At 42.2% G+C, this 541,101-nt stretch overlaps 7 protein-coding genes across 19 annotated transcripts; 3 read left to right on the forward strand and 4 right to left on the reverse strand.

Moving 5' to 3' along the window:
* The first annotated feature begins 70,558 nt into the window (after positions 1 to 70,558).
* Positions 70,559 to 195,619, forward strand: LOC308071741 (uncharacterized protein C1orf21). Of its 4 annotated transcripts, none has more exons than XM_080407627.1 (6): positions 70,559 to 70,999; positions 122,554 to 122,759; positions 146,491 to 146,585; positions 180,577 to 180,653; positions 185,378 to 185,438; positions 194,854 to 195,619. In XM_080407627.1, the coding sequence occupies exons 2-6, from the start codon at positions 122,666 to 122,668 to the stop codon at positions 194,890 to 194,892; spliced, it is 366 nt and encodes a 121-aa protein (XP_080263753.1). In that variant the 5' UTR covers positions 70,559 to 70,999; positions 122,554 to 122,665; the 3' UTR covers positions 194,893 to 195,619. The 4 variants fall into 4 exon arrangements, with proteins under 4 accessions (XP_080263753.1, XP_080263755.1, XP_080263754.1 ...); XM_080407629.1 differs by lacking the exon at positions 70,559 to 70,999 and adding an exon at positions 118,967 to 119,077; XM_080407628.1 differs by lacking the exon at positions 70,559 to 70,999 and adding an exon at positions 118,999 to 119,150.
* Positions 195,620 to 207,004: 11,385 nt separating this feature from the next.
* On the reverse strand, positions 207,005 to 239,604 carry EDEM3 (ER degradation enhancing alpha-mannosidase like protein 3). Its single transcript, XM_080407572.1, has 20 exons — positions 239,223 to 239,604; positions 236,578 to 236,623; positions 232,186 to 232,286; positions 229,642 to 229,681; positions 228,099 to 228,211; positions 227,233 to 227,386; positions 225,958 to 226,092; positions 224,726 to 224,831; positions 224,004 to 224,101; positions 222,573 to 222,698; positions 221,894 to 221,977; positions 219,695 to 219,778; positions 219,042 to 219,166; positions 218,377 to 218,542; positions 215,673 to 215,827; positions 214,744 to 214,897; positions 214,043 to 214,237; positions 213,088 to 213,253; positions 212,405 to 212,590; positions 207,005 to 210,885 (listed from the first exon to the last, which is right to left on the reverse strand). Exons 1-20 carry the CDS (start codon positions 239,381 to 239,383, stop codon positions 210,479 to 210,481), a joined length of 2,802 nt encoding a protein of 933 aa, XP_080263698.1. The 5' UTR covers positions 239,384 to 239,604; the 3' UTR covers positions 207,005 to 210,478.
* Positions 239,605 to 239,961: 357 nt separating this feature from the next.
* On the reverse strand, positions 239,962 to 310,066 carry NIBAN1 (niban apoptosis regulator 1). The gene is made up of 14 exons (XM_080407533.1): positions 309,913 to 310,066; positions 278,979 to 279,109; positions 277,520 to 277,651; positions 276,736 to 276,850; positions 275,125 to 275,292; positions 258,678 to 258,793; positions 252,710 to 252,814; positions 252,453 to 252,615; positions 251,310 to 251,497; positions 250,892 to 251,053; positions 247,950 to 248,060; positions 247,248 to 247,355; positions 245,337 to 245,448; positions 239,962 to 244,373 (listed from the first exon to the last, which is right to left on the reverse strand). The coding sequence occupies exons 1-14, from the start codon at positions 309,965 to 309,967 to the stop codon at positions 242,647 to 242,649; spliced, it is 3,393 nt and encodes a 1,130-aa protein (XP_080263659.1). The 5' UTR covers positions 309,968 to 310,066; the 3' UTR covers positions 239,962 to 242,646.
* Positions 310,067 to 310,338: 272 nt separating this feature from the next.
* RNF2 (ring finger protein 2) lies at positions 310,339 to 359,196 on the forward strand. 3 transcript variants are annotated; one of them, XM_080407615.1, is made up of 7 exons: positions 310,339 to 334,996; positions 351,586 to 351,674; positions 352,049 to 352,209; positions 353,350 to 353,565; positions 354,402 to 354,674; positions 355,804 to 355,975; positions 356,956 to 359,196. In XM_080407615.1, exons 2-7 carry the CDS (start codon positions 351,588 to 351,590, stop codon positions 357,055 to 357,057), a joined length of 1,011 nt encoding a protein of 336 aa, XP_080263741.1. In that variant the 5' UTR covers positions 310,339 to 334,996; positions 351,586 to 351,587; the 3' UTR covers positions 357,058 to 359,196. The 3 variants fall into 3 exon arrangements, with proteins under 3 accessions (XP_080263741.1, XP_080263739.1, XP_080263740.1); XM_080407613.1 differs by lacking the exon at positions 310,339 to 334,996 and adding an exon at positions 335,017 to 335,470; XM_080407614.1 differs by lacking the exon at positions 310,339 to 334,996 and adding an exon at positions 335,491 to 348,122.
* A 2,660-nt stretch (positions 359,197 to 361,856) lies between these two features.
* Positions 361,857 to 381,980, reverse strand: TRMT1L (tRNA methyltransferase 1L). 3 transcript variants are annotated; one of them, XM_080407581.1, is made up of 16 exons: positions 381,843 to 381,980; positions 378,310 to 378,462; positions 377,139 to 377,249; positions 375,211 to 375,324; positions 374,103 to 374,167; positions 373,459 to 373,588; positions 371,445 to 371,568; positions 370,291 to 370,370; positions 369,015 to 369,261; positions 367,847 to 368,059; positions 366,435 to 366,625; positions 365,443 to 365,521; positions 364,562 to 364,728; positions 363,865 to 363,924; positions 363,139 to 363,265; positions 361,857 to 363,029 (listed from the first exon to the last, which is right to left on the reverse strand). In XM_080407581.1, exons 2-16 carry the CDS (start codon positions 378,374 to 378,376, stop codon positions 362,726 to 362,728), a joined length of 2,079 nt encoding a protein of 692 aa, XP_080263707.1. In that variant the 5' UTR covers positions 378,377 to 378,462; positions 381,843 to 381,980; the 3' UTR covers positions 361,857 to 362,725. The 3 variants fall into 3 exon arrangements, with proteins under 3 accessions (XP_080263707.1, XP_080263706.1, XP_080263705.1); XM_080407580.1 differs by lacking the exon at positions 381,843 to 381,980 and adding an exon at positions 381,169 to 381,409 and having other exon boundaries at positions 377,187 to 377,249; XM_080407579.1 differs by lacking the exon at positions 381,843 to 381,980 and adding an exon at positions 381,169 to 381,282.
* Positions 381,569 to 423,566, forward strand: SWT1 (SWT1 RNA endoribonuclease homolog). Of its 5 annotated transcripts, none has more exons than XM_080407574.1 (20): positions 381,569 to 381,700; positions 382,403 to 382,477; positions 385,876 to 385,934; positions 387,493 to 388,249; positions 389,578 to 389,643; positions 389,773 to 389,829; positions 390,453 to 390,582; positions 390,709 to 390,810; positions 392,373 to 392,561; positions 393,135 to 393,228; positions 394,621 to 394,760; positions 395,595 to 395,746; positions 397,015 to 397,153; positions 398,376 to 398,521; positions 399,877 to 400,085; positions 401,737 to 401,865; positions 414,093 to 414,159; positions 415,033 to 415,097; positions 420,513 to 420,560; positions 422,370 to 423,566. In XM_080407574.1, exons 2-20 carry the CDS (start codon positions 382,412 to 382,414, stop codon positions 422,473 to 422,475), a joined length of 2,721 nt encoding a protein of 906 aa, XP_080263700.1. In that variant the 5' UTR covers positions 381,569 to 381,700; positions 382,403 to 382,411; the 3' UTR covers positions 422,476 to 423,566. The 5 variants fall into 5 exon arrangements, with proteins under 5 accessions (XP_080263700.1, XP_080263699.1, XP_080263701.1 ...); XM_080407573.1 differs by lacking the exon at positions 381,569 to 381,700 and adding an exon at positions 382,057 to 382,154; XM_080407575.1 differs by lacking the exons at positions 381,569 to 381,700; positions 420,513 to 420,560 and adding an exon at positions 382,057 to 382,154.
* Positions 423,567 to 424,459: 893 nt separating this feature from the next.
* Positions 424,460 to 442,813, reverse strand: IVNS1ABP (influenza virus NS1A binding protein). 2 transcript variants are annotated; one of them, XM_080407585.1, is made up of 15 exons: positions 442,558 to 442,813; positions 435,595 to 435,842; positions 434,150 to 434,276; positions 433,655 to 433,824; positions 433,495 to 433,570; positions 432,564 to 432,737; positions 432,067 to 432,192; positions 430,560 to 430,667; positions 428,317 to 428,443; positions 427,531 to 427,755; positions 427,256 to 427,377; positions 426,967 to 427,093; positions 426,745 to 426,876; positions 426,402 to 426,575; positions 424,460 to 425,917 (listed from the first exon to the last, which is right to left on the reverse strand). In XM_080407585.1, the coding sequence occupies exons 3-15, from the start codon at positions 434,258 to 434,260 to the stop codon at positions 425,664 to 425,666; spliced, it is 1,926 nt and encodes a 641-aa protein (XP_080263711.1). In that variant the 5' UTR covers positions 434,261 to 434,276; positions 435,595 to 435,842; positions 442,558 to 442,813; the 3' UTR covers positions 424,460 to 425,663. The 2 variants fall into 2 exon arrangements, with proteins under 2 accessions (XP_080263711.1, XP_080263712.1); XM_080407586.1 differs by lacking the exon at positions 442,558 to 442,813 and adding an exon at positions 436,243 to 436,529.
* Positions 442,814 to 541,101: the final 98,288 nt, after the last annotated feature.

Raw genomic sequence — 541,101 nt, forward strand, 5'->3', positions numbered from 1 at the left:
TCCCTGCGATGACAATCCTTTCTGGGATGCTGACGTGATACTACAAAGCTGCTAGGCTGGCTTGAGGCTGAGGAGATGGTGGTTCAGCCTGAAAACCAGACCTGGGCTCAGGGAGGCTGGCAGGTCCAGCCTGGATCTCCCCAAACCACTGGCCAAAGGGCTGTGGAAGCCAGGGCTGCCCTCGCCCTCCTGCCCGGGAGCTGGGACACACACAACGTCCTTGCTGGGGAACGGGGTTTTGGTCCCTTCCCCAGCGCGGCGCTCTCTCGCGAGGTGCAGTTCTGTACCCTGAGCTGTACCGGCCACCACAGCTCTGTTAGCCCCATTGACTCCCAGGTCTGCAAGTGACTTTGCTGTAGCAATTTTGTGTTTTCACAGACAGGTGCGTTGAAAATCGTGGAAGCTAAATGCACCTGAAGGCGTTTGTCTGCCTGCGTCCCTCCCCCCCCAGGCAGCGGGTACCAAATCCTTCGGTGGACTGAGGCTGCCCTGCCCTCCCCATCCTCCCAGCCAGCCCAGCCTCAGGGCTGGTCACTCGCCAGCTCTGGAGGTGTTTACTCTGCTGTCCCCTCCTTTGTGACAGGCTAGCATCTCTTCTGCAAGCTGGTCTGATACAACCATTTTATGCTCTCACCACTGAGATCTAAGTTGATCATGAAAGTTGGTGGGTGAGATTTTGCATCACCATGGATTTTTAAATGACAGAGTGAAAGAAAACATGATTTTGGCATTCCCCAGAGGCTCCGCTAAGTCTCCCCGCTTATTAATAGCATTACACGATTTAATTAGGCTGAATGGTACAGAGTTCAGGCCACTGATTGCTGCCTGCTTCTCCATCTATTAGAAAACACAAGAACAAGACTTTGGGGTGTTTAAATCCCTCCCTACTGTCTGGATCCTCTGCAGCTGATTTTTCCACCCCGGTGTCTCAGCAAGGCAGGCAGGGTGTGAAGCAAGGGCAGCCTTGCCAAGCGTTACAGCAAGACACCACAAAAGAGTCTTTTAGCCCGCCAGCAGGCCTCGCCTCTGCTCTCCGCATATATTAGATACCGTGGTAGCCTCTAACTAAACAGCCAGCACGGCGGGTTTCTCAAGACCTGCCCCAGTCCTCGCTTTTTCCCATTTAATCCTCCCTTACACGATACAAAATTTTAGAAAGTTGGCCCCGGCACGGTGGTAATCCCAGCTGCCCACCTCCTGCACAGAACCTGGCAGGCTACCTTCTAGAGTTGTACATACGTCTTTTGGAAGTAGCTAATAAATATCCAGAGGGGAAAATCCAGCTTGAAACTAGCCATAAAGGATCATTTTTAATATAAAAGAACATAAGATGACATAAATAACATAGTATCATATGAAAGAAGGGGCTGAGAGAGACTAGAAATACTTGCTGTGCTTAAAAATGTGTTATATTCTGCAGAAAATAGTAGAGCAAAAGAGAAAACAGTCATCCTCCCAGGAAAATTTAATTTCCTGAAAAAACAGATTTGAAAGTAGAAGGAAGTATTCAATCACATGAACTCTAGCATTTAAAATATATCACTTATTTTCCTGAGAACCAGGTTGCTACTACTTAGGTATTTATAATCCTCACTGCCCTGAGAAGGGATGAGCTCGGTTGATACTCTGACCAAGCTCTTGCTAAAGCCAAATTATCAAAACAAAGAGCGATCATAACTACTGGCAAAATTGGTTTGGAGATGAGATAGTATGATAGGTGAGAAACTGTTTAGGAAAGAAATCACGAGTTGTACATATCGAGAGAAGTATCAGGGTGGAAGGAGGTTACTCATAGATTTGTTCAAGGGTTGATCTTGGGTCTAGTAAGTATTGTTCATTATTTTAATTGGTGATGTTAGACTAAACACAAGCACAAAGTCAATTAAGTGTCAAGGCAGCAAATAATACAAAAGAGGAATAGAATATCATGTGAGAAGGTACAAATGACACCGAGAGCCAGGGGAATACCTCTGTCCAGCCTGCAGCATTGCATGTCTGGGTACAAATTCTGTGCTGCCATCTTTGGCTTACCAGTTAGGACTGGTGGAAGCCAGGCTTTGAACCCGTCAGCCACCCTCAGTGAAATGCCACCAAATAACGTGACCGTGAAAAGACAAATGGAATTTCTAGGACCTCTCAGGCAAAGTCTTCCCAGGAGAGATGTGCAGCCCAGTAGGTACCAGCACGGAACACGGCACCTGCCCTATCTCTAGGTACCCTGTGCAGTGCTGGGCATCCAGGTTCCACTGGCCAGGCTGGGGAATGGTGGGTCCCACCTAGAAGAGAGGTGTGAAGGAGCTGCTATGGGGATCAGAGAGTGCAAAATACAAAACACATCCTTAATAGGTGGCTGCACAAGCTCAAAGGCTTCTTTACCATCTGATCAAACCCTTTTCTCATGGAAATGGAAGCACAGGCTCAGATAACACCTTTGAGAGGGACATCAGGTCAGCCAAGGCTGAGCTGGCCCCTCCTGCTGCTGAAGGAGACGTTACTTGGAGGACTGCACACACAGACCTTTTTCACCACGGTGGGACTGAGAGAAAAGAGTTCCCACAAGCAGACTGCTTCATGCAGCATGGGTGTTGCGTTGGGATTGCAGGTTTGTTTTCACAGGAAGGGAACCGGCTGGAGTATATGAATAACCAGGAGAGCGATTTACCCTCCTGGCACCGGTACGTCTCGGCTGGAGCTCCACACGCCTGGCAAGGCAGGTTTGCTGGGGGAGCTGAGTAAGAGGGTCAGGAGAGCATCTGCGTCCAGGAATTTGGTTTCAAGACCACAAGGAGAAACACAGGCTAGGATTAGAGGTAGCTGGAAACATTTTTAAAGTGTGTTTTTTAAAAACCAGCTAGTAAAATGTGTTGTCAAAGTAATGCATTCGGTTAAAAGAGTTTAAGCTGAGCAAAGGGAATTTGCATAGCGGCACAAAACCCCCGAAAACCTCTGGGTGGTCATTTCCCCAAGTCAGACTAATTCCCATCTAGCTTGTTCCCCAGCTTCGTCTTTAATTGCTAGAGCCTCACAGAAAGGCCTGTGCAAAGGAAGGAAGATAATAATTAGCCTAGCATTTTCCTTGCCTTTGTTGTGAGTCTGCAGGGACTGGCCTTTTCAACATTTATTATTTGGTTACATCATTTTGTTCTAGTGGGTTGATAGGAGGGAGAACTGGGACGGAAGAAGGGTGTTTGTGTTGCAGGCGTTGCGGCTTCTGTCGCTGGCTACAGGGAGATGAGTTTTGTTGGCACGTGTGAACAAAGATTTCTCTCCCATTGCACAGAATCACAGGGGGGTTTAGGAATGTGAGAGCAAAATCCTGCTAATGTAGGGCAGCTTGAGCACCCTAGGAAAAGTGCTGGGGAGAAGACCTGGAACTTGGAACAAATCCAACAGATAAGCAGAGGAGAGCAAAGGATGGAGTCCTTTTCTGCTACTGCCCCTTTTCATCTGCAGCACCCAGCCAATTCTCTCCCCACGGATGCTCATCAAAGAACAAAAACTGGGGAAAAAGCCTCGCTAATGCTATAGGGTTTTTGTCTCGGTTGGGAGAAAGGCAGCGCCAAGGACAGGTGGGGGCTGGAGCTGGCACAGGAGAGTCGCTGGAGGTTGGGGGGAAGTTTGCAGCTCTTTCGTAGGAGCCATCCCATGAGGTGTAAAAATCAAACTTTCTCTGAATCCTTGCAATGTGAGGACTTTAAATGCTGTCTATCATCTGTCAGATTGGCCAGGTAATAAATCTGTAGCATAACACCACCATTCGGGCTGGAGGGGACCTCAGGAGGTCCCTGTCCAACCTCCTGCTCAAAGCTGGTCAGCTCTGGGGTCAGACTGGATTGCTCAGGGCTTGACTCGGGTGGATCTGGAAAACCTCCATCCACAAACCGCTGTGCCATCTCCAACCTCCCTGGGCAGCCTGTAGCACAGCTGGACTGTCCTCAGTCACCCAGCATCACCCAGCGCAGGGACAGGGTCCTCTGCATGCTGGGGTCCCAGGGAGGGCTTGGTAGAGCCCGAGCAGCTGAGCTGCCTTGAAGTGCTGGTTTTCAGCCTTGGAGACCTCCCAGGGGGGCAGGCGTCCCATCGGTGTCCGATTCTTATCAGTATGGTGTGGTGGTTTCGACTGTGTGCCGTGAGCATTGCAAACGGTGAGCAAAAATCAGCTTCCTGTTTGGAGGTGCCTAGCTTCCCCTCAAATGAGCAGCATCAGTAAGGATAAAATTAAAGCACAATGGCAGAAACTGAAGGTCAGCTCGCAAGCCAGAAACTGCGCAAGGAAAAACAAGGCTGACAGGAGGAACTGCTTATGAGGCTGCCTCTGCAGAAACAACCTTTGAGAAAATTTGGGGGGTGGCACGCAACAGAGTTTGTTGTTATATATTGTCATTGCTGTATCCCAGAGGAGGTGATGTAACTGGAAGTATGACAAAAACTTTAATGAGGGCGTGTAAAAAAAATTGGGAATATAATTTCAGCAAGACAAATCAGAATACTGAAGGAGGGAGGGTTGTGACTTCCTCTTTTTATCGAGTCCATAAGAAAAAGGAAGATCCCTCACAAACCCAAAGGGCATTAGATCTCAAAAGAAGTTTTGAGGAAAACTTTTTTTCTCAGCTGCACCCAGAGGAGCTGCAAGGCAGCTGGGATCAGGGTTGGGACTCAAACGCATCCCAGCTTGCCCCAGGTACAGTTCTACTTATTTCTAAATACCCAAAATGAGATTCAACAGTGTGGGGTTATATTGAGAAAACACACAAATAAAAAATAAGGAGCCTAAAAAGAATGAGAAATACATGTATTTATGCGGTACTCTTCCAGCAGCACATGAGATGAGCGGTTCTCTTTACTTTTTAATAGCCAAGCCTTGTCAAAAAATTTGGTCTTGATCCAGTGTGGAGGTAAGCAAATAACTGAGATCGCAACACAGAGGAAATTGCAAATTATTTTGGGAAGGGGAAGAACAACAGAGATTTAGAAAATGAACTTCAGCACCAGCACTAATAATAAACCATGACGATTTATCACAGTCCTGCTTGGGAAGGGGGGGGCCAGCAGCGAGGACAAAAACCAAGCTAGAAGCGAGATAGTTTGGTAAATGGAAAGGCTGAGGCATCCTGATGAGGGCCCAAGTGTGGGAAGTTATCTAAAAATAAACAAACAAATAAACCCCCAAAGCCCTGAAGATTTCAGCACCATCTGGAGACTCTGGGAAAAAAGAAACAGCTTGCTGCTGTAGGAGGTATTAAAGAACAGGGTTTATATATACATGTATAGATGTATAAAGATGTATATCAAAGCAATGCACATCACAAACAGAGGTGAGTCCAAAGCTCAGAAGTCAAATCCAATCGGAGATGTCTGAAGTTACAGTTTATTTGGATGGAGGCTGAGTTTGGGATATTTTGCTCCAGTTTACTGCAAAAAGCTGCTCCCCCCCAGTCTTGCATCACCCGTGTCCCATGCCCTGGCGTGGTCATTACATTGGGCAAGTTTGATGGGAGGAAAGGGGGCAAAAAGAGAGGTATTTATCCCACCGGGACATTATAAGGTGATGTGCTGTGGATGGAGGATCTTTTGGACCAGACCCCAGAAAAATTGTGCCCGCAAATCCCGGAGCAGCCACCATCTGAGAAGGGTACAGAAAATCCAACAGAAAACCGCCAGAGCTGGATAGGTGTTGAAAAACCCAGTAAGGTTTGCATATGTTGGCAGAAAAATGATCCTATGAAAAAAAAAAAAAGAAAAAGAAAAAGATGTTTTTGCCAGTTTGCTGGGCTGAGGTGCCAAGTGCTGAGAGAGGCAACGTTCAGCCAGAGCCCAGCTCCGTGTCCCAGAAACACCAAGTGTCAGAATTTGTCTCTGAGATTAAAAAAAACCCCAACAAAACCCAACAAAAAAAAACATGCAGGGCCTTATTATTATGAGTTTGTTTCAAGGTGGACTTAAGGACTCCTGAGTCTTCAGGAGAAGAACCACATCCCATCCCAAAATGATGGGAGCATGTACGAGCCGTGACCAGGTCCCTTCTCCGAAGTTCATCCCCCTAAAGTGAGGTTTACTTCGACGTGTGAGGGGTTTTGGTTTAGCTGTTGCTTCCACAGAAGGTTGAACCAGTGAAGTGCAGCTGAATTGCTAGGCAATTAAATTAAATTAAAAAGTTAAGCTCTCATTATCTGAAACTGAGCACTGGAAATTAATACACACTTATGGCCTTAATCTCTTTTCCTCAGATCTCTAGCTGCAAAAGGGAGCAGCATCACCCCTGTCTAATTTCCTCATCTAATTATATCGGATTACAGTGCTTACAGCTCGTTAGTGTTTGGGCATTGTTTTGATGTTCCGGCGGAGCACCCCGAAGGCAGGACCCCTGTGTTCGGTGCCGCCTGTGGATGCTCTTTGGTTAATAACAGGGGGTAACGTGCCAATGAGAAGGGTAAGAGGGAAGCGTTCAGAGCCAAGTTGGACGGGGCTTGGAGCAGCCTGGTCTGGTGGGAGGTGTCCTTGCCCAGGGCAGGGGGGGTGGACTAGAGGGTCTTCAAGGTCCCTTCCAACCCAAACCGTTCTGTGATTCTATGATTTGACTATTGAGTAACTCCCCATTTACTGAAAGGGAAAAACCAGTATTGGAACCTACGCTAACAGACTGTTTTAACACACGCACAAGAAGGTCAAGACCAGGATGACAAGAAGATCAAGCCCAGGATTCACAGGCAGCCTGAACGCTGTGATCTCCTGGTGCCAGATTTGCAATCCTAAAACTCCCTATAACAGCCCCACATTCCCTCTTGAGCTGTGCTACCAACCCCGAGGTGGGCCTCTCCTGCGATGTCACTGCGCTTACAGCCACCACAGCTGATGGCCAGCAAATGTGGTAAGCCCCACCTCCACCACCAGTACCTTTGAGGGGTCACACCACACACCCCCTCCTCTGCTTCTGTGCCTTTGGGGAGAGTTGGCCCCCCCAAATCAGCATTTGCAAACATACAACTGCAATCAAGGGTTTTTTCCAGGTGGGAAATGCCGAGCATGCCTAGGGATGGCAGAATTATCAGCCCTGCAGAAGGGCGGCCCAGCTGTGCATGTGTTCTGCTTTCCTGGGAAGCAGAGCTGGCCACGGAGCACCCCGGCCCCGGTAAACCCTGGCGTGCTCCCAGCTGCCAGCATCCACCCGCATTTACCGCATGAAGCCAGAGAAACCTTTCCTCTAGGATGGAGCGTTGCTTCCCCCCATCAGGGCTGGCAAAAAAAAAAGTCTGACTCAGCAAAAGGTTCGTATTTTACTGCAGATGTCAGTCTCAGGGGAAAAAAACCTAGGGCTTCTAATCACATCGTATAAGCGTTAGGGAAGAAAACATGATTTTAATGGAAAGTTGGGACATTTTGCAGTTCATTTTTTCACACTGAGCCAGGTTTTTATCTCTGAGAAACTCCCCTGCTTGTGCACCTCATGCTCGCAGCTAGCATCCTCCTGGCAAGGCCTCCTGCCGTGGCTCGTGGCTCTGCCACCTCTCCTCTGTCCCACGCCACCCTGGTGGGGGGCCGGGCACCCCCTTTCCCTGCTTTTGCTGTTGGAGCGAGCGCTGCAGCTCATCTGGTGGTGGGGCTATATTTAGCTGCCGTGTGGTGGCATTTCCAGCTTTCTATTTTTGTAAATGCCATTTCCCAGGAAAAAGGCTGAGCCGCCTCTGATCTGTGTGAGTGCCAGGAGGCAGGAGCTGCATTTTTGCTGCGCGTGTGGATGACTGCACCCATGCCGGTGCTGGTCCAGCCAGCGCCCGCAGCTCTGCCAGCAGGATGCTGATGCACAGCCCGTTCCCTTTCCCTTATTGCAGGGCATCCCACAGCTATTCCCCCTTCCCCCATAGCACATGGAAAGGTTTTCCTCCTCCTTGCCTACATCCCCCCATTGCAATCACTCATGGAAAGGTTTTCCCCCTCTTGGGCATCCTCCCCGACGCCATCCTTGCTCTGGCTGCCCAGCCTGTCCCCACCTGCATGGGCCAGGGCACTACAGGGCTCGAGGCTGGGTCACACTCCATTGCAGCAGCTGCTTTCTGCACACATGGGGTGAACAGAGGTAGTGCATAAACACGGCACTGGTATATAAAAAGCACAATAAGGTGATGGGGAAACTTGCAGCAAATAAATCCAGCATGAGAATATCTGTACAAAAATCATTCCTATGGCTGTTCCAGTTTTTTCTGGGTGGGCTGAACATTTTAGGCTGCACAGAGTTATTTCTTAGACATCTTAAGAACTATCCACTGGTATCAGTGTCCCCTGGAAAGACGACTGGTTACCATGGCCCTGGGACCACTGGCACGAGATCAAGAGGGAACGGGACAATTTCCCCCAGGGAAGTACAGAGGCACCTGCCTCCCTCCAGGACCTTCCCACCTCACAGCCAAGGCAGTTCTGCAGTTTCTCCCCAGGTAGTAACGCCAGCGACAGACTTTTACCATGTTTTTTTTAGCGTAAAGAACCCTTTATGACCGTGCGATGTGTCAGCCTAATACAGCCCAGAAAGGCAGAGCACCGCAAAACGCTCGGCTGGCCTTTCAGGTTGTAAGAAGTACCTAAATCTCCCTTTCTCTCCACACCTTTCATGCAAAGCCTTTCAAAGGCTTTGCTAAAAGAGGTACTGGGGAATGCCCTGGCAGACCCAGACCCTGTGGGGCTCCCACAAGCAGCTGTAGCAAATAAAGCCAAGAGTGGAAAAGGAAAAAAGCTATGTTCAAAACACAAAAACACTTCTGGGGGTTTCTTGCAGGGTTTCTCTCTCGTGCAGCATCTCCTTGGCCAAAAACACTTCTGGGGTCCACGTAGTCCTTGCAGGGTTTCTCTCTAGTGCAGTATCTCCCTGGCCTGAGAATAACCTCACACTTTTTTGAACTTGCCACCAACAGGCTCTGACCAGATCACTAGAGTATCCAGGAGAGCTTCTCATTAGTAGTTTATGCTTAAGGTAAACCTGGTTTTCCCTTTCTCAGTGTTCAACAGGCAGCAGCTACCTGAAAGAGCACCTCAGGGCTGAACTTGGTCTTCCAGACTGGGACAGCTTTCCTCCACAGTCAGAAGTATTCCTAAATATTACTAAATGTTAGCTCTGCCAGGGTAAGTGATGGAACTGACAAAAGAGATTGAGATTTTTGGAGAGATGCTCAGGGACTTGGGTTGGCCAAGCAGGAGCTGCAGTTGCACAAAAATAAGCCATCCAAACACTTTGGGTCACACACCCCCACCCCTTGCCATCCAAACATTTTGTTTTTTTCTGAATATCAGAAAAGAATGCATGCCAGTGAGCACTGACCTCAGACTGCAAGTGAAAAGAACATCACTGCATATCAGTGTGGGGACAGAATTTAGCGTTTTGTGGGGTTTGTTTGCCACAAGGTAAGGTTTGTTTGTTTGAGGTTTGTTTGAGGTAAGAAAATTCCATGCAGGGCAGATTTCACTCGCTGCCTCTGTGTATTTTGAAGCCAAACTGCTGGCCCACGGCGGGTAAATCAACCCATACGACTGAGTGACTCACCCAAAATATGAGAACAGCGGTGCCGTCAGGCTGGGGCACAAGAACCGGAGGAACCTGAAGGCAAAAATACAGCTCCGTGATTACCCCAGGCCCTCCTGGACTGCTGGGGCCAGCGGACACAAACCAGCTACCGCCTGACGCGCCGTTAACCAAGACGAAGGGGAGAAGGAACCAAGCTGAATTCAGGCACACCGCTCTATTTTTAAAAGCTAATTCACTCTGCGTAACTTGCAGCGTAAATTCATCCACACAGAAAGCACACTGGTGCCTCTGAAGATGACATATTTAACCCAGCACTGTCTTGAAGCCGTATGTAGTTCTTACACCGTTTTCACACAAGAACACGCTCGTGAGGGCCGGCAGTTCGCTCAGGATGCTATTCTCTTTCTGCCCTGACTGGTCCCTAAGTGGATCACCAGCTTCCAGTGGTTCATTGATGGTTTGCAATGGTTTCAGAAGCTGCACATTCCCTCTTGTAATCTTGTAATCAGGCTTACCTGAAGCAAAAGACAGAGGTGGGGAGAAGCAAGCAAATTCTGCCCTGAGTTTTTCTTTCTTCTTTGCAATAAACCCTAAATTCTGCCCCGAAACTGACATGTTATAATATCCTTTTCAATTCTACTCTGAGATCAGTGCTCTGTGGTATCCGTACTCTTGAAGTATTCTAATTTCCATCACTTATTTGTTTCAATGCCTTTTTCCTTCCTAAATTATCCTCTGGGTTCACGACCGTTTCTGTTGTCTCCTGTACACAGACCGACCACAGGGCGAACATCCCCTGGGTCCAGTGTTTTCCAGTATCCCCAGGACCAGCTTGCATGTGCAGGCAGCCAGTTCCCTCATCCAGTGTAGCTGCATTTGGGACTTCTGCACTCAGGCTCCGGGCCGCTTTCCCATCTGGGATCTTAAGCAAACCATGCAGAGCCTGCAGATACCACCTGGTATCTTAACGGTTAAAGATGTCCACAAAGCCTGATGTTTCAGCTGCAAAGCAGCTAAAATATTCATTTAGGAACTTAAAATAGACTGTATGCACTCCTGAGTGCATAAAGGTGGAATGCGTCCTGTTCTGCAATGTGTATTTACAGCCCAGAGCTTTGCACCCAGTACTCGTTCACTGCCACGCTCCTGCATCTCTTCCCCAGGGAACTAGCAGGTCATGCCAGCTGGAGAAGCCCCATCGATACCCTCATTTCTTCCCGATGCTGGGATTTTGTGCCAAAAGGTCTGTCATCGTGCCTGGGAGCCGACACAGTGGGCTGACAGCAGTGGACTGTTCCAGTATGGGGACAGACCAGATACAAGTGTCTATGGGGATACAAGGTCTAAGCAGGTACCTTAGTCTCTGCCTGTAATAGAAAATTGAACTCACAGAGACCCAATAAATTATTGTCAAGTTTCCTGGCCCCCGTACCCCCCCCCAAGCCTACTCTTCCATCCCTCCATCACTCACAAGCATCTGAGCAGAAAGAAGTCATGCTCTATTAAGCCCGGTGAGCAAAACATGGAAAACCCAGAAACCACTTCAGTATTTAACACCGGTGAGTCCATTGCACCTTCGCCTGCCCAGATAAATTTCTTTCACCCGCTCTACTCCTTTTCCACAGGCAATGTTTCTTCTGATGTTATTCCAGGACTGATATCAGCCTCCTTTGATGCACTGAAATCCCCCAAAGAACAATACTCAACTTTAACACACAACCCTAATCTGCATGTATGTATTCCTTCTCTCTGCCTCCAAGGAATAGCTTCCTATGATCTTCCAATGTTTATTTAGGTCATTTTTGTCTCCATCCAATTTTTCCTTTGGAGAAGAAAGCCTGCATATGTTTCTTCAGATGTCACTCTCCCTCCCGCACAGTCACAGTAAATACGCAGCTATGAAGTCTTTCCTCCGTGTAAACATTGAAGTAGAGAGAAAGTATCGCAGTTATCTCCAAGATTTACCCTTGGGGTAACCGCTCCCCTTGAAGTATGTATTAGCTTTAGCATTCACTTCAATTAGCAGCATTAACCCAACACCAAGGCAATTTCCAAAGCCTCCACCCAGGTTTCTGCTACCAGGGTTTGCTTCTCCCAGAGCCTCTAAAGACATATTCTGCACGTTTCAGGCGAGTACAGCAACTCGCTGTATCCATAGGAACTTAAAAGACACTTTTGATAGATCTGATTTCAGATCAATTCAGATATGAACCTACTCACAAGCAAGAGCTGGCACTGGACCTATCAGATGGCAAGCAAAGGATGTATAGATCTTGGGCCTATACATTTCCAAGTCACTCCTAGCTAAGGCATGTTTCCTTGTGAGCTGCAAAGTGGGAGAATAAGATCTTTGCTCCAAAGACGCGCCTGGCAGCAGCCCTGCCCTGCTGCTCCCTGGGTGAGGTCCCCTTGCCTCGGCTACCAGCTGCTCTGCTACAACCCGCCACTACAAGATTGCGAAGGAGGAAAGCCAGGCTGTATTTTTGCCTAATAACCGGACAGTGAAAGTTATTCTGAGACTGCCAAGTCACTGCTAGAGAGCCTGCTGAATTTCCGACCGTTTCCACAATTTGCCATGGCCCAGGTATCGCTTGCACGCACATAACCAGTTTGTTCCTCAGGACAACAGCTTCCAGCAACACCCAGCTCAGGAGGAGGAGGGCTAGCTCTCTGCTTTTCCAGCTCCTGAAGCTGGAGAGACTGGAGTGAAATGGGACTTGAGCCAGCTATTCCCACGTGGGATGAAGAGGACAAATAAGCATCCTTATGGTTCAGCTCACAGGCTTTGGGAGATGCTAAATTTCTGCCCAGGGTTGCTGGTCTTTTGTAGGCAGTAATCTGCTGACATGGCAACTGGATCCACTTGGGTGGATCCTCGGCTAAGCACAAATTTCCATGGCGGGAGTCAGCGTGGGCAAAAAAAAAAAAAAAAAAGGCCCTTCGTGCCAGCGGAGCCAGGTGCCAAATTCTGCTTGCTGTAATCTCTCGGTGAAACCACTTATCTGAGAAGGCAGGAGGAAGCTGGCTCCAGTTCTTTGCATAATTAAAGGCCTGGTGCTCTGGGCACGTATCTTTGGAGCAAAGATCTTATTCTCCCACTTTGCAGCTCACAAGGAAACATGACTTAGCTAGGAGTGACTTGGAAATGTATAGGCCTAAGATCTATACATCCTTTGCTTGCCATCTGATAGGTCCAGTGCCAGCTCCAAACCAGGTGTGTTTCAGTATTTGCATCCACACTGCTGGGAGCAGAGCTGATGTTTCAGCCACGGGTATGAGAGCCTGTGAGATGAGCATTTACATCTCATCACAGATCTAAAAGCTGCTCTAAGTTTTAGGAATAAATAGTCCTTTATTCGGCTATTTGTATCAATCTCTCTCTATATATGTATCTGTGTGTGGGTGTGCATAAAACCACACAGGTATAGATGAGAGAGGGGGTTATTTATATCAAAAGCAGACTTCTAATAAGCAAAAAAAGTGTATACCTGAGTATCTGGGGATGCTTTGCTATGGCCGCTCAGCAGCTTGCCCACTGAAATTCATTTCTGGCTGACAGATTTTACTGTAAATGTTCATTTTTTCACCCAGAGAAAAGTATTTATTTAACCAACCCCCTGGGAAAGAATAATAGTTGGATTGTCCTACTGACATGAAACAATTTGTTTCTGAAAGGGTTTTTTTATTCCTCAAGTGGACATAGGTGGCCAGGTTTAATAACCTTCTTCTTAACCTCCATTTGTAACCTGTCTTAGTAAGGTGAGAAAAGGTCTTTATACTGTCCCTTGGAGAGCAAGGAAAATTCTTGAAGGAAAAAAACCATCACTGTTATAGCTCTGCTCTCTGCTTCAGCAGCTTCACAACATGGCTTGTTTCTCACTGTTCTACTATTCATGCTTCCTGGTTTTTGCATGGCTGCTCCCCCTGTGGGGGATATTCCTGCACTTTTTACCCAATTCCCTTAATTTTTTGCCCAGAAGCTTTGAAAAGAGTAGCTTACTATGATGCCTGTGTAGGGACAGGTTGCATTTCCATAAGGCTGGTATGAGAAAGGCAGGAGATATAACCAAATATAGCTCCCCAAATTTTATAACTATTTACCATTATTTTCTCTCTTTATAAATAGAAAGAGACTGAAACCCACTGAGCTGAAGACCAACATCTCCATGGTTCCTCTGTGTGGTCCTGTTACTAAAAACATTAAAGCTTGGGCTATTTTAATGTCCTCAAAATGCTGAGCTAGCTGTGAATTCGCTGGATGACTATCAAAAGTAGCAGATCTGGATGTCCTTTGGCTCTGTCTTGTTGGAGCGGGGTGAGGGTCTGACCAAGCTGAGCCAGAGCTGCAGATGGGAGATGGGACTAAGGCTTCGGTCCATTCGCATCGCTCTGAGCTCCACGAGGTGTTCCCCGGGAGATGGGTTTGTACGGCTCTGAAAAGACAGGTTTCCTAACCTGCTCTCCAGCTCACGACGGCGAGCGCTTACACTTCTGCATACGATGCTGATGAACAGCCCTTGTACGCTCACTCAAGCAGACAAGTTATTTTTGCATGAGTAACCCTGAAACTCTTGATGGGATTGAAAGTCTGGCAATAAGAAGATTGTGCTTTGCATCCAAATGGAGTTATAATTTTACTGCTGAATAGTTTATATTCAGGCACTGCTTGCTTAAGGCTGTAGCTATAGGAATCCATGGTGTTAAGAAAGCGGAAAATTAACAAACAACTCATAATGTCAATTCTGTCTAGAAAAATGACTATTAGTGTCAGTGCTGGAGCAAGCCTGCTTGTTCAAGTGGGCTGAAATGCACCTTCCACGATGTTCGATCCCAGCTGAGGAGCTGTGGGTAGCAGTATTGAGAAGCATTATCACAGGCAAGTGTTAGACATCACCTGGATGACTTTGTCTTTACAAAACGGTATTGGTTTACGCATGCCAGTGGGGGGGAGGACAAGAGGCCTTGACAGAAGAATCAAATGCAACCATTTCACATGGCACTTCCATCCTGATGGCTGCCAGTGCACAGATGTACCCTGGCATCACACGTACAGAGCTGGGTATCGGAAATGTCCCAAGCACCCTGCAGCAAATTACTTGTGTCGTAGCTCACGAGCCTGCAAATACACATCAGGTCGCAGCAGAAACATGAGACAAAGTGACGGTCAGCGGAGAGATTATGTAAACAAACATGAATGCACTTATGGCCTTGTGTTCCCAATCTCTATTCATAGATCTGTGGGTCCTGACCTCTTGCTGACCTTACACCAAATTACTGTGGGTGAGGATCTGAGCTTCATTTGCTTGGGGTACTTTGTGGAGGATGGACAGCATGCCCCTGGTATTAGCGGGGTGTAAGCTGCTGCAAATGAACTGATTTAGTCCACTTGTCAACAGGGAATGGCCAGCAAACATGGAGGTGGCACCTCAACTGACAATCAATCTCATTTTAGACAAAATCCCAACTGGTGGCTCGTCTTTGGACTCTGTAGGTGGGTTTGGGTCTTCAACTGCATTTAAAGTTGTGTTTATCAATACAAGTTGATTGGCAATGAACTAATTCAAGTATCAGCATGACTAATCTAATCAATACACCAGCTTAGGGTGGGGAAACCTCTATCTGATGAACCATCGGCAGATGTAGGTCATGCTGGTCCTTCCCTCGCTCCCCCACTGCTCAGTTGTGCTGATAAAACCCTTCAGAAAAACACTGTCTGGCAGCCTGCAGGCTTCCTTGTTTGACCACCTGCACAGAGGGAACGGGACAAGGTCCTGACACTTTGTTTGCGACCCCTTGAGTATAAATCTTGGGCAATGCTGGTCTGCAAACCAGGGGCCGGGCTAGGAAAGACAGCATCTCACCGAAGGTGAAGCTCAGCTGATGTGCCATTACTTGGTTGGCATGCTGAGATGCTATGGACCAAATCTCCAAACTGCCTTTTGCAGGGACTAAATGTGAATGCTTGCAGCCTTACTCTTCCTATTGACATACATCTCTTAGGTGCTCAACCAAAGCCCTAATCCCAGCCTGTCTGAACAGAAGAAATAGCAATCCCAGCTGAAAAGCACATATAAATGCAAAAGAGTAAAAGAAGACAGCCCTGGCCAGCGAGAGAGGCTGCTGGCACTGAAACCATTGCAGCCACCATTGTGGAAGGGCCAATAGCAAGAAAAACCTCACGGATTGTGCCATCCTCTTGAACCCTCACGCAGGGGGGAAGGAAAGAGGTTCAGCACGGAGACCAGGTTACAGCCAAACAGGCCAGGTCAGCCAGGCAGGTTTGCACAGCTGTGCAACACAGGAATTCCTTGATGTTCCTAATGAATATATTGTTTCCCATACTCCATATTATTCCCCTTAAATCTGGCCGCCTCTGCAGTGCCTTGCAAGGTTTGACCCCAAACCCCATAAAAACAGCAGGTCTGGGAGACACCTCCAACGCACACAGTGGATCTGCTCAGATGTTACTATAAATCCACTGCACTGCCACTGGGCGTGACTGTTTCCCAAGACTAAGTTTTCACATGTCAAAATCGATGCTCTCAACATGGATACCTACACCCAATTTTTTTAGGGTTCATCCGAGACAAATATAAGAAAAATCTAATAGCGTAACAAGCTGGCTCCTGTTGACTTCAGAGGGAGCATGGATGCAATCCAGCGGTATTTCAAGCCCACAGAGCACCTTCCCTCTGACTCCAACAGCCTCTGCATCCTTTGCCGACTAATGCACTGTACTGCATTATGAGTTATTCATGTCTTCATGGTTGGGAATGTGTGAGCCCTAGAGCACTTCCAAGCTGCTTATCTCCAGCTGTACAGCTTGTGGGCTGCAAGGTCATGAGCAGAAACCCAGCAGAGATGGAAATCCTGGGATAAGAGCTCAAACTGATACGTGCCTGTCTCAGCTCCGGGATGCCAATAGTGGCTGTTGGTCCTTCGGCAGAAAGAAGCAGCAGAAAGCGTGCGGCCTCCAACAGGCCCTTGCAGCCATCAGGATGGGAATGGCTCCAAAAGGGGATACTTAGCAGATGAAAGATGTTTGTTTTCAACGTCATCTATCTTGGATATGTTAATCCACTTTGTCATCCCTCAGACTTGGAAGTGACTGTGTAATAAGGCCTGACAGGGAAACTGTCAGAAAAATGGGCAAACAGACCACTGCTGTCAAACAGTTGACTTCTGAGTCCCTCTAGGCCCCTGTTAATTCATTATTATGTACTTTTGCCATCAGTCCTTTGATCCAAAGAACGGATGACATGAGCATACACCACGTAAGCAGGTTTTAGTTCAGTCTAGCCCAGCCATCCTCTGTCAGCTCACAAATCACACATGGAATATGTGCACATCCTCCTGCAGAAGTCTGGTTACAGTTGTGACCATGTGTAGGTAGCAGATGCAAACTATTGTGCATGGGAGCACAGACTCCCTGGAGGCAGCAGGACAAACTGGTTTTGCTCCAAGAACATGGACGAGAGCCCTAGCAGGTTTTCAGGTCTTAAACGCTTCATTTGCCGGTACTGAATTACAGAAAGGTCCACAAACTACATGCAACCAACGACAAAGGTTTTGTCTACCCACTGCACAGTTAATTCTACCCACGAGCAAGCTGAAGTTGGCCTGACGAGCCTGTCCCCAGGGTTATTTCATCACCACTTGACCTTTCAGTTTAGCAAGGTGCTTACCTTGTCTCAAGCTTCTGAGGGTTTTCGTAAGAACCTTCTTCTTGGTCTTTACTGACCAAAAAAAAAGACACATCCCCAAAGCCATCCACAAAAGGCAGAGCAATGCTCGCTTTGATCTGCCTCTCAGATGTCCCTGTTCGTTGCAGGACAGAGATTATGTGGTACCCATTCCCAGCTTGGACCAAATTTAGTCAGCCTCTGTCATCTAAGAAATTCATGGGTGAAGCTAGGAGCCGATATAGCGTGAATCAAGTTGTTTTAAAAAATACCTCTTATAATAAAGATGCAAATGTAAGGTTTTCCTTATTCCATTTCCCTGTCAAGGCAGTAGAGTACAATCACCACTTGTTTTTGTTTTTTTTTCTCTAGTGGACTTTTCAGTAGGAACTCTGACACTCCAGAGCAAGCTACAGTGAAAAAAAAAAAATGATATCTTACATCTGACAACAAAGAGATTTAATTTTACATTAGAGACTGATGCACAACTATGTGTTAGAGAAAGCAGTCACCACTGATTCACCCTCCCTTCGGGATGCTGTTGCCACTGTAGCAACGTCGAAGCCTGGAGCAGGCCCAAACTATTTCAGACATGGGAGGACATCGCTGCCACGCTGCTGGTAGCATGAGTTCGAAGGAGCTTCTCTCTGCAAGTTCAAAACACAACAGAGAGGTAAGTGTAATGAGCCCTGTAAAAGCTTTGTAGCATCACTGAGGGCTCCTGCATACACTACACCAGCTGTGCAGAAACACCTCCGTGAGAAGGGTGCGTTTTTACTTTGATTTTGTTTTGGTTTATATAGCATTTTAGTACTCTGTCTGCCTGCTGTAAAGTCTGAGCCAAGTATTCCTGCGGGCTCAGTAACTCCACCTGCAGAGAAAGAAATGTCCCGAACAGCTTCTGAATAGGACTTGAGAGATTCCCAATTCATGAACAAACAAGGAAAAGTAAAACAAGCTTACAAAACCCCACTGCTTATATGAAACTGTAATGTTTCTATGATTGAAATCCTCTTTTTATGGCCTTGAATGGCCTAATGGGGGCATTATCTTATTAGCTCTGGTGACAGGGGATGTACAGGACACCTTACAGGTGACTTTGTTTTCAGGTCTTTCGGATGCAGATGTCGGCAATGCAGGGATTTGGGGCCAGTCTGGCCTTGGAAGAAATCCTGTGTTCTTCATCACAGTAATTTATCACTCCAGAAGACACATTTGGAAAGCCTTAAAAATTTGGAAGGTCAGACTTTGCCCCACTGAGGATATGCAAAAGATGGAAATCCATTCTGGGAAAATCAAACATGTTGATGTGTGTATTATTCATTATATGGATTGACACATCCCAGTGAACACGGCATACAGATGCAAGCGATCATCTTCATTCCATTGTTCGCACAAGCTGCTTTCAGCTCAAAAAAGCTCATCAAAGCCCATGAGATCACGGCTGGAACCTAAACACTAAAAAGCTTTCAGCAATGATAATGCTGAAAGAATCAACTTCCAAAGAGCAAGTCGGGAGAATGGAAATGAGACAAGGTTTCCTTCTCACCACTGTTGTGATGGACAGCATTAGCCTGTGACATGTCTCGTTCAGCTTGCGGAAAAAGCAGGGTTTGAGACCACTTATTTGAATTCTCAGCAGCTGCTCATTTCAGTCGTGCTCCAACCTCTCACTTATTCTTTGCAAGTCATCTGTAAACAGCCAGGGAAAGGACTTTTTGTTCTCTCAAAATGTTTGGGAAGTGCCTCTGCGTTCTAAATATCCAGAATTGCGCACATACAAAATGGCTCTTCCATTTGCAGAACCTCTCAAACATCATTCATAAACAGCAGCTGGGGTGACTGTGTGCTTTGAAAGCTTGCCCCTGCTGGAAATGGTTTTTAATAGCTGTTCTCTGCATACTTACAGAAAGGTACATGCGAAAAACCAAAAAGGAGATCTGTGAAATAAGGGGCTTTTATTTTGTCTTTTGTACAACTGCTATATACTACTTGGGGGGGGGTGGGGGGGGTGGGTAAAGAATAATATAGGCTTCCCTGTCAGTGTAATTCAAGGTTTACCTGCTTGTGGGGGCAATTCAACAAATTCCTTGGCTCACGTTTAGGTCCAACAGGTCCTCCCGTTGCTGTACCTCCCTCCATGCCTGCCGGCATTACAGCTGTACCAGATTTAGCAGCCTGCCACATGATGACACACTGGTCACCATGCTCATTCAGAAATCCATGCCTATTTTTTCAATCCAGGCATTAGGACGTCCTCCTCCGCATCGTACCAACTGCGGCGTATGTCACCCAGGCAATTGCCCAGCGAAATCCAACCAAGATTGCCAGTGGTGTTCCCAGCCCACAATTTCTGCACGTCAGCTGCGCAGAGCAATCTGAATGCTGCAAATGGGGTATCCAAACCCAGGGTAGCTGCAGAACAAAAAAATTTAGCTTATCTACATTTCTGCCTCATTATTCCCTGCCAGCAAGCATAGTTTCCCTTCTCCCCAGCCTTTAGGGAGTGCTGCTCCACAGCCCGATCTCTTCTCATGCAAATAAGAGCACTCTCTGCATGAATAAGCAAAGAAGATTGTGTTTTCCTCCAACTTTAGAGAATTCTACCCATCTGGAAGCAGAAATGATGTTACTTAGGTGACGGTGCAGAGCAGGAGGAAGGAATAGCAATAGAGACGTGTGTGAAAGCTGAAGGAATACGACCAAACGATTTCACAAGCACTTAAAATACTAATGAGCGGGTCAAGATGCAACAAGGATAGCAGTTAAAATTAAACAAATAATTTGGCTTCTAACGCTGCTGGGCTTGCTGTAGTACAAGCAGTGCCTTTGTACAGCACCAGACAAGAAATCTGCATTCACATCCATCCTTGCTCTCCCCTTCCTGGTTCTTACATTTTTCTGTAACATGATCCTGTTGATTAATTGTTAGAACAAGGGGGAGAAGGTCTCTCTCTAAAAAAGCACAGCTATGTTTAAATAAGTCATAGCCCTTTCTCTCCTCCACCCAGGGCGCAGTGGGCACAGAAGCAGCAAGAAACTCAAGCTGTGAAATCTTGGTCAAGGAGCTTTGAGCTGCCCAACCTGGGCAGGGCTGGTGCCTTCATGATTACATGTGTTTCTTGGAATTTCAGCAGAAAAGCAAAATGAAAGTTTCGAACAATAACATTTTGTTTTTTTCTGTTTGAATGATTAAAAAAAAAAAGAAGACTCCAGAAAGGTACAAAGCAATGATGATTTCCCCCATCCTTCAGATGCAACACAGGAGGAAAGATTTGTTCATTCACACAGCATGATGAATCCCATCATCAGACCATCACAGCCCAAACACCAGCTTTTCCACCAGTTCACAACCCCCCCCACTGGATCGGGCACCTGAACCACCTCAGGCTGTGGTCTCACGAAAGGCTGCCCGCTGCCCCTCTCCTGCCTAGGGTGGCCAAGTTGTTCAACAAAACCCTCAACAGCAAAGGTGGTGTAAATATTTGGCAACTCCTGCTTCAGGAATCTGCTTATCCCCCCATTATTTGTGGATCGGTGTGAACTTCTATACCTGTTGCCCACAGACACTATCACTGGGCACCTTTATTTTGGAGATATCTCGTCCTAGTCATTGCAGCTGAAAAGATATGAGAGCAGGAGGAATGCTGGTCTCATTCAATGGGGGAAACCTCCAGTTTCGGGCGAGTTTGTTTTTTTTTAAATACATGCATCTTAAACAACAGTTGTCACGGTCAACACAGCTTCTCTGATAAGGTTAGAGTGAGAAAAAGGTGAGGATTGTGCAGTGGGTTAGTTGGACATTTTACCGTGCATAAAATCACCCGTGACCAGCGTCTGCTGGGTGCAGCCATACCATGAAACAAGTGAACAACATCTTTAGCTTGGGTCAGGCACTGACCGGCCGTGCCGGAGCAAGAAGCTGATTGCCACGACAACAGGAGACATTGCAAAATGACAGACGTACTGCCAAAGTCGAAAATCCTTCTTGCTAAGCCAGAGCCCACCCCATAGGGCCCCGCTTTCCTCACCTACTGTCTTCCACTTTACTGGGTGGGTCTCTTATGGCAGGACCTCCAGTTCCCTCCAAGCCATGTGAGCAACAGTTCCCTTCTGCTGTTTTCCGCCTTCTTCTGTAAGAAGAAGGGAGGGACCCTGCAAGTGGGCTTGGGCTGCCACCCTGCTCAGCCCCAAGGGTTCGTGGGTGCTGAGGGGCTGCACCGCAACACGCAGCTGCTGGGAACTGTGATGATGCAGTCGAGAGACAAACCTCACCCAGCCTCGCTGCTGCCATCTCTTGTGCTTCCTCAGAGGTGGCAATTATTGCCCTTCTGCACCTGCCTCCCTCCCCAGGGCGCTCTGCTCTTACACAGGACAGGAGTTCACCTTATTTCTAAACAGAGAACCTCTTTTGGTGCCTTCTTGCTCCAGTTTCAAGGTTACCCATGGTCCGCACCCCCAGTTGCTTTTCTTTACAGGAGACTAGCCCCTTGGTAATTAAATCCAGTCATTTAGACCTGTTCTGTCTCCTTTGGTGTGGTATCACCACAGTCCAGTTCTCTCCCTGGTTTCTTTCTAAACACATCACCTAAGGTGGTGGTCTGCCTCATTAGGTGTGACAAACTTCCCTGAAGGACATCTGAATAATGAGCAGGCAGCTTCCGATAGCTGGTCTCTTCCTCCTCCTCACAAAGGTGAGGAGATGTGCTGGACACGCGCTACCCCTGCGTCACCCCCATTACCTGCACAGCGGGAATGAATCTGGAGCTTCTCCAAGTGAGTGAATTGATCAGGATTTAAGGAGGGCACTTTGGCAACTGAACTTGCAATAGCCACCCAGTTCCAGGAGATGTTGCTGTGCTTTCAGCTAAGGGCCTGGAGAAGATGCACACGAAGCATGGGAATTGCAGAGTTAGGGAAGAACTGTAATCGAGTAGTGTTAGAGAGTGTGCCACTGTGGGTACGAGCGGGGTCTGGGGCAGTTCTGCACTTCACAGGCTGCCAAGCGGAGATGCAGGAGGACTCCAGCAAAAAGCTGGAGGGTCAAGGATTGGGCTCCTTTTTCTAGAAAACTCTCATGCCTCTGACTGTGTTGTTTTTTCATTCTTGCTGGTCTGATGCCACACAGAAGGCAGGTTACTGCTTTAAATAGAAATTCAGTTCTTTTCAAATATTTTTTGATCTACAGTAGGAGAAAAACCTCCCAGGATTTCTAGCCCACTGCATGGACATTTCAACACAACCCTCTAGAGAACAACAACAGGAGATATATACACTTCTTCTAAACTTTTAAACAAGAGCCTGGATCATAATTTCTCCAAGGCTGTGAGCAAAGTCCCCAGGAACGCTGGAGAAGGGACAGGGCTCAAGTACAGCGTGGCTGGAGGAATCACTGACGTGCCCAGATGTCCTGGTTTAACTGGGTCTGTCCCGGCACGCCAGCGAGATTAGTCAGCGTGCTGCCTCGGGGTTTGCTCCGGGCAGAGCGTCCGCGTTGTCTTTTGTCGCCCCCACCCAGGCTGCAGCCCTGGGAACGAGCTTGTTCCCAGCTCCCGCAGGAGCCGAGGACAGCCGCCTCTTCACGGGGTCATTACCCATGCTCGAGGTCACCCTGCGTGACCTAGCTTGGGGGGCCTGCCTCCTATATTTATTTGTAAAGACTGGCCACCCTACAAGTAGAAATAAGGACAACCAGAGAAAACAGGAGTACGTAAGGTTGCTTGGTTCCCATGCCTACTCTGCGTGCGCAGAAGCAACTTCAACTTTGCATTGTCAGTACTAAGACTCGCAGATCAGAACGTGTTGGCAACCAGGAGTATCGCAGCGACCCTTTTGCTGTTGGCTTGCTCTGCTGTATCCTCTCCATCCACCATAGCATCACTGACCTTCCTGTTGCTTCCAAGAGGGTGCAGGACAGCATCTGCAGTCCTGTCGCCGGTGAGGAGCAGCTCCAGAGCTTGGCATGGCTGCAGGTGCCGTCTTCAACCCAGACACACGATATCTGCTAGTAGAGTCATTCCCCTGAGCCATGGTTTCATCAAACATGAGCCATAGAGGCCAAAATCCCTTTGAGAGCAACAAAAAGGGTGTTTGGGGTAATTAAACTCTTCTGGGTGAATTGTGCTCCCTGCCCCAAGGAGATTGCCACCTCACTGGGGGACAAGCAAAAGTTAAGAAAAGATGATGATGATAACAGGCACAGACACGTGGGTTGCTCGGAGGGTTGAGTTAACATTCATTTGCCCACCGAGGAAGGGATGGGTATGCTGAAAGAGCCATTTGAGAAGCCAGCTGCCCTCCAATGCCTAATCCTTTTTAAACTTGACTTAATTTGCACTACTTGGAGGTAAGTAAAATTCATGCAGGGTTTTCCCAGGTAAAGAGAGATCCAGGCTGTTCAGTATCTATTCATCCAACCACTTGCATGAAAAGTTATACACATGTCCAGGGTCATCCATATAGAACCAAGTACCTGAAGCACACAGTGAACGTTATTGTTAGAAAGGATCTGAGTGTACGACGACTAATGCAAAAAAGCCAATAGTGTCTAGACACAAGTCTGATGAAGCTATTCTTCAGTCATGCTCAAGACTCTGCCACGGAGATGAAGCAATGTGTCAGAGGCACAACATCTTGTTTTGTGCCCAATATAATTGCTTGCTGCAGATAGGAGAGAGTGCTTAAAAAGTCGGGCACCTTTGCACTGAGCTTTGATCCCTGAATGGAAAGCGCTCCTCAAGACAGAACCTTGCTGCTGCTGCTGCCTCTCTAGCCAGCCCTTAACCTGCTTTTCTTAACAATATGTGAAAAATATCCTAGCCATATTTCTAGTCTATGTCAAAAATAATGGAGAGCAGGGAGAAAACACACTGTTTTTAAAGCACTCCAGTTTTGTGACTGAAGCTGGCTGCGGGCACAAAGAATTGGATGTCTGCTGGTCTGGTTGAGGAACGCAGGGGCTTGAAACCTTCATTTGCTGTTACTTCTGCCCATCCCAAATAGCTGCCCCCCAGGACATGGACTGGTGCAGAAGGAGCAGCTGGCTTCAAAAGCATGAGAAAAAGTAATGGAAGTATATGCTTTGTGGTAACCTCTGCATTAGTATGCTCTGAAACATCGGCTAGAAAAGCACGGCATAGAGGTAGCGGTGGGCAAACACTGGGCCTGCCACAAGTGCCAACACTGAGCTACGGGGTGTAGCTGGGCATCTGGATTGGGGACTTCATTTTAAACATACATGCATTCACCGAAGTGCTTTAGAGTTCAAAACAGCCTTAAGGATGCTGCAGAATTGGAGCTGCAGCTCCAGAGGCTCCTGGTCTGTACTAGACCAAGTAGCTCTAATGAAACAGGGCCACAGCAGGGGCCGTTTGATCTTTAGCGATGGTGAGGTCTCAGCCTGCACCAAATATCACTCTTCCAAGCAGCACCTGGTTACTGATTTGCTCTCCAGAGCGCTGTGCTGGATATCTTCCATCACTGCAGTTTCTTCCCTCCATCCTGAGCTGCACCAAGAGCACTGCCATCAATCTGCCAGCTGGCACTGGGGATGGATTTGGGCAGATGGGTGCTCAGACCCTTCACCACATCCTGCAATACCAAAATGCCCATAACTGGAATGGGTGAGCTTAAAAGCACCTTCCTAACCTGTGGACATCTCTTCTTTGTATGCACACAGGCACCTATAGGCATAAAAGGCATCTTTATCCTTCATTCAGGACCAAACAAAACCAATTCATACCAAAGCTTTCGCTGCTGCGTGCATATAGGGGGTTACAGACACGGTTAGCCCTGCACCACCAACATGCAGCGAAGGTCTGAAGCACATTTCAGTCTACATCAGTGTCTAGCCCATGACATTTAACTTGTGTGACAAAGCCAGAAGCTGAGCATCAAGTATTAAGATTAGATCCCAGCGTCAAAGAGTTTCAAATTAGAAGCACAGACAAAAGGGAAACCAGCTCTACCTCACAGCAAGTCCTATTTCATTCCTTGACACTCTCTAATTGCCACTATTTTTAATTGCATATTTATACCACAAACTATTTATTTCCCTTTAAGGAGACAGGAATGAAATCAGCTTATAATGTATCTGCATTCTTTCATGAAGGTGTTGAAGTAACTGCCTGCTCATTTTTGCTTTTTTAAAATGTATTTCAGGGCAGCAAAAAAAATGACTTGATAAATACCAGAGAAATGGAAAGTCAGTGTCTCTTCCCAGCTGGGAGATTTTAATGTGGGTAAGGGAAGGAGCACAGCTTGCAAGGCAGGAACAGGGCTTGAGATCCTGACTTGCACAAGCCCATGGCCTTTTCTTTTCAATCTTTCATGAGTTTGTTTTTAAACCCTACTTTGTGGTCCAAGTTCTGGGGACTCTTCCAGGTTGTTACCGCCTCATATTTGGATTTATTAAGGTTATATGCAAGAATATGTATCTGCAAAGTGTTACAATACACTGAGTTTAATGTAAAGCTTTCAACATCCACATAATGCAAGAAAAAACAGCTTTAACTTAACAGTGCCACCTTCTCTGCTCTCCGACATCACAAATCAAGGCATCCTTGCTAGTGCTAAATTTTAAATTTAGGTGAGTTTTAGCACCATGGTGCTACTGAGCAGGTTCTTCAATTAGGAAAATCCCTGAGCTTCCACGTCCACCACAACCAGCCTGGGACAGGCAATGCCACCCTGGGAAGAAAGGTTTGCTGCCTCCATCCTTCCTTGCACCATGTGGCAGAACAGAGTTGTTCATTGCAAACTTTCATGTTACAAGGTCACTTCTTGAATGAGGAGACAGAGCTTCATTCCTTTCTGCTACTCGAAGCAGATGTCCCCTTCTCATCTGTGGAAACACAGACTCTCTCCCACAGACAACGGTGAGTCAGATCTCTTTTTTGGCTTTCAAGCAAGTCCCTTAAAAAAGCATTAGGTCAGAAATCCCCTCATACCATATAATACCAGATGTAGATACAAATGAAAATGTAATTAATCTTCTGTTCAGTAAGAATTGCTGCTTGTGATGGGAAAAGACTCTCAGTTTGCTATAGCAATTGGTCCAGAAGGATACAAATGAAACTGTGTTCTTTCATTTTTACCATTTATAACCAAAGAAAGCTATTTCAACAGTGGAAAAAACCAAATGCTGAGCACAAACACTTTCTTTTGCTTGGTATCTGTCACTGGCAGGTTTCAGTAGACTGCAGTTAAACAAAGCTTCACCATCTCCCTGAGGGCTGGAGGTAAGGCAGGCTTCATTCAGATGAAGAACAGAGGCAGATGTTAAGGTTTAACTTCTCCTTGCTGCCAGTGCAGAGAACCCAAATGGGGGGATCAGATACCTCCACATCAGCCTTCAGGCATCTTTAAGCAGTCAGAAGATAAACCATCCGAGGTATGTCTAAGCGAGTTGAAAGCTGTAAAGAATCAAAATTGAAGCACTGATAGACTGAAACATTGATTTACCTAAGCCTAGCAGACCACACTGTGTCACTTTTGTCTCATTTATGACTGATAAACATGGATAAATGTGTTTTTATCAACTAAGGTATCACTGCTGCAGAAAAAAAAAAATAACACTTCATTGCCCAGAATGTTCCTGTTCGAGTCTGTGACTGGATGTTATATTGACTTCAGGACTCTACGTTTACGTAGCTGTTGGCAACTCAAACCAGACTCCACCTAGTAGGAGAGTTTAATGGGGAATTGTGGCCTTTGACAGAGTTGATGAACCAGCTTCAGAGCAGACTGGGTTTAAATAAACCTGGTACTTCCAGGTCAGGGGTTTTGTTGACAAGGCTAGGACTTGGAAGTTGAAGGCTGAAGGTGCAGCAAGAGAGGTGGTACTGCTTCTTTCAGACTTGCAGGAGCCATACTCTTTTAGTCCATATCATCAGCTTCCAGATCTTCTCCAACCAAATCTTCAGGGTGGATTTGGGAAGACAAGGGGGAAGAAAGCAAGGCAGGAGGAAGCACCCTCCATCTCATAACCCTTAATGAATGAGGAAGTAACAGAAAGGAACGAGGAAAAAGACCCCACCCTAATACTTTAGCTTCCAGGTTTAAAATTTGCTCAACTAAAAATCCAGTAAACTCAGGTTTTCACCATTTTCCAACCAGTTCTAAATTTTGTTCAATCTTTTTAAGTTGACTTATTACACTGGAGACCCCCATTACATTCCAGAGGGCAGGGGGAGAAAAAAAAAAGGAAGAAACCTCTTTGAAGGCATCTGTTCGGGATAGAACACTTTCTGGGGGTGGCTTTTTAGGGAATTGGCTAAGGCAGGTGGACAAAACATTCAGTATGACCACCAGGTACCTGCAGAGCAAATGGAGCAACATGTTTGGGGGTTTTGGTTTGGTTTTTTTTAATGCCTTATAGGAACGGTACCTCAGGAAACAAATCTCAAGAGACACTAATTGGGTACCATGGAGCTATGCAAGACATCTACGTAGAGCCTAAAAATCAAGGAATAGTGCAAATGCAAGTCTCAGATGACCCGGCTGTGGGCTCCCAACTCATTCCTTCCAAACAGTTTCCTTCAAAGCAGCAATTCCTCTTCAGAGCTGATCCAAACTCTCCCCAAGCTTTTCTCCATGGGCCATGAGTGCATAGAAGCTGAAGGCTGCCTTCCCTTCATCCCTCCTGTGTATACCAAAGCAGAAGCTCACCTGTTTTTAACTGTGACTCAGGGGAGGAAATCTGTTGAGTTATTGCTCCTGCTCAGGCTCTAGATACGGCTGCAAACCTCTGCTCTTATAACTTATTAAAAAAGCGCTGTGAAGTGTGTATGTAGTTTGTGTACACTGAATTTATTTCAGAAACAAACGCGGATGCTAGTACACAAATGCATCAGTGCATTCTGGAAAAAAAAAAAAAGCTGGCTACAGAACCAAAGTCTATCTCTATCCCTTCAGTGGAAACACAATTAGACCTCTACACAAAACTGATTTTAATAGGCAGTCTGCACTGTGTGCTTTTGACATTGACACCTAGTTGACACCAGTCTGTTTCACTAACACAATTATTCAGGTCAAAAGGGACCTCAGGAGATCTCTAGTCAGCCTCCACAAAGCAGCAGAAGTCCCAGGAGAGATTCCTGATTGACCTGAAGACTGGTTACAAGTGGGGTTAAGTAGAAACCACTAACCACTATGCTTTGACTCTATGATCCAGCTCGTTTTCCCACACATCTAGTAGTACACCAGTCCAGATCGTAACATCCCAACGTGGATACAGGATAGCTGGGGGAGGCTGCATCGAAACCCTGGCTGACGTCAAGGTAAATGACATCCACTGCTTTCCCTCATCCATAGAGTCAATCAGGTTGATCACACATAATTAACCCTTTGAAAATGCACACTGCCTATTGCCAGTCACCACCTTCTTCCACTGCCCAGGAATGTGGACTTGCTCTCCATGATTTTCTCAAGGAGCAAAGCAAGTCTGTTCTCCCTGAGCAGCAGGCAGCCTGGGACCAAAGGACAAAGCACTTTTGGGTTGTAAATCAAACTGTCAAGAAACAGCTACAGAAGCCCCCAGCCACAGAAGCCACTTGGAAGCTACCAAGAGCAAGCTGAACTTCAGAATAGCAAAAGCTGAACAAAAGAAAAAAAAAAAAAAAATGCCCAGCATACAACAAACCCTACAAACAAACACCAAAACCCAAAGAAAACCTCCCCCCCAAAGAAAGCCTGCCTGTATAAATAATTCACAAATGGTCAAAAAAACAAAATGGGGAACCACACACTTCCCCAGCCTGCCAAAAATGGAGAGGAAAGACAACAACAACAAAGTCAACAGCCATCCAAACAAACTGCCCAAACCCAGAAACAATAACCCCCTCCCTCCCAAAGGCCAACAGCAGTAGTGTTCCTGGCTGAAAAACTTTCCAGGGGAAAAAAAAACAACCACCAAACAAACAAAACAAAACCCAAACCAACCAACCAAAAAAACAACCCAAAAAACCCAACGAAACAAAAAGAAGACAGAAGCCAAACAATGGTTTGTTGGTTTCTTGGAAATATTTATGAACAATATTCAGAGGAAATGTTCTCAAGGGCAAGTCACGTAACCAAGTACAGAAATGAGGCAGAGATTGGGAAAACAGCTGGATTTGGCTCTCCAGAGGGGACTTCTGATGCCTAGTGAGTCCAAAGTCATCAGTTCATTCCCATCATGCACATACATCAAGCCTCTGACATAGAACAACCTCATACCTTAGCTACTGACACTGTGGATGAGATACTTTAGCTGGCGAGAGTATGATTTATTAACTCAAGAGCTGACTGATGCCAGTAAAGATAAAGTCATCTAGTTTTCAGAGGATTTTCCATCCCATTTGCTTTTTTTAGTTGAATATTCCAAATGTTCTTTAACTAAACACTCACAGGATTATTTGCTGTTAATGGTCCTTTCATTTATTTGCTTACAAGTGAGAATTTTGCACCAGAGGTAACCATTTTTGCACACAAACTAACAGACCACAAGGTAGGTATAGATAAGCTAAAATAAAATAATGCAATACTTGTGACTTCTGGCCCATGAAAAGGTAGATGTCTCTATAATTTAACGTCTGTTTGAAGAAAATGTAATTAAGCACTGGGGTCGTATTAAGATTTCAGTATTGGTTGCTGTAATGTTTCATTTGACCACAGGTAGGAAATTGTTTGACCCTCCAGGGGATATCGGAAATAAAGCACCTCTTCATGCATACATCAAATGCACCTTCTATGTCCCTAATCAATACTGACATTAAAAACCTCATTGGAATCCTCAGTAAGGTAAGACAGAGTCCTTACAACAAACGGCTACAGGGGAAACGAACCCACCAGGAACAAAAGAAGTCTGCCTCAAACAGCTCTTTAAGGCTGTATTGACACCCATACAGCTTTCCATGTATTAGTAATTAGTGGTGCTGTTCACCATCTGCATCAGACAATTTATTTGGAAGCCTAATTAGGATCTTTGGTACTTGCAACCACCTCTTACGCCTGAATTTCAGAGGCTGAGGTAACAAGTAACTTGTGTTTTGCAGTCCCCCCAGGACGACACGGTTGCAGGGACCCTACGGCTGGGACACCCAGTACAGTCTTCACACCAAACGAGGTCAGCACGGCACGTCATTACACAAACCTGGGTCTGAAGCTCTTTCTGAAATAATCTTTGCCCAGCAGGTAAAAATAAAGCTGAGATTGTTCTCAGGCATCTCTTATTTCTACACCAGCAAAGCAAAGCTCTGATAATGAATACTCAGCACCTGATGGCATCGTCCTAACCCCACTCGGAGCAAACACAGGAAACATCTATTTTTGCAACTGGATCTGAAAGCCCTTGCTATTTTTTCTTACAAGCTTGCTTCAGACAGGCTGCATCAGGACTGGTGGCCCTTGTCCCCAGGATGGCTCAGTGTCCTCCTGCAAGCAGAGGTGAGCTAATACAGTTCATAAGACACATCATATTTCCCAGTGTGAACGAACCGCTTAAGCGATATCCAAGCTTGTGTCACGTGCATTTGGAGACTTGTTTACGCAGTCTCCCAGCAGCCTAGGCAGGCCTGTTGCAGACATTTATAGTCCATGTCACCAGGCTATGCAAGCCCTGTCCAAGAGCGGGGATGCAGCAAGTCCTGCTAGGCAGAACAGGCTGTCCTCTGCCCTTCTCAGCCTGTTGTCCAGGTCATTAACTGGAGTATGATATCATTGCTTTGCCCTACTCTCGATTTATCTTTAGCAGAAGAATAGCACGATCGCATTGGTAACAAATGCATTGAGAAAAAACGTACTGTATATCACTAGAAATATTTGGTTCATGCCTCATGAACGTCATACAATCTCCAAGGAAATGTAAAGAAATTCCAGGCAAGTCTCCGCGGCCCCCCATACACAGCCAGCCAGCACTTATTAATCTTAGGAGCCATTTAAAAGTTCTGCAAGAATAAAAATCCAATTTTATGTACGTTTTAAATATATGACACGTTTGATACCCTGCATTAAGTCTCCAGAAGACATTCCCACTATGCTAATAATCTATTATCACTAAGTAATTCCCATTTTTCATTCACAATTTACAGTACTATTGAGTCTCTAACAGCATTATTATTTTTTTTTCAGTTCATCAGGTGTTTAAACCAAGGAAGAAAGGAAGGTCAAAAGAAACTAAGCAACTTGCTGAAGGTCCCTAAAAATAAAAGGAAAAGGTAACAAAACCCAGGTGTCTCCACATTGGCTCAGCACTCTTACAAACAGATTCACTTTACAGTCCTTCAAAGGTCAAAGCCACATAGAGGTTGCAAAGAGAAACTAAAAATATATGTACACAGAACACTTTGCACACCAAACCTAGAGATACATAGACGTTTAAAAAGCCTGAATAAAAGCAACATCACTTGTTGACCAACTTAGTAATGAACTGTGACTCCACGAAGGGAAGCAGCACCGGACCTCCCCTGTCCCCAAATCCTACACTGATGGGGGGAGGAATGGACCATGATCCCAACAATTTCCAGCCTCCCCCCAACAGACTCTCCTCTAACTGCAATTTTCATTAGACTAGTGGATTTCCACAGGACCACCTCTACCATCTGCCTTGCAACTTGAGCGTTAGGAGATTTAGAGCTTTACTGGGATTGCGCCTTGCATTAGGTAAAACTACCAGCCACTTTTCCCCCCAGCTGGGATGAGGTAGGAGCTGTTTTGCTACACCACTCAAATGAACAGGGCTGTCACAAATTATGATTATTATTTTAAGCTGGAAGAAGTTAGGGTCTTTCAGCACTGGAAGTGGGGTGGTCTTTGAAACAAAATCCTGAGCAGATGGCAAAAAAGTAATTTTCATTTTCTTAATGTCAGTAGGGTAACACTGCAGGAGAACACAGTTTTGTTTCTTTCTCACTCATACTCACCTAGGTGAGAAAAAAAAGACTGCCTTTCCACTGGAGAGTCAAAATTTCTCATTTGGAGGAGCAGAAGTGACTGCTGCAACTCTGTTTTGGATTCCAGCTTGCTCCACTAACCTCATGCCCATTACTGTGGGGTTTCTTAAGATTAGTCAGCACGCAGACGTTTCTTGGTATATTTGTACCACTAAACTAAAGTATCAATTATTTCAGTGCTGAAGCATTTAACAGTTGTCTACGTTGAATAAAACAGTACTAGAAAACATCTTTATGAACACTGGCCCGCATGACTTTCCAGTCTTCAGTTCCTCCAGTGCCATCACAGCCAATTACACCTCTGCCAGATCCCTCCTGCTAGCTCTTCACCTTCTTTCCAGAAGGGAAACCACGGGACAGCTTCAGCATTCACTGCCCCAAGAGGTAACTAACAGACACATTTCGTTTCTCCCCAAATGAGCTTGGAGTGACCACTCTTTAAGAAACACATCACATACACGGATCCATGCCATTTTAGATGCCCCTGGAACACCTGGTATTGTTGAGAGGGAAAAACCCACCGACCTCTTGAGTAGTATTGAAACTATTCTTTATAAGTTGCATAAAAGCAACTCCTGCTCAAGCATCAACAGGGAGTCTCAAAAACAACAGGTCAAACATTGGCCAGATGAGCCCTTAGAAGTGAGCAAGGAATCTCAGTGCCTCTGAACCCATCTTAATCATTGCTATCTTCTTGAAGAATTTGTTTTCTTAAAGAAATGAGAAGTTTGGATCCTTTGCTGAGGAAAAACCAACCAACCAACCCACCTCCCCTCAAAACTAGAAAACCAAACCCACCTTTGAATCAGAAATCAACTGTAACTACATTCTGCAGAGAACCCAAGCAGTATAAACGCCCCTGCTCACTTCGAAGGACCATACCTGAAGACGCCTGGGAAGCAGCCAGACATATGAACAGAGGCAATGACAGAAAGGCAGAGCACTTTTAAGACTCAACAGCCAACGACTCAGCCTGCTGTCAGATGGCAGCAGCTCAGAAGCTCTGATATCCGACAGGCCAACCAAATGAGAACTAGGAGAGCTTTCACCCCAGACGATGTGCACAGGTGTGCCCTACCTGAATCTCCTGAGTCCTCAAGAAGCTCATATAATTTTATTTTAAACTTTTTAGCACTTTAGGACAGGCTAAGAGAGCATCCATTCTTTTTTTCCATCCCTCCTCGTCCTTTCTCCGTTTCCCCTCATGCTCGCCCTGAGCGGGATGGGAACATCTCCCATTTGAGGGAGCACCTCCAGCCACATTGAACTCCTACAGCCAGCAACACCAGGAGGTCAGTGCACAAAGTCATTATGGCTGCTGGAGTCAGTGCTTGATTTTCCAGATGAAAGCTTTCCACAGGCACTGATCCTGCTCTTCTTGGCCCAGCTGCTCACAACCCCACAGCCAAGTGATGCCGCTGTTGTCACTTAATCCTTCCCAAAAGCTTTACTTAATCTTTCCCAAAAGCTGCACGAACGTTGCAGAGCAGGCAACCTGCTGCCACAGGGAGCTTTTACAAGCCCTGAGCTGCAACACCCAGGCCAGCTCTGAAAGAGGCGGCATCCCTGATCCTCTTCCTAAAGCGATTCCAGCACTGAGAACTGAAGCTGAATGTCGGGGGGGCTTTCCTTCTGAGAGAAGGTAAATGCAGCTCCTGGTCTTTGACAATGTGACTGCTGCATTGGATAGTTTAGCCCCATGAGCTTTTGGTGCAGAGATTTCACTCTAATTCAGTTTTCAGTCAGCCATCCCCATCCCACCAGGTTCTCCTAGCAGGGACACGCTCCAGGAAGGGACGTTCAATTTGGATGGATAAACAGTAACAGTTGCCAGCAGGAGAGATTAACTGTTAAGGTAAAAAGGTTGGCAGCAACGCTGTGCTGTATGTTTTCAGTGAAACCCGAGACTCAGATAATGACCTCCCAACCCAGGTGAGCACAAAAGGGATCACAGCTCACATTGGTTTGGAGATGCACCATTTCCTCACAAAGAGGGACCTGGCTTCAAGAGATCAGCTTTGAAACAAAATGCTTAACAGCAAGTGAGATTCACATTAAAACAGGTGAAGTGTTGGATGGTTAAATGCAACTGTGGCAGCTGGTGAACTTGATCCAGCATCAGGTCCAGATGAGTGCAACATACCTGCTCCAGAAGGCACTTTGCAACCCAAAATTTTCCATGGTTAAGGACATTTAAGGGCAGCGTTTCACAGAAACTGATTAATTTGAAAAATTTCTTTTGCTTATGTTGTCTTCCACGGTGAAGGCAAGGACACAAGCCAGGTAGCTGTTGGTTTCTGTTAAGAAACTTTACTACATTCAAAGTTTTGAGTCCTCTACATGTGCTGGCTTTTCCTTGCTACAGCTGATCCAGCACCTCAACACCCCAGCAAAACACAGTCCCCAGGCACTTGCACCTGACGTGCTTGTCACTGTGCTTCTGGCAGAGTGAAGAGATCAGTCCAAAGTATCAGGTTTGGGGATCAGAGGAGTGAAGTGTAAGTGGAAACACATGCAGCATTATTCACATGGCTAAAATGTACCCGGAAGTTTCCCATGACTTGCATGCTTGCCTTCCTTTATATATATATATTTATATTTTTTTTTTTAAATAAAGCTTGGCAACAGTTCAGACCTAGGATTAAAATAACTGCTTTGTGTCATCCCAAAGCAAGAGCAGAGGGCACCTCCATGCTTTGCCAGCCACTCTGCCCCTGCTGCTGGCATGGACTGTGCGAGGTCTGGCTCCTCCTGAACAAGCAGGAGGCAAGGAACATCCTTTTTCACAGCCATTATTTAGAGACATTCATGCAACTCTTCCCTCAGACATGCTTTGCAAAGCTCAGTTTGGGAGGTTTTTAAAACCAGCTACCAGTTCCTGATGTTAGTGGTGATAACCTGCACCACACACAAGTCCATATGGAGAAGGTCCACATTAGGTAGTCTAGCATTAGACTGCAGGAACATTCAGTTCACCCCCAAAAAGTTACAAAATTTGCAGTTAAAGATCAACTTCTCTAGGGCTGCTACTGGAAGAGAATCTGGCTTTTCATCTAGAAATAGATTTATTTCCCCAACTATGATGGCCTGAGTGTTTGAGAACAAGAACTCAATGTTCACAAGTCAGTTAGCAAATAAAGACCCTGAGGCTTCTTTGTATTTAAAAAAAACCCCAAACTTATGACTAAGGCCTGACTCATGATTTTCAAATTCATGGAGGCAGCGAATTTAGTAATCCTGTGGTCTCTTGTGGATTCAGACTTTCACGTTATTTCTTTGCACATAGCTAACAGAAGTTTCACACAAGCCTTTCAACCCCATAGACGTAGTATATGGAAATCTGTTTCATTGAATGCAGTCCAGGAAGGCTGGTCTGTGACTTCTGCAGGAGATACTCATGAATAAAACATCTAGCCGTTTTCAGCAAATTCAAATCTCTAACGAAAGGAAAAGGCGTATTCCCAGCTCGAGCTCTGCTGAACACCAGGTCAGATCCCAGCAATGCAAATCCATGGTCAGGAACAGAATACAGACCTTCAGTCTGGCTTAGCCTGAAGCACTCAGAAAGCCAAAAGCTTTCCTTTAATGTGCTGCTTCACTTTTTAAAAGAGTGATTTATCTATATTGGCTTACATGATTGGACACTACCTTTCCCCACAATCACAGCACAGTATTTTTTGTGCATAGCGCTGCTGCACTGCTTCAAATACCCAAGGTCAGTCAGTGCTTAAGCAACAGGAGCCTGGAGGAGTTTCAGACCTACATACGCACCGGGCTGGGAGCGGCCGAGCCTCCGGGACTTCTGATGGCCAAAGCCTTAACCACACACCCTGGTTGCAGGACAGACGAGCCTCCCAGCGTGCTCCCAGAAGCACAGGCTCACCCATCCCGCACGGTGCCGACAGCCACATCACAGGCTAGGCTGGGGTTAGGGGTCTTTTTCTCAGGGGAGAAAGCAAGAAGCAGCATCGATAGGTTTGCTTTGCAGTAGCCATCACTGCTCCTTGCCTCCGCTTTGTTATTACCGTCCTGCCGTGGGCCACCCCCATTGCCCACAGCCCAGCGCTCTCCAGAGCGCCGTGTGCTGCACCTGCAAGTCGATAAGGCTGCTTTATGATCTGTGGCCACTGCTTTTAATTAAAGTTACCTCCTCTGCATCGCTTCCAGCCTTGTGCAGTCAGGAACACAAATGATTTCATCTCTGATCCACCAGATGCCAAGCTCACAATTACAAGCTGCCATTACATAAGAAAGCTTCTCCCACCGCTCCCGCTGGCTCAAGCGGAGCTGGAAGAAGAGAACTAAGGAGGAGATATACAGTGATAGCAAACTAACCCCCCACTTCACCACACCGACTAAGCAGAAAACTGATCAAGCACATTACCTTCAAGCCTCCCCATCTCCTGGAGGGCTGCAGCAGAGGATAATGAGAAGTCAGCCCAAGGACACCACTTGCTCAGTCACCTTCAGAGCAGCAGAAAGCTTCTACTCCTCCAAACTACCAAGACAAGCCCCAGCCAGGAAAGCATGGTGGACCTCCATCTTTAATCCCTACCAACATCTTCTGTGTGGGGGTGTGCAGGCGAGGGGTCTAGTCACACCTGGAGAAGCTTCTCCACTCCTCCACAGGTGGCACTGGGGACGTTAATGGGCCTTGATTGCCCTGACCACCCTCACCTGGGCCACATGGCTGTCTCCTGGGGAACCCCCAGGTGTAACCCCTTGGTTTAACCCAAAGCACAGCACTGCACTAGCTACTACAAACAAAATTAACTCTATCCCAGCCAAAACCAGGACACCAGGCCATGGCCAAGCTATGCCATCGGTTTTGCTCCCGACTTGCTATCTGTCCTTCCTGCACTGACCTCAGCCCGGACCTGCTGCTTGCTCCCCATGACCATGGGGCTGCTGGAAACCTGTTGCTGTGGTCACCCGGCCCTGTCACCTTGCTGGGGTACAGGTGGTCGCTGTGGGTACCCTTAGCTCCTGGCTCATGTTCTCTCCTGGGGCAGCCTCCTGCTTCCCCCGTCATCAGCTGAGACCACCTCAAGCCCTGCACTGAGCACCATGAAGACTGTGGCCCCCATGAAGCTCCAGCGGCCTCAGAGGGGGCCCCAGGCCTGTGGGCAGGGGGACTGTGGGGTCCCAGGTGAAGCTGTCCCAAGGCCACCCCGCAGCACCTCAAGTCCTGTTTGCCCTCAGCACCCATGCTAGGTTTCCTGGTCCATGCAGCCTGGCAACCTCATCTCCCGCCATCTAAGCTAGTCCCATCTGCAACGAGCTCCTCAAGGTGGGAAACCCCAAGCTGCCGTGTGGTTCTGGGGGGCCTGCGGTCCATGCTGTTGAGGCAAAAGAGATGTTTTGCCTCCCTGACCTGACACTGAGATCACCTGTGGAGGTCAGGAAAATTGCAGACAGTTTTTCCACAAAGCCAGGCTGAGACAAGCTTTCCATGGGCGCAGAAGTCCTACCTCATGTTCTTCTCACCCTTATGCTGTTTTTACAGTACGCAAGGTTCAAGCAAGCCATTTTATCTTCAAAGCACCCTGATGGAGGGGAAAAAAGTAAAAACCTCAAACTCTTGACCCTGTGTCCCAAGTGGGTACGTCAAGCAGCTGGACCTTGCTTTTAGGATCACCTTTGGTAGAGATAGTATTTAAACTTTGTAGCGCCAGACCTTTGACAGAGAATATTCTTGTTTGCAGAGTGGGAGATTGGTTGTCTTCTTCCCCATACGACTAGGAAAGCAGAAGACAGGGCTGCTGACAGCCTTCCTTGGCCATCAGCTCATTCTTCCCAGCCTCCCTATGCTCCAGGGCTCCTAAAATTTAGATCGGAGGCACCACAGCTACAGTCAACTGAAGACTCCCTGTTGAGGGTCATGGCAGGAGATGTCAGTCTGCAGAAGTTATGGCACACTCAGTGGTGCTCTGCACCCTGACACCTTAGTCATGCAAACATGTGAATAAAGAACATTAACCCTTTAAGTCCTTAACCCTCTAAAAGAAAGCTTTATGGTCACTTCCAGATAGCAGGCAGTTTCATCTCTTTAATGTGTGGGATGCTTAGTGTCTTATTTCTTATATGTCTCCAATGTTGTCATAGAAGCAAGCAACATATTTTTCTGATACAGATCTACTTTGGTACATCCCAGGCTGGTACATTTTGTGCTTACTTTCTGTCTCCAGAGGCCAAGAACAGCAATCTCAAACCCACCTGAACTTTTAGGATATCGTAGCATGCCGTGTATTTTAAAAGGACCTGTGGTATCCATCTAGAGTCAACAGATTCAAATCGCAGGGTGTGGGTAGTTGTACCACACAACGCTGCTCAATGGTTTTTGACTGTTAAATGCAAAAGTTAAATAATTAATTTATTTGAAAATACCAAGTATTTTTAGAAACAATTTGTACATTCAGCCTTTAACGTAGACAAGGGGGAAAGGCTTCTCAAGACTACAACTGTCCTGGAATTTGACTCAAATGAAAAAGTTGAACAAGCCTAATTCCACATTTGGAATTTATTTTCTCATGTAAAGATTAAAAACCTACGTAAAACTGGGTGCAGCTCCAAAAATCTTTTCCCCTCGTGGAAATCAAAGTGATGATCTGAATCCATTTAATTCCTGAGCTCTGTAACCACTTCGCTTGTACTTATGGCGCTCGGTGATCCCACAAAAACAGAAATCAAAGCTGGGCACTTGAAACCAAGTGCTTGAGCTGAAGTTATCCTTTAGCCAGCATCCATCTAGGGCCTACCCCACCAGGGTAAGCAGACCACATTTACCTACAGAGAGGATTTCAGTCTGCAGCCACTTGGCTCAGTCCTTAATTTCACAGGGAGAATGACCTCTGAGATCAAGGCTTTGAACTTCTTACCAAAGAGCACTTCTGGAAGAGCTGCATCATACTGACTGTCTTACACCCTGTTTCACCACAAATGGCTATCCATTCACGTTTTCTTTGTCTGTTTAGTGACGATGGTTCACATCAGAGCCTTTTTCATAGATAAACCTACTAAGAAGGTGGATCTGCAAGACACAAGACTGCTAATCAGTTCTGGGAAGGTGTACCTCGTTACACCCAGCTGGAAGAAATGGTCCCAGTGCTTCAGCATGAGAACCAAACCTTGTAGCCTTTGCTCAAAGCTTGATATTGTGATGACTCAAATGAGCATTTCTGCTAGTGGTCTAGCAGGAATTGTGTACCATGCTCTGTGTGTATCATAGCTGTGGGAACATTTTCCATAACATATGGAACTTCAATCTATGTTTATACGAAGGCTTGTCACTTAAGAGTACAGAACTGCCTCCCATGTCAAAGAAAAAACAACCGCCCAGGAGATAAAGTACTACTCAAAGCTATCTCTGAACAATTTATTTTTTTTCCCAGAGAAATGAAAATCCAGAATAAATAGGACTGATAGCCCAAACACAGAGGTCCATGCACAATTCATACAAATTGAGCTTCCTGGGTCCCTTTCCTCTTTCTCACTCAGGTGCCTTGTGTGAAAGCACCACAGCTAAGCAAGCTGCACCCAGCTGGTCTAACCTCCTCCACCAGGAACATCACTTCATCCTGCTGAGCCGCATCTTAGGAGGCGATGGGTTGAGACACTGTCCCTCTCTGGGGCTAGCAGGACACGGTATACAAGCAGGCATCTACCCTGAGCTTTGCCTTGACCAGATATTTGCAGCCTAGCACCAGCTATCTATCTGGTACCCTCAAAAAGACTCTCGCTCTCCTCCCACGCCATTGCCCATGCTCGGTGGTGTCTCTGCAGGCATTTACCAAGCTGTGCAGTCCCTCTGTGGGCTCAGCCTGGGAAGAGCCAACAGCCCCTTTTGCTACATCCAACCCCTGGCTGGAGTCCCTGCATAGCTCTGGTTTCTGCAGTCTCTCCTCGCACATCTCTGCACCTCCCTGAGGTGTGCGTGGGCTGTACTGACAGCTCCACATGATGCCAAGAGCACCCGCTCTCCCAAATTGCCTTTTTCTGGCTGAAGAGGGAAATGGGAGGTGCCAGACCTTACAGAGAGCCAGGGACCCACTGCCCCCAGCCTCAGCCCAGGATCACCTCCACCCGCAGCAGCTTTGGGGCAAATCCAAACTCAGGTAAAGCTGCTCTTGCTTTTTCCAGAGGAAACGGGAGCAGATTTTGGCTTGCTGGTACAATTATTTCAGATGACCTAGCAAACAGGCTTTCATGCTTCCTTCTGACATAAAAGATGATGGACAGGGCTCTCATGGAGCCACAGATGAGTTCTAAAGCTTCGGGATATCACTGTGGTTTCCAGCAGCAGCAGCTTTGAGGTGCAGCCTGAGGAGCCTCCTGTGTGATTTGTAGGAGTGACCCAGAGGGGCAGCGAGCAGCCCTTCAGGAGCAAAGCTGCCTTTTGCCTTGTATGAACTAGCAGCGATTGTAAACCAAAAGCAAAAGCTGTGTGCTTCAGCCCAACAAAAGGGCAGTTACAGTTCCCATTTTAGCAAACTCAACTTTGGTTCTCCACATAAATCCTCCTCAGGTCCAACTTCCAGGTTCACCTTCATACGTCACCCATCTCCACCCTACCTAGAAATAGATGGAAATGGGCAAAGTGGTGCCAGGACAAGAGGCAACAGGCACAAACTGAAACATACGCCATTCCGCCTAAACATAAGAAAAAGTTGTTTGCTGTGAAGGTGGACCAACAGTTTGCCAGAAAAGGTTTTGGAGTTTCCATTCCTGGAGAAATCCAAGCACTGTTTGCATGTAGTCCTGGGTAGCCTGCTCCAGCTGGTCCTGCTTTGGGCAGGCGGGTTGGGTTAGACACCTTCAGAGCCACCTGGAGAGATCGCCAATCTCAACTGTTCCGTGATCTGGTCATCTCATCTAAAAACATCATTGTAACTTTCTTGAAAGGAGCTGTGAACACCTTTCTGTAACACATGGACGCGCTTTCACAGCCTTTTTGGCTGAGGTTTGGGTGTCTCTCCAAGGAGGCACCATAACCATGCTCCTTTCCCTGACCCTTAAGCAAAGTCTTTCCTAAGCAGCAATCTAGTTTATAGTTTAATTTTCATTATAATTTTCATAAAGTAATGTCCCAATAATTTTTTATTTTCATTCTTCTGTGTGGCAGAAGGCAGAAATCAGAGAGGATGATAGCCAAATGTGGGAGAACTGGGAGCAGCTTCAGAGTCACTGAGTTACCTCGAGGTTGTTGTCACATTCATTATCATTCATTACAATAACCTCCTGCAGACTAATAAACGTGTCCTATTAGTGCTGCAGTCACCGTGAGGAAAATAAAAAGCTTTGGACAGTTCTAGGAAGGGTCTCAATTTCAAGCCAATTTTATATCACAGCCTATTTTTGGTCAGTGCTGCTTGTTTGGGACCTCCTCAGAGCTGCTGTTACAGGAAGAAGAATTTTTTCCTTATAGATGACCATCTCTTGTTGCCCGCAGCTCATGTTCTGGGTGATAAAAGTGCAGGCCTGGGAGTTGTCAGTCAGGGTGAAATCCAGACTCCAGTCCCAGCCAGTTCAATGGGGCCAGAATTCCCTAGATGTCTGTTCAATCAAAAATAGGTATTTGAGAAACCTTATTCAAGACCGTATAAAATCAAATTTCAACATTGGACACTCATCATTTGCTGCTGGTAGCATTTTCTTTTCCTTCGAAAATAGTTTTTTAGCAAAATAAAGACTCATGTCACTGTTTTGCAAAGCTAGATGACCTTGTGCTAATTTGTTGCATTTGAAGGCACACAACATAACCTCATGGTAAGCAAAACAATGAGCAGCCTATAAATAAAAAAGAGCTACTGCTAAATTTCACATGTTCAGCTTTAAACTTAAAAGATTTCCACAGGAGTAGGAGGTCACTTCACTGACTATATTTATCTCTTTAAAATTAACAGAAAGGAAAAAATAGGCCCTTTTGCCCTCAAACTGGAACATAAGGTCAGGATGACAAGTGGTGCTGGCAGGGCTGGGGGAGTCTGGCTGCATCTGAGGCTCCTCACAGCAAAAGTCATCACCATCAACATGCTGGCACTGCCCTGGGCTCCGATACGCTGTGTCCAGCGGGCTGGAAAATGATATTCCTCTCGTGTCCTGAGTCATCGCCCTGCTGTAGAGAGTGTCCATGAGATGTAAAAAAAAATAAAAAAAAAAATATTAGTGTGCTCAGTCTTTCCTGTCAGTTCCTGGCATACGAATGCTAAAAAAGTCAGGAGAAAAACATTTGCCATTTCCAGAAGCCCTGGGGAATGGAGACATGAAATCTGGGAGCAACTCAGAGCCTTTCCTAGAAAATGGCACTTGTCACATGTCCACATATTCCACTGATTCAAGGAGCTGCTAACAGTAAAGGGTCAAGCCACCACTTCAGCCGTTTACCTGCAGCAGGGTCCATTCTGACCTCTCTTTGCAGGCACGACTGCTATGATTAACCATGATGGGATCCATCTTTGTGCTGAAGGGAAAATAGACCCTCATGCTCTTTTGGTGTTCTTGCTCTCCCCTGCTCTTCTTTTGGCCCTGCTCAGATCAAGCCGGGCTAAGGCTGGACCACCTCTGTAGGGAAAGTGGCACGAAGCCTCCCAAAAAACAGGGATGCTGAACTGAGGTTACCATCAGCTGGAGGACAAGTAGTGGCTCAGATGCCACCCCAACTCAACGCTTCACAAAAAGCTATTTTCATCTCTCTAATTGGACATGTTTGGACAATGAAGTGTCCCAAATGCTAGAGCAAGTGACAATGACATTATTAGAAGCAGATCCTGTTTCAGTAAACCTGGTTTTGGTGTTATAATCCTTCTCCACCTGTAAATTTTGACTGAAAATTACTTCAGCTGCAAACCCGCAGTGGCAGATCATGAGAATTACTGAGAGACAGTCAAGGGAAAGAGATAGCAATGACATTGACTGAGGGGTCTTTGACACCAGTCACAAATGCAAGCAGAAGCAGAAATATAAAGCAGTGACTTTGACAATCTCATCCCTGAGAGGAGCCAGGGAGCAGCAGGGACCCTGAGCACAAGCCTCGCACTCCTTTCTGGAAGCCACACGGTGGGGTTTTCGGAAGCACCCCTGGTTAGTCTGTCCTCCTGCCCACAGGAGCCCATGGGCGTCCTGCTCCTGCCTGCACCCATGCTCGAGTGGCCTGGAAAACTCCGCCGTAAGCCAGCAGTTAGGTCATTTCACTTGGCTGAGCTCAGCAGCATCACTGCAAGGGGGAAGCTGAGAAGACTGAGGGTGCCCCATCCACCTTCTCCTCCAGCTAAGTCCAGCAAGTGCCTCTGCTGACCAATGCCTCCTGCAGCCCAGCCGCTGGCCATCATCCCTAGGAACAGCTGGCCTTCATTTCCAAGTCTCCATCCAGCAAAAGGGATTGTATTATCTGATGAACAAGAAACATCAACTATGTTCTTTGATCATCTCCAGACTAACTCCCATGACACAATTTTAATTGCTTAAGTTATAGTCACGCAGCTCAAATCTGTCCCAGGGACTACAAAACTTGAGGACACTTCTGGTTTTTTCTGGGTTTTTTTTTCTCATAAAGAAATGCTTGCTGTGCTGGGCAGAGGTATAACATAACTGCAGTGCCCCAGGCACCCAGAGCAAGTGGAAAAACCCAAGAAGCACGTACCCACATCATGCCAAGCTTTATCAGCCTGTGAATAGCAGTGATGGCTCTGAAGCTCCCAGGGGAAGAGCAGAAATAAATACTCCTTCCTCTGAGCACCACCGGACTAAAATGCAGGAGCTGAAGGTCCCACCGTAGGGTGAGGTTCCCCCGTGGGGCTGCAGACGAGGCTGTTGAGTTTGAGGCTGCTCACTGGCATTTGGAAGGAATTTGTTCCATCAGTGGAAACTTTTGTGGCTGAAGCAGTTAGAGAGGGAAAAGCCAGTTAAACTGCTGCCTTTCTCTACAGAGGGTAAACTTAGAAACATGAATTAGACACATAATTTAGAAAACCGAGATAAAAATCAAGCCAGCTGCTTCCCTCAGAGCTTTTTTGATTATTGCTTACTGGGACAGCCGCATGGACTGAGTGCCGTGTTTTGAGCACAGACTTTTCTGGGTAAGCCATGAAACCCACCAAGTGTAATTTTTGACCATGTAATTTGTCCTTCTCAAACAAACTCAGAAACTAGTGAAGCAGGAAAGAATAGGATGTGAATTGTGAAGCATCCTTGTGCACACAGACTTCAGCAACTAGTAATATCCGTATTATGGTATGATGATACCTTTGGCAACCGATTTGTCAAGTGTTTTCTTGAAACAGAGTATCAGTGGACGATAAAGCTAAAAGTCTCGACATACCAAATGAGCTGTGTTTGTGTATGGATAGTGAAAATTAATTTACCACTACTTTGGCCTTGGTCTAAACTAAACCAAAATGAATGCCTTGGTCTCATCTCACCCTAGACTTGCTTCTAGTTGACAGCTCTGAATAATTCAAGAGAAAGCCTCGTTCCTGCCAATTACTGCTGCAGACAGATCCCAGTGCCACCAGCCCCTTCAATATGCACAACCCTGGCTCTGAGCCCCCGCAGCAGAGGCGGCCCACCCAGGGCAGTGGGGGAGGACAACACTGCCATCCCACAACAGGGAGGGACTGTCATGTCAAACCGAGATTTCTGTCTTCTGTGTTGGTTAGGCACTTCCATGTGATAAAGGGAAAAGGTAAGTCAGCTCTACACATGCATCCTTCATCGTGTTAGGAATAAACCCTGTTGGTTAATGCGATGTGTAGCTTTAATAAATTAATTGCTGCAGTTAAAAATCTCTCCTGCGGAGTGAGATTTTGTTTAATGAGTAATTATAGAAATCTGTGCATTCATGCAGATGCAAATCAATAGCGGGGCACTCTCCTGTTCCATCCTGTTCCTTAAGTACCTCTTCTGAAGAAGAAGTTTCCAGCAGAGTTGCACCAGGATGTACTGAAATATCTTCAGTCACATTTTGTACTGGGGTCTGACAACAGTCAGGTTCTCCAGCCATTCCCATTGTGCTCTCACACATTGTCCCATCTTTTGATAAGAAAATGTTGAAGCCTTGAAATTTTGCAGACTTCTGTAGACACTGAGAAATCGATCTCCCTGGGGTTCTGGGCACAGCTATTATCTTGTTCTCTTTCTAATGTTAAAAAACATTGTTGTGACTTCACCGCCCCAGACAGGCATCATGGAAAAATGGTGCACGGCCCTGATCCCATCTCTTGATGGATGAAAATAGGCAAACGAGCTGGAGGTACAAGGTAAGAGCAGAAGGCTGTGAATCAGATCACACACAAGCTCCTGTTGGTTTGCATTTGCACCCCTTGAACAGAAGCCCGAGTCCCTTCCACAGCGCAACAAATTTCATGCCAAGCTCTTGAAATGATTGTTGTAACATCTAAGCTATCTACATGGTTATCTGCACATATCCACGCAGTTAGAGCTGCCACGGTATTTCTGGTGGGGGGCGCAGGGCAGGCAGGTGGCCCATTTGCTCCCCCCATCGGGGCTCAATGAGGACACCCCAGCCAGGATGCAGAAGCCACAGAAGGTTTTCTGCCAAGCTGTTTTCCATACAGTTGGCCCCCAGCACATACTGGTGCCTGGGGTTGTTTCTCCTCAGGGGCAGGACTTAGAGCTTCTTGTTGAACTTCATGCGGTGCCTACCAGCCCATTTCTCCAGCCTGTCAAGGTCCCTCTGGAGGGCAGCACACCCATCTGGTCCATCAGCCGCTCTTCCCAGCTTCTTGTCCTCTGCAGACTTGCTGAGGGTGCTCTCTGCTCCATCATTCAGGTCATTAATGAAGGTGTTAAACAGGATTGGCCTCAGTATTGACCCCTGGGGTATACCAGCAGTGACTGGCCCAGCTGGACTTTGCATCGCTGATCACAGTTCTTTGACACCTATGACAAAATCACTTATGCAGTAACCCTGATCCACAAGCTCTCAGCTGGCTCATGACTCATCTCCATACATGCCCTCTTGCCCTCTTATACAGAGCAACTCCCCCTCCCAGGTTGTCCTTCCCAAACACTGTCCAGTTGAGTAAGCTATTCCACCATGTCTCCACCATCCCAACACGCTCGTAGCCTGACGATTCACACAGCCCCCCCATTCCTCCTGTTGGTTCCCATGCTGCGTCCACATCTTGGTGAACATGCTCCTCTCACAGCATCTTTTCATCACTTTTCTGCCAGCACGTAGACGTGAGGGCCAGCATCAAAGTGGCCTATCCAGCTCCTCCAAGACAACCACCACAATCAACTATGCCATAAGAATATGTGGCAAAGCTCTGGGCAGCACACTGAGGGATTTCAGCCTTGTTGGTCATCTAGGTAGCTTCTGATGAGCACAGGGTGGGATTCCAGGGTGCGGTGGGGAGCTCAGCTTTCTTTTAAAAAGCCTGATACTTACAAACATTGGTGTTAAACTGGTGCTGTTAGATTTGCAAATTTAAGCGCTTCAGAAGGTCCAGCATTAAAGTTTCATATCTGACTTAAATTGGTTCTCTCAGCCGTTGGCCACTGGCTCACACACATTTTTTCCCCTGAGCAGAGAGACCTCAGGAATGTGTGGTTGATGTGTGGTTTGATATGACACTGACTTCAGCTGCAGAAGTGGGTAATGGTCCCAATTCCTGCTGTCACCAGCTAGGCAAGGACTTCCTCTGTGCCACAGTTTCTTGTCCCCAGGTGGTGCCAGGACAACTCTTTGTGGGGTCAGGCTGTCAGCTGAGTTACGTTATGGACATTACCTGGTTTGAAAATGAATGGCTTTGCCTCCACATGTGGCATTTCATGTGGTGCACGGGACGGATGTTCTTTGTGTCAGCCTGGGGTGTAAAAAGGTCTGTCTGAGGATGGAAACTCTGTCCTGTGGCAACCCTTCCTCTTTGTCGCAGAGTGAGACAGAGCCTGCAGGAAGGCAAAGGGTGACCTTATGTTCCAGGCGATGGAAAGTCCACAGCTGCCACCGCTGCCACTATTGCTTGGGTTTCATACAACACATTTCTCCGAGACAGCTGCTGGCTAATGGTTCCCCAGATTTCTGCTGACTGGCTTGATTTGTCTGATGTACAGAAATGCTCACTGTTCATAGCTGCAGCTCGAGTCACTGAGAGCTCTGCCGCTGTGGCTGCAAGGGGTCTAGGGTCTCCCCAGAGAGCCAGAGCGTATGCATATGGATGCTCAAAACCAAAAGAGCTGTGGCTTTAACTTCAGGGGCTTTAGTTCCCTGTCCACAGGATGGTCACAGTGCCAGTCCCCAGCCTGGCAGGGTGGTGAGGGTTAATGCTGAAGCAGCACGAGGCAGCAGACAGAGCCATGCCACTCACCAGCACAGGCAGGAATTAATAGCTCTGTCTGCCATCGACCTTTCAGTCCTGGGCTGAAAACAGAGAAACAGGATCAGTCACTGACTAACAAGGAAGAAGCAGGCTATCGTGTTGACTTGGCATTAAGTGCTCCTCTAAAGATTAAAGCAAGGGTTCTGTTCTAAAGTTGGAGGAATCTGCAAAGGAGCTGAAGCTGAAAGTTGTGATATGCCATGCCTTGTCTAACTTTTGAGGGGGTGACTTTTTTTGGATCTACTAATGAAAATAAGTCATATGCCCTGTGGCTCTCTTTCGGTGACTCTTCTTCATTTAGGGACCAGTTAACACCAGATCAATGTAATGAGCAGCCAGCGTGTGTCATTCTCAGACACTTCATCCCCATGGAGAGCTCCTGCCACTGCTGCCAATACCTTGTTTGCAGTGAGATCAATGGCCTGGCAGTTCACCTTTAGGTTCCATGGGAAAGAAATTGCAGGAGGAAGTGTGGAGAGGTTTGCTTTTGTCAGGCAGGCTCTGGCAGCTTGTCAATCTGGCAGCTTCCAAGCGCAGGCGAGAAGTCTTTTAGCCTGGTTTCCTGTGGAAATGAGGCTGTTATCATCAGACTGTGTTCAGCTTTAACCCAAGCTAGCTAGCAAGTAAAGAGCTTAAAAAGTCCTCTAAATTCCATAACAACAGAGAGGCACGTAGAGAAAAGTGATGTTATTAATGCTGCCACAGAGGGAAAAGCAGGGAGAGCTAGCCTTCTAGATATTGCCTTCAGCAGACACTTCTGGCTATGGATGTGCTCACCAACTCATCCACAGAAGGAAGCTCCAGGGAGCAGCTTGTGCTGTCTTCTGGCTGGGTGACACTAAAGCAAAAGAAGAGAGATGTGGTTGCTGTGGTGTCCACAGGTGACATGAGAGAGGAACTGGTGAAAGGGAAGATCCAAGAGATGAGGGGAGGAGAGCTGAAGCTGTTTTGCAGACCTTAGCCTCTGGAGCCATGCTGAAGCCAGAAAATAAGCCTGCCAACACTGAGAGCCAAACTGGATTGCCCACGCTGTTCTGGGTCCCACAGTGACACCTGAAACCATACTGTACAAAGCTGTCAAAAAACAGATACAGAAATCAAGGTAGAAAATCCATTTTAGGCATGATAACAGACTTTTTCCATATCCAACATCTTTCAAAGTAAAAAAGCCGTCCTAGTACAGTCTATACTTTCAGAAACATTTTTTTTTCCCCAGGAGGCATGTGTTAGCATTCAGTTTTGTTACAAATATTTGTGCATAGAAATGTTGCTCACTTGCTTATTCAGAGGTGGAGGGGAAACCTCTGGACAGTGATAGCAAATACAACTACACCAAAACTTCAGAGCTGGTACTGTTCTTCCCATACCCCTGTCACAACCTCAGTTGCCACTGATGGTCGCAGTGCACTGGGGTCAGTAATGACTTTGCTGTGATCATGGTGTGGGGAAGGGCCATATCCTGGGCCTGGTTGCCACCGTGGTTTCACTGCTGAAAGCTACCTTATCATTCAGCAGGTGTTAGTCACGTGAATTTATGGTTGTTTTCTGCCTGAAGAGAAGAAAACAGATACTTTCATGGCTTTCCTTTCTTCTCCCAGCACACTCAGCAGCAACAGTTGGCACCAGGAGACCTCAAACTGGATTTTCTCCTACGCTGAACCTTCTAAATGGTGCTAAAGCTAATGGGCTGGAGCCAGTAAGACCAACGTGGCAGATACAATCTTTATAACAGAGAAGGTGCCTGAGAAGCAGTACGTTAATTTGACTAAATTTAAGGCTAGCAGCTGGAAAACAGCCTCACAGCTTTTTACTTTTAGCTAAGCATGTTTAGCACCGTAAATGGCAGAGAGGCCAGGGAGTGGAAGAGCCCATGTTCGTTAATCACAGTAGGACAGCACCTAAGTAAAAGGCTCTCACGCAGAAAAATAGTGTTTAGCTTAGCTCCTGCAGTAATTTTTGTGTCACGGATTAGTGTTTTTGCAGAGAAATGGGACAGAAAGCTGGGCGAGTTGTTCATGGGTCTTCCTGCTCCAGCATAAATACATCTCACATTCAGCTGCACTTGGCAAGCCAAGGGAAGAGACTGCACTTGGCAACCCAAGTTGTATTTAGCCTGTAGCTAGAAATGTTTATAATTTGTCCTGAAAACAGTTCTGAGTATGTCATCACACTGGAAGTTGTTCCGCTGGTGTCAGCTGAAGTACAGGAGGTGGGCAATTATCTTGCAAGGAGTCTGTGGATTCAGGTACATCTTGTATTAAAATACCTGCCACTTGCTGCAGTCTGGCCCATGTGAAAGGCTGAGCTGCTTTGTGATTTATTTTTACAATTCCTTGGGGTCAAATCATCTCTGCGAAGGAGGATTTAATGAGAAGAACTGACACATCCTGCTGCTCTTGCTATTTGACAATGAAATTTTCACCAGCATCTCCTTAGAAGACAAACTACTCATCAGGCCAATTTTGTATAATCGGTATTTCTATTAGATTTCCATTGCTTCCCCTGGGGATTTCAAAGGCATTTCACACAGAAGGATTTGCACTGGCACTCGCATACCCTGACTAGCAAGCCCTGTCCCACAATGTAATGGCACCCCCTAAAGCCACCAGCGCAACCGAGTCATCAGCCACCCTTCTTCACTCCAGGAACTTGTAGCAGGTGAGGGGAGCAGAAACATTTCTCTGAGCAGAAGAGGTCAAACCCAGCAAATGCACCAGGGAAGTTTTTACTGGGAGCTGGGTTTGTGGCAGCATCTCAGAATCCCAACCAGGAAACTCACAACTCTGAAGACCTGATCATCTAAAAGCCTGGGAGGACTGGGAAGCATGCAGGTGGAGTCAGTCTGTCTTCACTAGCGCACTAAGCCGTGCTTTGAGGGCTCCTGAGCTCTCATTCTGGCCAAGCATTTTGTAGGCGTCATAGAAGAGGGATAGGGAGAAACAGGTTATAATTCCAGAAAATCTGTGAACTTCTCCAGCCAGCTATGGCTAGAAGCCTCTTTGACTCAGAGCTCTGAGCTTTTTTGAAGTATTCCTCCTTCTTCTACCAGGAAAATGAAATGTTCTTACTAAAAACAAGGGCTGGGGTGGCATGCAAACCTGCACATAAGCACCTTCCAGTGCCTCAGGACACTTGCCTTTGGATCTCTTAAAGCTCAGGCTCATCTTGAGTTAAAAGGACAATCCAGCACATACCTTAAAACAACTTGGCCCAGCCTCTGTCTTTCTTTTGCCTTAAACAGTGAGCTGCATCTTCTGTAACTTTAATTGGTGTCATCAGATTGTGACGGCAGCTTTCCATTTCAAATAGTTAATTTTTCTTTATGAGATCGATCCCTTCAGTAATTTGCTCTTTGCAGTTACTGCAGATAGCAATGATCAGAATATTTAAAATATTAGAGCCTTTTCCAGACAGGCAGAGTTCATGTTCTTCACCCAGGATTTGGTTTATATTAGGCAGGAAAATTGCAGTTTTATTTTAAAATTCAAAGGACTTGTGGTCCTGAAAGCTGGAAAGCTTCTTTTAACTTCATCTACCCTAAGAAAAGCCATTGCTTCTACCCTCAGCCCTTGCCTCGCATTGCCTAGCCAAGCAGACAATCCTGAAAAGTTACCCGGACCATGGCTGCTTTTACAGTTTGGGGCAGCAGACTGCAGTTTGAAAGCAACACTCATGCAGGGTGGTAACACCTGAATGTTTCCATTTTCTTTGATACTATCATTATGTTGCAAAATCATCTAGTCTCACCTAGTTAATGTTTACAGCTTAATATGGCCTAGGTTTATATCGTCTGAGTAATTACCAGTATGCAGGATTTTCACTCTGTTAAGCATAGGAGTTCTGGGCAGACATTTTAATTTCTATCAGCTGTCATACTCTGGAAAGATAATTAAACACTCTTCATTTTCCATTTAAAATGGTATACAAATGCTGGACATTAAACCCAGAGATATTTCCAAAAGAGAACATGCGGGCAGCTTCAAACTTTCCTTTGGCACCCAGCCATCAGCAAGGTTCAGCAGAAGTTCACCATTTCCCATTGTGTAAGGCTATTTGTTTAACATTTCTTTTGTCTGAAATGGCCTTGTCAAGTAAGATCTCTACATAATTTTTGTTTGGCCCTTCACTCACATCTGAGCTGTCACTCCCAAAGAAGCAGTTTGACTTTAGGCTTAACAGGAATATAAGCAGAAGTAGATAAAATTTTTAAAAATTCATCTAACTTTTCAGCTTAATCATAAAGGCATCCTTCAAAAAAGAGACAGGGCAGTCTCAGAATCTCATGATGTAAAAGCCCAAAGATGCTTCCAAGGAGGAAGGTTCAACACTTGGTTCACTTTGCCTTTGCAGACAGGTTAGCCCAGGTTTTGCAGCCAAATTCCAATCTCTGTAATTGTATTTTGACTAGATTTAAAAAAAAAAAAAGAGAAAAGCTTCACATTTTTCTAAGTGAGGAACATATCCTTCACATTCTGTTCTGCACAGCAATGCTGAGCAGGGTTAAATGCTCATCACCTCCCCTCCTCCAGCATGAAGCCACCCACATGCTGTAGGTACCTGACATCCACGATGCCCTACAGCTTCCCTCTGACACGGCGCAGCCACGTGTTTGCTCTATGTGATATAATGACATCCCCCTAAACAAATTAACGTCATCTCCTGGCAGGTTGGTGTTTCAGAATTTGACTGGGGGCTGGAATCAGAGCCACTGTTACTGCTCTAGTTGCTGCTCCTCGGGCCATGGTTGTACATGCAACTGCTCTGATCAAGGCTTCCAGCTGGAGCATGTACCCGTCTGTGTACCTACTCACCTGGCTGATACTGAACCAGAATAGTAGCATTTTTTCTTTTTTAAGAGCATATTAAAGATAATATGGAAAGGGGTGTTGCTGAGACCTTTTAAAGTGTCATATTCACAGGTAATGTCACTAAATTTTGTACAGATCCACCTCTACTAGTATTTGACTTGCAAATGAAAAAGACCACATTACTGTTGGCATAGAATCACATAGGTTGGGAAGGACCTCTGGAGCCCCTCTACTCCAACCTCCTTGTCAAGGCAGGTCCAGTTACAGCAGGTTGCTTGGGACCATGGCCAGTCAGGTTGTGGATATCTCCAAAAATGAAAGTTTTACAACCTCTCTGGGAAACCTACACCAGTATTTCTCCACCCTCACAGTAGAAAATTATTTTCTTCTATAAAGTTGGAATTTGTATCTAAGACACATACAACAAAAGGAAAAAATTCAGCCCTAGCTAGATCTAGAATCTGCACTCACTTCTGACATGGTTTACTCAGCCCTCAAAATTTCTGCTTCCTCCTTAGCACTTTTCCATTGCAAACAAAATTACATTTCTCTCTAATCTCCTCAATTGTCTATATATCCTATTTGTGTTCTAGAACTTGCCAAGGCTGTGTCTCATTTTAATTTCTTGATGGCCTTGCTCAAAGGCCTGCTGTCATTGTATGGAAGTCCAGTATATTTAAAAAATCAATTACAGAAAATTATACAGTTGCAGAAGACTTCCAGACAGCTTCTTTGGATTCAATATGAAAGAGTTAAATGACTGCAGCAAGAGCAGTTGCAGTCAGCAGGGTTGTCTTTTCAAGGGTCAATGCATATAGCAAGAAAGTAATGTAAATTGATGCAAGGGATGTAAACATCCCCGGCAGGATCCGATGCCAGCCCTACACCACACCCCAAAAAGCACTGCCCTCCCGGGGATGCATCCTGCCCCTGGCCCCAGCAAGTCGCTGCTGTTTCCCTTTTGCTGATCTCCTGCAAAAGGGAGGAGGAAATGAGTTCAGTTAATGCCCCTGCTAGCTAGGAGTGACAGAGCACGCTCCTCATGTCATGGCATATTTCATCATCTATGTATCTTTAATCTGGAGACACAGATCTCCTTTTTTAAAGGGACTGGGAGCCTTGCTGGTGCAACATGCCAGCACCGTACTGCAGAATGAAAGGGAGCTATGGCTCAGGCTGATGCTCTCGGCTTGCAGCTCTCTTTCTCTTCCAAGTCTTTGATTTTTTTTTCAGCTGCGGTCACCAGACTGGCCCTTGCTGCTGACAAGTGGCACTGCAGCAACATCTTTCTGACGCTTCATGTAATCTACTGTACCCTTCCTTCATTGTTGGAGATGCGGCAATGCTAACACAGTACACATCAAATGTCAGCTGGGAGACAGGCTGTCCCCAGAAGGAGAGCCATCTGAATTGATAAAAGATGAATAACTTCATGTGATCACAAGAATTAGCTATACTAAACGTGTTTCTGAAAGGCTTTTGGCAAGCTCCTGATTGTCACATACATTCAACGAGCTGCTCTTTGCCACAATATAGCCTTCAATATCCTTAAAGAACAGAAAATAATGCAAGTTGTATCTTTGCCTTACACAGGGGATGCTTCAGCTCTTCCCTGTTCTCACACTTGAGTGATACATACTTATCTATACAGTATAAATCAGAAAATTATTATCTTTGGCACCTATAATTTGAAAGATTTCTCCTCTAACAAAATTAAACGCTTCTAAAATTGTGCTCCATGATGTTAAAGAGCTGCTGCTCCCATGTTTCTACAGCAGGAGACACTCCAGTTTGTAAACGAACAGATTTCAAATTTGAGGGTTAAATCAGAAATACCTATTCTTTCCGAGATTTTAAAAATACATTTTTCAAATTACTAATGACATTGTGGAAGAGCTTTGAGCAATCCTTTCCTTGCTCCAAACCCCAATGGCCACCTTCCAAAGTGGTACGGAGGGAGGGCAAGGAGGAGGATTCAATTTCAGAAAACATGAAAACGTTATTGAAAATAGAAGAGTTTATTCTCCAGTTGTTCAACGGGGAAAATAAAATTGTGTAAGATGCAAAATCATATCTTTAACATAGCACATTTTAAATTCAGCAAAGAAAACCAAGCATTAATTTCCAGCCCACTGGAAGGAAGTGCAGCTATTTACACAGTGTACTCATGTAGGCTCCCTCTGTGTTAACATGCGCCGCAAGCTGTAGCTATTTTAATACTTTTTAGCTATGGCATTCTTACATGTCATCAAAAACATCCGGCTTTCTACGAAACGAATCTGTACTCTAATGAGGTAGTTGTCTGGAATACATATTCCATTGCGTGTTATCAGATAGGAAGTTTGAAAATGAAACAATGAAATACACACAAAGCAGACCAAAGACTAACATCCTGAGTACCTGTTACAAGGGTTTGCTTATGTCCAAAGCGGCAAACCGTTCCTTCTCTTTCCACAGTGTTTTTATTCTTTGCTTTTTTTCAGGGCTGAGCATAAAAACTGGTCTCTTCCCTGGTTTTCTGTCTATGTGACTTTGCCTTTTACAAAGAGTTGTTAATGAATATGACTAAGCTGGCACATCTGTAAGTAACATTAAGCTACTTCAAATATATTCCTGCTAATACTTCAGTTTTTTTCTGCATATCAAGAGAAGATTTGTAAATCTCCTGCTATTTGCCCCAAAGGAGTTTACTCTTTTGCACCTTTATAGTTAAACTATGTGTATTTTGAATTTATCTAGCATTCTTCTGCTTTGACCTTCACCACACTTCCTTCCCAGATCTGATTTTCTTGTTGATGACCAGGTTTATTTTCACTTGAGTTCCTACCAGGTCATAATGCTGGTGTGGTTTTGCTCTCAGAAAGCAAAAGTCCCAGCTGGGGTTCCAGGGGAGCTGCAGTTGCCATTGTAGATCTCTCAGCCAGCCAGCCAGCCTTGCCTCCTCTGGACACCGGGAGAGCTCACACCCGGGTCACCACCTATGAAATGGTGGGAAGCTTAGTGGTGGTACTGCTCTCTCCATGCTTGGAGTTTGTGGCTGTCTATGAAGGCTCTACAGACTGGCCCTGCTGTGCATTTGCTGCCTCTCCCCAAAGCAGACTGTGACCCCTTCTTCCCTGTTTGTGCATTAAACGCACCCAGAGTTGCATCATCCTAGGTTCATCAGAGGCACTTCCAGTACTATCTCCTTTGATGCCTAATGTTTTGTTTTGCTCTTCTAAAATACTACATCCCATGTCACTTCTCCACTATATTGAACAAAATGTCAAACTAGCAGTTGCATTTTTTTCTTCTACCCCCAGATGATCCTTCTATCCATAAGCTGAGCTTCAGAATACAAAATTACCAGCAAAAGGGTATTTTCACTCACCATGTTCCCTTCTTCCCAGTAAGAAAATGCTGCAGCATTGGATTAAAAAGTGATAGCTGGCCGATAGGTTTGGAGTCCACCTCACCACACCTGTGTGGGCCTGCACAGGCTCCTCCAGCCTGGCACAAGAGAAACTCTTGGTCCGGTGTGTGGAAGCACAGTGGGACACTCAGTGAGGGCTGAGGAGTGAATCCACAGGACTTTTTATTTTCAGAATGAATAATTTCCCAGTTATTAAGCTGGTTCTCAGCTTCCTTACCTCATACCTGACCATGTGTCACCTTCTGAACCCCCCTCCTCTGTTTTCACTGATGTCTTCATCTTCTCATGCCTCACTCCTGCAGGACCATAGCCATCTGAAGAGCAGAGCTCCTGACCCCTGTCCTTTTCATGGGAGGCTGGTGTCATAAGCTTTTTTCTTGATGCAAGGCACTTATCTCCCTCTGGGAGGTTATTCACACTGCCTGCTTTCCTGCATCCAGGTTTGGTGCCTTAGGAGATGCTAAAAAACCCCCACAAAACAAAAACTCTTCACCAGAGAGCATAGTTTATCGTTTGGCTGGACTGAACCACAAGTGAATTAGGCTCCACTGACTGTAAGCAGAGGCAAGGCAAACCAGCTTTCTAATGCAGACATGTAAATTAGACAGTATGATTACTGCCTGCACCACCACTCTAATGAACGTCCATCACCTGCCCAACGCTTATCCCAGTTGCCCTTTGGGTTTGACATGAAGGTCACTGCAAAGAGGTGAGAATTACAGCTCACCCAGATGTAGGAAAGCACAGGGTTTTGTCATGCTCAGGTCAAAAACTTTAGTTTAACTGCTTGTAAACCAAGGTCAGGGTGATGCTAACAACACCTCAGGGTAAAAGTGGCATTTTGTCCTTAAGGACTAAAGGAACTAAACTGTATTTAAACATCTAATTTTGGTGACAGACCTGCAGTTGACCCAACAGGTAGTTCGGTGAGGGACTGCAAATACACCAGGACATTTATAATATCATTCAAGACTTCTTTTGCATGCTGAAGCAATAAAGATAACTCAAGATGTAATTTTATGAAGAGGGTTTTTTCCCAGGTCTCAAAATGAGTATGTCTTACAGTCCATCTTTCCTTTGCAAATAAAATGTGTTATCTTTGCATTATTTTCTCCCACCATCACGTTTCAAAGAGGGATGTTGAGTTATCTAAATGCTGAAGCTGATTTGGGCACTTGGCAATGTCAAAGGCATCACGCTGGCTATGCACTGGACTGCTCTGAAGGATGCCTTTCATCTAAAATATTACATGCTTTAGAGCCACATTTTACCCATATTTTATTGGGCCTTTGTTTTTCTAGAAGTTTCCTTCACCTCCCACTGGCATTGAAAGGAAATTTTGTGGCAGGGCTGAGGTAAATTAAAACTGACTCCAAAAGGGGAGGGTTGTTTTTGTTAATAAAATCGGTAAATGCCTCTGTCAGGAAGTTGTGGGTACCGGGAAGGACACTTGCTTCACATCAAGTAGAAATACTGCATTTATTTAGACAGAAAATTTCAATCCACATTCTGGGCAGTGGTCATGAGAGATGCCAGGGGACACGGGGGACAATCACTGAGAGTACTCAGGAAACATCTGGGCTGGCCCAGAAGAGGTACAGCATCACAAAGACAAGGGAGGCAAGTGTTCCTGCTTTTCACTTTTAGTTGAAGATGAAGGAACAGCAGCACATTGCAGCACCAAGATATGTACAAATATGAGCTCTAGAAACACAGGCAGCCACCTTATGGCACAAAATAACCTAGTTTAGATGTATTTCAAGGTTGACAAAGAAGTTCTTCAAGTCAATCAAACAACCTTGCTTGCAAAACTCGAACTAAAAACGAGCCATAAATGCTTACCAGACTCAGATGACTGAGTTCCCTTGTCCTGGTGATTTACACTTGCCTTCTGCTTTGCCCTCTGCGAGTCAGAAAAGCTACTGTGACGCTATCTCCGCTCACCGTCTGTAGCCCACATAGAAACAGGAGCTATCTGAAATGTCCCCAGGGAAAACATACCGGCTCACATTTCACCAGGCTTCACTCATTCCTGTAGAGTCACTGTACCTTTGGGTACCCTGCACTGACGTATTTGCTCTGTCAGCAGCTAAAAGGAAGGCATGGGTAACTTCCTCTGATGTTGGAAGATATAAGCCTGGAGTTTTACTCATCCAGTGCAATATTTCTTTATTAAAAACACCATGAAATCCTGATCCCAGCGAGATAACAGCTGCTAAGTCATTGCTGATGGGGAATTTTTGCCCTTTCACTAAGACACACTTTTATTCTTGGTTTTAGACATAGTTTTTTCACTATTGACACCAACATGCATTTTGTCTAAAGAACTGAATGGGACCATTAAAGATGTAGAAATAGAAGCAGGTTTTGGTGGTTGAACACAAAGTTTGGTTTTAAGAGTTGAAATAATCTGCTTGGGAATTATTTGTTTGGGAATTACTTGACAAGTGAAAAACTAATTTAGACGAATTACAGACGTGGTCCAGCACAGATTAACTTTACTAAATTCATATGAATAGTCTAATTGCTTCTGTAATTCTCAGCACCTAAATCCCTGCCATCATATCACTGTGCAAAAACCCCGAGTGATAAAAACTCTTAGAAGCATGCTGGAGGTCTATTTTGCCATCACTTTTAAAGATAAAAAATACTAAAATATGTAAAGCAACATGAGTTTAAGCATGGTAACATACAATAGGCAGAAACAGCAATGATTACTAGCTAGAGACAGAAATTTCAGTAGCAAAATAATGACTTCTTTCTCGTGTCCCTGTCTTGCAACCTCTTCTTGTTCAATAGTGAACAGAACTATTGAACCAAGAACGGATGTTTTGCTCAGAGGCTTGAATTCAGACTCCATGTAAGCAGGCAGCTCTGCTCCAAGCATGCTGCCCAGCACTGAGCTCGAGCCAAGTAGAGACAACCTTCTAATTCACAGTCTCCTTGTTTCCTGAGAGGTGAGTCCTAGCCTCACCCAGGTGCTGGTTTCCCTTTTGGCTGTATATGTAAAGGTACTTTCCTGTGAGTAATTTCAGAAAATACAGTTTCTCTCTCTCCTGCATCCAGGCAGATTTCAGGACAGCTTTCACCTTCCTTCCAACCTTCTTCTCATCTGCAATTCAATCATATCCCATGCCTCCTGTAGTCCAGACTAATTCCTTCTTTAGCAGATGGGATTTTCCCTCCCACTCTTCCTCCATAGATTCCTTGAGCAAGTCATCTTTCTTCTCTGCCTTAGCTTTTCTGTCTCTAACGTGGGAATTGCTACACTTCCCTTCCCTGGACAAATTTTAAGTAATTCAATTTTATCTGCAAAATACTGCGATGACTGCCACAGAAAAGTATGTAAACAACATAATCCATAGTGTGCTTTCACAAGGGTATCAATGAATGAATAAATGTATTGCATTTCTCTTCCCAGCTAACCACATCTTAGGAACAGAAACTTATAGTCACATCAAGTAGATGCTGATGAACAAGTATCAGCTGCTTCACAGACAGGGCTGGAATGGCAGGAAAGGGGCAAAACCTGAGGTCTCCCACATGGAGCTGGGGATCTGTGGGGCTCAGCCTGAGCAGGTAGAGCAAAAGGAAGAAGATGCTTAATCAACCAAGCACAGACTACAGGGAGTGCTGAGGTTAATGAAAACATCATCCAGCTCTCCACTTGGCACTTGGACTGTGCCAATATTGACCAATTTTCTGATGTTATTAAATAGACTCTCTTTCGTTTGAAATGCAAACAAGTAAATATTAGTGCTACCTCTAATGAGACTTGGAGAATGCACATACCCAAACCGCTGTCCATTACCCTTATGCATTGCTCAGAGTGTACAGAGCATTTGGAAATTAGATGCTATATCTCAGCTAGATTAGACCCAATTATAAGAAAGCAAAAAGCAGAAACAGCTTGCAGTTTATGCTGGACACTAGCCTGTGAATTGGAAATGATATCAAAATGCTCTGTATTCATGGCTCATCTGTACTTTCTCAGCCTGAGTTAAGGCCTGAAAAGCTCTCTGTGCGGTCACAGATGTGTAAGAACACTGCAGTGCTCCCAGGCCAGACATGCCTGGGAAACCTCACTGTACCTCCCTGTGATGAATGGGATGGGACTAAAGGACACCTGAATTTGCTTGGCTTCCAGGGATGCTTTAATTTATTTTCACAGGCGCACCAAACCAAAGAGGACCCAACCCTGCACGCACTTTGTACACATTTTTTGCTACGAGTATGGACTCTTTCTTCTGAGGGTAAATACAATATTTATAGTCTATAAATCTTGGAAAATTGTTTCTCTTTCAGCAGCAGATCTACTTTCCTGGCCTGCTCCAGGGCAGATTGGGTAACAGTCTCCAACTCATCTCTTAGCCCACAAGGTTTGTGTATTTATAGAACATATTTGAAAAGATTTTGTAATTTACATATGATTTTCTGCCGGAAAGGATACCAAACACTTCTCCTACAATACAAATAATATTCTACACATATTTTTATGACAGTCTTTTGTAATACAACTTTGTAATACACAGACTTCTTTTTTTTTTTTTTTTTTGGCTTCGCTTACATCTGCTATCTTTTACGGGCCCTGAACCACTCACATTTCTGATTCATTCGATTATTCTTAATACCATTGTAGCTGAGATGAGAGCTGGGCTTTTATGCAGCACTTTACTAGCAGGACATGCATGTTGAAACAAATCGTAATGCTAGGGATTTTTATCTTCAACATGGTGTTCAAATACAGCAAAATAAAACTTTGCACCATTTGAGTGAGGAACGAAGAAGTATTTATTCCTGTTTCACTGGGGACTGAGAAACTGAGTGGCTGGAATTGACGCCGGGCCCAAACGAGCCCAGCACACAGCCCAGGCGGGACCCCAAAACTGATCTTCACCTTGCAGTCCCCACCACATCGAGGGATGAACAGGCTCCTTGTATTTTGCAAATGCTTAGTCGTATTAAAAGAAGCCCTAATCTTATTTTGAACTATAGAAACACAACCTTTGGTACACAGCAGGGAAGGGGATGTTCCCACTCAGTTTCAGACATTATTGGGCTAAATTTCTCCCTGTTGAACACCAAGAAGTTGAGTGAGGGTGAACCTCCTCCAGTACTTCTGTAGTTGTACACATGAATATATAATGACCTCATGTATGGTGTTCAGTCTCCCTTCTGGTCACAGTATAGAAAATATAGATAACACTCAGGCAACTCTTAATCCAGTTAAACGGAATAAGATTAATGGAGGCAGCTATTTTCTGAAAGGAAGTAGCGAAGCGCAGGTGGCTACGGAGATGAGTCGAGTAGTCTCATTGCCCAGTTATTGGGATATGTGTTAGGACATTTAGGAGCCTGATTTTGTCCTCATTGAAACAGAAAACAGAAAAACACTCATCCCTCTGCTTCCGGATAACCAGGATTTGCTCAGTTTCTTAGTTACTCTGGGTTTGGTTCACTTAACTGCTCCACTTGCAGCTAAAGTCACAAGTGTTGGTGTCTGCTGAAGAGTATAAATAGATCAGCCTTTCCCCTCCACCTCCATCACATTAAACAAGCTAATGAAGTGTCTGGTCCTGTTCATCCAGACACCTCAAAGCCTGCTGTGGAGTAGGGCAGCATAAAGAAGACCTTTGAAGACAGGGCAACATGCATTCAGACCATAAAACACCACAGATGAGCAACTGTCGAGGCCTGCTGCTGACAGATACCATCAGACGTGCTGTCTTCAGCCAATTCTTAAATTTCAGATTTAAACAGATTTTTCAGACCACTCAAACATATTTGGGGGAAGGAGTCAGGGAGATGTACTGGGACCATAAGAAAGGTTTTGAACCAAGCTGATGGCACAATATTCTTTCATTTTTGAAAGGCTTTGCTGGAAGGACATTGGGTACTGAGAACCGCCTTTCCCTTTTTGGTCAACAGTAGAAGTCACAAATAGTGCAAGCTGGAGGTTTGGGTTTGCTCCACACCTTTGAACTGCCGACAGCAGCTCACAGGGGAGAACACAGACCCATGGACTGAGGGAGGAAATAACACTCTGCATTTCTTTTATCATAGCTGTTAAAAGTTGGGAAATGTCCCCTTACTGTTGCACAGTTGATGAAAAGCAAGGGTTTTTAAAATCCAGACCAAGCACTCCACCTCTGAACATTAACAGAGGCTTGTTTAAGTATCTTTAAAGTGTTTTCTTTCAATCTGGCTCAAACCAAGTTTTCTTCAGCATTGCACCTGGACCTCTGATTCCTGGCAAACTTCAGAGACTGGCAGTTCTTTCCCTCTCCCTTCTCTGAAGAGCACATACACACAGAGACACAAAACAAACAACAAACCCAGTAACAGATGTTTGCACCATCTCAGGTGTAGTATGTTGTAAAAAATTACACTGCTACAATGCTTGGAGGTAGGTTACTATTTCATTTGGCTTATAGTTTCTTCAGACTCCCAGGGCAGTACTCGCCTTGGGGGAGATGCCTCCATACTTTTTGAAGCCTGGAGCACCACATTCCACTTGCAACAGGCTGCAGATGTTGTTGGAGCTGATGCAGAAAGGTTGCAGCTTTTCTTTCTTTTCCTGTATCGCTATCGGTAAGACTTTCATCTCTTACCCCCTGACCAGAAAAGGCTGCATTATCTCTATATTTAGCTTCATCACCTGGGCGGGTATCAATACCACACACTTCACAGTCATGTGCCTGACTACTGCCTCTGCTGTGGCTCAGCAATTTAAGGAAGCTATTAGTGACTCTCAGCTGGTTTTTCAAAACCACAATAACATCAGTTGCCACAGGCTTAGACTGTGGAATAAATGCCTATCTGATTTTTTTCCCTAAGGTCAGATTCCCTTCCATTCCTCACGGCCACTGGTGACAGACATTCTTCTGGGTATACACTGCCTGTTTTGCCATGAAAAGCACAAGGTCATTCACATGCAAACTTGCATCTCCCCTCCTCAAATCTGGACTTTTTTTGTGATGGGGAAGGGCAGAAGATGGTCTGTTCAACCCATTTGGCATGCTGCATGAGAATGAGGGACACCAGTAGATCTTCTGAGACAGGTTATACCAACACAGAGTCAGGGAAGACTGGGCAAGACATTCAGCCTTCCCCACGTCATCCTGTGCACCTAAGTTGGCTTTCCCCTCACCTGTTCTTGTTGTTCAGTAAAAAAAGAAGCTGGTGAGAAGACTGAGCACCCACCCCATTTCACAGAGGTCTTAGGATTTCAAAAAAGGGAATATAATGGGATGTTGTGAAAACAAAGAACACAGAACTGCTCTTTGGTACTGCCCTTCACTGGCTTGAGAGTGGCCAGAATGCTTTCATGCCATTCTTAACCAAAGATGAGCCCCACCACAGCCTCTCACTGGGATGTATAAACTTTTGAGCTGGATGTTGAATCTGAATTTCTAGATCCAAAATAGTCCCCATTGTTTGGACATTAGTTCAATATGATGGAAAGCTCATTTTTTCATTCTGCTTAAACATGCATAAATAACACCCAAATGGTGTGTCATATTTTAACACAGTTCTATGGAAACATTAGTTTTGATTTGGCCTCAGACCAAACTAATCTTACCTAGAGTGAACTACTAAGTGATGTTCAATTTTTAATCACTATGAGCATCAATTATGACTTTCTCGTGGATTTTTCAAAGTGTAGTCTCAGATACCTGCCTTTTAATTCCTCTTATTGCTATCCCAATCTCTCTCTCTGCCTTTAAGCTACAGAGATGATTAATGCAAGACTGCTGGCAATATCCTCCCTGCCTTTTGGGGAGGGACATCCTTCTTTCTACTAACTTTTTCCTTCTTCCTTTAAGTTAGAAACTTTTGAGCAGCCTAGCAGCAAGTGAGTTTGTTTGCATAATGAAATGAAAACACTTTTTTGGGTAATTACTGCCAAAGTGGTAGCATTTCCAAGGTATCTCTGGACTGCACAATGATGGTTCTGGAGGAGACAGGCAAAGTAGGCAAGCCAGAAAGGCAAAACTTCTTACATGTTAATTGAGGAAAAGCTCCCAAAAATGATGATGGAATGATTGTCTTCCTAAAGACCATTGAATTGCTCCCTGAGGACAGATTCACCTCACATGGTTAGGACATCAGAACTTAGGTGCCTGTGCTTGTGCTAGTTATGCCAGCAAAACACGAGCTTCCAGGAGGTCACTCATTTCATCTTAAGATAAATCAGCCTTTGGAGGTCCTTACTTCTCTCCACTGACTTTAAAAGGAGCCATGGATAACTAGCTGTAACATGGACATCTGACCAGAGATGCCTAGGATAAGGCAGACAAATCCTACTCTACAGCTCCATATCATAACCTATATATAAAAATTACAATAAAAATGCATTTGTGATTAATCACATATCTATACAAGTTGTGAAATTCAATGTAATTGTTCCCTTATTAACTATAATACACACTTCCTGTGAGTTAAATATTTTCTGTAAAGGTGCGTAGCAACAATCACTCCGAAAGAGCTCAGTGTTTTGGACCAAGTTACAATTTCTAAGGGAATCATAAATTTGCCTTGATTTGAATGCAATTAAATTCTCTGCCATAATAGCAGCATAATGACAAAGAATATTTCTTCTTTATTTCCTCAGCTTGGAAATTAAAAGGGAATAACACACACAAAGTTGCACAATGAAACAGACCTTCAATCCCATATGGATAACAGTATTCTCAAGTCAGTGAATTCTGCTTTCTGGTATGAAAACTGATGCAGGCCAATCCATTTATATACTTCTTTTTGATGCCCTCTTCCAATCATGCATTGGAAGTTGTGCTAGCAGTTAAAATACGGCCTCTTAGCCATGGCATGTAGCTTTGCTTCTCAGGCCCACTCTGTGCTCTAGGCTACCAACTGGACCACTGTTTGCCCATCTGAGTTGTTGAGACCTGAGACCGTGATCTAATAGAAGCTGTGTGCGGGTTTAACCTTGAACACGCTGCACAGTCCCTTCCTGCAATGCTATTAAATGACTTGGGTAGAACAGAAATTATGACTTCACCTAAGCCAGATTTTACTGTTTGAAGCAATCTTTCAACTAGTTACAAACTTGGAATGTTTGGTGGTTGGGTTTTTTTCCTGGTGCGTTAACATATATGAAAAATCCCCTAATTCTTCATTACTGTTATAGCCACAAGTTTTTGCTTCGTGTTCTTGCAAACAGTATTTTTATGGGCCCCTGAAAGACTGATTTATTTAAAATTTAACAATGCTTATCTCCTAATGTAGTTGTCTCAATATTCAACATTGGCAGTTCAGATCTTATCATAACAAGTAAACTGCTCTTGTATTACAGCCACCCTGCCAAGGAACCATCACATAGCAACTCATATATCCCATCACACCAACCCAATCATTTCCCAAATACCCAGACAGCAAAATTCAACATCAAGTACCCTGTATGAAGGATGGCTTCCCAATAACCCTTCCCATTCGAGCCAAAGTCTTGGCAGCCTCCTTTGAGGCATTTGCCACAACAGCACGTCCAAATGGATGTGGTCTGTAGTCATCAGAAGCCTGGAAGTGCAGACACCACTGTGGTGTACAGAGGGTCTCTGTGTGGGACAATCTCCCTTTTTCTAATTTACCTTAAAACTGTGTATACGCCTGATGAAGGTAAGGAGCGGGAGTGGATCTTTGCTTTGCAAACGTGTGCCAGAAGAAGAAATCACTAGTGAGCACTGTCCCCCAATGCTCTCAACAGGAGATGGCCACCTTCCCAGAAGAGGAGGTAGAGCTGTTCTCTGTCTAATTTAGTCTCAAAATGAGCTGTGTTAAAGCTTAAGAGGCTTCAACAGAAAGTCCTGCTAGCATAACTGTTACTGAGAAACGGGTGTAGACTAGAAGAAAATGTTCTTGGCTTTTTGATGTTAACTCAGTAATGAGTGTAACTCAGCATGTGCTTTGGATCCAATTCTGCACCATGAAAGTCAAAAGGATCATTTGCTGGTGACCCAAACAGGACCATAGCAGCCAGTCCTTGCTTGTCACTAATTTCCTGTTTTTTCAGATCATACATTGCCCTGTTAGAGAAGTAGTATAGCAGAAGTATATAGTAGATGGTGGGGATTTCTGACAAACTGTGGCTCCAGGCACAAAAATCAAGTTGATCTTGGTTGGTTTATCTTGCTATAGAGTATAGGCACATGGCCTGCAACTCCAGTCCCAGCATAAAACATATTTTAGGCTAAGAAACTCAATGTATTAAATTTAGCAGTATCTGTGCTGCATCTAAATGTTGAACAACTGGAAACTAATGTTCCTGCTTATACTCTTTACTCCCTCTGCCTTTGCCTGAAATTAATAGACAGCTTTGCTAAGACATTAATGTGGAATTAGGACCTCAGAATTGAATGCTTTGACATGGATCTTTTATTCTTTATATAGAATCCAAAATGTGTGTGGCTTATCTACCTATTTTGCCTTATTTTGCTAAATCACAATCTCAGGTATAAAGAGAATAACTGAATTTGAAGAGTAAATAAACAAACATTGCATATAAAACTGGGATCAGTAAAGATTGCCTGAAAATTCCCGGGGGTATCTGTAGGTTTCTTCTACAGCTGGGCTTGTTTTCTGCCCTAGATTTTTAATGTAGGCACTTTTCTGTGATGATGAAAATGTGAAAAAGGAAATGCAGGAGAATCACGCAGCTTTAAGTAATGCAGATTAAACTTTGACCCTTTTTAAATATTTCAGACACCTTTTTGCCCTCTTAACAGGTGTACTGCTCAGTGAGGCGAATGAGTGTAGTTCATGTTTTCAAAGGCATTATTTATTCTAAGATAATTCTTTATTGGTTAAAACACATTCTATAATATGCCCAGAATTTGCGATCCATTTTTCTTTATTGAAGATTAATACCATTTCCATTTCAATAATGATAGTGAATGCAACGAGCATTGCCAGATTGTGTAAAACAAACATCCACTAATTTGTAATTGTTTAAATATCTAAAGCTAGACTTTGATGTCAATGCACCATTAAAAAGGAGTTGGGAAGTTCCTGTCTGTTCCTGTATAGCTTGTCAAGCTGCAGAACAGCTCAAAAAGCAGCTTGCTGATTTACAGCATCAAACCCAGCTTAGCAAGTTTGCAATCTTGTAAAAATTTTTGATACGTGACATCTTCAGATTCTATGGGACATGGAAAATCCATGGGAGGAAACTGAATCTACAAAGCATGGGCCTTTCTGTGCCCTCTCTTCATTATCCAGCAGCACCAGCTATCTGGTACATGCCCCCCCAACTCAGGATTCTCCTCCAGCTGGAGGAATGGCTTCATCATGCCAGCTGTCAGAGTCCTTTCACAGTGACTTTCCAACCCCAGAGATTATGTTCACAAAGACCTTTGAATATTAGCACATTTAGGAAACAGTTTGATGTTATGGAACTATTACTCTTAAAGGGAAAATGAATTTGTCATTGTGGAGTTTACGTTAGCGTTTCCCAGGCAGGGTCTAGACGATAACAATTAATCACAATCTTTAAACTGTTCCTGGCAGCAGTCTGTGCAGTTTTTTAGTTTTATTTCTGAACTTATGTTAATTGGGAAAAATGTGAAGCAATTTCACTTATTTATCTGTAAGCCAACCCATGACTTCTCTAATTTCTCCCATTTCTGAAATGCAGAGCTTCATTACACCATGAGGAAATCAACAGTACCTTTCAGAAAATAAAATAAGATAACTTAGGCATTTGCAAAAATTTTCAGACTTGGAACACAGGCGGTTGCTGTGCTGATTATCAGCTACCCGATTAAAGTAACAGTTTAGTTTTTAGCCATAACAAGTAGGGTGCAGGTACATGTATGGCTTTGGCATTGACAAGTGAACTGTATTCCCATTTTTATAAGAAAAGAAGGCAGCTAGATCACTAAAAGCACTGCTGTATTAATATAATTAGGCAACATGCATGGCACACACACATTTTGATATCACTGTAGTAGTCTGATGAAAGCCAAATAACTTATTTGTGTGCATAAATGGACCAAACTGGTATTTCTACACCACTGTTTCAACTGCTCTCCTAAGAGGATTGCTGTTTCCAGCACTCCCTTTTACATTTCCCATCTTCAAATCTTGTTCTACACATACACCAGCTGTAACACTTTTACCTCTCCCTGTGTAGCTAGTGTTATTGTACTGAAAATGCTCTTCTGTGAATGTAAGCGCACTATGACAGTATAATGTGAGTACAAGCGTGAGAAAACAAGTCCATATTCCCACTACAGTTGCACCCACATTGGAAATAACATACATCAACCTAGGTAAAAAGCATGCTCTAATCAAACGGATTCATCAGAATAGAAACAACATGTAGATCAAACCAACAAATAATCTGCCATAGTGCAAAATTTCAGACTTTGAGACACCAACTCACCAGCTTTAAAGCTCGATGCCATTGTTGGAAATTAATTGTGCACATCACACTCTGCTCCATCTGGTGAGTTGCTGCGTTGGAGTCAACATGAAGGAACCTCCCACTAATGGCAGAGGTAGCCCTGCTTGGAAAGGCCTCCCTGATGACAAGCCCGTGGATTTCAGGGAAACACAAGCTATTGCCTTAGAGAAGAAAGGGTCCCAAAACAATGTGGCAGAATCTGGCCCAGAGGTGGACCTTCTTTCAAAAGAAGATAACCAACTGCAGTCTCTGGAGCCACTGACTCTCTCGATACTCATTTCTAACTTCACCTCTCTACTTTCCACGAGTTTTAAGGGGCTTGTGTGTTTTTTCTTTTTCTTATAATAATGATTTTGTCTTTGCAAATATTAGTATCTGGCTACTCCTTAGTCCATGGCTCCCCCAGATCCAAGTCAATTAATTCCCACAGCAGCAGGAGAACCGAATTGGGAAAGCTGATTTCTTTTGTACCGTACAAAAAAGTCAGGATGAAAGTTATCATCTTCTTGCAGGAACAACCCCCAGCCCATGGTTTTGATATCAAAACCATTATTTATTCTTGGGGTAATGAACTAATACCCTGTTTGGGCACCACTAGGCAGGGACAGAACACCAGGCTCAGCTGGAGTGGGCTATGCTTGGTATCAAAAACATTCTGGATATCAGAAATTGTTTACATTATTTATCATTGTCCAGCTTCTAAAAACAGCTCTCCAGTATGCAATGTCTCTTCTCAAAAATGAGAAACACAAACACAAGAAATCAAGGAAATAACTATTTTCTGCTTTTAGATGTATCTTTGATTACATGAGAGGGGTAGACAAAGACTTGATCAACAAATTTGTGCATAAGGAAGCAGATTTACATGTAAATAATTGTATTATGAATGTTAACGAGCTGCACACATAACAAGGAAAACATCAGGGAGGTTTGTGGAGGCTAAACAAAATATGTTTGCTTTATGCTGTTCTTTTATGGTTGTTTTATTGGAAGCACATTTACAGCGACATAGCAATCATATATTTTTCACTGTAAAAGCTCCATGTGTCTTTGGAAACAGTATCAGGCTCTCTGCAGTGAAAGGGGTGAAAACCAAAGTTGGCCACCTTCAAAGTTGTCGACCTATAGCTGAAAATATTTCCTCTTTTGGGATCTCTTGGTGCTGTTTATGTCCACCTTCCTGATAGTAATTTCTAATGCAGAGAAAAAATTATTAGATTGCTAGAAAGATGAAGGTAGAAATGACTGCAAATGGGATCTTGCCACAGATTTGGCAAACAAACTGTTACTTATTTTACTATTTTCATAATGGTGAAGGAAAAATGTTCTTAGATGAAAACACATCTGCCTGGATTATTGAAAGATACTAAAACTGTAAGTGATAAAAATAATGTAGGTTTGCTGGAATCTTACTAGTTCGTATGGTAGCACTTCCTGGCAGAAGCAATCTGAGAAAGCTTTTATAACCAGATCTTCAAAGAAGTTTCACCTCAACCTCAAATTCTGTTCAGTCAACAAGTCATTTTCATGAAAAACTCTGTGAACACAAACCCACAGTTTTGCCTGTGAAAATCGGGGCACATGCTGCAATAAAGCTGACATGCATTGCGTTCTTGGGCAACAACCCTCCCACGGTAAGGTGGAGAACCACTCTGCTGTCCCATTGCTGAGTGGGAGAAGGACACCAAAGCACAGGGGTCTGCATTTTTGCATCTCTGACTTTACCTCGATGCCTGGTGTTCCCCCACCTCAGACTCCTACCCTGAGGTACTGTGGACCATGGATGCTGGAGATACTCTCTGGTGGGCGCCCAGCCTTCCTTCTCCCTCAGGAGAGGACAACCCACCCACAGATTTTTAGGAAAGGGAGCAGGAATGCCTTTGTACTGGTTGTCACCCTTTCAGGGTATCGAACTGCTCACACGAAAGTTGCACTTCAAAACCAGTGTGTTAATATGACAGCTTGGCCTGGAAAAGTCCCATCCCTGCATTCTTCCACCTCTGCACACATAAGTTTTCTGTGAGGTAATTAAAAAGCACAGCCCTGATAATCACTGCGACTTCGTTCCTAACAGTCAGTGGAAAAGGACAAAGTGGGAAATTTTTGTAAGGATTTCCAAAATGACTGGAAAGATAACACCTTATCCTTGCCTGTCAGTTCTGTTGGAAACAAAGCATTCGAAAGGGCACATTTTTAGCAGTAACTTAAAACCGTTCCACGGGCAGTTGTGAGACCCTTCACTTTAATTAAGGACATGCTGTTACGTTTAAACGTCTTCTTAAGTCCCCCGGGCACCCGCCCGCCACACAGGGCCTGTGTGACCGCCGGGGCCGAGGAGCGAGGCCGGGCGGGCGGCAGGCGACGGGCGGGAAGGGCGGCCCGGCACCCGCCGCCGCCTGAGGTAACGCCGCCCCCGCCCCTCGCGGTCCGGCGGGAAGGGCCGCGGCGGGCAGGGGACGTTGCTGCTGCGCAGGCCCCGGCCCCCGCCCAGGCCGGCCGGCGGGCGCCGCTCGGTCCCTCGCCCGGGAGGAGCGAGGCGGGGAGCGCCCCCCGCGCCCTCACAGCCCGGCGGGCGGGCCGGGACCCGGCCCCGGCGGCGGGAGGGGCGGGCGGTGCGTGGCGGTTCCTCCTCCGTGGCCTCTCCCCGCCTCCCCGCCGTGACGGCCGGGCGCGCCCCCAGCTCCGCAACGCCCATTCCCCGCCTCGGCCCGCCCCGGCTCCCCGGAGAGGCTGCTCCGCGCCCGGCTGCCGTCGCCGCTGCCGCGCTCGCACGCTTACTTGGAGCCGCCCGGTCCTCCGCGCCTCCCGGTCCTTTCCAGTCCGGGCCCCGAGCCGCGCCCGGCGCCTGCCGGAGGCTCTCCGCGGCGGGAGAGCCGCTGCGAGCGGCGGCTCCTGAGGTGAGCGTCCCCCGGGGGCCGGCGGGGGGGGGGGGGGGGGGAAGCAGCCGCGGGCGGGGGGCGAGGGGCGCCGCTTCCCTCGCGGAGGCCCGGGCCGGTGGCGGGCGGGCCGGGGCCGGGCGGCGCCTCAGCTCCGGGCCGGCGTCGGGGTCCGGGGAGGCCCCCGCGGGGCCGTGCCCGCCGCCGCGTCCCCCGGCCGCCGCGCAGCCGTTTTATTCCCTTATTTCTCCTCCGTATCCCGCCCCCCCTCTTCCCCCCCCCCCCCTTCCTCCTCCGAGCCATGTTTTATTCATGACCCCGAGGGGCTTTGTACGGGGAGCGGGCGCCTGCCTCCGCAGTTCGCCAAGTGCTGCCAGCCCCGGGGGCTGCGGGGGGACGGCGGGGGCTCACGGCGGCGCAGCGGCCGCAGGGTGGGCAGGGTTCCCCATCCGGGCAGGCGGGCAGGGGGCTGAGCGGCAGCTGTTGGCTCCGGGGGGTGCTGCGCTGCCGCGGCGCAGGAGCGGAGTGAGGCAGGGGGGTCTCCTGCTGCAGTTCCCTCGCTCGAAGGAGGGACATGGCTCGCTGCGGCTCCGCCGGCCTTATGGAGAAGAAACAAGTCACTGCGAGGCTTTCTGTAGCAGGTTTTCTGTGTGTGTGTATATATATATCTTCTCTTTCAAGGGTTCAGCAGCAAGCGTATTGCAACACCAAATGCCTGTAAGCCGGGCGGCACTTACACCATCACCGAGTTAACTGTAGATGTCAGACTGTGCTTGCACTGATGTGATGTCAGATTCGTAATAACGCGCAGAAATGGTGAATTCGGTGCAGGCTGAGCATGATGGAGACGGCACAGACCCATCTGGCGTGGACAGGGTCGGTGGAGCCTCTTTCTTCCCTGGGGCAGGGCCTGCTGTGTAGGTAGTCCCCCGGTGCAGACAGATCGTAGGGGCACTGGGATAATTGTTATGGATTTGCAGGTGACTACGGACTCTGAGGAGCAGATATTTGTGCCTGGAGCAGAGATGCTTAGCTTGCTTTCCCCTACAAAGGTATTCCAGTGTGTGTTGGTTGGAGGGTCATTTGCTGATATGCCTGTCTTGTCTGTAACTTCCATGATGAGGCTGCCACCGTGGGTATCAGTCAAGGGGATGAATTTTGTTGTGTGCTGTAGAAAGCCAGCTGCGATCAATAGACAGTTTCATATTAGCCCCTGGCTCTGCCTCTTGATTTCTCTTGGGCAGATCATGGACTGGTGAACTAAAACTGAGAGATGCCAAAACATATTCCTTGCCTTACTTGGTTTCCCATGTGCCTGCCCTTCACGTTCCCCATGCCCTGGTTGGTTGGATTTCAATGGAAAAACGGTGGTCCTGAGTCTGTTCAAAGAAATACGTGTGTTTTGGTTTTGCTTTTCTAACTTGCTGTTTGATAATAGCTGTAAGGCTACGTGTTTCTGAAGATCTCCTGTGTATGGGGGCTGGAGGTGTTTGCCCTTTGGTACAAGTGAAATGCGCCGATACTGCTTGATGTTGTTTAAACCTTATATTATCTTGAGCGTTGTATGATGAGGCAGCTTGATTTGTTTAAGACTTTGTGATGTAATACAGTACAGTAATAATTATAAATCTTCTCATTGTCTGAAGAATCTTTAAATACTACTCTGTCTCAGGGGGTACTTCATGTGGTTCTGTCTCCAAGAGGTGCAGTCATGGATGAGCAGTGTTTGATATTAATGTTCATTTTGGGCTGAGAGGGCAGGAGCTCTTTGGCACTGGTACTTTAAGTTGTAATTTATGGGTGTGACGTCATGTGGTAGATAAGCTTTTATGGGATCTGCCATGTAAATTATGGCCTTTGTTTATATACGTGCAATTACTTGTTTTGAAAATCCATGCTGTATATTTTGCTTAATAGCTTGCGCTGGAGCTGTGAATAAGATCTAGCAGAATGTGCTTTAATTGCGCAATATTGTTCAGCAGTTGAAAACGTTTCGCTTTATCTTGCGCTCACAGCCTGCACCAGGTGTGAAGTTACTACATTGCATCTGCACACTGCAGTGTGTCTTCCACAGTAGTTGGCTGTGAAAGCAGTGGCTGGGTGCTTTTATTTTCTTCTTTCTCCATGATCTCTTTCACTTTTTTAAGAGGTGGGGTGCTGAAGCGAGTGATTTCGACTAATCCATGCTGGAAAGAGCAGTTTGGTTATTTAAGGCTGCTGTAGTTTGTTATGCAATCAGATTAACAACGATCATTCAACTTTGGGTAAACAAATGATATATATATAACGTCGTGGATTAGGGCGAGTGTTTACATGGGAGAGGTGTGCTGCAGTTAGTGTACTGCAAATACTGGACAAAAACACAATGAGTGGACACAGTAACATAGTAAATAAGTGTTTGGTAAACTTCTTGGGATTATAATGGATTTAATATTGATTGTCTGTACTCCAGGAGCTTCTATGGTGCATTAGGTGCTGCCCACATGCATGGGCAAACTTTCAGCTTCATTTAGTTGGCAAGTAAAGGCCTCTGCAAACATCTTTGTGTGCAGCTTGATCATGTCTGGGGTGCTGTGCAGGCGCTGTGCTGATTGCAGTGCAGGTGTTGGGTCTAGAAAGATGACCAAGGCTCAACTGGAAGCTTTTTAAAATAATAAAAAAATACAATTCCAGACACATTTGCTGAAGCTGGCAGCCCCTCAACTGGTCCATTATTATTTGGCTATTTCTTCTTGTTGTCGTGGAGGCAGCATTGCCACAGGTAGAGATTTTTAAGGCTTGTCTCCCTGAATCTGCTGAGAAAGGAGGTGGTGACGTGCATGCTGCCCAGCAAAGGTCGGCTCAGGAGTAGGTGGTGTGGGCATTACTGGTGTATCCGAGGTGAGATCCCACCGAGAGAGATGAGAGCCGGTACAGAAGGGGGGAGGTGGAGGCCTGGGGTGCGTGGGAAGGAGCTGGAGTGCAGGGAGGATCCTGGTAGGTGTTCAATGGCGCTACAACAGGGGCCTCTCTGTGTTTGTGCGCGCGGTGCCTCGCTGGGACCCAGTTTGCAGCTGCGGCGCAGGGATCTCGCATGGGCTCTGGTGCTGGAGAAGTGGACCTCGCTCTAAAAATACTGTAGCATGAAACATGCCCACCGTTAACTACGGTATGCAGTGGTGTCAAGTGTGCGGGGAAAGGAGGAATAACTGACTCCTGGCAGTCAGTTTTCCAGAGGCCTTCATGTTGGTGTGGAACCTGAACCCTTCCAGCCTTCCTCTTGTTCGGGGAAAGATAAGGTACCCTCCTGGATGCTGCTTTTCTGTCCTTCAGCAGAACATGATGGAACAGGACTATGTTTTGGATACACATTCAAAAATACTCCAGTAGGTGGCTTTTTTTATTACTACTATTACTTATTTCCTTGCGGACTGTGTTTAATTCTATATAAGCAGGCATCTAATTGCAAAGGGATTTCACAGGCACTTGTAAATATATATCACTATGCTACTGGCTGATCTTTGTGCTGTATAACATATTTGTGCCTAAATGTACACAAGCACATTTTGGGTATACTGGAATCTAAAGAGGAACTTCGGGGAATTGGTAATACTGTTAAGGCTGTATTATTGTGGGATGTTCAGAGAGGAGGTGGTGTGGAATCTGATATGCAATCAGTAATTTTAAGATTATTTCTTTTACTGGTACTAGTCTCCTTCAGCTCTAATTTATTAACTGGTTGGTATCTTGTCGTCTTCAATTTTATGAACTGAATAAGAGCAGTTATTCTTGGTCAGACTAGAGATCTGTCTAGCTCAGTATCTTTTCTGATAAGGCCACTTATATGTGGATAGGAAAACTGTAACTACAATGTTCTATTCCTGGTAAAACCCTTCCAGCCATCATTACTCTAGGAAATCTTTGGGCTGGCAGTTCCATCGAGGCTGTTGTGTTTAATAGTTGCTGATGGATTGCCTTCTCTGAAAAATGTCTTATTTGTTTTGAAAAACTTCATGGCATTACTGTTCACGCCAATCTGTGTCGGTGAACGTCTGGTATAATTGTGCACTCTGCAAACGATTTTATTTCACTTGTTTTACAACTTGCCATTTGAAGTGCCTGCCCTGTGATTTTATCTCAATTTTGGAAGAATATCTTCCTTTTCAGATTTTTCACACAGAAAAGTACTATATATGGGGATGTTAACAGGTCTTAGAATGTATAGAAGGGTAATTGCTGTAAGTTTGCAGTAAGGTATGCTCCCAGCCCCATTTACAATCACCTTTTATAGATACGTACCATTACGGCTGTTTTGTTTAGGTGAATGCATGCAAAAAAAATGTTGAAATACAAGAAGTGATGTGATTCTGCAGCTGTACATCTTGTACATGGTTCACAGTAAGTCTTGATTCAGAGCAACTCGGGCATCAAAAGAATTGCTTATGCCAAGGATCCACTTCAGCAGTGTTGTCTGAAGTTCTTCCCAAAGTAAATCTTTGCAAGGTGTCTCATGCAACATTTTAGAGGATGTGGAAGATGCGGGGAACAGAATTTTAAAACCGTATTGAAGAGCTTGAAGTTAAGAGGTACAGATTGCAGTAAGTGCAGCATCATGCAGTAAAAACAATTACTAGGTCCTTGATTTGTTCTTTAGGTTAGCTTTCAGCATGCCGTCCTGGACCACTTCAGGAACAGATGAGTGTTAAAAAGTCATGGTTTAAGTTCCACTTTTTCCTCTGTGTGGCAGAGAAGCAGGATCTTTTGACTGTGAATTGACTTGCAGTATTTGCGTTTGTACCAGTGGACCAGGAGTCCGTCTGGGTTACAGTTTGTTGTCCTAGACTTTAGTACTAGTGGTAATGGTAGTTGTTTGGTGTATTAAAAGAAGGCATCCAAAGGTTGTTGATTTATTATTATGGCAGCTTCTGAAATCCTGTTGATAAAAATGGGTAAAATTTTCATGGTTGTAAAGCAAGCAGAAAACCTTTGTTTTGTCATTTCTACTGTTATTCCACCCGTAAGCCTGTAAACTTATGATTAAAGTGGGTGGAATTTCAGCTTACTGGTTTATGGGTGGGATAATAGTAGAGAGTGACCAGACAAACGTTTTCAGTTTGTTTTAAAAATAGAGGCACTTACATAATGATGCTATACACAACAACAGTACATGCATATGGATAAGATCTCTGCAACAGTGTGTTAATCCAAGAGCATCCCTCGCTAGCATGTCTGCCATCCCTTGGTTCAAAGGAAGGTAGTTATGGAGTGAAGAGATGCCAGTGCCAAGTGATTTAACTGGAGTATTGGTCCAGTCCTGAACAGCCTTTAGGCATGGCTCTGGATTAGAGATTGGGAGAAAGAGATTTTTAAACCATTATGAGCTCTTCATCTGTTATCCAAATGGGGGGAAAAACATGCATTCTCTTTTGTGGAGCACTGTCTTACCTGCCTCTGTTTTGAGTTGTTTGCAGAGATTCACCTCTTAATGTGTGGCATGCGCTTAGTGAAACTGAGGCCTCTTTTTGAGAGTGAAGTGCTGTGGCTAGTAAAAAAAACCAGTCAATGTGTCTGAAAGCATCAGGGTCTTCCCTCTTACTATGGAAATGGTCCCAGTTTGTTTTTCTTAGTAGGCTTTATGCATATGTTTGGAAAAAGACAAAAAGCAAGTTCACTTGAAATACGTATTTAATAGGAAAAAATTTCCAGGATATATATATACAGGTGGGCATTTTCCCAAAAGTGCGTTAGGCATTGAGACCGTAACTATGTTGTTGCTAACCAAAATTCTAGCCCTGAACGTATCTATAAATACCATAGCCTCACCCCTTGGACTCAGTGAAACGATATATAGCTGGAATAATTTCATACATCAGGACATAAAAGGACCTTGGTGAGCTTGTGCTTTTATAATGAACAAGGAAAGGTTTATCCAAGTTGCCCAACAGAGAAGTTTATCCACACAAGGACAGCTCTTCATTCGGTGAGGGGGAGGGACTTACCTTTTAAACTTTTTTCCTTAGGATTTTTATCTCATCCCATCCCAAGATTTTATTAATAAAGGCAAAACAACTTCAATGTGATTATGTGTGTTTGGCAGACAGACTTCTGTGTTTTAGAGTCATGGCTAACTATAGATTTGTGGAGCCTGTGCAATTTAGGATATCGGGCAGGGAGATTGTTTTAGCAGGAAGACACGGAGGAGCGAATGAATCGCTGTCTTCCCCTGTGTTACAGTGGCAGCAGCATTTTCTGTGAATTTTGCAGGTTTTGGTGTTGACTTGTGCTGATGTCGGTGTGCCATTCCTAGGGAAACGTGCTTGCTGAAGTTCACCTTTCTGTTTGGAGAATTCCTTTTGAATTGCTATTCAGTGAAGTTCTGAATATTGAATATTTGCATATCTCCACCAGAAAACAGTCTGAGGGAAGAATCAGCTGGTGAAACAAATCAAATGCTGCTGTCTTAAGGGCTGATAAGGGTCTGTAGGTCCATTTTAGCATCAGCTTTGAGGAGTGACTAAGATGTTTCTCTGTTCTGGCAATACCTAGTTTGGATCTCGCCGCTTAATTTTGTCTACAGGCCTGCTCATCTCAGCTGCAGCTTCTAGGGAGTGCAGCTGATGTGCAATAAATGTACTGACAAAATGTGCAGGAGTTTGGTCTTTTCTTGCAGATGGAATTACAAAGCACTCTGTCACTAGGAAGCCGCTTTCAGCAGCGGGCTGAAAGTAGGATGTTTAAAGATGTGGTTGGGGCTGCTGATCTTGGTCAGCCATGTGATGCTGAAGGATTGGGTACTGTTCTTTTTCTTCCAGTGCAGTTGTGCTTGTTACGTACGCACGGTAGCTGTGGTCTGGTGGATGCCCAGAGGCTCAGCTTTCTCTTCTGAGCCTTTATTTTTGCAGGAATCTGAAAGAGCAGAACTGAAGCTGCTGAATAAGCCAGACTGAATTCAAGGGAGCAGAGCTGGCGGCTCTTCCCTTCAACCAGCATGGAAATGCACGGAGGAGAAACTCGTATGGGTACTTCAGGGACTTGTTTTATTAGCGGGCGAAAGAAAAGCCAGCCAGGGTTTTCTAATACTGTCTCTGTTATTTTTACCACTCAGAAGTTCTTACGGACAGAGTTGTTTTTTCTTATGATTTATGTTTTTAAATTACTACCTAGTTTTCAGGTGTGGGAGCCTATAATTTTAAGTGTCTGACCAGTGCTACTGAAATGAAAATCAGAACTTACCAATGAATAAGCTTCTGAGATAGTTTCTGTTGTTTTCCCTCTGTTTGGGGGAGGAAAAAAAAATAATAAGCTGGATCTGTTCTGCCTTTGTCATGTCAGATAAGGTATATCTTTGAGGTTAAAAAGTCTTGATGCTCATGGGAGAAGAGGGACCACTTCTTTCTTTTGTCTCAAATGTTGCAGTGGAGGATACTAATTAACCACCAAACAAATTGGGTTTGGGGGAGTTTGCCTTTCCTATCACAGTGAAAATGTTTTGTTTGGAAGAGCTGCACGAATTACACCCGCAGGCGTTCATACAGAGATAAATCAGCGCCTGGCTGCCCAGAATTTTCCTGTTTCAGTCTGCAGAAATATGCTAGGAAAGCTTTTGAAATGGCAACAGCCAGTCTGCATGTTCTGGAGCAGATTGTGTACCGGAGACCGCGGCACAGCCCTGAGCAAAGACGTCAGCAGCGAGGAGCGACTGTCATCCCCAACACAAGTAGACAGACTCCATCAGCGTGACAGACCGGCGACGCAACACTAATGGGCAGATCGTGATGATTGTCAGCTTGGAATATAGGGTTTGTTTGTTGTTCTTCCCCCAACGACAGGAGCTGACTCTGAGGTGGATTTTCCTATAACTAGCATTCTGCATCTTTGACGTTTTGGCAAGAGTGAGGCTATTTCCTAAAATAAATAAATAAATAATGGAATAAGAGGCCTCAGGCTTAGTAACAGCATTTAGGAGAATGACAAATGTTCAGCCTTGTGGAGCTACGTTTAGTTGTATGTTTATTTGGTGGATTTTTACAAGCACCAAGCACAATGGAAAATTATGCACTTGACTCTTCACTGAGTCACAATGGGATTCAGGGGGCCTAATTTCATAAAGACTATGAAAATCCCGGACTTTGTGATATAATATTTGTTTGCCGTTACACCGCTGTGCTGATCTCTGAGCCTTTTCTCATCCACAGCAAATGCTTGGGTGCTGCAACAGAAATAGTTTAAAAGCCAATGATTTGAGAGAAAAGAGCTGGAGCTTCTTCGATGTCTGGGGACTGGATAAAGTAGGATTAATCTGGCATTAGGGTAGAAACTTGTGAGAGAAGCCCGGTCAAGTGACTGGCTGGAGAGAGGGAGGGTTCATAAAGTCAAAGTCGCTTCTTCTGCCAAAGCGGGATCAGGCTGACATCTTTGTGATGGGGGCTTTTGCCTGGGCACTCCCACAGGCTCCGGGTAGCTGTCACGTACTTCTTCCACAGTTGCTTGCCAGTCTGCAGGCTCACGCCTTAAAAAAAAACTCTTGAACTGAACAGCTTGCCAGAAGGTCGTTAGAAATTTAATACTACAATTTAATGAGGTTTGTGAGTTACCTGTAACACAAATAACAGTGCTGACGACTGCTTTTCAATTATTACTTTTTGTACAGTGTGTTGTTGGCCATTAAGATGGGTTGTCTACATAAAGTGGTTCCATAAAATGCGAATTATTAGCTTCTATGTGGGTCAGAAAACATTGCATACTTGGTGTAACTCTTGTAGTTAAATAGACTTCTTTGTTAAGCAAATAACTTAAGCACTGGTTGCTCTTAGCAGTGTCAAAAACATACCTGAATTCTTGCTGAGTGTAAATAAAGCGTTTCAGCTTTGAATGATGACTGCAGGATTTGGCTTAAAAGCTATTTTTGGGCCATGGGCACAGCCCAAAGCCGGGGGATGTATGTGGCTCCACTCCTGGAATGGCGTCAGGATGGAGGATGACTCAGTCACCCCTGCAACTTCCTTGTTGCTCCAGAAAGGTAGTGATTTATTACAGGCCTATGTCAGCAGTAAATACCCGTCCACGTGGCGCCAATTCAGCCACTCTGAAAGTGGTAGTTAAGGATGTGCACCCTGTCTTTGCCTGCTCCATCCCTCTCAGCTCCCTTCCCACCCATCAGCTGCAGAGGGTGTAAACAAACACTTAGCCTTTCCTCCCCCATACTTTGACTGCTCGCCAGGAGGCCCATGTGAGGCTGAGAGCAGAGATCCTGTTCTCGCAGATAGAAGCACGGTGCATGCCAGCGTCAAGATTTGGATGGTGTTCCTGTTGAGTCAGGGAAGATTGGCTGTGGAACGCCTGCAGGGTTTGGTCTTCTGAGGGCACTCAGGTTGAAGCAATAGCAAATGTGGCAGAATCAGCACATAGTGCTGTTGCTGCTGGGTGAAAAATTGGTCCAAACCCTTCCAGGCCCTGCCCTGGCCTTCCTTTGTAGGCAGAACAGGTTGGGCAGCAGCATGAGACCAGAGGAGACTACAGAGAAGAAGGTGAAGTTCACTGAGAACATTTGTTAAGCGCAACAGGTTGAGGACTCTTATTTTTCTGGGGTTTAAGCTGGCTTGCAATGCATGAGGAGGAATTTCTTTGCACCTGTTACAATTAATGAGAGTAAGGCAAGTAGTTGTGTTACTGCTGGCTTTCCCCTCCTGCCTGCCCTCTAAAAGAAACCCCAAGGTACAAAAAATCACCACCCTCATTTTGAAATAAAACGCTTTATTTCACATGTAGGAATGATCCTACTGATGTCAAAGGATTGTGGAAAATAGCATCCTAATGGCAACACCTCCTCCCTTCTCTTCCACCCTGGTTTCCCAAGAGGTACTGCTGTCATGGGAAAGCACATGAAGAACCCACTTGCTGTTTCTTGCCATCACAGCCCTTATCTTTTTAGTGGAGGCTAAATCCCAGGATAACTGTTTTCCTGTATTTTTTTTGCCTTAAGTCAAATGCAGAAGAAACAGCTCTTTTCTGGGGTGTTTTTGCTTTGGTGTATGCTTTGAAAATGCATGTAACAGGCTGTTGTTGGCCATAGTCAGTGTAAGCCAGTTCCTGAGATGTGGTCTCTTGCAAGCAGGAGGTAGATGTTAATGCAGTCCTTGTGAGAGGCAGAGGTGGGATGGAAGATCCCAGGTGAATTACCTATGCCAAGGAAACTATCCCAAAAAAATCTGCTCTGGATTTTCTGAGTGTGTGAGATCAGCTCCACTTTTGATCTTGGCTGTGACTGAGTATTGGCAGGAATAAAAGCCACAGGTAACAATGGAGGTGGCCCTGAAGATTTCTTGGTTTTGCTTTGATGGTTGCTACCTGGTGAATCGCACGGTCCTGTTTACTGACAGATTCTCATAGTGAGTAAATTGGTGACCTGTGTGCCTTTTCAGGTGTTCAATTTCCCATTCCTCTCTTTCCTGCCTATGATTTTGCATTCTTTCTCTTTACGTGCTGCCAGCTCCTGTGACATCTCATGAACACGCCTGGATTGTATTTTGTGTTGAAAAGGTTTTATTGCTTTGAAAATACTGAGCATGGTTGAACACGAAAAAAAAGAAAATAGCATGTGAGCTTCCCAGTCTGCTGCTTCTGTGCCAATAAAGTCGAATTCCCCGAGTTAGCCTTGATATCCGTGAAGTCTTTTCCAAGTGTGAGCTGAATTCAGCTGAGGTGCTGTCTGTGGCAATGCTGATCTGGTCTCAGTGTTCAGGGAAACAAAACCAGTGTTGGAGGAGATGCAGGGACCTTTCTGTATGTCAGACTGCAGGACTGGTTTTGTGTCTCGATTTGAATGTCAAAGAGGAGATGGAAAACAGAAGATGGGAGTGACTTTCACCCTTAAGGTAACGTATGCCTCTTGGTGGGGATTGCAAACTAGTTTACCAGTCTTTAGTTCATTGTTCCTAACTGGTCATTAGCTAGCGCGTCTGGTAGGTTTATGCATTCGATTAGTCACTGGAGGTACTCTAGGACAAAGTTTAAAACTGATGGAAGTTACAGCAGTCTGTGGTGCTGTGTGTGTTGTTCTTACCTGGGAATTTAGGAGTACGCCCTTGGTGCTGTGTGCAGTTGTCTTTAGCAGTTCCCCTGGTTTTTATCCTGTTTGCTGCTTTGTTACAGGTCTATACCAGGAAGGCTTAGAGGAAATGAGTGCCCAAAAGGGAAGTTTTAGGGAATATTGGGAAGAAGTATAAAGGAGAACAAGTGTGCACCAGAAAACCAGGTACAAAGCATGCATTGAGGAGGAAAAAACATACATGCTTCCAGATGTTAATGGAATAGGAGAAAAATGGCATGGCAGAGTGAATAATGCAGCTGGGTGAGAGCTGGGAGACCACAGCTCTGTTTCCCAAGAGGCTGTGGAGCTGCTGTGGCTGGAGTTGCCCATTCAGACTCCTTGCAGTTGTGACGGTGTTTTTGTGGCACGCAGCATGGTACGACTCTGATCTTGTTCTGTGCCTTGTTATCAGAAGAATAAAAACAGGTCCCTTCTCTTGGCTTCGAATTTATTTTTTTAATTATTTAAATAGAGTGAAATCTGGATTATTTTTCTAAATCCTTTGATCAACTTGAACCTCAGTAGCTTAATTCTATTCTCGTAACAGGTTTGCTTTTCAAATACTATTTTTACATTCATAGTTATGAAGAAGAGTATTTCCTGTTGCTGTCTATGGCAAATACTAATGCTCTGAGTTCAGTCTTGGGACTGGGGTGTCCCTTGCTATTTCCTGATGGCTTTTGTAGCTGTTCTCTCCCTGCTTCTTCAGGGTGAAGAGAGTGCTGATTGATTGCAGGTTTATATTGCTAATAACTATAAACAAGCAATTCTGACTCATTGGTCATGGAAGATGGAAGTACAATCAAATATTGTGGCTATGTTAATTTGTTTACATATAGGGAAATTATGTAAATATCAGTGCAGATTGTTTAGCCCCTGTGTGTGCTTGCATTCAGTACCCTGGGGCCAAAACTGTGTACTGCTGAAGTCATGGAGAATTTTGCTCTTGAGCTTAGTGAGGCTAGGATTTAGCTTCTGAATGTTTAGAGGCACAGTGTTTTTTTAACACTGTTAAATGCCATAGAGGAAGGATTCTTGTGGCTTTACATTACCATTAAAGCCATAAACACAGATGTGTGAAAGGACAAAGTAAGCTGAAAACATGTCTTTCTGTCTTTCTGATTGCCCTCTTTAGAAGATGTACAGCTCCCCTGCACATCTGACTTTCAGTTGTCCCCCAACTTCAACTCCCCCCCTCCCCTCCCCCTTCCCTTCCTACAGTCCCTACCTACCTTGTACAGCCTGAAGCTTGGGTTTGTGTGGACTAAAAATTAATATTGAAAAAGAAGTTCAGAGTAATGGTTGCCCACCACGATGCCCAGCAAAGGATGTACTGCAGGGGCTCTCAGCATTGCTGTGCAGGTAAGGTAGGCTAGCTCTTCATTTTGGAGGAGAAGAGGTAGGAGAAGAACCTTGACATGTTGTTTCTGGGTCATTGCTATCAAGAGCTGGTATCAATAAGCAGAGAAATGGTATGGAGAGCAGGAGTAGTGTGTCTGTTCCTAAACGTAGGAGGTGGTGAGGTAGAGGGCTGGAGATGAAACATGAAGAGCTAAACAGCTGATGGCACGAGGCTGGAAACGTGAGCAGGAGGAAAGGAGACATGAACTAATGAAACCAAAAGGCACTTACTGTTGAAAAGGAAATTGTGCAAGGGCACACACGTACTTTGCTTTACTACCTCAAGGTGCATGGTAAAGGTGGTAGAAATGATCAAATCCTTCCTTCTCCTGTTCTTCATATGGTGTGTATTATGAATAAAAGCTTTCTGAGTCAGAGGCTCAGAGCCATTTTCTGTAGGCTGTGATGCAGGGTGCTGGGCTTTTCCTTTTAGAGATAGCAATACAAGAAATGAGCCTGTCAAAATGAGGACAGAGCCTGCTCTCTGGCAGTGGGCTGTAACCAGGGGTGGTAGTGCCACATCCTAAAGCTGGGTCTTGGGCTGGTCACCCCTCATTGCCAGTGACACCCCAGGTTCTTGAGGGAGGCACCAAGCAGTGCCTGCTCTTTGTGCACCCTTCTCTTTTAATGTGTGAGATACGGTTGGGCTGGATTCACCAGCTGAATCACTCTGAGCGGTGTTGTTAGCAGTGGGCAAGGGGGAAGAGGAAAGAAAAGGATTTGGTCTCCATTTAGTGGTTTTCTGCAACTCTGAAATATTAAAGATAAGTCAAAAAGCTTCTAAGTATTCCAGTTGTGAAGTGCAGTGATTTTGCTTAATGTGCTTCACTGATTCTTCCTGTCATCTTTTCCAGGTGGAAATGTTAATATTCCACTTAAGAACAGTATTTCTTCTGATACCTGGCTGCATCCATTGTTTGTTCCCTAAACCCTTCTTTCTAGCACATACTGCTTAGATAACTGGTGTTATGTCAAAATAGTCACCACTTGTGTTAGTTCGCTGCTTCTCAGCAGTGCTGGTTTGTATTTGAAATTGCAAGACAGATAAATAGACAAGTGTGCAAAAGGCAAAACAAGAAAGAAAGAAATTGTATTGGATTAAAATCTATTTTACCATGGTACCTTAACTATAGTTAATCAGGAATATGTCTCTGGGGGAGAACTAAGGCTAAGGATGAAATTTTATGGATGACCCTTCACTTGTTGAACCTGGGATGGGGCTTGATGGAAGAAATCGTAGGCTTATCATGGCACTGACATAGTGTTAGGAACGAGGGGGCAGTGGCTGACCCTGCAAATACTGGCTGTGGGAGTACATCACTCTCATGATTTCAGTAGCTTTTACTGGTTAATGTACCTGCGTGGTGGGGTCGAGGCTCGTTTGTATTTCTGTTCTATGTCCAGCACCCTTACTGTCTTGTGTCATGCAGCAGACCTACAAAACCCAAACCAGCATGAATTTCTGCAGAGTTTCGTGTTGCCACTTGTGTTGGCACATGGTGTATTTGACAGGAGAAGTACTGGCAGGACACCAAAGAACAGGAGCTGTCTTGTAGGCCAGCAGATGTAATGGAGGTAAGGCACTGTGCCCGCTTTGGTAGGGCTTCGTATCAAAGACTAATTGCTTTAGTGTTGGTTTTGAGTGGGCAACTTCATGTGTGTAGTATCTGCAGATTCCTAAGCAACATAAAGTTGCGTCATGGGTGTTTATCGGTTTAACATTTTAAATAGATTCTAAATATATAAAATGCTAAAAGCTTAAACTTAAACCTACACCTTTTAAAGAAGTTCCATGATTAACTTTACTTGTAAGTCAAAATGATTTTATTATGGCGTTTCCTGTCACTCAGCAGTGCTAACACCATTTCCCGTTTCGATTTCCTTTTCTTAAATTTCCCCTCACCACGTTACTGATTGTGTTATGCTAGCACAAGGAAACTCTGGATGAGATCAGGTGTCGTTCTGGGAAGCAGAGTCATGACTTTTGTCAGAGAAGTTGACTTCCCAAAGCTCACAAGGTAGAGAGGAGCAACCAAGGGCAGGTGGGGAAAAGGGAAATGGGCAGGAGAGCCAGATAGGAACCCTGTGCCGTGATGATTGATCCATGTTGATTTGCTGTGTTGCGTTCAGTACAATTTTAGTTATACCTTGAAGAGGAAAAATTTGTCTCTGTACTTGGGTTGGGATAGGAAAGAGCGTTATGTGGTGACTTCACTCTTTACTTGGTGTGTATTCCTACACCCTTTCCCAGGTATCCACTTTTTATTTCTGTTGGGTGCAGGATGAAATGGGCCTTTAGTCTGACCTGAAGTAGTTAAGAATAATTCTGCCTTGTCAGCTCATTTTTAAAGTCTTTTGTGGGCTTGTGGGGTCCGTGTAGACAGGAGGTTCCACTGCAGGCTTCTGGGAGAAGGAATACACTTTTAAGTTGTTTCCATATGTCCCCCACTGATCTTATTGGGTAACAACACTTCTGGAAAGCAGAGAAATATAATGGAGGCTTGCTGTCAAACGTGGGGGAAAAAAAAAAAAAAAAAAGCCCTATTCCTGCCACACATGGAAGAGCAGAGGGCTGGAAAAGTGGAGCCTTCTTTTGCTTGTGCTGTGCTACTTGTACTTCGGTTTCCTGTATGTGAAATGATATAAAAATGCAAACCACCTCTATGTGGCACATGAGGATGAACAAGTAAAAGCTCAGTGAAACTCCGAAATATTTCCCCTGCAAAAAGGAGCAACTATTCTGTTGGGTTGCAGGAAGGGTTGCCTATCTTTCATTTCTTTTACAGTGTTTTCTCATCTTCCTGTCAGATGAGTGCTAAAAGAAATGCTGGTATTTTTACAGCCTCTGAGGAATGATGGATTATCATCCGTTAAGGGACTGACTGTTTAATTGAAATAGTGAATTTTGAGTACTTTGTGAGTGCCTTTGCTCCTTGTGTGTTGTTACTCAGTGACTATGGTGTATGAGTGCTTGCTAGTGGGAAAACTCATTTTCATGTTTATATACTTAATGATTTGTTTTGATCAAAAAACTTACCTTTAGTCTCTTTTAAGCCAGTAGAAAAATTAACTTCCTCTTAAAGTCGTTATTTTTTTTTTGAAGATTGCACTTTTCCCCCCAAAGTCTGCAAGTAGCAGTTTTCTTCGTTTCCTGCCTCCTCACCTATGCACAGCCAATCAGAATGCTATTTTTTAAAATCCAAATTTGATTTTTATAGTAAATTAACAATGTATTCTGTTCTCCATCAGATTCCTCCCTTAGCTGAGGACAGCACATAGTGACAGAAGTGATTAGCCAGCAGCTCTTTAAGCACAGAGGGTTTGTAATGTCCAGCCACCTGAAACACCTCTGTTCTTTAAGATGAGTGAGAGTACTGCAACGTGTGACTACATGCCATCCTTCAAAGTCCCCTCCTCAGTTTTAATTACCACAAGACCTGGCTGAGGTTTGCTTTCAGTTTATATGACAAAAATATATGTAGGATTGGCGGATTCAGTCACGCCTTTGTGCTGGGTGTGCAGTTGAACAAGTGTGAGTCTAGTGCATGGTTAGAGCTCTGCGGTTTCTTTTCTGCATTTCTGTCAAACAAATTCACATCAGCATTTTTTATAAGTGAATGCTTCATAAGCCAAGTAGAATGTATTTTTATTCATTTGATGTGAACACAAGCAAAAATACAAAACAGAAGACAAATGCAAATGTGTAAGGAAATACCTGTAATAAAGATTTTCCTTAAGTGAATTCTGTTTTAAGTGAATGGAGAGCACAGATTATTTGCATGTGTGTATACACATGCATTTTTTCATCACAGAAACTACTGTGTGTCACTTAGTACTGATATGAAATGGTGTTTGGGTATCGAAGTCAGTGGTGGATGGCCATCTGCCATGTACTACTTGGATACGGGTTTGTGGCTGCAGACACCCATCTGCAGCTCTCACCCATTTCTGCTGCTCACCCGTTACCACGGGACTGTGCAAAATCTTGTGGGTAAGATGACTTGCACAAAACATTGATTGCTGTGATACCCATTTCATTCTTAACGCTACTTAGTCACGGTATCCGCTGACGCAAAAGAAATTATATACTCTGTGCAGATGTGAGAGCAGTCATAATATAAATGCACACGCTTCTGAAAAGTAACTCTCATCAAAGGCACAGTTGTCAGTAGCATAAGGTATAGGTGATAAATGAAGGTGTATTTGTAACAATAGTAATATTTATTGCAGATTTTAAATAAGCAGCAGCATGCATGAGGATATAGTAGAGCAGATTGCAGTGCAGGCCAGCTACCCAAATAAGTATCCGGTGTCCCCTGATTTCTCCAGGATTAGTGTTGGTGACAGAGACACTACCTGTGATTCCAGGTTTGGTATCTTTTGCATGCCCTGAGTTAATTAGTGATTTATGTGCAAATTGAATTGGATCACAATGATTATTGTGGTGTCTGTGCTTAAGGAAGCATGTACGGGTATGTAAGATTTTGGGAGAAGCAGGCGTGTATAGCACAGATAGACCATGGCAGCTCTAAGCTCCAGGCTTAGTTTTGGTTTCTGCTGGCTCCTTTTGCTTTGCCTTGTGTGCCAAAGCCTCGCTTACCCTTAACTTTCACTCCCCCCCTGCGCCCCCCCCCCCCCCCCCCCCCCCCTTAAGATGTTAATTGACCTTTAGCCAAAAGATGTTGCTGCTGAACCCTTTAGAAGTGAAAGCCAATCTAAACATTCAAGCACTTTCTCTGGGGTGATCTTCAGAAGCATGAAGCAGCCACAACAGCAAATCTGCTTGAGCATCTCCTGTGGTCTGGAGCTTTGGAAACCCAGCTTGGGTTGTATGTTTGGTGTCAGCAGTTGCCCTGCTCTCAGTGGCTTTCCTTTCTCCTTTGTCAGTTTTGGGAGGGAGCAGACTTGAAGCAGAAAGAGAAGTGGAGACTGAAATGAATATTTAATCACTTTGAGATTTCTTTCACTGACAAATAAAATCTCCGCTTGATTTCTGCAGGAGGAGCATTTGCCAGAGCCTTGCCAAATACTCCAAAAAAGGAGCTGGAGAATGTTAAACACAAACTCCACAGCATTTTGTGGGAGTTTATTCTGTTGTTTCACTAAGTGACTCATCTCCAGAAAGATCCATCCACTCCACTATGTATATGTGGGGGGAAAAAAACCCACCCTGACAAAGGTCTTTAAGCCATCTACAAAACACAGTGTCCTGTTCAGTTACTAGTTAAAGCATCTGAGTATCTTAAGCACTTAAGCAGCTTTGAGAGTTATGCTGGTGAAAGATGTTTGCAGTCAAATCTTGTTCACTTGCTGTTAAAACACATCCTGTATTTTGAAAAGAGTGTGGGACGAGAAAGAAATGGTAGGTATGGACAGGGGAAGAAGTGGTAGGTATGATTTGCTTTTTCTGGATGGACGGGATTGTTGTTTTTGAAACCTCAGGAGTTGTTAGGGCGTCACTTTTTCCTTTCTGTACATTACATCTTTGGCTAACTGACCTGAAAATTAAAGATCAGCATTTCAGTGCATTTGTGAAATGCTCTGCTTCCCGAGGCAGCTGTTCAGAAACCTGAGGGCTCCTGTTTCAGTTTTCCTCTTGCCCCTACTCATCATCCTCCGAAGGCAGCAGTGAGTACAAAAACAGGAAAGGGGAATGATAAAGTGTGGGAGTAAAGTGAGTGCTGAGTTAGCAATGCCAGAAGGAAACTGCTTTCTGACAGTAGCCTTGCTTCTGGTAAAAAATAAACCAGAGGGTGAACGTTACTTTAAATCCTTCTGAAAAAGGAATTCTCTCCTAAATTTTTGTGACCTCTTTCTACGACTTTATAATGCAATAATGTAGAGAGAATGCCTGTTGTATGGACTGGAAACTGGCACTAGTATTTTAGCAAACACCTACACAGTATATATGGACTAATTATCTAAAGGGCTTGTTAGCATATCATCTGCATGCAAAAGAAAGTGATGGTGATGGAGGCTTCTCAGAAATGAAGTGAAGGGCTCTGGCTCCTGTGTGTTGTGCTTCTGTATGTGAAAACTGCTGCTTTTTCCTTGTATCATTCCCTGGATATGCAGATTGATGGAGTGATAGATATTATCCCCCCCTTAATATTCCCACATGGAATGGCTAGAAAAATAAACTGTATTATATGGCAAAAAGTAGCATGGGATGTGAAAGCCTGTTACCGCTTTACTGCCTTCCCAGAGCTGCAGAGCCTGTCCCAAGGGTTTGGTGGCGGGGACTGTCTTGGTTCATCAGATCTTGCATGTGCTCTTTTCACGTAGGTGGTCAATGCAGATGCACTTTTGACTCTTCCACGTGGCACTAATGTTTCCCTCTTCAAGAGCAGCATAACGCCGAGAACAAGTGGTGTCCTTTGGCTCTCTGTCTTCAAATGAGTCAACCTTTAAATCAAGAGCACCACAGTTTGAGTCCACCGTGAAGGTTTGCGGGGGGGGGAGGGCGGGGGAGAGCACCTTGCAAATGCCAAGAATAGTGTCAGCTTTGGCCAGGGATCTGAGGAAACTGAGAAAGGGCTACCACGTAATTTTGTTGCTGTTTTCTGTTTTCACATTTCAGCTGGGAAAAAAAAACCGTTGAGCACAAAACTCCAAAACTTTTGGAAAAGGTTGTGTGAGTGAGAAGAACTGTACTATGGCAATTCCCTCCTGAAGGGAAACATCGCCCAGGGGTTCTGCTCCAGGCTTGCTCACTGTGACTTTGGTAGTTTTATGTGCTCATCTCCGAGTGAGGAAGAGCCAAATTACGTGATACAGGCACCTGTGTCTCTAAGTCTTCAAAACTCATGATGGAGTAACAAGCAGTGAGATCCCAAGGGTAGTATGCAAGAAAGGAGGTTATTTAACCGTAAGACTTGGAAGTAAAGTCACTCAGCATAGGTCCCTTCTGTATTTTGGTGTTGGTCTGGTCCCATAAAGATCTGCACAGTGATACAGGCAGGGCGTGTTTTAGAAATGGCATGGTAGAAATTAGGGTAAAGTGTTGCATTTGACTGCATTTTGACCTGTATCAAAATAATATAATATGTCCTAAATAAACATTTTCTAACAGAAATAAATAAATTGTTTGGAATTATGGTAACTGTATCAGAAGCTATGAAATCATTTATTAGGAACAGTGTATCCTCTGAATTTGCAAAAAGAAGTTCTGCTTTTGCAAGAGAAAGCGTTATTTACATGAAGATCAACATGATTTAATGGTTACCAACTGATTACAAGGGAGCTTGCTTTATTAAAATAGCTGCCAGTAAAAATGGAGAAGGTGATTTGGGTTGCCTCACTGAAAATTTACGTCACTTGAATTTAAATAAGCATATCCTACTTTGTGCAGAAACTGTGAGTAACAATTTGTGCTGTGTCCTTATCGGAGGTAAATTCAGTATTTTCCTATCCAGCCCCAGACATCTGTCTCTTGGCCGGGAGACTGAGACAGGATGCCTTTTCCTCTGAAATTGTGGATATGAAGAAAGCCTCCAAAGGTAGTTCTATTCCCACAGTGGCCGGTAGAAGATGTGCTTTGGAAAAGGATTAAATTGTTATTCTTTGCTTTCCTTTTTCTTTTCGCTGTTTTTGAGCAGGTCTTTTTTTTTTTTTCTCTGTTTTGTTTGGGGGTTTTGTTGTTGTTGTTGTTTTGAGGGACTTTAAGATACTTTTCCCCCTATTTTATCTTAAGATTTGTCTGGTCAATGCTTTTGTGAATTTCATAGAGCAACGTAAAACAGTGGTAGAGCAAAACCATCCATCAGTAAAAATACTTGATCTACAGAACAAGTTGTTTCTGAGAAAAGTTGAGTAGTGCTTGATTTGATTTTGTTTTGTTTTAGTTTGTTTTGCTTTGCTTTCTTGGCTTCCAAATCAGTGTTGAAAAATACCTGCCAGCCGTAATTATTTTACTGGAAGCTTAATTCAAGGTCTAATTTTACTGGAAGCCCGAAGGAGGGGAGGAGACCAGAGCTGGAGAATGGCATCTGATGTTGAATGATGGCGATGTCAGACATATTAAGACAAATGAACTTGCTGTGAATAAAATAAACACATAAGGCTGCTTTTGGCCCAGCGTGGCGAACAGACCTCACGGAAGTACTTGTAGCAAGCTGGGTTTTGCTGCTGGTCCAAAAGCCTTTGCTAGTGGTTTGGGTCATCTTTCACCAGAACCTCTTGGCATGCATGTAAATTTGAGCCCTCGATTTAGTTGTGGTTGAAGTGTGTGTGTTTTTAAGTGCTTTGGCTGAAAAGAGCATCAGTGCGATTCTGATAGGGAGATGGAAAGTATTAAGTTGCTTTAAATACTGACTTCCCTTAGTGGGTTTCAGGTTTGCTGTTTCCCATTGTTGAACTCACTGTTGTGCTGGTATTTCTCCATCAGGGAACCTCCTGAAGCAATTCCAGCATTTCCAGATGGGTCTGCTAACACCTTCATTGTCCTAGTTTTCTCTTAAGAGGGAGAGAAAGGAAAGGGGGGGGGGGGGGAGGAATTTTCAGTGAATCAACCCAAAGAACAGGCTGTGCGGGGAAGTATTTAATTTCTTCCACATTCTTGACTGACTTCCATGGTTGGAGCAGCACAGATGTGCAGGCACAAAGAGGTAGCTGCTTGCGAGATGGCTGAGTTACACCTGATGGCTTTGTGTCAAGGGAGAAACCTCAGTGATTTATCCTCACACCCGAGAGGGATGATTTGAGAGGAAGCATCTCTCATTCTTACAGTTTGAATTTTCTTGATGCAATTCTAGTCATCCTTCTGCACTTCTCCCTGTGTTCAGGGTGAGCTGCATTCATGTTGTGGGTCGCTTCACTGAGTGAAAGATCAAACCCCCAAACCTTTCGGTTAGCTTTCATCAACAATTTATGTAGCCTGTGTGCCCTCTGGTTTTGTTATCCATCACAAAAGCACGTGAGGAGTTTTAATTGCAGTGCTGATACGTGCAAAATATTTCTGAAGTTAGATGATAAAGGATTGATATTTCAGATGTGCTTTGTGTGAAGTATTTACAGAGCTGAAGTGTTGTGGCAGGAGCAGTTAACTTTGTGTTTTAATAGTTTAGGCAATCATGTTTGGGAACAGTGTGGTGGGAAACTATTTTCATATTGTTCTCAGGGGAAAAAAACAGCCATGCAGTGTACACTGGGCAGGACAGTGATGGTTCTGGGCACAACTCAGTTTTGTAGCTCACCACGAGAATGAAGACTGATGAATATATTACATAAAATCATAGAATTGTTTAGGTTAGAAAAGACCTTTAAGATCACTGAATCCAACTGTTAACCTAACGCTATGATGTCCACCACTAACCCATGTCCCTAAGCGCCACATCTACAAGTCTTGCAAATACCTCCAGGGATGGTGACTCCACCACTTCCCTGGGCAGCTTGTTCCAAGGCTTGACAACCCTTTGGGTGAAGAAGTTTTTCTTAATATCCAATCTAAACCTCCCCTGGCACAACTTGAGGCCATTTCCTCTCGTCCTGTTGCTCGTTACTTGGGAGAAGAGAGTGACCTCCACCTTTCTACAACCTCCTTTCAGGTAGTTGTAGAGAGCAATAAAGGGCCCCCATGAGCCTCTGCCTCTCCAGACTAAACAGCCGCGGTTCCTTCAGCCGCTCCTTGTAAGACTTGTGCTCCAGGCCCTTCCCCAGCTCCGTTGCCCATCTCTGGATGTGCTTCAGCACCTCTACATCCCTCCTGAAGTGGGGGGCCCGAAACCGAACACAGGATTGGAGGTGCAGCCTCACCAGTGCCAAGTACAGGGGGACGATCACTGCCCTAGTTCTGCTGGCCACGCCGTGTCTGATACAAGCCAGGGTGCTGTTGGCCGCCTTGGCCACCTGGGCACACTGCTGGCTCACATTCAGCCGGCCGTCAACCAGCACCCCCAGGTCCTTTCCCACCGGGCAGCTTTCCAGCTGCTCTGCCCCAAGCCTGGAGCGTAACAACCCCAAGTGCAGGACCCGGCACTGAGCCGTGTTGAAGCTCACACAGCTGGCCTCAGCCCATCGGCCCAGCCTGCCCAGGCCCCTCTGTGGAGCCCTCCTGCCCTCAGGCAGACCAACACTCCTGCCCAGCTTGGTGTTGTCTGCAGTCTTACCTGCTGCTGAGCCCTGGGGAGCACCACTTGTGACCGCCACCAGCTGGATGTAACTCCATTTACTACCGCTGTTTGGCCTTGGCCAGCCAGCCTGTTCTTTACCCAGTGAACTGTACACCCATCCAAGCCATGAGCAGCCGGAGAATGCTGTGGGAAACAACGTCAGAGGCTTTATTACAGTCTCAGTAGACGACACCACAGCCTTTCCCTCATCCACTATGCAGGTCACCTTGTCATAGGAGATCAGGTTCATCAAGCAGGACCTGCCTCTCATAACCCCACGCTGGCTGGGCCTGATTCCCCAGTTGTCCTGTACGTGCTGTGCGATGGCGCTCAGGATGAGTGGGGGAAAGGGACTCTCTCCTCCCTCACCTGCTTTTTTCTTCAGGGGAAAAAACCCCAAACCCACAGTTTTTCTCAATTTACCTATTGAAAGTAAACTTGAAAGGTGTTTAGAAACCACAGGATTTATCTGATTTGTCTGGTTAGGCAAATCAGCAGAATCTATTTGGGGAAGAAGCCAGAAAAGATATCGCTGCCTTTCTTTTAAACTTAGGTAGATTCTTAAAATTAGAAGTTGCTGCAAGTCCCCTCCAGCATGTTTCATATAATTTGATATTTACGCACTGAAAGCCTGTCTAGACTCTTACCAGTTGTGTTTATTATATACAGTGTCAATCACTGCGTGTCTCTCCTTGTCAGTTTGTGTATGTAAGATTCATCCTGATCTGTCCGCAGTTCCCTTTTCCCCATAAAACTCTCCCCAAAAGGCTTTACCCCATTTTCCCCATAAAACTGCTTGTGCCGGGAGCCTGACAGTGTCCCGCGCACCCGTCTCCTCTGTGAGCATGGTACCTTTTGCTGGTACTTCAGGCTTGCTGTGCAAACCTCAAGTGACTGGTTCTGCTTTTATAAAACCATCCTTCAAGCTGAGGATGATTCATTGCATTGAGGGGCTGAAGGCTGATCTATTCTAATCTGGAACCTGCTGCAATTATGTTTAGTTGTCTGTTTGCCTGTATGTAAAATGGGAACTGTGGTACTCTCCATCTTCTGAGCGGTACTCTCCATCTTCTGAAAACCAGTCCTGATGCCTGAAACAAGCAGCATTTTATAAGGACTGGGTGATAGTAGTCACAGTGTTTAGTTAAATGTTTTTTGAGATTTCTGGTGGGTTCAACAGAAGTAAAATCAGTTTGAATAGGAATTGCAAATTGTTTTCTGCTTGACTCTGTGCTAGTATTTGTACATCTGCTATTTTATGCTTCAGTGATAGGCTTTTTGTAGGAGACTGCTCTTGCTCCAAGTTTACCCAGTGTCCAGCACAGCGGAATTCCTTCCTGTGCTACTCCTATGTACTACAGATATTTAAGTAATAATGAAATTGCATGCATTGTGCTCTCTTCTCCTACGCAAGCTTCTATAAACCTTTCAAGTCCTCCTTTCACCTGTCTTATCTGAAACCCTGTGAATTGTGCCTAGAATTCTTTTGTGCTTGTCAGAGCTCTCTGCTGCCTGTTTGGTAACAAGAAGCACTGTTTACTTAGGTACTGGTAAATCCTTCATATTAAACAGGAGCCCAAGCTGTTTTCTGTGTTCTGAGGACTTCAAGAAAACTTGAACAACAAACAGTTCTCCTTTTTTTTTTTTCTTTCTATTTTTTTTTCCTAAACACAGAAATATTTACTTCTTGTCTTAATCTTGCAGAGGCATCCTTGACAGAGTATGTGTTTAAGAAAGAGGCAAATCTGAAATCGGTATACAAGGCATTAGAAAGTCAAATCTCACTTTGGAAGGTAGATATATTTATTTTGTGTGTTCATACTTGTTTACAATAGATGCAGCATTTGGGTTTTTGTCTCTCCGTTGCTGCTTCTGGAAGTACTTTGCATATTTAATTAACAGTTTCACATTTGAATTATTCCCCAACAAATTCTTGCTTCCCATTATCGGTCTCTTTTCTTCTGCTGTCATCTGAAACTCTTCCTTTCAAGTACAAGAATTAAGTAAACACTGGAGATCTTCTTTCTGTAGACATTTGTGAATGCAGCCTTCACAGCTTTAAAAGGCTGAACAACTGTGCACGGTTCTCAGTCGCTTTCTTAATAATTGTATGTCAGTCCTTCTGTGACTGAGTACTGCGAAACATAGCGTGTTGTCCTGCACATCTGTGTAGAGGCTTGTGAAGGAGTTTGTTTAATTTCAGATATCATTGACCTGCCTGGCAGTGCTTTTCAGATTGCCATCTGTAGTATTGAAATGAAATCTCTTCTTGCCAGTGCATTTGATTATATAAGATGCTGGTTTTCATGAGTGGTTGAAAGTAAAGGCTGATAGTGACAACTATATATACTCTTTTTCTTTTGTTTTGGTTTTTTTTTTTTTGTTAGGGAAGTATCTTCCTTCCTTATGAACAAAAGGAACAAGTGCAAGGTCTTACACGTGGGTCAGGGCAATCCCAAGCACAAATATAGGTTGGGTGGAGAATGGACTGACAGCAGCCCTGGAGAGAAGGGCTTGGGGGTATTGGTAGATGAGAAGCTCAACACGACCCAACAATGTGTGCTTGCACCCAGAAAGCTAACCGTGCCGTGGGCTGCATGAAAAGCAGTGTGGCCAGCAGTTCAAGGGAGGTGATTCTCCCCCTCTACTCCACCCTTACGAGACCTCACCAGCAGTGCTGCATCCAGCTGTGGGGCCCCCAACACAGGAAGGACATGGAACTGTTGGAGCGAGTTCTGAGGAGGCCACGAAGATGCTCAGAGGGCTGGAGCCCCTCTGCTGCAGAGGCAGGCTGAGAGAGCTGGCGTTGCTCAGCCTGGAAGAGAGAAGGCTCTTGGGGCGACCTTATAGCGGCCTGCCAGTGCCCAAAGGGGCCGGCAGGAAAGCTGGAGAGGGACTTTTTACACGGGCATGTAGTGTTAGGGCAGGGAGCAATGGTTTTAAGATGAAAGACAGTAGATTAGTTATTGGGAAGAAATTCTTTACTGTGAGAGTGGTGAGGCACTGGAAGAGGTTGCCCAGAGAAGTTCCTGGAAGTGCTCAAGGCCAGGTTGGATGGGGCAGCCTGGTCTAGTGGGAGGTGTCCCTGCCCATGGCAGGGGGATTGGAACTAGATGGTCTTTAAGGTCCCTTCCAACCCAAACCATTCTATGATTCATTATTCAAAATGCATGCACACAAAAAGGCAAGACTTTGTTTGCTTTCTGGGGCTGGAAGCCTACCAAAGTAGTGATAATTGGCTTTATTGACTTTTTTTCGCCTCTGATTTGTAACAAGACATTTTTTTTTTTTCTCCTCTGATTGCGTTCAGATTGTGCTCTGTGAAAATTACACTGCCTTTTTCTTCCTGACCTGTGGAAGAACAGGTTTCTTTGTTGCTGGATGTGTTTTCTCTGTCCTTTGCTGCCTTGCTCTGTCACAGCCCACAGTTCTGATCCTTTACTCCTTGGTGCTGCTGCGCTGTCCGTTTGATGGTCCCAGTTCCAGCTGTGCAGTACAGGTAGTTCATGGTAACCATTCTTGTTTATGCACTCAACATAAATCCATGACCCCAACTAACCTGATACTAGGGATTTCCCAGTGCAGGCTGATAAATGTGGCATTGTGACCTGGATCTTTGTGCATCTTCATCTGGAGTTGCTTACAGCTCATGAAACTGAACTCATTAGTTTAAAAAACGTATATAAGGGGATGAGGAAGTGGTAAGGGATCTAATAAGAGGTTTCCCCCCTTCTCCCAAAGGAAAGCATTCTCATAGTTTTGAAAAAGGTCTTGGCCAAAACTGTCTTGTGTTCCCAGAGTAAAAGGGAGAACAGCCAGGGTCCTGCCAAGGATGCACAAACCTGATCATCCTTTTTAACAGGAGTACTCTGCAAGAAATTGCTTGTGTAGTTGTTAAGTTACTAAAAGAGTAAAAAGCAGAACACAGAGTTAATATTGGTGGCGTTTTCTCCTCACTTGGATTTTTATATTGCTGAATTACAATACCATCCCTTTTAAAACATGCTTTTGCAGCCTGCAGCCTTTTTTCTTTACTGGATTCCATGCTTGTAGACTACGTATAAGTACAATATTGTCATTAATGATATGAGTGGTGTCCTAAATATCTTCATATACTAATTTGTACGTCAAAAATGGTTAACCTTCATTTCAGAGGTCTGATATTTATTTAACAAGAAAATAATTGAACAGTATGGGAACATGGTTACTTTAAATACCGAAGGATGCCTGTTGTAAAAGAAACTCAAGTGTGTGTTAAACAACTGCAGGCAGATGTATTTTTTAATTTAATAGAAGAGCTTATTTGAATGTTTCCCCGAGGGAGTGCCACTTCAGTGAGCATGTTGGTTGACTTGTAAGAATTAAAGCATTTCTGTCGGAAAGGGAGCCCTATAGGATACGATGTTGAGCAGGGATGCTGAAAAGTGTCTGTGAGTATTCAGATTTTTTCCATATGGATTCACTGTCGTAGTGAAGTTTTGGATGAAGCAGAAAACTAAGGTAATCCTTGATGAGATGAATAAAAGTACAGTAATGGGTGTTTATGTAGTCTAGGCCATACTTTCTTTTTTTTTTTAGAAGTCTGAGAAAATTGAAGGTGATTCTTTGTATTTCTTACTGTTTCCTTTGCTGATAAACATTTAAGAGGCTATTAAATAGATTCATATGCTGTATTACTATCCTGTCCTCTGAGTTTTATAAACTCAATGCGTACATTTTCGAGTGAGTATGAGGCTTGTGCTTTTCTGAACATTTAGGATACAGGAAATACTGAACCCCAAAATGTTGTGTGGGTTGTTTTTCTTTAAAAAAAAATATTAAATTTAATAGTATTTTCCTTCCTCTCCTTTTTGTTCACCAAACCCCATTACTGCTGGCAGCAAACATTTCTTGCTTGTGCCTAGAATCCAAATGCTGCCATAGCTGTTCTTGAACGAGCTCATATCCCAGCTTTTGAAGTAGTGTCAGGAATTTGAGAAAATGTTTGATTCACAATTTCAATTTATCGTTGTCTGTGCAGGGCTTTTATTCTCTGGTCTGCATTCCTTTTACATGTTTACTTTTCACAACTGGAGTGCCTCTGGCTTTGCTGTTGAAGTTACAGCTGTTTTGTAAAGGAGGGGGGAACTTGTTTTTATTTTGGCTTTTTCTTTTCTGAAATGTAAATTATTTTAAAAAGTGGATAATGTGCTGAAAAATTCTTGTATGCCTCGTGCAATTATGTCTTTATATAGGGCAGACTAGTAATCTTTGCAGAATCACAGCTTGCTATATCAGCACTGAAATTATTTCCAGCGAAAATGCTTTCTTACTGCATTAAAAGGTTGTACCCCTTACGTGTCAGTGGTGATAACCAATTTGGACATTACATTCATGTTAATTTCTGACTATATAGTCTCATTTTTTGGCTCGTGAGAGATTATTTATAAAGCACAATGAATAAACTGTGCTATTGTGATGCCTGGTAGGTATAATTTTTTAAGATGCTATGTTAAAACACATTTTACTTAGTCTGCTAAAATCCATTTTTATTATGGCTTACTGTTTGTGTTGCAGTAGCATTGAGACCTTTAACTGATGCTCACCTTCAAGAATCTTCGGTATTTTACAAGCTGAACAGGACATGATACTTCTCTCCCAGAGAATTTCTACTACAAAGTGTTTTCATGGCAGAAAGCCAGCTTTTCTTTAGAAATTTTATCTGTGCTTATACAATGAAACTACAAATTTTTCTTAATCTCTTTGTCCAAGTAGTAATTATATAATTTGTATAAAAACATCAGACTTCAAATGCAGCACATTGCTATTTTAAAGGATAAACCTAGCGTACTATTTTTTTTAAAATGCCATTTAAATAAAGTCATAAGTGAAGGGGTCTAACATGTATACAATGCTGTAAGAACATCATTCCTAGGATAGCCAAATCCTTAAATCTTTAAGCTTCTCTTTGATCCAGGGGATTAGTGGAGATTTCCATTTTTACATGGCAAATTTTTGGGCTGTTAGGGATGCTCAGAGGAACCATGCTTTCATGAGAGAAGAGTCATGTAGGAATAAGATTGCTCCTGATGCTACTCTGTGTGTGCAGTCCTTCGCATGGGTTTGCATGAGCTGTTTCAAATAGGTTTGAATGCTCATCTTGAGCTCAGAGAAGAGCTCTTTCGCTTAGTGGCCCAAGAAGATAAAAGCCCATCTATTTGATGACCCAGGCTGTCACCTGCAAACTGAGTAAGTGTTAAAGCAACTTCATTAATGCCAACAATTTACGGTGCAGCCGTTTATAGGGGTCAGTGCTAGTCAAACGTCCAGTTCAGGTGGCATTGCGAAGGAAACGTGTTTCACGTCACAAGGTTGGATCAGAGGCTTTTGGATGAAGGCAAGGGTTTTTTTCACCTTTTGGTGAAACATTCGAAGTATTTTTGGCTAATATAATGCAGTTCTCTGCAAGGTGAATCCTTTGGTCCTAGTGGAATTGCTCTCTTGCCCATGTTGTGTTAGAAGAGGGTGATTTTTACAGGGTGTAGTTTTACAGATTTTCATAGAAAGTCTGCCATGTAATACCTATGCTGCAGTGTGGTTGGTGTCTCATCACATACCTTTGAGAATGGTTCTAGGAGAACAGTTTGAGTGTGATGAAAGCTACAGTGAGAAAGGCTGCAGAGACAAAGAAGGGAATTTTTGGGTGCAGGGAGAAAAATCAAATGTGAAATTGGAGGAAGACATTAGTGATATTTAGAAGAAAGACATTTTGTAAGCCAACATCATCTGCATGTAAGAAAAGGAATAATAAGTATCAGCTGTTTACACAACTCAAATTAGTAATTACAGTAGAAATACTGTAATGTGCTTGTAGTATCTCTTCTGGTGATGGTCGTGAGCAATGCAAGGATCATGTTGAAGAGAGTCGGGGTTTGGCTGTCCGGAGAGCTGTGGCTTTGGGGAAGCTTTCTTTCAGATCAGAACTGTTTTAAATTTAAAACCAAATGGTAAAATATTATCAAGCTAAGGAAATGCTCAAATAAAGAATAGGAGCTGTCTCGAAGGATTATCAAAAACATCATCTGCTGTTTTCAAGTCTCCTTCAAGAGCTTCAGAAGTGGTGTGGATGTGGTCAGCTGGCGCAAGGCTGTGATCCCAGTCTGACCACTCTTCCTGGGTGATGGTGTGGGAGGTAAGCTGGGTAGGTTTGGTTAGCACAGGGGGTCAGTGTTTTAATTTGACCTCATTCAGTGGTATGGTTGCTCTTCATCTTTATTGTACACCCCCAAACCGGCATCCTTTGTTAGGCATTGGTTGGTACCTGATGAAATGAGACAAGTTACTTCGACATTTGTGGTTGTTCAAACCCAGTTTTGTAAATGAACAACGTCCAATAGGGCCTTACAGTCTGAGTAGCTGCAGCTCTCCCTCTGCAGGTGAGAATCAAGGAGGTCCTGGGTGAGTATTTCTCCATCTTTCCGGAGGGCTGTTTTGGTATGGTCTAAAGCAACGAAATTCAGGAGCATTAAGTATGTGTGTTCAGAGGCAGATATTTCTAGGTGCAGAGCGAAGTCATCTTCTTCCATCAAACTCCACATGCTCTTTTGTTATCTAAAGCAAGAAAACAAGAGTCTGCTCAGCAGATGAGAGAAGATTTAAAGCAGGGGTGAAAACAAGCAAGCGAAAACCTTTAATACCTTTTTTTTATTATTTCAAGTAGAACTACTTTCCTGCTGTTTTGCTAGAAGTAACTGTTTATTTTCTGCAAGGGATAGAGTAGATAGTATTTATGGATGACATGAGTGAATCTTTATTTTATTTTTCATGTATGTTTTTTCCATCCACCGTAATGTGAAGCTGTAACAGGAGAAGCCTACAGTTGGTTAAGAGTAATAGTATCTGAAAGTTTCTGTAAGATAGTTCTTTACTGTAGGTTTCTCAACATGTATATGTTGTGTTTATCTCCTGTTTTAAAGTCTTTGGTAGTGTATACTGTGAAACGTTTTGTTTTGCACCAGAAGGATATTGTCAGTGTATAACAAATCCTTCATTTTAATGAAAAAAAACTTAGAAGTTAAAGTAGCATTCTTTGTAGCAGATACCAAACTGATGCTCCTAGACAGCTGTGTTTTTCATTAAAACCCGTATTATTATTATTATTAGTTGCAACCAAAGATACTTGCTCTGTTGCAAGGCATGTTTCACACTTGGATCTGATGCTCAGCCCGCCTTCTTAAATATGTTCACAATACTTTGTTTTTAATCTCATGTTTGAAGACAGCATGGCAAGCATAACCCTGAGAGGGTGCGGCTATTTCTTTGCTTGGCATAGTGCATCTGGAACTTTGCTGTCATTTCATGGCTTTTTCTTAACCTGAACCGTCAGAACACAATTTAGCAGAGGCGGCTGGCTGTTGCTTGGCATCAAGAAGAAATTACGTAAGTCTGAAGGCTTGCGTTGTTTCTGTCAAAAATGAAGTTTCCCAGGTTTACTTAAAATTCATGTTGAGTTGTTGCAAGTCCCTGGCTTAGGGAATTTGATGTGCACGTCTTGCAAGGGTTATGGGCTCTTCTTCCCCCACCCTGTCTTTCCTATCCTGCAAGCTTTTCTTCATATCTCCTTGGAAGAAAACTGCAGAATAACAGAATATCCTACTTACTGTAATTTAGAAGTGCCATGCAATATTATTATTTATGGGGGAGATCTCATTTGGATAAATATTAATTAAAGTCACTGGAGATTTAAGTTAAAGGTAATAAGTAAATGTGGCTTTTATAATCATAGGAAGTATTTGCAACGATTTTGAAAATTATTTTCAAAACCAGTGTTAGGATAATTAATAGAAAAATGGTTTTAAATCTTGCCTTACAACAACTCTGGAAAGCAATTTTGATATTTAAGAGGACAAAGAGATGTTTTCTGTCCTCAAAACCAGCCAGCAGAAGCTCTAGCACAGGGTGTTGTTAATTCTGTTTGAGCTGGGAGAGCCTGGCACCACAGGAGGCAGCAAGGGCTGGCATTTTTGGGAACCTTGTTTTTGAAACACAAAGATGTGTGTATTTGTGCCTTCTTGATATTTTGTTTGGCTTTATAGGATATATATATGTGTGTGTGTACACACACATATTTTATATATATATACACACACACACGCATGTACACCTTTGTAACATTTTTGTGTCAAAGGGAAGGGTGTAGAGGAGGACACAAACACATATTCAGAGATGCCTGAAAAAAGACTGCACGGGCGATGGTCTTGCAGCGTGCGCTGCAGAGCGTGGTAGTCTCTAGCACAGCTTCTGCTTGGTTGCTCATTTGTAGCTTGTACTAGATTTGCCCAGTTTACCTTGAGGAGTTGGAAGATACAAATTTCTCTCTCCGAACCAAGTGTAGAGGTGTCTAGGGAAGCTGAAGATGGCTGGGCTTCTACCTCTAGCAAGCAGTACTTCTTACGAAACATCTAATAGACTTTCATAAAATGTCTAAGGAAAAGAAAAAGCTGATCTAGAGTTTTGCTCTGGAGTTTTTCTAGGCTAGAAAGCCAGTCTGCAATGCTCCTTGAAAATAGGAAATTCTGAGAGAAGTGAAAATGTATGGACTAAGTGTTTGGGATCAACAGGAGGTGATCTGAGAGGGAAGAATATATTGCCTTCAGTGTAGGGCAATGGGCGTAAATGTGTAGGAGTCAGGATTGTTCATTGGTCTTCCTTGCTCTGTTATTTTGATATGCCTGTTTACAGGGAAAGCTTCTGTTGACAGAACAACTCATGGAATGGGAGGCTTAGCATTGAGTTGAAGGCTTAATGAAGGGATGTTAGCAAGGAGCTGTCTTGTAGCATAAGCTGGCTGCATTATCGTCGAAGAATACAAATTCTTCCCTCTGAAGGAATGTATCGAATGTGCATGTGGAGTCTTTCATGCTAAACATGAAAGAATAATCTTGGTAAGGGAGATACCCTGGTCTGTAGAAACCGGGGAACAGGAGCCACAGCTAATACTAACAGTGCACAGCAACAAGGTGCTTGTGGGTTTTTCATCATAGATTATATGAGACAGACATAATATGCAAGAACTGTCTCGTGTATTATTATACCACATCATGACAGCTCTTCCAAGTGTTTTCCACTGACTAAAACTTGCTAGGAAATGGTGCTATGCCTTCAAGAGGATTTTTAGAAATTGTGAGACATCCCCCAAACTGCAGTGTAACAGGGTGAAGCCTTCTGGTAGTAAGGCCAGTTGACTGTTCATGTGCATAAACAAAGTGTGTGTGAGGATGATTACAAGAAATAATCCTGATTACAAAAAAAAAAAAAAAAAAAAAAAAGAGTATCTAGTGTATCTCATCTTGCTCTACAAATCACTACAAATGAATCTTTTTGCTGTTTTGATTAAGGGGTTTTTTTTGTATTTTAATTCAGTATGCAGAATGCCCTAGTAAATAATGAAATGAAAGCAAGAAATAAAACATTACAGTGTTGACGTATCTTTATACGTTATCTTTTTTGGTCACGTTTTCACAGTGTTTTCTGAATCCCAATGATACATTGTCATTGAACTGTCTACAGTAAAACCCAGGTCACAGTTGTATGTTACTCCTTCTATTCCTTCTAATCTGTGTTACCTTGTGCTTGTCAAGATAAGTTTATTCCGCTACCAGGCAGCTTAATTGTCTGGCTTTTCTCTGGCCCCTTGGGATTTTGCAGTTTTCTCTAGTCCTGATTAATTTGCACAGTTTAGTGCTAGCCATCATGTATAGCTCTTCCCTGGCCACTCTCTTCTGGACATGTGGTTTAGCCCATCTCTATTTAATAAAGAATGCTGATGTGGTGTTTTAGGGCTTTTTTCAGTACTGAAGTTTATTACTGTGTAATTGGAGGGCAGTTAATAAGGGCTAAATGAAAGCAGGCAGGCTGTAGGACCGCTCAGCTCTTCTCGGTTAGGCTCTTGCTCTGGAGCATTCCTGGAGTTCTTTCCTTGTGCTGATACTCAGCGAAGCCTTTTGAGGATAAACTTGCCCTTGTGGAGATCTCCCTCCTCTGCTTTTCCCTCTGGCAGACCAAGTGGCGCTTTCTGAGGTTCCTTCCAAGCCACTTATGAGGGTTCTGCAATAAAGTCCCTCCAAGAATGCTGTCACTGGGTTTTGAACATTCAAATATCAGTGACATTTTCTTTATCCGAAGGAACCAAGTACATGGGCTGCATGTCTGAAGCTAGGTTGGAATTTGTTGACCTAACGTGTTTCTCTAGTTGTTTTCAAACACTATAATTAATTCTGATTTCAAACAACTTGTAAGGCTGATTGATCTGTAATTTTCAAAATTGTTCCAGAGCATTTCCTACTCCTCCCTCTAGCTGGCTCAGATGGAAAATGGAATACTTTTCCTTGGTAAATTTTGAGTAAATCAAACATTTAGTGTTCTTGCAAACTGAGGAGTAGGAAAATATCACAGGCACGTTCCACACCTCAAACACTGCCTGTAATATACCCATTAGCTACCAGCTGCGCGGTGGGTGAGAAGTGATTGGGCAATGTTATTTATTTCATGTCTTCAGTTTGGTTTGCTAAAATTAAATTTGTTCCTGCTGAAAGTGAGGTTCCTGCCTGCAATCTGCTCGCCTGTTTTGGAGCCTCTTGTTTTGATTCCCAGATGTGCCATCCCATGTCATTGGTATTCTGTGAGGGTGCGTGGCCACTCGCAGAGAGTGAAATCCTTGGGGCTCAGGGGGGAGTTCACCAGCCTGGGCTGGCTTTTCACTTGTAAACCATGGAGGGAAGCGGAGTGCCACAGTGAAAATACAAAAGCAGTGGATTTTATAATGTAAAAATTGGATTACCTGTTCCCCTCCTTCTGAAAAAGTCTGCTGTGCTCTGAAATACTGGGCTTGGCTTTTATACACAAATAAAAAATCCGTTAATGTACTTCTCTGAGTCTGTACTTTGGCTTACATAAAATCAGATCCTTTTTTTCCTAATAAGGCACTTAAGCAGCCTTAAATGATGATTCATGTTCCATTACACTTTTATCAGTTATGTTATAGACTGAAATGTCCTGGTCACATACAGATTGATCTTTTGCGTCAAGTAATAGCAAAAATCCATACTTTTTTAAAAAACAGTGTATCTACAGAAATACGTGTTTGCATCAAGTAACTGCCTTGTTTTATTGAGTCTCTCTTTGGGGAAGGTGGGTCTGCCCAGAGTGAAGATGTGAAGCCATTGGTAAGCCCAGCTTTAAACCCCGGGCTATGCGAGCATCCACGTCATTCTTCCTGTCACATTTTAGCTTAACATTATCATTTGTCCTTTGAATTCAGAGGCCTGTATAAGATTGCCTAAAAAGAGAGGAGAAACCAAGCTGATAGGGTTACAGCTTCCGTTCCAGCTGGTACCATCTGTGCGTGCCGGCTGGCAAATGCCTGAGGAATTGCCATTCCCGGTTTTGCATCTTGGCTGTATTTAAAGTTTGATCTCTTGTTCTTGCTCAGAAACTCACTTTTTGGGATGCCTGGGGGGGAGTTGTTGACGTTTGGGTAATGAAATCCAAGTGACTGCTTTGTGTGTGTTCAATACAGATCCTGAAGATGATCAAGGGTTCCTTCCCCAGGTTTTTTGCTACTTTATTTCTTCATTGGGTAGCTGTTGGTAACTGTTATTTTTGCCCTGCATCTATGGATGGCACAGGCTGACTTTGCCCTACTAAAGTCATCCAAGCAATGTGATTCAGGTTAAGTGAGAACCCTGTAGAAAACAAACTTTCTACGTTTAATTCCTTCACCCTTATACTTTTGATTTCTTTCACCCAACTGGGCTGTCAGAATAAGAGAGTTGCTAAGCAACTTCTTCCCTTCTTCCTTTATTGCCATGGCATTTCTCTCCTTCCCTAGTGTTTTGGGGGACTTGAGAGGGTCTCTTCCATCCCAGCAAGCAGTGAATAATTCCCACAATCTCACGGCGAGGAGGCGGGATGGCGTTGGTAACATAAAGATGATTTCACCTGATTCCTGATCAAAATTGCTTCTCGTGCTGCTTGCTTTCCTCGTGAGCTCGTACGGCAGGTTTCAAACCAGGCTTTCCTCGCTCAAGCTGCAGCTAAGGCGCTTTTGCTGTCTGCACTGCAGTGCTGTGGGGACTCTGTGTACTGAAAAACCTCTTCCAGGGGTGGTGATGGCAGTGTCATCAATAGGGAGAGCCTCAGTTTTATCACACAGCAAAATAACATGATGAGGGAGTGTTACATTATGGCAAGCCATTTGTCGGAAAGTGAAATTATTTTCCAGGCAGAATGTCCTGATTTTTTATTTTTAGTTTTAAGCTTTCTAGCATATGTAGTAAACCTGAGCTCTTAGACTTCGCTTCTCTTTTAGCAAAAGGAAGAGAGTTTTTTTAAAAAAAGGAAAATGTGGCAAATTTTATTTTTTATTTCAATATATTTTCAAACTTGTTGCTCTTCCAAACAGATGATTGTTACAAAGAGGAATCTCCATGTTGGTGCTGGTACTTTATCATGCAGTTGTAGGAGAAGGTGCAGCTGTGAAGGCCTTTGCAGGCAGAATGGTTCTTTTCTCCCCATTGTTCTGCACGAAGCCTTGCCAAACCAGAAATACAGTCTCTGTCCTTGCTGTTCTTTAGCTTTAAGTTCTCCTCTTGGTGTTCTGGATTTAGTCTTCAGAGTTTTGAAGATCAGAACTTCATCTGATGAAGTATGATTTATTTATGAGCACTGACATATGTATTAAATGAATCACTGTAGATGACAAAACAGTGGTTATTTGTCGTGGAATTTTTTAATTATAAAAACTGTGATTGAAGAGAAGCAAGGTGAAGAGAGAAGAATCCTTTTATTAGCTTCTGGGGTTGATGCTTTTCCGCTGTCTCTATCCTAGTGACGTTTTTTGCAGTGGGATGTAGGCACCTTTAAATAGTCTCTTTAAAATATAATCGGTAAGTGCTCAGCTACAGTATCATAATTCAGTTGCACAGAATTTGCATATAACATGAGGATGGAAAAATACAGTAATACTGGCTGAAGAATTTGTGGTGTTTTGGTGCATGTTGCTCTGGAAGCTGATTTTCATGAGATGGTTTATCAGTTGTCAGGCAATGTATGATTTACAGGTGCGATGAATGATGTCATTTACAGTTATCTTGTTTTGAGTTAAATGCTGTCCTAGGGAACGGGACTCAGGTATGTGTTTTTTCTTATGAATAACACTGAACCAGCTTCCAGTTACAGGTTCCTTGCTCATCTATCACCATCCACACTCATGGGCTTGGAAGGGAGGTGCACCATCTGTGTAGGACCTTGTACAGCACTGGTTTGTACTTGGGGCGGTATATCTGCACTGTTTAAAGGCTGCTTTTGTGTGTTGCAATCACATTGTTTAGGGGAAAAAGAAAAAGTGTGGTTTTGTTGTGTATTTTTTTAGCATTGCAAGAAGGAAAGGCAGGACTAGAGAGCTGGATGGGACCTGTTTGTGTTGTTTAAAAATTTTCTTGGTGCTGCCTTAATTTAAAAGAAAAAAAAATATCATTACAAAATGTGCAATGATTTTTGCCTGAGGGAGATTTTGGCAGACCGGAGCCAGGTGGGCTGTATGTCTGTGACCAGGTCTCCTGCAAAGGGCTGAGCAACTGTAGTCTGCCTGCTGAGCTTTCTTGGCATTTGAGGAAAACATGCCTAAGCTTTCTGTCTGTCCCACAGGCTGAAGGATTTTTTTCATAGTTGTCTAAAACCAGTTTTTGTGTTTCAGGTCGGTGGCTGGCTTACTGTCAGCTCTGCAACCCAGCAAGAGAGCTTTTTTGGGTGCTTCACTCTGCCTTGCTTTGCTCTGATGGGAACGGCTTTGTGTCTTTTAAGCTTCTGGTAAACTCTAATTTTAAGTGTTAGCTTTCCGAGGAGTACTACAACTTGTAATAGTTTGGCTCCCCCATTTTCGTGTGTGGTGTTTTTTTTTTTTAAATTTTTCTTCATAATTAATATCAAATTTGATGGGGTTTGAATTTAATCTCAGTATTGCTTCCCTAACATAATAAAAGCATATCTAAGAGAGCATGCCTGCTGTTACAGTTCCTAAACTTATTTCTTTTTCTAATCTTAAAAAGAAATCCTTCTCAAACTTGGACCTAAAAGAGAGAGAGGAAGACTGTAAAGATACTGCAGAATTTACTCTCAGGAAAGCAGCTGCAATTTTCATGGCAAAAAGCTAAGTGGGAGTAAAGGGGCCAGTGAGCTTAATGTTGTACAGCTGTTGGTTGGCTGCCTTTTGACTTTGGATGTAGCTGCGCTGAAGTTTCACTGTCAGAGGAGGGAATTGCCAATCCTGGTGGATGGAATGCTCCTGCCGGACCTCACCTGACCATGAACGTGCAGAGCTGAAGATGGAGACTATTCAATTCAACAGGTTATTTCAATTAGCCCTTGCTGCACAGGAGATGGAAAATAACAACAAAATAAAGAAGAAAAAGATATATATGAAATTTAACAAACACTATGTTACTAATTAAAGTAATAAATGTGCCAGGGCTAAAGGCTTTGACATGAGTCCCTAAGGAAGATGATACAGCCACACGACATGCTTGTAGAGAGGTTATCATAAACCCCCAAACATGCTATGCTGTTGAGTATAAGCAGTGTTGAAATGTGATGGTTTTCATGTAGGTTCTGCACAAATAGCAGCAGTAGGTCAAGATGTTTTAAGCTTGAAGGCTGTTGAGATGGCATTAGCAGTTCTTTGTGGCTGTGTAGGTAGTTTGGAGAGGTACGTGTTGTTCCTTGGACCCTTACGCTAGTATCACTATATAATAACTGAGGCCCTGAAGGTCTTAGTGCAGTGGACATTGAATTGGAAAAGGAGCAATATTTGAGCATCTGAATAATAAAGTAATTGTAAGGAGAATTCACCGTGGGCAGAAGGAAAAGGAGTCAAAATAGCTCCTGGAGGGCCAGCTCAATTCATCCCCATGAGAAAGAAGATTTTCTCGGAGTGTAGCAGAATAAATTGGAAAATACTCTTGAATCAGGGATTGTCCTTTTGGTCTTGAGATGATGAAAATGGTGCAGTGGGTGAAATTTCCACGTGTCTGTCGATGTTGTCCTGTGCCCTTGGATATGAATGAGAGGCCCAGTGTGGACCAGTGGAGAGCTAGCTTGGATGATGGGTTTGCATCCTTGGAGCTGTTGCCTGCTCAGTCCCTGCTCAAAACCAGCCAAATAGCATATGTACTCACGTTCTCCTTGCTTTTCTAATTTTTTCTCAATCTTTTCTGATTTGTATTTCCATTTTCTTTAGGGGACCTTTATTAGTTTGTTCCACTGTTACAAATTCAACAGTGTTGAATTAACGTTTCTTCCCATAGGTTTTCTTTTCCTGCGTGAGCATCTGCAGAGCTTTAGCATTTTTGGACGTCTGTGCTGGCGTATTTTGGCGTGGGCTATCCACCAGAGTTATAATCCTGTAGCCATTTGTATTGTTCTGGCAGCACAATTCTTAAAAAAAAATTCTTATTACGGTTCAATTCCTGCTGATTGTATTCAATGGTATTTGGAACCTTTTTCAAATATTTATTACACATTTATTCTCTGCTCCTACAGTTGAGCAGAATGTATTCTTCTCCCCGCCCCCCTCCCTCCTGCTCTGTATGGGTTTTTCTTCTTACTTGGACTCCTGTGAGGGTGCAATGTTTTCAGCTGGGTTTTTTTTTTACCCTTCTATTTGTGTTCCAGTTTGGCAGAAAAATCACAGTTAGAGCTGAACTGTGTGGCCAGGCGACTGTGAGGGGTCGTGGGAGAACGCTTCATTTGCCGTTTTCTTTCAGGATTACTTCCTCCTGCTTGTTTGTACTCAGTTATACACCTTTCACAAGTGCAGGACCTCAAGCCAGCAATCTCCCTGACTTTAGAAACTTCATGCTCCCGCAGCTAGACTGATGTATGACTCCCTCCTCCTCCCTAGATGAGTTATGTTCCATGTGCTGTGTGGAGGGAGTTGGGAGCAGTACTTGAAATACTTCTGGGTGGTTCCCAGTCTTCGAGTCTGTTGCAGTTTGGTTTTTATGGTGAACAACACTCATTTGTTTATAATCTTCACTGTTGCTCAAGAGTGCATGCTTTGCAAAGACAACTTAATGTTATTTAATGCCTTCTGCAATCACAGAGTCCGTGCTGTGCGTGCAAGAGTCACTGGCACAGTGTTTGCATGTGTTGGTGCTGCACTAAAGATCTGCTGACCTGGAGAGTCGCAACACTTGATCTGCAAAAGTGGTTTTAAACCAGCTTTGGATGAACTGGTTGAATACAAATGTACCCGTCCTGTGTGGGTGCATTTCAGGACAGCAGCTGGGTCAGTCACTCTTTTAAGTCATGATTAAATCAACCGCAGAAACCTTTGGATTCAGCCACTTTCAAAGAGGAGTCAGGGCACATGCTGATGTGACCTTGGTGTCCTGAGTGGTGTGGCAGACATTCTTCTCACTCTACTGGGAGCAAGTGTCCCTTGAAGAGAGGACAACACAGGCACCTGGGAGCAGTAACCTGCAGATGTGGACCACAAGATGTGGAGCTCTTGCTCAGCTGGCTGATCTTTGCGTTGAAGCAGGTAACAAATGCTGTGATGGTGGATCAGTGCTGCTCAGGCCTAGAGGAGACGATATCCAGCTGATGCTCAGCAATGAGCAGCTGGTGCGTAACTAGCACCCAAACTGTAACAGATCTTTCCAAAAGGATACCATGTCCTTGACCTAACTGCGCTTTGCTTCAGGTCTGCAGGGGTTTTGCTGAGCTGGGATTCATGGGCGAGGTGTCAAGTGTTCTCAGAGTGGTTCTTAAACCTCTTTCTGCAGCAAAAATTGCTTCATAATTATTACTCTGCATGGTGTTTGGCTTACATAAATTCAAGAAGTATCCAGAAAAAGTTTACACCATGAAATAGAAAGTTGTGCTTGTTGCGTTTTCCCCTAAAATTTCTAATTGGAAAGATTTAATTTGTTTTATACACAACTGGTTTTAAACACCGTTTATTTGAGTTCAAATACATCCCTAAACTGTGGGTCAAAGCACAAGAGCACTGTACACGTATGTGAGATGCCAAATAGGAGCCAAATGCATATAAAAAAATAGAAGTGGTCACTTCTGGGGGACCATAACATTTGACCAAAGTACAGGGACATGATGCTAACAGCCTGAATTAAAATATAGGTAATTTAAAGATAGAAGGTGGTTTCTGTGTTTTTAATCATGATGAGGTCTGTTGCTGCCTTGGCTGCTTCTTGTTGTGATCCAGGGAAGTCAGACACCACACCAGCATCATCAGCAGGAGATCTGCAGCTTCTCTGCTCCTGTGCTGCTGTTCCAGCTCTGGGCTTGCTGGTTGTGTTTGAATTATAACTGTGTTAATAGGCACTGAAAATATTTCAATTGTTTTTGGCTAGTGTGGTGCTCATTTATTTTTATTATAGGCTGGAACGTGGTTTAGATCTTATTTTTTGAGTATCCAGGCTTGGTTATGTACATATCAATGCACCATGTCACCACTGAAAGGAAAACTCAGTTATTTGCTCTATTAACATTAGTGGAGAGTAGGGAAATGTAACTTGTGATGTTCTAAGACTTTTTTTTTTTTTTTTTTAAAAAAAGAAATATATATTAAAAAAAAAAAAAGGAAAAGGCTCTACCCAAAGCTGTGACTCAGGTAAGCTCCTAAATCAGTGTTGATGGAATGGAGTAAGGAAATGTTTTTTGCAAGTGCTGACCCTCCAGCAGGGATGTCCAGAAGTGCCCGTGCCTGAGTGTCGGATGGGGAGACGCCATCAAAGAAGGAGATGGGTCACAACAGGCTTTACAGGAGCAGTGACACTGCTTTTCCTCCCCGCAGTCCAGCTCCTCTCTCGCCTGTGTTTTTTCAGCTCCCTGTTCTTGGCCTGAGAATCCTAAAGCCCTCCAGCTCCTGAGCACAGCCTGCTTTCATAGCTGCCCTCCCAGCTTGGGTTTCCAGGGGATAAGCTGCACCATGGAGTACAATATCGTATAGGGTATCATGTAGGGCTCTTGGGTCACACCGTACCAACACAAACATTCTTGTACTGTGGCTTTCAGCTCCAAAACCCCTGTTTTCTCTTTGATCCTGAGGAGTAACCCCGCTAAGCAAGAGGAAGCAGTCAGTAGTGTAACTTCGGGAATGTGTGTTGCAGTGTGCATCCCAGTCATTCCTACTTGTGCCATTTACGTAAGACTACTGTTAGGAAATCTCCTGAGTGTGTGAAAAAAATCCTCAGTAGAAATGCTGAACCCTATACAGTTGTTCACAAAAGCTAAGAACGAAATGAACCGCTTTGTTAGCTTTTATCATTAATTTTAACAGATGATTTTTTAGCTAGGTTGTAGCTGTCGTTTCAGCTGTAGAGTGGGCAGCCATGCACAGGAATGGGTGCCTGTACTGGGATTACTTCTCTCTGGCCTGAACAAGCCACCTCCTGTGGTTTTGAGCAGCATTACTGTACTTTCTTTGTCATTGAAGTGTTACTGGGTTAGCAAAGAAAGATTTCTTCTTTCTCTAGCTCGTCTCCAAAAAAAGGAGGCCATTTAAATTGTTTCGTGCTTTAATTGTACAGAAACAGCAGAGGTTCATATGGCAAATGTTTCCTTGTTGACACATTAGCAGCAGTTCCCCAGCATCTAACCCCCTTGGCTTCTGCATAGCTGAGTTGTTTTGTTTTAATTTCAACCTAAGTGGCACATGAAGTAGCTCCTGCCACAGCTCTTTGGATGAAAAATGCATCAGAAGTGACCCGAGGGGCAGATCATGGGCTCTGTATTGCTGCGGAGGCATCCAGCAGCCCCCCTCTAGGTTGCAGCTGCTCCCTCCTTCCTCTGCAGTGAAACTTGCTGCTTTGCCAAATTTACTAGGGAGCAAGGAAAGGTCTCTAGGTGAAAGCTGAAAGAGCACAGCATAACTGGAGAGCATATGTTTGAGGCACGTTAGAGGGACTGAAAGTAGTTTTCCCAAGGTGAGGTGGGATAATCCCATGCCGTACGTTTGAAGGCGATCATCTGGGGAGATAGATTAGTTGTTGCTGTATTTGTGGTCATTATTGATTGATGCAGCTGGAGACAAGGTGAGATGATGGGGTCTGTCATCTCATCTGTGTACATTTTTAAAGATTTTTTTAGGGAACACCCAGTCAACTGACTGGGGGGCTTTTTATCATAGAGCTGTTTCGATAGAATAGTGGGTCTAAAGGGTGGCGGGACCCTGAAAATGTACAATTAAAGATCACTGCATTAGGAATCCTTGTGCTTAAAAAAAAAATGCACACAAGCCCACAGGAACTATTTTTCACCTTGTCTGAAACAAGACTGCATAGAGGTATCAAAGTTGCCCTTACCCATTAATGGCAAAAGTTGTTTGATGATGTACTTGACAGTGTGCTCCATCAGTGATGGACGTTTGTCCAGCTTGTTTGGAAGGACTTCATGTAACCTGTGTGTCACTCTGCACCTCAGGGATTCAATAATCAGGGCTTCCATCCGACATCTCTTGTCTCAGTGACTGGTTAGCAGGCTGAAATGTTTCTACATCTCAGTGTCTAGGAGACCCTCGGTTTTCCATGCCAACTAAAACCTCAGAGGTCACCTGGTTGCTTTTGGGTCATGCAAGTTGTATTGGCAGTTTTTTGGGATTGGCGATTAGCAATTAGCTTTGTGTTGTTTCGGCCGTAGGTGCACTGTTATTTGTTGGTGTGGAGTACAGTACACATGGGGATTAAATGGATTTGGTCATAGGAGACTTAATTCATCAGCCCCCTTCCCTCAGTGTCATCATTTCATGTTGTATAGATCAGTCTTGTTGCAATACACCCTGCCCTGATCTTCCTCCCTGCAGTGGGGTGGCTTCACTGCCTTTTCACTGCAGCAGTGGGTGGTAGGTCAGCCCCAGTCCTCTTCTTTCCTGCCTAGCAGAGCCAGGTGGCACAGCACTGGTGCTTTTGGTGTGCTTTCAGTCTTGGGGCTCAAAGGAGTTTTGCTGTATCAGGAGATGCTGTACCCCGGCATCAGAGAGCAAGAATTAATCTATGCTTTTTCAGCATCACTTCACACTGCCACCACCACCTCGGGTGGGTGCATGGCACTGAGGTTGGATGGGCTGAAGAGCAGGTATGGAGACTCCTGCGTACACCCTGGCTCTCAGGAAGTCTACGAGTCCCTTTCCTGGGCAGTGCAGCTGTGCTGGATTTGTGATATGATGGAGCAAAAGGTGCTCTTACTGAGTTTTGGAAGATGCTAATCATTGCCACACAGGGTGGAGAGGTGGCATCTTGCACAGCATCTTACACCATCATGGTAGCACATGAGAAAGACTAAGAAGTAGTTTGGAAAGGAAATAAAAGTGTTGAAGAACAACGAATAAAAATTAGACCTCCAAGTCTAAAAAGTGCAAGTCTGCAAGTTTAATGCCACTGATGTGTGGTAGTAGGTGCTCGGTGCTTTTACTGTTTTTTCTAAAGAAGTATGTGTTTTGCATTTTTAGGAGACTTGTTGAGCCACTGCTATTTCTGGGAGAGGGACAGTCATGAAAATAGTTCAACTTCAGGCCAAAGTCAGTGTTTACATCTGGGGGTGCGTCCCCATCACTGGTGGGAAGAGGGCAGGAGGAGTTCAGGAAGATGAAGCTGCTGTTTCAGTGTGGTAGTTCTCTCTCAAGGTTTTCCTCCAAAGTGAATGATTTTGTTGATGGAGCAGCTACAGCTACTACGTAATTTTATTTTAGTCTAATTCTAAATGATGGGATTGATTGGCTACGTGTAATGCTTGCATCTTTAAATTCTTAATAGGGTAAAGCAAGAGGAGTGAGATTTCAGAAGGGAGATGATGCTCAGACCTGTACTTAGACGTGTACAAAATGTCGTATAAATCACTGTTCCTGTACCTCGGGGCCTTTTACTGTATCTTGCTCAGTAAACCATATCTTGCTCTGAAACCATGAAGACAAATAAAATCAAATAGGAGAGCTTATTGTTGGTTTTCTTTATACTTGAGAGGTACTTGGGCACCCTTCCCATTATGGTAAGTGCTGGAGATTATGCTTAGATATACAGGAAAGTCATGTACTAAGGAGAATCGAATCCGGCTTTTCTGTAGGCCTGTCTAGTATCTCCCATCACACCAGCGTGCCTGGCTGGGCTGTGATCACCAGCACTACATTTCCAAAAGCTGTTTGGAAATAAATCACAAAACAATCTTTCTTCCATGAAATTAGATTTCTAGGAAGTGACCTCAAGCCACCTAAAGTCAGTGGAAGAAGGGGTCTTGCTGACTTGAATCCAGTCCCTCATGCTGGTTTATGTTGGTTTTTCAATTATCTGGTGCTGACAGTGACCCACAAGAGAAGTACTGGGCAATGGACTGAGATACTGTAGTGACCCGCCGTTCTGAAATTGGCTCTGAAATGTGTTTGATAGCAAACACGCATCTGAACATTTTGTGTGTGTTGCGGAGATCTTTACTGCAGTTCTGTAATGGCCTTGTAACAGCTATAGCCATTGTTCGTATAGAAGCAGGCAATGTTGAAGGTGTTCTCGGCTTATTGTCATGTGATCTTACTTTTAATGAAAAGTGCTTGTTTTTTCTGCAAAGGGGAAGTATGTAGGATAAACATCCTAATTCTGTGGAAATTCTGGTTGAGTAGCACTGCCTGCTATGGTAAAGAGAAGCAGTGGCACTGCTGCTGGCTTGAAAGAGGCTGTGCAGGTAAAATACATTATATGAAAATACTGCTTTCTTACCAGCAGCATACCATCTCCAGTGTGTTTTTCCTTTGTGTGCAAGGTAAAAAAACCCTACAGCATTGGCAGCCCATAGTCTTGTAAAGTCTCATCTGTCCTCAACATTTTGTCTATTGATTTTCCTAGAAACAAGAAAAAAAAATAATTAGGTGATCAGAACTGCATTCTGTAATGGTGGCTGTAATCTTCCTATCACTACTTCTAAAGTATTTGAGGTTTAAAAAGCAAAACCAGTAAAATCTATTTCATTTCCTTTGGAAGCAGCAAAAATGGCAGGTCTTGTGACTGACATGTCTTACTCCTGGGTTGCTGGGCTTTTCACGTTGGTGTTACTTTAATTTCTCCCTGTGTGAATGAAGAAGATAGCAATGCAATTCCCCTTCCCTTCCTCCTTTGTATTTTACTATGGGATGTGTGAAATCTCTTCCCAAGGACTCGCTGGTGGTGTTTTTCCTTATGAGACCAAGTAAGGAGAAAACATTCCCTAGAAGCATTGTGTTGCTGTTGAGAGCTCTTCTGTTTGGAAATCTCTTGTTGCTGTTATACATAAAAAAACATGGATCAGCAGAAATGCTGATTGCAAACAAAAGAAAAGAAAATAAGAGGCTAATTTTGCTGATAAAAAAGGTAAGATAAGCCTCAGTGGAGCAAAGTCTGTTTTATAATAGAACTAATAACCTGATAATATGAATTAGTAGCATTAATTCAAACCAGGCCCTCCCTGTTGGGAAAAACTAGGTAGGTGAGCTGCTTTGGTTTTTCTGTTGGGTCTCTTTAGCTGTTAAATTGCAGTGTTCTTGTTTTCTCTTTGAAAAGTGAATGCTTCAAATGTGATTTCTGCTGAGCACGGCTTCTCAAGGGAGGATAGACGCAACTGGCGGTTCCACCATCCAACTGAGTAACTAGGCTGGTTTAGTTTGTCAATGGTATTTTTAGTGCAGCTTGAGTAAAATGCTGTAAAACTGTGGGGTGTTGTCTTTGCGTTTCCTTGTGCGTTATTGATTTTATAGCACCGTGCTAATTCTTTTCCCTTTCAGCGAGATTACTGCTGCATTCACACAGCTGGCCGGAACAGTGTGTTTCCAATAGGATGTTGAAGTGTGGTAATAAACACAGAAATTTTGCATCGCAGAGACAAGACAATTCATAAAGGGGAGAAAATGCTTAGTTTCATAGCTATTAGTATTAACAGGTGAAGGGGAGCATGTTCTGCCTGTGGATTCAAAGGACCAGAGCATCACCACTCACTCTGACTTTTCTTTTTCCCCTTCTGCCACTGCAAGTTACTGCAGAATACTTGGAACTGTCATTCTGCTGTAACCTTGGCCTGTTCATTTATCAATTCAGGGGGTTAATTTTCAATATAGCTATGTTATACACTAGCAGTGCTGGTTTGAGTAATTTGAAGAAGGAGAAAGAGAGCTTATAAGATTATTTTTTTTCCTCCCTTCCTTAGGCCATTGGTGTACTTCAAAGGCAAAATTTCTGTCTTTTTGACTCAAAAATGCCTTTTAGCAGTTGAAAAAAAACCCCAACAGCCATTTATGCTGGTGGAGGGTCGCTGAGGAAGAGGGGTATCACTGTTGGGGGACTCTTCGGTGCTACCTTCCAGCCACCCTCATGGAGGGCAAAATAAGATGCTGTTGCTGCTTTCTTTTTGGAAATCTAATGGAAATTAAATAGGCTTATTTCTTACAGGAAATAAGTGTAATTAATAGCAGTAAGTGAAATCCTTGGGTTCTGCCTGAACTAGGTTGTATTATAAGAAAAGCCAGTGTGGTTTTGCTTTGTAGCTTGGGTTTTTTTCATAGTTGTACGAAGCTCACTGCTTTGATCTCTAGGACTTTGTGAAATTTTAACCTGATTTCCTGTGTGGTCAACATGGAAGGAAACTTTTAGATATATCAGCAGCCTGAAGAGGATGAGAGATCAGTTACCTCAATGCAATAAAGATGAAAACAAATACACCTGTGGTAATAGAAGAATGAACATACATTTGTTGTAAAACACTGGAGATCCTCCATTTGCTATTGAGTGTTTGGTTTTCAGCTGTGGAAGTAAAATGTGTTTTGTCAAGGATGCAGCCTTGGACATGATCATCAGAAATAAGAGGTGAGAGGATGACGAGTAGTTTAATGAGGTGATGAAAGAGCTGGTAAATGAAAAGGCACAACATAGACATGCCTAAAAAAAAAAAAAAAAAAAAAAAAAAAGGCATTGCTTAAGGTTTCCAAAAGCAATTTCTATTCTAAGAATTGAGCCCCCCTGTCTTTAACCTGAAAGAAACTTGGGGTATGAAGTACAGCATCTGAGAGTGTCTGTAGTCTTCTTTTGACCCGCACATAAGATGTCAATCTTCACCCCCAAATTAAATGCAGCAGGTTGTGTAGACACTTTTGATCTGCCTAGAGCTTTTTCTCACTAGCATTATGCAGATTAGAGCTTGTAAATTGCCTCTCAAATCTTGATAATTAATGATAGTGGGTGGTGAACATGAACTGCAAATGGTTTGAGGTTTTCTTATTCTTTTTATTTTTGGCTTCTGAAAATCTGTGCCCCCAAAATGCTCAGGAAGACAAAAGAGAAAATTATATTTGTGCAAAAGTGGGGGAGGAGGTGGAACGGATGTGTTATTCTGCTGCCAGTCGAAGTACTGTGTTTCACATCCTCAAACCCCTCTGCAGGCAGCCCACTGAAAGAGGACCAGCAGCTCATTTCTGAGCGATACCCAAACCTCATCGCTGTGGGCTTCAATACTCAGGCAAGAAAGGTTTCCCTGAGGCTGGGGGCAGCATAAAGCTGGAGAGCATCGCAGTGTTGGATTTTTGTCGCTTGTAAGATTAATGCTGCTTTTCTCCCACTCTTTTTGTTTGTTTGGGGTTTTTTTTTGTGTTTTAAATCCTCTGCTAATTCTGGGTTTTCTTAGGTATCTGTGTCACAGTGTCATCTGTCTCACTGCACTGCGCTAACAGTAGTTCAAGAAACGTGTCTGGAAATGTGTGTTAGACTTACCTTGGAGGTCATTTTGGAGTAGATTTCTCAGCCCAATTTATTGGCACCAGGAGAAATTGCCTCCATAATCCAAGTGTTAGTTGTGTCATTTTTCAAATACTGCTGTGATTACTGTTCTTTAATGTAAAAGGTGAATTTTCCAGTTCCTGTATTCCTGTTTGTTTCCTTTAATCACAGCATGCCATCAAACATGACCATATTTTCAGTGAGATTGGCGTGTGCTACCAAGATGCTGCAGGAGAGATTTGACTGTGGGTATTTTTTCCTTCCCTCTCCCATGGAGCTTTATACTTCTGCATTCATGTTCTGCGTCTCTTTGTTCCTGACTGCCTCTACAGCTCACCACTCCTGGGTGATGGGACCATCACCCTCCTGGCTACTAATCAATGAATAAGTATTTCGCAATTTGTTTTGCTACATGTTGGCTATGTATAAGCTTCACAAAAAAAATCCCCTCCCAGAAATCAGCCCACTGCTATGTTATGAAATACTTTGGGTTTTATTACTAAGCAGCTGTTCCCCTTTTGTAAATCATCCCTGCTAACAGACAGAAAAAGAAAGAGGAAAAATAGTTGAATAAGGCAACAGTGTAATTCATTCAACAGGTACTTCTGTGAGTGCAGTTCAGCTGCTCTGTGATGGAGATGCTGGATTTGTGGTGTGCAGTGATTTCCCCCATGAGCAGCCTGTTAGCAATCCCACCTACACCCCTCCTTGTCTTTTCTGGGGTTATGTTGGGTCTCACCTTGCTCTTTGCCCCATAGCGGCCACATCCTTTTCCCTGGGATAATATAACTGGTTATATTTTAAATCGGAGATCAGAGTTACTATCTTTAGGCTCAGCTTATCTTGAGGTTCCTGCTTTTGTCTGAAATCTGAAACAGGGACTCTGGTGTAAAACTTTATTATTTTTACCCCCTCATTTGTTTCAACTGGTCTATTAAAAGCTATTTAAGCAAATCTGTATCTTCTAAGAATATTAGTCCACATTTGATTTCCAGTCCAGTTAGCAGTTCCTCTTCCCAGCCTATTTCTTCATCTCCCACACCTCTGTGTGTGTTGACCTACCTCCTGAGCAAGCACAGTGTGGCTGGTGCTTGAAATCCTTATGGATCCTTGTTTCCCATGCCAACACTGAGATGAAGACCTGTTACTTTATGCAGGCTGTTGTGCGGTTTGGACACAGGTGAAGATGAATTGTCAGCTGCGACCCTCACTGCGTTGCAAAAGCTTAAGAATAACTCATCTAGTTTACGTAAGATGAGTGTATTGGTATTTATGACATGTGGCAGTGTAATTGAGATGGCCTGCTCTGGGTATTGACTGCTCAGATGTGCACAGAGGGATCTTGAGAGCGATTTGTTTCTTAGCAGGGCCCTAGCTTTGTCTATATGTCTGACAAGCAGATGTATTAAAACTGCTTGAAGAATAGCCTTGGCAAATGTTTGAGGAAGCAGAAAGCTTCCCTAGCTTAATACTGACTTTTGCTGCAAAACCTAGCTTTTCTTTTTAAAAAAATAATGCATGTAGCCATACAGAGTTAAAAAAAATAGCTCACGGGGGATCTGCTCACCCCTTCCACTAGCAACAAGAATGCCTGGTTTAAAATGCTGTGTTTTCAGGTGAGTGGCTAGCTGTGGCTGAGGGGGAAGAGAAGGATGGGGTAATTAGAAATTCATGCTCAAGTGTGCATATATAGGAGGAAGGAAAAAAGGAGAAGGCATGTTGGGGAATGTAGTGAACATAAAGAAAAATGCACGTACAGGTATGACTGGGAGGGTTAACTGCTTAGAATAGGGATTGAGCATATATACATTTGTATGCTTTGAGTGGAGTGTCCTCATTAAGTAGAGAAACCCACTTTCTGTACAGAGGAAGATGCAAGGTGGAAGCTGGTCTGTGAGCAGACACCACGTGTGTTCTGTATGCGGTCCTTCCCCTTGCGTGGCAAAAGCAGCTCATCAGAGAACCTGTGGCTGCAATAGCAGAAGCAGAATTGCTCTCGACCCAACTGGCCATACCCTTGTTTCTGTGACTTTGGGGATGGGCAGGGAAATCTCTCAGAGGATGGCAGCAGAGCCCTCCTAGGTCGTGTCCTGATGTGTCTCGGTGCTGCCTTGGCACGGGCAGGTACGCTGTTCATGCTGGGTGCACACGGAAATCAAACTCAAAAGATTTTCTTCAGGGTTATATGTTTCTGGTAGGATAGATGCTGCTGTATCCCTCGGTAAGAGCACCCTTCTGCTGTTATAGATACAATTCTTGTGGTTAGCGCGGAGCAATATGAGCCACATCCTTTTAAAGTAAACGCCCAGAAGTAATGAATTAAGAGATCATGTGTACGATCCTGTGCTATAGCTGAACTAAACAACTCGGCAAAAAGGGGTGGTTCTCGTTTTTCAGTAGCTGCTCTCCTCTTCCAAAAGGTTCGGCTGGTGGAAAGGCAAGCCAGGATGTCTCATCAAACTTTGAAGTCGTTTTTATTCAAGTGCGGAAACATTTAGCAATTAAACAGTTCATGTTTTTAAATTATTTTTTTTTACATAAAATAGGGCAGCTGGAAATTAGCTTTTTCTACCTCCTTTTGTTTTATGTGACATCTGGATTGTTCAGGGGGTGTTATTCCATCTTAAAATGGGGATAGCTGCCTTTTTGAGTGGTGGAGGTTTTATGGCTTCAGTAGAGTAATGAACACTAGAGAAAAGATAATACAGCTGGCTATTGCCTTTCACATCTATTAACAAAAGATCTTTAATTGATTTAGGGGGGTTATTTTGTCTGAACACTTGCAATTAGCAGCTCTTAATCACTAAAACACTTTGCAAGAGCACTGGCTTGATGAATAGATTGGTAAAAGGAACAGGAGGAGCAGATACTGATGATTTCTTCTTTCCAAAAAAACCCTGTATTCTGTGGGAATAGCTGGGTGGGTGGGAAACATATTTGTGCACATGTTGCTTTCTTCAAGTCACGGATTAAAGAATAGGGCTGGAAGAGACTTTCAGTTGAACTGCTGTGCTCCTGTCCCAAGGCAGGATTGATCTATCTGTATCGTGACCTACCTATATCAGATGTTCATTGAATATGGTTTTAACAATCTAAGAGAATGGAGACAGCTTGTGCTCTTGTACTCCTCTTCACAAGCCCCATTATTTGTCTTCTTGAAGCTCCACGGTTAGAGGTTACCTTTTGTCAATATTTTTCTCTCTCTTTTGCCATCTTTAGGTAAAAGCGACTTGACAACCAAGCAGGAAGGTGAATTATTTTTAAAACAATGAGCGTGCGTCTCTAGACATGGTTTGTTGTTCGGTCCAGCTGGAGCAGTCTGAATGAAGCTATGGGCTGTGCCTCCGCCAAGCATGTTTCTACTGTTCAAAACGAAGAGGAAACTCAGAAGGGGAAAAACTATCAGAACGGAGATGTGTTTGGTGGTAAGTGTTGCAGGATTTCACCTTTCTCCCAACATCATGAATGTTCTGGAAGGTATATTTGGGAGCCTTAACCTATCACAAAATATAAAGGAAAATGCATGTTAAAACAAATCACTATGATAGTGCAGCTGGCCTTTCCAAGGGACAGTACCATGACACCTGAAACAGAGGTCGGAGTGAAATCCTTAGTGGAAAAATAACATTCTAAGTGATGTACAGTACTGCACTGTCTTTTACTCTGCAAATCCTTGGAATAGTTCAAAGATGATGACTTGCACAACCCCCTCATATTTATATTTGTCTCTCTGTTATATATTTGTCATTAGGTACTAAAATACTTGACTCCTCTCCTAAAAAATAAAACCTGTTCAGTAAGAAAAAGAATTCCTCAATACTGTTTTCCTGTAAAACAATAAAACATTAGTTCTGAAATCCTACAGCAAACGGGGTTTGAAGGTACAGTAAAACTAGAAGTAACCTTCTGTGAAGGATTCACTGGGAGGCTCTCAACCTGGGATGAAAACGTCTGTTTCACTGTGTGGGAAGACTGGTCTATGATCCAGGTCTTGTCACACACACCTGTGCATTAGGAAAGGTAAAGTGACATGATATAAAATGCACAGTCAGCTTCATGACTTATTTCTCGCCCTTCCCCCTCGCCCAGATTCTGTTAGTATACACTAAGTGCTTTTTAGATAATGATCTAAATTGTAATTCAGTTTTTAAGATGTTAGAAATTATCTGGAAGACTGTTCAGAAATGAAATTTCTAGATCTGTCCAGATAGCTATCTGAAAGTTAAATCAGCTGTGAATAAGCTTAGTACTGTTATACTTGAAATAGGTGCGTTGCTATTGAGTATGCCAAACTTCTGTTCTCTGGTGGGTTTTGTAGCGATTGTTTGTGTAGTAGTAGGAATGACACATCTAGCAGAAAAAAAAATTCCCTTTAATTTCAAAAGCAATGATATTTCACTTTTTCAGCCTTTCTGAGGGCTAGCTTGCTCTCACAGTGGATCCCAAAGTAAGAATACCTAGAGGCATAATCTGAAGAGAAAATAGTTGTTCAGCAAACTTCAGGACTAAATGGTGGGTTGTTTTCCTGTGCATGCTCTTCACTAGCCTGGGAGATACTGATTTTGGAATTGCGAGTTCAGTATGTTGCTTTTGTTTAAAACAGGTTTTAAGTGCTGTCATGAACAAAAAGCTCTATTAGTTTCTCAAAGGAGTTTGTATTTTAGCTGATCCTTAGTGAGGGAGCAATTTTTGGCAATGTGTGCGTCTCAAGCTGGTTTGTTTGTTGGTGTTGTGTGGGTTTTTTTATTAACCACATGCTGTGGGCCAAAGATAATAACTTTAATGACAAGAAACCTAAAGTAACATCTGGAGGCAGAGGATCAAGAAGGCTGAAGGGATTTTAAAGGGCTCCCACTTTATAGAGCTGAGCTGGTGTCAGCAGTATCATTTAGCTATTCCGGGATCCGTTTGAGGGCTGTTAATCCCTTACTTTAGAGAAGCCTATCACTGTCAGGAATACTACCTGCTGTTAACCATTTTCTGGCACATACTTTAGTTTAGGTACGCAGTTTGTCGTTGCTTTTCCCTTTTTTAGCAAGGAGTTGGAGTCTGTGCATGAAACAACTTTTTGAGGGGTAACCAGAATGAGCACAGAAGCCACTTTTTTTTCCCTTGCTACTGAGGGAAAGCCTCTAGATCAGGAACTGGGCGTATACGAAAGGTGAGCTAGAGTGTACCTGGCTTTACTTTACTACTTGCTCTCCTTTCAGGACCTATAAATGATCAGCGGGATGCTTAGATGCCCAGAAAACAGGGAGCAGCATGCTTCACGTGTACAGTGCCCTGCATAGTTCCTGAACACAATTTTTTAATATAAAAAAAGAGAGGCAAGAAAATTACACCTTAACATCATATTTATCATCCTTCTCAAAAATCTTCTGGACTTGCCAAACGCCCAGAGCTCTTTCATAGAAGACCGAGTAAGATTCCTGCTCCCTCTTCTTCTGTATTGGAAACTGTAGTGGCAATTGCATTGTTTGTTACAAGTTAGATCTGAAAGTTCAGACTGTTCTTCCCACTTCATTTTCTATTAAACTATTATATGTTGTTAGTTCCAAATTAATTCCATGTAACATATTCCACAGAGTTGTTCCTTTAGTCATCAAGGAGGAAGTCAGTGCCATATCAGAGGTCTGTTGTTATCAGCTCCCTACAACGAGAGCGGGTAGTCGCACTAGATTTGCACAGAGTATCTCAGCTAAGATGACAAATTGTAGCAGGGTAAGTTCCCAGAGATACAGGAGGATCCACAGGGTCAACAAAGGTTAAAAAGCACCACAGGACTTCCATCATGCAGTTGCCTGTCCAGTTCCAGGTGCCAAGAACTGCTGAATGTTTCTTTCCTGATTTCTGGGAAGGGACAGAAGTGTCTCATCCAGCCAATGGCCAAGAGCAGAGTACTCTGCAGCCTGCAGGGATCAAAAATAAACTGCAGAATGACTAGGCAGAGCAAGACCAAGGTGAGTGGCAGGGAAATTGGCTGGTTCATGTGGAGGAAGAAGATACTGGAAAAGGAACTGGAGGCAGTCTGTAAGAGAAGTGGTTTTGGGGAAGGAGGCAGCAAAGTAAAAAAAACAGAGACAAGTGGGGTTGGAAGGTGGCTCATGTAGTGTGATAGCATCAATAACATCCCGAGAATATTAATATGCATATATCACGATGTTCATTGATGATGAACACTTGCAGTGTTCACATCTGGGGACTAATCTGACATAAAGTGCCTGTGCAGAAGTAGCAGGTATGAGCTTCATAGCTGTAGTAGCCCAGATTGTCTCAGATGTTTCACAAGTGGAGGAAATCCTGAAGGACTTGGAATGGCAATGATGGAATTAAAGGAAGATACTTCAGTGCTGGTGCTGCTTTCCCTGGGCAGCTGGCGTGATCTGAAAGATGTGGCTTACCATGTATTGCCCCTTGCTGTTTGCCTAACGCCTGAGATGAAAATCGTACTCTTCTTTCTTCTCTGAACATCATCCCCAGAGGAGCTGCAGGCAGAAAGTGTCAATAGTAAGGGTTGTACTTTCCATCTTGCTTTTGCATTAAATAGGTCATTTTGAGTGAGGAGAGGCATGAAAATACTTTTATTTGGGTCTACCCAGTTTTGCTCTTACCTATACCTTAAGCTGCTGGGTTGTTTTTTTTTTTTTGCCCCTTAGGGATTTCTGTAGTGCATGGTTGTAAGCATTACCCACATGGCTGAAAAACCTTCGCTTTCCTACATACCACTCTTTTTCCAGAAATGAGTGCACTGGCAACAAAGCATGTGATTTTTTTTTTTCTTTGAGCTCTGTCTTTGGTGCTCAAGAGCTTTCCCACTTTGCTCCACTGCTACAATTGCAGCTCCACAAGTAGGTGGTGGAGCTACTAAGGGATGAACTAGATGGTCATCGATACCACTGCACTTGTTTTCCCCCTGGGCAATAAGGACTGCCAGTGCTGTAGAACCTGTGACTGCTCTATACTGTCTCTGCTGTCAAAGTTGAATAATGGTGGAAATTTCAGAGGGCAGAGAAGGGGATTAGTCATAGCCTGGGGTTACAAGGTTGTAAGGTTCACTCTTGTAACTGATGGGAAAGCGCTGTAACTGTAATGAGAGTGCTGGGGGCAGGAGACAAGACCTGTCTGGCTGTAGTTAAACACAGATTCTTGCTGTGAAAGAGGTTCTGCTGTACATGTACAGCGTGTCTGAACTGAAGAAGACATCAAGCTGGTCTCAGAACTGCGTAAATGGTTGTCTCTCCAAGCTTCCCATTTTGGGGTAAGCTCATGGTACAGGACTTCATGAGTAAAGGAAAGCTGGAAAGGACCTAAGTAATTCCTGTGTAGCTCCTTGCTCTCTGTGCCTTGGATAATAATTCTCTGTTAATGTTGCAGAAGTTGCCAGAACAGCATCATTATGCATTGCCAACTTAGACTTCCTTTGCTACGAGCACATTTCTAGTCCATCAGCACTTTTCCCTCTTCTTTTCCGGGGAGAAGCAGGCAAAGAAGCCATGCAGGAGCCACAAGCACCAAGAGGGCTGCAGCTTTGCCCTGTACCTTTTTGTTGTCACTCAGGTTGCTTGCCACGAGCCTTGTACTTGTTTTGCAGTCCTCCCTCTGAGTCCTCAGAAGGTGGCCTGTCCAGAACACCTCTTAACATTTCCAAAGTTTTCTTCAGGAGTTGTCGTGTTTGTCTTAGAGTTTATCCACCCTGCTGGACTACAGATGTCACTTTGAATCCAGAGGCTATTTTCTGAACTGCTTGGAGTGGTGCAGTTCTGCTTCTGCTCTTCCTCAGAGCCTCTAGATGCTTTTTCCTTCTTCCCCTGGGGGGCTGGTTGAAGCCAAATCTATTGACTATCTGAGAGATCATTGCTTCTGTGAGGATTTTTTTTTTAAACTTTTTTTTTTTTTTTTTTCAATTGAGCAGACACATTGAGCCAGGTGTTCACTGTAAATTTGAAACTCTAGTGTTTAAAACTGAGAAACCTACCATAAACCCCATGGATTCTGTAAGAACAAATTCTGGCTAACTGAAAACAAAACATTAAAATTTCCATCTTATCCCAAATTGTGGAAGGCACACTGTGTTTTGCTGTAATATGTATTAAATAATTGAGTTAGTAGGCCTATCCAAGAAGATGTTCTAGAGAAGATTGAATATAATATGATTATTATGTCTTGTTGGTCTCAAATGACTTCAAAATCCATCTAATAAGGATAGTAATAATAAATCTTCATTTATTCATCATTCCACTTCTGAGCTGATTTCCAGGGCAATACATAAGAGCTATAATAATGTAAATACCAATGAAGAACAAAATGCCGTGATAGAGCTGTGAGGGTTGTTGATTTCAACATATGTTTTAATAATATTACATCTCTTGTAGATTAATTTTATTTGTGCCATTTTAAAAAATCATGGAATGTTCATTTGGGGAAGATGTTATTGACGTGTAATTTTTTTGTGTAAGAAAATAACTAGTAATATGACTTGTTGTGGGGAAGAAAAAGATTTTAGAATCTGTTTATTAATCTGTGAGGCTAATGTGGACATTTATATGGCGCTCTTGGGTGCTTTACAAAAGTGAGAGTAAACACGGCAGGTAGGAATCTTATGACAAACTGGGAATACCCGTGCTGCAATTGCCAGATAGGATTTCTGTTATTAATAGCAACTAGTCTAAATAAAGCTGAATGTAAAGCACAATAGTTTATAAACTGATTTATCTCAGAGAAGCTGAGAGAATGCTAGAAAAGGAAATCTTTAGCAATGAGGTATTGTAATGGGATTGAAAAGCTGATGGATGCACATAGGATCGGATTGCTTCACGAGCTCTAGTGTAGTCATCTTTGAAACTTCCCTGTTTTAGAGATCGTGTGAGGGACCTGATGTCAGATCACCTGCAGATGTGCGTGCCCTTTGCTCTGCTCTGCTCTTCCTCACTTGTGTTTTTTTTTTTTTTCCCAGCAGTTTTCTTCTCTGTCGATATTTCTTCCCAAATCTTTTGAAAATACCATAGTTCAAAATCTAAGCAGGAGAGTTAAAGTATTTAACTATAGCAAGTGTTGACCTGTCCTGCATGGTAGCAGCCAGCCTGCAGTGTCAGGAAAGCAACAACCAGTGTCAAGGGAGGACAACTGAAGAGTTCAGCTTAGCCACCCAAAACAAATACCCCGCCCTGTAGCAGCCATAACTGGACTGGAGGGAGGTAGCTTTATTTGGCTTCATGTTCACAAATACCACCATTTAAACCCCAAAATCTTTATCAGCTTGTCAGGAGTTTTGTCATGTTGGTGTTTTCTTTCTTCCTGTGTGTTTTGTGGGCTTGTCTCACTTCTGCTAATCCCTTCCTTGTGACAACCAATTATTTCCTTCCTTGTGTCTCATCCGTGTGGGTATCTCAGCCGCTGCCTGAGACAGCAGAGCTCTGACTTATTTTGATGTATGCCGTGTGGATTTGAAGGAAGTGTTAAAAGATGCTAAAATAATTAAAGCCTTTAAAGCATGCCCACTGTATACAGGAAGAGAATAGCACAGGGAATTTGGGACTGCGACTTCCTATATGTGCATCGTCATCTCCAAAAATATTGTGCCCAAACCTTTGTAGAGGTTAGTTTCTTTTGAAGGCTCTTTCCTTAATAGGCAGGCCTAGAAGTATCTTTTTACTTAAAAATTCAGTCTCGGGTAGTTGCTCAGGGCACTTGAGAATATCTATGGGCCTGGCAAGACGGTTCAGATGTCTGCTACTACAAGTTAACTTCCTAAACCTGCCTTGTTCCTGTGCACAAAATTCTGCAAATCATTTTCTGGACATTTGAAGCTCTGAAGATGGGAATTTTTCAGATAAAATTTGGAGTGAGAAAAATATATTAGAAGGTTTTTTTCAGTGAATAACACCTTCCTGTTACCTCTCCCTTTCCCTCAGGTGTCAGGAAAAAACACTAAAGCTGAGAATGAGAAATCCTTTCTTCTGAAAGAAAGCATGGCTGTCCTCATTGCACTGAAACAATCTGGAAAGCCATAGGTTAAGGAATATAACTTTGGTCATGGTGACCGTGAACACATGCTGTGATCAGGAGGTCTTGCTGCACTGGGCTCCACAGAAATACACAGCTGACTTTGCCTGGCAGCGTTTATTTTATTGACTCGGTTGGTCAGCTGATTAGCACCCAAATAGTAATTGCTCTAGCTTATTTGGCTGTCCTTACACGCTTCTGCAATGTCAGATCGTACTCGTTTGAGGGACGGTAGTGATTATGGATAAAGGGACCAGCACCATGCCGTGGACTAATACCATGCTGGATATTTTGAGACAATAACCTTTTTAAAAGACATTTTCAAATATGAACAAGTAACTCTGGCACAACCACAGGCACTCATTTCATGCAGTGCTCGGTCTGAGCTCCATGGAAGTGAGTGACACGTAGGCCCCCTGTCTCAGGGGTGCAAAACTTCAAATATCACATGGAGTTTCAAAGGAGGAGGTTTTCATTGCTTAAATTCAGATTCTGGCTGAGCTGCTGAAAGGGTAGGTTTCGTGTTGTTCATGATTTCAGCAGCTCATGTCATAAAGGAGATCCTGCTTCAGTGCCTGAAAGCTGAAAAAAAGCAGATGAATGCATTGCAGCATAGGGCTGAAGCACTTGAGCATCTTCTGGAATTATAGTGGACTCTGTTTTTCCTCACTTTTTTTATTCAATTGAAATGATTTTTTTTTAGTTTAACAGCACCTTTGTTTTTTATCCACTGTTCCAACACAATTTGGTGCTAGCCTGCTTCTTATCTGAGTAAACATGGGTCAGTCCTAAACACGTTTCAGGAAGTAAGAGAGAAGAATAGAACAGAAACCCACTTCAGTGTAATGTTCATCTGGTAAATGTAATAAAATTACATTTATTATCTAGGTTTATGATGTATTTTAACTCTGTAGAACACCCTTGGTAAGTCAATAATTTACTATTTTATTCCCCTAAGGAGGCAATAAGGTTTTTAAAAAAACAAAACCCCAAAACAAATCCAAACCCCACCCTCGGGTTTTGTCTAGTCATGTATTTCTGATCAATGTGTGCAAAGAAAGTGTTTTCCACATGAACTAAAATTGTATTTTCACCTTCTGTGAATAGAAGTGGCTCATCTTTATAGCTCTTGGAAAAAGTACTGCTTGTGCAGTATAAGGAAGAAGCTGTTCCTGGGCAATGGGTTTGCTCAGGTAGCAGCAAAAAAAGCTCTTCATTCTCCTCTAGCCAGTAAATATATCTCCCTGTATCTAAAGAATATAAAAAGAGCCTTTTGTAGAAGGTGTAACGGGCCAGCATCTCTCCTGGGGCAGGAGCAGGGTTGCCTCATGAGGAGGGATGAGCTGGGAGCCAAGGGTGACCCCAGTGCCCTCACTGTTGGGGTGCTGGTGGCGAGGTCTGTCAGCGGTCCCAGGCACAGCAGTGAACCAGGTCCAGGATCCATCCAGGGAGTGCAGTGAGGAGCAGCAGGGTCAAGGCTGGAGGGGAAGGCTGGGGACAAGCTAGAGCTTGCCCAAGGGCTTTGCTCAGGAGAGAAGATAACTACAGTGTGGGGTTGAGGTCCCTCCAAGAGATGGGACCAGAGGCAGCGCTAGAGACAGGCAGAACTGAAGGGCCAAGCCTCAGCCAAAACGGAGCTCCTGGGTCCATGGGCAGAAAGTGCAAGTGGGGATTTTGTGAGACTGGTCACTGGCCTCTTAGTGCACTCAGGGCCCTGACAGCATCTATCCATTAATTGTGACCTTTATGTGATTGAACTCACTCTCCCTTCTCCTCCTCCTCTTTTTGTTTTTACTTGCAAGTGGAGAAATGCTGGTCTGGTGGTCCATAGGGATGAGATCCAAGTCATTGGAAAGGTTCATGTAGGCTTCAAGAAGATGCCTTGCCACTTTCAACAAGATTGGTTTTCACCATGTAGTTTCACTGATTCATCAGGGAAGAAAATGAGTTCAGAAGTGATGGTAGAGCAGCTCTTTAAATACCTGGGTGTTCAAAGATTGCTTAGTTGTAAATTGTTTCAGGACAGTAGAGCAACAGGGGTTGAAGATATTCTTCAGTGCGTATTTGGAGTTCTGTCTCCTATTATTTCAGTTCTTTCCTTTGAAAAAAATCAGAAAGACCCTAAATGAGATTACTTTCCCAGACGGATGGCAGATCTTTGCCATATAAATTTTGTTGAGGTTTTCCTACCTTCAAGAGAATTGGACTTAAAGCAGAGCAGGTGTCCATAAATTAACTAGATAGCCTTCAGACACCGTAGTTATCTTCTTCTGGTGGTTAGTCATCCTGCAATGTTTACAACCCCGTGTCATGGTATTAGATGAGGGAATTATTCTGCAAAGTCATTCTACTTAGTGTAAGTGTGCTGTATTTATAGAGACCTTCTGTGGTACAGCCACTGTTACCTGCTTTGCAGCAATGCCTGGGTTTCCAGGCTGGTGTCAGTAGCCCGTAATTATGCCCGTAATCAGACTCAGCACCTTTAGTGGGGATTTATTGTATGAAGAGAGAAGGTGAACCAGGGTGGAGAAGCAGTTATCCCCATTTTGGGGGAGAAATTAATCACAAGCAGGTTGTAATTTCCCTGTTTCTTAGTTTAATGTAAGCTTTCACCTTATGCAATCTGCCCGTCGGTGCTAGAGCACCCGAAGGAGAGGTGGGGGGGCTCTGAGGGCAAGCAGATCAGCTGTGGACACAGCTGGTGTAGTTTTATTCTGGCAAATAACCCTTCCTACAAGCTGCTTAGCTCAATGAAGAGTATAGTCAAAGTTGAATATACACAAATAAAGTGCACGGGGGATGCATTTCACAATTGCATTAGTGTGCTATAAATAGGAGCGTACATCCACCTTTGGTATTCACTAGAAAGAAGCCAGGATGTATTTTCTGGCAGCCTTGGTGCTGAAGGAAATCAGTTTATTTTATGGTACAGACAAACTTTTATTTTTATTTTTTTTTTACTTAATCTTTTAAAGATAGAATCCTTGGCATTCATTGTCTATCTGTAGGTGCAGACAAGGAAAATTCATAGTAAAAATGCTGCATACTTTCAATTACCGCAGTGTTTCTTTTGTCATTTTCCAAGTGTTGTATTACTTGGCCACAAAGTAGGGGGGAAAAAAGCAACCAAAAAACCCAGACCCAAACCCCAGAGACTGAAATTTGGCCAAGAGAACCTCAGTCTGGGGGATAACTCTTCAATTCCCCAGATAAGCCTTGTGAAGCTGCACAGATGCATATTCATTTCAGCAACACAAGGCTGTTACGTTATAGTAGGGATATCTACTGGTAGAAATACCTATTAAATACAAGGAGAAGATACCTAACCAGTAAGTATTTGTGTACCCCTGCATACACAGCCAAAGATGTCTTGAAAAGTTAGTTGCTATGAAACTTTGATTTCTAAAATGCTGCCAAAATGCTTCCTAGTGCTGTGTGCTCAGATTACAGTGAAACATCCATTTAATAACATAGAAGGCGTTTTTCCATTAGGTACTTCTAGAAAACACTGTGCCATTGTGGGTATCTTGAATAAATCCTATAACCGGGTGGTCTCATGTTGTCCCTGGTCTGAGACCCAAGCCTGATGGTGCTCTGTCTTGAGCTTGCACCAAGGGAAAATACTGGGAAAAACCAGGAAAAAAATGGAAATATTAAGATTGCTGCCTCATGGGCTTATAAAAAACCAAAGCCTGGGTTCTGCTGAGTGGGTGTAATTGTGCCCTGCCCACACACCTTTTCTTCTTATTTGTTTGAGGGGGTGCTCTGGCAAAAAGGAATCGGGTTTAGGGTTCTCTTGAATTATATATTTCCTTTCTGCTTTTGTAACAGGAGCGCTGCCAAGGAGCTGTTCAGGTGACAGAGGTGCAGAGCACTCTATGTTCTGCAATACTGGGAAGTAGCATGAAGTCGCCTTTGTTTCAAGATTCATGGTTTCAGGAATGATCTTGGTCTATTCAATGGGAAAAAAAAAGGGGGGTGGTTTTTTTTTTTCATGGAAGTCTCCTGAATTGTATTAATGGATGTATTTATTAAAATTACATACATTTTATTCCCCGTATTTTGTCATCAGGTATATATTGAATTTCTAACTGTAGGAACTGGGTGCATCTTGAGGTCTTTTTAGGCAGAAAGTGGTTATCTAATGTAAGTGCTCTAAGCACACGTTTTGATTTTTCTTCTAGCTATTATTAAAACCTGCCTTTTCTCACACATTGATATTTTGCTTTCTTTTTAAAGTTGTTGCCCCTAGGGAAAGGGAGGAGGCATGGAAATTCACTAGCTTTTTTAAATTTATTTTTTCTTTTCTTTTCCACCCAGTCATCTTTACGCTTCTGGCATATCTTAAATGTTGTTCATGTATTATTTGCACAGAGTGGTTTTGATCTGGTCGCAAGACAGCAGGCAGCGAACAGGGACAAGTACTTCTAGTCTCATAAGCAGGTTATGTTCGTGATGACAGTGGGGACAAGGCAGGAGATTGTTAATGGTATGAGATGGCGTGGAGGAGCACCAACTACGTGCTGCAGAGAATTGGATTTAATTTGTGGCTTGGCTTGTGTGGTGAGATGGAGATGTTAAACAAGGTATCTCCCACGACTGGACGTGGCTGTGAGCCAGGCAGTCCCTTGCTGCCCGATGTTGCTCCGGTTCTGGGAATTTCTTAGGGTGTTCCATTGTTACTGTTGATTGCTTGAATGATACGCCTCCATCGGCACCGTGTGGGTGGTAGGTATTTGCTTTCAGGGGCTTTAGATAAAATTTCTGCAACATGGATACTACTTGGGGAAGTAGGCATCTTTCAGAGATAACAAATCAACTCTGAACATTGTAACCAGAGTAGAATATTAATCTTTCAGATAGGTTAATTTTGTAGCTATTCAGATGGCCTGTAAGTAAAGTAATGTAATTAACTTTTGTATCTTTTGCATCTGGAAATGTGTGCTGTATTTTATAAATCAAGCTTGCATTAGTCCCCCCTCCCCTCTTGGTTTACAGAAATACTACAATGAGAAGACATTTGTGCTCATCGTGAATCTCCAGTACATTACTGGTCTTGGGTAATTATTCTGTCCCTTTCCTAATGCAATTAAGAAAATGAAATAGATTTGGACTTACAAATATTCTTTGAGGTACATGAGCAGTGAAAATTTGATAGACTAGTATTAACAGAAGAAAGCTACTATGCCAGGAAGGATGTAAAAATCCTTTTGAAGTCGTACATTGTGGGGCAACAATCTCATTTAATAGTTGACTGATTGATAATGACATTATTTGTTAAGTAAAGAGGAATCGGCTTTTTTTTTTTTTTTTTTTTTTGTTAACAAGGAAACTGAACATGCCTCATCATATATTTGCAGTAATAGAATATGTGTAATTTTGGGGGTGTGCAGTGGTAATGACTTTTCCAGGGAACTCTTGGGGTGGCTTAGTTCAGGAGGTTTTTGGTGTCTAGAGGAATTGGTTGATAAGTTAATGGGGCTATAAGGACTGGGACCTACACTGCTGTACAGGGGATGCTCACAGTAATGGTCAATTGGGTATTTTTTCTGGAATCTGAATAGTCACTGACAGATTCTGTGCAAAAATGATAGATGTTTTACAATAGAGTACATAAATGGATGACAGCTGGGGAAGAGTTAGCAGAGACAGGGAGCTTTGTTAATGATGTTGAAAAACCTGGAAAAAAATCCCCTTGGTGGACAGTTTTTCCTTTCTAAGGGAGAATTTTAAAATGGAGCAGTAAAATGGAGTTGAAGTAGCTTTTCTGACCTGGCCGTGCTGCGCTGTCTAGGTTGGCTAAGGTGGCAACTTTTGAGTTGGTATCCAGATAGTTTCCAGGATGCAACATTGAGGGGCAGGAGGACGGCACCCACCTCTCCTCCACAGCTGAGGAGGTCTTGCCATCACTGCCTACAAGCCTGCTAGGTTTTTGCCACCTAGTTGAATTGTACAAGAAGTTTTAGCCCTTCTTGTGTTGTAGTTTGTTACATTTGCAGGTTTGCTCCCCAGCTGTTCCCCTTCTCTCTTGTCTCTCCCTTTCGCAACAAAGAGGTTTGTGGCAGTGAAGCCAATTCTTCAAGCTTTGCTTTTGCAGTTTCTGAGCAGCAAAAAGTGTTTTCTTCAGGGCACGGTTGCACAATTTTGTTTAAAAATAAGTTTGTGGTGTTTAAATGTAGTAAGGGATTGGAAATGCTGAATTTCCAGCTCCTTTGCCTGCGTGGGGCCAGCCCTGTGCTGCTCCCCTGTCGTGGTGTGGGGATGCTGGGCAGGATGGTGCAGTCTGTGCAAAAACCTACCTGGTGCCTTCATACAAACAGCAGTATTTTCAAGGCACAGACCTTTTGTTTTCCTCCTGTCTGTTCCTTTAATTAATCTCTCTGCTGCTTGTTTCCTCTCCTGCTTTTGTTTCTCAATTTGATCTTTTTAGTGGGCTAGATAATTGCATTTACTGAGTATCCTTCCTGCCAAGTGCTATGGCTGTAATCTTCTTCACCTGAGAAATGGTTTCCTTTGAACAGCGTGGCGTCTGGCTCAAAGTTATGTGTTAATTAAATGAGAAAAAAAAAGTTTTTAAAAATTGTGTGCATATATGATATATTCTATATTTTCAGCAAGCAAAATTGGGGTAGCTGAAAAATAGCTCTGATTCCATACCACCAGCACTGTTTTTTGGCTTCTTGGTTACAGACAAGTGCACAAAACTCTTTAATTATACGATCACATGGCTGTTTTTTCAGTGCCATCTTATGTATGGAGTTTCCTCAGATCTTTAATTTATGAGTGGGTGTCTGAGAGATCTGGAGATTGTGTCATTGAAGACAGGACAAGTGAGGCAGAAATCATGTGTTTAGTGGTAACTGGATTTTAGGATGTTGAGGTTGTACTTTTAAGTCTTTTTCTGAGGTAATGAAACAGCCTCTGAGTTTGTGGAACATGTCCCCTTGCTTGAACCAGCTGCTGGCCGCAGGTACCTGGCCAGAGGGATGCATTGGTGGAGTTGGCCAGAGGGTTCCTGACCTTCTTGTCGGGGAGCCATGATGGAGCAGAGCAGCAGCAGAGCATTGCCTTCTTCATGGGGTCCGGGGGGGGGGTTGTCTAAGATTTCTAATCGTCCCCTAGCCAAACACACACATCCGTGAGCCCCCTTGTGCCCAAGAATTGTTTCTCAAGTGTTTTTGTATCTTCTGCTTCTTCACGTATCTCCTGTACTACTTTTCACATAAAAAGATGTAACCCCCAGGAGCATGGAGGAAGTCTGGGCTAGAGCAGCAAAAGCTGTAGGCTGTACCCTGATCAGTGCCCTGTCCTCCCTGCTAGGTCTGGAGACCCGGGGGGCATGACCTGCCAGCAGGTAAGCAACTTGTGCAAGCCCTCTGCAAGGGGTCTTTTTTTTTTTTTTTTTTTTTTTTTTCTTTCTCTCCACATGGTATTAATAGAGAGAATGTGTATGAAGGAGAAATCTTTACGGATAAATTACTTCCTACAAACCAACTCTGTGGGTTGCACACCAGTATATATGTGTGTGTGTATATATATATATATATATATTTTTTTTTCCCCCTGCCAAAGTACTTCTCTGACCTGCCCACCACTAAGGTAGACCTACAGATACACTGTAGTGGGCCTGTGCCCCTGGTGCAGGTTCTGTTCACGTGACCCTTTATGCATAATGTGCTAGAAAATTATACGTACGACTATAGTTTTCACAGTACTTAAACTGTGTGATGGTCCAAATGTAGAGTAGCCTTGGGAATGTTTTGGCCAAGAAGGAACCAAGTAATGATCTCCTTGATTCAGCTGCACATCTCCTGTGTACTGCAGTGTGCCTCTACAAGTTGCATACTAAATTCAAAAATTAAACCTATAGAAGCAAGGGAGCTAAGTTATGGCCTCGTCATCATCCGCCGCTTTATTAGATCAGGGGAAAAGAAATCAGAAAACTGGAGAAACTGAGGCACTCAGGCAGCAGCATCACAGGTGTTGGAATGGTGCCTCCTCCCTCGGGCAGAAGTTGGACTGGGCCTTTCACAGGAGAGGACAGAGATACCCGAAGGATCAAGAGCTTTACAGCACTGGAAACTTCCAGCAGCATTAATGAAGGATGGGTTGACCTGGCAATATGAGGTTTTGTGCTTCTGCAGCAACAAAGATCAAAATGATGTCCATTGAATTTAATGGAGCTGCGCTCCTGTCAAACCTGTCAGCCTCAGGGGAATGCTGTTGAAAGCTGTCATGATTTGGGCCTGGAAGGGGTAGTCTGGTAAAGTGGAAGAGAATTTGCTGAAGTTTTTCAAGTAGGCATCATCCTTGAGGGAGTTAATGTTTCATAGAGTGCTGGATGTGACATGGAGCTGTAATAGGAACTGCTTGATAGCTTAGAAAATAGCCACCCCTGCCTTGCCTAGCTTTAGGCAAGTGTCCTTCCAGTACTGCAGAAGCCTTCCACGCAGGGCTGTTTTTTGTTGTACTGAATGTCTCAGTCTGCTTTTTTCCTCCAAAAAACCTCAGCCCTAGCAGTCACGTCTGCCTTGTGCAGAAACAGTAGTTAGCCTTCCTTGGGCACGTGTTAGCATTGTGTAGGAAGAAGAAAAAATATTTGAGGGTGGTTGTTCCAGATGTGCTGCGATCTGCGTCATACATTCAGATTTTTACAGCTTTTCTGTCAGATGCTGTGTATTTTGTTGGCAGAATTGGTGTGGTGTTCGCGTACCTGTTCTCTGTTTAATATCTGGTGGTGTTCACTGCCTCAGCTTCCAGCAGTGGCTGGATTTTAGATTGGATTAAGGTAAGGTAACTTCATTTGGGAAATCTGAATGAGCATCATCAGATAGTCCTTTTATTTCCTAAGCTATTGTTTCTATTTAGTTCGTGTTAGTAAAACCAACATGATCGCTAGGATCTAGAATCGCTTGAGAGTTTGAGGGTTGATGATAGAGGAGGACAACTGGTGGCTCACCCAGTGCTGGTTGATCTCCAGTGAAATGTCACTCTCAACCCACATCCAGGTGGATCAGAAATCCACCCCTGCAGCTGCAAATCTCAGCAGTTAAGTCAGAAACAGTCATGTTGAATCAGAAGAACCATGCAGATGCTGCTTTCTTGGAGCGCTTGAAGCTGGAGCTGAGAAGGTAACTTAGATATCCTCCATTACCTAGTATGTAGTTCGAGAAATATTTGTTTACAAGATTTTTTGCAACTTGTTCCTCTAACTGTTGACTTTTTTTGTTGTTTTTAATCTTTGACATAGCTTCTGCTGGTATCCAGGCAGTTGAGTCCTGCATACAGTAACAGGGCTGGAATGATCAGAGTAGCCCATATCATCCCTCCTGTGCTCCAAAACGGGATGGACTTTAACCTGTGGTACTTGATACCAGCAATTCTGATGATGGAAACTGCAGCTACATAAACAATCTAATTCTGCTCCTTGACTGTCCTTGTGGTTAATGATTTTTCCTGGCTCTTGCTAGAGTCAAGCCCACCGCTGTTCATGTCATACCCCCGTGCAGCTGTGGAGCTCAAGAGTATTCCTCCTTCACGGTGGCATTGTAGATGATGTTAGGCAAGCTTTGTGTTTAGCATCTAAGTGTCTCACCTGCTGTTACATGTTTCAGTTAAATCGCATCAAAATCTCTATGGTCCTTAAAAAAATATTTTTAGAAAGAGCAATTCAGTCCTTTATCTAAATATAGCTTTTAAGTCTTTGAGAGAGGAAAGCACGTGACTCTGATCTGTGGCATTCCTCATGATCACAATGGTAGGAGTATTTTCTGCACCTGGCAGAAATAAGTATGGTACAGAGAAGTTTGTTAGACAAAAAGTTCATATTTTACAGAAGAGACATTTTTTTAATTATGGAGGAAGGAGAAATCTTGGCATGTCATTCAATAGAAAGGCAACAGATACTAAAAAAAAAAGAAATGTACAGGAAAATGAAGGTGTGGTTAGAAACTTTCTTCTCAGTGGTATGACTCAAGCACCATTATCTCCTGTTTAGTACATGATACGTCAGTAAAAATAGAGGCTCACCCATTCTCCCTGTTCATGACAGCAGAGCCATATGTTTGTCCTTAGATGTCTGAAATGAGAATGCAGTGTAAATCAGCATTTTACTTATCTTATTTTTTTTAAGAGTTGAAGTCTAACAAAAGATTTCTGCAAAAGTCACAGTGAGTCCAGATATATTTGATGGAGTTATGCTTCTTTCTGATGGTGTTCTTTTTTAACTGAGCCAGAAATAGTGTCATTACTGATGTTGCTGTGGTAATGGCACTCTACAGTGATGTCTGGAAGTGCTGAAGAAATTTTTCTCATAGGAACAACCACAGTTTTCTTTTTTCCTCCCCTCTAGTAATTGTTTCAATATTATAAGTTGATATGTTCATTTATCACTGAAATCATTATTAATGAGTGCTGTTTTTCTTTGTCACATTGCCATGGCAACTGGATGACACGTTTGAGTAGAATTATCTGCTTCCAGATGGGGATCTTCATTCATAAGACTTGCCTACTGAGAATTTTTGCAGCATATTCAACTTAAATTTCTTCTTCCCTTGCCCTTCCAAAGAGTTTCAGGCTAGAGGCGTTACTGCTTTCTGGTTTATATCCTGTGATGGATTTTGTGGTGGGTGTTATGCTTGACAATATTTCTGTCTTTTATTTGTGGTTCATTTATGTTGTTTTTCTTTTGATTCAGTTGGGCTGCTTTGCTTCAGTTTGGTGTTTGCTGTGCTAGTCTTTCCCATTTGAGTTGTTGAAAAACTTGTTTTTATATGATATACCACACAATGGAAGACAGTACTTGATCTTTTACTTTTACACATGAAAGGAGCATAAAGATATATTTCTCTTTATATATGATATACCACACTGAGTGATAGTGTCCTAAGATTTTTACCATATTCACTACTCGCTTTTTAGTTTTGTACAGGAAAGATGCATAAAGATGGCTCACTTTTGGTTTTGGTGTGAAACTGTATTTTGGAAAAAGAAAAAGATATTACTGTTTAGCAAGATAGAGCAAGGCAAATATGCATAGAACTTTGTATAATTTCCTTTACCCTGAACTTCTTAAAGTTTTAATGGTCTTTTTGACTGACAGACTCTAATTAGGTCCTGCTTGATCTCAATCAACATTCCAGGATTTCTCTGGGTTCATTTCTGATCACTCAGACCAAAATATCTCAAAATAATAGTAGAAATCAGAAGGTAAAAATCAAAAGGTGAATTTAGCATCCTTTAATTCTTCAATTCCAAGTGCACTCTTTACCTTATCAAGCAAAACCTGGTTAGCAGTTTTATGCAAATACCTAAAGGCGTTACCTTTAGGGAAGGCATCAAAGGCCCATTCCTCCAACATACCTTTACTCTAATTTTCGTATTCACTTAAAGCCATTAAAGACCGTACACCCCATGACATACTTCAAGGTCCATCTATTGCTTAAACATCCATTCTTTTGCTTTTGCAGCACTTTCACTGTGACAGTAACTTCAGGGCAAGAACAATCTCATAAATAGCTCAGAATTCGTGATTTCTGCACACCATATCTTATATATATCATATCTATAGAAGACAAATGTTATCTTCACCTAGTCAAAAAAAGTATACATATATATAGTTGTGTCTTTCTGATAATTATCTAATATAGAAGACCTTTCTTCTGCAAATAGTTATTTGAATTTAATTTCTGCATTTAGTATATTTGAAATAATTAATGTGGTCTTATCTGTGAATAAGGTGTTAAACATCAGACTCACTTCTTCTCTGCTACTCCAGCTAGCAGTGTCCTCCATAGCTAAGCTGCTCGCTACCACCTTCTCCTTTGCACCCTTTGGTTGCCCTTTTGGTTGACCACTTATTGTAGTCAGCAGCCTCGGCTGGGAATGTGCTGAATATTGACTGGTCCCATTGCTTTCAGGAATTGTTCTGCGTGTCAAGTCTGTACTTAAAAAGACCTGTGACGGGCCCATAAAAATGAAGAGATTTTACAGTTTTAACTTGATCTGGGGGAAAAAAAAAGGAGCTCCTCATGAATTTGAAGGGTAAAATTTGTGTCACTGAGTACTGTAAATGCTAGAGAGAGACCTACGAGCAAAATTCACTGTTTCTCCTCAGACAACAGGAAGGTTGCTGGTATAAATATAAGCTTTCAGCTGTGATTCAGGTAGTTAACATCTATTTAAGCAGCTTAGTTCAGTGGCTACTGAAATTAGTTAGAGGTGGGGTTTTTTCCTCAATGTGTTGGCTAGTTCAGAAAGTGGATGTTTCCAGGTATGCCTTGTCATACATGGGAAGCTGGAGGACTCGCAGTCAGCTGTAATGTTGCCAATACTTTAGATTTGTGCTCTCTGTTTTAAGCAAAATATTTTGCCTCTGATAGGAAATTACAAGAGCTTATGAGTAATAATACTGCTTCAAACTTAACATTAGTGATCCATTCCCTTCATTTCTGTGTGTATCTGGTAACAGTTACTTATGGCTCAGTCCTTTTTTCTGTTCTCATTAACCAAAATTAGATTGATCACTGGCTTTCCACAGGCCAGTGCTGTGTTTGCCTTTTTGTCTGGTATTGGTACATTCACCACTTGCTCAAAACACGTGGGTTTGGTGGAGTTGCTAGCTCCTTGGTACTCCTATCTGTTAATCATTTATTTAGGCACTGAAGCCTAAGTGCTGGCCACTCAGCCTGCTTCTTCCTTGATGTGCTTCATCCCTAGGAGGTAGTGTCTCGGCCTTTAAGGCAGATCCTCAGCATTAGATTGTGTCAAATTTGCATTGCTTTTTGAGATAAAAGTAGAGATTTCTCATGCTCAAGCACATACCATATAATGGAGCCATGACATTAATACTAAATTTGGTAAGACACACTGTATTAAAAGACTAGTTCTACTAACACGTGCAGAAGCAGGTGTCTTCTACTCTTACCCCCTGATTTTTTTTTTTACTCTGTATTCTTCTAAGGAGAAGGTGGATTTCTCGGAAGTAAGACTTGTTAGTTGACATGGTGTATTCAACTTGTCCTGAAAACATGATGCAAAATGACTGGTTCATTTTTGGAAACTTTCTTGCTGCTGCATGTCTGAGGCATGAATTGTCCAGGCATCTGCACTTCTGCAGTTGGTTGAAGGGAGGGAAGATTAATACCAACTGCACTGTGCTGCACAGGTAATTGAATAGTTATTGTAAGTAAAGTATTGGGGGGAAGCACATTTACTAACACTGTTGTAAATATCTGTGGAAATTACACAAGGAATCTGTGAAAAGTTCTTTGCCACCATTTCAGGGCTACTTGGAGCATCTGGTAAAAGCAACATCTGATGGAACTGCGCCCATATTCACCGTGAATTTGAAATTAAGTTTTTGAGAACTTTCCTTGAAGCTGGAAAGGAAGCATAGCCTAGAAATTCACACAACCACAAAGAGTGGGAGCAGGATGCCTGGGCAGCTCAAAGTGTTCCTTTAAATGTCCTGTGTCCATGTCACGTTGTAATCCTTACCCTCACCTGGCCCAACTGTGTCCACAGATTCTCTAACATCTATTCTCTTTATGAATCCTACACCATTCAGGGGGATCTCCACTGAAGTTAGTAACAAGAGAAAGGCTAAAGAAAACATCAGATAAATCATCTGACCTATAGCAACAAACAAGAAGCGGAGGCATTCACTGCTTTTGTTTGCTTCAGCCTTTAATAATCCTGGTAGACCTTGGGCTGCCCGGTCCTCTGAGTCAGAGGACCACAACTGCAGGAACAGTCAGTTTCCATTTGTGGACACTAAAAGCGTAAGGGACCAGCTGTATCGGCTGAACGTTCACAAGTCCATGGGGCCTGATGGGATTTATCCCAGCGTTCTGAAGGAGCTAACGGATGTTATGGCAGGACCCCTCTCCATCATCTACCAAAGGTCTTGCGAGTCTGGGTAGGTCCTTGCTGACTAGCCAATATTACAACAATCTACAAGAAGGATGTGAGGAAAGACCCAGGAAACTACAGACCTGTTAGTCTAGCTGCAGCACCTGGAAAAATTAGGGAGATCATACTGGGTACTGTTGAAAGGCATTTATTCTTTAAAATTTATTCTATTCTTCAGAATAACGCAGTCATCAGGCACAGCCAGGGTGGGTTCGCAGGAGGAGAGGCCTGTGTAACTGGTGCGATACCCTTGCGTGATGAGGTCACCAGCCCAGGGGGTGAAGGGAAGGCAGGGGATGTAGTTGTTCTGGATTTTAGTAAGGCTTTTGATCCTGAGCCTCGCAGCATCCTTCTGGACCAGCTGCCCAGCTGTGGGATGAGCAGGTTGGTGGTGTGCTGGGTGAAGAGCTGGCTGAAGGGCAGAGCTCAACGGGTCGTAGTGAACGGGGCTACGTCTGGCCGGCGCCTGGTCACCAGCAGTTTTCCTGGGGGCTCCATTCTCGGCTCAGGCTGTTCCATGTTTGTCAGCCGTCGATGCAGGAGTTGAATGCACCGTAACGAGTCTGCTGGCGATACCAAAGGCGGGGGGTGCAGGTGACTCTTGAGGGACAGGAGGCCTTGCGGGGGGATCTAGACGGATTGGGGCGCTGGGCTATGACCAGTGGGAGGCACTGGGGCAGGCTTCCCAGAGCGGTGGTCGATGCCCCAAGCCTGTCAATGCTTACGAGGCGCTTGGCCGATGCCCTTAAGAACGTGCTTCAGCTGTTGGTCAGCCTTGGAGTGGTCAGGCAGTTGGACGAGGCGGTGGTTGTAGGTCCCTTCCAACTGAACTGTTCTAGTATGTTGCCTCAGTAAAAGCAGCACAGATTTGTAAGTAGTAATGGTGCAGTAATTACAAGAGGGCTGTCGTGATGGTGGTGATGATGGTGGGTTCTCAGCTCAGACATCCGAGCGGCGATGCCTGGCCACACTCTCTTACAATCAGTTAGTGAAGAAATACAGCATTGTTTCCAACAAACCCCCTCCTTCCTGTCTTGCCTCCATCCTATTGAACCCTTTATCAAACTTTCATTTATAAATCTGATGATAGTGTTTATCAATCAGGGGCTTATCAGTGCCCTGGTCCACTTGCTGTAAGAGACAATGTCTTCCAAGGAAGCATCCCTTACATGCAGTCCACATAGGATAGTCTGCTGCCTGGGCACACGCTCGGTGTTCTATCACAGTTAATCTCTTGGAATAAGCAGAAGACACGTTTCAGAGGTTATTTTTGCCACTGAACATCAGGACCACCATACCTTACTTGGTTTTTTTACAAGGCTGGGTTGAACATGCCTCTCTCATTTAGTTCATGTGGACTAGCTGCGGGTTGTGCAAACTTCCTTTGTGCTATTTTTCTCTTTCTCATCTGTTTTCCTATTCAAATCTGTACATGCAGCCGTGGGAGTTTTATGCTTTTTCTGCATGTGGGTTTTATTGCTCATCACAACAGTGATCATTGTAGCATTGAGAAAAATGTAAGTTAGATGTTGCAGTCAATCAAGTACTTCTAATTCCCAGGCTTTATTGTGTTCAGCCTTTTTGGTTTTATGAATTGTCACCTCCAGACTAGCTAAATTACATTTTAAAACGAAAAAAACCCACCAACTCTGAGTTGTTGTTCACATTTACTGATCTAATAATGTCTTAAATTCTTCCATCTGTTTTGAGATGCTGCATCTGAGATGCTGCTATTTGATACATTCACAGTTTTATTTAAACTCTATAATAAAAAAAGCATATAGATACAGACATGCAAAACCATGTTGTATTTTTTCAAAAAAGATTGGTTTTCAAAGTTAGGCTTATTTAACTTACATACTCGAGTTAACAGTTTACTGAAAACAAGCTTCCTTGTAAATAATCCAGATTTTTTTTTGTAACAATACAGTAACACAGAAAAAACTATTTTTGTTTTGTTTTTCCCTTAGCAAGTGAGAGAAATTGCTTGAAAACCCAAAGAAAAAGAATAATGTTTGTGTGGTTTCTTTTAATTTGCCAAGATTTTGCCTTTTATTCCCAGTGTACTGTGTCATTTAATTTTGTATTAACATTTTCAACTTTGGGGTTTAAAGTTTCTCTTCTGCGTTATATATCCTGGCTGGAGGAGCGTGGGTGCAAAACTCCATGTTTTTCCAATAGATTCACATGCTACAAAGATAACTAGAGGAAAAAGTGGCTGAGAAAACGCAGTGTTGGTACTGCAAGCATTGGATTCACAGGCTAGAGAGAAGAATCATTTTTACCAAAATCCCATCTTGTCCTGCCGAAGGAAAAAATAATCCCTTTATTCAAGCTTTAGGTGTGGCTGTTTACTTCACTGTGGGGTAGCACATGTATGTTAGATAATACTTCTGTACTGGCACTGGAGCTGGGAGTTTATTATTTGAAGAGCAGAAACGCCTAGCTGATAAAGGGCAAACCAGGAATCTTTTCTGATTACTTATTTCATGCTGGATTTCTATCTGGGTAATATTCATGTGCAGGAAAAATGGTCGTGGAGGGGGAGCGGGGAGAGGAGGTTGGTCAGCATGGAGCCTTTTCTCCAGAAGCTGTTATATGACTGTGCGTTGTGTACCTTTTGCTTTAGCTCAGTTAAAAAAACAGTGCAGGGGGTGAAATAAACATAAAAAAAACACCAAAAAATGCAGTGGGTTTTGGTGTTTGCCTTTTTGTTTTGCTTGGGTTTTTTTTCCCACCTTTTAACTTAAATAGCCTCCATTAGTATTGCTTTTCAAAGGAGTTTTTCAATGCAAGGAATGTCCATGAGCAGACTCCTCTCTGTAGTAACTACTGTACGCTGCTTGTTTGCACACTGGCAAAAGAGTTCAGGGAGGATGCAGAGACAAAGAACTTGTTTGTATTGAACATATTATACAGAAACTAGAGATCTGGGGGAGAGTGCGCACCAAACATCCCCTGGTCATAGTGCCGAGGCTATACCATGGACCAGAGAGCTACTGAGCAATTTGTGGAAGCCAGAACTGGAAATTATTACTGAAGCTTCAGTCAGAAAAACTTCGTTGGTATCAGTCACATTTAAGCCTTTGAAATGATATACATGTAATTTCTAGTTGCTTTGCTTAATTAGGGTCTTTTCTAGTCAGCTGTTTTGGTTTTAGTTTGGTTTTTTTCCCCAGCTGTTGAAGTACACTGGTTCAAATTTTTTTTTCTTTTTTTTTTTTTTTTTTTCTTGGTGCTCAGATGAGTATAGGATCAAACCAGTGGAAGAGGTCAAATACATGAAAAATGGGGGAGAAGATGATCAGAAAATAGCAGCCAGGAACCAAGAAAACTTGGTAAGGATTGAACTTATCACTTATCTAATGAAATAACATGGCTCTGCTTTTGTAATGAAATATGCAACATGCAGCACATTCAAACTACAGCTTACTTGCAGCAAGAGGATTTTCTCCAGAATGTCATAACTCTCTGTGAAGCTTGCATAGAAGGTGTGAAATACTACTTGCTTGTCTTTCTGAATTAGGCTTTAGTTGATCTTGGAGTGAGTGCTTCCACGATTATACTCACTTACCTCCTTTGCAGATCCAAATATACACACTTTGATATGTATATGTCTGTATTACAAACGAGTTGGTAGTAAAGTAGCAGTGCACTGCCATTAAGAAAAATGACCTACTTACGTAGATATTATTTACTCTGCACTTCCTGGTTTTCTTCCTGGTATATTTCAAAATTCACAGGAAAAGCAGTTCAGGATAGAAAACACAATATATTCTTAACACAGCAGTCGCAAGAAACTATGCTGGCCCATAGTTCCATTTATGGGAAGGAAATCACAGGTAAACTTAATGTGCCTTGAAGTAACTAGGGTGCTGTTAAAGTGGCTTAAAAACCACAGTTGAGTCACTTCTGGCATTTCTGAGAAGTCGTGTCTTCTCTCCTAAAGCTGAAGGAATGTAGATTTTGTAATTGGCTGACTGGGGCTTTTCCCAGTTTAAATTTTTGAAGACATCCCACAATCATAATAGTTGGGTGCAAAATGTCACATCTGGTTCTACTTGTTCATTGCAGCTCTTCCTCCTGTAGGATTGTGTTTTATTTCCCCTCCATCAGCAAGACCAAGGGGGGAACATCAGCAGCAGCTTTCAGTGGAACCATGACCATCATCACCAGCTGAGGGTTTGCCTTTTGCCATCATTGGGTAGCTGTACAAAAATCCACTGTTTGAGATTTTTTTTTTCTTTTCCTGAAGATGTAAGTGAGCTCCAGGCAGCCTGATACTTTATATTCCCTCTTCTAGACACACATACTTGTGTTACACAACTACATGTGCATTCCTGTAGTAAATAGCAGAGTTTATTTTGGTGTCTTAACCTCATTGTTCAAGTGGTGGTTGAGCACCAGGCAATGTGATTTCTGCTTCGGTCTCCAGGTTAGGTATCTGCCACCTGCAATTTTGTGTTGCTGATGCTCCAGTGGGCAGTGCAACTTTAGCTTGTAGCAGGATTTTGGGGTTTAGTGCCTCAGAAACATTGCTGAGAAAATCACCTTTTCTAGCAGCACCCACAGTGTATTCAGCTTTATTGCCAATGTAAGCACGTTTGTTTTGAATTGGAAGAAGTGTGACTGCAATAACTTTTTGCTTATTTTAGAGACCCTGGTGCTTTGTTGGTAAATAGAGAAAAAGCAAGAATGAGCACAATCCTAATCTTTGTTTGGTTAAAAAATGGAAGAAGCTTTGCAGGTTAAATTTTAAACTAGCCTTCAGCTGTAGTTAGAGTATTTGCAGAAGGTAACATGCCACTTGAATGACAACAAGGAAGAGTTCAGGAAAGCTTAGGTCTGCTGAGGTGACACAGTTGCTGAAGGTGTACTCAAAACTAGGTAAGAGCTACTTTGCACTTTTGTTGGTGCCTGCTTGCTTGTAGCACCTAAGTGTTAGCCCAGCTAAATTTAGAATGAGGCATTTCTACAGTGCAAGTGCTTATTCTTTTACTTTTGACAGGTTGTGTTTGATGGGAGCAATGGGTTTGTTGGAAAATATAACTTAATACGGAGTTGGAGGGCTGGTATAGCTCTCTGTCGTGTCTGTCAGGAGAAAAAAAAAGGCAACAACGTAAGAAAGTCTTCAATCAGACAGGATGTATATACTTCAAAACAAAAACCATCTTATACACCAAAAAGGCTTTATTTTCCTTTTCCTCATCTTACTATAAGGAGATTACATTGTCTGTAATGTATGCAGCTTTTTAATCCTGGGAATTGTCAAGTCCTTGTCACTCCTGGGTTTTTTAAAGGGGTTTCACTGTTCCAGTTCTCCTTAGTAGACATGTTTTACTTCACTGCTTAGAAGATGGGTTAAGCTACCCATCACTCAGGCTTTAGTTTTCTTAATGTGTGAAAAGTTGGCAAGCACTTACATAATCCCGTCTTCTCATCAGCCATTTCCAGGCAACAGAAATTTTGGGAACAAGAAAAGGCGGTGGGAGAATCAACCGACCCTTTTCCCTCCTCTCTTGTTTCTTAATCCTACATTTCTTTATTGTCACGGGGCTGTTAATTCACATCTCCTTCAGAAACATGGCCCAGATGGGATGTATAACCTGAATGGCATTATAGTCTGTTCCATGGGAACTGCTCCAGTGTGGGTTATCTTATCCTCAGATACTTATGCTTGAATTATGTTATTCAGATGCCATCAAATTTTTCAGTCTCATTATCTTATATACTTTTTTAAGGTATTTTGAAGTCTCGCTTAAAAAAAGAAAAAAGATCTCTGCTCAAGTGAAAATAAAACCACTTCCCTTATAACTTAGGCTCTTTGATGTGGTAGCATTTCTGCCTTTGGTACTGCTGTATTTCCGAGTCAGGGGGGAAAGAAGGTCACACAAGTAGATAAAGAGAATGGGAGGACGTAGCAGTCACCAGGCAAATTGTCATTTCATGCCAGGGTCCTGTGATCAGGGCCCCAGGCTTTTATTCCCTGTAAGGAGAGAGCTGGAGAAGGACTGGTACAAGCGTGGCTATCTGTGGGAAAAATTAGGCTCTGCCAGTGAATCACCATCTTCTCAGCTTCAACCTGAGGCTTAAGCAGGGCTCAAAACTTGAGCGAGTCTGACATTGTCAAGCAGAAATACTGCTAAGATGTAGTGATGGTGGAAATGGCTGTGCTAGGGCTGTACGCCAGGTGAAACAGAAGATGCTCTATGTGGAGACATTTTCTGGCAGAATCAAAGGCCTCCTTGAATTAAAATGTAGGCTCTTGACAAGGAGGGCCAGGGCAGAAAATAAGAAAGGGTGAAAAACCCAAGTTTGTTTTAGACTCTTTCGAAGTCAGTTTTTGCTTTCCTGCCATTCCTTTGTATCCATTAGCCCGATTCACTTCTTTACCCAGGTGGTTTCTCTGGTTCTGCACTTGCTGCTGGGATCTCACTGGTCCTGGCTTCATTCCTGGTAGCTCTGCCTCCAGGCACCTTCCTGAGCATCCTGCCTGGGATCTCCATCCTCAAAACGAAGCCAAACACATTGCACTTGGGAGGGAAAATCCTGACTTGACAGTCACACATCCTTGTAGCCTGCAGATGGGGATGGGATGTGGCAGGATTAGGTGCTGGAGAGCTGGACTTAAACTGCATGCTGGCACTTACAATAGCTGCTCAGCTAGAACAGGGATGTTTGGAATTAAATCTGTAATGAACTAGTAGATGAAAGGAAGGAGTCATTTGTACTATATACGTTTTTCAATCACAAGTGTAGGGTTACGGATATATAAGAAAACATGGAAATTGTGTTAGTTTTCAAATGAGATATGATTGTGCGTAGAAGGTCATGATGTATTATTATTCCCAGAGGTAAATAAGCAACTGTGACGGTTATGCGTGGGTTCAGAAGGCGGAGGGCTAGCTGTGATGGTTTACGGGGCTCCTGGGCTGGCATGACAGGCAGGGCGGGCGGGCTGGCTTTGCCCAGGTACAGCCAAGACGATGCTGTCTCCACGTACAGCTTGGTGCCAACACGCCAAGTGAGGTGGTGACTCCCCAGGTATTAAAACTAAATCTCAACTCCTTGGGGGATCCACAGTGGCTCTGCAAAACCCTGCTGGGACAGAGGTGAGCTCTCCTGCGTTTCTTCATCTTTCTGGAGGGACTATGGCTTGTTTAAGGATTTTATGATAAGCCTTCTCCAAAACAAAGAGAGTTTTACCAACCTGGAGTTTACCACTCAGCAGATCTGGATGGGTTTTTTTGGCCCTAAATATTAGCAAAAATTAATTGTGTCTAATCACATATGTCACATACCTGGGTTTGTTACTCTGGAAAGCTAAAATGCTAAAAATCAGAAAGCATTAATATTTTAAAAGGCCGAATCTATTCTAAAACATACCTGCTACAAGCAGGTATGACTGGAATAAGTAACACGTTTTATCATTTCTAAAGATCTATTAATTTTTTGTTTGAAAGGACTCACTGTTTAGCTCCACACCATCATGTTAAATATACAGAATACAATCCTAACAGCCTATTTAACATTCATAGTAGGACAAGTTTAATTGTCCTCATTTCCATAGTCTTGCAGCACTAATGGCTTTCCGTTGCAAAATTTTATTGCCAGAAAAGGTAAAAGAAGAAGGTGTGTTGTATTCGTGCAGCTTAGCGTTGCTTTGGCAGACTTGATGAGCTGTATCAGTTTTCCTCCGAGATGGTCTGTAATAGTACAGATACTTCTGAAAATATCAAATCCCTAAAGCTACATTTTTTTGTGTTAGGTGGTTAACTCAATATTTGTTGCAGTTCAGTTTTTGGATGTTTTTTGTAAATTTTGCTAATAGAAGTCTTTTTCTGTTCTGCATTGGCACAAAAGGCTACTTACTGGGATTTTTATCTTTTGTTATCCAAACCCTCAAAACAATTGGGCATAATCCTCTGTTTTGTCCTGAAGCTCCATACTGAAATTGCATGTTAGAGCTTGAGATGAATTCCTGCTGGAGTTGGAAGAAAATTGCCTCTCTGTGTTCCTTTTGCTATCTTCGTCCACGCTTAATAACATGAGCAATGTTTTGCCTTTTTTTTTTCCTAATAAGTATAAATTTCCACTCCACTTACCTGCAAATGTAATTTTTGTCAGCCTTGTGTGCACTGTTATTTCCTAACGATGTCTTGAGCTTCTCAGCCCAGCTGCTGTTCTCCATTTATCAGTTAGCTCCGTACTTTGTATTGCAAAACCTCAGTCTTCAAGACTCTGTATTCAACACCAGTTACCGTTTCCTGCAGTGATATGTTAAAATTAGACAGGAGTATCCGATAGATGAAGTGTATGAAATTAAAAGCCTTGCAGAAAATGAGGGATGAAACAACGGTAATAACTATATAAAATGTAATATGTGAAAGGGACGATACCTATTTGAATATTTATATTATACGCAGTATGCAAAGTGTGTATTATAGATACATCAATCATAAACATTTTGTAATGTGCAATACAAATTTTGGCATATGTCTGAATTCCAGATCGATTTAGGAAAATATATTTTTAATTCTATTGCCAAGCTGCCCAATCTAGGTGCTAAAGAAAAGATGAGGAAATAAGCTAGCTAAAAGACATAACCTAGCCACCGCGCTCTGGGGTTAAATTTATTGAGGGTATTTGAGGTGTTTTCCTTTGTACATATGTGAAGTACCACAAGTGCAAATTTAAGCATGGGAATACAATTAGTTTGGTACTTTAAAGTGTTTAAAGCCAGTGCTACTTACTATTGCTAGCTAACCTTTGAACTGCAGTGTTTTAAAAGCATAACTATTTATCACAGCACTGTTGTAGTACATTGGTGAAGAGCATTGTAAAAATTAATAGTATCATAGTAATGTATATTACAATACTAAGATTTCAGGCTGTAGTTTCCTAATTATTTATTTTTAACCGTTTTTGCAATGATAGCATATTTTGAAAGGCACGGTTTCAGGACAAAACTTGCTCATGCTCTGCTTATGAGGATAAAGAAACCAGAAAGGCCCAAGACCAGCAGCCCTCAAGCCCCTAGAAAGAAGAGCTTTCCTTGGATTTTGTCTACCCTGAAGAGTTTTGGCATGTTAAATCCTGTGTTAACCCCTTGTTTGCTTTCGGTGCTGTATGCAGCATCATCCAGGGGCCCCTGTCCCACTGCTGCCATGGCATCAGCTCCACATACAAGCATTGGGATGATGGCATCACATTGCTTCATTACCCACTGTCAAGGCTGGATATTTAAATATTTTCTGTATATAAAAGAGAGGCTATTCTCTGCCTCTTGCTGCCCTGTTTTCCCTTCAGTTTTCAGTTATAAAGCCTCACTTCAACAAAATGCTTCTGTTGGAATCCATGTGGGGAGAAAAGCACAAGAACACACTGAAAAATACAGCTTCGGTCATTCTGGGAGGGGAAAAAAGCACCAGAGATGCCCTTTTTCTTTGGTTCCTGGGGCATAAGAATAATAAAAGGACAAAGTGAACATTGCCCGATGAGCACAGAGACTTGCTAATGTGCGGGGGTTCCTGCACTGCCCACCCACTGCATCTCCTGTAATCCTGAGAGCTGGAGAAGAGCACAGAGAAGTTGAGGGCTGCAAAGCAAGGCTACTCCCCCACACGTTTTCCCACAAGGAGAGGCATCCGCTTTGCCTAGATGCTGCATCAGCCAAATCCCGGGGCCCCGAGGGAGGTCTGTGGAAACAGGTCCCACAGGCTCCTCGCAGACCAGCGCAGAGATGCTCCCCATCTGGACTGCTCCTCTCTTGAGTTCAAGAAATAAACCACAGAACAAAAGCTGCCGCTACAAAACGCAGCTACAGAATAATTAAATGAAAGCCAAGGATGAAAAATTAAAAGTAACCAAATGAAGGGGTGACGAGCATAGTATCAAGCTCCTTTCTGGTGGAGGTGGCAGGGTTCATGTTAGGATAAAGGAGGCAGCATCCTGCACCCCGCAGGCCAGGCCGGTGGGCAGGCTGGGGTGCCCGTGAACCTCCCTGCCCTGGGCAACTGCAAGGGCAAAGGTGTCGTTTCCTCCAGGTAGAGCCACTCTGAGCAGCGCTGGGACAGACCGGGCAAAGCAAATGATGTTGTGCCCCACTCAGTGAAGATGAATTTTGCTTTTTATAAGACAATGCCTAAGAAAATCCTCTGGGAGTGTACAGTTGTTCATCACATGTATTTTCCTCCAGTCTTCATTGACGGGATCTGGATCGGTGCATGTTACGCTGTATGTACTCCCAGGTTCCTTTTCCTGGGGAAATTAAAATTATAAATTCATCCTTTGGATTTTTTTTTTCCAAAGTCTGAGATCCTAAATGAATGTTGCCCTATCAGTGCTAAGTAATTTCAACACTTCAGTTTTTATAAACCAGCCTCTCCAATGTTTTTTGGAAGAAATGCATTTGCAGCTGAATTAGAAGTGCGTGGAAAGGATATTGTTACTAGAGCCAGTTATTTTAAATGCCATGCAATTAGCTTATTTCCATATTGCCTATTTCTTTTCAAATTTGCAGTGATATTCTTCAAAGAATAGTTTCTCATAATGAATTTATGACAGATTTAGCTCATTCCACTTACAGGGTCACTGCATATTATATAGATACCAAAGTAAATGATTGCACTGAGTATTGATACTCTCTTTCTTCTGGATTCCATTAAAAATTGTTTTGGTGGAAGAAGTATTAATTTTTCCTCTGGTATTTAATTTTGGAAAACCTGGAAGATAAGTGGGTACTATTAATAAATACTTTTTATGTTACTTTCTGACTTGTTAAAAGTATTTGTGCTGCAGGTGCATTTCTTCAAACTAGACCTTGTTTCTGTCTTCACCCTCCATTGAGTAAATCTGCATAGTGCTCTATTAGGAGGTAGAATAATACAATTTATCAGTCCCTTGATGAATGTGATTTTAAAGTAGATTAAAAAAAATCTTTCTTTCTAAGCATATTAAAATAACAGTGTTCAGAAGCAACATGTAATTGCAATCTTGCTGGTGTTTGCTGGGGTAAAAAAAGTAGTAGCGAAGGTCAAATGCCCAAGAGCCTTGGGCAGCTGTCAGGAGCAAGTTTTCAGGACCAGCTTACAGTGCTGGTGTAGAGGGTTCTTGCAAAACTTGTGGAGACGTTCCCGTCTCTCGTGGAAGCAAATTGTTTTACATAGAGGTTGAGGTTTTTCCATGTCTGTGTCATTTCAGTGGGTGAGTTCCTGCCTGGGATTTTTTTTCCCCTCTCTGGGAAAGCTGGTGCTGTTGAGAAGGAGGATGGATACGGGGCTGTTGCTGAATCAGAGGAGTCTGCAGTGATGGCATTGCTGCTTGTTGGCTGAAATGTGTAGGACTTCTCCAGGCCACATCATCCAGGGTTTATAAATGCCAGCAGCTGAAGCCCAAGCTGGATGCTGCTGCAGTGAGCTCTGGCAGCGGCAGACATGGGCACAGTGACATTTCCCCGTAGCCCCGAGTATACTGTCCCACCAGCCATCATGAGCTTGTGGGTATTTCTCAAATCCTGTTATTACCATCCTTGAAGTTATCAAGGCCATGGGCATTGTGTGTATGTTCTGGACACGTAACTTTCAATGCTGCTCGCCAGGAGGAGGTATAGAAATGCATACTACTCCCTGTAACCGCTTATTGTGCACTTTGCGGTAAACCAGCCTGTGCTGCAGTGCTGCCAACATCAGCCATTTGAAAATGAGTCAGCTGAACAAAATGTGTAGGTTATATATAAAATTTGTTATTTAAAAACATACATAAAGCTCTGGAAGTTTCTGTTTAAGTGTTTATTCCATGACTCTGAGGACTAGGAACCTTTTTTGCCCTTTCTTTTTAGAGTAGAAGTTATTTTTTATTCTTTTATTATTATTTTAAGAGCTTGAGCATCTGAAAATGAGGGACTGAAGCTTGAAGAAAAATGGACAATAAGATTTTGAAAGTTGTCAGCTTTAGAAGCTCCCTGTATCCTCTGTTTGGTACTTGCTTTTCAGCGATTGGCTGGTAGGTGTTAATTATTAATTCTGCTGTTTTGGAGCAGAGTGTAGATACAGGCAGGAATGAATACACTGAAATGCCTAAAATCAATAGTCACTGTCAGAGAATAGCACTGGCAAATCCAGGCAGCTGTGCTGGCGGCTAGCCCGAGAGTGCCAGGGTAGGAGTACCACTGCCCACTGGTGAGCTGCGGTCTCCTGTCCTCTTGCCTCCTTTTGATAGTGGCGAGGTAGAAGTTTGGCCTTGCATCTGGTCAGATGTAATTACAGACAATATTATATGGGTTTGCTGAAGCTTTCTTTTCAGACGTAGGACTTCTTCAATTGAGGTGGTTGTGGAGAAAATGTAGGGCCCAGAATTTACGTATCTGGTGAGGTGCTCATTTTGGACTATTGAAGTACACGGAGATAACAAGCAAATTTATCCATAGATATTTCATTGGCTATTTAACCATGCAGCCTTAATGAACCCTCGGTTTTAGTTTGGATACAACATTGCACCTGAAAAAGAAAGTTTCAAGGTGTTGAGAGATGGAACGTGCCTATTTAGACCCCAAACCAATAGTGAATCTGTTAATTTTGATTTATTGAAGCTGAGATGGTGCCCTTGGAGGGATGGGGCATTGTGCTGGTTTCAGGTGAATCCTTCTTACAGCTGGTGCGGTTTTGCTGTAACTTGCTTGTGCTGTGGCTATTTTTTCAGTGTGAAAAGTGTTTTCTTTTGTGAACTTCCCTAACGAATGTCTTGAAAGACCAGTTAAAAGAGGTGGACTTGAAGACAGTCAAATGTCTGCTGTACGTAAAAAAAACCCTCCAGCACCCAGTTCTTGGGATGTAATGCTCTGCAGGGGCTGGGGTCCTGTGGCAGATGCTTCCTTCTCTCTGTTTCTTTGACAAACACCAGCACTTTGATCCCCTGGCCTGTTTATAGAGAAATACATCTTTAAAGTGGTTTCCAGTAGCTGGGAGCTCAGCTTGCTCACACTGCATTATGCTGGCTTTGTATAGATTCAGAGATCAGATTGAAAAGTGAGGGCTGACTGTTCCGAAACGATGGGATTTGTTCATGTTTTTAGGGAAGAGATTGCTTCTGCTGTCTTCTGGGGTTGGTGACAGCTGGTTTGATCTCAAACACAGTGGAACAGATGACGCTTGACAGCTCTCTAGTGCAAAGCAGACCTTAACATCCGTGTTGGATGTCTGTCTCAGGTGGAATTTAATGCATCTTCTCGAGTCACAGGCAAGAAAGGTAGCACCTTCTGTGGCCAGCAGAGCTGCTGGGGGAGTGCAGTCCAGAGCCCCAAAGAGGAATCTGCATTAGGGGTTGCTGGAAGCAAGCAGGAATTAATATGACCATCCCAGGGAAGAGGCTGTAGAGGTAAAGGAGGAAGGGAAAAACATGAAAGGTGGGGCAGAAAAGGGGAAAGGGAGCAGAAACATTACAAGGAGAGGTGCGAAGAGAGTCAGAGGGCTTTCTGCAGCCCAGAACTTCTCAGCTTGCCCTAGCTGAGGAGAGGCATCCTGTAAGCAGTGGAGCACCCCGAGTAGCCCATGGGGCTACCTTAATGAGACGCACACCTCGTTACAGATGTGTAGGAAAACACAGAGGTTTTGTTCAGCAAAGGTAGCATCCCACCAGCCAACGTTTTATTTGGCATTAAATCCGCGCAGCGGTAGCTGAGGGCACTCATCAACTCTAAGAACAACTTTGATGTGGCCTTTCTGATGTAGGTGGGAGCTTACTCGTAGCGTTTCTTTCCAGGTGTTCTGTGAGCAGTCTGGTGATTTTATGTAATCTCTCCCAATTTAATCCCACGGGGATTGCCGTGGTCAGACCCGGTGTAGGTGGTAGGAGGTGGGTCAGGTCCCATGTCTCTGCTGCATTCTGATGGTTTTACTGGCTGTATCGGTGCAGAGCCTTTCAACAGGCAGGTCTGAGCTTTTGCCATGAACAGCACTTGATAGTAGCGTTATTTGAAAAACAGAGTTTTCCAACTTTTTTTTTTCAAATGAGCGCTTTCAGTTTAGAATTCGCTGCTTTTCTTTTGGAAGTCCTATTGCTTCTCTGTTATGGGTTTAGAAAACCAGAAGCCCCCAATCCATTTTGCACCATTATTTTTTTGGAAACACATTCTGACTCCTTTTTTACATAAACAGTGCCATGTTTTTCAACTATTCAATCCATATGAGAGTTTTATCATCACCTAAATTATTTTTAGTGTGGTTTTATTTCCCCAGTTATGTAGTAAGAAATGTAAAAAAATACTTTTAGAAGCAACGTAGAGTAGAAGATCCAAGAGTAAGGAGCACTTGTAGGAATAAAAGTTGTAGCAGGAGAGCACCAATTATTTAACTGATCTTCAGAAGACAATGTCTATTGTACTGAATGAGCATGAAATGTTCTTTTCCTGTTAATAGTTGTTTTTGTTAAGTTTTCCACCTGTTAGACAATTGTATGCTCGCATCATTATTAAGCAGGAACATCTTCCACTGCTGCAGCAGTTATCTTGTGTTTGCTTGCTTGATATTTTATTGTGCTTCATCACAATATGTGAACAAAGTTGGTAAATATTTAAAAATTGCCATGGAGAAAATGGTGATATCTTGCACAAAATTATTGGAAACCACAGTAGGCGTTAAGTGGATTTTTTAAATTATTTTTTTAAAATTCCTCCCAGGAAATGAAGGGTCTCAGAGGGCTGGGCTACCCAGGCATTTTTTCAGTTTAGGCTCGCCTGGGCGGTGCTGCAGCGGAGGCCACATGTGGGCAGAAGACATCCCGATTTAATGATGTCTTCTCTAGAGGAAGTGAAAGAGAACTGGAGGTGGCTGCTGGGAAGCGCATTAGCTGTATTAACAGGCTCCTTTAGCTCTTTACCCTTAATTTCTGCACGCTCAGGGTGACAGGCTTGGCAAATCCAGGTCTCCCCAAGACCTGGCGTGAACTCCAAAGGCGCTTGGCCATTTGCGCTCTGGCTGCCATGCGTTTTGGGACCATTGAGAAGGTAACGGTGTTCCTCCGCCTCTGCCAGTCCACCTTGCCCAGGGGTTTACTGGTGCTGGGGTGGCCACTGCAGAGGCCTCCAGGGTGGTGTGAAGCTGTGGGATAACCCACAGGGAGGAGGTGAGTGAACAAAGTTGGGGGGGATTTATTCCTGGTGGTGGATGAAAGCTGGGTTGTGTAACCTACACACATTGGTTGATGACATTCCTGGTGTTCGTGAGATGTTGCTGATGCCCTAACCTCCTGAAAAAAAGAAACTAGAAATGTGATAGACCTGTGAAAGTGAAGGGGATGAAAATAATTCACACCCATGTGTGTACAGAGGACAGTGCAGTTTGGAATTACATGCAGGTATGTTTTAAAAAAAATCTCCTGTATACATTAATAATTTTAATGTGAAGCACTAGTTTACACAGCAAAGTAATACTGAACTAAGCTAATTCGCAGCTTACCAAACAGTCTTAATATTCATTCTCACTGGGAAGAACTTCCTTTTCTGGCTTTAAATTGTTGGCTTTAAATTCTTGCAGGAGCAAGAAGCAATATTAGAGTTCAAACACAGCACTCCGGTGCTCCACTTTCATCTCTTACACTTGATCTGTGCAAACCACACTGGCTGTGTACTTCTGCGTGCTGCTTTATCTAGTATGTAATCTTTCCATGGGATAGCATCAAACACAGGTGGCTTTAAACAAAATAAACAAGCTGCTGGATAGTCTATGCATGGGAACACAAAACCAATGCTTTTTAATAAGGTAGTCATATTATAATTGTGTGTGTATATATATATTTAAATGTAGTTTTGTCTTACAGCAGCACCTGAAGGCAGGAGTTGGGAATCAGAAGTGGCTGCTTTGCCTGCAAACACAGCAAAAAGGGGCTCATACATTAGCAGTTTTTCCCAAAAATTTCATCCAAACCAGCACTTTTATTCCAAAATCTATGTATTTCCAGGGAAGCAACCTGGGAGTAAGTTTCCAAACCCCAAGGAAGTAGATGAAAGGCAAACTGGAGAGGGTAAAGGCGTGGTATGCGGCAGAGCATGATGTGCTGCCATCCTATTTCCCCAGTGTGTTTGGATGTTGGACCTCCATGGTGCCAAGGGAACAATTTGGGGGGGAGTGGGAAAGAGCACACCATCAAGCTGCACTTTTCCCTTGGTTTTCTTCTTTCCTTTAGCTATTTGGAGAAGCAAAGCTGCTGTGAGAAGGAGAGGAGGGATGGGTCTGACTGTAAGGTGTGGTGGGAACCAGGGGGCGGTTTCAGGGTTGGAGAGATGCTGTTCACGTTGTACTTCTGCTGGTGTAACGCTGTGGGTTTGCCAGATAGCCCTCTCTTTTTAGACGTGGAGAGCACATTGCCTGAGCAAGTATACCTGAGCTAAACATCGGAAATCCTCAGCCCTTTCAGGTGGCTGGTGGGGCTCTGAAATAGCTGGCTTCAAACTGCTTCATAGTCTGTTAATAGTGAGTCAAGGTCAAAACGTGCTTTCTATTTTATAAAGGCTTGGCTGGATGCACAAGTTTAACAGCTTGTATATTTGTGGGATTTGTTGCTTCTGGAGATCTCCTGGCTCTCTAAGTCACTCCGTCCTGCCCAGCTTTTCCAAGGATTAACATCCGTATGGGAACGCTGTCTCTGCAGCAATGTTTACACTCATTTCCTTCCTAGGGAAAACATGCAGCAATGAAACAGGACTTCAGCAGTTCTGTGGAAGTGGTGATGGCAGATGCAAGGAGACGGTAGCATGCCTTTCCGAAGTACAGCTTGTTCTTAGCGGGAAGTGGATTGAGTTTTCTGCATCCTCTTTTTTTTTTTTTTTTTTGAATAAAAGCAAGCAGAAATCTTTTTACCAAGCTAAAGGCATCGCTCAGCCTTGAAACGAACCCGGATGGAGCTGGCTGCCAGCCAAGCCTTTGCTAGCTGCAGCCTGCACACCGTGGAACTCCTCTAAGAATAGCCCCAATGCTCTTTTAAAAAAGATCCCCCCCCAAAAAAAAATATTAAAAAAATTAAAAAAAATTACAGCAATACATTGTCTTCACCTCTGCTGTAAAGAGGTGAAGTTTGGAGGGGATTTCCCCCCGCCCCCATGACGGTGTCCGTTGTTTCTCCTGTGCCTGCAATGAGCTGTCGCTAATGCTGAGAAATATTTTCGGACTTAATGCGGTGAGTCAGGGCTTAGCCATAAATTGGTCATGGGATAGAAAGGATACAGATTGTCTCTTACCCAGTGTCTAGTTTCAGTGATTTCAGAAACATGAGCAATTTCTCAACTGATGTTAATTAGAGTCATAACTCTTTCTGAGATGATCTAAGGCAAGGATTAATTATAAAAGTTTTTCGGTGTTAGAACATGTTTCTTTAGTTAAAGTTTGGCATGCTTTCGTTTTATGATTAGCATGAAAGAATTTTCCTCTGCTTAAAATCCCTATATATACCGTTCTATCTTGCTATGTAAATAACGATATTTATGAGTTTATCTAAACAAATCTAACTGTTAAATGGGAAAAACACATAAAAGGGCCAAGTGCTACCTGCCGATTCAAAGGCTTTTCGAGTGGACTTGCATGTATTCCTTGTGGGCTTGGTTGTGTTTTGGAAGCTGTTCTTCTGGCTGTACTTGATTTCTCACTTAAATAAAACACCCCATAGATTATTTTCCTATCTTTATTTTAAAAATAAGTGACCTAACTAAGTGCCCTTACATGCTTCTCCTTTTGCCTCCATAGAGGGGGGCTTTTCCAGGGCCAGCTGAGTGGAGTCTTGATAGAGGTGGGGATCCAGCAGTCCCATGTTAAAATACCTCCTTTGGTTGTATTTCCTTAAAATTGTCTGTAAAATTGTGAACTGGCTATTTTCACACCCTCATGTCAACTTCATTGGTTCACCTTTTAGAAAATCTAAATAAAAATGGTCAAATGGGTATATAGGCAGCTTGATGTGAGTCGATGGTATACATTCACAAAAGGCTAGATGAGATGACACGTCTTCTCTCCACCTCTGTCTTCTGTGCTCCTTATTTTCCCAGGGGTGAATTTTAGCAGAATCTCACAGCATAATATCAGAGCATTCACAGTGAAGGATCCCTGCACCGGTTTACAAAACTTGGCGAAGTTTTCATGTTGTTCACTTTTTTACTTTATAAAGCTCTTTTCTTACGATTAAGTCACATAGCTAAACAGTGATGTAATTTATTTTTTTTGTATCATACTTCTATGAGTGCTTTAAAACAGAAGAGATTCAAATCTAGTTCCTATGACTGCCGTGTTTGAAGGTTTTTTCCTGGGAAAGCATTGCGTTAGCCTGTACTTGCGCTCAGGTAATGTAATAGAAAATCGTTGGGGATTTTTGCTTGTAATAAATTTAGACTTAGATTCCTATCATATGTTAATGTTTTTAATAATCTGACACTACAGATCTCCATAGTTTTATGGCCTTATACATATGTCTCCTGCATTATGTGTGCTGATGATTACTATGCGAATGTAAGTTATTAAATTGATTTTATGACAGTGGCATAGAGCATGAAGCTGAGTTCACTTAAGGAAATAAGAGTGATGCAAACACAAAGCACTAAAATAAAAACAAAGTCTTTTGTGTCACGTTGCATGATGAACCACGGAGGGATTGGTAATTCAGCTTTCCACTGAAACCATTTTGCAAAGTGGTGCTCCAGCATCACTCACACTCCAGTCCTTGGTGTCCCCAAAGTTGGCACAGTTTCTGGCAAGACAAAATGTACTGAATCCACTTTAAGTTTACAAATGGTGACAGATTAATTTGGAAAGACAGATCACAAACATGCATCGTGGCCACAGTCTGAGTCCTATAAATGTGATGTATGGCTGGTGCAGAACGATAAAAATTCATATCAAGGGAACAGCTTAATTAACTATTCTTGATTAAAGTAGTACAGTATGTGAATTTAATAACTTGTCTTCAAAAGCAGAATGTGAAATCGCTTATTACTTTGGTGTATCTTGCTGGCAAATTGTGAGCTGCCAGAGGTTCTTCGTGACTAATTGAGTTTAGAGGAACTTAACACTGGGATAGGAGATACCAAATAATTATTCTGCTCTTGCTTCAAGCTCATTGCCTTACGTGAATAAAGAAGTTGTCAGGAACAGTCATGGGAGTGGGCTAGCAATAGGATCAATAGCTGTCAGGAATGGCAAAGCATATTGTGATTACAAAACAAGGACTTCAGTTGAAAACCACCATCCAAATGTTGGGTGGTGAAATAGTTAACAGCACTGCCATTCAAACTTGTAAGTTAATAGTCAGTTTGTCATCGTGGTTGCTGGAGTCGTAGGTACGGAGAACAGAATTTTATCATGTCTCACTTCTGTCTCTTTTAAATTGAGCAGCTCTAGTTCATGAAGTGTTTTCTCAATGGTCATGCTTTGTGGAGCTCTAGTTGTTCTTGTGGTTCTCTGAGACCTTCTTGGTCCATGTAGCTAAAGGTCACATATTCTGCAGCCTGTTACACTTCTTACCTACATCAGTATGATGCTTGTCATCTTTGTAAGAGTATGATATTGATGGCTCATGTCCAGCAAGCTTCTAGAACCTGTTTACCAGAATTGCTTTGTAAACTGGTGTTTCCATGTTGTGTATATCCAGTTGGTTATTCCTGCCTAGGTGTAATACCTGGTACTTGGGCCCTCTTTGAATCATACCTCCTGTCTTTTTCAGTACATCTCTCCAAGTTGTCAGGATAACTTTGAATCCTGCAAAGCAGAATTTTTCCTGGCTTGATGCTCTCTGTGGTTTTGGAAAGCAGTTGTAGTCTCTAGGTCATTATTATTCATCATCCCAGTTCCTAAAGTAAATCCAGCTCCAGGACAGATACCGACAAAATCCTACCTGAGCTGTTCCTCCAATTTAGCAATGTGCCCTTGGAAGCCACCTTCTGTATGGCTCCCCAGCAGCTTTGCACTTCCCCTGGAGTACTTTCACCTGGTAGGTCTAGACAAACAGACTTGGGTTTCTTAACTTGTTTGTGAAAATGCTCAGAGAGATGGTGACAAAAGCTGTGCAAAAATCAAGGCGTCTCACATGTTCATGGCAACCAATGTAACTGAAATACGGTATTTACAAAAGATGAGATTTTTTTTTTTATACAAGTTTCAAGTACTGTTAGTTTACAATATTTTTCCCGTGTAAAGGTTTTCCCTAAAAATAGTAATACTGTAGAATGGGTACTTGCCTTCAAATACAAGCTTAGCTTGTGAAGCATAACTGAAAGCCAAAGGGTGAATTTGGGGAACAAGTTTTATTGCTGCTGAATGAAGAGCATCAAGTGCCTCTGGTATTAGTCAAAGCTCAGATTCAGTCAGTCTGATCAGTTAGCTGAGATGTGTCAGCAGTGAACTTTATCACTGTGTGACATCAAAATGAGTGTGAAAACGGGTCTCCTCATGTTCTCCTTTAAAATAATAGAAAAATCCTGCTTTATATTTCTTTCAGAATCAGTACCTCCAATATATTTACATTTTAACTCACCTGAAGAACTTTCCTGATGCCAATCAGAGACAGTTTTCAGGGCATGTTTTCACTGTAAATTGATAAATACACTCTTTTGATAAGTGAGCATTGCTGCTGCTTGAAAGTAAGGTGGGTGGAAAACATGCTCTTACAGCAGCTATCCTGAGACTGGGCATCTGCACACCTGTGGCTGATCACAGGATGAAGAGTTAGGGTTTGTTCCTAATTTGTTAGGAATTTGTACACCGGATCTTACCTTGACTAGACTTAGCGGAGGTCTGAGTCCTGAATAGATCAGCAGAGAGGTATGGTTTCTTTGAGAGGTAATCGTTCCTCCTGGTACCCTTCTCCTGGGAGCAGGGCTTAACTGCAACAGGTAGGCTCACTGAAATGAGTAGGGCTGGCTGTGGCTGAAGGTATTGTACCCTACAGTAAGTAAATATAAAGCCCAAACTTTCTAAGGGCGTATCTGTGTCAACACGTTTTTCTTGGAGATATATGTATTGCAGAAGCTGCCTCTGCAGTTACACCAAATTATAAGACACTATTGTTTTGTATTTTGTGAGTGCTTGAAAAAATTAGCAAAATCCATTAATACTGCGGTCGGTGAACTCATCTAAAATTGCCTGACGACACTGTTATTTATACACAGTGGAAAAATCAATAAATTTAATCCAAGGTAAAACTGTCTGGCTTTCTAAAGGAGAAGGCTGCCTGGGCTGCCAAGGACTGGAAATCGTTGCCTAATGCTAATTGAATAACATCCAGCAGTTGTGTAGCTGAATCTTCCAGACTGATTTGACTCACGGGGACTGGGTATCTAAATGAAGTGTATTTGTCATGCTGCAGTCCTACAGGATTAAGAGCACTTGGATTCATTTGATCTGATGCATTCCAAATAAGTCCATTTTTTATTGTCCTTTGCACCTTGTATTTTCCTGGCTGTGGAAGTCCCGCATCTTACTTTTTGGAAACTGAGCTGTGATATGACAAATATTTCTGGCCAGTATTTCTAGCTCTGGCAGGGCTCGAAGAATTCTTGGCCAGCTTTTACAGTAGGCTGATAGCTTAGACCAAATATAACAAGAGGCAGAGTACAGCGTGTAGAATTAAATTATGTTACTTGTTATTATATTATTTTTCTTGTCTTGAAATTATTCACTGTATTCTGGGGTTTGTGATAAATAGTCGATCTAAAATGTTTTAATCAATACTTAGATGTTAAATAATTTTAAACAAAACATCTGAAAGACCCTTTTGTCTTTCAGCAAGATAATTACACTGTGAAATTTACTTTCATAATTCATTTGGGAAGTCCAGCTTATTGCACGTTTGGGATGTAGGACTTACTCCTGATCTATGGTTTCTCCTCTGGAACCTTCTTTTCAGCCGTGTCAATGGGTGCTATTTATAATCACACAAAGACGCAAGTTGCATAGTTTACAGTCTTTGCAAAGGTACCTCATGGGTAGGAGGAGGGGGAGGGAGAAGACGATCTTGTGGTTGCGAAGCCATCAATCAGCTACAATAGAGACATCTTTGTTCTGCTCACAGTGGCGTTCATACATAAGTAAATAAAGGTTGACGAGGTGAGAGTGGGAACAGAGGAGAACAGCTAACAGTGTGCAGCTTTCCAAAGAGGTGAGCTTTGCAGTGGAAACCAAGAAGCGGGGAGGGATTTTCCCCAACCATGCCATCTACCTGGTGCTTTGGCTTTGTCACTCGGTGGGCTGCAACAGCCATTTGAGTCAGCTGGTGTGAATGAACCCTGGGAAAAAGACTTAAAGTTTTGTGTCCAGACAGATCAGTGAGTTAATAGGTCCTCCCAGGGCCAGACAAGCTCTGGTCCTGCAGAAGGAGCATCCCAGAAGTGCGCAGCTGGGACTGTTTTGTGGCAGATCCCAGCCAAATGGCCGTAAAATGACTGTGAAACTGCACTCTTGACAAGAGAGGGACCTACCAAAAAGTAAATAAATACCTTTCAATATTGAAAAATATTCTCTGAACGTCTATTGTGTTATTAATGTTGACCAGAATTTCTGATCGGTGGAGGGGTGCATGTGCTGATGACTGTCCATGGAATTGGCTGCGCAGCTCTGCTGGGTCCCTTGGGGGATCTGGGAGACCTGGCAGCAGTGTGGCTAATGTTAATTGAAAGTGATTTTAAGCTTCAGGAATTTGGGGCTTAAACTAAACTCTGAATTTGAGGATTAGAAGGAGACCACCTAATAATCTAAGTGTTTGTCTTCCCAGATGAGCCGTGACAACGTCCTGAGGGTTCTCTGCACCCACTGGACAGTTAGCGAGTTCCTTAACATGCCCTTTCAGAAGTGAGCGGACAGGGGAAATAGCCGTGCACCGCCTCAGCGTGAGGTCAGTGTAATCACAGCTAGCTCACCTGGCATGGTGAGCAGCAGGAAAGTCCATAGATATGCTGGAGAAGAGAGGCCACGGGCACCAGAGCTCACAGGTTTGAGGCAAGTACACCAGTAAGCAGTGCGCAGCGAGGCCATCACGTTTGCTGAGGCAAAGGAGCAAGCCCTATACATAGTAACAGAAAGGCTTTAATGGCCCTAGAACATTAATAGGACAGTGCAGTGTTACTACCCGCTTATTTATAGCTGCAAGTTTAGGGCGATGTGTGACCGCCTGTGTTCCGTTTGGAAGGAATGAGTAGAGGAGTCTTGGCTGAGAGGAGCATATTTCCTTCTCATTACACTCAGTTGCTGTTGGTTTGAGTGAAGTTTAAACATCATGTGTCCCCATCTTGTGGTCCTCCATCTGCTGTTTGCCCTTCCTTTCTCTGGTGGAGGCTTTTTTTTGGTCAGTTCTGCCTCTACGTGGCATAGGCTTCTTGAGCTGGCCCCCATGCTGTTCCTGTGGCTGGCTGGTCGCCTGTGCTCCCTTTGGCTTGCCTTCCCTGCATGGCTTACCCAGCTGTTTTAAACGTAAATAGCAGTGTTACAAAGAGTCCTTCCAGCATAAAGTCATTCGTTATCGTTGTGACATTTAATAGCTGCAAAATTAGTCTTCAGCACATGTGGTCTTCTGCTGTGGAAGAGTCGTGCAGACTGTGATTCAGGAGAGCAGTGTTCTGGACGTATGCACCACTGACCCGGGGGGATTTAGGCACCTCCGTGAGATGAAACGGGGCCGTAAGGGAGACTTAGGCACCTCCGTGAGATGAAACGGGCCTGTAAGTGCTTTGCAGAACCAGGAACAAAGTGTGCCTAGGTTGAAGTTTACGTGGGGAAAACTGTTAACGATGAATTTAAGCACATGAATCGTTAGGGACATGCTCCATCACATCCCATAGCCTCTGTGACATGGGAGGCTGTACTTTTCACGGAGAGTCAGTGAATGAGAGCAGTTCTCCATTTCACTGGGAGGGGAAGAAGTGATCCTGACCCACAGTCCATGACTCTGTTTCAAAACTGTTTTTGCAGTCCTTCAGCTTGAGAAGCTTTGGGTAGGAGTGGTCGGATTTGGCTGCTAAGTACTAAGCACAGCGTCTCCAGTTCTCTTTTGTAAAAGTTATATGATCTATTTGTTGGTGTTCGTGATAGAATTGATAAGCCTGCTTGAAAGCCAAATGTGCTCCTTGCTAGGTCTTGATGTTCTAGGTCTTGCTAGGTCTCTAGTCTGTTTTAAACAGTTTACAAAGTGTAGGCCAGAGGAGGGCTAAGGAAGGAATACGTGTCATGGGTCTCTGCTATGGGTTGGTCAAAAGTTGAGCATTTTGACAGAATAAATGACCTAACATGGTCTTTGGTTGAACATAGCTATAGGATCTGCAGAGAGCCCTGATCAGCATGGCTCTGCCGCTCTTCATTTTGCCAGAGAGATGAACAAGTGAGAAATATTAATCACAGCTTACTGATTTTGATTTCAAAATAGATTTATTTGTTAATGTTCTTAGTGGCAATCAGGGAAGATTCTTGGCCTGTTGCAGCTGCTGTGCTTTTATAGGGCTCATAGTGTTATAAAAAGGCAGAGGGATTATGGGGCTTCAGTGGCTTTAATAAAATCTATTTTTGCTGTTAGGATCACACCATTGATGTGGTATATGGTTTGAATTAAAGTCCTCATTATCACATTAAGATTCAACAAGGAGTTAATTAAGTGTAGGGAAGTAATTGAATGCTAATACTACAAGACTGCAGTGATAAACGAGGCATTATTTTCATACTAAACTGTAGTTTTCCCCTCGTTGTAAATACCGTGCCTATGAACATGCATCAGAGTATACTTCTGATTCAGACAAAAAGCTGCACCACTTGGTAGTAACATGCCAGTCCGTAATTTTCTAAACATTTATGTGATGGGACAACCCTATTTAATTTAAAAGGTACTATCGCTGCGCTCACCTGACTTGAAAAGAAAATGGGGCGTGTGTTAAAACCTGGCATCTGCAAATGGCTGGAAATCAAACTGTAGACTTGAAAGGTAGTTTTGACTAGAAATAGCAACACTGAAATTATTTAAAAACGCCCGTTTGGCTTGTTGCATGTGACTTGTTAATTTTAGGAACACCTGTTGGACTGCGGGTCATAGAACATGCAGATATTTTACTTCTGATAATTCTGCTAGCACCAAATAATTGTTTTGTTAAATAACCCAAGGTCTGAGGCAGGAAGACAGATCATCCCCACCAGCTTTTTGGCTTGTACCGCAAATTTTACGTACCCGTTAGAGAAGTCAAGCTCAGCTTATTTCTCCTTCAGCATTTATTTACCTCATTTTTTTTGAAGTATGACTGCACAGTTTACAGATGTCCCCTGTATATGTGGTAATAAAACTTCAATGCTATTTCAGCAAACCATGATTTATAGTAACAAAATGAGTAGATATAGAGGGCTCGCAGAAGTTGGAGAGTTTTGAACAAGAGCTGCCTCTTTTTGAAGGAGTTGGTCTCTCTCATCCCCAAATACGGGATCTGACCTGCATTTCAAAATAAATGTGCTTTCCTTTTTTAGGAAAACCTCAACAGTAAAAATCGTTGGTAGAGCCACATGCACCTTCCATCCATTTGTTTATGAGTCTCAGGGCTGCTGCAGGCAGAGAAATGCCATCTCTGAATACGGTAGGTTAACCCTGCTGTCTTGAGATACCGCATTAAAAATGGGAGCTTCTCTTGCCCTTAAATATGGCAATACATGTGATACATCCTGACTTCAGTGAAGCTTTAAATACTGTGACCGAAATTGGAAATGTGCTCTGTAGGAAAGATATAGGCAGATGGGAAAGAGCCCAGAGGGGAGTGACAAGAATAGGAGGTTTAGCAAATGTAAGCTGTAATGGAAGATGGAAGGAATTGATTTGTTTAGCCTAAAAATACAGAAGGAAATGCAAGTCACTTGATATATAAAAGGTTGCTTTTTTTTTTTTTTTTTTTTTAAGCAATGACAATCGGTTTTTCTCTGTGACCACTGGGGGGTACAAGAAGACATCGGGCAGGGATTTAAATGTTAGTAGGATAAACGTTTGAACTTGTAGGGAGGTGGCAAGCTGAAAGACAGGCTGTTGAGAAAACCTGCAGGATAAGAGTTTGGAGAACAGGTTAGGCAGAAATCTATTGAAGTGGTTTGGGTACATGTCCTCAGATGATACCTCGAAATATCTTCCTTTCGTGGTGGTTGATACCATGTGAAGCTTTCAAGAGACTAATGTTGTAGAGTTTCACAATGCTATTTTGCATTCTGATTAAGAAACCATTGAAATTTTGTGGGTGAGTGAAGGATCCTTCCCTGGCCAGCCTGATCTTGCATGGTGTAAAAGACCTCCTTTTCCCAAGGCCAGCCCTTCCCGAGCAAGCAGACACCATATCCCAGCGCTGGCCTGTCTCACGGCTATGCCACTGCTGGGACCGGTGCACAGCAGCCGCGCTTGGCTGGCACCAACACTTCCCTGGCGAAGAGGCTGGCTGCTTTCAGGAAAAGGAGGGCAGAGCACATTTTGAGGCTTTTTCATGTCCCCAGCCACTTACAAGGGGTAGTTTTGGGAAGAGGTGATGCAGAAGGTGAGATGATGGACGCATTAAAATCAGAGTGGACGGTAAAGACCGTATCAGGCATACAGTCATTTTGGGATTTAAAATATTGGACGTCTTAAACGTTGGACATGAGTATTTCCAGGACAGTAACTGGATTTTAAACTAGTTCTTCACCCAGTATTGGCTTGGTTATCTTCCTCTAATCTGCAGCATCTTAAGTATCAAAGCTATTTCTGTACATCCTTGATGGAATATATTTACTTATTGGTGTCTTTTTTTTTTTTTTTTTTGCTAACGCTGAGGAAACATGCTGATTTATCTGCTCTTTTCCCGAGGAAACATAGAGGGGAGAAACACTTAAAAACCCAGCCTCCATTACAGATTTAAACAGCTTATGAAATTTTTTACTGGTTCATGATTGTCTTTCATTCTGATGTATATTATATCTATTCTCAGTATTACTCTCAGATAGGTTTATTTGGAAAATCCAGGCAAAATCCATGCTTATACATCTGAGGACTGGAAACTCAGTAAGTGAGCAGGCTACTTATTCTTTGTGAAATAATAGTAATTCTTTCTACTGTTCAAAAATAACAGCTAACTAAAACAATGAAAAGATGGTACAAAATACATAAATCAGATTTCAGGCTCTTCCTGCAGCCACAATACCTTTCGCGTGTGTCATAGTACATATGTCACATTTAATAATATTCAAACTATTATGTCCTTTAAAATGTACATTTTACCTACGCTCACTGAAATTTGCCATGTAGCAAAAACTATAACTTCATTCTCTCGGGTCTTAAATCTTACGCCTTGTGCAAATATGAGAATTAATGCAGATAAAACAGACGTTGAGAGGAGCAAAATACAGACACTGAAAATACGTTCCAGCAATGGCATTTACATAATTGCAGTCTACCAAAAATCTAAAAATTTGAGGCTTGGATGGTGCTGGGGAATGAGAAGTTATTGTAGGGAATTCTTGCTGGTTTGGAACAAGCACTAGGATGGTCTTTTTTCCCTTCATCAGCCACACAGCTCTGCAAGTGGGAAATGCAGTTAGCCACCAGCGTCCATCTGTGTGAGCGTGCCGCGTGTGGTGTTCCTCATGTCCGAAGGTGTTTCCCATGATGTCAGCCTGTGGCAACTGGAAGCACATTGTGGGAATAATGGGTGTGAGAATGCCTGCGTGTTAGCGGGACGCGTGGAGATAAAGTTGTGTTTATGCAGTTGCTTTATGCCTGAGACTTATTTCTATGGGCTGTGAATGCCCAAAAGCTTCCTCTTGCAAATACTTTTATATTGATGGATAGCGCTACTCCGTTTTCTGTCATGTCACTTCTCAGGGTTATCTCAATCAAAATTTCTGGCTACCATTTTATTCTGCTTACATTTGGCTTAATGGTGTCTTTTCACTTGCACCGTATCTTCTAATTAGTTCTGGTTTTCCTCTTCTCAGTTGTAAGCAGCAAACCTAGAAGGGCTTTTTCTTTCACTGCTTTCCCTTGCTGTTCCATCCTTTGTAAATCTCAGGTTTGAACAAGAGGGGGAAAAGTCACTTACATGTATCCTGCAGAATTCCCCATTAAGGCTGGGTAATCCGGGGACACTCGTTGTCCTAACATCTAGGAGGATCTCAGTGCACTTTATAGAACAGCTTGGATGTAGTAAGAAATAAGTCATAAAGATAATCTGCTCAAACCTGCAGATAAAAGCCAGTGAGTAGTGTAACTGCAGACTACAAGAGGAGACACCATCAAAATGCTGCTGTTTGGAGGTGGAGGGAACCAAATGCTATTTTTAACGCTTCCTCAAAGTGGCTGTTTGATGGTCACCATCTTTTCAATGAGCCCAGCCTAAAACATAACCCAAAAGTTAATGTTAAGGCAGCGAGGCAGCATATGTGCACATGGGAGGTCATCAGTCTTGGTTGGTTTTGATAGCACAGAGAGATCTCAGGAGGCTTCACTTGCATGTGCCTGGTGTGGAGGCATCTCTCGGGGAACTGATTTGACAAAGGGTGGGCGTAGAGCATGTTCCAAAACCAGACTGAAATTGTTTGGGTTTGCCTTTAGAAAACCAGCTTTAGAAGTCACGACAACTGCCGAAATTGTAGGCCCAGCTGTTTAAAAAGCCACAAAACAGAGCACATCTCATTCTCTAGATATGTTCTCCCGTATTTGTTTCAAGGGCATAAAGCTTCAAAACCATCCCAATAAAAAGCTCTGCGAAGACTGTAGTAGCGACAAGCTGCTTGCCATTCTAGCAAAGTGCCTTCTTGAAGCAGATACTAATGGATGCATGCCCTGCTGCAGACAGGCTGCGCAGTACACCGGGTTACTCTCAAGACTGTCCACACCATTTATTCCTGGCTCTAAATGTTGTACAGACTTCACACAATACTGTTGTTCCGTGCTTAATGCCATCTCTTCCCATGTCATTATACTTGGTGGAAAACTGCCTTCAGGAGACACGCAGGAAGAACTGAGAGCATGAGTAATATACATTTACTATAAATAACTGTATTTTTGGTAAAAGCTTGCTGATTGAGAGAGAATAATTGATGACACAGGCTTAATAAGTAGAAAGTTAATTTTTGAGCTAGGTTTTGTTATCCAGGGTGACTGTACAGTCCAGATGAGTGACCTACCTGTCAGAGAGCAAGGTTAGTTCTGCTTTTTGTTACCAAGTGCCCTAAAGCCTCTGCAGCTTCCTCAGGAGTCAGTCTAGTCCTGTAAGTTGTCAATAATGCAGGTTTTTACTTTTATCCATCTATTTTTTATTTGTTAGATAAAATTTTCAACCCCTCTGATGTACCAAAGCCATTAAAGATCTGGTATGTTAATGAGAGTTGGAGAGCAGGTCTTCTTTCTGTCTATGGCATTTTATTTGCAGTATTTCTGGATATTTTTGATGTCAGAAAGTATTCTCTAAAGCAATCCCTTGTCACCTTAATTTCTAGTGTATATAACTGTGAAGGACAGTTTGCAGCCTCTTGCAAAGTTGTTCGTAGAGGGGATGGATGTTCCTCGGTTTCATTTTGCAAGTTGCTTCCCGCTGGAAATCCTGCAGCCGTGTCCCTTCCTCTGCTTCCTGCTCTTGTTCCTGTTCTCTGTGAAACCCAGAGGTTTATTACATGGGTGAGGAAGACCTCTGCTGAAGGAGCAAGATAATTTCCTGTTTGAAATGAAACTTTGTGCAGCGCTATGGGTACAGGGGGTTTGACTTTATTTATGTCTGTAACATTCATTTTCTCACCCTGGCTGACCTTTTGGAGTACCACAGAGGATGAAGGAACCATAAAACCCTGATGTTTAGGGCAGTGTAACGCTCGTATTTCCTAACAGGAGTGTTTTTCTAGTGATCACACCCCTCATTTTCTGTAGGGGACACCTCGACGTTTATCAGTCTATCTACAGAAAGGAACTTTCAGATAGAAGCACAGATTTTTATTTTTATGGACCTTGGTGTCACAAGCCATATCGAGAGGATTCAGATGTGCGGGGTGATAAAACTGCAGAGCTGTGCAGGGGAACAGGGTGGCAAGGTGCACGTAAGAGTTGCCCCGGAGGGTTTATTTGGGCATACTTATTTATCATTTACGCCCCTCATTGGTGATTTCATCTGTTTACCTGCCTTAATTTCCTGTCTTCATGCCAGCTGCTCCATGTCTACATTATAGTTTATCTACAGCCTTCCTGGTATTTGGTTATTCAACAGAATTAATTGGAAGTACTGTAACCAATTAGTCCAGACTGTCCAATATTGACTGGGAGGGAGAAGGAGTTGAAAAGCTGATGGGGACATTTTTAAATTTGTAGCTATTAGATTTAGTAAATATTGATGCCCTTTGAAAACCCTTTAGTGGAGGGAGATGCCCATCATTTATTCTCCCTGCTCTGTAATGATGTTCTCTGTCAAAGCTCAAAGACCAGTAACTTTGGCTGAGAGTGAACTATATTTAGATACTGCAGAAGTCCTGCGACTCTCTCCAGAGGGATGTGCTTCCTTCCTTTTCCCTTTTTCCCCCACCCTGTGTCATGTGTCCCCCCCACACACACACACAAACTTTACACCTCTGGTTGAATTTTCCAGATTCTTTTGAGATCCTGCAGCTTGAGTTGGGTGTAACAGCCATGTTAGATGTTCTTCTAATGATCTCCACACCCCTGCGTCAGTTTTAACATCCTAAAGGCATTTTAAAAAGCAACTACAAATTAGTCACTGCACCAGTTTCAGCCAAATAAGCAAACAACTGATCCAAGGGGCGGGGGGGGAAGAAGGGCAGGTGACAACCTGAACAGAAAGCAAGTAACCTCAGATTAGATGTCCTGGGAGCAGGAGCTCAATATTTAAGAGCCAGTGGGGCAAGAACTGAAATAGGACCAAACCTGCAGAGAGAGCAGGTTTGTTGCCCTGCCTCCAGCCAGTGCCATGCTCTGCAAGGAGTTGAATTGCTTCGTCCCTTGGAAGAGTAAATTAGGCTCCATGTAAACCACTCTCAGAGTTTGTAGCGTGTTCCCAGCTAGTACCCATTTTCTTTTTCTCTTGGTCTCCAAACGCACCCAGTTTCCTTGTAATCCGTGCTGTTTTGTAGTGTCATTTCATTCTTCTCATTTGCAGTTGCCCTGAATTTCTGTGTTGGCTTCCTGAGTGGATTATCCGATCTCCGCGTAGGTTATATTTATTTTGTACAGACACAACAAGCATTTCTCCTTTGTGTTTTGAAGGCCTGGCTGAAAGCCACCTCACACTCAATTGAAAGACTTGTTGACTTTAAGCCAGGTCTTGCTGAGCAAGATGCATAGGTGTATACATGCATATATGTATGACTGGTAAATAAACACTAAAAGCAGCATTATCTAACTTCTCAGATTGCAGCATATGGATGCCTTTCTGGTGGGCTGTAGAAAGCTGCTCAGGATTTGCACCTTTCTCTTTTTTTTTTTTACCTGTTTTTATCCCACTTTGAGTAATTTTTAATATTTGTGTGTTTTTTCTGAATCCTGCTCTTCTATATTGCATATCAGGAGCTGGAGTTGCCACAGCAAAATTTCCCAGTAATAGCTGGGAAGGAAGGGCTCTGTTAAGCATTTTGTTGCAGGATGAGGCCTGCCATCTGGAGCAAATCTGAGAAAAGCGTGGACCTCTGATGAAAGCACAGGATTTTTCTCTGCCAAATCTGGGTTATACTCCCAGCGCCAGTGCAGACTCACTGCATGATGTTGGCTGTGTTTGCGGAATCTGATATTTTTTTTTTTTCCAACATAAATGCCAGTCAGTGTGTCTGCTTCTGCCTTCCCTTAGCATGCCTGAATGGCCACAATTTGGGTCTGAACTCTTCAGGCTTCCATCTCTCCCACTGTTACTTGGGGATAAAATTTAAGAAACCTACTCAACTTTTTTTTTTTTTTCCAGTGTCCAATTTATTAAGAGGGGTGCTTTATCACAGAATCACAGAATGGTTGAGGGTGGAAGGAACCTCTGGAGGTCATCTGGTACAAATCCCTTGCTCAAGCAGGGCCACCTAGAGCTGGCTGCCCAGGGCTGAGTCCAGACAGCTATTAGACATCTCCAGGGATGGAGATATTTATGGAATCATGGGAAAATCCTTCATGCTTAGTTGAGGAAATTTTGGCCTGATGCAGTAATAATGTTTATTAAAATATACCATATAAGATTAAGATTTTATTATGAAACACAGCCTCAAGCTTCATTCAAATCCACAAACAGTAACCATGTTTTGAAGTCCTCATTCTGAAGACCAAGGTGCTCCAGGAGGCAGGACAGCAGCGCTTGGTCAGACGGACAGGCGGGACACTGCTGTTGCCTTGGGTGCCTCGGGTACAGGGTGCTCCTTGAACCCGAGCTCCAGCCGTAGGCTGCAAGCAATGTTTTCTAGGACCCTGGGGCAAGACGGGAGTCAATAGTGGAGAGGTGCCAGCACCCGCTGACTGGTGTCACAGTTGTGTTTCCAGGAGCCTCCGTGACTGCAGCCACCTGGGAGGTGTACTGGAGAGACTGGGGAGTTCGTTCCAATATTGGCTGTTCTAACCATTGCTGGCAGAAGATTGCTTTTAAGAAAGAATTATTTTGGAAAGGTAGAAGGTTTTTCTGATGCCTCTGATGTTAATGTCTTTCTCAGGCGTCTTCTCAGCATGACATCTATTTCTTTGTCTCTCTTTGCGTGTGTGCCATGAAGGTTAAATTCATTACTGAGCCCTGGTGTTAGGGTCTTATATATATATTGGAGCCAGTGTGCATCTGGAGCATGCTGTTCGGTGCTCGCTGGGTGCAAACCGAGCCCCTTCTCCAGCCTGGTTTCCAAACTTCAGCCCACGCAGGCACCCACCTCTATCTTCAGATGGGTCCCTGATTTTCATCATCCCTCATGCCATGCATAGGATCCCTGGAGGAGGAGGGGAATGGACTCCCTGCATTAGCACGGTCCAATGTACGTGATCCATACAGTGCCCCACCTCATCACCCAGTGTGCCCAAGACCCCCTGTTGGACCGCGCAACATAGACACGTACACACATTATGGCAGGGATAATGTGATTCCTCTGATGAAATTGCATCCAAGAACAATGTTCTTTGACCAGCATCGGAGATTTTGCGATGCTTGATTTGCCCCTTCATTACAAAGTTACCCTGAATAACATTTTCAGGTGGTTTTGTTGCCAGGTAGCTAGAGAAAGAAGAGGTCTCTTCCTGCCAAAAGCTAATACAAAAAAAAAAAAAAAAAAAAAAAGGTCATTTATGTACAAGCAAGGAAACTTGAATAAAATCGCCTAGGTCAGTACTTCTTCCTTGTTCACCCTGATGCATCGAGACAATCCATGTATAATATTATTACCTGAGGCTGGTCCTCATAGCTGAGGGAGGTAAAAAGTGCTGGGCTGGTATATTCAAATTTTACATCTCATCTTTCATGCCATTTCTAACTGATGCATTTGGTTTTCTTCTTCTCAGATACAATTATTTTAAAGAGCGGTTTATGGTATAAAAAGGAAATAAATACTTAATTTTTTCCCCCAGATGATTTTAGTGATGAATCACACAGCTCCAGAAAGCACTTTGAAAGGCTCTGTGGGCTTCTTTGAATAAAAGTATTGTCTTGATATAAATCAGGAATATTATTTTATAAATATTTGAACAGCTGTAAACTACCACTATTGAGTAAAACATGGTCACTATCTGGAGGATCTTTGGTGTTTCTTACCAACTTCAGTATATTTTACTCTGTAGCAAACCTATAGAGACAAATTCATCTTAAAAATTATACTAATTAGAGGGAGCATGCCACCTTCAACATCAGTGGCTCCAAGACAGTTACAAGTTGGGTACTTCAGCCTTTTCCAAATGAAACAAAAAACAGCCTTGAAACCAAGAACTCCCCTTTTGCTTACACCAGTTTTACTAATTATGGGGAGTTCTCCCCCATTTGGTTGTATATTTTTTTAATTATTGTAACTTGGGAGGAAAAATAATTAAAGACCAAAATGTGACTGTAAGTTAATGAAAATTAGCCGTTCGATTAGGTAGTAGAATTGCTGCTATCATCTTTAATTGATTTCTTCCTGGCCAATTTAATCAATTTAAAAATGCATAAAATAACGCATAGCCTCTTCATAAAGTGTGTTAGCACTTACAGAAGCGTCTCTTAAAACCCAGCCCTTTTCTAGTAAGTTGTGAGTGGTAAGGGAGTTGAGAAGAAGGACTATTAGCAGCTTACCTGAGTCCATCTGTGGCAGTCTTACGAAGAAAAGCAAAATACTTCAAATGAAGTTCACATGTCTCTAGAAATGGGTTTGTAAGAGGGGAAGCGTCAAGGGAAACGTTGACAGATATTTAATTATAATGGCAGTAGTGGCTGTTGCTGTGTTAATAGCATCTGGCAGCAGAGTCACTGCCATCTGTTAATGTCCTGAAATTCTGAACACGGTGCATCCTTTATGGAGGAATTAACAATAATTAACAAATCTATCAAATGAAATCACCTTGATCGGCTGACAGCTTTACGTTGATAATGATTAATTCAAAAATAACGGGGAGTAAAATGTCCACTATTCACCTCTTTACTATAGACTAGCTAATGCCGCTACCCAAATTACAGAATCCTCGAGGGTTTGCTTTTAAGCTTGTGGTGTGAGGCATCATTTGCTGCATTTACTTTAAATAATCCCTCTAAACAAAGCTAGATTAAAAACAAACTTTTGCATATTAATTTCTATTTGCAACAGATTAGGACTCTAAAAGTAGTTGTGGTTCTGTTGATGCATAGAAACTTATTTAATGTTAAATAAGGGAGGAAATGAGGTTAGGCTGCAAGAATTGACCTTTCAACCAAAGTAAAGTCAACCTGGAAGATCGATCTGACTGCGTTAAAGCATTTGGGTTTTTTTTGTGAGCTCGATATTAGAATGCAAACTATTAATTTCTGATGAGTCCGTTTTTCTTCTAAGTGATGGGGGAAAAATATTCTATCTGTGTTTGGAAGAGTTACTGACTTTGATAAAAACCAATACTAAAAAATATTTTGGTCAGTGTAATGAAATATCACTGCCGTAAGTAATAGCTATAAACAATGCAACAAGCCAATTTGAGACCTGGTTGGGTTTTATTTTTCTCTTAACTCCTCTTTTTCTGTTCGTTCCTGCTGAGCAACAGATGGAGAAGGTAACATAGTCTTTGCTTAAACAGAAGAATTGTAAGAGGTAACTGAGTTGTGTTAATTGTGAGAAGCAATAGGAGGGAAAGAACAAACTTTGGGATCTTGAAGTCAAGTAAACTGGAATTTTATTTCGCGCTTCCTATGTGAGTCACTTAATATTCCGACTATCACTCTGGGACCCACAGGGAGAAGGCAGTGCATATTTTTCTTGTGTCTTCTATTTGTTCCTAAGTGACAGAAGTTTCTTTGGGCTGGGATTTATGCTGATTCCAGCTACTGATAGAGCTGCACTGACGCCAAACCACAGGCAGAGGTGTGGAGAGCTGGGGTTGCACTGCCGTGATTTATCGCAGCTGCCAGTGCAGGAGCTGTAAATCAGGGCTGCCCTTCCCTTTTGAGGCAATGGATTCACAGTGGGTTTTTTGGTGGGGAAAGGTCTGTTCCTCCAGGGTGACAGAATGCGGAGATAGAAGCAGTGGGTGGGCAGAACATGCCTACCACTGGACCATCCAGATGTGCCATCCCAGATGCGTAGTGCAGACCATACCCAGTTTCTGACTCTGCGTTGTGGCAAGCGAACTGGTGGAGCAGATTTGAGGGTAAAGGTTCACCTGGTGCATGAGGTTGGGGTTTAGCTGATTTCTGGTTTTGGTGTCCACCCCATGAGAACTATCCTTCTCTTTTTATTTTGTTTGACAGTTGAATGTGTTTGCTTGACACTCACGTGAGTTTATGTATAACTCATACATGAGTTGTATGGCTACGTACATGCGTGTTCACCCACAACATGCATGTCATCCCGTTAACGTGGTTAAAATTAGAAGATGCTTTCAAAGCAAGTGGTTTCGTCTTCTGTTCTGCTGGCAGGCGCTGGCTGTTAGGATGTAACAAATGTACAGACACGTTTGTTAAGGCTTGGAAGAAAGGCTTGTTTCTCTTGCTGTTATTTTCATGCAAGACACCGTTTTCTGTTTAGGGGGATTAGAAGATATGCATTAAACAGTGTTAAATATGCTGAGGCAGTTGATGTTTACAACCCTTGTAGAATTATTCATTAAAATATTAACTGCTAGACAGCCTCTTTTTTTTTTTTTTTTCAATTCAGTGATTTAGTAGCCCTCTTAAAAACCATGTTGTGTGATTCAGACTTTCAACAGCTAAATAATACAAAACAAAACCACCAAAATTACCCACAAAAGTACTAATTTTTGGGTTTCCATTTCTTAAATTGTCATGGGTATGACAAGCCTAAGAAATTGAGAGGGATTTGTGGAGCGGGTGAGCTGTAGGATTTGACGCAGCTCTCTCCCATCTGCACCAGCAGCTTTCCCGACTGTGTGGTGCTGGGAAGGTCTGGAAGGGGCCGTATCCTTCTCCGGGTTTTTGCAGATGGTAGGTGCATGTGTGCATTAAGCTTTGGTTTAACGGAAGCTTTTGGCATGAGGACAAGACATTACCTTGGAACTTCTGGCTCTGAACTAAACTCTTTTCCCTCCCAGTACCTTTTTAAAGATATTTTTAGTGGCTTGGGTCCTCTGCAGAGGACATAGTTGTGTTCTTGTCTACGAACATATTCTGGTTTGCTTCCTTGGGCCCCTTGTGTCCAATTTTCTGGCTGAGCAGGTCAAGCCTGCCGGTGCTGCTCTCCTCACTGGCACGTTTAATGTATGCTTTTTCCTGCATACGGTTTTCACCAAAGTTTCTTGCCTCTGTTCTGAGCAAATGTACAGCTCTGGGGTGGCTCTGGGGCTCTGCCTTTTCAGTGCTTTACCTTGCTCTGTTAAAGGTGCCTAGTGGTGTTATTATTGATGGGACTCTTATGAAAAGCCAAGCCACAGCTGCACACCTTGTCTTCCATGGACCGCTGGAGAGTTATTAGCCAGCGTGGCGTTTGTTCACTGTATGTCCTGGCCAGATTTTGCCCAGTGGCCCAGAGGAAATCCCCCAAGCCACCGAACCCATGACATTTAAAAATTGCCCACCTGGGGTCATTGCATTGACTGTGTTGCCTCTATAATTTCATTTCTGATGAGCTTTTCTCATTCGGTCGTACAGGTAGAAGAGCCTGAACCCAGCAGTGTGACACCATGATGACAAATGCCTGTTGTGTTTTGTGTGCTTAATAAATACTGATGGTATCTCTGTTGTGTGGTTTTTGTGTGTTTCAGGAAAAAAGTGCCAGTTCAAACGTAAGACTTAAATCTAATAAAGAGATCCCAGGATTAGTACATCAACCCAGAGCAAAGTAAGTGTAATTTCATTTTTTTTTTTTAAATCATAATACAAATAAACACAGGATTAAGCAGTATCTGTGAGATTCCCAATTACTGCTTAGCGAAAACCAATTGGTGGTTCCAGCAGCCCTAAAACCATGCCCAATTTAAATAAAATAGGTAAGGTCACCGGTATCCTGAGACCAGCACCACAGCCGGACAGCACTTGTGCTGGCATCCCTTCAGCATCCTCTCCTTTGCACGGCTAAGATGCAGGACTTAAAAAATGTGTGAGATGCATTTTGCTGTGCCATATAGGAGTACCATACTGTGTTATTTCTCAGCTTTCTATACAACTTACACATAAACAAAATTATATATGCATTAGTGTTCCTAAATACTATCGGTTAAGTTCCCAGGGAAGTTTTTGCTGGCTCTTGGCTTAGGTTAGCAGCTATACTGCCTGGAATTAGGAATGGTAACCTTCTTCCAATTAAAAGGGTAAAGCTGTGTCTTAAAACGAGGGTTGTGATGCAGCTGAGAGTTTCTCCATCCTTCGCTCGCAGATCTGTGCCTATCAGTCAGTGTTACATGTGCCGTGAAACATTTAACTCCTGTGTCAGAGCTACTTACTGATATTAGTAACTCATTTCTTATCTAAATCACTGTTACATTTTAATCGCTAATTGGATTGAAGATAACAGATTACATGGAGCTGTCTATCGGGTTGGTAACGAAGAAGTGATAAAGCTTTGCTTTGGATTTTGAACAATAGTAGAAATGCTGTTCTTTATGCCGTGCCTTCAGGGCACTTATTAACTTAAAGTTGCTGCATACCAAGTACATTGTACACGGTTTTGAGTCTGGAAACTTTAGTAATTTCCTAATCAACTGACAGTATAATTCAGCCTCCTTTCAAAAGGAAAACCTGAGTGCTTCAGATGTAATTGCAAAGAAATTCACAGTAGGGAGGTGGAAGTAAAAATCACCCTTCAGCAAAGCTGTACTTCGTTACTGTGGCTTGGTTGTTCCCAGCAGGGTCAGAGATGTATTTAAGATGCTCTAACAGGAGGCTAATCAACCTGGCCTAAAAAAGGGCTGGTTCTGTTGAGAGGTCATCTCTTCTGGTGCATCCAAGGCAAAAGAACTGCATGGGGTCAGGGGGTCCGTTCTCTCATCAAACTCTGATTTTTAAAAGTCCTGGCAGAAATCAGAACTGACCTTCATTCACCAAAAAGCCTAAAGACGTTGCACTGGCAGAGGGTAAATGTTTCTATCACAGTCCTGCAAAAATAAGGAAACTTCTCAGAGAGTTACAGAATGTAACATTAGGTTGTTGGGTAAAAGCTTCACTGTTTGCCCAAGCCTCTGCTGTTTACCCTGCCTACCGCTGGATTTCTGTTTGTAAAGCGTCTACATGTGTTTGAGTTGCTCCAAGTCAGCAAATACCTGTTATCGTGTGCATTTGGGTTTTTTAAGGTTTATCATCTAAACCCCATGCCAGTTCTGACTGCAAGGAGGGGTGACATTGGGTAGAAAAAGGGCTACTCAGCTGAAAGAGCAGAAATGAATAGATAAATCATTAGATCCATCTTTTAGGACCATTCTTGTAGAACGGTTGTTATTTCAAAGCAAAACATGGACTATGTACCAAATTAGAAGTTCATTTACAATGGAGGGAGTTTTAGTATGTGGGCTGTAGAAGTCAGATTGTGAGGGCTCCTCCCGTTGTAGGAAGGGTTAGGTTTTTTTGCCTAGAACCCTGGACTCTCAAACCAGCGTATGTAGGGAGCCAGCGGTAGCTTTATGGGGGTCTGTGACAGAGGCCAAGGGGTTGGTCCTTCCTCTTCACACTGCATCCCGGTGCCTGCCATAGCTTCATGGGGCTTCATGCCTGCACCCTGCCCTGACCTCTCAGGCACCTACTCCATTTTCTCATCCTCAAAACTCACTCCGCTGACATCTGTGACCAGCAAGTACACTGAGACACGTTCATAACTCATGGAGTAATGGCAACCTGAAGCATAAAATGAAAGAAGTAGTATTTCATACCATATTTAACCTTTTAAATCACAGGTTCACAGAATGGTTTGGGTTGGAAGGGACTTTTGAAAATCATTTAGCTCCAACCCCCGGCCATGGGCAGGGACATCTGTCACTAGACCAGGTTGCTCCAAGCCCCGTCCAACCTGGCCTTGAGCACTTCCAGGGATGGGGCATCCGCAGCTGCTCTGGGCAGCCTGCTCCAGTGCCTCACCACCCTCACGGTAAAGAATTTCTTCCTTGTATCCAGTCTAAACCAGTGCTCTTTCAATTTAACACTGTTGTCCCTTGCCCTGGCACTACAGGGGTTGCTAAAAAAACCTGCATGTTTCTTATAAGCCCCCTTAATGTATCGGGAGGCCAGAGCAAGGTCTCCCGGAGCCCTCCCTCCCCCAGGCTGAGCCACCCCAGCTCTCCCAGCCCGTCCCCACAGCAGAGGGGCTCCAGCCCTCCCGCCGTCCCCACGGCTGCCTCTGGGCCCGCTCCAGCAGCTCCGTGGCTGGCGGGTACTGGGGACCCAGGGCTCCAGGGGGGTCTCACCAGAGCGGAGCAGAGGGGGGGGCACCCCCTCCCCGGGCTGCTGGCCATGCTGCTGGGATGCACCCAGGGCACGGCTGGTTTGCTGGGCTGTGAGCGCACAGTGCTGGCTCATGTCGTTCGTCACCCAGCAGTGTCCCCTTCTCCGCAGAGCTGCTCTCAGTCCATTCGCCACTCAGTTGGTACGGATACTGGAGATAAAGATCCCATCTTTTGGCAAAATATGTTTCAGTGGCCTGCCATGAAACAGCTGAAACTGCGTTCTCATGCCTTCTGATGCGCTGCTTACAAGAAAAATTAAATCCACATTTCTTTTGGGGGAAGGTTGCTTTTTGTGGAGGGATACCCAAGAACTCTGCTTAGATTTGGTGGTTTTCTGACTTGTTCAGTCATTAATTCTGTCCATTCCCTGCCCTGCCACAGATTTTAAAGTTTTACTCAGCTCCTCAAAACACACCCTGTGTCAGCACTTGTGTGTGTGTACTGCATCTCTGAATCGTAGGGCAATTTTACTGCCCAGCCAAACTTTTCTGAAGATCGTGGCCTGCAAAGGCTTGAGGACCTCCTGTGGGAGTTTTCTTGTATATGGCAGCACAATACTCACATTTCCCCTCCCCCAACACGCCCCATTTAGTTTCCTTATAAATTATGGTCGGGGTGAGTCACTACAATATCTCATCTTTTTAGAAACTGAATCTATGATATTGCAAAGCAAGAATATCTTTTTAGTGCTCACCTACCCTGAAAGGACTGTACTGCCCTAAAGACCCTCTCTGAGACACCAGAATGTGCAGGTGACAGGGTCGGCTGCCCAAAACAGACATCTTTTCCCCATCTCAGGTGGAGGTGGGAACCTGAGGGACAGACAGACAGACAGGCGGGGACAAACACTCCCACAGCCACTGAAAGGTGAATTGTTCTCTCTCCTGAATTACCAGCTTTAGGTTTTAATGCCACTTCTGAGAACTTTTCTTCTGAACTGAGCCTTCATTTATGTCCAGCATAAGCAAATCGTTGTATATGTTCATCCTGACAGAAAGTGAAGTATGAATGCTGAGCTTTGTAGGGAAGTGCAGCGTGTTGTTGGGCACTTAGGAAAGGTATTAACTCATAACAGCTGAAAGGATCGTGCTGAGGAAGAGGGGACTGCAGTGGGAACTCGGCAAGCCAAACCAGCTTTTAGTGTCAGAGAAAATGTCCGAGAGTTGTTTGTCCTTCTAACCATTTGGCATCACTGTTAACGCTAACACTAGTCTCCCATCCTTCCTTTTTTGCATCTTTTTTTTTTTGTCCCACATTGCGTTCTTCAGCGCCCATGGGCCCAGACACTCCTTCCTCCCTGCTGCAGGTCCAGAGGATGCTCCAGCTTCACCTTCCCAGAGGGATAGCTTATTTCAGGAAGGAGGCTCTCACACCCCCTAATGTAAATCAAGCAGACACACCCCAAGCACCGTCTGCCATGCATCCTCATCCTTTCCTTTCTGTCCAGCCTTCCTGTATTTTTAGCTTGCAGGTCCCCCCTGGGGAAGGGCCTGTTGTCTTGTGCCACTATCAGTGTTTTGCAGACAACACGTACGAGTATTTTCCAGCTGCCTTCACTAATGCAAAATCATACCACTAACCCCAGGCCTTTTGATGCTGCAGAATTAATGGAGTAATCTGCTGGATCTGCTCAGGGAGCAGTCAGGACCACCCCCTGGGAGGCAAGGACCAGCCTGGGCTTGTAGCAGTTCCTGGGTGTGGAGTGCAGAGCCCAGCTGAGCCAGGCACGCAGGGCGTCCAGCGCGAGCCTTTAACCTCGTGTTGTAGGCATCTCATTTTGTGGTGGTGAGGCTGGCAGTCCAGATGAACCTGCCTTGGCACAGAGAGGGCTCTGACTGGCCCAAGGAAAGGTAGTGGGCTAATAAGTTTCTGCAGTCTGTTTGGAAAAGGGAATAGTCTCCTCTGGATGTATGTGGATCCTAGTTACCGTCCCAAGTGTAGCACACATACATGGAACTAAATGCAATAGTTCTTCTGTGGGAAAAAAAAATATTTAAAAAATTGCCATTGTAGACAAAAGTGTAAAGTGATTTATTTTTCATAGTGGTAAAGATTTACGACCCAGGGCTGCAGCATCAGTATTTAGAAATGGAAGAAATCCTGTCGGTACTAATACTGTTCCTTTGCCTTTCAGCATGCACATCTCTGAAAGCCAACAAGAATTCTTCAGAATGCTCGATGAAAAAATTGAAAAGGTAAGATGCGATAAAGTAAATGCTCTCTCTAATAAAGTAAATACACTCAGGGAGCAGACACACTGGTTTCCCAGCTCCTTGGGGAGGACAGCCAGCCACGGCATGTTGCAGCGCTCCACGTTCTCCACTGCTTGGAGGGGCTGTGGTCCAAGATCCCCCTTACCCCGCTCGGTGATTAGATAGTTCATGTGCAAAGATGATCAAAGAGGTAAAGAGGTTGCAGGAGGTACGGGAGAGAATCCTTTGTTTTGTGGGTGCATCAGCAGTCTACAATGAATGGCAAATTAGCTCAAACGGTCAGTGTATACGTGAGCTACTGGATAAAGAAGAGCAAAGTGGGGTTTTATGCCCTTAGTGGTTTGATCTTTCATTTGATCTCTGTGGGAGACAACTGGAATCTTAATGCAGGTAGTATCTGGGATACCCAGCTAATTTCTTGCTGAATCTCTTCAAAATAGCCCCCAGCTCCGAGGGATAGTGTATCTGTATGTGTGGATAACCCTGCCTCAAGGCTATGCTGAGTGGAATAACGATGCTGGAGATGTTTTGAAGAAAGTGAATAGTTAGTTCTTTGCATATCTCATTGTCTCGATAGCAGCTTTTGTGTGTTTCCCAAGTCTTTCAAATGAGAATCCCAGATTCTTTGTGAGATAGTAGTGAATAATTGTACCACAATGTAGATGGGAAACTTGAGACTTGAGGAATTAAATGGGCTGTTTGGATCAAGCCTAGATCTCAGCCTTTGCTTATGCCTTGAGCTGATGTTCACTCACCAATATACTCGCTACATTTCATGTTTTGGAGCGGTCTATTTTATTTAATACTTGGTACTAAATATTTGCTTCCGCAATTGCAATAATTTGCAATAATTTGTCATCCCAAGTTTAAACTGGACATTAGGAAGCATTTCTTTACCAGGAGGGTGGCCAGGCACTGGAACAGGCTTCCCAGAGCGGTGGTCGATGCCCCAAACCTGCCAGTGTTTACGAGGCGCTTGGCCGATGCCCTTAAGAACGTGCTTCAGCTGTTGGTCAGCCTTGGAGTGGTCAGGCAGTTGGACGAGGTGGTGGTTGTAGGTCCCTTCCAACTGAAATAGTCTCTTCTGTTCGAGTTGTAGTGTTAGGTTGCAGAGTAAGAGAGAAATTTTTACTTGGATGACTCTGAATTTCTGCCATTTTTGCCAGCACTCCTGATCTTAGGAGTTGGAGTGCTACAGCAGGTGAATCTCTTTATTTGTCCAAAGCAAGAAATGTGTTAATCTACTTTAAAAAAATACGAATTATGGAAGCATTTTATTAGATAAAGGGGAAGAATAGAAGTGAGGAGGAGTTTGTAGATTCCTGAGAATATTTCTATGCCAGTATTTCACAGGAGTAAGATTTTGCGTAACCTGTATGCATTTAAAAGTAGAATTTCTACATATCCATAATATAGCTACATTTCCTTTGAATAAATGCATCCACCCTATAAATATTTAGATGCTTTTCCTGGACATCATCATGTTCATAATGTTAAACACAAAATCCACAGTGAAATGGATTTCCCAAAGATCTATCTTATCTACAGACCAGACCATCTGATGGCTGTATCTAATTATGAATTGAGGTTAGTTTTTGTTTTCAAGATTTGTTTCAGAACAGTAATACCATTCATTCACCAGCTGCCACATTGAGATGCAGTTGACCGTGTCTCCTCGTGGTTTGGATCATGCTCTCAGATGTTTACAGGTGTTCTCCAGGGCTCTTGTACTACTTTATCTTCTATATCAGGCGATTGCCTGTTTAGAGGAAACACACAGTTTTATCTGTCAAAGAGAGAAAGACGGCGACCATGCATTTCAACCTGCTGGCAGGTGTTAATGTGCAGCTGAACATGGGATTTGCTTTTTCTGGGGACCTCCTGTGTCTGAGGAAATAATTTTCACAAGAGAAGTTTTGGGTTTTTCAATCAATCTTTGCCCACAATACATTGTTTTTATAGGTGTCCACCACAAATGCCAAAAAAGATTGGAAAATATGAGGGGTTTTGTTTGGGTCCCTTCTCCAGGGAAACAGAAGACAGCAGTTGGACAATTACTTACATCCCTAGAGCAGCTCACCAGTTGCAGCTGAAGTAGTCTGCAGAAGTGGGGGGCATTGCCTGTGGTTGATGAGATCCCAAAACATGTTGCAGTGTTCACATGTTGGGCCTCATGCTGCTCACAGGTGCCTTGGTCCTTCCCTTTCCTCCTCTCTCCCAGTGTGGTGCTCATCCAGCCCAGTTCACATGTTCACAAGTGTTGCCATGAGTTGCGTTTGATTTGTAATGGAGACATGCTGTTCATCACTGACTCTGTGGGCTGTGTCTGCAGAAACTCTACAGTCAGAAGCAAAACGTCCCTCAACTTGTGTTGAAATCCCAAGGGGTGTGAGGTCACCTAATGTGAATGAGTAACAACTTTAACGTGTGCGCTACGAATTAGAGAGGAAAACTAAATGGGGTTTTGGACTCAGCAAAACAATTAAATAGACGGAAAGGTCAGCTAAAATAATTTTTTTGCAATCAGAGTGTAGAATGGAAAGAACATAGGCAGACGTTTTAGCACCTGAAAATGTGAAGTATTTATGAATCCTGGAGATCAAAAAAAGCCTTAATGAAATGGTCTGGAGAATTTCTCTCTTAAGTCTAGCCCCTGCTGGTACCCAGCCTGCATCTGCATTCCTGGCTGCCCCTATGAAGCTGAACTTCCTTCTCTAAATGCCACCCAAAGGTAAAAAAACAGAATGTCAACCCCAGAGCATGGGACTGGTCTAGCAAAATTTGGTGTCAAAACACTGTGAGGCATTCAGAGGGAGACATCTGTTCATGTCTCTGTGCGAGTGTCTGTCCCTGCTTGGAGAGCTAGAGCTGAACTTGCGTGTATGGAGCTGTGTGTGATCACAGTAATTCAGTCACAGGGTTTGTTGGAAGGAATAGCGAAATGACAGCTCAACACTGAATGCTGAGGTAGGACCGACTGAGAATGTAGAAGTCAGCCTCGCACATAGGGTTAGATGCTGGTGCTGCTAGAGTCAGCCCAGTCATTTCAGGGGCACCAGAACTGGAGCAGAAAAAAAACCCTAAAACCTGATGAGAAGCCAGAGATAAAAAGTTACGTGGGAGGTTGGGAGTAGCTGGGTAGAGTTAAGCAGCCGGCAGCACAGGAGGCAGTGGTTATATGTATAGGACAGACTGCGGCGTAGTGTTGCCGTCGAGCGGCAGCGTGGGTCCACACGATAGGAACCAGGTGCTTAAAAGGTTGAAGAAATCTCAGCGCAGCTGTGGGGTGGTTTTCAGATGATGGGATGCTGGTGCAGTGGCAGAGGGTGAGCACAGCTTCGGCACACCACCAGGGCTGGATGAGCACCACACTGGGAGAGAGGAGGAAAGGGAAGGACCAAGGCACCTGTGAGCAGCATGAGGCCCGAGGGCTGGGGCCAAAGCTGGCTCAGAAATGCTCCTGACATCCGCCAGCAGCTGTGGAGAGTCCTCTCAGGGTTTCACACTCGCTGAAGTTCTTTTGAGCAGGGTCACGGGTTTGCTTTGGGAGACAAAAGGAAATATGCGTGTGAAGAGTTTGGGAAGCAAATGGAGCAGAAGCAGGCAGCGGTAAGGAGGCAGCTCACCTGGTGACCACGGTATCATCATTTTTTGAAAATTGGGCTTGTGTGAAATCACATAAATATATTCCAGCGAAGGAAGAGCAACAGGTAATAGTAGCAATGTAAGCTTGAGGAGAGAGACCCCCAGAGTCAATTAGAAAGACACGGGTCAGAGGTACAAGTGATTTGCCTGACCTGAGAGATGAAGGCAGAAATATGACTTTGGAAAACCCAAGAAGGAAGCAGAGAGCAACTGACACATCCCTTCTAAAGCGAATGCAGCAGCCACTGGATAATCTGAGAACTGCTGCATGATACCCAGAAGAAGAGAAATGAGCCCCACTAGCTGCAGCCAGGACAGGGAAAGTCGCTCACTCATCACGGTGTGATAAATCTGGTTTTGAAATACCATCTCAGAATAAGAAGATAGAAATTTGTCCTGGTAAGAGCATCCCTGTCTGTGTGACACCTGGTGTGTTCTGCTGGCTGCAGTCAGAAACTGTAGCAAAATTAGGTCATGCGTATTGGTATTCAGGCAAATAAGTTATCTGGTTCTCTCTAATCAAATAGTGCAAGGGCTAATTTAGTCACATATTGCATACGGATTCACAAAGAGTCGCTGTGAAACACAGCAGAAGAATTACCATGTCTCTCCTAAAAATTCTCCAGCCTTTGGGTTCTTTTCCTTCCTGCATCTCAAATTTTTTTGGACCCTGATAGTGCAGGACCACATGCAAACTCCACTTCATGCCCCAAGAAGAAATTTCATTAATTGAACAGGATGGCTCAGAGCAGGGAGTTAATCCTGAGCACAGTTTTTGCAGGCTCAAGACTAGACTTGAGGGGGCCTTCTTGCATGATAATATCAAATAGAAGCAAAATTAAAAGCTATGACATAAAAAGTGTTGAATGTGGACAATTTACCCCATTTAGTGTTTGCTAGCAAAAACATTTGATGATGGCTGTCATGGAAAATCTGAGAAATGACTGCTTTCTCTGAACCCTACGTATGGAGCAGTAAAAAACCATCAGAAATTACCTCCTTTAAGTATATGTTATTACTGTAGGCTGTGGCACAGTGTGCAGGCAGCTGTCTCACTGTAGGAAAAAACACCAAGGCTGAGGTATAACTGAACAGCTGACAAGCAATTTCTAGGATTATGTCTGGGCATTGTACCCCCAGAAGAGAAGCATCTCTGGCTTTGTGGTTTAAGAAAACCCCATCAAAACAATCCAGGTAAGCTGTACCAGAGGGTATCATCACCGCTGCCATCATCACAAGCTTTTTCCTACATGGCTACAGTGGCTTATAAAAAATAATCACAATGCAAACATGCTTATGGAAAAAATGAGATTAAAAATTGTCATAGCAATGTCTGGCTATGAACTCTCATGCGGCTGGTGGATACCCTGAGCCCGGGGCATTGTGTTTCTGCTGTGGCAGGGGATGTCGCTTTAGGTCGAGAGGTAACTTGGTCTTGAACACCGGGGCAGGTGTCAGGGTGGATTTGCAGGAGTTTCTCTGTTGATCCACACACCTGGCCACTGGGAGCTGGGTTGGAGGTTACCAGTGTGTTGCTGGAGGCCACGGGAGAGATGCCCGGCGGCAACTCGCTCCATCCCCTTGTTAGTAAAACTGGGCATGAAATGCAGGGGAAGGCACAATGCAGCTCCTTGTATCGTATCTAAAGAGTGCCGTTAGAAATAAGGGGGGTTGCTAACTGAAACGTATGCAAGGGCAGAATTATTAGGCTAAAACTCATTAGCAAAGTAGATTGCTTTTAATGACTCTATTGATTTTTCTCTAACAAAATAAGAAACGGACAAAAATTAGCACAGTATACAATTATTTAGTGACGCCTCTCAGCATTTTCTTCCCATCCTTTCTGCAAGCGCTGTAAACAAAACCAGATTGATGAAAAGGGTTCCCACCGCGGAGCCAGGCTAACATTTCCCAGCGCCGGCCATCTCCTCTGAAAGGGGCCACTGTGTCCCGCAAGCTCTTTCAGCCATCGCAGAAGAAAGGGCTGCTTGGTGCAGCTCATTTCCCTCTCCCGGGCCGGCAGGCCTCCTCTTCCTCCTCTCCTGGCCAGGGCCGCCCTGGGAGGATGCTGGTGCCAAGCGGCGGGGCCGTGGCAGAAGAAGCATCTCCTTAGCTGCCTGCTCGCCTTGGCAAGGCCGCCAGCCGCACAAAAGCCTATTGAACCGGGAAGGCTTCTGCATTTGGGCGGCATGGGGTTTTGTTTATTGGCCTGTCACCCGCAACAATGGGGAAAAGGGCTTTTCCTGTGATTTTTTTTTTTTCTTCCTTTTTTTTTGTTTTCCTCTAAAAGGATATCATCAGCCCTGGTGCATTCTCTGGTAGGGGCATCGGGATGGTGGTGCTTTCTGGACACAGCAAGGGGAGAGAGCAGGGGAGTGAGCCCTTCTGGTCTGGGTGCAAGTAGCAGGACAGGAGCGTAAGGCTGGGTTTTTAATTACCGTAAATTCATACACTTATGTTAAGGCATTTCTGTGGACATCTACAAAAGCTGAAAGATGGACTTTGAAACTGTGAGGGAGAAAGGCGGGATTTACCTGGGCTTGGACATGCTTGTTCCCATTCTCATCTTCCTTAGTGGAGTTCATTACATTCTCAGCCATTAAAACTTATTTGATAGCCTATGCTGTTAAGGGCTGTTAAAGGACGGCCCGTACGTTCCTGTTGCTAGCTGCTTGCTCAGTGCCTGTGGCTCCTCTGGAGATGGGAGCCTGCTCCCCTGGGCAGCAGGGCACAGGGTCTGGCTGGCAGTCCTGCCCCCTCATTTTCCAGCCACGATGCTGCTCTATCTGGGGGGTTTGTCACCTGCTCCAGGGCTTAAATGCTGTTTCCCTTGTGCTTAAAGACTAGTATGTGCTTAACCCTGCTGTACTGGGCCAGGATGCTTCAGACCTTGCCGGGCTGAGCCCCCCACGCTTTGTGTTCATGCTGGGGTTAAACGCCGGGCACATGTTGCTGTGGATCTTTGCAGCGTAGCTGGGGCGGTGGGTGTCGGACGCCTGGCGTGGGTGCAGGAGTCCGTGCGAAACAGGGTGTTTCTGTCACGGGTGATTCCCACCCCTGACAAAATAGGCTAAACCTGCCAGAGGCAGGGGGGGGTCCCACAGGTTGTATCGCATTCCACCGCTGAGAGGGGGGACATGTCCATTCCTTCTCCCAAGGAAAGCAAAGCAACGTCCCCTTTAACTCGCCATAAAACCCGAGTGAAACCAAACCCCCAGTGCTGCGTGCAAGCTGCCACCCCGCCGCGCCCTCGCTCCGACGTTATTCTTGGCGTGTAACAAACGCGCCCCTTCCCCGGCATTGCAGCGGCCCTGTGGTGGAGCGGGGAAGTGGATGTGACGGCTTCAGTGGTCACGGGAGCCTTTTTTGGTTCCCCCCCCGCCACCCCGGTCCCTCGCCGCATCCTCCCCCTTCCTGCCAGCTGGCACGCTGGCGGGGGCGGCCGCTGCTGAAGCGCACCCAGCTCTGCAGCGTTCCCCTCGGAGCCCACGGTGGCGGGGCTCCTCCAGACGTTACCGGCTTGGGCACCGGGCTGGCTGGGCGGGCCGGGGTAGCGGGGCTGTGCCAGGCCGGGCGGGCGGAGGAGCGTGCGCCAGGCTGCAGCAAGGCGTAGGTGGGCTCTGTGGCCTTGCAGGCAGTCCCACCCTCCTCCCCGCTGCTGCCGCCCACGCGTGCTCGCGGGGGGGAGCGGGGTGGTGGGAAGCTTGGGATGGCGGCAGCTCGCTGCCCACCGGCGACGGAGGGCCATGGCCTCAAAGGCCACCCCTGAGACACCGATGTGTCTCCATCGCCACCGGCGTGAAGATGGAAATAAAGTGTCCAGCGGCAGCAGCCCGCGGGGAGCGGCAGTATTTCCATGCCATGGAAAGGACTTTTTCAGCACGTTGCTTTTTAAGCGGTTTCTTGGTATCTTTTTGAGGAGCGATGCACTTGGTTGCCAGAGAGCAAACCCAGAAGCTGAACGGCAGGAAGAACGGGCGGGAAGAAAGGCAAGATGGCCCGCTTCCACATTTGGGTCCGTTCGAGCCTTTAATAGCACCGATGGCCACTGGTGCAGAGTGCGGTGGGCAGTGATGGGCCGTGGGGCTCTGCCTTGGTCAGGGGGCTGGGGGACCGGGAGAACCGGGGTGAATGAGACTCGTGGAAATGCTCTGAGCCTCGGTCATCATTCAGTACTGGTGGCTCTCGCAGCTCTGAAGCATGTCGGACAAAGCTTTCATCACCAGCAGTTTGGTTTCGTGGGTTTGTCCAGATGTATTGTGGTCCCTGGCATGAAGAAAACCGATGGATTTGGGCTTTGCTGTGAAGTATTTCAGCATTCCTTCTTTCTGAGTAGAATCTTTTACTCTAAAAAATGTATTTTTTTTCTTTCTTTCTGGGTCAGGGATTGCTGAATTGAAATTAGGGCTGATAAGACTTTTGGTTTGTTTATTTTTTTAACATACTAAGAAAGCCTTTTTCCTAATAGTATTGGGCCACAGAGAGCTGTTAAAGCAGCACACATTCCTGGGTGTGGACCCTCCAGCAAAGTGAGCTCTGCAATCCCGGCATCGTCAGTGGGATTTTAATTGCAGAGACATTTTGGAGCCTTTGTTCCCAATGTGTACCCTAGCTGTGCATCCCAAATAAACCGATCGCTCCATCAAGAAACATCTCTCCCTTTTCTTTTTTTACTTTTTTCTCTGGCCCCACACCCCACCCCACCCTTTCCAGGCAGGACAGTGACCAGTTTTGATTTGTGGGGCAACTGGGTGCCCCTCCTTGACTGAGTAGAGCTTCACCCATTTTACCATGCTGAGTTCAGCTCTTCTGCTTACAGGGTGTTGTCAAGGTTTTACACTTTATTGCAGGTCTGAGACTCTTGTGTTTCTCCTTCACCAGCCCTTTGCACAGCTGCTGGGATTTTCCATGCAAGTGCTTGGGTGATGCACCTGGCACACGGGAACAGTGGGAGATAGCCTGGACATTTAGGTTTTTGGTACTGCATTTGAGATGCTTGTTTTATGCAGGATATCGTGGGTAGCTTGTGTGTTGAAAAGCTCAGCTCCAGGTGTTTCTGTGTGGAGAAACAAGGATAGTGGGTCCTGTCAGGTCCTCTTCTTGCTGCTTTGCAAGAAACAGCAAGTGAGGGACGGGACATCCCTTCTCCAGACCTTCCCGAGGGCAACACCTAGATAGATGCGGCTGCAAGCCTTGTGTTCGGGATGGGACGGCAGGCGTGACATGCCTGCTCTGTGAGAAGTCCATGTTGTGCAAGTGCAGTTTCGATACAAACAGCATCTTTTGCTCTTGCGTATACTCTTGGTGAGGTTATCAGATGAGGTTCTTGTTCACAGCAGCTGCTTTGCATTGCTCGTAGGATTACGTGCTTCGTTGCTTTTTGCCTTGGAGATTTATGTTTTCACAGCAGATCTGTAGGGTTTTGTCCATCAAGGTTTATCTTTACATAAAATAGTTTTGTAAATCAGTGCATTGGACTCCCCCTGGAATTCAGTATAGGGGATGAGATTTATGAGATTGATAGTGACAGAAAGGGACGAGTCTCCTATCCTGGTTTCGTGCAAACCTTCCGGAAATTGTTGGAGGAGCTGTGCAAATTCTGTTCCCTATTTTTAAGGTTTCTACCCAGCTCTGAACTTAAGGCTTCTAAGTTTAGAGAACTGATACGTATTATTAGTAAGTGCTCCCTTGCCTGATGGTATTCCTGTCTTCAAGTAGTCATTTACAAACTATCTGGCTTTTCTCCTTACAGGGTCGTGATTATTGTTCAGAAGAGGAAGATGTCACATAGTGCCAATTCTGCCACTCGCACCAGGAATACTACTGTGTAAATAGATTACAACCCAGTCGAGACCTTTTGGAAGTCTTCTAGAGCGAACAGCACTACATAACAGAAGAAGATCATTTCCACATTATATGCTCCATTCAGTTACAGTGTTTCTTAATGAACAGATGAGGAATATTGCTAAGAACTTGTAAGGAACTGTTTTTGTTGCTGCTAGTTAAAACTTGTTGCAACTTCTCACTTTTTTCTGTGTCCAGATACGCAGCAAATCCTTAAAGTTAATCCAAAAGACGTTGTTGATTTTATTAAGGCTTCTGGCCTGTTTTCTATCAGATGAGGTAGTGTTATACAAAGCTTCCATAAGTGAACATTCAAGCATCTAAGAAACACCCTTAAGCTGTCTGTCCGTCCGCATTCGGGCCGGAGTGCTTATTAACGCTGGTGATTTCAAGCTTTGGAGATGGGATGTTTTTGCCATGGCAGGCCTTGTTTCTCTGCTGAGAAGAAGCTGAGAAATTATTATCCATTAAAAGCATGTTATCACTGAAATACTGGAAGTGATGCAGGAGCAGGAATTTGTATTTTAAGAGGAAAAAGAGTTTCATTTAATAGGTATCTTAATCAAGGACTAAGCTTGCAGTATTGGCTTTGCTGAGCACGAATGGGAGTGTGATCACAATCATTTTGAATCTTCTTTTTTCTAAGAAAATAAACATTTTACTGTTTTTATGTATTCTTGTCTTTTACCATTCCTGCAACACAGTGCTTAAGAGTCTGGGGACAAGGAAGGCAAAACCAGCCCTCTGCATTGATGAGTCTGTGGATCTAATCTCTTAAAGCAGCTCTGTGCCAACTGGCGGTATCTGTTGCGTGTCCTGTAGAGTTTATTTTTCCGTATTCTATGGAGAGGATATTACCTTCTCAAAAGCAGATGTAATATTTTTAACAAATGCTGTCATGAGTAAAAAAAAAAAAACTACAGAAAAAAACCCTTAAGAAAAGAATACACCTTTTGTATTTATTATTTCAAAGGAGATTGTTACCTGTGCTGATATTTCTTCCTGCTTTGACACCATATGAGGGCCAGGTTTGCATGGCATCCTATGGAGAAACTTTGTCAGGACAATAGGTTTCTGTACTGTGTCGATTTCATTGCTCTGATGTGTGTTGTGTCTGTGGAAGAGGCCATGAGGTTGCATTAGTAGCACCTTGCGCTGACGTGGCCAACGCTTGGGTGGGCGCTCAGCCCAAAGCCCTTTCACCTTGGCTGTTTTTCACTGGACCTTCTGAAAATCAGATCCCTTTAAAGGATCTGTCATAAAGTCCATCAAAAATCACCTGTGACTTCTGAAAGGCTCTAAAATATTAGGGAATGTCTTGACTAAAGAGATTTCCTCCAGTGTGTGCTCCAAGTGGGGCTGGACAGCCCATGTCAGAAGATCTTGTTCCCTCTTGCTGCTGTGCCATACCTAGAATATGTCCAAAAAAAAAAGCCCAGCTTTTTCACTCTTCCTTCCCTGCACTGGATTTTCCTTTGGATATCAGGCAGTGGGGTAGGGAGAGAGGCTCCACCAGGGAGAAAGGCCCAGGAGTTACTCTTATTCATGCAGGACTGGATGTGAGCACCTCCGGCAAGGGCAGCTTCCCAAGCAGCGTTTGTGAGGCTGCGGCAGCAAGCTGTCTCCTTAAGGCAGAAGCTGTTCCTGCACACTGCAGACTGCTCAGGCCCCTCATCTTCTGCCAGCCTCAGCTTGAGTCAAGTGGACTGGGACAACTCAGGCGCTACCTCGCTTCAGTAGCTTTCCATGTAAAAGGATCCTCTCTGGCATGTTTCACTATGTGCATCTTTATCCTGTTGGTGGTCAAAAATTGCCAGCCAATTCTGATTTTCCTCAATCCTCGCTGCATCTTGGCAGCTGCTTTGGCCACACAGCTCTTCCTGAGCATCCCAACCTCCCTGAAGATGAGGTTTTGCCACCTTCCTCCCATCACATCATCCTTCTTAGGGCTGCTGGCATCTCGGAGTGCTACGGAGCCATTTGATCTGTTAGGAATTCTTCACAGTGATAACTCTGCCTCCTTGCATATGATTTTTTTCCATAATTTATGTCAGCGCTTGAGCAGGTAGCCATGCCAAGGAGAGTCAAGAGCCTGCACCTTTCAATTATTTAAACACTTTAATTAATAAAGAGTCCTGGGGCTTGATCCCACAAATCCTTCTCTCAGAAGTGCTTCATAAAGCTTTAGCAGGTAGTACAAGAGTGATGGAATTGGGTCTGTCCTTTGGAAACATTTCCTAGGTTCATTTTCTAGACGCTGAACGTCTCGTGTATAGATTTCCCCATACAACGCCTGTGTTACAGACACACTGTGGTCTTTCAGTACACCAGCCTCCTTGTACTTGGAGTCTCTTTCAGTCACTAGGTTTTGGTTTGTTTTTTTTTTCTTTTTTCCTTGCCAATGATGATGGCACCAAAGGTAAGGGCTTCCGTGGAAGCTTTGTGAGAGAGAAAAAGTAATTCCCACCTTGCCTGTGTGCTTAATGTGACCAGCAGCAAATGCTTTAGTCTTCTGTATAAATTATAACCACACTGATGGACTTTCAGGTGACAGCGCCTGTGAATGCATGGGTGGGTTGTCCTGCTGCTGGCTGTAGAGGCATGAGGGTGGGCAGGAGGTTTGGAGGGCAGCAGCAGTGGTCTGTGGAGTTGACGTGCTCCAGGACAGCCGCAGGCTGCTGGTGGGACTGGGGTGAGGGTGACAGACTTCAGTTTGCTCTACCCTTCTGCAAGAAACCTGAACAGAACTGAGGTTTTGGGGCAGGGGGCGGGGGTTGCCTATTCATACCAAGTCAGCAAATCCTTGGCACGTTTTGCTACTGGCACCATGTACCAGATGAACCAACAACCCAGGAATTTCTTGATGGTTTTCAGCTGACTGAGCTTCTTGGTCAGGCAGGAGACTTGCTTCTCTTTGGGATATGGAAAAGTAAAGATGCTCACTGTTTACCTGGGAAAGGGAGCCATGCTTATGGAAACAAAACTTAGCAGAAGGCAAGACTTTCCAATCTTGAATATCTGAAGTCTATGAAATATAAGATGGTTTCTACACACTTCAGGCTTGGGTTGACATCCTTTCCACACCTCAGCCACGAAGAGCTGTCTGCTTTGCTTGTTGGAGCAGTATAACCACTTCCTCAAGCCTTAAGCAGCAACTTGCTGCAAAATCATGTCCAGAGCAAGTGCAGGGACCTGATGGCAGCGGTGCAGCAGGTGGGAAAGGAACGGGACCAGCTGACCCTCCTTGTAAGCAGTTGCACGTGCCGCGAGCAGACCCATGAGGTCACTTGGATGGACGTTGCTCTTGAACCTGCTTTGTTTCTCTCACCTTTATGAAATCCTAGCAAACTTTGCTAGAAGTCTAAATATATATAGGCAGCAGCTGATGATCTATAATAACATAAGCAGATTACGGTAGCTTAAGATGCAGCTCTCCTTGAAGCCATACCTCCGTGTTACTTTCCTCCACTCAAATACATTCAGCAGGATGGAAAAGAGGAAGAGAAGGAAAAGTGCTTATATCCGATACGCTGTGCTTAGTTGTAAATGGATTTTTCAAGGTTTCTTTTAAAAGAAATACCAAGAAAATGCTTTGGGGCCAAACTTCTCTTCAGGAGGCTGACGTACTATTTAATAAGCTCCAAGCCATATTCTGGGATCTTGGAGAAAATCGTGGAGAAGAGGTTTTACAATCAGCCTTTCCCCTTGGGGTGTTTTTCCCTTTCGTCTAAACCCCTTTGAGCTGTGCCTTCAGAGCCTGCCCCAAGGAGGCAGGAACCTCCTCCCGGTTCCAGGAGAGGAACCGGGGAGCTGGAAGAGTTTCCCATCAGGCTGGTGGCCATTCCCAGATCCAGCCAGGGCCCACCAAAGCCTCCCAGATACAAACCCAAGGGACCCGTATCCCTCCAAGGGCTGGGATGCTCCATCCCAGGCGGGCACGGAGCCGGTGCAGCAGAGCTGTGCCGTGCCGCTGTCATCATGGGCAGTCACCTAAGGAGCGGGGCTTGCTGGGGGCTGCCGAGACCAAACGTTGGAGCACTGGGGGCAGTTTGGGAGCGGTTTGATGCAGTGCTCCTAGGGCACGGTCCACCTGAAGCAGGACTCCTGGGAGGGAAAGAAAAAAAAGTGTTTAAGTGTTTGTTGGCTACCTGACACTAATTTCTGCCTCCATCACTAGTAACTAGAGACAGGGACACATTCTGCCTTCGGTCGAGTTTTGCGAGGTTTTGGCAACGTCTCCTTCAGGCACTGTCTGTCTCCATATTGTATCTATTGCAACACAGACGCTTTGACCTAAAAAGCTGATGCCTTTATTTTTTTTTTTTTTTTTTTAATTATTGAGAGTTTCTCTTCACCTGTGTCCCCTCCCAATCCCTTCTACCTTCCATACAGCATCCAGCTCACCAAGGGAGCAGGTCGGGTCACGGCGGGCAGGAGGAGACTTTACCCTCCTACCTGAAGTGTGGTTGTGTGGCTTAGGACAATTTTCTAACGTGCTTGGGTTGCAGCTGCTCTGGTCCAGGGAGGAGCTGGCCATTCTGCGTGCTGCTCTGGTTCTACTCCGTTTGGAAGGTTGGCATTTGGAATCTGGATTTTTCAGGGGCAAGGGGAAATCCTGCTCTTGGATGCCAGCACCAACCCGTGATGCCAAGGCATTGCTTTGCCTCGACAGCATCACGCTGTAACCGAGAGCATCGCTTGACCCAAGGCATCTCTTGAGCCGCAGGAGTCTGCGCCTACATTAGATTAAAGAAACCCCAAATCATATTGGTGCTTTTTTCTTCTTGGAAGGCTGTGGATCATTTCACATCATTCACATGCTGACAGTTATACTTTTGTCCCTTGGGACCCCTGGCAGGAGATGTTCTGGGCCAGGTCTCTGCGTGCAACACAAGGGACCAGGAGTGATTTCTCCACCGCTGGGACTCTGAGAAAGGACCTGAGCAAACCCCAGTCTGTCCTGGTTGGGAGCAAGGCTTCGCAGGAGCAATGCGTGGTCAGATGGACGTGCTGGGCTACTGCAGGATTTTCCATGATGTCCACGTAAATGAAGCCCTGTAGGAACCGCTGGGGAGCATAGCTTGGCAAGCTGGGCTTCTCTGAAATTTTGTGGAGATTCCCACTTTATCATGAAGAACTGGGCAGGGTGTTAGAAGCTCTCTGGGCTTTTGCTGGTGTGGCTGATGTTTTTTAGGATGTTGTCTTGAACTCGCTGGTTTGGCACTTGTCTTGAACAAGTGTTTGGCAAATGCCCTTTCCTCTCATTGTTACTTCTAATCTCTGTTTGAATTTACCTTTTAGAAATACGCCTGGGCTGACTGGGGCAGGATCCACTTTGACTCCCCATGAAGGGCTCGCGCCTGCAGGTGCTTTATTTGCCTGGTGCACATAGATGTTACTGCTCACAGGTGTGATGGTTTCGAGGGTGAAGAGCAGCCTGGAAACAGTGTAGACATTTGGAGAGGATGGATGGGTAAACAGATAAAACTGAGAAACCCATCTGCAGACCTTGGCCAAATACCTTTGAAAAGGTTCATCAAAGCAGCCAGTTAATTAGCTGACTACTCATACTGCTGTTTCCCATGAACCTTCCTCTGATACTGGACTTCAGCCCCAAAACTATACCATCCAAAACTCAACATTAATTTCCTCCTTTGCCTTCAGTAAGAGGTTTTTTGTTTAATTAAGTCTCTCCGCTGAGACCCAGAAGACCCAGCTCGGTCTCCTCCTGTGCCACAAGTTCTTTGTGGCCACGGACAGGCCATGCTGAACCTGGGCTGACTTACTGCACCTCTCCGTCCCTTTGTGCTCATCAAGAATAGCAGTGCTGCTCAGACCTTGGATGCACAGGTGACATCTTCATCCCTCAAACGCCCTCCATCACCCTCATGCTGTCATCCCTGCATGCACTTGGGCGGGCTCTGACCTTGCCGGCAGCCGGTGGAGTTGTGCGAGGTGCTGCCTCAAGACGCAGCGGCCACTGCTGTAAGAGAAGGGAGGCAGTGACCAGCAATATTGCATGATTTTTTTGCAGCGTACCTTTTTGTGGCTGTAAGAGAGCCCACGAAGCACAAGTATTTTAAAGTCTGAATGATGAGTCGAGTGAATGGGTAGATGAAGCACCAGAGACATGTTTCAACTCCAAAGACACTGCCATCATTGCACGAAAATGAGACTGAAGATAAATATTCGGTTCTCAGCTATTTCAATTCTATCAAGTCTATAAAACAATAATTACCTGTCACTTCAGTTTTGGAGTTAGCAATGACTCAACTCCACATCAGCTTGGCTGACATGCCAGACCTTCAGGATAGGAGACGCTTCCAGCTGGGTGATGTATGCATCCACCAAGGAATGAATTTAATAAGAGCTTTAAACAAAAGGGAGCGATTTCCAGTTGCAGTTGGGACTTCTGTCCCGCCAGCAGCTTTGGTTAGCGTTGCTGCTTCGCAGGTGACAGTCCGTGACACCATGTAGGCTTTGTCTCCAGCATACATGTTTTATGCTCCTCTTCCAATGTGACTTGCCACGTTGGCCTTTGATTTCTGAACTGCGAGCTGGCAAACTTGTGCTCTGATGGCCCATCAGGCGCCTTCACCCCCCAGCATGGGGGAAACCTACGGCACCTCCAGGTCACATCAGGCTGTGGGGAGCAGCGGCGCAGCGTGCCCCCCATTCACTGCCACCCGCTGCCACCGATGAAGAGCACCAGGCTCCATGAAACCGCCTACCTGGCATGATCACCGCTGTAAGTTCACGTTTTCTAACTCAACAAAGGTTAAACAATGTTTTCCAAAGGCAGCACCGTCTCCAAAGCTGCATGACTGCAAGTGTGCATCCAGCCAGGTCCCCGCACACACCAAGCAGGATGGAGAACTGCTGCCTTCCAGCCGGAGGTGCCGAGTGGCTTGTGGAGGCGATTTCTGCATCTGCAGGGAGAAGGCACCGAGGTGAAGGGATGTCAGCAGGGTCAGGGCTCCCCGCAGCCTGTGGAGGGGCCAGCCAAAGCCAACGGAGGCCGATACAGCCAGAGAGCACCTGCCTGTGGGGTTGTGGCTGTGCCACAGGTGTCCCTCAGGAGCCCCTCTGGGGACCAGTAGTAGTCAGTAGCTTTATCAGTGGCATCAAGGGTGGGACTAAGAGCACACTCAGCACGTCTGTGGGTGGCACCAAGCTGAGGGGTGCGGTTGTTTCGCTGTAGGGAAGGGATGCCACCCGGAGGGACCTTGGCAGGCTGGAGGAGTGGGCCCATGAGGTTCCAGAAGGCCACATGCAAGGTCCTGCGCCTGGGCTGGGGCGATCCCCGCTATCAGGATGGACTGAGGGATGGGTGGATGGAGAGCAGCCCTGCGGAGAAGGACCTGGGGACACTGGTGGGTGAAGAATTGGACATGAGCCAGCACTGTGCCCTGGGTGCATCCCAGCAGCGTGGCCAGCAGCCTGGGGAGGGGGTGCCCCCCCTCTGCTCCGCTCTGGTGAGACCCCCCTGGAGCCCTGGGTCCCCAGTACCCGCCAGCCACGGAGCTGCTGGAGCGGGCCCAGAGGCAGCCGTGGGGACGGCGGGAGGGCTGGAGCCCCTCTGCTGTGGGGACGGGCTGGGAGAGCTGGGGTGGCTCAGCCTGGGGGAGGGAGGGCTCCGGGAGACCTTGCTCTGGCCTTCCAATACTTACTTGCTTTAAAAAATATATATATTTTAAAAATATCTATTTTTTTAGTGTAACTGCATATCTCTACCCATTACATCCGCTTTTATCATTTTTATCATCTTGTTGTTCTTCCTTACCATCTTCTTCATCTTCATCATCATCATAAACGTGTGGGACTGTGAACCTGCTTCGTAAAAGCCAACTATAGTAACACCGTCCTCGTGGGCACCTGTTCCTGCGCCCACAGCAGCGCCTCGGCAGCGCTGTGAACACCAACAGCACATTTTAGGAGAAAACTGTCCTGTTTTTACCAAGGTTTGCCAGCATTACCAAAGCTGACACTCTTCAAGCGCAGCAGTTCCATGTGGCAGCGGGGCCAGGACGGTGCAGGGGACCCCACCGATGGCTTTCACCCTAATTCCTGAAAAGCTGAACGAAGAAGCCGGCCCTGGCGTGGGGTGAGCTCGGGCTGGAGGCCGTGTCTTTTCCTGACAGTAGCTGCCCATCACTGATTTATCCGCTGGTGTCGCACAGCGAAAGGAGCCGTGAGTTTTCCTTCCCAGAACGACTCGCTTTGTCCCTGCTGCGCTGCCGTCCCGATGGTTTCTGTGTAAATCGGGAGACCTGTGCTTTGATCTCAAGCCTTGTTATCAGCGGCCGCCTGGCCTTACGGGTCTGCCCTGGTTGTGGTGCTGGGTGGGAGGGTGGTACCCTGCACCCCCCGAGCTGCTGCAGCGAGCATCCTCCCGCGCTGCAGACTTTCTTTCCCTCCACAAGCCTTCAAGGTGTGAGTTGAATAGCAAATTTGTTCCCCTGTATATATATATATTTTTTTTAAAAAAATAATAATTTTTGAGACAAAAAAATATTCGTGTGATTACTGCAAGAAACTAGAAAGCTACGTGTGCGAACTGAGTGATATTCTTGGGGTTTTGGCATTCTGCTTTTGTGTCTATTAATAATCCCCTGGAGTGAGTCATATGGAGATGCATTTATTCACTGAGTTGGAGAGAGCTGCTACCCAAAAATAGCAGCTATGTAATTTTTTATGATGGTGTAATGCTAGTGCGGCGAGGATTGACATCATTTAACAGAGATGCTCTCTGCCTGGCAATCAGATAACCTGTGTCAAGCCAGAAAATAAACGTGCAAAGCCACGTGCTTGGTTACATAAAACAGCTGTGAGAGCCCGCCGGTGTTGGAAATGCCTTTTTGCCCTTTCCTGCGCATCTTTTGCCCCCTTTTTTTCCCCTTATGCCTTTCTAAGTCATCTTTGCTCATTTTCTTAAACCGGACCGCAAGGACTGTTGGGATGAGGAAAGGGCTTTTGCTGTGGAGGGGAGGATCACGCACGGCTCTCATGATCAACATTTATTCTGTTACCACCCTGCCACCCGTGAGGAGAAGAGTCCACAGAGAACTCCTAAAACGCATCAAATTCAATCCCACGAGCTCTGAATTGCTCATCAGTTCTTCTCACCCACGTCGCTGCTCTGCAGGTCCCTGCGCAAAGCTCCGAGCATCCCCCTCCCGCAGGGCTCATGCCCAGACCCCAGGGACCCAGACACCCCAAAGTGCTGCGAAGGCAACGGCAGCACCTGGCAAAGGGTGTGAAGGCAGACAAATGCTCGGGTAAGGTTTGGGGGCTTACCTTTCAAAAGATGAAGCTGCTTGGCTGTATTTCTTCTCATTCTCTGCCCTGCACTGCTGCCAGCAGGTCTGTCCTGGTGTCGCAGCCAGCGGGGCACCCGAGCCGTCCCCACGGGCCCAGGGCTCCCCAGAAGCATGTGTGGGTACCCCTGAGCATTCTGCATTTGCACAAGTTTGGCTTAAATGCAGTTGGAGCAGCCCTGGTCACGGCCTCGCGCTGCGCCCGCCGCCAAAGGGTTAATGAAGATGGATTCACCCGCACTGGGGCTTGGTGTCTTGGGTGAACTCTCCCAGGCAAACTGGCCTGTAGGGCCCGTTCCAGCTGGAAGCGTTTATTGGCATTATCTTTTTTATGTAGAACTTCAGAAGAAAATGGGACTCCTGCCGCCAGCAGATCTGGGCCGACCTGAGCGATGGGACACGCAGCAGCTGAGGCTGAATTTTTGCCAGAGCAGCTGAAATCCTCCAGCTTTGGGTGACCTAACTGGGAAGTGGAAATGGGAAAACTGAGTCACCGCCCGTCAATACAACTATTGGCACAGAGTAATTATTAAAGATAGTTTGGATAGGAGGTGTGGCGTGCTGGTGCCGCCATGCCTCCCTTACCCTTCCCACGTCTGTGCAACGCGTGTTCTGTCCCTGGGGAGCAGGAGTATCAGGAACATGTTCAGACCTGGAAATAACTAATTAAATATTCCCGATTTCTTGTTATAAAAGAATTGTAAAGAGAGGCAGGGATGGGGACCTACCCTGTTAATTTTGCTTAACATTTTTGCCTCCCAGAGGCCACCTGCAACAGGAGGGTGATCCCTTGTTATTTGAAACAGCATCGGGGCATCACAGCTGGCAAGGTGGGGGAGATGAACATGGGGAGATAAAAACAGATCCTCTTAAGGACTGCAGCAGGGTGTCACTAAGAAAGAACACTGATTCCTCTAAGAGATTTCTTTTTTAATTTTTTTAAAAAGAGAGAGAAAGAAAAAGTAATACGCTTTGCTGAGGGTTTGCTCCAAGACTCTCCCGTTAGCCCAGCGGAGATGAGAGGACCAACTTTACTGCCGTTCATGGCTGTGCTCCAACCTCCCAAGCCCCCACCCACCCAGCAGCTGGGAGGGCAATGGGTGAAACCCTCCTGCACCACGTCTTGCCCAGGAGGACCAGGGGTTTGCAGAATTGGTGCTTCTTTTAAGCAACCAGATCCCTCTGCCCGCAGGGGCAGCACCACAATGACCCACGGCCGTAGGATGCTGGCAGAGGACAAACATCTCTGCCTTTTTTGGGGTGCAAGTTCAACACTTGGTTAACGGACAGACGGGAAAGAGCGCAGGGAGGTAGGGATGGGGCATCCCTGCAGAAAAGGCAGAGCAGACGGGAGGCCACAATGCTTATCAAGAAAGGTGGGAAAACATGAAGGGCTGCAGCCACGAGGGCTGCTCCATCGCGCTGGAGAGGTCAGTCCTGAAGGGTTTGGTCTAAACCCGCGCGTGCCATCCCTGGCTTGGCCCTTGCCCGCGGCCATCCACTCCAAAGAGATGCCAGAGGAGCGTGACACACCTTGATCCATGTATTTGTCTGCTTGTACCAGTGCTCTCCTCTGCCCACCTGTCTCTCTGCACGTTTCCTTGGGGCAGTCTTTTATTATTTTAATCTTTTTCTGCAAAACCCCACATTTGTGCTGGACTCAAGAGCACATGTCTCAGTTTGCCCGTCTCTGAGCCGTGTTGCCCTGCAGGGTCGATAGGCAGTAGACATCTAATTTCAGGAACACCTACAACTCCCAAAATAAACAGAGGCAAGGGAAGCACACAGGACCTTCAAGGGTGAGGTTACATACCCTGCAGACCAAAATGCTTTCTGAGCATCCCAGCTTCAAGACCATTCAAGGGATGAGGAAGGTGGAAGGTGCCTTTGCTCCAAAAACACTCTAGTCCCTGAAGTCCTGATGTTCCCAGAACGATAGGTTGAAGAAATTTAGCACTTCATGGGTGAGGCTGTTCATGGTTTCTACTTAATATCGTAAACACTGCTGAACACTTGGGCAAGGACTTACATTCAGAGCTCCTGCATATTTTATTTTCTTAATCCTAACTTCCATGGAGGAAAAGCTCATAGGAGTAGAGGTGTCAGGGAACAGCTGGCTAACAGAGGAAGGATGATGGAGTACCTGATCAGGCCCAAGAGAGACCTGGGGTTTTTTTCAACTTAGTGAAAACAGGATCAGAAGTTGTCATACTTAAAACAAACTTTTGAGGATCTGTATTCTCACTGCAGGAATGGACTAAAGAAGAGTTGAAATAGTCCAATTCAAGGAGGCTGCCGAGAGCCTTTCCAGCACACTTCCAATTTTATACTGAAAAGGAGGTGGCTTGATGATACAGAACATCCCTGTTTCCCAGCCTCGCAGCGAAAAGCCATTTTTTATTTCCAAGGGTCCTGCGCTGCCTGGCTGTGCACCCCTGCGCCCACCAGCCCCCGTCACCGCCGCCTGGCCTGCCCTCAGCGCATCCCGCAGAGCCGCTGCCTTACCCTGTATGCTCCCAGATGGAGAAATGCTTCCAGGTTCCCAGTGGCGCCTTCTCCTGCCTTTCAAAGACCCCGGATAGCAGCGCTGCCCCCGGGGTGCCGACCGCTTCACCAGGGTGCCAGCGAGGCAACCGCTGCATCAGGGTCACTAGTAAAGACACGGGAGTATCGGTGTGACGGCTGAAAAACCACGGCAAACACAGCTGGTCAATCCAGAAATCAGCAACAGTTTAGCACAGCTTGACCAGAATATTTACATTTTATTAAATCTTTACAATCAGCAATTATAATCAAGTACACAATTATGTACACAGATTATATACATTTTAGCCCAGACTTTTACATCACAGTACATAGTTGCCCTTAGAAATATTGTATACACTTACCACCAGACAGTAAAACCCAACAATAGTGTTACAGCACCTGTTATTAGATATCTTTCATAAGAAAATATACGGCTGTAAATTGGGCTGGCTAAAAAAAAAAAAAAAAAAAAAAAAAAAATCTTATAAAATCTGAACATACAATATTTCATTCACAGAATGTTTTTTTCTTCTATGTTCTGACTGATGCCGTTTGCATAAGATGTCCTGGTTTTAACCTCTCAACACGCGCTTACTCGTGCCTACTGCTGCGCCTTCAGGTACGCTTGCAGGAGAACCACCAAAGCTGGACTCATTTTGAAACTTCATTACGAAATAATAAATGTAAACAATTAAGAAGATTCCTCTAAGATCAAATGAGAAATTAATTGGCTGATCTGAATTACATGGCATGGAGTAAGTGCTAGTTCCAGCTGCGATTACTGAACCCTTCAGTGTTCAATACCGTACAAATAAATGTATGATACCGCAAAGAGGCAATTACTGATTAACCAGCGATATTCCGCATGGAGGGTGCAGTCCCCTAAAAATTTGGGAACACCACTTACTCCCTTCTCCAAAAGGTGGTTGATATTTTTTTTGATGAATACATTCTTTTTGTTCTTAAAGATAACAGTGACAGAAACTTGAATTATTTCCAGAATGATACGAAAAGGTTAAACTAAAGTCTATTTCCTCATAAGGAATACAAAGTGAAAATAACCTGAATAAAACTGCGCCCCCCCCCCCCCCCCCCCCCCCCATTTAGTCCTCTTTCCCTAAAGGTCAACCTTACCCGACTGAGTTCCGTAAACAAAGCTATGGCTCTCATGATGGTTTCAAAGGGAAAGTAGAACAAAACAAACCCAAACCAAACCAAAAGGAAGGAGGCAACAGTTATCTGAGGTAGGCCACCACCAAAATGATGCTTCAAATCCATTTTGAGTTCTGGGATCATTCTAAATCCCTTAAAAAGAGAGCTAATGTCTGCTGCTTTAGCAGTAGATGTGGAAAAAGCAGTTAAATGAGTTGGTGATGGCAAGGAAAGTTAATCTTTTAATAAAATCTTACATCTACACCTAAATTTTCTGCAAGTAAAAAAAAAAAAAAAAAAAAAAAAAGAACAAAACCAAAAAGAAAACCTTTAGTTGCTATATTGACAGTCTTAACATAATGACCGGAGGGCCTCTCCACCTATAAAAATAGTTCTATTTCCACCAAAATAGCTAACAAATATGAAGACATAGTCCATGTTGAAGAGCATGGGAACAAAAATGCTCCTTTCGTGGCACTAAGCACTGACAGATCAGAGGAATTATCAGAGTGAAAACTTTTGCTCTGCACCTGATGGTTTTGATCCGGCAGCTGACCGCACTTGGCCCCGTCGCTTCGAGCCCAGGCGTGGCCAGGGGAGCGCAGCATCTCTTGGGGGAGGGCTGGGGCTCCGAGTAACAAAGGACACTTTAAAGGCTCCCACGATCAAATGCTTTACATGAAGAAACTCACGTAACAAAAAACAGAAATCAAAAAATTCTCAGCCGAAAAAACCCAGCTGCTTCAAGCCCTGCTCATTCAGTCCAAACCTCCATCCGGTTATTTGTGCAAAGGAGTTATAACTACATTTAAAAGCTAATTTATTTAAAAGGACACTTATTCACTATTCTGCTACCGCTTCATTCCCTCCTCGAAATTACCTCCTTCTCTAGTGATTTAAATAAAGTTATCATTCAGTTTATGGATAATATTCTGATAGACTGTCGTGCTCTCAAAAGGTGCCTGTGCATTTTGATACTCTTGAAAGCAAGTGTCGTTAAGTATACATGTATACAACATTTGCCTGGCATTTCTCCATTCACACTGTACAGGAGTATACATAAATACATACAGTATGGCTGTACTAATTAACAGTTGCATATTCAGCACGCATAATTTCACCAGCTAAATGAAAGGTGCAATTCAGAGTGGGGCTTTTTCTTATTCCATTGTAATGATGAATATAAACCTTCGTTTTTAGCCTGGTGCAGCATATAGGCAGTGTTAATTTATTCTTTAATATAAAACAATTCTCTGAACCACAACTCACTAAAAGCAGTTCTATATAAATCAAGTTGATTAGTTTTGGCAGTTTCTTTGGACACAGTCAAAACGTCTCTCAGTGGGTTTAAACATCCCCATTTTTATTTAAATAATATTTTGCGTAATAGGGATAACAAATTAGGACTCACACTTACCTGTAACAAACTCCTGAAGCCCAGAGTAACAAACCAGTCGTCCTCACAGTTCACACCACTATACTTTGAACTATGGACCCAACAGCCAAAATTGTTGCGCTTCACTACTGGTACTGGCCTCGCTGCCTTAAGTATCGCACGTATAGAAGTTGCATATAAAAAGAATGGCAACAAAGTCAAGCCATTAGAAGTCAAACGTGTAGAAAAAGGAAGATTTTGTTACAGCGGATCTAGTTCTGTTTAGTGTCCTTTTAGAGAATATTGCCGGTTTAAATTCCGTATCTTGGGGTAGATTTGAGTTTTTCAACCTGGGAGGCCAAAGGAAACACCCGTAACTCACCGCCTGCCTTGCCCACTCTGCCTTAACCTCGAGCGTAACTTTCACAACACGCCGCGAGCCTTTACCTGGTGGACCCCAAGGCTGTCTTAGTTGCCCTGATGGAACCTGCTCACAAAGTACACGTTGCCTTTGGTTTATACAGTTTCTCTAGGTGAAAGCGGAGCGGAAGGGAAAACTCACATGTCATCATGGCTGTTCTTCGCGGTAACGGATGGAAGGAGTGATGAGCAACACTACCATGTCTCAGTGTGATACGTCAGGATAAAAATCAAACTGCTTCTAGCTGTGTCTTAAAGACACGACAACTGGAAACAATTTCACCTCCTGCTATCAAGGCGGGCCTTCAGCTGGGTGGAAAGCCGTGAAACCGCACCTCTGTTCCCACCCGAGCAGGGGCTGACCTTCGGGTGCCCTCACTGATAACCGTTACGTGGTACGTTAACCCCACCGTGTTCAACTTCTGCCTTCCAGGCACCAAGGAGTGTGACCTCGCAGCCTGGAATGCAGAAGTGGGGCTCGCTCCCTGCAGGAGCCTCCTGGGCTCCCCCACAGCACCATGCAGCGGAGCCGGACAGATGCTTCAATTGCACGTTCCCATTCTCAAACAGGAAAAAATAAAACAATACAAAGAGCACGTGCTGGATTTCTGTGGTATTTCCCAGGTGAAACCTGGTTGCTCATCACAATACTGAATATGTTTTCTAGTTCTCAGGTATCAGGGCCTCACTTCTACCCACAGAGTTCGCCATTTGCTTACTAACAAATAAGTTATTATTACAAGTCATAGCTCATCCTTTTCCATCATTTCAAATGCTTCTATATCTTCATTCCAGTCTGCTAATATGGATTCCATAGGTTGGACTTTATTATCCCAGTTAACTTTGGAATTTGACTCTGTCTCGGTCTTTTGTTCCTGAGGCTGGTTATTCCCTTGTGTACATGCTGGCTCTGGAGCACTCGCCTCATCGGTTCCAGGGACGTAGGAATCCTGATTTGAAATGGAAACGCTGTCACTGTCCGTGTTTGCAGGAGATAAAGAATCAGGGTCAGTAACATCGGAGCTCTCTCCTTCTTCAGGCTCCTCACTGACTACACCAACATCCTGAGATGCTGAAGTAGCTTCCTCTGAATTCTGTTTATGTGAATCGTTTTCAGATAATTTCTGGTCCATATTCTCCATTTCCAAGTCTTTGAGAGGGAAAAGAGAAAGAAAACAAAAAACTTTGGGAAAAAAAAAACCAAACTAGGAAGGCAGCATTTTATTACGTATTTCAAAAGCAAGATCACTTCCCTTGGCCTTACTTCCTCAAGGAAGTGCAGACTTTCCATTGATAGGAAAATTTAATGTTACTAAGAAACACATTTTACAGAGGGAGGGAGAGGAGGGAAGACATTTAAACACATTCTAAATTAGGGCAAACTTCTGGGTCAGTGCTAGTTACTGTCCTTCAGCCTTAAGCAAATACCCACCGCGTGCGCGGGACCCGAACACCAGATTTTAAAGCACTCCCAGATCCACCACTATCCCACATCTAAGGAAGTGGGAGTCAGGCAGTTTTAAGTTCACTGAACTGGGAATTAAACAGAGCGCCTCATCACAACTCAAAGCAACTACCGTACATATCTGAAGTACTGATTTAGCTTTACAGCAGCTGTCCAGTTTAACCATGCAGCCTTCTCTGCAGCTCGATGTTTATAGCTACTAGACAGGACACTAGTATTTCAGGGCTTGCAGGGAGCTTAACTGCATACGCCAGTTTTAACATGGGATACTTACTGCTATCAATAATGTAGTTTGGAATCATTTTACCTTTAAAGATTGTTGCTGGGATTCCAAACGGAAGCACGAGGAAGGGGGAAGAAGCAGATAGGGATTATAAATTCTTAAATGCAGAGCTATCTTTTGTATTTAATATTTTGTTAGAGCAGCTTAACAGCATAGTTAATCAGGAGGAATTTGTAAGCAGCTACAAAGAAACAACACTAGCTTTTAGCATATCACCTTTACAAACGTGCAGAAAATAAACGCTGTCACTGGTTTACTAGAGATACTTGTTCTTATGTATGCTGCTCGGACAAAGCAGCGCTAGGTGGAAGGCTTACAAAAGCAAAAACCCAGAATTTCCTGCCATATGCAAACATTTCAATTGGGAATGTATTAGCTTGCAATTTTCTTGTATTACACCAGAAAAACTGCAAAACATCTGAGGTCAGCAGCCTTATTTCTCATGATAACCACTTCTCCTTAGATAGGCAAAATAGCTGTAACAGTTGTCTCTTTCCTTTTGGGTACCAAGAATGTCACTGGGGAGCTAGATAAGAGAGAGGCATTTACAATGTAGGGCACTGAAATCACTCACGCTATTCCTGACACTACTTCAAAGCAGATTATGACAAAAAGGGTTCAAAAGGAACCCAAAAGGCTGTGTTTTCTCATTAGTCAAACAGACAAATAACTTACAAACAGCATTTCTGGATGTTAATGTTAACTGGGGGGGGGGGGGGGGGGGGGGGCGAGCAGATAATGACACATCTCAGATAATGGCTTTCTTATGAAAAAAAACTAACACCAATGTCAAAAAGAAAACCAGAGCTACCAGATACACGTCTGCACCTTTGGGCAGCAATAGAAATCATTGTTGTACATTTTACACTGTCCCACAGCACAGATGGAAGCTAAATTTGTATAAATAGCCTCAAATCTTACCTCTGTCTTTTGCTTTATCAGAAAGGAGCACCTCCACAGCCTCGTACTCCTGGATTGCGTCCAGTATAATGTTTCCTTCCTTGTTGAAGAGGAAGAGCATGGGAATCGTAATATCGTCTGTATTCTTTCCGTCACCGGCCATTTGGAAGAGAGGAGCCGTGTCGCTGCTGCTTCCCTCGTTGTCATCTAGCCAGAGGCACACAAAAGGAAAAGCAAGCAAACCTCCTGTCAGGCAAACAGGCCACGACTCCGAACGTCAGCAGACTTTCTGAGCAGCTTGCCACTGCCCGATCAGTTAAGGGGATCCCAGGCATAAAATGGCACGTTGGTCGTAAAAAGCAAAAAGCCAACTTGTGTACTTGTTTTCCTTAACATTTTTCATTTCTATCTCGTCTTCCTCAGCAGTTAGTAGACATCACTATTTCAGTGCTCAATGCTCCTTAAATAACAACTTTTAATCTGCAAACCCAGTGACAATCACCCATCCCAATTTATTTCGCTACACTTTCTGCGCAGAACAAGACAAACCCAAAACATTTCCTCGTCTTCTGACAGCACAGTTTCTGTGCTGGAGTACTGGCATCTCAGAGAGTTTAACAGCTTCTTGTCAGCTTTCCAGTATCTTCAAATCTGTAAAATACAGGTTACATTTACACAAATGAAAAACCTGAAATTTTATTTACCGATAACAATGCCTCCTATTGCCCCAGCTTTTTGAATGTTTCGCGCCTTTTCAGCAAACATACACTGGCCTCTTTGCATCAGAGCAATTTTCTCTTTCACTGCCTCAGGATTAGTGATCTCTGAGCATCCATTATATGGCTTAATGGTTGCAACAAATCCTCTCGTCTGTTTGGAAAAACAAAAAGAAAGAGAGAATTAGAGCACTAGGCTCAAGATTGCAACAGATTCCTAAGATTTTCATTTCTTCAGTTAATCTAATACATTTAAGCGTTGTCTTCTGTCAGTGCAGGCCATCTTTACCCTGAAGCCGGAGTTCTAAGCAGCAAAGAATGCCCGAGTGAAAACCTAATTCTCATATTTGGCTTATTTTTTCTATACCTGGGAACTGTTGTCTCTGGGGAATTCTCTTCTGTGAACTACTAACCTGGAACTCCTCTTTTGGGCTGTTTCTTGCCCAGCTGAAGTCACTGGGTTCTCCTACTGCTTCTAACAGAGACCACGACCACTGCTTCTGTGCTATTTTCTTCTTCCACCTAGACACAGCCTTTTGTAAAAGCTTGCGTAAGGACAGCCTGTTGTAACTCTAAAATGGCGCCTGCAAATTCATGGCTGACGTGGTAGGAAAACCTTCCCTTAAATCAACATCTCTCAAGATATGCACTGCAGATTATGTAAGTTCGTTTCAAAAGCCATATTGCGAATGCATTTTAAATCCTAAATTATGACCAATGACTCGGGAGCAGAGCATGGGCCACAGACTGATAAGCCACTCATCTATAAGACTGTCACTGCTGTCATTCTGTCATTGCTGCACCGTCATTTTAACCACTGTAATTAATTGATCCCCCTCTAGCTGGCCACCCTGAAATAGTACCAGTACTGTAAAAATTTAGGCTTATGCAATAAGGAAAGTAACAGAAATCTAGGAACAGATCATATACACATATAACATACCCCTGCTTTGTGTTTGGATAAGTCCATCCCAAATTGTGCTGGTCCAGCAGTCAAGACCACCCTGCCAAAGAACGGATGGGAAACAATTTGAACGGCACGAGGAGGTAGCTGTTGTTCTTTCTGTTGCTGACTGGAGAGTTCAATCATTTCCTGCATGAACCGTAAGCCGTCTTCAGCATCGAGCGAACTTGCTGCCTGAATAGTAAAGAAATGAGAAACAGTTTCTTCTTAAATGTTTTGAGAAATTTGGGAAAAAAGTTAAAATACAAACTTGAAGGTTTGCTTGGACCACTGCTACAAATATTTAAAAACACAGCGTGGATGCTCACTGGCATTCATTCATCATTTCAAACAAGGAAGTTAATCTATTTGCACCTCCACCACCCAGAAGTCTAAAAACATACAAATACACAGACCTCCTAAACAAACAGAAGTATCTCACACTGAAAGCTAGTATTTTCAGATAAGACACCGTTAGCCACATCACTTTGACATGAAAAGCCTCCATCTGATTTAATGGAAGGTTAGTTAAAAGTGTCACTGAGGCAAAGGACTAGCAAGCATCAGCCTGCTAAACCCAGCTGTACATCCACCTCATGTGCCTCCTCCCAGAGTCTGGCTCTCCCTCCTGAAGCTTTATGTGACAAGTATCATTGCCAGTAGGATTTCACTGAAAGTTTTAAACAAAAGTACTGTCTTACTTGCACTGCGTGCTGTACTAGTTGTACTCTTCCATCTTTCAGATGGATCAAACTGACTCCCATCTTCTTCAGTATCTCCAAGTGTTCAGGATTACTGGCCATGAAATCTCTGGCTCTCAGTGGTGGTTTTGGTCCACTTCCCAAATTCTCTTCTCTGCCAAAAGATATCAGAGATCAAAGCTTTAAAAAACAGATTATTCTTGAAACATAACTCTCATGTTATTCCTACTACCACAAGATTAGAATTCTTCAGAATAATGCTGAGTACAAGCTTCACTAGGACGCAACATCTCTGTCAAATTACCTTTTTTAAAAGTTGTCAATATTATCAATAATTTTGTAGTGCAACAAGCACAGGCAATGTTGATAAAACTACCATATACTATCTCTCATTTCTAAATAATCCGCATTATTGTAAGACTGACTAAAACCAGTTTTCCTCATACAGTTACTACTGATTTTACTCAAGAACTGTAAATATCAAAGAGGTGGTCAGAAGGGCAAACTTCCTCAGCTTTAACAGGCACTGTCCTAAGCTCTTCAACACAGCTGAGGTTACGTACAGTAGCATGATTTGCTTACTACAAAGAGTTGCAGAACTGTTCAAGAGACTACAGAAATGAATTTCACAAATCAAGAGAGACATATTTCCTGTGTACCTGGGCTACCTTTCCCACTTGGGAGTCTGTGGCTCATTAAGCTCCTTTTGCTTTGAAACACTTGCTAATTTTTGCTGGAATGAACAAAGCCTTGCTGATGATGCCACAGAAAACAGAACTGATTTTTCCCGTACCTAGGCTATCCGTTCTTAAAAGGGCTAAAACTCAAGCAGAGCAAGCTCCAGTACACTCACATTTCTCCTCCCATGCATAACACACCCTACTCCTCTCGCTTCTAGTCTAACAAAAGACAGAAAATATTCATCTTACGCTCTGGAAATACCCCTAGGACAGCTCTTATCCACCACATTTTTCAAAGGTTCACGAATACTCTGAGCAAACATAGGGTCATTTGGGAAAAGAATCTGGGTGTTGGGACAGGTCCAGTCAAAGTTGCTGTCATCCAGCTCTGTGTATTCCGTAGTCTAAAATGAAAGATACAGATCACCTATTGAAAATGCAGGTTACATTTTTACACAAAGAAAATCAACAGAGAGACCTACCCATAAGTAATCTGTGTGCTCAGGACACACAGCAGCTGAACACAATAAATGTCCCACAGCCACACAGATGCCAGGAATAAAGAATGCGTCACTCTTCTGTGCTACACGTTGTAATAATAAAGGGTGACCAGTGCACTACAACCGCTTTCAAGGGATAGATAAATACAACACCAGTTGTAATTTCTAGCTTACCAAACTGGTATCCACAGTTTCTGGGATTTTTTTTCAGAAACAGCTAATCCTCTACGGGCAAACAGAATGTCTCATGTATGCATGCTGTCGCTAGTGCCCTTGGATTTTTACGTGCTGGACAATGAAAGGAAGTAGTTATGATTTCATTTGGTGTTGCCTTTCTGCTGAGCGGATGAGCTGCAAGGCTTGTATTTTTTATATTCCTTGCTTTGTACGACTAGGAATGTCACATCTTTTCATACGAACAAAAGATTGTCCTCTTCAGGAGCCACACAGGCTTGCAAGTCTGAATGGGCAAGGATGAATCTACATATAATTCGAACAATCTCTATTTTCAGAAAAAAAAAAAAGAGTTAACATTTGTACAAATCGCTGTTTTGTAACATGTGAAACCATGCAGAACATCCATGGTGGTTTGGAGCCATATTTAGCCTCTTAGTTTTGCAAATAGCTGGCTGGATAACTGGCAAGTTAATGTTCTCACCTATAAAAATTCATGTAGTATTTATCTACTTGCAAAAAAACCCCCCGTTTGCAACGTATTAGCTAATTTAAAAAAAATAATGTAGTATTTAAAGGCTCCCTAAAAAACAAGACCTAAAAGGCTATTAGGCTACTGGAATAAACAGTTTGAAGTACATACGGCCTTAATGTGATAAATAGTAGTCACATCACTTAAGAAAGAAGGTCTTACAAGCACTACTGCAAGCATCAGCATGGTAAAACCTGACCTTTCCTGCTCACGAGACTAAACACAAACAGGATGTTGGGTTGATACTACAAACTATCTCACAGACATTTTGGCTTAATAGCACTATGTTTATATTAAAAATAATTTACACATTCCATTTGTTCCTTATCAATTTTTCCCCCATCAGATAAAATCCATAACAGTAACACATTCGTCTTCACAGCCCTTTGGTCATGTAACGCATTTCGTGGACACCATTTTCAATGGACCTTTCCTTGTATTACGCACGTCAGCAGCTTTGACGTAAAGAGCTTAACAAAACTGCATTTGAACAATTCACTCTGTCCTCATTACTGGCCGCCTATGAACATTCGCAGTTCTCAAGAGAACTGCCTAAGTTCGGCCAGCACTGCACTGCACACAGCATCAGCTGTGGGAATCCTGTCTTCTCAAAAGTATCATCTTCTTATGTTGGGAATGAAAGTCACACAAAGTGCTCCTTCAGGCCCTTCAGGGAACTTCTTGCATAGTTTAAAAAACAGTCTCTGTTTCCAAAACTCAAAGACAAAAGATGATAAATGCTCAAGGAAAGAACATTTCAGAGAGGGTGCAGGACCCCCACTATCAAGGAACATGAAAAATTAGTCCCATGACCCATTAAATGTATTACCAATGTTAAACATTAAGAGCAAGTAATTAAAAATTTTTCACTGTCTAATCCTAGAGCCCGTAAGACAAGGTGCTTTCTACTCAATTACGAGATTTCTCCAGGACACATGGCTTGAGATACACGAGCATTCTCCTCTGATCCATGCATTATTGTAAAACTCATAGTAAAAGGAAAAATAGGGGCACACTAACATAGGTGAATTTATGCCCCTGATGCCATACACATCTCTCCACTTTCTCGTGCATTTCTTCTGCTTCCCAGTAGTATTACTGCCTTAAAGATAAATTATATCACCTTACTGAGCAAAAAAACCAAAAAACCCCGCCATATTTATGATGCTTCATGCAAAGTTATATTACTATAGGTTATTTTGGAAGGTTAAGTAATTTATAAACCCATAAATGTTCTCACATTTACACCACAGATGCCTATTGCATGGACTCAAAAACTTAATTATCCCAAAAGCCATAGCTGTATCTTGTCTAACTTTGTAGCAGTCTCAAAAAACCTTTCAAAAATTACACAAGCATTCATATAGTAAAACAAACAACAAATGTTTTAGAAAAAATAGCAGAAAACAAAGATGCAGATAAAAATATCATAGTGTGTGTTTTCAAATTTATACAGAGGTAAGGAATGATTTTCTTTTTAAATAGTGCTAATATTCCACAGCTTTTTTTCTCAAGATTCAGCAATGCAGAATCCAGTCGTAGAAACATTATTCATACCCATGTGACTGGCACTGTTAATTTGATGAAATAGTTCATATGAAACAAAGTGTTAGAACTGGTGTACTTCTTCAAACTATGATTTTTCTTCCATTTCCTCTCATTAAAAAAAAAAAAAAAAAAAAAAAAAAGAAAAAGGAACTGCTTCAAAACATCACTAAAACTGATTTAGATTTGAGCTGTTACTTACTGTATTTTTTTTAGAGATGGTTTGGTTTGTAGTGGAAAGCCAAAGGGGTAATAGATGAGCTTCTGTAGTGAAGATATAATCTTCAATGTCGAAAATCATGTCTTCCTTATCAGCAAACAGCAGGTAAAGATATTTAAACATCTCGGCCAGAAAGAAAGAATCCATTCTATGGAGGAAAAAAAAAAAAAAAAGCATATGTCCTTTAGGAAGATCCCCTTTTTTCTAAAGCATAAGTGAAACAAATACTCATATTTGCTCCATCTCTGAAGACTTCACGACTATTTTTGTTGAACTTAATGCCATTAGCTTTCCTTCTACTCAGAAGAAGCTATGTTTGGAGGGAAATGATTCAGCATGTTCAGTACAAAACAGCAATATAGAAAAAACTAATAAAGCTCTTAAACTTCTAGATTTGAAGTATATTTTGTTATTGAAAGTAATTAATCTACTGCTCTGAGACAAATGTAAAGTTAAACTAAAAATATTCTTATGCAACAAACTAAAAATATTGAAATAGTTTATCGACTATGACAAACAGGCAATTTAAGGCTTGGTTATCAAACAAGACAGCTACTCAAAAGTCAATTAAATTATGCAAACAGGGCAATTAATTTTTTTATATAATCGTTTTATGAGAGAAAAAAAAAAAAGTTGAGAACTTTTACCTGTCTTCATGACTTCCTGTACGAACATCCTTCATTGCAGCAAACCCACACGGTACTCTTGCATACTTGTTCAAGTTCTCAATGAGTGTTTTTCCTACTTCTAGATAGTAAGGGTCCCCAGTAGCCTATAAAAGAAAAACAAAAACCAAAACCAAACATATAGGTGCAGCTGACTTACTGTACAATTAGCAGCTTTCATTTTCCCAGTGCTGATTTATTGACTCCATACCTTGTCAGACACCAGTAAAGTCTAATTTAGTTATTGGATACTACTGGATTACCTATTACGAATATGCAGATAAGCACATGGAAATACAGGGACGCAAGACATTCAGGCACTGCTCTCCTGTGCAAGGTACAAACGGCTTTTGCTCTTAGCCTCCAAGACCTCTTTAAGAGAGTTTAGAAAGATCTAAGTACTTTACAACATACGGGCCTCTGTCACTTAACAGTTTTCTTTCTAATTCTAGGCATATAAAACAAAATTCGTAGGACAATTTTTGATAACCAGTACTTTCATCTACTATCTACAGGGTCCAGTACATAAAATAAGCTGGAGATACGCTGCTCATTCTATACTGAAATAAAACATCAACAAAATACCAAGTACTACACAAAGTGACCAAAAGTCAGAGGAATATAAGTGATCTTACCTTATACAAGAAGTAAGTGCTTTCAGCAAATTCAGGCCTTAAAGGATGCTGAGCCCAGTGAACTCTAAAGTCCGTTGTGAATGCCTGAGGAGGAAAAAGAACAGACAAAAATAAATGCAAGAATGAAAACCAAACACAGGTTTATTTTGGATCCTGTGTTAACCACATTACAACAGCTAAGATACGCAACAGTGCAGGACTGAAGGCCCAGCATCAATCTCAGGGGGGTTTTAAGAACCTCTGTCCAGTTAGTACATTTGAGACCAAAACCTAAACCTCAACCAGCGCTCTCATCCACTTGGCATGAGCGAGATTTAGGGTTGCGTTAGTGCAGGACTCCAGGCACCACCCAGCCTCTTGCCGAGTGTCCAGCAAGTGGAGTTCCAGCAGGAGGTACCAGAGAGAACCCGTGTTCCAGACCCAGGAGGCAGCTCGGGGCCTCCAGGGGCTCCCATCAGCACAGCCCGACCTCCAGCTGCTGCTGCAACCCAAGCAAAGCCGCCTGGAGCAGGGCTGCTACACAGAGACCACCCAGGCTTTGCCAAACACCATTTCTGCAAACGTACCTGCTACCTGACACTTCCAGTGCATTAAAGTGTCCTTTCAGACTGACTGATGGTAAGCAGCTGCTTCTAGCATAAGAAATACCACAGACTACAAGTCAGTTACCTAAAAATTTCCTAGTATATGTATTCACTCTTAATATGCGCTGGCAAAAGCCACTTCTGTGATGCCTTATATTCACTACTAGTTCATACCAGGGTTTAAACTAAGTTTTTGCTAAAGGTGATGGCATATCGGGTTAAATACAACTAACTCATCTTTCAAAGTTTCCTTCAGAAGTACAAAGCACTGGGAAAAAACAAAAGAACCATAAGGAGCTAAATCATACCATTTTAAAAGCATTAAAAAAAAATAAATAAAATCATTCCAATGCTTAGAAAGCATTCTTTGGTCTTGATAGCCACATGTGAATGTGATGTTAATTAAAATATTCTCTAAGAGAAATAAGCTTACACCAGAAGAAAGTCAAAATTCAAACTGGAGTCAGAAGCTTCTTCCCATGTTCTGGGTCATCACAGAATAAAGACACACACTTCAGCAGGTAAACAAGCTTCCCTGTGCAGAACTAACTTGCTCAAAGACCACACCTGTGGTATCTATACATAGGTTTGTGTACATACTTTCGAGGACACTAGGCAAGAATTCAGAACATTCTCTCAGAACAATTCAGTCTTTAGTTTCCCTCTGTGCTGATTTTGGCTGGGGTAGAGTTAGTTCTCTTCATGGTAGCTGATATGGGGCTATGGTTTGAATTTGTCCTAGAAACAGTGTTGATAACACAGGGACATTTTAATTATTGCTGAGCGGTGCTCACGCAGCACCAAGGCCTTTCAAGCAGGCTGGGGGTGCACAAGGAGCTGGGAGGGGAAACAGCCAGGACAGCCGCCCCCAGCTGCCCCACGGGATACCCCTTACCACATGGCATCACGCCCAGCACATCAAGCTGGGTAAGGAGGAGGAAGGAGGGATGTTCAGAGCGATGGCATTTGTCTTTCCAAGTAGCCATTAGCTGTGCTGGAGCCCTGCTTTCCCAGAGGTGGCTGAACACCTGCCTGCCGATGGGAAGCGGTGAATGAATTCCTTGTTTTGCTCTGCTTGCATGTGCAGCTTTTACTTTACTTAAATTGTTTTTATCTTAAACCATGAGTTTTCTCTTTTACTCTTCTGATTCACTCCCCCATTCCACCAGCAGGGAGTGAGCAAGTGGCTGTGTAGGGCTTAGTTGCCACCTGGGGTTAAACCACAACACCCTCCTTGGGTTAATAAAGATGATTCTGATCTTTAGCATTAATGTTGTTATATTACTAAACAGCTAACACAACATGTGCTTATACAAGTTTTGCATACTGAAATGAGTCAAGGTCAATTCTGAAAGGCTGAAATATAAAGCCTAAGCAATTATTAATAGCTGCAGCTTCCTATTATTTTGTTAATTACAGCATAACTGAAGGAAAAATATTTCATATCCAAAACACAGCTGTCATACATGCAGAACTGTAAATCATGTAAGAATGCTGTGGAAACGAGCCTTTGGTTTTAGTAACAAATACACCTACAATTTTTTCAAATGGTTATCCAAGACTGCTCAAATCTGGGTAAGAATCAGTTTACATGATCAAAAAATTACTACCTTACCTCTGGAAGAAAGTTATGCTTTTTTATAACCTGATAGAGCATCTCGTGAGTTTCAATAGCAGGTCTAATATCGCCCTTCAACACCTAAAATTAAATAATAAAATTAACACTAATTCACCATGCACAGGAATAATATGCAAAGTTAGGCACGCTCACTGTTCATGTAAAGCTACAGACCAATTCCTACATTTTCAGTGGATACATGCTATAAGTATTACCCCCTTTCAGCGTAAGCCACAGATCCATAGATATTCCATAAGAGCTTTTTAAGCACAATCAGTGAGGTTGTTAAGACTACTGGCTATGTAGAAAAAGAATCTCTATCATTTAGAGAACTGTGGTGGAACTATCATTTAGTTTGCCTTAAAGATGCAAACGGCACACAAACTAGAAAACTTGTCACTTGACTATTAAAAAGGCAACTTCATTTGAGCGTTTTCATGACTAGGAGAGAAGGAAGCATATCGTACAGACATATTTTTCCTGATACTCAACACGGCCAGAAACGCATGTTAACTTGCATTATAGCACTGAAGGGACAGGATGAGTGAGTACAGAAATCCTCATTCTGTATTTCCGAGAAATCAAATTACTACACTTGACTTGTCAATTATATATCCAGTCTATTTAATCATTTACTTGTTATTAAAATCACCTGCACGTGGGTTTTAAACCTTACCTGCAATCCAGGGAAGAAAGCTAGCAAAGAATCCATCCAGGTCCTAGCATTTAGCATTGGTTTATGAATATGAACATCAAGAAGAAGAGGCGGTTGGCTAATGTATCTCATTATGGCATCATAGTGCTGACAAACATCAGAAAAATCGTGAGTTTATATTATCAATACATTTTACAAAATACATCTAGATCACCAGACTACGGCATTTTCTTTCAATGGAAGAACCAGTACCACACTCTCAAGCATTATTACATTTGGCAGTGCACAGTAGTTTCTAGTTTTGCAAACTAAAAAGACGTGTAGTAAATACTGAAGAGCTCCACGGTATTCCAATGCAATACACATCATATATTCCAAGTAATACACATACACGGAAGTATATTCAGCAGCCACGTGATAAACAAGTAACTACCACAGTTAAGGTACAATTGTTTTGATTGAATTTTTAAGCACACACTAAACAAAGCTGAAATTGCTTTCTCTGAACAAGAAAATTCTAAAGCAAATGCATCTCAGAAGAAGGGGAAAGAAGATATAAAACCCCAACAGAGCAGCTGGACTCGATGGCTTATACGAACATGAAAACCCACTAGCTCGCTTGCCAACTTGCTGACCTCCAACCCTATACTCCCCAAGATAACGGCCTTTCTTGTTTTCTGAAGCACAGAAGGTACAATTGTGAGCACATGAGCCAAACCGATAGGAAACTGTTAATAGACGTAATTGAGACAAAATAAAATGGTGGCTGCAGGTTAGTAATATGAAATATTCATTACACTTAAAAGTGTTGCAACAGGCCTTTAGCTACTGAATTATTCCAATTTTAATATTGCTTATGATATAAGATCATGCTGTATAAAATTATTTCATGATATAACATGGTTTTATTGGATATTGCCATTTTCAAAAGAAAGAATACTTTTATGAAAGAATAACGGTGCTGACAAAGTTGCTTAGTAGTCTAAGTGGTTTTCAGCTTGTAAGTATACTTAAACATATACCGGGCCTTAGGATCTGCAGTGTAATGCAAGACCCAGACTTTGATTTTCAGATCTTTTTTGTTGCTCCAGGACAGAAAGAGACTGTGCCATGGCTTGTGACAAGAGACCCCTATGCTGTTTTACAGAAACATTTGCAGTATTACACTCTCCAAGGTGACCTTGAAATACAGCTTCTCCTGTACTGGAAACATGGAAAATAGTCCAGAAGATTTCAGTTTTCATTGGATGGGGTTAAAACAGCTGCTCAGGTGACAGTTCACCTGAGATTAGCAGAAACTCGTAGTAAAATGAGCTGGCACTAGACACGTCACAAGTCACAGAAATTCTACTAAAGAGCTCTTCACAGGCTTCTCAGGCTAACAACTGACAATACAATTAGTCTTAAATTTGTCTTACAGAAGGCACAAACCTGAGCAAGGTGTTAACTTACCGTGTTAAATCTTTCCAGGAAACTGTCATCTCCCAGCAAGACATAGGCTTTTAATAAATATTCATAATACGAATCTATTCCTGCTCCAACTCCACTATCTAGAAACAGCAGAAAATGAAAAGGTGGTTTGAAGTTTAAGTAGCTATATGGCTATTTTCCCTCAGTTTCATTTGGATTTTAAAGGCTTTTTCAGTAAAAGGAAATGCATCCTGTCGCTAGAATTATGGCACAGATGGATGCAGAGACACAATACTGTACATCTATGCTAAAGGCTTTGCAATATCAGCGCATATAGTAATATGAACAGACATGCATTGAAGCCAGTTATTTCACTTTTCTCATATGAAATATTTCTACCGGGTGCCATAAATAACGTCAGTCCTATTTATATTTTTCCTATGTACTTAGAGTTGAATCTCTGAAAATTTATCCCAAGGCATTCCCCTCGCAGCATTAAACTGAATCAAAGAACACTTTCTTTGCAATGAATAAAACTAGTTTCACTACTAAAACCCCCTTTCAGAGCAAAGCCAGGCTCCATTGTAGCAGGTTTGTCCAGCACTGGAGTTACGTAACTCCATTTGCCTATTCCATTAATATTTTTGAATAATGTAGGTAAGTATGTTAGCTGGAGTGGGGTGTGTCCGTGTAAAGGTATTTTTTTTTTTTTTTTTGCCCAAAACCACTTGTGGTCACTGATTCTGAGTCAAAATACCACACACCTTTGCGGACCCAGTCTCCAGTATGAATATTAATAGTAACGCCCACTAAATTGCTGCTGCGCTGTCTCTTTTCCCAAATAAAATCAAGTGCTTTCCGCGCATATTCCTGCAACAACAAGAAAGTCTCATTAAAGGAAATTACAGAAACACAGATACTAGAGACTTACTCTTTTGTCTATTGAAATTAAGATGTTAGGAAGTTATGTTTCATATCTAATAATTGTTAAACTCAGTATTACACACACTTAAATACTACGACATTCAGTCCACATGTTATATAATTATTCAGTTGCTTTTTAGAAAGAATGGTGCTTGACAACACAACTGTTTGCTAATACACTGTATGGTCTTAGGGAAGTCAAACATCATTCTCTCTCTAAAATTGTTTATACAGATGGGATAGTGTTACCTAATTAAAATATTTCAAGAAATATATAATCCTTAGAATCAAAGTCACTGTGTCTTTTCAGACATCTCAAGGTAGAGCAGCAACCTCTGTTGTAGCAACCTTTGTTAGTATACAAGTTACATATATTCTTTATATACACAAAATTAATTTGAACCTACTCAACAAGAAAGGCTTTAAATCACCACACACATGGAATTTTAGGGGGCAGGCTTTACCAAAACACACAACACAGGCTCAGCTATGATTCCACCAGGTTCTGTGATATGAAATACCAGGCACATAATGAAAGATTTCAAAAAACTCTAATCTGGAACACAGCCTAACTTTTTTTTTTTTTTTAATCAGATCAAAGAAAACATACCTGCAAGCATTTTCGTTTAGCTTTCTGCTGACAGTATACTCTTAGGTAGGTCTTGCACATGTTCAGTGGGACTACATGTGTGGATATTTTTATTATTTTTTTTAAGCTGCATTTTAAAGACCAAGTATCTCACTCTTCTTCTTATTAGTCCTGATCATTCTACCCAAAAACTACGCAAGCATTATCCTTTAGCTGATCTTCAGTATATCTATCTTGTTTACTTCTGTACTTCTTTAACTACTTTCAAATTATTTCCTGTATTTACAAAAAATAATCAAATTAATACTTAGAAAAAAGCCCACAAACACAATAAATCTGAACACATACAAACCTTCTGTGCAGAACAACTAAGATATGCACCCATTTCATGCACTCAAAATTGTTTTTTTCCAAAATCACAGAAATGTAATAGAACACTAATGAATGCCTAATCCAAAATATAAGATATCATGGAAAGCAAACCTCAAATATAGATGTTCCTGTGAATCGGCTTAAAGCTGCAAACTCAAGGATCAAGGTACCTGCACAAGCTGTACAGGTATCAGTTTCTGTTCCTGTTCGAGCTTCTGGATGTCTTACACCAAATTTTAAGTTAACCTAAAGAAAAGTAGAGATTATAATCTTTATTACTAGCTTACAGAATTCACACTCCCACGATAGGTCTGTAGAGCAATGATACAATCTACGCTTTTTCTAAAGGCAAGAAAAAGATGACACAGCCCACTTCAGTTTTGCTCTGCTTTACCACATACTGTCAACTCAAACACGCACATAAAGTTATCCAGGAGTACTCAAAATACTCAAACCTCCAAAACAAGGACTGGCCCAAATACCTCTTGCCTGGTTCACTGGACAATTGAATAAAATAATACCACTCTGAAATATCTAATTCTAGCAATTTATTTACCAGCAAATCAGGAACTCTGAACATCAGAAGTGCTCATGGAAACCAAGCTTTGTAAATATCTCACAACTGCAGGCTCCAGAGGATACCTGCTAGATGGACCTGCTTTTGTTGTGGGCACAACTTTCCGCATTCTGGAGAGGGCCCTCTCAGCAGAAGGCTGTCAAACACTGAACATTTCAAATTAGACATTTTCACTAGAAAAATGCTGATTTACTGAGATTAAGTTTTTAATTTATGGGAAAGTTTCCAATCAAAGCCGCATTTCACAAACTCAGTGGATGATATGCACGGGAAGTAGTTTTCTGTCATTCAAAGAATAGGTACTATGCTTTGTTAGAATATGATGAAAGTTTTTACGTTAAGTGAGTATTTTTAGATTACAGCTACCTTTGCCCTCTTAAAAATACAGATGTAGACCATGAAGATTAATCATTTTTGTGCTAAATTCAAAAGCAAGTGCCTGCAAGTTGCTCTTTCACTGTCTTAGTGAGAGAGAAGTACCAAAACAAAAATTACTTTCCTCAGCTACTTGGTTGTGCCTATAGTAGCAAGGAGCAAGAAATCAGCAGGCAGTGATTACACTGTTACTATTCACCCACCACAATGTATGTTAGAATTTTCAGAGCTGGAAATGTAGGAATTCAGAGAGCCTAAAACCGTATTTTAAAATACCAGGTAGCTTATATTACAAATGAGCACTTCACAGGTTTTGATTTTCTGTACACTTAATAAATATACAAGTAATCTTAGAAACAGAGATAAAACCAAAACAAAAAAAAACACCTTTGCTTACAGAAGTAATCCTGAATTGCAGAAACCAGAGAACTTACTCTTGGATAAGGGAGACCACTAGTGGTGTTAAAAGCAGGTAAAAGCTTGTAGCCTAGCTCCTTTGCCATGTGCAGAAGTTCACCATTGTACCACTGCATGTATTCACCTTTTTCTTTCAGCATAATTGCCACCGAATGCCCACCTAGGAGACCTCTAAAACCAAGAAAAATTATCCACATCTCAACAGGTATATTCATCTGAACAGCAAAGCAAAAATTTCTACAATTTAGATGACTATGTATATAACTGTGCTATATTTACATGGCCCTAATTTTCAGAAACGCTGAGCAGATGCAATTCTGCTATAATCGAGGTTAGCTGCCAGTATTTTGGAAGCAACTCTTACTGTTTAGGACTCAGTTCTAAACTGTAGAGGAATCATTGATTCATTAATATAGTTAGTGAAGAATAACAACCAACACCTCTAAAACTGCATATAATAGCTTAAAAATAACCTGCTCTGATCCTGTGTTGAGCAGCAAGTTGGACTAGAGACCTCCAGAGGTCCCTTCCAACTTAAAATAATCTATCACACTAAGCATCGTTCTATCCATTAAATCAAGTATTGAATGGTGCAATCTGTAAGACCGTTTCCATTAAGAAAAACCACTGCTACCTCAGCATGCGCAGTGTTTTAAAATCAAAAAAGCTATGGCTGCAGCAGATAGATGGGGGTCAACTTGATTCAGTACCACTGCATGGATTCCTTCCCAGCATTTTAAAACCTTTCTTAGGGCAAGTGCCAAGCTATGCTGACAAAGGCACAACTGTTTTAAATGAGGTGAAACAGCACAGAAAGGTATGGCTTAAGGACATTTACTAAAAATCCATTTTCAAAAGTTTTTAAAACATAAAAGTTACTCACCCAAGGACTCTTATGTTGGTTTCAAAGACAGATACAACTATGTCGTTATCTAAATTAACATCCTTTATTACTTTTTTTACAGCCTCTTCAAACTCTTTGGTTTTATTTAACACCTGGAATACAAATGTAACCAGGTGTTTAGGATCCAACATAGCTAATGCAGTCACACCAAGGTGTAGAACAGGTGCAATGAATTAAAAAAGAAAGCATTTAACATGCCTTAGATTGATACTCTGGCCCTGCAGGGGCATACTCTGATACAGTGCAGACAGACTTTTGTTTTTCTCATGAGATACGTGAAAGAGAAAAGAAGTTGTACGCAGAAGAAAGTCCCTGAGAACGTACCCGAAGTATTACCCAGGGATTTATTTGCTTGTTCCTTTCCCTACTCTCATGCCATGACTGTAGCAACAGGACTGTGGGCTGTGCTGGAAAAAGTAGGCAAAGACTGGCCTGCTCCAATGCCTCCAATTTCACAGAAGCCTCCTACCCATGGACTAAGGACCCATGTCCTAAGCTCGGTGAATCATCCTAGCAGTCATCCTCCTCCCAACAGTTTCCTCCTTGTGCCTGAAGAACAGCTCAGGCATTTCCTCCAGATTTTCTTTCACACTGGCTTTCTTTTAGTTCAATCTTTTAAGAATTTTTGTGACATCCAATTTATTATTGCAAATGCCTTTAAATTCCCCAAGTGTTAATCCTCCTCTAAGAGAAGAAAAAAATAAACCACAATAATCCATCTGAGTGTCCGGCAGAGACTGGAAGATCCAGACTCCACATTTTCAGCTTTTACGGTCCCAGTTTCAAAGGAGCCAAGGGTCATCTCCTAGCACATCATAAAAAGGGAATGGCTGTCAGGAAAGAGCATTATATGATTCACACCCCAAAATCCAGTAAGGATTTTCAAAACTTTTTAGATTTACTTGTAGATAGATGCAAATGGCCAAAAGCTCCTGATTTCCAAACTCTATCTTATGATAACAAACTATGTCAAAGGGACTGAAATCTAATGAAAAATAGTTCATTAATGATTGGAATCTTTAAAATAAGAGATGGAACATAAGAAGTTTGGCAACATTTCCTGGCAAACACATCCAGGGTTGCATTTGTTTAACGTGTATTTAAGTGAACACAAATTCATCCATGAAATGTGTACACACAATTTAAAACCATAAATAATTCAGTAGCTATAAAGAGGTGTTCACCCATAAGTCAGCATGTTGCTTTAGACTATAATGGGAAGCAAACTCACATACTTTTCTGTGAAGTTAAGAGCCCAGGAAAAGCAAGATGAGAAAGCACCAGTGAAATGTGAAGGAACTGTTCTAGTTTTCTTTTTGCAGCAAACTCCAACCACCACCATTGGAGCGCTTGGAAGTTCTTACAAGCAATAGCCACTTCAAACAAATAGCCAGAGATCAAAGGTGAAGAAAAAATAGTATTTTTAATGTATAATTTAACAAAATAGAAATCTAAAAATAAGTCTGAGCATCAGAACATAATCTTTTTATTTTATCAAACTTTGCTAATAGATTAAACTTACCACAAGAGTGTCCAAGGTATCAATCAAGGTCAGTGAAAATCTATGAAACAAAATTTAAGAGACTTACTATAGACCTGTACGTGTAGAAATTAAACCATTTTTAATAGTAACCAATACCATGGAAGAAACTAAATTCTCACAGACCATTAGCTGCTAAAAAATCAGTTGCACACAATATGTTTAACATCAAAACACCCTAGCAAGTTTCTTCCCTTTGTTAGTGACCAAAACAGGAGCTGACTGAAACAAGCTATGATTATAAAGATATACTTACTGCAAAGCTTTCCAACTTGTAAGCAAATTCAATTTTTATTTCTAGTCGCCAATCAAATACCCTAAAAAACCCAGTAGACTGGTTCAAAGTCTTTTCTCAACCTCTTTTTTTCTTTCTTTTTCAAAAAATGGAAGAATGTTGACTTATTAAGTGTAATAATAAAAACATTAAGGAAGATCAAAAATCCCTCCAAGCTAAATGTCTTCTACCACAAACTGTTCCAATTAACTGCTTCAGAAAAAGCTGCAATTTGTTGCAATCAAACTCGATCAAAATTAGTGGTGAAAGACTAAATAAAATGCTGTTGTTTTGTTATGCAACTTAAATGCAGGATATAATAGAACAGGAAAAGGGCAGTAAGGAGGGGCTGAAGGTATGTAACAGCTTCTGTACTAGGAACAAGAGAACACACCAGGGCTTTTCAGCCTGTAAAAGCTCAAGTGTCATTATATGAAGATAATTACATGAAGATTCACTGTTCCACACAGTACATTTCACCTGGTGCCATCCAGCACTAGCAAGTGGCAGGCTTAAAATAAAGAACTACTTATTCCACAAAAAGAGAACAGGTCCACACTGTTTGAAACACGAATATCACCATAAGGCTTGTTCTGTTCATATATTCTTCTCTAGGCCTGTTATAGAGCTAGCCAAGCTGAATGGACCTTCAGCATAACCTGAATAAAATTGCTCTTGTGTTAAGAAACACAAAACATGCAACGAATAGAATTTACGGAATACGAGGGTAGTAAAATTGAAGTTTGGAAACGGTTACAACTGCCTATTGAAAAACAAGTGTCCAGAATTTAAGCAAGTGCCCAGTGTTTGAGAGCCTGTAGGCAACACGTGACTATGCATGGAGCAGAATTCAAATTCTAATGAAGTGGCCATATATTACTATTTTCTTTAATTTGTAAAGATATAAAGGCATTCTGGGAGCGTTGTGGCTATGCGCAACTGCATAATAAATACATAACTTTTTCCACACAAAAGGGGGGGAGATCACGCATTGCACAGCTGAGAAGGCTGGTGTGCAGCTATACTCCCCAGCCCTCCAGGGAAACAGAATTGACCTAGCTGTCTCACCCTGTCATTTGTGATTGCAAAAGCTTGTAGAGAACATGACTGAGCCAGCTGGCAAGAAAAAAGGATTATATAAGAAATCTAATAAATAATAACAGAGCTAATTTTTAGGAACAGAAAAAAGCACGTACACAGAAAAAATAATAAATACACTATTCAATGCATCTAAGGGACTAGAAGGTATTTTTACTCAAACAATAATACGTTAATAAGTAAAAAGAGATCATTTAAAAGAATGCATGACCAGGATTAAAAATACATTTTCTCAACACTTCTTTCTCATCACCTGGATGTCTCAATACCACCAAGGCAGCAGGCCTATATAGGACTCTCTAGGCTAAGAAACTTATGTACATAGCAAAAAATAACCAAAATCATATGCTCAATATCATAGAGTGAATTAGAAGTAGTATTTAAGACAAGGACTTCACTTTTGATTAAGACTATTCTGCTTCAGGACACTAAGCAATGATACCAATAAAAACAGCATCAGCTATCTATTATTTGCTCTATAAACTGCATGTACACAGACAACAAAGGAATCAACTACAAACACATTTAGAGTAAGTTAATTTCATTTTTTTCAATTTAGATTGGAGAAAAAGTACTTAAATCTACATTCTGATGGCCAAAGAACCCGTACTTCGTATTATAAGCTATCTTAAAGGAAAAAAATATGAAGAATTTCCATGTCTGAAATAATGTTTTATATTCTGGCTAAGGCCTCAGGCTACCACACACACGATAATCATTTGATTAACCGTGTTTTCAGAGAGCTTTCTAAAAAAAAGAAAATAAGTATTTCAAATATCAGTTAAGGCCAGCATAATGGGTAACAGTTTACTGCTCCGTGCAGCTGATAATTAACCCTTACAACCTCTATTGAGCAGTCAAATTTACTAATACCATAAACATCAGTTCATATTTGGAAGGCTTTCCTATGGAAAATACTTGAAGAATGATTAAAAAAAAATATCTTTGGATCTCATTCGCTGGTCAAGTCTCTTTTTCTGATTAAGATACACTTTCACATCAGTTAACAGCATGGGAGGAAATACTAAAAGCAAGCATTTCTTACAAGTGCAAGTTTATCGACACGTCAACTGAACAAACAAGTTTTATGGACTGCAAATTGTACTTAGATTCCTAGATGTTTATGTGAGACAGTAACCATTTCAAACACTAACTTTCCCAAGGCATCATCCACATCCCCTCGACTTGGTTCCTGACCCCGTACTCGTCCACGGCAAGTTAAAGGCATGAGTTCATCAGCTGGATACGCATGCTCCTGTAGGGAAACAAACCAAGGGAACGTTACAACTGCTACAGCCATTTCAGCAGCTCTTCAGAGCCCATTAAAAGGAAGCCCAATTACGCTGTACTTCAGAAAAACTGCATGACAATCACAGAATTTTGAGGTGGGAGGGACCTCCGGAGGTCATCTTGTCCGATCCCTTTACTCAAGCTGGGCCACCCAGACCAGTTGCCCAGTACTGTGTCCTGACAACCTTTGACTACCTCCAAGGAAGGAGACTCCACAACATCTCGGGGCAACCTGTGCCAGTACTCGGTCACCTTCGCAGTAAAGTGTTTCCTGATGTTCAGAGGGAACCTCGCATGTTTCAGTTTGTGCTCAGTGCCTCTGGTCCTGCCACTGGGCACCACTGAGAAAAGCCTGGCTCCATCTCCTTTACAGCCTTCCTTCAGGTATTGATCTACATTCGTAAGATTCCCTTAGAGTCTTCTCTGCTGCAGGCTGAACAGCCCCAACTCCCTCAGCCTTTCCCCATAGGAAAGATCCTCCAGTCTCTCCATTACCTTTATGGCCCTTCCTCACTGGACTCTGTCCAGTATGTCTACATCTCTCTTGTATTGAAGAGGCCAGAACTGAGCACAGCACTCCAGGTGTGCCCCCCCTGTGCTGAGGAGAGAGGAAGGATCCCCTCCCTCGACCTGCTGGCAATGTTTTGCCTAATGCAGCCCAGGACACCATTAGCTGCCTTTGCTGCAGGGGCACATTGCTGGCTCATGATCAACTGCACGTCCACTAGGACCCCCGGGTCCTTTTCTGCTGAGCTGCTTTCCAGCTGGGTGGCTGGAAATGATTAAAGTGTGAGCAGAGCAACAGGACCTCTTTCTAACCTCCCAAAGAAGTCTGGAACAACTAACAGCACATCCAAAAAAACCCTTCAAAAAGCTTCAAAAAAACCCCCACCGATTAACTTGAATACTTAATCGTGTGCTTTCTCCAACAAGATGCATGTGACACTTCCTATAATGTTCCTTAGACAGAAGTTACCATGTTAAAGATGAGTTTAATACAGGCATTATCAATGTCCGGTACTTCATGGAGAAATTAGTGGGAGTTAGACTTTAAAGTCACTCTGGAAACACTTCCAAATGAATAAGTGACTTAGGGTCACAATCAGTGCCAGATAAGAGAACTCACTTAGAAGGTAAGGTAGTAAAATGGTAAATCACTACACAAGGCATAACAAAAGATAACATTCACTCACAAAAAAAAAGCTTACCAAGACTGAGCCTTTTACAAATACAACCTTTTTTTTAGAGAGACGTTGCTAGATTCTTTTTTTAAATCAACTGTTCTTTTCCACATTTCTAGAAAAAGCACTCTGCAAAGCAAGCTTTATTTTAAACTTTTTTTCTCATTAGTCAGTCAGAAACAACAGGAGTGGCACCACCGCCTATGTCAAGCAGACAGAGCAAAACGCCTGTTCAAGCCAATGTATGTTTTGTAGGTTCGATCTCCCAACAAAACAGGCTAGCAAATGAAACAGACACAGATTTGAAATTCATCATTGTGCAATAGGAGTTTACTGAAAAACTTTCAGAGTGGCCACTGCCACTAAGAAAAATGAATCTTAAATATATCTCATTTTAACAAGCACAGATGAAATTGCCTCTCCGTTAGAAGCCCAATATAAGTGATTTGGGATGAGCTTCTCTCTTTCGATTCATCAGAAAACTGGCTGCTGTATGGTGCTCTCCGATTTTACTTTTAGTGAAGAACTAACACATGGCAGAATAAAAAAGAAGTTCAACTACTGCACTGAACTGCAAGTAAACACATTCAAAGTCTTTCCAAATATATGGTACAAAAAATAATCTATATTCAAACATGAAATAGAGAGGAAAGGAAGGAACATTCTTCTATAAATAAACAGCTCTTACAGCAACTTCTTTTGAAACGGATGGTTTGTTTCCCTGTCTACCACCCTCCCAAGTTTTTTAAGTCTTTGCATGAATATTTTCCTCAAGTTCAACTACAAAAGCCAGAATCTAGATCATTTTAATAAGGCTCAGATGTTTCCGAATATCTGTGCAAGTATTCAGAAAAACAGAGATTAAAGAAGTGCACAACAAAAGCAATGTCAAAACTAAGATCTCTGGCTTAAACTACGGAGAAAAAAGGTGATAAAAATTCTGGAAAAAAACTTCTAGACTTCAAAAATCATAAGGAACTAGAAACATTTTGAAAAAAACCAGTCCACTTATTCTCTGTCTAGAGCAGGAAAGGCTACTGGGTCAAGTCATTTCCCAACTTGTAACTTCTCCCCTTTCAAGTAACCTCAAAGGAAGGTAGCAAGACCCATTAAATATAAAATATGGCACAAATGTTACAGTAAACATACTTCTGGAAAATATTACACATAAGAAGCTCAACAGATACGCTGGAATTTCTACACATTCTGACCGAACAGATGATCATATTGCCTAATTTCAGGACTGTAAATTCAGGGCAGCACAGTACTTGAGTAACAAAAAAAAGACACATTGCTACCAGTGCTGTAAAACAAGAAATACCGACTGGCCTCAAGTGACTGACATTTTTACATATTCTTTCTGACAGTCAAGAAGAAAAAAATGCCAATTATTAGACATATTGTTAAAGGACTGAAAAAAAACCAGCAGCTTTTTACTCAATGCTCCTGATAACAACTGAAAAAAAAGAGACCAGGGAGTTTCCCCCTTGCATGCAAACATGAATTTTCAGTCTTCTAAATAGAAACAGAAAATCAAAACTTTTCAGGTGGCTGTTTCATAAGCAGCTGCGAAACCACTTAATTCTCTTGCTGTCAGAATCAAGTCTGATAGCCCAATCTTTTTTCAACCTTACACAAACAAGTCATATTTCTCTGTTTGTTTAGTGCTCCAGCATACGTGGCAAATGAATATCCTTTTGGCTTCGAAGTTTCCAGGATAGCCGAAGTAATTCTTTTTCATCTTGCGTCAGGTGTAGCAAGGCACCTACCAGTTTCTAATTTATCACACAATGCACAGTAGGAGCACAGATCCTTTCTACTGGCATATAACATGACATCCAATTTTGCCAAATACGTAACAGTTTTTACTTCAGACTGCCATGGTAAACCCAAGCCAAGTGTTTTTTATGGAACCAGGCCCCAACTAACTAGTTACTGCTCAGGTGCCAAAAGCAAGAGCTAATGTTAAAAAGAAAAACTAGACCCACTTTGAAAATACTCTTGCTTGTCTTTCTATCCATTCGAGAGTTCTAGAAGTCTCATGTACTGTATAAACTTGTAACTCACAAGCTTTTAAGCTTGTATTACATATTAAAGCGTTAAACCATATATAGAAACTGGGACATGTGGCAAGGTACTGTCAAGAGACAGCGGTTTGTCCTGCAGGAACTGGTGCAACTTCAAAAAAAAGGGGTTCTGCAACAGCCACAAAGAATGAACAAAAACATTGTTACACAAACTCAGTAAGAACGCATCTTTTATATTTATCTTACTCACATTTACAGCTTCTCCTCAGAAGTCTATTACTTGTATCATATGTGAAAGTAATTATTACTTGAGGAAAGTCAGTCCACTAACTCTTTATTCTTAAACATATCAAACTAAGCTAATGTATGTTGATTAAGAGTGCAGAATGGCTCACACATCCAGAACATGAAGACACCTGCACAGAAAATCACCAGTCAAACTAGAAGAAACCATAGCGAGCGTGGCTCACTGTCATATGACAGTCACATACTCAGAAGAGGCTATAATGCATGGATATGACACCAGATCCCCTTTTTATTCTACTCGGTTCTACAAAGTGTTTCTTCATAAAGAGCTACCAAACTGCATCTAACATGTATTACCCCAGAAGAAATACCGCACATTTACCTTCAAAATAAATAAGATCAATTTGTATTCTCCAGAATCTGCTGTCTACAGACAGCTCTTCTTGAGCTTCCTTTTCCTAGTATTTTTAGGAGTCTGAAATTTCTAACTAAATACTTTACCGAAGATGAAAACTGTTCACAGCTTGATGTGAGGTAAACTGGTTTGAGAAAGCTCAGGCACAGATTAACAGGTTACTGCTAGCAATTCCTAGGTACCATTCTGAAAGCGATCACAACCCCCGCCCCTGCTCTTCCTGGAAGTAATATTTGTTCATTTCTTTTTAAAGGCTATACAGGTGTTCTTATTTATTTCAGCTTTGTTTTCATCCCTGCCTCCCTGCCATTACTCTGGAGTGTCATGCACTGTAGGCTGCTTTCTCTCTCAGGTCAGCAACAACTCCTAAACAAGTATTTTACTTACCATATAATTACTATATGCATGATCAAACATTTCAAGCACTTGGTTTCTAAAAAAGAAAAGGAAAAAGCATTAGGGTCAGCCTTACAATGGCCTTTAACACACCACCCTAGAACAGCAAGATATATTATGCTTTGATACCTGAATATCAATAATGGGTCCTTTACTAATGTACTCAAGTAAATGAAATACAGGCATAATAATTTTTCCTAATGCAGCTACTTTCGTTCACTGCAGAAAGGAAAAACTACTTCTTCACTTAACACAAAAATAAGTATTTTGAGATCTCTCGCAGTCTGCTGTGCTTCCCCTTAAATAGCTGTAGACATCACCAACACATTAAAGCTGAGATGGGACACATTCCATGCTCAGCAAAAACCAGCAAACAGAATTATATCCTGCTTGTAATCACCAACCCTAAAACCATTGACACAGCATAAACTCCTGTCTGTGATTCAGAAAACGGCCATAAGTTACAAGGTACACTTCCTCCTTGCATTAGAAGTCTTGGCAAGCAAATACTAAAGTAAAACCCTTATGGATACATTTATTTCACATGTTTGAAAAGCAGTCAAGGTGAGAAATACCACTATATAAAAAAAGCACTGGTTTTTTGAGAGAAAGCACTACTTCTAGTCGTGCCTAACTGTTTTACTGAAGAGCCCCGCAAGGCAAAAGAGCATGTTAATTTCTAAGCTCCCATCAACATAATTCAAAATCTCTGCTGATAAGACTGAACATAAACCAGACAAGAACACCACAATTATATTGTAAATATCTGATTTAGTTCAACGACTTGGAAATTTAAGAAGTAGTTTTAACTCATCAAATGCATTAAGTCATCAAAAAAGCAGAGTATGATGTTTTTTTCAGGTCCTTGACAGACTACATCCAGTCTGCAGTTCTGGGATCTGTGCAGCAGACAAAACACCAGGGTTTGACACACACGTGCCATATCCAGATGAACTAAGCATACAATGCTGTTCAGTGATACGACATACAGAAAGCTTCTTAAAACTTTTATTTCTCTACATGTAACTTACATTTGCAGGGCATTTTTCTGACATGATCTTGTCATTAAAGAAATACACAGATTACCTGCCATTATTCAGAAACGACCCAGCCTGGTGCCCCCAAATACAAACCGTGGCAAGACATCACTTCTGTATGCCTGCAGCATCAGACGATACAGCCAGTGCAAGTTATGAATGCAAAAATTTTAAAACCAATTGATGAATGAAACAAATTCCTTATGTAGTCACATGAAGAAAACACATAAAACACAAAGTACCCTGAGAACCCATGATGGAAACCCCCAATAACCGTGAACATAATCAGAGTTAAGTATCAACTTCTATCTAATGATTAATAACCATGAGAGTACCCAGTGTTTCTCCAGCAGATTTTTTGCATCATTGCTGTGCAATTGACCAGTAGATGGGAAGAGGATGATGATGAAACTGTCCCAGTAATAGGATCTATACAGAATCATAGAACTGTTTAGGTTGGAAAAGACCTTTAAGATCATCATGTCCAACTGTTAACCTAGCACTGCCAAGTCCACCACTAACCCACGTCCCTAAGTGCCACATCTACAAGTCTTTCAAATACCTCCAGGGACAGTGACTCCATTACTTCCCTGGGCAGCCTGTTCCAACATTTGATAACCCTTTGGGTGAAGAATTTTCTCCTAACACCCAATTTAACATCCCCTGGAAAAACTTGTGGCCGTTTCCTCTCATCCTATCACTTTTTACCTGAGTAAAAGAAACACACCTCCACCTTGCTACAGCCTCCTTTCATGATATGCTTGATTACATACTTGCTAAAAAAAATTCCTACTTCATGCAACGCAATACATTGCTAATTATACTGTAATCTTTATCCTTCAGCTAAAAACTACATGAAAAGAGAATCGGCTTCTTACATGTACATGCATTGAGGACAAAAGTAGTTTACTTTATATATGGGAACTAGGCAATACCACATGTAAACCTGTACCTGTTTTATGACTCCCAAACACTCACATGCTCCAGAGGCAAAGCCATAATTAGAGCAACTGGCTATGGATTTAGATTTACCTTTGATCACTTCTACTCATCATTCCACACAACCACTGGCTGCAATCTTCAAGACTGGAGCTGCCAAGCATATGGCAGAGGGGTTTGACCCCACAGGCAGCAGAGGCGACAGGGGGCTGCCTGCTCCACGAACTGCGGCGACCTGACTTGAAAGAGCAGCCCGGCTCTGGCACACACCCCCCAGAGCACTGGGGGGGGGGGGGGCGGGGGGCGATGCCACACATCTCGGTTGGCTCGGAGGGGAAAGGGGGAGCCAGGAAAGACGTCCCCGGAGCTCGCCGGGCGAGGGGCACAGCCGCCCCCGTCCTGTCCACCCCGACCCCCGGGGGGAGCGCGGATCCCGCCGCCCCAGCACGGCCAGGGCCCGATGAGCGGCGAGGGGACGCGGGCGCACCGCGAAGCCGCCGCGGGCGGTGGGCTCGGCCCGGGCCCCGCCGGCCTCCTCCTCGGCCTCACAGGGCTCCGGCGGCCCCGAGGGCGACCCGGCGCCACCGCCGTTCCCCCCACTTCAGCTCCCGGCCCGGCCCGGCCCAGCCCAGCCCAGCCCGGCGCGGCGGCGGCGCTCACCCCAACCGGCGCTTCTCCTCCTTGCTCATGGCCCCGGCCCCCGGGGCGGCCGCCAGCACGGAGGAGGCGGAGAGCAGGCCAAGGGCCAGGAGCTTCCACGGCCTCCTCCAGCGCGGCCCCCGGTCGCCGCCGCCCCCCTGGCAGCCCACAGCTCCGCTCATGGCCGCGGCCGCCTGCCCGCTGCCGCTAGGCCCGGCTCCGGCCCATCTCGCCCGCTGCCCGCCCCTCGCGGCGCGGCGGCCGCGGCTCCCACCGCCGACGCGCAGGCGGAAGGGACCGGCCCTCCGCTTTCCTGTGGCGTAGCCAAGGAAACCGCCTCGCTACGCCGCTTCCGGGTCCCCCCGCACGCGCCGCGCCGCCGGGCCAATAGGAACGGCGCAGGAGCGCCGAGAGGCGGGAGGGCGCGCGGGCCACGTGACGGCAGCGGCGCGCCGACCGAGAGGGCGACGTGGACAAAAGGAGGGGCGGGGGAGCGGCGCGCGGGCGCGCTGGCGCCAGACTACAGCTCCCGGCATGCACCGGGAGCTGGCCGTAGTTCGCGCTCCCTGAGGAAGGCTGCCAGCCGGGCGTCCAGCAGCGACACTAAGCCCAAAATACACTCCTCGGCTGGGGAGAGTGCAAGGCAAGCATCTCCTTAGCTCGCCCTCCGGCAGCTGCTTGAAGTGCCCCTCCTTTTTTTTTGTAGTACACCCCCCCAAATTAAATCATCACACATGCACAAAACCAGCCTCCCAACGACGGAAGGGAAGAGCCTTTATTTTCATGACAAGCGTTTTTACAAAGTTATAAGCAAGGTACAATGCGTTTCATATCCTGTCCTTTAAAACTAGCAACCCCATGAAATAAAACCGTGGTAATGCCCCCCCAGCCCGCTTCCCTCAAGGCACTGTGGTGCTTGAACCCTCAGCCCTCCAGGCGCTGAAAGGTGATTTATTATTGTTCCTAGTTTACAAGCAAAATAATTCATTCCAGGTATGTGTTGGAAATCCCATGAAAGCGACAAAACTTACTGAACGGGTGGATTATTATAATTTTTAATCAGTGGTCCAACATAATGTTGCAGATTGCTGACCTCTAAATTGCTGTCACCTCTACCCAAGTCTGGTTAAAGACTTAAAAAATATTACTCTATCCATTTGCAGACATCTGAATGTACAGAAAACATCCACAAAGGCAAAAAATCAGTCCCCTAGCCATGAGGAACTTCTATTTAAGTTGCAGAACAGAGAGATGTATATGCTAGATCTTCCTTGTTCTTTCCCATTCTCCTTGTGAAAAACAAGTATGTTGAGTATCTGTATTCAACAACTCAATTCTTCAATATTATAGGAAAGTATTACCCAGATCTAAGCCTATGATAGAAATAACAAAAAAATTACTATGATGGGAACCATTATGAAGTATTTTCTGTACATATGTATCTAATTAATATCAGCTGTAAACGGCTTTTGTAGGAGACAGCAGTGTTTTTCACAGACTCACTGTCTTGGTAATCCTCTTTTGTATAAAAAAATGTATTAAAATGCCATATTCCCCGATTTTAGCATGGCTAAAAGAGACTGGTGCTGCTTAACTGTAAAGTACGTGTTATAATTTGAAGACACTTAATGTTTGGTACCTATCAGAAATAGCTTATGATTTGCAAAAACAAAGCAGCTGACAGTGAAATAACTAAGGATTTTTTTAAAAAAACTGGCTGACAGTGGTTTGTGTGTTTACAAATTAGTATTTTTCCATGAAATATAAGAAGGAAATAAGTCAAAGTACTTTTGCAAGGAAAACATCTGTGACCTGTGATCTGTATCTATACCACAGCATGGCTTCTGGAATAAATAGGAGTTGCACTAATTTTACAATAGTGACTTTGCAGTTGGTTCAGTTGCTCAACAACGTTCCTTACTTATGCAGCAATATTTGCTTGCTCCTCTAGTGTCAATTCTCTGTTAGTATTATAGCATACTTCAATAACATTCAATAATAGATTTGGCACAATTTCTTGAAGTTAAATGCCAACAAAGTCTTGGGACTTTGTTATTTCTTCCCATGTCTTTATGCATGTAAATCCTGCAGTCCAAACTGTATTTATCATTAATCTTTGCTGTTCTGTACTGTATTATATTTATTCAGAAACAGTCTGAAGGCCAAATTTTTAAGGTGTTTTAAATTGACCTCTAAAGGGAGGTTTTGAACTCTAAAGGCCATTTTATTAAAATACTGGTTTTAATTTCCAAACTTTCCTGTGCAGTCTTTAAACTGTGCATGCAAATAATGCATATAAGCAACTTCACGCATAGATCAAGGTTTGATGTGGATGATAATATGCCAGCTATGAAAGCAGCAGGTCTTATTTTACTAACTGCTTTTGCGATGTGATTCTGCCCTCCAAAACCCAAGCACATGTGAATAACCTTTGGCTGCTTTCTGCTTCAGTTAACATCTATATTAGACATTATTAGCAATGATTATGATATTTCACAATTATTGCAATTTATTACATAATTTCTGCACCTAAAAAGGCCTACAGAACTGGGTAACTCAGTAAGAATGGGAATGGCAGAACTCTTAATATTCTGCATTAGATAGATGAAAGTGAATATATTTTATGGTGGGAAGTAAACCAGAAAGATGCTGCCTATTGGTTACAATTATTGTAAACATTCTCATCTTTCCCTTCCATAAAATAAAACAAAATAAAATAGCCGTAAAGTGCTCTGGAAGGCTAAATAACCCAGAAGTGCAGAGTGGGACTGAGAAACCTGCTCCCATATTTTCCCCATTTTAAATATAGCAATAAGAGAAAAAAAAATCAGAACACTTGCTTGTCTTTAATACCTGTCAAAACTTCAAAATAATTAAGTGATCAGTTTGCAGAGTTTGCATAGAGTGTGGCTTTTGAGCAACCTACTAAATTAACTATTTGGTCTGTTTAACTACTAAAAGGTGTACGTATTTCCCGTATACTGCATGCAAATACTAAAAGCATCCTTGACTAGAAATGTATGTACCAACCACCTAAGAATCATAGCCGTACTTGTCAAATCCATGCATGTAAAAATCATGAGCTACTCCCCTGCTAAAACACTAAGAACAGTTAAGTTGTTAAAATACCTTTACAGTTGGGGGTGAGTTGCTTTTGAAGCATTCAGTGGTCACATTTTCAGACTTTTTCTATAGCCATAAAAAGTAGCAATTTTTCAGTGAAATATGAGATTCCCCAACAGTAACCCAGTTTTAAACAGTGACAGCTTTAACCAAAAAAGAAACGTTATTACCCATCTCTCAGGAAGGGTTCCATGCTAAATCTGCAAGAGCTGGTAATACCATAAAGCCCAGTTCCTCTAGCCCTGACCCAAGTAAGTATTCACAATTAAACAGGGATTACTGGAGTAAATAAATCCTGCAGGGCTGGGCTGAAAAATGCTTCTTACTCTTCAGAGTTTTGCTGTGCATAACTGTCTTCTCTGTTTTCCTCTGTGAAAACATCTTTTACTTCGGTGCTTTTTGTTTCTCTGTGTGAAGATGATTCATCTTCTGGCTGCCCTTCACCCCCACTAGCCTCTGTATCTCCTGTCACCTCTTTGGCACTAACCTTGCCCTGCTCTGGCACCAAAGAAACCGGCACATCTAGCAGTCCTGTTGGGTTTTCTGTATCCAAAACAGGCACTTGCATTGTGTCTGCATTTTCAGCAGGATTATGAAAAAAGCCCTCAGTCCCTACCTCCACTGGGACAGCATGGTTATTTCCTGTGCCTCCCTCTTCCCCATCTAATCTTTTGCCTTTGGACACGTTTTCAGTGTGTTCCTCTGACTGCAATCTATCACTTCCACAGCTTCTCACACCTGTGTACCAAATGCTTTGCTTCATCTCCACCTCTGCCTTTACCTCTTGAGGTGTATCTGAGCTTTCCACCAGCCATTCTGCTTGTGCCATATTGCAGGCCCCCTTGGACACATTCACTAAATTCATACCATCTGTCCCCAAACTAGATGAAGATGATTGGTCCTCCTTGAACTCTGTGCATTCTGCTGTATCTTTATTCACCATTGTCTGGCTCACTTGAATTTCTGCTGCAGCCATTTTGCTCAACTCGTTCTCTTTATTGTGCTGCTGCAGCTTTAATATCTCATCTTCACAAATCTCCTTTATGTTCTCAGCTGGAGTATCTGCTGGTATCTCAACTGTTACCATCAGCAAACTCTTTATCTCATTCACATCATCAGGGGATTTACAACTCTTTTCTTCTAACCTGCTTTCTTTTTGAGGATTATCCCCAAACCCTTCTTTCCCTGTGTTTTCATCCTGGGCAATAACCCTTGTTTCAGTACTTGCTCCTTGGTCACTGCTTTCTTTGTTACTATCCTCTTCAAACCTTGTTCCTACCACATTTTCTCTCTGAGATAATTTTTCTGAAATTTCTTTTTCTACCTTGATTTTCTTTTCAGCATTCCCTAAAATCTCTGCTTCTGCTACATTATCATGTGGGGAAGTCAGCTTTATCTCAGAAAGTTCTTCCTGTGCTTTGCTTTCTTTTTCAATGCCACCAACAAACGCAGCATCCATTGCTGTTTGACTCTCAGAAGTTACCTTTTCCTCCACTGCCTCTTCATGTACCTTAAGTTCTTTTTTAAGGCTGGCTCCAAAATCTTTCACTGCAGTTTCAGTCCCACAAGCTACTTTTTCCTCCACAGCTTCTTCTTGTGTCTTAAGCTCTTTCTCAGTGTTCACTACACATTCTGCTTTCACTGAGTCTTTGTTCTCCAAAGAACTTTTTTCCTCTGCAACTTCTTGTTTTGTAAGGGTAGCTGAAAGGGACTCCTCTTTTTTGCCAATGTCTGTATTGATCACTTCTTCACTTTTGCTTGCCTGATCCCCAGCTGTATTAACAGAAGTGACTGCCTCTTTGTCTGACGACTTTCTATAATCAGCATCCTTGTCCCAAGGAATTTTCCCTGTCACAATAAGTGTTTCATCACTTTGAGCTTCAGTGTCTGACATCTCAGCTCGGGCAGTGGAAGGCTTTTTCGCAGGAGTTGTTTGTGCTGACCCTGAAGGGGTCTTTAGGTCTGTTAAGCTGGACACACTTTCACAGGGCAAATTCAAGTTATCTTCAAAGAGGTTGTGCTTCTTCATAATGGCAGCTTCTTTTATCACTAAATAAAACAGAGAGATCAAACTGTTAATCAAAAATTAAATCTTTGATCTTTAATGTACCTTGACAGAGATACATTAAAGAAGTGTTTACGCGAGTTTCTATGTTATACATTTTGATATTACAGATAACAGTGATTTTCATTTTCAACTTGCTTTTAGTTTACATTACTGGGGGGTGGGGATTTTCTCTGTTTTGAATAATGGAACTTCAATGTTGACCTAAGCATTGCTGTAATAGAAAACTAACACAGGACCCACAATGCATGAAGGTAATGTTTCAGTGCAGAAGGATTTACACTGAATATATAAATAAAAGTGTACTCATATTAATTATTATACTGGTGTTTTTGAACAGGAGCACCAAAGAGGGTCTGTTAAAACTTACTGTACAATACATATCCTTGTCTGTTATCTAGGGTATAGATAGACAGACAGATCCAGAAAGATGCAAGTATTTTATTTATCTATATACGCCACCAAGAGTAGTTTAGTTTTCTGACACAAAAGCAGAGAGATCTGCATGGAGTACTGCTCTGGCATCAGTGATGTACTGGAAACTGCATCCAGCAGTTAATTTAATTTGGGGAAATTCATTTGCACTGCCATTAGATATCACAAAGTCTTTGCAAGCAAGAGCATAATCTCACTCCTTGGCTCAGGGAATGAAGATAAAAGGAAGTTGGCGTAATTACGTTTTGTTAGAAATAGGCTTGTGCCAACCTATCACTTTTCCCAGATTTAGTTTCCCAGATTTAGTAAAGTTGCCCCATAATTCAGATTTTAGGGCTCGTCACACATCTTTAGTGAGCTAAATGAAAACACTGTAGCATTGTAACCACCAGACTTTGGGAGAGTGGGGCCTGGATCTGAAACAGCCAGGTTAGAATGCTGGGAAGCTCTGAAGCAGGAGCTCACAGTTGACAGCTGAAACATTACTACTGTCACCTCATGAATGTTCTCACCTTTCAGGGTTTCTTCAAGCAGTGTCTGATATAAAATCTCTTCATACACATTCTCTACTTGGATCACACTAGTGTAATCAGCAAAAATGAACTGCTCGTATTTCTGCAGCTCCTGTGCAGATAGAGAAGAAAGGAACAGATGCATAAAAATGAGAGATTCTGGGAGTCCTGCTTCAACAGAGTACCTTGGAGATGCCATCTAGCAGGTCTTGCAATGCTCCTTGCTGGCTCTTGAGGTAAAGTCTCCAAACTACGACTAAATGAGCTATGTAGATTCTCAATTTATTATGCACTTATCAAACAGTATTCTCACACTACAATTACATTTAAAAGCACTATAGATCATTGCCATCTGCACTATAGTAAACATTCTGAAATAAGTAGCTGGTGAGGAAATGCCTCAATGTTTGTCCAAGGAGGCAAATCCATAGTGAGCATGGAAGATACAGGGTTTGGGTTTGTTTTTCTAATAGGTGTGTAACATTTTTACCTTACTGATTTATACGCAATAGGCTGTCTAGACAATAATTGAGTCATTATCACTAAGCAGCTGCTTGGTGGTCTATAAAAAGTAAACGAACTCTGCCCACTTCTAGAAGAGGCACCTACATAAAAATATCTGGAGGCTTTCAAGTAAAAGATCAAGACTTGACTGGACATGTCAGTTGTGTCATGCATTTGCTTCTAGAGCTGACTGCTCATTTCTGTAGAGGTACAAACGCAGAAGGCTTGTGGGAAATTAAATAGAATGGGCTCGGGGGAAGTTTGCACCACCACTGCTTCCTCTGTCCCGTATGACGCAGATATGATGTGGAGCTCCACCCTCTCTACATATATTCAAGGTAATAAAATGGTTGCCCTTGTGCTTAGACACCATGTGTTGAAGGCACTGCTGACACTCTATGAGAGACTATTATTTTGGGATAGTAAAGAAAGTAGAGTGGCATACAGAAAAGAGTGATTTTAAAGATATTTTTGAAAATCGTAAATTTTAATAATCCATACTCAAGTACTCTCAAGCATCACTTGGCAAAACACTTGGCTTTAAACTTGTTTTTGAAACTGAAACAAGCTGGAGAGCATCAGCAAGAGCAGTGCACCCTGGGTGGGAGCCTACAGCCTTTGGGAAGTGATGAACATCAAGCGAAACAAAAGGGCACAGAAGCCAGGATGGCTTAGGGCAGTCCTCTTTCAGCAGGGACAGTGAAAATGCAAAAGAATATGCATGGGCTTCAGGAAGGGTACAGACTATTTAATTTAAACCAATGTGAACAGCATTCCAACTGGCCCTTGATGTAGCCACACTGATAACATCTCCATGAAACACTGGTAGCCACCTTTGCTGAGAACTAACCTACCTATTTAATTAAGGGCAGCAGTGCTGATGCAATTACTTCCATTTAAAATCACGGAAAGGAAGTGCACGGCCTGTCTGCTTGCTGCTCCAGCTGCCCAAGCAGGCATTAGGCTTTGAAGATCATCAGCAGAGGCGGTGTATGGTCACAGCTGCACCTTGGGGTGCTGCTGAAGAGCAAAGCACCCTCTCCCACGGACTGAATTTCAGCCTGCAGCCCGGCTGCTGAACATAAGGGTAGGCTCATAACCTACAATTGTAACTGTCAAGAGGAGTCTGGTTTGAGGTGACGTCAGATCTATATGGAAGAAATGAAACAGGGATGGGCAAAGAGAAAGAAAGCTGCATATACAGCTTCCCTGTTTCCCAAAATCTTCCTTATGTTCCACATCTACCCAATCCATGAACTGGCAAATTGAAGCATCATTTTGCTAATCAGGCAGCCAATCTGCACAACTCTCAAAAGAAAACAGCTTTACAGAGTTGAGGATTTACTGTCAAGGTGTTAATCCTTCCCTGCCTTTTATAACTGTATCTTTTTAATCACAGAAACCTACTGGTTTGCATGTTGAAGCCAGTGTCTTTTGCATTGTGGGCAAAGTAATCTGTACCAGTGCTTCTTGAAATATCTTCTTCCGGATGGTGCTGCTGTCATAATCATATTGCTGTCAAAACAGACAAAAGGAGAAACAAGCCCAAGCATGTTTGGGGTTATTAATCACTCATAGGAGGAACTGGTTCTTGTTACTCTGTGACTGGTGACAGATAAATCCCAAAGGATACCACATCATGGGTGCACTCATGCAAACACAATCAGGGGTTTGAACTCCCATGCAGGTTATTCCAGTTTTTACAAAAATACTCTGAAATTTAGTTTTCTGGAATCTCTTTATCTTCATTTTTTTAATACCTAGCCTAGAATCAGCCCCTGAATGCTCTTTCCAGGTACTTCAGCACTGCCTCTTCTGAATTCTAGGGGTAGGCTAATTATAAAGCTAATAAAAAAATATTTACCCAGATTGACAGCATCATAACCAGCTTGTTTAATTGCAATTAAAGGGGCTGCACATGTAAATACTTTTACAAGGGTCTCCCCTTGTAAAAGAATTAGGTTTTACCCCCAAAATGAGGAGCTTTGCTAAGTGCCACCCAACCTCTTCTTTCAAATACTGAGCTAAATTCACATAAAATAAATTCTCCATTTCCAACAAGGCAGAACCCAAGGTCCTCCTGTGCAAGTGCTGCTGAATTACACTTACCTTCAGTACTCTCAGCTTGACTTTTTCAATAGTTGTTGCAACTTTCACTGAGTCTGCCTGGGGACTTAGAGAGAACAACTGCTCAAAAGTATAAACTGCATTTTCCATCAGCTAAAAATAATAAATAAAAAAATCTGTTAAAGATCAATAACATAAAAATCCTACCTATGTAAAGAAGCACTGTAAATATAACTATTAACTTAGATTGTATTTTTGAGAAGGTGAATTGGAGAAAATATAACGGGCCTAAGATCAATAAATATTTCCAGTACTTTAAATGATTGTGAAAGGGGAAGGAAAGCCTTGTTTAGTTTAGATTGCAACACTCAGTTTTGGAATGGGAAACCCAAAAGAAGATTATCTAATGCAAGAGAATAAGAAAATGAAACTGCCTCAGCATCTCTCTTGAGTTTATAGGCAGGTTTATACTAGGAAGTCTGCTAATGTAACTAAACAAACAGTTCCAGCAGCAAACTTGCTCAGAGTAGATTAATTAAAATGTCCAAAATTTTTCAGCTGTTTCAGTTCTCTGAAGGCTAACATGCACAGAAATGTCGCAATAAATAAAGCAAATTAAGCCTTGGTATCATTATTATGCTATCACAGCACAGTAGCATATATATAATCTCATGTCACCATCTAAACTTACAGTGACAAGGACAAGAAGTAAAATTGATTGTCTACATATAAAAGCCATACATAAAACTGATTATGCATAATAAGAATCCCATTGACTCCTACCAGATTTTTATGGTCTTAATCATTAATACTACAGATAAATTATTTTAAAAAGTAATTAATCAGTAGCTGTCCTTATAATACAATTATTCACAAAAATTGCACAGAGCGCAGTTATTTCTCACAGAATTATGTTAGGCTGGCATTTGCCATATTTTCAGGTTATCCAGAGAGTCATTAAAAATATTAAATCCCCTACTCTGAAAAGATATTTCAGAAAAACAGTACTGCAAGCGGTAATTATGTCTACTTAATGAGGTTTTGCCTTTTTTAGCTAAGTGTTTCCATTCAAATTTTAATATATTCTTATTGGAGGAGTACAGAAACAAGCCCAGAGAGGCTGTCCACATGGCTGGGTCTTCCTCTGTATCCCATGGGACCATCCCAGTCAATATACATAGACAGCCATATACTGTAGAGGACTTCTTGTAGTTTGTAAATGAGTACGTACATACTTATGGATAAGACATGCTTTCAATTCCTCCTTGGCTAGCAATATTTTCATGAATTAAAATACGCAGTGACAAATGTTGAAGGCTGATTTTTGTAACTGGCTTTGCAGATAATGTAGCGTTGGACTATACAGACTGTGTTTACAAGTGGCAATGGAGAAGATGGAGGTTTACTCAATTTGTGGATGCATCAGAAAGCTGTACAGTAAATACTCATGCACAGCAAGACCTTGGATGCAAGAAAAAGACAGGATCAGTGTAGAGTTAAGTGAGGCTAATTAAAGATGAACTATTCACTTTTTATTTCAATTTTTATTGGAAGCAAATCATAAATTGGTGTAGTTCTGGTGAAGTCACTGCAGCTGCTTTATTAATGCCAGTTGAGCATTCTGCTCCCAAATTTCCTAAAATTGGCCACTAGAGGATGCCAAGCTCCCAAGCCAAGGAATCCTCCTCCAGCCTCTGCCCAGTTAAGAGTTAAGCCAAATGCTTCTTTTAAGACAACATGAGCATAGCCATGTCTCACCTTACTCGTTAATAAAATAAACGTCCATGGACACAAAGTGAAACTAGATACTATTTTTATGAGAAAAATACCAGCCTTTTAAAGAGAGAGAAGCAATACCAGCATTTTTAGAACAACTTGTGCTTTAATTTAACTTATTGATTGTCAATTTTGACTCGTGCTGTTCAGAAAAAAACACCACTTGGTTTGCATGGGATCTATTTTCTGTCTGCTTCTTTGTCTTGCCTCATGGTCTTCACTTACTGAAAGACATTTTATCTGGCAGCATTCTGGAACGGTCCCCCCTGAAAGACCCAGACATGAAATCAGAATTTTATTTCTGAATAATTCTTTGGCTGCTGATCACAGCTGTACTTAGAAGAGCTGCTTTTAGCAAAACCCTGTTCCAGCACTGTGCTAGAGACTTGCTTTCCATATTCATAACTCCCACTCTGTAGAACTGGACCAGCTCCATTTCACAAGATTACTGACTAGATTATTTAGTTTCTCAACTATGGATTAAAATCACAGGGTTCAACATAGAGCTACAAGGCCAAATCTGCCTTGTGATCTGGCAATCGAAGTAAGTCTACTGGCCAGTTCCTAATAGATTTCTGACCAGGCATCCAAAAGAAATAAAAGCAAAGCAAAATTATAGCCTATACCAACATACACTAAAGGAAGAGATAAGAGTTCATTTTAAATCTGAAATTATGTCATCGCTTCAACCATTCGCATGAGGACTGAAGTAGCTTAAAGCACCTACATGCAGCTACATCCTGAGACGTCACCTGTGTCCAAGTAATTGCCAGTTTCTAACATTAATTGCCTTACTTCATATTAATGAGAAAACACACTACTAAGGAGGAGACATTCCACTTTGGTAAAATGTATTTAAGACCCTTCCTGAAAAATCAACCTTTTGGTGGTAAACTTTAGCCACCGCATTGGTTACAACCACAACTTTCTTGGGTGCTGAGACGCTGAGAATTCAGAACATGAAAGTGCAGGGGAAGAAAGGATACATCCAAAATTTTTGTTCCTTGCTGAGACTCACACACGCAACCTCACAAATATAAATGTCAAACATCTTCTAACTCTGATTTTCTTAGGTTTTGTTACCTGTACTTTGATTTGAGAGATATTCTGGCGCTCTTGCTCAACTTTTTATCAAGATTTCTTTGAAGCACATTAGAAGGACAAACCTAACCTGTTCTCCCAGGAGGAAAAACTGGATCTTACAGTACCTCTTGCATGAAGTTCTGTGTCCTCTGAATCACAAAATCAATATGATAGACCTTGAAGCGACTCTTGAGGTCCTGAAGGAGCTCCTGGAGGAGGTTCACTTTCAGGTAGCAGGGCTCCATTTTCACAGAGTTGAATGGCAGGTTCATAAGCTGATCCACATTCTGCATTCCAGTGGAGGAAGAACAGGTTTTGAGAGAAAGCAACCTGAGGCGACTTTTTAATAGAGAATGTAACAGTGGCCCTAAAACAAATTCTGGTATCAACACTCTAGTTGCACAAATACCAGAAGACTTTCAAAATGACACAACCAAATGCTAAACCCCTACCACCTGGGAAAGCAAATGGTGCTGTCAGCCAAGTTCTAGCTAGAAGGTTCTTGTGCTAATATAAAAGGTTCCAAATATATTTTTGTCTTACCTCCTTTAGCTTCATGATATCGTTTGTCTTCTGGAAGTCCTGGATGATTTCATTAACTTCTTTATCAAAAAGTGAGCGGACTTCAGTGAATCCAGAACTCACTGGACCCATGAGCTCCTCTAATATTGACGTGAGAAATGGCTGGATGTTTTCTGTGCAGCACTTCTGGGCAGGCTCAGAAACAGCAGCTGGAGTGTAAGACAATACAACAGCAGCATTTAGGCTACTAAGAGATATAGTGAAAAAAAGTAATCTGATTCACTTTACAACAAATTAAATTATTGTATTTTTCCCTGGAGTCACACCTCCATAAAGATGATGAGGGTGATGAAAGGAGAGTTTTTAGTTTTATGAATGACAATGAAACATCTTTCCCATGCCCCACCTCACCAAAGGCTAGTGGCTTGGGGGCCCTGTGGGAGCAGAGGAAAAGGCAGCTCTAAGTATTTATACATACTGGGAGGTTTGCACAGAGCATGGCCATGATCACTCTATAAGGAGGCATCTGAACTGTACTCTACAGTTCACTGAAAACTTCCTAGTCTGCTAAGTAAGAGTATCAACAGAACACCCTGAGTTTTATCAAAATAGCTCCTAAATTATCAGCTATTTCTTTATTTGCTAGCGTAAGCAACATCAGCTAATGTTTCACCTGCTTTTTACACTCATTTTTATAGTCACAGAAAAATTATACTAAGTTTAAAACCACCTAAGAAGCCCTTTGGTTTAAATAATCTTTGGTAGCCTATGAATTTTCACATAACCAGAACCTGGTTTTGTGGAATATTCCTAGACATCAGGTCAAAACCACTACAGTTTTAATTATGCTCATGTGACCTGTCTCTTCATTACATAAGGCTGTCCAAGTGAAAATGAAAGCAGAATGAGAAACTCTAATCAGGATACTCAAAACCTGTCAGCTCTAGAAGACCTGGTATTTTCACAGGTATCACACTGGCCACAGGTATCAGTTCCCATCAAAGGCAGCTGAGGCTCAAAACATTTGTTTCCTGAAAACTAGTGTCCCCAACTGGATTTTTCAAAACACATGAGGATTTCAAAACAATGACATCTGGTAAATTAAGCCACACAAAAATGAAACATTAAAAAATTGCTCCAAAACACAGCTGTTCCTCCACTAACCTTTGATTTTTCCAGCTAAAAAGTTCTTGGAGTTCAGAATCTGATCCATGTCTGAACGAATGGTTCCTTCAAGAGATTTTGCAAAATCTCTGCATTCTTCTTTCAAGGTACTTAATCCTTCTGCCACCTGCTGCTGGACTAAGCCGTAAGTTTCTTCTACGATCTAAACCCAAATCAAAATAAGAAGCATAGATCAGAATCAGCATACACAGACAATTGCTATGACAAACAACTACCCTGCAAATATCAGTACTTACACTAAACCAGGCCCGCTTCCTATCATTCCGCTTGCCTTTCATTTTAGGCAGGATCATTGTCTGAAGGTTAGGCAGAAGTTCCTCCATCACAAGGTTGCTCAGGATCTATATGGTCAGAAGATTAAAATGGCATTTTCACACACTGTTCTTCATCTGAAAACTGAGCACTTGCATCACAGAGTGACGTGCAAACACAGGCAACCTCAAATGTACAGTGGCTGAGCTACTCCAGGTTACCAGGAGGGCTGGATTTAAAATACTAGGTATGCCTGAGGGAAACTCCATGCATTTAATCTGAAGCATTTTTCACTGAAAGACTTTGAGGCAATTGACATCAATGAACAAAGATGTTGAACTACAAAGCCTGTTTAAATTTACTGCATGCTATTATGAAATTGCCATGTGCAAATCAATAGAGCTAAAATGATCGATATCAACTGAGTAACTGGATCAAAAACATTTGAAAAGTTGGTTTGCTGACTGATGCTTCCCCAAACTGGCCTTGCTGTGGGACATGCACACCCTCCCAGAGAAGGTACCATTGAAAAGAAATTGTTCTAAAAATTCATCAGACAAAGGATGCTTCTGATACGAATGTATTTGGCCAAGAAAAGAAAGATATGACTGTACCAACATGAATCTCTAGCACTTTTTTGGGTGAGCACCAACTTCACAATTCAAACAAGAAAAGAAGGAGATCCCAGGAAAAACATGATCTAGAACAAAAAGGGAACCCAGAAATGTGGGTAACATGTGAATCAAGTAATTCTACCCTATCTGATCTTTTTATTTTTTTTTTTTTTCAAAAATGTGAAACATGATCCAAAAGATTCATTAGCTCCAGCCTAATCCTGAGGCAAAAGTGATAAAATAAATAGCTGTTGGGAGTTTGGGAAAAACTTTCCAAGCAATTTCTTTTGTCACTAAAAGACGACTATACTGGTCTAAAACCAGTAAAACTTTCACACTGTAGAATTCATATATGTTAAAGCCTCCTCCCAACACCTCCAGACTCTTGAACAAAAGACATGTTATATATATAACCAAGACATTCTGTGACAAAGGTGCACCACAGCAGAAAGACAAGGGAAGAAGAGTGTCAAAAGGCCTTTTACACGTCAAGCATTCCTGATGAGATGTTGGAAAACTGAGGAAAAGGTATCATCACCCCATTTTTTGATTGTTTCTGTAAGTATATTGTTGTTCGATTATTGCTGTACTTCTCTAAATTGACACCGAGTACTTTTCTCCCTCAAGAACATTTTCAGTTAGAAACAGGATTCAGTGGTTGTGGAAGAGATGCATCACCCTCTCTGATCCCAGCATCTAACTGGCAGTTCAGACTTGCAGATGGTTCCAATTCAAAAGAAAAGATATCAGACTGGGAATACAGATGATACCAATTTGGGGGAGTGTTCAATACGCTGGCAAGCAAGGCTGTTATTCAGAGGGACCTAGATAGCTGAAGAAATGAGTGGACAAAAACCTCATGAAGTTCAGCAAAAGCAAATGCATAGTCCAGCATCTGGGATAGAACAATCTTGTGCACCAGTATAGGCTGGTGACAACTAGCTGGAAAGTAGTTTTGCAGAAAGGAACTTGGGCATCCTGGTGGACAAGAAATGCAACATTGGTCTGCAGGGCTGCCCTCACAGCAAAGAGCAACATCAGGCTGAGGGAGCAAAATGTGCCCCTCTGGTCAGTACTTGTCAGACCACATCTGGAGTGCTGTTCAGTTTGGAGTTCCCCAGTACAACACAGATCTTGAAACACTGGAGTGATTCCAGCGGAGGTCAACATGATCATCAGGAGATGGAGCACACGACATGTGAGGAGAGGTGGAGGGAACCGAGTTTGCTCAGCCTTAAGAAGATTAGGCTCAGAGAAGACCTTATTGCTGTCTACAACTACATATTGGAGGATGCTGGGCAGAGCCAGATTTTCTTAGAAATGCACAGGGAAAGGAAGAGGGTGACCATTACAAGTAACAACAAGGGAAACAGTAATCATGTATCCAGAAATATTTTTCACCATGCGGGCAGTCAGGGGAACAAGTCATGCAGTCTCCAACCTTGGATATCAGAACTCAGCTACACAAAGTCCCTGAAGTTGGCTCTGCTTTGAGTCGGGCACCGGGCCAGATAATCTCCAGGGATTCCCTTCTAACAAAACTGTTCTCTGGTTCTGTGGTTCTGTTGATTGTGTCACCCAACTTTGTACAGAGGAAGCATCAAAATCTGGCTTCTTCAATTCAGAAAGAATGAAATGGTGTGAGACAGATTCCTGGTTTCATGCACTGGCACCCATTTCAGAAGTTTTCTTCAGAATTACCCATTTTGTCAGGCTTTGCACCTCCTATCTCCAGATTTGAACTACAACTTCTTCCTTGCCCATCCTACTCGGATACAGCAAACTGGCAATAAATACACAGAATTACAAGCGTACACCTCATTTTGAGAGTCTAAGCTCTCAAAGTCTAAGTCTCAAAAAAACTCCGGTTTTTTTATTTATGAACACTGTATCTCTGGCCTGAGAAAGCTGCAAGACCTCTCTTTCTCCTGCACTTTCCTCTTGCCATTGGCCAACAAGGCAAACTATGCAAGCAGAGGGAAGCAGTTCATCATGGCACCTGCTCTATTTCTATTTCTTTGTGATCTCAGGACTCTGAACACATTTTCTATGGAGGCATCTTATCAGTGCGGGGGATATATGCTGGGTTCTTGAATTTCTCTACTTAAAGTGTCTTGATTTTCAACTAAAGAACTCAGTCCCGTATTTGGTTCACTCATTACTCATCCTCATGATTCAGAGGAGGGAGGGACATCTTTTATTTTTGGACATGCTCATAGATCTTGCCCAGGTATGTTTGTACTGGCCCACAGTTACAGATGCACAGCTGCCACTTTATGATAACAGAGGCAATACTATCATGCAAGTGCTATACAGAATGGCACATAACCCCTTCATCAAGGCTTTTTATCTGCCCTGACTGTACAGCGCATACGAGGTTGTCCACAGCCTCTTGAAAGCTTTGAATTGCAGTGGATATCCTGCAAATCACAAAGAGACACAGTAACCCTACAAAAAGGCAGATAAAAGGCATCGTAAGTTTATGTACATTTCTCATTTACTCTGGGTAAAGGATTACTAGCTTGCTCAACAGTTTCAGTAAAGTCTCACAGACAATGTATGTAGTCTTCCTTCCTCTCCAGTGGGGCTTGAACAGAGTTTTTGCAAAGTGATGTGGATTTGAACCCAGCTCTTTTCCTTGCTTCAGCAACAGCCCAGCTTGGTCCTTGTTCAAGGATCTCTGCCCTGATGCACCCAGCTGATGGCTGAGCCAATACAGAGTGCAAAAACACTGCTCAACTTCAAATTTTCATCGTGCCACTGCTTTTCCATTTCTGCCAGTGCTTCCTGACATTCAACCTCATGTATTATAGCTGCCTCAACGGGTTTTAGGCATGCACCAATAACATGATAGGGAAATGGCAGGGATTTATTTAGACAGTAAAGGTAAGAAAGAAAAGGCTCTGACTGCATGCCACAGTGTAAAACAGAGTACCCCCCTGGGCACAAGACACCCTACAGAAATAGAACACACAATACCCTACTTTATTAATATGCTTCTAATATAGCTATAATATTACCCTATTATTGTTGTTCCATGCCACTGAAGTACTTATAGATTATGCCACAGCACTGCTTTGGGTTCAGCTATGCTGACTCAAATACCTGTCAAAACTAATTCAGGTCCTAAACTAATGGGTCACTTAAAAAAAAATCTCACAAATAAGTCAAACTAGAGCACCACAGACCAAATTATAAATGTGACAACAAATCAAACATACTCTGAAGAATCTGAGCTCTCTGGAATAGTTTTTGTGAATGCTGGATTTGTTTTATATTTCTGTATAGAAAGGTGCACTGTAGCGGTTTGGGGTTTTTTAATCCCTTAATTCAGCTATCCTTGATTTACTAATATGCTATTTATACATTCATGTAGTACTGATCAATGGAGTTACACAAATATAAAATTGGTGTGTTGCAGTGCTCTCACTATGTGGCTGTACTGTCACTTATAAGAAGTGTCCAAAATGTCCTGGTTTTAAACCTGTATTTCAGCACTGAACCTACAGAAAAATAACATCTACAGTTGAATTTATCCTTTGTTAGTAATGAAACCTTAAAAATTAAAAAGAACAAAACCAAAACCAGTAAAAGAACTTTTATGCCACAAAAAAAAAAATTAGGAGGTCTTCAGCTGAGCGACTGAGTACTTGCTAATAATGTCGCAGTACCTAGGCAGAACTGCGTGAGCTAATGCTGCGGAGACTCTGTCATTATAAATGAATGTCAGGGAATATATTTACTGGCATTCTGCAGAGATTTTTACAGCAACAAATTGTAGCTTGTTTGTTCCAAACCATTCACTTAGCTTGGATATTTGCCTAAAATAATTACTGTATTTGGTCAAAGCAGGCATGAGAACACACTATACTTACAGAATGAATTATTACTAAGAAGATAATAGCATAACTAGCCTCGATGCCTTCTGATTATAGCTCTCTTGAGGTATACAGGTTATGAGTAAGTAGTTGGCAAGCAATAGGAAAAAACATAAAATGAAACTAGCACTATAATAGCTCCATAACTTGCGGGAAGAGGGGAGGAGAGAGAAACCTCACTGCCTCCACTGGAAGGATGGAACTCCTTATACTAAGGAATTAATTATCAGATGTTAGCAGGAAAGTTCAATCCCTGACATGATGGCACTGCGAAAAACACTGTTTATAGATTCTTCTCCAGTTTTCACATTTTTCAGCATTTCAGAGGTAGACTTCTCCTAAAAGAATAATCTGGTTTCTTGAAACAAAACCCTGGATCATGAACTCTCTGTCAGGCTTTTTTCCATTTTCCCAAAGGGAAGCCAGATTTCATCAAGGAAAACACCCAACAGCTGGTACTAAAGTAAATATTTGCTGCTGAGTGCTCAACACTTTGGAAAAAAATTATAAATCAGAGCCCGAATAAGGTCTCAATTGCACTAAAAGACATCTGGAGTGATGCCAGAGGGATCAGCGGAGCTACTTCAACTACCATCAGTGCCCCAAAGCTGCTCATTCAGGTGTCCAAATACAGACCCAGACCCTGAGCTTAGCATCTCATTTTTGAAGAACTGAGGTACACAATTCTTGGTGTTTGAAGTGTGACTGTGTTACTATGCCAAGCTCTGTTTCAGAAGTCTGGCACAGTAAGTAGGTCTATCAGTTTACTCACTCAGGACTAAAAGCTTCATTCCCAAAGAACAGGGAAAAGCAAAATGAAAAGATTCTTCAAAATTTATGTCTAGCTGCTATCCTGTTCTTCGTAAAGCCTGATCTCCAATGGCATCTGGAGGCATTACAAGACAAGCAACAGGAAACTGCTGTGTTCTGCAACAAAGGTAATAGCAACAGAAGAAAAAAGTATCTCTTACCTGCAAATAGCTGTCACGAAAGACAGAAAACCAGAGCACAGCCCAGTGCAGCTGACAGTGAATATCTGCTGCGTACAAACCGTGGGTTCTGAGTTTCGTGTGTGTTGCCTTTGGTCTCACTCATTTACCAAAACTATAAACAGCAGCAAATGTGGTAGTGAGACCGTTAGCAAGTGCCTTGTTTTAGACACAGTATTTATTCACCGGTTGACCCCGTGACATTAAGTTAAAGTAGACATACGAGCTTTTTCTGGAAACATGGCCATCCCTACATTCCAGCACAACACAACGATTTCAGTTCACAGCACACTTTCTTTCCCTTTCTAGCAAAAAATTCAAAATGGGGTTTATCTTGAAATCTTGGGTATTTCTACCTACTAGATTTTCTTCTTAATAGTGCATTTTTTTACACAGAGGCTTTACAACTGTCACTATCCTCAGTGCTGCCATATCCAAAGGAAAAAAAAAATCAGGAAGTTATTCTTCTACCTCTTTTTCGTTGCCAGTTATCATTTCCCACGTCCCATAGTGGCCTTTCTCCTGCCGGAAGAACTGAATGGCTTCTAAGAACGCCTGGACCTCATACGTGGTCTGCTTGAGAAAATCTAGAGAAAACAAAGAGGAACACAAAGGATTTACCCATAAATGACCTTTAAAAAATAACCATCCCCTTTTGATCCACTTTCCTGTTCCACGTGTATCTAGCAATAATATTTGTAAATCATTTACAAAACCTGAATGTCTGAACCTTGGGCTTTCCTTAAAATTCAGAAGCATAATGTTGAACTACCACATTGTACACATCACAAGCCATCCCATCAAAGTTGGTAAGTTAAATGTTAATATGGAGCACATGATAAGGTAAGAGTTTTACAGTGGCAAGCCTTGTCTGTGGTAGACTTTGATAAGGCATTCATTAACACATGAAAGCTCATCCTTTGCTGTTAAGCCTATGAGCAATGTAAGATGGTACGCGGGAAGAATCTGACATCACCTAGCAGGGCCAAGAGTTGGGAGCTTCTGCAACTTTCGTTTAAGATAAGAATTACAAATTTAAGATAATGATCACAGCACATTGTATGCCCTTGATAAATTGCTAAACCCTAAATTAACGCTCCCCAATAGTCTTTTATTTCTGTTGTTTTATTAAGAAATTGATGAACAAGACGATTTTTCATGGACTTACAATAAAACGGACCTGGACAAAGTAAGCACCTTGCTCATACCAGTTAAGCACAAGAACTTCCAACAAAATTGTGCTGCTTTACCTAAATATCTCAGGCATGTTTAACCACAGCTCAGGAGTATCTGGTTATTGTCCATGGCTACTGCTGCTAGATGGTAACTCTTCCCAAGGACAATGTGGTAGCCTGGGGACACTCTGTTGTACAAATAAGGCCACAGCATGAAAAAACCTGAGAAATGGCTGAGCTAGTTTGCTCTTACAAACTCTGGATAACCAGCCACGCAACAGAAATTACGTCTCAGGCAATTTGTTCTTTCCAAACTGCTAAAGGCTTTCAAGGGAGTGGCAGCCAACACTCTCCTTCACATGAAAGCACACAAAAACACAGCTAATGAAGAGTGGAACAGCAGGACTAGTTTGTCGTGATTTGGAGGAGAAACAGTCTTTCTGCCTCAAAATGTGGAAAAGCTCCCTAGAGCAATCAGGCTGCTTGACAAACCTGGGGAAGAGAAACCACTACTGAAACACTTCAGGAATTCAAGTGACATATCTTTGCTATGAAACAAAGCTTCAGGATTATTGTGAGGATTATTATCTTAAGGAAAAACAAAGCCACAATGGTTTATTGTCCTTTCTTCAAGGTCATCTGCTTGTAGCCTTGATCAGATGAAGTCCTGTTGTGCACACATTAGGAAGAAAGGAGGGACGAATGTTAATTCTTTCAAAGATTACTATGCTGCTTTAAAAGATACTCGTATGTATAAACAATTGTTATGTTCAACAGTAATTTCTCAAGCCTTGCCTGTCAAGCAAGACACTTCTTTTGACTTGCTCATGAAAGTTCTAAAGAGAGCAGCTTTATAGGAGGCTTGCACACATGCCAAGGGCAATACAGGGATTATACAAATTATGGGAAACATGAAGGATTCACACTACAGTAATGCCTGAAATGTCTGCTTCATGTTCTTTATACAAAAACAAAAGCTACAGAAACCTACAATTAACTTAATCAACGTTTCACCCTGGCTATTGCTTGAAAACAGCACTCACTGTGTAGAATTTATCTACATGGCAGGCAATGAGGTTTCAGATCTGCTAAGAATCCAAATGTCAGAATTTGCCCTTTCAGTTTCCCCTGGGCATAATCATTACTTCAGGAAGGTATGTTATACATACTGGGGTGCAGTAAACACTCTCTCAGTGCCACCCTATAGATACTATGGATCTATATAGATCTCTGTTTGGCAAATATTTGGAGGTCCAGAGAGATCACACGATTTCTACAAGCCCGCATGATGATCAAAGGAAAGAAAACAGCCAGGTAAAATCCCAACCATACCTTCATTGCAACCTCCATGATATATAGCATTTTTAATAGCAAATCATAAACCAGGATGCTAAAATGTCAGTTGTAAGTCACAGTGTTCACTGCCAAGCGGACATCCTCTGACGGCAGCTTTAATTAAAGAACGGAGTATTCCACCTGAAAAACTAGTGAAGCATTGCAGCTGAAAGCTTTTGTCCTCCCAAAATTAAACCTTGAATATTTTGAAAAGAAGAGGGCCAGGCTTGGCTGACGGAAGGGAGAACTGCAGCTCCTGCAGCCCTCTGATCATGACTCACATGTTTTCCTTCTTCACAGCTGTGCTCCCTCCTAACCAAAAGGGACAACAGACCATCCAAAGGGCTGGATCTTGGACCTGCTGAGATGATGATGTGCCAGTCCTGACAAAAGCCTGCCCTCTAAGATCATCAAGTTTTAAACTTCACACTCAAGGGAGTATTTTCTCTATTCTGACTGTTCCCAACCCCATGAGGAAGTAGGAAGAAGGTGCTAAAAATCCAAGAGCAATTCATTTGAAAATAGTTCATGGGAAAAATATCAAGCTGTAAGTAGCATAAAATCCCAGTCACACATTTTTTCCTATGCCAGTAAACACAGGAGAAAAACACAATTATGGCAGTCTTACTACAAAACCAGCTGAAAGTAGAAAGGCAGCTTTATCCTTCAAGGCTACCACAATTGCTTAATTTAGGCAATTTCATTTTAATTTTCCATAGGAGGAAATGATTGCATCAGCGATAAAACATTGAACAACTACATCCATCCAATGTTGGGCTGTGCAGAAGCTGTTGGCGAGGCACACAAGACAGAGGCACATTCATGGGATATGGCTCAAGAAAAGGGAATTGTACCCAAGCTGAAAGGAGCTGCGGTGCACATCCTCCAAGATTTCAGCAGGGAAGAGCCAGGGCTCCTGTAAATCAGATCTAGCATATGAAAAGGCTAGAGGACTGTGGCTGGCTTGGTAGCCAGCTCCATTATGCCACAGCAAAGTGAAGAAAACAATGAATAAGCTGTTGGGGCAATCCTGCTTGCGTGCAAGAGAGAGGATGGTGCGTGGGAGATGGAAACAGACGCTGCAGCTGCAAATAGGACAGGTGGTAAATGCCAGTGGTATCAGGAATGATTTGTTTGTCAGCAGAAAGGACATGTGCTTCGCTCTCCTGAATGCACTCACAGGGGCTTCCCCTTCAACACATCTGCCCGGCACCTATCATGAGTGATGCATCTGCCCCTCCTGTCTGCAGAAAGTGGAGCCTGTTAGGGGAGCTTGGCGCAGTGGTGGTTGTAGGGCATCCTTACCCAAATCCCATAGAAAGCCCTAAAGTTTACTGAATGTCCTCCAGCAAAAGGCCAGTGAGGCTTTACAGGTACCCAGACTGATGCTATGTGCTTAATCCAGGCTGGTCTGCACTGGGAAAATTACCCAAGCAGCTTCTTCTGCTGCTAATGTATATAACTTCAGCTTATTTGTGGAGAGTAAAAAAACCCATCTGTTGGTTCTGTTTAATTTTAAAATAAGAAAACCCATCTAGAGACTCTATAGATCCAAGGGCGGAGCCCAATTTTAATAACAGATAAGATACTGCCCATAGATTCTTTATATAAACATAACATAATAACTGCTATAAAGCTCCTTTTTAAAAGATGGAAGGACACCTGTAAAGACCATGACTTTATAAATCTGCCCAAATGTGCCTATCTCTCAAAGGCATGGCTGAGTTTGTTCAGTACTGCAGAAAGCTCTCTGTAGGAATGAGCATATAAACAGTTTAAATCCCTCTTTTAAAAGAAGAAAAATCTCAAACCTTAACTTATCAAAATGATACACAGAGGACCAGTCTACTCAACACCAATTGAGTGCATTTGCACCTGGTGCAGAAGTGTTAACTTAGAGGGTCCTGTTCCTAATTTCAGCTGTATCTGATATTTTGGCTGCTGTGGGACTTGCAGTGTCCCAGCGAGGTGCTCCAGGCTATGAGCTGCAGCTCTTTCTCTGTCACTTGGCAGATGAATGTTTGGTCGTAGGGGTAAGTAACAAGGAAATCTTTGGTCCCAAGTTCCCCACCCACGGCAGGACAGCTGCACCTTTGTTTGAAGATGGACATGTCACTGGCACATCATTTAAAAGCTCCTGGGGAAAGGCTACCTGAACAATTTTTCTGACTTGCTAATACTTCCTCTGTGTGTCTAAAGACAGCAGTGAAAAATAACTGCCCTGGTGCGTATAAGAATGGCTGCAGAAGCATGGCCTTAGAATCTCTGAAGATCTGCACAATCCAGGCCTGGTATTAGAATAGGCCTGTAATCAGAATTGTACTGAAGTTGCTGTGCTGAAGTTAACAAGAAAGGTAGCCCTGAGCTATTCTTGAATCCTGAGACCAAGTAATTATGTTGTGCCAACAGGCCGTGGCTGTAACAAGCTACAGCTGCTGGGAAAGCAGGTGCAGGGCCAAGAAAGATAGGGACCGGTATGGGAATATAGGGAGTAACAAACTACAAGGCTGAAACACAGCAACACAATTAGCTACATGGATAGAATGCTTATTTCAGTCATGATAATTAGGGGTGTGAGAACCGCGTGCGTTTAGAGACTACTAACCAATTATATTTCTGCTTTATGAATATGCATGTGTATCGGTTCTATATAAGTAGTGTTAGAAACTAATAAAGTTGAGCAAGATGCATAACTCATATTGAGCGTCTTCTTGACTCCGGCGAACCCTTCTTCCAACACTGGTGAATTTGGTCTCCTCCACAGCCATAGATCGACCTGTCAATCAGTCAAAGTACCGAAGACCTCTATGCAAAAACTTCTATAAATAGGCCTCATTACCAGTGAGGATGAGTGCTGCAGACCTCACTGCCTCTAGCTAAAATTGTGGGTTTTCAGCAAATCCAGATAATATGAAATCTATGTTCCAACATTCCAGTTCAAATTTTGTATCTGTATGTATTGCAGACTGCTGCGCTGGGTCTCTTGCTGTGCTTTGTAGCAGAAAGCTCAAAACCAGATAATGTTTAATGGCTTAGATGATGATTTTTTTTAATTACAATCAAAGAAAGATGCCTCTTTAACATTACAGATCCTAACCTGCCATGCTAGCTGTTAAAAAGTATTACAATATCCAGTTTAAACTGCTTGCCCCTCTGAACAATAATTTTCATTAATAAAGCTACTCAAACTCATTACTGCAGCATAAGAGAGCCTAAAATGGTCATCATCATACAACAGGAATGCCAAGAGGTGTTGAAGACAGATGGCATATCATTTACCCCCTTAACAAATGCAATGGTGACAAGCAGAGTTTTCATGTAAGTAGCAGCACAGCTCATTTCTGTACTGCTCGTGCAAACCACATGGAAAAGTCTGTTTGGGAAGAGCAGGGAAATGTTTCTCCAGCCCCTCGTGGGACTTAAGTCGGATGCAATAACCAGACAGCGACAATTTTCCACCTCCCAGAACTAATGGGGCAGTTTGCTCTACTGAGACACCAGTGTTTCACAGTTCTCTTCTGCATCTTGGCTAACTCTGCAAACTGGGACTTGCTGATTTCTGGACACAGTGGCAGCATTACCATGTTAAACTGTTTGGAGAGCCAAGGAACTGTAGTCAGGATGTTTTATGATGTGTAAAAATTGATTATGTCATTCTTCAAAACAAACTGAGTGCCCCTATTGCAATCGAGCGAACGTCCTTCCCCCGTATGGGTTCTTCTTACAATAAATGTATTACTTTTATTGTTAATAATAGCAAAGGGATATATTGACTGTGGACAAAGTGCTTTACCAAAACAAGCTAAACCACTGAGAGTAATCTAAGCTTTTTGGCTGACATTTCACAGAAGGCTGAGGCCCAAAGATGTAGATGAACAACTGTTAAAACAGAATCCAGAAGTCTGAGCTCATAGAGCACGGGTTTTAATTAAAGAAATGCTGATTCTGACATAACGTCCATCATCCGACTACCAAAACTCGGAAGTAATCCACCCCGGCTTCATCTGTTTCCTGCAGCGCTCACATCTACACATGCATTCCTGAGCTGGAGAGCTGCCTACTGTTTGGTGAACAATTCGGCGTTCAGTGAATATTGTTTTCTATACAGTCCCTGAATTCTTCCTGCAGGCACCTATAACTGATATTAGAATAACTAGGCATCCAACAATGGCTGTATTTACAAGAGATGATCACGTAGATGCCCACAGGTAGGAAGACAGCCTTGCCTGGCTCTTGCCTACCGTCCTCCGTAACTGCACCTTCGGTCAAATGTCTCTTCCCAACACAAGCAGCTAACAACCTGGTATACTTTTTAGTTCCCTCCTAAAAGACAGCAGCGCCCATGAATACCTCCTCAAATCTTCAAAAACTGCAGGATGACTTTGGTTAAAAAGTGGGAAGGGCTGAAGGACAGCCACTGGAAGGAAATGAAGATGACCAAGGAGTTGAGTTTGGTGGCCTTTCACTGACAGCAAGAGCGTCACTTACTATGATTTTTGAAATAGGATAAATTAGTAGAAACTGCATTTAATTTTATGTGATCTCACAATCATATTTCCTTGCTTCCTCATCTATTTGGTGGAAAGCTGGCTCAGGTGAAGGCAGTGCCAAAACATCGATTTTGCATTTTCCTAGGACAAGAAAATTCTCTGTTCAGATATCAGTGAAGGGCCTTCCTTCTTCTGATGCTACAAACAGGTAACAAATAAAGCTGAAGAATATTTGGATTTTTAAGTGTCTTGTGTTTGGTTTTAGCAGCCTCAAAAGATGGTGCTTCCACCACTTACTATTTCCACTAGACACTGCTACCCTCAATGGAATAGATTTCATCCTAAGAAATCCAAATTACATTTTCCCCCATTTTCTGATCCTTCCAAGTCATTCTCCTCTCACCTTGGCATCTGTTTCTTTCAATATATTTAGATTGTTGTTTTTCCTCTGCTTTCCATTATACATGTTCTTTAAAATAGAAAAGAAAATCTAACAGAATTTAAAAAAAAACTTAGTTCTTTGAAAACAAAAGCTGGTAAGAAAGAAAATACACAACCCCAAACCAGAGGGAGGCTGCTGAAAGAAAAGGCTGCCATTTTTAAAAATGGTGGTGTCTTAACCATCTAAATACAGAGGACATTTCCATCTCTTGTACTGATACTCCAGAGAAAGCTACTGCGTGCTGCCAGCTGCCCAAGGATTTGGAGTGAAGGCAGCTGGAGAACATCAGGGAATAAGAGATGTTTCTGTAGTCAACGAATCATTCTGCCAGCCTCCCAACACCACAATTAGGGGATGCCTATCAAATAAAAATAAATTGGCATATCAAAGAACAACTTCCCTTTCTAAGAGTGATCTTTGTAGCACAGGTTTCCTGCAACAGCATTTTTTTCTAGCATTCCTGGTAAATACCTGCCTGGGATTTATTTGCTGTGGGCAGGGACTGAAGTGATTGTTGTCTGTTGCTCACATAGTTTCTGTTTAACGATGAGTAACTCTGCTATGGAGTGTATGAGTAATATCACCACACAGAGGATTACGGACAGGACACAGAATGGCTAACGGAGGCCAAGACCGTCCCATCACGTTAGCACATGGCAAAAAGTGACCACCGGAGTCCCCAGCACATTTCAGGAGCTGTTGCTTGTAAGATATTACAGCAAATTGGTAAGAAGCGCGATGGGTATCAAATCCGAAAAACAACGTTCGGAAAATTTCTGTCCACAAAAAACAAGCAAATGTAAGTAATAAAACGAGAGTGAATCCATCTGCTTGAACCTGGGGCAATGAGGAGAGCTTGGGAACTGGACCTCAGGAAAAGATAGCTTGCCCAGGGCTTGTTAACACAGCTATAGCACCTTTGGAATTGATCCTCTGAATAAAAGGACACACTTTACTTTTACAAAATGGAGTCCTGTCATATCAAATCAAGAACAAAGCAAAGTGTAATACCCTGGTTCTGAGAAGCATGAAGCTCACAGCTCTGATGTTTTCCTGACAGCAACGTATATTATTCATAGATCATGTGGTATGAAGCTGCTAACCACTAACAGAAGCTAGATGAGGTCATTTCCAAACAGGATACAACCCTGCCATAATAAGCTGTATTTATAGCAAATAAAGCTTTGCAGCACAAGTTCCCTCCGAGATCATCAAACCAACATTCAACAGGTTTAACTATTTGCTTTGCAGCACACAGTGCCTGCATTAAAGCTGTTCAAATCAGCATGAGACAGATTACAAGGAACCTCCCTCTGCTGGGACCAGCAGCTTTCATAGTTTTAACAGAAGTGCACTGTATAAACACACACAAAGAATCGTAATATCATTTTTCTCTGGCAACTTCCAGGCACCTTCCAAACCAGCTACTGTGCTCCTGGTGCAGGTGAGAATTTTTTCTGCTGCTGAACTTTGAAGCTGGAGCATGAATACAACCGTACACCTGCACAAAGGAGTATCTTCATGGCTCCTGAAATAGGCTTGGGTGCTAGGCACAAGCCAGGGCCTCTTCTGTACCACCCCACACTAGGTATTATGTAAGAAAAGGAGAATCAGCACAAGGCGTGGAGGTGAGAGAAGTAGGAGGACTGTAATTGTAATTAGGATTTTAGCACATTAATCATCTTGATGTTTCAGAATGAAAGTAACTCCCACAGACTGAAAATCCTAACTATACTATAAGCAAGCAGGCTTACTGGAAAAGCGATAGCCACAATGATTGAAAGAACTGATGTTGTAGAGCAAAAACATCCCAGAAAGAGGAAAAATAGTCTCATTTTAAGCAAAATATTCTATATTATACAAAAAAAAAATCTAAATTGTGTCCTAAAATACTTCATGAGTTTCACAGCATCCCACAAGCCTCATCAAAGATATTTATAGCAAAATGGTTTTGAATGTTACGACAGCATTAATATTTCTGTGAAATTTTACACATCAGTTTTGAGAAGTCCATTTGCACCTCAGGTATCTGTCTGGTGAAAGACCAGCCATGGTCTCAACAACTCATGTGGATCACAGGAGAGCTTATCTTATTAACTATAAAGTGATTTAATTAATCAAAGTGCAGCAGCTGCAATGAGAGGAGCCCAGACTCAAGGCCCAGGTCTAGGCGAAGGGCTGAATAATCTGTCTCCATTCGTACCTTTTCCTACCCCAAATTACCAAACAAACCTTGCTTTCATGCCAGTGCAGAAGGACATTGTTCTTTAGTGTCAAAAAAAGCAATTTCCTCCTCAGTTCTACTTTAATTGATCCTTCTGCATGTCATCTGAAAAAGGCAACAAGAAAATCCTTTTCATCTGCCCTCTCTGGAGAAGAAAAGCCACCCTGTTTACAAGATGAAGGCTCAGAAATCTTTCTGAAGTTCTATTTGGACTTGTGAGAGCTGCTTTGCTCTGTATATGGAGATATATATCCTTCAGCTTAAGTATTCAATGTCATCTTTTCAACCTTTAACGCTTCAGTAGTTATTTTGAATTACAGTCCAAGATTTGGTAAGCCCTACGTGTACTATATACATGTAGCATAGGAAAGATAGAAATAATTATGAGAAAAACACCTGCCAGCTAAACTTAAGAGTTGAAAAAGGGAATGTGGACACAGCTAATGGCAACCCCAGAAGACAGATGGAGAAAAAAAATCTGAAGCTGTCCTAGTTGCTCTGACATAGCCAAGTTGTGACACAATGCCCCACAGGAGCCAAAAAGTACATTTTGTATTTCCCTCTTGCCTAATGTATTTCTTTCTTTTATGTCTTTAATGTATTTATGTCTCTAATTTTTTTTGCTTTGTTTTGTTATTTATGGTGAAATTGGAGAAGTCAGGATATGTATGGTTTTGAAAGTCCCTTAGCTTTCTGTGTCATGAGGGTGATTATCAAGTTAAGGATGTGAAATCAAACCAGATGAAAGAAAATAAAATCATGAAGTGAAACTCCTTATCTCCCAGAATTAGCTAGTTGTATTTTCCTTCTTATCACACAGACTTCCCCCTATCCTAGCACCAAGTGGTTGGGCTTCTTCACTTTTAACAGCAAATACGAAGTGAAACACAACAGTTGGTAACCTCACATAGAAAATGAGAAGACCTCCTAAAATAACAAAAAACAAGCACTTGGAATAAACTTCAGTCTGATTTTCAGGGTATACATATGTAAAGGATTAAAAACTGGAGAATGGGAACTGTTAGAGCACTGTGAATATTCTGAGCATTTCCTTCATTACTGCCATTCCGGGACTGACAGCACCTCCCTGTTGGAGGTTAGATGGCCATTTCAGCAGCAAATTCCTACCATAATTTGAGGTGTAGTTCTCATCATTTCACTAGGAAAATGTGGATGGAGAGGGAACCAGAGTAAGTCCAAGCTGTGGATGAAAGCGGAGGGATCATGGAGATAAAGGCAAACCAATGAATTGCACGCTACAGCCCACATCTAAACTGGCAGTAGTGGTTTAGGAAATTGGAGGAAACAACGAAGCCATTTCCTTTCACCCTACACTTCAACTTAAGCACAGCTTCTTTAAAAACCTCAGAAGTTTTTAAAACTAAGCATTACGTAAAATCCTATAGTGATGAAGGTATGACCTCCACAGATGCTTGAGAACAGGCTCCCTGGAAGTACCACGGAACAGTCAGCAGCTCCTCCCTATTAACCTAAGAAACACTCAACTGAGGCAAAGATTAGGGAGGCAAAGTTAAAAAAATGTTATGGGCAGAAAATTCTCCTTCTTGCTGCACCTTCTGTCAGGACTTTAATATGAAAGTGGTATTAGGATACATATTTTTTGACACATGCTCTTATTCTCCTGAATTAATAATGAATCATCAAAACTGAAACAAATATAGTATATATAGAATGATGTAATGTAGACTCTCTAGATATAAATTCTAATGTGGTCAACAATTCTAATTATTTACTAAAGCTAATAAGGCCACATTTAGTGTCCTGTAAATGCATCCCCACTCGGATCAGGTCAGAAAGCAAGAGTTCTCCAGTAACCCTTGAAACTGCATTTTTCACAACAACTATCATTTTCTTTGTCACATTCATAATTTGAAACATTAATTTTTCAGTTTCACTAAAACAGTGAAGGCTACATAATTGCCCCAGGAAAATACAGCAAATGTCCTATGGCATAAGGAACAGACTAGCAAAGTGAACGTTGAAGATTTAGTTGTGTAATCCTGTACCCAGAGAACTGTACGTTCTTTTCTATATGTGAAACTTTTATGATTACTTTACACTATTACTCTATTCCTCTACACTACCCTATTTTACTACTGACGCCTCTATATCTGTTTGCTTGATGCTCTTCTGCAAAGAACAGCTTTTGGCTGAGCTGTGTTATATATCTAGAGAACTCCCTCAATGTTATCTGTCTGTATGTACACTTACGCCATTTAACTACTTTAACTCATGCTTTCATTTATCATATTCATTGATCAAAGCCAAAAAGCTTTGAAATCAGCAAGTATGTCCATTATAATGCTTTATATCCTATGCCGAGGTAATAAATTCAATGAGAAATTAAACATGGCATTTCAGAGCTGCACACAATGTTCTTTAATGCAGCTCACTGAAGTCCTTAATTACAAAGCTGCTGGTAAAGAATCGACAGCTTGGAAGGAAGCTTTTTGATGGAGCTTTTGAGATAATGGTCAAGATTAGACAGTAGCACCTCTGTACTGAGTATGCAAATTAACAGTAGCCTTTTTTTTCCTGGGAGCAAAGTTACACAGTTGTTAATTTTCACAGGAGAAGGGTCACACACTATGTGGTGAATAGCAATTTTGAAATTGATTTGACTCAAACTCAGCCAGAAAAGTGATTCAGATGCAGGTATGGCTTATGTTAGAGTTGCCAAATCTGGTAACCCAATAGCTGCAGCTCTCATTAGATCCTTCTGCACCTGCTCCCACTGACAGCAGGTCCAGACCTATGTTCCCCCCGGCAGGAACTCCCAGACTCACCCGTATCTTCCCACATCTCTTCAGTAGCTGGCTCACACACACAATCCCTACAGTACTCGTCCCACGCCTATGGTGCCTCTGGTCACTGACTCCCACTCCTCCTCTCCTCTACTTTGCCAGATAGTACAGACTGAAGTCTGCTAGTGAGTGAAGCCTACATACATGCACGGCTAGTAGAAGCTCATCAGGAAAGCGCTCTGGTCTCACCAGAATGTGGCCCTGCACCCACGGGCCCCTGTACTCTGTGGTCCCTCCTCCCATTGCTGGCACTGGGACCTCTCACACACATCTCTCCAGGTGCTGGCACCTCAAACCTGTGGAGTCCCCGTGACCCCTTCTCGACTTGCTGGCACTGAGGACCCCAACACACACATCAGAGAGCACTCTCACCCTGGAAAATAGAAGTGAAGTTCAGTAAGAAGACAGGACAGACTGTGGTGATGAAGTGTGGGACGAGTGTACTGACTAAAGCCGCCTGCTCACACCCAGCTGACCCCATTTATCCCCTTTTTCCCTCTGTTACCCCACACTTGACCCTCTCCAACCCACTTTGATCCTTCCCTTTTCCAACCTTTGGTCCTTCCCCTAATCATCCCATAATAAATCTCACATATTCCAACAGTCTCCTGGAAAACATCCCATAATGCACTTCTCACAATCTCCAAATGCTTTTCCCGTCCATCCCAAAGTGAGTCCCGTTCCTGCTTATGCAATGACAGCTCTGCAGGCTGCACGGCGTCAGCGAGAGCTGCTGGTGGCCCACCCGGGTGGGTTTCACAGCAGGTCCGTGAGCTGAGCCCCCTGCTGTGAGCACTGGGGCAGCCAGGGTGGGGTTCCCTCTGCACCGTCTGTTTGTCGGGGTTCCTCTGCTGCTCCCTGGGCGTTTGTGTTTTCATTAATTAGCCCTTAATCAAATGCCCTCACAGCTTAAAACCCAGCAGGCGTACGAACCCCTCCCCAAGTCCTGAGGTATCCCAAAAGCAAAGCGGGAGCTGCTCAGATGCATCACTAACCTGGGACAGTTTCTGCAGGCAGATTAATTAATTAATTAATTAATTAAGTCCGTCAGCTTTCAGAGCGAGGGTCATTCAGAGAATCTTGGTGTACACATCCAGTTGTGCCAGAACATTTTTAAAGCCACAACCAGCTCAGGCTTATTTTAAAGGTTTTAAATGTGCTTTACTTGAAGTGTACTCAAGACGGGTGCAAAAGATCTACATATTCCACTGATAATGAAGGAAATCATTGTCCGCTAGAACTGCAAACCCTGATCAATTCGTATAAAGGACAAACACAATAGGAAAACCTGGGGGGGGGGGAGGGCCAGAACCCACAGTCTGTACATCTGAATCATATTTACAAGTGGTGATCACTAGCTCCAAACACTTGTAATTATTCTCCTGACCATGAGTTCTGACCAGAAAACCCAGAAGCACAGGCTGGACGGGTTATTTACGCCAGAGGGACTCTAAAGAGAGGAAACAGCTGAATGCCAGGGTCGCTCCCACCACAAGCCCACATGCCGATCCGCTCCAGTCTTCTGTTCAGCGAGAGACTGTATTTAATTCTGCTTCCTGGGAGAAAACAGACTTTAACCAAAAACTCCTCCAAGTTTTTGGCTAAAGCCCTGTGCGATACATTCCCTTCCAGAAGTGGTAGATTATAGAAAAGACAGAAAGGCAATTTCTGATCAGTTGTAACATCTTTCTCCTGCCCTTGCAAAATCTGCCCTGGCAAAAGTTAACTCGGTACTTTTTAGAAGAGGGGGGGCGAGTGCTGCCTTGGCCGGGGCTCCTTATCCCGCTAAATTACACTCCACAATTGAACTCAAAGGATTTTTCACATTTCTTCTCTTTTCAATTTTTTTAATGAAAGAGGCCAGCCAATTTTTATATCACAAGCCTTATTACCCATTGTATTGCTGCACGCGCCTATAACTTTGTCAGTTTGTTCAGTTGCCTGTTTTTTGTAGGCAGAATTTTTTGCAAGTAAAGCTTTTAAAAGTATTAGTAACGTAACATCTTTCAGTCGTGTGAGAATGAACAGAAATCAATATGAAGTTCTTGGGGTAAAAAAAACATTAAAATGAAGAAATTCACTGCAAGGGCAGAGTTAAGGTTATTGGGGTACTCGTCAGTGATCATTTTTCTGCTTGCAGCCCTAGGTTTCTAGGAGACTCCAAGAAATCCAGAAAATATGGGCTCCCATTTCCCTAGCTGTAAAAACCTGTTCACTTTTACCGGTGTAACAGTAGGTCTTAATCCAGACTATCTAATCTACCAATCAGCCTGTTGAACAGAACTAACACGACAGAAAGGGTGAGCCTTGATGAAGACACTCCAGTGTCACTAAGCATCTTCTGACATCAAGATAAAAACTTGACCACAGAAAAAACTGAGAGGGATAAATCCTGGAACAGATGTACAAATGAGCAATAGCTGAGCCATATGAAATATAATAAAACACAGACTCACAGGCACTGGAGATGGAAAAGACCTATTAGGTCATCTAGTCCCAGCTCCTGCCAATTCAGAGTTGGTCCCTGGAGTGATGTGCTGAACTTTAAGAAAAAAAAGGCTGCCAAAAGCTTTGTCAAGCCTGTTACACTTGCTCCAGAAGAGAGAAATGAAAAACCCCAAAGCAAATGAACAGGCTTCAAGTCATGGGGGACTGACAGTGCCAGGAAAACTTGATTGTATCCCCATCTCCTTAGCAAACCTTGGTGAGGAGCGAAGGGGTGGTTTCCAAAGTCCGGAGCACTTCCATACTGCATGACTGCTGCAGCTGAAACCTGGCGAGTCAGAACTGAAAATCACACAGACAGGCTTTGCCCTCAGGCACACTATGGGAATTCCTCTTCCTCCGGCAACCATATAGAGAACAGTTATTGAAACTCAAGCTATTCGGAAGTGCCAAGTGAAGGCATGTTCATTCTAGACTGATGCCTCCAACCCATGTTAATCTAGCCACAAAACAGTCTTGATAGTCCCCATGACTGGGTATTTGCCTACCAGGGTATTTTAGCCCTCAGCCTCTCCACACCTACACAGATCTGCATTGGAGCTGCTCCCTCTGGTTCGTAGGAGGCTGTCAGAGCCAGAGGGGCACACAGTGCCTCACCACTTTCAGCATGGCTTGGAAAAAAGCTGGAGAGGGGGACCACCAAGCGTCAGAGGAGTGTACACCACCTGGCTAGCACTGGGACCAAGAATCCTGTGTGGCGTGCGAAGGCGGCACCTGCCATCAACCATCATGAGCACCACACAAATAGCTACACATCTTAGGACACTGCTCAGCACTGCAGTAATGTGTGTTTTTGTTGCAGGGGTGAAGTCCTAAAGGAGACCAGGAACGCCTTTGGAGTGGAGACAAGGGAAAAGAGAGAGCAATTGAGAAGTATCCAAGCAAGACTGTGAGACGGCTGCCTGAGCATAACGGGGTGAAGATGATGACCAGGAGGCAAGTGTGACACTAAAGAAAATACACTGGGACCCACTTCTGTAAGTAAAAGAGACTGTTGACACACTGCACTCTCAATTAATTTATCTACAAGCACGGGCTTCAGGCCCAATTAGCTGAGATTGCTGGATAAGTTCCTGAGTGTTCCTATCTCTCACCAAGGGCAGCAGAAGCAGATGGGACTCAAAAGTGACACTAAAGGCAGGGAACGGCTTGGACACCAGCAGGGGAACCAGGTCAGCTTGATGGAAAAAGAGAAAAGTCATCTGAAAAACAGGCAAGCATTCCTTTTTCTAAGGATCCAACTCACAAATGATCTTCCAATTCCATGGGAGCAAGGTTGTTTTTATAATCCTAGCCAGTCACAAGTTGGGTTTTTTTTTAAGTTTTCTAGTCTAACATACTCAGAAAGCGAGATCTAAAATTTATCCTTGTGCAAACAATCAATACCATGTCGTACACACCACTCATGTCCCAGCTATGAGGCTTAATCATGGCTGGGGCTTAAGCTGCCATCTAAACACCCCCAGAAAACATCAAATGTTTGACCATTGGCGATATATGTATAACATCTCATAAACGTACTGGGAAACTACCCTCTCTTCATGTTGTACAAACCTGGTCTACTATATCTATAATGCATTTGCCAAGCTTGCAAACACCGGGGAGAGTTTGTTACGCCAGATTTCTTTCATAAACGTCTCTTATGATTTTCCATTATGATACCGGATGAGCTGAGAGAGAGGGGAGTAACACTTGCAAAGCAAATCCCATGTTTTCTACCCAAGTGTGCTACACTGTAGCTCAAATCCCACCTAACTTCGCTCCCAGCAAAGCAAGAAGAAATTAACATATTCCTCAAAGTACTGAAAGCCAAGCATCTTTCATAGGTGATTTGCATTTTTCTACAGCTTTTTTACTGTAACAGCTACTTAAATCTTCCCCGGGGTGAATGACATGCTGGACAAGGCCCCTTCTGCACTCACCGTGGTTTGAGTGTCTCACACAGTCCCCCAGCATGGCACTGAACCGCCTCTGAGCCTCTGGCTCCGGGAAGCAATAGTAGCTGTGCCGGCTGAAAGGCTGCCACAGGTAAACCGGGAACTCCTTCGGCAGCTGGACGAAGGCTTGGGCGACCTCCTTCTCACTCGACCCTGCACAAAAAACACATTTCCATTTGAAATCTGCAGGTTTCCTGGGGGCTTCGGCTCTTTTCTTCTGCTATGACAGAGAAAACAGACCTTCGCTAGCAGGGAAGCATGAGACATGACAAAATCAAGTCTTGATCCAAGCAATTGGGCACAGAGGGCAGGGGGGCACAGCTGGGATGGGCACACTCAACAGGCACCAACCACCTCCCTAAGTTATACCGCAGCAACTTGATGTCCTCTTGTTTTGTATTCAAGGTGGCCAAAAACTACACATCCCTTGTAAAATTTCAAAGAAACTATTTCATTGGATTGTAGCTGCTAGGGAAAAGGTTTTCACGGCAAATAGGTCAGTGGGCAGCTCTGGTCTCTTCCACATAGAGACCATACAGGAGCGTATGGTCTTCTGTATAGAAACAAACTCCATTAACCATGTAGGAACAGCAGTGGTTTCCCCACCTCCAGGGTTTCCAAACACTGCAAGATGGCCTTACGAACTGTCACTTCAAGGCCTGGAAGGTGAAGCAAAGACAGCACTCAGTATCTCCACTTTCCAGTCTCTGTGCACAAGGGATGATGCTGTACAACACTGTTTATGGATGACTAAATGATCTCTGGGTGTCTTCAGCATCGCACAGAAGGGGAGAAGGTCGATAAAAGACTAACTGAGCCAGTCATTGTGAAGGGAGAGGCACAGAAGCCCGCAAGCAGCCTTGGGCTACTCCATGTTAGTCAAGCCCAACTCCTGCAGAGCTGTGGTGACACACAGAAGTCACCTCCAGGCACAGCTGCCCCATGCTACCCTCTGACCACCCTATGCCTTGGGAAAGGGGTGTAAGGGGGGCACGTCCCAGCAGTCATAATTTTAAGTGGCATGAGATAAGACTTAAAAAAAACCACCTTGTCTACATCTTGCTCTTATCCTTTCCTTATGTGGCATTCCATTTTCCAAATCTGACTCTGCAACATGAGATCTACTCCCTTAAAGCCCGAATTTTCTCCATCTTTGTGGAGGGGGGGCAGGCAGGACCACAATGGTCCCTGTCCCAGAAACAAAAGCAGCAGCAACCTTCCTGCCCTCTCTGTGGGACTTATTATCAACTGTGAGTCAACACAGGCAGCTGGCATCTAAAAATGGAAACAAATAAACCAGGAATATTTACTAGGCCCAGGAACAATGGTGGTGTGGTTCCTGCCTTGCTTCTGCAGAGCTTCCAGCGGCTTTGTGCTGGAATGCTGAAAAAAAACCAGGACCCAGCATTTCTGAGAACATTAGCTTATAGCATCTTCTGTGTACATACACTCTGGAGCTGTGCTTTGACTTAGAAAAAGGGCTGTGTGCATCTCCTGTTGCCCCATTTTAAAGTCTAGCCTGAAAGCCTGCCCAGAAGTGGTCTGTGTAGGTAACAGAGCGTGGGGTTTGGCAGTTCAGCTTCAAAAGGGGCTTACCAACAGGATCTGGAAAATGTTTATCAGACAGCAAATTGTAATCTTCTTCTGAAGTCAGTACTTTGCCTCCTGCCGGAAGAACGTGATATTTAGGGCTGGCTCCTTTCTGGTAGGCCTGGAAAAACAAGAGAGAGGGAAAAGATAAAAGACACAACTCATTGACAAAGCTAATGCACAGGGATATTCCCCAAAGGGAAAAGTTTTTTTGTCAGACTGAATTTTGGATATATTCCCTAGACACGTCAAATCTAAACCATGGTTGAATGTAAGAAGCATATTTAAAAATATCCTCTCAGTGCTTATCAGCCATGGTGAAGACTCAGGGACAGAAGGGAAGGGAAAAGGATGGGATTTTCTTCTAAACTCTATTTGTTTGATTTGTCAGCCAGGACTAGTTTCACTGTGGCAGCTGCTAAATGAAAAGCTTCACTGCAGTCAGCTTGAAGCCACCCAAGAACTGCTCCTTAAAATCCAACTGCAGAAGCATGGGGATGTATCACAATGACATACAGATAAGAAGCACTCTACGATAGGCAAAGGAAAGTTCAAAGCGCTGTTAAAATGATTTGCTAGTTCTTGCAAATACATATGGCCAAGTCAAGGCGCTCAGTTGTACCCTCATCCATCCCTGTGGAGCTTCAGGCCAGTTCGCAAGGCTGAAGCTGCCTCACTGAGGATAACGTTTCATCTAATACTGCTAAAAGAAAGGCAGCAGCAGTGGGAAATTCACTTGGTATGAGTTTATTTGGAAGCATAGAAGAATGTAAGAGGAAGAAGCATTTACCTCTTTACTCTCAAAGCAATCCACAGTGTAGTCATTTCTGATAACGACATATCTGTCCTTCCACTTCTTCAGATCCTCAGCAAAATGCAGCAGCTCTGCTTCATATAAGACTGTCCCAGCTTCCAGCGGGGGCTATAAAGACAGGTTTTGAGATCTGACATTCTCATAATCACACCTCAGTTCTCAAAAATACACAATCAAATTCTTGTACCCTGAGGTGAGGAGGCAGCAGTAGAGCTCTGCCTTCCAAAAATACTTCCAGATTTCTGAGACAGAGACATTCTTATTTACCTTTTGGATGCCATGCTGAATGCAAGATGACTTGTAGTTCGTCATCTCCCACTTTCTACTATGTACTAAACCCATTGCATTGATGCAACAATTTTTTTATTATAAAATAGAAAATTACTTCCAATTGCTTTGTGACACTTTTGCATCTGTGCTCTTGTAACTGATATGCATCTTTCTGAAAGACGCAGCTGTTCTATTATCCCACCTTCTACATTCCACCTCATTGCTTTAGCTTACTCACTTCAAGATCATTGGAAACCCATGATTTCCAATACACCTGAAAAATTTAGACCCATATTTTCTTAATATTGAAGGCTGGTTCTCTGCATTTTCCTCCAATAAAGAGATTTCTGTCTTTTTTTGTCTCTCTTTTTCTAATAAAAAACAGCTTTCCACAGCTCACTTCACAGAAGGGATTACTGCATCTTCTTTATGAAACCCTATAGCCATGGATGAAAGGGTTAATTAAGTTTCCCACAGGATTTTCTGCCCTGAATGTATGATCTCTGTCCCAAGATTCTTGCAAAACCTTGCCATCAGCAGGAAGCAACTAGTTTTGTCCAAGTGTCCACCTCCATCTCGATGAGATGCACGCTTTGTACCAGAAACTTGTGTCATGGTTCTTCTCATGCTACGATGAGACAACCAAACAAGGCCAAAACAAAGATGTATTTTCAAAACCAAACTTCAAACCTGAAACCAAATGCAGCTTTTCCATCCAAAACCTAACTGAACCAAATCAAACATCTGTACTTGCAAATCTGTTGTGTACACTTAGGTTGTATATAAGAAAGTACACACATAACATGTCCTAGATACACATTTATTATGTATTAAATTACTCAGTATAAGAAGCTGAAAGAATATTTCTGCATTGTGTGCTTGTGTATTAGAAACATTTAAATAACTTGAAAAATACTTTGGGTTTGATTTTTAGAAGCTTTGAGTATCTGTACCGCCTAATAACTTTACTTGAGGGCATTCAAGACTGGGAAAAACAAGAAAACCGAGTCCAGTCAGCAGCTGATACATTTCCAGCTCATATTTTTCATACACTTCAACTACTAAATGCATTATTTAAATAGTTGATGTGTTAATTATTTCATGCAGGAGAGCAGATCTGTATGGTAGCTTGAGGATGGGGAAGGGCTTATGCGTGCCCTCCTACCTTGGTTTTCAGGAACCGGGACTGGGAATCCCGGTGCTGCTCCAGCTCATCCTGCACGTGCTTGCAGAAAGCCACCGCATACTGGCGTCTGTAGTGCGGGCTGAAGTTTTTGATGACGGCCTCTGTTTTTCCTGAAGCAAAAATTGAGATTTAATTGTATTTAATATATGTGGATTCAGAAACTGTAGCATAGTACCAAGGCAGTTATCACCAGCAACCCAAAATATTGCCTGAGCGTACCAACCTGCACAGCAGACCAGGACACCCCTGGAGATGCATTCAGCTGTTGTGACAACAAAGCACAGAGGGGATTTGTCCAGGAAAACACTGGAGTTTGGACATGGGGTTTTCCTTCCAAGAGTGAGCAAAACATACCCCAAATCTATTTCTCTAAGAAAAGATGCTGTATGCCTCTCCCTGGGACATTCTGCCACAGATCCATGGGTGTTTAACAGCTGATAAGATTTTCAACGAAACATACAGACAAGTGATAAACATACAGACAAGTGATGCTAGCTAGTGTTTAGCCGTATTAGCCAGTTTTATCACACAGTGAGATTTTAAAGCTGACTCAAAGCTCTTACAAAGGATGTTTTCTAGGCTTGGGCACTGCAATCTCTTCTTTGTTTGAATATAAACAGATACTCAGTCATGCTGCAATAAACACTAATTTTGTATTGTCTTGCTATGATCAAGATCTCATCAGTAGCAATAACAGCAATAAACACAGAGACAGCCTCATTCCTGAGAATCTTAAAGCAATTTAGGAGTAATTAACTCATTAACTTGATCAAAGAAATTAAAGCTTTACAGACAAGGAAGTGAAGTTAAACTTTAAGGCCATGTGTACATGTGACAAAGAGTCTGCAGCAATGTGAAAACCAAAACCTGGACTATGATCTAGATAGCATCCCGACTGTCCTGGGGACTGGAAAGATAGATCCCTTTCTTCTTTTTATTAAGGAGCCCCATGACAAAGGGTTTTTCCTGAGCATACAATAGAGAAATGTAGTTTCACACCTCAAGCAATTTTGATGTTTTCACAATTTTATGTTGTTTTGCTTGGGAAAAAAATACCAAATTTTCTGGCAAAAAATATGGTAGTTCCCAAACTGAAATTTCTTGAAGCCTTTATATGCATGGACTCCTAGACCAGGACTAGCACTCCTGAAGGGCCAAACAGAGGAACAAGCAAGAAGCACCGAGACCTCCAGAGTCCTGGAGAAGCTGAACCACCTACAATGATGTTCCCAGATTGATAAACTCCTCCCAGGCACCTGCCAGCACTAACCACCAACAGGGATTCATGAGGAGTCTTCATGATGTTTCTGTATCTCATACAAAGGGCTGTGAGTCTGCAGCAACTATGATGAAATCCGAGAGAGGACTCGACGGATTTGCTCTTTCAAGCATGTAAGCATAGTCCTTATAAAGCAACCATGCAATACTTGCTGGATTACTACTGATTTGATTGCCGTTTCTGACCAAAAAATGGTGTTCAACTGTCAGTGCAGTTCCCAGAACGTTCATGCCTTTTTAAATCTTAAATAATTTTAAATATAGTTGAATAAAGAGAAAAGCCATGGATCATTACCAGAATAAGTGCATGGAATTTTATGGGAGAAAGTTCATGGATGCTCTGGTGTACAAGATCCTGTCGTCCAAGATTTACCGCATCTGGCTACCTTATTTCCATTTAAAAAACCCAAATACGTGTGGCTGAGACTGCCATGGAAAAATAGCTAGTTTGCTGAGGAGTTCACAGAGATGGGCAATGGCAAAAGACTTTGTAAAGTGTCTACTTCAGGTCCAGCTCTGATCTGCTCCTAATGTGGGACATTACCAGGCTGACAGAAGTAATTTCATCAATTCAGACAGCCACAGTATTTAATTACTCCATAACTTCCTGATAATTACATTTACATCCCTTTAGTTACACGCCACAAAAGAAAAAGCTATGCATTAGCTCCTCTGCTTCTGCATTTTTATTTGCAGTTTGATGAACAGAATTTGATGCATCCCTCAAGTTTAGGGACATAGTGACATGACCTTTCATTTCACCTATTCCTGTGTAACCAGCTCAGAGAGGAGAGCTGGAGCCTTCTCCTTCTTAAGCATCAACGGCGTCGCTGCCTTCAGCTAAACTGCAAGTCCCTTTTGCCCCACTCCTGCCCCTTTCCAACCCCACATCACTGCTGGGTTACAAACCTGCCGCCCCTTCAAGCCCTGCCCAGGTATGTGAAGGAGACAGCTCAGCTGACTGCCGCACGCGCAGAGGCATTACACAAAGCTGGGGGGATGTCAGGAGGCTGGGTTAAGTTTTCAAGTACGTAAGTTTTTCACACATCTACTTGTGGGACAGCACCAGGTGACAACCTGGACTCCAGCCCTCCAGTTTTACGAGACCACATTTTTTGAGACATACCCATTCTGGGATGTGCTTGTGCACAACAGCAGGACACCAGTGCTGCTGAAGCAGAAAATCCCTGCCCATCTGAGAGCCTTTTAAAAACTAGCCTGCTTTGGTCAGAGGCATAAACTTATTCTCCAAATAAGGACAAAGCTTCCCAATACTTTCTTTATAGCATTTTTTTTTTCTTCTGGTCCCAGCCAGCAGTAGGATGTTGTTGGCCCCGGTGGAGTTTCCTGCTCAGGGTTCACCCCTATTTTCCACTGTGGCTTTTTCTTTTCCAGCTTGCAGTGGCCTCTTAATCTGTTACAGAGGGCTCAGAGACACTGGACCTCACTTGACTACTGCCTGCATCCTGCAGTAAAAATTTGTAGAGGAAGTGGGACAAAGAACAAAAATCTGGTGTTGGGAAAAAACCCCAACAATCGCAGGAAATATCTGTAATTTTGGCAAAGTCTTTCAATTATGGCTAAATCAGCTCCGAAGTGTGATTCTTTACTGTCAGTATTCCTTAGATCAGCTTTAAGTACTATGACCAAAGAGAAAGGAACTACGTAGTTCATAACATAGAAGTAAGAAATATGACATCAATGTAGTTTTTATGTGCAGATTATATTTACAATCAAACAAGACATGAATAGAGGAGCAAATGTTTCAGGCTGTTTATTCCAGTCTTTGCACTACTTGTTGCAAAGGATGTCTGCATTAAAAATACCGCCCCCTCTTAAAATCGGAAGAAATGTTTTTTTGAAGAGATTGTGAATGGCACCACATGAAGCCCTGGCCTTGCACCATTCGGCTCAACAAGAATTGCAACACTACCTGCGGGTGGGAAGAGAAGCGGATGGACCCTTGATCCATTGTTCGTTGATGGATCTTTAAACTCGTTTGGTTTACAGAAGATAAAAATACACTATCTGAAAATAAACATGATGCAAACAGTCATGAGTAATAGAAACTCTTCCCATTAAATGATAACATGGGGCAACTGGAGACAAAATACTCCAGGGCAGTTGAAAAATGAGTTCCCCTAATTCTTTTCCAAATTTAGTGTGGCTTGCTTAGTCAGAGCTGTTGATACGGAGCAAGGGCAGCTTTCCCACTTGCTCAGTCTGGCAATGGCGCAGCTCCAGCCCACATCATTGTGACCTGAAACCCAGCAGCTAGGACCTTTATCCTAGGAGAATACATAGTTTTATCATCCCCAGTAGAAGCCTGCATGCAACTGAATTTACCAGCATGAAAAGGTGACAGTGATGGAGGTAGAAAGACTTCTGTCAAATTAACACGGCAAAGGGCCATTCCCCCTTTGCTCAGGGTTAGATCCTGCTCCAGAATAAACTTTGCTAATGCTTCACAATGCATCTCCTGCTCCACAGAATCACCCTTGCATTTGATCACAAAAGTTTAGCGGAAGTTATGATACGTCTTATAAGACTAAACCCAAATGCCACTCCACTGAGAAACAAGAAACATCTGCCAGTTGCCCTACTGGAAATGGAGAATCCTCCCCCAAACCTGTTTCTTCTTGTTTCTCCACTGCCTTTGACCTTCTTAACTGTGTGTCACCCATGCTGGACACCTACACGTAATTCCAAGTCATCAACCCATAGCATGTCTTCAAATACCCAACTTTTTATTTTGGGTTTCTCTGCTTTTACTGAAATAAACTGACATACAACTTTAAAAACTATGGGCAATCCTTGGCAGGTTTTCCCAAACCAGGTCTAGCTGCCGGCTTTCAGCTTGGTGGCACAGCCACGCACAGGCTGGTTACCTTGCCCTGCCGTGCTTCTCCACTCCCAACAATGTGTTGCCAAGTGACTGGTATGGATGCAGGTCAGGAAAATTCAGGAAGAGTCAGAAAATAGTAACTTCTTGGCTGGCATACAACAGAGGCGCTGCCCGCACTCACCGGACTTCAGTCATTCGGAAGTAAGGGAGAGAAAGAAGTAAGGATTTGCCATAAAATATGCTACTCCACTTATATATTGTTCTCTGGGAGTAAGATGACCCTTCCAAGGGTAGCAAGATGACTGTGACCCTTCCTCTTCATAGCACAATGGCTTGCACTCAGCACCTTTTGAACAGGGGTTTTGAAAAATACCATCAGCAGTGATACAAATCTCTTTGGCGATCTGAGGGATTTATCTTCTTAAACCATTTAAGCCCATTGAAAAAGACACTTTGTGCCCTGAGGGACATGAACTGTAAAAAAAGTAGATGATCTGCCATATCAAAGCAAACCCTAGACAAAATAAAACCTAAAAGAAACAATAAGCATTGTGCATGCTGAATGCCAGTACACCCAGCACTTCAAACAAGTGTGAAGTACTGAGACAGAACAGGAACGAATGACTTTGTCCCTGTATTTCTCCCACAAGGCCACAAGCAAAGGTGTCGGAAGTAAATATAAAAAGATCAGTTGATCATACCCACATGGTGCTTCACCAGGCAGGAGTGCAACCCACAACTGGGGACTTGCTTTTAAACAATAAACTATAAACTGTGCTGTGTGCCTTAATCTTATTCAGCAAATTCAGTACCAAGCTTTACAATGACGACTGTATGTCCATCCATCTGTCCGTCTATCCAAATACATAATTGTATTCTCGTAGCCCATCAGGGTAGCAGCAAAATGAGTTAATAAAATCACCAGTGTTCATTCAGCTCATGGGTCAACTTCATCCCAACTCCAAGATAAATACAACCTTTGAGATAAACATCTAAAACTGTAGATGCTCTACTTGAGCCCTGTGAACTGGCAAAGGTGGATGTCAGCATTGGCAGCTCTAAAATGGGTTAGATACTTGCTGTGAAAAGAGAGAAGCAGCTTCTGCTGCGATATTGTGTATAAAACCTGCTCTTCCTGAATTCACCCATTCATTTCAAACATCATTATCATTTATTAAATGCATCTGGTAACCAGAAAACTTGAAAAAGCAATTCTTTTTGGCATATCCTCTCTAACAGTGCTCACCACCTTCTGGTGCCCTGGGACACACAGTAGTGCAGTGGGAATCACCAGATTCCCTCTCTCCTACAGTCTCCTTTCTTGTGCAGGACTTACAGTACCACCCAGAAACTGCTTAAATCCAAGAGCTCCCAGGCTTTATCCCACATGTACCGGGAGGCAATATAAAATACTCTTTTTGTTGTAGAAAGCATAGCTCAGTTTGATCTTTATTTATAGAAACAGTATTTTGATTATTTGTGAGTCATGACTTAATATCTGTTATGGCAAAAAGGGATGACAGACATAAATTGCACGTTCTAATTTGGCTGCATCGCCTCTCTGCAAGTTTGTTTGCACTCACTTTGCCAAACCAAGAAGCTCTGCAGTGCAGCTGCCCCTCTTTCCCAAGCACACACGCTGAAAAGCACAGTTTGCACCTGACAAAATACTGAAACCAATTATTTACTCTCAGCTTTGTTTTGTATTAATGGAGACTACTCTCACTAAAAACTTACGATGCTGCAACTACACTGGTATGCACACACTCCTGAATTATCCTTCTGCAACGCAGACACTAAACTGCACTGATGAAATTCCAGTTTGTCACCCAAAATGCAATGCATAGGAGAGAATAATACCCATCACACTTTGGATCATCTTCTTCCTGAGTCTCAGCACATAAGCACTCCTTGGGTGCTTAGCCCATCTTCTCTATAGGATGAGAAAGTCGATGCTGCCTTGTGAAAAAAATCAGATTTCTTAGCAAGTTCGCCAGCTGAGACCGTGGGTGTGAAATTTGTGCTCCACCAGAAGCGAAGCTTCTTTCTCAGGGTAAGCTAAACAAACACATTTGTAAGTTCATGTAAGCTTGATCCACAGCAAAGAAGGAGCCAAAAATAACAGGCTCCATTCCAGCCTTGCAGATCTCCCCTTCTACAATTTTTTACTTGAGTACTTAGCTCTTCCTCAAGTGCTCCACTAAACGAGGCTACATTTTATACTGAGCTGCACAATTATCCCATAGATTTCACTAGATCTATATACCTATAACGTTCTTCTCAGGCAACTTCATGAGCATCAAGTATTTCAGAGGGAGTAGGCAGACCTGAGTGAGACAGACCTCATACACTCTAAAAAAAGGCTTGTTTTCTTAAGAGTAGCTTGTGATTTAACTATGGATCCTGCTATTTGAAATTCATTCTGAATACTATCTCATTATTAAAAAATGCAAAGCAAAATACAGAGCACTAATCCTACTTAAACACAGACTGTCTCTTGGGTCAAACTCAGAGATTCATTCCTGCAGCCAGATTTCCTTTCCCCTTTCCTCTTCCCTCCCAGACCAGGATCAAGAAAATTCTTCTCAGGAAACGCAGAGACAGGACTATCACACCTTTGATCTATGATTAACCATCAATATCCTAACAGCACACCTTCCACGCCCTCACAAGCGTCTGCTCTATCCTGAAACTCTCCGGAGGATTCTCAATTGTAATCACGTTATTCCTATGCTCTGTCCTTTGCAAGTACACAACTCCCTCCAACTGCACTACGTCCTGCCAGGGTATTTTATTTGAGACCCACTGCTGGTAAGGTGGAAATGCCCAGGGGAACATATTTTAGCATCAATCCGCCACTGCAAGGCAGCGGGTTGGGATGGTACGTGTCTCGCACCTGCTTGAACCACAGAAGCAGCCTCCACTGGGTACATCTCGTCCTTCAGCACGTGCATTTCACGGACACGGGCCAGCCCTGGGACACTGCTGCCTCCAGCTTCTTCACACCTCCTCCCATACATGGATCATCTCTCCCGCTGGGGGAAATGGACGGACAACTTCTCTAGCTGGAGACAGGTCCCGCACGAGCAGCTCCCCCAGCATTGTAGAGGGGAGAGGCAGTAAACATCAGGAAGCCATTGGCAGTGCTGCAGCGCTGCCCTCCTAAACGCCAAGGCCAGGAGCAGGGGATAGGGAAAACAACGGGAAGGATTTGAATTGTAACCTCTAAATGCCTGACTTGCAACTAGTGAGATTGGGCGCTGCTCTGTGGAACAGCAGGGACCACCAACCACCAACCCCATTGCCGAATCGATACTCCGAGGAGAAACAAGATTTCATGAGTTGCCTTTGCACTTCTGTCAGGTTACAAAAATACTAACAATCATGACTTACATAAAGGCCAAAGCTTGTGGGTAATCAAGCAGAAACAAGCCCAACCTGAGCCAAGGGTTTGATTAACACTGTGTCAGATAAGCTTATCCTTAAGGCTGCTGAAATTTATCCTTTATTGGTAACGGGGTTAGAAGCAGCAAAGCTCTGTCTAGAAACAACTACTCACGGTCAAATTCATCAAGAACAAGGTCTGACAATCCTTTATTTATAAGCTTATTTCACAGCACCAGAAGAATTAGTGATTTAATAAAATAAATGAACCCAGTCTAGTTCCCGGGGGCCACGTGAAGCTAAACTACGCTCTGTATTAAGTTAATTTGGTGAAGGTCAGTCGTTTTCAAGTTTTGTGGGGTTTTTTCAACCCCTTGAGCCACAAGCTGAGCCACTATTGGGGAAATAGACACCAAGCACGTCCTGAGCAGCTTTCTCCAATCCAGATCTCAGCATCACGTTACAAGTCATGGTAGGTCATACACAAATGTTTCTTGGGAACATTTAAACAGCTTTCAAAAAATGTAAGCCAATGCCACATCACCCTTTAAATCAGGATGATGTATTCCCTCTTCCCTCCATTTCGGGTGACAGGCGTTGCAGCCATGTACCTCTCTGCCCAACCATCCACAACATAAATTAATAAAAACGATTCTCACACCAGAGATGCAGATAACAGAAATAAGTCCTCATGATACTAGTTGAAGGTTTTTCTGAATATATGTATGCATTTATACAGACAGACACACCTGCATAAGATTAGTTCTGTGTAATGCCTGGGGTGTGCTCATACAGATCCAGGAGATAATTTTACTCATTTCCTTTTTCTTAATTATTTTGCCAAAATCATGCCATACCAGACATCTCTATTACAAAATTACTCAAAGGCACGTATGACATTGGACATAGTTATGAGTACAGACACACTCACACACATCTTCCCATGCAAGCCCTCATTTATGCTGAGGTTACCTTTATTCCCTTTACATTATAATTCTTTTCACCACCGGTCTAGTGTAAGTAAACCCAGGTGGACTTCTCAGAGTACCAGGTTTCCCATAAAGGCATCACTTGTTAAGCACTGTAGCAGAAGGCCATTATCCCATGGCAATATTTTATTCCGTTTCTCTTCAACAAACACACAAACCTCACAAAATGGAAAAGGGCTACATATGGGTAATAAAATAGGAATAAAGGTCTTCGGGTCCCCTTTCCTTGCAATCTCTCTCATTGAATCATAAGGTGTTTGATTCTTTTTTGGTTCCCATACACACCAAAAATGAGTAAATGTCATGATTTGCAAAGGACAATATTTCAGCTAGCCTATGTGCAAAAAAAGGTTAAAAACAATATTCACCTCTGAACTAAATTAAATGAGAGGTCTCAAAGTATGGGCATTCATTTCAATAGATTTCGAAGACCACATTCACATCTCTTAATTTTATCACAAGAAATTATTTCAGCCTCTGGGCTCCTCCTTGCCATTTTGAACACCAAAAAGACCAACTAGGTAAATACACAGATTTTAACCCAAACACCATTCAGATTCTGAAGCACTGATCTATAGCCCCAGGCCATACACATGTCACCAGTATGTCAGTTTGGACCATTTTCCAATTTCATCTATTTTTCTTAGCTTGTGCCAACACTGCCTTGCCTTGGTTCTCTGCAGGGCAGCAGCTGTAAAAGATGTTTGGAAAGAGACTGCAAGGAATGTGCCCATTTTGTCCCCAGGAGGGGTACAATGGAGCAGCAGTCTCGGAGATGGTCTCCTTCCCATCTCCAGCTTATGAGCTTCCAAAAGCCTTTTCCTGTCACAATCTCTCAGGTAACCTCTTCCCCATGTGGTCTTTTGACACGCTGCTTTCTTAGTAACCGCTACAGCATCCCAGGAAGCTCTTTTAAGTAAAAATCACAGTGATACTTGGGCTGCAAAGTTTGTTATGCAGAGGGGAAAAAAATAACAGATGCATATTTCACATAGCAAAGGAGACAAATATTTATCCTTATTAGATGTAGCTGACAACACAGGTCTTCAGATGGACAAAGAGATAACTGTGAAAACCAAGAATCAATTTTATTACTCTTCCCCCTTTTTAAAAACAAATTTTATACATATTTTTATATATATATATATACTTCAGCTTCTAATAAAACTTTATATTACAGCAAGAGGAATAGGTAAAATGCAGTTCACATCCCAAGGAATTTTTTTACCCCACCTCCCACTTTGCATTAAGCTTGGACAACAAAAATAGGAGAATATTTCCATTGTAGTGTATTTTTAATCACTTACTTCAGGTTCTTACGAATTTTGTGCTGTAATACTATAAGATGAATGCAAAGAAACGTAACTTGTCACAGCAAAACGTTATCGGGGAGACTATGGGAGGACTCACTTCATATAACCTAGAAGAGTGAAGCATTACTTCAAAATTTCTTCAATATATTTTGAAGTATATATATATATATAAAAATATATATTTTGATGGTACAAAACGTGGGGATACAATGGGAACATTTTCTGACACACGGACTGTGTTGGCTACGAAGATGCTACAGTAGGAATTGTTCAGGGTTGACACAACCTACAAGACAAAATGTTGTTTCACAACACTACGCCATAGGGTGCAATGCCACGATCCCAGCAAACAGTCTGCATGCTTGCCTTGGTAAAGCCAGAATTATTCACTATGACTCCGAGTAACCTGTTTTGCATACGCATTAAAAATACTGAAAAACTATTTCCATAATATTATCCATCCATATGTACACCCAGCAGCTGCAGGAGAGCAACCAGTGCGGACTAGTGGTTTTAAGGTGGAAAAATGAATCAGTAGACAAATGTTCCTTAGTTCTGGCATTTCTAAATGATTTTTCATAACATATGGTTATTTAACCTTTCTGTGCCTTAGCTAAGGCAAACTAGACAAATCTTCTTTGCTGATAGTCTGTTCTCCCATTCAGAAAAATAAGATAATATCCTAATATTGCTATATTTTTATAAATAAATAGAATTAAAAATGATTGCATTCACACTTTGTAAGAACTAGTTCCAAGCATTTAAGGGGCTACATTCATGGAACTGAGTCTCCCCTTTTACAACTCTACTTCTCTGTGGATGATAGTATCTCCCAGCCAGCAAAACTACACTGTTCACTGAATTTTTAATTCTGCAGAAGAGACAGGAGGAAGCGTTGGTGCCTCATCCTGTGGGGAAGGAGGTTTCTTCTGATGGCTGCAAAAAAGCATCAATTGAGGTTAAGAGTTTAAAAAGCAAGTATATAATTATTACATGAATCTGCTCACCAAGCCCTATGTAAAACCGTCTCTTTTTCTGTGAATATTAGAGATGGGGAAGGGAAACTACAACTCGTATGATGCAACAGATAAACTTTATAATTCAAGTTAGCTGAGAAACACCAAGAGCTGGTACCACAGTGCTAGACGTGCAGACCCAGGGTTTTTTCAAAGCTACGGAAATGTCTGGTGTAAAGCGAAGGCAGGAAGATGCACTGATGCTCAGCTGTAGAGACCTCAAGTAAGTCTGCTCTCGCCCTTAAAACAATCTTGGCCTGAATTAGTATGTCTGGTTTTCTCACTCCTGCTTTACTCAGACTCTACTATAGAGGCTGCTGCCGCCCAGAATTCCCAGTTTGGGTTAGGACAAAGCCTTTTGCTCTCTTCCAGCTGTGAAACGGGTGCACCCGAAACAGAATTTGCAAATGACTGAAGGAGGTCCTCCCTTCCCTCACAAAACCAATGTGACCACTCCAAAAGCCCCTGCTAAATTTAGCCCAGGGACAATCCATGGGCAGCAGCAGAGAAAATGAGGCAAAGGGTGTGAATAAAAAACAAAGGGGAACAAGCAAACAGAAGAAGGGAGATGGCCCTCTGGCTGCCTGGAGCTTCTCAAAACAGGAGACCTGCCAGTGGCCTCCTTTTCCCTCTCTTGTCCCATCCAAATTTGAGCATGGCCATAATCAAGATCCCAGTACTTTTGAAACACTAAAAGAAGGAAACAAAGTGATCCAAATATTTTTGGAGATTTTTTGCGAATCTAAAAGGACACATTAAACTTAATCATTCCTTGGACTTGGCAGAGTTTATGCCTTTGATTCTTGTGTATCATAGTTGGGACCTGACTAATAAAAGTATACCTTCTGCTAGCAAATTCAGAATTAATTCCAGAAATTTTATCCTGAAAAGAAGCCAAGTAAAAATCAAAGTAACCCTTAACTTTCTGCAACTGCAGCAGTATCAAAGATGACCAGGTACCTTCACTTTCACCAGGTCTGCTCTTCCTACAGCCAGCCAGTGCCAGCAATCCAGATGATCAGAGGTAGAAGAAATACTCCCAGGTCACAAGGTCACAGGTTATGGGAATTGAAGGAAAAAAGAAGGAAAAAGAACTGTGTTCAGAAAGAATTTGATGGAAATATAAAGGAGGACACATACAAAGCAAGACCTTCATCTTACAGTCACACCTGCACAAATGCTGGGTTTAAGGTCTAATTACTCTTTGTTCCAGAAAACTGTTGAAAAGTATTTATTTTCTTTTTCAGACTTCTACTTTTAGCCATAATTCAGAGAAACACCAGAGCCCCACTGAGTGTCTGACTGTGACTCCCAGGCAGGCGTAGCCACAGCGTCGCTTGCTGTGACGGGAAGGGGGTGGCACACAAGTCCACAGGAGGAGCCCCAAAGTCACCTTACTTCCTCCACAGAGCTGGTCTCACTAAAGCCTGCTTATATGCGGTGGAATCAAGCTCAGAGGGGTTACAATCCAGCCACTTGACAGTCCGCCAAGTGTTGTACTTTCTTCTTCTTCTGCATGGATGAGTTTCAGTTCCTCAAGCGCTCATGAAAGCATCACTGAGAAGACAATAGGGCTAGCGCTGGTGTTTGTTTTTTTCCATTTCTAAGAAGCCTTCCCAGGAAGAAGCAACAGTCAGCTATTGTCTCTCTCACTAAATGTGTGTTTGAGTCTCCTCAGCCGCTCAGCTCTTCCGCCTCAAAGTTTCAATGCTCCTTCCTTTTTGAAAAAAAAAAAAAAAAAAAGATAAGTTGCTTCATTTCCTCTCCATTTATCTTTCACATTCAGAAGGGCTTGTGACATGACACAACTTGAAAGGAAAAAACCAAATCAAAACCACCTTCTTCCAGCGCTGTGTTTGTACAGTAGGACCATGTGAGCTTCTGGGCTCAGAAAAACAGCCAGACAGGTTATTACTAAGAAGAGGAAATTTGTTCCCAAGAATTTATTTGGAACTGGTTCAGTGAGAGCTCTCCTGCTGGTTCTCGGTAACGCTGCACCTCCTGAGGTCTTCAGCAGGACCTCCACGCACAGACACACCAAAAGTACTTGCCCATATACCATGACTTGTGGCAACATGTAACCAGTACATGTTCAAGGCTGGGTTTTATATCTACGGTGGCAATGCCTCAGTGAGTGCACCGAACAGTTGGCTTTCATCACTCTTGCCTTTGATCAGTTATGGAGCTCCAGTTTGGTAAGTCCCAGTTTGTCCATCCTGGATCTCTAAAGTTTTCACCTTCAACCCAATCTGAGCTCCTATCGACGTGGATGCTGATACTTCCTCTCTTTTTGGAGAAGAATGTGATCCTCTGCTGTGTTTGCCCACATCAAAACATAAATTCTTCATCTTTCCGTGTTTTGTAAAATGTTTTATTTAGAGGACTATGAAAAAAACAGCCATAAGAATGCAACGTGCAAGAGCTGATAAGAATAGAAGAGAATAGCTTTTGTGTGATAAGGAGTTTTAACTGGCAAATTTATGTACATCAGATTACATTTTCATTTTCTGAATGCAGAAGTAATCATTAGTAATGCTGCTGTAAACATATTTAGCTCCTATCAACTGTATTTGAAGCACACTATCATGGTTTATTTCACCAGGGAGGCAGCCAGGCAGCAGTTTTATTTACAGACTCACAACTGGGGAGAAGGATGCTAAAGGCAACTCTCTGTGGCAAAAAGGGGCACAAAATGTTTATGTTAGTGCAGGTCTTCATAAGAAAGAGGAGATTTGGGATAATAACAAACAGCTATGATTATGTGGTGTTGCTTTGACATTTCAAAATTATACAATGTACTTTTTTGTGTGTCTTTCCCCAAACTCCTCAGTTATGTGATGGCAGAAGATAAAGGAGAGTCTCTGAGATGCTCTAGTTTTTGCTCCAGCCTCTTCAGGGCTGCTCTACCAAAGCTTGCCTTGAGCCCATGTAAGCGTCCAATATCCACAAACTGCCTCTAATGGAGCAACGCACATTTTGAGTCTCATCCAAATCTGAATTCCTCCAAAGGCTGCCTGCTTTTACTGACTACAACTAAATTTAAAGCCATGTTTGCATTCTTTGTCAGAAAGCCACATAAATCCATTCTCTGTCTTTGTTTCGGCTGATGGGATTCACACAGCTGATGAAGTGCAGGACGAGGACTCAATTTCTATGAAATATTTTTCCACCTAACAGCATCCAGTGTGGCTTCAAAACACCCCCAAGAGCTCTTGAATCCACAATAACCTTTTAGAGACTTTTCTATCCCTCGCCATTACTCCTAAAGACCTCTACTATACAGTGCCATCATCTCTTCCGATGAGATGCTACTCAGGCCACATGCTACTCATGCAGTAGCAGAACTTCTTTGTACCCTGGGACACTAATTCTTCACTGTTTACCCTTTCAAGCATCACTAAGCAGTTATTTCACCAAGAGGTTCACCATTGGTTTTGCATAAAACCAGCTGCTTCATACAAACAGGCAGGCTTTTGGTTAACTAAAGAGCACGTCAGTGAAGGATGACTGAATAAGAACAGGCCAGGAATTTTGGAAAACTGTATTCACAAAAACCAACAATATGATTCATGGATTCTTTATAGTTTCCAATGTAAAACCCATGGCCACTAGGACAGAGTGCTGAAAAAGTGCATCTTGCAGTCTCTGCTTTATGCTAAGCTTGACTAGCAAAGATGCACCAAACCTTCGAAAATGAGCCAGGCAAGTTGAACCTTCTGGCTCCAAAACTCTGAGTTTACATGGAGTCATGACTTCCTCTTCGTACGTCTCAGAAGTTCAGGGGTCAGGATAACAAAACACAGGTCTCAGATCTAACATACTGGGTTCCAATTTTGCTTGCAGGCATGTCCTTACGAGGGACACATGCCCTAGCTAAATGCCACAAAACTCATAGTCTAGGAGATGATAATCTTCTTACAACCTCTTTTGAATCAGTAACGAGGTCCCTGTGTCATAATTATTTCACTTTTAGAAGTACCTCTGTCACTAAGAAGATAGTATACATGGTTGAAGATTCAAAGGCATTTCTGAAAGTTACTTTTGCTGCCAGCAGTGTGAGGCAACTTCTCACATTTCCAGAACTTCTGGATTCCAACCACCAGTGCCAGGTGGGTGCTCAGCACCTCTGAAGCCAAGCTGAAAGTCTAAATGCCAACTGAAGTTCTAAAAATTACAAATTTTGTGTGGATGTATTAAAAATACCTGCTTAGTGTGCTTCAGGAGAACCTTCTGTGACAAAAAAAGAAAGCATAAGATGTTATCTCATTCAAGAATGACTAGTATGGAGCAATGTGAAGAAAGCTGGAGGAGATAATGCAGTCCTGGCTTTGTGATTCAGCAGATACCCTAACATGCTTTTTAAACTCTTAATTCCTAGGGTTCCTCTAATTTGTAAAATAGTGTATTTTGAAATTGAGAGAAAACAGAATTATAGTAAAGAAACATGTAAGATACAAAAGTAAAACCGCTTCACTAGCCAGCACATGTATTATTTTTTTTTAAAGTTATTTAAATAAAAAGTCTTTTAAATGCATTAGAACTAAGTTTTTTGCCAAACTGCTCCAGCAAACTAATTTTTTAAGCATACGCTCTTCTTTACTTGTCTGCTGTATATAAATTGCGTATCTTCTGGTTAACATATTATTCAGTCCAGAATAATTACACATCAGAGAGGTGCCTAATAAGCTAATCTTTAAACTCTACAGATCTAAAAAAAGATCCTAAGGCCTGTTTTATGAATACAGAATGGCGTCAGCTGACAAATATATGCACAATCCATATTATTGTGGTTGCAACCAAGAACCACATGAATCAATGTTATGGGCTTGTTTTTGCATTATTCAAGATGACAGGATTTCTGAAGGAAAGCAAGAGCGTGCTCTATGATCATGAGAATCCACTATGAAGATAAAAGAAAATTAACCACACAGTATGGTAAAGAAAATACAGAATATAAGTAATACTGCATATTATCAGCAGTGTGCTGGAATATGTCACTGGAAGACTCCATAAGGTTTTAAAAATCAAACAGCTGCTACCAAGAAGCAACAATGAATGGAAATACTTAGATTTACAACTAAAACTAACAAGGGACAGAACTGACAAAGAAATATTTTCAGTTACCATAACCATATTGTTTTAGACTTACATCAGACAAAAGCTATTTCAACAAGAAAACCTGTCTTAGCCAACAGCTGGAAAACTCATAGTCTTATTCTGGAAGGAAAGGGGACTTACTACTTTTTACAGATGTCTCCATCATCCAAAAGAAGTTAAAACTATTCATAGAGAGATGGGCCCCATCTGAAATATGGCTTTCACATCCTCCCAAGGCTGTGCACGCTCACATCTCTGGCACCAATTCAGCCTACGCTACTATACATAACAGTCACAGAAACTCAACCTGACATCTTGTATAGCATCCTCAGATTCAGCTTTAAATTTATTTTTGGTTCAGCCTCCCAGAAAATCACGTGTCCCTTCCTACAGAAGAACTCCAGGCACCTCAGCTATCAGAGAGGCTGGATTTTATTTCAAAAATTACTCTTTTGCAGACAGTAGCAATAAAACCCCAGCCAGTGTTCACCTACACCGTTCAGCCCCAACGCCCTGCACAACTCGGCTGTGAGAGCACCCTCCAAGGCACGTCTGATTTCGGTTTATATTCATGAAAGTAACACCTGCCTATGCCAAGTGTTACGGAAAGAGCACAGCAACTTCTCAGTTGACCACACTTCCTGCTGCCTAAATATTTAAGGCACGCTAAGGAAAAACCATGTAGCAAGATTAATAGCTAACAAACCACAGCTGTTGCTCAAAATTACCACCTAGTATTTTATACTCTTACCAACACATTGGTTTTGTATGTTTGTTTACATTGGTAACTCCCTTGTATCTCAGTGTGGTATCAACTTCAGACACCCCCCATTCTGGTACGAGATGTGCCAAGCAGCTTCATGTTTTTTTCCATGCGTAAGGGAAGTTGGTGTTAAGTTCACATGGGGGCCTTCCTTCTTCATTCCCTTCAAACCCAGCTTCTTCCTCCAAAAAATGCCAGCGTGGCTTCTCGCTGGGCTGCTTCAGTTTATGATTTGTCACCGCTACTTGGCCACAGCTCCCAAGAGATTATCACAAACACATCAGGCCCTTAACGCCCAACCTCCAAAGTCTTCTACAGAAGCTTCTTTAGCGTCGCAGATCTCAGATGGGTCTCACAGCAAATACAGCCTCAATTTTGTTCTTACTCCTCACTACTTGGGTTGGACATGGTTTGAAAGCAGCTTGCTGCTGGGCCCTCCTGCTCTCAGCTAAAAAGCAGTTGAAACTCAAGAAGAGGAGGAAGGAATTGGAGCTGTGGTAGAGAATGCTGAAATACATACAACAACATGGGGACCTTTCTTCTACAGCTCCTGTGGAAATCCCATAATGGGACAATTGGACTGGCACTGCTGGGCTAACAAAATACCCATGGTCCCTCCAGTGGCACAGAAATTACGTACCACGAAGCCAAGCATGCACGCTGCTGCCATTCCTCAAAGAAAGCATCTGCCACATAACTAAAATATTTATCTCTAAAGGAATGAGAGAAATGGGATCTGAATCCTAATACTAGCCCTAAAAATGCAGTGTGGCCAATGCAGCAGACCAGTGAAGTACCACAGATGTAGAAGTAAGGTTAAATTAGGATTCAAGTTTGCAAGATGCTTTGATTTGGGCATCCAGAGAGAGAGGTACTCAAATCCCACATCAGTCCATATGGACACCAACATCCTTCCCCATTCCTTCAGTCTATTTTGGACCAGCAGGCTGACAGACGCAGCTATCGGTATCATTTTCTACCCAGCACATGATTTGCTTCTGTAGTTCACGAAGTTTTTTTAACTTCCTTGAGATCAGTTTCTTCAATTAAATACATTGTGATGGCTGAAGTAAGACTTTGGCATGGGCTACAAACACCTTTGACATATAGGTTGGGCTCCGATAAAGCTCACGGAAACTGGGAGCAATGCCTGTCCTGTGGCCTTTCACCGGTCTGCTCGAGACCTCTTTCCAACTTGTTAACGTTTGATTTGTACCACAAACTGAATAAATGGGCAAGGAGGCTAACACAGCTTGCCATCCTGCTTTGGAGAGAAAATATCAGATTCTTGAGGTAAACAGATGATTTATTATGCTTCATATTCAAATGGATGTATGTCCCTCCATCACGGAGTACACACCTGGATTAATTGGGTTGATTTCCCTGGATTAAATCCTCCTGTGCAGCACATGCAGGTTTGCTTCACAGGATTTCTGATTGTTTATCTTTTTTTAAAGCAAAAGATGCTGGAACAACCATTGGCTCCAGTCTATCAAGCCTCCCGTGCAAGGTATAGGAAGCTACACCAGGGAGCTGTGCACCCACCAGCCTTCATTTTAGTACATTATAATACTGAGCAATACCTCTGAGGTCTGATCCATGAAATGCCAGAGACTGGTTTGGTTTGTATAAAAAGGTTACAGCTTCATTTTAGGGCATCGCCCTTTCCTCCGCACACAGCTGATCTGCTAACCCCAGCCTGCCCAGGAGGTGGACGTGCCTTCACCATGCTGGCTGACACTTCACGGAGTCACAGAACGGGCAGGGTTGGAAGGCACGTCTGGAGACCATCCAGTCCAACCCCTGCTAAAGCAGGGTCACCTGGAACAGGTTGCACAGGGTCACATCCCGGTGGGGTTTGAATGTCTCCAGAGCAGGAGACTCCACAGCCTCTCTGGGCTGCCTGTGCACCATCAAGGCAAAGAAGTTCTTCCTCCTACTCAGATGGAACTGCCTGTGTTTGTTTGTGCCCATTGGACCTTGTCCTGTCATTGGGCACCACTGAAAAGAGCCTGGCCCCATCCTCTTGACACTCGCCCTTAAGATATTTGCAGATGTTTGCTACTTTCCTTTTGGGTTTTGGGCAATGTTTCAGTTCGGAATGTTTTCAACATCACTTTGTAGGAAATGGCATGGCCTCAGCCGAAGCCCGCCCTTCTTCGTTAGAAGTACAGCAGCATAACAGACCTGCGCTCCTAGCACAGGGTCATTACATGATCGTTTTGCCTTCTTCAAATGTGGGCCACAAGACGGCTAAAGGAAACTGTTTCCTGGCCACAGCTGGAAAGAAAACACACTGCAAATTACCAAGCTTGGTAAAAACTCTAATAACTAACTAAACAACCATGATTACGTTTTAAAAGCATATGAAAATCAAAAACTTGTGTCTTCTCTGTACCTCTAATTCAGACAGTCTCCTTTTCTATGTGCATTTGAAACACTTTTAAAGGGTGGTGGGACACTGGCACCAGAGAAGCAGTGGATGCCCCATCCTTGGAAGTGCTCAAGGCCAGGCTGGACGGGGCTTGGAGCAACCTGGTCTAGTGGAAGATGTCCCTGTCCACGGCAGGGGGGTTGGACTAAAGGTCCCTTCCAACCCAAACCATTCTATGCCTCTATGATCTTTTCTCCTCCAAAAGCAGCATAAAACCCACCAAAAACTTAGATCAGCTGACAATCTGGATAATTTTTTGAGTCCTCCTTCCAGACACATCAAATACAACCCTAACATCTGGACACGTCCCTCCAGCCACACTCACAAACTGTCACTATCCTCAAACACTCCTTGTGTCAGTTGTTTTGCTGCTGCTTCCCTGGCTCAGAGCAAAGATGATGAAGCCCAAGCAGCAGTGGTTACAGCTACTTTTCTTTACAATCACACCTAAAAATACTACCTTCTAATCAACTCCCCATTCACGGCAGAGCTCTGAAAGTTTGTGGCACGGTGAGCTGGAAATAGCAGGGAGCTGATTTATATTTAAGGCAGGCAAATACCACCCCAAAGAAGCAGATCCTGTCTCTGTATCTTCTACAAGATGTAAAGCTGGACAGAATGTATATCACTCATGGAAGAAGCTCTCAGCTGGCTCCTGCCACCTTCTTTTTCTGATTTACAAAAGTGGGGAGTGCCCGCAGTCACAACTGAGCACTGCTGGAGCCTGGCTGGAAATCTGGGGAGAGCATTAAAATGGCCAGTTGCCTGAAAAATTAAGCACTAGGTTTGTCAAGCTCCAAATTAATAGGCATAACACCTGATGTATGAAATAAAATACCATCACCTATCACTGTATCTCAGTGGGATGATCAGCTGATTGATGCCTGCACGGGACTCTGTAGCTTGGCAGGTGTACAGGAAATCTCAGAAGGGGGGGGGGGGGGGGGAAAGACCAAAGCAAACAACAAATCTGGGGCTTCCTACTGAATGAAGCCAATAGAAAAATGTATTAAAAAGCTGCCTTTGTACCCTGGTCTCCCTCAAACAACAGGGGCAAGTTCAGGGCTTTGATCCATGGACCTTTTCACTAACACAGTAAGCTTACGCGATAGAAAGTCGTGTTTGCTTTGTGGCATCACCTTTATCTACAGGGTTGAACCGCTGCTGGTAGCTGTAGGTGTCACAGCTATTTGCTAGACTGCACAGAGAGCAACCGTGGAAGCGACAGGGTTTAGTTCAGCAGGGGAACACTGGCAGTGGATAGAAACCCTTCCTACTCACCTCTGGCTTGCCTTATTCCAGCTCTACAGCCCTCAGCCCCTTTCCTGCTCTTTCAGGATATGTTTGAGATGCTCAACAGAACATCCAAAGAGAGGAAAACCACGCTTTCTTTAGCTTAATTCTCAGAAAAAAAGAAAAAAAAAAACCAAAACCTCATCCACTTTAGCTGCAGTTTTCTCAAAAATGCAATTTGAGGCCACTTAGCATGGAAACTTCAGCCTGAACAGCTGAAGACTGGCAAAACCTCATTTGCAACTGAAAACAGTGGAAAGTGTCTGGCAGACTAAATTACAGACAACAATACTCTTTACAGAATATCTGTAAGAGCAAAAAAGCCTTGGTTTTTTTTCCTTTGCACTGACCCTGCCATTAAATCTTTGCCTGGGGATGATGAAAGCTTGCTTTTCCTGTAGTGTGACCACTACAATATGTGGAATATCAAGTGAAAATCTGCAAGGATTCTCCATTATCACCTTCAACAGACGCAAGCTGGTCTTTAGACAACCACTCGCCTAAGATATTTAACATCCCCAATGCTGCTTCAAGAATCAGATCTTCAGTTATCATCATCGCAATAAAACTCTGCAGAGAATCTCAGCACAAATAGCAACTGTGGTTTCACGCAGAGGAAGGAAAATACGTAAAGCTTTAAAAATTGCCTCCTAAGATAACAGATGAGGGGGGCCTAAAGAAGAATGCTAGCTAAAAGGACAGCGATGAGTGAGCTGGACGCTGAGTGGTGGGATGGTGGTGGCATCTTTTGTAAATTTGAAGCAACAATGCCCATATTGCTCTGAAAAGAGTAGGGAAAAGTTGGTGGGCATTAAGTTTCCAGATATGGCACACGAGGGCAATTTTTGTTTTAGCTGGGATCCCAAGCACACAGAACTAAAAACCAGCAGTAAATCCAGGAAGGTATTACTTCAGAGAATCAGGCATCACAGGCAGCGAGCAGGGGATCTTTAGAAACTGTATGCATGGACAGAGCTGGTTTTGAGCTCCAAAAAACCTGCAGCTACCTTGACCTGGGGAACATAAACCTTCATGGGAAGTCCCAGATGTTTTTATAACATAAAGAAGCTGCAGACATTTTTTCCTAAGGTCGGCTGTGAAAGTATTTAGTGATCACGAGTGCTTAAACATCCAGCTGGTCCCTAGCACGTCCCGTAGCTGTTAACCCTGCCTGGCTTTGACACATCAGCACGGTGCAGCTGGAACTGATGCAGAGGCCTGACCCTGCTCCGGGGACTGGCACAAGCTGCTTCTCCTCGGCCTGGCACTCCCTGGTCCCTGCCTTTGATCCTCTGGGCCTTTGCTGTAGCTTTGTGTGGTTTGCCTGCTTGAAGAGCAAACAACCAGGAACAAGGACTGCCTTACACTGCTTGTATCACGACACGATTTATGAGGACTAACGTGTCCCACACACAACAACGAACACACAGTTCGGGTGTTTCTGTGAGTTACCTGCTGCAGTGCATGAGAGCCGCAGTCAAAACATGCTTCTAACACCGCACAGTGAACCTGGAAAAAACAGCAGCATTTTGGGGGAGCTATGAACTGTCTTACACCATCACCAACGATCTCCTTGCAAGTCCACCATCATCTGAAAAGGCATCACCACTGCTGGTGTTGTCAGCGGAGAGACCGAAAACAGGCCAGGCACTGACGTGGGTGGCTTTCTTCGGCATGCCACCTGGCCAGAGACTGTAGCGGGGAAGATGCACCACATTCCCGGCTTAAGCAATGACATCTTGAAGAAACAACCTGAAGATCAGCTGACATGCTCACTTTGCATAAATCTCAAAAGCAGAATTTATTCTGAAGGACAGACGTGGCTCACTCTGGGAAGACACGTAAAGGAGGCAGCAAGCCAGGAAGCTCTGGCGCTGTTTTCCACTGTGGAGCTCATTCACTGCTGCCCCCATGGCTGGAGCTCCCCCAGCCCGCCGAGCAGCACGGTGCTGGGCACGGTTTGAGGCAGTCCCAAAGGAGCGTGTGCTGCCCCGACCTGAACAGTTGGCACAGCCCCCTCCGAGATCCCGGAGCGTGACCACACAGCACCTGCAAGGGCCAGCAGCAAACACCGACCAAGCACCACGGTCACAGTCACGCTCTGAGGGCTGACATGGCACCTCCTCCTCGTCACATCGGCCGCCACAGGCTCAGCAGACACCCGCCCGAGACACACGTGGTGGGTCTGGCTCTGCACAGAATGCAATCTGCGTGAAATCACTGCACGTCCGCCACAACAAAAGCCTCCGGAGCATCCGCACGCTCCTTAGGAACTGCGCTGCTCAGGGCAAGGCAGAGCAACAGGCTTAAAATCAAGATCATCACAAATAGCTACTAAAAATAACTTTTGGATGTTATTTTGGGATTCAAAAATTTATTTAGAAAATAAATTAACTACCGTATTCTTGCTTCCACTTATTTCCCAGAAGAATTTTAACCATACAAAAACAATCTACATATTTTTGAAAACTATGTTGCTTTCAACATTTTAATCATCTAACTAGAAGGACCCAAGAGTCAGCCTTGCTTTTGTTCTCTACTTCCTGATACTGCTAGCTAAAACAACTACCTAGTTTTTTTAAAAAAGATGCAGTAACTAAATAACAACTTTGGTAGCGCTACAATGGCCTAACATGTAGGCTTAAAGCTTTAGTACTACCCGAAGTGTAAGAGCAACTGTTCCTGTCTGAAGTATCAACTAATATCACAGAAGCCTGAAGATTAAAGTTTTATGATTTCAAAACTAAACAATTACATACCTAGGGAAACTAAGTCACCAAAATCTTAGGTTATGCATATCAAGTTAAGCATTAGTATAAAATCACCACCAAACTCTTTTTATATATACGACTAATAAAGAAATACAGGATAAAGTTTTTAGAAAACCCAAACAGGTGAACCCTTTCCTCACACAAGTTTGGGCCATTTCCACAAGCTTTAATCTTGCTTTTCTGTAAGTTGGCCTCGTTTCATCACTGTCCTTTAACTGCAAAGCAACTAAAATGCTTGCATGCATGTTCAAAAACTTGAAGCCACTATTATAGTTCTTCTAGCGCGAAGAGAACAGCAGGTTCATTATATGCAAACAGAAAAGCTGTAGAAAGAAGTGCTGTGTACTTTAAAGCAGCCATGACCACATTGCTTATGAATATCATCCTTCCCGACCTAGACACTGGCTTTTCAGCTGCTACTGCCCAAAGGCATCAACAACAAAGCCGCTTTAATCATCTCAGAGCTTGCTTTCTCCCCCTTTAATATCAATACAATTTCTATCAGATGCAAAGACTGTCTTACAATTTGTGGCCAAGCTGCACTAATTAAAGAACCTCCAATCTTCAAGATTTTGGAAAATATCAAGTACAAAAGCACAGCAGACTGCACTCTTACAGTGTGCCTCTCAATTACAGGTTTCTTGGGCAAAGGTGAGCATATTTCACACTCTTTCTGTTGAGAAGTGCTTAATTAAACACTGTACATAGTTTTTTCTACATAGACAGCAGAAAAGCATCAAAAATGCTACATGCCCTCCCCTACCACTCCGTGGTTTCCCTTCACTCACAGTACCATAAAAAACTGACCTTCTTTCCCAGAAAGAAACCACCTTTCAGTTTTCAAACCTATGCTCTGTAGCAAGCACTAGCACATCATCTTTAAGGTTAGTTCTTGTGCAAGCAGCACAGTTTGCTTTGGTGTAAGGGAGCTTGAGATGATCCTGCTGAAGGGGCAAGGAGCCTAACCTGGCTTCCCAGATGCTTTGGCAGAAGCTGTGCCACAAAATGGATAACCAAGATTGCTGGGTTTCTGAAAATGTCAAGTGATCACAGACAACCCTTTAACTGACAAACCAAAGAACAGTATCTTGCCTCCTGCTTTGATTAGGGAAATTCTTGACCATGCCTGTTGCAAGACAGTATGACTGTGAACTTCCAAAATTGCTCATGGTACTTTTGAAAATTAATAAATGGGACTATATGAGCAATGGAAACTGAACAGAGAAGGTATCTCCTGCCTTAATCTCCCAAAGCTAACATCTGGAAGTTACCAAGTACAGTATATTCTGTTCAAGTTGGGTGGCAAATACCTTTCCCATCAATCACATCCCTGGACGTCTTTTGCTTGTTCAGTCGAAAGCTAAGATAAAGTACCTGGCCCCATGAATTAAAGAACATAAAGGACCAAAGAGAAGTTGCCTCTCCTTTCCAACACAGACAGGCACCATTTATTAAAACTATGGGATAAAAATCCGCCACTGGCTCCAACAGCAACAACCTCTCTGAGGACTAAAACTTCCAAGAAAGCAAGTAAAGCCAAAAGGATTTTTCTTCAAAATCCTACTTCTTAAGGTCTTCAAGAACTTGAAAACTTAGCAAGGTGCATATAATAAAGAATAGAATCTCATATCCATACTGAAATGTTAATTTCTTACGCACTTTACATCATTTTTTCATTCCATGGGTATTTATGCCTATTTGGATTGGACCAGGTAGTACTTGCTCAGTGCTAACCCACAATCATGAATTCTGGATTCAATACATATTTGTAAAAGAAAACACTATTCTGCCTCTTCCTTGGATTTTGGGAAACGCAAAAAAATCGTATCAGCTTTTACCACAAACTTCAGAATGTGAAAATGAAAAGCACCCTCTAAGAGCCATGAAGTAGATGCTGATAATGCAGAGACACCACACTCCTGCTCTTTTTGATGCTACAGCCACGCTCACCTGCAGAAAACTTGAGAGGTTTCCAAAACACAGCAAGACTTAGCTCGTACCAGGGTGAGAGAAAAGGCAGTAAGTGCGGCCAGATTTTTTACAAAACTCTGTTATACTTGCAGTTGTACACCAAATTAAAACCAGAAGGACTACGCGACAGTTTAAAGCAGAAAATCCAACATGCATTCTGAGGGCCTGTCCAGAAAAGGCCAACTTTTCCAGAATTAATTCCAAGTTATTCTTCCATCCTCCAGCACCCCTGCTCATGGCTCTGTGCAGAGAATTTCACTCCAGAGCTGTGTCAGGCACTTGGGTTATCTCCCTCCAAGGATGGGACTTCTCTCCGTCCAGCCGATGGTATTTGTTCAAACGGCTTCTTGTAAAGCTAGCGACTGATTTTCTTGCCTTTTAAGCAAAGGGTAAACCACGTTCCTCTAAAATTTGACAGAACAGGAAGAGTCTACCTGCTTTTTTCAAGTGCGCTGCATCTTGTATGGACACATTTAAAGTGTTTCATCCTTGTGCAAAAAAAACCCATCTTAATTAGTACCATACTGACATTCACAGGCCAAACAAATGACTAGAAAGAAACTTCTTACAGACATTAAGTAATAGCTTTCACTGTTGGCTGAGAAGAAGAACGTCTGGAAGGTCTGCTCAGAGGAAAGTCCTGAACAATGAGGAAACCCACAGGGTGCACCCCTGGGCACCACAGGGTCACAGCACTGTCACTGTGTCCCTTGGCCAGGCTGTCCCATCTGTGTGAGGAAAGAGATGGAAAAGAAGGGAAGGAACAGAAGGAACAGAAGAAAAACTGCATTTAAACAAACAAATCAAAAGCAAATTACTACAGAGCCTCGTCTTGTGCACAGCTTTACATTTATAGAAATGGGTGGATTCGATACGGCCAAGCACACTGAGCATCTTTAATAAAAAAACAATCTCCAGAGAAATTCAATTTTTTGTATACTAAACTCTTTGGAAGATGTACCTGTTGAAATTACTGGCGTTGGGTGCTTGAAATCTCTCCACCTCTGCAAATCTAAAAAAAATCTGGTTCTAACAGACTACACGTGACAGGGCAGGGCTTGGTCCCCTACAACTGCTGCTGCTGAGACCGCAGAAATGGAAAATCATTAAGACTCTCGGGGCCATTTTCACCTTCTCCCCACTGCGAGATCTGCTTCCTTGATTGTTTCTTACTGAGTATTAAGAGACACAAAGCAAAAATTTTCTATCAGCAATCTTTAAACCCCCAGCACAAACTCTCAGGGCACAGTACCAAGTTGTTTTAACAGGCACTTTCATCTTTTCCCCCAATTTTGTGATTGCACCCTGAGTCCATAGCTCCTCACTACCGCCCCGCACCGCTCCCTGTTGGGTGTAACACTCATTAAATATCATTAGACAAATCATGCAATGAAAACCTCCCATCACAAGTTTAGCCCATGCCTCATCAAACTGAAAGCATGAATTTTTTTAATAAACTCTTTTCACATGACCAACTCCCAGTCTCCTAATTATTACTGCTATTTTTTAAACTCCATCTATTTCACTGGCATCCTGAATAATTCCCATGTCATCCCACCATAAACCTACAAAGAAGGATTACCTCCACCACAAGTCTCCTTCTTTTTTAAGGGTTCAGTCCAAAACCTAGAGGAATTACTATAAAAATTTCTTCTAATTTCAGGGGCCTCTAAATCATTTTACTGCTTATAACGTGTGTGTGTATGTATTTTAAATATCTTAAGGATCTTAAATAAATGGAAAAAAATACTTTTCCATAGGTATGGCTAGAAAAACAGGCTCGTGCTACACATAAGACACCTTTGAATCTGCTAAGGTTTCAAGACTAGTAATGCCACAGCGCATGTGGTCTGGCTTTCTGCCCCACTCCTCCTTGCTGGCACTATACAACCTCCTACTCTCCCCTAAATATCCTCCACCCACCTTCTCACAGTGGACACAAGCCACCCCCAGCACTCAGAGGAGTCCCTGCTGACTCATTTCATCATTATCTTACTATGACATGAATTTCCTTCAGGTAGGAGTAAGGAATATTGGGTCTTGACATTTTACTCACAATTTCATCTCACAATAACGACCGATTTTCATTCATCTCTACTTGAAAAAGACAAAAAGATTTTGGGATGGCTCGCAAAATGTAACTTCGTGCTACATATATATGGTTTCTTAATGCAAAGATTTTCTGAGCATAAAAATTATTTTGCAAAACACTGCCATCCCCAAATAAGTCTTTAGGCAGCTTGTGAAGTACCTGTCCCCAATTCAAACTTCCCAAGGATGATCCTTGCGATTTCAAACACAGTCTCACGTGTATCATACTGTGAAGACCACTTAAAAAATTACCCATTGGCATCACATCTTCTCTCCTTAGGCATTATTTGCTACAGGAAATGCACATTACCAGGTCAGTAATTATACTGGCTGTCTTTCAGGTACGGCTCCAGATACCACCCCACGTAGAAGTATACAGGGCTCTCAATGATTTGCAGTCTGGCTGGTTCAACGCTACCACTTCTTTCTTAAAAGCATACCAGTTGAGGTCGGTTTAGGTGGAAATCACAATTCAGTAACCGAGACTCCACATAGGATGCCTTCATGCGTTTCTCCAGGATTCATTTCTCCAGCTGGTCTCATGAGGCTTACACTTAGCCACCCACAGGGAAGCGCACAGAGCAAAGTGTCTCCCAGGCTCTGCCTGGTGGCGCTGTGCCCAGGGCCATGTTCTCACTGGTTTATATAGACACCTACATGTATGTTTTTACATATTTTTTTACATAATTTTACATAGCACAGAATTTTTGACCCTGTTTTGTTCTCCTCTCATCCCTCAAATAATGTGAGCAAATAGACTTTTGGAAATTAGAAAACCTGTAGATTTGTATGTATGTTGATGAAGAAACCCTACCAGTTTATTGCTGAAAACTCCATCTGCTGCCCCTTTAGCCCTCGGTCCCCCATTTCCATTTGTTATATTATGGTTTAGCTTAAATGTTGTCCAAATAAACGACAAGGCTTTACAACACAGGGACATGGCTTCAGACAAATTAAATTATCATTATGGCAGCAAGAAATTAAATTCTACCATCATGACAACAACCATGCAGCAATCCTGCCCCACATCCAAGCAATCCTCTCTGCGGCAGGGGGAGTTTGGCGTGGCAGGAGTAACTCCCCAGATGCCAGAAGCAAGCTTCCCCCCAAAAGGCAAAGAAAGGGGGGCGTGAGCCGTCCACCAAGCTACGCCAAGGGAGATGTAAAAGCCTCGTGCTGAAACCAGGACATATAGATTATGAGGATAAATTTGTTTACCGAAATACCAGCTGGGAGGGAGCGCTAGAGATGCTCTAGACCAAACTCTCGCTTGAAGTAATACGCAGGATTTCCTGCCTTGAGTTGAACGATATTTGGGCCAATATGAGTGAGCATCCCAAAATGTGCAAAGTTTGGAGAATGCCACTGCCTGCAGTCTCTGAACAAGATATGAGAGGCAGCACCCTTGAGCTTGCTGCCTCACAACCTCCCTCACCCGTGCCACCCCATTCAAGCACTACAGCTTGACAGTTCTACTGACAAAAAGCAGCTATTTCCCTTCCCTTTTTACTGAGGACTCCTCTGCATCATCTTTGGAGGAAAAAAACCCCTTAAAACTCCCAGCCTCCTAGTAAAACCCACCTAACCTTTACAAAGCCAGCTAAAAACCGTGCTGCTTACTCAATTCACAGAATCAGTGATTCAGCCTGCTTCCTCTCCAAACGAGGAGAGCTCACCACAGCACTCGCTCTGAAAATACATCAGACCAAGACACAGAAGACAGATAAGCAAGGTCTGAATCTTGCAGACTCCAGCCTCAGCATGAGCAGTAGGTTTGATGAACTGGCCAGACCACGCTCTTACTTTGATTTAAGATGCTCTTCCCAATTCCTTTTCCTTCTTGGAAATACTGATTTATGGGCAGCCTCTGTACAAAGTGCCTCGTTAATTATTTTTCAGAGCAAGAGTTTAGAGTGGAGGATCCTAACTTACAGCAAGAACGGCAGGGGATAAGCACAATGTTTTAATTCCTTTTTTTCACAGTGATTTTGCTTTATCACTTGCCTCTGCAAAGACATGATAGGCAAACGAGAGATGTGTCTGAAAAGCGGCACAGCTCCCAGCAAGGCAGAGGCACCCTCCCTTCGAGCTGCTGGGACGTCTCAGTCCAGTTTCACACGTGTCCAAATGACAGAGGTTTCCCAACCCTCTGGCATGAGCTCCCCATTCTAATTCTACACTGATGTCCAGGGCAAACACCTGCACAACTTCCTCTTGCACAGCTGTGAAGAAGCTAACAAGCTCCCTGAATTTCCTATTTTTTTTCCAGTAATCGGAATTTAAATTATTTAAATTATTATAAATAAATTATTATAAACAAGAATTTAGTAATTTTTGCAGCCTTTTCAGGTGCTCACAACCACCTTCAGTCAGGGAGCAGAAAACTTGAAATGCTGAATGTGGAAATCCAATTTTGGCTGCAGCACAGGGATGAGTGTAAAGCAAAAAAAGAAATCCATAGGGACTGCACCCTCGTGGCTCTGATGGGATCTGAAAACACCCTCCACGGGCAGCAGAAAATGACAACACTGAGGGGACACTGTAGAAAAACCTCGGCATACGAGGCCAGCAGCTTTGCTGACTGCTTTTTGGGTGAAAGCCATTTCATATTTGGACATCTTTCCCACTACAGGAATCTCTTGAAAGATCCACTGTGATTTCAGAAGAGTCCTAACAGAGAAGCAGTTCAACATTTTCACCCTCTCTACACCACAAAAACCCTCCCAAAGCAGCAGAATAAAAGAACAAGCTCAGCTGCGAGCACCACCCAGGAGTCACCCTGTGGGGTGAATCACCAGCACCGAGTTTGATCTCCCAGTCCGCAGTGGCAAGGATGTGTAACACACCGTACTGGAACAGGGCTTCCCTTTCACATGCAAACTTTTATTCTGCTTGTAGATCTCCAGGCTTAAAATTTGCCTTGTAAATACTTTACCTGCTACTGTACCGATAGAGCGTAGGTAGACAGGCAAGAGACAAATGTATTTCATCTTTTAACTACTGAAATAACAAAAATACCCCCAAAATACAGAATTATGCTCTTTTCCTTTGTAATTTAAAAGCAATATGCGTAAACCTAAAGCAATTTTTTGTTGTTTTCTCTCTCCTAACATTTTAACGGGATAAAAAAGTTGGTCTTACACAAGGCTGAGTAGCTCCCTGGCACACCCACCTAGCAGTTCTCCCGCTGCCTTCAACGGGCTTTGCAAAACATCAGCCCATACGGTCTTGCCCCAATCCACCCTAGCAAAACCCGGTGCCTTACAGGTTTCAGCCGCCGGTGCTGTAGCGCCGGGACCTCGCTGCCACACGGCCCGCGGCCGCCCGCCCGCACCTCCGCACACTCGGGGGCTTTCGCCGCCTGCTCTTCGGCACGCTGTCACCCGCCCGCCGGGAGCCTGCCAGGCGCTGCCGTTCGCAGCCCGGCCGCCCGTCCCCCGCCGGCCGCGCTCCCTCCCCGAGCACCGAGCAGCCTGCCCCGACCCCGCCGGCCCCACCGCCCGGCGCCCGGGCCCCGGGCCGGCGGCTGCACCGCGCCCGGCCCCCCGGGGACCCCGCCCGGAGCTGGGGCTGCCCTCCACTCGCCCCCGGCTCTCCCTGCCAGCCCCCCGGCAGGCGCGCCGCCCGCTGCAGCGCTGTCCGGACGAGCCGCCCCGGCAGAGCCCTACCTCGGATGTAGGCGCACTTGCTCTCGTCCAGCAGGCTGGAGGCCGAGCCGCCCATGCTGCCGGGGCGCAGCCGGGCGCAGCTCTGCGGGCGCTGCCGGGGAGCGCCGCCGCCCGGCCCGGCCCCGCGCTCCCGCCGCTTCCTCCCGCAGGCGCCGCCTCCCGCCCCCCGCCGCCAGGAGGAGGCCGGGCCCGGGGGGGCTCCGCCGGCCCCGCTGCCCCCCGCCCCCCCCCGGGGCGGCCCCTTGCCTGTCTGGGCGCTGAGGAGCGGGAGGTGGCGGGAGGCTCCAGCAGAAGTTGCAGAGGCGATGGAGAACACGTCTACCTGCCGGACAAGAGGGGAGGGCGGGGCTGGGCACATGTCCCCCAGTTCTTCTCTTTGGCCCATCATTTGTCTCCGCTTGCCCATCTGTCACTCGTTGCGCCCATTGCAAAATCCACATCCCCTTGGAGCCACGCTCAGACCCTCTAAAGTTTCCATGGAGGCTACTCTAAAGACCATCAATTACTCATGCAGTAGGTGTCGCAGGACTGAAGGCCATTAGAAATGTTCTCCAACATTTTTCAAGAAGGAAGAACCACCTGAAACATCCTTCAAATAGGATGTTTCTTCTACAAGGCATGCTGAGATGGGATTCATGTGTCTCAGTCTTCAGGGCTGTATCTTCCCACTCCAGTCAGCCTCTTACTGGGAACTCTGGTGGCCTATATAGGATGCTGTTGAATATATGATTACAGGATGAACGATGAACCTACACAAGCAGGCACTAACGTGCATGTCACTTCAGTAAATACTGCCTGGTGTTCAAACCAACTTCCTAAAACACGCAAGAGCACCAGTTTGCAGATCTTTGGCACAGCGGTGTAAGATAGTATGGAATAATTATCCAAATTCCCTTGCCTCTGAATAATAATTCCAGTGACGCTTTATACCATATGTGACTTTAAGGTATTTTCTTCTGTTTTGCTGTTTTTCTAATGCTAATTCAGCTTACCAGGAACGGGCAGCATGCCATACGTTACTGTGCCTCGTATGTTTAGTGAGGAGTTGGTGAGTCTCAGGAAGTGTGGATTGTGCTGACATGCGGGAGATTGGCAATGACTGGAAGTTACGTTTTCGACTTGAATACTTCTCGTTCAGCTTGTACATCTCTCGCTGGCTGCGAAGCTGCTCTCACATAGCTACGTTTTGCTCATGTAGCTTAGCGGTAGGTACGTCTAAGACTTTGCCACTCAGTTGATCACAGGATAGTTTAAAATGTTTGGGTTGAATCCTAAAACTTTTTAAACAAACACTAAACTTGATCAGGTTTGGCACAAGTTTGGCGCCTTGAGGATGGTATGTAACACCAAGTTTAGCGCTCTGCTACACAGCCTCTTCCTTCAAGAAAGCTGGTTGAAGGCAACTTCAATATAATTCCTGCTCTCTGGGCACATGCCAGTTGTACCAACGTGTTAACAGAGCAATTGTTTAACTACTTTGAGGAGACCAGGTTCATGCAGAGCGCCACTAAAACAGCATTTCACAAGTTTATAGGTATCTCAGCTGAGAATATAATACTAAATCAACAGCACTTCTAGAAGTCAAGTGTGAATCAGACTCTATTATCAGTCTGGTTGCTTGTTAAGCTCTGCTTGGGAGCTCCGCACTTGCTCGCAGAAGGGTGGCTGCTACGGTTTGCCCGCTGCATGTCTTGGAGCTGTGGGAGTAGACAACGATGAGGAAATACTGTTTACTGTTGTGCATTTTAAAGGCATTAACTCAGATGAGAATTCAGGATCCGCTCTGTGTAGCATATCTTTTATCAAATGTATTTGAGAAGCCTTTCATAATCTATGGTCACATGTAATATGCAAGTCAGCTCTGGGAGTCTGGAGAGATAAACTATGGAAAATTTATGAGCCCTAAACTGGATTGCTATTCTGTCTCGTCATTTAGCAGATGAAAATATGCCAAATCCCAGAAGCTTTATACCCAAGAACAGATGTCAGCGTGCATACTGAATGGGAAACCTCCCTGTCTAATTACAGCTAGGGCAAAAACAAAATGAGAACTGAATACATGTTTTAATTATAACATTTTATACTTTGGTAATACCTGATCCCCAAGATCCCCAAGCATTTCACAAATGCTAGCTAATTAAAGATCATAATTTTCCTTTTAAGATAGGGAAATGCTGTGTTTTAATCCCAACATTTGTATCTTAAACAGCTTAAAAAGATACCATGAGAAATGTGAGCAAAGTCAGGAACAGATATAAATGATCCTGTTTCTATGCTGCTTAATAACAAAACCATCCTTCCCTAAGATAAGAAATTGGCCCTGCTAGATTTTAGTCTGATGTAACATATCCACACTGCAGCTCCCTTGATAAAGTAATACAATCAAAACAAAAATACCGCCAGAGTCAAAATAAATATTTTCCCACTTTTTCTCCTACGAAATCCTGATCTTTGAGGGTTTTTTCCCTTTACTGTCCCAAAAAGTTCCTTCTCTAAACACCTGTTTTGCATTAAATTTGAAAGGGCAACTTGGCTGAGCTCTTCCATCCCATAGAGAAAGTGAATTCAACAGGACCAGGAGAGGCACCTTCTCCTCAACAAAGGAATGAAGATCTGTGCCTGCAGCCTCAGCCACTTCACCCGTGGCACCTAGACATCGGGAGAGAGGTGGTTTCTTACGTCACCAGAGTCCAAGCTTCCCTCATGGTCTGGACCCACGAGGCAGCCAGTGAAAGTACTGGGAGCTCCTGTACCCCAAAAGTGCCACACACAGTCAGCACACTGCCTTATTATCAGCCTCCGACGCTATTTTGGGAGGGAGGGAGAAGGAGGTTCTCTCTCCAATCCCTTCTTTATTACCTCCCTGCGGAGGGAAGGGTAATGTAACCCTGATGTGCCACAGACATAGCCATGATGAGCTCCACTCTCCATGCAAACAGGCATTACCACCGTAATAAACTTCCAGCGGCTCTTAGTCAAACACACGGTCCTTAACAGGTCCACAGGGCTGACAAACTGCAGACGTGTTATCAGAAGAACCGATAAAATCGTGGTCACATTGTTGGCCATTTCTGCGGTGTACCCACACTTGCCTAACCGTAAGGAAGGCATGCCAAGGAACCAGTTGCTTTGACATGCTGCATAATAGCACTTGACTGCGCCCTTTGCTTTAGAGGGAACGGCAGGGTTCATCCTGCATATACTTTCCCACACCCTTCTTTGTTGCCTCAGAAACACAGTTTATTATCAACCAGAAGCATTTAAGTGAAATGCGTATGAAATCCACTGGGAGAGAAACTTAATTATCCAGAACTACCTTACAAGATTTCTCTAAGGGAAAGCAGCCATTTCAAGAGCACCGACTTCTGTAAGCAGGATAACAAGGTGCTGTTGACAAAGACAGCTGCAAATACAATAAAACCATGTGGATAAATACTAATTATCTATTGCTAGAGGAAACTGTAATCATTATTGTCTGAAAGGCAAAACTAGGTTGCAGAAAGTAGTACCGAGAAGACATGTCATAAGATAAAAGCAGCCCTTTGCTCAGTCAGGCTGTTGGTTGAAATCTATTATGAATCCTTTCCATCTAAGTAACAGAAAAATGTTACGAGTTATTTTCAAAAGGTTAGAAGAAGGTCTTAAAATCTAGCTGCAGAAGATACTCTAAGAAAATCACAAGTGTTCTGGCTGGAAAGCTAAAAATACTATTTTGATAAAATAGCCTTAAAAAAAAGTTAAGAGTTGGTTGTGCTTTAGCTACTACCCTAGTTCTGAGAGACGGGCAAGAAAGCACTGAAAACCCACAAACAGAAGAGTGGATTTGAATAGATTCTAAATCACAGAAACATGGAACATGTTTCATGGAACAGCCCGGGTTGGAAGTAACCTCAAAAGATCACCTGGTCCAACCTTTCATGGGAAGGGGAGCCTAGATGAGATGATCTAGCACCCTGCAAATGCATCTTGAGAACCTCTAGCGATGAAGTCTACCGCATCCGTGGGGAGATTGTCCAGTGAACAGCTGTTCTTACTGTAATAAATTTCTGACTTAGATCAATACGAAATGAAAAAGCATGATGTGGACACAGTATATTAAGTGCTACTATGTCCTAGGGAAGAGATAAGAGTGGTGCTTATGGTCATCATTCAAAGACAGAAATCAGATAAACCCCCTTATTTTTGTAACTTCAGAAAGTATGGATGACAGAACTACTGAAGGAGGAAAAGCAAGGCAAAGGTATATTTCAATAGCAGACCCTATCTTGGTGGTAAACTTATGTAATTTGTATCTCTATCTCTAGCTTTCACTAGTTCTGTGAAAGAACATGCTCTAAAACGTGTTGTGCGTCAAAATGTAATTAGGTCACTGAATGCACAACCTTATGGAGGAGGAGGCTTTGCTGGCTGCACTGCTCACTCCTTATTTTCTTCCCATTTATATTTTCTTGCCATTCAACGTGTAAACAACCTTCGTTTGAATACTCATTGAATACCAATGCTCATAAAATACCGGATTAGAAGTACATCATTTTACCTCGCTTGGCTACAAATCGTTCATAGATGTCAGTTTCATCCACAGAATTTAATCTGATTCATAATCAGAGAGATTTTTGAAACTTTTCAGCAATTAAATGTTCTCATAGCGCATTAATGGTGACACATTAGAGTTCAGTAGTTCTCCACTTGCATTTAGTAAACATATACATGCCTAGTCCATGGCGAGGCTCAGCTAGAAGTTAGCACTGCTACAGACCTAGAGCTTCCATCCTTGGTATTCAAACAGCACGCATCTTATTCCTCAAAAATAAATACTTTTTAGTGGATAGGTAGAAAACTTGGGGTAAAAACTCTTTGTTCTTAGTTGTCAAAGTGTGAGGTGTGGCCATGAAAGCTACCGGGTAAATGAGGGCTAGAAGCTTTTTTTGACACCTGAAATTCTTGAGTGAGAGGATTTAAGCCGATGGGCTTTAAAGACACTAAGTAAGCAAAACATAAGAATGCTGCTTACACAGAATTGCTTCTCAAAAATTAGGATACGAGCACACTGCTAATGGTATACACTTGAATGTATGTTCTTTTCTTTTTTATTTGCAAGAGCCCTTCAGTGTGGTCCCTAGTTCACATGAAGTACAAGCAAAAACTTGTAAATATCCTCTAAACAAGTCGTACTCCTTATAACAAAATACACAAGCCTAGTACTCAGGGCATATTACCGACTTGCATGTCAAGGCTGCTTTTTAAAAACAGATTCTAAAATTGATTTATTACAAATAAACAGATTCTTTCAAGTATAGTGCTAGACAGTGGCTGTGGAAAAGGAAAAGCACTCTGCGCACCATGAGTACTTAAGCAGAAAAATCCTCTGAAACCAGTAATCTCGAAGAACAAGAGACTTCACCTTACCTTAATTCTGAAATAATTTATCTTCAGGCCCTGTGCTGTAAAGTTCTCCAGGTCTTCTCTCCCTCTCTCTGGTTTTACTACAGGAGTGCTGTTGCCCCCTTCACCTGCCATGTCAGGAACCTAACGAGAACACTGCTTTAAGCCTGTTCCTTCTGTGCCAGCCTTGTGACTCTTGGAAGCTGGAGTCTCCTTTCGGAAGGCTGGAGCAGTAACGCTGGCTCTAGAAGAACAGGAAAGTAAAGAGATGCAGCAAACCCAATACAACTGGGAATTGGTAAGGAGAAAATCCTTGATTGTTAGGACATGACATGGGACTAAGGGCATGGGGGAAAGGAATAAAGACTGAATAGGGATGTGAAATTCAGAAGCTTTAAAATGTGATTCTTGATTTTATTTCTTATAAATTAAGGAACCCTAGAGCTGAGAATCACCTCCAGCTGTTGCATAATCCATTTGCCTGTTCCAGTGGCCAAGTAATTACAGGGGTTTATAGATACGTAAATTAAAATAAATTAAATGTGTTGGACTTTTCTTGTTTACTAAATACACAAATCATATTTGGTAAATTCAAACACCATTTCCTTCTCTGCTTAGTCACTAGGTTATGAAATGTGTTAAACAACACAACTAGAGGTGATCATTCCTGCTCAGCTACCATTAGAGGCTGTCTTTTAATTAGTTAGGACATTCATGTCAAAGCAGCTAACATACAGACCTTTGCAAATTAATTGTTGAAGCAAGCTTCCTCATTGTCAAACAAGATGCGTTGATTTGTTCCTTCACCTTGAAATAAAGGTAGCATACAGAAACCAGTAAATAAAACCACAGCTGACTGCACTTTCCACTGCCTAGTGTTCACACAGCTACAGAAGAGCGAACAAGAAGGCACGGCTCAATCTGTTGATCTCAGCAGAAAATCCAGGCTAAAAATCCATCTGTCTGAAATCCAGTAGATTCTTTACTGCCTCAAATGGGCAGCCACATCTGCTTGGGAAGACAAAAAGAAAAACCTTCATAAGTGGTGGAAATGAGTTTATAGGGTGGGATTTGCAGGAGGCAGCGTTTAAGGCTTTCAGCGCAGGTCACAGTAGAAGGCTCAAGGCATCCCACTGTGTTTGAACAGACTTTAGTAAGGCAAGACATGAGAAGGTAGAATTTAAACCTGTCTTTTTTTTTTTCTTAATTAAGTATATTGTAGTGCGACTCTGCTTCGAAAGTAGAGGAGTAAGAAATTGTTTCCGTTGGATTAACAAAGACGTGACCAAAACTTTCTTCCCAAGTGAGCTAATGTTCATATATTATTAACTACCCCCCAAAAGTACAGCAGGCATATGCTGCAGAAGCTGAATGATCCTGCAGACACGATTAACGAAGGAGAGAACTAAATCCCCACAACATCTGGATTTGCTTCTTCTGGGCACAGATGGTTTTGGTTGCTTTTTATTCCAAGTATATTCATTAAGACTAAGCCCGGGGTTTAAACACAGCCTTCCTGTTCCAAGTCTCCATTTTCTGTGGAGAAGCTTCTCATCAGGAGCTGATCCAAGAAGGCATATGTAGTGATTGAAATGGGATTTGCTAAACCATCTTGCACAGTGAATGGGCTGCAAGAGTTCAAAAGGAGATACACAAAGGAAAGCTGAATAGTTTGGAGATACTTTTTCCCCTCTCTCAGAAATTATTGTCTTGTCTGCTTCATTTTCTTTCTAGATAACTTTATAAAAAACCTGAGCACCCCTAGGTTTTTCACTTACAATAAATGGATCCCAAAATGTTTACAAGGTTTTCTGTTCATTAAATTTAGATGCTCAGAGCATAAATCCCTCTATCCACTCCCAGCTTCTGACATGGCAAAGCCACACACCGATACGCCTTCACAACAAAGAACACAATGTACTAGTCATGTCAGCGGGTGTAATCCTGTTAGTCTCCTGCTCCTCTCCAGCTCATCTGCAGTCACACAAGAATTTGCCCAGACAAGAGAAGGACATCAGCTCCTCAACGGCACCAGCCCATCCAGGGGGCAGTTCTCCCATTCCAGTACGTGCTGTGTCACAGTGGGTTTGTTAACGGCGCAGGATCTGCCACAGGAATGCTGACTGGTATATACATTGCAACAAGCATCTTACGGTGAACTAGGAAGCAAGAAACTTAACAATTGTTACTGAGACTTATTTGGGTAGTGGTATCTGGACACAGAGTTTTCACTGTCCTTTAAGAGAGCAAATGTAATTAACGGGTATATTACTGACCTCTGCACTGATTTTCATACGCTTACTGTGTTGCTCTCCTAGTTGTTAATGTGGGTAACAAGTAATCTGCTTTTTTAGGTTGTTACCTGGCTTGGGTTCTCTCTAGCTAGTATCTTTACAGCAATTGCTGTATCTTGTGAAACTTATGTATGTCCATCTGTAACAAAATGGGTTGCATTAGCTTTGCTTTATTATACATTATTTGACATTAACTAATGCTAAAAAAAAAATTTTAAAAAAGAGAAAAGTAAACTCTGCCATTATTGTCGTGCAACACATATACACATGTCAAGTGCCTGGCCAAGCTAGCAGCGTCTGTTACATCTCTTAAAATGGTTAACACTAATTTGTATAACATGACTAAACACACTGGTTGGCTGTAGAAACAGCGCAAAATTCCCAGTCTGCAGAAATTAGAAACTATCCAATATCTCTTTTTGTTCTAAACTGAGCATTTTTATATAATAGTGATCTACCTAGAACTGACAAACTCTTATCAATTCACTAGGAAGTCTGGTTTTCCCAAAGCAATTTAAATGTCAGTGCTTATTTGTCTTTTATAGGAAAGCATAATGCTCACTAGAAAAATTGCTCGCTTTCATATACACATCCATCACTGCAAGTCCAGCTGTTTTGCTGTACTGTATTGAACATACTGGCATGTTTACCACATTAAAGCAGCCCTCAGCAGGAAAGAAGAGATAATTTTTTTACTTTTTTTGATGATGTTTAGCAGAAACCTGTATTCTCCTGGTTATCTATGCAGTTCAACTTTGCCAGATTGGTTTTGACTACAGTTGGCTGCAATAATGTTTGTAAGCGAAATGCAACTATTGCTTTCCTTCCTTTTCGATTTCATAATAAAGTTAGTATTTCCGTAGGCACTGGAATCCTCATTTGCCTGACATGAGAGAAAAGAACATTCTTCTCTTATACAACTTTGAAACATGACGATTAGAACTATTATCATGGCTCACAGAAAAATCTAGGTTGGAAGGGATTTCTGGAGACCATCTGCTCCAAACTGCTGCTGGAAGCAGGACCATCGAGTTAGGATGTCCAGGGCACTGTCAAACCAAGTCTTGACTATTTCCAGTGAGGGAAATTCTGCCACTTCCCTGGCAACCCATTCCAGCATTTAATTGTTCTCACAGTGAATTTTTTTACTTAACATCCAGACAGAATTTCTCCTTGAAGCAACTTGTTTGTATTAGCCTTAATGTGTTTTCCCTTGACGTGTTCAGATACACAAATTAGTGCTTGCCTGTCTAAATAACCAACAGAAGAAACAGCAGTGGCCTTGTTTTGTTTCTGCTGTCATGCTGGATATTTAGTAATTGAACTACCTGAAGGCTAGCTTTTGTCCAAGTTATTCATTCCCCTTTTCACAGCCTGCCTAAGTACCGGACAGAATTGGGTGATCTTTAAGTACTGTCAAGTACCAGAGAACCAAGAAATGCGGAAATGGGCAGGAGGTTGAAATCGAGGGCATTCATGTTCTAAACCAGCCACCCACCCCATGTTAAAATGAAGTTTTTCAAGGACTTTGCTTGTATAGTATGATTGAGCTGTAAAGGTCCCAGCCGCTGCCTGAAGGCCTGTATACGACCCTCATTTTGTGCACATCCGTCACTGCTGTAGACTTAAAGCAGCACGCAAAACTAACCTTACAGTCCTGCCAACAATTACCTGTTACTTGGCGCACTGCCTAGAAAAAAATCTTGCAAAAATTTAGATGCTGGTCTCTATTTCTCTAGTATATTTCTATAGCTATTTAAACAATTGCCAAGAAAAAAAAAAAAAAAAGAAAAAAAAGAAGAGACGATAAAAGTGTTTAGATTATGGAATAAGCATGCATAATGGTTTGGCTATGGTTCCCTTTTTTTTCCCCCAATACTTGAAAGAATAACAAGAGGAAATACTAAAAAGAACCAGCAATCTAAACAAAGATTGTGAGGTCAAACTCTCACTTGCTCCTCCTTCCTTCTCTTTATCGCTGCTAGCCACTTGGCTGCTGGCTCTCAGCTGACGGGGTTGGTTGCATTGTTAGTCCATGGACAGGAACAATAAACAACAAAAAAGATTCTGTGAGTGCCCAGTGATATATTGAGCTGTTCCAGTGCTTTTTCCCTGTGCATAACGAAAATCCTCTGAAAACAAGGAAAAACAAACTGAAGTTCACGTACACGAAGTACCAGCCTTGACTCTGGTCACCATCAATGATAGTAATTGCTAGAATGAGTTGCACAAACATCAGCTACGTCTGCTGTGTTTAGGTGCATCTGCAAAGGAGAGTGAGGAGAAGTACTGCATTACCTTGGCAGGACTGTAAGTGCAGCTATTAGGTAGGCAGTGGTGGAGGAGAGACACAAAGATGAGTTATAAAGATTTTTACCAGTGGCACACAGAGGTCTTCTTGCCAGTAAGTTGCCATAGCAGTGAAACAGGTGTCAAGGTTGCATATGTGAATTTAAAGATAGCCCAGTGAAAGTTCTGCATCAACTGGCAACCTGTAGAAATAGGTGATGGGCTGTGGAAGCCCACCAAGTGTGAAGTTGGTTCTAGGAAACACATGATGTTTGAGGATAGGATATGGGTATAAGTAGCTGCCACTCAGCGCAGTTCATGTAAATGCTGGATTGCCATTGCAAAAGAAGTCAGTAGATCCTGTCAGTGCTCCAGCATCCCATTTCCTGAACATTTCTGCTGTCAACGAAGCACAGGCACCCTGTCCTGCTACAGCCCTGAAAGTAAACAGAGCCAAAGTCGCAGCCTAGTTGCATGTTGTCTAATTTAATATTCTGGAAGCACAGACAGCCAGCGTTAAGTGTATCAGTTTATAGAGTCTCTGTAAGTGAATTTTCTAGTTTAACAAGGAACTAGTTCACTGGAAAGACTGGTATCAAATGGCTGTAATTGAAGTACTAGAATGACACAATAAAAGTGAAGGAAGCTATACAGCTCCTACTGAGTCTGGTCTCACACATCTAATTATAGAGCAGCGATAAAAATCGTACTTCTAACAGATCAAAGGCTGGAGTTGCTGACATGAATGACAGGAATCAATTTTGAGTCGATATTCATATATCCTGACTGTTGCAACCCATGTTGAATGCACTAGCTACCAAAATCATGGATGTTCAGTTGTCCCCTCTAAGTCTCGGAGGTTACACAAAATATAACCTCAAACAAAACTCGGGCTGTTCTCTTCCCATTTTATGAAGATGTTGTCACACCAGAATTACTCCTTGCTGTCTGGCGCCCTCTCCCGCACGTCTACTCGTGTAGGCTGTTCTGGTTACGGAGAAAATCCACATCCTCCTCTTGGTAAGGCCTTTCCGCACACAAGTCCCTCCTGCCCCCGCCAACCTTACCTCCCTGTTTTTCAGATACCAAGGTTGTGGCCACTCACTGTACTCTGAAAGGCTCCCTGGCAACCTCAGCTTTGTTAATGAAGAGTTATCAGGCTATTAGTTTTCTTTACAAACCAAAATTACTCCTAGCATCCTCAACTGACCCTGGTCCAGCTCTCTGCTGGTTGTCACTGGTTTATTGACAACAATTATCCTTGCCACAAAATGCACTGAATGGATATTAGTGCCTTTCCCTCCTCAAGGTAATCTCTTTTACCCCTTCCACCTTCCCCTTCACAGAGTTCAGCTGAGTCTCCTCACCACTGTCGTACCACCTTCAGCCTTCTTGCTACTCCCTGTAGTACCGTAGCAAAAACTACATAGTAGTGACTGTCCTTGCATGCAGCAGAGGCAAGAAAAAGCAGACAGATTTTGTCATTCTGTTCCAAATCTAAGTGTTTTGTGCAGAAGGTCCACTGTATCTGCACCAAGGGAAATTCAGAGGGGTGGGATGACTTCAGCCTCCTGATGGCAGGCCCTGGGTCACCCAGCTGAGATTGTAACAATCTCAAACGGCAGCTCTGAGACAGAAAATTTGCTCCACATGTGGACCCCTCTTCCCCTGGTGTGAGAGAGAATGAAGCCACCTCTTTATCTGGAGATGAAAACCTATGGTCCTTTTCCCACAAAAGGCAAGGAATGGGGCACAAACCCTGAGGAGTTTAGGAATTTATACAGAAGGAAACAATATGGGGCTAGCACTTAATCACCACATTTCTACATCCTCCTTTTGCAGGCTGATTGCCAAACCACTTTCTCTTCTGTTTCCTTCTGCCCTGTTGTCTTCTTTATACTCTGTCAAGTCACTCACACGGCTTCCTCATCCCTGCTCAGTGTTCCAAGACTTCCCTTTATCATATCTTCCTAGTTTATCATCAAAAAGCTGCAGGAAACTAAGAGAAATTATGTCTTAGAGAACAACACAGAGAATGCTGTGACTTTTGGCTAATGCTCTGCTGCAATATTTATGCTATTTGATCTGTACGTTTTTGAAGGCTTTTTACTTGTAGATTGAGAATGAGACGTAGATGTCTGTTTTCAGTAAAAATTCATAGATAATGGCCATTCATTTTCTATAGACACCTTTGAAAAATCTTTCTGCAGGGTGGCCTATTTAATTATTCTCTGATCAGTGGCTATACAACACTACTATAAATTATTTCACATGGAAGTACACTAAAAACTTGTTTTCAGCTGCTATGTGGAAACAGGTTTGTACTCTATAGTTTTATTGCCCAAGAACTCTGTATCACTGACTTCTTTAGACACAGAATTATTTATTTTTTTCTATAGACTTCCAGGTCCAGAAGTGTCAGGGTGAAGCCTCCTAAAAATGCACTCCTCATATTTGTTTGTCTGACTAACCTACAAGGCGATGTTGTATCTCCTAGGTGAACAAGATAGTGTGGCTCCAACTGTTCCTCCTGTCCTGACCAGGACACATGCTAAGCCTGGAAGTTTATAAAAGTTGTTTCTACACTTGTGCTGTGGATTTAGGTCATCCATCCATCCCTCCTCCTCCTCCTGCTGATGCACATCAACCCACTAGACTTCTGCAAAATAAACCACTGAAAGTAGTAGGAAAATGAACCCATAAAAAGTTTAATGAACTGAAACCACCTACTGCATGATTTACTTCAGCATACCTGTTCCTGAAAAAGAGTAGGCAGTTCTGTAAAAAATACAGAAAAATGTAACAAAGCTTCCAATGATGCCTACTCTTTTATGGTAGTAAAATGTTGGTATCTATTGGCAGTTCCCTCACACTACCTACTGATGCCTGGAACTCCTTTCAAACAATATTCTTTAAGTTCTTTCCAGGGTTTGAAGTAGGCTTATTGTAATTTTTCTTAAGGAATTGTTCTCTATTGTTGCTAAATTATTACCAAAAAAACCTACTTTCGTGGCTTGGGGGGGGGGGGGGGGGGGAAGATGTCAACTTTCTCCCACCTGCTTCCACTAACTTCGAGTTGTTTCAAAATCTTTAGCTTTGACCTTTGAGAAAATGTAGTTTTCAAAGTGACTCGTGTTGTTTTTGAAAGTAGGTATAATTTATGCATCTTAATCATGTCAATTCTATGGAATCGCTACCCAAAGAGAATCACTATGTTCTATTTTCTTCCTTCCTTTCTTCTTTCTCCCTCATTTTTTTAAATCCAAAGTTGTAATTGAAACAGTTTAAAAAACCCTAAACCAACAACAAACCCCAAACTAATGAAGATCTATTTTTAAAAACTTACTATCAGGTTTTTGTCTAGCTAATGAAATCTGTTAAATCACACCTTCCTTGTGTGTTTAGAAGTTAACTGCCTGGAAGTGAAATCCCATAGAACTGAGGTCCGATTTTTAAAGTTGTCAGAATTTTTTATCTTTAGAACAAGCAGCAGAAAGGCTACAACGTATTTAAGGCAAAGAGGGAAAAATGGAATAAGCTGATCTTTCCAGACAGAGAAAATGATGAGTATTAATGTACAGTCATTTTAAACTTTGACCAGAGATAATTCCTCACAACATTTGCATTGTATAGTTAAAAACTGGCAGTATTAATTAAAGCAAGAATTTCTCTTCCTTGGCTTTCTAAGCATAACTTCAAATTGTGTTGTAGCTTACTTCTACAAGTTTGGACCCGGGCAGAAATCTAGAACTTCAAGTTTAGCTCACTCTATACATTTAACTGAGGTGTGATTTAGAGGACCAAAGCTATCTTGCTAGCTTAGTCGATGTAGAGGCATGTAAGCACAGGGAGGGCAATTCAGAATACCTAAAGTAGGTGCATAGAGCACATTTTGTGGAAAAAAAAATCCCAGCATAATGTTAGGAGTAGAAAAAAAAAGCTTCTTTGACCTACTAGTCACCCTTGAGCACTCTCCTGTTCTGCATTCATTGCAATGTCTCTCTCTTCTAGTCAGTCACACTGGCTACATAATAGAAGAGTTCTTTTAGGACTTCTAATTTTTATTGTCATTGTGTTTGCACTGTTATGTTAATTAGATTAAACCAGACTCCCACTGAGACTGTAACAATGGTAAACATTGTAGTAATCTGTCAGCTCTCTCTGAAACTGCTTTTGATGGCTTTGTAAATGTGCTGCCCCAACAGGCCACACCACTGTTTAATGTAAATAATCGTTTTTGATCACACTTGCTCGCATATGTTGCAACAATCAATACAGAAAAATAAATTCATAATGACTGGCAACCTGAAGCGCATTATCAATCTTTACAATTAAGTAACCACGAAGAGGGTAATGGAAACAGAATAATTTTAAACATATATTAATACTGCCAGTTTTTAACTACACAATGCAAATGTTGTGAGGAATTATCTCTGGTCAAAGTTTAAAATGACTGTACATTAATACTCATCATTTTCTCTGTCTGGAAAGATCAGCTTGTTCCATTCTTCCCTCTTTACCTTAAATGCATTGTAGCCTTTCTGCTGCTTGTTCTAAAGATAGAAAATTCTGACAACTTTTAAAATAGGACCTCAGTTCTATGGGATTTCACTTCCAGGCAGTTAACTTCTAAATCCACATTCTGGCAGATTTCATCTGAGGAAAAAAGAACAATGCAAGAGGAAGTGCTGAACTGCATTTCTTACTGTATGAAGACATTCAGCCACAAGGTACTCCTCATTACCAGACTGTACTGAGAAGCAGGGCGGAATTCATAAATGCAGGTTCCACAAGTGATGTGGAAACGATTATAACAAATAGTTATGTACTTCTCACTGACCTTATGCCTCACTTAACTGAATCCAAAAGGTTTATGTCTTCTGTATGCAGCGTGCGTGCATCTGTGTGTGTGTGCGCATGTATGGACATACTTGCTGTGTTCATAAACCTGTATTACACATCTCTTTCTCCTCTTACTGCAAATTTGAACCAGATGTGTGAGGCTGTATGGAATAGGTGTAGGCTATTTTTCTCTGAGCTGTGTTCTTGCTGGTCATTTGGAAGGCAAAAATTTTCCAAATAGCAGAACCACAGACTTAAAAAGCAAGTAATGATATACAGCCAAGATCCCACTTTCCATCCCTTAGCCTGAAAATAATGAAAGAATAGTGGAGGTGGAACCCAAAAAGAGAAATTATTTCTTTTTAGACCTTTACCCTAATATAATGTCTGCCCCCAGCACCTATCAAAGTCCACCACAGATCCCTAATCCATAAGGCTGTTTAGAAAATTATCTGACAATTGTTATCTCTGTCTTCAGGTGTGGGAACTGATTCACAAACCTAAAGTGACTCCCTTAGGTTCACACAGTCAGCCTGCAGCACAAGTGGAAATTGGGCTGGACCTCCTTGGAAGAAACTCTCTATCTGCAAGACTCTACTTAGTATGTTGGACTGAAATCTGAGTGTGTGCAATATGCACTACCACCCCCAAATAAATTAGAGCTCAGACCTATGTGCCCCAAATTCAAGGGCTCCCTAGACTATAGCAGCAGAATTGTCTTTGGGTTAAGCAACTCTTGACATTTACGAGAAAACAGCTGTGTTATAAAGAAGTGGGCAGAAGTGCTTTGGTGAGTCACATGCTGACTTGGAACAAGAACACTGCTGGCATACACCTATTTTTCACAATTTCTTGATGTCACTACTTGAGTTCAAATAATGGAAAAACAGAGGACTTAAAAGAAAATCTCTCATAGAATCACAGAATGGTTTGGGTTGGAAGAGACCTTAAAGATCATCCAGTTCTGATGCCCCTGCCATGGTCAGGGACTCTTTGAATTACATTTGAAACACATAGCTCAGAGACAGCCTTGCAAAATTTAACCTGCCTCTGAAAAGTATGGCACAATCATCTGTTGAGTTTCTCCAGTTATGGAAAACACCTCACACTCAATGATACAGTCCTATGGGCACTGCATGCTTTGACCAACTACAAAATAAGGTAGTCTGTGCTATGAGAAATCCTTTAAAATAACATATAAAAAGAGGGAAGGAGTAGTCATTAATTTGCTACAACTGATGCTTAAGCCAGGGATGACTAAAACTGTATCCTGATTTTTTTTTCCCAGGATTTTTTTCCCCCTCTCTTCTTCTTTTGCCTGCTTCTGTCTTTATCCTTGATTGTCTATTTAAAGATATACTCCTGTTCATCACTTTTTAAATAGTGGTGTAGAGATAAACAAAACAGGCCAAGACATCCTCATGCAAGACAGCCAGGATGGATGTGGCTTTGAGCAACCTGATCTGGTGGAAGGTGTCCCTGTCCACAGCAGAGAGGTTGGAACTAGATGAACATTACGGTCCTTTCCAACCCAAACCATTCCATGACTCTATGATTATTTACTTCTTGCATTCTTTTCAGTGCAAGCCTAAACCTTCAGCAATTTCAGCAAAAGTGCTCTTGGTTGGGCCATTCACTGGCAGAAAAAAAAATATCTATTTTTGCACAACAGAAAAAAAATATCTATTTTTTGCAGGAAAAGAAGAATCTATATTTGATTGCATCTGTTTCACCTATTTGCAATTACAAACGTAACTAAATGATGTGTGCCCTCCATTAAAGAGATCTTTGCAGAAGCTATTAAGACGGAGCGAGATACTGCGTTCTACTACTGTTTGATGTGGAAAGCTCCTCAAGAGGGCACCAGATGGTAATCTGAAATCCCACCCAGGCAGCTGCTGTGAAAAAGCCCAACTTCGGGCACCAAAAAAGACTGTTGTGGTTCAACCCCAGCCCACAATTAAGCCCCACGCAGCCACTTGCTTACTCCTAACTGGTGGGATGGGGAGAGAAGCGGAAGGGTAAAAGTGAAAAAATCTGTGGGTCGAGATAAAAACGGTTTAATAGGCCTCTAAAAGATTGTCATCGGTTAACCCCAGGTGGCAACTGAGTACCATGCAGTGGTTGGCTCACCCACCCCCCACCCCCCGCCTCCGCTCCAGCAGGATGGGGAGGAGAATTGGGGAAAAGGTAAAACACAAGGGTTGAGATAAGAACAATTCCATAATTGAGATAAAATAAAATTATGATGATGACGATAATAATAATAATGTCAAGGAGAGAGAAGGGGAGAGGAACACAATCCAAAGAGAAGGGAAAAAGCCCCAAGTGACGCACAACACAACTGCTCCCCACCTGCTGACCGATGCCCAGGCCCCACCCAACTCCCCCCAGTTTCTATACTGAGTACGATGGTCTATGGTATGGAGCACCCCTACGGCTAGTTCGGGTCAGCCATCCCGGCCGTGTCCCCTCCCCATTTCTTGTGCCCCTCCAGCCCTCCCGCTGGCAGGGCCTGAGAAACTGAAAAGTCCTTGACTTATATAAACATGACCCACGACAAGTACAACACCAGTGTGCTATCAGCATTGTTCTCACACCACATCCGAAACACAGCACTGCACCAGCTAACTGAGAAGAAAATTAACTCTTATCCCAGAAGAAACCAGGACACTTGCACCTAATTAAAGATCAACAGCTGTATTAACCAACTACAAGTCAGGCCTTCAACACAGAAACATTCAGTGACAAAGCAAGTTCAGTTTCCATCTACACTCAGCTGCAAATTTGCTCCTTCTGCATCACATCCCAAGGAGAGCCTGTATGCAGGTATTGCTTCTACCTACAAACACTGCCCCATTGCTAATCTTACTGCCATGCTGTCTTGCATCACAAGCCTAAAATATTGCACATACCTAAAGTATTGCCTAGAGGTCTAGGATGAGAACAGCAATTGTTGAATTTATTTTCCAGGGCATAGAGCAATTTTTTTTCACCACAAATGAAAAGTTCATCAGTGCAAGAGACAGCTTTATTACGGGTTAATCTCAGTCTGTAGAGCTATTCCCCCAAACACTACCACGTTCCATACTTCAAAGGCCTTTGACCTTGTCTTTGCAATGTGTATATATGGTTAATTTTTATTTTTTTTTAAAAACTATTTCAAAACATTGTGTACAGGATTTCCTCTATGGGAAACCACATTAGATCGGTGTTAATCAGACTTGTTTCGTTACTGCAGAGGACAGGATGTTGCAAACATGTCTGCTAAATCACAAATTAAAAAGTTGTAAAAATGGTTTTATCATGTCCCTATTCCTGTTGAAATAACCTCTGCTAGGCACTGGAGCTGGAGCATTCTAAGTTATTCTTTGTCCCGAGATTTAATTAGATCCTTCTAAAATTATGTGCAAAATCTCCTCATTAATTTTTAGGAAACAAGAAGGTAAAAAACCTAAAACATTACCTCTTTCCTCTCAATCCACTTATTATAATGCAAAAGGTAAATAAAGTAATAAAAAAGAAGTTACAGGAAAAACATATGCATCTTGACACCTAGTCTGGATTCTGTCTTATTTACTGCCCCTTTTGCAGAGAAGTGTGACCACAGGAATAGCTTGTTTCACTAAAGCATTTCAAAAAGTCAACTTCTAGCAAATCTAACAAAGAAATGCTAGAAGTCTTTAAAGCAGATTTACAATGATTCATTTGTAATTATTTTGAAAAAGCTGCTTAATTGCAGAAGCCCCTTCATATCACACAAAACTAGCCTTGACCCCTAGCCGTGATACTAGTGGGATGCATGTTATGGGATGGCAGGACTTGGTCCCTCAAAAAGAGAAGAAAGGATTAAGAATCTTTACTGCACATAGCTACAAGGGAACAGAAGGTGGTCAGTGACAGTTCGCCAGTCACACACGTACTCTAATCTCCTTCAAAAGGGAACAAAAATGCTCAGTCAGAAAGTGAAGAGTACTCCCAGGCTAGCAGCAGTTACTACAGAGAGTGGAGTTCCGTTTCTGTTTCTAGACATATTAATTAGAAGACTCATTTGACTTAGCATTCAAAAGGAGCAATATTTTATTTCTTTTCTAGTTGCGTATAATGAGTTACCACTCTTTCGTCTTTATTTCCTGGCCCTGGATTTCTGGAAATGGAAGGGTATCCATTAGTTTATTTTTTGCAGCCTGAATTTCAAATATCCATTAGCTACACAGAAGAGGTCGTAATGCACAACATCCCACAAGCACAAGGAAACCACATGTCTTTAGTGTGTTACTCTCATCCCTTGAAATAAACTGGACAAGATTAATATTCTGTTGTCAGAGATTAAATCACTAGTGAATTCAAGCCCGAAAGTTCAGTGTACCCTGAAAATATGGCTTAGAGGGCAAGAAAGTAGGACCAGACAGCTGGCTTCACCTGTAGCGATCTACACCAGAATGTAAACCAGCAACAGTGAAGTCACAGCTATGTGAGGGTACCTGAATGGTTGTAAACACTGTCAAAAAGCTGCTGCTTTGTGCAGATAAACAGCTTCTGTCTATTCAGTTGATTTTCTTTGGCAGCACATGCCAAGAAGAAACAATTATTACCTTTGTTTTTGTTGTGGCTAAATAATATGTTCAGATAAACTGATTTAATTCTCTTCACTTACCATACTAAAAGGATAAAGGAAATGCCTATAATAAAGTTCCCACCAAAAGAAAATATTTTTAACAAGCTAATTCCCTGATTAAATAATTACATTCTTTGCCTCTCACTTCTACATCTGTTAATATATGGTCTTAAATATCAAATTCAGAATTAATACCAGCCATTAAGTGCATGCCACCTCACTCTGGAAGTCCAAATTAAGCCTGTCTTTACCAATGATACCTCTCATTATCCAGTTTTTTTAATTCAGTCAAATGTCTTGATGTGCCTTGAAGACATTTCATAAACTAAGGAGACAAGAAATGTCTACTCAAGGTATGAATATTCTGAAAACACTGTGTATTTTTAAGCACAAGTCCTAAAGCTATAGACTTTGTAAATATGTTTTCAGTCTAAGTGAGTTTGGGTCTTTGCCTTTTGAAATGTTTAGGAATCTGAATTTCATATACTAACGTTTTTCATTTGTATAGCCATTTCTGTAATTCAGGGTTGAACTATTTTGAACTATCTTTAATTTTTTAAATTGGCGAAGTCCTTCATTCACTGCATGAAATTTCATTTTATGAAGCGGATAAAATTATCCTGCAGCTACTCCTGGAGTTCTTGGCTAGTTTTGACCTCTGTTTTCACTTTGCTGATATGATTACTTTCAGAACCACGCAGTTTAATGGTGTTAAGAAAACACTGCCTGGAAAATACTACATATGTCTGAATTACTCCCAGTTGCTGATACCACTGTATCACTGTTTTTCACCAGCTGTGGTTGTATGATTGTTTGGTTTGTATCTACACTGTAATGCTTCATGCCCATACAACCACCAAAGCTATTAGACTATACTGCCAGTTAAGAGTTGAGATAATTTTTTGCCTACGCTCTCTCATCTTTGCCACCTTATAAGCAATCTGCATCAGAGAACTTGGTCTGATACTGTTCCTATCAAAGCTGGTGAAAGATTCTATGCTCCAGCTTGCTCAAAATCTGTCACCGTTCTGCACACTGCTTAGGAAGCGCATTGCAGTCATGAGTTTATTAAGGCTATGTTAGGGTCAGAAACATCAATATTTTTAGGATACATTGGAGGGGAAAACATGTCTTTGACCTTCTTAAACAAGATCCACTATGTTACTATCTGCTCCCATCTCTGCTACTCCTAGCTCATTCAGGACTTACGAACTGCTATTTTTAGCAATATCTTTCCCTGCTGGGTCAGCATTGATCATCCAAATGCTGACTACATACTGGTTTTCAGTAACTCTTTTGAAAGCAAAAACTGAACGGTGCAGCCTGAATACTGAAGATCCTCTAGTGTCTCATGCAAAACTTCTTTTCCAAAGGAATAAAGCTGATAAAATCCCTAATTTGTGCATTTTGATCTTTGAGTAACATGGATTCTGCTACAACTCTCATTTACTCACATTACCTTTATGAGCAGTTAATATGCCATGACTTTCTCCTTCCCACTTACTTTTGCCTTCAAGTCTCAAAGTCACAGCCTTTTCAAAGTTATGCAGATACATATGCAGATATTATCTTACCTGATGTCCGGGAAACGAATACAGATGAGAAAAAGAACTGACTGTTTCTCACACACATTTAATTATTTTCATCACATAAACAAACAGGCATCCAGAATGCACGACCTGCTACCGAAACAGATGATAAACCTATGTCTCCAGATGTTTATTACTGCTGAGCATAACCTACCACACCGTTCACAAGTATATCCAGAGTAATTCCTTGCACTTCAAGATGCCCATTTGAATGTTGCATAAAGGGACCTAACTTCTGCCTTGGCACGAAAGGTACCCTCTGTCACTGATTGCTTTGGGTCTAGTAAACGCAGCTACAGCCACAGAGCCCTACTTCAAACGTGATGCCTTCATGAAGGTGAACTATCACTTGATGGAAAGGCTGCCTTCACCATTCCTTTTTGCAGCTCTCTCATGATCCAGAAAAGGGCTTTTCCTCTGGATTGCCACTGGATGTTTTCAGCAGATTGTTATAGCTCTAGCAAGAGGAAGAGGTACATTGCAGTCATAGCCACGCTGCAGCCATCTCACATCATCTACCTGAGCTAGTGCTGGTTCAGAAGAACAATCTCAGTGTTCTTCTCAACACTGCCTTTCCTTCTGCCTTGCTTGTATATGATTTGATCCTGAGGAAGGCTGCTCTATGTACACACTTTGTAACCTCCAGGCAGAGTAAATGCCTCAGAAACATCTCTTGCTCTGTTTTTAGGCAGACAGCATGGGAAAAAAGATTGAGTATTTTACTAATGCTAGGACAGACCAGTCTCTCAGCCTACTTGGGACACAACCAATTACCCTACCTCATCTTACGAATCCACTGCCCATCTATTTTCCCCTTGCTATCATTTATTTATACACTCATCCTTCTTTACTGGAATGTACCGCAGCACAGTAATGCACCAACATGTACATCTCCTACCTTCTCCCACCTTTTGTATATTATTTAAAGGTCTCTGCTTCCAGTCTTTTCAAATGGGAGTACTTTATTTTCCTTTTCCCTCCCTCTATATACAGGTTTCTAAGAGGCAGTGAATGGGCAACCTTCAATCACTTTAACAGGTAATAAATATTTTACCTGGAAGGAGGACATGGAAACAGCATATCTCTGTTCTTTACAATTACTTTGCTGCTGTAAGAAGCAGAAGAAATGTTTCCATTACACCAGGAATAGTGGAAACCACAAGCTGATGAAAGCTTTTTCAGCTACCATGCTGCATGGTTTTTCTACCTGCTGCAGAGAACGCTGCAAAGAACAGAAGTGCTCACAAACACAAAGGTTTGAAATACAATATTATCCATATCTCAGGCTTTCTTGTCTGCACTGTGAGTGCAGAATCACAAGAATGACGGGGTAACTCCAGCTGGAGGTGACCTCAGGAGGTTCCTGTCCAACGTCCTGCTCAGAGCAGGTCAGCTCTGGCGTCAAACCAGGTTGCTGAGAGCTTGAACCAGGTGGGTCTTGAAAACCTCCAAGAACGGAGATGGCACAACCTCACTGAATAAACTGTGCTGCTGTTTGAGTGTCCTCACAGAGGACAGGTTTTCCCTGCATTCAGTCCAAACCTCTCTTGTCTTAGTTTATTGTCGCCTCTCACCTTGCTCCCTTGCAACACAGAGAAAAGCCTGGCTCCCTGTTCTCAACAGCCCCATAGGAAGGGGTTGGATGGTGTGGGGTCTCTGCCCCAGGCTGGGCAATCCCCACTCCCATGGCCTCTCCTCTCAGAGCGATTGCTCCAGACCCAACCACCTTGGCGCCTCCCTGACCTTGCCCCAGTCTGCCCATGCCCTTCCCGTACTAGGAGCCAAAAACTGGACATGGTATCTGGATGTGATCTAAGACGTGCTGAGCAGAATAGACTCATCACCCCCTTGATCTCCTGGCCATGCCCCTGTTTGTGCCACCCAGGATGCTGGCCCCAGGGCCTTTGGTGTCCTGGCTCCTGCGCTGAGCAGGGTACCTGGCATGGAGCAGAACTGTGCATCTGCTCCACATTTTTCCCCTGAACAGGAAACCTTCTTTATGCTGATCTCTTGGCGGACTGACAGCCTGTGCTTGAAAAGTATTCAATGGCCTTTTTTTACATACTTAAAAGCAGCAAGAACACTACATTGCAGAGAAAATCCATAGGGCTACTATTAAATGGTAAATACAGGAAATATAAACCAAAATCAAATAACTATTCTTATAAATATGGTGAGCTGGACACCACCAGCACAACTTAACTGTGCTGAATTTCTTCTTGTATCCCTTGCAGCAAAATGTACTTAAAAATGTTTATAGGTTGTTAATTTACATGCCACTATAGTTTTGCATTTCACCAGATGCTTCCAACTCACCTTATACTCCATCCGCGTTTGGAGATTTGCCTTCCTCACAACTGCATGCTTTCATTTTGCAAGTCTTATTTTTCCAGCTTTCAATGACCTAATATAAATTTAGCTTTCTTCATCTCAAAAAAAAAGCTAATGGTACCGGTGGTACATTAATGTAGGAACTTCTTCACTCACTGCAGCACTGCAGACAATTGAAGTGAAGCAATTTTCACCAAAGGACACTTTCTGGTACAGCAATAGCTTGACAGACGACATCTTCCTTTCCCCAGCACTGATGAACAGCTGAAACATTGGGAAAATTTCAGTCATAAATTCTGACTAGCGTCATTCTAAAGAGAGGAACTTATCAGAATCTCTTTTTCTGTTCTGTACCAGCTTTGAACTTTAACATTTAAAGAGCTCAACACAACCCACTTAAGAAAAATAATTCTTTTAAAAAACCTAATCAAGAACAAAAAAGGACTGTTAAATCCTGTCCCCACTTGACTCCCTCTGAGATTTAGCTGAGACATTTGATCACACTTAGAGAACAGAGATGTTATTGCTGACTACTCTATCAAGCTCTTGTGAGGATTTAATTATATAGGCTGCGGTGTAGGTCACAAGGAATATGGGGGAGTGAAAGCTACCACATAGTCATGTACAACCAGGAATAAACTGTCACGGGCTAGAATTTCTTAAAAATACGTCAAGTTTTGCAAAGAGGGAAAAAGTCCCAAAGCATGAGTTTGTTAATATTCCAATTATGAGAATATTAACTGTAAAACTCTAGGAAAACGTAAAACAGTCCATATTGAATTGCTTTAAATACTCTATCTTGAATAATCTTAAATGATGTTGCTGCATCATAAAGACTTAAGTATTAATTCAAATTTACACTTCACAAGGTGCTCTGTTCACTTTTTACTTGCACCAGATTTAATTACACCAAGAGCACTGCTATGTTTTTGCTATAAAACAGTTAATGACAAGACCAGTAAAGGCACCGCTGAAGACCCAAAGCTCATAAACACCATCTAATTTAGGAAACAGTAAAACACAGACACCAGAAGACAAATGGTTATGTTGCATTACGAGCGTAGAGTGGACTGGAGACACTGGAAACCACGTGAAGTGCATTTTTGTATCTTACATACAAGCACACCGCATCCCACTTCGGTTCCCGACGCCTGTTTGAGGAGCGTGAGGACAGTGGGCCGCCGTTAGTCGGGCCTGGTGCCGCGCTGAGGGTCCAACCCTGCCCGGGGGTCCGGCCTCGCCACTGGGCGCACGCATGGCCCTCTCTTCGGAAAGGCGGCCAGAGCAAGGCCAGCAGGCGCCCCGCAGCTCCGCGGCCACCTTCGGGGACACGAGCCCGGCAAAGGCCAGCCACAGGCCACGCGCTTGGCCCGCTGGGCCCCGGGGCTGGTGGCCCCGCTCTGGCGGGAAGACAGAACCTCAGCCCATCGCTTCAGCTGGCGACGGGCCGGCAGCGGCTGCTGGGGTCACTCCGGACTCCAGGCAGGGGCACGGCCGCCGCCACCCCGCCGCCCCGCTCCTCACGGCGGTACCCGCACCGCCGGCTCCCGGGCGGGCAGGGGGCTGCGGCAGGCTCAGCGCCGCGGCCCCCGTCCCCGCCTCGGCGGCGCCGCCGTGGAAAACATGAGATCGCAGCGATCGCCACCGCGGCTTTACCTCAGGGCGCGCACCCCTCCCCGCCGGCGACACCGCAGGCGGCTGGAGCCGCTCCGGGCCCGCGGCGCCGGCTCGGGGCAGGGGTGAGGGCTTAGCCCCGGCGGGGGCCGTGAACGGAGAGGGGCCGCGGGCTGAGGGGGAGGGCGGCGGCGGGCAGCCCCGCCGGGCTCGGTGCCGCATCGCCCGGCGCCGGCGCCGAGGAAGGGGAGCGGGAGCGCGGGCCGGGCGCTGCCCGGCGGCGGGGAGCAGGGGGCCGCGGCGGCGGTGCGGGGAGGCGGGAACAGGAGCGAGCGGCCCCCAGCCGCCGCCGCGCCCCGGCGGGGAGGGAGCGGGAGGAGGGCGCTGGGCGGCCCGGTCTCGGTAGCCCCATCCGCGCTCCCCCTGCCCAGCCCCGGCCATGAATATGTAACTCCCCTCTATTTCCCGAGCTCCATTGCGGAGCCTGCCGCTCGCCATATTGTGCTGCTGGGGCTGCGGCTGCACCGCCGGCAAGAGAGGGCGACGGGAGGCAGCGGCGTAGCCCGGCGCGGCGGCCTGAGGCGGGAGCCCGGCGGGCGGTGAGCGCGGGGCCGGGGCGGTCGCGGTCGCTGCCGCTGGGTCTGTCCCCCTAGCGGGGCAGGGGAGGGTGCGGAGCCGCCGGCTGCGGCAGGCTGCCCCGGAGGGGTGTCTGGTGCCGGCAGCGGTGCCCGACCCTGGCGCGGGGGAGGCGGAGGAGGGGCTGCGCCTCCGTGAGGTGGTTGTTATGGCGGGGCGGGGGTGTCCCGCAGCGGGCTGCCCCCCGGGTTTGGGGTGCTGCCCGGGAGCAGCCGCCGTCGGGCTCCGCCGCCCGGGCAGTGGCCGCGCAGGTGGGTGCGCTTCCCGCCCCGGCGTGTGGCGGCTGCGCTCGCTCGGAGCCCCCCGGCGGGTCCGGGCCGGGGCCGCTCGCCCCCCGCCTGCCGGCCACGCATGCAGGGGGCTGGGGGGCTGCGGCGGGGCCCTGGGACGAGCTCCGACCCCTTCTGCTGCCCCCCAACCCGGCGTCTTCGGCGGCGCTGCAGGGCCGCGGGGAGCCCCGCAGCCTCAGCCCTCCCCGGGGGCCGGCGTGTGGCCGCCAGACCCGGCGGTGCGGGAATATATGTATGTATATATAGATATATATATGTGGGAGGGGGCAGTATGTGCACATGCACGCGCTGGAAGCTGCAGGGAGAGGTACCATGCACAGCTGCCTGTCACAGCCGCATACCTAACGCCAGCCCGGGGAGCGAGGCATTGCCCAGAGCCTTACTTGGGAAGGGAGAGCCGCAGAAGAGAATCACGAGCCGTTATTCTCGTTTCTGTAAATTGCCGCTGACTAAAATACAGTATTTGGTGTGATTTATTGCTCTGCGTTCCCAGTCTTTTGTTTCTCTTAAAGCCCGTGTGCATCACTGTGCTGAACAGTGTTCGCAAGGCGTGATGCTGGTAAACTGGTACTGGGAACGACCTGGCTGCTCTTGTGAAAATGTCATCGCTTCCAGCAGGGCATCAGGTGGAGAAAAACACTGTGTCGGGAGCTGTCGATGTGTCTCATCCCTTCACACTCGCTCTCACTCCTTCTGATGTGAATTTAGCACCTGTTTCTTGCCAACTTTCATACTCTGTGGTAGCTAGCTCTTCAAAATCCTTTGCCTTCCTGGGACCCGCCCCATGGCATATTCTGTATATGAAATGAACACTGAGCAACATTCTGCTTCTTGGGATTTTTGTTAAGCTGTTTGTCAGACCGTCTTCTATGGAAAAATAATTGGATCAAGTGCCTAAATCCATAGAAATCCAGAGGACAGCTAGTGATTTCCAGTATGATAAATTGTAATCCAGTCCTGTTTGGAAGTGGTTGTAGCTCTCTGTAATAACTATGCATTGCACACAGGCTTTTAAGGATTAAAGGAAACTGCTTGCATTTGAAAAAAAAAATGTGACTGGTGTGCAGGGGTAATTATTTTTGCTTGGGGAAAATTCTTTAATCAAATATGCCAGTCATTCAGTGACAAAGACTCAATTTGTCATAGGAGTTCCCTGCAGAGGTACTCTCATTTGTATTCATCTGTGTTTTCATTAAAAACTTCTGTAATGAGATAATTTGACTTTTTAATACATCATGTCAAGCTCAGAGCTGGCATTCAACTTGTCAGCTAAGACAGGGGCGCTCACTTTGAAAGCAGTGGATATCGATAAGCAGTGTGTTTTGCATTAAAAGATACACTTGTTTGAAGGATTAGCTTTGTCAGTTTGGAGATGGGAGGAATTTTCACTGGACAGATGTTAGCATGAGCTGCAGTGTCAGGCAGCAAGCTTTGTGGCTGGATCTGGCGCCGTTACAATACACTTCAGTGATGACAAGTTTAAAACATCTTTAGACCTCATTGACCCTGTGAATTGTATTTACAGTGTTTAATAAATACCTTATTTCTGCATTCAACTTCATAATAATAGCGAGACACAGATTTTGCATTGGAGGAGTTTAACTTCTTCAGTGGCTAAAATTTTGACCTTTTGCTTCCAAGCTTTGAAGCACCAGCCCTGCTGTAGCTGCCAAGAAAAGCACTGCCTGTCGTGTCTTAGTTGAAATAGTACACGAGTGCTAGTGAAATAAATTGCATGGGTCTCCCTTTATCAATGACGCTGTGTTTTAAGAACGATGTATGTTGAGTATAAAGACTTGGTTGGGCATCTTGGTTGATGAGAGCAGAATTCTGACATTTTCAGGGCTGTGTTATTGTTAAATAGAAATATGATTGGTGCTTATAGGAAAGGCATCAGTCTTATATGGGAAATAGATGTTGGGATTGTGAATTTCTTCAGCTTTGAATGTTTCTTTTTCCCTTGCTTGACAAAAAGAATGCAATGCAGGGGCAAGGGGAAGGTGGGGGAAAAAGGAGTTTCAAAAAATGAGACGTAAGTTTGCAACTGCTCAGTTGTATTTTTTTTTAAAAGGAGCACTGGGTCTGCTCTTACTGAAGCACCAGTTCAAAGAACATGTATGAAGTATCAGAGTAAAGGGATTCCTTCCACTTCTTTTTTTTTTTTTGCCTAAATACCCTTTACCTATTTTTTACTGAGGAGATCAGTTTATTAATGATGCAGGAAGGAGAGAGATTGGAGAAGGGATGTTGTTGAGCCCCAGCTTGGTTCTGCTTGTTGATGAAAATAACTGGCCTTTGAAGCTGACCTTAAATTCTTAATTTTCTGAGGAATGAGCAGCGTTCAGTATTATGGAGCTGTTTAGACTTGTTGCAGTGGAGAAATACTTTAGGAATTATCCCTGTCTGCCTGCTCCCCGCTTCTGGATGTGGAGCTTTCTTGCAAACAGCTGGGAGTTAGCAGTAGTATTCAGCTAACTAATTAAAAACCTAATCCATTCTTTACTCTTCACTACTCGGGGATAACATTAAACAATTTTGTATGATTACTGGGTTTAAACTGCGTAAGTACTGCTCCTGTAGTACTGTTTACAAAATGTACAGTTTTATTTGAGAGAGTTCTTAAAACACAATTTATTCTTAGCTGTCACCCAGCTTTAGATGAAAGCTGTCTGGCTGCCAAATTAACAATTTTGTTTCTATATGTTTATGTCCTGAAACCAGGACATAATAGCTATTAAGTCAATCATACATAAGATGACTTGAGTCTTTCTTTTTGTCTCTACAGGTGTTGCGGGGGAGTTTATTTTCTGTTTATTAATAACCAAGCCATCTTTTGTTCTCATTAAGAGAATAAAAAATGACATCACTATTGGTTGTGGCTAGCTAGCTTCACTGTGATAACTAGGTGAGAAATTTTTGTGACTATTTAACATACCTCTGGAAAAACTGAAGACCAAACATATATCTTGATCTGACGTTCTCAGAATTTCTCCCACAATATAAACTCATGAAAATATTACTGCTTACTGCCATTTATATTAATAAATGTGATGGATAGTAAGTATGTTGTATGCTGAAGAGAAGGATAATGAAGTGGCTCACTTGACGTGATCCCAGTAGCCCGGGGAGAGCAGTATACCCGAATTGCAGTATATTTGGCTTGAGCTTCTACAATGTTTCCTAAAATTTGTTTAGGAGCATCTTGGATCCTGTAGCACTGTAACAAAGCAGCCAAAGCAGTAGTCCAAGAAGCTGATGAGCAGGCTTTTATGTTTTCTGCTGGTGGAATGCAAAATAACAAACACACGTTGGGTTCCCGATGGAAGTGAAAGCAGATCTGTGCTGGCTCCTCAAGCATTGCGGTTCAGGGTCTATTGTGATCATTTCTATGTGCCTTCAGTTTTAGACTGTCTTGGCAAGCTGGGCTCAGGAGGGGCATCTGTGGGTGGGAAGAGCCACCGCAGGGCAGGGAGCAGGAGGTGCAGCCCTGAAGAGTATTCTAACAGATTAAATATGGAAGTAATGTATCCGTTCTGTAGCTCCTGTTTGTTAACATCGTGGTAAAGTTATCTTCGTGTTTGCAGTCAAAGTACAGGTTTTTGATGTTGGTGGTGCCTAACACCACAGCTGCCAGGAGGGAACCTGGAAGCCTTGACTACACTTACCTCTGGCAGGAGTTTGGTTTTGTTGTTTTTGATCTGAGTGAGCACTGTGTTGTATTAAAACTGCAAAGTCCTGAAGGTGAAATTGAATCAGTGTGTTTCATTATCACCACCAAAAGCAGGTTGAGCTGTCAGGCAAAAAACAGCTGTGGGTTGTTGTTTTTTGGTTTTTTTGTTTGGTTTGGTTTGGTTTTTCCCTTGGTGTAACTGTAGCTGTAGAAGTGATTTCTGCCAGCAGTCACCAGTCAAGGACTGCGTTTCTCCACATTTGCAGTGTAAAAACTAAAAGTAGAAGACCTGTCTTCCAGAGACCTAACCTTTGCTGCTGAACTGTTAATGGCATTTGTGGGCATGGGAAAGATCATTTGAATTGTAGTGCAAGTACTTTCATAGGATTTCTATTAAAATGTATGGCAAACTGAAAGGTTAACAACAGGGTTACTGAAGTGATCAAATTTAAGCTTGTTGATTGGAGTGGTCAATTCTTGCTTTCAGCAGCTGTTACTTCAGGGAGAGGGCAAGGAATTGGCTAGCCTCGAAAAATGTGCCAGAAGTGCTGTGAGGGTAAGAAAGTACTGTAGAAACAAAAGCACTGGTTCCCAAGCATAATTCTGTGGGGAGGGGGTGCGCTGCACAATAGCAGGGTACATGGTGTTCTGATACAGTCACACCCGTGTAAATGCAGTCTTTTACTGCGTACTGTGAGGTCCAGTGCACTATAAACATGCTACTAGAGAATGAATTTTAAAAAGGAAAAACAAATATTGTTTGATTAAGAATATCCTAAGGCAACGTGTATCATTCCTGGCCTGTTTGTATGTATTTAGTTGCTGTGACAGATTCAACTTTTCTGGTGTTTGAAGGTTTACTTTTGTTTGCTCCCAAAAGTTTTTAATCCTTTATCCTTCCTGCTCTGATCTGATACAGCACTGAAATGAATTTTAGGCAGGGTTTTAGAAAGGCATTTTTGCTTTTCTCCTTCACAGTTGGTTATTAATTCTGAAATCTAAGGTTGAAAGAGCTTAAGAACTTCATTTTTTAAAACTCACTTATACACACAGTATAAGTAGCATGCTTCATAAAACGAGAAACACTGCATAAAATTTAACAACTAACAGAGAAAATAGCAATTGCGCTCACTCTGTCAGAGTGTCAGAGTTCTGCTTAATATTGTTACTTCACAGGGCTAAATTATGGCTTGGTGATAGCTGTTTTCCTTTTCATGTGAATTGTTGGTGCAGGTCTTTGGCACGTTTGAGGTCAAGTGCTTGCCTGATCTATTAACCCACATCAAGAGTGAAAAGGTACTGTTCCTGTAACAGATTCGTTTTGGCTGCTGGCAGAAGGCATTAATGTTTTATCGTATTTTAGCACTCACTTTTCACGAGGTATAGATGGTGTGAAAGGGTAAGTACCAGGATTTTTTAGCTTTAATAATTAAAATAATCTTACTACCTGTTGCATTAGAACAGTGGGCAATGTTTGCTTTTTTTTTTTTTTTTGGTGTTACCAAAAACTGAAGAGTTTTCTACTTAATCCCTCTGAGATTAAAAAAACCCCACAACCTAAGCTTTTTGATTTATAAATAGCCTGGTTTTGAAATGTGATGAGTTTGAGCATTTGTAGGTATGACAGCTAGAGGGAGGTGGATGAATTCCGGACTACCTGGAGGCAGCTAACATGATATAGAGGGAGTTCTTTGGCAACAGTATGATAATTTTATGTATTCCAGTTTTTGTAGCTGAAGAGATGCCCAGGAGGGTATGATACAAAACCGTAAATAAGATGTTGAACGCTAAGGACTGAGATTACTGACAGTAATGGAGCGATCCAGGAGGCAGTGTGAAAAGGCTATTGATGCTCATTGCATGGAATATAGAACTCGTATAGAATAAACTCAGATTTGAGCATCAACTACGTAAGAGCAATGTACTTGAACATACAGTGCTGATATGCTGTTACACTTCACTGCTATAAATATACAGAGAAGCACCAATTTAAAATCAATTACTATTGTTACATCCAATACATGACTGTTCTTAACACTGTGATTAAACACACTTGAGTATGATCAGAAGTTTAATTTGGTAGGGTTTTTTTTCAATTCCTTAATGCTCTTAACTTCTAAAATGGGAGGATTTTCCCTCTTCGGTCACTTGTATTAACATTAGATTCATTAAATTGTTCCATAGATGTACATATGTATAGCAGATGGTTTGCATGAGGCCACAGCACAAAGGTTTCTAAAGGCCAGGATGAGCAGCTTGACGGCCAGATTGGAAATGCTGCCATACTCCCTGGATCAATTCATTTCAGGTCCAGTAAATTGTGAATGGCAATTAACCGCATAAAAAGATCCTATGTCTTAAGGCACCAGGCAAAAGCTTTCTTCTTGAGGAAAATAAATACAGTGAAGAAACTGTAAAAGACTATGTGCTAGCAAAAGCTAGTGGGTTTCAGAAATGCCAGTGTTATTTTCTTTCCCCTCTGTCGGATGTCATCTGTCTGGTAGCCTACTGGATGTTTGATAGTCACAGCATTAGGTGTCGTTACTTCATATTCGAGAGAGGGTTGGGGTTTTTGTGTGTGTTGAAGAGAAATGCTGGTTAAGCTTATGGGGCAGGTTGTGGGAAAATGGGGAGTTCGGGACTAGTTGTCAAGAAAATGAAAAACTCAGAACCAGTGTGATTGAGAGGGACAGTCATGTTGGGAAAATGTCTGTAGCGTTACCGACTGTTGAGGCAGTTGAACTGCGCCGATGCCTCAGATTTCTTTGCATTCCTCAGTTTTATTGGCTGCTTTGGGACATTTTTGAGGTTGTGGTCTTGAATTAATTTTGCAGCCTACACGCCCCCCACACCTGGTAGTGCTCTAGGGCAGAAATGAGGTTGTCTCTCTTTACTAACTGCTGTTCATAGACTGACAAAAATTGGATTTTTCAGTTTGACCATCTGAAAATGCAGAGCTTTATAATATTTGCTTCGGGAATAAATGCAGTTTCCCTAATTCTCATGTACTTCCAGTGCTGAGTGCCATCAAATAACTTCTCATGTAGTCACGTCCCTTCCAGATGAAAAGCTTTGTTATTGAAAGTAATGGGATAACAGGAAAAAATATTGATCTTTCTAGGGTGACCTTTACAGTGGATTTCAGTAAGCTTCACACTTTTAGAAATCTAGACTCAGTTTTAAGTGGAAAATGAGAGAATCTGACAAACAGTCTTAAAGATCATATGCTTCCAAGCAGCCTGTAGAAATGCATACTTGAAACTTGTAATACGCATTCTGGTGACACAATACTACTAAGAAAAGGAGAATATGTTATTTTTTCGTACAGAACAGGCTGTATTTGTATTTTAAATGTAGAACTTGGCACAACCTTGAGTGTGGGGAACATCTGGCATTCATGTATGTACAAATAGTTCTGGTTTTATTATAGTTAAATTGTTTTCTCAGCCATAGTGGGGCTATATTGATATAATAGATCAAAACATTTGAATGTTAATCTCTTCGTTTACTTTTGTCCCTGCCCATGGCAGGGGTGTTGGAGCTAGATGATCTTTAATTTCCCTTCCAACCCAAACTATTCTATGGTTCTGTAAATAAAGTAGGAAAATAGGATGGCAGAGAACCAGAAGCAAACATTGTTAAAATGGGATTGTCAGAATGGTTATCACATTGTGTTGATTTCTCAGTGTGCATGGTGCTATCCTTCAAGTGTAACTGAAATTGGAATGACTTAAAGTAGTGAAAGGGTAGTCCTGCTTTAGGTTGTTTAATCACATTAAACATCGACCGTAACATGCACCACAGTCATATGGCCTGCATTAATACACATTATTATTTACAGTAACGTAGCCTCAGGCTAGTCCCAGCCATTCTTTATTTTCATACATTTTTACTCAGACTTAGTTTCTGTTTATTTTTTTAGCTCAAAACCAGGTTTCCAGGTTTGCTCTGTAAGAATGAAATACCGAACCCCTTCAGAACAGATCTAGGGAAAAAAGACAGAGGATTAACTATATGAGTGCCTATGGCTAATGGCTATAATGCCTGCCTTCTTCACACAGTGGAAAATGTGGTCTTTGTACCCTTGTGCAGTTGTCCAGGGAAAAGTGTAAGGGCAGCAGCTGAGTCTGCGGTGGAGGCAGATGGGTTTCTGTCTGGGTTGACATGAGTTTTGCTTTTGCAGTAGGTTTGGAGGGACATGGAGGAGCGGAGGCTTCCTGCAGCGCCTGGGAGGCTTTGGGTGGTTGCAGGGGGACAGAAGGGTGACATTGCCTTTCCTTGGGGCGTTTGGGAAGGAGCTGGAGGAGGACTGTGCTGGCATTTGTGAGGATTTGGGGGGGGGGAGTGAAGGTTGTGATTAGGGTTGTAATGATGCGGGTGGTTTTAAACACGCACCGTCAAAGCCCAGTTCAGGATCCGAGGGTGATGCCCTGTGAAGAGTCTGATTCTTATTTCTCAGCAACACTGTTGCCCCTGGAGCTGCTGGTGTGCTGATTTTGTGTCTTTCATGGAGCATGTAACAACAAGCTCGAGCAAGGTTTCTTGCTCCTTGTTTGTTTGTTGGGGTTATTTTTTTTGTTGTTTTTTTGTTTGTTTGTTTTTTCTCTAGTTCAGTGTTTCTGTCTCACAAATACAGTCCAAGGACATGTTTGTTTGCAAGCTGATATATTGTAAGGGTGGAAAGCATGGTGTGAATATTTTTTATCTGTTATCAGATTTGACTTCTGGAGCATGTAATTGCTGTTTGAAGTTTCAGCTTCATAGCTTCTATTAATTTGGCGTCTTTAATAGTCTTTTAATTGGCTTTGATTGTGCTTTGCAGATGATAGACTTCTAGTTAGTGTGTACAAAAGTATTTTAAACATTGGCTTTGTGTAAGTGTAGCTAACCCTTCATATTTAAATGTAGTAGGCATTTACAAAGGAGTTCACTGGCAGTACTGCAGAGCATTAACTGACAGTGTTTGGTAATAATTTTGAAATTAGCCCATGAATGTACTTCTAGGTGTTCTGTGATAGTAACTGAAACTATTGCCTTGATAACATTTATTTTGTAATCTGTATCTGACCCTCATAAGTTTGCAGATTGACTAATCCATCACCAGTTACAGCTCTATTCTAACAGCTACAGATGTTAAATTTGGGCAGATCCCTTCAGCTCACAAGAGACCCACTTTTCAGTAGGTCGTCTAAACCCAAAGCATTTTTGCTTGCTGTTGGTCTATTTAAATGTGGGTACAGGAGAGAGAAAGTGGATTCTCAAAAAACATGTAGTGTTTTGGGGCTTATTTGTTAATTTTCCAATTTATACAAAAATACCTAGTTGTGAATTTTACTGCTGGTTCCACAAGTTCTTAGAAGATATCGAAGGAAAATGTTCTGTTTCTTAAATATGCGGTTATATCATGTGTTTACAGAAGAAACTCCCAATTTAGGCAGACCTGATGGATATTTTCTATAACATACTAGGTATCTGAAGTTCTAATTCTGTTGTTGCTGTTTTCACACAGTTCAAACAAATGGGTTCTACTTTGTATAAAGCTAGTGGTCACTGTAGTCCCTTCTGATGTTTCTTTTGGGCGTAAGGAGGATGTTTGTGTGGTCATAGTCAGCCACACAGATTGTAAAAGGTGTGTGGAGTAGAAGGTCATGTTCAGGTTTCTTCAGCTTTTTATTATGGCAGTGGTTTATTGGTTGATTACTGTTAGTTGCCATCGGCTTTTCTTGGCTGTTTCACTTTCTATACAGCAAAACTAAGTAAAAATGTTTCCGATCATGAGATAAACCCATAATTAGAATAACTGGGGTTGGAAGAGACCTCCAGAGATCATCTAATACAACTTCCTGGTAAAAGCAGGGCCAATTAAATCAGGTTGTTCATGGCCACATCCAGTGGAGTGTGCCTGTCTCCGAGCGTGGACATCCCACAACCTGTCTGGAGAGACTTTTTATTAGTGAGTGTTTTGCTGTAGCTTTATGCTTCCAGTACAGAATTAGTTTCTTGTGTGAATTGTACTGATCAATGCTTACTCTGTCCATGTGCCTTTTGTCATGGCAAATAGGTTCTCATTTTTGGTTTTGGTAGGTACTTGTTGCTTTATGTCTGGCTCATGGTATGAGTCTACAGCACAAGCTCCTAAAGATTTTAAATGGGCTTTAATGACTGTAAGAGATAATGATGGATACCAAACCATATCTTATCTCTTAGCTGTCTTCAGGACTGACAACTTGAGCCTTCCATGTTGGAGATGAGCTGCACTACAGAGGCACTGTGTTTTGATTGCAACTCTGAACGTGAATCAATGAGCTTGAATTTGTTGCTAGCGTAGATCATGACTGATTGTGTCAGAAGATGATTGTACACATGGCAAACGTAATATTGGATTCAACTTGCAAATAGAAAGAAGTGAAGATCTTCCCAGTAAGGGATGTTGTGACATTGAACTTGATATTGGGAGGACAAGGACTGATAGCTAATGAACTAAAAACACTTGAGCAAGACATTCCTCTCTCAAGTTTATCCCCTTTTGAGATCAGTATGTAATTGTAGTGAGCGCAATATAAACTTGCAAAGAGGCTGTTTGAGGAGTGCTGACGATACGAGTCAACAGGCAGGAGAGGAAGGGGAGGCATGGACAAACGCGGTGACATACTTGTTCAGGATCATCGACCAGTTAATTTCAGAGCTGGGAACAAAATGAGCTCCAGGCCAGAACCTGATTCGGCTGTCTCCCAGGGATTTTGACATCTAGGGAAGAAAAAAATAACTTCAGAAAAGAGTGAATACTAAAAGTACTAGATTGTAATCTAGTACTAGTTGTCCTAGATTGCTTAACATCCAGTTGTAATCTGAGCTGCTAGTGAACTGCAGTGAAGATTAATCCCTTCAAATAGTGTCTGTCTATTCAGAACTGTATGGGGTTTGTTGGTCGGTTGGGTTTTTTTTTTCCCAAATTGAGCTCTTAGGCAGAAAGTAAAAGCAGAAAAAAAAAAATCAGAGTGCTTTAACTGAACAAATTGAAATGAATGACTGAATTGAATACTTTGTCAAAATACGCAATTTGTCCTTAATGCTAGTCACAATATCAGAGAGAGTAAAACGTAAAACTCTAATCCTGTTAAGCTTCCAAGTAACTGCACTATGATACCTGTTTTTACAAGAACTAATCCTTTGGAAAAAAAAATGGGAATGGTTGAAGGTGCTGTTGAACTTGGCATACCAAATAGAAGCCTAACTCTCTTACTGTTTTAAGTCTAAATATTTACCTTTAAAACTTCGAACAAAAATCACTTTCTAAGGATTTAATACTGTGTAGAAATGTGTGTATTATTTTTTTTTAAAGAGCCTGGTGCAATTTTTTTCCCTCAAAAGTGTTTTTTCATGAAAGTATTGGAGATCAGTAGGCGAGTGTGAGTTAAAAGGCAGCTGGTATGGCTGTAGCCACACCTGAGCTGTGTTTGTGGGTTAGCTGTTCCAGCTGCTTGGTACTATTCCACCGTTTCTGTGATCTCAAGGTATTCTGACACAACCACACATGCAGTTGCGCTTTAGCCATTGCCTGGGCTACAGTAGGCACTGCAAAGCGTTTTGGAGAATAACTCCGGTTGTGTGGGATCTCTGGTGTCCAGTAGAAAGTCCCCTGCTCCCTTGTTAAAGCAGAACCGCTATCAAGTTAAGTTCCAAGCTAGAGCTAAGGAAATCTTGAATTTTCACAAATGACAAATTTTGAGAAATAAGATTAAGGAGTGATACATTGGTGAATCTAAGGGTGGTACATCTCTGAAAGGGTAAAGTAGGGCAGCGCAGGAGCAGTGGTGCGGCTGCTGAGCTTCTCTTTTGCTTTGTAGCCAGTACAGCCTGCCTGCCTGCAGCGCTTGACTGTTCCGAGGTGTATTTGCTGCCAGTTGGATTTTATTTTTACTGGATCGTTTCAGGAATGGGATACCCAAATACCCAGTCTACTGTGACTCACAGCTACATTTGAGCAAATAAGTGTCTTTCAGTTATAAGAGCTTGTAAAGTGGATGTGGTGTGTGACAAGTGTGGATGTTGCTCTGCTGGAGTTTTGCTCTAAGCATGCTGGAAGGACGCTCCAGCATAAATTCCCCGGTCACTAAGCAGGCAGGAGGTCAGAGAGGGGCCTTTTCTGATGGAGTCCTTCATAGTGCGATTTTTTTCCTATAACTGTCTGCCTGTTCTCCAGGAACAAGACTTATTTTGTTGTAATGTTTTTAGGCCCCAGCCGTTTGTCTTCAAATTTGTTTTGGAAAATAGTCTACAGATGGATGAGCACAAAGAACGAGATTGCATAAGCCCTGTTTTCCAAGGAAATCAGGCTTAAATAGCAAGGCTTTCAAATGAAGTGATGCGATGCTTTTTACTGAAGCCGGCAGACTCATCTCACAGCTCTAGTTAGGGAGCTATTCAACTTGGGGATAAAGTTTGGTTTTCTAAAAGTCGATCAAAAGTTTCCGAAGCGCTTTAAGAACAGCACAGGTGTATCTTGTTTTCTTTTGGTTTTGATGCTCTGGCAATGTGGAGAACTGAGAAACATCCTGGGTACAAAGGAATAAAATTCTACGTGTTCTGATAACCTTCAGCCATCTCCCTGTTTAATCTTTTGGTTTTCTTCTGTAAAAGACACAAAGCAACTAGGTAAGTTTTATGACTAAATGCTAAATGTTAGCTTGTTTCCCTCTTTTTGTATGCTTTTTGGAACTGGGGAATGACAAGGAATCAAACCTGAAGAGATTCATAACGTCTCTGGTTCTCAGATTTGTCATATGTTCTTCTGGTTATATCAGGTGGCTCTTGCTTTGATAATGACAGATGGGCGCACTCTGTAATTACAAAGTTTGTGCTGGAGTTTTACTGTGCTTGAGGACCGAGTTGGTCTGAAGGACTGCAGGTGTCCCTGTTGGTTAGGGGGGGGGGTTGTTTTGTTTTTTTTTTTTTTTAATGGCTGACAGGAGTAGCCCTCTGGCTATAGCATAATTCACAACAACTAGTACTTGTTAGTGGCTCTGGGAGAAAGATGTTTGATCTACCTGCAGGAATGTGGCTTCTCCCCTTCATACCGCCCTGTCATCATTTGACTGGTTGCTTTCCTTTTATATCCAGAGGGTATAAACAAGGCATAAAGGTAAAAAAATGATAGAAAGTATAAAGTCATGATATGTTGAAGTTTTTTGCAAAAACTTTATGATGAAAGGCTCACAGGGGTATCTGACTTCACATTGCTCCTAATGCTGGCACATGTAACCTATGAAGAGGTCCCATTGTCTTTGTTTATAAAGTGGAAAAGATCTGAAATGTTGAATATGTATTAATATGTTTCAGTAGGTTTGAATTGACCATGTTTCCAGCGTTCCTCAGATTTTGACTTCACACATACCAGGGGCAGAGGAGGTGTTTGCTAGTGATAAAGCGCACTCTGTGGATCTCTCCAGCTTTCCGCTAGCTTTAAGGCCAGTATTTTTTCTCTTAAAATCTGAGACTGCTATCACTGCAGACCTTAGGGTGAGAATAAAGCACTCAGCATCTTGGATTAGAAGCCATTAAAATAAAGATGGTCAATTATTTATCATGACACTTGTACCCTGTCTTCTGCAGTGTAGCCTCAGGCCTGTAGGGAAGGTTGCAAAATAAATGATAGTGTTAAGACACTTGTTCTCCAGATTAATAGGTTTGCTGACAGTCTGGCATCTGGAGAGCTGCTGTTCTGTGTCAGCAGGTGTAAGTGTGCAAGTTTGGGCAAGATACTGCTTGTGCTTGCGATGATCTCTTTACCTGGGGCCGCTTTGATGGGCTCTTTACTGTGATGGAGTTGCATCATGTTGGGAGCCGGGTTCTCTTTTAAGAGAGGCTGGATTTACTGGGATTTAGTTGTCTTAATCTGCTGCAATCTGACTGAATGCTTCAGCAGATTTTTGGGGAAGGGTGTGAATGATTAGCAGCTGTGTGAGTTTCTTCCAGTAGCTGAAATGATAGTTAAATGTGTCAGCTTTAAAAGCACTCAAGAGTAGTATCCAGTGCAGACACAGAATAATAATGTTGGGTCTCTGTCAGAACAACCCAGTGGCACCAACGCATAACAAAAGTCCTCACCCTGGAGGACTTGACTTCCCAGAATTACCTTAAATGATAGGGGAGATTAGAACACAGAGAAATACTATTTCCTTTCTTTGTCACTAGTACGCTTCTCAGCATTGCTTCTCTGCTGAGATGTGTCACTTAACACCATCATTAAATTCATACCTCTGAATAATTTAAATGAAATACCTGGAATTCTGACAGGACAGTGCAATACTTGGCCAGACTGGGAGCTGGCAGCCTGCAGCAGGGTTGTGGTGGCATGTCACTCTTCATGGGGAGGTGAGGTCCTAACTGGACATCTTACTTTCCTGATCCACACAGAGAAACATGTCTCTTGTCACAAGTAAACTGTATTTTTAGGGCACAATATTTATATAGTAAAAATTGGAGTTGACAGTCTGTCATCTCCTAATTATTTCTTTTGATGCCTCTTCAGATGCTTATTACTTATTAGACGTAATAGTGGATGTGGCTACTTTATGTCAGGCTTCCACCACCACCACCACTTTTTTTGGTAAAGTAAGAAAACTAATTTCTGTGCTTGGGTGAAAGTAGATATAATAATCTTTGCTGCACTGCTTCTCTTGCTTTTCCCTCCACAATTAATTAAAGCTTATAAAGTAACCTTGTTCTCCGGAGAGGTTGACCCTTTCATGTAGAACTTGATGAATCAAAAACTGGATTATAATGTATCTGATAGATGGCAATAGGATCTGCATTTGGCTGCTGATTTCAAGGGTCTGAAATACAAACCTAGATTTAAAAAAATGAAAGTGATAAAAAAGGAAGAAAGTGCTTCTGCTTTTCCTACCTAGTAGAAATGTCTGTAACTGCAATCTTGCCTCTTAGATGGTTTCATTCATTTTTTTAAACATACCCCAGTCTGGGATAAATTTTCCTTCTTCTTAACGCAGGTAGTTTTTGAGAGATGGGGAAGATTGGCCCTTCTTCCCCAGTGAGAAAACATTTTCTGTTCAGAAACATCATTTTCTTCTATCATTTTGACCCAACTTTCTTTCACATCAATGGTGACCATGTGTGGTCGTTTTGCCTCATCTCATATGATAATCCCAGAATTTGGATGGGAAAGCATGATGGTTTCTCTGTGTTGTTTTTTGTGTGTGTGTGTGTGTGTGTGTTTTTTTTTAATGAAAAGGTGATGTGTGCCTTTGACTGTAAGCAAATTCTGCAGCAGTGGTTGTGGAGTGTATCAGTCATCTGTTGATGCGGTTAGTTCTAGCTCTGTCCATTTCCAGGAATGCCTGTCTACCACTACTGATTTAAAAAAAAAAAAAAAGAAAATGGAGAAACCCCTAGTAATGTGTGTATGATTTGGGTTTCTGAAACTTAAAAACTTCTGACTTTGTCCCCCAAGTCATTGCAAATCAGGTGCACATCTGCTGAAGCCCAGCAGGACTCACAGAAAAACTGAACCTCTTGGTTGAAATGACCCAGCAACAATCTTCCAGCGTTCTCTTAACTTTTGCTAACCCCTAGCGATGCATTTTCAGGAGGAAAAAGAAAGGCATTATAGTGAGCTTCCAGTGAACATGTTTAGCTGGTTTTCTGTGTGTGTGTACAATTTGGACCTTCCACTTGGTTAGGAAGTAGACTGTACTTGACCCATATGCACGTTTGTAAGTGGATGTTTTATGGATGTTTTCCGCATCAGGTGGCATTTGCAGCTTTCACATCACACAGCCAAAGTTTTATGGCCTTCAGTTCTATGTCACTTTTGTTTAACAACCTTAATTGATTTTCACAAAGTGTTCATGGCTGACTGACTGCCTTAATTTTTCTGGAGGGGTGCTGGGCATGGAGTTATCCGCATGGCATACAGTGGAGCCTGGTACTTGGATGAACAAGTGTTCCCCCTGTACTTCTGCTTTGTTGGCACAGAGACTGCTATGTCTGTGTAGACCTGGGGGCTCCCTGCTGGCCGGAGGAGCCTGCCTGGGAGGGGAGCTGGCTCCTGCCCCCAGATGTATGGGACTCTGCAACTTGTTTCTCTTTTTCTTCCCAGCCATGTCTCAAGCCGTGCAGACAAACGGGACGCAACCTTTAAGCAAAACATGGGAGCTCAGTTTGTACGAATTACAAAGAACACCTCAGGTAATACGTGCTTGAGAGCTGGCCTTTATGGCAGGGCTTTCTTTTATACTCTGTAGAATGTGAAGCTTGATGTTTAAGATTTTCTTTTTCCTTTAGGACTAGTGTTAAATGCCTATTCTAAATGATAGAATGTATAAAAGAAAAAAAAAAAGTCTTTCCAAACCAAAACCTCTCCCATAATGTTAAAAAAAAGTTTCATCTTTTCTTCTTTTTCCCTTTCTTTAGCAGTATGGGTATGTGTGCTTTACGTAGTTATATATGTGTCTGGGTTTGTCTTTTGACTATGTTTCTCTTTAAAAGAATAGTACAACATGCAATCTTTGTGAGGAAGTTACTAAATTCCATTAAAGAATTTTTACGTTGTTTTACACTAGGAAGCAATCACCGATGGCTTGGAAATAGTGGTGTCGCCCAGGAGCCTGCACAGTGAACTGATGTGTCCCATTTGTTTGGATATGTTAAAAAACACCATGACGACAAAAGAATGTTTGCATCGCTTCTGTGCTGACTGCATCATTACAGCCCTCAGGAGTGGGTATGTAAATATTATTACAGGGAAAAGGGGTTTCACTTGAGATGAAAATGTGATTGAGAAAATCCTTGAAGTCCTGGGTACTGATGGGGAGCAGTTCCTTGCCTGTGCACTGCAAGTTTCTGCACATCTTCTGTATTTCACTCTTGTGTGTTCAGCCAGCTGTGGCAGATCCAGATCTGGCTTTTTCCTCATGAAAAATCATCCCATAACTTGGTTTCTTGCAAGGAGTTGAAAACCTCTTTTTTCTTTTTTTTCCTATTTTTTTTTTTTTTTTAAGATCCAGTAAAAGCAAAAAAACCCCACCACCTACATTACTTACAAAAATTAGTCTTGCCTTTTCCTAATAATAAATGTCAAATTGTGTGGCCCTTCAGCAGTAGTTCTGCTTTCAAGCTTCACTACCAAAACAGCCTATGCTAAAGGACAAATATTTTTTCTTGTATTCTTCAGTTACAGGTCCATATTTCCCAAAAGCTATAGAATTCTGCAGTTATCTATTTCTGATAATGGCAATTACCTGTGGTCAGAGGTCACACTTAATTTGCTGTGCCTGTGTAAATTCTGATGAGTAATTAACAAGAATACATTAGAGGGAAACAAGAAAACCATCAGCAGTAGACATCAGTGTTTCAGCTACGGAGGCCTCTTCCTCTTACAGCAAAAAAATTGGGTGAATCTGATGTTTTAGTTAAACGAGAACAAAATGGTAGGAAGGACAAGGCTTTTTAGTTTTCCCAGTAGTTAGTACTTGAACTATAGAATAGTTCCTTAATCTTTGTTTTATCCTCTGTGTGTTAGAAAGACTATGCCTTAATATAATTTGCACTAGACATGCATTTTTTTCTTGGTGAAAATCCAGCCAGACGGTTAAGGGAAGGAGCAGTTTGCAGAGTGGAACTTTTGAACTCTTTGGTCTAAATACAGTTTAGATACATATATCTAAAAACTAGACACATGTTTGGGGTTTCTGTTTAAATATCTGTAACTACCTGATCTGTCAAAAGATAGACGGCCCCATTCCAGATTTACTGTAAATATCAAGTTTTAGTGAGCACTTTGACTATGAATTGCAGCATTAGGGCAGGCTTTTGTTATTGCAGGAGAGTTAGTATTGTTTTCTTCCTTCTTGTTCATGTCCAGCAACAAAGAATGTCCCACATGTCGTAAAAAACTAGTTTCAAAACGATCACTGAGACCAGATCCAAATTTTGATGCTCTCATCAGTAAAATTTATCCAAGCCGAGATGAATATGAAGCTCATCAGGAGAGAGTGCTAGCAAGAATCAGCAAGCACAATAACCAGCAAGCTTTAAGTCACAGCATTGAGGAGGGATTAAAGATTCAGGCCATGAACAGGTACGTAATCCATGTCACTTGTCCACAGGTAACCTTGTTTGCCTTAACACTAAAAATACACTGTCTGTCCTCCCTCCCTGTATAGCTTGATATTCCTCTGCTCTGAAGTCTGCCAAACTAATTTGTAACCTTGGGCAAAATAATTTTTAACCTTTTTTCTACTAATAGAAACCTTTGTATTGCTCCCTGCCACTTCTGTGGCAGCCTGACGTAGACATTTCAGCCTAGCTTTACCAAATTATAGCTATCACTTCTTCAAAAATAAACTGTAATATAATGAATCCTGTACAAGCATATTACCTTTACATGTAAATAAATGCACTTAATACCAGAGCTTAGGTTTAGTTGTGACTTAATTCACAAGGCTGGAATATATATGGTTTTTACACAGTAGTGAAATCCAGGGGATGCATTTAAACCTAAGAGAGCCGTCTGGGAAAGAAGCCCCAAACTTCATGTCATGCTGAATCATGGTGTGATTTATATTTTTAATCACCTGTGGATTCATGTTTATTTAGATCAACGTAATGGTCTGAAGTTGCCTGAAAAATAACTGTATGAAGTTAAAAATTTTCTTACAACATGTTTAAAAGGTGTTTGAGGGATAGGAAAAATCCATAGTTTTGTCTGTGAGTATATTTTCACAAGAAAGAACAAATTATGGTCTTTTTTAAACCTTAAATATCTCTGAAGAAACATTTAGTGCTTGTGTGTGCATATGCCTGACTCCTGGCTTGGTGGGGACCGGGAGAGGGAGGAGTTGTATGAGCCTGTGGGCCTGTGTTGGGTGAACTCTGAGTGCAGATTAGTGTTTATTTGTACCTGTTTCTGACCAGGTTACAGAGGGGCAAGAAACAACAGATTGAGAATGGCAGTGGGGCGGAAGATAACGGTGACAGTTCCCACTGTAGCAATGCCTCAACACACAGCAATCAGGAAGCAGGGCCTAGTAATAAGAGGACCAAAACATCAGATGATTCTGGGCTAGAACTGGACAATAACAACGCAACTGTGGCAATAGACCCCGTAATGGATGGTGCTAGTGAAATTGAATTAGTTTTCAGGCCTCATCCAACCCTCATGGAGAATGATGACAGCGCACAGACGAGGTAAATGTCTCCTATTCCTCTTCATCTATTCTGCAGTTATTTTTGGTGCTTTTGTTTTCTATCGCTTCTTGGGGCTTTTTAGATTCAATTTACTTTAGTCATACCACATCATGTTTAACCATATGCACTCTTTCCCTCTTTCTGCTCCAAGTCAGGTAGATGGTACGGCTCAACTATTACCCAAAATACAGCAACAATCTGTTTTAAGCCTTTGATCACAATAAAGATAGTTTTTAAGGGTTTTGTAGTGTTGCAGTTCACAGCAGGTGCTAGGATGATGGTATAATATCAGTCCCTTTTCTAAGATTCTTTGGGAATAAACCAACCTTGTGTAAGTGTCAGCAGTTTTCAGAGCTTTGTGTCAGTGGGATTTCTACGCTGGAAGCTTTTCCTGGCATTTTTTTCATGATCCAGTCCAAGCACAGACTGCAGATTTTGGATTACAGCAATGAGCAGTCTCAAGGAGTTTCCTCAGGTCTCTTCCTGGTGCTCTCTCCTAATGAGACATCTCTCTGTAGTGTTTAGAAATACATTATACGCTTCAGCCAGCTTTTCTTTTTTGGTTTGGAATTGCAGGGGAGTTCTGGGGGGGTTTATGAAAGGCAAAAGGAAGGCTAAGCTTCTGGGAGAGGCCTCTGCAGCATTTGCCAGCCTTTAATTCTTGCATGAATAATTGAAGTGAGAATGGTTGGTGAGGCAATAAGGAAAAGTAACGGGGAGCAGAGGTGCGGTGTGTCATGTTCGTAGCTTGCCCCTTATGGTTTTCTGTCCAGGCACTTCAGACTGTATCTGTGCTTGGAAGATTTCAGCAGTCATGAGTAGTTCTCAAACCCCTTGGCAACATGTTACAGGTTTTTTGATTTTGAGCAGATGACAGTGTAGTGCTGTCCGCTCTCTACAAAGAGCAGGAAGGCCTGTGGGAGAAGTGTCAAAAATATGTATGGGCACTTTGGAACAATACAGTTTGCAAAGTTGCTTGCGTGTCTTGGGTGAAAGCAATTAACACTGTTTGTGAACTGTCTTCAAAGGCCTTTTCACGCTTGATGCTTAATATCTGGGGGTGTTCCACATGTCTTTTTCCCATACCTGCAACTCAGACGTCTGATTATCTTTGTGGTTGTTGCCACAGGTACATCAAGACCTCAGGCAATGCCACCGTTGATCACTTGTCCAAGTACCTAGCTGTGAGACTGGCTTTGGAAGAGCTTCGTAGCAAAGGAGAATCAAACCAGATGAACCTTGACACAGCCAGTGAGAAGCAGTACACCATTTACATTGCTACCGCCAATGGGCAGTTCACTGTAAGTAGAACTTTTAACCGAGAGTAAAACTGAGCATCAGCCATCTTTGACACAGGTTCCATTAAAATCCACTCAGTTGGACTTCTCCTGAGTTGGCTTAGGTGTACAATTCATAACACCATGTTTTAGGTGTAGAATTCAAAACACCATGTTGTTTATTTAGAAGCAGAGCAATTGCTTTTTAGGAAAACTTATACAGCAAAAGTTTGGTTAGTAGAAAAGGAGGGAAATAAATTACTTGGGGGGGGGAAAATCCAGGGATGCCAGCAACTACTAGCTGACTCATGCCATTGTTTTACAGTTAAAATGGAAGAGGAAAAATACTACTTCATCTGAGGCTCTTGTTTCAAAAGCAGATAGCTGTAGCACCAGGAAGCGTCTACTGTTAGGTGGCGTTTCTCCACGTCTGTGTAGGCTTCCAGTATTCTACTGTGTATCAGCTGTGAGTACACTTAACGGAAGAATCCCTCCTCTTGGTTGCTGACTTCAGAATACACAGATAAAACAGCAAGGCAGCATCACAGTGAAATTGAACTCTGAGCCTGCTCTTGGCTTGGGCGTTTATCTGAACAAAAGTCTTCTGGTTAAAGAGACGGGCAAATGTTTTGCAGTAAAAGTCTGTTTCAACAGCTTTCAAACACGACTACAGATTGTCCCTTAGAAGCAGAGATGCTTTTGGTGTAAATACACTACTACTCCCTCTGTAGAGAGAGCGGAAGGAGGAAAACTGAAGTTTACTTTATTTGCAACTAATACTCACTTTGCAGAAGTGTGTTTTGGTGCTGTTTTAGTGAGATCAGCAGTTCAGAATCGCTTGCGTTGTGGGGTTTTGGTGCCAAGTGGCTAGCTAGTAACTTGTGCCACATTATTGGCGACTTCTCCAAGTTCAGCACGTTTCTCCGATTTACGTAGTCTGTTTCTACAGCACTACCCGTGCAAGCCATCGGTTACTTCATTTCTGTTTTGGTGTTCTCTTCTAGGTATTAAATGGGTCATTTTCCTTGGAACTGGTCAGTGAGAAGTACTGGAAAGTGAACAAACCCATGGAACTGTACTATGCACCAACAAAGGAACATAAATAAGCTGTGGTGGAAAACCGAGATGGGACTAACTCTTTTTATAGCTATGACTTCTTTAATATTAAAAAGAAGGCACCACCATTATCTTCATGGACAATACACATGATGCCTTCAGGCTCTCTCAGTATACTTATTAATATGATTAGACAGTATTCTGGGTTGTATTTAATTTAGTCTTTGGTTTGGGCTTTTGGTTTTTCCCTAGGAGACTAAATGACCTTCTCCAGTGCATTCCAGTGTTTGACATGCTTTTTTGTTCCTAATGCATGATAACTGAACGAGTGTTCCGGTTTGGAATGTCTTAATTTTGTCCAGGTAAATCTGGATTTCTAATACATTTGACACAGTTATAGTAGCCTCTGTGAAGTATTGAGCATTGGATGGCTGAGTAAGTCTATTCAATAGTAACATATGCCAAGGAATGTGTTAAATGTTGTAATTTGCTAATGGTTATCCATATAAAAGATTGGTAGAGAATTGATTTCTGATAGTCTTGCAGCTAGAGAGGTAATCCGATTCCCTAGAAAAGATGTATTAATAATTTTCTTGTGAAGAGAGCTGTAGTGAGAAAGCGGACACTTTTAAAACCTTGCCGTTTACTGGGCTTAACACTTCAGTGCAAGGTGATTTATGAGATTGGTTTGCTTTTTAACAAATATTTCAGTCGAGAAAACTCCCAACAACCTAACCCTGTAACTCCTCCCTGTGTCGAACACACCAATCTTGATGCATTCTGCAGTTTCCCGTCTGGCCCTGTTGCAGTGTTACCCTGTCCTCGCAGGCTTCATTGAAGATGATCTCTTGGAAGTTCTCTGCTCCCTAGAATAACAAATTTGCATTGTGAATGTATTGGAATGTTCTCTAAAGAACTGTCCTGAAAACTTCTTTTTTTTTTTTTTTTTTTTTAAGCAAATCCCCAAAATTCCAGCACACAGACTTAATGCAACATTGAAATGCTTTGCTTTGTGGAATTTCTGCTACCCCAGCTGTGAACTTACCTGGGCTTCAGTTTGAGTAGGGAGGACTTCAACTGTAAGCTGCTCAAAGATTTTAGGTTTCTGTTTTCTTTTCTTTTTTTTTTCCTTTTTTTTTTTTTTTTTTTCCCCCCCCCGTAGCTTTAACAAATGTGGCTTAGCACTTTGGAAGATTTTAGTACTTGACAAAGTTTACCATTTAGTGTCTTAAATTTAGGTTCAAGTTTTAAAAAACTTGGCAGTAGGCTGTTGTGTAAAAGTCCAGTAGCTACTCTTTATTTGCATGTTAAATTCCTCTTCCCTTGCTCTGGACCTTGCTGTCACTTACTGGGGGTTGCTTTACCTATTGGCATTGTGTCCTAAGGGAAGTGACGCCACCATGAGATTCCCTTTGCTGTAAGACTTGCTGATGAAGCCTTCACCCATTTGCACCTGAAGCTAGCAGGAAAAGTTGCTATGATAGGTGGGAATACACTTTAAACCGTACGGTTGTGCTCCTTCTTTGTCTTGCCTGTAGTTAAGACTGGTTTTGGCATGTGGTACGTAAGTATTCAGATGCTTGGGGATTCTCTGGGGAGGGAAATGCCCTTCCATCACTTCTGTCTTTCAAGCTTAGCACTTGTAAAAATGTGTCCATTCCAACTGATGTTTCAGATCAGCTTTATCCCAATGTGAAAACTGCACAGGCTTCTTCGAGTGACTTTTATAATTTCCTTTTACTGGAAACTTTTTTGTGTGTGACATGAAATGGCAGTTTCCAGGCCCCAGAATGCCGAGGGGGCAGCTTTCAATGACATGCGTTATTCATGACTTTCTGGTGAAATGTTGCATTGTATAGACTAGTAGTGCATGTCCACTAAGTATAATCTGGGGGGTGGGGGATTATAAATGCTTTAAAATTTATGGGGAAACTTCTAGATTAGTTGCAGCATACCTTCCCATTGTGATAGCTAAGGTAATGTCCAGTCCCTTAAGCAAGAGAGGTGTTTGTGAAGCTGAGCAGTCTGTCTAGGAGCTGTCTGTCACTTTGTCCCCAGTTCTTTAAAAAGAGTGGGAGAATGTGAAGCTTTTATTTTCATGTTGTAGTGAATTTACTGAATATTTATGTTCTTTAAATATTATATATATATAATGTAGTTGTTTGATTAAACCATTGATTGCACTGTGACTCTTAGTGCTATAAACTATTTTATTTTCAAAATGACTTTACTCTTCCACCTTTTAAAGCCATGCTACGTTAGGTATGGGTTAGCCTAATAGCTCTAGTAGCCAACTAACTCATTCTCAAATTGACAATAAAAGCAAAAATGTTATCAACAACCTGTTGGAACTTCCAGTGTTGCTTCCTCTTACAGTTCATAAAGCAAGCCCTTTGGACAGCTTTTGTTTGCTAATGCTGCTGTGGTTGTGGTGGCCAGAAGGGCGGGCGAGCAGGCACAGCTGACCTCCACCAGCGTGGATGCAAGGCGTCTGGCCGGAGCACTGTTAAAAGTCCCTTGAAAATGACTGAACTCCCCTGGGCATCACATGCTTTGAATGAGACAGAGGCGCAGAGAAGACGGCGGCTCTTCCAGTCATAGGTGCTGGTGTGCCAGTGGGAGCCTGTAGCCCGAGCAGCAGCGTCAAGGGGGTTCACAGCACTCGGGTTAACCCCAGCAACTCTGGCTGCCTTGAACTTGTTAAGCAGCTTCAGCAGAAAACAGTGTAGGGTAACTAACAAATCACTCGGGCTAAGGTACTTTATTAAAAAAAGTCATGTTCTGTTCCTTTCCTTGTTTTATTTCTACAGCTACTACAACTTTTAACCAGAAGGATGCACCTTGAGTTAAGAGGCAATGCTTGTGTACAGTAAGCATAGGGTTTCTTGAGACGTACTGAACGTAAGCCATCTCTGATTGCAGGAGGTTCCTCTCTGCCTGTACTCCTGCTGCTCGCTGTGCTGACACTGATCTTCAGAGCCTCCTCTGAACAGCTTTAACTCTCTTAGAAAGCTTGCCTCGATCACAGCTAAACAGAAGACACCCAGAGCGCTCACAGGCAGTGGCTCAGTGCTGTATGCAGCGGGTAGGTAAACGTGTTCCTCAGCTAAAAAGCATCAGAGGTGCCACTGTACTACCCATACCGGTAACTAGATCATATCCCAAAACTTCATTTTCCATCATTCTCTGGCGTTTGTCTTCCAGCATGCTGGTCAGCTGATAACCTAACACTGATTTCAGTACCCTAATGGTTCCAGCATTTACTCAGTTCTGATTTTCTGTTGAGCACAAGCCACTTGCAGTTAACACCTCGGTGCAACAAAGATTTGTGGCATGCTGAGGGTTTGTCATTAGTGATGGTGGCACAGCATGCATGGCAAAGTACTATGCCAAGTATCAGCTCAAGCTCAGTGCTACAACATCAGCCAGCTCTAAGAATTTCAAGAGAATCAGCAGGAACCTCGGCCACCAACACCTGCATTATTCTGATTTTTCTTCTCCTGTATTTACTTCTTAACAGCCAACCATGGCAATATGGATTGCTGATCACAACAGCTTTGGGTCATGCTGCTGGGCACAGAGTGCTCTGCACTGCTGTGCTGTTAGTGACTTGTTTTGAGATGCAGCCAAGCAGACTGCTGTGCTCCCCAAACCCCATTTCCATGCAGCATGAGAACAATGTAGTAGTCATACCGTCTAATAGAATCAAGAAATAACAAGGAGAAGCCCTTAAACAACAGCCTTGAACCAATGCTACTGTTCTGTTAACTCATTAATGCAGGGCTGACCCTACCTGATGGGTAACTGAGACAACTAATTGAACAGAAGAATTCTCATAGGCCTGAGTAACAAAACACTCTGCCTGCTGGCCACTTAAACCAGGCAAAACTCCCTGTCCCAGATTGTAACAGCTCCTGCCCATCTGACAGAAGAATCAGAATTGTATGGCCAAGCCCGAACTTTGCTTTCTCTGCTCCTCCTGCTCTGCTACAACCACCAAGGAATAGTTGCTTTGACTTGGAAAAGCTGCACAGTACCTTCTGTTACTTGGGAGGAGCTGTAAAAGTAATTGAAAATATTTCCCATAACAGGCTTCAGTTAAACTTTTGTTTTAGCCTACTTTACTATTATACTTTATCATTACTACTATAATTGGAACACCATCTTTTGTTCCACTTAACTGACTTCATGACTGATTCTATCCCACTTAAATTGACACTGAAGTGAGCAGTGTGACATCTGCAAGCAAAACTTTCCAATAGTGTCTCTGCTTAAAAAAAATAAATGCTTAGTTCAGAACTAGGGAACACTAACTTTTCTTTCTCCTTCTATTTCTTTTTCCAATTTGATCCCAAGTTATCTTTGGAAAAGAACCATAAACACCGAATTTCTGAAGGAAGCTTAGATTGTTGCTGTATCACTGCTGAAGTACATTCCATTATCCCTTTAGTGGTAATTTTATTTTTATTTTTTAATTAGGGCAGAATGAAAATAACTCATTACCAAAGCAGTGCTGAATTTTTTAGGATAGTATAAGAGGCAGTAACTTAACTCTGGCCTGATGGGAGCTTAGGAAGTTTTGCTTAATAAGGAGTGTATCAGTCACGTTACTCTTGGTTGGCACTCAGATGAAAGGCAATACTCTTACTGTGACATTTCAGAGATGGGCAAGAGTAATAACCCCTCATATCCTGCTCTTAGAGAGCCTGGCCCCCACAGTGTTAAGTTTGAGCACCAGATCTGTGAAAAACTGCATCAACTACTTCGATTGTGATAGCTATTCCCAATTCAAGTGAAATAGACAGAGGTGTCTGAACAAAGTTTGGGAGAAAGGAAGGACAAAGTCAAGCTTATTTGGCTGGAATGCTGCCGTATATTTAAGGAAACCAGAACCAACTACCAACACACAGCACCTTTGCTCGTTTGCAGACAAGATCTTTTTAACAGCTAAGATTGTATTATTGACAGATCAGAGCAAAACTTCACCTAGAATTTCAGCTTGTGGAGCCTTGTCACTGTACCTTTTCACAGTACATGACCAACTGTAATCCCTGAACTAACAACTACTTAGGGTGACTAACACAATTCATTAAAGTTCGGTTATAAACTGAAGTGTCAGCAAGTTGTGTAACCATTCCTTTCCGTTCTCACTCCAGTTAGGTCCTTGATGGTAGGCAGAACTATGAAACCAGAATTGAATGCCAAATTACATGGGCAACCTGGGGCTACAGTCCTCGCGTGGTGCACTCCTCTGCCTTGCTTAAACTCTGTTTGCATTTTATGCTCTTTTATTATCTTAACACGACCTTCCTCTGAATTGTAAGCAGTAAGGTTTTAGGAATGATTCGTTTTAGGAATATTGTGTTTCACATTAACTTCATGTTCAGAAACACTTTTGGCCCCATCCACCCTCCTGTATTCCGTGCTAGCGGTAAGGCTTTCACAAAGACTCAGGAGCAGCCACAGTGCCTCAGTGTGAAAGTGGATGTGAGCATAAAAGCAAGTAACTAGTCCTGGAGACCTCCTCACAGTAACAGCGCCTTGACCGCACATGCTGCGGTCAGGGGTAAGTTCTGCTACATAATTCTAAAATGTCTTTTCAAATCAAAATAGCAGGCAACTCAAATTTTAAAAATCCAGTTTGGTAAGAAGTACTGGCTTACTTGAACAGGGTGTGCTTGCAAGTCTGTAATACCCTCACGAACCAAATTACTTGCTTTAATCAGCTGCACAGTGAGTAGGGTAGTCGTTCGGGAACATGGTGGCAGCAACATCTTCCAGAAAATCGGCATCCTCTGCCTTGATATCTGCAACAGCTTGAACCTGCTCTGCTGCCTGGAGCCCTTCAGTGAGATGGACAGGGCCGTCTGCCTGCCCGGCCGTGTACGTGGGAGTGCTGTACTTCATAAGAATAGTCTTAAATTGTGCCAAGGGCGCATTCGTGCGAACTCCCATAGGATCAAAGTGGGTTCTACTCACTCTGTATCCAGCTTCAGAGAGATAGTTTAAGAACTTATTTAACCTGAAAAAGACCCAAACGGTTTAAAAAGGAGTTAATGTTAACAAGGCCGATTCAATACAAGCTATGTATCGGTCGTCACAGCAATGTAAGACTGGAACGAAAACCTTACTTTGGCATGTTCATTCCTTTAATACTGTGTCTGTGGATATTGTAGTAGAACGCAGGGTGCTCAGCGCTGCTCTCAGATTTTTGTCGCTTGGCTGCATTTCGAATCACTTCATCACTTTTTCTTTTTCCTGGACCACAAAAAATGCCAGTGAAGCCAAAGACAGTAGAATCACAGGATTAATTTAGGCTGGAAAGGGCCTTTTAAGATCATCAGGTCCAACCATTAACTCACGATTGCCAAGTCCAGCACTAAACCATTCTGAAGCGCTGCATCTATATATTTAAACACCTCCAGGGATGGTGATTCTACCACCTCCCTGGGCAGCCTGTTCCAAGGCTTGACAACCCTTTCAGTGAAGAAACTTTTTCCTAGTATCCAGTCTAAACCTCCCCGGGCACAACTTGAGGCCATTTCCTCTTAACCTATACCTTTCTGTCTGCTTTTGTAAGCTAGTATTCTGCCAAGCTAACATCTAGCCTGATTTTAATTAACGTGCCATTTTTAGTAGTAACAAATGAAGTCAAGTAGGCTTTATGGAGTATTTAGCATTCTACTTTTATCAGTAAATATGATCCTGTGTAAAATCAGTAATTCAGTGGGAAACAATCTGAGTACCAGTATTATTAAATATAAAAAAAATTACATGAACGATAGGTTGGCTTAGCCATCACTTAAGCTGTAGTTTACTTTGAAACTGCTGCATCTACACTAAAATGATCTACTTACCATGTACCAAGGAGGATTCTGCAGAAGCATTTGGTGTTTTAATATATACGCCGCACTCTTCTAGAATACAATTTGACAAACATTAATTCTACTGTTAAGACAGCAGAATGGCAAAATACATTCGTTAAAAAGAAGGAAATAATCCCACACTCTGGCCTGAAGAAGGAAGGGTAGTAAGAAGCATATATATGCATAACTTTTACATATTAGCTCAGAACTTGAGTTTAGAGGGGATATTCAAAATATGATTTCATTTAATGAGTAGAACAGCGTTTCTGTACAGAAAGCCATTGCTTTTAGCACGCTGATTTGCAATCCCTGCAGAGTATGCAGAGCGTGACGGCTGCAGTCTTCTCTTCCCAACACCACATACTCTCAGGTCAGGGTTGGAATACACCAGAGAACTAGCAGACACTTAGTATTTCCATCTCCTTCAGGGAGCATACTGGATTTCCTAGCAGTCAGCCTGCCTGCATTATGTTTATTTCATTTAGGATCTGCCATACTCATTAAAGATGTGTAAATTCAGCGCTCTGCCTCTTGACTGCAGCACCAGAGGCTATCTGACGAGAAATGATCAGTCCCATGCTACATTCAATTTTATGAATACAGTGCTGTTAATAGTAAGTTATCCAAGAGCAGCATCTCTAAATTGCCACAAAGCCAGTCCTGTCCTTTTTGCGAACAGTATTCTTACCTTGCTTGTTCTCATCATAAGGACTATGAGTAGAAAAATGTTTTAAAGTTGTGCACTCTGCTTCGCAAACTAACGTCTTCAGAAGCGGCTGAGCTTCATCCAAACCATACTGAACAGCCTCAAACAGCATTCTTCTGATGAATCCAGTGTTAAAGAGGGCTCCTGACCTATGAAATGCAAGACAAGTGAAAAGTTACATCTTAATGAAAGCAGAAAAGTTGCTCGAAAAACCTCCTGCCCAAATTGATCAGCAATTACAATGAAGTGCTGCATCAGGCTGTGTTCATAACTTAATGATACTGAATTGCTTTGTTTGGAATGACAGTAACATTGGTCTTGTATTAAAAAATAATAATAATCAAGATCTCAAGAATGGTAATTTTAATTCTGCCCTGCTATGTTGAGAAAGTGACTTAACTCCAAAAAGAAAGGTACTGTCAATTGTCAACCACTTCTAATAGTGCTTTGAAATGGTTAACAAAAGACTTTATTCTTGTTTCTCACAAGAGAAAATTTTAAGTACTAATTATCAAGCAGTGCATTATTTACTACTGTCAGCACGTGTAAGGACTTACTAAATAAATTCTCCATTTGGCAGCTACAGCAACATGCACCCAAGTTCTCCTATGCAGGATGTACTACCTAAGTTGCACCGAATGTGAAATTCAAAGCAAGTTAGTTACTATTTATGAACAAAAGCAAAACCTGAATACCCTATTAAATTCAGATCAACCAAATGTTTCCTGAATTCCAACTGCCATACGTCCTTTTGTAGCACCAAAATATCCAGCAGGCTCGTATTTTTATTCTGTGACTGAACAGCTGACCTCCACAGGTCCCTCTAAATTATTCCCCAATCCTGTATTGTGTTCTGAACTTACCAGAGAGGACCAAGAACCACTGCCGTCTTCCCAGGCATACTGCCATGGCAGTCACAAGGCAGCTGCTGGTACGGGTTTTCTGTAACGGAAAAATGGGATTTAAGTTGTTTTGAAATAGAAGCAACGCCTGCTTTACCAGAGAGAGGTGACACAGATGGGAAGTAGCAGATTACTTCAGTGGAGGTATCTGGAAGGGCAAGCAACAGCAGAAGTGTAACACTATCCTGGTTTCTGCCAAGCAGTGCTTATGAGAACTTAGTGATTGGTAACTTCATCTTTAAAACTAGGGTTTTCCTTTTATATTCGTTTAAACTACCCTCTGACTAATAGCTACCTTGTAGCTTAATTTTTGTCTCCTGCATCTGCTAATTGTGCACAGAGACAGCCCACAAGCAGTGAACTTGTAACCTAGAGTCTGCCTTCATTTAGCAGCAGCTGTTAGATGGTTGACAGGAACGGTGCACACCTTTCCTCCAGCGCCAGCTGAGCGGCAATACCCGTCGGATACTGCCTGAAGCCAGGCACAACACGGCCTCGGCGGCGGGGAAAGCGGTACTGTTTAGTCCGCTACATCTTAAAGTAACCGAAATGAACAGCAGAAAAGCAATCTGACATGGAGATCCATCAAGCTGCCACTGCACGGGGGAACCAAACGGTAGCAAAGACTGTCCCACTCTTCATGCCCTCTGCTGAAAAGGTGTATTTGGCATCCTGGCAGCTCCAGCAGCGGAGTATGTCCTGCCTAGGAACAAATCCAACACACTTACAGCAAAATCCATGCAGACAACCGATGTGACCCACTGCCATACAGCACTGTACCTTCTCCACCTCACACAACCAGGTGGAGATACCTTCTCTACGTCATACGATACACTCATTGTTACATTAAAGGGAATTGTTACTTTACTAAAGGGATGTAAATATAAACAAGCACAAAAAGGAGATAAAGGAAATCAAGACTTTCTAGAAAGTGCAAAAGAAAAGCCATTTACCTTCTACCATATTACCCTCTTTCTGAAAAATTCTCTCTTCGCACCACTGGCAGTGGATGAGGTATCTTATTTTCTTAGCCGAATCATCTGCAGGGGATGGTCCCCTCAGAACTCTGACCACTACTAGAACAAAATGTTCTAGCGCTACTGCAAGTAAAACTTCAATGCCTTTGTTACAGCGAGCTGCAGCTCTGCGAAGGAAAAACAAACACAAACCCAAACTGCATTGAATTGCCACAGACACCTGAGCCTTCTGAAACATTCCTGAGCTCATCCACTTTCTAGAAAGAGATACTAAGGATCTGAGAAACTGATCAAGAGAAATTCTTGTTTCTAAAGGGCGTAGTTTTGTCTGCTACCTGTAAGGCTAAGTCAAGTTTGTTCTCCTTCCTTTTATCACGTCTAGAAATATCCATCTGCCACCTGCATCATCTTTCTATCCAAATACCTATCTATTGCCAGGATATTGTAACAACAACCCTCCCCCCCCCCCCCCCCCCCTTAAAGGAAAATCAAAGAAAGTAGAACTGTAGAGGGACACACATGATGGTAAATCATGGAATGTTAATTGAGTAAGGACTGTGGGAAGGCAGGTGAGCAGTTCCTGAATAGGTAAGTGTTGAGAAGGAAGAAATGTTTAGGGAGCTGGAGCGTGTAACCCAGAACACAATTAAAACTTTGTTCAAGCAGCATGTTTGTACCTAAGTGATTTCTGCAGGGAGAGAAAGAAAATCTACATGTATTCAGGTCAGTATTTGCGCTCTGGCATTCTGAAGACTTCTGTGTGCTTAATTTCGTCCCCATCTTTCCTAAGCAGTTGTCCCATCCTCTTGCCTGTATCTTTTTTTTTCCCCCCAATTAGGAACCAGGTTATTTAACGGACTGAATTTACTGAGAATATCTACATGCAGACGACTACTGTCACAAGTTAGTAATTACATGTATCTTTATAACCTCAAGCATCAGGATCTGAAGTGAACATCAGTTTCCACTGAAGCAAGTTTAACCCTAATGCTTGGCTAGAAGCCATTCAAAGCAGCTTAATTAATATTTACAAAGTCCTGTGCAACACTAAAATGACAAAATTGACAGAGGAATAAAGAGTTTGCAGATAGAAAAAGTAATACTCAGACTTGCCCGTTACCATCCCTCCCCACCACCAAAAAAACTCCCAGCCATCGCAAACCCGTACCCTTATTTATTCATTTTCACCTTGCTCTGTCTTTTAGTTAAAAATTTACATCATCCCACACCAGCACACATAAAATATGAAACATTAATTTTGTATCCAGAAGTCTGGGTTTTAGAATTAGGGAATTCTAGAAACTAAACATACACAACCTACAGCAGCAGTCTTAAGTTTTTTATCACTAGTAATTTTTTTACAATAATTTGAGCTCAATTAGCGGTACCTTGTCACAGCAGCAATTACTATTCTGGCTGCCAGTTCCCTGTAGTACTCTGTTCTGACAATATTACATCCGTAATGACGCAGGGCAACATGTCGAGCCTTTGCATACAGAGAACTGATGTCTGTGGATGTCAGTGACACAATTCCAAGATTTCTCACATTTCTAAAGGCAGAATCCAGGTAATTCACAGAAGTTCCGAAGGGGTCCAAATGGCTGAAAAGTAAGGAAGTAGCACTCAGTATCTACAAATGCTCAGGAGTTTAGCTTTAGACTGAGGAAAACACTTTATAATCTTCACCTATGGTCATATTTAAAACAAAAGAAGGAAACAGGACAAAAAATTTACAGCACACCTCTTGTGAATTACTCTGGAATACCTAAGTGTCAAACTGTAAAAGCCAGGGAGGCACAGTGCTGGAAAAGACACATCACCACAAAGTCAGCAAGTGCTTTTTTCTGCATCCTGACCCACCGACTAACTCAAGCTACAAGAATATTGGCCTGATACTTATCTTCATCCTCCAAACAAAGCGAAACTTCTAAAACTAACGGTATCATCACATGTATGCATTCCAGTTTATGTACTAAATAACTGGCCTAATTTTCAGCCTGAATACCTGCTGCTTAGATCTGGATGTTAATCAATACAAAAAAAATCCAAACACTTATTTTGATGTCTGTATAGGTTTTCCATGTATGCATCTATAAACCCAACTTGGAAGAATTAGCCTACTTTAACTCAAAATGAATACGCTGCAAAATGGATTAAAACAAGAGATGCAATAAAGTCCTACACAGAAACATGCAAAGGTATGAATTTTAAACTAATTAAAAGTTTTAAGAAAAAAACCCACTAATATGACATTTCTCTTCATCAAACAGACAAGGAAGTTAAAAAGAAATAGTTTGGCTTAACATTTTCATGTACATTTATAGCCCTTTTTGGATGTCAGAAGGGCTTAGTATTTTTCCAGCGATTTCTAGAACACTGAAGAGTAAATTCTGTTCCTCCACCATTTCTGGAACAACAGAATTATGTTTAAAATACCCAAGTGACTGTTGGCTGATTCTTTCATTCTGACTTTCCCAAATAATCATATACTGGGGGAGGGTGTGGGATGCATCATATCAAACCAGAAAACTATGAACAGAAACATTCAATACTTACATAAAATCAAATGATCTCAAATGCATTATGACATTGGCATCCATTTTTGTCACCTCAATGGTGTCAGTATTTTCTTCTCCATCTCCCAGAGCTTCCTCATTGTCTTCTTCCTTAGTATTCAGTTTCACCTTCATTTTGTTTAAATGGCAGTTTTCCTGAATCATCGTCACAGAATTTTCATTACAATCGTTAATAGTAACTTTCACAGAACTTCTGAGATGCTTTGCCCATTGTAATCCCATTATACCTAAGGAAAAACAGAATTGTAATTCCATGACAAATAGAGTTGGTTTCTGGATCACTGAAATTGCCAAGAAAAATATTAATCCTTTTAAATGCTTGTAACACAGAGGTATGTGGGATGCAAATTTTGTCATGTTCCTACAAAAATGCGTTGGTGACCTTCTGCCTCAGCACAGAGTGACAATGGGGTATGTAAAAGGACAGCCTATCTGTCACCTCTGTATATGATAATGGGGGCTACAGAACCAAGGACCTGTGATTTTTGCAGCCAGCTGGACCCACAGTCTGCAGGAAAGCCCCTTGGCTTGTTTAATGCTCCAGCATAGCAGACGGACTCCAGAGGTAGCGGGAAGCTTTTTAGGCTGCCTCCAAGCGTTTGTTGCTGCCTTTTGTAGTAAAGTCTATGACTACACTGTAGAAATGCAGGACAGGATGTACACCTGAAGACTGGCCTAGTTCAGAACAGTGATAAATCCATTAGCAGGAATTTTTATGCAAAATGCTAAGCAGTTACTGTTCTTCTCAACTATGACCTTAAGTTTACAGCAGCTGGCCGATCATGAGGCAGCAATCCAGATCTCTTCAGAGCTTTGTTGCAGATGGATAATAGACACTGGTAACTACATTACGTTCTTGCAATCAATTAAGAGACAATTCTGATAAAGAAGCTTGGATTCATCACCATTTTTAAACCACAAGTTGATTTTACAGCCAAATTCTACAGCCACAGAATCACAGGACATTTGTGACCTTGGACGCAAGTTTAGGAAGATGCTACTTCATGGACGTTAAGGCAACTGATTTCAAGGAGACCACTAAACTTTGATTTAGTATTATTTACAGTCTTTTTAAAAGGGCTAACAGCAGGCTCTTGACAGCTGGTTGGTTTTGTACAGAAGCTAACCGCCTGCCTGCCTAAGGAAAATTATTGTGTACCTCACATTATTTCTGAATACGTGATGTCAGTTACTATTGATTTCTGCAGCTTCATACTATTGAATATTAGCCAAATGATTAAAGAAATTGACTTTACCGGTGGCTCCAAAAGCATCCAAACATTCTATCGGTTTACGTTCCTCGGCTAGAACGGCTAGTGCACAGAATATCAACTGCCTTGAAAATAAAAAAGAACGGTCACAGTAAGTAAGTTGAGAGAATACTTTTCCTTCCTTTTCATTATTTATTTCCCTTGGACATAATGCTAGAACATGTAAGCTAAACTCTACCTTTCACACGCAACAACTGTAAATCAAAAACCTCAACCACCCTTAAAAGTTTAACTCTTCAGCAGGATATGCCTAAGGTAAGATCCTGAATCAACTTAGTTACTCTAACATCAGAAAAAGCGGCTGGCATTCAAAAGTAAAGAGTGTTTCTTTCACTTTCCTAGCCCAACCTGATACCGCCCTACTAACGGCTATGTTTAATAAGATGTTCGAAATTGCTGCAGAGCACCGAAATTCCGCTGTGTTGAGGAACAGGCCTTGTTCTTTTAGACGCGGCCCTAAGGTGAGCTGCAACGGCCTGCTCCAGAGGCGCGCCTTAGCCTGCACAGACCTACCCGAGCCAACTGCAAACCTGGCAGCTCAAATATTACAGCACTGAGACCGTGAAGGTCAGCACGGGCTGAAGCACAGTCCCACGTGTGGGTGTCGATGCTCACACCTTGTGGTACAGACACCATTTATGACTCCTTAAAAAAAGACAATACTCCCTCCTTCACCTTTTTTTAATGCAAATAATGAGAAGACACCTAAGAGGATCTGAGTCCCAAGAGAAAAAGGCCTAGAATATGGAAACTAATTTACAGGTACACTGCTGCTGTTCAGTTAGGAGAGAGCAAGCAGCAACTACCCATTGTATCTTATGGATACAATGAAATGTATCACAGAAAAACATCTTCGGTGTATACAATAGAGTGAGTTTTCAGGTGCGCTCCTTTCAAATCCTGTTCTTCTCCATAACCTGCTCATTACAGAACACTTAACTGTTTCAGAATTGACAATATTCCCCACATCATGTTCTTGGGTTTAAATATTATTTGTCAAGAAGTGTTTTCTGATGAAAACTATTTCTCCTGCCCTCTGAACAAAAGTTTTGCAGGGTTTGCTTTTCAAAACACATGAGTATTTTTCACTACAAACTCCCCACGCCTCTGGTGCATCCTTCCACTCCCTGTTCTCTTACCTGTTGAGTTTCATTTTAGGATTAAAATAGGAATCTGTTTTATGAGGTGTGGAGTAGTTGGGAAGAACCTGCACGTCTGTGGCTGACTCTTTCAGCACTCTGTAAGAGGACCTGGGAGCAGGAGCTAAAAGACAGTAATTGAGGGAAGGAAAGAGTGGGAATTGAAATTATCATCAGCATATTTGATAAATTAAACTGAAAATTTGCTCCCATATAGCAAGAAGTCTGGGTTATACTGTAATCCAACGAGCACATGGGTGATTTAACAAGTATGTAGGGGAAAAAAAGCAGGGAACAATTTATCTTCTGGTCCTAAGCCTGGCTGATAAGAATCAAACTCTACCACAATTTTCTTCTCATAAAACATCATTTTTTTTCTCAGTTGGCCTCCTACATATCCACTCAAATTTATGAAACCAGCCTCTGAGCCTGAGTCTTAGCACATTTGTTTTGCATGTTCAAACATAATACATTGCTAATGAATTAAATCCCTATTAACATAGTCCTGAATGTATATCAATGAGCTCCAAAAACCCCTCAACATCCTTGATCTCTGTAAGTTCGCAAACAGCTTCGTGAAACGTGTCTAGACAGCACAAGCATAGGGACAATTTCAGCACTTAAGCTCTGTATAAAATACAGTCTGTGGCAAAATAAATTTTCTGTTTTGACAGCTGTAAACACATGCTGTCCATTCCTCTAAGCAATTTATCGCCAGTCTTCAAGTAGCAAAATATATCCAGGAATGACCAGGAAAACCCTGTTAGCTATCAACTAGACACCTTTCAGTGCTCAGCCTGCCTCTCTCTCCATGCTTTCAAACACACAAATTGTGAATCTGTGAACCATGCTCTCCATGTGCGCTACCATGTGCTCCACAGTCACAGCCCCCACGTGCTGCTGAAGTGCCTACAAAGCATGAAATACCCCACCTCTCAATTTCTCCTCTCCCCATTAGGAAAACCAGCCACATGCATTTTGTTAAAAAATGACAAATGGCTCATCCTTTTCTAACAGCTCCGAAGAGAACCATGCAGAGATTTACATATTTCACAACAGAAACTCTATTCAAGTTGAAGTTAAGGAATATGGATAGATGGAACCACCATCACTTCTCAGACACGTGAGCTGAAGCCCAACATTAAATGATTATTCCTAAAGCACATATGGGTAACAGAAAGAAGTGTGAACCTCACAGCCCCCAGGACTGCCCTTACTATATTGTATCTAAATAAAATCCATACATCTACACAGAGACAGAGAAAAAGAAGTCAGACTAATTTTCAACAGGAACAGTCTGGGCTGTAACAAAAAACCCTCAATTTTTACACACCAGCTAATCAATTATATCCTTTTTACTCAACAGCTGTAGAGATCAGACAACTTGCAAAAATAAAGGAAATAAAATTAATTTTCAAGATTTGGCATTCCAATTATTTACATTTTTTTCAATCTAGCTTATCCAATTTTAGAGATAAAGTCTAAATCTGGAAGATGTCAGGATTGTAATTTATCAAAGAACTACTGACACCTCCGTCATGACTGTCCAGGGCTGAAAAAACATCATCTTGTTTTGTGAATGGCATGCTGATGTAGTTTGGCTAAAAACCAAAGGATTTTTATATTGCAGAAAGATTTACTCTAGACTGTTTAAACAAGACAGACAGCAAAACACAGACACATTAAATTCTCTATAAAGACTTTGTTTTATGGCTGCCGTGTTCCCCATTCCTTTGGAGACACAGAAACCTGTATTTACAGTATTAAACTAATTGTGAAGGGAGTATTATTGATCAGTAAGGACAGAGTAACTGGTCAATGCAGAGACTAAATCACAACATTGCTACATCTTTGAGGAAAACGAAAAATTCTGAAATATTAAGGGCAGATTTCTCATTAGTAAAGCTAAATCTGTTTTGGAATTTTTCCTCATGCCTCTCACCCACATAGCACAGTTATTGCATGTGCTACATACGATAAAAGGATTGAATGTTTTATGTAAGAAAGAACCTACCTGTAATGAACCTTGATTCGGTTTCTCCCTTATTCACATGACGATTAATATGACCTATCATGTCTGTTCTTCGCGTGATGGTTGCTGAACAGATGATACAATGGTAATGGGCTCCCATCTTTGAAAATGCCTGTAAAATTAATGTGTGGTGTCAGAATGCATACACGTGGTTAAAGCAGCACTATACCCGAACACTGTTACCTCTAGCGCATACAAAATATTTTCAACCTACAGCCAGAGACTGTAAACAATCTGCAAGTGCAGCTCTCCAGCCCCAGCACCACAACCAGTCAAACTCTGCCAGTACTCCCTGTCCTCTATGCACAGGGGAGGAACTGAGGAGCAGCCCCTGCCTGGCCTAACGAACCTTCATCTCTTCTGCACAAAGCTGCCATCTGCTCCAAACTGTGACGAGTGCTTTACGTGACCTAGGCAGCTACCCACCGAAGTAAGAGAGATACAACTACGTCCAGCTACCCAAGGGTTGTATCAAGTACATACACTCTGGACCAATAGGCTTTTGGCATCCCACACTGCAGGGCCATATGTATTTGGCCACTAGGCAGATTGCAGAAGGTCCCCTACATCACCCATTTCCCCGGCTTCGTAGGGTAACGAATAGTTCTGTGATTCAGCAGTTTTACCTGGTCTCCGATGAGGTTTGGTTTTACTGGGCGACAAGGTAAGTGACAGATGCACATTCTGTACCCTGGAAAACGAATTGTCACATCACAGTACAGTCAGTAAACAAAAGGTATACGTCCTATATCACACAGTCTCATTTAAGACTCTCAAATATTGCCACAAGATAGCAGTAAAAGAACATCACCAATTAGTTGGTATATCCACCCTCTGTACAGGGAAATTTATCAGCCAACTATACATGTTAAATTTTAAGATGCACAAGAATTACATAGAGAGAATTAATTTTAATAAGTCTGTTAGCATCCTACAAAGCTACATTGAGTCTTCAGGCTATACTTTCTTTACTTTTCTTCAGTACACAACTTTCCAAAATACTTGTATTCTACAGAAGTGGTGTTACCTGGCTACAAGACTTGTGTGAAGACTCCCATAGAACCTATCTTCCAATTAAAGAAAAACAAAAAAAACCCAAAAGAGATACCTACTAATGCATGCAAAACCAGAACTCTAGTCAGAGCATTTTTTATTTTAATCTTGTTCATCTTATAATTAGTCATTTTATTTCCTGCAAACCCAAACACCTAGTTCTTTAAAAAAACACACACTGTTCACTTTCTTTTCCTTTTGAAGTTCTTGCAGGGAATTTAATGCATCTTAAAAGCAGATCAGTTTATTAAAAAACAGATAAGGCTACCAAATACTGATACTAAATAAACATTTTTAAGTATTTATCTGAAACCATGGAATCTTTACAGTGAGCCAAAAATGACCACACATGTGTGTGTGATTATGAACAACAAAAAAAATTATTGAAGTAATTTTCATTATATACATACTTCATATTTTATAGTAATTTTTATGAGATGCCAAGCAATTACTATCATTTTGTTTTAAAACAGGTAATGCACAGCTGTAACTATTTTGGCATGTAAAAGAACAGAGCTATTTCACATTTACATTTTACATCCCAGGTCAAAATTCATTACATCAAAATGAGTTTCTAATTCAGAGCTGGTAACAAGATACTTAAGAGATGAAACACAGATCAATGTCCTACATGTCCACCATTTCTTCTAGTATTCACCATTCAAATATGATTGCCATTACCTTCAAATTCAACAGAAACTTTCCAGTGCAAATTCTGAAGGTGACGATGGAGCTTATAACTATAGCAAGCTTTTAGTTTCTCCTCAGGACACAATGGACAAGGCTTCCTTTCATCTGAAAACACGGACAAACAAAAAGCATGAGGAACACATGAGATGCAGTTACCACTCGTGTTAACAGAGATGCATGCTAAGAGAAAAAGAGAAGGAAGGTACTATCAATGGGAGTCAAAGATTAATTCCCCAGGGTATATTCTATTTCGGGCATGCACAAACTTTAAATTTGTTGGTTGCCTCTTTCTACCCCATAGAATATAGACAAGAATCACTATTACTTTAAAGATCATTAACTTCTACAACTTCATTTTCTAGTACTTTTTAGTCCAGCAACATGAGGCTAATGCAACTTCTGAAGAGTACTGCAGAGTAACAGACTTTTATAGATGAAGTCTAGAGACTTGCGCTGTTTCGAAAAAAAACCCAACTGAAGAGGTTAGAACAAGAATCTGTCCTTCCTGCTCTTGAATCTTTTAGATAAAACAAGCACCTGGTATCTTTTTAAGCCGCCAAAAAAGGTAACATACTCTTTTAATATTTTTTCTTGGAAATCCTGCATAAAAGACAAAGGCAAGATTACCTGACATCAAAGGTGCTGACGCACTTGTAGTAACCTAAGTAAGAACTAGCTATTGGGAGACATACGTTGTAGAGCTGTACACAGGAGTTACATATCAGAGCATCTGCTGCTGGGTCTTAAGACTGCTGAACGTCAAACCACCTCCCATGCAGAGCTTAGCAGAAAGGCTTCTACGTGTTAGAACGGTACGGGATCAATACTGAAACATGCCACACAACATTGGTATCTAGAATAATTACTGATTTTAGGCTTGCACAACAGCAAAATTCCTCTTTTATGACTTTACGAGTTGATTACTTATGTCCATGCCGAGTCCCACGCCACAGAAGGCAACAGAGGCAGCCTACAAATTAATCACCAGCGCTCTCTAATGCTGATCAGCCTCTTCCATTGACTAATGAATTGCTGAGTATCAAATATATGAGGTGATGCTAATACAAGTCAGTCCATAAACATATATAGCAGGAAAATGCTACATCTGTAGCAGAAGAAAAAAAATTACTATCGAGAATAGGGAAAGGAATAATGAGTTTATCACTACCACGTAACTCCGCTCAGCAACAGCTACAAGTTCAGGGCTTACGAGGTACTTACGATCTATTACTTATGATCTATCTCCTCACTGAAATGAGCAAACTCTTTTATAGAAGTTTTTGGCATATTTTTTAGTCAAATTAAACAGACATGGAGGTAGGCTATTATTTCCATCAGTGGCCACTCTAAAAGACGATAAAGGCGCAAGAGATGTATGATGCAAAGCCTCTGTGGACCCTGATGTTTTTCTTGATCTGTGAATAAAAACTACCTTCGCAAGGGCTGCCACTACCAGCACTAAATACATACATGTAATCAGAGAAAGTTGTAATAAAACCACTTTGCAGTCTTAAAGCAATCCTCCAATATACATCTAGATCAAAAATGAATACAGAGCGGGGAAAAAAAAACCAAGAACATCCAAAACAGAATACATTTTTATTTAAACTGCACTGCAAAGACAACATTAGCTTCCCTGTTACCGTGGCACTTGAAGTACAATAAAAGTGAGACTAAGCTGCTGATGTACAGCTACAATTAACATTTTGCTGATCCATGCATGCTGCCAACATTAGAAATGCTACAATGCAGAGGAAGACTGAAAGGAATCATTAAGGCCTTAAATTTACTGAAGGAATTACAACGTTCACTAAGCAAGGGAACAAATCATTAAGCTATTTTTTATGAAAACCCTAGTTTTTAAGCATTATAAATATATGTCGTGTGTTGAAATAATAACTAAGAAAACCCGTAAATACCTGTAACATGAAGATCTGTGTTCTGGGATACTGCCATGGTAAACTCACCTTCTTTCAGGTCAGCTAGTTTCTCTAGATCAGCAAGATGTCTTTGAATTGAAATATGTTTCTCTAAAAAGCAGAGATATTTAGAAGTTAAACACTCAGTTAAAATATTATTTTTAGTTTAGTGCTATTTTTCTGTGTGTCACTTCAAATCCAACACTATTAGAGAATGACTATAGTACCAATTGAAATACTTGTTTGTATCCTTCAGCTTCCATGGCAGAAGGAATGACTGCAAAATTAATCCCCTGAATGGTTCTTTAGTAGGATCCATATATTTCTACTTGCTTTTTAATGCTGACACACATCAAATTTCTCCAACTGGAAAGACCTTAATTTAAAAAAACAAGCTGAAAAGATCAGGCCACATTCCATGTACTCCTGATTTTACTGCTCAGCATCATCAGTGAATTATGCACAAAGAAGTATAAAAACTTCCTATGAACTGTCTGAAAAAACTAAAATACCAGCTAGAAATGAACAAATTATAAGCAACAATTATTCACTGTACAGCCAGGACACATTAAATTCTACCCTATTTTTCTTCCTTAGAAGACTGTTTAACCTTTAAATTTACCTCCTCATTTTTCAGTCAATGGGAACAGTGGAGAATTAGCTAAAACGAAGATTACCCCTTATCCAATAAATTAGTTTTATTGGTTTCAGCACACAGAACACTCAGTTTACAGTAATATTGAATCTGTAACGATTGTAAACCTTTATGATGTTTTTACAAGATCAGTTTTCAGGTTTTCTTATGTGAAACAAAGATAGCAACTGACCAATGTGCTCTAGATACAGAGGTGAGTTTTAAAACAAAGGTTAAAAGCAATTCCTAGTTTTTAATCTCTGCACTTAGATACAATAGATTTTCTCTGCTTTCATCAGTGCTTTTAGAACCAGAGCCTAACAGAGGTCATACCTCATCTAACCCCGACGTCTGTCACTGCGTATGTGTGTATTTCTGCAGGGACTTCTAGAAATTTAAGGGGAAAATGGCATCTATCAGATGTATGGGAAATGAGATTTCACGCATTCCTCTTATCTCTCTTCTATCTGTTTCTACCTTTTCTTCTCTTTTCCTCAAGCACACAACACAAATATTCTTAAGAGTTTATCAGCAAACCTCTTGGATAATCGGAGGACACATCCAAAATGTTGCTGTCCGATTCCTTCGTGGAATCTTCTTCCATTTCTTTTTCTTCAGTTTTCAGTTCTAGTTCAGTAACTTTCACATTCAGGTTGTTGGTTTTTACTTTTCCAGAGGCAACCGCACCATCTTTAACAAAATCAAACCAACAAAAAACAGTAACAGCGTTATTGATATAGCTGAATTATACAAATATATTTGTTTCCAATAATTTGGTGCTTCTAACAGGCAAAAATGACTACAAGTGTGAAGGAAAACAAAAAACAAACCCTGTATGATGAAGAATAATACGAGACTCATTATTGCTCATCCTTGGAAACTACAGTGAAATAATGCCATCCTGGACAGACAAAACTACTTGCCAATCTGTATCACCAGATGTTTAAACTTAACAGAGTAATATTTACGCCTTATTTTCTGGCAAAAACAGTGCTAGCAAGAAAAAAGCAGGCAAGGAGGAGGTCCAAATGCTCATTATAATACACTAACAGCTAAGAAAATTTGGAAAGGGAAATTTAGAACTGGTTATGACTGGTTGAACGATTCGAAAAAAGGAGGGGAGGGAGTAAGGAATTTGCTACCACCAGGGGCTATGAGGTGGGTTACAGTGCTGGTGCCACCAAGCATCTGCAAATGAATGACTTCCCTGGGGAAGCAGAAATGGGCCCACTCAAGAACTTCAAAAGGACTGAAAAGGCTGAGTGATTGGGCAATAATCTGACAAAAACCAGCCAACACTTAGGAAAAATAATTTTGATTTCACCTAGGAATGCAAGGACTCAGAGTTGAGCATCATGTCGGGACTACCACCTTGGGATTTTAAAGAAGTTTTGAGGAAAGGGAGAGGTATAAATCCTCAGGAGCAGCAGGTCCCTCTCCCCAGCCACAGACACTGGGAAGCACTGGGGAAGGATGCAGAAAGCCATGCCTAGACTGCACACTGAATGCCCCTGCCCCTGCCCCCCCCCCCCCCCCCCCCCCTTCAAAGGGACACCAGAGCTAGGGAAGTTTCAAAAAAGGGCGACAAGAAATAACAAAGCTATGGGATCACTTCCGAGAAGCAACAAGTTCTCAGCCTGGCTATGACAGATGTCTGTAAGATAAGGAGATGCAGAGAGAGCACTGAAGTCAACCACTCATTGTCTATTCCAACACAAAAACTGGGATGCACCACATGGAGATAGCAGCTGGAAATTCAGAGAATGTTCTCCACACCACCTGGCCACTGCAGACCTCCCCACCACAGGCTGCTGCACGTCCACAAGTGCCACAGTGATAATTTTATGGAAAAGAAATCCACTACGGGCTTTTAAATACAAAAAGGCAACCTTAGGCTCAAGGAAATCAGGAATAAGGAACTGTGTTGTTTGCAGACACTTCCAGAGGATGCATTACTGTATGGTTGCTCCGCTCTGCTGGTCCTCACTAGCCATCTACTCCTGACCGCTACTGAAGGCACAAGAAAGGCTGGAAGGATCTTAACAGCAGTTCTTACCATTTCCCTGGGATTTTTTGCTTGTTTGCTTTTAAACACCGCCGTTGGATATGAAACTTTTGCTATTATAAAACAAAAACAACAAACAACAAAACAGAAAGAGGAAATGGAAGGAATACCTCAATCCAGGCGTTCGAGAAATTGTTTCGAAAAACAGAAACACAGAGTAAATTTATTCCGCCTCCCTTGCGATACATCCAGGGCAGCACTGCTGCTCAGCTGCTGGATTTCTCGCACATCTATTTTGAAGCTGATATAATTCACCTGAGACGCACGTATTTCCTTCTCAAATGAGAAAGATGCCTGGGGATAGTTTCTCAATAGAAAAACAGATGGAAAACAAAGAAGTCGAAGGATTTTTGGTAAGAAATCCGTAAGAACCATGATTATGATTGCACGTGCTGTGAGAAAAACTGATTTAACACTTACAAAACCGCACAGTGAGAGCACAGCAGGAGCCAAGCCCCCCGCACTGGGGCTGTGCATCTTCAGAGCAAGTGTAGAGTTTAAAAAGGTTGAACAAGACTATGCACATATGTACATAGAGCTTCTCCACACACCTACGGGGAGCGGGGTAAACTTCTGCACTAAAGGATTAAGCAAATCGGGCTGCTACCTAAACAAGACGGTAGGATTTTTAAACGCCCATCAGTTATCACGGATGAGGTAGAAACGTAATAACGCTTCAAAGAGCTGAAATAATAGTATTTTTTAAATAAAAAATGAAAACAATAGAGGAGTCCATTTCAACCGTAAGCCTGCAGCAAGTGACTGGCATCGACGCCACACCTGGCACGGCTGGAAAACCGGCACAACCAGCCTAAACGCATTTGGAGAGAAAATAGGGAGGCGAAAACTCGGAGGGGCGGCAGGGCGACCGCGTGGGCCGCGGCACACACCGGGGGCCCGTCCCCGCCAGCCCCCCCCGCCGGCTGCAGGGACGCCCCGGCCCAGGCCCCCCCGCCCCGGCCCCCAGCCCCCCCGCCGGCTGCAGGGGCGCCCCTGGGCGGGGCGGGAGCCGCAGCCCCTGGGCCGGGCCGGGCCGGGCCGGCGCGGGCACCACGTGCGCTCCCACCACCCGGCCCGCGCTACACAAAGGCGGGAAACAGGGGGCCCCAAGCGCGCGGGGGCGGCTCTGGCTGCACATTCACCCCCCCCGCGGGGCTCCCGCATGGCGCCGGCCCGCGGCTCCCGGGCACGGCGCGGTCCGCACCGCCGGGAAGCGGAGCAACAGCCGGGCACCGCGCCGCTGCCCTCGGCGGGGTCGGAGGGCCCAGCTCCCAGCGCGCCGCCCGGCTCTCAGCGCTCCCCCCCGCCCCCCGCCCCGGCCCGGCCCTCACTGAGCGCCGCGGTCTCGCCGCCGCCGCCTTCGGCGCTCTCCTCTTCATCGTCTTCCCGCCCCAGCTCCCTCCGCTCCGGGGACAGAGCTGCCAGCGAGGCCTCCGCAGCCATCGCCTCCAGGGGTAGCCCGGCGGTGGGCGCAGGGAGGTGAGGCGAGGGGCCGCGCCGCCGTCGCCGCACGCCGGTGGCTCGGGAGGGGGCGGCGCTACGGGAGGCGGCGCGGAGGCCGGCGCTGGCGGCCCGGCACGTAGGGCGGGAGGGGGCGGGCCCGCGCCGCCTACATCTCCCAGAGGCCTCACGGCTGTAGGGCCCGGCCTGGCCCAGCGCGCCCCGCGGCGGGGGGTGGCGGCAGCGAGCGGCGCCGCCCGGGAGACAGGGTTGTCGCCGGCCCGGAAACGGGGCTACGCTCCGCGTTCCTCCCGAGGCCTCTCCGCCGGGACCGTGCCTCCCGGGGCCGCCTGGCGTGACGCGACGCGGTGCGGGGCACGGAGCCGCTCTCCACCTCGGTTTCGTCTTCGCTTCGACGGGAGGGTGTGTCCGAGCTGTCCGGCCTGCGGTGGGGCGGGCCGGGCCCCGGGGGCTCGCCCTGTTCTTCATGCGCGGCACTGGGGGCCCTGCAGCCCTTCCCCGAGCCCGCCCGTGCCGTGGCGGTGGGGGGGAGCCGGGTGTTTACCTCAGCTTCCCGCCTGCGCCGCTCCGGTGGCCGGGCACTTCAGGGAGCTGATACTCTGGAAACCCCCCTGGAGCTCTGGGAGCTTCTGGCGAAGCTTCCTTAGGCCCTTCTCAGCGCCGTCTTGTTAGCGAGGCTAGTTGTGTCGAGAATGGTGTAGCTGCAGGGACATGTCGCGATATTACCACCCCACCTCCCCCCAGCGGGGTGTGTGTGTTGTGTGGCGCCCTGGGGGTGTGTTACATAATTGGAACTGCTTTAAAACTTGACGTTCGTACGACTAAATGTTAAAGGATGTATGCCTCTATTGCTCTGGTATGTTTGCTGGTACAAAATATGCCTCTCTGGACCAGATGGCAGAGTAATTGCTACCTTTTTTTTTTTTTTTCTGTGAAGTTCTCTCAGTCACAAGATGTGAGTAATTAACCCTGTTGAAATCTGCTGTGGCTCTGTAATGAGAAAACAAGAGTATTTTTTTCTCCATGTAGATAAAATTTTAGGGTTTATACCATCTGGAAATGAAGACTTGAAATAAATAATAATGGCAACACTGTTTTTTCTAGGTTTTGAAGATGTCTAAAAAGAAACTGAAGAAACTAATGGGAAAGGAAGACTGTTTGGATGGCTGGGATGACAAAGTAGGAACAGCTGTATTATTAATATTATCCTGTTTTAATTCAACCCACCCCACCCACCCCCTATTGAAGAGAAGGCCATGAATTGTTTAGTGGTCTTGTGATCCAAGGATGAATCAAACTCAAAGGTGTGGTCATAAAGAACAGCAGAAGGGTTGAATTGGTCGGATAAGTGCAAGTGCTGGCCAGATGACTATCATCTGTTTTTCTCCAGAGGCTGTGAGTAGTGTGGGTATCAGAAAATAAGAAGTTCTTTTACTTCAGTGTATTTTCCTTGTTGAGGAAATTTGAGCTTGAAATTGTTATCAAAATCACTACTGTTTTCCTGAATTGTTCTTTATCTTGGATCATGTATCCTAACTTCCTGATTAATCACAAATCATACTTTGCAGCATTGTTGGGAAGCAACTCTCCAATGTTTCCTTTTAATCACTGAGATTATATCAACAACCAAAATTCTTAGTATACTCTGGTATATATTTGTATCTAATGAGGAAATTTTCACTAAGTTGCTTGTAAAGTGCAGGTGCTGCAGGGATGATAATCTTTCTGGTCATGCTTTTATGCTGCTTTTTAAAATGTTTTTTTAATGTGTTTCTTAATCCCTTTCTGGGAAGTTAATTTCTGCCAGTTGTATAATATATATCCAGTAAATCAGTAGTTTAATAAATCCACACTTAAGTTTGCCAGGTTTTTTTCCTTTAAATTTTGCAAGGCATATATGAAATAAGAGCTTTTAACTGTCTTACTGTAAATGTCTCAAAAAATGTTTGGAAGTGTTTGTAAATGAGCATACTATTATGGCCTTATAAACCAAAATATGCATGTTAGAAGGCTTTTGCTTGTAGATGTTTTTCAAAGACGAATGTTTGTAACTGGTTTTCCTCCTGAATTCCTTATTATTCAATTTGTCTTTTAACATTAACTTATCCTAAAGTGGTGGGTTGTTTGGGGTTTTTTTGACTCCTGTAATACAGAGGTTAAAAACATGGCTTAAAACCTCGTATGATAGCTGTATTGCCACTGCTAATGCCTATACCATATATATAAATATATACTATAGTTTTGACTGTTGCATGACTTCAGTCTGAGACTGCATGAAATACTGCTGCTATATGCAGACATTGACCAGCACAAGTGGCAGTGAGAACCCAAACTAATAATACCAAAAAAAAAAAAGAAATGTCTTGATAGTAGCAAGTGTTTTTTCAGTGATCACAATATGGATAAGAGGTATCTTCAGCTCTTAAAGTGAGAGTAAGCCATTTAAGTAGAGTCATAGTTAGGCATGATTGTGCAGGGGCTTTGTGCTTTTTTGTGTGGTGTAGGCATGACTACAGATTACAGAAAATTTTATGCCTGTTGGCTTTAGTTTGGCATATAATTCCATAAATACGAGTGAAAGGACATTTGTCACAGTATAAATTGGAACAACTTTACACAGAGCTGTCTGGAGGAGAACAGCACAGCTGCCTCTTGGTAACATGGCCTGGATTGCAGCAGGTGATCAGGTAGTCATGGGACTCTAAACGGAATGCCTAAACCAGTCTGCTCCAATGGGACCTCATGCTAAGAGGAAAGTAACAGTAAGAAAGCTTGCTTAAGGTAACCAAATTAAGTGAAAACCAGAGGATTATCGACAGGCTTGAGAAAAGGAGCTAGATTGAAAAGAAATACTAAAAACACCATGAAAACTTGTGGTTCTAGGGGAATAGGCATTGAGAGAAAGCAGTAACTGAGCAGCAGTCAAACTGGGCTTGGTATGTCCCACTAGCATCGTGACCCCTACCTGCCCTGATAGGCTATTGACAGTGTCTGGCAGTCAAGGTGCTCTGCATACCAGCTGGTGGAGCGACAATATGGGGGTACATTCTGTAGCATCCCACGCGTTGCATGTGTGTACATGACCTTGTGGGGGGCCTTTCTTACCAGCATGGGCGATAGCAGGTTGTAGGAAGTGTTACAGCTGCCCACATGACTGGAGCACCCATGTCTTCAACAGTATGAGCGTCCGTGCCAAAGTGTATACTGTAGGGGTGTGAGATTAAAACTTCCTGGTACCAAGTCATATCAGGTATCATTTTGTAACTGTCTGTTATACTTTTTCTGCTGGTGTTGTTCCTGAGTGTGTAGTTCACTGGTTGCCAGTTGAGTTGTTAATAAAACACTTTGATTCCTATTTAATTATAATTGTGCGAGTTGAACAAGTCTTCGACAGCAGGTTGTGTTGATATGATTCTCAGTGGCAGCAGCCTTTGACAGCCTTCTAGGTTACTATTTCATTAGTTTTGCTGCTGTTACAACTCTTTAACCAACCACAGGCAGAAGTTCTCAAAACTTACTTAATTCATTAGGACTCCACTGCTTTCTGCAACCTTTTAAAAAAAATAATAAAAAAACCCCAATACCAAAATGCTTTCTGATGCGAAAGTAAAATAGCAATAACTATTGCAAAATAGCAGGCCTTTCTAGTTAGGAAAATCTCTGCTGCAGTGACCTAAAGGTCTCTCTGAGTCAGCGTGACCCAATTATTGAAGAAGTGAACTATTTGTAAAAGGCTCTACTGTCTGGAGCTTCCTTATCTGAAGTAATCCATATGTTACTATTCCATGTTGTAACTCCCTAAACCCTGCTGCTGTTTTGGGAAAACTGAGTCATATAACCCAAAGGCATATAAAAATTAACTGCCTCGTGGGGCAGAGTTCATGTCAGCAGTCTGTGATTTTGCTGCTTTCAGTATTCTCCCATAGCTGCAATAGTAAACTGTGTTCTGTTCTTACCTGATCAAAGTTACCTTCCAGTTATTCCACAATACAAATGCTACGCAGCTTGTGATATAGATCTGTCAAACAGTGATATAACTGCTTTCTAAACAAGGACTGTTCAAGTTGTTTGTCTGGGGACTGTCTTTACTCTTAACCATGCGTAACTGCAGTTTCACACTGTTCTACCTAAGTGGTAAATCTGATGAGAGTTAATTACACATCTTTTCTGCACAAAAACATCCCATAGGAATTTCCTCTTTGGCCTTACGTAGTGGGTAGCTGGAAGCGGTCCTCAGGTGACTTCCTTTTCCCTAATAGTTTTTATAAATATATATTCTACATACTGATATATTTGTAGAGTATATGAAACACATTAGTCTTAAATGTGTTCTAATTAGCTGAGTTTCCTCTGTAACCCAGGACTGTGTGCCACATTCAATTTTTCCTCTTGTGTTGTTCTTAAATATGAGAAAATCAGAGTACTAAATTATAGCAAGTTATGTGGCTGCCTTTTCCAAGGTTAACCTATCTAAAATCAGTGAATCTAGTATGGAATAATAGTTTGTTCCATTGTACAAAGGTGGATTTTTAACTGTGGTTTCCTCTGCAAGCCCTTGGATTTTTTTCTTCTTTCAGAACTCTGAAGAAACAAGATCTTACAACTGTACTATGAAAGGAGAGACAGAATTTCAGAGGTAAATTCCTGTTCTCTCATTAAATGGAACTACTTAAAAATAAAACACGGACTTAAAGCTTACTGAATTTAGGAGTTTTGTTCGACTTGTTCACCAAATAAAATACAGTATTTTTAACTGATGAGGTGTTGGCATTGCATTAGTGAGTAGATTCTAAGCTGGGCAGTTTGAGATAGTTGAAGAAAATGAGGTTCAGAATTACTTTTTTAAACTCTTGATGTATGTCTCTACCTTTCAGATAAGGTAGGAATTATATCCTTCCAACACTGCTGTCCTAGAGAGCTGGGGTGTTGTGTGTGTTGTTTTTTTTTTCTCTTGAGCACTACCTTGTTGGTTTATATTGCATATGACACATTTTGTTAGCAAAAAAAGGCTCTAGTGGAGTCTGGAGGATAGTTCTGCAGTGAACTTAATACCTTTACCAGATTCCTGTACTCCTGAAATCATTGATTTTTCCTGATGCTTGAAGTAGTTGATTCCAAGACAAAGAAAGCAAATGTAAACAGTGTTTGAAAGCTACTCCATATAAGGTGAGAATGTTCTCATGGATCCTGAGCTTTGGATTGTTTCTTAATTATGGCAAAATGTTGTTGCAGTTTCTCTGTTAGACCGGAGTTAAGTCATAGGATATTTAGCTGCATGCATACGTGCTATTAAGCACTGTTTGTTGGTACAGTATGATAAAACCATAAAACAGTAACTATGTTCATGTCAAAACTCTGTCCAGTCCAGTCCCCCATCCCTGGCAGTGGCCAGCAGGACATGCATAGGGCTTACAACACATGAAACAAGACAAGTGCAAAACTTTTCCTGTTGTACACCCATCCAGCTTCTAAGAACCATTGAGGGGTCTCCTAAGTCAGAAGTTGCATCTCAATCAGTGCGTTTAAGTTGCTTGTCCTACACGAGTTTGTCAAATGGCCTTTACCTCCCCAATGTTTTTAGCAATACGGTTAACAGAGTAGGCTAGAAACTTTTTTGGATATTTTAAACCTAGTATATGATAAATTTATTGAGTATTTGCTCTTACAAGAAAATTTCCTATTAATTTTTCATATAATTAATGATTTCTGTAGCATGTTGGTTTATTCCCACCAACCATTCCTTTTCCAAGTTCTCCAGTCTGTTTATCCTGTAATGTTTTAAAGCTGTGTGGTGCTTGGCACTGTGCGACCAAGCTGAACTGCAGCACACTTGAATTTTAGGATGACATACTTCATATATCATTAAACTGCTATTAAAATTTATCTGTGTGCTAAGATAAAACTAAACTTTGTAGGGCATCTCAAAGCAATAGATAGCGAATGGGGAAAAAGCTTTTTCTCAATCTTGTAAGCTAAAATAGCTGTACAGCTAGGAAAAATACAAAACGTAAAAATGCTGTGTCAGACTGTTTTAAAGGACAGATGCTGCTGCAGGTTCATTTTTAAGAATGTACCAAACTGGTACTTAAAAATACTTGGCTGTAACTGCCTAAATCAAGTGCAAGCTTTTTTCTTTTGTTTGTTTTTACATTAACCGAGCTAATTAGATTACTTTTCTTGTAATGTTTCTATAGATCCAAAGTGGAGAAAGATGGGCAAGAGAAGAAGCAAGACCAAAGGTCTGGTATTTCTCATGGTAATGATGGAAGATCCCAAGGAAAATCTGCAAATAGAAGCAAAACCACAGACAATTCTTTACTGCAAACTGGAAGGCAAAAGAAAATAGTTATCCAGTTTAAAGCCAAAGAAATTAAACATGGTAAAAGTACACTCACTCCTGACATAGTGAGTACTGCTAGCAAGGGAAGTTTTAAAAAAAGTCGTTTTGATGGAACAGAAGGAAAAAGACTCTGGCATAGCTTTGCAGTTCAGAGGGACAAGGCACTGAGGAAAAAGGCAGAGAAAGGTAAACTTTGCAAACTAAAGTCAAAAGTGGAACAAACTATGTTGGAAAAATTTAAGTCTTCTGTGTATGATTCAGATGTACCACATAAAACAGGAGATGGATCAAAAAAACAGAATGAAGATGTCAGAGTTCAAAAAAAGCCATCCAGTACTTCTACAGGGACTGTGCGGGATGATAGACCTTTCACTAAGAAACCAAACGTATTATCTAGGACTTGGGAAGAAGAGTATGTAGAAGAATATAAGGAGTTTTCTAAGACAAAGCAGCATGTGACTAAACATACGCCATCACACTATTTGACTGAAACATCACAACGATGGGACTCTTGTAAATGGAAAAAACAGGATGCTGATTCTGATAAAGCTGCTGGTAATTCAAGGACTGAAGAAAGGGACTTCGAGGCTACAGCATCATGTTTGAAGCAGGTAATGAGGACCCAGTTCTTTGTATTACACAGGTAGATGTTTCAGGCTAGTTTCTGAATGGCAGCCAGTTCTTACATGAGCTGTCATCTTACAGATTTCAGACAGGATTTCATAGCTAACTAGATAGATTTTTCTGATCCCAGTGCAAGCTGTGTTAAAACGTCCCTCTGCTAAATGCTTAAACAAACTGGAAGAAAGGTCTTGTGTATTGGGACTGTGTCTGCACATATGCTTTCATAGCTTTACTTGGCTGCTGGGGGTATGGAATACTCCTGTTTAGGTTTAAGTCAACAAAATTTTTTTTGGAGCTGGCATGTTTATATCATTTATTGCATGACAGTTGCTCATAGCTGACAAAGTGATGTCAAGAGAACTTTGTTGCAGATCTAGGATTAAATTTATGTTTCCTGCAGAACTTTGTGTTTGACTGTGATCAGTTTGTTTCTGAGTTCTAGCTTGTATTTGGCTCTGCACCTCAACTTTGTCTTGAGCATGGTTACTTTTTTTGTTGTTCTCATTTAACATGCCTAGTGGTTTTGGAGCTTTCAGTTCATGTTATGGTGGCATGATTATTTTGTGTGTATGCAAAGATAGTAATTATGTGCAGAATCATGGAATCATTGAGGTTGGAAGGCACCTCTGGACACCATCTAGTCCAGCCCACTTGCTCAAGCAGGGCCAGCTAGAGCAGGTCGCCCAGGACTGTGTCCAGTGTGGTTTTGAATATTTCTAAGGATGGAGATTCCACAACCTCTCTGGGTAGTCTGTTAAACCACTTTCACCATAAAAAAAAAAAAGTGGGATATTCAGTGTTCAGGTGGAGCTTGCCGTGTTTCAGTTTGTGCCCCTTGCCTCTTGTCCTAGCACTGGGCATTGCTAGGAGTCTGGTTCCATCTTCTTTACACCCTCCCATCAGATATTTATAAACATTGATGAGTCCCCCTTCTATTGAGGCCAAACAGTCCCAGCTCTTACAGCCTCTTGTATGATGTGCCCCAGTCATTTAATCATTTTAGTGACCTTTTGCTCAATTTACTCTTATTAAATTCATGTCTGTGTGAATTCATGTGGGAAGTCCAGAGTAAGAATAACATAGTCACAAACCCACAAGAGATTGGGAAAATGGGCTTACGGTGTAATCCACTATAGTTATTTTAAAAGAAAGCCATCTTCTAAGCCCTTTCGAAATGATACGTAGATGCTTCATCATGGATATTGAAAATAGGTTTTACGTTACCTGTTTAATTCACTTCAGAATATTCATTGTTCTCTAACAAGCACTCTAAAAGACTGACGCATGTTCTACTTCCATTCCTACTTGCTTTTAGAATTTTGAGGTCCTGTGCATGTCTGACTCCTACCAAAAAGGTGAGGACAAAAAGTCTGTCCAAAAGGTTGGTGATGTACTTGTTTAGCACTACAGAGGTATATTTCAAAACTCTTTGACATGGGCATCACTTGTTCCTCAGTATTCCTTTATATTCTGTGGTGTTGATATGGTTTTTTTTCAATTCTTCCTACAGAGCTTCGAAGCCTTTCCACCAACTCAAGACAGCCAGAACCCGGAAACAGACCAGGAGGTTAGTAATGCTTTAATTTAACACTTCAAAGTGGTGTTAAAAACTCAAGGCACCAAGGTTGAGTATCTGGACAATTCCATGCCCTTTCCTAGTATTTTGCATTGTTGGCTTATGAGCTACACTTCAAAAAATGTGGAGGTGTTTTTTTTTTTTTCAAATACTAAACAGACTTGCTCAAGTATTGCTGATTAGGAACTTTCTGAAGGTAGATTGCGTTTCTGTTATTCTCTGTCACACAGGGGGTCTTCATAGTTGCTTACATATTCCAGCTATCTCATTTTCCATCCTCTAACTTCCAAGTTGGAAAAGATACTTTTTAAGAAACACCTGTTAGGAAACTTGCTGTCTATGTAGCAAAAAATGAAACAAATTATTTGGGGACCAGGTAGAAAGGTTATAAATCTTCATTCTAGGCTGTATTTTGGACATCTTTTGTGGACTTCTTATAGTGGAGGATGTGCAGAAGGTTCTCATGGCTTTGCGTTTGCTGCACCAGCTTAAAAGGTTTCATGCTTCATTTTTGGTCAGTTTTAACTCAACAGCATTAATGTGAAAGTATCTTTTTGGGGAACAATTCATAAGTGATTACAAGGATTTCATACATGCAATTTTTTTTGTTGTAGATGCAGATAGTTGAAGATTTGCATGTTGCTCGTCTTCAGAAGAGGATGGCACTCTCCGTTGTACAGACTTGTGGAGAACTTACAAGTATGGAAATAGATCTTCCAGAACAGGATTTAAATATTTCTGCTGGTAAGTCATGATTTGATTTCTTTGATATGTGCTTGCAACCAGTTATTACAGTCAGTTAATGGTCTTGGTAGAGAGTATGCCACTGATTTTTTTTCACACTTTGATTTTTTCTTTTTCCCTCCTCAGGGACTTTTACTTCTGGACTAAACATGTTAGTGGTGATTGACACAAATATAATGATTAGTCACCTTGAGTTTGTCAAGTCCCTGAAATCTGAGGATATACCAGGTATGTGAATACATGGTGATCAATAAGGCATTTTAAGAAAAAACATGATGCAAGACCTTCAGGCTATGTGAAGAAAAACAAACCTGGGCTGCTTAAAAAGGCAGCAGGTTTCATATAAAGGCAGAAGGCTCACACTTAGTAAGAGGCTGGTTCTGTGAACCCAGATAGGTTCTTGCCTCTTAAGGAAAGTTCAGCTCTGAAATCAGAATCTACTGTGCTATAGCTGTGTACCTACAGAGAGTCATAGTCAGCATTCCCAGAATGTGCATGAATTCTTAGAGGTAAGTAAGTCTTACTTACTCTAAGAATGTACTTTTAAGCGTTTAATCCATTACTAGTGGTAATTATGATTTCTACTCTCTTTTTAGTATGTTTTTTTTTCTGGAAATCTAAAACCATTTAAAGTCTGATAAGCAGTCAGTCAGTACTTTATAGCTGTCTTTGTAAATGTCACTGAATTCACAAAATGAGTGAACAATTTCTCAGGGATTCAGAATGCAGACCCTGGCTTTAATGTGTTGTGAAGGTTGTAGTGATTTAATGTTAGCACGATTAGAATCGTGATGTCACTTGGTGGCAGACATATTTGGAGTCTATCAGAATACTTAAGAGTGCTTTGATGCTTTCTGCTAATGAACACATTTATTCCAGCCACCTGGAAAATAACTTTAATAAGGGCCTGAGTAAATTTCAAGAGTGTCAGACTGCATTTCTCTGTCCCATATTAGGAATGGTGTCGCATTGTGTACACTGGGATGCCTTTTTGAGACTATTGCAGCTTCCAATTTCTGGTCCTGCTCCAGACCCCTTATGTTCAGAAGGCTGCTGATTCCTGACCTGTTTGTTACAAAGCAGATACATATTAATGTATTTTTTCAAAATTGTATTCTTATAATGTGAATGAGAAAGAAAACCATTAAAGTATTTGTTGTGGGTAGACCAGCGGAACAGTCAATTAAATGTCTGATTTACCATATATTTCATACATGAGAGTTTTAAAGTTCAGACCATACTTACATACAAATGAAACCATGGTCCAATATCCATATTTCCCGTTCCTGGCTTAGGAGTGCTAGTTGGCAATTAGCACAAACCATTGCTCCTTCTGTTTGATGATTGTTTTGGCACAGGGACTGTTGTGGTCATTCAGTTATTTTCAGGCCATTATTTCAGCTGCTGTCACCTTGAACATCTTCCAGTGAGTGTGTCACAAGATGGTAATTGCTACAAATGTATTTTATAATATTGCTACATGCTGTTGTCACAGTACTCAGTTGATTAAAATTGTGTCTCTCGTTTGTTTGCCTAATGTAATTTTTAAATGTAACCAATGTAGTGCTAGTTTGAGCTTAGATTAGGAAGAAGGAACTTGGCCTTTTTCAGTTTTTCATTTTTTAATGCTAGATATTCTTGAGCACGGAATATGAAAATTACTGGCAAAAAGATGTGTGGACTTACATGAAGATGATGTTTGAATTAAAAGTTATCTGTAGTAGTTTGCGTTGCTCTTCAAAATGCCTTTGCTTTTTGGTTGTGTGTTTTTGTTTTTTTTTTCCTTGCAGGTGTTGGCAGACTTGCATTAATAATTCCCTGGGTTGTTCTACAAGAGTTGGACAACTTGAAGAAGGGGAAAATGTTGCAGCACGTTCGGGATAAAGCTATCCCTGCAGTCCAGTTCATCTACATGTGTCTCAAAAACCAAGATTCAAAATTGTGGGGGCAATCCATGCAGCTTGCTTCTCAAAAAATATGTAATATATGTGCAATCAATTTGTTTTGGGTACTTAATCCTTGCAGTTCACCTAGTGTGAACCTTAGCACTAAATTCTGAGTTTAACACAATCTTCACTCTGCAGTTTGCTAATTAAAATTAGCTAATAGCTTACAGCAGCCTTAAGAGTGTATCCAAGGCTATAGTATGCAAATACCTTATTAGTGCTTTGTTCACTAGTTCTTTAATCAGTTGCTTCTCACTTTTAGCTACATCTGTTAGTAAGTAGGGGATTAGTTAATGAAAATTCATCTAGTTACTTTTACCTGTGAGCTGATGACATGTTGTACGCTTTTGCTTTTTACTCTGTCATCACAAAATCTAACATACTCAAATTTATATGTGGCTCACTCATTGTATTATGGCAAAACCTTAGCATTTTTAAGTGGAGTAGTAGTTAAGAATGCAGAGCTCAGATTTGTGTTTAGTTTTGGACTTCTCTGTCATTGTTTGGGGAGTATTAAATTTAAAATCAGTGCCATGACTGCACGGAAGTATTTCTTATGTTGAGTTACTTCTAAACATGTCAGGACTGTCTTCACTAAATTTGCAGATGGCCTGAGTGACGAGAACAATGACGATCGTGTTTTACAGTGTTGTCTGCAGTATCAGAACCTCTTTCCTCAGGCTGTTGTCATACTCTGCACGTGAGTTCCTGTGTGGTTTACACCTCCTGAGAGACCTAAAGTCTCATGCCAAACACACTATTTTCCAGTCATATCTTAAAATAAAGAGCTGTTTCTGAAGTAAGTTTTTTGAAGAGCACTTGCCATCCTAAAAGCTAGAATAGAAGGATATAATAAAACACAAAGACTGTAGAATTAATCGCCTTCACGTGCCTGAAGTAGATTTAAGTTTACTCAGTATTCAATTTTAAAACTTCTGAAGCATAGCTTTCTCCGATTTTACTCTGATTTCTCATTAGAAAATATCGCTGGAGCTACAAAATAGAGAAAAGTGTTTGTATTAATGACTGAGAGCCAGTTAGATACCTTGTTTCTGCTCACCTGGTTGGGAACAGTGATGAACATTGTCAGGGGTTAATCTTAGAGGGAAGATGGTGATACGTTTGCATCTGTTCTTGTTTTGTGAGGGTAACAGCTGACTTTCTGGGTATTGATGCTCAGTTTTTACAAGTCACATGAAGCTAATTTTTAAAGCGCTCATATTCCTTGGCAGGTACTGTAAACAGCTTGCTTTCTGGTCTTTGCTAGGACCATTTCATGCATGGTTTTAGTAAGGGAGGTTAAGACGCTGTTGGTTTGTTTTAAGCAGACATGTGGATTGGGTTGCAGATGGAATTCACTGTATTGGTAGGGCTATTGATAATGATTTTGGGTTTCTGAGTGAAGAACAAGAGGTGACTTCAGAAGTGCTTTTCATCTGAAAATCCCTTTATCAATATAAGCCATAGGAATCTTTAAGAAAGTATTAGGATTGAACTTCATACTGCTTCTTTATAGTAGTACTGCTGGAGCAGCATACACTTCAGGGAAGCATCTGGAACAATGCTGTGGCCAATAGAACAGTAAACCGTATGAATTTATTGTAGCAATTGAGTAAGATAATACTGTTTAAGAATTATTGCCTTGTTTGCATTCCAAGATCATAGCAGCTAGACACCATTGCTATGGTGTTTATAGTTGTGTTTTTCTTAAAGCAAACCTAGATCCTGAAACATCTTTCACTTTGCTTCTGATTTTTTTCAGAGTAGATGCTTTAGTTAATTTTCTGGTTTAATTTTTTCTACTGCTTCTAACTGCTTGAGAAAGCAAGCTTCATATATAGTGAAGCTCATAAAATAACCTTACTAAAGACAATTTTTTCAGTGTGTCTATTTTTATTACTTGATAGACTTTTATTACTTACTATGTAGTTGTCCTGGTTTTGGCTAGGGTAGAGTTAATTTTCTTCCCAGTAGCTGGTACAGTGCTGTGTTTTGGATTTAGTTTGGCTTTAGGATGAGAATAATGTTGATGACACATTGATGGACAGTGGTAATGTCAGTTTTATGTCAACAATTAATTCTCTTCTCCTAGGGATGATAAAAATTTATGTAATAAAGCCATTGTGAGTGAGGTCAAGGCATTCTGCAAAGCTGATTTGGTTACTGCTCTACAGAATCTGAATGTAAACAGGCACCACCAGAGCTGTGTTGAGCTGCAACAGTCAAAACATGGTAAGTTTGTTTAATGTACACATATAGGTATGCTGGCTTTTGAGACATGTAATAATCAGTGTAGGAGAGAGAGAATAGTTTCTACTATAATTTCAGTTTTCATATACATCAAATCTTTAGGAATGCTTTTTACTTCGGGCAGGTTTTTTATTTTCAAAGGTAAGTGGGTTTCTGAAAGTTTGAGACCTTTATTAAAACATCTGTCTCTTAGAGTTCTGGCAAATTCAAATGTGACGTATTCTTGTTTTATAGAAAAAACACAGCATGAATTTCCTGTGTTTATAGTCATTCGAAAGGTGTCATGAACTTTTTAGGACTGAAAAGAGGTTTTTCCAGTGTAGCCAGGTTGTGTCCTATTCTTGGTAGTTGTAAAGTTTAGTATGCTAAGATCACGCCTTATATTTTATACTTACACTTTTACCTCTATCCCAAATAGCAGAACTTGATTCTTCGGTTGCTTGTTCATTTTTCCAAAGATACAAATAGATCTTAGAATATTAAAAAGTGATCTTCTTATACTTGCTGATATAGAGCCAGTGGGGTTACAGTCTTCAGTTATTTAAGAAAAAAAGAAATGTGGAGTAAGATCACAAAGGAATAATGCTCTGGGGAAATCAATCTTGGTTAGTAGCTTATAATTAAAAATACCCACAGTACAAGTGGGTATAACTAGAAATACTTGAAACCTAATTAGATGTAGCCCATCTGCTTTATGAAGAAATATAAAGTGCAGTCTGTCTTTGTTTATGGGAACAAGTTATTTGTGTACTATCAACATAAATTAGATATAGAAACAGTTGCAATAAGTACCTTTTATTATCATTGGTTTGACAGGTACAGAATATCAGAAAACAGGAAGAGCTGATGCTAGTCTTACTGCACGATTCCCAAATATACTTCCAGACCTTGAAAAGAACTTGGGAGAAGCTTTGTCTTGTATTTTGGAGACAGAAATGAAAATTGCATTTGGAAACCTATGGATGGAGGTGGTTTCTTATGTCATCTTGCTTGGTATTTGAAGTGTTGAGGGTGTAAATATACTTGGTATTTTAATGATATTAGTACCTGTGCTAAGCCAAACAGCTAAGTCATCTAGTTCATTAACATAACAGTTCATGGACAGTGAACAGTTCAGTGTTCAGTTTTGTTATTTCATTTTGTAACAAGATTATTCCATTTGACCAGTAATGACTGTGCAGTATTTTAATTCTTTTAGTAATACGGTAACAGAGATGTTGGCTGTTCAGTGTGAATTTTCAGAACTCTTTTTTTATTGGTTGCATTAAAATTTATATTTTGAGTTTTCTAGCGTGGTTGAATCACTGCATTGTAAATGCATCTTTTTAAGAAATTATTCCATCATTTTTTTATATCGCATAGAGGCACTGTTGTTGCAGACGCTTCTTCCCCATCTGAACAGATGTTTTTAGATACCATGTGGATAAATTGTTCACAGCTAAAATGGTTACAATGCAGACGGAGAACTCCAAGGGTGTTAACAAGAACTTCCGAAACCTCACTTTTATCAAAAGTATTGATAACAGAAAAGAAATACTCATGTACAAGGCACTTTAATCCATGCTTTGGTTTAGACTGTATTTTATAGCTGGTAGGGGTTAGTTAGAAATTTACATTTATTGCAGATAAGCCTCTGTGGCTTTAAAAAAATAAAATCATTTGCATGGGATGATTGTTGTTCCAAATGATAGGGCTTTGATTAGCTGTTAAGCATTTAGGCACTTCTGATTAACTTAGTTGGTTTCTGTTAACATGTTTTCAAACTCTGGTTTCACTTGGTAGTAACAAATTCCAATTTTATTGCTATATGCCTATATTACTTTGTGTATTTATAGTCACAGTTAGGAAAAGTGTGTTTATTTTTACTTTTTTTAACAATATTAGAGAAAGGCATATTTACCATTCTGGCTTTTGTACACAAGTAACACGTTAAAACACTAAGAGATAACTTGAGTATTTGGAGTGTTTGAGGAAAGGGGAACCAAAAATCGTGAAAATTATTGTACATTGAATGCTTCTACATGAGCATCACTCTTTAACCCATGCTGCTGCTGTATCAAATCTTTTTTAATAAACTTGTTAGATCTGAATTTAGCCTTGTTTCTGAGAAATCATTGAGATTCTACTTCAGCAAGTACAAATCATAACATTATTGAAGAATAGGGCAGTTGTGAAATGTATGGGAAAATGTCTACATGAAAATCAGCCTTTGAGTTTATAACATGATATCTTTCAGATACTGTATCTGAAGCCACCATGGACATTAGGAAACTTGCTGAAGTGTTATAAAAAACACTGGATGGCTGTTTTTGGTTATGTTGTGCCAAGGAGTTTACTTTCAACCATTGAATGTCTCTATGAACACCTTTGTACAGGTAAGAATCTCTGAGAACATTTATTGTAAATTTGTAAAAAAACCTCACTGTTCCAGCTTTAGCAGGTACAGAAGTAGGTACTTTGAAAAGGCTCGTGCTCTGTATGTTTAAATAGTAATGTGTTCCATCCTTCTCTGCTGTTTTGTTTTTTTTCCAATTTATGATTATCCAAATGGAGCCATACCTTGGACAGTTTTACTTACTTTTGTACTGATCCATAATCCATTCCCTGGATGGGTGACAAAATCCCAACACTGTTTTTGTAGCCTTAAAGGCAGAGTTGAACTGAAATTGATGAGCCATGAATTACATACCAAAAAACAAAAAAACAAAAAAACAAAAAAACCAAAAAAAACCACCCCACACAAAGGAAAACAGAAAGCTTGTGCCAAGATCAAGTCTGCCCAAACTCTGGTCGCAGGTGCTTTAAATATCACCTGCAAAAATCACAAAAATTATTTCTGAAATGCTTCGCTCTCACTTGTTTTTTTTTTTTTTTCCTTTTTGTAATTCAGCATTCTGCTGGCTTTTTTCTTTCTACTTTTTATACAAAGATAGTAAAAGCAAATATATTGACACTATCAGACATGTAAGAATTCATTTCACATATCTTGCAAACCTGCAAAAATCAGGGGAAAAACATTTTAATGAATTTATATACTAATGGTCAACAAAGTCTCTGAACCATTTTCAAAAAGCAAATAATCTTTCTCCCTCCTTAGCCACCATGTTATGTGTGGCCAGATGATCTGCATTTGCCAAATAAATTATGAAGGAGTAAAGGCTACTTAATGTGGTAGATGATGAGGTCAGGGTGGTGGGGTTTTTTTGGTTGGTTTGTTTGAGTTTTTTAAACAACAACAAAAAAACCCCCACCACTGTCTCATTTTATTTTAAAATGTCTCTAAGAATTCGATTGTAACAGATACACCTCTTCTGGGATATTGCTGTTCTGCAGAATTATTTTAGTTATGCCAGTTGATCCTCTTACCAGACCCTGAGGTAAATCTGAAAGACTTCATTAAGTAGTAAGAAATCTGCACCTCTCACGTTTCTCTTGAGACTGTTGGATCTAGTGCTTCTGAACCATTTTCAAGGTTTTTCAGGTGCTTCAGTTAATCCAGATATTTGAGTATAAAATTTGCCTCCTAAGATTGATGATGCGTAACATCTAATATTTTTTTTATTATTATTATTTCCTATATTAATTTCTAAATGCCAGATAAGCCAGTTGACTCCTCAACAGTGCGTATCTTGCTCCAGGAATCCAAAAAATTATTCCATGCTTTCAGTTCAAGGTCAGACTACAATGGTGTACTTCCCCGGGCTTATGCTGAAGTGAATAGGCTATACCAAACACTTACGGAGGTAAGGGGAGCTTTAGGAGTTACCTAAGGGCTTGTGAACTCACTCCATGTTTCTATTACAAATCTGCTTGGATTTCTAAATTATTCCCATAATTTTAACAAATTATTGCAGGCAATGTTGTTTTCAAAATTAAGAGCTCCTAAATTTAACATATTTTCAAGTAGCAATTACCTGCCTTTACATATATGCTTGGTAGTCACTCCCCCCCCTTTTTTTTTTCCTAATATAAATGTGTTAGTATCGGGAGGGTGACTGAAAAACATTATTTAGCTGATTTCAGGAAAAAATCTTCATTTTCTACTGCTTTTATAGCTGATGGAAAAGAGCCTTAAGATTAAAATTAAAATCATCATTCATACTTCTGACATTGATCCAATACTACTGTTCCTAGGTGTGCAGTTTCAGCTTTCATTGTCTTGGTAGCTCTGGTGCTACACATGGAGGGAGTTACTTATATCATGTGCTTTGTGATAGTTAATGGGGTTGTCCTGACACTTTCTTGTGTTCCAAGAAATATGTCTTCCCGCTCATCTCTGAGTTGCTGTGGAAGAAGTTTCAGTGCCTTCGTTTATGGTTATTGTTAATTCCATATGAAATGGCATAAAAAATGGAATAATGAGCATGGATGACTTGAAATATTTCTCTGTATGGGAAAGAATACAGGTCAGAATATCTGTAACAAGTTCTTTTCAGTTTTGGAGAAAGTTGAAGGGGAAAGGAGGAAAAGAAGGTCAAGGAGAGGAAAGATGATCTGGGGAACCTTGATTGTCTACTGTGCTGTAACCTCTGCGTGCATTGCTGTTCGCCACTTAGCCCGTGGTTTTGCGAATGGTGCTGCCGTAAGAAGCAGGCTTTCTGTCTGAAAACTTGCTTTCTCCTCTCCTTGTCCTGACAGGTGTTTGACTTCACCAAGAGCTGCCCTTATACAGACTAGTTTGTGCCAGATCCATTTCAGTTTAACCTGAACAAATTTTCTGAACCAGTTTACCGAATGAGTAGATGAATACTTTGTGCTGTTGCAGAGGAAACTATGCCATCAGTCATGGGATAGGGAGTAAGAGTAAGAAGTGGTTCTTGTTTATAGCAGCTCACCATGCTGGGAACTCTGGCCTAGGGTTTCCCTTTGCTTTGGTTTCCTGTCTGTAGATATACCAACATATACGTATAGAAGAAAGACTTGGTGACCAAGACCGAGAGATGCTTTAGATGCAGAGTCTGTAATAAAGATGGTTATGACTAGAAGAGTTCAGCCTTGCTTTTTTGAGCATTGCTTTAAAAAAATGTAGAAGCGTTCAAGCTTTTTTAAGTTAGGAACCAAATACATTCATTATTTGTTTCCTAAACTGTTTTATAAGGTGAGGTCAGACAGTGAGCAGAATTTATCAGAAGACATTGCTGTTCATTCAGAAAACCCTGTATGTGAAAAAATGGAAGCAGTGACACCAAATCTGCAAAACTCTGAAGAAAAAAAGTTACATCCAAGCTTTCATGTGGCTCAAGAAAACAGGCACCAGGAAATCTGGTCAGTCCTTGAAGGTGTATGGAATACAATAAACTTGTACAGGTATGGTATGCTAAGTTCAGAACTTCTACATAACCTTACATAATTTTCAAACACTTTTCCCCCCTATTTTACAGAAGAACATATTAGTAATTATTCAAAGTTGACCCCAAAAAAATAAAATCACACAACTTGTCAACAAAGAAGGTAGGAGCATGCAAATTTTTATGTGGATGCAGTTGGTGATATGTCCAGTCTGCTGCTCTGTTTCTGGACAGTGGCTGAAATAAGTTGCCTTGGAGAATGGTGTTGAAAGTCCTGTAAGAGCCACACATGTGAGACACCCATGGAAATCTCATCTCTATCCATAAAAAGAAAGAGGCATTCAAGCTCTTATATTTTCTTGTGGTTATTTTCTTTCCAAATCCTTTGGAGGTATACTAGCTTATGCAAAATTTTAAACTTTTTTTTTAACTTCAATGAATTTTGTTATTAAGCAAAATCCTTCACTCTATAAAATCCAAATACAGAATCTAGTGATGAATTTTCTTTGTCATAAAACCTCAAAATTACAGGAAATTAAACTCCCTTCCATCTAGATGTTTTACCATTGTTTTTATTTTGTTTATTTTTTGAAAAACTGCTTGAAAATCACAGATGCCATACATTTGGATACTACCACAAAATCTGAATAGATACTCTGTTTTCTTTTTGTAGTCTTAACTGAAATATTTTCAAAGGAAGGACTCTTTGAGTTATGTCATGTACAGAGGAACCCCCCTTTTTTTGGTGATCCATTAAGGATTCACCTAATAAACAGTGATAATAACTCTACCAATGCCATTTCTGCCCTGGCATTTGAATGTACTATAGAGCTGCTCCAGCATACTCCTCTTGGCTTACACCAGTGCAGATTGATTAGAATTGCAGCTGATTAGGAGTTGGCTTGGTGTGGTGGTCAGGTCAGCCAAAGATATGCACCAGAGAACAGTCTCAGTGTGTTCTCTCACTGCGATAGTAATCCTGATCTTGAAGGTTTCACATAGGCATCAAGGAAAAACCAAGTTTACCGCTTGATAATGAAAATGCATCTGAACTGTTGGCGTTTGCCACCTGTTAGGGACCATGCTTTGAAAAAAGAATAACATTTTAGAATCAAAGGTCACTTCACATTCTTCTTGCCCGTGTCCAGAAAATACTACTCAGCATCTGTGGGGATAACGATTCATGAGTGCACTGCACTCATCGTCCTGATGCAACCATTGCAGGAAAGGTGTCAAGCCCATTCCAGTAAATCTGGAAAATCAAGCTGCTTAGAAAATTGATGGAAAGCATATTATTTTGCTTATTTAACCTAACAATTTGCTTCCAAGAGAGACTTACTCACGTGTACTCAGGTCATGCATGAAGAGACTGCTTCATTCTCAAGTGAAGTTTATTGTTAAATCTATTTAAGTCAAAGGTAATATACTGTTTTAGAATACAGTTGCCAAGGAGAACTTTAAGCAGAAAAGTACAATGGTAGGGCATGATCTTTGTACCATTTATCCTAGGACTATTTTAGATAATGTGGTTTTAATATAGGTTTACATTTGACCTTGGTTGTTTGGTTTTTTAGTAGTCAAAATGTAGCCATACAATGAGTTTCTCTGAATTCTGAAGATTTTTATTAACTTCTTTTCAATGTCTCTTCTTTGCTTCTTTTTAACGTTAGTATTGAAATTTTCCAAAAGTTGGACCCCAGCACAGTAACTGTGACTACAAAGTCTTCGTTTGAAGAAGCTTTTTTAGGTCTGCAGAAACTGTTGGTAGCGGTGAATGATATCCGTGAAGGAATTAGTAGGTAAGCATTTAAGGTAGTTACAAAAGCTAGTAACAGTCACCTAAAGTCAGAAGAGTCACTGAAATCTTTTGGTGCCAAAGTACAATTTATTATGTGTGCTTAGTTACATGATTCTTGGTAGCAAAAGAATAAGAAATTACTGCAGACATTCATATCTCCTGTAGTGAATGTTCTTTTTTATGACTTGGGATTTGTCTTCCAATATTTGATGGCGAGCCGCTTGCCTCTGCTCAGAGTGTAACTGGAGCTATGACATGATTAACTAATACATTAGCTCTGATGGCAAGAACTTTGAATAATTCAGAAGTTGTTTTTTTTTTCAAATGCAAGACCCACCGGATTTGGTGCAAATTTCTGATCTAGTGAAGGGCATAGAATTTTGGTCAAAACCTATATGGCAACAGTAATGTCATGTGAAGGGGCAGGGGGAGATTCCCTCAGCCCCAGGTGTTTGATCTGTCTTATCAGTGCCCCAGGAAAGCAGAGACCCTTGTGCCCAACCAGTCTGTTAGTGTCCCGTTACAGGGACCCTTCACTGAACAGTCCTGGACAAGGGCAATTTGACTGACTTGTTCAGGGAAACATGCCAGCAGCATCAGGGGGACCCCTCAGGGGCACTTCCCACTTTATCTGGGTGTGTTACCTGCTGCTGGCCACTGCTTGCGCCCATGAAGGATTAATACTGAGTAACGCTCTTCATTAATATAAAATCATGACAATATTAAAGTTCGTGATTGCTGGTGATAGAGACTGTCTGCAAAAGCAAGCTTTAAATGATATACAACCAAACTACGTATAACTAAACTATCATCACTGACAACAGCTAGTGTGAGTGAGTTAGTAAGCATGCCCAAGGCAAAGTTCTTACCCAACAGGCGTCCCAGTGAGGGGAGGGGGCAGGTTCCGTCCATCGACTGATCCCAGAAGTTAGGATGGAGTCTTGCCCTAACTTCTCCCCTCATCTGTCCACTTTTTACACTTTACAGTATATTGCATATTTATTCATCGTGCATAGGTTTGGTTACAAGTTTCTGGCTTCTAATGCAAATTAGTACGCATCCTCAGAGCGCACTGCTGAAGTTCTCCGCTAACTACGCATGCTCCTCAAGCGGGGTTTTGCCCTCGTTCACAGGGGCTGTTTGAGTTGGAGGTTGTGATCTCCCACTATTATCTTTGTCCTATTTTCAACTAGATTTCTGTTGATGTCAGTGGATTGCAACACCTTATCATCCTGTTTCCTCTTATAGCCGGAACTTTCCTCACTTGAAGGCTTCTTTCTGCATAACTTAGATAATGGTGTTCTTTTCACAGTCTGTTCTGTGTTTCTCATGCTCCCCAGGGCTGAGCACTGTGATGAGAAGTCCCTTCATTCGTAACAGCTTTAGAGTGGGTCATCTTGACCTAGCTTTGTGAACACTGAATCAGAGTTCGGTAATTCGGAGTTTAGATGACAATCCCCCCCTGCCCTGGACTTATTTCAATCCAGGACTAGTCCATTTCCATCACGTTTAGGTGGAGCTTGAGTGACTGTAATCACACATATCGTTGCTACCAACTGCTACCATGTGCCCAGTGAGGGGCAGTACTACCCTGGAGGCAGGTAACTTTGAGGTGGAGGTGTGCGTTAGTATTACAGTGAGATTATTTCATCTGAGGCAAGTCGTTTCACCACAGTGGTTGGCACAGCCACGGACATCTCATGGATTCTTCATGAGACAACTGGTGTGCAGCTTATCAGCTGGGTGGTGCCATCAAGCTCCCGTTCCTGCAGGGAGCACAACAGAGCATGGCCGTGGTGTCTCCTCTCTGCTGCATCCTCTGTCACTCCTATCAGCACGTGCTGAGCTGGCAGGATGTGTTGGTTAGGGAATTGTGGTGATGTAGACTTCACGCATGCCAACCATCCTGAAGGCGAGAGCTGTATTTTACTCTAAAAAAGCTTTCTGTAATACTACTATTAGGACCCAATTTTTCTCTAATTCCCCCCCTCAAGGTGATTTTACCACTAGTAACAATGACAATCAATCAGCTGAAGTCTCAGTTTAGGAAGGACAATAATCCCCTCTGTCTTCCTTCTGCCTTTTTTTTTTTTTTTAAGAGTACAGAATAATAAAAATGAAGCTTCAGAAAGAATAAGCTATCTCCTGTGTAGTCTTTAGCTTCGTCCTTTTGTTATAGTGATGAAGTTTATTCACTGGCAGGAACAGCTAGGAAGGTTGCTTTACATTGTCACTCTTGCAGTTGTGGAGTTCCTCAGTTTCTTTGAGGCGTATTTGTAGGAACTGGTTTGTAATTGTGGTTAAAGTTCCAGTAACTGCCATAAGCATCCTAAAGTGCTAGAGGCCATGACTCTTGAGTGGCTGGAGCTATCTGATTTGGAAAAAAACACCACCACTTGGCACACTTTGAGTGTGTGGTACCGCTGCAGATAGGTTAGAAAGCTGTGAAATAGGTGCATCCAGATGCTGGGCCTTGCCTTGCACATTAACAATCTGCCTTTTAAGTAAACGTTGAAGTGTGTTACATTTCTGTTGTAGGCTGTTATGGCTTTGTTAGAGGTTATCTAATCAGCATATAATTTGTTTCAAGAAGTGTTTTTTCTATCTTTCTGCTGTAGTGGTGAACTTTTAAACTTGGCAATGTTCATTACAACGTTTTAGGAAGGATCACAGTCCTTACCCTATAGTCACAACAGTCCTGCCAAGCATGGATGTATGGTTATCCCTGTTGTAAAGTGTGAGTTCTGACCTGTCAAGGCACTTCAGAAGTCTGGAGCTCTGTCACTTGGGACTTGAGCTAGTTTCTATCTGTAACTGGTAGAATACTTCTTTTTTTTAATGATAGAATCATGCAGACATTTGCTTCACCTGTGACCACTCCCAAACAAGTTTTCATTGCTATTTTTTTTAAATGAAGGTCAGAAGAATATTTCTTTAATTAAAGGTCTTCAGTAAATGTGTTCTGCATTCCCAAACAAGCTTCAAGGTACACTCATGAGAAATGGCGTGTTCAAGTGAGCATAAAAGACCATCCCTGCATCAGTAGTATTATAGCTAAAGTTCTAGGTCTGATATTTTTCCGCGCAGCACACTAACAGCAGGATAAATCCATTCAGAGAATCATTGTGCATCTTCCAAAATTAAATGGTCTAAATATGAATGTAGAAACAGAAAAATATAGGTAGAAGCGTGAGCTAGAGCAGCTTGTTGGTAATCAATTTTCATTGCTGATTATTCTTTTTCTCTAAAGTTGTTTTAATAAAGCAAGTTACTGCTAAACTTGGATTTTTCTTTCCAGTCGTAAAGTTTTTGCAAGAAATCCTGTGGTATTATTTTATGTATGTGGTGGATGAGATTTAGCGGGCATATGATGCTTCAAGATCATTATTTCTGTGTTAGAGTTGATAATTAAAACTTTTTGGCGATAACAAAAGACATTTTGTATTTCTTTTTGTGAAACCTACTTACCTCACATATTTCCCACTACGGCAGAATTCTTTAAAAATAAAAATGTGTCTAAAATTGTAACAGAGAAATCTAATTTGCAAAAGATGTACTTTCCTGATTAGAGCCATTGGAGTATCTGAAGCAAAGAAACAGGATTCTGTCATTTGACTGTTTGAAACACAGAAGCTATTTTCTGTTCCAGGTGATTACCGTGACACTCAATAACACTGATGAAACGCTTTAAAAATGTCTTTCATACTTTTTAAGGTTTTCTTTTCTACCACAAAACTGAAATACGCTATGTAGGCACCCAGGGTGAACTCGGAGTGGAGTAATCTTCCCGCACGGTTGCATTTGGAAACTTGACTGCTCTGAGTTTGTGCTGCACATCTGCAGCAGGTGGCATTGTGGAGCAAGAAATGCAGAGAGACTGGCCCATCAGCTCTTCTGGTTTAGTCTGGAGTGTGGGAATTTCAGTTAGTTTGAGACTTCTGAGTCGGAAGCCATATTTATGAATCATTGTAGGTTTATGTGTGTTACAGATCATTAAAACAAAAAGTCTGAAGTGTTCAAAGGTGAGAGGGAGGCTCATTTTGCCTAGGTTGCTCAGCCTTTCTAAAACTGAATTTTAGAGTACATTTCTTTTTCTTGATTTTTGAAAAAATACCTTTCAGTGACTTACAGTTAATCCAATGGTATGGTTGCAGAAAAGGAGACATCTGGAGAAATAGTGAAAAAGTTTTAGCTTGAATATTTGGAAGTAATACACCTTTTAGTGATAAAATACAAGTGTTTTCCATGTTACTTTCTATTCCTTGCTGTCCAGAACAAAGAAGAGAGAGTGTCTTATGAAAGTTTGGAAGGTTTACAAGTAAGTTATATTGAAAGTTGAACCACATTAACAGTTCAGATTTTCAGATTGTTAAAAACAATTATAAAAGCACCGTCACACTTCCTGAGATAAAACATGTGTAATGATACCCTTCCTCATCAAAAAACAAAAACAAAAACCCAAAACAAAAACTACCGTTAGTGGCACCACTACAGCTGTTCAGGCTTGGTGACCAGAACATGTTTATGACAAATATAGGCATTAAAAAAAGGAAAAAAAGCCCAAAATATCCCCAAACCAAAAAGAGCTGTTTCATGGAAGAGGTCTTACTAACAGCTTTTTGCATCTTACCCTATCTTTGTAATTTTTGCCAGACTACACAGATTTTTGATTTTATCTTTGCTTCTTCCTCTAACAACATTCATAGCGGAATGCATGCCATAAATGTTTAACAGCACTTCAGCTCTAAAATGAAGACAGTAACAAGTATGATTAGCATCTGTGGACAACATACCTCCTCCTTTTGGCAGCAGGAATGTGTTTAAGCACATATGTGTTAGTTGTCTCATCAAATATAATTGATTCTTGCAGCCACTGATGTATCAGTGCATTCTTGAGATACTCGCTTAAAAAATGAGCATGAAACACCTTTCCACTTTTGACAGCAGTTTATTATATATGTTGATGTATGTTACATTGACTAGCAATGAACAAAGATTATTAAACCTCTGAAATTTATACTTCAGGTAAAATTCTAAAACCATGCTGGTTTAAAATAATTTTGGATTGAATAATATTTCTGACTGTTTTCAGTGGTCGTCTACATTTATGGTGTGTATTATTCATGTTGGGTATTATTTGGAACCAGTAAATTAGGGGACCTAATTTAAGGTCTTCTAAATCTTTAAAATAAATTATCTTTAAAAATATTTAAAATAATTTCTTGGGTTTCAAGTGGCTCTTTGAGGCAACAGAAGTATTTCTACAGCTCAGGGTTTTCAAGTTTGTGCCAAATCTTTCACCAGTTAGAAATTCTTCACTGATTCTGCTGGAAGATGTTCGGGCCCTTTGAAAGATCTTTGGTGAGAAGAGAGGTTTAAGTACTTACCACAGATAATTAACTCTTACAGATCTAAGAAGTGCGGAATGCCTTTCAAAGTATTGCTGCTGGAGGGGTATATATACTTGAGGTATATGACTCTATACTTAAGTTACATCATAACTTGTCTCTACTTTCTGCATGCAGGATGTGTTTCTTTCTTAACCTGTTGAAATTACTGTGTGCACCAATGCCAGCAGAAGGCTGGAAGTACTTGTAGGTTTTCATGATCAGTCATCAGCTTATTTTGTGTCTTGCTGCTCTTCTATCTCCCCGTGAACACACTTACTGGAATATTGGATACAGATAGTTTTCTTACCCTTTCAAAGACTTCAGCAGCAGCATTTAAATGCATCTGTAGGGGTTTACATTAGCCAACATTTTCCTTTGGCTAAATATAACTTCCGATTCAAAGGTTTACAGGCATCCCTAGATAATTTTTCATGTCTTCATGTTTCCTGCCCATGTTACTTTTAGATAAGAAATCCTTCTGAACAGAAAAGAACAAGAAAGTTTAGCCTTTGGTGAATTGATAGATGAAAAATCAACCTAGAAACAACTGTTCATTAAGAAATAATTGTTTTGTTCGCATGCCAACTTTAGAATCACTCACAACTTACAGCATATACTTTTAGGTACAGTACTCATAAATATTTATAGCAATATAGTATCAGCTGTAAAAATATCTGTTACTTATTGCAGTAAGGAACTCGAATTCTGCTTTTCTAATATTTTACCTAAATGGAATTTCTCTCAAATTCCCAGTGATTTTGTTTGTTTGGAAAGCACCGACTTAGACAAGGTCTCCATAAACATTTGCAAATTAAAAGTATAGTTTTTAAAAATCTCAGAAGTGCAGCATTACTGTATTAGAACTGATCATTGAATTTAATATTTTGGGATTAAACAATTTAAAATCACTTCTATAGTTTTACTAATTTAAAACCAGAATTCTACAGATGTAAAGAAACTGTTTCCACTTTATTCGTCTGGTCAGTGGAGGAACTGAGGTTTCTTTTACTTGGTGTTTTGTTGGAAAATTGTCTCCCTTCTCTTAGACTGCCATGGCATTTACTGATTTCTAATATTACTGATCATAAAGTCTCTAGATTGAGCTTTACTTTTAATCTTCCTCCACATGAAGTCTCCTTCCACAAATAAAATGGAGATGAACTCCCAGTTCAAAAAGTGTCGGAGTTCCCTATTGCTAGTTGTTTGATTTTTATTTTTTTATTTATTTAGGTGAAACCTTATATGTTCTTGATCCACTGAAGGAGTACAGTTAAATTACTTTAAATGTAAATTTCAGCCTCAGAGTGCTGGATGTTTTGCTGTTTTCCCAGGTAAACAGAATTTACTATGAATGAGAAACTGGTGTTGGAAATGCCACATTGAAACATTACACAACACGAGGGCGTGGTGCCCTCTTCTTAGCGGCCGATCAGGGTGATGGTGCTACCCATCGGCTGTCTTTTGATCTCTGAGCAAGGTGTGTAGCATAATTAGCCTAACTCACCGATTGTGAGCAAGAGGAGGATTTTAGAACCTCCATGAAGCCTTTTGACCACGCACAGTCAGACTGGTGCAGCTGGGAGCAGGTTTACAGTTGGGTGAGCTGTAAGGCATCTTGTGGGGAGGTGTTGTGCAGAGGAACGTCCCTCCCATGGGGTCCACACTAATGTGGAAACATCCCCTTGTCACTAAGAAAACAACCACTTTACGTCAGTAATAGCATTGCCAAAGCTCATCTTTTTGTAGTATGGTATCCTTTAGTTTAATTATCATGTCTAATATAGTTGAAAATGTGCAGTATCTGACAAAAGGTTTTCTTCTAGTTCTAGCAGTTCCTTTCCTACATGGATTCTTTGCTATCTTGTCTTACTTCTGAACTATCTGCAGACTTCTCTGCTGCCAAGGTCCAAATTTGTCCTTTACCCTCTGCCTATTTTCATGAGAGCTGTAAGAAATTGAGAGTTTCAAGACCTCTGTCTCTCTCAAATACTGCTGAAATTGGCCAGCACTTAATAAGGTGCTGGGCAGAGGTGGTGCTGTGGGTGCTGCTTAGGCCCTGTTGCCTTTAAACCAGCCTAAAAAGCAGAAAAGTTTGAATAAATGAGTTAGTGCTGTAAAAGCCATGGTCCTTTCTGACCTTGTAAAGCTAGAGAATAGTCGTCTAGACAAACTGGCACTAGGATCTGACATCTGAAGTACTTCCACAATAGAAAAAAGCATGAACTTGACTTTGGTTTGGGAAAAATCCCCTTAATTTCCCAATATTGATGGTGAACAGAACTCTGGCGTGTGTTGATCGTTGTAATACCAGTTTGAGCCCCTTGCTGCAGTGCAGTGGAATGAGGCATTGTTAATAAACTGCATAGGAGTTTTGGTTTTCCATTTCTCATCTTTTTCCTTCCCTGATATTCTGACAGTGAGGTCAAATGGGGCTTTTTAGTGGATTAAGTTGACTTACATAAAATCAAGTGTTATATGCCTTTTTGATGAAGCACGTGAACTTATGAATTGGTTAACGCTTTATGACAGTCTTACCCATCTTATGCCACAAGCAATTACATAGAACTGTTAAAAGAGGAATGGCTCAGTGTGATAAATACAGAGGTTTGGCCAGATTTGGGAGTGATTACCACGTAGTCTCTTATGACTTTTATCCGTATGCTTTACTTGTCATTGCCCAGGATTTTAGTGTCTGTGAGCAGCTGGCAGGCTGACCTGCTTTCACTGCCAGATTGTCTTGTGGGTTGTTTGGGTGTTTTTCCTTCTATTTGATAAGTTAATTTTCTGATCCTTTCCAAGCAGCTTTGCTTGTTGCCCGCATCTTCTCTATGTGCAAATGAGGAACCACATCATGAGCTATTTCCTATGCGTTTCCAGTTTTGATTATTGTATCTTACATTCTGTGCATGCATTTTGCATCAGATGAGTGACAGGACAGTAGGTAAAGAAATGTTCTGAGGGGTTTGGGAAGCCCTATTGCTTATGAAATAAGAATCATTAAGTCTGACTCTTCTCCTTTCTCCCTTTTGCCCCAAGAACAGCTCACCTCTGTTTTGTGGCTGGTACCCATAGTCACTTTTTGTGTCTTTCGATGACGTGCTCTTCTCTACCTCATGTACTAAATATTTTCAGAAAACTGCATAGAACCATACTATAGCTTTTAGCTTGATCAATAAACTGCATTTTAGTGGCAATCCAGCTTTCCTGTCACCCAGCACGCTTGCCAACACCTCCTTAGAGCATGTTTGGATTAACTAAAAGTTGAAGTACCTAACATGGGGTTGTTTGTTGTTTGGTTTTGCATGGCTGTGCTGATAGGAAAGGCAAAGTGATTCAGCGGATTTCCACCCTCTGCTTTTGAAATACATTTGATGTCATGTTGAGAGAGGAGAAAAAGCAGTGGTTAATACTGCAGTGCTCATGATCCTGAGATTCAGATTGCTTGTTAGAGGAGTTTTATGTAAGAGTCCGTTTGCTTCATGTATTATTTATTTAGAGGGTGTTCTGTAGCTGGGGCAGACTCTTTTTCACTGAGAGACTTTGATGAAAAGGAGATCAGCTTGATTTAATGGAGTAATAGATGCAGAGTGAATGTGCATACAAACATGTCCAGATTTCCCAATGAACATCATCTCTTAAAATGTCTGTTTTCTGTCACACAGAATGGTGGCTACAGGAGATGAAAGGAACGTAAAGTGGTGACAGTAGCAGTGGTGTGAAATAACTTCTCTGCAGACAGGAATGTGTTACAGTTTTCTGCAGTAAAATATATTCCAAGGCTGGAGCTTGTATTCCAGTTCGTATTTAGTTGAAAACAGCAGTAAGCTTGTTTTATGAATGCTGACCTGTTAAGAATTTGTGGGGGAAGTTACGGTGCAAGCTCTTCTCTCACCAACTTCTCAGTACTCCGTGTGTAGCAATGGTTCTTGCTTGAAAACAACAAATGTCTTTTATTTGAAGATATTGTAAAGCTTTGAGCCAAATGTCAGACTTTTCCTTTTGTGTTATGAACGCAGAAGCAATTGTTGTCATAATCCAAGCAAGCACCATAAAATAAGCTACAGGATTTAACGTTAAGTTACCTATATGCTTATTTACACATTTTACTTGTAGTGAGCTAAACCAATAGTGGTAGCTGTTCGCTAGTACGCTTTGGTCACCAGTAAAAAAATAAATATATTTTCCAATTTGATCCTGACAACTGAACACGGAGAGTGGTGAGGGTTAGCTTATTGATTGCCTGAAGTGTGCAGTCTGGGAAGCATCAATGGAATAATTTGTAAGTCTGCAGCATCCTAACTGGTGTCAAGATTCAGATTCTCTAGTAATAGTTGAAAAGTGTGCCCTTCCATAAGAAGAGACCTAATACTGTGTATGTGATGCTGGTGCTTTCTTGCTTATGTTTGTGGAGGGAAAGGAAATGTGGGTGGCGTGTTGGCTGCTTTCATACTCACAGTACAATTAAAGATCCATGCAAAACCAGGAGTTTAAAGATGACTGTGAAATTACAATCTAATGTGCTTTGAAAATAGGACTTTCCAACTGGTTTTCTTTAGATGTAGCCTTGCGAAGAAGGGTGGAGTGAAACGTGAAGTTTCTAGCCACTTCTCTGCCCTGGGAAGTTGGGACTCTGGTGGACGGCAGTAGCCATGTGGAGATGCGGTATAGTCAAAGGGAAAGGTAGCACCACTTAGTCCTGCTTTCTGCTCTGCTCTCGGGCTTTTCCTTCACCTTCTTGTAGCTCATACATATATTTATCTTCCACAAAATCCAGGAGGCCATAATTACTGCAGGTCTTTCTCTCAGCAGCTGCCCTTTCCCCCCACCCTCTGTCCTTCTTCCAGAAAGCTTACCTGGCTGGCTTTTCCGCCGGCGGCTCAACTGTGGCAGCCGTCTCACTTAGCCAGCACCCTTGTGTATGTGTCCTGGGCACAGCAGGAAAAACAGTGATGAACATACTTTGCCCCAACGTACTGTGTAGCAACACATAATGGCCTTCAGGTGAAGTTATCAGTGACATCTTTCCTTTTATGTTTTGTATGGTTCTGCATTCAGTTTTAGGAAAACAGACATGGAAACTTTCCTCCTTTTTCCATGAAATAAAAGACAGAGTGGTACAAAATTCATCAGCAATAGAAATCACACTTTCCCAGGCTTGAGTATACTCTATTTATGTTGCAGATGACTGATGCGATAGCTAAAGCCGATGTATTGTCCCGTGCAGACAGGGTTGCTGGCTAATGGCTACATGGAGCTGGTCGGTGGGAATCTTAGCTGTGATGCAATTCAGGCTGCCAAGATTCCCAGCGTTTCCGAGGATGCTTGCCAAATTGTCTCTGCTGGGGTTTTACGCTGTCAAAGCTGATAGCTTTCTCACTGAGGTAGCAGTTGAAGGCTTTGAGGTATTTTTAGGAGAACTAGCCAACTGGTTCTCTTGCTGACTTTTAGTTGGCAGGTTAACAGTTTTAGTTTAAGAAGAAAATTCTGCATGCGTCTTCTTACGAAGGGGGAAAGAGTGTGTGACTAATTTTTGTAACAGTAATAATTCCTGTGTAGAATCATGATGAAAATAAGCAGTGGACTTACTAGTTACAATAAATCCTGTGGTGTGTCAAGGTCTCCTAGCCTGTTGAAAGTACAGGGTCTTTTTTAACTGAGATTTTTAACTTACTGTTAGTTTTCTGTTTTTTTCAATTCCTAATTAATTCATTTATAAAGGCTTACAGCTTGCAAGGGGAGGGAGGGGAGAATTTGGGCACTTTCCCATGGGAAAGTAAATAGAGCTTCCCAAAAAAGATGGGTGTTTTCAATTTTTTTTTTCCCTAAACCCAGTCATTTTCTTAATAGTTATTTCCATACTTAAAACTATAACATAAGGCAGAATTTTATCAGCACTTTTTAATGTGTGTAAAGTGTTATATGGTTTTTAATGTAGATTTTAATGTACATTTTCCAGTGTTTATAGGGTTCCATTTTTCCCTAGTGAATGCAAATTAAGTTACACTGAGACATAACTGAATTATATCTGCTTAAACAGATTAGGATATTTAATGTTTTGAGAGAATCACTTCCTTATTGCATCATTTCTGGAGCTTTGTGGGAAAGGGTGTACATCCTTCAGAACTTTATGACACCTTACAGAGACCAAAGCTCATGCTTTCTTCTGCGGGAGGTATCTCCACTTGTAACGTGGAGAACAAGGACTAGATTTTGGGGAAGACTGAAATGTCACTGGCTGCTGCATGCATTTGTGTCTGAATAAAATACCACTATTTCACATGATACTAGGCTCTTCATAAAGACACCTCTCTTCAGCTGTCAAATCCCATTTTCACTTCACAGTATTGGGTGGGAATTCATTATTATTACAAGTAGCAAAAATGGTATGTAAATTGTAGCATTTGAGCTGTACATTAGCATATTGGAGGGAATAAAAAAAGTTAAAACTTTAGGTAGTGTGCGAAAATTTTGTATTGCATGTCACTTTTCTGTTGCTCTGCATTAATACATCAGGCTTTGCTTATGTGAAACAAAAGACTTTTAATTATTACTGGTTTCCTTCCTGTCTGTGTAGTGAAGTTGCTCATAAAAACATCAGTTGAATTTTTAATGAGGAAAAACCTTCATAGAAAGTCCTTACAGAAATAATAAGCTCATTTAATTCTTTCAGAGGAGTGGAAGGGAAAATTCTTCAAAGATCATAATTTCCTTTTTGTTTAAAGAATGTAATTTTATTTTTCTTTTCCCCATGGAGCATTTCTGACTTTTTTTTAATTTAACTTTTCCATAGAATCCTTTTATACTTGATTAAAAAAAATCCAAAACTTTTCTTTTTCAGAATTTTGACCCCAACTAGTAGTTTCCAAGATATTTGGACCCTCTATAACTTCCTCATAAGCAACGAGGTATGAAGTTTTCTTTAATGTTTTGGCAGAAACACTTCAGAAACAGTTTTTTATTTGAAGTAGTTACGAGGTTAGCCATCTCGTCATTGTATTTCCACTAAGCTAGAATTTTGAAGATTTATTCTTACTTATTAGGCTTTGGACGGCATCTACCAAAAGTTACTAGAATCTCTACTGGTATTTGAGTTGCTTGCATGACTTTCTGACCGCTCGTTTGTTGTGAATGACTCGCTGTCAGGAGTATAAAGGCTTGAAGCTGAAGTGACCAAAACATTCCTAATCTAGTTATTTTAAGAAGAGGGAGAGTACGTTGCATTACGTAGTTATATGGGGAATTTTGACTGCAGTTTGAGAAAAAAAGATAAATTGAAATTACCAGTTATTCATGGAGTTTTAACTAATTTGTGCTGAAAGGTTTTAAGAAGAGAAATTGCATTGTATGTTTGTAATAGAAGAGCAGTATTTTTCCATTTAGTATGTTACGTGTTTCAGATTTGCAGTCCCCTCCTGTACAGGAAAATATATTTGGGTTTGGGGCTTGTACATGTATTTATGGAATTAACACAAGTCAGAACTTCATTTGCTATAGAACTTTAGGGTAAATGAAGAGGGGAGAAAGAACTATACAAAGTATTTTAGAGTTGTGCAGAAATTGTTAGAAAATGGAGTGATGCCTATCACTCCCATTATATAAAATCATGATTATTAATTTGTAATATTTAATTTTATAAGACATAGCATGACTTGTGTATATATCAACTTGAGAGCCTCTTAGGTAATACATTAGCCATATCTGTTATACTAGCTCTATAATTTTAATTGGGCTGTGATACTTGATAAATTACTGTGTTAATTCTTTGCTCTTTGTTTTAGATGAACAACAGTATAAAATTCACTGCTGAGGAGCTTTATGAGTGTGTTTCGCAGAAGATATACCGGTAAGCCAATTACTGACCACATCAGATGGGTTTTGAGACAGCATTTTAGCATGTACTGTATTAACCAAAGGTGCCATAGGAGAAATAGTTTGGATAAATAAAAAATTGTCATTTGTAGGAGGGGCATAGGGAAGATGAATGGGAATGTTTCCTTCCCCCCCTCCCCTCAGCTTTTTTAATGACCTACCATTCCAGCAGAGTAGGAGAGGACAGAAATTAAATTAGAGATGAGCCATTAGCATCTCCACAGTGATTTTCAGCTGTTTGAGGCAAGATGTTGGTTCCTCTGTCCTCTACTGGTTTTGAATTCACGGCTTAGTGGCAGACAGAGCTGGTATAGGTCAGCATTCATTGTAAGGTAGGTTAGAGCATGCAGCTGTATTTAAATGAATTTGATTATAACTGAAATTCTGTTCTGGTGAGGTATTTCTTGTAACAGGACTTGTTATTATGAGAACTTCGCTTAAATCAGCAGAGGAAAAAACCCTGCAATTCTCAAGGTGATTCAAGTGACTGAACTGTAGCATGAAAGCTGGGCACATCTGCAGTTACTGTGCTACATCGTGGCCTTCATTATTAAAGTCATAAATTAAGCCATTGTATGTTACTAAGCCTTTTTAAAGTACAGTTAGAAAAAAAGAGAAAAAAAATGTTAAGATTCCAAGTACCTGTTCGCATTTTCAGAGGTTTTTTACAGTTTGGTCACAGGAAAAAAAAGTTCTCTTGTACAGCTGAGGTAAAGGCCTTGAAAACATTGATCTAAAAATGAGTGTCATGCAAGCCTTATGGTTCTTCACGGTAAAGTTTCTGGTTCATAAAAGGTTTATTTCTGAATTTGTGTAATTGAGGGCTTGTAAACCCAGGTTCTGTGAGGTTTTTAAAATGCCATGTTTTTAATAGATCTTAGGTGCGTAATAAGACATGTAATTATTTTTTTTTTGTGTTGCTGTTATATGGGTATGGATTAACTGTAAAACTTGCCAGGATACGAAGTGTGGTTCCATCAGCTGTGGAAAAGGCTTGCAGGTTATTTTAATCTGAGTACGTAGTTTATTCTAAAAAGCTTTCCTTTGCCTGGATTGATACTGGTTTCCTAAATCTCTGAGTTTGAAAGTGCACATTGCTAGGTCGGGAGAAAAGTTATGCAGGGAGGGAGAGATTCAGTCTATGTAACAGCAGAGAAAAGTAGTTTTGAAACTTAACTGTCTTGAGTTGATGGCCAGCATTTCTGTGGTTCTCACATTTTCAGACATTTCTGGACATCTCCATCATTGTATGAAATCTACAGCGTACGTACGGCCTTTGGTACTGTGCTAAGGGTAGCAGGGGAACTGCTGCTTCTTGGTGTTTGAAAGATGTCCCTAGGTCCATATTTTATCAGAAAGCCTGAGAACTTGGACCATTTTTGTGAATTCTGTATGCCACGGTAGATTTCATGGACAAAACCAATGTTCTCGCCAGAACTTTGATTTTGCTGGGTGAGCAATGCAGGGGGAGGGTGACATCTTTGTTGCATCTAAGTTATGTCCTTTGAAAACATACAAAGCAAACGAAGCAAAGATTAAGATCTGTTGCTATAAATTCAATCCACAGGTTTTCAAAGTACTACTTAGGTCTAATTGTTGTTCTTAGTTATTACAACAATGAAACTATTTGGTATTTCAGAAGTGAAATAAAATATGACTCCACCCAGTAAAGTAGAGATGCTAAATGAGGTTTTAAAAGCACTCAATTAAAAAGAGATGTACCAAGAGCGAAGGCATAGAGAAGGAGACTGCTTTAAGGCAGGCTGAATTACTTGTGCTTTGGCAGAAACACGCTGAACAAAATGTTTCCCTTTGCTTCAATTACCAGCGAATGTTTTTGCTTCAACCTGCCTTCTGAATTCTTTGGGAGATAAATTCCTGTCTAGAACATTTGCACTCTGACTGTTCCTTTTTCAGGATGCACCAAAGATACTCTTGTCTTCAATTTTTGATCCAAAGGGTTTCTTCTTATTTGGGGAAAGAAAAGGACTACTTGGAGTCAAGGCTACAGGCATGATTCTCACTGCTTTTGTATCCCTAAGTGGTACTATAGGCTTTGGTATCACAGTAGTATTTAGAAGATGCCAACCAAGGACGAGGCTCAAGATCTTTAGGAATATAAACGGAACAAAAAGATTGACCCTGCCCCAGAGATCTGCTGTGACAATTTCTTGCATCTTCAACAAATTCACAGAATAAGTTTTTTCCATTAGAAACGCTTACATGACTTTTGTAAATTTATTTTTTTTCCCTGAACTTGCCTGCATAGTCACCTGGTAGATTCCAGTCTTCCTCTCTTAGATTGGAGAAGTGTTGACCTAAGACCTCTGCTTTTTCGGTGGGGTTCCCCCCCTCGTTGCTTCCACATATCCCGTCTTTGTATTGGTAGAGCCTGAGATGTGGCGAGAGCGAAGCCCTGAAACAAGGCACAAAACGTCCATCGTACTGAGCCAGATCTGTCACAGTAACGTCCCTGTTAGGGTGCGAGGGAGGAAACGGGATTACAGAAAGGGCAGGCCTGGCTGCTCGTTTCTTCCTTCGTATGGATTCTTCAGGCTTCATGAAGCAGTTTTATGAAAATCCTAGCCTGGTGGGGGCTTTTCTTAATTGATAGGAAGTTTTCTGCCTTCTGAACAGTGGGAACACACCCCAGCCCTGAGCCGCTTCAGTGGAATTAGGTGGATTGAGGGAGGGTTAGCTCGAGGGAGGGTTAGCTCGAGGGAGGGTTAGCTCGAGGGAGGGTTAGCTCGAGGCCTTGTTTCTTCCTCCATCCCTCCCCATTCGAGCACGCGCTGTGGGCAGCAGGGCTGCTGGCTTGCAGGAAGCGTTTCAGAAAGGTCACTGTAGTTTTTATGGCAAGCAGCTAATGTGAGGTTACCTGTTGAGTACTTCTCAAGGCTTTTCAGTTTTCCCTGTTGAGTGGTGAAGAGTTGTTATCATTTAATAAATGACAATTTGATGTAAAGGGTAAGTAGTAGAAAGAATTTTTCAGGCTTTGGTTTGCAATCCTATGATCTTGTCTGAACTAAGAAAATACGTTGTTTGGAGGCCTGGGCATCTAAGTAGATCACTTGAAAGTTATGTGTGACTTTCACACCCTTTTTTTGCTGTTCCACCTGGTCCATCTACTTTACAGTAAACTAGCGAAGGAGGTGGGGGTCACTGTGTTAGCAGGGGTTGGGAAGACGCCAGTGCCTTGGGGTCAGAACGGGCACTGACCCAGCGGTACCGGCGTGCTCCGTCCCTGCGGGCAGGCATTCCCGGGCCAGCCAGGGAGGGCAGAGCTGCCAGCCGTGGGGCCGTGTCATGTGTGGGGTGGTCAGAGCAACAGCTTGGTTTATCGTCCTGACACAGGCTGTAGAGATGAAGCCTGGCGGCCACCCTCGGTGAGTACCGACTGCGTGGTTTGCAAACCTTACCCCTTTTCCTGCTCATCGCCCGTCCTTCTCAGTGCCTGTGTCCATCCCTTTCTGCTGGCCTGGCGCAGCGTGCTGTCCCACACTGGTCCCACATTTCAGTGGAAGTTACCTGCAATCCAGTATGCACCGGTGTGTTTTTGAGGGCGCAGAAACAGTCTCTTTTGACCTGTAACATTATTTCTAGTTACTGTAGTAACTACATTTGAATTAACCTGTTGCACTGTTGTGGGGTATAAAACTCTGTGTGCTGTATCATGCTATTTACCATTTTAACCGTCACTCAGTGGCCACTAGCATGATACAGGGAAAATTTTAATTGAGTTAAAGATAATGAAATATTCATGTCTCAAACAAGATACTTTTCTGCACTAGTTTTTAAGCGCTCTTCTTGGAAACTGTCAAGGCACTCACTGATGCAGAGGTTTGATAGTTTGTATTGCTGAGGTGTCCCCATGTTCACTCTTGTCCCGTACGCAGACCGACAGCCCGAGTGAGCACACTGTGCGCTTACTACTGGCTGCCCGGTAGCGCCGAACTCTGCAGTGTCGAAACTGAGTCGAGGCACAGTTGTCGCTGATGAATGGCGCTCATTCATCAGGAGAATGGATGTTTGTTCATCAGGGTAGCTGTGCCAGTGCTATAGGTTATTGCTGGAGAAACGTTACACATTTAGACTGCTTTTGGTGATAGGATTCATCTCCTGCTCTCTTGGGCTGATCTGCCAAGCTTTTGGTAGCTGTGAGAGCAAAAAGCACTGGGAAGGTATGGTGTGTGTCCTTTTAAAGGCATCCCTTGGTTTGAATTCTATTTTAAAAAATACATATTGTATTGGGTTTGTGTGGCAATGGTAGCAGGGGGTACGGGGGTGGCTTCTGAGAGAAGATTCCAGAAGCTTCCCCCGTGTCCAGTGGAGCCCATGCGGGCCGGCTCCCAGACGGACCCGCGGCTGGCCCAGGCCGAGCCCCTCGGTGCCGGTGGACAATGGCTGATTGAGGCAGAGAGTGCCAACAGCTGAGAGCAGCAGTGCTGGCACCCGGGGCGGGGCGGGGGGGCTCCAGGCCCGGAGCAGAGATGCCCCCAGCCCTTGGGGTGGGGAGCTGGGGACTAGGGCCGTGCCCGTGGGGAGAGGAGCCCGTGCCGGGGGCTGGGGGCAGTTCTGACCCCACGGGGGCCCAGGCTGGAGCCGGCTGTGCCCGGGGGGCTGCACTGTGCGGGGGGGGGGACCCAGGCTGGGGCAGCGTGTGATAAGCCCTCCGAGGGGCAGCAGTGGCAGGGACAGCGGGAGGGTGTGTGTGTGTGTGTAACAAATTAAGCTGATTTCCCCAAGGCTGTTTTGTCCCCGACAGCAACTGCTGAGTGATCTCCCTGCCCCCCCCCCCCCCCGCGCCCCACCAGCCTTTCCTTACATTTCCCCACCCCGGCCCAGCTGAGGAGGGTGGGGTGGAGCAGGTTTGGTGGGGACCTGGGTCAGGCCACCACCTATACATATTAAAAGAAACTGATCAAGGGGGGGAACCCAACCCAACCTAACAAATCCAGCTGCTGAGTATAGATCGGTATCAGTACAGGTGTAAAGAAAATAATGTGTGTAAATTTGTGCTCAGCATAGTTAAAAAAACTAAAAATTACTTCAGAGGCTGGTCTGGTAGCCCTCAGGCTGCACTCACGTCACTTAACCCTGCATTTTTTTTCCTGTTTTTGAGGAGTATCTTTCCAAAGGCCTTTTGAGAAAGTATCTTTTGGAAAAGCAAAGTTACAGGATGTTTTCTGTGTAATCAGCTGTAGATTCCTCTTCTGAAACAAAAGTCTAAATAATACATCATTGTAGTCAAGAGATGTATTTTTGTGTGTAAATACATTATATGTAACTATATGAAAGACAGCTTGAAATGAACCTTCCCTATTCTGTTAAGAAAGCTGATGTAAGTGACTTTTCAATGCCGATTTTTTTTTAAAAACTACCTTTACAGAATACAACGGAAAGCAAAGAGGAGCTCTGCCTGTTTGCCGGGTTGCAGGTTGGCCGTTTGAAAGTGTTCATATGAAATCCTTGGGGTTTGCAGCTTTGGAGCGGAAGTCACTGCTACTTCTTGAATTTTATGGAAATTGCCTTTCTGATTACATTGTAACTGCATAGTTTATCTTCTGTGATATCCCTTTTTAGTTCAGAATTGTGTTACGTTGTATTTTGAGTCAGGACCACTGGGTTCAAGTTTTGTAGCCACTTTCCTAACAGAAAAGCACCGAATAATGCCTAGTAGCTGCTGGTTCTCAGAGGTTACGTTTGGTTGCAAATACCAGAGAAGAGCCTGCAGGAAGGACCCACGGGTAATGTGTGGGGCAGTTGCTGTTCCATCGGGTCGGGGCGGTCCCTTGTGCGCAGAGGGGCCGCTGTGAGGGTGCGAGCAGACGGGAGGGATGTGTAATGCCGGGCAGAGTGCGTGAGCCTTTGCCCCCAGGGGGGTGAAGGGGAATATTTGCCTCTTGCACATCATGCTCATATGAGCAAGAACATAAAAAATTGTGCTAATTATTTAAAATAACAATTTTTACATATGCATGAGGTCATTTTTTAAACTCTTAAAATTCAGCTGCCCTATCCGTGGTTGATTTTTTTTTCCCCTCTCTTCCCAAGTGCAACAGCAAATGTGCTTGCCAAATACTCAAGTACAGGATTGAGGGTTTTGGTATTTTTCTTGCCGTTTACCATTTAACCAATTTTATCATCTAATTCCAAGTTCAAACAGAAAAACAAGAGCAGGTATTTTGGCAATTTTACAGCTGGGAAAAAGGGAAACTGCGCAGGGAAGACGGGTCACACTGTGAGCAAATAAAACTGCAGCAGACTTGCAGTGGTTCAGTGTCTGCATGGGGTTTTTATTTAACGAGACACGGGGAAACAACATCCTGGATCTGGTCACGTTGCCAACATTTATGAAAGCACTCTGAGGGATGGAGGCTTTGTTTCGCTTGCTTTCAGAACACTGAAATTGGAAAGGCTTTTCATGTGTTGAGCTAGAGTGGCTGCAATTTAAACATTCAACACCGTTTGCCAGCCTGCCATATGTTCCAGAACAGGAATCACAGTGGTTACTGTAAATGCATGCTTAGGGGCCTTCTTATTTCCAAAAAAATGTTTCTTCCAGTGTTTTTTTTTTCTCAGCGCAGGTGTCCCATATCGAATGTGTGACTGTACGGCCCTTTATGACTAGCTAATTTAAACAATATTTAACTTGTCTGAGCATATACTTGTAAAATGTTTTCTCTGGTGACACTGCACCAGATTATTAGAAGAATTACAGATGTTGGGCAAGCCGGGAGGAACAGGGCTAGCTGCAACTGGTAAAGGTTGAAGTGAGATTATCCCAGAAGCCTAAAATCAGTCTCTGACTGTGTTGTAACTGTGGATGGAACTTGTTTCTATCTGCAGCACATAAACCTGTAGGAAACGTATATGACTTGCAGCTTAAACACATTCAGTAAAAAACAGTAACGTTTTATATCTGAAGGCTTGGTTCTGGGTTGAGAAGACTTGAGTCATGCCTGCTGTGGGGCTTTTAGATTGTTTCTTTTTAAAGATTTAATTGCAGGATGCAGCTGGGAACACATAATGATTAGCCAGCTCTGGCATAAACTTGATCTTTTGCTGTAATAAAGATAAAAATGTGCCTGAATTTCCAGAGGTACTGAGTACTCTCTGTTTTTGAGAGTTAAAGTGTGGTGTTAGAATCCCTTTGAATTTTGTTTTAAAAGAATATTCAGAAAGATTCCTGTCTATAAAATGGGTCCATTGTGTCTTGATAACCTCTGTATCTTCTGTTCCCCAGGGAAAGGTTGGAAGTTGGATGTTGCCAGCTGGCCCAGCTGGAGCACACAATTAAGCAGTGTCATGCATCAGTTCACATGGAGGCCAAGAACAGGGGCTGGCTGTGACTTTTGGGTCAAGGTTTGGAGCCGTGGTGTTCATCCCCTGCATTCTCCTTGTCTAAGCGGAGCCGAACTCCTCTGGGGTGTGTCATGTGAGAAGCCAAAAAAACCTTCCAAAATATTTTTCTCAATGGTGCTGTTTTCATATTTGAGTTGAAGGAAAAAAACCCCAACTGGTTACATATGTGCATTAATGTCAGGATGTCTGCGAAGAATTGCAAGGGACTAGAACTTGTTGTCTCAAGTGAGGGACTCTGGATGGATCCAGCTGGTTTGGTGCACAGCAGATGTGCTGGGCTGGTGGTGTCAATTCCAGCTGTTGATGTGAGGAGCTAGATCTGGCGATGGTGGTGAGGGAAGATCCATGTAAAGCATTTGTTTCACTGATACTTTAGAAGTGACAAGCGAGGTGGGGAAAAAAACAACGTATATAGTGACACCCAGGGGTCTGAAAGGACAGAAGGGCAGGCAGATGCCTGATATGCTTGCTGCCCCTATGGGCGTGGACTGCAGTGCAGGTGCAATGTATGTATCCTGTGTAGTGAACTGTAAGGCTTAAGAGAGGAAATAGAACTGGGGGAGAAATGGATTGATGCTCTTTTTTAGTAACAAAACAAAAAATCACCACATTGTGCAGGTGTCTTTGTCCTGGGCCTCTTTTCAGACAAAAAGGATCTTTCTCCTTTGTTACAACACCTACTGAATCCCCATGCTGTGGCAGCCGGCGAGCAGCACTCTTGAAGAACTCCTCACCCTTCTCTTCTGCTACCTGCCCTTGTAAAGGCACAAGCGGTTGTCCTCTTTGGGTTACACACTGTGACTTTTCTCGCCTTTGCTCTCCAGGCAGCATCTCCGTGTGAGCATCCTCTTTGTTGCTTTCCCAAACTGCTTTTAAGTCCATGACACTTCCTAAAAGCCATTTTCAGTGCTGCTGTGGCCTTTAAAGCTACCTCTTCTATGTATGTATTTGTACAGAGCTGAGATGACTGGCAAAGGTCTAGAAGTGTTTTATTTTCGTATTAACTTTTGGATGTATTTGTAAAAATCTTTCTTGTAAAAATGCAATTTATTATTATGGTAAACAGCAGTTAATTCTACATGGCAGTTTCTTTGAAGAGCTGTGTTTCCGCGTGGCCCGGTTGCAGGGGGTGCGAGCTTGGTGCAGTTCTTGCTCAGAGATGCTTGAAAGGCAGGGAAGGGGCTGGGGGGTTTGCTGGGGCAGAACTCGCGTGACGGGCTGTGTCCGTTCATGCTGTTACCCCCCAGGCGTGGGGCAAGCACCTGTGCTCAGGTAACCTTACGGTGGCAGGGAGTCTTTCCCTGTTGGAATGCTCCCAGCTTTACAGCTGGGAATCACCCTTCATTCCTCTGGCCTGGCCTGGGGTTCCTGCCCCCTCAGCGGGACGGCCTGGGGCTCTGGGCCACAACCTCCAGCAGCGGCCTGCTGCCGGGGCGGTGGGACAGCCCTAGGGAGCACAGAAGAGGACGCACCCTGGCCCTGGCACCATCCCTGGGGTGCCTTGGTTTCCTGAAGCTGCTTGATGAATGCTGCAGACCACAGCTGGACAGGCAGAATGAAGCTCCTTACAGCAGGAGCAGCTGTTTTGTTGCAGCAGCGTTGTGCGCTTTTTTTCTTCCCCTTTCCTCATCGTGCCCTTGGAGTGCCACACTCCAGTTTGCACAGAGCCTTTAGTAAACTGATCCTGAGAGCAGCCTGGAAGTAGGTAAATCGCCCCGAGGGAACAGCAGTGGTTCCCTAGGAGCCCGCGCTGGCTGCATGCTGCAGGCCCTTCCCCCTCCGGAAATGTGTAACTCCCAAACTGCAGGAGCTGGACGCAGCCCTTCCCCCTCCGTTCCTGCCCCCGGGGAGGCAGTTAGCCACCCTACCTCCTTTGTCTGGTAGCTACATCCATTCCCAATGTTTGTTTTAATATTACAAATGCCTGTTTGTAACCTGTCTCATTAAAGAAGAGGACACAGACACATCACCGCCATGCTGTGGTACACGGGTTTCCCACAAGGTACCTTTAATGTGTTTGCGGCGGCGGCAAGCAGGCAGTGCGCGTTTGGCACCAGCAGTTAATGTGCAGCACTACACATCAGACACCAAGTCATCCTAACCAGTGTTTTAGCCATATGAATAGAGAAAGTGAACTAAAACATAGTACTATGAGCACATACAAAATCAAGTTATTTGTGTTCTATCACACTTCCAAGTGGTAGCATTAGAAAAATAAACTTAAGACAGTTACTAACCAGATGAATACATTTTTGTTGCCAACGGGCAAGAGTTTAAAAACCATGAGAAAACCCCCACACTGAAGTTTTTGTTTTACAAAGGTTAGCTCACCCATAGTAACAAAACTGCTGTACAGAAAGCACCCTCCGCTTTTTTTGTCAAAATATGTGGAGCCAAAATCATTTTCCCATCCTAGGAAGTCACAGCTATGTTATGTTCAGAAACTCCATTCAGCTCGAGCACAGATGTTGCATACTAAGTGACGAGAGTGCAGCAGAGGCAGAAGCTCAGCAGCTCACACACAGTGGGCAGGCAGTTGGCCCGCTCGGTCTCTATGAACTCCAAAGGTTGTCTCTTTGCTTCAATAACCATTTCTCTGCCATCTTCATGTCAACAGGTAAAATACTCTGCTGAGTATATAAAAACTGTTATAAAAAGGCAATCATAAAAGATAAGGTATTGGCAGGCATGTCAGCTTCTTTTAATAAAAAAAATAGCCATTATATCTATTTAAATAAGGCTTCTTGTTACAAATTGTTCCAGTTACTGAAGGAAAACAAGGCCTGATGAAAAAAAACTATCCCCCCGTAACCCTTACACTTCCCGCCCCAAGAACACATCCTACAGGAGAAGTCATTTAATGTGCAGTGACAAAACGAACACTGGGGGAAGCTCCTGAAATGATATGCCAGGTCTAGTTTCTCTTGCATTATCTTCAAAATCTTTTAAAAAAAAAAAACAACCCTAACCCAAAGTTCTAGAATACACAAAAACCCCTTCATCTCGATATTCTTTCCAAAACAAATATGTACAGCACATTAATATGCAATATGCAAAAGCTCTGTGTTGCTGTCGGCAACATCTATGCCCTCCCCAACCCTATTCACATGTGTACCTCTACTGAAACACAATTACATCACTAAGCCTGTTAGTTTGAAAAAGGAATTTAATTCACTTAAAACTTGTAAATTTTTGTGTAGGGGCTCCATTCATTTGACTCTGGGTTGTAGACTTCAACTGTGTTTAAGAATTCATTGCCATCAAATCCCCCAACTGCATAAATGGTGTTTGCCACTGTCGTAATCCCGGCGTTGCTCCTCGGCGTAGTCATACTTCCCATCATCTTCCACTCGTTCTTCGCAGGGTCGTACATCTCCACGCAGCTCACCGCGTGAGAGCCATCAAAGCCTCCACCGACAAAGAGTTTTCCTATCAAAAGGAAAGAAAGTGAATGAATGCTTCACTGCTGAGCACCAGCCTCACTGCCAAGCGCAGCTGCCTGTCCGGGGAGAGAAGCTACGCCAAAACAGAGGAAGTGCAGGTTTTCCATCAGAAACCTTCGCCTCATTCAAGGTCTGAAGTTACAGCACTGACCTGCTTTCGGTCTCTTGATCATTAGAGCTGACTGGAAGTTATTTCAGAGTAAGCACAAAGTCCTTCAAAGAGATGCAGCTCTACAAGCTGCATGGTGATGTTTTGAAAAGAAAGAAGTGAGGGTGAATGCCCCAAAACAAAACCAAAGAGGTTTCTTTGGTTTTCTGCTTACAGCTTTTAATTAAAATTGGAGGCACAGCCAGGTTCTTACTGTATTGTCTCCTCCCTGAGGAACACAGCTTGGTATTCTACTCGTATTGTAGCTTAACATGAACATTTCATCAAGCGCAAGAGGTTACTTCAGCCCGCGGAAGCCTACCGTCATGAACAGCCACTCCAGCTCCTCGCCGGGCCACGTTCATGGGCGCAATCAGGGTCCAGGTGTTGTTCTCAGGGTTGTAACGCTCCACGCTGTTCAGGCAGTTCCAGGACTCTGCTCCTCCGATGATGTATAAATACCCGCCCAGCTCACACACCGCAGACTGATGCCTCCCTACAACCAAACGCCAGGAGTTACAGCCCAGCCCAAGTCACGCACTAACAATATGCCACAGCAGTGGAAATTTAACCCATTTTTCTTTTTTTGTTTGGTTTGGTTTTGAGCCTGCAGTTTTGCAATTGCCCTTTCCCCTCCTCCCTCCCGAACTGCACAACACGCTTACGGATATTAAGGGGAGCGCAGCTTGTCCAAGACTTTGTTACAGGATCAAACACATCACAGTTCTTAAGTCCCTTCTGGCCATAAGGATCTGAACCACCAACAATGTACAGTTTTCCATTCAGGGCACAGACTCCTATTCATATCAGAAAGAATAATAAGTAAGCTAATAAATGAATAAATTAGGAAAAAAACACCAGCAATCAAACAACTGCAGACGTGTTACCTGCATTGCAGCGATTGGTTCTCAGTTCTGGAACAGGAGTCCAGTCATCTATTTCTGGCTCATACATTTCTCCACAGCTCAAGTCATCTGAGTGACCGTTGGACCCACCCACAACATAGAGCTGCCCCTAAATGGAAAAAAATACATACCTGCTTCACATCCCAGCACGCAACAACCCGAATCATCAGCACTGCAGTAACCGCGTAACTGCAGTTAAGCGACTTCTGTTACCATTCTGTCAAGTTTGCTCTGTTTGTCCCACCGCACCTGACCCGCACCCACCACACACCATTAGGACTGCCATCTGGAACCGAGCTCTCGGCGTCCTCATCGGCGCGATGAAAGTCCAAGTGTCCTTCTGCGGATCGTAGCACTCCACGGTGCGCAAACACTCCTCCCTGTTATAGCCACCTAAAACCAAAAGGTTAGATGGTGGCACGTTTCCAAAGGCCAACTGCTTTGACGCTGAAGAACCCGACCGCAATATATAGCATATATATGTCACTGTCCCCCCGCCCCCCGCTGAGCAAGCTTTTTTTAAAGACTTATCGCTATTTCTTTTACCTGCAGCGATCAGTTTGCTGTTAAGTTCCGCTGTGCCCAGCCCAGACCGAGCATACTGCATCGGAGACATGGGCTTCTCTATGATATCGTTTGGTTGCAGCTCGAAACTGAGACTCTTCAGCAGTCGCGGCGTGCTCGTGGGAGAGCTCTGAGGGCTGTTACGGCCGTGCAGGAATATCACACACAGCACACCATCCAGCACCGCCAGACACAGGTAGGTGTTACCTGTCATCAGGAAAAAAGGAGAGACCACCGATATAGTGAAATTTCACGTGCTAAATTTAAGTGAATGCCAACTAGGGTCTTCTGATCATGCTTCTCCCCTTCTAAGTGTGAAAACTTCATTTTTTCTGGTTACTGGTTCCAAGTGTTAGGCTAGTTACTGAAAAATATGAGTTTTAGATTCTTAATACAGTGCTCAAGGGACATTAAGACAGCAATCTGAAGACATCTGAGGAGAAAGTCTCCTCTTGCACACACACAGCAAATAGCTCTGTTTAATTAATTAGAGACTGCCTGTCTCCTTAGGACTTGTGTAAGTTACACACACCACGGGATTTGGGACAGCCCTGTCAATACGGAATTGAGATGTAAGTGTTCCCTGTTTGGCCCCAGTTATGTTAGAAACTTCGCACGAATTACTCAGCCAATTACTGGATTTGCATCATCGGTAAGAAAAAGCACTTCTGCGTTCCCTACAGATATTGAAGGGAATGCCCAGGGAGCGGGAGGTAGGTGCACAATACCAGATGCGGCTGTGAGACAAACCCTGCCCCAGTTACTCACTTGAAGTCTTCTCTGAAGCAATGATTTTCCACTCGTGTTTAGGACTCTGAACAGTAGCATTTGGAGAAAGGCTTCCAGAGGAGCTGCTACTAATCTGCTTGTGATCATTCTCACGTGGTGGCTTCTTCTGCAAAATCAAAAGGCAGCTACAGAAACCTAGCCAGAGACTACACCTCCTTCTACCTTTGCTTCTCTGAGCTAATACATAACTATTCCAGAGAACACTTCATCTACCACCTCCGCAGAGCAACATTTATAGCACACCTATATTTTCAACAGAACATCTTGCCTACTCAGCAACAGCGGCCAAAAACCAGCCTACATCTTATCCTGCTGCTCATTTCATCCTGCAGCTGCAGCTTTACACTGCTGCTGTCTGTCTAGGAACGATTTCAGGTTCCTAGAAGAGCATTGGAGTTACTAGCAGGATTTTCAAATGCAAGGAAAAACCTGCATCCACTTGGAGAGAACCAATCTACAAACTAGAAGCCTCACTCACAAGCTCTGCTTCTGGAACTGGACTTAATTATGTAATGCTATTTGGAAGTGAATTAACTATGCTCTTCAGTCCCTGAAGACGTATTAATTTCGCCTCAGTTCCTCTCTGTGCTTAGATTAGCTGTTTCTTGGATTTTACTCCCTTGATGATTCCCAATGACAGGAGACTTCTGCTTTCTTTTCTTCTTCAATTACATTTATACTGTAGCTTACGTTATTTCACTCAATTAAGAAAAACCCGCAAATTTCACATTTTAAATTACACAGCAGTTGGCTGGGTTGTTCAGGCTTTTTCGGAATCCTAACAGCCAAACACAGAAAGTTAACTTTCCGTCTGTTCTGCTCAGCAGCAAAGTTTCGGACCATGGTACCAAGTCTGCAGTGCTTGCCCAGTTCCCAGGAGCCTGACCTCTATGGAAACTGTAACAAGACTTCTGAAATACATCATCTAACTCACAGACAGAAGAGTTTGATTGCTATACTCCACTCACCATGAAAATCAATTCATTTGTGGATAGCATTTTTGTTATTTCTGCATCTTCATCCAATTACAGCTTATTCTCTTATGCTTAAACTGCCTCAGCAGTTACAGAAATTACAAACTTTTTTAATTCAACAATTTAAAAGTTACAGTTTTTCTAGGACTGTCATCTGTGGGTTTTCTGGGCTTGGTTCTCTCAAATGTTTAGAATGTCTGAAGTGGGCTGTTCTTATTATCAGAAAGGATTTAAGAAAAAAATTTCAGAACTCTTGGCCTTATTTCTGGAAGTGAACTTTCTGAATGTGCACCTCTCAGCTTCTAAGTATTACAAGTAGTATCCAGAGGTGGCAAAGTCTGCGAAGGCTTACTAAAAACAATTAAGATACTAGAAAATTAGCTGGCTTTTCATTTTCCTCTCTTTTCACTTCTAAAGTCCATGTTCTGGGATGAGATCTTTACATTAGCTAAAATTTTCAAGAAATACACTTTTGTACCAACACATTCCACTGTTGGGAATTAAAATACTACAATATATTTGCTTCTAACTCAGTGAATTTAAACAACCTTGATTTGTATAAAGCAACTGATAATTTACATCTATTAGCCCTTTTTTATTCTTTGTTTCTTAAACAGCCCCATGTTGCTAAGCTGTGTTTTTCAGGAATTGAGAATGACTGTATTTGGCTGGAACGTACTAAAAAAAAAAAAAAATCTCAAAAAGCCCAAGACTGATTTGTGCAGTTCAAAGCATCAGTTATCTCTAGATCAGAAGTTATCTACAGTTCCTTTTTAAAATTGCTCTTGCACATTACCAGTGCAGCTGAACAAAAGAAATGGATGCTGACAGCTGAAGGTTTAGGACTTGTATCTGGAATCTTTTTCTGTGCCCAAATTTAACAGACACATTCTCCACTGGAAGCCATGTAGTCTGCAATTCTTTACAGTCTCTTGAGTATCTCTACAAAGCCACAGCTGACTTGCTACAGCCGAGTGCTTTCCTACCTCTTCTTTGTTCTAACAGCCTAGGATTTATTTTGAAGTCAAACCTAAAGCACTTTGCAAAGGCTTAGGGTCACTCTGCTGAAAAAACAGAAGCAGAGACTAAATCATCGCCTCCAGCAATTTCGAGAAAGACACTTTTGTGCTGTGTATTTTTGCAGTAAAGCCACTCCTGCTTTCTCTGCTAACAGAACACAGGACTTCAGGTGTGCTGTAAACTGCTCCAGTCTATCTGGGGTTACCTGAGACTGTCTGCAATTTGTACCTGCACAAACTGAATGTGGTCATCATCACTGCCATACACCTCAGCCTGTCCATCTAGCAGATTTCCATCAAGCAGCTTGTGATCAGCTGAGTAGTACAGCGTTTGAACCTGCAAAAACAACAACAGAATACCCATGTGGCTACTGTCTCCACCGCTCCTTAGCTACAGGCAGATTACAAAAGGCAGTCGCCAGCATACTTCTCGTCATCTCATCTCAATCTAGCAGAATGACAAAACTAAAAGGAAGCAGATGTCATGGTGGCAATCTTCAAACATGGGATGAAGGTTCCTTACTTTCTCAGCTTGAGAGAAATCTTCATTTTCCAAGGACGTCTACTGTTTGTCCAGCACAGAAACATTAGACAAGCAAAAGGCACATTAATTTGCAGAATTACACAAATTGACAATCTCATGCAAGCATTTTCGTTACTCCCGCAAACAAGTTTTCTGCTTTGAAAAATACACATACTTATCTCGAGCAGAAAAAGGTAAGAGAGGCCAACAGTGAACTCTAAAAGAAAGGTATGGGAATGAGGGAAGACAACACAAATTTAAGTTCTGGAGGAAACTGTTGTCCACAATTAGACATCAGATGCGACTGTTTCAGTGAAATGCATCTGAATTTCAACATGATCAAAGCTTTTAAAATGAGTTTTTCCATGAGGAAATACACACTTGAGAATATATACAACAGTATCAACATGTACTTTTGCCTATACAAGTGCTTCCGAAGATCTATCGTGCTTGTAATAACAAACTTGGAAAATTTTGATGTTTCATGGGTTTTTGTAAAGTCCATTTTCTCTAGCCAATTAAAAATTTAGACTCCCCGCTAATTTTTCCATTAAACACTGCCCAGGCTACATCTAGTATTAGTATTCATGAGTAAAGCCATTTAATAACACACAACTTTCAAAAGAATGTATCCTGTAAAGGAGTAAGTAAACACCATTAAATCATCATCATCGTTCTCTGCCCACAGCGGATTTTCTTAGGAGAACTGGGGCAGGACTGCTGCTTCTGTACGTGTCAATACACTTGAGGTTTCTTCTTGGTTCTTCAGCCTTGGTATCCTAGTTTTGTTAATAAACCTATGGGGAGATAAATCAATGGGGAGGAACAACCATTAGAAGCTTTTACCTACTTCGCATTTACAAGCAAAGCCTGCAAAGGAAAACATCAAGAATCTACAGCAAGTTTCAGTACCACCTCCCCAATTCTACAGCAAGATACATGCCACTTTCAGGTTACTATACAGCACATAGTGAGCAAAAAAGGAAAGCGGAAGACCAGACTGAACAGTTCATTCAGCTCACCTGAACACCCCCCCAGTTTCTCAGCTTAGGGGTACCTACAGTAAAATTTAAATTCTTTAGGGTCACAGTTAAAAAAGTGAAAAAAAAAATAATAAAAAGGGATCATCCTTCATATTAAATTTTTTAAAGGGGAAAAAAAAAAAAAAAAAAAAGAAAAAAAGACGTTTACTCCCATTTTCTTAAAGACTAACCTCTTCCATGAGATCTTCCAGGCTGTCTCCATTCTCCCAGATGCTGCGCTGTACCCAGTTGATTACCTTTGTGTACAATTTGCCGTTGCTGGGTAGGCCAACATTGTCTTCCAGCATTACTTCAAGCTTGAATGAGAACAGAAAAGGATTATTTACTCTTGTATTTGTAGCATACTGGACTTCACGTAGTGAGCATTACTCTCACTTTACCACACAGCTAGAAAACTTCACCTACGAGGAGCTTTCAGCCAATGCCACTGAAACTAGGAAGCACATTTAAGTACAACTGCAGTTATGCTTAGAGGGGATGACAGTATGTACGCTCGACAGTTAAGGTTCATGGCGTATGAACATTATAGAGATCTGGGATTCGCACATTGTCAGTAAAGTCAGTACGCCAAGTTTTCCTACTCCCAAAAAAGAAGCTGTAACGGTTGCTCCTTAGGTTGCTTTTTGGCAATCACATACCAGAAGGAAACCTACAAACTTAAGCTAACCTTTAACCGTGGAAGTTTGAGAAATTCTTCCTGTTCTGAGATCTGTAAAAGATGTTCCTGAATGTAGCCATCGATCTTGTTCAACAAACGCGAGTCTCCCATACAACTTGCAAAGTTTCGGTAAGAGATGCAACTCTGAACATCCATCTTGGAGAGCAAATAGTCGCCACAAACCTGTTAAGAAAAAAGGTTACATCTTAGTTTACAAGTAGACAGATTTTTAATATATTTACATTATCTGTCCCAACACACAGCAACAGCTGTTTTCTAACCACAGAATAGTGACTGTTGTCATCCCGCCCTCCCTGATCTTACAGCTGTAAATGAAACATTGCTTTCCATACGAATATGCATATATGAAAAAAATCATACACATCTGAAAGCTACTCATGTATACATCGACCCCGTGCTTTTCTGTTGATCACCTATTCAAAACTACTTATCTGCAGTCAAGCGAAGATAAGAATCCCAGTTCCCTTGTCAAAGGTAGCCCCGTTTGGGGCAAAAGTAAGCACGTGTGAAGACAAGTGCTACCAAACTTATGTTCAGGAGCATGTGGATTTTCTTCCCATGTAACACTGCCACAGATTTACAGGTTTAAATACACCTCCCAATGCAACAAAGCACACCACCGCTTCCATGAACGTGAAAGTAAGCAACCAGCTATGATTCAGAAGCTGTTTTGCTTATACAGGTGCGCAAATACAGAACTTAACTTCAGAGAACCCTTTAGCACAAAGATAACACGAGTGGAAGCCAATACAAACTGATGTCACTCAAATCAATACAATGCTAATGAACATCTAAAGAAGCTTATCTGCCAAGTACTTTTCCCACAGAATCATCATTTTCTGTCTCATTAACACCAAAAAACATAAAGCTGTCAGCCTGAGAAAAAGGAATGGAATAATGGAAGAGCTGAGAACTGCACCTGCTTAACTCTCTCCATCTTCAACTTCTTTGCTGCAGAGTATACATCTTTCACCAGTTCTTTATCAGCTTTCAACCTGTTAAAGAAAGAAAATTCTCTTTGTTATTTTGATTTTTTAAATTCAAGTCTACTCTCTCTGGTTTCTGTGAAAACTACTTACTGAGCAGTATAGGCATAGTTCAACAGAACTTCAACAGCTTCTGGATTGAGATCATCGAATTTAACATGTGAAATTCCATGACAATCACTATCACTATTGAAGATTTCAAACAGGTAGGGACTGCAGCAAGCTAGCACAGCTCGGTGCGCCAACATCTCATGTCCACATACCTTTATTTAAAACACAAATAAGAAACGCACACACTGGTAAGATTTTTATTTTAAGCACACTTGCATAATAATAGTATAAAAGCCTACCCGAGTGAACGTCACAGTTCAAATCAATTTTTCAAATCAATATGGTCTTCAATTTATGTCAGCTGAAAAAAAATGTTAGCATTGCCTCTCTCAAAGTATATCTGATTATTTTTTTAAGTGTTCATTTTTCAGAAAAATCAGATTCTAAACCCATGCCTCACAATCAATGAGGTACACAGCATAGTGTAACAAAACCCCCACCGTATTCAACCATCATACTCAGACAGAAAAAAGGTACCTGGAGACGGACATCACAGAACTGACCACTTTTACGTAAGGCATTTAGTTTGGCAACAGATGACTCAATGAAGTTTTCATCTTCAAACATCAAATATCCATTAGGAATCATTTTGGTGTTGGTCTGGCTGAAAACAGAATATATGAAGTTTATAGACACAACATTTTCCTTCAGTATAGAAGTACTATTAACACATTGCTTGCAAACAAACATTCATGGGAAGTTTTAAAAAAATAAACAAAACCCATCTCAAAAAAAGCCTGGAAGACTACTACTGCTGATGAGTACATGTTGACAACAGTCCTTTGGATTGACTGGATTAATTATTCTCAGAGATTGAGGCCCTAACTTTTAATTTAGCCACATCACTTCGGTAGGTACCAACTTCAAAACTCCATGCTGAACCTGTGGTACCTCTGGGGGGGGGGCAAGTTGGAAACCACCAAATTACAAAAGCAGCTTCATTTTCCCCTCGGTAAAGATCAGATTTGGTGGATTCATCGCTGTTTTCTGCTCACTGCATGAAATCTGTCATACTGGTCAGCATCATTTTTTGCACAGACCAAAGAATTTTAAGTAACTAGTGAAGCAGATTAGCTATGGAAATAATTTTGTTTCATTTTGAGTAATGACTTGAATATTTTAGAGTAGCTGGAAGTCATGAAAGAACATTAGCACCAACAGAACAGAATTAAATATATTCTGAACCACCATCATGTATTTTAAGCCACCGTGAAACTAAAACAACTTCTGCTGAAGGTCTTACCCGTATACAAACACACCACCTCAGGTAAATTGGACCAAGACTGGAAAAATAACTTCAAGAAACTTAACTTTTGAATTTGGAAGCTATTTTATAGCTCATTTAATTGATTCTTTTTTTAGTTAAGCACTTTTAGGAAAAGTCCACTTCCCAAATAGGAAGCTAATTAAGAAGACTAAAACATGACCCAGAGGTGAACTAATGAACTTGAAATAGTAACTCAAAAAACAACCAAATAAATCAAATTTGTAAGTTTGAGCTGCTAACATATGCAAAAGTATACACTTTCCTCTTAAGATTTTAAAGGAAGATATGTGGGATATGCTACTAACGTTACCAGCAATAATTCATATTTCTATCTGAAGCTTAAGAAAATTCTGAAGATCAGACTAAACAAGGAACTCCCCAAAATAGAAAAAGTGGATAGCAAAAATCAGTAATAAAGATAGCAAGCGCCACACAAAATAATTCTAGTATTAATCCATTTATTTTAAATTCACTTACTACTGAAAGCATTTGACCCTAAACTGGCAACGCTAATCTTACTTACAAAGATCATTATCAATTTGTATACAGTTTCATTCGTTTCCTTTTATTAAAAAAAGGACAGCAAAGTTTTAAAGTCACAGAATTTCAGCAAAGGTATTAACTATTGCATATGCAGCTAACGGTATCAACTTACCTAGCAAATCTATTACTGTGAATTTTTAACTGGGAGATCTTAAAATAATCCAATGGTATTATTGTGTTAAAACAGAGCACTTCAGTTTCAGTATCTTCTGACAGGGAAGATGTTTGTTGAAATGCAAAAGCAGATGTGTCCCTGCAGCTGCAATACGGGTTCCAAAACTATCAGGCTTGAAGATGATGTAATAAAGTCCTTAACAGCTATAGACATGAATTTCTTCTGTGATAATCATGCATCATAATCTGAAATAAAGGAGAAGTTATCAAATAAGGACAAGAAATAGTACTACCATGTATCAGATGAAAGTTTAATGGTGTCTTAAAGTAGAAGTTCCTGACTCAAATGAGTATTTCTTCCCAACAGCCTGAAAAATTCCATAATGACACCAATATATTCTCATGCCTAACAAGAGGTCAACCACGTCAATTTTTATACCCATGGAGACAAGAAAGTGGCTAAATTAGATCTTAAAGAAAAAGTCAGAACAGCTGAATTCCATTTTCAGACAATTCCTTACCAACTCTAACCTTCAGCCCTTCCTAGATCTAGACCAGTACTGCTTGCTTACACAAGTAGGTAACTCCTAAGTAACAACAAAAATGACTACATTTCAAAAAAGAAACCAATCCACATGCCTCCTACCTTCTGCTTTTCCTGTAGTCATCTACTTATATCCTTCTTCTACTGAATGCCTAAAATGGACTGAAGGTGGATTAAGGACATGTCTGAAATGACTGGGCATGTCTTCAGTTGCTGGTACTTCCAGAAAGAAATTATAAGGTCAGAAATCACTAACTTAGTGACAGGTTTCTTTGATAAAGAGTCTCTTTGCTACCCCGCAGACAGAATCTGTAAGTTCTGACCAAGTTCTGCACTGGCAGTGCAGACTGGGGTAGCTTTGTTGGGATTCTGCATGCGGGTGGGCTGTTTATGCCAGGGGTTTTCAGGGAGGGGAGAAGAGGAGGAGCAGCAGCGGGGAGGGAACAGGCAATAAACACCCACTCTGGAACTTTCCATGACCCTGATGCCACCTCAGGAAAACATTGATCACTTCATCCACTTGAGTTGCCCTCTGCAGTTCCAAAACTATATTTGTATCCGCAGAATAAATGCCACATCGGGAATCAAGTTTCCTAAAAATAGGTGCAGCTCATTTCTCCTCGTCAAAAAGTAGCAGTCGCCTATGTTGTAGGCAAGAGAGCCTCGCGAACCCACGGCACGGGATCATTTTGGCCGGAACTGTACCTCCCGTGGTCTCTAGCAGATCAGCAGCTCAAGTGCAAGGCCTGTTCCCCAGAGCCACTGGGGGCATTATCCCCCCCCCTCTCCAGCTCCACAGGAAAACTGCTTCCATCCTTCACAGCTTCTTGCAACTGTGAAGACAGGACATTTCAGCCAGCAGATAACAGTGTCAAAAGAATTCATGTGAATTAAGTTTGGCTACTAGAACAGACACAAACGCATACACCTCAAGAAGGAAACAACTGCTCCAGAGGAGCAGCGCTGCCCCTCTGTAACACAGCATCCCTGAATGCAGGGAGGGCTACAGGAACGCTGCCCTGGGGACTACAGCCTTCCCCAGCCTATTTGTATAGCTGCCCATCCACAGCTTCAACGTCAGCATGCTTTGCTGGGGGAAAAAAAAAAAATCTCAAAGATGAAATGTATGTTCTTTTTATAATCCTACAGGCAAGTTATGAAACTGCACCCAAGCTATTTGCCAAATACTATTTAACTAAGTGTTTGGAAGGCAACACTTCTCTTGTTGGTACAACTGGTATAAATGTTTCAGTTTCTAAAGCAATCAACATGTTTCACTTCTCAAAAACAGAAGCAAACCAGTCTGATGTCCACACTTTCCCCAAAGATTCACCTCAACTGAAACATTCTGTTGTTCAAGGATGCAGAGGTATTAGTTCAACAGAAGTGTTGCAATGAATTACCTTGTAAGGTTATAAGAATTTATTAGAAGTTAGGCTTTACCAAGACCATCCACAAATGTACAAAAGAATTACCACCAAGAGACCTCCAACTTTATCATTTCAGGTTTTAAACCTTCCATTACTGTTTGTAGGAATTACCCAGACACAACAGCTACACTCACCTAGCCAAATGCAAACTACAGGAGGCATCTAAACAGGAGTGCAATGGATGATTGGTGCAGCATCAGACAATTTTGGTGAAAAGGCTTGGACCAACCCAGCCACCACTTGCTAGATTCTGAGCAGAAAGCCACACATCAGATTATCCACCGTGCTCACACTGGTCTTAAACCAGCTTCTTCTCAACTGACAGATCTCTTAAAGAAGTTTTGTTGTTAACCAAGCAGAGGTACGCAACTCCCAAAGCAAATTAAATGTATATTGCTACCACAGCTCAGTGTCTGCTCACACATCATATTATGCATTCCCCCATTCAATATTAATCAGGATTGCTGTTAATTACCAGTACTGAGGCTTTGGGGGGTGGGATTTTGAGTTACATGACAACTATTCAAACAATTTCAACTAAATTCCAGGATCATCCTCACTCAGTTTACATCTCTGGGTACGTTTTGTCACATTCTGCTGTAACAGAAGAACTTTCTTTCAAGTGCAGTGTTTTAACTTTGCCTGACGTACTTGCTTATGACCTTCAAGACCTAAACAGGACATCCCAAATAATTCTGCACTGAAACAGAAGGCTTGTCTTTTAAGGTCCCCCTTTGTGCATGAGGTGAAAACCTATACATTTTGCATTTATGCACCTAATAGTATTGTCCAATCTGAGTATCTAGGAATTTGTATGTCTTAATTATTGCCAGAAGGTTTCAACACTGTTGAGTGCGAACCATAGCTAATATTACTACTCAAAATGACATTAAATAGCACAAGCATATTCATTACTTTCCACATTCCTTTTGGTTTGGTATACTACTGCTAGAACAAAAGCCCAACAGCCAAAATTCAACAAAAAGCCAAGAATGCAGCATTTTCTGCATTAAAGGTTATAAACAGATACAGCAAACAAATTCCTTTTTTAAATTATTTAAAAAGACTAAATCACTTTGTCATTACCTTTCCCCCCTTGCTTATACTCTTATAGTTCATCAGATCAAGGACTATCAGTGGCTTTTTTAATAATTTTCCAGGATTCTGTATTTTTTAAAACCAAGTGTGATGTTCACAGATCACTGTCAGCCAGGTAAAGCATGAATGGCTTTGTTTAGTTTTCAGCTTTCTGATTACTTGAGAATGATTACTTTTCAGCTCCATCAAAATGCACTTATTTAAACACATTAAACCTAAAGAATTAGCATTCCAGAATAAGAATACCACATTCCATTGAGAAAATTCTTACTTGAGAGCAAGCCTATTTCCTGCAGTTATCTTTAAGATGAAGCATAAAGTAAGAGTGATATATAAACACTGGATTTCCATTCTAGTTTTGCTCTTAAAGATTGATACTGGTGTTGAGCCTGGAGACACCACCTTCAATCAAGAGTCGTTCACACTAGGTGTAATACTGCAGAGGACCAAGACAGGCCAGAAGCCATGAAGCATTCACACGGTGCATTTGAATGACATGGCTGTACCAAGGCAGAGGAATGTCGGTCTCAAATGTCAGCCCAGTTGCTCGATGTAAGCATAACTGTGTTGTAATAATTGTGTTTCCTAAACACTTATTGTCATGCACAGACCGAGATTCTCATTTGCTACATACATCTACCACTGGACCATGGAAGAGTCACAGCTCATAACACACTCCGAGAGATTCACTGCACTGAACCTCCAGGAGAGAAATTTCCCCCTTTAAACTCATCTTTCCATTTCACTGTATACGTGTTTAAAGGTGCATTTAAGACTACTCACCTAAATAATGTCTTCTCATCCTTCACTACACTATCCTCTCACATTTATCTTGCAACTACTACGGAAATAGTTCAGTTACAAGAGCAAAAAACGTCGTAGAGTAATACACTTGAAATTGTTACTTGTGTTCAGGATTTAGGATCTGTTCATGCCCCCCCCCCCCCCCCTTTTTTTTTTTTTACACAGTTGTTCACTGCAGAAAACATTCCAACATTTAAAAAACATGCTGCAAAACACTTGGTGTTCAAATTTCTCTGAGATCTAAAAACCATTATGGTGCCCCAGGACTCTCCACTGCAGAGCCACTTTCAGGGCACATATGAACTCTGGTCTCAGGTGAAGTACCAAGACAACAGGTCCCAGAGCCACCTACTGAGGCAAAAGTCACCTTACCCATGACCTAACAACACAGGCAGTATTTATTTTTCCTCCCATCTAAGAACTCTCATCTTTAGTATAGTCCGTTGGTACTTTCCATGTGCAGTATTTAATTTTAAAAAGTAAACAAAGCCCTTACTTTGTGCCAATTTTGTACAAGCTTTTTTGGTCAGATTAAGGTATTACCTCTTCTACTCACAAGTAAACCACTAACTTGGGGGAGATACTTTTTACTTTTTTGATTAGAAGTCAATACTTGTTGATATAATAATGGACACTTGATTGACACTCATGGGAAACAGTGAAACAAAAATGAAATTTAACACCACAGTTGATGCTTTTAGTTGCTAAGGGCTTTCTGGCTTTTCACAGCCCAGTTCAGAAGAAATGTAGGTCACAGCTGCAACTACTCGTAGTTCCATTACCTGTATCAGCAGATAAAACCAGACGTCCACAAAGATTTTCTTTCATACATTAGCATTTATTTATGGTAAAAAATAACTTGATCTTTTCATGTCTGAGTTTGCATTTGGGCAAAACATCATGGACCAGGACCTACAGCAACATACTTTACACCACTACAAAGGCTCAACTTCTCTATACCAGTGATTTAAAATAAGACTCATAGAATTCATATTACTTTTATTTTGCATATTCACTTTTCAGTAACTTTCTACCAAAGATTGAGTCTCATTGATAACAATGACTTGTAAACAAAATTGCTCTATTTCACTGCAAAGCAGCCTCAGTTGTGCTCCCACCCCCACAGTGAAGGGAGAGGGAAAGAATATTTGCTGTCACCGGTTAAGAATTGAAGGGGAAGGAAAAAGTACTACAGTCATTTTCCAAAATATTTTACATGCAGTCCAAGAAGATGTAATACTTGGACTGTCCTCTATAGAGAGCAAGCCTAGAGGGCTCTTTCAAACACACATTTATGTATGTAGACTTTAAAAATTTATGAGAAGTAGGTTTTATGCTTGAATGTTACTGCTGTTTCAACTACAACTCAGCTGTAACACACCAGCTGCCCATTTAGTACTGGCTTCCAATGCCATCCCCCCACGCTTCTGATACACTGTTTCACTGTCTTAGCACTCCCCATTACATCCCCTTGCATACTGGTTCTCCGTTTCCTCTTCTCCACCGTTACACTTTTTTGTTGTTGTCATAGTCTTTATCTACACCTCTTTATCTTCTGCCTCGCATGAGCTCTCTTAAAATCTGAGCTCTTTCCTTTTATTTTTTTCCCCTCTCCATATGGGTTTCTTTTTTTTCTGCTAACACACACTTCCCACAGTTTTTCAAACATCTGTCACAAAAACAGCAAACTGGTGGGGTTTTTTTGATTGTGTGTTGTCATTGTCTCCCCCCCCCCCCCCTTCCAAGCAGTTTTTGTCGTTCTTACCGTCTCCTGCTCCTTAAGGACTCAAGCTAAGGAAAACAAAATTAGATCTATTTAAGGTAGCTAACCCATCATTTCCTAACTGGAAAGGATTCCCTGACTGTTACATCCTGTGATCCAGGAATGAGGCTTGTGGCTACAAAATCTGCTTTCTAAAGTTAAACCAATCTCACCATCAAAGCACCACATCCTGCTTGGTTTCTTATTTTGTAGGTCCCAGACAGAAGAGAATAAGTGTGGTGTCTACACACCCATCGCTGAACACATAAAAAACCCTCCCCTCCGCAAACCATGACAAACAAGGAGAGCGACATGATACTGAATTTCCACTAGTCTGTCACCACTCGGCCGCCTTGTGCCCCAGTTCGTCAACATTTTTCCAACATGCATGAAACTGTAAACCAATTCAGGTTTTAAGTCTATGGGAATCCAGAGTGAAGAAACAGTGACGCTGTAACGCAAAAGTATTTTCTTTCTACCTTGACGCACCTCTGAAAAATTCTAAAAAGCTGCTGGAAATTTGTGCAGGCAGGCAGCAGGCACTGTATTTGTCCCTCCCGCTGCAAAAATAAAACCCCCAAACCTCTGGTCATTCACACTCATCACCTTTCTCCAGAAGCACTGATGCGGACTGACAACCGCTCTTTTCACTGTGTTATCGCCTATTTCCCAGAACCAGTACAGATGACAGGGTGGGCCACGACATTAGCACCCAGCTGTCAGCACACGTTCCTTCAGCCCGACGTGGCTCATTGCTTTAAAGCCCAGCATTCCTGCGCTCCCCCGGTTACCCCCGCGCTCCGGCAGGGTGCCGCGCTGGGGAAGGCGCGCAGGCACCGCCTGACCTTGGCACAGCACCCGCGCAGCGCCGGGGGCTCCTCCACGTCCCCCCGGCCGCGGGGGCCACGGCAACGCCGCCCCCCCCCCCCCCCCCCCCCGCGGGACGAGGCTCGGCCGCCGTGAGCGAACGGGTCTCAGGCCGTTCAGGCCCTTCACACAACTTGGCCGCGGCGCGCACGGCAACTCGGCGATGCGGCCGCCGCCGAGGAGCGGGCCCCACACAAGCAACAAAACGCCGCGGAGCCAGAGGGGCTCCGTCCTCCCGCCGAGGCCGCGGGGAGGGCACGGCGCGACGGGCCGGGCCGCCCCCAGCCCCCGCGCCAGCGCCCAGCGGCGAACAAAGAGCCGCGGGGCCGCAGCGCCCGACCGCCCCCGGCCTCGTGGTCGCTGCCCGCCCCCCGCCACGCCGCCGCCCTTCCCCTCACCGCCGGCGCGGACCGCGCCTGGGCCCGCCCGGGACGTCCCGCGGGGGCCCCGCCGTACCTGGTACCTCTCAGCGCAGACGACGCTGTACATATTGGGAGCCTCCAGACTGAGGGGGAAGCGGCCGCGGAGACGGAGAGGCGGCCCCAGCCCGCCGGGGAGAGGCAGCGGACGGCGCAGGGAGAGCGGGGCGAGGCGCTGCCGAGGGGGGCGGCGGGAGCGGGACGGAGAGGCGCGGGCGCGGCACCGCCAGATCGGCCGCCAGCTGGAGCAGCGCGCACCACCCCTGCGCGGGCGCGGCACTGCGCACGTAACCCTCCGCCTCCAGCGGGGCGGGCGGGAGGCGGCCGGCATCGCTCCGCCGAGAAACGAGTCCGGCCGCGCCCCTCCCTCCGCTGCCCAGGCGGGTCGGGGGGGCGCGGCGGGGCGCTGCCGCCGGCGGCTGGAGGGGCTGGGGGCGGCCAAAGGCAGTGCGCGGGCCCAGGGGCAGCCGCCGCCGCCCCGCCATGTTTCGATGAGGAGCCGCCGGCGCGCTCGGTGTCCGTAGCTCTCGGCCACAAGCCCACCTGGCTTGATAATTTTGTTTTTCAAAACCGAGGTCACTTTTTGACCTCAGCGATGACTTCCCCCTCATCGCTGGGATCGGTACTGCAGGGCGTCATACCTGCTTCAACAAAAAAATACCGTTTTTAATGCTGGAAACTCCCTGGCAGCCCGCCCTGCGCGTGGGGCCACCTCAGGCTCCGGCACCCCGAGCCACTCTGGCATGGGTGTTTTCCCAGCTGGGTGACAAATATTCCACACACACACATACACATTTTTCACAATAAATCCTATCTTGCTAGGCAAAGGAGCTTCAAAACATCCCTGCTGGTGAACCGGGGTGTTCGAAGTCCGGCCCGTGTTAGGTGTTCCCCCGCTGGTGTGAAGGGCTCCTGGCCAGGCCTGGCCGCGGGAGGCTCATGGCAGCAGGCCGCGGTGCGGGCTGAGCTCATGGCCCTCGCTTGCTTCCTGATCCAAAGCACCAAGGTCACCTGGAAGCAGGGACAGGCTTCCCCCCGGCTCCTTTCTACTGACTCGGAGGCCGCCTGGGTCAGAAGCTGGGAAACCTGTAGGAGGTGGTGCTGGGCGCAGCTTCAGCGCCTCGCCTGTCAAATGCATATGACACATATGATAATATTTACCCATTTCTCTTAACGTTCTTCAAGAATCTTGGCGGAGAAGCACTGGAGAAGTATTTCAAAACACTGAAGTTGGACAATTCTGAGGGTTTGAGCAGAAAGTGCTTCAAAATACTGAAAATTATGGCCTTGTCTCATCAGACACAGGCAGAGGCATTAAGCTGTAGGTATATTCCTTGCCTACATAAATCCTTCTAACTCTGGAAATATATACGATAGCACAGCACCCATGCTGCAGCTGAGCCTCTTCAGCTTCTCGTTTTACCAGCAGCAAACTGGACCATCTCGACTCCTTACCTCTATAATACATTCCCACTCCCTCTCAGTTTTCAAATCACCAGCCACACCTCAGTGCCTGCCTGCCCACTCTCTGCTTTCTTCTTGAATGAAACTTCTTATTAGGGCTGGGCTAATCAAAGCCACTTGTGCTAAAGCTGGAAGGGAGAGGGAGGTGAAGACAGGAACCATAATCAAACAAAACAGTGCTGGGGATGTTCCTTAATTAAGTAAACCTCAGTATTACACAAGCTGCTATTCCAGTATTCTTAGGAAAGGAGATGTCTTTATGAATCACCGTCAATTTTCACTATCAGCCACAGCAAGTGATGTCAAAGAGTGAGTGTAGCATCTTCCCAACAGCTCAGAGTTAACAGATGGGTGTTTCCAGTTCTTGTCACACAGATCCCCATGACAGGGGGGCACATTTGGGATCTTGCAGACCGTGGCTAGGCTGGGAGCTCAGGCAGCATCTCCTTTGGGCAGGTTGCATTCGGATCCCCAAACTCGTCTCCCACTGAAAGAAAAAAAAAAGGAGGGTTCTCTGCTTTGTAATCAACATGAAATTAGTTTACTTCATTAAAACACCATTGTTCCAGCTGAGATGCGACTATCTTTCTTACAATGATGGAGAAAGACTTCTATAACATGCAAATACCTTACTTTTGATTTGCCTAGATACTTTGCAATCCTTTCCAATGAAACTTATGTTAAATCTTAATTGACTTCCGAAGAAGAACCCTTTATTCAAAGGGACCAGTGGAATCACGTTGATACCAGACAATTGACTTCCCAGGACTTAGTCAGCACACATGCAGCCACCAGAGCAGTGATGTTCATTATGGTCTTAGATGCCCTGGTTTGACAACCGTCCTTCCCTGTAACAGTCTTTGTCAGATGTCAAGAACACTTCTTTAATAAAACCACTTCTCTGTTAACACTGTGTTTTTAAAAAAGTAAATAAAGTTATGCTTGTGGAGACTCTGGATGTTCTACATACCTGTTGTCTCCCATCACAGGAGATATAATCTTCCTAGTAAATGGGTGGAAAACCCTCTTGGTTTTCTTCCAAATGATGCATTACTCCCAAGTCAGGTGATTTGTAGGTGTCCCTGGTCCTGGTCATGTTATAAGGGACTCCACATGTCTCATCTAAAGAGATGTCTAAAGGAAACGCTGAATTTGTTAACTGGATATTGCAAGGGCTTAATGTTGTAACATTAAACTCTGCGTCTGCCAACGGCTTAATCCTGAAGGTCACCTGAGAGGGGAAAATACTGTATTTGGTGAGAGCAAAATATGTGGCTTGGATTGCTAGTCTAACAATGGAGAAAATGTAGAAAAAATCTGTTACCTCTAGAAGTAGAACAAGACCTTTTTTCATATAAGCTGCTCTACAATATGTCTTTAAATCATCATTTAGCCTTTCTTTTTGGACACAGCATTGTACCTGTCAGTGAAGTATACCACCTGAGCAAGGTATGCTACTAATCAAGGATCTGGTCCATGGTTTTCTTTTAAAGAGAAAATTGTTTTTATGAACGAACAAAATGTTTTTGACGCCAAATACAACTTAGCAGAACATCACTTATTATGTATATATTTAAAATATAGAGACATGTATTGAAATTGAAGGTTACTTTTTTTCTTCATCATTATCACATGCACCAATCTATTCATTCTGTAACTTTTCCTTGCTGCATTTTGGAAGGGTTTTCAGTAATTCATTTTGGTTGCAGAAATCCTTGTGTAGAACATGTTTAGTTTCTGCCTTGGCTCTCAGAGTCCTTAGCAGTGACATTTTAATGGTGTTTGGGGTGTAGAGGCTCTGTTTGAATTAATGATCTGCATTGGGCTCTTTCCTGTAGATTCTGGCACATCATTTGCCAGCTGGCTGGGTGATAACGGCTAATCCAAGGAGGGCAGTTTGTCTCCTTTCCTTTTCCTATTCTTAGGCAGAGCAATGATGATCTTGGATGAATTCTTTACTTAGGAGCAAAGACTGTAGGAAATTTAGATGAAGTATGGAAGACCTGGTTTTAATAGCTGTGGCCTTAAATTTTGAACTGAGGTTCTCTATCAAGTCTCTGCTCGTCTTTTTTAAACAATGTAAACAACTTTCCTTCTTCATTTCAGGAGACACTGTTCTTCCACCACGGTGACTTCCTTGATTTCAAATAGTTTTGTGTTGGACGGAAAGCTAGAGTCTTCCACACCAAGGTTATAAATTAAGTCTTGTCTCATTTCCATTAAGCAAACAGAAGTCTTTTTAATTAATTCTATTGGATTAAGTCCATAAGAAACGTACAGAGGATTTGGACAGAGCTGCTAGTTAATGTCTTAAAAAAAAAAAGTCCTTCTTCTGAATACCTGTCCTTGAAGGATCAATCCTGCAATCTCAAAAGCATAGCTTTTAGGATGAAGCATCATGGGAGCTCCCAGCTGCAAATATGTCTTGCATGGAGAAAATAGCTACAATTTTTGAAAAAAATATGGCTTTTATAACTCCTTCAAGACAATTCTCACCAGGCGACTGTCAGCAGATCCATTCTGTGCATGGAGATACTACCTTTATTTATGTTACAAGTTATTTTTATTTGGTCAGGGACAGTTCTAACAGTGTTTAACCCAGATGTGACACCAATTTGAAAGTATGGAGGTGTGTATGTAAACTGCATAAGAGTGTTCACAAAGCATTATTGGTCCTGTCATCGTGCTCTGAGCAAACAAACTAGGGATTGATATTCAGATCTGATTCCCCAGCAAATGTGGGAGACAAAATTTAAGGAGACTTGCCTGAAGTCTGATCCTTTGGACTATGCATGCTGAAGAGCTTCTGATCAGGAATCAGCTATTAAAAAAATCTGTAGTTTATGGCTTTCCTGTAGAACTTGGTCTTTTGTTATTGCTTCTTTAGGACTGGAAGCCTAGTTAAAATTAAATGAACTCTCCCATGCTTTCTGACTGTATTAATTTATGCTTGCTGGGTGGTGATATTTGCAAATATATTCTACTTGTTCATTATAAAAATGCTGACTTGTTCCATACACCTGTATGTCTTTCTTGCTTCCATAAGGACAATAGTATCTTTGGCAGAAACATCCTGTTCAGAGCATTACAATAAAAGGCTGTAAAACAGTTTGCTCTTAAATTGTTTGCCTTCGTGACCCTTAAGCCTTGTGCCAGCTTCTGACTGTGCATGCAAGTAAGAGCTTTGTACTATTTGTCCTTGGTGTTGCATTCACAAAATATATTTGTTGGCTGTACTGCAGTCTAGTAGCTCCTAATTTGCTTTTTTTTCTCCCCACCCCCCTGCCCTGAAACTACATCATTACTTTTACTCATGATCTCAATGACAAATTAGAATGTAAAGAGAAATAATTTAGAAAGTTTCCATTACGAGAATATTTCTTCAGATATTAAGAATGGCAGCACTGGGAAATCTCTGGAAAACAAACAGCAACCAAACACCTAATTGCCTCTAACAGAAAGAAAAGCTACGTTAGCATGGGGTTAGGCAGGTGAAAGAAAGGGAGCTGTATAAATCCCAGCAGCTGCCTCTTGTGCCAAAGGATCGGTCACTCCTGTTACGCCACTGCAACTGGAAAAGGCTGCTTCTTGCCAGTGGTGTGTCACTTACGGTCGTTCAGACTTTTACATCCCTAATCTGGTTGTTAAGTGATGACTGTAATTAGAAACACTAGAATACAACATTGGTAGCAGGCACAGCGCCATCCTAACAGATTGGGAGATGATGTCTGCTCTCCGAGACAGAGAATTTTCATTCCTGTGGCTGTGAGGAATATACTGTCTGTCGTCTCCATCTCTGAGACAGGTTAGCTTTTAAAATAACATAAAGGCTGTGAGTGCAGGAATTACTAGGTAGTGATTTATCTGCTTTTCTGGGAAAATAAAAGAGAATTAAACATCCTGTTCTATCATGAGGTCAGAAAATGTTCCAGGCAATGACCAAAGATTTGCACAACTAAGTCCAAAGCTCCTGTTTCGGTGCTTGTTTTTTTTCAAGAAAGCTCTTTTTTCAGCTTTTGCAAAAGAACGCAGTGCCCTTCAATTTTACTTTTTTTTAATTCCTACTAACATCTAAAGATAATGAGAACAAAATTGATTTAAGAGTTGGACTATGCATTTGTAATCTCTGCACAAGCGGAACAGTAGCATTATTTCTAAAGTCACTTTAACTCTGCTTATATGTTTTAGCTACAATAATGCCATGACATTAATTTTAAAAAAAGGAGAAGAAAAATGTAGAAAAACTTTTATGTCCTGTGAAGAGGAAGCTATTCCCATTGTACATCCACACTAGTAGGAAGTCTCCTTTAGGGCTGTTTTTCAGATGTGCACAGGAACAAGCCAAAGATGAGCTATATTGTTTCTTGATCAAGAGCAATGAATGAATATTAAAACCCCATAATTTATTCCAAAGAACACAGAAGTTTATTATAAGTGTGCCCTCAGACTGCATGATGCTGCAGCTCGACAGTTTCTGGAAAAGATAACCCTGTTATACACAGATCCTCTTGGATTCCAGCAGTGTCATGAGTTCACTCAACACGGGGGTTGTTTGTTTAATGTTTGGGACAGGTCTCTTGTGTTGGTATGATCTGTTTCCAAAAACACTGGTAAGTGCTACAACCAGCCTGCCACAGATTGTAGGTTTTGATAGGGCTGAGGAATGCTTCCAGGGAAATGCAATCTCTTTGAGGCCACAGCAGAGTTCAGCCTTCAGACTTTGTGTTGAAATGATTTTTTCACATGACTCATGATATTTGCAATTCTGCAATAATCCTTTCTGGTTAAAGACCCCAGAACTGTATGTAAATTCATACAGCGACATAGAAATGCATAGAGGGAGATAAATATTTTATATTTCTGCTTTGCTTTTTGTTCTTGTTTGTTTGTTTTCACAGATGAGTGGACTGGAGGACTAGAACTGTCTGATTTGCCTGAGATCACAAAAGAGCAAGAACTGGCAACTGACAGAAAATATTTCCCAGCTCTTGAATCTAGAGAGAATACAACCAAATGAAAATTGGGGCAGTCTGCACTCCGCAGAAGTTTTGCTGACTTCTGCAGATGCAGCCTGTGGTGTGTGCCTGATGCGTGGCGCGCTGTTCTAGGGATGAGCCGAAACACCTGGCAGGGAACGAGGAGAGGGAGCTGCAGCGGGGAGCGAACGATGGGCACGGTACTGAAGAGCAGGCTGGAGAGCTGCCTGTGATTTTACCAGCTGGTTGTGCTGACCCTGCCCAGCTGCTTCCAGCGCAGCCCCAGCTGTAGCACTGGTAACTCCGGGGTATCAGCCCCAGTGCTCCCTCCTGAGACCTGCCTGGGGGCTGGATCTCTGCTGCCTGGAGCTCCCAGGTTCTGCAGGGGAGAGGACTACCTGTGTCTCGAGTGGCTCTCTCTGCTTCTTGGAGCCTTGAAGAGGTTAGGGCTCCCCGGAAGGGATGGGGGGACCGGGGCTGTCTAAGGAATGCTGCGCTACCTTGGGGCTGGAAGGGCTTCGTTATACTCCATGCAGCGGGATTCACTTGAATGGTTGGCCTTGAAGGATAACTGAGGCAGCTGAGGCCCATCTGCTTGCATGCTTCTTTTGAAAACCTGAGCAGGTCACTGTTTACAGCTTTTATTTTTTTCATATTCACCTGGTAACTTCTGATGGCAATGCTAATACAAGCAAACCTCTGACAATTTAAATGGGAGATGTTCTTATTGTAATATCTGTAGTGTGACCCGACCCATTTATATTTAAGGTAATTGCCACCATTAAAATAAAAGGGCACAGGTAACTGCAAGTTTCTCCTTAAGGGGAATATTCAATTTAAATATAAGTAAACAGGAACAAAGTAGTCTTATTTTAGAGCTAGTCAGCCTGTTGATTTGGCCAGGAATCAGTTCATACACAGAAGTAACCTTAGGTTGCCAGCACCTTGTAATAAAGTCACAGAAAATGTGCATAATCAAAATACCATGCACTTTGAAGACATGTACGCAAACGCAAATAGGGTGAGCACTGAAAGGTTTCTGGAAGATGGAGCAGCACAGGGGGGGAATTATAAAGGAGCACATTTGGAGCAAGAAATATTTTTCCTGCAGCACCAGTGTCCCTTCAAAGAATCTGAATTACCACACAGCCTCGAGAGGAGACAAAAAAGCTGCGGAGATTTAAAATTCCAGCATGATGGCTGCCCATGGGAATGAATTAAATGCAACAAGAGTATGTAATGTACACTCAGTGTCACGTATATCTGCTCTCCCGAGGACTGCAAATTCCATTATAAGGTCACACATCTCATTCTTTGGCTCCGTCCTTTTAGCACAGAGAATGATAACTGCTACAGGCTGCCTCGTGTTACACTAGAGTATTAATAGTGTTGATATCTGGTCAAACACTCTCATGAAATGAGCAGTTTATTTCTTTAAAAATATATATGTATATGTAGATGACATGGTGCCGTTCTTATGTGTTGTATATTAACATACCAGGACACTCAGGAGAGAAAGGTAAACAATAAACTGCACGTTTATTAAGATGAAATAATATATTTTGGCCCACATGTCAAGGACTCAGTTATTTTATTGTCATATGTAAGATGAAGAGTTTGTCATGCTGATATATAAATGTTTATGGTGCCAAGATAATTACTGATGCGTGACAGCCACGTGTATTTTGTTCCAGCTTCACAGCTCTTCAGCCATCCCTACCAGTCAACATCAAGCTCCTACTCCTATTATAGTTAAAAGCATGTTTATCTTTGACCTCTGTGGGAACAAGAACGGGCCCCTTGGGTAATTGTGTGAAATAATAGACTTTAGTAACATTTACTTCACTCATCCGAGCAGCCCTGTGAGTTGATTTGAACCAAATTACTCAGGTAGCTGCAGCATGGTTTACTTACAGGTTAACATCTTTAATTATCATGCAAGTCTCTAACATTCAGAGTGATATGTATTTAGGAAAAAGAGAAAAAGGGATTGGTGGTTTTCTACAAGTGGCATTCAGACTATACACACAGACCAACAAAACATACAGGCACTGCAAAATATACAGTGTGTTCAGCTTTTGTGATTCCTAGTAGTTACTAGAGCAAACAGAACAGATATTCGTATCGGTCCAAAGAAATGGTTTCACTTTGTATTGCTGAAAAGGATTCTGAGTCTGAATTCACAGCTTTGAAAAGAAACTGAGAATGTTGTCTTGCTTTTCCCAAAAGTAAATTAACTGATAATCTATCTTCATCTCTTATTTTTTTTCCTTGTTCGTTTCTCTTGTCTTCTCTTATTCCTTGATGCTCTGTCTTCTTGTGTCCCTGCTTCTACAATTTTCATTGTCAGCTTTTATATCACTTGTCAAAACCCAAGGTGGTAAATTACAGACTCCTCATTAGAGAGAGCAATCACCAGTGGCTTTATTCTTGTAGTACTTTTATGGGATCCCTTATGTTTTCCTTTTGCTTATAAATGAATGAGATCTGAAATGTGTTTGATGGGAAGGGGGAAGTGGCATAACCATTTATAAAGTCACAGCCACAATGTTGAGAAGGAAACCATGGTTAAAATCTGTGAGAGCTGGATCCATTTCGGTTTTGCAGTCATTCCCTTTTTATGAGCGAATCAGGATTATGCCCCATCATTATTTGGAATTTACTGTATTTAAATTTCTTGAAGTTTTCCACATTGTAATATCTGATCTCGTCACCGAGATTAATGATTGTGGTCCCACAACAACTCAGAGAGACCTATAGACCTTATTTTATAGCTTAAGAAACTGAGGGTCAAAAAGGTTAAGTCATTGGCTCAAGTTACTAAGGAAAAATGTAGCAAAATTGTGAGTTAAGTTTGGATCACCTGAGTCCTATGTCAACACTTTCACCCTAAAGCTATTGTTCTTTTGTGATGCAAAGAACAATATATGACTCATGCATTTATGTTTCCATTTTATTATAGCCATTTAGAAGAAGACTGCCTTATGACTGTGAATAACCCAGCATGATTTTAAGGAGGAAATAGCCAGAAAGATGTATTATCATTTGGGTAAGATTAAAAACTTGAGATTTTTTAAGTCATGAGTGAAGGCTGATGGCCAAAATAACTGGCTAGCTGCAGGTATTGCTGTAGTATTTTCCTATACTTCTTAGCCACATCTCTGAAAAACTAAACGTTGTGACTGTGAACCTGTGTATTTGGTGAAAGAATGGGTAATGGCATGATCATAGTGAAAAGTCTGGTGGAGGTAATAAATGAAACAACACTCTCAAGCTTTCCAGGATTGCTGAATTTCAGAATTAAAAAAACAAACCAAATGGGCAGAATGAAGGAGATATTATTTGACATTTTGTGACAATCTTTCCTTTCAGTTGTAGCCCTCCCATGATTTTCCTCTACCCTTCTCCATCTACAGACTCAGTTCATCTTCATACACAAACTCTCTTGGCAAATTTGACTTTGCCAGTCCTGACTCCTCCTTACCTTAGGACTTGCTTAGCTCATTATTATCCACATCCACTTTTCCCAGCCTCCATTCACATTCCTAGGCACACCTTTAGTTCCACTGCCTGAAACTCCTTCAATTATTACCAAACCTCTCCACACTGCTTGCTTCTGAGCTCTCTCTGCATGCTCCCAAGCTCCTTGCTACCTCCCTCCCTTACTCAGAGTTTAGGTCAGAGAAGCAGCTGGTGTAGTTAGATGTTATTCCTCCACAAACCCACTGACAGATGCAGAAACACTTACTCTACTGTCTCAGACCACCTGCTCTGTGCATGCAGCTGCTGCCATATGTAGAGGAACAGGAGATCAGACAGCAAGAAAATTATTCCTAGATATGGAAAATGCATGTTCTGAGTCTGTGTGGTTGAAGAAAGTCAGCTCTGCAGAATGATCCTGCATCCTTCACCTTCTGCCTCCTCTTGGTGCTGTGGGACTGGGAGTACTGGATGAGAATCAGATGCACTGCGGATTTCAGGGGCTGGCAGGGCATTGCCGTGTGCTCTTGGATAGGTGCTGTGCTTCACTCTCAGGGCACTATAATTTTGGTGGTGGATGCATGATTCAAATGGATGAAATACAGAAGATGAGCTATAGCTGCGCTGGGCTAACTTTCCCTTCAGGAGAATGGGAAAGGATGACAATATCAGCTGTCAGAAGAAGGGATCACTTTCTTGCTGCTGTACAGAACTCTACTGCACAATGGCAGAGATAAACACAATAGCTTAATTGCACAGCCTGTTGGATTACTTTTTATTTTTCAGGAGCAAACCCAAAAACTGCAGTAACTTTGGGAGGCTGATAGGACAAGCACTTCAGCTCATGCCTCTGTTAGACACGGAGTTATGTGGTTCTGCAAATCAGGGCTAAAAAAAGGAGCAAAGGGGATGTATTCTGCAGTTATCTGTACTTCCATTCATAATGAAGAAAGGAGGGAGTTTTTTCATGATGATCTGGATCTGTTTCTACCAAAATAGAAATATGGCAAATGTTTTCCTTCATTATATGTTACAACCGTTGCTGTAGTTCTGCAAATCCAGCTGAAGAAACAGTGGGGAAGAGCAACCCTGTGGCTTCAGCACTGCTTTTTATCACACACACACCCCCATTACACCAGTGCAATTATTTGCTGGGACACGCTGTAACGCAGGAGAATGAAATTACCTAAGCTAAGATTTTTTTTTTTTCTGAGGAGTTTCTTCTGTTTTTCAACCTGAATCATTCAACAGATTGAGTTTACATGGGAACGGGCAGCTGCCTGGCAAGTCTTACACCTACTTTTTGCTACTACAGCCAATGTACGATGGGCCACAGTGTCAGGATGGCAGTACCACGTACAGCGTATCCCTAGGTATGACTGGCTTGATATTTAAGAAGACCAGGAGAAGGCACGAGATGCCAGGTACATAAATAGCTACTACAGGGAGTAGGCAGAGATGCATCCTCTTACATCTCTAACCAGCTGTGGGGGTTGGGCAGCAGGAGGGACCACAGAAAGTGGTCAGGCTCATGGGCTCTCCCAAAACAGTATTTTCTGTGGCCACCGTTGGAGGCAGAAACCTGGGCGGGATGGACCATTGGCCTAAGGACGTTTCTTATACCCACTATATAAATAGGCCTGAGGTTGCTTAAATATATATCTCAGATATTTGGATTTGCTTTAGTTTTGAGTAGTACAGTACCCAATAGTATGAGAATGGAATACTGTAACGATAAACACAGGATAAAACATTGTTAGGGGTATTGGGAAACAAACTACAGCCAGCCACAAAAATAACCATTTCAAACATGGACTGACGAAGAGATTACTCTTTCATGGTCCAACATTTTTGGTCTCCAATAGAATTTGTGCCTGGGAGAGACAGCCAGCATTCCTGCTTCGGTTTCCTTAGTGCTTTGAAGGTGTGGAAATGAGCAGTTGTGACAGATCTCTGGCGACTGAATTCCAGGGGAATTCCAGGTAGCTGCAGTACAGAGGCAGTTGTACCATACAGCCCTTCTTATCTCCCATGATGATTACCTGCAGTTAGGCTGGGTGCAACTGGGAGTTTTGGCATTTTTTAGTTGACAAACGTACTCTTGATGTTGTTAAACATGATACAGCAGTGATTAACTTTGAGGCTGTTGTGATTCACACTGTTCCCAAGTGACCCGATCTACTGCAAACACATCACTCATCCTTTTTTCAGAATGTGACAAAAAGTAAGATGTTTGGAGGGACAAAGAACCCCCATTTAAAGACAGAAGATGAGACACCTTGTATTATTTTTTAAAATTGTGGGTCAGATTCCTTTCTGGCTTGGTACATTTGCTGCATATTGATTTTCCTGAAGTTACATAAGGCATAAACCCAGTCCTTTGTCACCAAAAGCAGTACAGCTGTTTCCAGGACCGTGAGTCATGTGTATGACTTCTCTTTTTAACTTCCCACTGGCTTTTTAAAAATATACTTCAAATCAGTTTTGCTTTTCAACACCAAAGAGAAACAGCAGCAAGTTTTCCCAAGAACTGAAGATTTGGGCAAAACATTAGGTTTTCATATGCTAAGAAGGTTGAGCTGTGAAGATGTTTTAAGCTCTGACATTGACACAATGTTCTAGAATACAGGAGGAGTAATATATAGAATTACATACATCTAAAATTCAGATTGGAGGGACTAGAGTTGTCTTATTTAAGCGGTAGTGAAACCCAGCTGCTGGGGGCTGCTGGAGCTATTTTGGATAAGCAGGTAGTCTTGACCTTCTCTGACCAAGTTAGGCATCAGGATGGTTAAAATGTTGGTTGCTTGTAGAAGCAAATTAATGTTAGCAGCAGTGGGAAAAATTGGGAAGTTTAGGCTACACTCCCACTTTTTGGGGAATGTGTTCATAGTTAAATATCAGAACCTGTGAAAGTGCGTATACTGAAAAAATAAGAAACACAGGTACAGGGTGAGACTGACATCCTCATTGAAGTATTTTCTGTAATTCCATCTGGATTAGCAAAACAACCACTGGTGATTAAGACCAGCTTTTCCTTGTCCTCCTTCTGTAGTATTTCAGAGGTATAACAACCTGGTCTTCATATATTTGCTTTTGAACCTTGTTTTGTTTTGCTCCAACTTTTGTGCCAGCGATCTAACCTGACCTGGATGTACCTGCAAAGGGAACTCTTTGTACTCTTCTGAAGTAACATCTCATTTCTCTTCTGGATCCCTGGGATCACATACAGGGGCTCATGTGGACAAGATCGTGACAACAGCCTTTGTTCGATGCCTAAAACTTCTCCAGTGGTACAAAGAAGCTGCAGTCCTTTTGACTGCTCACTTGTTTTTATAAAAATAACAGGGAAAGACAGTGTGGCAGAAGCTTGTTTTAAAAATTACCTTGTTCCTTGTCAGACATTGTGGCTACACTTGAAAATGTTCGGCTCCCTGTCATCTAAGACTAGTGATGGTGTCATTTGCCACAAAGATGCAGGCAGTGGTGAAGGAAGGAGAGAGCACAGCAATCTGAAAATAGAGTTATCTGAGCGTATGTCCACGTGTAGCCCTGCTGTGATCCCAAGACAGAGCAGTCCGGCACGTGTGTATCACGTTTGTTATCACAGTACCCCCCGGGTGCCTGCAGAGCCGGTGTGCACATAAAGAAAACAAGATGTGGGTAAACTATGGGATTCGCCCCAAGTCACCTGGCAATCTGTGCCGCATCCAGGGAATTGTATCAGTTCGTTTTATGGCTTGCAGTCTGGCCTGTTTACCCCTAGGCTTACGAAGCGAGGAATTTATGACACCTTTCCTCAATTTAACTCCCTCTTATGGGTTTAAAAAAGGCACTCAACTTCGACTGGCTTCCCAGGTGTTGTACCAGCACCCAGATATTTGACTTGTCTCTCAAGTAATACTGAGAATTAGGCAGTGTATAAAGCACTCTGAAGATTAAAAGCACACCAGTTCTAGGTACTGCAAGGGAGCGGTGGCTTTACAGCAATTTAGGTTGGACTTGCTGAAGTCACATCACCTGCACATATGATACCCACATGTCATGTTATATTTGTATAATAAATACATGAAATCTATATATTTGCACTCATCTTCTCTAAAGGCTTTTGGTGTGTTTTATGAGCTGAAAAGAGAGCATGCATCCTCTTGACTGCTGTGTTCAAGATCAAATGTAAAAACTCAGCGACAGATTAATGAGCAACATCTCCAGATGTTTCACAGCTTCATGCATCTTGCACACTTGCATAAATTTCAACAAATGAGTAATTTTTAATAAAATCCATGGCAGAGGCATGACATTGCAAGAAAGGCTGAGACAGTGCTTGATAGTTCTTGTATATATTACGAACCTCTCTGGTTTACTTCAAAGCTTTTCACTTTTTTGAAGTCTGCTGAGAAACTCAAAAAACCCAAATCTGATACAAGGCTTTTATGGTGGATTTTTCTATGGCAAAAGTCAGTGGACCAGCTTCACACCACTGCTGTTTAGGTAATTATTAATTCATTGAAGAGGACAGGCAGTAGGTTTTAAGTCAATTTGTACTGATGCACCCAGAAATACATACAAGAAGGCAAACGTAATTTCTTTTTATCTCTGTATGTACGTATATCTATACAGACCTGTACACACCCGTGTGAGTTACACAGAGACATACACTAGTGCATAGGTAGGAGGTATGTATAATGTACCTTCCTCAGGCATAACCCTGTGGATAACCACATGCCTGAGTCAGTGCAGGATCAGGCCCTGGGCCTGCCTTTTTAAAAGCAATGCTGCTGCTTAGCAACCATTTTCTGCCTGGCTGAAAGCAGGAACCTTGCAAATCATAAACAAATACACAGGTCCACGCAGAGGTCAAGTTAAATAAAGCGGTATCCTTTACTCTAACTCTGTCTGCTTGTCATTTTTCATGGTAAAAATTCCCATGAAAAACAAGAGAAAGTATAGGACACAGAGCTTTAAAGGAGACATTTAAAAAATGGATAAACAGGAAATAAATACGATGCACAGGAAGTTTTCAGCCACTATGGAAAATAAAAAAGGACCTCCAGAGGAGATAAAAATAAATCAGTTCAGTCTTTTAAAGCCACTATTTCAAGTGGATTTACATTTTTACCTTTTTTTCCTCCACGAGTAATAATTACAAATATGTGTTATTTCTTCCATAAAAATTAATGTGGTATGGAGAGGACAAGTAGTTACTTTTGATGTCTTTACTTACAGTTATTTTTAATCATGTCAGCCAGATGTACTCATGCACTGAAATGTCATTAGCACCCAGGGCTGACCGGGTGAGCTTCAGAGAGAGAGCCATAGCCACTACAGAGCTGCTGCTCTTGAGTTTGCTTACGGACATACCACATGATCTCTGGCAAATTTCTGAGAGTCCAGTTTTCAGAGATCTTTGTATCCCTAGCAATGCAGCTGGCACACAGACATCACAGTTTCAAAGGAAAATCTAATGAGAAGAAAATTAGGTGCCTAAATCTCAGGGCAACTAGATGCCTAATCTATTAAGGTACTTTGGAAAATCCCATTAGGCATCTAAATAACTTTGGAAAAATCTGGTCCTCTGAGGTTGAGCAAAATCCCCTTGAAATCTGTGGGAATCACTCCACTAACTACAAGAGGTTTTGAATTAGGCTGTTCTATTGTACCAGTTCAGTTGTTATTTTGTACCAGTTCTGTATCTCTAAACAGCAAATAGTAATCCTATAGCTGCTGCGGGAAGAAGAATGCCCACACTCCAGGATCAGCTCGGACTGGAGAGCGCAGCAGGGTACCTAATGGGGCAATTTCTTACTCTGTGTTTGTTTATATGATACAGAAATAACAGTCCTTGAGCACAAGTGGCTACCAGAGGCTGAGCCGCTTAGTTTGTGAGCTGGAGGCAATGGTGTGGAGAGCCTGGAGGGAGCAGATGGCACAGACCATCTCCCAGTTACACCAACAGCTATTTTACCACTTCCATTCACCTCCCCAGTCCCGTGCCACCCCCTGGATGTAGAGACTGCCTGGTTCATATCTGCGCACCTGTGAGTATGTACAACCCAAGGCATGGTTTCTACTTCCTTTCCTGTGTCTGCTTTGTAATGTGGAAGTTTTAAGTCTGCAGAGTTCCAAAGATTCTCTGCACCAAAGCTCCCCTCACATCTCACTTCCCAGTCTGGCTGCAGGGTAAATCCCTATGGACTGATCTCTGTATGCATCTCTCTATGCATCTCTACATTTTTAACTGCAATACACCTAATCATGGCCCAATACCTGTCGAAAGAAGCATAAATTCTCCTGAAATGGTCAACAACACAGGCAAGCCCTGCTGTTTTCTTTATCTCCCGATCTAGAAACTTTAGGGCAAAGAGACTGACCCCTGTGGTGTTTCCAGCAAAAAGGTTTGCAGGTTAATGTGAAAAATAGAGGCTTACTTCTATTTTCAATACCATCTGAAGCTTTTCCTTTCCTTCAAGTCTTAAATACTTCCAAACAGCTGGTATTTAACATTAAAGAAAAACAACTTTGGATGCTAAAATTGTGGCCTGACTTTGAAAAACCAATCAATAGGGAATGGATTAGTTTCCTATACATTTTCAGTAATAAAAAAAAAAGGGGGGGGGGGGGGGAAACTTGTAGAGTTTTTTCCCTCAAAAACATCTCAGTGCCCATTTCCCTTATGGTTTGATCACAGGTAACCTACAAACGAGCTCCATGTTGCAAGGTGCCCAGACATCTTAATTCCCATATCAGGAGTAACTCAGTGGAGCTGGCCTTGCGGCGATCGGCGAGCTGAAAGATGAGACGAGAGAGAACCGAATGCTCGAATTTTCTTGATGCTCTTTGACTGTTCCCTGGCAGGTTTGTTTGTTTGATTACCTCTGCACAATCTTGCTCATGCAAACTAAAGGCAACCAGGGTGGCTCCTGCAGCTACAGCAAAAAAGGAAAACAGGAATAGTGCCTGGCAAATGGAAAGGAAAAAAATTGGAAATTTTTACAGAGAAGCTTTTGAAATTGCTGAAGCCTGGGAATCTTTAGGAGCATGGTGACAAGTTTCCTGTATAACAGAAGGGAATGGAAAAAAATTGAAATTCTTAATATAGCGATGATGCTTTTTAACTTACTCTAAGACTAAAGTGACACACTCATATGTTTAAGACATTTTTACTGTAGAATTTCCAACCTTACAAGCATCATGTTTTGGCCCTGGAGGCTGTTTTTCTATAAACCTATGTTGACATACTAACCTTTGGAGGGCTTTGAGCAAAGAAAGAAAATGCAAGCTGGAGGCAGTCTGCAGAAAGCATTTTGGATACATAATAGCATCATAAACAAAGTTAAGTGTTACAAAAACACATTTGTGTTTCCTGGTTATCTTCCTACTTTAAATCTCAATATCAAGTGTCGCAAAAACTTTCAGGAATGTAGCAATTGGTGCTGTTATTTTTAAGCAAGTGGAACCGGTGTAGTCACTAAATATTGGGTGGGCTTTGATTAGAGACAGAGCAGCGCTATCAAATCTGTTTGGAAGACATGAATCACTGCCAAACTTCATGATGCTGCTCCTGATACTATGGCTTCTAGAGAAAAACTAAACCTCTAAAGAGTACTTTTCAGAAAAGTAGTACTAACTATTTGTGGATAAGACAGGGATAGAAAAACCTGTTTTCTGGGAAGCATCTTTTCAGGGGGGAAGTTCCAGGGTTGCATAAAAGGGAAGGCGAGCCTCTTCGTTGCTTACAGTGACAAGGTTCATTTTTATAAGGTTTTCCACCACAAGATTAATTATATCCTTGAGTATGAAAATGGCTGGCAAAAGGCTTCTAGATGACTGGAGGAGACTGTCAGAGAAATGCTTGTGGAAAGGTATTGTGGTTAACAGGGGGGCTTCTCTCTCACGCAGAGTAAGTCCTCCTCTAAGACAACTGATCCTCGGCATGTGCAAACAGAGTAAAACTGAGAGTAACTACACTCAGAATGAAAAAGAGAAATTGTGTCAATTAACTTTGGTTGCATTTTCATCAGTGTTTATCAAGGGAAATTACCTCAGGGTGAAAGAGAACGTCAAGTACAGGGCACTCAGCAAATCACCACTGAAGTTGAATATTTATGAAAATTTAATAGGGCTTGTAGATTATAACCGGTGTCTTTCAAGGCTGACTACCAAGGAATATACAGAGAAGTCATGTAATGGGAAATAAAATTTACAACCCCAGTCCTTGCAAGTTGATTGAGGCCAGATAACAAAATGTAATGTCAGCCTTCTTATGTATTATGCTCTAATTGCAATTAATAGCTCTGTGTACATGAAGTCTCTTAGCAATTACCTTGCTCTGCTTAAGCTTGGAATCAAGAATGTAATTCAGGTGTAACTGTTGAGACGGAAAAGGTCTGTAAGTCCAAAAGCAATCTGAGAATAAACAAACACACCTCCTTTGCTGAAAAAAAACATGCTTGTAAAGTCTTGCGCAAATACTTCCTGAGAATGAATATAAAAATAAAATATTCTATTAAGCCCTAAAAACATCACTGTATCAAGACCTTTGCCTTCAGGGTGGTGACAGGCTGAGGAAAGTCATTCATAGCAGCAAAACTCAGGAAGAGCTGGTCTGCCTCACATGCGGTGCGTTATTCAGTGCGAAAGCTAAACTTCATGGGACTTAGCGGCTAAATGTCATGGCTACTTAATCTGGCATCAATTTACCCTTTATAGTAGAGTGTTTGGTGTTTAAATGCTCAGCTACATACTGCGTATTTTACCCTAATGTCTGAGAGAATCAGTGGGTCAACAGGCTAAAGCCCAACCACCCCATCTTCAGACCAGGAAACATGAATTTTAAGCTAGGTTGGGAGGAAGAACGAGATCTTCCTCATATTGCTGGATCAATGTCCTCCATTTAAACCTTACAAAGAGCTAATAAACCTTGTCCCATCTTTGCATGAAGGAGACAAGTATTATCAATCTCATTTTATGAGTGCTGACATCTGGGAGAGATGTGAAGCAATTTGACCAGTTGAGCTGGATCCCTGTTTTAATCAGTAGGCAACGCCCTCAACATAAGAAATTAGCTTTAAATAATAACACTTGAAAATATGAAACCTGTCTCCAGCTTAAAAATAGGTTGTTCAATGAGGGAATAAATACAATGATTCCCTTTGAAATGCAAAACTGACTTTGGTTGTAGCAGAGTAAATATTATTATTAATAAAACACAGACACTCACTGCCTAAAATTGGGTGCACAGCAGCTGATGGGCTCAACACAGCACAGACAAAAAATATAATGTATAATAATAATACTCCATGCAGATTCCTCCAGAAGGGTACTAACCCCCTGCTCCAAACCTGTTTACCTCTGTACGGATGTCTTCTTATTTCTTTGCAGTCCATCCGTAACAAAAGACAAGCTGTTGTTTGCTGGTGAGTTAATTTTGTTTGACATTGACATTTTTTCTCAAGTCAGTGAGGAGTTACTTCTGTAACATTTGAAATTTGAAATTTATATTTTAATGTGTCAGTAGTATTTAGCATACAGCAAGGCATTAAAACAGAAACTGAAGGTGTCAGTTACTGTGAGTGGTGTTATGTGGAAAGGCCTTATTCACTTGTTTGCTTCATTTCAGTATTTACAGCTTTAAATGTTACTGCTGTAGGGTTCAACTGCCTTTCTCATAATTTAGATAATTTTGCTTTTTTTCAGGAATTGCTCTAATTTCACAGTGATAATAAATACTGCCACTTTTACAAACAGCTGTTATCTCTCCCTTCACAAATCATTTTCACTGAGCCAAATACATGGAGAATATGCAAACAGGAGAAGATGGTTTCAAATGTTTCCTGTTAACTCTTACCTTGTCCCTCTTTATCCTTTAACAGTTCATTTGGGGTTTGGGTCTTCAGTCAACTGGCAGCACATCGTTGCTGTAGAGGGATGGCAGATGCTTGGAGCTGCACAGTCAGCACTGTCAGGCTGGCCACCCTCTCCCCTTGAAGGGGGCAAAGACACAGCGCAGCTGGGAAGCACCAGCTGGGTCCCTGGCTCCACCATGCACAACACCCACGGGCATCAAGTTCATTACTAGCCTTGTGCAAGTGGGAGAAGCAACTTGCCTTTGCTTCAGGTTTTGCTGAGATTGGGGTGCTGAGGGTTGGGCAGCAGCAAATCCTTCCTGGTCACTGCTGCTCTCTGCAACCTCCAGCAAGACAGAGCTGTAGAACCTAGCAAAGAGCTCAAGTCATAATTTTGGTACTCACTTTCTCACCTACAGAAAAGCACTAAATACACGATTTCAGTGGATGGCAGACCTGAGAGCAGTAATAGTCCCCGGTACAGAACATCTGACATTAATAAGGCTCAATTTAGGGCTGGGGATTCAGCGGGAGACTGCATCTGACTCCAGTGGGTTGTGGAATAGACCCTAAATACACAATATTATATTACCTTAACTTTGGTTTTTAGGATGGACTGCTGATATGAGAATTACATAAATAAAAACGTAAATTTATTCTTCAACATAGTGGATAGCTGCCCTGTGGTAAACATGCATGTTTGTATTAGAGAAGTAGAATGTAATTAAGGTTACTTAATGCTTGGGAAGCTTAACATTACTTGGGTTATTTTGTTATTCCTAATGTATTAATCACATCCATCTCAACTATGTTTTGTTATTCACTGTCTTTACTAATAGTGCCTTATTTGCCTGGCTTCTAAAATGAATACTTACATCTCATGCTTAACACATAACCTTTTTAATGAAGAACCAATGCTGAAATGAACATGTGATTTTTTTTTTCTCTCTTTGTAGTTGCTATTTATGGGAACTGTCCCACCAAACAACAGCTGGGCTTAACATCTGGTACACTTTTTCACTTGCAAAACCAAGTGCAAATCAGCTGACTAGAGAAAGCATATAATCTGATTGTAGGCTCAACAACTTTATTTTCTCTAACAGTGGCTATTTCAGCATGATTTTCCAAAAATCCAGATTCTGGGTAAGTTTACTGCTCTGTCTTTTCTAAGTATAAAAGTATTGGGAGGTTTAATAGATTCTGCTTCAGCATTTCATTGGTGAGGGTTATTCATGTCCTAAGGACCGGCTTCGTTAAAGGGTTGATCTAGATATGCAGTAATTATCCTGTCAGAGATTAATGCTGCAGAGAGTTTTAGATAAGGATGAAACAAATATGTGCTGCTTCATTTCACACTCGCTGAGTGATAACAGCTTCAGTCTGGTCTGTGTTATGTGGAAGCTATCAGAAAAGGTTTCATAGCTAATTACAGGTGGCCCAAAATGCCCAGTCACACACAGGCTTAACGGCGCAGAATAATTCAACTTTTTGAGCTGCTATACTTCCCACTAGAAGATTCAAGGGAGCAGAAACTGCCAGCAACTTCAGGAAAACTGTTTTCTTCAGCATATTGTCTGCAGAACACAGGGAGACCTCTGGACCTCTACTTGAAGTGGGCAAGGGTTTTTTTCAGGGAACTCTTTGTCCCTGCATGAAGTACTATTTGCAAAATATGAAAGCTGTAGCATATGAGTTAAAAAAAGTGCCAGTTTATAGCACTGATGCGGTGCTCCATAGGTATTGAAACATATCCTCCCCAAGCAGAATTCATAAAAGCTCAGAAAATCCCTAAGCATGGAACATAGCAGATTTATGACTGCTAAGAAAACAAGGGTAGGAAACCTAGATGAGATCATAAATGCAAGTATAAAATGAAAAAGATCAAAATGCTGAGCTGAATATATGTTCCTATGTTCATAAATGCACTAGGCTCTCCATCACACAAAACATCTCTATTTTGTGTCTTGATTTTAACCTGAAGCTGTAACAGCCACTATCGTTTTGCACCATTTGTCAGAATGGTACGATTAATCTGAAAGCAGTTATATCAGTCTATCTCTGCGGACTTCACTGGTATTATGCCATTATCTATCTCCTCTCTGATAAGAGATTAATGAATTTTCATTCTTACTTCAAAGACTGAAAGAAATACCATATTCCCCTTTCTGTTCATATAAGCAGACACCTACCCTTTTAGGGTCTAATCCAATTCTCATTAAGTCAACACAATGTTTTTAATTTATTTCTGTGGGAACTGGATCAGACTTTCATAGTATAAACTAAATTGGGTATCACCTCATAGTATATACACTGTAAATTTTCAGGCAACTTCATGCATTCAGGCAGTTTGAAAGGTGAAGCTAACATAAACCATATTTAGTAGGTGGAATGAGAGATTCTTACCTAAAATCCATTAAAATGATTTCATGTGAAAACAGCCTGGCTCCCCATTATATCCAGGACATTTCAAAAAGTCAGTTATACACAGTCAGATTTCATATGACACCAGGGGGTGGGGGGGTGCAGGAAAAAGGGAAGATAAAAATTGTTGTAAATATTTTCAAGACTATAATTGTTCAAGATGTAAGAAACATTAGCTGTTAACACAATCGGTGGGAAGCATTATCTTTAGTGAACAAGTGTTACTTTCTGGATATGTTTATCTGAAAGAATTCTTCCTCTAAGTCACCAGGAAATATTGGCTAGCTTGTGAATCTACTAGGCACAGTAAGTAATTGAAGACATTTAAAACCAAGAAATCCCTGGTGTGAGATAAGGTTTACTCAATTTTTTAGAAAAGAACTTGGTAGGCTTTACATCCATCTTGGGTGATGACAATTAGTCATGACACTACATTTATGAAAGAGCTTATATGAATACGTGAAAATACCACTAACCTCCTGAGACCAAACTAGTAAGTATAAATTGGAAAATAAACTCTTACAGTGTGTAAAGAATGAGTGATGAAGCATTACTGAATATGTTGAAATATTTTCTGTTCACTGACTACCATAAAAAGAATTACTTAATATGCTGTAGCTCCACTGAACCCATTGAAATATAGATATGTAAGAGTTCTGATTATGTCCTGGGGCATAATTTCTGGAAGATCTTTTTCTTTTTTTACATGACCCATTTTCAAATATGTATCCATTTTTATTATGACAGTGATGAAAAGATAACTAACAGAGATGAAGAGCTCTTAGGTTTTTGAAGCAAACAAGATGTTATTGCGGTACATATAATTCAGTTCTCATGGTCAGAGAATAGAGGTATCTAACTAATAATGGCATTACATGTTGAAAAAATAGATCAGTGATAGGCTGAAGGGTCCAGATTCCAGGACAAACAAGAAAACCCATTAGTGTATCTTGGGTTACAAAAGTTTTAGTTGAGTTGAAGCTGCCTCATACTGATGAAGCAATATAAACTTGCTGGGTCTTTTTATCAGAAAAACAATATAATTCTGCCTTATTGCTACAACCTTTTTTCATTCCTTGAGCTCAGAGGGCTTTGACAAGGTTATGTTACAGAACAGCCTCTGTATATGGCAAACTCAGAGGAAACGTGAGTCTTCTCTATTTTATACACAAGTGTATAAAGTGGCCCCCTACAAAGGAGGTCAAGTGAATTCACCTGAAAACAAGGAGGAGGGAAATAGAAGTACTTAATGTCTGCTTCCCACATAGATTTCTGCACTTACCTGTGGCAGAGCTTATCTTTTTAGGCAAGCTATATGGGGTATTTGAATTGTGACAGCCTATGATTAGCTTTGTTCCTTTGTACTTAAAAGTTTGTAAGTTCTTAAGCTTGTAAGGACAGTAGGTTTCCTTCTTACAACACACACGCTGAATGGGCTGGGAGACCTTGTGACTGTTATGACAGCAGAATTTAGGACAGATGTTTTTATTTGGAAAGGTATGATAAATCCCTACTCTGTGAACTTTCTCTAGAGATTGGTTAAGAATAAAGAAGCAGCGCAAAACCAATTCAGAAGGATGCTTAACAGGAAAACATTGCCTAGTAGAATGTGATGCAATACAACTGGGCAAAAAAAGTTTTAAATTTAACTTGAACATTTAGCTCAAAATATTTACCTACTGACAAAGTTTTCAGAATGTTTTCTCTAAGTGTAATTTATCTGTAATGTAAATACTATCCATGTGTTTGGGAAATAGCAGATCTAATTGAGAAGTGTGTATCTAATGGTAAGTACCGTATACTAATCCTTCTGTCTACTCTACTCTGCTTTATTTCAGCAGTAGCTATCAAGTAAGTAATTTTTTTTCTCTAAGGTAACATAATACTTTTTTTCATCTACAGTAGTACATATTTTTTAGCTGGTTTGGAAATTCTTGTACCATATCATGGAAGATTTCTGTCATTTTGAGTTGTAAAACAGCAAAGTCACAGATCAGCACTAGTACTTACAACCTGAAATTGCTATAGGCAGACATGTGCAAACTGCAGTGATTTAATTCTATTCAGTAGCTGAAAATGAAATGTTCGGTGGTGAATCATTGGTTTGAAGGATGGTATTTTATTACTTTCATCTACAAAGCTGTCAGTTCACACTCACGTTGGCATGGGCTGAAAAAGTGTAAGATTTGTGCTGGCCAGGTAGAAACGTGATTTCTGTTCTATTCCAGAGGGGCAAGTATTTCTCCTCCCAAATCTTTCAATAAAAAGGACAAGGACAGAAGAGATTTGAAGATTGAACTCTACCTTTCTCCCCGTAGCCCCTCAATCAGCTTCTTACATCAAGCTTGTGGCTGACAGACAGCTCTCAGTGCTGAGTAAGTACTGCTCCGTTCTACCTGGGCTGCTTCTCTTCTAGGGTTAGATATACAACAGCGTGGATGGGACCTCATCTGATGCCTGTGAAAAAAGAAAAGTGCAGTGGAGATCATGTTTTGAAGGAAAAGGAGTCTGTTGTAGGAGGTTATTTAAGAAAACAAAGCGTAAATCATAACACCTACTTGCATGGTAAGGAGGAAATGTACTCAATCATGCTATCACGGATAAACAAAGCAAGGAGGTGAAAACAGTAGGAGTGCCTGTGTGAATAACGAGAGGTTTGGATGTAGGGATGAACTAGACTATTCAGGAGCAACAAAAAGATTTCAGAGCAGCTTATTTTCTCTTGTCATCTCCAACATGCAGACAATGGAAATAATAGTGGGAAATGCAAACTGTGCTGCCAAATCTCTTCTTAATTTTTATTCTTCTTGATGTTTTTAGGGAAGGGAACATCTTACACTTTCCTGGGTGTCTTAGCATCAGTTTCTGTGACAGTTTTTAAACTTCCCTTTGTAAAAACCAGTCATCTCAGTGAAGGGAGGTGAGCAAGATACAGAGGCACTAAAAGCAAAATATCAGAGCTTAACAACAGTATAATTATCTGAATTAAAAGTGATTTCTAGGTAGTCAGCGCATGAGTAATAAAGGAAATGCAAGTGTCACTATACCAGATCTGACATGCAAACATCCACCCCACCTCCTCCCGAATTGCAATCTGCTTCTGTTTTGTGGCTAGCCAAGGTTTTTCTGTACAGACTTTTATCTGGTGGAAGGATGTAGAGGTGATGGCCAGCACAATTGCCTGCAAATATGATCTCATTGTATGATCTTATGTATTTAGGGAAAACTAAGTAATTAAAAAACAAACAAACATGCAACTCCTAAAACCCACATACAAATACAAAAAGAAAGGAACATCATAAACAAGTTGTTGAGATAGAAAACAAGATGCAATACACCTCCCCTCTGGCTTTCTCCAAGGCTTCTTTCACCTTTGTTCTGCTCTAGCTTTGGCATATCTAGGCCAGCATTTACTAATTACCAGCAAATGAAAAACACTTGCTGAACAGTGTTAAAGGAAGATTCTCACATTTAAAGCTTATGTTGTTCTGATGTGCTCCAGAAAAAGAGCTTACTCAGAAGAAGTTTAAAAACCCAAAAAATTCTCATTACTAGATAATTGGAGCTCAAGCTGGGTGCATTATATAATAGCACTTGCAAATCCAGCTGCGTTTTACCTATTTACCTGTCCCTCCAAGCGCAAGACACAGTAATTGTTACCACACCTTAGAAACTTGCCAAGGAAAGGTGTGGTCTATTGTTGTCAGAATTACATCAGACCTCAAACTTGTGTCCACAGTGAGGAAGTAGTTAGAACCTGTCAGTAACTACAGCAGAGAGAAAGAAGAAATTTGGAAGAAGGTAGAAGAAAAAACTCCTGAAAAGCTTACCATAAATAACTCCATTTATTTTCCCTTTTTTTATATAATCATTGAGGTTGGAAAAGACCCTTAAGATTATTTTCAGGTTACCAAAAAAGATTTGCACAAAGGTTTGTTTGGAGAACTAGAAATAGGTGAGGAGAAAGGTGCCAGCATGCCATTAGCTATTAACAATACGTAGAATATGTGTTAAAAGGAAGATTTACTAATGCTTCAGGCAAAGCTATAAAGGAGAGGAAGGTGTTTGGGAGTCAGCATGGTTCATGTGACTGGCAGTGATATGCAGTCCTCTGAAAGCTGGTCACCAGGTTAAATTCTGGCCATGCAGGGTTGGGCGTTACCACTGCCAACAGAGCTGGAATTGATTCAGGCACGATATTAGATGGACACTTGATAAGTTGAGGCATATATATAACTGATGTCACTTCTGTGGCTGATAGATTCAGCCCAAATACATGAATTAGCATTTTCCATTCATGTCTGCTTTCTGAGGTGCTTGTCAAATTAGGAAATGTCACAATGCACTGAGAAAAGTTGTTTTCCTAAAGCAACTTTTGAAAAAAAATTTAAATGAGAAGTACTAGGAGCATGTTCAAAATTTTTAAAGGGGAAAAAAAATCGCTAAGTAGTCTGCAGAAGTTATTGTAGTGCTAGTTTTATCAGTAGATTTGCAATAAATCCGTGGGCTTATATATAGAAACAGAACTGTGTTAGCATTCTGTGAGAAGGCAGCTATTTTAGTCTGTTCATCCACTGAAGAGATAAAGCAGACTGTTATGTCAGCCTTGACAGCAACTCTGAGTTTTCCTGGATATGTCTAAGAAAAGGGTTTTATAACTATCACCATATGGAGGTACATAACATGTGATGCAGCCTAAAGCTATTTCCTTTGAAAGCAGAGCTCTAGATTCCTGTAATAAAGCCATGGATGTAAAAACCTGTTGTTAACTTGACAAAATAAGGTATCTGACATTGTTAAGTTACAGCACATTTCACCAGAATAAATTTGAAATTTCCTATTAGTACCTACAGTGGGATACAGAATAACCATGCATTTTAATTTACCAGGGATTTTTTTAGCCGAGGACCTCTAAAAAGGGCTTTAGGTAGCTCTGGTCCTGTGGGTAGCTGGTTAGTCCAGAGCCACGTGGGACTTACTGACCCAAGCAGACACTGAGGCTGTAAGACTTATTTCAAGCCTTTGTGAGGTGAGAAAGGACAAAGGTCTAGGAAAGTGTTTAAATCAAATGGTATTTGTTGAGTCCACTGGATTTTTTTGAACAGAAGAGTATGGTGTGCTGTGCTGCCCTGGGACTCTGCCAGCAACTCCAGGCACAGGGATTTTTCAGACAGAAGGGTTATGATATAGAGCGCAGATTTTCTGTTTCCTTTATGCTAGCATCCATTAAATCAGTATGTAAAGATCAAGTCAGTGATTTTAATGGAGAAGACATCTGCTATCTCTTATCTTCTCCAAAACTTCCTCCTGTGAGGGACTACTGAGAGGAACAGGCTTTACCTCTCATCGGTGCAGAAATAGCTCCACTGCTTCTTTTTGCTTTATCTTTGTGTGTTGCCATCACCATTGTCCCCCCCACGCTGGGAAGCAAACTGCTGTTTGAAGTCTTCTGCCTTCTGTCAGAGGCTGCTCTTGAGTGGGGAGGATGCAGCACGAGGGCATGCTTTTTCCCATGTGTGTGTGCTTTTTCTGTACAATCCTGCACGTGTGCTCCTTTGCACCCTTTCTTACCCCTCGCGGCAGAAGACGAGGCAGTGTGTAGAGCAACACGCACCCACTAGTATGGATGAACTCTCTCTCTGTTTTAAACAGTGAGCAGAAGGGAAAGCAGTCTTAAAAGCAGACATTGAACCAGACTGTTGGAAAGTGTGGTGACTGTTACAGGTTACAACAAGACCAAGGATCTTAGTTACTACATGTTCTAGCCAGATCTCTGTGTTTGGTTAAAATAATATACATTTATACTTACTTTGAATAAAAGACCGTAACCATAGTGGTATTTAACGTGAGCAGGTGTACATGTCAGGGCTTAAATTCAGTGAAGAATTTGAGTAAAATAATTGCTGGCTCTCTTTCCTGACCAGGAGTTACTGTCTTATTAATTGTGAGACACAGGTTTACACAAGATGTTGTCCTGAGTAATAGCAGAAGTAATCACTGACATCATGCAAAATAATGCAGCAATGTTCATGAGTGGATTTTTTAATTAACAGTCTTTAGAGGATAAGAATCATGGCCATAACTTTGAAAGCATTTGCAAGTAAATGTGCTGTATATAACCAAAGAAAATCTGCTCAACCTCTGGAAGACAGCAGAAAGAAACAAGCATTAGGAACTCGGTCTAAGGAGATGGAGCATTACAGTAAAAGGGTAATCCTCCTTAAGGGGAATGCTATTTCCATTGCCACCTTGGAGGAATCATAAATGTTAGATCACCATGTATCAATCAGTAGGTTAACACCGTTTTATCAGACTAAACTATTGCCGTGAGGACTCGGGCTGTTCAGCCCAGACTTTCTGCAGAGCTGGGTGAAATAATTTTGATGGAGCATCAATTCTTGTAATTATTTGCTACTGTTTTTTTATTTATAGGCTTACAGTACTTAACGGACACATGGGGAATTCAGTGGCAGGAGGTACAGTGAATATCTACATAAATATATACACATGAATAAAATAAGTTGACAGCAGTTGACATTACGGATGATTAAGCTAGAGGTAGTAGGTAACTAATCATACCTGCTGAACAACTGTTAAGAACGGGAAATGCTTTTAATTAAAGATCATGTAGAACTGTCCCTACTGTTGACATGGAGCAAGTCCCATCATCTACTCTATCATTCATTGGCATAAGGGGGGAAATGCACTTCTTTTAGGACAGGTTGGTACCAGCAGCCGCCGGGCAGTGGCAGGCACACCATGGTCATGCAGGGACACGCGTGCGGTGGGAGGCGCGGGGGCCATGGTGCCGGTGAGGCAGGCAGCGCAGCCTCCTCCATCAGTCACTCCGCTGCACAGGGAAATGTGGAATGAAGATGCCGCTAATTAAAACACAGTGGACAGGGCAGCCTGAACGGTGTCTGCTTTCCTGTGAAACTCACATCACCACAAGGAGCTGCGTCTTCACCTGAGCAAAATGCCAGTGTTTTTAAACTTATCCGGAGTGTGAATCCTTGGCCTAGCTGCCTTCTGCTGGGGAAGTTTCCCTTCCCTGGGGGAGCTTGTTCTCCACTGCGCGATGCCAGGCACCATGGCCCCCGGCCCTGCTGCGGGGAAGGGGCAATGCCGGCCGCCCTCCCGGTGCTGGCCAGGGGGAGCTCCCGAAGGGATTTTTTCCCCCTCGGGCTGCAAGGAGATTTGGGTTAGAAAGGGCACCTGGAAGGCACCATTTTAAAACAGAAAGTTTCTCTTCATCTTCCTTCAGGCTGCAGTCTCTGGTTGCTCCCCACAGGGCACCCAACAGCCTTTCATCAACAGTCACTCCCACCCCTTCTGGCTTAGGGTATTTTTTTCCTGATTCATTTTAGCCCCCTTCAGGGTCTCCTTCCTCCCCCAGCGCTGGCTGCACCATCCCTCCTCTTTGCCCAGGGCTGTTTCCCCACAGCCCCTGTGGCATCCATGTTCCTCCCTGCCGCAGCCTGAGGGGACGGCCTGGCCAGAGCCATTTTGGCTGCTCAGGGGCCAGAGTCTGACACCTCCTCAGCCACGCAGACACAGACACCTGAGGGAAGAAGACAGATAATGGAGGGACAGCCGCATGCCCGGGTGGTCAAGGCAAGGTAAATTTGGGGCAGATCTGCAGTGTGGTTGACACTGGATGATAGAAGCACAAAACTGCAGCGGGCACAGGGCCAGAGGGTTTAACTGCTGCGTCGGGGTGGCGGTGGTGGGGAGCGTGCCGGGGCCGGGCTTTCTGGCAGCACCCTGTTCAAGAACAGCCTGTCATTAAATCTGAGGTAAATTAATCGTCATCATTGCACTTCTTATATGAGAGCTCATGTAGCTTGAGTCAAACCATGGTTTTTGCTGCAGGTGTGTAAGAAAAGTTAGTGCTGCAATGGCCATTCGTGTCCCCATTACGGCGTGTGTGTATCTGAAAATCGGAGGGCAGAGCAAACCTCCAATTTTCCTTTCTATGTTTCCATTTATACTTTCAACTTTTAGGAGAAAGGGATTAGTAACGTGAGAGGAAGGGCAGTGTTTGCAACTTGTGTTTGTATGTCTCATGCAGATACCACAGACATACCCGTAATGGTGTGAATAATCATTTTGCTTAAAATGGTCCTACTTAACATCAAAAATCAGTCATGCTGCTGTGCTTTGCTGAGCTGGGACCTTTGCAAATGCTGCCCGAGCTTCTGCTCACTAACAAAAGGTCCTTAAATGCAAAAACTAAGAGAGGAGAGCCAGCTCCTGACTTTAAGCAAACTTTCTATTACATGAGGGAGGGAAAAGGGATTTCAGACCTAAAAACATTCAGTATTAACAGTTCCAGCCTCATCCAAAGCCCACCAAAATTGGTTTAATCCTAATCCCAGCTCACTGAGGATCTTTACATGATACAGTACTATTTAGAATAGAGCAGCAGGGGCAAAAATTCAGTCTGAGCTAAAAGTACACAACAAACTTCTGTGTAATGTGAAAATGGGTAATAAAAGGTGCCCTAGCACACTAAACCTTTCCCCCATTTGTAATTGCATTGTGATTTTTTTTTCTTTTTCTTTTTTTTTTTCAATCTTCTCGTATCCCTGTTCATATGCTATATAAATTCAGGAGCTGTAATTCACAAAAGCAGATTGAAATGTTCTGTGTGTTTGTCTTCTCCTTTGTGGAAGGAATGAGAGGCCAGAGCCCAGGCCTGTAGGGATGAGAGACCTTGCAGTAGGGAAGAAAAGAGGTCCAAAGTAGGGCATACAACAGAGAGGGAATACACAACCTGTATAAACATGTGAAGGGATAGGAGAGAACTTTGAAAATTATATACATGTAGAAATATAAATATAACCTAAACCCTAATACTGGAAGCTGGTCATAGCAGCAGCAGTCTTGCTGAAGTTTCCATTAAACCAACATGTTCTCACCTGCTTCATTTTTGGGCAGAAGTCCTGCATGACCTGTTGCTGCTTGAAGACTTAGTGTTAGAAAACCTGAGCAAAAATTCCTTTGCATCTTCTTGAAAGCATTGCAGGGAAGTAGAATAAATATACACTACTATTGCAAAAACTCCTTGGTTGTGGTCCTTAAAATGCTAATGAAAAAAGAAAAAAAACAACTGACAGAAAAGGTAAAATTGGAAATATGAATGACTCTTTCAGGATCCCAGCCCTAACCAGAAAAGGCTTTTCTTTTGAAATCGCTCATTCAGTACCTGGAAATGTTTATTTTAGAACTTCATCCTGCAAATGTCTAAAAGTATTAGTTTCATACTTGTGAATGGTTATTAAATTCAGTGGATGTGAGATCACAGTCTAAATTTTGCTGAATTACTTCACGTTTAGTTTACTAAAGCTAGCATGTCTAGGGTTGTCTGGTTGCTGTTGAGACAATTTACCTAGGCAAGATTATAAACCTAGCAATCAAAGCATTTGCAAAAAATTTCAAATACAACTGCTTTCAAATCTGGTGGTAGCAGACTGCCTATTTTTTGCTGAAAAGATTTTGTCACAATTAAACAACTGATGCCATGTTTAAAATGGTTTAAATTGTTTAAAATCACTCCTCCAGAAAAGGGTTTCTTATATAAACATAATAGTCCAAATAATTTCTCTGTTGTGCATAGCTTTCTTGCAAGGACAGGAGGAACATTGCCCCTGAATAATCATCCTGTTTATATATAGATGCTTCCCAGATTGCTCTGTAGCAGAAGTGATACACTCTGCAGAAGGAGCTAAAATGTTTCCTGAAGGCAAGGTTTACCATAGAGGGGCTATACCAGTAGGAAAGAGGCTTCTTCTAATCTGATTTTTTTGCTTCCTGAATATTAGCTTCTCTTGATAACCAAGTGACAATCATTACCATTTCTTACACGATGTTAAGTGCCAGCCAGGTGATACCTGTAGTTACTGGCAACACCCCGTAATCCTGCCTTCCCTGAGGGACAGTGGGAAGGGAAAAGTAAGAGCCAGTCAGTTGTTTAGTTGGCTTCTAAATCACATGGTAAAAAGGTCAGTGTAAATTGGGCATGCACTTTGTAATTAGTTTCCAGAGATTAGCGATATGCTAATGACCCAAATTCCAAGAATTGTTCTTAATGCACACAGAGGGCATGCAGGTGTATTGGATTCATAATCTCAGCAGTACAATAGGAAATACAGACTCTAGAAGGAAAGAAGACAGACTTAAAGCTATTTTAAAAGAGACTCTAGTTGTGAAAGTTGAAAAGGGAATATATTAAAAGAGGAAAATTTAAAAAAATGGACAGTGTGAAAGATGTGTAAAAGACACAGGATAGCCTGAGTAAACTAAAAAGAGCAAGAAACCAAAGTCTACACATGCATTGGCTTCTGCTTCACATATAGTCACTTAAATTGTTGAGTTTTCCTATGATAAGAAAAGCTGTATCCTAATCACTTACATCTACCATATGAAACATACCTGGCTAGATTATCCAGGCAGTGCCTGGTGGGTACCCATAACCTTGTTGCTGAAATGGAGCACAGCATCACGTTGTTCTCTGTCAGCTCATCACCACAAGTGTTCTCCCTCCCTTTCCAAAAGGCACGGCAAGGGCAGAGAGGAAAGAAATCCCAAAGGATTAGATCAGTGTCAGAGCATTAACACTTAGTTGATGACAACTGTAGGGATTAATTCAAGCTGGTTCAATCCCTCTTAGCTAGAATAGGAACCAGCAAACCATCTGGTGGAAAGAGCAGTATGACAGGGCTAAAAGGAAATACTGTCTGAGTAGTCAAAGGAAAAATAAACCTTTCTGCAGACTTTTGGGAACTGCTGTGTTTCCTAAGTGTCTGGCCACAGCAAGCGACAGTTTTGATTACAGTAGTTTAAATAAATAGTGTGGCAAAATATTGCCTTTGTGGCTCAGAAAAAAAAGATCAGATTCTAAGCTTTTAAATTTGCTACAATAATGCATAACACCTGCATTAAAAGACTATGCAAATAAAGGTAATTTCTGTGAAAAAATGTTATACCATACAATCTATTTTCTTGCAAACATCTGTTCTGTTACCAGACTATGTTATTCTATGGCTTCATTATGGAATGACCTTACAGGTGAATCTCTCTTTTCCCTGCTGTTTTCAGCAGCCCTTTCCTACTTGCCTCCTTTGAGAGAGGTGCTGTTAGACTCTGCACACCCTTTGCTTTTCTGTGAAGCCGAATAAATGAAGTGTGTGTAATCACAAAGACAAAATACAAGTGACCCAAATTTACAGATAAGGTTAGTATCACAGCTCCTGGGGCTAGTAAGGATGGGCTGGCCTACAAAGACAAGGTGATCAGCCTCATAAACTGCTTTGAGTTTACCTCTCCAGGAATTAAGAGTGTTTGTCTCTGGAGAAGATCAGACAATGCAAATTGGATTTGTGGTGAAGTCTCTCCTCTGCAATGTCACTTGCTGATGTTTATAGTAGAAATAAGGTCTTGCTTCTGATGAGTTTAAGCTTGGTTCACTGGTTTTAGTCTCCTTATAAATGAAGGAATCTGATGAAGCCTTGTAAGAGTTTAATTTACACTCTATTTTATGAGGTGCACGCTGCTACCATTGACTTGTATATATAATGGTAATTGGCTTATGGTGAATGCTTGGTGGTGGCTCCATGTACAGTCTCACCGGAAGGAAGTTTCCAAAGGGCATTCAGTAAATATATTTTTCATTCACTTTGATCTGTCAGTTGTTCTTCATTCACTTTGATCTGTTAGTTGTTCCCTTTTTGAATCTAGAAATTCTTTTTTTGTTTATCACAGTCTTTAAATGTAAAAGTGTTTATGCAGCTTATGCTGTTGTTCCACAGCAAGGTTTTACTAGCTTCCTAATTATAGAGAGCTTGTTTGTATATGGAAAGTTTTAATTCTGCTGCTCCCCAAATATTGCCATGCAAAGGAATTTATAGATGCAGCAGATTAGCATGTAATCTAATGTAGCAAATGGCTTTGCAAATATAAGAACTGAGCAAAAGCGTTTGATTTCCTGATAGAAAAATATTGAAGCATTGGTTCACACTCCTCTTTTGAATGTGGAAATTCTTGATGTGAAGATGGTAAACCCGAGCAAGGGAGTCCAAAGATCTGTAAGGATTATCTGGTACTTGAAATGCACCTGTCCTGTGCAGAGCTAGAGGCAAAAAAGTTCAATGTGCTTTGAGCCTATGTTGCTACCATGGGAACCCTATTTTCTCTAAAAATGCTGGCACAGACAGTAGTCCTGTTCTTGAGCCCAATGTTGCTCTCTGAATGCTGCTGGATTTGAAGAAATGTTTTCAGAATGCAATGTTTCATCACTGCTTAGAAGTTTCATGGATTTTAAAAGATTGTTTTCTCTCAGTGGAGCCTAAAATAAAGATAAATTGGAGATCTTTGGATCTAGATTTGAAATAAGAGGATCAAAGGAATCAAAATATCAGCAAAGATAAAAGAGTTTGTTTGTCAGTGTCAGGTCTTACTGCTGATACTGAGGGCTCTTTCTAACCCTAGCAATATCAAGCAGGAAGCATCTGTGTGTGCTTATCAGCTTTTTTGCTACATAACATCACACATTTCTGGCCTGTGCCTTTATCAAAGATAGGGAGTAAGATGTCTCTTAACAATGTCTGTGTGTCAGAATATTTGACATACCCCAAAATCTGGAATGACTTGGTTTGTGTCTTTTAGATCAGTTTGACTAATAACATTAAAACTCTGTGAAAGGCTGAAACATCCATCCCCTTTTGTTTTGATTTTGATTTTGATGATGAACTGCCAGTCTGGCAATTGTTCTTAAAACAGCTGTGCCCTTAGCATGAAGAGTTATCACAGCAAACTTACGGGAGTCCTCAAGGAAAAATATTATCCTGGAAAAATGAGTCATGAGAATACATCTTCACAAAACATCTTGATAAATCGTAAACTGTACAAGCAAGATTCCCAATACTATCAATAATTGTTTACCAATTACTGATTATTAATTTCTAGCTACCACTAAGCACAGTGCTCTAAACATATCAGTTCAAGACAGAATGGTAAATGCTATATAGTTTTTTTGGGTAAATTAACATTAAATTATTATTTTTTTAATTTCACTCTGATTTTAGCCATCATAAGAATGGACATGCTGATTCAGACCAAGGTGTTATGTGGCCCACTACTTTTGACTCCAGTATTGGCTAGAAGTGGATTGATGCCAAGGAAAAAGTAAAAATTGGGTAGGTGTATCTCATACCTTTCCCTCTCCTTCTTTGCCTACTCCCATGTGCTCTCCCATGCCCCAGCCTTTATCAGGCAAGGCTGATGGGATTTGTCAATTCTATAATCCCAACTGCAGCTCTTTACTAAGCAATTTGTCCAGTTGCCTTGCAATCTCATGTAAGCTTTTTGATGATTAAAACTGAAAAAGGCAACAAATGGAAAGTGTAACAAAGGTACCAAACCAAACAACAGCCATGTGAGGTCCGATTAGGTAGAACTGCACAGCCAAGAGACAAAAGGACGCAGTTTGTTACACAGCTTGTGGTAGACCTGTACAACTCTCCACCAAAGGATGCTGTAGGTGTGCAAAATTTCCATTAGTTTGAGAGCTAGCTGAACAAGTGCTTTGGAAAGAACCAACAACCTTGCTTTGTTGTGAACGTGACTTCCACTAGCTTCACTTTCTTTTCCAGTGCAAGAACCAGTTCATGAGATGAATAGCTGATTCTTACTCACCTCCTCCAGGCTATTCAAGAATACGTAAACATCTAAAATACCCCCTTTAAGTCAAATCTCTTCTGTGCTGTAGAGTTTCCACTCAAATCATTTCTCATATGGAAGTTTCATAGATTTGATAATTCTCATTGCTCTCTTAGGAACCTTTTCCTCTTCAATGTTTTTAAAAACTTCACAGAGTACTCGGTGTGAGAGAACCCTAGGTGTATGTAATGGCACAATGTTATTTTCCATTTCATGATGTATTGCTTTTGTGATAACTCCTGAGACTTGGCTATCCTTTTTGACAACTGCCCACCACTGAGTTGATGATTTTTTGAAAGCCTTCATCTAAACCCTAGTTCTTTCTGAGGTCATTTTCCTGTAGCTGTTCAAAATATTGATTTAATAATTTCAAAACTAGTGAATAGTGTTTTTCATTAAAGCTATGTACAAGATCATACTTGTGTATGAATGCTGAATTTAATTAGCTTTAATAATTTGAGTGATTTTAATCTGCATCTTTAGGCATCTTAATATCTTTTTCACATTTTGGCCTGACATGAGTGTTAAATATCTTGTTGTGGCAGTTTGGGGTCACCATAATCATAGCTGTGTAACAAAATATGTGAAACGGAGCTATACCATCTGCAATTACACATGCTTGAAATGGATCATTAATGACATACCTTCAAGCTATTGAAAATATGTTCATATGCTTTCGATTAATCATAGAAATCTGAAACTGAAAAGCAGTATTAGCATTTCTGGCTTTGTCATTCTGTCACTATAGGATTGATCACAGCTTCCTTTTGCTTCAGCCTGACTAATTAACCCAAGGGCTGGATCTCTTTTTCCCTTAGCAAAAACTTGCTCAGGGTCTCAGGCCTTTGGCAAGGCCTTAAGTCAAAAGAGATACTCACTTTTCAGTGTTTAAAGGATGCATTTCAAGAATGAAGTGGACCAATGAAAACAGTCCAGAGGTGAGCGACGAGAGTTATTAGTGATACAGAGAATAAAGTGTATGAGGCATTTGAAAGCATGAGGGTTGTGTTGCTTAAGGAAAAGGAGACTGAAGAAGAATGTATGTGTTCAAGGACTAAAAAGCTGCTGTAAAGGCAAGGGTACTATGTTTCCCATGCCTATTAAGTCTACAACACATAGCATCAAAAGAAAAAAAAGAGTTTGCAGTAGATTTTCTGGGAAACTGCCATGTCTCCACCACAGAGGTCTTGAAACAAAGGCCTGTTGTTGCTGTTATGAGGCCAGTCAGCAGCTGAAGAATGAGTAATGTAGTTACAGCCTCAGCAGCACCTGGGAGTCAAGAACACCTGCCTCTCCCAGAAACAGAACCAAATAAGACCCTGTTGATCCTTTCACTTAGTGGGAGTGTGTGCAGTTCTTTGGTTCTTGCTGCTGTTGAGCTGTTGTGTCTTGTTTGTGTGAAAGGCAAGGGATGAGTTGGTTGTGAGGAGTTTCTTGCAGCTTGACAAGCTGGGTGCCCATTTGTAGTCCCTGAAGGAATGCAGTGGAAGTGATGCCTCCAGGACTGCTGCTCCAGGTGAAGCTCTCACTGTAAAAGATCTTTAAAATGCCCTTCTTAGTGAGAAAGGGACGAATTTAAATTGTTTTTGATATTATGGCGTGCTTCTTCAGGCTTTCAGTATTGAATGCTAGGTGAAGTTGATCCAATTTTGGGTATGAGTGTACCTTCTTTGATTCTTCTTAGATTCTTCCCAGTCCTACCTATAGCTGGCATAAGTAGTCAAATAATAGTTTACAAGACAATTTATAGAGAAAAAAAATTATGTAGCTGGACTTAACTGTCTGGTAAGAACATTGTTATTTTAGGCATGTTTTTTCACTTTATTCTTTGTATTATAATTCCTTTATTTCAAATGGCTCTAATTCCCTGAACTTTTTTAAATATGTGATTTACAGATTGTTCTACAATTCTTGTGGTACTTTGTTCTTTACCAGCTTGATGTTGTTAAAGCCAGTAGCAAAATCTCTTGAGAAGCTGGAAAAAAATTTAGGGCAAGCCAGCTCAAATTAATTTCACTGTCTGGAGCACAGTGTTTTAAGTATGTAAATAATCTAATGCTTAGAATATATTTGAAATCTTCACAGTTTGTTAGCCTGTATTAAAATACTTCCATGAACAAGTTTTTGAGAATTTAATAAGGGTGAAACAATTGCAACTTCTGTGATTATCAAAGCAGTTTAAGAGTTTAATGGAAAGTGATGTACTTTTAAAAGGGCTCTTTAATGAACCCATCTAATTCTATAGCAGATACACCCACCGTAAAATGTATGGCAGTAAGTATCACTTTCTGTTAGGCTGTAATAATGCAAAGTCTTATGCACATGTTAATTTGATGTCTTCCTGCAATGAATGTAAAATATATGCATAAATCTTAAGACAACTGTCTCTGAAATGCATACTAAAAAGAAGGAAAGTACTTATAAGCATCCATTTAAGTTCCACAAAGTTCTTCCATGATCTGATTCGTATATTAGTTGTTCAGATTAGATCCTTCTGAAATTTGTGCAGGTGCTGTAACCAGGAAGGCCTTTCCAAAGGTGTAAATGGATGCACAATGACAGCATACTGCCTAATTACAAAAAACAGTACTTGTGGGGAACCTGGCTTTTATTGGATGCTTATTTTTAGGATCATGTTGTTTTGATTTTTTTTAACATATTCATTTTTACATCTTTGCTTAAGACCAGAGAAGTAACAACTTTGTAGCGTTGGGTTCTAATTACTTCCAACGTTTGTAGCCACAGGCACCCCATAAAATTATTTGAGACTACAAAATAGAAGAAAATTAAAGAAAAAAATCTACAGCAGCTTCTGTTTTGATGTTATCTGTTGGCCAGTGTACCTGCTGGAGTTACATGTTGAATGATCACATGGGATTGCCACAGGGCATAGGATTTGAGGTCCATTCTTGAGCAGCCTTTTTTCATTCCAGAAACAGAATTTTGTTCTAAAACAGACTCTCTAAATTTTGATGGTCAAGAATTTTGATGCAGCTGGGGAAATGGTACAATGAATTATTACAAATGGAGAATGCTACAGCTTGATGGGAGGTTGTAATTGTGGTCTCATGACTCACAGCAAACAGAAGCAAGGGCTGTTGGTCACTTTGTACGATATCAAAGCAGTGGTAGATACCTGTGCTACAGGTAGGGAAGCCTTAAAAAAAATTGGAGAAAGTCCCTAAGAAGGGGTTAGTGGACAATTATTTGAAGCATGTGGAGGAGGTATGATGAGTGCAGGAACATACTGGGCTGGTGAGAAGGTGCCATAAGATAAACCTGATCTGAGGGAAAGGCTTGCAGTGGCAGAATCTGTGAGTTGTGACGGCAGCTGGTGCAGGAGGATTTGCAAGGTGGAGGAATGGCCCTTCTCTTGGAAATTTCAGCAAGGACAGAAGTTGGGGGGGAATTTGTCTTAAGTCCTGAAAGGTGCAGCTGCACAGTAAGAGAAGCCATGCTGGTGGGCCAGGCATGACCCTAGGATATGAATGCTTTTTACCCTACAGTTGCTTGCTGAAAGAAGGGGGTATAGCATGGAAAGAATCTCATGTTCTCACTGTGTTGGCTGCTTGAGCTTGCATGCAGAGAGCTTCGTTCTGTCAGCATGGATGAGAAAACTAGCTGATTTTGGCCTGTTGAAAAATTGTTTGGCAAGCTTGTTAGCACTGTGGGCAGGAAGGCTTCCTAATTTCACCATTCTGTTTCTGACTCTCTTCAGTTTCTTTAATTGCCCTTATTTGGAAGAACTATGTCTTCTAGTATTTAATGATCACAGTTATCAAATAGTCGATCCCCTTCCCATTTTTGTTTTTTGAGGTTTTACCTTTGTTTCTGTAGAAGAATCAGTACCAGAGATACAGTGGCAGTAATTATATGGGTTTGTGTCCTGAGAATAGGAACAAAAACTAGACATTTGGCGAGATTTTGTCCTACAGCTGGCCTCTACTTGTATGAAATCGTTAGCTGAGAGCTTAGTTAAAATGGTTTGCAGAGGATGTGACTGAACTGTGGCTTGTCTGTGGTGCTTCAGTGTGGGTAAACTTTAGTTCTTACTGTTGCATTTGTTTTCCACATTTGTAATATATGACGAGTAATGGTCCTTACTGCTTACAGGGTTATTGCGTTTGTAATCAAATGCGTATGTCAAGCACTTTGAAGAGCCAAAACATTGCCTGCCTGTTATAAACAAGTGATATTCTGATAACTGGTCATGACATTGTTTTAAATTACTGATTCTGAACTGGTGCTTTGTGTGAGTAATTTACAGTTCTCTAGCAGTCAGTAGTATTAAAGAGCTATTAGCAGGGTAATTTTTATTAGTACAGTATCAAAATCAGGCTCACTTTCTATATAGTTAATCTATATTTGATTTCCAAATAACCATTACTATAACTTCTTGTAAATGCTAATTTTGGCAAGAAATTGGTACTTTATGCTTAAAGTATCTCAGTAAGGTGATTAGGGAAATCGAATTTGCCAGCTTTTGTTTGAGGCAAAGCTCTGACAGTGGCAGCAGTGCAGTAGCTACAAAGAAAGGCAAGTTGGCATGTTTAACACACCTTGGTACAGAGGAAGAGATTAACAACTCTTCCAGTATGAAGAAAAACATTTGGAATAAAAAGATGAATTGTAGCATGAAGACAGCTGTAAGATAGTGGTGTTTTTTTAATCAACAACTTTGCAGCAGGCAGTATTTTGATAGCTTTATTTTTTTTCTTTCTAAGATTATTACAGTGTGGTTAAATGGTTAAATACCATATTTCTTTTCCATAGTCGTGTGGCTAAAATCTGTCTCTGAATGTTTGCTTTAAAACCCTGCTTCCAAGTAGGGGTAGTATTCCTTGCAAGGCTGGAAAAAGAGGTGTCCTTTAATATATGCAATAGAAATGCTTCATCCCATGCTGGTTTTTTGTGATGAAAGGCTGTAGCACACTTGGTGTATCATACCTTAATCTTCATTCTTGAGGTGAAATGTGGCCAGTGCTGTTAAGACTCATGGATGGACGAGTCAGAATGGGTGTCAGTAGAAATGCGTCTCCCACCAGGAGGGTGAAAAAACAGGGAAATATGAGGGGAAAGTAATGAAAAGAATGCTTTAAAAAAAAGTAATATACGGCTTCCCCAAAGAACTTCTGGACAAGGTGAAAAGCGTGGCTTTCTCCAGACACAGAATAGAAAAGCACTTCTCTTGTCTGAGACCTTTTGTGTCTCTAAGAAAAGAATATGGCATATACCGAAGTCCACAGAAAACCAGGGTCACTTATGTATCAGGTTCAGCAAATTCACTGCAGTTCACATTTCTGCTTATATTAAAACCTGTGTTGCTTTCTACAAGATCAAACCCCCGCCTTTGTGCTTCCCCCTTCCTGCTGCAGCTGCCTGGTGAGCATCTCTTCCATGTTTAAGTTGGATGTAGTTTGTCTTCGTGGCTGATCAAATCAATTGTATGGCAACTGATGTGTTCCTGCTAATTTCCTTACCAGCAGGGGATAACGCACAGCGCTGCTGTTTGTAACTCTTTCAGTGCTGGTTTTCAAACACCTTGCCTACTTTCAGCAGTATGCTGGCTACAGCCAGTCAGGAGCTGTTCCCTTAGTCTGTGAGGCAGTGGCCATGACTCTTCCAGACTCCACGTGCTGGCCTGCATGTTAAGGTGTTTTTTCTTTAATAACTGTTACAGTCACTATCTAGAACAGTAAATATCATCACTTCTGCTCTTGGCTTTTCACTATCTGGTCTGCTTATGCAACAGGGTCAATAAAAGTTAATTGAGATTGGCTTTTTGCTGCCCCACTTTCATTTTTCCAATATGTCCCTTGCCAGATGTAGGTTACATTCATATCCAGCTATCAATGCTGGTTTGCCACTGCTGTCTCTAAATCAATAAAAATGCACTGGTATTTTCTGTGTCTCTATTTCCCAGGGTATTGTAGGGCTCGGAGATATTGTCATGTCAGTAACTATATTGGGAGATGGTACAAAGAGCAGGGCATGTACACTAACGTGCTGTGTTTGGTGTTATGAACATCATCCTGCAGTAAGACTGTTTCACAAAGTACCTAATACCATTCATAAAAAACGTGTTTGGATGATTAGAGTCCTATTTGCCTGAAATGCAGCACTTCTACCCTGCGTGCCGTTACAGTTAAACACCAGTTACAATTAAATGGATATCACACAAACGTAGGGATTTTATGTGTTTGAAAAATCACAGAATCAATTTGATTCCATTTAAAAACCTCACAACGGTTTTCAATTTTTTATTTATAAATCCAGACTACGGTATTTCCTAGTGACAGGTTAAGTAACTTCCCTGTTGCCTTGCTTTATTTAGAGTCTCTGCTTAAACTCTCTTAAGATGTAAGACTGAAGTGCAAGAAGTAAACACATAGGCATCTACATCGCTGCTATTTCCCACTAAATTATCAGTTGTTACATTATAAATGTTCAACATAGGTAAACCTTTGCCTGTAGTAATATCTCTTACTGTTTAATGTTGAGTGGTTAAAAATGGCTAACTGACTTTGAACTTCTTAAGCTCCACTGATGTGCTTAAAGCCTGCACTTTACAAGATAATAGGACTAGATTTGCAGGGCTGTTTATCTCTGTTTATCTTGCTTCTCTCAGTTCTTCCATGTGTCCCTCATCAGACATATGTTTCATACACGTTTTCATATAAATGTCCGTCTATACGTTACTCTTCATAAATCAAGAGCAAAGCATTTATATTTTGTTTCTGTGTACCCCACACATTCTGTAGCCCTATAGGAGCTAAATCTCAGTGACTTTCCTAGTGACTTTTTTTCCTTTTTAGTCTCAGGTTTTAATATGAATGTATAATAAATTGCTTTGGTGATTCATTGTTACAAGTTGTAATAGTAGCTGTGGTACTAAAGTTATGATCTTTGGCACAAATTCAGCTTCAGTGCAAATTTTTGATTAACTCCACAGACTTAAATGACGTTGGCCATGCTAGGGCTGATGAGATACTAATTCTGATCTTGTTTGTACTGTTGTAAGGGGAACTGATGTAGATGCTCATCTTATTCACAGAGTTTTTTCTCTGTAGCCTTCTGCACTGAGCAGACAATGTGCAAATCCATTTTTGGCAAACTGTCACAAGTCAGACAATAGATATGGTTTCTGAAGCACAGCATTTTGGAAGGAGTCTTAAGCTATTGCTCAGACATGCTTATTAAACTGGTAATGTAGAAAAAGCTTTTGTTTGCAACTACTTGAGAAACTAGAAATAGTGGTATTTTCCAGGTCTTTCACTCTTTCTGGTGCAGATATAGTCAGTGTCACTCAGAAATTGCTTTCATGTGACCTGGGTCAGATTCAGTGGCTAATTTACAGTAAAGTCAGTATGAAAATCTGTGGAGTTTAAGATAAAATGTTAAGTTTTCCAATTATTAATGTTCATGAGGTTATTAATAGGAAGGAAAGGACAGTGCAAAAGGCAAGCAAAATAGCAAATAAAAAAAGTGCTTGCTGGATCAAGCGATTGAAAATTGCCATCTGCATTCTTTCCCAAAAATTTCTGAAGGTTTGGATGTGCATATTGATCTTTTTTCAGTACTCTTATTTCAAGCATGGACAAAGCATAAGAATGGAAGAATCATATCAGTAGCACCTACTGATACCAACTGTTCTGATGACATTAAAGTGAGCGTTCAGTTTCATTGGAGCATAACTCTTGCAGCTGTAAAATACCACAAGTATATAAGGGAGAGGAAATCAATGGCCTGGTTAAGAAAATTAATCTTTGCCCGTGTTTCCAAGGCAACACAGATAAGCAAAGTATTAACTGCCATGCTTAGAAAATGAATTTGTCATATTCAAAGAAAAAATTGCTCTAGCAAAATCAGAAATATTCTCTACAAATAAAGAAGATGTCTCTGGGAAAAGGAGTACCGGTTATCTTTTTAAACCCTACTGAAACTACCTTTATGAAGAAGAGTAAACATAGTGAAACCTAGGACTTGCCCAGGTGGGAAAGTTACTCTAAAGTCAGTCACATAATTTATCATATGGATACACTTAATCATGTCTTAAGTAGTTTTCTTCTAGCACAGGGGAAGGTGTCTTGTGTTTACTATGAACAAGAACTATGTCCTCATGGGAATTTAGATCCACATAGCAGGATACCAGTTTTGTTGTTTGAGTATATTCTTAAACAATTAACATGTCTACCAAAAATATTTGTCCTTTGACAAGTTTACAGTATTTTAGCATCTAACAGAAATAAACACCACTGAAAAGCTGGGGAAGAAGAGCTTTCTGTTGTGGCTTAATCCTTACCTCGGTAATAAGGGTCTTGCTAAGACTACTTATTTATTTTAGTTATATATATATAGAAAATTGCAAATCCTGGTCAGCAGGTTGGTCTTCATACTCAAAAGGGTGTATTTGGAAAAAGCTGCATTGTTGCTAACATCAGCTCACCTGTTTGATTAATGGGAAGTTAGCAGAAATACCAGAAGCCGATATAAATGTTGCCATTGATGCAGTGGAGCTTCTGTAAGCATTTCACCACTTAAAATCTCACTTGACAAGGTCTTGCTCATCTGTGTTTTAAGATGATCTCATGTTTTTTCTTGTTTGATTGCTTTTAACCCTTCCTAGACTTTTTTTTTTAATGACTATTCCTAGACTAAGATCAGCTTCTGTTGTTTTTCTGTTCTGTTCTGAAACAGTATCATAAAATAGGTGAAAACAAGATCCAATACCTAAAGACTGACATAGAAGTGAAAAATTTGAAGAGGATGTTGCTACAAAATTACTTCTAGGCTTGCCCTTTCAAGCCACTCTCCCAACTCTCTCCTGGTTCTCTTCAACAGATGCTATGTGAGCCAATGCCCTTACCTTTCTTCAAGTGAAATAGTAGAATTGGATCACTCTCCTGGATCAATTTCTATAGGCTTTATTTATTACATGGTTTCTTATAATAGAAAGAAAGATAAAGAAAACTAATAGTGCTTCTGGCTGTTTCCTGCTGATTTAAGATTGCATAATTGAACACTAGCAATAGCAGTGTTTGATGATTTGGAGGCACTGAAGAAAAAACTTGAACTTTTCTTCTGTCTGATGGAGTAAGATGAATAACAGGTTTTTTTTATATGTACTTTCTTCTTGGGCATTGCAGTTTGTGGCCAAGGATCACTGAAAAATAATTTTTTTTCTGCAGAAGTATTAATGACAAATTATTGGCGGGAAATTTTACTCTCCCGTGTGAATTTTTATGATAAAAAAACTGTTTGAAAGTGATTTAGATGTTCTTACATTTGTAAATTCAATTTGTTAAAATTATTTTTCTTGCATTGAATTCTTTTGTGCCTTCCTTCTGCTTTTTCTTTTTTTTTTTTTTTTTAGAGGACGCTCACAAGATGATATTTAGGTCTCTTACTTGTTTTCCTTTGCATGTTTTCCTTTAGACATCATTACTTTTACAGATTTGAAAAGACAGGCGGAAAATGGTGGGTTTTTTTGGGAAAAGAGCTGGAGGTTAAGAAGTGGCAAACTGACATTTTCAATATATTTGAGGGCAAGAAAAGATTTAAGTAGAAATCTGAATATTTTTCAGTTTTTTTCTAAAATGTAATTGATGTAAAACTTGGTGTATTTTGAATTAACTGGAAACCTGCCTTTCAGTTGAAAAACTTTCAGCTGAAGAACCTTCAGAAACTCTTCCTGTGGTTTACATTATGTATTTTTTTTCTCCACTTTGGCAACTGGGTAGAGTTTAAATTTGTGTGCATGCTTTAGCATGATTTTCCATCTCCTAAGTCATTAGTGACTTAGAGATGCCAGTTTAGTGGAGCTCGATGGAGGATTACTAGAAGGCTGACTTTTTTCCAGCCTTCCCTCTCCTGCTCTATTAGCACTCCCTTTAGTCTCTCGCTGACTAATTATTAGTCACCTCAGGCTGACAGCAGCTGAATTGCTCTTTTACTGTAAAAGGTTGGATCATAACAATAGGGCAAGGTGGAAATGCTTATGTTTATATACATCACCCTACTTTAGGTAAGTATAGGATTAGAGTCATGTGGTCCTATTTGCAAAATGTCTTTAATAATGTATATAGATTTTAAGCAGGAATAGTAGTAGGTGACTGTGACTTGGAGGGCAGGGGTGCGGGTGGTGTTTACTTTATGTGCTTGCTTATTTCTAATTGAAAAGAAATCCTGTCTTGAATGGGATTATGATATTTGCCAAGAATGCCTGTGGGCTTTGAAAGCATTGACTTTCTTACATTACTGAAATGGGAAATGGGACGCTTTCTTGTTGTGGCTCATGGAACGTAAGTCTGAATAATTGAGTCTTTAATGGCCTGGGCTTAATATTATTAGCTGTAGCTGGTAAAATATATGGCGGTTATGGGCAGGGTGTGGGCATGTATAGGAAGGAAGAGAGAAAGAGGAAGACAGAGTGAAAGAGAAGAATTGGGGGGGGGGGGGGGGGCAGGGAAATGTGCATTCCCTTGCATGCTTAAAGCATGGGCAAAGGGAGGAAATATCTCAGCCAGTGCAGTGTAATGCCTAATAAGGAGCCTTCCAAACAATGCTCTTTGAAACAACAGCAAGGTAATAGATCTAAAGATTGAGATTACCTTACTTGACCCGGGTGACATGGCTGTTTTGCCAAAACTGAGAGCTTGGGGATCAAAGGAGACACTAGCTGTACAAAGGTCTTCCTGAAAGACCGGAGGGGAGAGGTTGTTGACAGCAGTGAGACGACATGTACCGATCGAATCAAGTTCCTTGGTAAGCAGGGTGTCACTTTGATTCTAAATAGATCAGGATTAGTCAGGTTTATGCAGGTGCTTGAAGGAAATGCCACACACAAGGAAGGTGCTAGAAGTGTGAATCTTGGTGGTTTTGCACTGTCTTTATTTTGGCAAATCAACTGCATGTTACAATGATGAATTCACTTGTGTAGAAGAGCAAACTATTTCTGCCTGCTGGTACCCAAAAAGCAGCAGTATTTGCCAATCCTGAAAACTGTCATAACTATACCACCATCCAGGCTTATAACTACCTGTGTCATTTGGCCTTCCCCTGGAAAAATGGATATGTGGACATCTGACTTTACAGCCCTCAACTTCTAGTTTGATTACAAGAGGTTTAGTTTGACCACATGCACCACCAAGCTGTTCTGCAGTGAAGGAATTGAGGCTGGTAGAGGGAATCATAAACCAAGTGCTAATCAACAATGGTCTACTGTGGGTGAAAAGGTAAACGTTGTATGAGAGTGTGCAATAAGGAGCATTATTTGAAAAAAGTGTAGTAATGCATCTGCTTTACTCAGCATTAGCAGGTCCTTGACTGGAGACCTGGGTCCGACATTGGATGCTACGTTTCAGGAAGGATATGGGGTGACTGGAGAATGTTGGGAGGGAAGCAGTGCAAGTGGTCAGAGATCTAAGAAATACAGTTCTTAGGGAAGGATTAAAACAACTCCAATTCTCTCAGTTTAAAAACAACTGAAGGAAGAAGATGGGGGGCAGAAATCTGTAAGACCTTAAAAGGCTGCTGCAAAAAGAAAGGAAAACAGTATGCCCTCTATGTCTACAGTGGACAGGACAAAAATATATTCTAATTACATTAAGGGTGATCTGGGTTGGTTTTTTCGAAAAGCTCTTCTAGCAGTAAATTTAGTTAAGCCTTGGGGGAAAAAACACAAAACACATGAGGAGCACGTGGAATACCACTAGAGGATTTTAAGAATAAGTTTAACAAACAAGTGGAAGCAATTGTACTGATAGAACTGATCCTGTGAGCCAGAGGGTAGAGAAGATAGTCTGTTTACGGTCCTGTTTCCTTGCTTTTTGACCTAGTCTTCAGTTTGCCAAGGCAACTTTGAGTTCTGATCCTGTCCTCCAAAGCATCTGCAATTGCTTTGCAAATGTTGTAAGCAAACTTTCTCTATTCTCATCGCAGTTATTGCCTTAAGATATGACTTCTACGCTCACCTTAAATGGTATGATCCTGCTTGCAATACCCTTTGGGTTTGATAATACATCTCCTGCTGATGGCTACATTTGGAGAGGAATTTTTTTCAGTGAGTTGCACACCCATGATTTGGTAGCTATGCTTCAGGCAGTAGTTCCTTATGAGAATGTCCTGTGAAAATGTGCTTTACCAAGTGAGGGGAAGAAACCTCCGAGGCTTCCCCTTCTGGATCACCTGTCCCATCCAAGAAAGGAAGTACATTACTTTGACATAACTTGTTGTCTTTTTTAAATTAACTGGTCTTATTGTTTCACGTTTGTTTGTGCATGAGTTTTCAAGAGATTAAAGCTTGGCTGACTGATATGTTACCTCAGATTTCCTTTTACCATTTTTTTTAAAGACTGTGGTGTATTTGCTTAACACGCTGCAGATCAAATCCTGTTCTAGCAAGCTTAGGTAAACAGCCTGTATCTCTGAAAGAACATAACAGCCCAGCTTCTTGTAGAAAGCACTGCACAGAGCTATGTCCTGGATGGGAGTGAGGTGAGTCCAAGACTATACAAATGTTGTAACTGCACAGTGGTTGTACACACTTCTGGGGCAAAGTGACCAAAACTTGTGCTGTTTTCTGTTCAGCTGTAAATATTTGAAAAGAAATATGAACATTTACAAGCTCTGGGAGTGGATCTGGCACTTTAAAGAGTGCAATCTTTATGCAAATTGAAAACAAAGCACGAGGAGGAAGGGCAGTTTTTAGCTGTCCTCCTGACAATGGGAAAAATGACCTTTCCAGAGGACAGGCCTTTGCTTGCCTTGCTCGCTTCCCCAGGCAGGTAGTCCACTTAAGAGCAATCTTTCAAATGCATGTGGTAGGAGGGGGTCCTCTGCTCAGCATTGTGTCAACAAGATGCAACCATTGTTCCCTGGAAGCCTGCCAGCATGGCCTTAAACCAGGCAAAACAGAAATTCCTGTCTTTGAACTCCTACCTTCTATTTCCCAGCAGCTTTTTATGAACTTGCTTATTTTGTGGCCAGGTTGACATCCGGATATGGGTCATTAAAACAAATATATTGCAGGTGATTAAAAACATCAACACAATGTTAGCACAAGGAGTAGGTTAAGTGTGAAGTTGAGGGAACATTCTGTGCAGCCTTGAGAAGGGTAACAGAAATAGACTATTCCCATAGTAACTCCACAAAACTATTTGTACTATTTATCTATTGTTTACAAAACAAGTGGTGGTAGGTAGCACAGTTCAACTAGCATTGAAGTAGATCCAATTTTATTTAGTACTCCGGATTTTTGCTATTCATCAGATATTCAGGACACTTTGAAAGTACCTAACAGCAAGCTGGCTAAAGACAAGGAAATGCAAGATTTCTATCCATCTCTCTACATAGCTGTAGAGAGTAGTCTTGTATAAGCAAGCTTCTGTAAAACAAAGTAAACCTGCTAGTAGTTTGGGGAAATTCTTCCAATAAACAGAAGAAACCATATTTCTGCTTAGTCTGCATTCAAGACAGAAATATTACAACTGTGTCCAGGAACAGCTATGGGATAATCTACGATAGCTGCAGAAAGAGCAAACTTCTGATTTATTTTGAAGACTCTGTGCTCATATTTTTCCTTGCCTCTGTATAGATCTGTTTATATTTGTGTCAGTTGTTTTAATAACACTTCTTGCTAGACTGTGTAGGTGTTTTTATGGGTTCTATTATATGGTTTTTGTATGCCTGGCTTCTTCTCCATTTCTGCCTGGAGTATGACTACCTAAGGACAAATCAGGCAGCTACTCCCCTTTGAGGTGCATGGGGTGTCCTTAGGGCTGCTTGGTTCTGGCTCCCAAGCTGCCTCAAAGAAGCAATTTCCAAATGTCATGGAAACCTGCTGCTCTTGGTGTGGGGGATGGTGCTGTGTGTTACTGCTGCCTGGCATGTACTCTGCCTGGCTTCCTTTCCTTCAGTGCTACAGCCTAACTGCCTTTCCTTAGTATTTCCCATGTCTCGGGATGGTAGGAAATGAGGCTGACTCTCCACCAACACTTTTACATGTATCACATGTACATCACTTGATTGTCTACTATGATAGACAAAGTAGTTCCCATGCTGCCAGATGCCTGAAGAGCTAAATAACGTTTTTGTGTGTGTAACTCCATAGTGTAGGTGCTTGAGTCCGTGCTTTTTGGGAACTGGAGTTGACTATAGGTACATATGTCTATAGAAGGCTCTTAGGCAAGAAGTTTGTGTTCAGGCATGCCTGAAAGACCTCTGAGGAGAAAGAGTGACTGGAATCAGCCTGGATCCAGAGAAAAATCATATGAGGCACAGCCAGATGTACCTGCAACAGAGCAATGACTGTCCGGAGGGGTTCTGGACCAGGCTCAGGTAGAAAAGGTAGTTACCATGCATGCTCAGGATGTTTTTCAATATGATCAACTGTTGGCAGCATATGTAATTGGCTCAGTTTCATATGGAAACACTTCCATGGCTCACTGGTCTTGTTCTGGAGTGACCTATCAATATGTAAACCAAGCCTGGATTGTACTTTGAATGCTCCAAAAGAGGTCACCAAGACTGCGGTTGATTAAAAATTTACTTTTGTAAAAGGCATGACACATTATATAGGCCATGTGTATGAGTCAGATAAGGCACAAAGACAAAATACATGAGGCTTTCAGTTTTAGGAAATATATCAATATTTGTTGTGTTAAAGAATTTTTTTTTATGAGGGAAAGGGAATTGTTGCAAAAATGTAAATTTAATTAGTTATATAAAGATATTCCTTCTACTACTTCAGTACAAATCTAAAGCAAACTGAGGATTACAGAGAAAATCCCTTTAATTTGCAGATGGAGCCTCTAACATGCTGCTTCTTTTAGGTGTCAGGCAAATTCATCCGGTAGTAAATCAACATTAACACCACCTTTGGAAAGGTATTCTTCACTGTTCCTCCTTCTTACACAAAGTCTGGCATAAAAATTTGAAACGCGGCGGTGGGCACTTCCTGAGAGCCAAGGGCTCTACAAAGGGCAAAACAGCCTTGGTGTATATTTCTGCAGTGTCTGTAAGGTAAGATGTTCTGAAAGGCATGTGTCTGGTTGACAAAACTCCAATTCGTTCTCTGTACCTACTATTTCATATCTGCTTCATATCTCTAGGCTTTAAGCCTATAGAGAGACTGATAATGAATGCTAGATTGGTGACTGGAGTGAGGGTCAGGCACAGACAGCTAACAGGAGCTCAGTTTGTGTCAAGTCACTGATAATCCCAAACTGGCTTCTCTGGCAGACCGAGTACTCTGGGTGGAAGTGGACACAATGGAAGTGCATTTCTCACAAAACACCAGTGAAGTGTTATGGGGCCTACCCTGACTTGCATTCCTTGAGTCTGAAAGTTAACTCAGCCTGGAAGCAGTGCTCCTGAAATGGTACTACTTTGTGGCATTTATGCATCTGCTTTGAGCAGAGGCAGTTGTAAATGTCATTAAAAATCCTGCACTTATGTTACAAAGGAGAAAGAGACTTGGATGTAGATCTGAATTCGATATTTAAACTACCACTGACTTCAATCCTGTTTGGAGCCTTATCTTAACTTTTTAGAATTTTTTTCTGTCCCTGAAGAGCTTGGTAAAGTGAGAAAGGCCAACGCGAAAGCCATGCACAGGACGTTCCTGATCCAATCCTTTTCTATTTCTAAAAGGTAAATAGAAAGAAACAGATATGTGTGGGAGTTTTAAGTCTTACTGACCTCAGAGAAAGAACAGATACAGTTCAGACAAATTAAATGTTTGCAGATTTATTTTAGTGGCCTAAATGAAACTAGAATTCCAAACAACTGGCCCTAATTTATTATGTACATAATACAATGAAGGCTGTTTCTCACAGCAAATGTTTTCTTTGTTATATTAATATAAATGACTCTGTTGGTCCCAGAAGGAAAATATTTTCAGTGTCTGATGCTTTCTTTTAGAAAAGTGCATTGAAATCTCTCATGGGGTTACTTTGCTGATAAGCCATGCTGTCTTTCTGAAGAAATTATTAGTGCAGCTGAAGCACAAGTCCAGAAAAATAGTCTACAAACTGTTTCTTTGAACGGATGTTAGCTGAATTTAAACAATATTATTGAGGGAGGTAGGGAAAGAACATTGTGATCAATTTTCCATCAATTACATTCAGCTCAAAATATATGTAAACATCACAGATTCTGGGAGATTCTTTGTCCTGCTCTGCTTCCCACTTCCTGCAGTAAGAATATATTTTTCAGAGAAGTTCAAGCTTGTAAAGATGCAGGCTAGAGAGTGGGCTGCTGATGATCTTTTCTGGGAAAGCTTTTCATTTGGGATCACATTTTCCTAACTAGAAATACAAGCAACTCAAAATAGAAAGAAATAATATAGTGTTTAATGCTTGGGGTTTTATTAAATGATTGTATTTGTCCTGGTAAGACCTTTCTGTTCTGCTGTTGATTATTTATTTTATTATGGATTGCAGTGTTAATAATTTGCAAGATTACCTGGCAAATGGAATAGATGTTTCAATTTAACATTCTAGAAAGAAAACAAAACAAATCAACATTAGAGACTCTGATACACAGGGTCGTTGATTCATCTGCTAAAGGTGGCAATAAACAAATGACTCATGCAAAAATACAACAGCTCAGCTCAAACATTCAGCCAACTCCTCAAGCAGTATTACTGTATGTATGTGAGTATCCCTAAAGCTATGGTGCACCTGCTGCACTGCCTCTTGAGCCCCAAAGATATTACCAGTAGTATTGTTGTAAACCGTAACAGCTCAGTATTGCTCATTAACCTGGACTTTGGTGAAAAATAAGTATTGCTCATTAACCTGGACTTTGGTGAAAAATAGGGTAGTTTGTCAGTTATGCTGATAAATATTTTGTGATATTTATCTTTTGTGCACCACCACCCCCCACCCCCCATTTGGCATGTAGAGTATTTGCATTTGGGACAGAATTACAGCTTTTAACACTGGAAAAAACCCCAAACACTTAAATCAAATGCTTTGTAGACTGAAACTCCTGAATACTTGTTCTTGAATCTTTTGTGGGCTTATTCTGTGACACTGATCAAATTCCCTAAAAGTCTGTGTTCATTTTAAGGCTTGTGGTGGTTTGTGTAAATATAGGCCATGGCTTATGGTCTTATCACTAAAACCCACTTTCAGAAATCCAAGAGAAAACAGCATTTCCTGCCAAGTAGGCACATCTGGGATGTTTCACTAGAAGGACTCCAGCTCTCACTTCCAACCTATTTCTATAATGAAAAGCATCAAGGGAAGACAGCATTACTAGTGCTTTACTGTTCTCAGGAGAAATACATTGTAAAGCACGCCATGACTCTGAACCACAGCAGAGATGCTTGTTTTGCAGGAGTTCTGCATCTATTGCCCATCATCTGTCCATCAGGTGTTTTATGATCCTTGATGACGCATTCTGTGCAAGACTGAATTTCTTTTCCCCGCATAGACCCATTAAAAAGCCCTGTATTCTCAGCTACATCTTCCTCACTGACATGAATATACCTGCATCTTAGTTTCACTGTTTCACCAGTCTTAAATGGGTAGGTTGTGGGCACGTGAAACTCTGATCTAGAGTCTGATTTGTATTATTTAGCAAGTGACTCTTTAAAAAAAAAAAAAACAAAAAAAAAACCCCAAAACCCTAAAATCAGGATCTGAGCATCACTGAACACAATGGCAACTAAGTTTTACATCTAGCTATGGATCCCAATTTTACGGTTAGACCCCCTTTGTATTTTCTGGAGCTGTTACAATGCAACCCCCCTGTATCTGGTTAGGTTACTTTTAAGGACCCTTGTTACAACATGGAATGTGTTGTTACCTGACACAGAAGACTGTGTGCTGAATACGCCTCCATTCTGCACATCTGTTTTTTAAACAGAGAAGTTGGTTGCAGGTGCAAGGACAAAGCATTGCTACTTTTTGCTCCTATGACGTTAGCCAACATTTATGTTGTTTACTCTTCAGCGCCACTGGCATACTAGAAGTCACTCCTGCAGATCAAAAAATTACCCTATATGCATCTGGTTTAAGGACAAATAAACCTGAAACTGCACAGGGAATCCAGCTGATATGAAAATGGACTCTTATATTGAGAATGATTTTCCTCCTGTTTGTCCTGAGGCTGTGGTCTAGTGTTGCAATGGTGGAAACTTAGAAGTTCATTTTGATAGCGATGAGTATTTGTGCCAGCAGAGTACCTTCTATATACAAATTCCTGAAGAAATTATGTTAAATGCCTTGTTACTCATCCCTTCTTGCCCTTGGTCAGGATTGTGTAACATCTACTGCTTTTTCAGTCATTGTGGAAACGGTTAATGAGTCATTAGCCAAAACCACAGAACAAACTCTATCCCTTCAGTAGAATTTTCCTGAAGCTCAGTGTGTGCATACATGTTAAATCTAGAAGCAGTGTTAGGTATGGTGTAAAAACAAATAATTTCTAACTGCAGATCTGGGGTTCACATCTATTCAATGGTTTGATCTGAGTTTCTCTGTTGAAGTCTAAATTTTATCAGTCAGTGCTGTCCTGGAAGGCAGTGAGAGCTGTGTGTATCCTGAACTTGATCAACAGGTTTTTTGTGTGGCCATGGGGGACAATGGACATCAGATGATTAATTAATTGATAATAGATGCCAGTGTATACTTTTCTTTTGTATCAGGATGAAAAGAAAATGGCCTTTAAGAGACCATCTTCTTCTGCCTTCTCTATTTTGAGGCCTGGCAAGGTATATTCTGCAAGACCCCTCAGAGCAGGACTTCTTGTTTCCATGCTTTAAAACTGGCTCTGGGAACACTTCTACTCTTTCATAGTAGCACGAGCTCTTGTTTTCTTTACATCATCTTAAACCTGGCAGTGGGGAACTGAGCTGAATGCTGGTACTACAGCAGGAGACAGAAGAACTAAAAACTGCCCCATTTCTGGGAAAACTTCTGTGCACGTCCATGGGTCCCAGGTCCAGATGGGAACACGAGGGCAGGTCTAGCTCATTTTTATTGCTTAAGAGACAAGGTTCAAGGTGCTGCAGTGTAAACAATTAAACATCATTCATTTTGTTATAGTATTCAGATAGATGAATAATTTAACACATTTAATTTTTAGGGCCAACACTATTTCAACAAGTGTCAAAGAAGATAGTTTCTAAACAAAAAAAACCCCTGTTTCCCCTTTTCCATTATGCATAATAGAAATCATATATGCTGAGTTCAGACTGTGGTAGTGATCTTCTAAATATACTGCTACAGAATTCATACAAAATTGTGTGCCATTGGAGCAAGGCTAAAAATTCAGTAGAAAAAGGATGAATAAGATATGTGAGTATTATGATGATACATTACTGATATATATGAGGTGCTGTTACAATACAGATCATCTTTTTTTTACTATAGAGGAATAATACAATTGAAATTATATGAGAAAAGATTTTCTTTTTTGTAATTTATATATTAAAAGCTTTAAATCTTTCTGTAAGCTGCATTTCTGCATTTCTAATGTAATACTTTGACACTGGAATCTTATATCAAGCAGTTAAAGTGAAATAGCAATATATTGGCATTGCCTAAACTCAGTAAGAGATAGTATATAAACTCTGATCCTTCATAATGATGAACTATAACCAAACTTATGTCAGTGTAAGCTATTCCTGCAACAACATTCTGGATTAAACCTTAGGTCACTGTTCCAATCATTATGACTGCAAGAAAATAAAAATCAATAGAAAGCCTAGAGAAGAAAATGAACTGATCAGAGGGAATTTCAGTTGGAGTACTTTACAAAGGGCAAAATGATTAAGACAACCTTGGAGACATGAGGATTCGTTCTGGAATAATATTTGGATGTAATCCTGCAAACCCTTGGTCACATGAATAATCCTGCCTCACACAGGGAGTGTGACCTGATGTCAATAAAATGATTTGCAGGGGAAAAGATTATTCGCATGACTAAGAGTTTTTATGTTTGCTTTAATTGGTCTCTCTGTTTTTTGGTGTGTTAATGTCAGGAGTAACTTCCCCAGTGTTTTTCTTTGCACACCCATTTTACTTAAAATGGTAGATGAAATACACACAAATTTATAGTGCTTTTTAATTCTGTGTAATTACAACAGCTATTAAAACTATTTACACACGCTCACAGGGATGCCTATAAAGGGACCCAGGGTGCTCTCATCATCCTGGATGTAGCAACATTGATCTTTTGTTGAACAAGTTTATACTTCCACACATCCCCCCCCCCCCCCCCAACTAATTGCAGTTAGTCCATATAAAATCAAGAGAACTCAAGTATAACTAGACAGAATAAATGAGAGTGATCTCATATTGTTATCTAAGATCTACTAATAAGGAGGATAAAATTATACATGGACCTGTCTTCATGGACCAAGTCTAGGATGAATTTTAAATTAAGCACCAGAGCAAGACTTGATGAAGCGTAATAAATCTCTGTTGTGCAAGAGTCTGGCTCACGAAACAAGCCTACAGTAGCTTTCAGTTACATCTAACTACTCTGATGTTTACTATGTAACTATTGAGTGGACCTTTTCCCAGGAATTTCTTACCCCTGTGAGCAGCTGTCTAATGCTGTGCTAGTAATCATTGAGATGGATACCTCCATGAGCTGATTTTGAATGTTTCTTCTAGGTGGTAACAGTAATCACAGCTGGGAGAAAGTGCAAGACCTGATGCTTTCCTATAGCTTGTGGGAAACAGACTCCAATCAGAATAAATTGAGTATGGAATATATTGTTTCTTTAAGTGTATTTAATTGCTCTCCGTGTAACAAAACATGAAGAACTAGTTATGAGACAGAATGCATGTGTCAGTACTGAGGGAGCTTACTTCTTTGGGGGGGGGAGCGGGGAAGAAAACAAACCCACAAACATACATATTCAAAAGTAACTGGAAAAACATGACTCTTCTGAATGGCTCTGGTACATGGTCACCTTAAAGCTACCAAAATCAAACATTAAAACCAATGCCTGCAACGCTGCCAGGATAAGTCAAAAGAGAAGAAAAAATTACTCTTTATTTCAGAGACCAGTAAGCTAGTCATAGTAATTTATGCCTTTGACACTTTGAGATTGTACTACTGTAAAATAGTTGTAGGTTGGGGCTACCTTCGGAAAATACACAAAATTCGTCTGTTCCAGTCCACAGTCATTCATATTTGAGGAGAAGCACCTAAAAGCACTGTGACCACAGGAACCTTGTGCCTTACTCTGAATTTTGTCGAACTTCAGATCCTATAGAAGACCTTAGTCTTAAAATCAAAAGCTTTTGAAATTAATTTGCCCAATTCAGATGTCAGATATCCTACTCTCTAGTTTTCCAGAGCTCTGTTAATACCCATGTTAAAAGTTGGTGTGTCACTTGTCACTTCCCAAGTTTCCAGTTTCAAGAGAGATGTTACATGCCTTAGTAATCCATTAATCACATCACTGAAATCCTGCAGAATCTGTCACCAGTCTGTTGGATGAACATGATCTGATCCTGATGTCAGGTCACAGCTTGTATTTGTCTTTGTTCAATAACCTCTTCCTTGCCTTTTACAAATTGTTCCTCAAAAAAATTTGTTTTGGCCTGTCTTAATGCTTCTTTTGTTTTGTGTTTTGCATTTAACCTGCCAGAGTTTACAGTGCTTCCCGTTATCTTCATTTGTACTTGACTTCAGCTATTTGAAGGATGCTTACTTAATAACTTCCCTTAGTCTGTTTGGCCGTGCCTTTTTCCCTTATCTTTTTCGCAGACCTTTTTGAGAAACGTTTGCTTTGTACTTCCAGTATAATGCTCTCAAGTTGACACAAAATCTGCAAGTATTTCTTTGGTAGCTGCTCTTTCTATTTTTTACAAGTTTAGCCATTTCTATGTCATCTCCTCCCTTACAGCTGTGGTGGTTATTTTGTCTTTCGCTCCTCGAAGAATGGTGGCTCAGTGAAGGCTGCTGCCATCGCCACAGAGCAGCTCTAGCTGAAACACTCAACTGGGTCTTATGTGTTACTGGGAGGGAAAAAAAATGGTATCTCCTTCTCATGGCCTCCCTATGCTGTTGTTCCACAGATGTGTTAGTATCGTTGAACTGGTAGTTTCAGGAGGTTTCCAATGAAAGAAGACTTTCTGCAAAATCAAAGATCTTCTGCAGAACTGGAATAACAAAACTGCTTGGAGAATTGAAGTGCTAGCTGGCGCAGTTTATTGCTCTGGTGCTTATGTGTTGCAGATAAAGCACAGATGTGCTTCACTGAATGCCTTGTGCCATTCTGGCAAATTAGGAAATGATCTATATAAAAAATTAAAAAATCCCCCCCCCCTCCCCCAAACATACAAATCCAAAGAACAGGGGGGTGGGGGGACACACATTAGTTTTTGTTGTTATTGTTGCTTTGAGTTTTTTTTGTGGAGTCCCTGCTGGCAGCTGGTAAGGCTTAAGGCCTCCTAAAAACCATCAAAACAAAACAAAAGCCCCTCAAGACTCCCAATCCTCTCCAAGAACATTGGCATATCTCATGTTTGTGGTCTTTCCAAACACATGAGATGGGAATTGTGCAAACTGTACAATGGGAATTTCTGTTGATTTTCTCTCTTCCTTATCTCAGTTTAACCTTTCTGTGTACTGCTTGTTTGGAGACTAAAGGGAAAGAAACGTCCATTGAAGTCTTTGTAGCTCTTTTTGCAAACAACTCATAGAACCTCAAATATGCTATGAATCTCTTTGGAAGCATTAGGTTTACTTGACAACTTTGAAAAGAAGAAAATGTAGACTGTTAGTGTTGTTGTCAGCTGCTAGTTAAAATCAGGGGCCCAGGACATGAATATTTCATTATATTTGATGGCTACTCTGCCAGCACCATGTACTCCTATTTTTTTAAAAAATAAAATCCTACTCTATCAGGAAATAAATTTTCTTGTCAGATCAAACAGGTAAATAATTTGTCCTGCTTTTAACATTGGTATGCAAATCCCTGCAAAAAATCAAGGACTAAAGAAATTGAAGGAGGTCAAAACTGCAAGGTATTACAAAGAACTATTTTATAAGTACTTGTGGAAGGTTTTGCTGCAACCTACAAACCAAGACACCCTTTTGGCTCAATAGAAGGAGAGACGTCTCCAAGGTAGATGCTTTGAGTAACTCAGGAGACTATAATGATTATACAGAGAGCTTCAGCTCCTAAGTTAAACTAAGAACAAGCCGGTCTGTGGAAAAGGAGATATTCTGGAGTTTGTTTTTTTCCCTATGCTTCAGTCCAGAAATTTGATCAACAGAAAGGGACTTGTTTCCTCCTCACAGGAAACTCCTGTAGAAAAGCTTGCACTAGATTCCACCTTGGTGTAGATTTTATGTTTGGGTTCTTTTTTTTTTTTTTTTTTCAGCTGAACCTTAGCTCTACCACTAAGTAAAATAAAAATAACAGCTGTTTACTTTTGGAAACAGGTTCAGCTTCTAGAAAACTAACAAACCAATCCTTGGAGCAGGTAGTAAAAGGAATAACATACCCTTGTCATTTGAAAAAATAAAAGTCAGGTGAGGGTAATTCATTGCTCTATACCAGGCTTCCAGCACTCTGTGCCACTGGGTTTTAGTTTTGTTATAATTTTCCAATTACCATGGCTGTTCTTATTGTTACTAGTTATTCAGCTAGTATCATTTACTGCCATTCCCTTCTTTTGTTTGAATAACTGATACATATAAACAGAGAGGGTTTATTTTTTTTCAGCCTTTGTCGGTGGCAAGCCTTTGAACTTCCCTACCATTCACAGCAACTGCAGTGAAGGGTTGAATCAGTTGGCAAAGCTGATATTCTGAATGCTACTGTAGATTACTGTGTGTTTGGATGCAGATAATTAAGTGGTTTATTAGACCTTTGGATGCTGCTAAACAAAAGCTAATATCTTTGCCAAACGTTGTGGCGCAAGTTGTGTGTGTTCAGTCATCCTTATGTTGGAAAAACCTTGGGAGTTTCATCGAAACAAATCAGAATTACTTTGTCTGTATCAGCAAGCAAAATCTACTGCTGTCTCTCTCCTAAAAAGCACCTTGGAAGGTCTCAGCTTTCAATGCTACTGACGTAGGCCTGCTGAAAGGGAAAAGACACACGCACAGAGTGGCATTTATCTCCTGCTCTCCAGATCTCCATAGATATTCTGCTAGTTTTTGTGTCAAACAGCATATCCCAGGCTGCTAAATAACTCTTGCATGGTGCTTTGTTGCTTATCACTTAGAGCTCACCTGTGTGCTCAGCACTGGCCTGCGCTGGATTTGATCATTGCCTTGTGCAGCCTCTGGAAGCCAGAAGATCTTCAGGGAATCTCCTTGCCTTCTGACACTTGTCCAGGAATCAAAGCCCCATCCCACTTATGTGTGCAGCTAGCGAACTGCCCAGGGTGCTGGGGGCAGGTGGAAGGAGAAGGTGTTGCTGCCTTTGCTCTCTGTATTCTAAAGAAATAAACACCTTCTGCACTGAGGACCATTATGAGAGATGCCTCCACTTCGCTGCTGCCCAGCACATCCATCTGTGCCTTTTCCTCAGGCTCCTTCTGCTCCTCATGTAGTCAGAGATCAGGTGAATGTGGTCCAGACCTGGGCCTTAGACTTTTCAAAGCTTGATAACAGAGCTGAAACACCACTAATAAATTGCAAGTTAATAGCGATTACTTCCTCAGTTACTTACCTTGCTGAAGGTAAGCTGAGGTTGTTACCTGAACTCGCTATTTCAGTTTCTCTGTAGAAAGAGGGTGCAAGCTGAGAAAGATAAAGCACTATATTGTACTGATAATTTAAATTACAGTGGTGACTTTATAACCCACTTATATAAAATTGCTTAAAAAAGAAGCACAGGCAGGAAGTTTCTTTCAGTTTTTTTCTTTTCAAAATCTTACTCACTGCACTACAATGAAAGTTATTTATTTTTGAAACCGTAATAACAACATGTATTTATCAGTTGTAGCTACATTGACCGTGAACTTCATTTTTAATGAATAATGAAAGTCAGCAGAATACTAGCTCTTGATAATCTGTAAGAGGAGAAAAAAAAAAGAAAGCATGGTGAGGAGGTAAGGAAGGCACATAAAAACAAGTAATAATAATTTAAAGAATTCTGTTATTTCTATTTACACTATTACTGGAGTTAAACGAAGTTAATATAGCCTTTCAATCCTTTCAAAATTAAGTCTTGTGGGTTTTTTTCTTAACCAAAGGACGAAGATAAGCAAATGGGGAAAAAAGTCAAACCAAGGTCAGAGAAATAGTTCAATATAAACCCACTGTAATTCAGTAGGATATTGAACAGCGTGTGTTGAGGGGGCAGAAGAGGACATGTGTCAATGTAGAAATTAAGAAAAACATGAAAACATTATCACAATTGTTTTCTTCATAAACTTGCTGTAATATGCCTGCCTATTTCTTGCTTCCTTTTCATAATCTAGTTCTAACTGGTTAATTACTGTACACGGTGGTTGCCTGTGGCTTTGTTCTTGTGGTCAACTGCATTTTTAATTGTCAAGGGCACCTACAACACCGTCTAGGTACTGTTTTGGTCTGTTACAAAACCAGATAAACATATCTACTTGGAAAAACTCTGCTGTTCACAGAAAGTGAATTTGTAAACTTCACTCTTGAATAGATCTGAGCAATTAACTCTGAATTTGCATTCTGCAACATTTCTTACAAGTTACTTATCAAATCAGGGAGCCAGAACAATCGTATGGGACATGTAAATAAACTTACTTAAATTGTAGCTTGAGAAATTAATTTTGACTAGCAAGCCAATAAGTAAAACAAGCTTATAAAAAAGCAAAAATATAATTTTTAATAAAAACATCCCAGGAAAATGTCAAACAGACACACAGCAAAGAGGAGTGGTGTATTGTTGAATGAGCTGTGCGGTAGGTGTTTCACTGAGCAGTGCGCAGCACTGAGCACGTGGCAGAGTCTACAGTCAGGCTGGATGTTTGCAGAACCTCTGCTCTCTTCTATGAGGACACAGCATAACAACACAGTGATTTAAGTGTATGTATGCTATGCACTCCCTCTTCTGGATAATCTTGTAGTGGCTGTGCTGGGTAATTTCTTTCCTACTCTGCTGAACCTAAAAACTCATCAGGGCTGAAATTATGGCTGCGTACACGCTGTTACTGGACTGTGCTTGCTCAAAACAGGAGCAAGCAAGCACAGCAAGCAATAGCAGGTCTGTGAGCTCCAAGGTCTTATGACCACATCACAAGCGTGTGGGTTGTTGTAATTTGGAGGGCTTGTATCTCTTGAAGGTAATAGTAGCACAAAGGCGACCTGACCACGTTTGGGCAGATGCTGTCAGAACCAGCGTTTTAGTACTGACCCCTTCAAAAACTGAAAATCTGAATCTGAGTGTGGTGGCTGGCCTCTTCTTTTGTAATGAATCACAGTGAAATAATGTTTTGAATGCCCTAGATGGCAGGCAACCAAACCTTTGATCATGATTTGTGCACTGCAGCTCAGACTCATCACTATGAAAATATGATTTTCATTTAGGAAAGCAACTGTGATCTTGCAGTTATGTGATCTAAAAAAGACAGGACTCTGACTCTTTCCCACCTCTGCCACAGACTGCCTGGCTGACGCTGGGCATGTCATCTGGTCTCTTTTTGCCGTAATTCCCTTTCTGTAAAACAAGGTTGACTACATTTCAGGTTACCCCATGAGGAAAATGAAGCTACATATTTGAAGTAATTTGATATATTGCATTATGAGCTGTAAACAGTTATGTCAGGCAGAGGAACAAAAATTTTTATATCAAATATTTTTATCCATCACTTCCATTTATTTTGAGCTGACTGTCCACTTTGGTTAGGGAGGGACTTCACAGTACCTCTTCTTGTAATCTGTGTAATCTCTGTGCTGTTCCCCTGCCTCTCTCCAAGCTCCACAACTAAGCAAAAAGCCCCAACTCTCCATCTCTTTTACTGCTTCTCCACCTGAAGCACACTGATAAGGATGGCCTAATTAACTCCTTAGGGCTGGAGAATGTACCAACCAGTTTCCTCCACATCCAGGTATTTTGTACCCTTCCCCATATGCTCCCCCCCCCCCCCCCCCCCCTTGTAGCTTTCTCCACTCTCAGACCTCCAGAAATTTTTAGTCTTAAATGCATCTCAAGAAAAAAAAATAAAATATGGGATAATCTGTTGTTCATTCCCTTCCTTCCCACATCCCTTATGGAGTTACAGATGTATTAAGGCTCTTGTATCTCATATGCCCCCAAAATAACAAAACAGTTAATAACAATCTATTTTCGAAGTGTAATTAGGGCCTCAAAGTCCTATTTGGGCATTGGAATTTCATCGCTAAGCATTGTGCTGCTGACAGAAGGGAATGCTTCAATTTGAAGCCCATGAGATTTACAGGAATAAAGTAAAGCTTTGCTTTAGGTTTTCAAAAGCTCAAACTATGCCTGTGCATCCATTATACATGACAGAAAGATTATACTACCAAAAAAAATTACATATCCAATCTTTTGTATTTTGGCTGCAGGCAGTTCAGCTCTGTCTGGTTGAGTGCACGTTGTGTGTTCTTCCTTTTGATACACAAACAGCTCTAGGTTAGTGATGAAAGGGGCAGGGGTCTGAAATCACATTAAACTCTTTTTCTCACTGTGTTTAGACAATGCAAGAACATGCACTGCATGAAGAGGAATCTTTGTGGATCATCAGTTGCTGTAGGCAAACCCAGACTCCCATTGTTCTGATGCAAAATTAGAAATACTGGTTCATAATATGTTGAAAGGTTTCTCTGCATCCTGAAAAAATGTCTGAGTCCTCTAACACACGCACTTTTATCGAGGGATATATCCATCTTCTGCGGTTGGGTATCAGGCCTAGATAAACCCATACCATTTCTAAAGTAAAGAGCTCAATGATTTGGTGAGTGTTACGCTGACAAAATTCAACTGTTATTTACTTGTCTGCTGCATTTATTTACCTGGAATAAGTGTTTATATACAAGTAGGTGAATTGCTCATTTCTTTTTAGCATGATAGGACCTTCAACAAGCAATTAAAACACAAGGCTCTGGAGAACCAGCCAACTCTTTCTATACATTTCAGTGAAACTACTGGTGTTTGAAATGCTTTGTGACCTATAGATATAACCAATACAGCTAAGACCTTATTAACCCCTCGGTGTGAGTAGACAGAGTTTGGGGTCTTACAGATTGTCTGACGTGAAAGAAGAAATTTGTGATAAGGTCAGGTGATCCTTATGAAAGAAAAAGGCTGCATCCAGTTACATAAAGTCCCATTTTCCAGAGTGCTGGAGGATAATTTTCTTGCTTTTTTTTTTTCCTTTCGGCTGGTCTCACTGTTGAACCCCTTGTTCAAGATCACACCAAAGGCAGTCCTGCCGATGTGGAATCCAGAGGCTTCAGCTCCTCCTTCTTCTCAAACTTTTTCTTTACTCAGCTCCTTACCTCTGTCATACGTACCAGTCTGGCACACAAACACATATAAATAATGCGTTTGTGTCCTGTATACACACACTTGTATCTGTATCCCCAACAAAGCTGCTCATCTGCAAGCTTCAAATTCCCAGGCCTACATGGACCTGTCATTTATTTCAACCAGCTGCTTCTGTGAAAGTGTTTATTGGTGTCTTGCACCTATGGTAAGTGAAGGACAAGCGTTACACATGCTGGCCTTGCTAGGGCTTGAAATCTTTGCCAACAGAGAGCTGGTTTGTTCCAGATTTACCAGCATCTTTTGCTTATGTTGTTGCCTGTTATTAAAGTGTTCTGAAATACACAGCACTCTTTTTTTTTTTTCCCTTCTTTTTTCTCCTGAGCTGGATTTACTGTGTGAAGAGGTAACAAAAGTAAAGAAGAATAACTACAGCTCCTGTTAATTGAATGTGGAATGTATGCTACAAATCACGCATTATGTGGTCACAGCTGCACAGAAAATATACTGGACTCCCTTCTTCCTGCCTACTCTGTTACCTGAAAGCTTTTTTTCCTTTTTTTTTTTGTTTTTTTTTTTTTTTGGTTTTTTGTTTTTCTTTCTTCTTCTTCCCCTTCCCATCCTTGCCCCACACACCCCCGCAAGGATTTCTGTTTTCTTATGTTCTGCCCATGGGGTCTGCTCAACTTTCTGCTGAGGAATAGGATGTTTTGTCTGAGCCAATCCATTTCACATGTGAGGAAAGGCTGGGGCAAATAGAAAACTGTATTTTGAACACAGTCTTTCTTCAGTGAAATCAGTTGGATGTTAGCTTCTGACACCAATAGGACTGTATCTAGGAACCTCTTTAGGTTCTCAGCATCTGACTTTTTGCAGTTTATGAAACTCAGCTGGAAAAAGGGTGTTTACTGCTTCCTAATGCAAAGATGAGCAGTGAGTTACTCCGCCTTCAGCTGCCTGAGAACCCAGGTGATTAAGAGCTGACTTTCTGACCTCTTGTAACATCTAAACAGTTGCGAGGGGAAAAACAAACCCGTGTGCTAAGGCAAGAGAAGGAAGTTCAGACTTTTTATGTGTGGTTATGGTTTCCTTTGTTTCTTCCTATTTCGCATTATGCCCGATTTCTTTGTTTTTTCAAGTTGCAGAAAGCAGACTTCACAGTGCTGGCAGTAATATTCACCTAATATGCTGGAAAACATTGGTAACTTTTTTTCTAGGGATACAGGGCTGTGTTTGCATTTTTCTGAAATCTGAGCCTCTTCTATAAGGCTCATATAATATACATATTATATATGTAGAATACAAATACAGTAGAATTGTACAGAATATAAAATATGTTTTTGTTGCTTGTGTGAACAATTTCAGTTATGACAGGTAATGGCTAGTTTCAAATCAAATTAGCTGTTCTTATGCAGTGGGTAAATCAGTTAAGCTGCGCGGCAGCACTGGGGTACAGTCTTACATGGACAGTACTTTTCTATCCAGTATGCTGTCTTTGCTGGGCCCAGTTTCAGAAATTTTTCTCTCCTGGAATATTCTGTTTATAGCTCTTTCGTGCCTATGGTCAAAGGTCTCCCCTCCCACTATCCTGTCTAGTTCATGTCACATTTAGTTTCTCATTTTCAAATACTGACTGGCTCTATATCTCCAAATGACATGTAGAATATCTCAAGCATTAATGCTGATCTTCAGTAATGTAATCCTTTTTTTCTGAGTTCCTCTTCAGGGAAGGGAGACCAAGGGTTTCTGTACTCTAAAAGGAAAGCTCAAGCAAGATAAATCACTCACCTTCTGGGATGCTCTGAACACACGTTGTTACAGTTGTCTTAGTAGATCTGAAGTTTGCTCTATATAAAGTAGCTGGTCATGGCTCTCGTTGAGTTAGCAGCACTAACTATTCTGGGATCATTGCCATTCAGATGAGTTGGTCTGACTGGAAAGCAATGTATGCATTTTTTTTCTCTGTTAATTAGTAGATGGATCTACTGACTTGGGTCAGCTCTGAGGGTGGGAATTGGGAAAGGTGCATACATGCCTTTTTTTTTCAGCATGATTTAAACTCGTTTAAGCTATCTATAAATAACACACCTATTCTCACTCATAACTTTCCCCTTTTAAAGAAAACAATGACCACAGGAAAATCTTGCAGGTGCAATCACATTGCCTAAACAGAAATCAGCTTATGTTTATTCCCTACATGGAGGACAAGGACTTCTGCAGCCCATTGCTGATGTTTAACAAGTTATGGCTGCTAAGTCAATAACAAGGTAAGTCCTGTATGCATGGGGAATAAACCAGAGGAGTTAGAGATGTGCACACACTTGCAGGGCTATGATCTTACTGCCATCATGGACTCATGGTGGGACAGCTTCTATGACTGGAGTGTTGGAATGCAAAGATACAGGCTTTTTAGGAGGGACAGGCAGGGAGGTGAGGGGGGGGGTGTGTGTTGCCCTCTATGTCAAAGACCAGCTGGAGTGCATGGAGCTTTGCCTGGGGACGGATGAGGAGCTGACCAAGAGCTTATGGGTCAGGATTAAAGTGAGGGCAGGGACAGGTGACATTGTAGTGGGGGTCTGCTACAGGCCACCCAACCAGGACAACCAAGCAGCTGAGGCCCTCTATAAACAGATTGGAGCTGCTTCATGTTCACAAGCCCTTGTCCTCATGGGAACTACCTACCCTCTGTTGGAGGGATAACACAGCAGGGTGTAAACAAACCAGGAGGTTCCTGGAATGTGTTGATGATAACTTCCCTCTCCGAGTGATGAAGAAGCCAACAAGCAGAGATGTTATGCTGGACATTGTTCTCACTAACAAGGAGGGGCTGGTGGGGCATGTGAAGCCCAAGGGCAGCCTTAACTAACGACCATGAAATGGTGGAGTTCAAAATCCTTAGAGCAGCAAGGCGGGCACACAGCAAGTTTGCTACCCTGGACTTCAGAAGAGAAGACTTGGCCCCTTCAGGGATCTGCTTGGTAGAGTACCATGGGATAAAGCCCTGGAGGGAATAGAGGCCCAAGAAAGCTGGTTAACATTCAAGGATCCCATCCTCCAAGCTCAGGAGCAATGCATCCAAACCAAAAGGAAGTCAGGCAAAAGCACTAGGAGGCCTGCATGGATGAACAAGGGGCTCCTGGGCAAACTTAATCACAAAAAGGAAGCCAACAGAAGGTGGAGGCAAGGGCAGGTAGTCTGGGAAGAATACAGAGAAATTGTCTGAGCCGCCAAGGATTAGGTTAGGAAAGCTAAAGCCCTGATAGAATTAAATCTATCTAGAGACATCAAGGGCTCAAGAAAAGCTTCTGCAGGTATGTTGGTGATGAAAGGAAGACTAGGGAAAACATGGGCCCTCTCTGAAAGGAAATGGGAGACCTGGTTACTGGGGATATGGAGAAGGCTGAGGTACTCTGTGACTTTTTTGCCTCAGTCTTCACCAGTGAGTGCTCCAGACACACCACCCAAGTTGCAGAAGGCAAAGGCAGGGACTGGAAGAATGAGGAACTGCCAGCTGTAGGAGAAGGTCAGGTTTGAGACCATTTAAGGAACCTGAAGATGCACAAGTCTGTCACAGCACTCTCCAAACTAGCCAACTGCAACAAGGTCTTTTACCATCTCATACCAGCATACTCTTCATACAGTCCCTCTGCTGCCTTCTTCTCACCTCATCCAGGGCACACGTTTTCACTTCTTCCCTGGCTGCTCTCTTTTCATTGGCTTTCAACCACTTAACAGAACCAGCCACAGCTGCACCTTAACTACATCGACCAACTTGCCACCCCAAGCCAACCCACAGCTGTATATTATCAATGCTAATTAACCCAGCTTCATTCCTCTACACAAGTCCATGGAACCTGATGAGATGCATCCATGGGTCCTGAGGGAACTGGCAGATGAAGTGGCTAAGTTACTATCCATCATATTTGAGAGGCTATGGCAGTCCAGTGAAGTTCCCGCTGACTGGAAAATGGGAAATACAACCCCCATTTTTAAAAATGGAAAAAAAGAAGACCTGCGGAACTACAGGCCAGTCAGTCTCACCTCTGTGCCTGACAAGATCATGGAGTAGATCCTCCTGGAAATTATGCTAAAGCACATAGAAAATAAGAAGGTTATTGGTGACATCCAACATGGCTTCGCTAAGAGCAAAACCATGCCTGACAGATTTGGTGGCCTTCTACAATGGGCTTACAGCATTAATTGATGAAAGAAGAGCAATTGATGTCATTTACGTGGACTTGTGCAAAGCATTTGACACCGTCCTGCACAACATCCTTGTCTCTAAACTGGAGAGACATGGATTTGATGGATGGACCACTTGGTGGATGAGGGATTGGCTGGATGGTCACACTCAAAAAGTTGTGGTCAACAGCTCAATGTCCAAGTGGAGATCAATGATTCCTCAGGAGTCAGTATTGGGACTGGTGCTGTTTAACATCTTTGTCAGTGATATGGACAGTAGGATTGAGTGCAAGTTTTCTGACCACACCAAGCTGTGTGGTACAGTCAACACAGTGGAGGAAGGGATGCCATCCAGAAGGACCAAGACATGGGCCTGTATGAACCTCATGAAGTTCAACAAGGCCAACTGCAAGGTCCTGCCCCTGGGTCAGAGCAATCCCAAGCACAAATACAGACTGGGTGGAGAATGGATTTAGAGCAGCCTTGAAGAAAGAGACTTGGGGATGTTAGCTGATGGAAAGCTCAACATGAGCTGGCAATCTCTGCTTGCAGCCTAGAAAACCAACCATATCCTGGGCTGCATCTAAAGAAGTGTGACCGGGAAGCCAAAGGAGTTGGTTCTGCTCCTCTGTGCTCTTGTGAGACCTCACCTGCAGTACTGCATCAAGCTCTGGAGCCTCCAACGTAGGAAGGACATGGACCTGTTGGAGTAAGTCCAGGGGAGGCCACAAAGGTGGTCAGAGGGCTGGAGCACCTCTGCTGTGGAGACAGGCTGAGAGAGTTGGGGTTGCTCAGCCTGGGGAAGAGAAGGCTCCGGGGGGACCTTACAGCAGCTGCCGGTGCCTGATGGGGCTGACAGGGGAGCTGGAGAGGGACTTGTTACAAGGGCAGGTAGTGATAGGACAGGGGGGAACGGCTTTGAGCCAAAGGAGAGTAGATATAGATTAGCTATTAGGAAGAAATTCTTTACTGTGAGAGTGGTGAGACAGTGGCAGAGGTTGCCCAGAGCAGCTGTGGATGCCCCATCCCTGGAAGTGTTGAAGGACAGGCTGGACGGGGCTCTGAGCAACCTGGTCTGGTGGAAGGTGTCCCTGCCCATGGCCAGGGGACTGGAGCTAAGTGATCTTTAAGGTCCCTTCCAAACCAAACCATTCTATGATGCTATATCTTCTTGTGGTGTTATTTTAAGTTCATACCTTCAATAATGAGGCTGCAATAGTTTTTTGGGTTTTTTTTCCAATGAAAATTGAGATTCTGTGTTCAAAAAGCTGGGAGCAGGTGAAAATCAAGAAAGACTGCAGTAGGTAGAAGGTGGTGTAACACTTCTTGTAATGCTGTTTGTAGCGTGTGAGGAGGACACTGTTGTGGCACACAAGTGGAAGACAGTCTTGATCTTGCTGAAAACAAGAGAGGCTGGCCCGGTGTATAGTACTTCAGAGCAACCTTGTCAGGATGGCAAGAGGCTGCCTCTCTCAATCTCTTGTAATTGCACGTGCTTTGTGTTCCAGTGTAGTCTGGTTGTAGAAAAGGAGTTTGATAAAGAGCTTAGTACTTCGCTGAACAACCTGATTGCTTTTACAAAATAACTTCACTGCAAAATTGCTGCATGTGTCAAATAAATAAAACCTTGAGAGAGATGCACTCGTTTCCTTCTACCTCCCCCAGAAATTCACGCGGTTCTGCCAGCTTTCTGAGGTTTTGTGAGCCAAGGGCTGAGTAATGATGGTTTAAGGTATGGCTTTGAGCCCTTGCACGTTGGCATGATGTCAGTGGGGAGGAGTGCAGGATATAGGTTTGTGAAGGTCTCAAAAGGGCTATTGCTTCTTGCGGGGCATTTGGCTTTCTGATGACCCAAAGCCATTCCCCACCCATCTATGAAGTAATCTTTCTCTGAGTTATTTGCTTGGATATCAGTTAAAGTAAGTAATACCCCAGTGGCGTAATTCTCTCCTTTTAGTGACCTAATAATAAATCAGGAGATTTCTTCAGATAACTCAAAAAGATTTTATTAGCATAGTGCTTATAATAAACTGTTTTACCAGAAATGGAAGGAAGTAGCCTAAGTCAGAGCTGTACCAGGGTCACCTAGCTCAGTTTCTCTGGATGTTATCATATACAGTGTTAATGGATGTGTATGTTTTCTGCCTAGGGGAAATTAGTCCCTTTTTTCATGTTTTAGGGTATCATTTTCTTGAGGTGAAATAGAGACATACCTGCATATGTATTTTTGATATATCTAGGCTCTTCAGTGCTTCTCCTAATACAGATGCATATCACTTTGTTTTAGGAGAGAGCTTAAAACACAGTTCATCCCCTTTTGTCTTTTTGTTTGCAGTGTCTTCCTAGAGAGTGTTGGTTAGGTACTTGCCACAGATTGTGCAATTAAAGCACAGTACATTTTTGTATATACAGTCAATGACCTAGAGCATTATGCAGCACTACTATACTCTTTAAAATGGATCTACAGGCTCTGAAGACCATTTCTGTAGCACTAATTGTTCTCCTTATATTACATGTACATGCTCTGAAACAATGCCTGTTTTGGTCTTGGAGCTACAAAGCAATGTGATTATTTTGAGGTGGTGAACTGCACCTTGGGGGTTGTGGAATTGTACTGTTGTTAGTGTAAGCTGTGGATGAAAGCACTGGCAGAAGTAAGGCTGTAACTCTTAAAATTGTGCAACAGCCAGACTGTTATTTTTCCCTGAGGATAATCTGAAAGAAAAATGTTTATGCCGGCTTTGAAATGTTTCAGTCTGGGCTGAAACCACTGAACTCCTAAAAAACCAAAAAACCAAAACGGAAATATGCCAACACCTCACTGAAAAAAGGCCATTCCCCAAGCATGTGCTAATAGCAATCAGTTTGTCTGAATACTCACAAATAATAAATAAAAAGAGCCACATGTCTGGTTGAATCACAGAGCAATTAGGAACCTTAAGTGAAGGTTTGCAGATGCTGGCTTTGCAGTTTATAGTTTGCACATTCCTGTTCCAACACTTTTTAAAGACTAAATGAGAGTACTAGATCAATGAGGGCTGTCAGCATGTCCTAGTTGCCCTAATATCCTTACTTCTAGCTCTTAATAGTCTATTTTGAGTAAGTGTTTAAATAGAAAAAAAGAAGAATTTCGTGCCTTCTTGCTGAATCAGCAAAGTCTGGAAATCTGTTGCTTTTCTTTTCAGTTATTTATAACTAGGATTGTCTCCTCCCCAGCACTTCGCTCTTGGCTCCTGTAAATCCAGCTAAGAGTCATGTAAGACAAAAGAAGTCATGATGATACGAATTAGAATTCAGAAAGCCCCTGAACTTCTAGTTTTAGACTTATATTGCCTATATTACTTTGTTACCTTTTCCTCTTGCTCCTGTTGCCTCAGTTCTTCTCCCTCCAACCTGGCCTAAAATGTTTCCTCTGTCCTGAAGGCTGCCAGACGGTAGATACGCTCTTGCTGATCACTCCTGCTTTCAAACGCTGCAGCTCACGGCAGCTTCTCTTGTGTGTCTACTGGTTGTAAGTAACATGAATCTCTGTTCTGTCTTCACAGACTAGGGGAAACAGTGGGCAGGGAAAATGTTAATCAGGGTATTGACAGCTTGAGTTTATTGGAAAGTAATAAAGTGTAATTGGAGAAGTGTTCTCTGAACTGTGCTTTCTCTTAATACTGGTGCAAGGGAATTGAGGATGTCTGTTGTCTGTAGCACGTAATTGCTGCCAGCATGCTGAGGGAGGACTTTGCATGAAGGACTTGGAATTGGGCTTTCAGTTGGATGCCTTTCTACTGTAGGCTGAAGAACACGTCAAACCAAAGATCAAGAAATATAACACAATCCTGAGAAGTATGTGGTTTTTGTCTCCCCACAGAAAGCTGTATCACTAGTATTTCATCATTTAGGGCAGCAGCTGACTATAAGCGGCACAATTGCTGTGGCCTTGTTGATTTATTTTACAGGATGGCTGCTGCACTGGAAGGAAGGGAGTGGGGTGTGTAGGGCAGGAACTGCCTCTGCTTTTGTATCTATTCCTGGCAGCAGTATCAGCAGTCCAAGTCTTTCCTTTTGGTTTTCCATACCACTTCCCTCTCCCTATCTTATGTGGTGGAAACAGAACCATTCCTCAGCCTTTGAATATCAAAATCCAATTCTTACTATGCATCAGGGGTGGAAATAAGGCTTCCAGCAAAGGGCCCAAAGCACAAAGAACACCTGGCAGGAGCTGAGGCAACTCTGGTGGTGTGGCTCCAGGACCTGGAGGGATGTAGATGTATGCACTGCACAAAAGCTCTGCTACTGGAGATCAAAAGTCAGCTCTTCAGCTGAGCTGGATTTGCATAGGCAAGATGTTCATGAGCACTTTTTTTTTTGTTTTCATATTCTCACATGGTGCTTCTAACACAGAGAAACTAATTTGTGGGTGTAGGAGTTTTGTTTGAGTCTCTCTGATTTCTTTGTACCTGCCAATCAAGGTTTGGTTCCAGATTTTGTTTGCTTAGCTACTCACAGGGTTGTTCCCTCACCCAGTGTTTAACATACTTTCAGGATGATCCAGCAACAGACAAATGTTTTACCTTAATCCTCTAAACTACTAATTTAAAAGTAGAAAAGCACCAGCTTCTGGGGTTTAGTCACTGCAATTTTCCATCTGTTGTCAATTGTAATTGCAGGGCACGTAAGATTTGATTGGCAGGGGCAAAAAAGTCACTCTAGTCGGTTTCTTATGTACCAGAAATTAAAATCGAACTTGCATTTGTGTATCAAGTTTGTGATCACACAACTATGGGGCAATGTCAAGCTCTACATCCCCTTGTTTAGCGCAGAGCACTTTTAAGCAGCTCTGTATTATGTAGCTGCCTCCGCACTAGATGAAATCTTCCCCTTGCAACAGTTATGCACATAACCAGTTGTGCCCGCTAGCTATACAAGAGGCAATCAACAGATTTACCTTTCTCCTCTGGCAGTGAGAGTGTATTTGTAACTGTTCCTAACAGTAAGGTTCTGCATACAGGTCATGGTAAAAAATTTATTTGAAATCAGGTAGATGAAAAGAGAAACACCAAATCTGAGCACGCTGTCTGGCATTTGAAACTCATCTTCTGTTGAGATGAAACTCATTTGCCATTGAAAATCCTTCCAAAATAGATGTCAGCACATAAAATTATTTTTGAACTTGTCTGCTGTATTTGCAGTGGCAGCAAAATGAGATAAGATTTAATGAGTTGTTTTGAAATGCAAATACATCTACATTTAAACAAAACAGAGCCAAAGTATCAGCCCAGCAAAGTCTGGGTAACCTCATTTACTGAATAGGAAGACTTCAGTTTTAAGGATAAGATGACTTGTACCTAACTTTATATATCTAAAAATTGGCGTTTTTGTTTAAGGAAGGTAAGTAGCTTTTCAGTGTTCCATGAACTTGAACAACATCCCCATTTTGCTTGTTTGGAAGTGAGGTGCTTCTGTACAATTTGTTATCTGTATTTGTTACAATATTATATCAAATATATTTAAATAAGTCCTGTTGTGTTTGTCTAATCAAACATATTAGTAAGCGAGGGAAAGGGGGATTTCCCTTTCCACAGTACACCACTGCAGTCTGCTACCTGACTGGGTGAGCCAAACAATCTGGTTTTTCAGATTTGATATTGTGATGAAAATAAACAAGCCTTGGGGGAAATGAGTGACGGAACATTTTCTACTGTTTTCCTTCATAGCTTAGCATAGCTGAGAGACTGGTTATCAACCAAATTATGTGGGTATGTGGCAGTCCTGACACAGACTTTCCCACAATCTTTTCCTTCAGATTGCCACCAATTAAGGTGGCACTGCTTGCTCTATTTGCAGCTGATCTAAAAAAAACCAAACCAAACCAAAACACCTCAATCAATCAACGAAACAAAAAAACCCCAAAACCTAGCTATGAATTATTTTCACAGGCAAATGGTTTTTCATCATAATGTCTTGAACTCTTCCATATCACCACAGTGATAAAAACAGCTGCATTCACTGTCAAAATCTGTTGAAACCAGTACTCAGATTTGTTACTTCACTGTATGGGCATACTGAGGACATTTGCACATCTGAATGATTCCAGCATCCGTTGACCAGCATCCTCCGGAACACACTGAAAAAGGAAATCAAATTCTTTTTATGTTACATGAAGGAGTAAATTGTTCATTGAAACACAGAATAGGAGTTATATCATCTGGCTGTCCATTCATCTGAAAAACTAGTTAGATGATCAGGATAACAGGGACATGGTTAATAGATGGTTTACTACCTGGAGGCTGATAAAAAGTGGAGCACCACAGCTGCCCGTCCTTGAATTGTCCTGTTTGACGTCTTTCTCAATGTCCCGGAGGGAGTTGTGGAGAGCAGCCTCATCAAGTTTGCAAATGGCAACAAACTGGGGGTACCAGCTGATAGCCTGAGAGCAGGACTGCCACTCAGGGTGAGCTAGACAGCCTGGAGGGAAGAGCTGAGGTGAAGCTTATGAAATTGTTTGGTGCAAAACCCTGCCCCTGGGAAAGCAGCCTTTGGCAGTGACCCAGCCTGAGGCCGCCTGGCTGGGAGCAGCTCTACAGGAAAGGTGCTGGGACCTGGGGGCACCAAGCAGTGGGGAGCCCATAGTGCCCTGGCAGCACGGAGGGCAACAGCATCCTCAGCAGCATGAACAGGTGCATGGCCAGCAGATCCATGTGGGGGTTATCCCCATTCTGCTCAGCACTCGGTAGATCACATCTAGACACTGTGTCAGTTATGGGCTCCTAGTACAGGAAAGACTGTAAACTGAAGTGAGTTCAGTGGTGGACCACCAGGATGCTCAGGGCTAGAGCACTTGCTATGTGAGGAAAAGCTGAGGAAATGGAGGTTGCTCAGGCTGGAGAAGAGGCAGCTTTGGGGGGGATGTTGCAGCAGCCTCCAGTACCTATGAGGGGGTTATTGAGAAGCTGGAGTTCTTCACTGTAATGCAGGGTGGGAGGAGCGTAACTTAAACATCCGTGGTTCAGACTGGCTACAAGGAGTACCTTTTCCACCATGAGGATAATCACACCTTGGAGGGCATGCAATTTCCATCCTTTGACATTTTTAACACCCTACTGGATGAAGCCCCGAGTAGTCTGGTCTGACCTCAGACCTGACCCTACTTTGAACAGGAGCTTGGATCAGAGCCATCCTGACGTGCCTTCCAATCTGAATGATCCTATGAGAATTACAAATTGGAAGGATCTCTGGAGGTCATCTGGTCAAAGCAAGGTGAGCTTAGATCAGGCTTATTTGAGTTCTTAATATCACCAAGCATGGAGACTCCACAACCTCTCTAGGTGACTCTTGCCACTGTTTGACTACTCTCAAGCATGACAAGACTCTGTAAGTAATTGGGATTTGACACTTATTTCACGTCTTTAAATAGAAGTTTCGGTAATATAGGTCAAGGTGGGGGTCAATACAGATAGGTAGAATAGGTAGCATCAATATAGATAATGTGGCAGAAACCCAAGACACTCTTAAGAACTGAAATAAGATTAAAAGTTTCCATATTGTTGATATTGTCATTGCTGATCTGATAGATTGTCTTTCTTTCATGTGTTTAGATAAATTATCATAGTCCACTTAGCTTGTTTTCTGTTAGTTTCCTACTGTCTCCATGGTTATATGAAGCCACTAACATAGTGGATTCACAGTGGATCTGCAGCTCAGAGAGCCAGAAGTGAGTAAAGTCTGTGCAGGCAAATGCTTTCCTCAACTGCTGCAGATGTAGTGCTAGCAGTTGTGCTTTTTGTTGCAGTTGACATACATTTATTAGGTATGGGGAAAGGCTGGGAGAGCTTATATTGCCTCAGACGGTGCTACACTGGTCCAGGACAGCAGGTCTGAGTGCCAAGGGTGTTTTACTGGTCCTTCAAAAGAGTTTTTATGTTGGAAGCAGTACTTATATCTAGAATACTGTATTTCCCACTCTGCATTGCACTAAAAATTTCTTTTCTATCGTATAGCTAACACATAGTATAACAAATCATTATGCAGTATCTGGGGGGAAAACCAGCTTGGTGAAAATGCAGAGATAAATGATAATTTCCATAATCTTCACTAATCCTTTCCTTTGAAGTAAAAATATTCCAAATGGCAGTAAATGTCCTTACAGCATTTTGGCACTAGCAGCCAGCCTGTGGTGTCTTGAAATTCGTTGCTGCATATGAATAGATATGAGTGGATAATTTAGAGCAGGGGGTTATAGTTCCACAGTGACAATAAATAAGAAAGCAAAACAATGGCTTTGCATGAGAGACTGTTAAAACCCTGTAAGAGTTTTTCTATAAATAGCGTGTCGTTTCTCTCAATCATCTTTGAGAAACTATTAAATCCAGCAGGGCTGGCATTTAAAATCCTGACTTACGAGAACTATAAATGCTGTTTCTTTCTAAATAGATGCTAGAAAGGGGCATAATCAGTAATTGGGGTTATTTAAGGGTGGTCACTGATGTGCAAGATATGAGGAGTAATGTGTTGTACTGGGCAGTTTGCACATTTTGAATGACACTGTAAGAGTCCAGCATGGGAAAGAAATCGGGAGGAAAGGGGAGTACCAGTCTTTTTGCAGCAGCTGACTGTGTGCACAACTTAGTAGCAGTGCTGTCATGCCTGCAAGGAAAAGCAAGCAAGGTGTGAAGGCAGAGTCAATATCCCCTAGGAGACCAATTACTGTAATTGGGGAAAAATAGACAAAGGTTTGGTCAGACGTGCAGTTCTTGAGGTTTTGATGAGGCAGCACTGCTGATTGCTTTTAGCTCATTAAAAGCCTTAGCTGGCAAGTGGTGCTCTAGAATCAAGCAATTTTAATTCAGGTTTGACAGTTTGGGCCTCTAAAGAGTACCTAGCAAATGCAAAAGGCCTCATCTGAAGCCTATGATCATTTATATTTATATTTATATTTATATTTACATTTACATTATTTATAATTATTGATTTATTAATCTGCATTAAAAGTTAATTTCTTGAATGTCCCTATTTAAACAAGCTCTTGATAAATACAGCAGCTTTAAAAAGAGTTACTGCTGTCCTGGCTTGGTTGAACCACCAGCTTTGGTTATTCCCACACTTGCTGGGGAACTGCCTTGGTCCCTTGCTGTACAGCCACTGGCCACCTCCTTTGGGGGGCAGAAGGGAGGATTTCTACAAGTAAACTTTCCCCTTTTGCTAAGAAATTTTTACAAGCAGGCGTTCAAAATGTTTTCTTTCTTGTCTTAGAGATCTTGCGTTTTCTAGGACAGTGAATAATTACTGATATTCTTACTCTGAAGATATTTATAAACTCTGATTTATTTCTCCTGAGCCACTTGGCAACCTCTACAGTGTCACTTGTTTCATAGCTTCCTACCAACATGATCTAATTACTGCTTTTGCTTTTGGCTTCTGAAAAGCACAGCCTTATCACTGCTGCCTTCAAGGTGCAGGCTGCTTCCAGGATGCACTCAAGGTAGTAGTGCTGATGAGTGAACCTCAGAACTTCCAGATTCTCAAAGAGTTTGGATAGTCATCAGAAAGTGTGGATGTTTATCTGAACCATATTTAAGCCATTCCAGCCCCTTGGGTCTGCGAATTTAGGTTAGAAATCTTTTACGTAAGACTCCTGGTATTTCCTGTTTCTGACAAGGCCAGATATGCTCAAGTGTCTCTTTGAGGTGATATTTGTCTCCTGGTTTTATTACCATTACAAGGTTATCAGGTCACCATTTCTTGGATTTGTGTTCAGGAAAAGATTTACACATGTTCTTGTTCTTAAATATAAAGCAAAACAACAAAGAATAGAAAATGTGCTTTAAAGGAGTGAGATGGACAATAGGAAAATATATCAGAGACAGAAGTTATGGCAGCTGGGGTGCATGTGAGTGATTTGAGGCAGCAGACATCTGCAGATCATAAGCCTTTGATTAGTTTGTGGGAGAAGGGGAAAGTTGCTTATAAAAGACAGCTAAGTTAAATGAAAGATTAATTAAGAATGTAAATGAACATGAGAAAGTGCATTTATGCTCAACTTCTGGTTAACATCAAGCTTTACAGAGAAAGGAGGACTACAAATACTGTACACAAAAGTATGGAAACTGATTAAAAAATTCAGTCACCTCTGTTGTGGATCAGAAAGCAATAAATCTCAATTTACAGTACAAAAATGCACAAGCTGTAAGGCTACATATTGCCCTCTTTTTCCTCTCAAATGAGCTTGTCAACTTAATCAGGCCTCAGAATTTAGGCTTGTGGGTACTGGAAATAAGTTTTCTTGGATTTCTAAAATTACAGGCCTACAGTTCAGGACATAATTTATGTAGGACTCTCCCTAGGATCAAACTGCTAAAGAGCCAGAAGAGCAGGCATGTCTAATCATCTCCCAAGATGTTAGGAAGTGCCTTGAGCAAGGACACTGGCATCTGAACTCCTAATGCAGCGGTCCTGACTGAGGCTTTGTGGAAGAAAGATGCAGTGGTAGGGCAAAATCTTAATTTCAGCCAAATTGAGAACAAGGAAAGAAGTTTTCTTTGTAAATCTAACAACATTTTAAGAACAAGCTAACTATTGAAGAAGTATCTGAAATTTGCCTTTGAACTAGAATAGCTTTCATGTAAATTCAACTTGTCTTCAACGTGATAAAGTAAATAACTCTTTACCAGATATTATTTTAATCTTTGTTCTTGAAGTTAACAAATTAACTTTCTCTGTGATTTCCCCGTTTGTGACAGCCTCTGGCTGTGTTTTTACTGTCGTAACAGCTTCTGCTAGACTGTATGTCTCTCACATTCACTACAAAGTAAACAGGAATTTTTTCCAAGGGTAACTGGCTGGGGTCCAGCAGAAGAATGCAAGTTATTCATAAGTTCTGGTAGGCTCATTTCTGCTTAATATGGTCTGTTTTTATTGTGGATTTTATGAAAAAAAAAAGTTGTGAAATATTTCTAATCCTCTGGGATTATTTTCTTCAAATATGTGGGAAATTACCTTCCCCACAACCCCCCCAGCACATAGTTACATCGCAGTTTGTCCTGACTATGTTCATCTTTTTTCCACCTTTGGGCACAAGAGGCTGCCAGAAGGTTGACAAGGTGCAATCAGGACATATACTATTTTGAGGACATAATTGATGTTGCAGACAGCAATCCATCATGGTTCTGGTGAAAGTCTGCTAGAGTGCCAACAGCATTGTCTGCCCCGAAGATTCCACTTCTCAAGCACAGGCAGCAGCAGCAGGAAGGGGTTTCTTTGTGCCTGGCATAAAAGGGAGAAAAGTACTTTTGGGGTTGAATCAGAGTCAGTATTAATGAGACAGACCAGGGTCAGGTGAATCCTGCGCAGTGCCTATGTCTTTTGTGGCCTGTGGCACCAGCAGGGCCCAGGTACCCATGCAGCAAAACCTGGTTACTGTGTTTTCCTGCTTCTCTTTGGCTTGGTCTCTAGAGCTGCTGGGTTAACTCTGTGGTTCTTTCTGTTTGAACAAGCTGAGCAGCCCTTTGGTGCTTTCCCAGGGACTTGCAGGAGTATCTGGGATCATTCCCAGCTACAGACAGAGATGGGGGTGTTACATACCAGCAGGGGAAAAGCTATAAAGCTGAAGGCAGATGTTGTCATAAGAAGAAAAGGATGTGAATTGTCCAAGCATAAGCTGGAAATTGGATGGAGGCTTCTTGGTAAAATCAGGAGATTTCCTGGTAGGAGGAGTGAGGGAACTTGATGCATTAAGAAAAAGAATATAAAATAATTATAGAGAAATACTATTTGTGGCAAAAGGAGACTGAATTTGATGAACAGGGACATCCATTTTGAACCTAATTTCCTCTTTTCCTGGGTACACAAGAACTATAGAACTGGGCTGTAACAGGGCTATCAGCACTTCATTGACTTTGCAAAATGGGTGGATTGTTAAGCCAAGTGAAAGTGTATCATGACTCTAACCTACATACTGGATAAATCATCAAAATTACTGGCTGTAATTAGAAATAGCACTACACTCAAAGCAGTTTGCATGTTAATGGGTGTAGCATTCAGGACAACATTTCATTAAAACCAATAATAAATTGACTTTCATTTTAATATTGGTAATGTTTCTATAACACCTTTTAGTTTGAAATTTCAAGCTGCTTTACCATGAAAACTGACTGAAATATTGTAGAATTCAGTATATAAATTGTACTTCATCTCGTTTTCTGTATGGGGAATGCAGAAAAAAGGTGATTTTTCCCAGGTCACTCCAGGAGAGCTATTTAAGGGTGAGCCACAGAATCTTTTAACACTAAATTCTTAAATGGAAGACATCCTCTAGAAGGTGCATGCAATGCATGATGGGCATCAAACATAGCATGCAATTGGTCAGGGCCTGCTGGTAAGTCTCATGGGATATTTTGTGACTAAGATGATAACAGCTGAACAGAAAATGTTTTTCTTCATCTGCCCTTTGGTTAGAGTTAAGCAGACAGGTTAGCTCAGTCCAATTTGTTCCAATCACCTCTCTTCCCATTTTCTGTTCTTCCTTTGACTGTTTGAGTGCCCGTCTTTTGTTTTCATTAATGCTCAAAGAGGAGGCTTTAATTTCACATGAAAGAGCATATTGATGTGTGACGCCAGGGATTTACACCAGCATTGCTGGCATACTCAACTCTGGGTTTGGGCTGCCTGTATGTATTTGGAAATTAGAGTGTTAAAAGAAAAGGGACACTATTCATCATAATGCTTAGCATTATGTGGCTCTTCTAAATGTTCAAAGCACTGTCCAGACATCATCTAAATAATCTCATGATCTTTCCAGGGAACAGGAATGTAAACAGAGTTTATCTCCTCCTCTGACACTGAAGTAAATTGCTCGAGGCCAGCAGTGGGAGAGGCTCTCCTCTTATCACTGCCTTCCTTCTCAAACTGCTGGTACAAATACATCTCTTTAGGTGTGGTACGAACAGCAGGATGAACGAGGAAGGGATGCTAGGGGAGAAGGCAAGGTGTAAGCAACTTGGAGACAGAGCTCCTTGTGGGTGCATCTGTGATAGATTGAACATTCTAATACATATAAAACACTGATCATTCATGCTAAACAAGCCTCATTTTTGATGCCTTTCTTAATGAGGAGGTGAGTTGAAAGGAAACCAAGTAGACCTATATCTTCACTGAATGGCAGGATATGACCAATTACAGCTGGAGAAAACAAGAAGAGGTAGCCAAGAGAGGAGGTGTACTCAACCCATGGTCCTAAATGGAGAGCAATATTTGAAGACAAAACCAATGAAGCCAACTTTATGGCACTGAGGTGCTGTTTTTTTGATATAACTGTACCTGCTGCATCCCACAAAACTGATAGGATTCCTTCTACCTTGACTGCAGAATTTGTTCATGATTAGCATCCTGAGTCTGCCTTGGAAGTAACACTACATCATTTCTGCTCCTAAAGCACTAACTTATCAGCTCCTGCACCAGAGGACAGTGGAGAACATGACTTTAGGCACCAGGAGTTTGGGGCTAGAAAGCTTTATCCAAAGTGGTCAAAGATCATGCAATTTTTCTATTTCACTCCTTCACTTTACAAAGAACATCAGTTGGGAGGAACTATTCCTACATGGATGATGTTCTCTTTATAAAATTTTTGGGAACAGAAATATTTTTGAGGCAGGCTATACCAAAGATGAGTTTAATCAAGGATGAAACAAAACTTCTTTTCTTCTTGTTAAAATGGAGATTTATGACATTGTATCTGGATGAAAAACATTTCTAATAATTTCAGTAGAAAAGGGGGATACAAGTTGGTAAGTGTGTACCACCTGATGAGGTTACAACTCGAAGTAGCTTGGCTAGTAGAAATGTATTATTTTTTTCAACCTGTGCATTTGAGATAAAGCAGCCTGTTGAATTCTGAGGTTCACTTAGTCTTGAATTTTCATATTAATTTGGATTTCTGGAAGCAGTTGGCTGGGAAACTCACCAAGCCTTCCTGTCAACTCCACTTTGTCATTGGGCTGCTTTTGACCTGTCTTGCTTCTGTGTGCCCCCAAAGTGCTGTTTGCTGATCCTGGTTTGTGTATAAGCCTCAGAAGATGTTGGTGTTGGTTCAGTGCTGTGACTAGTCCATGATGTTCTCTGAAAGGTTTATATGGGTTTTTTTTCATTTTCTTTTGACTTGTCTTTTCCTCTCATCGATGTTCACTCTTTTTCCGTCTTACTAGAGATGAACCAATTGTCAAATATGGGGCAGATTTAAGCCTTCCTGCTGCTTGGATAAAGCATATCTCATTTTTCTTTGAGAAACATTTAAAAATAATTTAATTCCACAGAATTAATAGAAAAAGTCACTGCATTGCCTCTCTGTAAAACTCTCCCTCTCCATATCTCTCTGCTTCTCTTCCTCCCCCCATGACTTTCTTTTCAAAGCATAATAAATTCCTTTCCTTGTTCTGGGTGTTTTCATCCACTTGTAAAATTCACTAATGAATCCTTTGTATAAATATTAGCCTGATATTTCAAGCAATAAATGGGAATAGAAAAAATGATAAAGCCAGAGTTCAGGTTTCTGTATTTCATACAAACCAGTTAATAACATAATATTTAAGGCACAGCATTTTCCTGCCATCTGCTTTGTTGTTACTTTAGGTGTTGCCTCTCAGCTCTTTGAAACTACAGCTTTGTATTAAGCTGTTGGCAAGCACGGATCTCTGCAGCAGGAGGTTCAGACAGGAGGGAGGTGTAATGTAACAAAAAATGAAGTAATGGCTCATTTTTAACCATTTAACCTTCTCAAATCCTTAGTGTATGTTGATGGCCTGTCCATTCGGGCAAGGAAGTTCCCAGCTCTTCTGCTGTCTTGTGTCTTTCCATTCAAACCACACAGGGAAAATGCATTTACCACTCGCAAGGATTTAAAACTGTAAGATTTGATGAAGTAATCCTTTACTTACCAGATGGATACTATAACAGGAGCCTGTTATACAGATGGTACAGCGCTGTCATAGTTACAAAATTTCTAGCACAGCAAGAATTAAAGATTTTTAAAGGGTGGCTTCTTCCAGAAACTTCAGAAAGAGCCTCACGTTCAGTGAGTTGGCCATTCTCTCAGAATCAGTGTGCCTTGGCACTTCATAATTTTGATAATCCTTTTAGAAATAAAACAATAACCACAAACCCCACTTCCCCTTTAGGAAGGTTTTTTTGAAATGACTTGTTTTAATCCCTAGAAAGCATATTTTTCTTCTCTGAAGTATGGGAAATGAGTCCTTTCTAAACAATATCTTTTTGTTTAATGTTCTGGTGTAAAGGCAGCAGCTGTATGTTTCAGAAAGGAGCTAGTGCCCAAGACAGACCTGGGCATCCAGGGCTAATGTATGTGCTGCTGCAGTTTCTCAGCCATTAGTACCAGTGGCTGCCTAAATACAGACCAGATTATGTCTGCGCACGCAACAACTGCCTAACTATTTGTAGCACACATATAGGCCAGAGGTGGGAAACAGAAGTAAAAGATGTAACAGCAAAGTAGAGGAGTTTGGCAAAGTTCGTCTGTGTAGCACGTAAAATCCAGTCACTTTGGAGCTCCAATGATTATGCGATGCAAATTACAAAAAATTTCACATGGCTTTAAAATTGCTATAACGCAGCAGAACAAATACAGGCTCCTTGCACAGCAGAAGAATACAACTTTGCCTTGTAAATATTGCTGTTGATATGTAGTTCTTCCCTTAAGAAAACTGTGAGAAGACAAGGTTTCTTCTGCAATACAAAAGGCTTATAGAGTTACTTTGTAAAATATATCCTAAATAGTTGCTGAAAGAGCCTAAATTGTACCAGTGAATTTCCTGGGAATTGAAAGGCAAATTTCCTTTATAAGTTCCTCAAGGAGAGTAACTTTTTGGGCTGTTGTTGTTATTTAAATTAAGTTAGAGTTTAAAACAGAACAAAAAAAACAAAACCAACAAGAAACTCTACTTCAGAACAGCATAAACACACTTGTTTAGTTTCTCGGAGTTATTTTACACAAAAGATAGACGCAATAGAAGATAGAGCTGTTTGTTTTTCAGCAGTTTTCACAGTTGCTGAATGTTTCATTCCCTGTTTCCCTGGGTATGCCATGAAGGAGCAGTTCCCAGGCAGAATTAAGTTCCTGTTTGGCCTCTATTTCATTAATATTTATGTACACAAACATAATGACATGCAAAACAATAGATCTTCATACAGTACACTAACGCACACAGGCATAAGCGCCGCCAGCATATTGTTTTCTGCATGGCAGGAAATGATTCCTAAGCTTACTTTGCAGTTAGCTGGGAAGAAATTAAGTGTTCTATATTCTGCTTTAAACCTCGTCCCTAGGTGGAGTCAGAAAGATATTTCTTCTTTGTTTAATTGGACAAGTTCATCACTGGGCACAGGGATTGTGGGGGGAACCGCAGGACTTCGCTGGTTCTAGTATTGGCTACTAAAAAAAATAGACTTTCTAATAGGATCAAGGGCTGACCCATTTCCATGTTTTGACAGCCTATGTTCCATCCTGTTAACACCGTCACACTTGAGGAAGAACTGGAGTCACAGCAGCCAGATTGCCCTCGGGTTTCCTCCCAGTAGTGTAAGTGTAGCTTTTCATAGGGTAGTATTCTCTTTTTTTTAAAATACAAAAGTTAAAAGTTAAATTCAGAATCATGACATGACAACTACCTGTCATTCTGTCTTTGAGCCATTAAAGGTTAAAGTTTCACTGATAAAGTGGCCTGGTCAACTTTTGTTAGGACTGATGTTCTTCCCTCTGTAAAGAACACAAGTTTCTTCAGAAACCTTGGGATGTAGATCAGTTTTTGCAGAGTCCTGGTGTCACTGTCGAATTCCCACTGATCTGCCTGCGCTGAAGAGCTTGCAGAATGGGAACATACTGACTTCCTTGAGAGCTTCCCATGCCACACACCTTCTGCTTGGGTGACACATCCCCACTGCTAGATGAGAAAAATAATGAAGTAAAATAAAAGACTGGAAGCCTTGAAGTTTCTTGCAGGTCTTGGGAGTAGTGAAGAGTGAAACTCTTTTGTCATGCTCCAGGTGTCTTCCTACAAGTGGAAAAGGTTATAGCCCCACCATACATGTTGTTCTTCCAGCATTCCTAGGAGCTGGACCTTGGGTTCAGCTCAGTGCTGATGTTGCCTTCCAAGCAGCAGGAGAAAGGCTTTGTCTTTCTGTCCTTCACAACAGAGTTTAGTCCTCAATTCGTTCTCTTTCTATTTGAACACTGTTCAAGAATATTTTAAAAACCTCATAGAACTTTTCTAAAAGTGTGGATAGAGAAGAAAAGAAAGGAGTAAGTTGACCCCCAAGGTCTTTGCTAACAAGATAGTGGTTGGTCAGGTTTGTAAGCAAGCTAGTGCCTGGTGTATAAAAGCAGTTCTGCTGCCTGCTGGATGGGGATACTGCACCATTTTAGAAGTGCAATAAAGAAATTTCGAGGGCTTTGAAAAAAATGACGTGGTTAGTTAAATCTGTGAAGGCAGTGGGAAGAGGCCCCTCCTGAGAGGTTGGTGGGGGCTTTTAGAAAGAGACTTTCTGTTGTTCCATTAAACTTGCCCAAGTCAGCAGTGTCTGAGGACCAGCAACCATGTGGAGAGGTTTCTTATGGTTACTCTGCCTCATCAGTTACCAATATTTGGAATCCTTATTATTCCATGAGCCATTTCAACAGGAATCCTTCCACTTTGGTGAAAGGGCGAGCATGGTTCCAGAGGAGGATACAGATCCACTTTAAATGAGGAGAGTCAAGAAGTTCACTCTCTGCTGTGCTATAGCTCAGGTTTTCCTCTCTCTGAAATCCCTGATTAGCAGCCTGGGTGCTTCCTGCGCATGTTGGAGATAACTAACTGCATTTGCTCAGGACAGCCGCTGTGGGTGTGCAACACGATCATTTGTTTAGGACTTCCAGAAAAAACTCCTGGATAGAGAAAGATGACAGAAAGCCCTTGGTGCTGAGGAGGCCAGTTTTACCAGAAGGCCCCTTTTTTACCAGCCCTCTCCCTCCATTTCTTATTCTCCTCCGTTAAACCCGTGCGTGGTTGGTTCACTCATCTCAGAGTGGCTATACAGCAGCATTGCTGTGGAGAAAGTCTACATTTCTCTTTGACCTGCTACATCAATGGGACAACTTTATCATCTGAAGCTATCAAGCCAGAACCTTTTAACAGGAGCTCTGAAGTAACTAAAGGGAGGAAAAAAGAAATAAACCTATGTCACTTAATTACGAGCCCATCTTCATATAAAAATCAGCTAAATTATTCTAATACCATCTAACATCAGGCAAAATAACTGTAACAGCAGAATAAGCTTGAAAAAATGGAGAAACATAAACAGAAGCTGGAGACGGGATGTGTCTGTTAAGCCCCCTCATGTCTGCCCTCGATGTTTCTTGTCTCGTGTTTTAATGACTTGGTGCAAATGGGAAGGAAAAGTATGCTAAGCATGTTGATGATCATGGAAAGCAGAGTTGTGTCCTTTCTGTATGCAGAGCTCGTGATGTAGATATACATGAGAAATTGATCTCATTTTGGAATGAAAAGGACTTAGTGAACTTTTGGGAACATTCCCAGTTCTTTCTCTTCTTTGATACTCATAATGCTGCTCTGAATATAGAAGTGCAGATAATCTGATTGTCTTTATTAGCCGCTGGTGATGGGTTCTTTGTTTTCACAACCATTTGAATTTCATTCAGTTTCTCTTCCATTTGTTTAAACAAGAACTATTTGCTACTTTACAATATTTCTAGACGTGCAGTGTTTTTCAGTGTACAACGTGCTTTACTGCTGTGAAGAGATACAAACCAAATTTTGACCTTAGCAGTTAGAGGGGCTTAGGCAGGCTGTGAAAGGATATGTCCCTAGGGATAGTTTTGGGAAACATTCTGCCTATAGATGAGAAGAGATGGCAAGAGCGCTTCTAGGGGAGTGAAGTAGGAGAAAAGCTGTTCCACTAATGGAATAACATTAACATTGTCTGAGACTACAGTCTGGAAAGCTGCGTGACCCCTTGCCAGCTGGAAAGGTTTGCTCTTATTCCACTTGTGTTCCACATCAACAGTCATTTGAAAGTTTTCCCCGATTGTTGAGGCAGGTACTTGTATAAGAGGAGTGGGCTGAGCAGCAGGGAATTGGATGTACTGAGTTCTGTTTTAACAATGAACTGCAAATTGTGACTCTGGCAAGTTCTTTGCTTTTTTTTTCTTCAGTATCTTCATGAATAAAATGTGCTTTGAGATCTCTAAGTGAAACAAGCTACATAATAGAGAAATGTTCTGGAAAGAGAGAGACAATGGAGACTATTTTAATGTACATGTACCATCTGAAAGCAGTGAAACTGTCAGGAAATAAAACAAACAGTGCACCTTAATTCAAACTGAATGAACAAGTCTGTCATCTGTTTAATGAGGTGTATCTTTTTTATTATTATTTTCATTATTGTTTAACCAGGTTTGAAAAGTGAGTAAAACACCTCTACTGGTAAATAATACCTAAACCACACATAGTAAAAATGGGTGAGCTGGGACTTCTTGCCAAAAACTAGCGTAATTCCAATGTGAGAACACAAAATGGCCCTGCTCACAATATTTAGTCCGGTATTTGGAGATCATCAGAGTATGAGCATCCTTGGGCCTCTGGCTTTCATTTGCGGTGTTTGCAAAAAAGTCTGTATTTCCACTTAACTTGATACCCAGAGTACTACCTGACGACATCAAGTGGGAAAACAAACTATGCTATTCAACAGATAATGAATTAATCACTATTAAAACAGAAAAGTGAATTTACCTTGGAGGTGTTCCTAGAGAAGGTTGAGTTTGGCATTTAGCAAAAAGGTAGGAAAAAGGTCTGGGGACAGGGGAGAGGTGCTGTGTTGGCACAAACTACCTTTTCCTGCTCTTTTGGTTCCTGGCATATTAATCTAAGAATAAAGGAATCATTCTCATTGATTCATATTATAATTTAAACCGGAAGGGACCTCTGAAGGGGACCTAGGTCCAACCTCCTGCTCAAAGAAGATCCAGTTAGATCTGCTTATCCAGGCCTCAACCAGTCTATGTCTGATTATCTCCAGTAATGGGGATTTCACACACTCTAGACATTTTTTACCACCTTCAGTGTGAAAAAGACTTTGTATGTAATTGGAGTTTTCCGTGTTCCAACTTGTATCCATTGCCTCTCGCCGTATCATTGTGCACTTCCAGAAAAGTCTGTCTTTATCATCTCTACACTTTCCCATGAGGTGGTTGTAGACATCTAACCTTAGTCTTCTCCTTGTAAGGCTGAACAAACCAAATAGATTTAACCTGGGTTTATTAATGGGTTCTATTCAGGGGAATGTGGTATCTGGAAACTCATTGCTGAATTACTTCATTGACATTTGCCTGGAGATGTAAGACTGTAGATTTTGTTGTTGAGGTACCTTGAAAATGCTACTTAAAACTTCAAGCTGTTTTTGCCACCCGCAGCAAAGTAACCTGGGTCACAAAGGAGCTGCATATCTTGCTCAAGGTCCAGGGCTGAAACCAGTGTGCAGAAATCTTGAATTTCAACCATTGTCCTCTAGTCTGTCCTAGGAAATGCTTCACAAAATCAGCTTTTAACAGAAGCGGTCACTTGTTTTTACAGTGCTGGATCAGTTTTTAGGTCTGTCCTCATGAAAAAGATGGCTACGTAGATTGGTAGTTTAACAGTTTAAAGAAGTTTTTATATAGTTTATAGTAGTTTAAAGAAGATTAACAGTAAATCACATGCTAATGTTTTGCAAAGAAAATAATCTTCCTTAAGCAATCAAAGTTGCAAAATGTACGTGATACACGGAGGCTGACTATAGCCAAACACCCAGGTACCAGCTGCAGCCATCGAACACATACCTTGGTAACTTGAATGTGTCCTTTGGTTAGAGCAGCTTGATGCTCCCGCGTTGACAAAGCAGTGATGTATCCATTCTTGATCAGCGTGTACCCTGAAAAGAACTGCTACGTTGTGTAATAAGCTTTTGTAACAAGATGAGCCACACAAAAATCAGAAGCTTTATAGATTTAACAGCCTCTATGGGTGTTAAAGTGGGTTGACTGACGAAGCAGAGGAAGAAAAGATAGCTCTGAATGGAATTATTAAAGTTTGAACAATGGGGTTACATACCATTGGTTTTAGTGCACAGTAGATGGGTATGAGTCACTGTTTTCAGATTTATTTAGATTTGTGTTGCATAAGGGAGATATCTAGGTAATAAAGAGGAAAGTTGTATGCTTGTAATTATTCATACTTAATATTTAATCCCAGTGATGCTTAAGTCATATGGCAGGCCATTGCTCTTTGCCAGGTTATTTAACTCTTGGAGTGGAAATCTTCATAGTAGTTCCTGAAAAAAAATAATTTATTACAATGTCTTTCAGAGTAAAAAATAGCTTTCCTATAGAAAAAGTAATGCCATTTTACTTTGTGCCCATTGTGTTTAATCTGATAAATTCATAGTGAGATACACAAGTGTTCATGCTTCTTGCATTAACGTTGAAAATGCCTGAAAAAGCCTGAAATGTTTTAACTGCCAAAACCTAGAAATGAAGAATTGAGAACAAAAAAAATTTTTTTGTGTGTGTGTGGGGCTTTTTTGTTGTGTGTTACAGTGATTTGGTTTTTTTGTTGTGTGTTACAGTGTCTGTGCAAGGAAAACACTCTCATCTGAATGTGGTGTCCTGACATTGATTCTGAGTGAGTGGGGGATAGCTCCTCCTGGTCTCTCATGTGTATTTGGTAAAACCTATGCTATACAAATTCCCCTTTTGCTGAAATGGTTGAAGTCTACAGGTTTGAATTGCATGTTCACACGTTGCCTTCCATTCCAGATATCCACAATATGTGCCACTTGTCTTGTCTGGCTATATTGATTTGTTTTGAAAGGAATTTCACAAGGGATGAATCTGAAGCCTGGATATTGTGGTAATATTCATAATCAGTGAGTCAGAAAGAAATGAAATGTCCCTTTCTGTTTTAGTCATAAACATATCCACATCCATGTCAAGACTCTTTTTAAATGGATCTTTTTTTGACTCCCTTCATTACCTGTCAGTAGTCTTAATATCCTCTACCCTAAAGAAGGATTTCTTTCCTTCAGTCCAGTAGTTGTGCATCTGGCAGTATGCAATACACAAAATTTGTGGATTTTTTGCTGTTCAGATGCATCTGTTTCTTACAAGTTTGGGCATAAAAAAATAAATAAAAGATAATCCAGAATTTATCTGCAAAGCTAGAAAGTCCAGCTAGCCACTGAATGACCAGCTCAGAGTCGAGTTTAGTACACACTCGTACTTAACTGTGACCAGCTGGTTGGCTTCCTGCATGTTTTGTTTGGTTGGGGTTTTTCTTTTTTAACTAATTTCTCCAATGAAAATAAGCTGACTCCTTCCGCGAACTTTCTTGAAGCCTTCCTCTTTACTTGCTTTCATTTGGGACATTTTTTGTAAGTTTATATGATCAAAATTGAATACAAATGAAGTCTTACATTATTACATGGAAATACTAGTATTTCCATGGTTTTAATGCAAAGTTGCTTATAATGTGTCAACGTTTGGATTAGTTTTTTTCTTTTTTTTTTATTGCACAACACTAGCAATTTATAGACATCTTTTTTTTTTTTTTTAAGATTAATACATTCAAATACATATTTATTTATTTATTACTTCCAGCTGGAAATTTATAGGTGGAAATTTTGTAACTGCTTCTCAAGTGTGTATGCATGACTTTGTGCTGTGAAATGTCATTTCATTTTTGTTCTAATATCCTGAGCTATCCAGTTCATTCTGGAGATACCATGATCCTCCACATTCCTAGAAACGTACTGCATCTTTGCTCCACCTGTGTCATTACTCTATTGCTAACCTAGGTAAAATGCTCATTTACTTTCGGGGGCTATACCTATATCACATTTAACCTCAATTCCATCCTTGTTGCACAGTAGAAAGAGATTCTCAGTCTTTTAAAAGGAAATACTTAGCCTTTTTTTGGGAAAAACCAAACATATAAATGCAGCTCATGCTGATTTTTGCATTTACAACCCCCTAAAAATTAGCCTAAATGGTTCCATTTGTCCCTCTGTTTTCCTCTGGTTTACTTGTTTGCTTACCAGTGTGGGGTATGTGAGTTTTTTTCCTGTGTAGTCATTTTGAGACTACTTGCTGCTGTCCTGGGCACCACTAAAAGGTTGAGAAGCAGTGATAGAACAGGTCTGTATTTCCTTTAACAAATATTTTCACATGTTTATTTTTTTGGCTTTTTATTTTAAAACTTTTTTTTAAGTCTTTCATTTTCATTTCATTTGCAAGCTCTAACTCAACCTCATATAAGCAATTTGTAATTTACCATACGTCTGGCCTCCTAGACATGTTTATTGTCCCTGTTCCTTTTCCTTTATGCTTCCATCTAATATTATCCAGTCTTTGCTCCTTTGATTAAAATAAACCCCAAGCCTTGTATATATTAAAGCTCCTGACCTTATCAGTTCCTGGTTTCAATACGTGGTGTGTGTATGAAGCAGATGTTGAAAAAGATACACTGTGTGTTTAGAATACAAAAGCGTGTTGTACATAAAACTAATTGTAAAAGGAGATGAATTAATTGTGTGGAAACGTGCCTTGCTGGTGTTGCAAGACAGGCTCTTGTGGAGTAAGGTTTGCCTTTGGTTTATTAAATGTATATATGCAACATTCAGGAATCAGTACTTTACCTAGCACAGAAGACCGCCTGCCTAATGACACAAGTAGCTTTGTATATGGCCACATCTTATTTCCTTATTAACAGTTTTCCTATTCATTTTTGTTAATATTTATGTAAGAAAATGAGACATGGTACACGGGGAAAGCTCAAGAATCCAAAACCTACACAGAATCAACACGTCATCTTATTTTGTAGAATGTACTGGAAGGCAGTACTGGAAACTGGATGTCTTTCTCTGCGGGATGCGTTTGGTCTCGGCAACATATACACAAGCAGATTGCATGTTGGCTCACTCTTAGTGTCTTTCAAGCTGCTTCTGTAGAGACATCCACAAAGTTGAGATATTCCAGATCAACCAGTCATTGAATACTTTATGAAGGCCGTGCCTAAACATAGGGTTTGTACAGTGTTTGGGTTTTGATGCAAAACATGCTCTTCCCGAGCTAGGCTGAATTTACGGATTCCTTTTCTGCTTGCTAGGGAAACAGTCTTGAGACAGTCCCTGCTTGCTATAGCAAGTAGGTAAGGACTTGTGCACTTATGAATATAGATCTAATGCAACTTCTGTTGAGAGTCTGATGCTTTGCAATTATTGTAATGATTATGTAGCAATGTAGAAAAGTTAGAGAAGTTAATGTAAAAAATCTGGCAATGACTTGCTTCTCCTATGGACATCATGCTTTTGCATTGTCTTTAAAGTGAAAATATTACTTTTCTATCTCTCTAGAGGTTTGTGGATGCACATCATTGGAGGTCGACGAATACCAAGTAGATTTATAAGAATGAATATTTTGTGCTGAAAATTAAATTTACTTAAGCTAAGTAAACACAAGACATAAAACCAAAATAACTTGTGTAAAGAGTTGAGTAACCATTTCTTGCCATTCTTCTTATCATAATACCCAGTGTTACAGAAAGTTCTGTGCCTTTAAATGACACAAGAGATTTTCTATTCATTACGTGTATGTTACTATAGTTGTAGGGCAAGATTTTAAACTTTAAAATGTATTCTCAAGGCTACTGTTTATGAGCACATTCGGCTTGATTAAAAAATGGACATTATGGCCTTTGATTTGTCTGCTAGGGAAATATAAGACGATGAACAGAAATGAACATTCTCTATTGCTTTCTGTTGCATGTGCCTTCAAGATGATCTGGAAGGACTGTATCTTGGAGAGGGAGTGGCTGCATTTGCATCCCATGATTTATCAATTTTAAGTACACAAGAAACAAGTAAGAGACACAAATGTTACAATTGTTTTACAATTTGTGATGGCTTTTTGGCATTTTTTTCTTAGCTGAGTCAGGGAGGGCATTTTCATAGGACTGGCTTTTTTGGAACTATATAGATGCTCCCAGGGTGGGTGGTCTTCACGGTTTGGACTCCTTTTTTATTTATGAAAGTTTTGATTCCTATGTGATCAGCTAAATCTGAGATCTGGGACTAGTTATAAAACATAATGAGACTTGGTAACTCCCTAAGTGTTTGATCAGCAATTGCCAGGTGTGTTATATAGTACCAGATGGTGGTGGAGTTTATTCATGAAGAACAGTAGGTTCTTCTTGGAAGAATGGGGCATGGAAAGGAGATTGCCTTTATGGATGCGATGGTACTGAAGAATTCACAGCATGATTTCTGGGTTTTGTAGCATAAATAATACCTCTTGTGCATTACGCATACTATATATTTCATAGCCCTTTACAGTCAACTTGTAGTTGCCTATTTTGGTTGCCAATTTGTAGACCATTTGTATCGAAGGAGATTATTCCTCCTCAAGGAGACACTTTCTGTCTTTAATCAGATTATGGCACAAAGATCTTTAGCCCTACATTTTTTCCCAAAAGTTGGGAAAAAATATTCCCACTACATTAATATACTTAATTCTAGAGTCCATGATGAAATCCATGGCCTGCTATTTCCTACATATAGACTTTTTATAATCGCAGTTAGTGAAATTACAGTTGCTGCATTGTCAAAGCAAAAAATCAAACAGAAGCATATTACATCTAATTTTCTGCTCTTCATGTAAAGCTCTTCTGTTAGGACAAAAATACAAAGTAATTTAAAATATAGGCAAAAATGTGGTGTGAGTTGAAACAATTCAGTCTAGCGCAGCTGTTTTCAATTGAACCAATTACCTTCTGAAATTCCTCAGAACTGTTAGTGTTAACTTTTAACAAAGCCTGAAGAAAACAGGGAAAATACTAACGGTTTGGAGGTTTGCCATATACTTTCAATATTTAAAAAGGGTGAAGAGGTGACTCACAGAATTACTGGACTATTTGCTTCATGTCAGTTCTGGTAAAAGTCATAGAACAGTTAATTCAAGACTATATTAGCAAAGAATTAGTGGCTAAAAATATAGTTAATGCTGGTCAATGGGTTTTGTGAAAGGTAGGTTTTATTAAAGAAACTTAATGCCCTTTTTTGGTAGAATGATGGCACTGGTTGACTTAATGTCATACGGCATCATGAATGAGAAAACCTGCACTGGGTAGAATAAAGATGTTGAGTATTAGATGAACTAAAAATTGTCTTACTGTGAGTATTTGATTATTATCAAGGCAATGAGCAAGGCAGAGTCTCTTGGGATCACATTTCTTTCCTGCATACTGCAAATTCCTGCTGGCATCATCAAAATCCAAAAGCATCTCTACAGCCCCTACCCTGAGCAAAGACCTGGGTAGGGCTTCCTCACATTCTGGTGGGGCCCTCAATGATGACAACTCAAACCCAAAAATCAGATGCCTAGTCAGTCACTTCACTCTTTCTCCAAACCCAAGTGGTCAGGCATCACTGATTTCAGCTGCTGGTACCTGTTCAGACCTAAAGGGTCCCTGTTAATGCCTGCTGTGGGATGAACAGGGGCATGCCACTCTGGTGTCTTCCTGAAGCATTGAATTTATATTTTTCTGTACAAGATTGCTAATACTGTTTTCACATTTGGTCATGTTAGTATTCCTTTTAGGTTTCTCTATACAAAGCCATTAAGAATTTGACTAACTTTGTTGTTACACTGAATATTTTTCCCAATCTTGGATTAGGAACAATGGCAACATCATACCTTCTGCAAAGCTTGTTCTGCCTGCAGCCAGGTGTTCCTTGGTTTATTGATGCCTGTCTACTTCAGAGAGTTCAAGGCGGGCAGAATAAAGAAGTTTGGACAGAGGTAACATGCAGTGCGTCCTATTGTTTCTATTTAAGAACAGGTAAAGGCAATAGCAATATTATAATTTCTAAACCTTGAAGGAAAAATGAAAGTCCGTCAAGATAATCTGTAAAGCAGCAAAGCGTCTGTTTTACTGTTGGAGAAATGCAGGTGTATTTTTTTCAAAGGCACAGAATAAATCTATTTTGTAAGCAGGAGTTTTTAGCTAATGATTCTGGTTTATATTAATTTCTTCACTCCTCCATCCTTTCTTATTAATTAAGGAAATAGAAATAGGAACAGGAACCTATGAAACAGTATAAAGGGATGTTTTCAAAAGCGTATCTTTCCACCCCATGACCCCAATGTCTGATGAAGAACCTCTGTCAAAAAAATAGAGCTGGATTTCAGAAACACATCTGTGCACCTGATGGAGCCCGTCCCTGTGCCAGCCCCAGCCGTAGAGCTGGACCCTCTGCAGCCCAGTGCTGGCTGCCCCAGCCCCAAACTGGCCGGTTCCCTGCACCAGTCCTTCTGGGACTAATCTGTTGTGAAGCTCTCCACCTTGTGGCTGCTCCTGTAAAACGTGCAGCCTTTTGAACTGTGAGCACCGGTAATATCCTTGAATTTAAAATCTTACATTCAAGCCGTACCTTTTGCAATCGTTTTCTTATTTTGCTAAATGGCCTTTGGCAAGCCCTTAAAAGCATATGGTAATGTGAAAGGTGGTTTTAAAGTGGGGGTTTCCTGGGCTTTTCTATGACTCTGTCCTACGATTCATCTGAGTGACAGAATCATGGTGTCCAGCATAAGGGAGATGAGACGTGCCAGATCTTTACACCATGCTGTACATCAAAACCAAATTTCCAGACTGCCTTTTCCATTTGCAGGGCAAATTAATTTCATATCTGCTGATTACCCTAGACTAGTAGGGAAATAAACCAGTGGCTCTAAGAGAGAGCAACTGTCTTCAAGGGTAGAGCATCATTTCACATCAGCCTTTTTGTGGTATTCCTTCTGAGAGCTAAACAACGCACCGCAATGGTGGTTGCCCACTTGAGAACAGAAGGAAGCTGTTGTCCTGCTGTTTAGCGGACAACACAGTGTGGTTTAGAAGCAGCGGGTTGTCAAAGCATGTGCAATGAAATGCCACAGACTGGAAGCTCCACTGAACCTTTTGCTGAAAAAATAATGTCACTGAGATATTTCGACATCTGGAGTCTCCAGACACACTGCACACATCTGCCAGTGACTCAGTCTCTGTCATGTTTCTACAGGAGATTGAAAAGAGGAGGTGGAGGATGCTGTTTGCATTCCTTTTTGTTGTTGTGCACACTTTGCTTAACCTTTAGCAAACCTATGAAGATGTCAGTCTGGACCAGCCACGCCAATGTGCTGTGCTGTCCTACATCAGTACCCAGTTAGGCATAAGTGCAGACCAGGACTGCAAATCACCAGCTGCAGAAAAGATGACTTCATGGTGGGGCAAAGGGAAAAGCAGCTGAGGACTACTGCAGGAAAATACCTCAGGTGGCAGGACAGAGCTAAAATATAGGACAGATTTTGTATATGTTGGCTAAGAGATGACACCAGAAACTGCTTTTGACTAGATATGGTTGACCAAGTTTAGAATAGAATAAAATAGTTCAGTTGGAAGGGACCTACAACGATCCTCTCATCCAACTGCCTGACCACTCCAAGGCTGAGCAAAAATTAAAATGTATTGTTAAGGGCATCGGCCAAGCGCCTCATAAACACTGGCAGGTTTGGGGCATCAACCATCGCTCTGGAAAGCCTGTTCCAGTGCCTGGCCACCCTCCTGGTAAAGAAATTCTTCCTAATGCCTGGTCTAGACCTCCCCCCGGTGCAGCTTTGAGACATTCCCATGCTTTCCACGTCGGCTCCTCAGGAAGCCGTAGAGGGCAATGAGGTTGCCCCTCAGCCTCCTTCTCTCCAGACTAGAAAAGCCCAAAGTCCTCAGCTGCTCCTCACGGGACGTTCCTTCCAGCCCTGCCACCAGCTCTGCTTCCTTCTTCTGGAGGCATTCACGGACCTTCACATCCCTCTTAAATGGCGGGGCCCAGAACAGCACCCGGCACCCCGGGTGAGGCCGCACCAGTGCCGGATGCGGCGGGACAGTGGTCACGCTGTGCTCGATGTCCCCCGGTGGGGTTCGCCCCCTTGGCTGCCAGGGCACACTGCTGGCTCCTGCCCAGCCTGCTGCCGGCCAGCACCCCCAGAGCCCCTGCAGCGCTGCTCCCAGCCCTCCCCTCCCAGCGGGCACTTGTGTCTGGCTATAATACCTGATGGAAGGACAATAGAAACTCTGTAGTATTAGAGAATTATTTGTGATTCAAGTTGTCATATCATATAATTATTAGTGTACTATATAAGATCAAGAAAAGTCATAAACATAACTAAAGTTCTAGATGCCTTCACAAAACATGTACTACTCTTTAGCTTCGGAGCAGTCTTCTCTCCAATATTTTTAGCAAGATTGTGGCCGTCTCACGGGACAGAGCAAGCAGCCTGAGTCAGGGGATGATTGAACCTCTGCTTCCTCTCCTAGCCCCGATTAGCCTGACCTTCTGAAGCAGCCACGCTGTGTCCCGAAGGTGCTGTGGCCAAAAAAGACAAACCCAACTGCAGTGCATTAGGCCATCCCTTTTAAGCAGAACCTGTTCTTTCATTCTCACCTCCTCTATCTCTGGCCCCTGTCCCGAAGGAAATATGAACTGATTCTTAGTACAGGACTGTACACAGCTGTGTTTTTAATGGTTGTGTTTGATCATGAAAGTTGGTGTTCTGCTGAGATTACATGTCTGTGATTATGACAGCTGGTATACTGCTGAGGTTTGTACTAATTCTAGCTCCCCACTTAATAAGGTCTTTGAATGTATTCTGAAAACAGAGCTTTGATTAAAAAATAAAATAAAATTTATCTTTGGAAGTCCCAAGGTACCCTGATCACATGAATATTCTCAACTTGTATGCATTTTCTTGCTCTCTAAAAGAAAAAAACACAAGCTTCATCAAGACAACTAGATTTCACTACATCAAAACCAAACAGTACCTCTTGCTTTGTCAGGTCAATTTTAAAAGATTGTGACAGATCTAAAATTTATCATTATTCATATTAATAAAAAGTAAACAGTGGGTCACTCTTTTAATTTCATCCATCTTAATCTTTAGCAGTTCATACTACTATTTGATTCTATATTAC

The sequence above is a fragment of the Falco punctatus genome (genome assembly GCF_963210335.1).
Source record: "Falco punctatus genome assembly, chromosome: 11".
Classification (NCBI taxonomy): domain Eukaryota; kingdom Metazoa; phylum Chordata; class Aves; order Falconiformes; family Falconidae; genus Falco; species Falco punctatus.

Coding starts and splice junctions, on each gene's coding strand:
- NIBAN1 (XM_080407533.1), bottom strand. CDS start 309,967: ATGGGCGGCTCGGCCTCCAGCCTGCTGGACGAGAGCAAGTGCGCCTAC. Junction 258,794..275,124: donor TGTGAGACACTCAAACCACG/GTGAGTGCAGAA, acceptor TGTTTTCTCTAG/ATTTTCTCAAGCAGACCACG. Junction 252,815..258,677: donor TAACTGGCAACGAAAAAGAG/GTAGAAGAATAA, acceptor CTGACCATATAG/ATCCTGAGCAACCTTGTGAT.
- RNF2 (XM_080407615.1), top strand. CDS start 351,588: ATGTCTCAAGCCGTGCAGACAAACGGGACGCAACCTTTAAGCAAAACA. Junction 353,566..354,401: donor AAGATTCAGGCCATGAACAG/GTACGTAATCCA, acceptor GTTTCTGACCAG/GTTACAGAGGGGCAAGAAAC. Junction 355,976..356,955: donor CCGCCAATGGGCAGTTCACT/GTAAGTAGAACT, acceptor GTTCTCTTCTAG/GTATTAAATGGGTCATTTTC.
- EDEM3 (XM_080407572.1), bottom strand. CDS start 239,383: ATGAGCGGAGCTGTGGGCTGCCAGGGGGGCGGCGGCGACCGGGGGCCG. Junction 236,624..239,222: donor GAGGAGAAGCGCCGGTTGGG/GTGAGCGCCGCC, acceptor TTTCTTTTTTAG/AAACCAAGTGCTTGAAATGT. Junction 214,898..215,672: donor CCTAGGGGTATTTCCAGAGC/GTAAGATGAATA, acceptor ATCTTTTGGCAG/AGAAGAGAATTTGGGAAGTG.
- LOC308071741 (XM_080407627.1), top strand. CDS start 122,666: ATGGGCTGTGCCTCCGCCAAGCATGTTTCTACTGTTCAAAACGAAGAG. Junction 122,760..146,490: donor GAACGGAGATGTGTTTGGTG/GTAAGTGTTGCA, acceptor CTTGGTGCTCAG/ATGAGTATAGGATCAAACCA. Junction 185,439..194,853: donor TCGATGAAAAAATTGAAAAG/GTAAGATGCGAT, acceptor TTCTCCTTACAG/GGTCGTGATTATTGTTCAGA.
- SWT1 (XM_080407573.1), top strand. CDS start 382,134: ATGTATGCCTCTATTGCTCTG. Junction 390,583..390,708: donor GGATTTAAATATTTCTGCTG/GTAAGTCATGAT, acceptor TTCCCTCCTCAG/GGACTTTTACTTCTGGACTA. Junction 401,866..414,092: donor ATCCGTGAAGGAATTAGTAG/GTAAGCATTTAA, acceptor TTTCTTTTTCAG/AATTTTGACCCCAACTAGTA.
- IVNS1ABP (XM_080407585.1), bottom strand. CDS start 434,260: ATGATTCCTAATGGATATTTGATGTTTGAAGATGAAAACTTCATTGAG. Junction 433,825..434,149: donor TCTGTGATGTCCGTCTCCAG/GTACCTTTTTTC, acceptor TTTTAAATAAAG/GTATGTGGACATGAGATGTT. Junction 427,756..428,316: donor TGCTTCAGAGAAGACTTCAA/GTGAGTAACTGG, acceptor TCCTGATGACAG/GTAACACCTACCTGTGTCTG.
- TRMT1L (XM_080407579.1), bottom strand. CDS start 381,280: ATGGCTGCGGAGGCCTCGCTGGCAGCTCTGTCCCCGGAGCGGAGGGAG. Junction 377,250..378,309: donor GTCCTCCGATTATCCAAGAG/GTTTGCTGATAA, acceptor TCTGCTTTTTAG/AGAAACATATTTCAATTCAA. Junction 363,030..363,138: donor AAAGGAATGAACATGCCAAA/GTAAGGTTTTCG, acceptor GGTCTTTTTCAG/GTTAAATAAGTTCTTAAACT.